This window comes from Anolis carolinensis, chromosome 4 (assembly GCF_035594765.1).
Source record: "Anolis carolinensis isolate JA03-04 chromosome 4, rAnoCar3.1.pri, whole genome shotgun sequence".
NCBI classification, from domain to species: Eukaryota; Metazoa; Chordata; class Lepidosauria; order Squamata; family Dactyloidae; genus Anolis; species Anolis carolinensis.
In genome coordinates, this window is record NC_085844.1 from 222,649,953 (window position 1) to 223,226,668 (window position 576,716).

The 576,716-nt window shown below is 40.7% G+C and overlaps 1 protein-coding gene and 2 long non-coding RNA genes across 3 annotated transcripts; 2 read left to right on the forward strand and 1 right to left on the reverse strand.

Annotated features, from left to right (window-relative positions):
* Positions 1-69,002: 69,002 nt before the first annotated feature.
* Positions 69,003-69,837, reverse strand: LOC100553710 (ATP synthase F(0) complex subunit C1, mitochondrial-like). Its single transcript, XM_062979800.1, has one exon. It carries the CDS (start codon positions 69,480-69,482, stop codon positions 69,069-69,071), a length of 414 nt encoding a protein of 137 aa, XP_062835870.1. The 5' UTR covers positions 69,483-69,837; the 3' UTR covers positions 69,003-69,068.
* A 38,541-nt stretch (positions 69,838-108,378) lies between these two features.
* On the forward strand, positions 108,379-420,605 carry LOC134298475 (uncharacterized). Its single transcript, XR_010005576.1, has 2 exons — positions 108,379-108,730; positions 420,293-420,605. It is a non-coding gene; the product is annotated as an uncharacterized LOC134298475 (long non-coding RNA).
* On the forward strand, positions 383,966-410,306 carry LOC103278766 (uncharacterized). Its single transcript, XR_506312.3, has 4 exons — positions 383,966-384,370; positions 398,101-398,332; positions 400,401-400,510; positions 409,923-410,306. It is a non-coding gene; the product is annotated as an uncharacterized LOC103278766 (long non-coding RNA).
* Positions 420,606-576,716: the final 156,111 nt, after the last annotated feature.

The following is a 576,716-nucleotide window of genomic DNA, read 5'->3' on the forward strand; positions in this document are numbered from 1 at the left end:
GGACAATTAGAGTTAATTGGAATTGCAGACCAACTACACTGTACAGCCTTAATTAGACTGGGTATGTCTTCCATGAATACAAACTCTACACCAACTCATTAAACAAAATGGGATGTGCTAATATTCCTTTATATTGTGTTTTCACATGGAGATGTCAGGTTTCAGATCCAAAGAATAGGACAGTTATTTCATCTGCACCAAGAACTCCAGAGAAATGCTAAAAGCTCTCTGTCAGGGCAAAGTTCATTGCTACTCCAGCAGCCAGCGAAGTAGCCCAGGGCCAGTCAACATTCTGTGCCTTCTGCAGTGGTTTGGGGACATCTTTCAAAGCCAGGCACGTTCCAGTATTGAGAAATGCAAGGGCACTTGACCTACAGTTGCATTGGGGGCATAGGAGACCCCAACTATAGTTTTAAACTCTTTCTTTCTCCCTCCCTCCTTATCTCTCTGTCATTTAAAGGAAACTCATTCTCATTAGACACATTCTCATCATATAGAATAATTTTGCCAGTATTTGTGTATTCTTTAACTCGGGGGGGGGGGGGAGTCAAGTTGAAATTCAGCAATCATGAGTAACCACTGTGTCTATTTCTAATCCTGTGTACAGGCACTTGGTCTGAAAAGGATCACATGTCACAGTGTGATCTCATGACACAGTTAATTTGATTACAATGCAGATGTATCAGTATCACAGTTTTTGAACCTCTAACATTCTCATGGTATTTTTGACAATCCTCCAAACAAAGTTATAGTCACTTCTCTTTGGTTAACACCTGCTAACAGAAATTTTGCAAATGCATAAACTTGTGAATGCAAGCATCTGTTTCTCATTTTTTTTAAAAAAAAAAGCAGATTATATATTTTAAAACATACATTTTCAAGCTCTTAACTGTTCTCTTTTCACCCCATCCATCTTAACAATTTTTTGAAATATATTGTGTTTATTCAGTTGTTGACAAGTGCCAGTACTTAAGGTTTTTATCTCAAATACTTACATAGACACTGTTTACAAAAACGTAAGTCTGTGAATGGAACACCTTATGCTTCTTTTCCTCCACATTTATTCATATGCCAACTAGAAATTGGCACCATAATCTAGCTTTTGTAGCTCGGAAATGTGAGAAGACATCATCCAGGAACATATATTCAGCTTTTGCACATACTTTCCTAGAACTAGGAGAGATGGGAAGGCTTAACTCAAGACCTTACATTTAACTGGTGATCAGCTCCATTAAAGCAGAAAACATTGTCAAGAATTTCAAGAACATAACCTTTAGATAGGGGCCATACCTCAGTGACTTCAAAATGGCATCATTTGAAAAAAAAGAAAAAAGAAGAGAGAACTTTGCAAGCAGGCCCTGTGCCTGACAGCCACTTTTAGGTAAGTTTTAGGGCCTAGGTTTGAGGTTTGGGGGACCCAATCCACACAGGGGCCCACATTGGGTAAGATCCAGATGTTACCTAAGATCTGGGTCTTACCAGGTGTCTAATTAATTCGGAACAAAGAAGGGAAACTCTTCTTTGTTCTGAATTCATTTGCTTTTACCTGAGGCATTGTTTGAATGCCTAAGGTAAAAGTGCAACAGGTCATACATTTTTGAGCCTGTCTGGAAGGGCCCTAAATTAATAAAATACCAGATGAAGTGTCATGCTCAGAGAAAGCTCAAATGGAAGGGAGATTATGATGAATGGGCACCCATTCAATGTGAAATCTTGAGAGTACAACCACAAATCAAATCAGAAAGAAAAGTGAGAATTTGAATGCGATTCGGGGGTGCTTTGAATTCGATTTCCTGCTTCTTGGCAAGGGGTTGGACTGGATGGCCCATGAGGTCTCTTCCAACTCTACTATTCTATAATTCTATGAATTGTCTAAGGAAGTAGGGATGGATGCATATTTTTGGTAAGCTTAGATATAAGAATATATAAGAAATAGAAGAACAGTCAAATCACTAGAGTACAAGCAGCCAGCCATTGTTATGAAAAAGTTGTGTTTCTTTGCATGGCAAGAAGTTGGATGGCATGATACTTGTGACTCATATAAACACAGACTCATATAAACTCAGGCTTGCAAGAGAGACTCAGAATACAGAGGGATTTCCCAAATATGTTCAAAACAAGAGGAACAAAGAAATGGTCAATTCACTGTATGGAGATAAATGGAGAACAGAAGAGGAAGGAGTGACACAGAGGAAGAAGAACTGCTCAACACCTGCTTTACTTCTGTGTTCTCCTCAAAGGAAAACAGCAATTAACCTGGCAGTATTATAATAAATGATATAGATCAGGGGCTACAGCCTAGATATGTGTTGTAGTGGTATGGAACACCTAATTAAATGTTGAATTCTAGTGTCCAAGGCTGAACTGCATCATGATGCTAAAAAACACTTGCAGATGAAAGCTGAGAGCCTCCGTTATAATCTTTGAGAATTGTTGAATACAAATCCTGGGAGAGTGGAAGGGATGTTGACTCCATCTTTAAAGGGGAGTGAAAGGAATGAAAAAGTCCAAGATTTGTTCTGTTGCCAGAGGATAACAAGTGACATATCAAGGAAAGATTGCTAGCTCTGACCATAGATATATAAGGTGGATGAATCTGGATGAAAATCTTTATTTCTTTTGGCATGCAAGATTTAAAGATAGCAAACTGTTTAAAATGGGAGATTGATTGACATGAATGAAACTATTATCTATTACTTACCAGGTTAAAGTTTAAATACACTGGTAAAATAGACCAGTCACCAGCAGAGATCGACATTACCAAGATCTTAATGACAGGCATTATAATATTTGAGATGGAATTGGGAAAAAATTTTTTGTGAAGAATTAATATAGCAGCGATATGCTAAAGCATTCTATCATTGAACATTTATGGGAAACGTCAGCTTGCTATCACTTTTCTATTATAAAATGAGATTATCTTCCCAACCAATCTCTTACCTTCCTTCTAGGTGAAACAACTCTTTTAAAATGTGCTTCATTTGACTTCCTTGCTCCAAGTGAAATTTAATAAGCAAATCTAAGAGTTTAGTTAGTATCACTCTCATAGTTTTTTTCTGTAAGCTGACAAGTCATATTTCAGGATTTCATAGAAGGCTTTTACCTCTTTCCAAGGTTAAGTTCACTGGAGCTTTATTTATTTATGTTTTAAAAATACAGGTGCCATGGCATGCTTGGTTTTCAGACAGGGTTACAGCATGAGTTGAATAACTGACATCTATATCACACACTAGAAACACAGGTCCCAGACGTAGCAAACACAGGCTTCAGTCCCAGATTATGTGTGCTAATATTCTACTCAAGGATTTCAATAAGCCACTGAATCCAATAGATCTACTTATTATTATTTTATTATGACACAGCAAACAAGATAGATATGCTGGATTTCATATCACAAAATCACAAGTCGAACACTTCCCAAGTGTCTAGGACTGTGTGATGTATTTTCGGATGATGCGCGCAGATCCCAGTAGGGTGGCCTTTTGCAGCTGGCAGATTGTAATTTTGTCAATGTCTATTGTTTCCAAATGCCGGCTGAGATCTTTTGGCACAGCACCCAATGTGCCCATCATCACCGGGACCACCTGCACTGGTTTCTGCCAGAGTCTTTGAAGTTCAATCTTGAGGTCCTGATAGTGGCTGAGTTTTTCCTGTTGTTGTTGTTGTTGTTGTTGTTGTTGTTGTTGTTGTTGTTGTTATTATTATTATTATTATTATTATTGCTTTTATTTCACTGTAAGTTTGCTATGTACTTAAACAGTTGAAGGCACAATGAACAGTCTGAGCATGCAATCATATAATTGCCTCAGTCATGGATGTTGGGTTTCGGGTATATGTGTGTGTGTGAGTGAACAAAGGTTTACTGTGATTTCTATTCTGACTTTTAAAAGTTTTAAAAAAGTTTGGTAAAATATATATTTTACAAGAGATTTTAACACTAGGCAAATAATTGTTGAAAAAATGCATTTATTTCTTGCTCTAAGATTTACAGTAAACTTTGTCATCTCAACATGGTATGGCTGCATTGCAGATAATTGAAAATCACTTTTCTGAAACCAACAGGGGCAGTTGCTCCTGTTTCTTGTGATGTTTGACCATGGTAGCACATGCCTTAGTTACATCCTGATTGAATCATTTTAATGCACTTTACATGGGACTTTTGAAGAAGATTCTGAAATTGCAACTAGTCCAAAAAACTATAGGCCAGATTGCTAAAGATGCTGGTTACAGGCAAACTTTGCAACTTCAATAGTTTCAGTGGCTGCTGGTTTGTTTTCAGTCACAATTCAAAGTGCTAGTTTTGACCTATAAAGCTGTCTACAGCTCAGGCCCAGGCTATCAGAAGCATGGTGTCACTAGGATTTGTGTCACCCGATGAGGTAACTCATGGTGTCACCAGACCATACCACAATACTGCAGTTTAAATAGTAAAATCTTCAAGTATTAATGTCCCTGCTCTCCTGCTTCCTGAAATTGTGTATGTATTTGTGCATGCACATGTACACACATACAGTTCCTTGTTCATGCAGTAGAGAGCATCTATTGAAAGCTATTCTTCCCATAACTCAGTAGTCAAACTGTAGAATACATGGTCTGAAAGCAGAAAGTTATGCTCAATCCCTGGCATCTCCAGAATGATGAGGTCTGCTGTTAGGGTAGGAACTGATTTGTAAGAAGACACATTGTTGCTGTGCACCTACCTTCATATTATTTTCAGTTTATGGTAACTCTAATGTGACCCTATCATAGGGTTTTCTAGGAATGCAAGTATGTCACCTTAGTATGTTCCAATAGTTAGTAACTGTATTCATACATGATTGTCTAACGACCTCTTTTCACGGGGCTAAAATCGGCGGCATGTGCCAGTTTAGCACAGGTAACCCATGGAGCCCACCAGCTGCCATCAAACTATGCTGGTGCAACTCTGTGGATGAAGGAGGGTGGAGCTGGTGCATGCTGCCACCACGGCAACACAGGAGGCTTCCCATGTTGCCATTGGAATCCATGAGGAAGAGGCTGTGCGCTCCACGTGTGCTCCACACTTCCCCCATGTGATAACTCTCAGCTGGAGCTGGGTGATGCAGGGCATGGGGCGCCGGGTTCCCCATGCCCCCAGATGATGCGGTATGTTCTCGGCAGCCATGTGACAAGGTAGATGATCTGCTTCTCTATTTCAGAGAGGAAAAAAATTGAGTGTGGGGAAATGAAAGTCCAGGATTTTTATTTTTGCTAAAAATAAGAGCAGTTTAATATTAGTGGAACATGTTTTAAAAATGATTTGCTGACATCAATTGTACTATAATATATTGTATTTTTTGTGTTATCAAGGCCAGGAAGGTGATTATTACACTTCTCCCAGATAAGTGTCATGTAATGTGACTGTCAGATCAAATGGAGCTGTTTAGCAGGCGAGGAGAACCAACTTAAACAAGCCTTTAAGGATCAGACCAGAATGAATGCAGATGACAATTTTATTATTCCTCAGCCAAACTGCTGCGTATTGTATCTTCCCTGTAAAAAATGACACCCTGGCACTAAGCCACTGACTTCAGAAGAACTTGGCAGAGATGGAGCTGCACGCAAGAGTGCCTGAGCTTGGGACTGGTTTGCCTGCCAGAATCTCAGAAGGGAGAGAATGCCTTCATCTGTGCTGGGCAAAGAACAACATAGACAACCTGCTTGCTTTCACCTTGTACAGAAAACCCTTAAACTAATAAAAAGTGTACCGGGCTCTCTATGCCTGCATTATTCAGTACTTCATTCTTTAACATGAGTTTGGAAAAAATAAAAATTCTTTGGACTATACCTCCTAGCAACCCCCAGTTTGCATGTAAGTCTGAAAAAGTAAATTTCCATGCTTTGCCTTGTCTGTCTAGTGCAGCCCAACAGTTCATGGCTTGGAGATGGACATTCACTGGCTTGGCTCCAAGTCCTACAGATTAATTGGTTTAGGAATCTGTTCCCTTGGCATAGGTGAGTACTTTAAGGTGGCCTAAGTGGCAGCACACTGACAGAAGTGGTTTGTGGCTTACGCTGTTATTGTGCCTACTGCATCAGTAATGGACTATTTCCCTAAGTGAGCTCCAGCTTCCTTCTGAACTAAGGACATTATCTTTTGTTTTTTGCTGTGATGCGGAGTGACATATACAGTAAGGCCTGTCATGGTTAATCAAGTCAGCCCTCCTTCAATTTTAATAAGCCAGTAATCAAGTCATTTGTTTCAGCCAGGATGTCACATTCAACACTGGTCTGTTCAGTGCTCAAAACCTGGAGTTCAGATGTGTATTATTGAATGGGAAGTAGTGCCCTCATCATATAGGAAGCAGATGCTTGCCAAAAGTTCAATTTTTCCTCATGTTAGGAGGACCAATCTATTCATGTTTACAGAACTGGTTCTAAATTGCTGAGAATGCACACAGCACTCTTTGGGTATGGATAATATAATATGTGGATGCCCATCTTGGCATTCTTCCTCTCACATGCTTTATATCTGTTATCCATTGAGTCAACCTAATTAAACATTTGCTTGGAAACCATCACTGCACACTGTTGGCTCAATCATTATAAACCCAGATAGGCACTTTAAATCCAACAGTAATGAAATGAAATATAAAACCAATAGTCTTCATTTCATCCTTTTGGGGATTCATAAGAAACAGGGGTGAGAGCTCTCTGCTGTGCCAGACAGCTGGCTTTAGGGAAATAAATGGGCCATTTACCCTGGTTCCAAAAAAACAAAACAAAAAACAAAAAAACCTTGTAATTCCCATACTCAAAAGTGAAGGATTGGGAAGTAGGAGAAAGAAAAAGACTCCCAGTAAATGATAGCGATGATTATAATGGAACCATCAAACTTTAACATCTTACAACAATAATACTTTTTAAAGCCTTAAGGAAACTAGCAGGTGATTAAAATTATGACTTTGGCAAATCTGAGATTATGGAAAATAGTAGTTCCCTGTGGTTCTTCCTATGTTGCTTATTATATAGGAACAAGGGCATTCTGAAATGGTATAGTAGAATCAGAGTGGTTTTGTTCACCCAATTTTGTGATAGAAAGTTGAACGTCTGATAATGCAAAAAAAAAAAAAAAGGAAAAAAAAACAAAAGAAAAGGGGGGGGGAGTATTGTTCATTTAAAAATTAATTGGAGACATCCTTCCAAAGTCAGAAACTTAGTTGCACATTTTGTAACAAATTCCTACTTTTCTGATTCACAAACACAGCAAGGTCCAAGTACAGAGAGCACAATAATCCCAAATAAACAGTTCGAGGGGAGGTCACAGGGGCTTACATGTCTTTACACTAATGCTCAGAGCATGGGAAATAAGCAAGACGAACTCCAACTCCTAGCACAGCACCACACATACGATGTCATAGGCATCACTGAAACCTGGTGGGATGACTCCCATCACTGGAATTTAACCATTGAGGGCTATAACCTCTTTCACAGAAATAGAACAAAGGGGAGAGGAGGGGGAGTAGCTTTATATGTCAAAAACAGTTACGTTGCAGAAGAAATGCGAGACTGTAATCCGGGAAACCAGCTTGAAAGCATCTGGATAAGAATCAAGGGAACCGGGACTCAAAAAGATCTTGTCGTGGGTGTCTACTACAGACCTCCGAGTCAGGATGAAGGACTTGATGAAGCCTTCTGTCAACAGCTGACCAAACAGGCACAAAGAAGAGATATAGTAGTCATGGGCGATTTCAATTATCCCGATATCTGCTGGAAAGCAAACTCAGCCAAGAGTAGAAAGTCCAACAAATTCCTCACTTGCCTTGCAGATAATTTTATGGTCCAGAAGGTAGAAGAGGCAACAAGGCGATCAGCAACTCTTGATCTAATCTTAACAAATGTGGAAGACCTGATCAATACAGTTGAAGTGGTTGGATCCTTAGGGGCAAGTGACCATGTGCTCCTGCAGTTTGCAATACAAAGGAATGCTGAAACTAAGACAAGTCAAACACGCATTCTGGACTTTAAGAGAGCTGACTTCCAAAAAATGAAGGAATTACTGAGCGGCATTCCATGGACGCCGATATTAAAAAACAAAGGAGTTAAGGATGGATGGGAGTTTTTCAAAAGTGAAATACTCAAGGCGCAAATGCAAACAGTGCCAACAAAGAAGAAAAATAAGACAAGTGCAAAGAAGCCAGAATGGATGTCCAAAGAACTTCTAACTGAGCTAAAGCTCAAAAGTGAAATGCACAAGAAGTGGAAAAGGGGAGAAATCACCAAAGAAGAATTCAAACGTATAGCCAACACCTGTAGGGAAAAGGTTCGCAAGGCTAAAGCGCAAAATGAGCTCAGGCTTGCCAGGGACATAAAAAACAACAAAAAAGGCTTTTTTGCTTACGTTGGTAGAAAAAGGAAGAAAAAGGAGGCGATAGGGCCATTGCAAGGAGAAGATGGGGTGATGGCGACAGGGGACAGGGAAAAGGCAGAACTACTTAATGCCTTCTTTGCCTCGGTCTTCTCAGAAAAAGAAAGCCATCTTCAACCTCAGCAACACGGAATGGACGAAGGATTGGGGGAAATCCAACCCCAAATAGGGAAACAAGTTGTCCAGGAACACTTGGCCTCTCTAAACGAATTCAAGTCCCCAGGGCCAGATCAGCTACACCCAAGAGTACTGAAGGAACTAGCGGAAGTTATTTCAGAACCACTGGCAATTATCTTCGAGAGTTCTTGGAGAACGGGAGAAGTCCCAGCAGATTGGAGGAGGGCGAATGTGGTCCCTATCTTCAAGAAGGGAAAAAAAGAACGACCCAAACAATTACCGTCCGGTCAGCCTCACATCAATACCAGGCAAAATTCTGGAAAAGATCATTAAGGAAGTGGTCTGCGAACACTTAGAAACAAATGCGGTCATTGCTAATAGTCAACACGGATTTACCAAAAACAAGTCATGCCAGACTAATCTGATCTCTTTTTTCGATAGAGTTACGAGTTGGGTCGATACAGGGAATGCTGTGGATGTAGCGTACCTGGATTTCAGTAAGGCCTTCAACAAAGTCCCCCACGACCTTCTGGCAAACAAACTAGTAAAATGTGGGCTAGACAAAACTACGGTTAGGTGGATCTGTAATTGGCTAAGCGAACGAACCCAAAGGGTGCTCACCAATGCGTCGTCTTCATCATGGAAAGAAGTGACAAGTGGAGTGCCGCAGGGCTCCATCCTGGGCCCGGTTCTGTTCAACATCTTTATTAACGACTTAGACGAAGGGTTAGAAGGCACGATCATCAAGTTTGCAGACGACAAAAAACTGGGAGGGATAGCTAACACTCCAGAAGACAGGAGCAGAATTCAAAACGATCTTGACAGACTAGAGAGATGGGCCAAAACTAACAAAATGAAGTTCAACAGGAACAAATGCAAGATACTTCACTTCGGCAGAAAAAATGGAAATCAAAGATACAGAATGGGGGACGCCTGGCTTGACAGCAGTGTGTGCGAAAAAGACCTTGGAGTCCTCGTGGACAACAAGTTAAACATGAGCCAACAATGTGATGCGGCTGCTAAAAAAGCCAATGGGATTCTGGCCTGCATCAATAGGGGAATAGCGTCTAGATCCAGGGAAGTTATGCTCCCCCTCTATTCTGCCTTGGTCAGACCACACCTGGAATACTGTGTCCAATTTTGGGCACCACAGTTGAAGGGAGATGTTGACAAGCTGGAAAGCGTCCAGAGGAGGGCGACTAAAATGATTAAGGGTCTGGAGAACAAGCCCTATGAGGAGCGGCTTAAAGAGCTGGGCATGTTTAGCCTGCAGAAGAGAAGGCTGAGAGGAGACATGATAGCCATGTACAAATACGTGAAGGGAAGTCAAAGGGAGGAGGGAGCAAGCTTGTTTTCTGCTGCCCTGCAGACTAGGACACGGAACAATGGCTTCAAACTACAGGAAAGGAGATTCCACCTGAACATCAGGAAGAACTTCCTCACTGTGAGAGCTGTTCGACAGTGGAACTCTCTCCCCGGGGCCGTGGTGGAGGCTCCTTCCTTGGAGGCTTTTAAGCAGAGGCTGGATGGCCATCTGTCGGGGGTGCTTTGAATGTGATTTCCTGCTTCTTAGCAGGGGGTTGGACTAGATGGCCCATGTGGTCTCTTCCAACTCTACTATTCTATGATTCTATGATTCTATGATTCTATGATTCAGAATTAATAAGAATATTATTCGGGTTCTTCCTTCTCCTCCTACCTTCTGAACATAACTGCACACTAAAATGTTGACCTCTGTTACAAAACACAATGTCTACTTAGGAGTAAAGCTTATTTGTCCCCTCTACCAATAAAAAATCTGATCCTCCCATATGACATTTTCTTTCAGTCTCCAAATGTCTAGCATTACAGATGATGACAGTTGGTAGTTGTAAATGCCTAGAGCTCTTACACTATCTGTGTAACTTGGTAACTTTATTGCTCTCCTTTTTTGAATGCCTAAACTGCGCTGACATCCCATTCAGTAATTACAAAATTGTAAACAGGACTTAAAATATCATAAATTTTGATATTGACATTTACAGGTGTTAATGACTGAACATGCCTCCCCACCCACCAACCTTATCAGTCAGAGAGTGCTTGACCAAAAAGGTTTCTTTGGCATCACATATAAAGGAGTAGGGAAATTGTCTGCAAAGTTTTTCCAATCACAGTGTCCATTGAGAGAATGTCTCTCCCCATGAACCTGTTAGATAGTTAAGATCTGAGAGGGAGGCCCTCCTCTCGATCCCACCCCCATCACAAGCATGATTGGTGGGGATGAGAGACAGGGACAAGAGACAGGGCCTTCTCTGTGGTGGCCCCTCGGTTGTGGAACTCCCTCCCCAGTGATATCATACTGGCCCCTCCCTCCTAGTGTTCAGGAAAAAAAATGAAGACATGGCTTTGCAATCAGACGTATGGGTACTGCAATACAGAACCAGCACAATGTAGCACGCAAATGACGACCATAAGACTGGGTTTGATGTTTTAATAGTTTTAAGATATTTATATGTTTTAACTACTGTTTATTGCATTGATGTATTGTGTTTTATATTGTTAAATATGCTGCATTGAATATTGCCATTTGTACACTGCTCTGAATCCCCTGCAAGGATGAGAAGAGCAGGATAGAAATAAAGTAAATAAAATAAAATAAATAAATTGAGAGAAGCAAATATAATAGAAAACTCTAAGGGTCTCTCTAGTTCAGTGGTTCTCAACCTGGGGTCCCCAGATGTTTTTGGCCTTCAACTACCAGAAATCCTAACAACTGGTAAACTGGCTGGGATTTCTGGGACTTGTAGGCCAAAAACATCTGGGTACCCAAGGTTGAGAACCACTGCTCTAGTTGCTCATTTTCAATGAACTCTGTGACTTTGATATTACTGTAGATTGATATACAGCATCCAAATCTGCAGTACATTGGAAACCCTTCTGTTAAGACACTATTTGGTTGTACAGTTAGGGGTTGGGGGTGAGGGCATTGTCAGATACCCCCACCCCCCAGTGGGAGTCCTATGTAGACATAGATTCTGCATTCACAGATTCAACTATCCAAAAATCCAACCTTGATTTTGTCATTTTATGTAGGGGAAACATTACTACATTGTTTTAAATAATGGGATGAGCATCCATGAATTTGGATATCCATGGGGGATACTAGAAGTAAAACCCACTAGATACCAAGGGCTCACTATATAGCTAGCTACAACAACAAAGCTCTGTTGGCATAGTTACATCTAGATTAAAATAATTCCAATGACTGCCAATTAGTTCCTGAGCAAGATATAAAATATTGGTAACACTCCATGGTTGCACTCCATGATCTGGGTTTGGATTTATAGGATCATCGTTTCCTGTATAATCCATCCCATGCACTTCAATCTTATGGGGGACATTTCCTTCAAGTCAGTCAGGACTGGGCTGTTAACCAGAGGACTTTTTTTCTTCACCCACCCTCAGACTCTGGATTGACTAGCTGGAAGAGATTTGAGGATGAATGCTGTGTCTGAGTTTAAACAGCATTAAAGACCAATCTCTTCCATCAGGCCTATCCAGATGGTTTTTAAATCATGAGTTTCAATATAATGAATTGTATGCATTTAAATTGATTATGTATTTTAATTTGTGTACCTAAGTTTAACCATGTTGTGTGTTTATTTGTTGCTGTATTTTAATATATGGCTCCTTGCCTATAGAGAGAGGAAGATAAGAAATATCATCTTCATCATCATCATCATCATCATCATCATCATCATCATCTGGCAATGCAGGATCTTGGTCTGTATTTTTAAATGCTCCACTGACATTTGACATTACTACAATGCTATACATTTGGAGACTAAAGAAAAATTTCATTTGGGGAGCCAAACTGTTACTGGGTATGCCTTCACACACACACACCCTCCGCACCTTATAATTACACATCTGTAAACCACTTCATTGTTGTCTTAGCACCCACAACTAATTATGAAAACACAAAGTATACATGAAAATTGTGATATTTTTGTGACATTGAAGTCACCCCTCATAGTTATTAAAATGTAAAAAGGTATAATTACACAATTGCTGCATTAAGCTACATTGTGTTTTAGCATTACATACATGTATTAGCATTACATTATCTGAAAAGGAATTATTTACAAGTAACTGGTTCTTTATAACATATTACTTATGGATTCTATAAAAGATCATTTCCTAAACACAGTGGTCTAGGAAGGCTTGGGAATAAAATAAGAAGTCTTGTAGTGTGTAGAATCTGACATTAATGTGACATCAAGGTTAAGGAAATCTTCCATTATTTTGTGCCCATATGAAAGAACAAGGAGATTTAATAATTTTTTCCTGTTTCATGCACAGTATTTTAATACTGATCTTGCTTTCAGAATCATTGGGTAAACTCATTTGTGCAAAAAGTGCATGCCTTCTTCCTGCACAAAAAAAGAGATATTGTGCAGAAAATATATTTTACAAAACAAATGAACAATGTTTGACAGAAGAAATTTTTTTGCACAGAATTGCATTTCTTACACAAAATACACATTTCCAGACTGAAAACATTTTTTTCTGTACAAGGCTGTCATGTGTAAGTTTGTGCATATTATTTTTCCCAATGAAATTCCAATGGATAATGCATTTCCTTTCCTCATTGAGAAAAAAACATGTTATAATAATAATAATAATAATAATATTTTTCTGTACAAGGCTGTCATGTGTAAGTTTGTGCATATTATTTTTCCCAATGAAATTCCAATGGATAATGCATTTCCTTTCCTCATTGAGAAAAAAACATGTTATAATAATAATAATAATAATAATAATAATAATAATAATAATAATAATTTTATTCTTATATCCCACCCCATCTCCCCGGAGGGACTCGGGGCGGCTTACATGGGGCCATGCCCAGACACGACAGCACAAATCAGATAAAACATTAAACCGAGCAGTAAAACTTCAACATGATTAAAAACAGTCATAAAAGTCAATATACACAATAATATTAAAATCCCAATTTGGGTCAAAAGATCCAGGCCAAGGTGCAAAGCAATATCAATGTTATTTTATATGTTTACATTTATTCGTATTTGTTATTAATGAAATACATTGATAAAATACAAATACTAATTGATATTCGCACCCCTATTAATGGATGATACATGTGTTTGATTGTATGGATTCAGGGAAGAAAAATCAGAAGATGTAATTCCTGTGGTTGCCATAATTAATAATAATAATAATAATAATAATAATAATAATAATAATAATAACAACAACAACAACAACAACAACAACAACAACAACTTCTTTATTCTTATATTTCACCCCATTTCCCCAAAGGGACTCGGGGTGGCTTACATGGGGACCAAGAGTAATACAGCAATAAAATATATCAACATAAAATACATTTTAATTACAATAAGTTAATATATAAAAACATGTAAAATTTCATAAAAACATAAGCTCAACAACAACCACTAACCAGTAGCTGAGTGCAATGGACATGTTCAGAATTGGAAGCAGGGCAATAGTGATACATGTGCAATATATTGCAAGGCCACTGGTAAGATGGACCATTAATAAGGTGCAGAGGCTGGGTATAAGGTGGAGGACTGAGAAGGACTCAGTCAAGTTGTGACCAAATTAGTCAAAGGCACATTGAAATAACCAAGGTTTCAGGTCTTTCTGGAAAGTGGTCGTGGGGGCTAATTTAATTTCTGTTGAGAGGGAGTTCCAGAGCCAGGGGGCCACCACCGAGAAGGCCGTCCCTTAAGCTTCTAGACCAGGAATAGGTTAATGTGTAGTAAAGGCCAGTATAGCTGGCCATGGAATGATTTTTTAAGATCAACAAGACTTGAAGATTCACACTTCTACATATGTCTGTGCTCAAGGCCCACTCGTCCATTAATTACAAAAAGTAACTTATTGTAATTTTGTACTAATCAGAAATAAGTCCAATTTTATTCAATGAAACTTCTAGATGAGTGGGCATAGGTTTGTAGTTGTAATGATTTATGGCATCTGGAGATGGATTCGTTTATATATTATTATTGGCTGAACTGTTCTTGTTAACAGTGAGATATAAATTTGACAAAACCACAGCAATCTGTTAAGCTGGTCTGTTTAATTGTTTAAAAAGCTGTTCCTCGTTAAATTTAAAAAGTGCCTTAAAATCCTTTTCATTAACACATAGCATTAACTGGATAAATGCCTTAAGTATAATTTAATTTAGATTCAACAGTACCATTTCCCTGGGTTAATTATATGTGTGTTATTAAGAAATTATTTATTGAATCACATGATATCTATCATAGATATCTATCATGTTACTATTTAACTTCATATAAAGTATGTTCTAATTAAAATTAGTTTTAATTACCATCATTATGCATATTAATGCATCTCAGTGGTATATTCATAGAGCAAGAGATTTATGAACGAACATTTGTTAGAGTTGTATTTTAAAAGCCATATTATATCAGAACAGATATATATGATCATATCTGTTACACATGTTTACTGGACATTTGAAGGATGAAACACATTGTCTTCAATTATGGTAGCAAGCACACACTTCCAAGCAATGATCCATTTAAAACAATTTGTATGATATTTAGTGGATTTTCCATGGAGCACAGAACAAGCAGGAACGTTCACATTTTTATCAATGTCATAGAATGATGTATCCCATGCTGCATTGCCCCAAGAGAATAAAACAAATTACATTGTGTTGAATAAAATCTCAATACAAGTAAAAAGTATAACCTCTCTTGTGTGTATACACTGGCATCCATGTAACATAAAGCTCACATGCTAAATCTGCTCTACAGTTTGTTCATAAAGGTTGTGAAGATCTCAGCCAGAGATGAAGAACTCATAGTCCTTCAAATGCAGAATTACAGTTACAAACTGGAGTGATAGAGAGTGAGCTCCAACAGCATGTGGAGTCCCATACATTTTCCACTCATGCTATTTTAGATATATAGATGGCTATTATAGATCAAGATCAGAATACAATACAATATGAAATCTTAGACTTAATCTTGCACCTTTTTCTATCTAGCCATGAATCTATAGCCAAAGTCAGCTTGTGAATCGATTGTCATGGGGGTGACAAATCATGGTAATCTTTGAAGCAATTCTTCCAACAGCTGCTCTGGGGTATACAGAGCAGTTGGATACTAGGGGTGTGCAATTTAACTAAACCCTATGTTGTTTTTGGTATCTGAATTTCTGTGGCCCCCAATCCATTTTTGGGAGCCTCCCAAATTAGAATGGGCAAAATTCAATTTTTCGATCTGGCAGCTGAAAGACCAATTTTTGTGCCACAAAGATCTGGCTCATTGGCGTGTTTTAATAATTTTTATTAAAGATTTCTCAATTACATAGGCTAAAAGGAAAGGGGGGGATATTCTGGGCGAGGATCGGGGAAGGAAGGGGGAATCGGCGAGGTAAGGGTGGGGAAGGGTGTGAGGAAGTTGGGAAAGTAAAGGAAGGGGAGGGGGGTAAAGGGTGGGGTAATAGAGGGAGGGTATGTTAAGAGTCTTCCAATTACTTCCATATCAGTAAGTTTAGTAAGGTTGTAATAGTCATTCTTTTTGTTTTTACTTTGATAAGTAATTTCTAAATTTTTCCCAATTTGTTTCCTTGATACATTTTCCTCTGGATTCTTTCAGTAAAAATGTTAATTTATCCATTTCTTGTATTTCTGCTAGTTTCTGTAGCCAAAGTTCTTTCGTTGGGGTTTCTGCCAATTTCCATTTTTTAGCAAATGCTATTCTTGCTGCTGTTGAACTGTACATGAATAAAATATCATCATTTTTTCCAAATTGTGTGTCTGAATCTGTTATTCCTAGTAGGTAGTATTCTGGTTTGATTGGGAATTTCCTATTTAATATGGTTTGTGTCTCTTCATGTATTATCTTCCAATATTTTTTTGCCTTTTCACAGGACCACCAGATATGATAAAAAGAGCCTTCATGGATCTTGCATTTCCAGCAAGCATTGTTGTAGGATTTGTACATCTGTCCGAGTTTTTTAGGGGTCATATACCAGCGGTGAAAGACCTTTAGCCAATTCTCTTTCAGTTCAGCTGCATATGTATATCTCAGCTTTTTGTTCCATATTAGTTCCCAATCATCTAGCATGATTGGATGTCCTATGTTTCTGGCCCAGTTCACCATGCAGTTTTTAATTGTTACTGTCTCTGTTGACCATTCTAGTAATGTATCGTATATCCTGGAGATTGTCTTCTTTTTTAATTGCATAATTTTATCCCAAATCGTGTTGGAGTCATTGAAACCGATTTGAGAGTCCTTAATATATTGCTCTTTAATAATAGCATATTGAAACCAGGACATACTTTTGAATTTCTCCTTCAGGGTATCCTGTGGTTTTAGCTCGTAGGTTCCATTTTTTTTCATCAGTAAGTCTTTATAACACGGCCAGGTTACCCATTGTGAAATGTGTCTTTGAGTGGATTCTAATGGGGAAATCCATAAAGGGGTTTTATTGTGAAAATGTTTCTTATATTTCTCCCATACTTTTATTAGTGCTGCTCTCACGAAGTGATTGCCGAAAGTCTTTTCGACCTTTCTTTTATCATATCCCACATACGCGTGCCATCCACGGCGCAAATCGAATCCTTCTAATGTCAGTATGTTGTTATCTTCCAAAGTTGTCCATTCCTTCACCCATTGTAAAGCGCAGGCCTCATAATAGAGTTTTAAATTTGGTAGGCCGAAACCTCCTCTTTTTGTTAGATCAGTCATAACAGTATATCTGATTCTTGGTCTTTTGCCTTTCCACACAAATTTAGAAATGTCTTTGTTCCATTCCGCGAATGGTTTTTGGGTCCTTATGATGGGTAGATTCTGGAATAAATATAATAGTTTTGGGAGCACGTTCATTTTGATGACCGCCACTCGACCTAGCAAGGAGATGTTTAAATTTTGCCAATTCTGTAAGTCTTTTTTAATTTCCTTCCATTTATCTTGATAATTGTTTTTTAGTAGCTGTGCATTTTGATTCTTCTAATTTGCTCTGTTTTTCTTTTGTTATGTTTTTTGTCAATATTTTAGTTTTTTCCTTATTTATGAAAAAACCTGCTAGCTGGCCAAAACTTTCAATTTTATTGATCCATTTTGATAACTGCGAGCGTGGTTCCTCAATGAAACATATAATGTCGTCGGCGAAAGCACGGATTTTGTATTCTTGGTTTCTTATTTTGGTGCCTTTTAAATGGTCATCTTTCCGAATGCTCCTGATCAAGATTTCTAAAGCAAAAATAAAGATCAGAGGGGAAAGGGGACATCCCTGTCTTGTTCCTTTTTCAATTGGAATTAGTTTTGAATGATGGCTGTTAATTAATAGTTTTGCTTCCTGTTTGGTATAGATCGCCTCAATAGCATTTGCAAAATAATAACCCATGTCCAATTCTTTTACGAGTAATTTAAAAAAAAACAATTTAAATTGTCAAATGCTTTTTCAGCATCAATAGCTATTAGGGCAATTTCCTTTTGGTGAAATGTTTCGTAATATTCAATGATGTCAAGTACACATCTGACATTATCCTTCATGTGCCTGCTTGGTAAGAAACCTTTTTGTTCATTTCCTATCCAATTATTCAGAAATGTTTTAAACCTATTTGCTAGAATTGTGGTAAAAATTTTGTAATCCGTGTTTAATAGTGAGATCGGCCTGAAATTTCTTACCTCCGAATTGTTTGTGTTGTTCTTTGGTATTACTATTATCTCCGCTTGTTTCCAAGATTCTGGGATTATTTTTTCTTTTATTACTGAGTTCATTATTTGTTTTAGGTAAGGCGTGATCTCTTCGGCCAGAATTTTATAGAAAATTGTTGTAAATCCATCTGGGCCAGGAGCCGAGTTGGATCTCATCAGTTTTAAAGCTTTTTTAATTTCTTCGTCTGTTATATCTTTGTTTAGTAATTCCCTTTGGCTTTCTGTTATTTTTTGCAGTCCTTGATTGCTCAGATATTGTGAGATTTCATTTGGGTCTATATTATTTTTTTGATAGAGTACCTTAAAGAAGTCTTGAAATTGTAATACTATATCTTCATCTCTTGTCAAGATCTTTCCTTCTTTTTTGATTTTGATTATCTGTTGTTTTTGCGATTTTTTTTTAATTTTCCGAGCTAGCCAAGCACCTGGCTTATTTGCATTTTCAAAGCTATACTGCTTGATGAATTTGAGTTGCTTTGCTGTTTGCTCCATTTCCAAGTTTCTTTTGTTATTTTTCAGTCCCATTAGAAGTTTAGCTAGTCCTTCTTCATGAGGTCTCTCTTTTAACTTCTTTTCTATTAGAGTTATTTCCTTGCTAAATTCATTCATTATTAAATTATTAAAACACACGAAAACACAAGATCTGGCTCATTGGCAGCAATGGGGGAACTTCCCAGGCTCCCCTTTCCATCATTTTAGGACATCAGTCTTAGGAATCCACTTTTTCTGGGATTGCTTCTCTCCATACCTTTCAACTAGATCAGGGTTAAGGCATCAGACTTAAGAAACCACCATTTCTGGGCTTCTTTCCCCTTATATCCTTCAATAAGACCTGGGTTTAAGGCATCAGGCACCTTTTCTAGCATTGTCTCTCCTCAGATCCTTCAATAACACCTGGGTTTAAGGCATCAGACTTAAGAAACCACCTTTTCTGGCATCGTTTCTCCTCAACACCCTTTCACTGAAGCTGAGTTAAGGCACTCTTTTTAAACACTTATTTCAGTGTGAGCCACACCACCAGAAGGGGCATTACCCATTCTTTAAAAAGATATAAATTACCTCTGAGTCCTCATTTTATGGCAGCTTTAGAAATGGCAAGATACCTCTACCCAACACTTTAAGCTTTCTTCACCATCTGTGGCAGTTTCTTAAGTGTGTAGAAAGTAAATGCTTATTTATTGCTATTTGATTTTAAAAAAGTGAGGCAAGAGATACAGAAGAGCTGAGATCGACACTGAGAATTCAGATCATCAGCGTACTGGAGCATGATCTGTCTCTCTCAGAGGCCTGCTCACAAGCAGAAAAATTGAGGCCCAGCTTATCTAAAAGACACGTCATGGCTTTCTTCTGGTAGGGCTCACAGGGAAACCACATGCAACAGACACATGGTCTGGAAAGAATGATGGTAGTGCTCATGCGATTATGGCCAAAATAGCCAAACCAGCCACAGTCCATTTTGAAAAATGGATCTGTGCACAGTTGTATTGTATAGCCCTAGGTATACAGCTGCTGAATAGAATCCAGACTGGGAATGGAGTTCATTGCTAACATCTAGATGGGTCTCATATAGCCAAAGGTGGGCTGCTGCCCCTATGACAACAGATCCACCGGCCACCCCTGCCTTGTAACTATAACCTTTTTGTTAAAAAATATTTTTAAGTTACAAAAATAAGCCTCCATGTGTCCATGTATTATCACAGAACTTCATTTCATCCCAAATCAATGGGATTTTGAACTTATTATTTGATATTTCCCATCCTTTTATTTCATACATACATACCAACACACATTTTATCTGAATTGCATCATCTGATGGGTCATGTCAAGGAAAAAGGGTTAAATACACATGAGATGAATGTGCCTGCAGTGGAGGAAAAGAAAGATCAGCTAGGCACACCTTTCTTGTGTCCCAGCTGGTAAGTACCACTCACTTGTGATTGCTCTGGTCTCTGATGAGTAAGAAAAATGATTGGGTACATTTCCATCAATAGAGCCAGCACAGTATAGTGGTTTGATTATTAGAATATATTCTGGAGACTGGAGTTTGAATTCCTGCTTGGCCATGGAATCCACTGAATAACCTTAGGCAAGGCATACTCTCTGAACCACAGAAAAAGCCAATTGCAAACCTCTTCTGAACAAATCTTGCCAATTAAACCTTGTTATAGGTTTATCTTAGGTTCTCAGTAAGTTGGAGACAACTTGAAGGCAGAGAACAACATCAAGGAACATTTTCATTATTCCTGGGCTTTAGTGGCAGGAAAGAGCTGCCCTTACTCTGGCCTCTGCAGGAAACAAAAAGCATCCAACATCTGATGAACTTCCTGTCCTTTCCCACTGCCAACACCTTTTCCATGTGCTCTTTAGATTTTAGGCATGAAGGTAGCTAACTGTCAAACTGACCTTTTGCAAGCCAGTTTGAGAGCCTTTTTGGCTGAAGGACAACATACTACAATAAATACACAAAGCATGGAAAGTGTGTCTTCAGCAGAGAGAACAAGACATGTTCTTTGATCTTTAGTGAAGCCTTTTATAAGAGACAAAATAAATAACCATCTTTTAGAGGGCAATAGTAACATATTTAAAAGTAAAGGTAAAGGTTTTCCCTGACGTTAAGTCCAGTCATGTCTGACTCTGGGGGTTGGTGCTCATCTCCATTTCTAAGCCGAAGAGCTGGCATTGTCCGTAGACACCTCCAAGGTCATGTTGTTGTAGCTATATGAAATATTCTTTATATACCAGCTATAATTACTCTTTCAATATAACTACAATCTTAATGACATGTGCCCATTTTCAAAATAGAATTATTTTCTTAAACAGACATGTTATTTCCATTATGTTATGATTGCTTAAATTTGGTTATTATTGTATATATAAAAGTATCTGACAACTTTTAAACTATTTCTCAAGCAACTTTTGAAGTATGGAGATGGATAGGTATCTTCTTCAGTATATCAACCTTATTTTGCCAAGTAGGGAAATCTGCCCTCCAGGAACTCAATTTAATTAAAGGTTTCCATCAAACTCAGGAAAGACAAAAGCTATCTTACAGTCATCTGATTTTTATAATCTACTTTCTTACATACATATATAATATTGAAACAAAGCACTAGTCAGATCAAAGTTACAGTAATGTTTCCATAAACAAGTGCAATTTAGTTTTCTTTCTCCCGCCGCCCTTCATGTTGGCCTGTTAAGCTCAGATATTGTTTTCTTGCCAAATCACCAGCTGGATTCAGAAATGCATATGTCTGCGTGAAGAAAATCAGAAACAGAACACAATGCTGAGAGAAGATATAATGAACTCATCCTACTTATGTCTGTGCCAATGTATCTGTCTTCCTCCCCTTTCTAGCCTTATGTCTGAGATTCCCACCTCTGTGATTTATCACAGACTCTCACCAAAATAATCATGATAATAGTGAATGGCAGATCTGTGACCATTTGTGGACATTTATGATGCCCAGGCTGCTGGTCAGCATCTATGGGAGTGGTGTGGTAAGAGGCTGGGAATGGGAGGTAATGACTCAATGTCCAGTTCCTGGATCCAGCAAATTCTCTTCCTACAGTTGTCACTTTGTTCATGTCTCTTCAGTTTGCAAATTTATTTATTTATTTACCTTATTTCTACCCTGCCTTTCTCTACCCCGAAGGGGATTCAAGGCAGCTTACATAAGGCAACCATTAAATGCCTTAAAATACATACAAACAAAGACTTAAAATCAATGATATTTAAAATTAATACATATTAAACATTTAAAACATATTCAATATTAAAATCACATCATCTGGAAATCATAGTCCAAGGCTGTTCCATCATCAATTATCCATAATTTCAAGTCTATTATTGCACTGTACTAATCACTGAAAGCCTGATCCCAGAGCCAAGTTTTGACTTTCCTTCTGAAGGCTAGAAGGGAGGGGGCTGATCTAACGTCGCTGGGGAGGGAGTTCCACAGCCAAGGGGCTACCATTGAGAAGGCTTTGTCTCTCTTCCCCACCAGCTGTGCTTGTGAAGCAGGCGGGACTGAGAGCAGGGTAGGACTATTGGTATATATAACCTGGTTTTATAGTCCACTTTGACCTAAAATGAGTCTCCATAGTCTCCGGAAGACAGTTTTCTCAGCTTTGCCATCTGAATTGTTCTAATCAGAGTTCTCTAAACAAACTAAGGTCTTCTGAGTGTTCTTTTACAATGTGATGGTGCATTTTCTATGATTTCAGATATCAAGAGAGAGACAGAGACATGGAGTTGGTAAATCCCTTGTTGTAGTGGCATATAGATCTTGATATCACTTTATATCATGCCTAGACATTGTTGGTATATAATATAATACAATTATATGCAGCACTCATTTGGTAGTTTTGTCATGCCATTTAAACTTCTTTTTGTGATTTTCAAATAAATTTAGTTTGTTCAACTATTTACATAATTCTGTGCTATAGGATTATGACTAATTAGATCAACATATGGCTGTCAATATCAAGGCACCTTTCCTTCCCACAGTAGGTCCTATCTCTGAATCATTGTTATTTTGAAAACAAATTAGTATTTACACATTGAAGACACATTATGTTGATTCATTGTGCTTTGACCACATATAGGTTTGAGTTTAAAATTACTCTCCTTTATGTATATTTTTTGTAATTTCCATCACAGGAAATGTGGAATATTTATACAATAAGACCCCCATATCTATGTGGGCTAAGTTCTTGCCAGGACCAGTCACGTGAAACCGAAGACTTGACCTAACACCATTAAATAACATGATGTCTAGTCCCAGCATACTGTAGAGTTACATTGGAGGACCTGGAGATTTGCTAGGTCCTCAAATGCAACTCTAATAGTCTGGGGAAGTATGCCAAAGAATAAGCTTGGGGGACTTAGCAAATTCCTAGAGATGCCATTTCCTTCTCCCACCCCCAGGCATAGGTAAGTTAAACGGCAGATATAGATTCTGTAATTATAGTGGTCTTATTGTTAGTGGAGTTGTGCTGTTGGCATGAGCTGAATAGATGAAAGAGATAGGATTTGTGAATTTTCATGCTGCCCAGTGATTTGATCTGATAAACAGAAAGTGTATTCCTTTTCTTTCCACATGAAGTACATGATATTTTGAAACACAATAGCAAGAAGATGAATTCTAACAAATTGCAACTGGATTAATTCTGGAATTTTTGAGCTAGTGAATTTTAATACACTGAAATAATATAATAATGTGTGCCCTTGTGTGATGCTTTCCTGCACCAAGTCTCTTTTTATTCTATGTGTCTAAATTATATACAGAAAGGACAGATAGAAAATACAAAGTAGGAAGCAAACACAAAGCTTTCACTAATCTACAGCAAAGTTCCTTCAAAACTTTATACTTCTGTGGAAAACCCTCCATCCCTAAAAGGAAACTGCTCCAGAGGTTCCCAGCTCCCAAATTAGAGCTCTCAATGAACAAAGTCCAGTTTCCCTGTTCTCCTTCCTCTTCTTCCCATCCTGGTATTTAATGTCTTTTGCAACATTTCAAGAATTCTGTACAGTTGATCTTTCCTTTACTGTCTGGATTGCTGAATGGTCCACAGTGATTCCCTTCCAGTTTGGGCTTATGTGATTTCACCAGGTCTGGATCAGCCTGATTCAATACAGGATTTATGAGACAGTTATTTTAAAAGCATACAGTTTTACAGCCCTAATTTATACCTTCAAGAGAAATGGGGGTTCAGATGATAGGGATGTGTACCAAATTCATTTAGAAAGAATTTGAGGTTTAAATAATTTCAATAGATTCTAAAGAATTTAAATAGATTTTAGATTATTTATGTGACATAAAGTGACCTATGGTTAGGAGTAACTATCTGAGTCCTCCACCAGATAGAAATCTTTTGAAAAATGCTGACTCCAATTTGATAGATATTTTGAAGTGGCAAATTGAAAGGAAAGAACACATTGTATAAGTAATGAATTAATTATAGCAGGTTTTTCCAGGTGTGTGTTAGCATTTGTTATGCACTTATAAGTTCATTATATCACATTTCAGCTTTTAAAATAATTAATTTTCTCATAAAATGCAGATGTATAAAAACATTCTACAAAAACATTGATCTTTCTCCTAAGATACTCATTTATTAACACATTTTATCCTAAAATGCATAGTTTTGCTGCACCATGAGAGTAGCCCAGCTACAGGGATGTAAACTACAAGGGGGTGAATGTAAGCATTGAATCCCATAAAAATCCTGCCCCTTCATGATATTTTCCTTCGGTCTCCAAATTTCTAGAATTGTAATAGCTTCAGTCCAGCATTTTAGAAATGGGGATTGGGCATCAAGGGGAAAAGGGCAAACTTACCAAGGGAGTGCAAACCAAAAAAAAAAATACAGGGTATCCCAAAAGTCTCAATTTATAGGGAAAATTAAGAAACTCATATTTTATATTTTTGATATTCTTTGGAAGAGGTTACCAACATGTAAAATATTTTGTAAATGAAGGTATGTTTACATACCTCTGTATGGCAACTTTTCCCTCTGTATGGCAACTTTTGGGTCACTATATATATATATATATGTGTGTGTGTGTGTGTGTGTGTGTAAAATGTCCTCAATGCAACGAAATTTTAATGGGAGGGTGGAATTCCTATTAGAGTAGTGTTATCTGCCCCCTCCATATGTACAAACAACTCTTGCCTGGGATGAATGAAATAGCAGTTTGAGTATTGTTTCCTATCACTGTTATAAATAATTACAACAGCCACATTTGTTATTCATTGTAATCAGGGGAAGTGAACCTTTTATTTTTTTGGAATAACTTTTTTTGTTGGCAACTGAAAAGCCTTCCAACCAGCAGGGGGAGCACAAGGGTAAGGTGAAACAGTCATCCCAATGATTTGATAACCTTTTCAGCACTTCATTGCCAAATTATATATATTAAAAAACTCATGTTAACTAGTACATTATAAAGTCCTGTTTCCTCCTCTGGCCACCCTTGCATTGGGTGAACCAGTTGCTATTGTCTCTCTTCCACCATACCTCCTGAGAGTAGATACCATTAAGATTGGTAATATCTATGTTATTTGGCAGTGAACGGACTCCTGATGTGATTCAGCATAACAGGAGTATTGTGACAAATTCTTTTTCCAGTTTCCCAACATTCTCCTTTTTCCCATAAAAGAGGCTTCAAGTTTTTTACCTCAATTGCAAAGCAATTTAGAATATCTTAAGAATTTGTTTTCAAGGTGGTTACAGTTGGACCTCCATATCCACAAGTACTGCTTTCATGGATTGAGTTAACCACAGCTCAAAAATAACAACAAATCTGGAAAGCAAATTTTGATTTTTTAGAAACTAAAATAAAGGACCCTGTTTTACTACACCATGCTTGGACTTCAGCATCCATGGATTTTGGTATCCAGGAGTGGTCCTGGAACCAATTTCCAGAAGATGCTGGTGTCTCACTGTATATCCCTTTTTGATGGCCACAGGTGGGATGACATATCTGTCCAGCACGCTGAAAAATTCTAGCATATTCACATATCCCAGTCTGAAAGCTGCATGGGGGGAGCAGTCCCAAGATTCATCCCAGGGCATTGATGGGAATCTGGGGAGTGTAGAAGTCTGCACACCACCAGAAAATTGAGAACACTCACTTTCTACTGTTCTTGAAAACAATTCATAATACAAGACTAATTCTATATAAAATCTGCATGTCTGGGCACAGGAAACAATACTTTGAGCACAGAAAACATACACCTGGTACTTTCCACATTTGGTGAAATAGGCTTGATCAATTTAGAGTGCTACAGTACATCCCTGGACCTCAATATTTCAATATGGATGTAGGAAGCTGGATAGGTGAACAAAGGTATGATATTTTGAAAGAAAGTTTGGAGTTAGAGGGCAACCAGAAGGACAATAAGAACAACAAAATCATGGAGCTAATGTCCAATTAGGCAATACCTCCCTGGTTGGACTCTCATTGCTGTCATGCCTACACACTTGAAGGGAACTTTTTATAGGGTTCTCCTTCACTGTTCCAATAGTTATATAATCTGGCTTCCTTATCATGCTGCTTAAAAGAAAGATTGACCCTGCAGTTCCAACCTTTGGGCTCCTATCAACACTTGCCCTTTTACCCTTACATCTCTCCTGGATCGGATACTCAGGCTTTAAAGTGCCACTACACTGGACAAATCACTGTGTCAATGAGTGGTTTTGGTGTGGTAAAGTGCCCCTAGTTTTCCTTGCTAATTACTAAATTAAGACATCCAGGTGGAGTTAATACGTAGAAAATAAAAACAGTGAATGGTAACACCTTACTTGGGGCAAGTTGTTTCTTCTGCTACAGCAACCAGTTGGAGAGTTCTAGTGAGCTTCTAGACATTGCAGGGCACCTTTGCTGAGAAGGAGGAGGCAATCTCCCTCCTCCTTCTGGTCACATTGATGCCTTTGCTGAGGTGGGTAAAGGTGCCTGGTGATGATCAGGCGCTCCCCAAAGCCCTCTGGCTGGCTGCTGCAATGATAGCAACAAACACTAGGACAGATAAGGATGGCAGTCTAGTGGTGCCAAACTGGTTTCAGCCTGACTGGACCATCAGGACTCCACCTTGACCAGTGTTGTGGGTCAGGGATGGACTTTTGGGACACCTTTGTGGCATTTGGGAAAGGTGCAGGTAAGCACAATGTGGCATTTTTGCTAATCAATGAACTAAAGCATATTTTGTTTGACTGAGGCAAAATGGGGAAACTGTCACTTTTGAGAATTTGATCTTACCACAGTTATAACAGCACAGTATAAGGATCTGGGAAGAGTCAACAAACACCAGTATGGTTGATTTAAAAGTCCCTGCAAAATTCAGTTTTATTCTGATTAGGCATCTAATTGCCCACAGATGCTCTAAGAATTGCTTCTGAAGAAATACCTGCTGAACAGATCCTGCCACTCTGGTTTTTCACAGGATATCATTAGACGTTAGCTAGCATAGCCCTTGCAGCTATGATTACAGCATAAAGCAAATGTCAAATTTTCCATAACCGTCTTGTTGTAATGCATGAGTACAATTCTATTTTTTTTGTTCTATTCATTTCTGTGAGATTTGAACAAGCACTGCAGTTAACAGATGTGTTTTTTCTGGGAAGTTATTTTCCCACTTCACATTTGTGATATTAGAGGTCTACCTGCTTGCTTGTATCTATTAAACATATCAGAAAAGAGAGGGGCTGTGTCTACATTGGCCAGATAAAATGAACTCACCCTGAAATCATTGTGATTGGGCTACCTGGTGTACAGCTAGTTTCACAGCAGAAGCACAGCTTTCAGCCATTAATTGGCAGAAGGGGAACTTCAATTACTAGATGCTCCATAATGACCCAGTTTATTTGAAGTGGGGAGCTGGATCTAGGTTGGGCTGGATGTGGGGAAATTCAGTGTCTACACTTCATACATATCTACTGCTGTTTCCTGGCCAAAAGCAACTCCAAACAGCTCCCCAACAGAGCCTTACTGGCAACATTATTTCTGGAGGCTGGGTGCCCTGATGTGACATCAGCAGAAACAACGTCACCAGTGGAGCTTTTTGGAGCTGCATTAGACACACTGGGACACCCAAGAAAAAAAGCATGAACTGTAGGTGAATAAGGAAAAAAATCAGGAAGTGAAGAACTCTTGTCTTTCCTCCAATGGTTGACTTACCTTCTATTTAGATCAAATGCTGATTCATACCTTGAATATGTAAACATCTCAAAGGTCTGAATGAGTCAATGAGTTGTTTATTCCAGGTGGCTGATAGTTCATATACATAACTCCTTGTTTTATTAGGAACAGTGGAACAACAACGCCTCTGAGGTAGGGATGCGTGAGAATATTGCTCCATTTTTGATAAGATTTCATTAACATTCACAAATTTTGATATAAAGGCATTGAGATTAAAACAAACCATCTTAATTGGGGAGAAAACAAAACTAACGTTTTCACCTCTCCAGGTGCCAAGAATTAAATAATTAAAAACTGGAGTTGAAATCCATGTGAAGGCTGCTGTTGTGTCCTGCTGATGGTTTTCCCACAAGTAACTGACTGCTCAGTATGTGAGGAACATATTAATAGAGTAGACAGAGCTTTGGCATCATCTGGTGCGTTATGTTCTTATATTTTATTAGGTTCCTATATCTCCTTATAAGTAATATTAAAAAATCATAGCGTCTGGCTACATCTCTGAAATAACATGATATTTTAATCTTTAATCTTCAGACACAGTTACAGAATAATTATTCACTCTAAATTACTGAATATGCTAATGTACTCAGAGTAATTTCATTCTTGTTGTACACCCTTGGGGTCTTTTCACACTACACGGTTGTAGCACTATGAGTTCACTTTAACTGCTATGGCTGCATCTTATGGAATCTTGTAGTTTAGTGAAGCACTACAGGAGTATTCTAAATGCCTTGCCAGTTAAAGTGGAATCACAGTAGTACAACAGTATAGTATGAAAGGGTCTATGGAGGAAGAGTGGAAACAGTGAAACAATACTAGCAATAATCTGGGCACAGACAAATACAACTGTCTATACTAGATCATACTGTGCCCCTCATACATTATTACTGTGTAATATTTTTGTGTTTTTTGCATTGACTTGTAAATCAGTTTTAGGGGCTCTACTTTGACATTTGAATTCTTTCTCTGAAGATGTTTTTATCCTTTACTTTTACAGGCAATCTGGCTTATGTTAGCCATCATCTGCTTTCATTGTAGTAAATGGTGCAAACCGTTAAAAGTTTTCAATGCAGGCAGAACCCTACATTGACCTCAGATGTTATTCTGTTGTCAGTTAAGATGGTATTGAACCATTTCAATGCACACAGAGACTGCTCCTTTTTAGCTACATGAGCATCAGGAACAAAAGGAAATAATGGATAGGTAATAACATTTTAACTCCATTGGCAACATAGCCAATTAAATGATCTATGCCTGTATTGATATCTTTCAATACCAGCTTAACTTACATCAGAGCAACATCTCAGACAGGATGTAGGCCTTTGACTGTTAACATTTTCACCTTTTATTTTTCCTGAATATTCTTACCTGATGAAGAAGCCATGAAGCTTCCAAATATTGCATGGTATTACTGAGCAGTGACCATTCTGGTTGGGGCAACTGGAAGCTCAGGTTTAGCAACTTCTGGAGGACCCCAGATTCCACAGTCTTTATTGAAAGCTCTTGAGAAGGAACAACGGGAAAGATAAAACCACCAGTTGATGTGTGCAAGATGTACCTTTAAATAGTTCTATCATTAACTGATGTACGAGCATGTAGAGGGTTCTGCTCATATCCTCTGATTTCTAGAAAATGTTTTTCCAGTTCTTTCATAGTTCTGCTATCTGAAGGGGATGGTTTATTCTCTATGTCACAGGTGCTGCTCCCCACTGTAACATCCCGGAGAGACTAATGCAGCCTCAGCCCAGTTGAACCATCTGGACACCAATATGGTGCTGCTTTGGGTGTGGCCTGGTGCATCTGGTCACAATCATAATGCTCCAGACTGACTTCGGATTAAGTGGCCAGTATAGATGTGCCCTTTGCTGGCTGGAGTGATGGTAGATGTAGTCTTTGATAACGAGTGAATACCAGTTTAGGGAATGCTTTTGCATGACGTCCCTACTCTTTGTTTGCACTCCTCCATGATGGAGACTGTATTTCTATTTATTTGTACTAGGAACCTGGCTTTGGAGTCCTTTTCTTTGCTCTGCAGTCATATGATCCTATGATAAATTGGAGCTATAATCGGGCTGTGGCGCAGCTGGCTAGTAACCAGCTGCAATAAATCACTACTGACCGAGAGGTCATGAGTTCGAAGCCCGGGTCGGGTTAAGCCCCTGACCATTAAATAGCCCGGCTTGCTGTTGACCTATGCAGCCTCGAAAGACAGTTGCATCTTGTCAAATAGGGAAATTTAGGTACGCTTTATGCGGGAGGCTAATTTAACTAATTTACAACATCATAAAACTGCCAGCAAAACACGAGAAAAGGAATGAGGAAGTACAGCCACTAGTGGACAGTGAAGCAACAGCTCCCCCTGTGGCCAGAATCGTGAAGCTGGAAAAAAATGTTAAATGCCTCTGTGTCTGTCTATATACGTTGTTTGTCTGTTGGCATTGAATGTTTGCCATATATGTGTTCAATGTAATCTGCCCTGAGTCCCCTTCGGGGTGAGAAGGGTGGAATATAAATACTGTAAATAAATAAATAAATAAATATGCAACTCTTTTTGAATTTACTTTTCCTTGGTGATAACATTGTTGCTAGCCTAGATTACATCATTTAACATGCCAATTAAATGCAAATATGTAAAATTCAAGATGAAAGATGACCCTTCCCATCTAATTCTTCCTTTATATTCAAGCAATATAAGTGACAGTCATAGTTTTCAGAGAATCACCTCCTATGAACTAATGAGAAGGAACACTGAGCTATACATTTCTGGGAAAAACATGTTGCTCTTTCTAGTAGTGCAGAGGAACAGCAAGTGAACCACACTGTCCTGCTTCATATCCCAACAGGAAAAACACACCAGATTCTGTTCCCAGAAACTCGCCTTTTGACATCAACCCCAACAATAAAGGGAGAAAAAGAATGAGAAGGTCCTAGGTTCAGCTTCCTGTGCTGGCAGCAGGAAGTGATGGATTTTGACTCAACTAACCAAGTCAAATGTTGGAAAAGAAATTTGGAGTAATAACTGGCCTTATTTGTGTAGTTCTCAGAACTACAGTTCAGCTCATATGATTTAATATTGACTGGATTCACCAAGGCCCTTTCCTCTCTTTCTCTCAGCTTGAAATTTCCAGCAGAACCCCCACCCCCCACCCTTTCCACCTCCCACAAACAGATTTTTCTTAGTTTCAACCCTTCTCAGCTGCTCTGCTTTTTAATTTCCCTTTTCTGTCGGCATATTTGAAGCCATATTGAAGACACGTCTTGTCTTTTTTTCTGTGATCTGTCTTGAGCTGGTGCCAGCTGTTGTTTCTGCCAGCGGATAAAATGACTGAGTCACCTCCTTGCTTTGAGTTTGCTATGAGCTTGAGCTTTCTGATGGGGTGGCAAAGCCACAGCCATCATGAACAAATCAAGAGACCACAATAGAAGAAAAACACTAATGTGGGGACCTAACCACAAAGTGAATGCAAGAATCCAATGAGGTGACAGCCAGTTGAGTGCATAAGAAAGGGGCCTCAAAACATTACTCAACCCCAGCCCTTGATTCACCACATGAGAGGCTAATGCTCCACATGGCATAAGACTGGGGTGGTAATGGTGAAGGTAATGGAAGGAGAGGTAGCAATGGCTGAAGCAAGCAAGCATATCTTTGCAGAAGGAGTTGATCAAAGCCAAATTCTGTCAGTAAGCTAGCTGATAATTAGGGAGGGATAAATCCATCTCTTTCCAGTCTATATATTTAACAGGTGTTCCCTCATTAGGGGTGGTTGAGAAATCTGTTTGCCTTGCATTTTAATATAAAACATCTAAATGCATGCTTCCCAAATGAATATGTCGACCAGAACCCATTTAGTTTTCCGCTTTTGCAATGCTTTGGATTTTGTGATACCATTCTCTAGTCAAAAATATGAGCATTCAAATTCATACAACAGAAATAGTTGCACAGAAAAGAAAATGGATTACAAAAATAAATGCTGCAATGTACAAAAACTTTTGTGAAGAAAGACATTTTACTCCATCTCCCACCTGTACCCTCTGCAGAGAAATATGAAATTAATATATACACAAAAATAACACAAAACCAGCAGAAAGCAAAACAATCAGATTAATCTTGATGAGATTGGGTCTTTTAAACTGAAAACTGGCATAACATTTTTAAAAACACAAAATTTCATGAAACTGCAATGTTCCAATTTGCACATTAATTTAGGAAGTGCCAATTATTTCAGGAAATACAAAGCATCAACATATAGATAGATAATATATGATTTAATTGTGCAAAGCCACAAAAGAGAAGCTATTAGATTAAGGGGGGGGGGGGGGAACAGGTCAGTCTGTCTTGTCATATTTATCCTGTATCCAAAGTTGAGTTGAGTTCACTCACAAGTCAACAGCAAACTGAATATAGTCAACAGTGACAAAAGGCTGAGATAGCTGAACACACCTTGGCATGTTTCAGCAGCACAAAGGGCTTTTTGCATGTATATGACTTGTCCTAAATGGCTGTCACACCAAAGCTTTCCTCCTGTAATCTGAGGCTGATCTGAATAATTTGAAATGGAATTCTCATTTATTTTGTAAGTTGTGAAAAGCGAGATATAAGGCAGGTAAAAATGAGTATTGGTTGTACCTCAAGGGCCAAAAGCCAGAGGAAATTTATTTCCTAGCAAGATGCTTATATTTAAATTGCTTACCAATGAAATGCTTATGGGACTATCCCAAGGAAGGTGGTTTGAAGCCACAAGGTAGACTCATGCCAGCTTTAGCTTCTCTTCTTGGTCCCACTTACTCTACCTTTAAGTTCCCTTCTTATGAGATAATGCCTCTGTTTCAATCTAAACATGGAGGGGAATGTGTAGTCCAATTAACTTATTTTTCTTCCAACAATGGAATGTTTTCACAGATGCCTGTCTCAGCAATCAAGTTTGCCAATTAAGTCTGTGTTTAACAAATAATAATGACTAATCACAAAATAAAATATGCTTAACACAAGATACAAGCTGAAGGAAAGCATGTACTACATTAAATAGGTGTTTATTACCACTGCTTTCCTAAATATATGTTAAGTGCAGCGTCAAGTTTGACCCAGTGCATCTGTGTGAGAGATAGTCAATGGGGACGAGGCTGGGGGATAGAGCAAGAAGTAGCAGTTGGGTGCATGTTCTGTCTGGGTGCATGTGTCCATTGACATATGTCAGTTCTGGGGACAAAAATGTTTCCCTACTTGGGATATCAGATTATGTTATCTGAATAGCATTGCATCACTGTACAGCACATGCTTCTTCACTCAACAGAACCAGCATGTCACACTAGGAGGGAATTCTGCTCAATTTGACTAGCATGTGCTTTTTCTATGCCAAGTAAAGGCAGGCAAAAGAGTCCTTCTATGAAAGACCCATGCCTCCAGATAAGAGATTTTTCATTTGTTTGCCTCTTATATGGAGAAGGAGAGATCAGCTCCCATTTGCATTGTCCCCATTTTGAGTAATTAATGTATGTGGGTTCTTTCAACCTCCTCCCCCACTCTTCTAAGGTAAAAAATGACCTTGTCAAAACTTAGATTACAAAATCTTAGTTACTAAGCAATGGAGAGGGCCCCACTGGGATGGCATCCCAGCTCCTGAAATGGTATGTATAGTAAAAACTAATAAAAATGGTGTCAGAGGCTTGCAGGCTTCCAGGTCCCCTGCTGTGTGACCCTCTGATCCCAATTTATTAGCTGAACCCAGGGAAGCAGACAAACCACTCTGGCTCCAGACTGTAGACTCCAAGTAAGAAATAATACAAGGTCCAAAGCAGTGGCTCCAGAGGACAGGGGGAATTTGGATGAGGGAAGGAGGGGGGAGAAGGAGAGAGGGCTGGCTAGAAAGCTTTCATAAGAAAAGCTAAAAGGCAGATAAAGGCTGTGACAAGATGCATTTGTGTAGGAAAATAAAGCTTTGGGGTAGCTCTGGGATTCAGTTAACATGGAACAAAGTAGACAAGCCTTCACCCAGTCACGCTGACTGTATCACTAGATATTCTCCCTTCATAGAGAAATCCTTTTTTGCTTCTGAAATACATGATCTTCATGTGTTAGTGGTGAGAATATTGAGTTCCTCTGATGATAAATATATCTTATTTTACTTTTGACAGTCCTCCATCTGAAGGGCTAAAAGAGGATGCTCCATTTTCTCTTTCAGTGGAATCCTCTAACTAGGTGCCAATTTGGCTCTCAGGGGCTTCCCACAACTTCCACGTGACTTTTTTGCTTAGTGGCCTACTAGTTTTGACTGGTTTTCTTTCTACTACATCTGCAGTGCCTATTCTGAGGCTTAATTACTCACAGTAAAAACTGATCCCATTCATAATGGTGAGCATGCTTTGGACCTTTTTTCCTTGCTGGGTGGGGCTGAGGTGAACTGGTGGCATTACAATAGAACACTACTTGGTGTGGGTCAAAAATGCTTGTGCTTCACAATCTCTGCAAATGGGGGGCATTGAGATGGCCTGTCGCTATCTTGGTGGTTCTAGGGGACTTCCCTGTTGCCTCACCAAAAACAAATTTTTTTTGGCAAGCTCCTGCATTGGAGGCACAGCTATAACTTCATAGCTACATCCCATCAAATCTATGAAACCCACCTTAAAAGCTAGGCTGTGTCTACACGGATCTGGTTGCTTGGGTGTAAAGTTGGCCTGGAGAAGGGTGGAATCAACAAGCATGGGCTGAATCCAGGGTTCGGCATACAGACAAGGCTGGACTGCCACCTATGTCATCACCACTTCTTTCCACCAGTCACAGAGCTCTGTCTGAACAACTAGCTGTTATCTGTTATGTCTGCTGATAACACAATGAGGTGCCCATAAAATCAGCAAGAAGGATTCTCATTTTGACATCTGAAGATGCAGATTTCTATACAAAAATACCATGCTTGAACTTTGTACAGAATACTCCTTGAACTACAAAAGCCTTCAAAACTGCACAGTTGTCAAAAATTTTCTAAGGGTGGGAAAAATGTTCTACTTGTTGCTTATTTTTTAGAAGAAAATTAACAAAAAATAACACCACTATTCTGATGTGGTTGGAAACTCTAATAGCTTTAGTCAGCATAAGTAATAATGAGTGATTATAACAGCTACAGGTCAACAATCTCTGGAAGGCAACAAGAGACACGTCCTTGTTATTTGACTGTACAACAGTCATCAAATGTTTAGATTAAGGGGAAGAGATTATACCTACATGCTACACCTCCATGTTCCATATGTTCAAGATTTCATTTTCATGGTGGCCAATGTGTAGGAATCTTAATAAATGCAGTTTTACTCTGTTTTCCATTTTTTTGCAGGGTACAATTTGTGTAAATGAATCCTACATTCTGAGTGGAGGCCTTTCTACAAATTGTAAAATCACTGAAGATCTTCACAAGTTATAGTACAAAATTTTCCCTACTGGCAATAGATACCATCTTTATAGGAAAGCATAGAATTGGGGATTTCATTTTGTGAGACTGGCCTATTTTGTATGAGAAAATAGTGGGTGTGATATTTCTAAGAGTACAAAAAACATGTACATTTGATAGCATACATACATGATAAAGGTCATTGTGTTATTATGTAGGATGTGGGAAACAGAAAACCTATGTTGGTATCGCTTGAGAAAGAGGTTGTAGTTAACAGAGACTCATTGGGCCAAAGAACAAAACATTTCTCTCCCAACTCACAAGTCTTCATTTAAGCTTTAAAGGTATAGAGATTACACACCACTTAAAGTGTTATTTTGAGTCCTCTTGATTTTGAAGAACTGATAATAGTTAAAAATCCATTGCACAAGGGATTAACATTTTACAAAACAGCAGCTGTTGATTATCATATTGGTGATATCTTTGTTTGGGCCAGCACTGGTTTGTTTGAGGCTTACCGACACTTTATCTTGATGTTGCACCATACACTAAAGCTTCTTATTTCTTCCTCACTGTTTTTTTTTAATTCTGCTTCAGAAAAGGTCTACTCTGTTTTATTTAAGACAATCTAAGGATATTTTCATACATTTATTTTAATGGAAAACCAAGCTGTATTGCATATTCACATATTAGGTTCTGCTGATACTCCTGTATAAAAACATATGCTCATAGAAATGTTCATTTTACCAAATCTGATTATTTGTGCATCTTTCCCAGTGTTATTTAGTCTAACCTGTAGCAGCTTTCCAGAATTTCCAATAGAGTTTCCCCATCACCTGGCTTTTTCTTAATCCTTTTCAATAACTGTCTTGACAAATTGGACCAAATGTCCATCTAGTTCAGTATTCAATTCTCAACAGAAACTCAAACAAAAGCTGTGAGCACAATACTTTCCCTATTTTTTGGTCTAGCACCTGTTCTTCAAATTTGTTCTCCATTTGGCATCCTCTAAATGTGTTTGAATATAACACCTGTCATCCCAATTATTGGTAGTAAGGAAGGGGACAAGAAAAGCAACAGGAAAACAGCCCATTAAGCCTATAGATTTTTGAAATAAATGAAGAAGTAACTGTTTCCCAGAGTTGGAATATCTGCATTTCAGTTCTCTTAGGCTCAGACCTTTAATGTCCTAGATAAGAAAACATTTGCACATTTTTGTAACTACTTTTCAAAAGTGAACTGAAATTAAATTCTCATCAATCCTCACACTAAGGAGTCCTAGTATAAGATATTGTGTTAGGCCATCTTCTAGTTAAAATCTTTTCCAGATTAATTAGAATTGCAAAACATGTGCCCAAAGGAGAGCATGTTTGGTTGTTTATGAGGTGAGTAGGACACAGCGGATCAGAAGAAATAATCTTTTGTATCTAGTCTTCATTGGAGTGCTCCATGGGAATGCACCAATTATTCTGGCCACACATAACCATCTTTCAACCTATGTGCAAGCTAAATAGTACCTTTGCTTTATATTAATATGGGTTATCTAACCTCATTTCACTGATTTTAGATTGCATATAATAAAGATGGGATTGTCTATAAAGGCAACATAATGAAGCCAAATTGAATATTCATGGCAAGGCTCATGTCTGCCAAACATTGCAGATTGCTTAATCCATATTCTTTTCATATCTTTGAGCCAAGTTCTATCACATCATCTCAACTACTCTGTCTAACACTAACTGGTGATCTAGTGATAAGGGGACTTGAAGGAATAAACTGAATCTCCAAACATTGAAACCTCTCCCTTTACAAATCTCACATGTGGCCTAGTATTCAAAATATCAAATGCAAATATTTATAGGGCACTCTCATTTGGTATCCTTTGAACTCTTTTAAATAGTTTTGTGGCAAATAACTAATACTGAAGAAAAAACAAAGAACTTGATCTGATTAGAAAGCAAAACAATTCCCAAAAGAGTACTAAAATTCCATAATGCCCTAACTACGCTAAAGTCATCGGATCTATCTGATTTTGTAAGTTAAGCATGATCAAACCTGGTTAGTGCTTGGATGGGAGACTGCTAGTGAATACCGAGTGCTATAGGCATCTTAAACTTTTCACTAGAGACTTCTTTTGGTCCAAGATATTTTTACATGACCACGGGTATATAGGTATAAAAATCAAACATTTACTGATAACAAATCAGCATTTGCAAGGCTTGCTAAACAGGCTGATTTTCCTTTTGTAATGAAGTACAGATGAAGCATCTTCTGCAGAGTTCACTGTAAACACTGTACAATACATTAGTGCAAGAAACCCTTTGCAGTTGCCAAATATTTGGGACACCAACAGTGAGATAAGGCAGTGATAACAAAACATTTAGACACCAAGTACCCAGGAGGGTGAGTGAGCAAGTGGGGTAAGATGACAATCAGGTGGGCGGGTGAGCAAGTCAGTGAGTGGGGACAGAATCGTGAGCTGGTGGGCAAGTGAGGAGGTAGGTGAGCAGGAAGCAGGATGGCAAGTTGATGGGTAAGTGGGAGACGGGCAATGGCACACGTACCAGGAGAGAGGGGCGCACCAGGAGAGAGGGCACGCCATGCCCCTTCTAATATGTGTGTCATAGGTTTGCCACCACTGAGCTAAGGGAATCTCATTTGGGGCCAGGACCCACAGTTTAAGAAGTGCTGCCAGCTATATTTCAGAGGAAGGAACTGACAAAACCAGCTCTGATGATTCTTTGCCTGAGAAAACCCAATGAAATTTGTGGAGTAATCATAAATTGAAGGCACATGCACACACAAAAGATTCAACGGACCCAGTATGATTAAAGTGATACTCATTTTCACAAAATTTAGAATTATTAGATAACTTGAATCAGAGTTTGCTCTTATTTGCAAGATTTGATGAGATTCTTGTAGGCATTTCATTCTCAGTCAGCCAAATGGCCCAAGTGAACAATTTGTCAATTGAACAAACTATACATTCCTAAGGAGCCCCGGTGGCACAGTGTGTTAAAGCACTGAGCTGCTGAACTTGCAGACTGAAAGGTCGCAGGTTCGAATCCGGGGAGCGGAGTGAGTGCCCACTGTTAGCTCCAGCTTCTGCCAACCTAGCAGTTCGAAAGCAAATGTGAGTAGATTAATAGGTACTGCTCCAGCAGGAAGGTAACAGCTCTCCATGCAGTCATGCCAGCCACATGACCTTGGAGGTGTCTATGGACAATACCGGCTCTTTGGCTTAGAAATGGAGATGAGAACCAACCCCCAGAGTTGGACATGACTGCACTTAATGTCAGGGGAAACCTTTCCCTTTAACTTTTTATACATTCTTAGTGTTATTACCTGGATTAAACAATGCTTAACCCAAATGATTTTTGTCTTTGTGACTTTTCTGCATCTTCATCCGTACATACACAGTGTCCTGTTTCCATTATAATTTTCATTTTTAAAAGAAAAGATCTGCACAAATATGTATTTTTAAATCTACTTTTAAAAATATATATGTATATTTTACAATTTGTCTTCATCATTGTCGAAGCACAGCTTTGGAAATGCAACATTGGGTGCCTAACAAAGTTCCGGTCTACATGGTAGTACAAGGGTCCATTCATATCACAAAAATATAATGCTATTGTCCCACTTGAACTAATATGTTTGCATCCTATGGATTCCTGGTGTTTGTAGTTTGATGAGGTCCTAAAGCTTCCTGGCTAAGAATTCTAGACATCCTTCCATAAAGAGCAATTCCTAGGATTCCACAGGATGTTAACAGGGCAATTAGGGTGGAATGGTGCACTGTAATTTTGTAGTTTGGATGGCCCCAAGAGATTAGCATTAGTTCAGGTTATGTTAGAATTTGTGGACTGGAATTTTTAAGTGTCTTTATGTACCATGATATCATGTGTTGTTAAGCCTCCATTCTACATGAAAAAAATTGAAGGAAGAAGTTCTCAAATTATTTAAATGTAAGCAAATAATTCACCATGTATTTTTTGTAAATGTTTTACGAAATAGTCTAAGCTTCTTTCTTTTGCTGCTAGATCCTGTAGGTGATTGGTGCGGCACTGATTGTTGTTCACTTTCTGTCATCCCAACTGATTACGCCACTTGAGAGTTCCACAACTGCTCCACCCATTTCCCAATAGCCTAGTTAGTAATGCTTTCTGTTGCATTTAATGGAAGAAAGTGTATATAGATCTGTAGTCCCATTCTCTTACTATGAGGCCACTGCTGTTGGTTCAAGGAAGATATTTCTTATGATCCATGCTTAATGCTGAGTTGTGATTAGTAGCATTGGTATTAACACCCTTTGTGCATATCCTATATAAGCCTCAAGCCCATATGGGTATCATTTTTCTCATGATAAGATGAAATTTTTGCAACAGTCTAGATTATATTTATCTTGAATTCAGGGGCTTTGATTCTGAAGCAGGACTGAAGAGAAATGTTTCCGTTAGTTAACAACACAGGACATTCCTAGCCTAAAGTTATGGGAAAGCGAGAACAAGAGGTTCTGGATGGTCTTTATGTCCATATACAGGCACAGAGCCTTAAATACAATCTGGCTGTTTTGCCAAGCAGTCATGTATGTGGTATTGTATGTGTGTATTTAAAACCACTTCTACATTATACGAATAACTTTCACTCAGCTGTTCATACTAGAGCAGCTACAAGCATCATTGGAAGTAAAAGAGCAGAGGTGGTGATAGTTTGAAATGAATCAAATGAATCTCATTCCCTGGCCACAGGAGCTACAGTCTAAATAGTGAAGAGAGAGGATATGGACTTAGGTTTAGTAAAGCTTAGCAAAGTAAGCGAAAACCAGCAGCAAATCTCTCCCATTGCTTGACCTGAGGCAAAATAACTCTAGTTATTGCCTTCTGTGTAGCTCAGATATTGAAAGGAGAATGTGTTCTGAGATGGAAATAGTTGTAATTCTAAATTTTCCTAAATCTTTGTTTAGGAATAAAAACTAAAAACATTACTTTAGTAGTGGTAAATTTATTATTGGCAAATGGCACTGTGTGTGGTCTAAAGCACCAAAGCATCTTTCTCTCACAGTAAGTGGTGGAATTGAGTCCCTAAATAAATATTTTTTTTCCCATACACAACTCTCAAGATACCTGTAGCTGGCAACAGTTCCCCTGGGTGAAGCCAATGAAAGATGGATTCCCAAATATCAGATAGTATAGAAGCAAACAAAAGAAATTTAAATGTGTAGAGCTTGTAATATATTTAAGTAGTACACCAGCAGGTTGCTTACATGAAAGTTTGCTCCTTGTTCTTGCCAGTTGCATATCTTTTCCCACCTTATCCTGCCAAGGTGAAATAAAGCTACCCATTAAAACCTAGTAAATATATATTAACCCTTGTCATGTCATAGGTAGGTGGTAGCCATGTTTAAATATTTGAAAGGATGCCATATTGAAGGGGAAGAAAGAGACCAAAACCATAAAGCAATGGATTCAAATTACAGAGAATGAGATTCCACTTAAACATTAGAAAAAACCCTTGTGACAGGAACATCTGCTAGACAGTAGAATGTGGTGGTGTTTCCTTTGGATTTTTTTAATTTTTTTTTAAACAGAGGCTGGATAGCCATCTGACAATAGGGCTTTGATCATGTAGTGATGTAAAGCAGGGGGTTGGGATGGATGACACTTGTGATCTTTTCCAACTGTATAATTATTTGATTCTATCATCTCACCAGACAGCTATTAACATTTAAACATAATCCTACAGGGATTCTGAAGTCCCTCTTCCTAATGGCAAAGTTTGTGCTCCTTATAGGAGGTCCTCTGGAAAGCAGTGGTAGCCTGGGCTTCATGCAGCTCACCAGACCCAACTGCTTCCATCTTCTGAAGAAGGTAACATAACCAATGTTCTAGGGTAGTGGTTCTCAACCTGGGATCCTCAGGTGTTTTTGGCCTTCAGCTCGCAGAAATCCTGACAGCTGGTAAACTGGCTGGGAATTCTGGGAGTTGCATGCCCAAAACATCTGGAGACCCCAGGTTGAGAACCACTGTTCTAGGGCATCTAACCCTCAATGCCATATCCTGGGAATTCCTCAGAGGAAGACATTTGGGGCCTGGCTAGCTCTAAGTATCATGTATTTGCAGTTTCGTTTATCCAGTATTGGTATATTAAGAAAGTAATATCTCTGGACCCTGCTAATCTCTTCTCTGGCCTATAAAGCTCTCTGGAGCAGTCACATGGGTTCAACTGATAGGAGCATATGATTCACCACTTCATACTACTCTGGCATGCTTCTGAATCCACCGCAACCCTGCTAAAGCAACAGATCATAAATAATCAAGATGCAAAAAAAGCAACAAAAAAAACCCCTTAAAGGATGGAAATGCTGAGTATGAAAGCAATAAGATATTGAAATAATTAAAAGGCTGAGATAATGTTAAAAGATCCCAAAGAAGGCAGGTAATATAAGTGGTTAAGAATGATTCAAACAATAAAGTGTTAGATAATAAAGTTCAAAATAGTAAAACACACCTAAAGTTAGGATATGTTATCTGCACAAGGCATTATGTGTCTCATGCCAACATTGCTATCACTGTGCCGGATAAACTCACTAATAATCTAAGACAATGTGGGCAACTGCAGTAGGTCTACAGGTCAGGTTTTTTAATCTTATCATCCTTGATTGGTCTCACTAACAAGCAAAACTGCCACACCCCTCTGAAAGTGAAATCCACTTCTGGCTCTGAAAGAATTTTTTTTAATGTTGAATGGAGGGCGCAGATGAAATCTTATTAAAAGGTAAATTTTCACTCCTAAAGACTTCCCTGGGAGAACGGGATGCCTCCGCAGCACCTGGAAAGGGGTCCCTGTCTGATCCATCCTGGGGCCAATCCAGCATATAGATCTGTCCATGGTTCTATGACTGTATGAAATGGTCTAGTAGGCAAATGACTACATTAGGCCATATTAACTCTTTCTCTGGCCTTAATTCATAGTTAGCTACCACAAATACACAATAGCCCTAGAACAAAAGCTGTTTCTGTTTTTTAACCTTAGCACTAGAAAATCTCTTGCCAGGCTGGCAGACTACTTTCACTGCTTGCCTCTCCTCCCACTTTATTGTAAACTTGAGCAGAAAGCCAATGTCTCCCACTCCCACCCTGTCTCCCCTCAGTTGGTTATTTGATTTATAGCCCATTTTGGGAATTGACATGTTTTCAAAAAAGCTTGCAACACTTCTCCACACACACACACAATCTCCCCAGCATGATACACATAGCCATATACCATGTCTAGGGCATAGCCAGAGACAGGCGGCAAAATTTCTCGCTTTGAATTTTCAGATTCAATTGCTATTTTCAAAAGGAGACTGCATAACTTGTGTCTCCTGATGACAACTACCTGCTTCTTGTGTAAGAAACATTCTTGAACAATTTCCACATAAGTCAATTGTCTGTGTGAAGAAAGTTCTTACTCAACTTGAAAGCCTGGAAAGAGAGAAATAATTATTGGGGTGGGGGGGGGGGAGAATTCAGAACAAATGGTGGTTACAAAATGACCTCAAGGGCAAAGTCTAATGATCAGACTATCAAAAGTTTGGATCTGTAAATAATGGTGCCATGTTCATTCCCTCAAGGCTCCATTATTGGCTTGTCAAAAAGCCTTTTTTGGCAGACTGGCAAGAGACAGAGAAAGAGAGAGAGAGAGAGAGAGAGAGAGAGAGAGAGAGAGAGAGAGAGAGAGAGAGAGAGAGAGAGAGAGAGAGAGAGACACTCAGCTTATCTGAATGTGAACCTATTATACGTTCCGCTCCCACACTTAGTTATAGCTATTGGAAGCCAAATGGGGGGAAACTTTCAAACTCAGCATACCTGTACAGAATATTCATTGTTATTTCAAGAAGCAATGTTTTTACAATCTGAATATTGGTGGGATGAAAAGAAGAAAGAACTAGCAACAAACAGAAACATTGTGATCTTAAGTGGAGGCTGTCTATCCCTATTCAATGGGACAGGGTTCAACAGAAGGATCAGGAAAAGGAGGCTGGCATCCTATATTTGAGTTACAGATTTATAACCATGAATTACAAATTTGTAATTGCTCCATATTCAGCCGTGCTACATATTCATAATTGTGATACTATTGCCATGACAGCAAATGCTTTTCCCCACCTTCTGTGGAACCAATGGATCTGGGATACACTGTTGCATCTGTTGCAGCACATTATTTGGCTGAACGTGGATTTTCCTGCTACTTTTATAAATATACTGTATATATATACACACATATACATATATACATATAATTAGCAAAGCATATCTGCTTTGAACTCGATTATCTGCGGGCCCTTTCACACAGTCACATAACCCAGAATATCAAGGCAGAAAATCCCACAATATCTGCTTCGAACTGGGTTATTGGAGTCCATACTGCCATATATTCCAGTTCAAAGCAGATAATGTGGGATTTTATTCAGCTGTGTGGTGGGGGTGGGGTGGGTGGGTCTTCACTATCATATAATCCGGTTCAAGGTATTATATGGCTATGGAATGCAGGGAGCTGTAGTTTCCCAAGGCCTTTAGCCTTCTCTGCCAAAGAAAGGGTGTTGGTGCCTCACCAAACAGGTGTGTGTGCCTCAAGTAGACAAACATACAGGAAGGAGAGAGGCCCTGCTTCCCAAAAAAGGCTCAATTTTCAGCCCGCCCACCCGCCTGCCTCCCTGCTTCCTGTTGGCTCTCACCTCTCGTCAGGGAACATGAACCTCAGACTAGGAGGCTCCTCAGCACGTCACCCATCTTCCCTCCTCTGGTTGTCACTGGCGGGAAGGCGAAGGTGGCAGAGAAGGAGGAGGAGGAGAGCAACACCTCCTCGGCTGCCCTCTCATTCTTTCTCAGGTGCCAAAACAATTGCTTGTTTGGAAGAGGCCTTGGCCAGGAAAGGGTCTATCTCTTTGGCCCCCACTTTGTCTGTCTTCTTTTCCTGAAACACTACTGGTCACTGGAGAAGGAGCAGGAGGGGAAGGGGCACACACCCCCATGGCCCCTGCCTCGCACCAACAGGAGAGCCCCTCGCGCACACACACACATGTGCTGGCTCACGCCGCGGCCTCCCTCCTTCCCTCAGTCTAGATAGCCTCGATCCACTTGCTGCAGCTGCTGACTGTTGGCACTTTGGTGCTTCCTCCCCCTCTCCTGTCCTCTTCCCCACGTGCGTGGGCACCAGGGCACCCACAGCAGCCTGGTAAGCTGGGAAGGGGGGGGAGGGCCTGCTTGTGTACTCACAACCGGAGGAGGGATGGTCTGTGCCAGCAGGCCTCCCTTCCCCCCTCCTTCCCAGCTGAGGGCTTACCAGGCTGCTTTGGTGCCCACACGTGCACATGTGGGGAAGAGGAGAGGAGAGAGGGAGGAAGCGCCAAAATGGCCGATGGTCCTGCGCATGTGCGCAGGGCTTCCCCACTCGCCTGCACGGACGGGTGGCTGGAGTGCCTTCTCCGTGTCCATGCGGGCAAGTGGGGAAGCCCCGCCCACGAGCACAGAACCATTGGCCATTTTTTTCATAAAAATGGGGGAAAAGCATGGGTGATCATCAGTGATGGACCTTCCTTCAGCCTGGCAGCATGGCGGCACCGTGGCCACCTGGGGGGTGCCTCAACTGCGCCCCTCATTGTGTTGCGCCACAGGCAACCACCTAATTTGCCTCGCGGGTGGACCGCCTCTGACTAATAGGATGCAGACAGTAGTGTTCTAAAGTTGAATTTGGATGACCAATGTTAAATAGTGACCTTTGTGATGAAGCACCTCATACATTTTCTTAATGAAGTGAATGGTCATGTAAGCATGTGCATTCATAGGTCACAAAGAGAATTAGAATTTGGAGTCAGCACATACTAGGAAATGATGCTGACGAGGATAGCTTTAATCCATTTTTTTCCAGGAGGTTACTGAGAGCCCTTCTACACAGCCATATAAACCAGAATATCAAGGCAGATAATCCACAATATCTGCTTTGAACTGGATTATCTGAGTCCAGACTGTCATATAATCCAGTTCAATTTGGATTTTATACAGCTGTGTGAAAGAGGCCTTAGAATTAATTCTCCTAGGTGAGGATGGGATTGAAACCAGAAAATGTCTTTCTCTGACTGGTGTCTTTTATAAAGACACTAGCTGTGCCCGGCCACGTGTTGCTGTGGCGAAGTTTGGTGGTATGGGAAATAAAGTATTGAGGAATTGGTGGTAGTTAAGGTCAAGGGTAAAGGTTTTCCCCAGACATTAAGTCCAGTTGTGTCTTACTCTGGAGGTTGGTGCTCATCTCCATTTCTAAGCCGAAGAGCCGGCGTTGTCCGTAGACTCCTCCAAGGTCATGTGGGATGACTACATGGAGCGGCGTTACCTTCCCGCCGGAGCAGTACCTATTGATGCACTCACATTTGCATGTTTTCGAACTTCTGGGTTGGCAGAAGCTGGAGCTAACAGTGGGGGTTCTCTCCGCTCCCCCAATTCAAACCTGTGGCCTTTCAGTCCAGAAGTTCAGCGCTTTAACACGCTGCGCCATCAGGGGATATTATTTCCTAAAGGTTGTGAATATACAATATTTCAGATTGGTTTTTTTTGTTTGTTGGAGGCAAGTATGAATGCTGCAATTAGGAAAAATGATTAGGATGTAATGGCCTTGCAGCTTTAAAGCCTGGCTGTTTCATCCCTGAGTGAATTTTTTGTTGGGAGGTGTTAGCTGGCCCTGATTGTTTCCTGTCTGGAATTCCCTTGTTTTCAGAGTGGTGTTGTTTGCGATATTTTATGTGCTTCTACTGTCTGTGGCCCTGAGAAAACAGAGGATTTTCCAGACTTTGATGATGGGAATACTTTGTTGGGAGGTGTTAGCTGGCCCTGATTGTTTCCTGTCTGGAATACCCTTGTTTTCAGAGTGATGTTGTTTGCGATATTTTATGTGCTTCTACTGTCTGTGGCCCTGAGAAAACAGGATTTGCCAGACTTTGATGATGGGAATACTTTGTTGGGAGGTGTTAGCTGGCCCTGATTGTTTCCTGTGTGGAATTCCCCTGTTTATTTACAGTCCTGGTTTTAGAGATTATATTGTTCTGGATTATTCTATCCCAGTAATTATTTCATATTAAAGAAGAATCTCACTTATCCAACATTCGCTTATACAATGTTCTGGATTATCCAACGCAGTCTGCCTTTTCATAATCAATGTTTTTGTAGTCAGTGTTTAAAATTCATTGTGATATTTTAGTGGTAAATTTGTAAATACAGTACAGTAGAGTCTCACTTATCCAACATTAACGGGCCGGCAGAACGTTGGATAAGCGAATATGTTGGATAATGAGGAATTAAGGATAACCCTATTAAACATCAAATTAAGTTATGATTTTACAAATTAAACACCAAAACATCATGTTAGACAACAAATTTGTCAGAAAAAGTAGTTCAGTACACAGTAATGCTATATAGTAATTACTGTATTTATGAATTTAGCACCAAAATATCACGATATATTGAAAGCATTGACTACAAAAATGCGTTGGATAATCCAGAACGTTGGATAAGCGAGTGTTGGATAAGTGAGACTCTACTGTAAATACTACATAGCATTACTGCGCATGGAACTACTTTTTCTGTCAAATTTGTTGTATAATATGATGTTTTGGTGCTTAATTTGTATAACGATTACCTAATTTGATGTTTAATTGGCTTTTCCTGAATCCCTTCTTATTATCCAACATATTCACTTATCCTGCCGGCCTGTTTGCGTTGGATAAGTGAGACTCTACTGTATATTTCTAATCTTATATTATCTGCTCAGAACTGGATTATATGAGGCTCCTTCTTCACAGCTGTATAAAATGCCCACTGAAGTGGATTATATGGCAGTGTGGAGTCAAGATAATCAGTTCAAAGCAGATAATATAAGATTATAAATGGGTTATATAGCTGTGTGGAAGGGCCTTGAGTCTACACTGCCATATAATCCAGTGCAAATTAGATAATCTGTGGAAGAAGTCTAAGTGAGGCCTAAATCTGCCTGTCCCCTAACTGAAACCTGGCTGTCCCTTGGTTGCTAGGCAACCAAGTGGGCAGAGATTAGCCCTCTAAACTGGCAGCAATTGGATAAAAAAATTTATTGCTCTCCCTCAAATTAGGACTTTATTTTTCTTTTCTTTTTGTTGTATCAACCTTGAGGCGTGGATGATGGGTTGTGTTGTCAAATTTTGAGGTCAAAATTTGGGGCCTGTACTTTTGTTGTTTTGTGAATTGCCGTGATGCCATCACTCTTTTATATATATAGATTACTCTCCCAGGTTCTAGTACGGGTGTCCATACACAGTCTGCAAATTAATTAAAATGGCCAACATACATTATGCAATGATATCACATTAGCATTATGCAGCAGGCACTCCTCTTTCCCTATCGTGTGGCTGCCTCCTTCAGAATTTTAAGAAATGTAGTTTAGGGAAGCTGAGGACCTCTCTAGCTGAGATTTCCAAAGGTCTTACACTAAACTACATTTCCCAGAATTTTGCAGGAGGCAGCCACATAAAAGGGAAACAGGTGTGCCCACTTTATAATGCTAATGTGATAATCCTCCTTGTGCCTCAAATGCTAGACCTGCTTCTGAGTATATTTGACCTGCTGATTTTTTAAAAATTGTATCTGATAGTGGAAAGTAATGAGGTGAGTGTCTGTAGAAAGTGCCACTATGACTTTTCCGTTTGCCTGCCTCTTTTTTGTGTGTGTGTCAGGAGCGACTTGAGAAACTGCAAGTCGCTTCTAGTGTGAGAGAATTGGCCATCTGCAAGGATGTTGCCCAGGGGACGCCCAGATGTTTGATGATTTTACCATCCTTGTGGGAGGCGTCTCTCATGTCCCCGCATGGACCTGAAGCTGATAGAGGGAGCTCATCCGCGCTCAACACGGGTTGGATTTGAACTGGCAACCTTCAGATCAGCAACCCAACCTTCAAGTCATTTTCTTATATCACTGAAATGCTTTTTCTGTTCATACATGCAAAAAGAAATGACAAGGAGACATTGAACCATATTTTCTTCAAATTGTACAGGGGAACTGATAGTATTATACTTCCAAATCCTACTGGATTTTTAGTATTTATTCACAAAGTAAAGTCTCCAAACTCTGATCAGTACTAGCATGTCCCCACAGCTACTGGGGAACTGAGTTGGCAGCCTACTGATATTTCTATTTTAAGAGTTTGCTGTTTTCTTTTGCACTAGTGTCTGATAGCAGCTTCTGCCTGGGCAAACACACCACTTTATTGTGTAACAGAAAGTCAGTTGCATTTGGCAGATATCTCCTCTTGATCCAAGCTTGTCCCCAATGTGTCGGAGGGACAGGGCCTTGAAACACAGTGGCATATGTGCCCTGCCATGTACATTCACACTACAGACAGATGCTGCTAAATGCTGCTCATCACTCATTCATCAAGTGAGCATGCTGTACATGTCCATGGTTTTTACTTATTCAAACTGCTACTGTGAACTGGGATTCAAAGCTGCACCTAGGCAAAGTTTTAGCGGGAGAAACAAGCACGGTAACCACTTAACTTAGCAGATTTTGGGGAAAGAGGGTAGGAGCTTAACTGTGTCAGCATTTTCATTAACTCTTTGATACCAGATATAATTTAATTTCTGTGTCATGTACATATGCCAAGGCAGAGAAGTTTACTTTTTTTCACTTTCTCCTTTTATGTTCCTTTGCCAATGGTACTGCGACTTTTATGGGTAAATGCTTTGATCTGGAGGAAGAAAAATCTTAGTTCATTTTTGCAGTGATAGATTATTTTAGCTTTATTTGTTTGTCTGTTTTAACACACCAGGGCTCCCAAGGCAATACATAAGAAATAAAAATGTGGTGGTGAGAGGAACCATAAAAACAGTCAATACAACTTTTAAAAAATTGTTTTTAAAAATTAGGTTCATGTGTTTTCATCAGTAAACAAAAAAGAGACTTGGCAGCAAGGAATGAAGGCCAGATTGGTCTGGTAGAAGGAATTATGGTAGACGAATATGAACTAGAAGATGGTAGATTCAAGCTAAATTTGAGCCTCCTAGCTTTCCTATTCTAATGAGGTTTACATTACTATAAAAACATTGTACAAGTTGTTCCTTATCTAGAATTCAAATATTCAAAATACTCCAAAATTGTTCACATGGATAGTTCCATGTACACAAACTTCATTCATTAATTTTAAAATTGCCTTCAAGCTATGTGTATAAGGTAGGTGTATATGAAACATAACTGCCCTCAGTGGTACAGTGGGTTAAACTGCTGAGCTGCTGAACTTGCTGACCAAAAGGTCAGTGGTTCAAATCTGGGGAGCAGGGGGTGAGCTCCCGCTGTTAGCTCCAGCTTCTACCAACCTAGCAGTTTGAAAACATGCTAATTTGAGTAGATCATTAGGTATTGCTCCAGTGGGAAAATAATGGCACTCCATGCAGTCATACCAGCCACATGACCTTGGAGGTGTCTACGGACAACGCCAGCTCTTCGGATTAGAAAAGGAGATGAGCACCAACTAGATTAATGTCAGGGGAAAACCTTTACCTTTACCAATATGAAACATAAATGCATTTTGTGCTCCTAGATATCTCTTTATATACCTATATGCAAATACATGTACTTCAAAATCCAAAAAACCCACAGCCCACATCTAGTTCCTGAAATTTTGAATAAGGGATATTCAACCTGTACCATCTCTGCTGGTGCTTACCTTAGAACTAATGATGCACACATCTACAGAATTTGCATTTGGTTTTGCTCTTTTTTTCCCTACCTCCATATTTTAGCCATACCTAGTTCCATTTCTATATATATATATATATATTTTAGAGTTCAGATCCATGCACATTTTATATTTGACATATATATTCCTTGAAAAGATTTCCAAGGAGCCCATCATACGGAAGGGTCCTTGAAACATGCTAGAACACTGCACAGAGAACACAGGAGACTTCCCATGTTCTCACTGAAAAGAACAGATGGGAGGCCAGGCAGCAATGTATTCCCCCATGTGATGGGGAATGCGGCACAGTGGGAGATCTAGGGCATGGGACAAGAGTTTCCCCTGTTGCCCCACAGATTCAGCACATTGCATGATAAATCCCCCTGCTGTCAACCGGCTTCAGGACCTCAACCTGATGATATTTGATGCTCTCAGCATTGACTGGTTGAGTGAAACACAGTCATTTTTTGAAGAATACTTTTCAATCGAGCATTTTTGAAGGTGAACACATTGGTCTATCAAGATGAGAATTCTGAAGCAGAAATTATGTCTGATCTTCAGACCGTATAGGAAATTTGAACCAAGAGAATTCCAGTGAAACTGGATTCTTCACACATGCTGTGTTAACTAGAGAATCATTTATTTATTTATTTACAACATTTATACCCCGCCCTTCTCACCCGAGGGGACTTAGGGCGGCTTACAAAAATTGGCAAAATTTAATGCCCAAAATGCAATCATAAAAACAAAACAATATAAACAGATCCATTAATAACATTGTTAAAACACATTATAAAAACCTTAAAATGTATATATAATTAATTCCATGTGCACTTTTCATTACATTCAAGTAAGAATGTGTTTATTTTGGAGTGATAAACTAGGAACTCTAGAGAGTAAAATCAAACCATGAATGGGCACAGGATCAATCCTAAGCCCCATTGCTTTCTTCAGAGCCACTTTTTTCAGATGATATTTGGGGGCATTATTTTGTAAATGTTCTGATCTTTCCTTGGGTGGCAAATTGAGAAGGTCGTACTGGGGGGTGCCTATTTGACACTATGAGCTTTGGCCTAAGGAGGTCCCTAAGGCTCATTTTCCTTCCTTGAACTATCTAACATCTACATGAAAACACTGAGAGAAGCCATCTGGAGTTTTGTTTGTTTGATTCTGATGACTCCCAGTTCTATCTGTCTCTGTGTTATACTAGTGTCTGCTATCAATATTTGACAGGATGGGGACAAATTAATTGAAAATTAATTCAGACAAGAAAGGGGTTCTCTTGATAGTCATAAGGCAGATTAGTAAACAGGGTTCCTCCCTGTGTTAGATGGGTTACACTCCCCATGAAATTTCAGGTTTGCAACTTAGATATGCTCCTGGACTCAGAATGCAATACCCAGGTATCAGCATACCCAGGATACCCAGGTATCAGCAGTGGTAAAAAGTACGTTTGCAGAATTAATATTGGTGTGCCCATTCCTTGAGACATCAGATCTAGTTATGGTGATAAATATCTTGATTGATTGCAGCCAGGCTTTTAACTAGGAGAGCCTAGAGATCATATCACCCTATTGTTAGAACAGCTCCACTGGTTGCCAATCTGTTTCTAGGCCCTACATGACCTGGTTGCAGACTATTTTTTTTTTAAAAAAAATCTATTTATTAGGGCTGTGCAAAAAAACGTAAGAGAGTTGAAAGTCATAAGAGATTTGCTAAATCTGTGCTTACGACTAGATTAACAAAGACTAAATAGTGCCACCCCTCCCCCCCCCGATGCAAACTAATGAAAGTATCCAGTATGCAATTGTCGTAAGAACTCTATAACTGTAGTAAGTCCTTGTGAGTCAGCTTGTTCTTTCGATGCAAGCAAACTATAGAGCAGTGAAGGCAAATTTGTTAGATCACAGGGCTGAGAAAAATGGAGGAGTTTCTCTTCAGACAGACTTAAGATTCTTTTAGGTTCATTTTCTTTGTGTGTGCATATGTGTATGTGAGGGGGTAGGGAAGGATCTGTCTAGGATTCATTTTGGGGTTTTTCATTTTTTATTGTGTTATTCTTTTATATTGTTGTTGTTGTTTTGTTGTTGCTGTTATTTTTATTTGCAAAATCTTAAAAATTTCCTAAAAATTGGTGGATTTATTTATTTATTTATAGTATTTATATTCCACCCTTCTCACCTTTAAGGGGACTCAGGGCAGATCACAATGTACATATATGGCAAACATTCAATGCCATTAGACAAACAACACATGGACAGACAGACACATTTAACTTCCCAGCTTCTGGCTTTGTGAGGGGATGCTCGATTCCGGCCACAGGAGGAGCTGCTGCTTCATCATCCACTGTGACGACGAGTCCTTTTTTGACGGAGTACTTCCTCATCTGGTGTTATAAATCAGTTAAATTAGCCTCCCTGCATAAGCGGTCCCTAATTTTTCCTACTTGACAGATGCAACTGTCTTTCAAGTTGCTTATGTCAACAACAAGCAGGGCTATTTTTTATTTTTTTAATCGTCGGGTGCTCACTTTGACATGGCTCGTGCCTCGAACTCATGACCTCTTGGTCATAGTGATTATTGCAGCTGGCTGCTAACCAGCCTGCGCCACAGCCCGGCCCTTTCTGACAGATGGAAGGAATGATGTCCTACTCCTCTTCTGTAATTGAGGAGAAATTCCAGGGGGTATCTCTTTTTTTAATGGGTAAAACTTTTTAAAAACCCTAAAATCAGTGGATGTATGACGTTTTCTGAGGAAGGGTGCCCTTGTTATGTTGTGTCATTGTAGAGAAATTCAAGGAGGTAGCTTATGTATTTTTTTTTAAAAAAAATGTTGTTTGTAAAAACTTCAAAAATCTGTGGATGAGCAAAACATTCTAGAACGTGGGAGGGTGGTCTTAGAATGGTAAATGCGTGCTACAGTTGTAGCAAGTTTCATTATGATAGTGCTAAAACTGAGGGAGTGTTCCCTTTGGCAAGAATGAGCGAATAACTAAACTAAAAACTAAAAAAAAAAAAACCTCCGTAATGAATCCAACACGGACCCCTTATGATTTTTTTTAAGAAAACTATAGAATCAAAACAGGGGATGTGCAAATTTTGTTTAGACAAACAATGCAGGTTTTTTAGCCATGCATACCGCTACTATTAATGTTTTCTTTTGAATTTTTGAAATATACTTTGTATTTTTAAATTGTGTTTTAATTAGAAATCTGATTTAAGACTGTTTTAACTTTTGCATGTAATGCTTTTTAGTTTTTATTATGTTTCTAAAAGGTTGCATCCCACCTTGGATTCCATGTTGGAAGAAAGGCAGGATATAAATAAATATTTCCTTTTATATAAACTTGGTCTCTTCATGGTTGCTGGAGCAATGTCTTGATACTTTCCCATCTGATTAGATCTGAATTTTACTGGCCATGATGAGTTACCACAACAATCTATTACAGGCTCCACTAACTAGCCTCCTTCATTAAATTAAATTAAATGGAAGAAGGAAAAGAACGTTTCAAAGGTGTTCATCTAATTTCATATTATTTGAAGGTTTCTTTTTTTTAAAAAATTGCTTATTCTCCCTTAGCAAACCTCTCATACCTTAAAAATGAAACCTCTTCAATTTTCTTGTGTTTGGGTGTTTAATTTACTATGCAAATAAGACAAGGTGAAGGTCGAGTGCAATGACACTCATGTTTACTAAAATAACCTGTTTACTTAAGTAGAAATTCTACAGCTTCTTTCTTAAAAAACAGCAACCTGAGAACTAAAAGTGCATAAAGTATAAGAACCATGAGTACTATACAAATCTTAAAAAAACAAAAAACAAAAACAAAAAACAACCAGTATTTCTGGCCAGATAAAGAATTAGACCAATAGTTCATGATTTCAAGATCCATGCTTGGAAATGTGGTTTCCAAGATTGTGCTGCCACTGGTTTCTGGTCCCATAAATTCCTGTTGGTACCTCTACTTTCTCTGAATCGTATTGTGCAGTTGGTTTTTAAATCAATGTAATGATGATGTACTGTTTAGACATATGATCAGAAAGTCAAAAATTGGGAAATTATTGAGTGAGGCATTTCTCGCCACCTGCTATGCTCTTTCAGCTGCCTAAATCTTACAATGATTTGCCACATCACCATTTTTACCATGCATCATTGCTATGTTTTCAAATGCTGTCATTAGCACTGAATTTGAAATGAAGTGATTTGTAGGTAGCAGTGGCTCCTGATAGCTGGTGGCTTCCATATGAGTAGCAAGTGTGAACATTAAACAAGTTACCCATGGTGCTAAATACTGTACGTAAAATAGGTTCAGTGTATTGGGATAGTTCTTTTAAAGTTTAGACTAAATCCCACAGTAGATTCACTACCAACTGACTCACTAAATACTGGAGAAAACCCCATGAACAGATTAGATTTCCTTTCTTTTTCTTGACCTTGGCCATCCAACTGAGGCTACAGCTAAAAGCTAGGAGTAGGACACTATGAGACCTCATATACTGCAAGGTGTAGGAAAGATTTGCAGGGATGTCAACAAATAGTGTACTGAGAAATCCTACCTCCCAGAATATGAATTATAAAATTATGTATAATAAAACCATGGCCATGCAATGCCCAACGGTATGCCTGCCTTGGCTCACCTTTCATTAAATCTGCATTGGAATGCAAGACCAGCTGCACTCAGAAGGATATCAATTAAATCTCCCTTCATGAAGTAGATTGCCCCAGGGAGTGAGCCCAAGTGGAGATCACTGGGAGATTTCTTGTAACCATAATAGTGCTACTTGGACCATTCATATAATCCCAACCAGCTCATACACTTCCAGAGGGCACCTCAGACTCATTCACAAATTCTGGACATCCATTCATAAACTTTATTAAATATTTTTATATATTTTCTTGTGATTTTGCAACTCCTGCAGATCACATTCCAAGGTTTTGCAACCCTGAACAAGATGCATCCCCTCTCTACATGTTTGTATCCCAAATTGCTCCTGGCCTCACCTGGATGTATACCTACTAACATAACCCTTTTAACAATGGGTCAGGAGTGAGAGGAAGAGTCGTCTGACATGCATGTCCAAAGCGATCTCTGCTTCCATTGTCCAAGATCCATACAGACTGTGTAACCTCCATTTCACTGAGAAATTTCTGACTGTCACTGAAAATATTTTCCAGTTTCCATTGATAAAACCAGGATTCACTGATAGGTATCAGCACACATCTCCCAAGTAAATATTACCCACTGAACTGTTCAATCCAGTTGTTTTTTCCCACCATGGGGAAACACCAGCCAGCAATGACATCAGAGGAAATACCCAGCCAATGAGAGCCTGGATCTTAGCTGTGTCAGTTTTCAGCTAATCAGAGACTGGTGTGGGGATTCCAAATGGCTGTCAAAATGAATAAATATTCTCTGTATGTTCCAATAGGGTATAACAGATCTTTGAGAGTGCAGACTCTATTCTGACATCCTTTTGTATCTAAAAAAAAATAAAACTCTGTTCTTTTGCTTTCAACCCAGTTTATGTCCTGACTTGACTAGTGGTGTAGTGTAGCGTAATAGGCTCCAGACCCACAGTCTTACTGGATATTGAAATTACTCGACAATAGGAAGATATTGTTTTAGGCATCTCTCTTCTCAGTTTAAGTGCTCCACCAGTATAACCTGCTTTTCTGCTGCATTTAATTCCAAGACCAGAAACAAAGGGGAATACTATCAGCTTTTTATATCTACATGAAATCCAGGAATGTATCCCCCATTGATAGAGAAATTGTACTGTATTTGAGTCTTAAATGGAAATGTTGATGGCCTGAATATTATGACAGGAGATAATATTAGGATGATATTGAAACTAAAAGGCTTACCTGTCTATCAAATGAGATCTGTATTTTTCAATTGACATGAATCAGCCCAGCAGGAATGATAATTAAACTCATGTTCATTATATTTCGATATATATTTAACCTTTCTCTCTGTTGTGTATCTTTTGGCAAGGCATTCTAGACTACTCTTTCATGGAAAATCATTACATGAAAGGTGAACATGAATTTACTTCTATGCAGATTACATTGAGATGGAAAGTCAGTATTTTGTTAATGAGGCTTCTATTTCCAGTTTACATTTCTCTTTAAAATTCCACATTTGAATAAATAAAGAAGCACACAAGTATTGCTATAAAACTGTGGAAATTTTACTGAGACAAAACAAATATGAAAATGCATATTGTGCTTTTTACAGATCCATTTTTCTGGAGCTGGCAAAGATACTTTGAGACAGGCCAAACATCTTTAAATTCTGTGCTTCTTGCTAAGAGCTTATACATTAGTTGGTATCTTTCATGATAGGGATCACAGCTGTCTGTGCATATTATGTAAACAGTAGCCACTTTGCAACTGTTTATAAATCTAAATATTTTATAAGAAAATATTGAACATTTAACTCATCTTATGTTTCTGAGACAACAACATAAACTCCACTTTCATTGGACATACAGGGAGATGAGACCAATATTGTGGCTGATTTTTATAAGATAAGAGGCATTGCTTGTCTTGGTTAGAATTAGGAAGAGATATCATTTAGAGCCAAATAGGAATTGTTACACCAAGTGAAGAATCAGCTAATTTTATAACTGTTGGCTTTGCAAAAGGCACCCATATGATTTGTGAGCACATCAGCTCATATTGCTGTGGCTGTATACTTTCCAGCCAAATCACATGGATCACAATGTCAAACTTCTCACTGGTTTGAAAGCATAAGCATAACACACAATAGTAATGTAGAACTTTCACTCCATACCTTTTAAACCAGAGCACTTTGTAGGGTTTTAAACTAATTTAGGGCCAAATTTAATGACTTGCTGGACCTGCAAAACAAACAAAGATATCAGATGATTAAGAAGCTTTCAGTTAACTGTTTAAATTTTAATGGATTTATTAACCAATACTGCTAAGCTCCATTTACATATAGCATAGAGTTGTGCATGTAGATAGTTTTGATATGGTCCCTCAGACTATTGAGAGGCTGGACTATAGTTTGAAAAAATAAATTCATATGCACACTGCACATATCTTATTTGTAGAACAAAAACATGAAAGAACAATACAATATTTAAAAGGAAGAACAATTGTAACCAGCATAAACTTACCAGTATTTCAATGGGAAGTGTTTGTGCTTTTGGCTGATGGGATAGTCCAGTTAATTAGGATTGTTGTTGTTGTGTTTCTTCAAGTCATTTCAGACTCAGGGTGACCTTAAGTCTAAGGTTTGGAGGGGGGCTGGGTAAATGATCTTGGAGGACCACATCTGGCCCATGAGCCTTAGTATGGGGACCCCTGGCCTAGATTGAGGTTGGCTTGTAATGTTGCTGTTGTCAACTGCCTTTCAGTCAACAATCTGGTTACAACTATTTCATGACATTGTGAAATAGGGAGTGTAATCAAAGATGATAGTCCTATACTGTACCAGTTTTCATTTTCAAGTAATGAAAGTCCCAGGAATGAAACTGGCATAGCATCAACTCTAACCCTGATACATCACTCCCCATTGTTGTCGATTTTACATTGTCTATTGTTGCTCTGAAGGTGCTATTTTGGCATTCTGCAAGAGCAGCAGGTTAAGTTCTAAATTATCTGGGACAGAACAGGGCAAGTTTCATTAAAAATAGTCAAAAATATGGATGAAACTTTCTTGAGTGGTGATGGACAATATGGACTTGGTTGTGTACTTCCCACTGATTCCAGTGACCATCTCCTTTCTCCCTTTTTCAAAACCTGAGCTTTAGCTATCCAGTACTTTAGATGCCAGGAAACCATCCTTGAAAATTTTCATTCAACTCTAGGGGCCATCTTTGCAGACAGCTGGGAAAATTTCAAGATAAAACTTAGCTCAGACTGGGTCTTGATTTTTCATGAGTGTTGGTTAATGGGTTGTAGAGGCCCTTTTGAGGCAGGAAAGACAACAGAACTATTTTCTGCTGAGAAGGGGCATTTTTCCCCCCAAGTATGATTAACTTGAGTTTGCATACACCCTTATTTATATGTGGGAGGATATTTTTTTCCGGGGTATTAAGAAGTATGAGAAGCTTAGCATTTTGTCAAGATAATGTGTATGTGGCCCTTGGGTAGCAGGGTGCAGGATGTATTATTCTCATATTCCTTTCTCTCTCAACTATATTCATCATATGGCTTTATACTGCTTCCCACTTCCTAGAAATTAAATCCCTCCCTCTGCTACTTTCATTTCCCTTTATAATGAGAACAGCATATAATTACCTCCTCCCCCCAATCTCTTGCACAGTGATATTGTTTGGCTGATCACAGGATTATGGTCTTTTGCATTAATTGCATGTTAGTTGTAATTCACTTTTTTCAGAAAATAATTCTAGATTTATTCACTACAATTCACTGGACCAGAAGAACTCAGTATTTTCAAATCCCAGGAAAACATGGAGATAATTGAGAGCTTTTTTATTTTCTTGTACTACTGGTTATGCTACAATATGTTTCAGACATCAGTTTTCCCCGAAGTGAGGGTTTCTTAGATGTGACAGCAAGCTCATTGCTTTAACCATTTAAAGGATGGCAGCTGTACTTGAAGAGCAGTACAATATATCCATTTTCAATGAAATAATTAATTGCAATATCTACAGTGCTCATCCCATGGTATTAGAATAGCTACCTTCTCTAAAACAGTCCCTTAAAACACACAGAAATAATTCATTTATCTAAAGAAGTAAAACAGCCCTTAATGTAGTTAGATATTAGCTGAAAGATCAAAATTTGTCTAGACTTTGTAACTGCAGTCACCAAATTTACCTTTTAAAATGTAATATTCAAGGGTTGCAGGAAGGAAAATACTGAAATTTCTAGGAAAAAATGGACAAAATCCACTGTTTCTGAGACAGGAATTGCACTTTTCCCTAGCAGCTACTAGGTAGAAGGGGAGATTGAGCATTTTTTTTTCTTGTAAAGATCCTATAAAGAGAAGGAAATTTCATAACTGTGAAGCAAACACCAGGGAGTGGTGTATGGATGGCACAAACATGGTAGTTTCCCTAAAATATTTTGATAGTTTCAAAAGGGTACTAGGGAATGTGAAAAAACAGAGTCTTTCACAATTAGAAGAAACATACAGAGGAGACACATTTAATCCAACCAATCAATATGCCAACTGATCAAAAATACTTTAATGATGAGATTGAAGTAGATGTGTGTGGTGGGGGGGGGGGAGAGGGAAGCTAGCAGAACATTCTTATAGTGAATTTATTTCAGGATGTTCTGAATAATGACATAGCAGAAAATGCTGTCCATTTACATGAGCAGGAAAAATGCTGTCCTTTTTCTGACACAAATGTTATCTACAAATTGAATGCTATAATCAAAGAAAGACCAGTATCACTGCAGAAGACCTAACTTTGAGATGGAAAAGCTTTTTTTAAAAGAGATAGGTTCTTATTTTGTGTGTGTGTGTGTGTGTGTGTGTGTGTGTGTGTGTGTGTGTGTAGGCATGGATACTAGTACTCATATGAATGAACATATACTTTTTAATAATATAAATTAAGGTTAGCATGAGAAAAAAATGTACAGTTTGAATTTTAATTCACACACCTCAAATTTATACAAGAACTGGAAAAACTGAAATCTGCACTTTCTTAAAATTTCCAGTCAAGTTCAACATTGAAAAAGGCACACACTTTTTTTTCCCCCAAGGGGTGCTTCCAGCCCAGGCTGCCCCATGAGCCCCCAAGTGTGCCTCTGTGGGGCCTGGGCAGAAAGAGGCACTTTCTGGAGCTGGCCAGGAGCCTTGGAGGGAAGAAACCCACCAATGACCTCACCTGCGCTGCCATCGGGAAGCAGCTCCAGGAAGAGGATGAAGAACCCAGGGCCCGAGGAGGGAAGGGGAAGAAGCAGGGACAGCGAGGGAAGAGGGTCCGCAAGTAGCAATGGGGAGGCAAGTCCGCAGGAAGAGGAGGAAAGGGCAGGAGAAAGAAGTGAAAGCTGGCACATGCACTTTTGCTCCCAAAATAACAACACAGTGGCCTTAGGTTTTCAGATCAGAATAAAGACAGTGTCTTTTTTTTTTGGGGGGGGGGGGGGGGAGAGGCACACACAGTATATATTTGGGAAGAAAAGTATACATTTCATCCCAAATATTTCCAAATATGAAAAATACACACTAAACTACCTTGCCCCCCCCCCCCTCAAAAAAACCAACATGTTCTTATATTATGTTTTGCTCCAAAACAGGGGTTAGGGCTTTTTAATGAACTGTAGCTAGGGCTTATTTTCTGCAGTAGGGCTTATATTTCAATCACCCTCAAAATCCTGAAAAATCATGCTAGGGCCTATTTTTGGAGAAACCGGATATTATGTTTGTTGTTGGTGCAATTGCTGCTGTTATTTCTATTCTGACTTTTTAGCAGATAAGAACCCAAAGTGGCTTACAATGACTAAAAACAACTTGTAGACAATCAAATATTGTGACAAAGCCATATCTTTTGAAATTCTTTAGTGTGCTCTGTTATCTATTGTGATGACTCATGGGCCTTGTAGTCCTGCTCATGACATTGTAATGCCTGATGAAGAAGAAAACTTGGGTTTTTTACCTTCCCAGTCAGAACTGGAATCTTCTCAGCCAGATCTTTCCCAGGCAGATCTGGGAACCTTGCACCTGCAAGAAAGTTGTGTCCCAGAAGTATGTCAAACAAACCCTGAGCCTACATCTCCCGTGTTCTCTCGCCATGAGTTTTGTAAACAACAGAGGGGTTTGGAAGCAGCTTCGCGCAGGAGTGCGAGAATAGCAGCTAAGAATGTACCCAATTAAGTCTGTTTTTCGTGAGAATCTTTAAGGAGTCAAACATCTGGTCTCAGAGTTTAGTTTTCGTTTCTGGTTCCCAGAGAACTGCTTCGGCGGGAAAGTTAGACTCTATATAGGTGTTTTAACCGCGTAGTAACTTCGCGGAGTCAATTTGTCAGCCTCCGGAGCGAGTTGTGTCTGGACAGCGCGCTCCGATTCAAGCCTCGTTCCTGCTCAAGCCTTGCCTTGTTTCCAGCCTTCGCTCCTGTTTCCCAGCCTTTGTTTACCTACGGATCTTGCCTTGTTTCCCAGGACTAAACCTTGCCTTGTTTCACGGATTTTACCAAGTTATTCCACGGACCTTGTTCTTGTTCCTCGTTACCTTGTTCCACGTTTCAAGCCTTGTTTCAAGTATCAAGTTATTTCCTAGCCTTGCTCAAGTTCATGGACTAAAGGACCTTGTCATCTCCCCTCACTTTGCCTGGCAAAGTGAGTGTTTCGGTTATTGGATTACAACTTTGGACCTTAATATTTCATATTGGACATTGTTTCTTTGGACTAATTTTGACCTTTCCTGAAAGGTCTGCTTCTGGACTAACTTTTACATTTGCTTTTACTAACTTTATATATTTCCTTAATAAAGATATTAGATAGAATCTGGCCTCTGCGTATGGTTATTGGTGCTCTGTAGCCTGGGTCGTGACAGTTTGACTCCGCCACCCTAAGCACCAATTAACCTCGGCCAGAATGTCTACCGGAGCCGTACCTGGGCCGAGCGGCCAGCCGATTACCTACACCATCGACAAGGATGAGGTGGACCGAATCCGTGATAAGCTCAATGCACAGGATGGGGAAATAAAGGGTTTGAAGGAACGTGGAATCCGTCTTCCGGCCATGGCGTTGCCAACCAAGTTTACTGGAGAAGCTTCTAAGGTTCATGTTTTCCGTCGCCAATGCCAAGCTTATCTAGAGGCCCGTGATGCCGAGTTTCCCCAGGAAGACATCAAGGTGGCGTGGATTTACAGTCTCCTAGACGGGCCAGCGGCTAACTGGGCGACGGCTCTGTTCGACCAAGCCTCCCCACATCTAAGGTCAGCGCAACATTTCTTGGACCACCTTAAGGCGACCTGGGGAATCGAGGACAATTTGGAGGCCGCCGGGCACAAACTCCGCCGCCTCTTCCAAGGAGACAGACCCATGTCTCAGTACATAGCCGAGTTCCGAGTGCTGGCCCACAACACCGGCTGGAACGATGTTGCCCTCAGAGGACAATTTCGGGAGGGTCTCAACATTGAAATGCTGGAAGAAATCTCCAAGGTGGATCCTCCCCAAACGCTGGAAGCACTCATCGACCAATGTTTACGGGCTGAAGTCATGATTGCCAACAGGAAACAGTGGGTACGAGGCCAGAGCGGTAGAGCTGGGGCAAAACCCCCCGCTCCCGCCAGCGTTCAGCCGCGTCCAGTGTGGAGACCCCCACCACCATCCCCATACCCCAGAGGGAGCGAGGAGGTGCCGATGCAGTTGGGCAATGTGCGTCCCAGATTAGATGCCGCCGAGAAGGCCCGCCGCCAACGCCTAAATCTCTGCTGGTATTGCGGGAATGGGGGCCACTTCGCCAGAGAGTGCCCAGCCAAAGGGAAGCCCGCCGCCCGTCTTGCGGCGGCGTCCTCCACGGAGACGAAGGCGTCTGAGGCGGCTGGCACACAGCCGGCGGGGGAAGCCAACGACCGGGCGTAGAGAGGCTCGCCAACCCGGTCAAGAAACCCGTTCAAGAGCCGCCAACCGGGGTCCTGTTCCTTCTAGTGGTCACCTTATGGTCAGCAAAAAAGGGACCCGTCATGATCCACGCCATGATAGACTCAGGAGCTACCAACAATTTCATTGATAGAGAGTATGCCGACTCTCTGGGATTACAATATCATGACTTCAAGAATGCCCGTGTGGTGCAAGCCATCGATGGCCGCCCTCTCAAGACGGGCCCCGTAAGCCAGTGGTCGGAACCCACCAGGATGTGGATAAGGGAACATATGGAAGAGATTTCCTTCTTTGTTACTGAGGTTCCCCATTTCCCTGTGATTTTGGGGATTCCATGGCTGACACTTCACGACCCAAGCATCTCCTGGTCCAACAGAGAACTGCAGTTTGCTTCAAAGTACTGCCAAAACCATTGCCTCGTAGCCAAGGTCTGCCATGCCACAGACACCGAGCCCATTATCACCTTGCCAAAGAAGTACTCCGAGTATTGGGATGTATTCAATGAAAAAGAAGCCGAAAAATTACCCCCACATAGACCTTATGACTGTGCCATTGACTTGGTGGAGGGGGCCCCGATCCCGCGAGGGCATCTCTACTCCCTGACTGAACCAGAGCAAGAAGCTCTCAGGGAATTCATAGAGACAAACCTTCGCAAGGGATTCATCAGACCCTCTCAATCCCCAGCCGCCTCCCCAGTGATGTTTGTGAAGAAGAAGTCAGGGGAATTACGCTTGGTGGTGGACTACAGAGCATTAAATAATATCACCAAGCGGAACAGCTATCCCCTGCCCTTAATCTCGGATCTACTAGACCGACTTCGAGGAGCCAAGGTTTACACCAAGCTGGATCTTCGGGGAGCTTACAACTTAGTTCGCATCAGAGAAGGGGACGAGTGGAAGACCGCCTTCCAGACTAAATTCGGATTATTCGAGTCCCGAGTTATGAATTATGGATTATGCGGAGCTCCCGCAACGTTCCAGCATTTTGTCAATGACATTTTCCAGGACTATCTAGATAGGTTCTTGATAATCTACCTGGACGATTTTTTGGTGTTTTCTAGATCACAATCAGAACATGAGAACCACGTCAAAATGGTGTTACAACGATTGCGGGATCATGGACTTTATGCCAAGCTGGAAAAATGCGCTTTTGATCTACAAGAGGTAGATTTCCTTGGATACCGTATCTCGCCTCTAGGGCTCTCCATGGATCCAGCCAAGGTTTCAGCAGTATTGGAATGGCGGGCGCCAACTAACAAGAAGGAGGTGCAGCGATTCTTGGGGTTCGCGAACTATTACCGCAAGTTCATTCCAGATTTTGCCCGCTGGTCTGACCCAATCACTAGCTGCATCCGTGGAAAACAGCCCTTCCGCTGGACTGATCAAGCAGAGAAAGGGTTCCAGCAACTAAAGAAATTATTCACATCCCAGCCAATCCTTCAGCATCCAGATCCTGAAACCCTTTTTGTGGTGCAAGCGGACGCCTCTGATGTGGCAATTGGGGCTGTGCTCCTACAACCGGTGGGAGATCATCTTCATCCTTGTGCCTATTATTCTCGTCAACTAACCGCACCAGAGAGGAACTATACCATTTGGGAAAAAGAACTATTAGCCATAAAGGCAGCTTTTGAAACTTGGAGACATTGGCTAGAAGGGGCCAAATTTCCCATTGAAGTCCACACTGATCATCGGAATCTAGAACATCTAAGAACTGCCCGCAAGCTAAATCAAAGGCAGCAACGTTGGGCTTTATTCTTTGAACGTTTCAACTTCCAGATTCATTATGTGACCCCAGCCCAAACCAAGCAAGCAGACGCCCTGTCACGTAAACCGGAATACGCTGCAGGACGCAAGGAGACCTTTGAATCCCAACTACTACAACCCGAGAACTTTGCCACGCTCACAGTGGGAAACACCAAATCCACTCCCATTGATTCAACTCCCTCTACTCCAGGGCCCATCTGTGCTCAAGAAATCAGGGCTAGTCAGCAAGCAGATGCCTGGGCGCAGGACCAACTTCGTCAAGGTCTGCATTTTCCCTTTTCGCTTAAAGATGGACAGCTTTGCTATAGAAATCATGTTTATATCCCACCCGGACCGGGCAGGGAAAAAGCACTTCGTCTGTGTCATGACTGCAAACCAGCAGGGCATTTCGGACTATTTAAAACCATGCATTTGATCCTAAGAGATTTCTGGTGGCCCAAGATCCGCAAGGATGTGGAAAAATATGTTAACACCTGCCCAGTATGCCAGCGCTCCAAGATAAGAAGGGAGAAGCCCTCAGGGCTTCTACACCCCCTTCCTAACCCATCTCGCCCATGGGAAATAATTTCTGCGGATTTTATCACTGACTTACCACCTTCCTGTGGATTCACCACGATCCTAGTGGTGGTGGACCTTTTCACCAAGTTAGCCCATTTCATTCCCTGTGAAGGTCTTCCCACGGCCCAAGAGACTGCAGATTTATTCCTCCAACATGTTTTCAGACTTCATGGATTGCCCAAGAGTTTGGTCACAGACCGTGGATCTCAATTCACCTCTCGTTTCTGGAAGGCACTACAAAAACTATTGGGCATAGACTCTCGTTTATCTTCAGCTCACCATCCTCAAACGGATGGGCAAACTGAGCGCACCAATGCCACTTTGGAACAGTACCTTCGCTGTTATGTAAACTACCAACAGGACAATTGGGCTTCTCTGTTACCACTGTCGGAATTTGCCTACAACAATGGAGTCCAGGCTTCTACAAAAGAAACGCCGTTCTTTGCAAACTACGGCTTCCATCCACGTTTCTTTCCCCCTGTCATTGAAACTTCAGAAGTCCCCGCAGCAGAAGAATGGCTGCAGGAACTCACAGCGGTGCAACAACTTTTGCTCCAGCAACTGGAACAAGCCAAGGAGGACTATAAACGTCACGCGGACAAACATCGCCAGCCGGGCCCCGAAATCAAGGTAGGAGATCGGGTTTTTCTGTCCACTCGCTTTTTGCCCTCCCATCGCCCTTGCCGGAAGTTAGATGCCCGTTTCATTGGCCCCTATCCAGTGGTGGCGCAATTAAACCCCGTGACTTTCAAACTCCAACTTCCGCGTTCAATGCGCATTCACCCAGTGTTTCACCGCTCCCTGCTCCTTCCGGCGGATGGTGTGCGGCCAGATGTAGACCGGCCGGCCCCCGTCCCTATTTTGGTAGATGGGGAGGACGAGTTCGAGGTTCAGGACATTTTGGATTCTCGCTTTCACCGCCGCCGCCTGCAATATCTCATTGACTGGGTGGGTTTTGGCCCGGAGGAACGCTCTTGGGAAGACGCCTCCACAGTCCATGCTCCTGATCTAACCCGTCGCTTTCATCAGACCTATCCCGCCAAGCCACGACCTCGCGCCTCGGGGAGAGAGTCCCAGTTTGGGAGGAGCCTTGAGGAGGGGGATAGTGTGATGACTCATGGGCCTTGTAGTCCTGCTCATGACATTGTAATGCCTGATGAAGAAGAAAACTTGGGTTTTTTACCTTCCCAGTCAGAACTGGAATCTTCTCAGCCAGATCTTTCCCAGGCAGATCTGGGAACCTTGCACCTGCAAGAAAGTTGTGTCCCAGAAGTATGTCAAACAAACCCTGAGCCTACATCTCCCGTGTTCTCTCGCCATGAGTTTTGTAAACAACAGAGGGGTTTGGAAGCAGCTTCGCGCAGGAGTGCAAGAATAGCAGCTAAGAATGTACCCAATTAAGTCTGTTTTTCGTGAGAATCTTTAAGGAGTCAAACATCTGGTCTCAGAGTTTAGTTTTCGTTTCTGGTTCCCAGAGAACTGCTTCGGCGGGAAAGTTAGACTCTATATAGGTGTTTTAACCGCGTAGTAACTTCGCGGAGTCAATTCGTCAGCCTCCGGAGCGAGTTGTGTCTGGACAGCGCGCTCCGATTCAAGCCTCGTTCCTGCTCAAGCCTTGCCTTGTTTCCAGCCTTCGCTCCTGTTTCCCAGCCTTTGTTTACCTACGGATCTTGCCTTGTTTCCCAGGACTAAACCTTGCCTTGTTTCACGGATTTTACCAAGTTATTCCACGGACCTTGTTCTTGTTCCTCGTTACCTTGTTCCACGTTTCAAGCCTTGTTTCAAGTATCAAGTTATTTCCTAGCCTTGCTCAAGTTCATGGACTAAAGGACCTTGTCATCTCCCCTCACTTTGCCTGGCAAAGTGAGTGTTTCGGTTATTGGATTACAACTTTGGACCTTAATATTTCATATTGGACATTGTTTCTTTGGACTAATTTTGACCTTTCCTGAAAGGTCTGCTTCTGGACTAACTTTTACATTTGCTTTTACTAACTTTATATATTTCCTTAATAAAGATATTAGATAGAATCTGGCCTCTGCGTATGGTTATTGGTGCTCTGTAGCCTGGGTCGTGACATCTATCTAATGTATGATTGTTTACAATATGATCCTTAGTATCAATACACTGCAACATATTATCATTGCATATCTTGGAGAGATTAAACAAACTTTTTCTTTACATGGACAACATTTACAATCTATAATGAGTGTTTTGAATATTCGCCTTGATGCAATTTGTCTGAAGCACCTTTTCATGAGCTGCAAATGTGAATCGTTCTCTTGCTTTTTTGAGCATCCTAGTCTATAACCATTTCCAGATGTTCCCTTTCTAGAGATGTAAAGGTCTGGACCCCCCCCCCCCCCGCCCCAGAAAATTAGGTAAAAAAAACAGTTCCTCCACTCTTTTTCCTTTTTTTTTTTTTTTTTTTGCCCAAAGCCATTTATTTTCTGGAAAAATTGAAGTGTGTAGAATATGTTCTTTTCCAATAATAAATAATATATCTATGACATGGTATTCAAACTATATAACATGAAGGTCTTAATGAAACATTTCTGAAACTTTTTGTTTTAACACACTTTTACGCCCAATTTTTCTGGGGGGAAAATAGTTTTGGAAAAAATGAAAAAAAAAAACCCAACAATTTCCTCCCAATTTGTCCATTTTTTCCAGGCCTTTCTATCTCTACCCCCTTCACAGTGTTTTCTTCTATGCTTTTAATGTAGTAGCTTGTTTTGCAATGTTTCAATATGGGTTTCAAAATTTTCTTTCTAGGAACACATTTTGTGTTTTAAAAACTCAATGTTTTCTTTCTTTCTATTAGCCCTTTTTGTTACCTTTACTGAAGTAATCACTCAAGGATTATTTCTCTTCTTCATTGACTTGTTTCACTTCTTCTACTTGGTTCTTTAAAATTATTTAAAATGCTAATTTTCTCAGAAAGCTGAGATGAAGGCACATCTGTTTCTCTTTGTCCTTGGGTTTGAAGAATAAGGAGTGTTTGGTACTATGTCATGTATTCTTTTTCTCAATTTAAAAATGGAAAAACTACCTACTTTTGCTACTCGCAATGTATTGAAATATGATAGATATGCAAAGAGGTTCCTAGAGCCCAAAGATCTGTTTACATAGTTTTTAGACCAATTTCCAACCATGATGGTTGAAACATTTCTGGCCAGATAGAAATCTCAATTGTGCTAGTTTCATAATGCTCAATAAGTATCTTGCTTCATTAATCTTTGTACCATTGGGATCCATAAAAGATCACAAAATGCACTGAGGCTGACCTTTTTCATGGTTTCTGCCAGAGGAACTAGGGACATTGAAGCAGGAAAAATGTAGTGAAACAAACATTTCAGATAATTTTGATCTTGTGGAAATAAGCATCTGTGTTTCATGTCTGAATTACAACAGAACCACAACACTACAAATAACATAGGAATTTTGCATGAATATATTACTATAACATGGAAAAGCTTGTAGCTGTGAATGTTCTCTGCCTGCCATAGCTACTAGAACCAGATGTCCAAAAACTATTACTAGCTCTCTACACTGAGTTTTCCTATAAATTCACAAATTCACTTAACAAGTAGTTCAACATTTCCAACTTTCTACTTCTATCCTTGCTTACATGAAGGTCCCAGCGGAATTTTTGAAGATATTAATTTCACTTTCTCCTTCAAACTGTAACCAAAAAACAAGTAATTCACAACCTTAAAATCTGAAGGAAATTTTGAATGGAAAGAATCTTGTGACCTTCTCAGCTGACTTTGTCATGGCTTGATGAAGACATCCTGAGGTGTGAGACTGATAATTTGGATCAGAACAGAATAGCAGAAACAGAATGATGCTATGGAAGGAATTATGTCAAAATAACTACATTTATACGTTACAAAAAGGATAGAGGTTTCCACAATATATGACAAGGATATGTTAATGACTGACTCACTGATACAATCATCCAACTCAGAACAGGAAGAAAAATGTGGGTGCATGGATGGAAATAAGGTGGCTACTGAGATTTTGAAAACACATCTTTTAAAAAAACTTTAATCTTATTTATTTATAGAAAGTTTTGAACACCCTGGCAAAGGGAGGGAAGTTCAAACCAGTAAAGACACTGATAGACAGCAGCTGCAACATAGTTCCAAGGATTTCACATGGTGAAAAAGATGAGAAAAGCCACCATCAAACAGAAGAGCCCCATGGTCTCTGAGAGGGCAAAGCCCAGGATAGCATAAAAAAACAACTGCTGATTGAGGGATGGGTTCTTGGCATAACTGATGATTAAACTGCCAAATACTGTCCCAGTTCCTGCTCCTGAGTCAGCTACTCCCACAGTAGCAGTACCAGCACCAGCACCAATGAATTTAGCAGCAGCATCAATGTCACAGGAGATCACACTGGTTTGGAATTCCCGTTGAACCAGCTGGTGATTGGAAATGCCAAAGGGCTGCACAGTTTGAGTTTCTGGCCTGCTCAATATAGAAAGGGAAGTTGGGCTTGTTAGAGCTTGAGAACAGCAGTGCAACAGGGCTGGTGAAGCCATCAGAGCCAGTGGAGCCTGCATGTTGATTGTCCTTGCCAAGGCTCCACAGCGTCCTCCGCTCCTATTGGTCCCCGCGATGCAAGGCAACGCAAGGATTTAATTTCAAGATAGGCTATTCTTCTCTGAAAGTGAGGACAAAAGAGGGCACATTTGAATATGCTTCTTTGTGTTTGTGGAGGTAAATCTAAAAATAACTGTTATTTCAGCAGAAATATACAGTACAATTAATTTTATCATGACCCAGTTACCTTCGTGTTTATTGTCCAGGCACAAACTATTAATGGCAACTCTTTCAAAGCCCCAGCTATAACACTTGTATATAGTTTTTTTAAAAAATGAAACTGTACTTATACTTGACAATATTTTAAACAGAGGGTGACCTTTGTGAAGTAAGACAAAATCAGGCCTAGCATGACCTGGACCGATTCTATGGGCCGTCATAGACATTGAACTTGCTGAAAGCACTTGAGCAGCAGTTTGACTAACAGGTTTTCTTACTTTTGATACTAAAGGGAATTCTAGAGTCAAATATTAACTTTCCTGTTTTGAAGTCAAATCTACTGCTAGCAAATAATGATAGTGAGTGAGAGAGAACTGTATTATATATACATTTTAAAAATCAGATTGAAAGCATGTTTTCCAGATATGCTGGTTTTGGGCATTATGTAAACATTCTTCAGCTTGCACTTATTCGCAAACCCATGTTGATAGTGCAGTGTGTACAAGTACATATCTACAAGATATGTTTAGCCTGCAGAAGAGAAGGCTGAGAGAAGACATGATAGCCATGTATAAATATGTGAGGGAAGTCATAGGGAGGAGGGAGCAAGCTTGTTTTCTGCTGCCCTGCAGACTAGGACACGGAACAATGGCTTCAAACTACAGGAAAGGAGATTCCACCTGAACATCAGGAAGAACTTCCTCACTGTGAGAGCGGTTTGGCAGTGGAACTCTCTCCCCCGGACTGTGGTGGAGGCTCCTTCTTTGGAGGCTTTTAAGCAGAGTTATGATTCTATGATTCCATAAGAGCTACTTGGAATTTCTTGAAGCAACTGAAAGCAAGTGATTTGTAGCCCCAAGTGTTGCCTACAACTTTTACCTCTTGTTTACACATGAGTATGTCCACACATTTATAGATCTTGGAGGAAATAACAAAAACAACAACAACAACAACAACAACAACAACAACAACAACAACAGTTTTATTTCTTGCCCGTCTCGCTTCATGGCTTGAGGTGGGTTACAGCATTACCAAAATTTAAACAAATGCATTATCATTTTAAAATACGTATATTAAAACTTATTTCCACAAAATAAAAATTAGGCATACAGTGTTTAAATTCATCATTAAAACTGTTTGGGTAGCCCTGCCAGAAGAGATAGGTCTACAGTTGTGGAGCAGCCAAAGAAAAAGTCCTCTGGGTGACAGTTTCCAGTTGGGTTTTGGCTAGTTGGAGTAAGTGCCCCCTAGAGGACCTAAGTGTGAGGGGCAGATTGTATGGGAGAAAAATTTGTACCTAGTTTCTGAACTTGGTACAAAAGTAGCCCAAATGTAGAGCGTGTTGCAGAAGTCCAACCTTGAGGTAGTGCATGCACTGGTAACCTCAAGGTTGGACTTCTTCCTTTTTTGATGAGAAGCTATCCCCAAGCGCCACAACCTGGAACCTGCCTGAGAGGTATGATAGGAACCATTGCAGCACATTGCCTCCAATACCCAGCCCCCCACCCCCAAGGCATTCCAGAAGGATACCATGGTCGATGGCATCGAAAGCTGCTGAGAGGTTTAGAAGCACCAACATGGACACACTCCCCCTGTCGGTGTTGAGAAGGAAATCATCCACTAAAGGCGACCATAGCAGGTTCAACTCCGTAACTGCTCTGAAGCCAGTTTGAAATGGGTCAAGGAAGTGGATTGAAATTGGCAGTACAAACAGGTTTAAGATGTAGACCTCTTAGAAATAGGCCCTATTTAGTTCTTTTTATGGCAATAACAAAAGCGACCATCACATATAATGGATAGCAAATATCCCTCTTTTCTATCAGGAAGGAATCCAGTATCCAACAAGTCAGGTTTCTAGTAATACAACAGCCAGTACTAGCCATATCAGAAATTCAGATAGTTATCTTATTTGTATAGCATCCTGGATATAAAATGAAACCAGCTAACAAATGTAGAATGTAAAATGTCAAAGCCATTTCCCTAAACTTGAACCTACAAGTTTTAGTGAGAGATGGCTCATATCCAAGCTCATTGTTTCAGAAACATAACTCCCCTCCCTCAGTTATTTCACCCTATAAACATACACTTGAACTTATATAGCTGTTTAAGCTTAAATGGTATCAGAGATGTATTGGAGAGAGAGAGAGAAAAGATACTTAAATCAGTAATCCCAGTCTGTAATACAATCTTATTCTGCTGCACAGCATGCATAGAAATTTTCTTCAATGGAGACTTTTTATTCTATAGTACAGCAGCCGTACTGCAAAGGAAATGTAACAGCATATACTTCTGACATTAGTTGTAATTGCCCAAAAGTGCTTGTACTTTTAGTGAACTGCAATCACAACGTTCTGTTAAGTATTAATTTAAAGAAAACCAAATCTAGCAAGAGTTGCTTTACATTTTGCGACAAGCCAAACCATTCCCCCACCAACTACTACAGACTTCTTTTTTGCAATGCCTCTGAACAAAGAGCACACTTCTTGAGACACCTCATGGGTTCATGATCAGCTCACCACAGTCTATTTATTTTGAAAATTCCTCTTCAGGTGTTCCCCAATCCCCAGAAGAACTGTTAAAAAGAAGAAGAAGAAAAGAAGGTCTCCTTCATCTTCCTTTGACAAAACAGATCTATACTAGGAATGAAATGGAATGAAAGAGACTCTTGATTTATTTTGTTCCATAGAATGGCATTTATGTTTTTGTGACCACAATGTCTAGTCATCCCTGGGGATTGGCACACTACTTTTAAAAAGTGATTGGTCACTCATTACTTTTAGAAAGTATCTCGCTAGCATGGTTATTGTATTTTAAAAGATTAACTAGTGTAGTCATTGTTGCTAATAACTTTCATTAAAAAAAACCTTAAAAATTAAGGTTCTCAAATATCTCAACAACATTTTAGGAATAATTAAATTATTATTTGGTGTCATTTAAATCCCACCTTTCTCCTAGTATGGGCCCTATCATACTGAGAGTCATTTTAATTATTTTTGAATTTTTATAAAGTTACCAGTAGTCATATAACCTTTTAAAAGTCAAAGTGTTTATTTCTCATAAGGTATGAAGTAAAAATGCTTTAGTAGTCAATACTGATACATGTAAAACATTACTTACAAGCTCTAGTTCTCCTCTATTGTTTAGTTTGTCATAGGTAAAGGTTATGGTAAAGGTTTTCCCTTCACATTAAGTCTAGTTGTGTCAGACTATGGGGGTTGGTGCTCATTTCCATTTCTGAGTTGAAGAGCTGGCATTGTCCATAGACACCTCCAAGGTCATGTGGCTGGCATGACTGCATGGAGCGCCGTTACCTTCCCGCCAGAGTGATACCTATTGATCTACTCATATTTGCATGTTTTCGAACTGCTAGGTTGGTAGCTGGGGCTAACAACAGGAGCTCACCCTGCTCCTCAGATTCGAAACACCGACCGTTCAATCAGCAAGTTCAGTAGCTCAGCAATTTAACCTGTTGTGCCACCATAAATATTAACTAATCTTGAACACAGTTATAGGACTGGAAGCTGAGAACTAGAGATGACTTTACAAGGGAAACAATGCAAAACGTTTGCCTCAATTCAGAATACCATAAAGGTATGTTTTTTCCTAGTAATTGAAGAGAATACCACACTGGGGAGATACTTATGACAGTTTATGCACTGTCCCAATGTAACATTACAACATGTAACATGTTGTAGTAACTTGGCACTCATTTTATTTTATACCAGCTTGGGTACCCAACATTGCCCAGGTTATTTGAAAAAGTCTTTTTTCATTTTGCAAAATGCATAAGGTTCTGGGTGAAATACAACTCACTTCACCACCTGAAACAATAAAGTTTGTCATGTTTGGCAGGTTTGTTCTAGATACATCATTGGTGGTGTTCAGTGTGCTCTCTGGCTGCAGGATGAACTACAGCTCCCACCATGGTGGGTCAGTCACCCTCAATTCCCTCCAGTAGGTCAGTTGGTCATGGAGGTTCTGTGTGCCAAGTTTGGTCCAGATCCATCAACAGTGATGGTCACTGTGTCTCTGGATGTCAGTGAACTGCAACTCCGAGAAATAAAGGTCAATTCCCCCCAAACTCCTCCAGTATATTCAGTTGGTCATGGTGGTTCTGTATGCCAAATTTGATCCAGGTCCATCATCAGTGGCATTAAGATTTCTCTGGTTGTAGGTGGACTACAATTCCCAGAAATCGAGGTCTATCCCTCACAAGCCCTTCCAGTATTCAAATCAGGTATACATGCCATGTTTGGTCCAGATCCATTATTTATTGGGTTCACAGTGCTCTCTGGATGTGAGGTACAACTCCTATAAATCAAGATCACTTACCCCCAAACCTCTCAAGTATTTTTCATTGGTCATGGGGGTTGTGTGTGCCAAATTTGTTCCAGGTCCATTGATGGTGGAGGTCACAGTGCTCTGTCTTGATGCAGAGTGAACTACAACTTCCATCATGTTGAGTCAGTCCCCCAAACCCTTCCAGTATGTTCAATTGCTGATGAATTTTACTCTGTTTGCTGTGCACCATAGAAAAGAGTAGGAAATGGTTATGAGAGAGGCAGTGGGCAGGATCATGCAAATTCCACACCAATGGAGAGACTACGAAACACTGAGATGTTTGTGGTGGAAGAAACACATAAAATCTAGGATGAAATTTTCCCTGTCTGAAAGCCTTCACTTGGGTGGTGGGCAGTATTGTGTTTGTGGAAGACATTGGCAGGGCTCTTGTACATGTTCACAGCACTTGCTATAACCTGCAATGTCATTGGAGGGGGGCCATTGGTGTCTCCTGCATAGTGGGACCTCTAGTTATTTGTGGAAGTGTCTGTGGAAGTGGACACCTCGGCCACATACACACATACATATTTTCACTTTTATTATGTGTATAGATTTGTGTTTTTATTTTGCATCATGAAGTCATTTATGGAGCTGCATTGAAGAAAAGGTGCTGCTGTTTATTGTACAATACCCCAATATTCCCTAAACTCATGATTGATATTGCAACAGTTCATGCTGGAAATATGCTTTCTTCTCATGGCAGTATGGACACCTACAGTGTCCAACAGATTCTTTCCATTCTGGGCAGATTATGAAAGCAATTCAAACATTAGCCTTGAGTTCTGAAAACTATGACACTGGTTAACCTACATTATGTCATATAACCATTCCTGTGTAAGTACAGTATTCATTTTTTCCCCTATAAAATTAAATCAGCTCTTTCCCTTCTCCAGGAGCTGACATCATTATGATGTTACATCCTTTGCTGACAGTGCAAGGCCTGGAAAAACATTCAGATTTCGCGTTATGGTGAATTCCGTCTGCAATGCTTCTTGATCTCTGCTAGGTTCTAAGTTGAACTGGAGGCAGCAGAGAATTTGCTTGGTTTTGCAGTTGCATTTCTAAGGAGCTTTTAGTACAGTATTGTGTTGCTGAATTTTCATTCTGGGACCTTCAGTCTTCTTTTCATTTTATCTGCAACAATCCTCCTCAATAGACCATCAAGCTGCACCAGTTTATCAGCCATGTGTCATAGTTTTCCAGTTGGTTAGTAAGTCCCTACTTTTTTTTCATCCCATGTTGACAGCTGGCTTTACTTTTTCCCTTCCAGTCTATCTTTGTCTCTGTAATGAAAATTAATAGCCACATTTAACTAAGGTCAAATATAGATGTTACACTGAATTAGGGTTGAGGGGATCTTCAGAAAAAAATGGTTCCTCCCAAGACACTGCTTCCTATTCTCCTCTGGTCAATGGCTTACTTGGCAACAGTGGCATGCAGCTGGGAAGTCATCATTTTTAATTTCTCATGCTGCCCTGGAGCAATTCTGTGAACAATCTTATTCAATTATTATGCTTAGTTGATAAAATTGTTAAGTACAGATAATTGAGGAGACTGGAAACTATAGCTAGGAAAATATAGGAGCTAGAATTTCCTCTAGTATTGTATTTTAGAGACAACATATTCTAGTTTTATACTAACTGTACTGGCTTCTAATTTGCTTCCAAGATCATTTCAAGGTCAATTCAAATTCTAAATATCTTAAAGAACTGATAACTGAAAGACCACTTTTTCCTATGCAAGCCTGCCTACAATTTGAGATCCTCAATAGAGAACATGTTGCATTTCTTAGTGCTGCAAGAGGCTGGTATCTAAGGATGCATCTTCACTGACACTTCAGTCTGAAGGGGGGGGGGGGGGGCAAATCAGTTCCATGGCAGTTGCATAATTCATGGAGCTGGTTTGACTCAATGTGGCAGTTAAATTGGTGTCAAACTACATTAATTTTACAGTGCAAATGCATCTTAAAGTGACCTAACTGTTAAGTAAAAAAGAGAGTTTTAATCAGGTCCTTGAAATAATAATTTAAATCACAACAGCCATATATTCGGCATGTGTTTCATAAATCTGGGAAAGAAAATATTTCAGAATTTCTTGAGGACATTTAAAGGTTTTATTAGCCACAGTTTGTATCCTTTTGCTTAAAATACCAAATGTCTCAGTTACCATGGAGTGGAATGTACTGGGCTCAGAGGTACAATTAAAAAGTTCAAATAGGACCTAACATGGTTATGTTTATATACTCCAAAGCATGACTGTAAAGTATAATGTACTGGAATTTCTCAGGTCCCTTGCCTAATGGTATATCAACTTTTCTGGAAATTTGATTATTGGTTCTTTGGTAGTTTAGAATGTTGAGGTCTTGAGAATTCAGCCTTGAAAGACCTAAGAATAAAATATTTATCTTTCCCCCTAACATTTTGCAAGTTGGTGATTATGAACAGCTGATTTCTTTGATTTAAAAAGGTCCAATGAATAGCAATATAAAGCATTTTTACAAGAAGCATATATTTTTGTTGACATGGTTTATTTTTAGGAATGTAATAGACATCTGAAAAAAGGGGGGATAAAAAACACCAAGACAGGAAAATACAAAAAAAAACCTAGTTGATAATAGCGGAAAAAATCTCTAGATATTTTTTACAAAGTAAGAGATAAGCTCCTTCCTTGGAGAAGGAAATTGATTTAAACTGCGTAGTTGTAGTGGTCTGATACCATTTTGACCCTCAAGGTTCAATTTTACAGAAACCTAGAATTTACCTTTTGGTGAGGTACTGTTAAAAAGCTCTGCTCCATTTCCTTAGCCTACAGTAGTCGAGTTCTTTAGCTGAGAATTCTAGGTACTACATCCAGAAGAAAATCTCATAACTCCATAGTCATAGAAGTTAAAATTGTATGAAATTGCTATAATAGTGTGGTAGAGAGACATCCCCTGTCTCTGCAGAAAGATTCAGACCACTCACCCATCTAATTCCAGGCTTCTGATGTTTCATGTGAGTCAAAGGGGCAGTAATTGAATACACAGCTAAGATTTGCATTACATAATCCTGATGTTGAATCTAAATCAGTATCTTCAAGTGTATTTTACTAAGGGTTTTATCACATGAAGGATGTGAACTGCCATTAAAGCAGGTGCATCCCATTGCCAGTCTGCCACCACCCTGTAATAAACCCATCTCGTGCTCTTGACAGGAATACCTATCAATGGCACAAGTCACACCATGTTTCTGTCACTTACTTGGTGCGATGAAGCTGTTCCACTTCTGCCCAAGCATTTCAACAGTGAAGTGACATCGGGGGCAGGATTGTCCTCTTTTCCCACTCTCTGCACTCCTAATTGCTATTCCTGAGGCTGTAATTCTTGTTTTATTTTTATTTTATTTTTTCAATATCCTTAGTTGTAATTGCAAAATTGCTTTTTAAAATACTATGTAAAAAATATAGAACAGCGAAACTGCAGGAGTGTAGAATTACAATGGAAAGATGAAGTATGGCTCTGGGACCATAGATTGGCAAATCAGAGCAGTTGTGCAAATACAAAAATTCTGATATGCTGCTATCATTGGTTGCATGCCTGCTATCAATGGTCACATGACTGCCATGGGATAGTTACTGGATGCAACAAAGTCCTAACTTCTAAAAATGAGTCAAGATAAGAAAAAAAAAGAAAAACTATAAGCATACATGAACAGTAAAACCTCCTATATACTATAGGAACTCCTACTTTAAATCCTCCAAATATCTCCTTAATCGTGTATTTCTGTTTGGAATGGAGAAAAAGAAAAAAAAACAAGTAGCTTTCATGATTTAAGGTCGTGTGTGTGTGTGTGTGTGTGTGTGTATGTCCGTCCTGTTTTTTAGCTCTAAATACAGCAGCAGCTATCTGTACGAAGACAACATATTCTCAGACCCCCAGAGGTCCCCTGGACTGTCTGAGAGGATACTTACGCTCCTCTTAACCTCTTATAACTAATGGACGTGGAGGCGGGGGAGCACCCTGCACCCGGCAAGGGCCCAAGTAGGGGGAAGGCATCTGGTCATGCCTGGTGGACTATGCTATGCCTATTCAATGTAAGATATTGATTTGTTTGGTTTGTTTGCAAACTGAATGTATATACAAGTAAATATTCTAAAGACACAAGATCCAGTCTGATCTTGATCCTGAGCAGGGACAACTCTGCTTAAAACTTGAATGGGAAATAGTCAACAGATGCCAGGTACTATATTTCAGAGGACGGAACTGGAAGAATCGCCTCTGAGTATTCCTTGCTTTAAAAGATCCTACGGAATTGATGAGGTTACTATAAATTGACAGTTGAATAGAAGGCGCGCCCACAAACAAACCTTGTATAGATTAAAATAGCTATTCCTAATACTGTTTAAAAATAGCCTTTTTGACTACAACTACATCAGGGTATTTAAAGTGCATTTAAGGGGTGATGGCAATATCTTACATTGCAAAGTTAAAATGTTTATAGATTTGTACTAATATATGAAATCATCTTAAATGTATGCTGTTCTTTTCTTTTGGTACACATTTCACAATAACACTTGGAAACCACATTAGTTAGATGTTACAAAAGCAAGTGGTGGCTACCTGTCATGTCCATTGTTGATGGAAACCCAAAACCGTATGTGAGGCAGCCATTTGCTAAGACAGGTGATTCTTCTTCAGCTCTTGTTTGTTACCTATAACAGTAAGACCCCAACTGGGCCACTGAGATTCAAGCTGATGACAGGAGTGTAGGAGAGAGGATGATAAAGTGTCTGCTGAAGTTTTACATGGCTGCGGGTCACTGCCTCAAAATGTGAGAACAAAACAGGTCCAAGTACTAATGACTTTCAGGTGTGCATGCCAAAGCCTGTCAGGGCAGTCAAGGAATTAGTGCTTGGCACGTAGCATAGCCCTGTTGACTGCCAAGTTCAACCAAAATGGGGACCAAGTAAATAAACAAAAGAATAGTTAGTGTTTACCTCACACCACATTACTTATCACTCTTTTGTATGGGTGTTTGTGAGCAAATGCATGGGCAAACACCATGTTGGACTATAAGTCAGGGAAATGAAAGAAACATGTCGAATGCAAACACATGTAATAGTACTAGAAATCATCTGTTACATTTTAAATGGAAAGACAGGCTTTGTCCTGTTATAAGGCTATTAAATTGTCTTCTCAACCTGAAGGATGAGTGTTGCTTTTCATGAGATCATATTTTATCTCTTGAACTAGCTTCTAAGTGACAAAAATGTGTCCAATACCCTCCCCCTCCCCCATCTGACTTTACCAGCTCTCCAAACTCATCAAAGTCAGCTGGGCAAAATCAAGACTAAAGTACCACTTTGGACTTGATTACATTTTTCTAAACGCTTCAGAAACCTGCCTTTGCTTTACTCCTTTTTTCCCTCTCACTCTACTAGGCCACCCTCAATAAAGATTATTAATATCATCAGTTACTGAAGAATTTATTAGCAGGGGCCAAACGGATGCCATTTCACATTTTAGCTAGAGCACTGAAATAATCCTAGAGAGATTGCCCAGCCATAAAAAGGTACTTAAGCTGTCATAGTCGCAGTCTCAAACATGCACCACTTGATGGTCTCAAAAGTGCTGTTTAATTGGGTTTTATGAGTTCTAATTAATTATCCCATGTAAAAAAAATCACCCATCCCATTACAGCTTTCTGCAGATTACCCTGAATAACAATGTAGCTTGGAAGTCATAGGATATCTGCTTTTCCTTGCTAGGTGCTTTGGGGTTTTGGCCTTCCAAATAAACAGGTGTTTATACCTTTCCTCTTTGACTCATATAAGGTAGTATTAATACTTAACCTAATAAATCTTAGTTGTCTGACTGTTTACGTTATAATTGATTAGTTAACTTAATTATAATACACACATGTATATTTTTCATTTTATTTATAGAATACTTTCATAAACATGATATTAATCAAATACTTGGTGAATGCCTTCTCACATTGCACACTGTAGAAAACCTTGATAACTGCCAAGCCTGCATCCTACAAAATGCTGTGAGGTGGGGCACTGAATACCTCATGAAACAGATCCCAGATTTATCTCCATAGGAGTTAAAATGATATCAAAATGTTACCACTGAATAGCGTGAACAAGATCTTGGTGTCACATTGTTCCCACATTTCCACAAACAAATGTTTTCATATAGCAAGCACTTTCTGTTTCTTTCCAGCAAATGAATTTTCTCATGCTAATTATACCATCAAATTACATTATTATACCAAAAGTCCTACTGATATAATATCCTGTTTCCAGCCATCATCAAATTGTGCCCTTTTCATCAGCTATGTGCGCTTTTCACCAGCAACTCACATTGATTTGGTGTAACATGCCAGGAATGAAGTGTTAGATACCAAAGCACACTAAGGGGCAAAGTATTCCTTTAGGGAACATTTCTGTACTGCAGCCGCTGGAAGAACAAAAACCAAAGGCTAGCAGCACCATAAGGACTAACAGTTTTTATTTATTTATTTCTGGACTGCATCAGACAAACGTGGACCACAAGTATGCCAAATAAAGCATGGTAGTCTTTAAGATATTACTGGATAACTTGTTATTGTTTAAGATACCTTTGGAGATTCTATTGCTTTAGGAAAGAGATTCTAGTAGCTTGAGCAAGAAAAGTTGTACCCCAGCGCCAGTTCTTTTTTCCTTTTTTTAACCATGTGTGAATATTTTCCTGTTAAAGAGAAAACGTCAAGTATGAAATTTCAATCTGTATGATGTTTTTCATGTCAATATACAAAAAAAGCTTCTCCTTCCCCGTCCAAAAAAAAAAGAAAAAAGGTGGCAGGTGGGGAGAGATTTGCACCTCAGCAAGAGCCTGAGTAGTTAAACTACTACACCAGTTTTGAAGACAGACTTTTTTGGCTGTGCCAAAAGGCTGCTTCTCACTAAGCCAAATGAGTAAGTGAATACAATGGCTCAATAGGAGTTTGTACATTGATCTGCATAACTCTTGTCCAGTACCCTAGCCAATATGCTAAACTATATTGACTGTAAACATTCCTAAAAAAACCTGCAATTTAAAATGTAGTTAGTAAGAATGTTTGTGCAACTGGAAGCAAAGAATTGTTGGGACGACATCTCCTATCATTCCCAACCAAACTACTGGATGGAGATTCTGGAGGATGTAGTCCAAACAAATTAATTTTCCAAGTTTTCCTGTGGGGATAAAGCAGACTTGACCCAGTCAGTACTTTATATATGATTCTTTATTTACTGGATATAAATGTTCTTAATATTTCTTTCCTAAATCTATTCATTGGAAATGTGTGCTACAGCTTATGTCTGGAAAATAAATTAGTCTGAACAGAAATCAAGATTTTAAAACTGCAGAAATCACTGAACTTAAAGTTCAATTAGTCATTCTTAAATGATTGCCTTGACCAAAAATAAATTGCCAGTGATATTTTTTCTGCTTTGCAAATCAGTTTCCCAGTGAAAGTGTGACCAGTGAGTCTATCTAGGTCATGAAAGCTCATTGTTTCAGACTGAAATATAATAAAATTGCCAAGAACAGTGACTAACAAGGAACTAAAGTACACTGCCCACCATACTGAAAAACAATTACATCGCTACTCAGGATTATGTTATTGCCAGATCATCTTTTCATCCAACTGGTTTATTAAAAGAAAAGTTCTTCCATAGTTGTGTTTTAGTAGTTTATGAAACCTATAGAGCTTCTTGAGATAGTAAAGTCAATGCAAGTTATGAATCTTTGCATATTAAGATATATATATCTGTTGGGGGTGTGCAATTTTTTGTTAGTTGTCATATGTCATATCAAATTTGTTAAATTCATACTTACAAGATAATATCCAATGTGTGGGCATGGCCCATGCCAAAAACTTAAGGATCAAAGCTTACCCAATACTTTTTCGTTTTAATTTTGTCTCCCAAAGTTAGTTTCATTTTTTAGTACAAGCAAGCAAAGCAAAGCCAAATAGGCTGCCTTTCTTCTTTAAATTAATGGCCACTCACTATTAGGAGAGGGAAGCAGCTGGGAGAAAGCAGAGTTAGTTGGGAAAGAGACTGAGAAAGCACAGAGTTCTGGGAAATGTAGTTTGGGAAGGCAAAGAGCCCTATGTCAGAGAATTCAAAAGTCCCTGCCCAGAATTCTACTTCCCAGAATTCTACTCAGCATCAGAAAGCCCCAATCAGGATGGGAGAGATTTGTCCCTCTGTAGCAGCAGCCAGCTAGAATTCCAATAAATTATTAAATCTGCAAAGAGGAGGACTGATATTTTTAGTAAGTAAATCTCTGTGCTGAACTCAGAAGAAATCCCTAAATGGAAGTTCTATTGATTAATTCAATAAGATAGCTGTGGCTTAAAAAAAGCTGTTTTTGTGAAAACTTTAAAAATGTCACTAAAATCAGTAGATGCATCAGTATTTCTGAAAGTTGGGAGGGATGATCCCCCTGTTGTCTTGTGTCATAGCACAGAAAATTCAAGAAGATAGCTATTGTAGTTTTTTTTAATAAAAATTTGTTTATAAAAATTTCAAACTTTCTCCAAAACTCCATGGATAAATGAAATGTTCTGAAACTTGATGGGCTAACAGAGGGAAATGTGTTCTACCATTGTAGCAAGATTCATCTCAATAGCTGTGAAAATGAGGGAGAAAGGAGACCCTAAAGTTTCCCCACTTGAGAAATTACTATAACAAAAAAGTAATGCAATTTTGTTACTTTCATTATAGTAATGAAAATGTCACTAACAACTCTTTAGAAAAACATTAAAAATGAAACACCGGTGCCCCCTAATTTGTAATGACCTTTTAAACATTTTTTTAAATCTATCGCAGAGCCCTATTAGATATATATGGGAACACCAAATTCTTTGAGTGCTTAGCTCTAATAAAGGTCTTAATCTGGCCCTGGATACAATGGTTGTTGTTCCATTGGTAACACTGTCTCTCTATTTCCCCTGAATGGTTTTTGAATATACCAGTATTTTGTCTGATGAAGAATCCAGTAGTGCTTCATAAACTTGAATGTTGAATTTTGTACAGTTTTGTTGGCCAGTCATGGCACTGCTCATTTGTTGGGTTTAAATTTTGTTTTAATATATTATATTATAATATAATATTATTATTATAATAATATAATATAGTGTATAATGTATAATGTATAATATATAATACAGTGTTGCTGTGACGAAGTATGGTGGTTTGGGAAATAAAGTATTGAGGAATTGGTGGTAGTTAAGGTAAAGGTTTTCTCCTAACATTAAGTCCAGTTGTGTCCGACTGCACACTGAAGTGGATTATATGGCAGTGTGGAGTCAAGATAATCCAGTTCAAAGCAGATAATATAAGATTATAAATGGGTTATATAGCTGTGTGGAAGGGTCTTGAGTCTACACTGCCATATAATCCAGTTCAAATCAGATAATCTGTATTTTATAGGCAGTGGGGAAGAGGCCTAAGTGAGGCCTAACTCTGCCTGTCCCCTGGGCTGCGTGGGTTGCTAGGAGACCAAGTGGGGGGAGCTTAGAATTCTAACTGGCAGCAATTGGATAAAAACAATTATTCATCTCCCTCTAATTAGGACTTTATTTTTCTTTTCTTCTAGTTGTATGAATGTAGAGGCATGGATGAGGGGTTGTGCTGCCATGTTTAGTGTTTCTCGGATGTGTAGTTTTGTTGTTTTGTCCTAGGCTGAAATTTCATTACCCTTTTATATATATAGATTACATACAAAGAGCTCCAAAAGTGCTAGCCACCATTGCAGTTACACATTTTAAACAATAATACTTTGCATTCTCATTTCCAAAATGCAATTAAAATAGCTAATTTTGCATTTACCTAAAACAATTTCAACATCACAGTGATACAAGGCCATGCTCTGTGGTGCAAATAACATACCTCATTGTTGCTTCAACACCCCCTAGGGAACTCCAGACTGCTCCTTGAAGCACAGCTTGACCTAGCATTTGAACTGTGTGATAGTCCTCCTCCATTCAGCATAATGTCATCCCCAGAATTAAAAAAAGAAATTCATTTCATAAAATGTTATCCATCCCTAAATGTCAGCTCTTATGTAATTTTGTTGGGGAATATTTAAAAGTGTTTGTGTAACCACTTAATTATAACCAGTTTCTTACAAAAAAAATTCACTTTGAATCATAGAGTTGGAAGGGGCATCATGGGCTGTCAAGTTCAACTCTCTACTCAATGCAGAAGCTCCATATAAAGCTTCATCAGCAGGTAGCTGTCCCTCCTCTTTTTTAAAGATATCCAGACAATGAGACACTACTACCTCTTTAGGCTATTAGTCCCATTGCCAGAACTCTGTTGCTCTCAATGTGTTTTTTCTAATATTCAATCAAAATCTTGTAATTTCATTAGACCTGCCCTGCCCTCTGGGACAGCCTTTAAGGCAATGGTTTTCAACGTAGGTACCCAGATGTTTTTGGCCTTCAACTCCCAGAAATCATAACTGCTGGTAAACTGGCTGGGATTTCTGGGAGTTGTAGGCCAAAACACCTGGGGATGCACAGGTTGAGAAACACTGCTTTAAGTTATATAAAGAAGACAACTTTGTTGCCACTCAGGCTGGACTTACACTGCTATATATTCCAAGTTCAGAATGTAATTAACTGCTTTGAACTGGATCATACACTGCCATATAATCCAGTTCAATGCAGTTAATTTGCATTCAGAAACTGGATTACATGGCAGTGTAGATGGGCCTCAATCTTCTCTTCTTCAACTATTACTTCCTGCAGCTCATGTTAAATTCAGCAGCAATCCCAGTTCCATGTATTTCCAACCCTATACCTGTGCATTTGGTTTTTGTGGCTTGAAAGTAAAATTTTACATTTTTCTCTATTGAATTTTATTGTATTAATTTCTGCTCAATTTTCTTGCTTATCTACATATTTTGAATTCTGACGTTATCTTCCAGTTTTGTGTCATCTGCAAACTAGATAAGGATTCCCCTTACTCTAAGTCATTGAGAAAAAATATTGAAGAGTAAAAGCCCTAGGAAACAACTCCAGATCATTTTCTTTGAGACCTTCCCATTTGAAATGCAGCCATTGATGATGCCTCTTTGAGCACGGTCTTTCAATGAATTATGGATGCAACTGAAAGTGATCCCAGCTATTCCACATTTAGTTAATTCATGAATCAAATATTTTGATGGACCTTATCAAATCTTTTTAATAACTGAAAATCCATGCTAAATGAAATCCACAGCATTTCTACCATCTACTAAACTATTGACCTAATCGGGGGAAAACATGTAAGATTAGTTACAAAAAGTTCGTTCTTCACAAATCTATGTTGGCGCCTACTGATTACTGCATTGTCAGCAAGTATCTTGATGACAAATCTGTTCTAATACATTTTTCCTGGTATTGAGGTCTGGCTGACTAATCTGTAGTTTCCTGGATCTTACCTTTTACCTTTAAAAGAAGAGAAGGACAATGCTTGCCCTTCTTCAGTCCTCTGACACCTCATCTTTTCTATCAAAAATTATGGCATGAGGTTCAAAGAGTACATCAGTAAGTTCCTTTATTATTTTTGGATGCAGTTTGGCCATAAAGATCTGAATTATTTTAAGTTAACTAAGTGATTACTGACTAACTACTCATCAATCTTGATTTGCAATCCATATGTCTTGCCAAGGTCACTTAGCTTTTGGATAAATTGTAGGAACTTTCTAGAATTATAAATTCTCAATTAAACAGTTAAGATTTCTCAAGGATTTGAGGGACAGATGCAACATTTCTTAAGCATTCATAAAAAGTATATTAACCAAATTTCTATGTTACTAACCTTTTTTGGTAATCGATTGCTTGATTGATCAGTGAGCTAAAACAGCACTGTTTAACCCAACAATGAGCTCTTTAATAGTTTGACTATCATCTTTGTTAATATAACATCATAATTAATTGAAATTAATTCTCTTCTGAATACAGGGATTGAACTTGAGAGCATCCTTGTATAAAATGTGTTATGTCTTTGTTGTCACTCCAGTCTTTTCAAAGTGAAAAATCAGAAAATAGTCACTGTTTTTACTGTTGTCATAATAAATTGGAATGTATCATGATTGGGTTCCTATGATCATGAGCAATTATGTTTAAGGAAGAATAAAATTATCAGTTTTGTTTTTATATCTCATTTTTCCCCAGTAAAATTTATGGATTTCTTACAAATTTTGAGAAATGCTTATCATAAACAAACTATATGAAGTTCTCGGACATCTGAGGTGACTAATTCAATAGATAAAATAATTGTATTTAATGACGGAATCATATTGTACCTGCTTGTCATTTAGATATTAAAGATGACGGGCCTCTCAGAAAAAAGGTAGAAATCCTGACTCAATAATAGAAATGAGCATTCAGAGACATATATGAAATAACTGAATTTCTCTGTCTCAATGGCAAATCTGTCAGCTGTACTTAGAAAGAAAAAAAACTAAACATTCTTAGGTGTCTGTGAGTCTTTAGGGCTGTATAGCCATGTTCCAGAAGAACTAAACTGTTAGTTGGGTTAACCACTTGCCAACATCTTTCTAAATATATTACCCACCACTGGATGAAGAGGGGAAAAAACAGCATGCCCTTGAATCACATATCTGGGGCTATGTGATGGATCATTACATGGCCCCAATAAAATCAAAGATCAGTCATATATGATAAACCAGAATAGCTACTTTAGCAGTTGCTTAAAGTAGCTTTCACGGCCCTCTCATCTAGTCATCTATCCTAATCAACTCTGCCAATGTGTGAGCCTCACCTTTTCCCATCTATCTAGCTTCCCATCTATCTAGCTTGGGATAGCTTGGGGGGGGGTTCTATCTTCCCTCAATTTTAACTTTTAAATCTCAATTTTTTTCAATTACATTTTAAAATTTGTGACTTTTGGAAAGAAAATGAGCATCAGCCATACAGATACTTGCATGCATCTTAGCCTAATCCAATATATCTTCTCTTAAATTCCGTCAAAGTGCAAGCTCTGTAGACACTTTCATTTTAAATATCAATTATGATTTAACTTGAGGCTTGTTTGCATTTTATTTATAGAATACTTTCATAAACATGATATTAAGCAGTAATTTCTGGATCAGTCTGGAATAGGAATATGATTCCTCCCTCTTTTTCTCTGGCCACATGGGCACCTTTGCTGATGTCAACACAGGATACTTGCAATAGCCAGAAGCCCAATTCGTCCCCTTTTCCTTGTGCTTATGAGGAAATGAAAAAGGGGATGACAGCGCTAGCTCATGTGGACAACAGATCAGTTCACATTAGAGCCAGTCATACTGTCCACGCTTTGCCCAAAAAGGGCTGCTTTGAATCTCTCTCTCTCTCTCTCTCTCTCTCTCTCTCTCTCTCTCTCTCTCTCTCTCTCTCTCTCTCTCTCTCTCTCTCTCTCTCTTTCTTTCTTTCTTTCTTTTTTTCTTTCTTTCTTTCTTTCATAAAGGCAGAGATAAAGGTTGAAATCCAAGAGAACTGAGAGAATTTAACTATTTTCTTTTTTGTTCTTTTCCCAATGTAAAGGACCTCATGGCTCTCTTTGAACCAGCTGTTTTCTCACCCAAGGGAAAATATGCATTTCTCAGATATTTTGTCTTGCAGGTTTAGCACAATGGGGGGGTAATGATGAACCAGAGAGAAAGGATTATTCCTTACCTCAGCATAGGTGATTCTCAGCCTTTTATATGTTATGCTCCACCAATGGTTCTATTAAAGAACTTGGGCTCTTTTCAGCATGACAAATACAAACATTTTACCCCAAGAAAGATGCTCACATCTTTATAGATATATTTCTCATTGGGTTTAAAATTTAAGCACATAAAATCCAGTAATATTGTTGATAGTGAATAAAATAAATAATAATAATAGTAATTGAAAATTATAGAAATATTGTTGACTATAAATTTCACAGCTACAGTAACTGTGCAATTGAATTGCAATAGAATGGAGTCATGGTAGTTAAAGTGAAATCAAAGTGTTATAATTCCAAAATGTGGATGCACCCTATGTCTGTGTCTCACTTGCAGCACATTTACTATGGGTTGAGAATCACTTCAGCCTCATATTTTTATTTTTGCCAATAGCTTGTACTTTTAAAAAAATATTACTCTTAACACCCTCATCACATGGAGGTCGAGAAGCATCTGCTCTGCACTGCCAGCACGCTGCCAGAATGGAGTGCCCTGAAGCCCATCATATGATGCAGAATTGCTTCTGACAGGGCTCTGTTGGGCTGCATGCCAGCAGCGCAGAGAAATGGAGCCCATAGAAGAAGCTGGGGAGGAAATGGGAGGAAGCCGGGGACAGCAGAGAAACACCGTGGGAAGAGCTCCCACAATGGTATGAGAATGAAGCATTATCTGGATCCGGTGCAGTCTGGCTTCAGGCCAGGACATGGTACCGAGACAGCCTTGGTCGCCTTAGTCGATGATCTACGCCAGGAACTGGACAGGGGGAGTGTGTCCCTGCTGGTTCTGCTGGACCTCTCAGCGGCCTTCGATACCGTCGATCACGGTATCCTTCTGGGGCGCCTTGCTGGGATGGGTCTCGGGGGTACTGTTCTGCAGTGGCTCCGGTCCTTCCTGGAGCGTCGTTCCCAGATGGTGTCATTGGGGGACACCTGCTCGGCCCCACAACCATTGACTTGTGGGGTCCCGCAGGGGTCAATACTGTCCCCCATGTTGTTTAACATATACATGAAGCCGCTGGGAGAGATCATCCGGAGTTTCGGGGTCCGGTGTCATCTGTACGCAGATGATGTCCAGCTCTGTCACTCCTTCCCACCTGTCACTAAGGAGGCTGTTCAGGTCCTGAACCGGTGTCTGGCCGCTGTGTCGGACTGGATGAGGGTGAACAAATTGAAACTTAATCCAGACAAGACAGAGGTCCTCCTGGTCAGTCGCAGGGCTGAACAGGGAATAGGGTTACAGCCTGTGTTGGATGGGGTTGCACTCCCCTTGAAGACACAGGTTTGCAGTCTGGGGGTTCTCCTGGACTCATCGCTGAGCCTGGAGCCCCAGGTCTCAGCGGTGGCCAGGGGAGCCTTTGCACAACTCCGCCTTGTGCGCCAGCTGTGCCCATTCCTTGGGAGGTCTGACTTGGCCACGGTGGTCCACGCTCTGGTTACAGCCTGTTTGGACTACTGCAATGCGCTCTATGTGGGGCTGCCTTTGAAGACGGCTCGGAAGCTCCAACTAGTACAACGGGTGGCAGCCAGACTAATAACAGGAGCGGCTTACAGGGAGCGTACTACTCCCATGCTGAGCCAGCTCCACTGCCGATATGCTACCGAGCCCAATTCAAAGTGCTGGTTTTGACCTACAAAGCCCTAAATGGTTCTGGGCCATCTTACCTGTCCGAACGTATTTCCCCCTATGAGCCTTCTAGAACTCTTAGATCATTGGGGGAGGCCCTGCTCTTGGTCCCACCAGCCTCGCAGGTAAGGCTGGTGGGAACGAGGGACAGGGCCTTCTCGGTGGTGGCTCCTCAGCTGTGGAACACCCTCCCCAGCAACATACGGCAGATACCAACTCTCCTAGGCTTCAGGAAAGCCTTAAAGACATGGCTGTGCACACAAGCTTTTAATGAATAAGAACATGGACTTTACATGACCTGTATGAAGACTTGAGGATTCTGGATGAATGGATTTTAATCTTGGACATTCTTAAAATTTTACATAATGTGATTTTATTTTGTAATGGTACCTGTTTTATATGAACTTTTGTTTTGTAGATTGTTTTATATGAATTGTTGTTTTTACATTGTTTTTAGGCATTGAATTTTTGCCTATTTACTGTAAGCCGCTTTGAGTCTCCTCGGAGAGAAAGGCGGGGTAAAAGTGATGTAAATAAATAATAAATAAATAAATACACTGGCCCACAATATCCCCTGCTGTCCCCCAGCTTCTCAACCTCCATTTGATGACATCCTAATTGACAACATGGCTGACGATTGCACAAGATCACCTGAGCTTTGTCAGCTGCAAGAAAACAGGGTTTATGTTAGAATTTCTTCTTCATTATGACCAATCATTCCACATTTTCTGAAAAGAAGAAGGCTCCTTATTTCAAAAGGAAAGGAGTTGTAGGGAAAAGTGTAAAAATTGCAGAGATGTCCATCATTTTAGTGAATTATCTTGCATGAATAATATGACAAGTTTGTTGCATCTCTACTTTATTATACTCTCTTCTTCAGTACCCCCAAAATAAAAAAGAGCTTGAAATACAAATTCTATGTGCTTTCAGTCAACAAATCATTTATTGAATGGAAGGGATTGTCATTTGCTATCTTTTCTCTATACAAAGAAGGAAAAGTAAATTCATGATAAAGCAAGCATAAACACAAGGGCAGATGAAATCATGTCTATAGTATCCACAAAGGAAGTTACAAAGCCGTGAAAGGGAACATATGTATGTATTTCTTCTAAAAAGCTGAAGGTAGCATACATGATACTCGTTTTTATTTCCACAACAACTTTAGAGGGTACATTAGGCCACAGACTTCTGTTTAGCAGTTGGCCCAAGATGATTCAATGAACTGCATAGAGAAATAGAATACTGAGCTGAGACCTTCCCACTTCTTATTCAACACTTTAAATACTGCCTCTTAGTAGGTCAGGATCTATAGAGAGCACAGGATCATCTCTATAGTATATGGAGGTGGCAAGGTAGGACTTTCTGAAGGGATGATCTAAGAACACTTGCTAATACTGATTTTCTGCAGTGGGGGTATTTAAAGGGCAAACTTGAATCCACCCTACACCCCAATTCTAATAGTAAGTAATAATAAATGTTCTGTTTTAAAGCCATGTCTGTGAACCATCTCATAACTGTTGGGGATACATTCCAAATAATAGCAGACCCTATATTTTGACTATACATGGACTCATATATATTACAGAATTAGACTGAAGGACCTAGAGCAGCCCAGGAATGTTTCATGGGAGGATTATTTTTGGACCTTTCAAAAGTAAAACTGTGGGTATAGAATCCATTGAGAAAGAGGTCATACTGCTGGACTGGAACTCCCATGATACATTGTTCTGAGAAAAACCTAAAACAACCCTCCATTTATGTGACTCTTTTCCTCTCTTACAGGGACAAATGATCCTTAGAGAGTCTTCAACTATCACAGTTAATGGATTCCTCACCCCACAGTGCTGGATAAAACATAAAAGAGGCTCAAAAGCCTTATAAAGAACTTCATCCTATTGTCTCAAGTAATGTTTGATTAATGATGGCAATCCCAAACAACACATTACTTCTATGTTGGTTCTGACCTATATTTACACCAAAGTTGCACCATTCTTTTCTCTGCTCCTACCAAAATAAAATGCTGAAAGAGCATGATGTCAGGAAATCCTTTCAAACAATGCAAATAACCCGTAAGTAAAGCTCAGCAGGATATATTCATATGCGTACAGCCCAAACTGGCTGGTTTGCTTCCAGTTGGAGCCCTCTTCATTATGAAGCCCCTGGAGAATGTTAATCTTTACAATATAAACATTTATAAACATCTCCTAAATCATTACACTTCAGCTGGCCCATAAACACTCCCAAATGCTTCCCTTAGGCACTGCATGACTTTGGGAAATGAAGTATACATGGATTTGGCAACTTTGAAAAGGTGGGGAAAGAGTGCATGGGGTTAAAAAAAGATTGCTATCAAACTCCCATGAGTTAGTGGGGGCAAGGAGAATTCTCTAGGAAAGAGATGCAAAGTTATATAGCAAAACATGTAAACTATACAACTGGATGCTTATCAGATTGAAACCTTTTTTTCATTCTCAGCTTGCAGATTTGTCATTTCTTCCAGAAAGAAAATTATAGTGGCTGCTTCATTTTCTAGTGATAGCCTCCAAAGCTTTGAGCTTCAAAACACCCGTGGAAAAAAAAGATGAAGATCTCATTAGTGATGGATAGTAGAGGTGTGCATGATGCCAAAATCAGCTTTATTTGTATTTACAAAATTCAGGCAACCCCCATTTTGATTGTAAAGTGTTTTGAAAAATTCCTTAGGGGTTATATCTAATACGAAGTTCCGAAAATCTTAATTTTTTTTTGTTTCATTATTCGCCCATTAGAGCCAATTGGGACACTTCTGGGGCTCCTCTCCCCCTCATTTTTAGGGCTATCAGGTTGAAATTTGCTACACTTGTAGCACACATTTCTCATTGTGAGTCCTCTTTCCCCCAGTTTCAGAACGTTTCACTTATCCGTGGATTTTTGGGAAATGTTTGACATTTTTATGAACAACATTTTTGTTTTAAAAAAAACTACAAGAGCTATTCACTTGAATTTATCTACAATGATACATTACCAGGGTATTAATTCCCCCCAAATTTCAGGGGGAAAATGTACTTTTACTAATGGGGGGGGGGGATTTTTAAAGTTTTGTTCTCTCTCCTACCTCCACAAAACACAGGCATTGTGGAGGGAAGGAGGGCTTTTTGCAGATTCTGAGCTTAGATTTTTGCATAGTTTTTCTCCTGTATGGCATACCTATAAAGCTGATATGGAAGGCTGAAGAGGCTAGAGGATGGCTGGTTCAAGGCAGCACTGCGTATAGGGTCAAGGAGAAAGACAGAAGTGGTGAGGCCTACCCTGGCTGCACCATAAGAGGAAAACTAAAGAATGGAAATAATTAAGCTCCTAGCTAGTTGCTCATCACTACTGAGTTGCTTGCTCACTACTCTGGATATCCAGCTCTCTCCCAGCTCACTCATAATTGCAACCAAGGCAACGTGGCTCCTGGATGTAAAGGAAACACCAAGAGTGCCTCCTCCCTTCCGCTCTTCCTCAGCCATGATAGCAGATGACATACCAAGTTTGCCTGTGCTGCCCAGGAGAGTTTATTTGTGCTGGACAAGAAGCTGATTCACCGTGACTTACAAAAGTAACTAACTTCTTATGAAATCTCCATAGATGACTGTTTTAATTTGTTTGAGAGGGCCTCACTGCGCCGGCTTCATAGCACGGGTTGTAAGTATGGATTTTTCAAATTGCTTACGACTTTAGACTTGCATCTGGATTTTTGCACATCTCTAACGGATAGATACAATCTAGAAGGACCAGGTCCCAAGACTGAAAGATCTGAACAAGGCTGTTGATGACTTGAAAGTTTCTCACTGAGGGAGAGAATAGCCAAATGGAAACTTCATATGTTGGGGCACAATCTGTCCTCACATTATTTCCCAAAAGTAATTTCCTTACCTGGGCACCAAGAAATGCAGCAGGACTTCTATCACTTCTCTCTGTTGAGACAGGAGAATCTCCTTCCCTGGCACTTCTGTCTATTGAGATTGAAGAATGTTTCCTTTATCGGTGGACAGAAACACAGCCAGACTTCATTTCTTGGCATTATTTCCCGTTTACTGATAAAGGATACAGAAGTGACTGTAGCTCAGCTGAATTTTTGTCTGCCAATAAAGGAGTCCATGTCCTTTCCCAGAGGACAGAAGCAACCAAAGACTGACTGCATCTTCGTTCATTAAGAAAGGAAACAGGCTCCTTTATCTGGGGAGGGAAATGCTGGGCTATGATTGCTTCTCTCCACAGAGGAAAGAGAGCTGTAGAAATCTTCTCAGCCGGGCTTCCCACCAGGTTGGCATCGGGCGGCGGGGGGAGATGGGAGGTGCTTTTGGGAAATCAGTATGGGCTGCCTGATACACTACTGCCCTCATGTTTATTCATGGAAGAAGACTTCAGGTATAACAGATACCACATAACATGGGGCACATCTACATTGACCACTTAGTCTGGTGTGTCTGCAGATCACCTACATGATGGTTAAATGCCATCCCATAGCTGATTATGTTTAATACCAACTTTGTCAAACTCTGTTTTAATAATGCCAGGGAAGGCATACAAATAAAATGTTAGTACCCCAGGCAAAAATATCTACTAATAATTTTGTAAATTATGCTTGAAAATTTTGAGGCAGCAAAGTTCAAGGAGTGAATTTTTCCCCTCTCCCTGAAAAATATAAAGCCAATGTTCATTTCTGTTATTTTCGGCTTGTGGGCCTCTTGGAGCTGTCATTGCCAAATTAACTGCCAGAGTGAGAATTTGCAAATGGAAGTATTCCAAGCTCCTTCATGTAATCTAATGTCCTTGGGGAGCAACCGTCTGCTCAGTATCAAACTTTTTTGCTTCCCTGCTGCTTTGTCACATGGAAAACTAATACATGAAGATGGAATCATATTCATTTTTGCTGTACAGTTGTACTTGGGGGTAGAGTGGGGTGGGGAAATAAAACAGAAATGGCTGGTTTATTCTTCAGTAGAAAAATACATTTCATTATGACAGGTGGGTTCTATGGAGGAAGGTGTGCCACCAGGGTAACCAGTCTGCTGTGTTGCATTACAATGAACAGAGATACATTCATAATTTTTATCAGAGGGTGAAACTGAGAGATTAGAAAATGTTTAGTTTGGACTCTCCTATTCACATAGCCTATGTGCTGAAAGATTCTAGCAGGTATAGTCTAAAAGTAATGCTCCTAGTTCTGGAATAAGGCTACCCCATACCAGAAGGGATAATAGATCGTGATATGGCCCAAGCTTGCAGTGTTGTAAAAAGTGTGAATTCTGAAAATCTTCATCTTATTTGTAGGTTATTTGTAGATTAAGAGAAAAGGCAAGTTTTTGAGAGGGGGAGATTCAAAGTAATTAATAAAAAAGATAATTTATTGGAAATTTGGTTTATGAGAATCTTCTGCTAATAAGAACTATTCTTTTGTATTCTCTTATACTGCACCCCAGTTGTGGAATGCTTTCCATTTGTTGGCCAAAATTGTTATCTCTTTGACCTCAGCCACTGTTAAATTAAAAGTTGGTCCTTCACCATAACTTTGGGGGGCTAGGAATCATGGTCTGACTAGGCTGCAGAAATCTGATAAAATGTACACTGTTTATGCTGTTCAAAATTTCTGTCTAGTATCATATAAAATGTAATTGTTTGAATGAATGGACAGATGAATGAATGAATGAATGAATGAATAATTCTAGAGAACAGAATTAAAAATGTGTTACTTGCTTTAAGAAGAAGAAAAAATGGCTCAATCAATATCTATGCTCTTTTAATAGGCCTTGTTTACAAATTACAGGTACCGGTAATCAAATATCAAAATGTATTTTTCAGGGATTCATACCTAGAGCACAGTTACATCTGGTAAGTATTTCTAGGATTCTGTAGTGTGAATGGTGTGAGAGATTCAAACATTTCAATTAGTTCAGTTAGCCAAAAAATCTGAGCCAGTAGATGTCTCCAAACTAATTTTCATATGTATGTTTTTCATTCCACAGGATTGATATAGATACATGCTATTGCACAGATCCACTTGTATCAGGCAGCTGAGACTATGAAAAGATATGGTGAACACTCCAAGGATGAAAATGTGTTAGTGTCAGTCTGCTGTCCCTTCAGGGCAGGCATCTGGTATACTCAGTAAGGACAGACTGACTTTCTGTAGGAACAGTTTCAGGCTACAGGTATAGAGCTAAACAGCTGGATTCTGCATATGTTTCTCTCTCCCCCACTTTCTTTCTTGTGTGCACACATACATGTGGAGGAGAATTTTTTTAATGACATTGAGTTGTGTTCAAAGTGACTATTTGTATTCATCATTTCTAACAGTCAGTTCAAAGTAGTGAGGTTGGGCTGGAATTCAGGGTCAATGTTTAGGTTCTTCAAACTCAAAGTAACCCCAAAAGACAACTGAGGTCCCTTCTACACTGTCATATAATCCAGATTATCAAATCTGATAGTCCACATTATCTGCCTTGAACTGGATTATCTAAATCCACACTACCATATTATCCAGTTCAAAACTGATAATCTGGATTGTATATGGCAATGTAGAAGGTACCTCTAAGAGAACAAACAATGGGGACAGTTGCACACTCTCCAAGTACCTGTGCTTAGAAAAGCATGTGCAGCATGCCAAAATCCATCTGGGCTGATGTTAATTGCAGCAGTATCCTATCATTCTCTCCCTCCCCACCTGCAACAGTGTATACAGTGTTCCCTCACTACTTCACAGTTCACTTTTCGTGGATTCGGTGTTTCATGGTTTTTCAATAAACTCGAAGAGACTATTATAAATCATAAAAAATTACAATTTACAGCCTAAGGAAGGGAGGAAGGAAGAGCCAAAGGGAGCCCAAGTGGCAACGGGGGCCCAAGCAGCAACGGGAGGAGCCCAAGTGGCAATGGGAGGAGAAGGAAGCAATTTATCAACACACAATTGGTTGATAAAGACCTAAAATAGTGTATGACTACTAAAATAATGTATAAATATTAAAGTGTCCCTACTTTGTGGATTTTCACTTATTGCGGGTGGTCCTGGAACCTAACCCCCACAATAAGTGAGGGAACACTGTGGTTGTAAGGCAGTGGACCAGGCATGTATATGTTTATAGTTATCAACATTGTTATTTATACTGTAAGTATGCATTGTATATATACAGTACATTTTCCATTTATTTATTTATTTTGAATGGTTATAATTGTGGTTAGAGCCAGGTCAGCAGAAACGAACTGTACAATAGTCTCATATTATGGTTCTATAATTTATGTAAATTAGAACTGCAAAAATGCACATGCTTTAAGCATTTTTTTTTAAAAAAAAGAAATGGAGTTTTCAGCTTGTTTAGACTTACTTTAGTACATCACAAATGCAGAATCAGTTTTAAAACATGGAATGATGGAAGTTGTGTGCTTCTAAACTCAAATAATGTAACATGGACATGAACCCCCTCCCCCACCTCAAAATCTGGACCCCCTCCCCCCCTTAATGCCACATGTATTGGTAATGTACCATACTGACATTGTATTTATGACCACATCTTTCTTCTGCCTACATTTAAATCATGACCATTTTTTCTCCTTCTTGACCATCTACTTGTCTTCATGTCACTGCTGCCACTCCTCACCAACTAGGGAGAGCTTAGCCATTGACTGTCTTGAGGTCATAATGAGGTATCTGCTTGATCGACAGGGTTGGGTGGAGTGACTCTCTCCTTGTTGAGCACATGGCTGGGTGCCCCACTCTGACTGCAACAAATATGACTGCAATGACCAGGCCCTCTCAGAGAATTCCTTGGCTGGTGAGACAAAAGAAATATGAGGATGACCCATCTCTTTTTCTGTGCTGATGCAATGAAGAGTGCAGGTGGGTAATAGATTGGGCAAGACAAATCTGTCCTGCAGTCAACATGGCTACAAACCTTGAGGGTCTCTGGTAAATTCTAGAGTATCCCCCATCTTTACTTACTGTAGAGCTGTGTTTCTCAACTTGTGGGCCCCTGGGTATTTTGGCCTACAACTCCCAGAAATCCCAGCCAGTTTAGTTTACCAGCTGTTAGGATTTCTGAGAGTTGAAGGCCAAAACATCTGGGGACCCATAGGTTGAGAACCACTGCTGTAGAGCAAAGTTGGGTTAAGAGTTTAAAAAAATCTGGATTCTTGCCAGAGGTTGTTGGGTGTATCATAAAGACTGTCAACACCGGCCTTGGGGTGAGTGCACACTATTTTACTCATGTAGATTCAGCCTGAGATTAAAGGGAGAGGAAGGTTTTTCAGCAAACATTTCTTTCAACTTGTATAGTAAATGTTTTCCCTTCCTGTGAACACAATAATCTTTTTATTTTATTTTATGTCAAATTAGAGGTTGTTTCTGTTACTGCTAAAAGGATACTACTACCATATAGTCCAATTTCCAGCTCACAGCTAGTTATGTTTATAATACCTACTCTGAAAGACAAGCATTGGAAAAGATCTACTTTCTTGTCTTTCTGCTGTATACAATTGTTATCTAAAGCCTTCAAATACACACAAACATGCCTTCTTAATATATACAAACACAAATACAAAACTCTTTGTAATCAAGACAGAAACTATAACTCAAAATCACATATATTTCATCCACTATCCCAACATTGATTTTATAAGTACAAGTCAAACCATAAAAGTCACTTCTAAATGGAATCATAAATGGTTTATCCCTCAAAGTTTTAACTGAAAGTTTCTGTTGTAAACAAACAGGTTTCTATGTGATGGGCAGATAATAGAGTCCTATAGGTCTCCCAGGCAAAACTATTAGTCTCCCTGGTCCCCTGCTGTCTTTAATGGCAACAGCCAGAGGGGATTGGTTTTAACTGCAGAGCAAGCTGCATTTTATCTGCCTTGCATGGAGAGGCATAAATTGGCATTCCATATCATAATACCAAAAAAAATCCCCAGCAATTATTAAAAGATTCTTATCTCTTGCTCCCTGCATGGATAATGAGATCCTTCTCTGTTGGACTGAGACAGCCTGTCTCTCTACTCACTTAATGAAATGGACCCGAGTTTGCAAATTAGCATAGTCCTGACTCCAAGCATAACCTCTTGTTGTCTAGTTGTACATCAAGGCTCCAGGCTTACGTATTTCCTTATTAACAAACACCCCTTAATAATAACAGGGACCCTTTCAATTTCATTTCCTGGTTCCTTTAAACAAATTCACTTATAAATTAAGGCCATTCTCCCACCCCCATGCTGCTTTGTCCTATTCGTTTAATCTTGGAGAGCAATATTTTAAAATCAAATACTTTGTCTTTCTGTAACATCTTACTGATAATATTATTTAAAAATGTTATTTCTTGGGCTTATTCAATAGATCGATTTGTTTTTGGGATGGGTGTACACTACATAGTTATAATGTGTTGATACCACTTTAACTGTCATAGGGCCATCATGTGAAATCATGTAGTTTTGTTAGGGATTTATATTCTCTACTAGTTATTCTGCATTTTGGAGGATTCTGGGTTTGTTACTAAACTATACATTCCCGGATTCCATGGAATGAAACCATCATGGTTAGAGTAGTATCAAACTGCTATAATTGGGCAGTGTGGATACACCCTTGATGTTGGAGCTGCTAGTATCTTTTATAATATTCAGATGTATCTTTGCTTATTCGCTCTAACATTGGCATCACAACTAGAAAGACATCTAAACCCACTGATCCCACAAAAGTCTAATAGATGCTCTAATGATAATTCCTTCTGATCTGCAGAAAGGGGACTTGCATGCAAGTAGTAAACAGTTCGCTAATGAATTTCAGATCCACGTGTTAGCATCTCATTGTACTTGAAGAGATAACTGCTTCCTACATGTGCAGATTTAGGTCCTGGGGTCCTAACCTGAGCCCCTTCTTCTAGTGCTTCATCAAACTTTCCAAATGCTGTATGACTAATGTCTTGGGTAGCTATGGCTTCAGTTTCATATGGGGAGAGTCCTCTATTTGACAGAATCTAACTGAATCATAGTTTTGTTAGCAATCTGTCTAAATACCTAGAAAGTGTAGCCAGCAGAAGCATGTTCAAAGCAATTCTCATTTGCAACAAACTTAAAATTTTATTTCTTTTCAAACTGAAACTGTTGTTTGCTTAGTAAAGAAATAAGGTTTCTGAGCTCAATTTCTGTGTATAATAAAGTTTTGTGATTTTGAAGTAGGCTGTTCTCTGGGTTGAATATTAGGCACATACAAATTTCACAAAATCTGCTTTGTATGTATTCTAGTAGCTCGGGGACTTTTGTCATATCTAGAGCAATCTTTTTTATTTTTCCCTCGATTCAATGAAATTAACAAAAATATGCAAAAGTAATCTTTTCTGAAATCTTATTTGCATTTATATGTACAGAAATATACTTTGATGTCACCCCTTTTCGTGTATTTTACTTTTCTTTTGTTGTCATTCATCTATCATCATCATCATTATCATCATCATCATCATTGCTACTATCTATGGAGTAGGAATAACCTGATACCAGTGGACTCGGTAGTGGATTTCACTTTCATGATATCTTCTTTTGGTGGCTATGAATGAATGAGAAACATTTATTTAAAGAAACATTTTCAATTGCCACTAACAAAGGGCCATCCATTTTAGTAATGCATGATGGAGTGCACAAAGCTAAACTCTCTCCTTTTAAGTGAGTCAACTGCCATTTGAAAATGCTGCATGCACTTTACTTTTTTCTTTATTTTTGGGCCTCATCACACTTGAGCATTTATCCATTTTAAATCCAGTTTCTGCCTCCTGCAAAATTCTTCACTTCACTTCACTTCTGATGCTGTTCAGTCGTTTAGTCGTCTCCAACTCTTCGTGACCTCATGGACCAGTCCACGCCAGAGCTCCCTGTCGGCAGTCACCGCCCCCAGTTCCTTCAAGGTCAACCCAGTCACTTCAAGGATCCCATCCATCCATCTTGCCCTTAGTCGGCCTCTCTTCCTTTTTCCTTCCATTTTCCCCAGCATCGTGATCTTTTCCAAGCTTTCCTGTCTCCTCATGATGTGGCCAAAATACTTCAGCTTTGCCTCTAATATACTTCTTTCCAGTGAGCAGCCGGGCATTATTTCCTGGAGGATGGACTGGTTGGATCTTCTTGCGGTCCAAGGCACTCTCAGGATTTTCCTCCAGCACCAGCACTTCACTTTATTTCTTAATTAGTCACTCTCCACCAGAGTGCTCCGAGCGACTTACAATTTAAAATATCATTCCACAACATAAAAACATTCAACAGTGACTATTTGGCAAATTAGATCTGATTTACTTAAATGAACAACCAAACAGCCAAGTCTTGAGCGCTTTTACAAAAGGTCGCAACTCTGACATTGCTCTAACATAGGGAGGCAATGAGTTCCACAGAATTGGAGCATAGGTTGAAAAGGCTCTACACCTTTTGGCTTCCAGTGTACCTCCCGAGGGCCCAGTATGTATAGGAGATTTTCCTGGGAGGATCGAGGTGACCACTGATGAAAAAAGGAAGGAGGCAGTCCCTAAGATATAATGGTTCTTGGCCATTTCGAGCTTTAAATGTCAGGATCAGTATCTTGTAAGAGATTCGATGTTCTATTGTTAGCCAATGCAGTTGTTTCAAAATCGGTGTAATATGAGATCTTATAGATGATCCCGCTAGCAGCCTGGCCACCGCATTTTGGACCATTCAGATCTTCTAGGTTTTTGTCTTCGGAAGGCCGACATATAAGGCGTTACAATAATCCAACCTAGTGGCGACTGTTGCATGGATTACCATTGCCAATGCTTCTGTCGAAAGGTAGGATGCCAATTTCCTTGCCTGGCGAAGATGAAAAAAGACCTGCTTACTTATGGCAGTGATCTGGGCCTCCGTGGTCAGTGATGAGTCCAACACAATCCCAAGGCTTTTAACAGTAGCAGACAGAACCAGAACTTCCCCATTGAGATCAGGCAGTGACTGGGTTAACTCTGGTGGCTGGCCGGGCCAGAGTATCTCAGTTTTTGCGGGATTCACTTTTAGTCTACTCGCTTGCAGCCAACTCATCACTGCTTCCAAACACAGCTTAAAGTTCTTAGGAATCGCGGTTGTCCCAGGTTCGGGACGCAAGAGTAGCTGGGTATCATCTGCATACTGGTAGCTCTCTATGCCAAAGTTCCACACTAGTCCAGCAAGTGGTCGGACGTAGATGTTAAATAACAGGGGCGAAAGGATAGCACCCTGGAGAACTCCACAGCAAAGGCAGGAGCTGTCAGGGCTTTGGCCTAACCAAAGTTAAGTTTGTAGTTTGGTGAGGCCCAGGACCTGTCTGGCTGAGCTTTTTAAGGCCCCTCCCCAAAGTGGATTTAAAGTTAATTTAAACTGGATCCAAACTCTAGTGTAATGAAGCCTCTGTACAAGAAATAGGAAGAGACTCTGCATAGCAGCAAATACTCCAGATTTTTCCCTTCCAAGTGTTCAGTTTGATCACATAAAGCTATCTGTAAATATATGCCTGCTGTAAGGTCAAACAAATGTTATTCATTCCCCACTTGAAAAAAAAAAAGTTATCAATGGGTAGACCCTATTGAAAAGATTAATTGAGCAACCAGACCTTTGTATAGTTTCCTCCTGGTAGCTGAACATCCCAAAATGTTATAGGTAATTAGTCTGCACAGGCATCATCACAGTTGAGCATTTTTCCACTTTAATCCTCTTTAAATGATGTGACTGCCTTCTACAGAATTCTGGAGATTGTAGTTTAGGGAGAGTCCTTTAAACTGCTCATCCATTTACACTACAAAACTATAGCACTGTTATGCCACTTTAACAGTTATGGTTCATATCCTATGGAATCCTAAAACTGGCAGTTTAAGGTGGACTATTTAGAATTCTCATCCAAAAACTCCATCTCATCAAACTACAAATCCCAGGATGCGGCCATGGCAGTTAAAGTGTAATCACAGTAGTGTGAATGAGGCCCTGTGTTTCACTGTGAGACCTATCCCATTGTTTCTAGTGTAAAGTGGTGGGGGAGGACTTTTTACCCGTGCAGAAAAATCATGTGCATTTATGTGCAGAATAATCCTCCCAGAACACTTTGTGATATACGAGTACAGGGAGAATAATACACAGAAACATCTCTCTCTCTCTCTCTCTCTCTCTCTCTCTCTCTCTCTCTCTCTCTCTCTCTCTCTCTCTCTCGCAAGGGAAAAAAAGACCTACAGATATTGTTTATCCTTTTATGCAAGGATGAAATAGTTGTTGATACTGCCCCAAGCCTGTTGTGATTCTATTATTGCTAAGAAGGTGACCTATGTAAAAACATGCTTTAATGTATGTTTAATGTGATCAGTGTAATGCAATTGACCATAGAGCTGTCTCTCCCTTTGTCCAGATACTAATGATTGTTATTTAACAACACAAGGTTATTATCTGAACAGATTCTTTACAACTTCAAGAAAACTGTAGACCCTTCATCCCTCGGTGAAATGTTGTATGGATTGTGAGAAATGCTCCATGAAAGTTCAGTGCAGCCTTACGACCTCATCAGAGAGGCCTGGTGAAATGTCCCACTTCACTTGATGGACAAAGGGGACAGCAGGGCCCCACACACCACTCCCTCATGGTGATACTTCTCACATCACATGTGGGAAGCATTGCCCTCAAGGAGAGGACCCATGGTGGTTCCGTTCTGGGCAGGGCCTCCATCAGAAGTCACACAATGTCATGTGATGGCTAGCATGGGGCTCTGCCCCCAAGACAGGGTGGAAGCATCCTAAGACACCAAAATTGCCCCATCTGCCCCTAGTAGCATGGCAATGGATTACTTTTTAATTGATTGAGTGCTGTATTTTTAAAAGCAGAAAGTAAATTCATTTTTTTAAATAAAGAAATGAACTTTGTCATTGGCCTCTGTGGAAATCTACTGAGACATTTCATTGTTACTATTTAAGCACAAAGTAAACAAATAAAAAACCCAAAATGTTCCCTATAAGCTTTTTAACTGGGGTTCAGTTTCAATGCTAGTGGCTTCTGTAGTTATCAATATATGTGGTTTGTTGTCATGACTTAATTCTATTGGGGAAAAAATAGCTACAAAGACAAATCTTATGCACAACACAGATGGAAAGGGGTTACTTCCAAATCATAAAGTTGGTTTGTGTAAAAAAGAAAACAGAACTAATGTTTTATACATCTTGACTTGGATACATCTTTGTTTTTCTCTGCTGTTAGATATATTAGTTATAGAGTATTCTCTTTTAACAATGATTCATTCTTATTTTCAATTCTGTTCATGTCACAGATAACAGCTACTTAAACAAATTCATATTTTATAAAGATTGGCATCTTATTTACATAACATGCACATGCACACAAACCAGAAAGAATGCATGAAAGATGGACATCAATGAAATCAAAATATATTGGACTATTCAAATTGAGCACTCCTTATCCAGAATTCTGAAATCGATAAGGACTCCAGGAGATATTTAATATTTGAACTGATAGAATCATATAAAGATAAAATAATAGAATTTTGGGCCATCCAAACCAATTCTTTCCTATGCAGGAGTCAAACTCAAATTCCAGATATTTGACCATTTTAGTCACTCTCCTCTGGACATGCTCCAGCTTCTCAATATCCTTATTGAATTGTGGTGCCCAGAACTAGACACATTATTGCAGATGTGTCTGAATAAGGCAGAATAAAGTGGTACCATTACTTCCCTCAAGTGAGACTCTATGCTTCTATTGAATCAAATTTTGTGCATGTGTATGTGTGTGTTTTGGTTGTTACATCACACTGTTGACTCATAGTCAGCTTATAGTCTACTAAAATATCTAAATCCTGTATTAGACCAGGTTCAGAAGTCTAGGGCCCCATCTACACTACCTTTATAATGCAGACTGAACTGCACTGAACTGGATTATATGAGTCAACATTGCCATATAATCTATCCCGTTTTTATTACGATTTTACCATTTATGTGTTTTAAATGCAATTTTTATCCTGTATTTTTGTTTTAATTGATATATTGTATTACTGTTTTATTTTTTTATAGTGTGATTTGTATTATGTTGCCTATGTTTTGTTCCATGTTGTTTGGGCCTCTGCCCCATGTAAGTTGCCCCAAGTCCCCTCGGGGAGATGGTGGCGGGGTATAAATAAATTATTATTATTATTATTATTATTATTATTATTATTATTATTATTATATAATTTAGTTCAATTCACATTATAATGGCAGTGTAGAAGGGGTCTAGTATTTCAATTCCTGCTCAGCCATGAAAGCCCATTTGTATGACCTGTGCCAATCTGAGAAGAAGGCAATGGCAAATCTCATCTAAATAAATCCTGCCAAGAAAACCCTAGGATATAGTTACTGTCAGGAACCGATTTCTGCTGTTTGAGAAACCACCATAAATCTTCTCCATGACAATTCAAGGCCAGTAGGAGGTGCAATGGGAGGCAATGCTGGCACCTGGAATTGCTCGTGGGAAAACTGTGATAAGAGACTTGGGGGTGGGACTGGAATGGACATGAGGGGGACTGGGTAGTGAGTAGAAAACCAGGGACTTTTGCACCTAAACAGCATTAGGAACTTATGGGTTGCTGTAGTAATCTAGGCAAGAAATCCAATTCCAAAGAGTGATTTGTGAGAGAACTGCATTACTGGTAAGGTTCTGTAGTGGCTGACAATCACCATGAGTCAGAATTGAAAGTATCCCCCCTTACAAAAAATGCAAGAAAAGGGTTAGGCCTTTGGGTAAGATGAGGTCATATGCTTCAGAACTAGGACTGGTCACAGATCTGATTTTGAAAGACATTTTAAAAATATTTTTCTATATCTATGTGAATATACGATCATTATATTTTTCTTCCATCTACATTCAGTGCAATAAACATTATTTACAATACAGAGAACAGTTCTACAATGCAATGCTTTAGAATATACTTTTAAATAATTTATGACTTTATCAAGTATTAATTTAGTAAGGGAGCCTCATAGATAGGACCTTGACATTACTTTAAGATTTATTTGTTTTACAACACAGTCATATTTCACTAAACTGGTATACAGGGAAGTTTCAGGCCATCTGACAGTTTTATATCTTTTGTGTAAGTTAATCTGCACGTTTAGAGTGGATGAATTACAGAAGTTACCGAGAGAGCTGAAATAATAAAGTATATTGAGTCCAAGGAACAGCGTCATAACACACATTTTAGTTTAAGTTATCATGTGAAGAGAATGAGCCAGACATTATATTTGTTTATAAGTTTTTTTAAAAAAACCCATTTGTGCATTTTGGCAAGTGAGAAATCTCAACTACAGATGTTACTTTTGGTTTTTTTAAACCACTTCCTTCACTCATAGGAGGTCTACATTTCTAAGTACTGTAGCATGTAAGCCAAAAGCTCACAGTTTTCAGACCACACAACTATTCTGTAGGGTAAATTCATGTTTTGGAGATTGTGAATAATTGTTAAAGCTGAGAATTTTGATACCTTGGCTAAACATTAAACCCTTCATTCAAATATCTAGAGCTTGGGGGAGTTGTTTTTTAAGTTTCCAAAATCCCTAACTAATCATGAAAATTGGGGATTCTATGAGTTACAGTATTAAAACATAACTTTTCCAAATTCTGTAAATAGTTCAGTCATATAATTAAAAAAAGAAATCGAGTGTCATAGTGGAGGACTCGGTTTGTATCAGAAGGTCAAAGAATCAATCCCTGATATCTACATGTAGGGAAGGAATAATTCCTTCCTGAAAATCTGAAAGTTCACTGTTATAATTTCCAATCTACCCCTCAGGAAAAAACTACAACAACACAAGTCTTATTGTAGCTCTGTTTGATTCCTTTGAGATTGCTTCCATAATCTCATGTTGACAAAGGCCAGGCCCATCTCCAAGTCTTCAGATCTCATCACTTTAGTCAATTGTATGGAAATTTTCTATATCAGTCAAAATCCATTTTGTGGAAATACTTTTATTAGATTAAGAAAAAAGTGTCAAAATATTCTGGAATATGAATATAAATTCTTGATCTCTTCCTTCCACTGTGACAGAAAATGAATATTCCTCTAAAGTTTTTCTCCATATTCAAACATCATAAATTGAAACCCATTTTCTGCACAGAAAATTTGGGAGAATATCCCCACAATCCATGCTATAAAAGCCAAAGAAAATTGTGCAACATGTTTTCAGTTGTCAGGAAATATGATGTGTGTAACTTAAGAAGGCAACAAATCATTAAAAATCTCTTTCCATGCCTACTCTATAGGTTTCAAAACAGTTTCTTGATCAGGGAAAGATGCTTTAAAATGCATACAGGGAAGGTGATACATAATATGTATTAGAGGTGTGCAATTTTTTCTTAGTCATCGTAAGCCATATCAAATTTGTTAAATTCATACTTACAATGCAATATCTGATGTGCGCGCATGACCCACACCAAAAACATAAGAATCAAAATTTACCCAAACCTTTTTGTTTGAATTTTGTAAACCTCAGAAGCCTTCCAAAGTCAGTTTCATGTTCAGCACAAGGAAGCAAAGCAAAGCCAAAAAGACTGCCTTTCCTCTTTAAATTAATGTCCTCTTGCCATTAGGAGAGGAAAGCAAGAGGGAGAAAGCACAGTTTGCTGGGAAAGTGACTGAGAAAGCACAGAATTATGGAAAATGTAGCCGTATGGCAGAGAATTCTGCCATAGGGCCCCATGGCAGAGAATTCAAAAAGCTCTGCCCTAAACTATATTTACCATAATGCTGCTCAGCATCAGAAAGCCCCAATCAGGACAGGGGAAAGATTTGTCCCTCCATAGCAGCAGCCAGACAGAGTTCCAATAAATTGTAGACTCTGCAAAGAGAAGGACTGGCTGATACTTCTAGTAAGTCAATCTCTGTGCTGTAAATCTCTGTAAATCTCTGAAAAAATCCCTAAATAGAATTTCTATTGGTTAATATGAAAAACATTAAATAGCTGTTGTGGCTTAAAAAACATTTTTTGTAAAAATGTAAAAAAAAAATCCCTAAAATCAGTAGATGTATGAGTATATCTGAAAGTTGGTGGGAATGATCCCCTGTGGTTTTGTGTCATTATATAGAAAATTCATGATTTCTCTTGTTGTTTATAAAAATTTTGAAAATTCCCCAAAAATCTGTGAATAAGTGAAATGTTCTGCAATTCGATGGGCTAACAGTGGTAAATGTGTTCTACCATTGTAGCAAGTTCCACCCCAATGGCCGTACAAATGAGGGAGAAAGGAGTCCCTGAATGTTTTTCACTTGCACAATTACTATAACGAAAAAGTAACGAAATATTCACTAACAAATCTTTAGAAACACTTTAGAAACAAAATGCCAGCACCCCCTACTTTTGTAATGACTTGAAACATTTTTTATTGATCGCACAGCCCTAATATGTATGTTCCCTGCAGACATTATGAGATGAAGGTTGGTAAAGTACAGTATCAAACTAGACTTCCAGTGGCTCTGGACTTGCCAGGAACAAGAAAGCCAATAAAAGTTGGTTCTCTGCTTGAGAAAACAACACACATAGACAAAGCACACACATAGACAGAATTATAGAAAGCCTGTGTGAGTTCAATTGGATACAAGAACTTGATGAGAAGAACATTAGGCAACAAAGTAGCCCATTATTGAGAGAGGATGCCTATGTCTTCTCCATAGACATCACTGGAAGCAACCTGGGACAGTGCTTGGAAAATTCACTTCTTTGGAAGACAGTCTGTTTTGTCCACTTTTCTAAGTTCTGGTGCTAGAATGGTAAAGATAAAACACATAGGCAGACATCGACTGGAGAACAGAACAAAAAACAAGTTCAAAATGCCCAAAGGTATGCATTTATAATTAACATACTGTGCATGTTTTGGCCCAGTATGCTCTCTTGTGCCTTCCTCAGGAGAATACAGTGTTTGCTGAGATCTCTAAATAGGGCTATAAACAGATTACTGTTAGGTAATTTAAATATAAATATGTGAAATGTATGCCTGTGCCGTCCGCCGGACAATAAAAAACTATAAAACTGAAACGTGCTGTCCTTTATCCGGGCGAACTGCAAATCCCTATAAGCTGTCCTATAGATATTGAACGACTGAGTCTGGATAACTTCAAAAAAGGATGTTTATTCATACAAGGTTGTAAACCTGGCACAGATCTTAAAGTTGCAGAAAATGAAACAAATTTCCATAGGTTTTAGTTGCAGAATTATCCCTGGTTCCAGAAGGCAAAAGTGATTATAAAACCACTATACCCTAATCACGCTGCCTATATTAGAAGGAGAAACTCTTTCCTTCCCTATCTTTACAGCAAAGATTAGTTCTAGAAGCGATGGAATAACTTTGCTCCTCTAACTAGATTTCCTATTCCAGGTCAATATAATTCAATACTTATCTAATTTGGATAGGCTTAGATTGGCCTGGTTTTGAGGATGATTTGTCCCAGTTAGCCTTGCACAGCTCCAGCACGTTGGAAGACTATAGCCAGAATGAAGCTCCAAAATGGAGACTAGACCCTGGTAAAAAGGGCGGTCCTAAGATGTTGCATTCTTTGACCAATCACTGCAAAGAAAACTGCAGCCAGCTCTTGCAGATTCCAAACCATTTTTCCTAGGCTTTTGCAGCCAGAGGCTCAAACAAAATGTAAAGGAGGGAAAACAAACAAACGACCAATAGGTAAGGCAAACCATCGTCCTGGGGGACGGAACACTCCCCGCTAAATTCCCAGGATGTGGGAATTTACCAATCAAAAACATACAAACACCTTTGTATACACAACAATACAAACACTAGAACTTTAAACATCTCCAATAAGCAACACGAGGTCACTAATTGGTCTGTCCAAAATGGACACTTTGTCTCTGTTGCAAGTCTTTAATTGAACTTTCCTGACCTTACCGTCCGGGCAAGGAAAGGTCTTTAATACAATGCCCATGGGCCACGCATGGCGGGGCAGGTCTTTGTCCTTTAACAACACAACGTTGTTAACCTCAATGTTGTCCTGTGGGCTTTGCCAGATTCTTCTAGCTTGAAGCTGGCTTAAGTACTCAGCTTTCCACCTTTTCCAAAAGTGGTTGGCCAAGGACTGCACCTGTTTCCACAGGGCACGGTGAGTTCCGTCCGGAACTGGCAACATGACGTCCTTCCATCCTGGCACCTTTTGTGTCAAAATAAGTGCAGGAGTCAGTGGTTGTAAGTTCTCAGGGTCACTGGTAAGGGGAACCAGCGGCCGGTTGTTGATAATTGCGGTAACTTCCGCCATAAGTGTCACCAAAACATCATGCGTCAATGACCTATGACTCAAAAACATGGCATTAAGGATTTTGCGACTAATACCAATCATCCTCTCCCAAACACCACCCATGTGGGAGGCGTGAGGAACATTGAAAGTCCACATAATTTGTTCAGTATTCGTAAAGTTCTGAACCTTTGGGTCTCTCCCAAACCTAGACACACAATTGAGTTCTTTGGTCGCACCTACAAAATTGGTGCCACAGTCCGACCGAATTGACTTAATTGGCCCTCTGAGGGCTATGAACCTTTTTAATGCGTTTAAAAATGATGAAGTGTCCATCCCTTCTATGACTTCTATATGGACAGCTCGTATTACTAAACAAGTAAACAAAACTGCCCACCTCTTGTTATTTACAACACCACCCCTGGTTTTCCTAGTGACAACCTCCCAAGGACCAAACACATCGATTCCCACATGGGAAAAGGGTGGGTCTGTCAAAGTCCTATCCTGAGGTAGTTCTGCCATCAACTGACTTTGACAGTTTCGCCTAAGGCGCCTGCATTTAACACATTTGAAAATACAACTGTTGACCAACCTTTTGGCATTAACTACCCACAGACCTTCATTTCTAAGGGCTGCCTCAGTTAGAGTTCTACCCTGATGATGGATCCTTTCATGGTGATGCCGAACGAGCAGCAATGCAGTGTGACTATTAGGGGGTATGATGATGGGGTTTTTTATGCACGCCTTGAGTTTAGCTTTGGCTAACCTTCCTCCAACTCTCAAAATACCCTCCTTGTCTAGAAATGGGTTTAACTCATTTAGAAGACTTTGATTAGGGATGTTGAGCCCTTGCTCTAGCCTAGCTATTTCCTGCTTGAAAGCAGATCTCTGCACTGACTTGAATATGACGCTCTTAGCCTTTATCATATCCTGGACCTGTAAAGGCTCACTATCTTTGCAAGCTAAACGATGTATAAGCCTAGCTACTGCTCTAAGAAGACTGTGCCACTCCGAAAAACATTCAAAACGGTGTGGTTCCAGGCAAGATCTTTGGCCCATCTTGATTTCTGTGGTTGATTTGCAGGCTTTCACCTCTGCACTTCGTGAGACTTGAGCATTCATAATGTCCGAAAACCTTTGCTCATCTTTCGAGAGCGCTGTGGCTTCGTCTCTCTCAGAGACTTTGAAGATGGAGGAATACTCTGGAGTTATTGCTTGGCAGTAGACTGAGATGTGACTTAGGCAACTGCGCACAAGTGTAGGACGTCCACCTTTAAGCACCTGTGCTTGATTGGAGTCCAACGACGATGGTGGGTGCATCTTGTTTATGCACACTGGGCCTGTAACTGTCCAGCCTAGTGGTAGCAGCTGAGCAATGGGCGCCCCTGGAGGTCCCTTAACTTGGTCGTTCACATAGAACAAGTTCGGACAGTCCGCACCAAGCAGAAGGGCAATGTCCACATCTGGACGGAAAGCAGGTATGGCATTCTTTAATCGTCGCAAATGTGGATGAGCCTCCACAACTTCTCTAGTTACAATTTGTTTTTTGTTCCGAGGGATGGAGGAACACTCAATCAGGTCTGGCAACTTGAACTGCCTCTTCTGGTCGCAAGAGGAGACAACAAAGCCAGATGCTATGCGACCCTGCAACTTCTTTTTTCCTGCACACGTAGTCATAGTGTAGTCAACCATCTTGGTTTTAAGGTCAAACATGCGGAAGAACTCTGGAGTAGCCAGGGAGGCGTCGCTCTGTGAATCCAGGGCCACATAGAGTCTCTTTCTAAGCCAAGGGCTCTTGGCTGGATATACATCCGCTAGGCAGATAGGATGACAAACTCTGTACTGGTGCGAGTCAGAACACAGCTCTGTACAGGCGACTGCTGAAACCTCCACCTGCATCTCTGGTACAACTGGCTTGTCGGTGTCTTCGACTGCTGACTTTTCTTTTGGTGAAACGTTCCCTTTGGGGTGGGAGATGACACTGGAGTTGTGCATTGCGGTGCAATGCTTGAGGCTGTTGCATTTCTCACACTTGACGTTTTCTTTGCAGTTGGACGCAAAGTGTGGAGTTGCTCCACAGCATCTAAAGCAGATTCCCTGCTTTTGAACTAGCTGTTGCCTCTCTTTGTATGACTTTCTACTAAACTCCCTGCAGTTGGCCAAGCTGTGAGGCTTTTGGTGGATAGGGCAAAGCAACTCTTTTACCTCCGACCTGGGTTCATCAGTCTTGTGTTGAGTTTCGACTGCCTTTACGCTGACAGGTCTATTGGCCTCTCTAGGTGGTTTCTTGTCCACTTCAGATGCCTTCCCTGGATGGGTCCCTTGGTATAAGGTGGGGAGGCCCGTCTGCGGATCATTCCTTTCTCTGGCTGCCCTGGTGATGAACTGGACCAAATGAGAAAATGGAGGGTATGCCTGGGAGTGGGCCTCCTTGTAGTTGAAGACCTCCTGTCCCCAGCGTTCTTGCAAAGTGAAGGGCAGCTTGGTCAAGATCTGCCTCTGGGACAGGTGCTGATCGAGGCACTTCAAACCGGGCAGTTCTGGATTCTCCTTGGCCGACTCTAATTCCATAAGGAGATCGCTAAGGTCCCACAAGAGTTTGAAGTCTTTGAGTTTTAAAGCTGGGAACCTTTGGAGCTTGTCCATAAGAGATGCTTCAATCTCTGTGCTGGCCCCATACCTCTGCTGCAACCTGGCCCAGGCCTTTTCCAGGGCTTTGTCGGGATCGGCTACGTGGGCTGCGTAGATCTTCTTAACTTGTGAGGATGAGGCTGGGCCCAACCATGCAGCCAGAAGAGTCAGTTCTTCCTCAGGCAATAACTTTAAGTCTCTGATTGCTCTCTGGAAGGTGGCCTTCCAGAGAAGAAATTCCTCAGGCTTGTCCGAAAACTTTTCGACACCCTTGTCCTTAAGATCTCTTCTGGGGCTTCTGATGATGGAGACAAGCTGGGACTCTGGCGTCGAAGGGAACAATTGAGGAGTTTGCTGTTGTGGAGTGGACTCCCACCGTGCACCTTGCGTCAACCTTTGGCCTCTTGGAGGGATGACATCGACCACTGACGAATCGGTGGCTCCCTGTGCAGCTGTCTGTAAGGGCCAACTAGCACTTGGCCTTGAGGCCCTGATTGACTGACCTAGGGATTTAGCAGGAGGCACAGGTAGCTCGGGCAAGGGTGAGCTCCCCGCTATGACGCTCTGCTCTGCAGGAAACTCAAAAGTGACTTTGGGGCCCTGCTCTGGGTAAGGAGAGAAGTCTTCCTGTTCCTCATCCGAAAACTGGCTGTTTAAGCTATTAAGATGCACAAGCACCTTGGAAGAAGGGTCCTGCTTCGGCAACTGACTTACATTTTCTTCTGTGAGTGGCTCAATTAGGGCCTTGGCCAAAGTCTCAGCCCTTACCTTTTTGGCAGTAGCATCCATCCTTATTCTAAGCATTTCTATTTCACCTTGCCTTTGGGCCTGTTCCATTTGCATTTCGCTTTGTCTACGGGCCTGTTCTATTTGCATTTCGCTTTGTCTACGGGCCTGTTCTATTTGCAGTCGTTGCTCTTCTTCTTTAAAGGGAAGGGTGAGATCAGCTGCCTTAGCATCAGCCTCCGCCCCCGCTACCTTGCTCTTTAGCTTCAGACGTGCAGCCTCCTTAATGTGCAAGGCAGCTAGGGAAGAGATGGCACTCCCAGCAGCAGAAGACTTGCTAGAGTGGCTATGTTTAGATGATGCACATTCCCTTAGCTTAGATACCTGGCTAGAGCGGTTGGACTTAAGACTAAGTGCCACAGCAGGTGATTTTAAAAGATTGGTCTCATGGCTGCATAAGGAAGACTGATTTCCTTTTGGCTCAGACCTTAGATTAACAGGTGGAGAACTAAATTCCAAGGCATCTAGAATTGCCCTCACCTTATTTTCTTTCTCATTAGTGTCAGCTAAGACACTCACTATTTCTAACTCTGAATCCTTGGCGTTAATGCGCTCGAGGACCTGGACTATCTTAGACACCAAACCCCTCCAAATACCGAAGGTCTCTTCAAGGTCGGTCTGTAATATGGATGGCACCCTTGTAATACCCAAGCTCTCAATTCTGTCCATCAATGTTACAATTCGCTCCCATGCCGAACCTAACCTCACATGGAGGAGCTCCTTTTCACCTATTAGATGGGCTAGCATCTTGGCTGAAGGGTGCTTTATCCTTTGGGGCCTTTCATTCCTACTTTCAGCCTCAGAAGGAGGTATACCATCTGTATCATCTTGAAATTGCATAGACATTATGTATTCTTAATAGCAAGTAAATTTACAACAAAAGCAAATACAACATACCAGCAAGTAAATTTACAATAAAAGCAAATGCAATATATAATACAATGCACAACACTTAACCATAGCAATATATATCACTAAGTAACTATACTTTACAAAGATTGTGACCTTTGGCGCCAGATTTTAGTGGGCAAGCTGCAAAATGCCAACTGACAGCGACTTGCCACTTGATACCTCCCTTGCCCGAGTGACGTAAACTGCCAAAATGGCGACTTCGCCAAATTTTCAAGCACCTCGTGCTCTGCGGCTCGAAGCCTGCCGCCGAAGGAGCACCGAGGCTGGCTTTGGAAAGGAGGAGAGAAAAGACGCCTCCTCCCCGCTGTGAAGGGAGGTCACCACCGCAGGACGATGAAGCAGGTCACCACCGCAGGACGATGAGGCAGGTCACCACCGCAGGACGATGAGGCAGGTCACCACCGCAGGACGATGAGGCAGGTCACCACCGCCAGGCGATGAGGCAGGTCACCACCGCAGGACGATGAGGCAGGTCGAAGCCGGCCGAGTGCTCCGGCCGAACTCGCAGCAGCGTTGCCAGGCCTGTCCAGGTTCTAGCCTGGTTCTGGTGGGCTTCACGCCTCAGAGCCAGCCAAAGAACTGTCGCTGGTGCTCCGCGGCTCGAGGTCTACCGCCGAGGGAGCCCTGGACGTTGCTGGGAACTGCACAGCCTGTGCAAACCCAGAAAGCCACTGGGCCACGTGCGCACACGCGAGCCAAATAGCAAGGAAATAGAGCCCCACTATTTGACTCCTTCAGGTCTGAGAGCGGGCTCCACTGCCTCAGACGCTGGTAGAGTCTTTAGGTATGCAGACTGAGCTCAGGCGGAAAAGCCGCGGCCTAAACTAAACTTCCTAAACTATAAAAAACTATAAGCCGTGCAAGCTAGCTCAAGCGGAAAAACCGCTGATCTACCTCAAAACTGTGCCGTCCGCCGGACAATAAAAAACTATAAAACTGAAACGTGCTGTCCTTTATCCGGGCGAACTGCAAATCCCTATAAGCTGTCCTATAGATATTGAACGACTGAGTCTGGATAACTTCAAAAAAGGATGTTTATTCATACAAGGTTGTAAACCTGGCACAGATCTTAAAGTTGCAGAAAATGAAACAAATTTCCATAGGTTTTAGTTGCAGAATTATCCCTGGTTCCAGAAGGCAAAAGTGATTATAAAACCACTATACCCTAATCACGCTGCCTATATTAGAAGGAGAAACTCTTTCCTTCCCTATCTTTACAGCAAAGATTAGTTCTAGAAGCGATGGAATAACTTTGCTCCTCTAACTAGATTTCCTATTCCAGATCAATATAATTCAATACTTATCTAATTTGGATAGGCTTAGATTGGCCTGGTTTTGAGGATGATTTGTCCCAGTTAGCCTTGCACAGCTCCAGCACGTTGGAAGACTATAGCCAGAATGAAGCTCCAAAATGGAGACTAGACCCTGGTAAAAAGGGCGGTCCTAAGATGTTGCATTCTTTGACCAATCACTGCAAAGAAAACTGCAGCCAGCTCTTGCAGATTCCAAACCATTTTTCCTAGGCTTTTGCAGCCAGAGGCTCAAACAAAATGTAAAGGAGGGAAAACAAACAAACGACCAATAGGTAAGGCAAACCATCGTCCTGGGGGACGGAACAATGCCTAGTGACATTTTGAGACTTTTTGTTCACTTCCAGGTGTAAATCACTGTTAGATTTTATAGCTTTGCAGAAGCCACATAATTCTGCAATCTTTTGAAACTGACCACAGGGTGAAGGTGCTCCTTGTTCATTACCCTATTGAAACATAATTATAAATTGTTTCTACTGCAGAAATATCTAAAAACATAACCTTTCATGCATTCATCCTCTTCTCATTCCTTTCTATTTATGTTGTAGTACTTTTGTCAATTGCAGGTATTTTTATTGCTAGTTTAGGCATGCTAACAGCATGGCAAGCCTCATTGCTATCACTTTGCAGATTGCCTTAGTAAGACTTCTAAAGAATGACTGATCGTAATCCAAAAAATTAATCACCTATCAACCCAAGCAATTAACATTTACAAATCTATTTGCATATATTTGATAATTTACATCACTGCTGAAAGGAGTCTCCTCTTTGCAATAGTATTGATTATGGGAAGACCGCCAGAAACTTCTATCATCGAGACATTAAATTGAGCAACTAAAATGTAATATATGAAGGACATTCCTATACTCAGAATCCCTCTAGTAATGTTTCAAGTGCATTCTTATTGCCCACAGATACTCCTTAGTCTTCCTTTCACTAGCTGGGTAGGTTTTGACATATAAAGCAAAAGTTTTTGGAATCAGTGCCTCTAATGTTGTCCTAATAGAATAAGAAGTCACTATTAATTTGTCTCATGGTCTTCTAAGCAGATACACAAGCTTAACAGAAGTGGGGATGAGTTATATCTCCCTTTCATCTACAAGATACTGCACAGCTACTATCCAACATCACCTCAGTGTAGTGTAAATATCCACATGTGGACCTATTCTAGGCTGAATGATATACCTTCCCTAACTCTTACTGAGAAACCCCTAAGTTGCCAGGCTTGGCCATTCTGTCTTTTGTGACAAGCAGGCAGCATCACCAAAGTGTATGTCTACATCCCATAGCTAGAATTATGTCAGCTTTCAGACTGCCAGGGTTTTCTGGGTGGTTTTTAGTTCTACAGATGGTGATAACAAAGCCCTTAGTGCCCCCCAAAAGGACATCCACACATATAATGGAAAAATCACTCATGGAATTGGGAGGGGGGACTGGAAATTCATTTGTTCCTGCAAGGTGCTTTTGGGGAGGGGGAGGTTGGCCACTGCAACTCACAACCCACCGCTACTGCAATCCACAACCTATCCAACCCCCACAAGCAACGTGCTTCACTTCTTTGACGTACACACAAAGACTGAGATCATGTGCCCTTTAGCAGCATTCCAAGTCAGATGGTAGACATTTGGAAACTTCTCTTAGAGGCAAAGGAATCGGCAAAGTCAGAGAAGAGCTATCTGCCTGAGTCATGAAAATGAGGCATTCCTTATCTTTCCCCTCCTATGAGCAGCTCAGACCACAGTGGATTCATCATCTCTGTGTCTCTTTTTTCCACCCATCACTGCTGTCATTGAATGTTTTGTGTTTTATTTGCAGTTGTCTTCAGATGGCACCCAACTCCCCCCTTTCCCTTCCTGCCACTCACCACAATTACTGCATCCCTTTGCTCTCCTTCAGTTTCCTTTCCCTCATGAGAATCCTAGTCCAGTTTTGTCTTTGCAGGAAGTATGGACTGGCCAAAAATCTTTCATAGTACAGAATTTTGCATGTCATTATTTGTATCTGGGGATATTAAATCATCCCAAGTTTTACAAAGGATCTTTAAAACAATTGACAAGTAATTACACTATCAAGAAAGAAAGAAAAAACATACACAACATAGACAGATCTTGGGGTCCCCTCCATACCACTAGTCTACAATACTTTGGACTCTCTCTGCCCCCTATTGATAGTCCTGTGAATTCAATGTTCAAGTTACTTCAGACTGCTTTTGCCCTGCCTTGACTTTATGACAGAATCACTGCTGTGTTCCTGGGATACAGGATGTTTAGAATTGGCATAATATAGTTTCTCACACACTTCATCCCTTCTATACCAGTAGAAAAGCAGTTTTGTTGGCAATGTCCCCATTGGTTGTCAACAAATGAGAGTTTTGCTGGTAAAGGGGGATTTCTGCCAGAAGAGAAGACTTTAGCCTAATCCTAAACCTCTATGGTCAGCACATCTTTGAGTTTGAAGTAGACTGTAGAACATGATATTTTGCAACAGCATATATCACTTTTTACATTTGTATTTCTTCTCTGTACTTACCTTGCCAATCCTGAAAGCATAGTATACTTAACTATATTCATTTTCAAAGGTTTTTCAGAATACCTAATTCAAATGTATTTACTTATATCCTTTGACCTGTCAGTGATGGTTAAGTGTCAAATTCTTTGGCTGAAAAGTTCAAAGGTTAATTGAAATCAGAGTAGCTTAACCTAGCCAATTGTCCAATTAATTATGCCCAACTCACTTCCACCTCTTCCATTACTCGGTAAACATCACTAACTGACCAATCATGACTAAATGAGAGACAAAGCTGCCAGTTGCCTGCTACCACTTATCTTGATGGCTTGCACTTGCTTAACAGTTAGATTGCTAAAACCAATAAAAGTGCAGGTGTTTGAGGAGAAGTTTTCTACATGTATGATGGCTTTATAAATAACAAAGCCATATATCACCTTCTGCATCTCAACTTCCCTCAGCTATAATGTTAGAAAATTTCCTTGAAAACTAGTAATGTTCTGAGATTTGTTGTCATTTTCATTGTATCACTCACGACATATCAATGGAGAAAGTTACATGCAGTCCAAGTAAAACTCCAAAAAAAAAATGATTTCTCATACTTCTTATTGTAACTGCATTTTTAAACAAAAAAGTGGACTTAAGTTGAGAACATTAATGTTCCAGAGAACCTTTATAGTGTATCATAATATAAAGTATGAATTTGGGTATGGAAAGGATATTTGCAGATTTATTCTTTGGATAAAAAGCTCTTTTTGTTTATGCAAAACACACCCCTGTTTTCTGTTCACAAACAAATAATTTTCTCATGCAGAAAATACTGTTTTCTGTATAGAGAACAAGGGAGAATTCTTTTTTATCACTATGCTTAACAATCTACCACCTTGTCACATGTGCCACTGGAATTGGCTAGTATCACCACGGATTGTGGTGATTGTGGCAGTGCCTGCCCAAGGCATGTGGGAACCCGTTGCTTTGTGCCCTGAAGTATCCCGGCTTCCCCTTTTCCTCATCACATGAGGGGAAGCCTGTTTAAGCTGGCTCAACCCATATTTCCCAATGGAAAGACAGGGTGCCTCCCATTGCCCACCTCTGCCAATTTTTTCAATGGCAGTAGCGTCTCCCCCCCCCTTAATTTAGCCACAGAGATGTCCTGAAAGTACTTTTCCAAAGTGTGATGAGAGCCGGCGGACTCCATGGCAAAAAACAAAACAAAAAAACAAAAAACAAAAACCGTGACCACCACCAAATTTTGGATTGTGTGAAGAGGTTCCTAGTGCTAACTCACACATTTCCCAATAGCAACACATTTTCTTCTGACTGGTTTATCATGTTGAAAAACACACTCAAAAGACCAGATCATCAAATGATTTATATAATTGGTGAGAACTAGGATCTGAATCTCCCATATTCTAATCTCAAACTGTGTTTATAGCATAATGTGGGCTCAATGGGTTCAATTATAAATGATTGTTTTAAGTGTTCAAATTAAAAATAAATCATCCTCCTCCCTTGAAAAGAAGCTTATGATATATTATAGCATAGCTTCTGACACTTCACAGATGAAGCTTGGAACACGTCAGGCCAAATAATATTGGAGTGCGTCAAGATGGCAGAAGTCATTAATGTGAAAGAACAGATAAGTTTGGATAGGTTCCATCAGTTTGCTTTTGCCTAAGTGCATTGGGAAGGTCAAAACTCACTGTACTATGCTCTCTTCTATTCTGATTATTTATTTGAGTGCAAACTATTTTTGTATTTTGAACTGTTCCAATCAATGAAGTAATCTGATGGCAAAGGTGAAAAGGGATGAAAGGAGAAAGAAAGAGAAACTTTACATTTTCGCGGCTAATGCACAAAAAACTACATTTTGTCAGCAGCTGAAAAAATGGGAAAATGGGATTATTTGGGACTGTATCTGCCAGACCAGGACATTTGGAGGGTACATTATAGTAGTGCATATATATGTATGTAAACTTAAACATATATATGTAAACTTTGGAAAAATTAACATCCCAAAATGGAAATAGTAGTTGCCTTTTTGGTGGATTAGAATTCAGAATACATAAATTCCTTTTCAAACACAAGGTCTAATTTTGTTTAGTGGAAATCAGTGATGCAAATTAATTTCTTTCACTAGCCCTAATTTAATTTATATCACAGACAAGATGACACCTCCTTCCAAAAAAACATGGGTTCTCCTAAAGCAAGAAGAAGTGAGGGGAAATCCCTTGCATTTGGAGCCATTTGTATGGAGGGCTAAATCAAAGGACCATGTATTAGTGACAAGTCAAGATACAGCTTAAGAAGCATAGCCTTTGTTGTTGAATGAACTGCAACTAGTGGACATATTGTTCCTGGAGCTCTCATTACTAGAGTACTTGGCATTGGATGAAGCAACCCTACACAGATTTCCCAAAATCCTTTAAACATGAGTCCATGTGTTATGAATAGTAAACTAGTAAAAACATTGTCATTAGGAGTGCCAGTTGATGGCATGTTTGCAGTGCACTTTATATGTTCCAGATGACATAGTTTTCTTGGAATCACCTATAGTGTTGGTCAGTCAATCACATCCACATGTAGATGCTATTGTTATAAATAATGAAATGGTCCTTCATGTGAGCTGTACATATGCCCAAAGCACAAATAGGATTTGGTTTATTTGTAGCATATTTTTGAATACAATTAACAAAAATATAAGCATGTATGCACACATATTCTCACACAAAGGAAATTGTTATTTCCTTCTCATGACCAGAAAAAATTATCTGCAGTCATCCATTGGGATACATAGCTATGGGATGAGTCTTTCATCCAACTCACTCTCAAAACCCAAGCTTGATGAAACTTCAGTTTCCCTATTCTTTTTCTTTTTGCCTTAAAATGGGATGGTAAAATAGGAGTGGAGCATAGGATGTATCAACCCTGCAGCTTCAGATCACATGCTATAAGCATTAATACAGTAAACCTCTTTTAATTTAACTTTAAACATGTTGCTGTAAGGATTATCAGGCTTGAGATAACAAAATACATGGGACAAAACATATCTCTTTTTATCTTGCACAGCATTCTCAAGGAAATTCTCCATTATTCATAACATTATTTACCCTACAAAAGAAGGTGCATTTACACGTAAAACATATTACTTTGATTTGTCCACAGGTTGACTGGGAACAGTTATCTTTGTGAAGAACAGTTTCTAGAATCTTTCAGCCAATATACATATGTAAATTCCTTCCAAACAGCTCAAATCCCAAGAGGAAGTGTTCTTTTTAACCTAGTTCCTTCTTGGTTTCTGTCCCCATAACCTCCTGCAACCAAAGGTTGACCCTGGATGTTATCAAGCCCCCCATTTTCCCATCCAAAACTCACCTGATGGGCCTGCCAGCAGCGCAGGCCCCCCAGAGACCTCCCCTGATGCATGATAATGATGTGTCAAGAGATGGGGGAAGACCTTCCTCTCACCCCCCTCCCCTGCCCCACCTTCTGATGCATCACTTTCATGCATCAGGAGATGTCGCTGGAGAGGCCTGCACTTCAGGTGAGTTTTGGATGGGAAAATGGGGGGCTGGGGAGGGGGTTAATGGTCTCCTTCTGTGGGGATCAACCCACAGGACTCCAGAAATCCAGGGAGTCAATCTCCACAGGGCCCCCACCTACAATGGTCCTGTCTTTAACATAAGGTCTGGACCTTTACAGGTGTCCAATTAATGCGGGGGTAACTGAGAAATCTCAGAAATTTGGATGCCTCAGGTAAACCTGTTAGCTATCATGGGCTTTAGGGTCTGTGTAGAAGGGCCTTGATTATCATGATTGGAAGATTCTGGGAGCTGTAGTCCAAAAAGGCAATTGTTCCAAGCTGTACTCTAAGGAACAATGAAAGCTCAAAAACATACACAGATTACTTTTTAAGAATTAATGATATTATATTAGAATTAATTAAATTATATTAAATTATAGAATGATACATTTGTGGATAATGGTGATCTAGCCCTAATAAGCGTTTCTCTTTCTCATTCCTTCCTCATAACAATTTCTTCTAAAAATGAAACAATCCAGCACATGTGTAACTCCTTTCCTTATTCTTTTCCCCACTTGTGTTATCACATTGTTTAGTCTTCTAAGATGATTAAAATATTTGTTTCCAGAATGAATGGATTTGCACAGTGGCTTTGTGGATCTCAAGAACACGAAGACCATAAGAACCTTAGCAGCTGGTGGCTTTTGTGTCAGTGAGCTTGTGAATATGCTTGAACACCATAATTGAAAAGAGCTATATAAATCAAGATATGTTATCCAAAATATTTGGAAATAGAAGTGTTTTGGATTTCAAATTTTTTAATTTTTTTTGGAATACCTGTATTTGTATATATGTAAATAATGTGATATCTGAAGATGGGACGCAAGTCTAAACATTAAATTCATTCATGTTTTTATACACCTTATACACATATGCATTAAATAAAATTTGTTTATTGACTTATCAGAAAGCAAAGGTGTCACTGTTTCAATCACCTAAGTGGACATTTTTGGATTTTGGAGCATTTTGGATTTTGGATATGGGATGTTCAAACTGTACAACTGAAATCTATCCTCAAAATAGGTTCGGCACCCTGAAGAAGCTCTTTTAAAGTTCATAACAAAGCTGGAGTAGACTGACTATCTCACCACTGTAGAACTACCACAAATTGGGAAAATGTACATTGCTATGTTTAGTGGATCATGTATTTTTCCTCTCTGATCAATAATGTAACATTTTGAGTTATTTTTTAATTATTTTTTAGAATCAAGGTGTTTGTTTGTAGTTAAGTCTACAGAGATTAGCTCAGGAAACATGATTTGCTGCAGATTCCAGATGGAAAAATAAATAAAGATTATATACATGCACTTGTTCCGTGTTTCATTAAACCTTGCCAAATTCTCACTGCCAAGCTCTGCGTCCTTAGATTGGTCACACATGTTCCTGAATGCTTCGCATATAGTACTAACAGCTGCATTTTAGGGGAGGGGAGGAATAAGCCAAATCATTCAATAACACCCTTCCTTTGCCAAAATATGCTCCCTTGAAAAGGCAAACAATGGCCCACACATACAAATGTGGACTCAATTAATCCAAAGTTTCAGTTTACAGTTATGCTTCCCCATCTTGTATATTGATGTTAAACATTCAGTTCCTCACGCAATCACTTGGTAATAGCATATCTGTCAGTCCATTATTATCCCCGGCATCCTCTGCCTGATTGTCTTTTCCCCACACCTGTGAAATGCAGAGCAAAAGTTAGAGTTCGAAGGTGAGTTTGCCAGTAGTAGGATGAACTGAAACTAGAACTGTATCATGCTAGGTACTAGGCTTGCTCAAATAATTCGTTTTCCCCGTTAACCGTTATTAATTCGTTATTTTCGTTTGTTTTGAAGCAATTTTGAAGCATTGGTTGTCCACACGTCTGGATATCGCGGTTTCGAATCGCGAGAGGCCGTTTTTCGTTATGTCGTCGTTTTTTTCGTTAGGAAAAAACAGCTTTTGCAAATCTCCCAAACTCCCACCATTCAGGCCCTTTCCTTTTGCCCCTCAGCAAAAGGGGCATCACGGGCTCAGCCAATGGGAGGGGGCGAGGGGGATGGAGGCCGAGGAGGAGGAGGAAGACGGAGGGGGGAAATGGCCGCCGCCGCCGCCGCCTCGCCTCAGCTCAGGCCTGGTGTCTCTCTGTGAGGCGGGAAGGCGGCGGATGGAGCCGGGAATGGAGAGACCGAGAGAGACAGAGAGGGGCCCGGCGGTGAGGTTTTGACGTCTGTGCGAAGCTAGGCAAGTGGGGTTTATATATCTGTGGAAGGTCCAGGGTGGGAGAAAGAACTCTTGTCTGTGGGAGGCAAGTGTGAATGTTGCAATTGGTCACCTTGATTAGCATTGAATAGCCTTGCAGCTTCAAAGCCTGGCTGCTTCCTACCTGGGGGAATCCTTTGTTGGGAGGTATTAGCTGGCCCTGATTGTTTCCTGTCTGGAATTCCCATTTTCTGGGTGTTGTTCTTTTACTGTCCTGATTTTAGCTTTTCTGTAGCTAAAAATGCATATAAAATTGATTCTATAGGGAGGATAAATGATTGGATTTCAACTCCTACAGCTTAGCTTTCTCTGCCACTAATGGTACCATATCAAACTAAACCTCCCAAGATTCTGTAGCAGTGAGCCATCTTGGATATTGTAAGGGATTTTTTATTATTATTATTATTATTATTATTATTATTATTATTATTATTAGACCTTGCTCCCAGGAAGGTGCCTTCGCTGTGGCTCCCTTCCACATATTCTCCACATTGTGTGTATGTGTATGTATATTATATATATATACATGAGCCCCGATGGCGAAGTGTGTTAAAGCACTGAGCTGCTGAACTTGCAGACCGAAAGGTCCCAGGTTCAAATCCCGGGAGCAGAGTGAGTGCCCGCTGTTAGCTCCAGCTTCTGCCAACCTAGCAGCTTGAAAACATGCCAATGTGAGTAGATCAATAGGTACCGCTCTGGCGGGAAGGTAATGGCACTCCATGTAGTCATGCCGGCCACATGACCTTGGAGGTGTCTATGGACAACACTGGCTCTTGGGCTTAGAAATGGAGATGAGCACCAACCCCCAGAGTCAGACATGACTGAACTTAACGTCAAGGGATACCTTTACCTTTACCTATACACACACACACACACACACACACACACACACACATTATGCAGGGACTATATACACAGTATATATCACACACACACCAATTTAACAAAGTTTCAGCCACAAAAACAAAGTTTCTGAAGTAGAACAATGACTTTCACAGTAAAGACAACCCAATTTAACAGGAAATAAGACTTTCAAACCAGGAACAGATTTCAGCAATTATTAAAAAATTGTTTATTATAAAAGCTATGAAAATTCGCCAAAAATCAGAGGATAAGGGAAATGTTCCAAATTTTGGTGAGCTATCAGTGTTAAATGTGTTCTACCACTGCACCAAGTTGGAAGAAGATCACTCAAAAAATGAGGGTGGGAGAGTCCTGTAAAGTCCTCTCCCTCTGTGCTGTTTTTGGGAATTGCGCATGCGCGTCCGCCATTAACGAATTAATTTAGAAAATAACGAATTTTCATTAATTTCGAATTTTTTGGGGGGCCAAATTCAGAAATACCATCAGAAATGAAAAGCTGCCCCCCTCTAGTTTTGAAACGAGTTTAGAATCAAATTTTTCGTGGATCGATCAAGCCTACTAGGTACATAAGTAATGATGATGCACATGTGCAAATAATGGACTAAGCAAAACTGAATAGGCAGAAGAGGGCATAAAACATGAAACCTCCACAAATGTGTAAATGATGTGGAGTATTTGTCAAGAGAATGAACTGGATATTCCTGTAAAATACCTGTGGTCACTTCACCTATCACACAAGTTTCTTAAACTGGCAAACATTCATGAGAAAACCATTGCAACCTCCTAGTGTGTTGCTCAAAAGTTCCTTGCTGTTCCTCTCTTCTGGAAAGGCAGAGTTATTTCCAAGTCAAGTTGTGTGGCATGCAAGTCAAAATAGCCTTGTGCCCTCAGGTGCACTGGTGGATTAATTTCCATACCATTGCTGAAGGAAGAGTCAACTGCCAGTCCTTTTGTGTGCACAGATGGCATCTTCATCCTTCTTCAATACACTACCTGCCAGTGTTGCAAAACTCTTCAGTTGATGCAGCTACCTAATTTTTCAGATGAATTTGGGAGGACAAATTGGACTGTAACTGCATTGTTGTAGCTATGACTTCCATGCAGGTTTTCAGCCAAACTGTCCTTGTCACATCATCATAGAATATACTCCTGTTAAATTTCAATTTCTATTAAAATTAATTATAAAAAATTAAATTGCATTTTTTTTGCTTTCACACTTTATACAATGTCAATAACAGCTCACAGCCATCAGTGGCCACAAATTTTGGCTGCCTAATCATTTACTTCATGGAGGAGAAGGATAAATGACTGCATTGCTATAGTAAATGAAGCAGTGTTTTAGTTTTTACATACATACAGTGGGCCCTCCATATCCTCTGGGATTTAATTCCAGGACCCCATATGTACACCAAAATCCAGGGATTCTGAATTTCCATTAAATAAAATGGCAAATAATTCAAACAGGAGCTTGAGAGCGCTTGATGATCTGTGAAATGTTGAGAGACTATGGACCAATTTACACAGGGTTAAAATCAGCAGCATGCACCAGTTTAGCCCAGGTCACCAATGGAGCTCACCGGCTTCCATCACATGATGCATAGGTGAAGGAGGGCAGAGCTGGTAGATGCTGCTGCCACAGCAACATGGGAGGTTTCCTGCGTTGCCATTGAAATCTATGGGGAGAAGCCATGTGCTCCAAGTGACCTCCATGCTTCCCCCCATGTGATCACCCTCAGCTGGAGCCAGGCAATGCAGGGAGTGGGGTGCTCCCTGTGCTTACCCATACCCTGACAAAGCAGAGCAACTCCTGTGGCTGTGTGACAAGATCATATAGCAGTGCATGTCTGCTATATGTGTGTAGCATTACACTACAAATTAGTATAGTGGTCAGCATGCAGCAAAATTAAGGATTGCTTTTTGGATTTGTAGTAGGAGAAAGGATTAATCCCTATTTTATAGTGCTTTTCTATTTACCCATCCCTTTTATACACAATTCACCATGTTAGAGAAAATGTACCATTACATTTATGGTTATCCTAGTCAAACAATGGCAACTGTGTGTGTGTGTTTTTTTGGTTGTTTTTTTTGGGGGGGGGGGATATCATGGGCAGAAATCTTTAACTGCATCATCCCTAAACATCACTATTTTGCCCCAAATTCCTAACCACAGAAGCCTTAAAAAGAAATTCAAAGAGATAAGAGTCCAGTCCCAAACTTACAGTGTCTCCTTTAGTATGAGTCTTATCACCACCTGGGAATGGGTTGAGATTTCCAACACATAACTTAGACCTTTGTGTCTGGTTTCACACAGTAAGATACCAAACTGAAGCAAAGTGCTGAGAAAAGGCATATGTTCCCTTGTCAGTCAGAGTGTACAACACATTTCATTTGATTTTTTTTATAGTCCTGTCATAAAAAAAGGAAGGGGTTAAAATGGTGTTTTGATATAGTGGAAAAGCATTGGACTTTTTAAGTAGTGCTACCGGATGTTAGTTTTATACTGTACACAGCTGGTAAGAGGTTTCCAGGGCCTGTGGGTGGTGAGTGAGGAGGTGTTTCAAGTCCACACACTATTTCCCATAAGAAATGAAGGGATACAGTCTCACCTCAGACCTTGTTTTTCCACATATGTTGAGACGAGAACATATTTATATAACCCTTTGAAAGGGGATCGCTTAGTAGCAAGCACACTCTTTAAATAGCTACTGGTCTGTTCTATAGCCTTGCAGTAGCCAATCTCTTCCATTCCAGCTAACACCCACTTACATTTTTTGCAAGACCTCTTGTGCCTCTCCCTTCTTACTTTCCTGTCTTCCAAACAGCACAAAGCAAATTGAAACACTCTCCCACTGACTTTAGTGGACTTTGGATCTGCTATCTGGAGTTCAAATATCACAAGAAAAAGTAATAAACTGATAATCAGATGAACACAAGTCATGCAATTGGCATCCAGAATCACCAACTCAGAGGTCAATGGGGAATTTTCTAATTCTTCAGTATAAACAAAATTATGATTGCTTAAATTTTATAAGTCTTCCACATCAACAGATTTTCCCAGGTGTTAGCAGTGGACTAGAGAGGAAAGTAGTATGTCTATGATTTTTCCAGGGCAGCTGAGAGGATTCCCTGTGTATGCAGAGTGTGCAGGAAGGTTTGGCAAGTGAGAGAGGTTTCAAATAGACAATTGACAACAGGATAATGCAAATTTCTCTGAAGATCATAATGAAAGGAGGGTTTCCCAATTGTTATGGAGTTTGATCCCAGTTTACCTGTCACAACTTTCTATAGGAAGCGGGGATTTGTCATTTGATGGGAGTATGCTAGAGAAATGGGAGCATACTCCCATGAACTATAGCTAGCACTAGAGTTCAAAAGTAGAAAATTCTGTGTATGCCACTCAACTACAAATTGGAGAATCCTAAAAAAATCCTGAGCATTGGCATAGAAATGCCATAAGAATACTATAACTATGTAGTGTGGATACACCACATAATAATGATGGGAAATTTGGGAGAAATCAAAGGTCCTTGATACATTAGGTATGGGTTCCCATATTTGTTATGTAAACCACATTCAGTATATTGCCATGGGAACTGAGATGGCTAAGAAATGTGGTTAATAGTTGGAAGAGATGACGCATGGGGCAGTGGGAGAGGGGTGGAGAACAATAGATTGTTGTTTTAAAAAGTGACAGAATGGAAAATGCACAAGGAGCTGTTTTTTGGATCCCCTAAGCTTAAAGCCTAATGGTATGGTGCTTATCTCATTGGGTTTTGTTTTTTTTTTTTTTGGGGGGGGGGGGAGGGCAGGACCTCTGATTCTCTTCTACCAATGCTTAACCTGTATATTTGTTTGTACATAAATGCAGTTTTTATAGATTTATGTTAAGCTTCTGGTGACCATCTCCTTTGGCCAAAAGGACTCAAGCCTGAGTTCATTATTGGCAGGTCTCACAATAGTGGCCTTCATGTGACAAAACAGAGATGCAGTGACTGTGTACATTTCAAGAAAGTTGTAGTTTTAGCAATATTCTAGTGCATTTTTTTAAAAAAAAATGTTGAAAAAAGTTAAACATTTACCACAAAGTTTCTATTTGTATTAGAAATAAAAGTTGTGTCCCCCCGCAAATGCTGTAGGACTTCAACCCCTACAAACCCTAGGTAGCATAAACAATGTTAAGGAATACTGGTGCTTGCAGTCCAACAACATCTTGAAAGACCATATTGTTCTTATTTATGCTCAAAACAATGACTGACATCCCCTTCCCCAACTGTTAGTTCCATGCTACCCAAATGATATCCAAAAAGACATTTTACTCTTCCTTGTTTTCCCCCAACCTGCTATGCATTTGAGAGACACTCAGGCTGCAAACCTATAGATCAGAGCTTTCCAAACATTTCATGTTGACTACACATTTTTTTAGACATGTATAATTTCAAAACACAGTTTCATTAGCAAACCAGAGGCTAAACCAATGCCTTATAAGAGATACTGACATATACATAAACTGAAATAACAAAATGCATGGGAACACAACATATCTCATGAAAACTTTTCATTTATATTTTTAAAAATATATGATTTTTTTTCGAGATTGTTGTCATTGCTTATTATATTTGTGCAACACACCTACACACTGCAGCCAACACACAAATGCTCCAGAACACACAGTTTGGAAAGCTCTACTATAGACACTTGCATGGTAAGTTCCTGGAGTGCCTTTGGGCTTACTCCAAAGCATCACATTGTATAGTTAAGTATATAAATGGCACCATTGGTTTGGTGTGCATTTGTTTCAGAAGAGAACAATTCAAGAATAAAACTGTATATACTTCTTATTACAATAACACTTAAGAAAAGAGAGAGGGGGTTGAGCCATGAACAAAAATCCAAATCTGACAAAAGAAACTGGGCAGATGACTAATCCCTGAAACAGAAAAGAAAAACAAATTCAACTGTTGCTGGAGTGGAAAATGGGAGTGGTGAGTTCATTTTTATGGTACTCCTATTCTCTTCCCCCACTCCCTACTTCGCTTTCCCATCCATTGACTGATACTTTTGGACACATTTCCTTTTTAATATGTAGCTGGATAATGCAACAAGGAACCCCACTTGAGTTTCCAGAACTGTTATGCCAATGATGATGGTAACTGCATGGAAACTGTGGAAACCAGAAGGTAAAACCAAACACCAGCAATGATCATCAGCAGTTCTTTCTGGAAAAAGGAGCCAATGCTTGCTTAGATCTGTTTTCCAAGTGCTGGGGTTAAATTAGGTCTTTTTCCTGTGTTATTGGAAGTTCTGCAGCTCAGTCCACAAGTGGTACAAATTCCAAAACATTGCATAATTCAGGGAACAATTGCAGTGTTTACATGCAAAGGAGAAGCAGACATGGAGCTTGACTTTTAATGCAGGGGATATTTGGCATATTTCTTTTATAGCAAAAGGAATTTGGATTTAGTAGAAATGAGATAATGACCAAAAACCTCATGAGGATACATAGAACGGCTTCAATTAACTCATTATTATTATGCCTGAGTGTCTGACAAAGGTCTTTCTAGGCATGCCAACGTAGAGGTTTACTAAAGCTGCCAGATATTGTTCCTGTGAGACATTATGTAAGAAAACCACAGTCTCTGCCATGGAACGATGACTCCCACCCCGAAGTACACTGTTTGCTTTCAATTTTCCAAGTTGTATATGTCAATTTGACTCAAGTCCTGGATGATGATTTTCAGAACTAGAGATTTGAATACTTTCTTATTTCTTTATTGTATTAAAAAATAATCATTTTTCCAAGTTTTCTCCTTAACTGATAGAATTACAAAGCATTTAAATGAATTGTTGCCCCAGGGACTCCCCCCTTCCTTCCTTTTACAAATAAGTGGGTTTTATTTATTAAGAGTTTGCAAAAAAAATCCAGTTGAGCATAAAACATGTTTATGCAGAAAATAGCATGTTTTCTGAAATACATCATTTTATATAAAAATTATATTCAAAAACTCATATATTTTTTCCACATTTTACATAGTCTCAAGTGGTTGGTAATTTTATTTGTTAACATTTTATTTTAATAATTTATCCTTTATTTATTATGCCCTTACCATTTATGTTTCAAATGCAATTTTTATCCTTGTATTTTTGTTTTAATTGACTGGTTTTAACTGTTATAATACTCTTGTATCATATTGTATTACTGTTTTATCTTTTTATATTGTGATTTGTATTGTGTTGTTGTATTGTATTATGTTGGGGAGATGGTGGTGGGGTTTAAATAAAGTATTATTATTATTATTATTATTATTATTATTATTATTAAAGTGTGTCTTGATGTATCAAGGCATGGTTTCATTTCACAGATGGCCATTTTTGTAGAGTTTCTGGGAGGGCATCGAGTAGACAGTGGAAAAAGCACAGGTTTTTCAGGCTGGTGTGGGAACTAGCTATACATAGCAGTGTGGAACCAACCTGGACCAACAGTCAGGAATTTTGGAAGCTGAAGTCTGAAATTTCTTGAAGAGCAAGGTTTGGGAACCACTTCTCTCTAGTATCTGTGTTCACCAAAAGTAAACTTGTGAGACTGAGAAACAAGTAACTTGTCTAATGGTACATTGTGCCTTTCACTTTTCAAAATTATTTTTCACCACAGTTCTTTCTTCTTTCACCAAATCTGATGTTCCCAGTTTCCCATACCTTTAGTCATCCTATTTTTTTCTTTGCAATAACTACTGTCCTTGTAGTCCCATGATGCTCAAGAAAGCATGTGTGTAAAAGAGTGGGGGAAGAAGCGAAGAAAGACAAACTGATCGACTATCTAATTGGCCCATCATCTTCCCCTTCTCTCTGTGGGAGTGAAGACATGCTAATAAACAGCAATGAAATAAGCAACAAAGGAGAACTACTGTCCCCTTATTCAGGCACACATATGCCCATACACACATGCATATATTCATGCACTACATATATGTTTTAATTCTACACATTAAGTATACATATCTTCAAGGCAGCTGAGACATGGAGGGTAAAAGAAATAAATGAGAGAAGAATATTTTATTTTCCCAAACTGACAGAGATACAGACAAACACACACACACCAGAGCATACACATATCTGTGAACCACAAGGGAATAGCCCAAATAAAACTTACAAAAGAAAACAGGATCAGGCAAGGTGGGAAACCATTACTCAAAATAGCTGATCTAAATCCACCCACAAAGATTACACCCACAAGCCATGACCTCTTCTGCTGGCAAAAAGCAAGGTCTTAAAAAATCCTGTGAAATAGAGCTGTGCAATACATTCTTCTTCTCCACTGCAAAGTCTTGTAGGAAAGGGCAATGAAGAAAAAGAGATGCTTATGGGTTTCGAAGGGCATGTAAAAGGTGCACTTTGGGTTGCCAATCCCTGCTGCTGTTGCTGATTTGCAACAAAGCAGAGTGAAGTGACTTTCTTTAACTGGAACCATGAAAATAAAGGGGATAGATTTAAGAAATTGCTTTTGAATGCTGCAATGAGACCAGGGGAATTTCTGTCATGAGGCAGTGAGATGCCACTGTTACCTGATGCTGGAAAGTTGTGTTTGACTTCTTCACATGGAATATAGAGGGTTCATTTTGTGATTTGTCCTAGGCTTTTAGTCACAAATTGAATTGATGACCCATCTTTCTCTAAATGTGATAATAGAAGTGAGGATTTTTATTTTCAATAAAAACACAAAGCAAGTTTAGATATTAAAATACAGTTAAAGGAACAACACAGTTTTGAAAATATCAATAAAAGGAAAAGAAACTACAGCACCAATTCAGCTGAATAAATCCTAATTGGTTTTTTAAAAAGGGGAATTCAAGTAAAAAAACTCCAAGGGAACTCAGGACACGCCATAAGAAAGATCTCACTTGGAATCCCACACAAATAGTGATTCACACTTTGAATGAGTTGCATATTAAAAATAAAATCTGTTTTCTGAAATTCAAAATGGATTTCTGGAGATTTCTGACTTCAACCCCATTGGCAAACCCAATTGATAAAAACATTGAACAGGGGGATTGTTAGATCTAAGTCAAGTTATTATTTTCAACTGAATCAAGGGAACATACCTAAGAGTCTATGTTCCAGCAACTTATTATTCAATAGGCCTATGCTATTTGGCACTAACTCACACTTAACAGCTGATCTGTCCCCTTTGTCTCAAGTTGATGGGGCAGCTGAGTGAATCCAAAGCCAAGCACCCCACATCGCCCACATCGCAAGTAGCAAAGAAGGGGAAAAGGAAGCAGAGAGGAGGATGTGGTTGGAAGGAAACAGGCATCTCAGAGTTTCAACTCCCCCTTTCAAATCCATCTGGAAAAGGATGCAGAAATCATTACAAGAAAGAACCCCCTCCCTGGTCCCTGAGCATCTTCAAATGGAGAAAGAGAGGAGCCAAAGGAGGAGGAGAGGAGGAAAGTGATTGGCAGGGAATGGGTGTGTGTGTGGAGGGGGGGGAGTTCTGGGAGGATAGATTTCTCTCCCCAATCCCAGATTTAAGTTTGTTCCAGACAGAGAGGAAGCAGGGGTTTCCAAATTGCATCTTGCCAGGTTTCTGCAGGTATCAGGCAGGATCGATGCAGATGAAAAGAAAAAGATGCAACACAAATACAGATCGCAAATGGTAAATGTTTACTGAGGAAGAAGGAGGTGGTGAGAGCAACCAGGCACCTGGCCCAGCCCCACTCTCACCACAAGGAGCTTAAAAAATCATAATTACTTTAAGATTTTTTTCTCCCTCCTCTTAGTGGCCAAGGGATGGGAGGAATGGAAGGAAAGGGAAAAAAGGACCACCCAAACATTTACCATTCGGTCAACTTCATGTCAATACCAGGCAAGATTCTGGAAAAGATAATTAAGGATCTACAAACACTTAGAAATGAATGTGGTCATTGCTAATAATCAACATGGATTTATAAAAAAAAAAACAAGTCATGCCAGAATAATCTGATCTCTTTTGTTGATAGAGTTATAAGCTGGGTAGATACAGGAAATGACATGGATGTAGCACATCTGGATTTCAGTAAGGCCTTCTTCAAGGTCCCTCATGACCTTCTGGCAAACAAACTAGTCAAATATGGACTAGGCAAAACTACAGTTAGATGGATTTGTAATTGGTTAAGTGAACAAGCCCAAAGGGTGCTCACCAATGCTTCCTTTTCATCCTAGAAAAAAGTGATAAGTGGATTGCCGCAAAGTTCTGTCCTGGGCCCAGTTCTGTTCAAAGTCTTTATTAATGACTTAAATAAAGGGTTAGAAGGCATGATCATCAAAATGTCAGTTGACACCAAATTGGGAGGGATAGCCAGGAGCAGAATTCAAAATGATCTTAACAGATTAGAGAGACGGGCCAAAACTAACAAAATGAAGTTCAACAGAGACAAATGCAAGATACTCCACTTAGGAAGAAAAATGAAATGCAAAAATACAGAATGGGGGATGCCTGGCTCAATAGCAGTATGTGTAAAAAGATCTTGGAGTCCTTATGGACAACAAGTTGAACATGTGCCAACAATGAGATGTGGCAGCTAAAAAAGCCTGTATAAATAGTATAGTGTCTAGATCAGTAGTTCTCAACCTGTGACAGGTCCCCAGACGTTTTGGTCTTCAACTCCCAGAAATTCTAACAGCTGGTAAACTGGCTGGGATTTCTGGGAGTTGTAGGCCAAAACACCCGGGAACCCACAGGTTGAGAACCACTGGTCTAAATCCAGAGCAGTCATGCTACCTCTCTATTCTGCCTTGGTCAGAATATTTATTTATTTATTTATTTATTTATGTATTTATTTATTTATTTATTTATTTATTTATTTATTTATTTATTTATTTATTTGCATACTGTGTTCAATTCTGGGCATTGCAGTTGAAGGGATATATTGATAAGCTGAAATGTGTCCTGAAAAGGGTGAAGAAAATGATCAAGGATCTGGAAAAAAAAACCTTATGAGGAGTGGCTATTTATTTATCGTGTCAGAAGCAAACTGAACATACAAGTTGTAATGTATTTGAAAAAAGAAAGTTAAAAAAACTTGGCATTATACTATATGTCCTTTGGCCAATAGCTGGCCACTTGAAGTGCCTCTGGTGTTGCTATAAAAAGGACCTCCATAGTGCATGTGGCAGGGCTGACTGCACTGTAATAAGTGGTCTGTGTTTTGTTCTACTCTACACTCACATGTCATTGACTCCACTTTATAGCATCATTTCTTAATGTTGGCTCTGCATCTTGTGGTGTCAGAGCACAGTCTGTTCAGTGCCTTCCAAGTCGCACAGTTTTCTGTGTGCCCAGGAAGGAGTCTCTCATTTGGTATCAACCATGGGTTGAGGTCCCGGGTTTTAGCCTACAACTTTTGGACTCTCGCTTGCTGAGGTATTGCTGTGAGTATCTCTGTAGATTTTAGAAAACTATTTCTTGAGTTAAAACATTGGTTTGCTCACTGATATCCGAACAGGAGATGGCCCAGAGATGTCCTTGCCTTATTATTATTGGCTGCTATTTCCTGGCGGATGTCAGGTGGTACAATGCTGGCTAAACAGTATAATTACTCCAGTGGTGTGGGGCATAGACATTCTGTGATAATGCAGCATGTCTCATTAAGAGCCACTTCCACTGTTTTAATGTGATGAGATGTATTCCACAATGGGCATGCATATTCAGCAGCATAGTAGAAAAACACAAGGAAAGATGCCTTCACTATGTATGGTTGTGATCCCCAGGTTGTGCCAGTCAGCTTTTGTATATTATTTCTAGCATCCACTTTTTGCTTGATAATCAAACAGTGCTTTTTGTAAGTCAGAGCATGGTCCAGGGTAACTTTCAAGTATTTTGGTGTGATTCAATGTTCCAGTGAGATTCCTTGCCAGGTCATCCTTAGAGCTCAATATGCTTCTCTGCTCTTAAGGTGAAAAGCACATACCTGTTAGATTAGGAATCTCTGTAATAGGTAGTAAGAGCACCTAAAGCTTCTGAGAGCTTCTGTAGAGTCATTTCAAAGCTCTCTGCTTGGACAGTGATGGCACTATCGGCAGCATAGGATGGAACTCTCTGTCCCTTCTGGCAGTGGCTGATCATTTGTGTAAATGTTAAACTTTGATGGAGCAAGCACACTCCCCTGGGGCAGGCCGTACTTCTGTTTTCACCATCTGCTTCTCTGGCCCTGGAACTCAACAAAGAAGCTCAACAAAGGAACTCAACAAAGGAGCGGCTTAAAGAACTGGGCATGTTTAGCCTGCAGACGAGAAGGCTGAGACGAGACATGATAGCTGTAACAGATCTTGCCTACCTTACAAGGTTGGTAAGAGGCCCACCTTGCAGGACTAGTGTGTGGCTATTTTGTAAGCAGGGCTGATGGTGAAGCCATTTTACAGCCATTACTTGCAGAAGCTCAGCAGAGCAAGGGGGAGGAGCAGTCAAGCAGCCATTACAATAGGTGCAGTCTGATTGGCTGAATGCAAATGAAAAGTTGCTTAGAAACTGGCCAAAGTGACAGTTTGACCCAGAGAGTCAGGGAATTCTTTTTCAGTTGTAGTTTGGAATTCAGGCAGTTAGGCATTAGCGTTTGGGATTCAGTCTGTTAGGAGTTAAAGTTTGGAAGTCAGTCAGTTGGGAACTGTCTTTTAAAAAGGAAGCCTTTTTGAGGAAATATAGTTAAAGTCTTCAGGAAAGGAAGGGCTGAGAATTTTATCTGTGAACTCTATAGTCTAGAGAGTTGCTATTTAAATCCCAGGAAAAGTGGATTTAAAAGTAAATTGTCCTGTTTGTGTTTCCTTGGTGAAGGAACATATTTACATAGAAACCAAGTTATATGAACATCCTTAGAAGAGAAAAGCATAAGCCTTTAATGAAACTGTTAAGCATCTTTACTGTTCAAACTACAAATAAACAACCATTTCTTGTTTCTCCTCACATAAAGTGTCACATGTCTCTCTCTCTCAATATCCTAACCGAGAAGAGGCTCCTGAATAAAGCATTGGTGGCAGCATTTGACAAAGGTAGTGGGTTCGAATTCTCTACATATTTGGTGGCAGCAGAAATAAAAACATTGGCAATTCTGGCAAATTTGAAAAATCCTCTCCATTTTATATTGTTGAAATCCCCCCATCCTCCATAATAGCCATGTATACATATGTGAGGGGAAGTCATTGGGAGGAGGGAGCAAGCTTGTTTTCTGCTCCCTGGAGACTAGGATACGAAACAATGGCCTCAAACTACAGGAAAGGGGATTCCACCTGAACATTTGGAAGCACTTTCTAACTGAGAGCTGTAGTAGAGGCTCCTTTTTTGGAGGCTTTTAAACAGAGGCTGGATGATCATCTATTGGGGTGCTTTGAATGCGATTTTCCTACTTCTTGGCAGGGGGTTGGACTGGATGGCCCATGAGGTCTCTTCCAATTCTATGATTCTAAGGATGGGGAAAACTGGGAATGGGAGGGAAAAAATCTGAGAAAGCCAAGCAGGGATGCTGCACTTATCTGGAGGAACAGTAAGGCAATCCCCTCACACTATATCAGCTGTGGCGATGGTTTCCCGCCACATGGGGGAAAGCATTGATGCAGGGCTTACCTCCATGCTGGCTCCTGGAGCCAGCAGAACATGTGAAGCCTCCAGTATTGTGGAGGAAGCTTCATAAGACACTTCCTCTACAGTTCAGCCACGGAGACCCAAAGGAAGTCACCTTGTGTCATGTGTCTTGTGTCATCTCTACTACTCTTTCCCACCAAAATCCAAGGAAGCCCCTGGGATACTGGACCAGTGTCTGGCCGCTGTATTGGCCTGGATGAGGGCGAACAAGCTGAGACTTAATCCTGACAAGACAGAGGTCCTCCAGGTCAGTCGTACGGCTGATCGGGGTATTGGGTGGCAACCTGTGCTTGACGGGGTTGCACTCCCCCTGAAGGCGTAGGTCCGCAGCTTGGGGGTCCTCCTGGATTCGGGGCTGACTCTGGAGGCCCAGGTGTTGGCTGTGAGGGCAATTGCACAATTAAAACTTGTGCACCAGCTGGGACCATACCTCGAGAAGTCAGATCTGTCCATGGTGGTCCATGTCTTAGTTACCTCTAGACTGGATTATTGCAATGCGCTCTACATGGGGCTGCCTTTGAAGACGGCCCAGAAATTACAATTAGTACAACGCTCGGCAGCCAGGTTTCTAACTGGAGCAAATTACAGGGTGCGTTCAACGCCTCTGTTTAAGGAGCTCCATTGGCTGCCGTTTATTTTCCGAGCCCAATTCAAGGTGCAGATTCTTACCTACAAAGCCCTAAACGGTTTGGGACCCACCTACCTTAGCGACCGCATTTCCCCCTATGAACCCGCACAATCTCTTTGCTCGTCGAGGGAGGCCCTCCTGTTGCTTCCACCACCCTCGCAGTAGCGGTTGGTGGGGACGAGGGAGAGGGCCTTCTCTGTCGTGGCCCCCCGGCTTTGGAACTCGCTCCCCAGGGATATCAGGCAGGCCCCTACCCTCCTCTCCTTCAGGAAGAGCCTGAAAACCTGGCTCTTCCAAAAGGCCTTTGATGATTGATCCTTGTAGGTTTTGATTTGTCTGCCTACTTAACAATAGGCCCACTGGTATGACTTCTCAGTATTATACTTAGCACTTTTTGACTATGTCAGCTGTGCAACTACCTCTCCCTGACTTTGACATATTTTGCACTTTGGCCCAGATTCGTGAATTCATCTCTTGTTTTAACATTTCATTTTGTATGTTGACCTTTTATGACTGTTTTTACCGATGTTGATGTTTTATTGTTGAGAAATTTGTTTTATTGTTTTGCTTCTGCTTTTATATTGTTGTGTCTGGGCAAGGCCCCATGTAAGCCGCCCCGAGTCCCTTTGGGGAGATGGGGCGGGGTATAAGAATAAAGTTGTTGTTATTATTATTATTATTATTATTATTATTATTATTATTATTATTATTATTATTATCTGTATGAGGCTCTGTGCCTGAACTGCAATGGGGAACCTCCCATTCCACCCAACACATGATGGAGGGTGACTTCTAGAGGGGCTCCCTGCTTGAACTGTGGAGGAAGTGTCTCTGTTATAGGATGCTTCTTACACAGCTCAAGCAGGGAGCCTCATCAGATGTCACCGAGTGTCATGAGATGGGTGTCATGGGGCTCTGTCAGAATTGGACTGGAAATGCCCTAGGCTACTTCCAGTGGTAAGCATGATAAGTTGGTAATACTATTGGGCTTTGACTTTTTAAAAGTCCTCCTGAGTTCAATGTGGCTTTTTTACACAGGTTTCCAACAAATTTGTGAAAAGACATTTATTTATTAATCTCCCTTTGGTCTTCCTTAGTTTTGAAGTATTAGCAAATTATCTGATTATGATCAAATATTTTATTATAGTAGACCAGGTTCCCCATTTCAGAAATCTAGAAGCCTGTTAAAAATAGTATTATATGTCTTCTTACTTTACTTATGTCTATAGTGTTAACTGCCCACTAGATAAAGGATCTGCTCTAAAAACACACTCCCTGCATTCCAGACAAAGTGGCATCATGTCCAATGAGATTTTTAAAAACAGCTTTTTATTCATTACCTACATTGATGCTGGGGTTTTCTTTTGCAAGTCTAGCTATATATGTATGTATGTATGTGTATGTTTAATGTGTATATATGTATGCATTAGAATTGTTTGAATAATGTATATAGCAAATTTCACAATATTTCTCCAAATAAATTATTCTGTTTATATATATTTAAATTATTCACCCAGATCTCATGGGCATATGTTGCTTTTAGTGTTTATAGGAAACTAGTAAACATGAATAAATATAGCTCACTACATAATAATAAGGCCAATATTTGCCTTTTTCTTATTTTAAATGTCAACCCCCCTAAAAAAAACTGTAATGCATCACTTTCTTTTTTCTTATTTTCATAAATGCTGAAACATTAACTCCAGGTCTTCCAGTTTCCTCCCATTTATGCCCTTTGCCTAAGCTGCTCAACTGTATGTTTTACAGCTTATCTTTGGTTATACGAGGGTACAATTGTTCAAACATGAGGAAAGTGCTCAGCCAAAATGGTATGGTCCCATTTTTGGACTATGTTTTACCTATTAACGTGGGAGTAAATCTCATTGGACCTTTTAACAGATGTGCATGATTGTATTGTTGAGGAATGGAAAAGATTACTTGAAAATATTCAGAAAGTGGTCAAAAATGTGTTTCTACATGTAACAAAGAAATCTGAGGAGGAAAATTTTGGATGAGAATTTTTAGTCTGGAAGTGCTTTTGTGCAACATATGCTCATGACTTGTGGAGGTTAAGGCAAAAAAAGAGCACTTTCTACACATAAAATAACGTTTTGTTACAGAAAAAACTTCAGGATATTTGCAAATGGGGTGAAGTCTGCTTTCTCTCTGGAGAAGTCTCCAGCTTGATCTACACTTTATAACTGCATTATATGGTGGTATAGATACAGGTCCGGTTCTTCATTGAAGCCCCTGAAGCCGCCGCTTCGGGAGCAGCCCTTTCTGGGTGCACTCAAAGTGGCGGCGGCAGCGGCAGCGGCGGGTGGCAGGTGGCGGCAGCAGCGGCGGCAACCATTGGGTTGCTCGCCACGGAACAAGGAAGTATTTTGTAATCTTGTGAGATTTCGCGAGATCTTGTGAAATCTCGCAAGGTCTCGCTGAAATCTTGTGAGATCCCACGAGAATACAAAATACTTGCTTGTTCTGCGGTGAGTGAATGGTTGCCGCCGCCACCTGCAGCCGGTGGCAGTAAGTTTGGGGTGGGGGGCGCACGGCCCTAGGTTGGCTTACATCCTGAAAAAACCTAGGGCCGCTCCTGTATAGATTCAGCCCTTCTCTCCCCTGTCACAAGCAGATTTCTTTCTTTTTAGATGGTCTTACAGACTGTGTCCCATGTAAGAACAACAGAACACAACATACAGTCCTAGCCACATAGCGTTGCCCTGTGTGCTTAATAATGTCCTTCCACTTGGTCTACATTCCTCTTCACAATGATACATTCATAGTGTAATGCATGTCTTCTCTCATGTCAGTATTGCTGGGGTTCATTGATTTTATTCCAAGTAAGCGGGAATAATAATGGTAACTCAATGTGTTTTTGATATATGTTGTGCTCCGCCCTGAGTCTTCTTTGGGGTGGGAAGGGCAGAATATAAATGTTTTAAATAATAAATAAATAAATAATATAGTTTATTAGCCTGCTTCTCCCTTGCGCTGCAGATTTGCTCCCCTAGAATTGAAATAATGAGGCCAGAAAACCATGTAGGAATAACTATGGGCAACTTTATTAACTGTTACCTATTTCAACCCTCTTAATGAATTGCAAAAACTCTATATGAGGGATGAACTTGATGTGGGATAAGCTGAGGCAGTTGGCCTACCCAGACACCCTCTTCCTCAACTAACTTGGGCAAGACACCTGAATCCCCCGAAGACAACTCTGCTTAACTCAAGCTGTTCGCAAGGCAACTTCCTAGGAAAGCTGCCTTGAGTATTTCAACCCCAAGCCACAAAGCTTTAGTAATGTTAGGATTCCCTCACAGTTCCAAGGCCATTTCCATTCGCCCCCACCTTGATTGCCCGAACACGCAGTTAGGAGTTCCAGTTCTTGGCCTTTACCAAAATGGGTGCCTTAGGTGCACACCAAGATGTGAATTCCATCACAATTTCCCGCCACAGATTAAGTGTCCACTTTGCCCCTATCCACCACCAAGACTGCCAAAACAGCTCTAATGCCCCCTTGCAGATTACAACGGTCGATCGCAACTGCCAAGTGCCGATTATATCACAATATAACTTTGCTGCCACCAAACTAATTGTATTGGTCTACGACCACACCATTTACTCTTCTCTGTCCCAGTGGCCCACCGACCACCAGAGCCAGTTCACAGAGCCACTCAATAATGAAAGGAAACTTCATCTTAAATAGTGATGGCCAAACATCCCGAATAGCCAACATATTAGCCAAGGCTTGCAAAATTAACACTTTGCTTTTAAGAAGGCCCAAATCATTCTCACTTATATGTTTTTTGTGAGCCGCCCTGAGTTCCCTTCAGGGTGCGAAGGACAAGATATAAGTGCAGTAAATAAATAAATAAAATAAATATGTATAACCAACTCATCCAGAGGGGGAACTCCTCCCCCATTTAAACTATCCCAACAGAGACCCCAACCCACTGCCACTCAATATTAGGCATATTGTCCAATCCAAGGAGAATAGAGTCAAAGGCCATCTCCAGACTTTTCATAGCCTCTTCCTTTCCAAATAGCTTAGTAAGACTTGAAATTTCTACATGCACTCCAGTTAAGCTTCAAAAACTCTCTTGCTGTCTCTGTTGAAATAAGAAATATATGTTAAATATTTTAAATAAGATTTTTTTACATTGTTGTGAAACAGATTTCAAGATGGAATGGTTGTAGAAAACAAGACATCAGCCAATAAAAACCTACCCTGTAGTTCATAGAATTTATTGCTTTAATATTTCATCTGCTCTCTTGAGAGAGGGAATTAAGTTTTGCCTGTTTAACTTCAACTCAAATAAAAGCACATAAACAGTTTGAATCCTTTCTGTGTAACATTTTCTTTAATTTTTGTGGCCCCTCAAGTCAGTAAGGTATTTGAAATTGCCTTATTTAATGTGAACCCCACATTTACACTTTATAGCCTACTCCATGCAGTATCTGTTACATAAACACTTTCAAAACTTCATTTGAGTTGAACATCTAGCTGTACTCTAACGTAGTGAAGATTTAGCAATGGAAGACAATAATTGATTTATCCTATTGTGAGAACAAGTTCTGGATCAGTATTTTCCAAATTCTTAAAAAAAAACCTGCCACTAGGTGCCTCTTTATCATTTATATATAATGCAGAAAGATCTCTAAATGTAATTTAAACATTTTCAAAAAAAAATTCTAACCCCTTTCTACACCTTTAGAAGAGTCTCAATTTGAAATAAAAGCACTGAAAAGAGAAAAATAAATGAACTTTTTAAAAATAGCATCTTTCCACCTGTTGGTTGTTCAAGCCACATCAAAGCAAAGTTCCACAGACATATATATGGCAACATTACTATCCCCACACATGTTTATATGTAAAAATTATAAGATCGTGCACATGCATGTACATGCTTACTTGCACACATACAAAAATAAATCCTGGCATATTAAGTAATATTGATAAATGAATTTATTTTGTTGCTACGTTAATCATTTGGTGCCTCGGGTAAAAGTCTGACAGAACCCAAATAAATTAATTGGCAACAGAAAATTTCTTTTCCATTCCCTCTCTTTTACAGTGCCAGAAATTGCTCCTTTGTGCCCTTATTTTCAGTAATCATAGCATTATGCCAGTAAGGTAATGCTCAAGATTCTGCAAGGCAGACTCCAGCAATACATGGAGTGAGAGTTGCCAGGTGTCCAAGCTGGATTTAGAAAAGGCAGAGGAATGAGAAACCAAATTGCCAATATCCGCTGGATAATGGAGGAAGCCAAGGAGTTTCAGAAAAATATCTATTTCTGCTTTATTGACTATTCTAAAGCCTTCGACTGTGTGGATCATAATAAACTATGGCACGTTCTTGGTGGTATGGGGATACCAAGTCATCTCATCTGTCTCCTGAGAAATCTGTATAAAGACCAAGTAGCCACAGTAAGAACAGACCACGGAACAACAGACTGGTTCAAGATTGGGAGAGGAGTGCGGCAGGGCTGCATACTTTCACCCTACCTATTCAACTTGTACGCAGAACACATCATGCAACGTACGGGGCTTGACGAATCCAAGGCTAGAGTTAAAATTGCTGGAAGTAACATTAACAACCTTAGGTATGCAGATGATACCACTCTGATGGCTGAATGTGAGGAGGAGCTGAGGAGCCTTATCACCATGGTGAAAGAAGAAAGTGCAAAAGCCGGGCTGCAGTTAAACATCATGAAAACCAAGATTATGGCAACCAGGTTGATTGATAACTGGCAAATAGAGGGAGAAAACATGGAGGCAGTGACAGACCATATATTTCTAGGCGTGAAGATCACTGCAGATGCAGACTGCAGCCAGGAAATCAGAAGATATCTACTTCTTGGGAGGAGAGCAATGGCCAACCAACCTCAATAAAATAGTGAAGAGCAGAGACATCACACTGGCAATGAAGGTCCGCATAGTTAAAGCGATGGTATTCCCCATAGTAACCTATGGATGTGAGAGCTGGACCATAAGGAAGGCTGAGCGAAGAAAGATAGACGCTTTTGGTGCTGGAGGAAAATCCTGAGAATGCCTTGGACCGCAAGAAGATCCAACCAGTCAATCCTCCAGGTAATAATGCCTGGCTGCTCACTGGAGGGAAGGATATTAGAGGCAAAGATTAAGTATTTTGGCCACATCATGAGAAGACAGGAAAGCTTGGAAAAGATCATGATGCTGGGGAAAATGGAAGGGAAAAGGAAGAGAGGCCAACCAAGGGCAAGATGGATGGACGGTATCCTTGAAGTGACTGGGTTGACCCTGAAGGAGTTGGGGGTGGTGACAGCCGACAGGGAGCTCTGGCGTGGACTGGTCCATGAGGTCACGAAGAGTCGGAAACTACTATGTGATTGAAGAAGAAGAAGCATTATGCAATTGAATGTAAACTTTTGGATCTGATGGTTTTCTCTCACTTCAGATAACACTGTTTAGAAAGTAGTAGCACTAGTTATTATGTTTATTTATACCCCACATGTTCTCTCCACAAAGAAAATCCAAAGCAGCTTACATTAAAAGCATTTTAATACAATTTAAAATCTACAAACATTAAAACAGAATTGAATATCAATAGAATTTAAAAAATCAGTTAAAATCCAGAAAAACAGATTAAAAACATATTCAGAACTAAAACCACAACACCCCCTGACTTGATCTTTAAAACCTTCTTCTTTAAAAGCCTGCCTGAATAAAAAGGTTTTAGCCTGCTGACAGAAGGACAGCAGGGAGGGGGGCACTCTGGCTTCCCTAAGCAGGGAGTTGAGTTGCGGGGCAGCCACCCAGAAGGCCTGCTCTCCCATTCCCGCCAACTGAGCTTGAAATGGAAGTGGGACCAGGAGGAGGGCCTCTCCTGAAGTTCTCGGGGCCTGGGCAGGTTCATACAAGGGGACCTGATTTGGGTCTCCTTCACTGAAAGTGGCCAGTGAGATGTGCCCTAAGATGGTCCTTCTCTTGAGTTAACACTCAAAGGAAAATGTACTCAATGAGTTGTGCACCAGAGACTCAGGAGATAGTCCAAGTTCTTGACACTGAATCAGAGTGTGGTGGCTAATGCTAGGGTTCTCACAAACATTTGGCAGCCTCTGAATTCATCCAAAGAGAATTTAGGTTTTTTTTTAAATTTTCACACGTCTAATAGGGACCCATCTTATAGTCAATAAGACGGGCAATGGAGCTCTATAATTTCACTGCTGATTGAACTGGTTATATTTTATACTGGGCTTCCACCAAGCTATCATGAAATCTACCCCATTTCTCATGTTTTAATAGAATTTGAGAATCTGTTTGGGGTTTAAATTTTATTATGTCTGCTGGATCAACTTTTAGTTAGTGGTTTCACTACTGTTTGATAATTTATGAATGACATGCGCATCGAGCAAGCCTATCCCATTAAGGCAAATGTCATAGCACACTTACAGTTTTAAAATGAAACTCTGTCTAAATGAATAAATAAAGCATGGAAGAGAGAAAAGTAGCATTTTAAAAATATAAAGCCTCTTGCTTATTTTCTTCGTTTATCTCTCCCCGCCACACACACACATGTATATATCCTTAAACAATAACTAAAGATAGAACATTACTGTTCACTGGGAAAATTAAGACTATAAAAATCATACACACAGTGGCAGATTTATTATTTGCCCTGAAATGATATTTTCAGCACTCAGAAGAGGACAATTAAAGTAATATGGCACCTACATCTTGAGGTGATGTCCATATTCAGGTCTACAGTCTATATTTAATCCTACTTTTTATCACTCTTTGTGTTATATTGAGTCTTCGCTGGATAATTAAAAGTTTCTTGACTATTTTGTGACAATTGGTTTGTTCTATGGTATTGCCTAACTGGAATTTTTTTTAGCTTTTCTACTGAGTGTTCCTTGCTGTACTTATTTGGAAGTATGTGATTTGAGGAAGTCATTGCGACAACCCTAACTTCACAAATAATAAAGATCTATTTTAATCAGCTGGGAAATGTCAACTATCTAGGGACAAAGTCATATTTTTCAATCTCTCTCTCTCTACTTGTCCACTTAGTACAAGGTGTTTTTCCTCCACCCAAACCCATGAAAAGGGAAGTGAGTTTTCAGGAAATGTTTATTGTATGAAAAGACTTGTGGCAATAAGGATGCACAATAGCAGGAAATTAAAGAGAACTAAATTCATATTTTTATTTTTTAACATCACAGGCAGGATCTATAACATTCATAATGGGTTGGCCAGAATAAAATGTTCTTTCTGCACTTTCACCAGGGCAGCACCTGTAGCTTCAGCATGTCCAGCTGATGCATGACATTAAGACCTTTTGAAGTTCTGGGAACCCTGAGATCCAAAAAGACAGAAATCTTTGCCTTGTGTGGGGTTTTTTTTCCCCCCTCCATATTTGTGTCAAAGGGTAGCACTTAAAAAAAATCAAGCCTACTAAAATCATGCAGACACATTTCTTTGCAAACTTCCAGTCCCCTATAAAGACATTAAAATGCATAGTGGATGAATCAGGCCAAAGGCCCATTGAATCTAGCATCCTTTAGTTTGACATGACCACATAGATGCCTTGTGTCTGCCAGCAACTGGTACTGAGAGACACATTGCCTCTGAGGTTGGACATAATATATGATACATATGACCAGCAGCTAACATCATTTGCTCATTAAAGGAGATAGGTGTCACCACATCTGACAAGGGATTCACTGAATCACACAATGCATGATTAAGTACACAAACCTTCCCTTAGCACACATTCCTCAAGTTAGGATATAATGTTTTTAATGAAACAATTTTAAAGGAAGTTCACGGATACCAAACCTGATCTCCTGATGAATCATAGAATCATAGAGTTGGAAGAGACCTCATGGGCCATCCAGTCCAACCCCCTGCCAAGAAGCAGGAAAATCTCATTCAAGGTATCCCTGACAGATGGCCATACAGCCCCTGTTTAAGGTAAATGTGTTTTAATTTGCCCCATAAAAAACAAGCAATCAATGTGACATTGTGTCAATCAGCTCCAGGATTGTGTCAAGCAATTGGGCAGGTTTTAACTCTGCACAGTCAGGGGCATCCACCAATCTGGCTCATTTCCCTCTGTTTCAGTATTGGAGAGATAAGGGCTTCCGAAATTTTTGTGGGAGTTAATAGGAGAGAAAGAAAGTTTGGAAAGGTTGCTTTTTTGAATAGCAACTTGGAATCCTAAAACCAGCATGGTCACTGGGATTCCAGGAATTCTACTCCTACTCCTCCCCCCCCCCCTTCCAGGCTCTAACAAGATTTCTCTATCTAAAGTCAGATTTAGTCCTCTTTACCCTCCGAGAGGGAATATCTCACTACAAAAAAAGTATTTTTAGGGGCAATATGATTACAAGTGTACATAGAAAATTTTGTTTTACTATATATATTAAAACATACTTCAATGCATTTTTATATGGAAGAGTTGGCTGAGGGGGAGATATCCAGATTAATGCAATAACAGGGCAGATCATACTTAAAGCTGAACACATGCAAAAGTGATATGGCCTATAAATAGTCTTAGTCATGTATCTCTGTTCCCAGCCTTTACATAAGTTATCCTATGTAAGGATATAATATTTGTCTGGCTGTTTCCCATCAAGATCCATCTAGTCCAGCATTCTGAACATGTCTAGCACGTCCCTGTATGTAGCTTCACCCGTATTTCACCCCATGCCCCTGCACACTGGCTCCAATGCCACAGGCAAAATAAATGACTCAAAGAAGCAAAGACCAAGGTATCCACAGAAACCTCTAAATAGGCTTTAATGTTTCCCTACTGTAAGATTCCAGGAATTAATTTATGTCTGGGTTTTTTTTTCAAACCAAGGAGACTTTGTTAAAGAAGATGGATGCTCCCTGTTGAAAGAACATTAGACACAATGAGATCAGTAGATAGCTTAGTAAACTTGGAGATACTTCATGCTTTTGAGTAATCATATGGCAATGCTCATAATTAGTCTATTTTAGTCATTCATCTTGTTTTTTTAAACAGAGCTGAAAATGTCATTAATTGGCTGCAAGCCAGTGCCACTCTACCAGCTTAACTTAGGAATTCTGTACTGCCTTTGATGACAGATCTGCTTGTAAAGCCGCTCAGTCTTTCTGTGTTGCTATTACACTAGTTGTGATTAAGAGTTCCAGTTCTCATTTAGCAAACTGAGAATTTTGCCACTAAGTTCAACTTCATCAAAGAATGGGACAGTTTTGAACACAGCCTTTGGTTCACATTCATAGTGGGATGTGGGAAGAAAGAAATCTGTCTGAGATGTCCTGAGGGACCCACAAAACTTACAGTCATTATGTTCATTTCCCGCCATTACCATTCCCTGCTAGCCAGCCCACGTTAAATATAAACTTTCTTAAAATGAACACAAAATTTATGCCACTTAACCTAGCTCAGTTTCTCAGATAACAGAGGCCAGTAGCTGAGCCATTTAGTCCACCCACCCCCTCCTGTCTTCCTGGAGTATATTTGGCTTTTGGAGACAAAGAGATTCTGGTACATCTTTAAAGAATTTGTTACAAAAATACATTCAACAAAAAAGTGCACCAATTCAGATTCGTTGTGGCTAATACAGTCCACACGGACATGGTTGATCATGATTATTTATATTTTAAAAACAACACAGAATGGCTTATAATTGTTGTCTTGTAGAGTCTTGAAATTATGCAGAGCAAGCCAAAGTGCAGCAAATGGTACTTCCCACTTCCAAAATCAAGGTTTATCATATCTAGATCAGACAATTTATTTATGGGCAAAGAGCAGAAGATCTCATGTGTCTTTTCTTCTTGATGGCAGTGAAAAACTATAACAGTAACCAAAGTAGACTAAATAACGAACAACTTGCTTTTCGAGACAGTAAACCTGCTGCCAGTCACCTGTCTCCCTACACCAGTGGCAGGGCTGTCAACTACATATTCATATAGGTATGTAAATCTTCATATTTTTTTTGTACAAGGATGAAAACTTACACAGGTTTTCTATGAGAGTCTCCACACATTTGTGAAGATTTTCAGGACTTTCATTGTGAAAACTGCCACTCCAGAAAATGTGCCCAAAACACTCCTTTTGTAGGAGTCACAAAGTTAATATCAAAATTACTGCTATTACTCTAAAAGAATATGCTGCTCTTTTGTTGTTTCATAAGGGTGATATAGTTTACAGTGGTTCATCAGTTTTAATAGTGTATCTCAATATGTTAAGACATCTTTCCTCATTCAGGGTGTGACAATCTGAAACTGTTCTTTACATTTCCATATTCCATATACCCATCTATATAAAGGTCATGGCATCATAGAATCAATACTTTATTTATTTTATTTTATTTACTATACTTTTACCCTGCCCTTCTCACCCTGGAAGGGGTCTCAGGGCAGCTTAACAACATGGCAATAATTCAATGCCGCTTAAAACAATTACAAAAAAATACAGAAAAGTCATTTAAAATACACATTAAATTACAATAAAACACAATTAAAACCATCAATTATGTTGTTCTGCTGCCATCTATGTAGGACTCATTCTCGCCAAATCAGAGAACAGATGGTAGGGAGGAGGGAGCAAGCTTGTTTTCTGCTGCCCTGGAGACTAGCACACAGAAAATGGCTTCAAACTACAGGAAAGGAGATTCCACCTGAACATTAGGAAGAACTTCCTCACTGTGAGAGCGGTTCGACAGTAGAACTCTCTGCCCCGGACTGTGATGGAGGCTCATTCTTTGGAGGCTTTTAAAGCAGAGGCTGGATGGCTATCTGGCAGGGATGCTTTGAGTGTGATTTTCCTGCTTCTTGGCAGGTGGTTGGACTGGATGGCCTGTGAGGTCTCTTCCAACTCTAGTTTCCCAGTGAATTCTGCCTTCTCCTTACTTCTTCCCTTTTCTAATGGCAAGAGACCATTAATTTAAAAAGGTAAGGCAGCCTTTTTGACTTTGCCTTGATTCCTTGTGCTGAAAATGAAATTGACTTGGGGAGGCTTCCAAGATTTAGAAAATTCAAATGAAAAAGTAATTGGTAATTGATTCTTAAGTTTTTGGCAAAAGCCATGACTTTGTGCCGGATATCGCATCATAAGTATGAGTTTAGCGAAATTGATATGATGATTTGTTGTGATGGCTTGCTCCTGGGCTGCAAGGATCAGGCCTTCTGTCTCCTTCTTCAGTGTCCCATTCGTGAGCCAGAGCCAGGTCTTCTCCTTGTCAGCTTTTCCTTCAATTTTGTCAAGGAACTTATTATTATTATTATTAGTCATCATAAGTTCCTTGACAAAATTGAAGGAAAAGCTGATAAGGAGAAGACCTGGCTATGGCTCACAAATGGGACACTGAAGAAGGAGACAAAAGGCCTGATCCTTGCAGCCCAGGAGCAAGCCACCACAACAAATGCAATTAAGGCCAAGATCGAAAAATCAGATGATGACACAAAATGCAGACTGTGCAAGGAAACCGAAGAAATCATTGATCATATTCTCAGCTGCTGTAAGAAAATCGCACAGACAGACTACAAACAGAGGCACAACTATGTGGCCCAAATGATTCATTGGAACTTATACCTCAAGTACCACCTTCCAGCAGTAAAGAACTGGTGGGATCACAAACCTGCAAAAGTATTGGAAAATGAGCACGCAAAGATACTGTGGGACTTCCGAATCCAGACTGACAAAGTTCTGGAACACAACACACCGGACCTCACAGTTGTGGAAAAGAAAAAGGTTTGGATCATTGATGTCGCCATCCCAGGTGACAGTCGCATTGACGAAAAACAACAGGAAAAACTCAGCCGCTATCAGGACCTCAAGATTGAACTTCAAAGACTCTGGCAGAAACCAGTGCAGTTGGTCCCGGTCGTGACTGGCACATTGGGTGCCGTGTCAAAAGATCTCAGCCGGCATTTGGAAACAATAGACATTGACAAAATTACGATCTGCCAACTGCAAAAGGCCACCCTACTGGGATCTGCGCGCATCATCCGAAAATACATCACACAGTCCTAGACACTTGGGAAGTATTCGACTTGTGATTTTGTGATACGAAATCCAGCATATCTATCTTGTTTGCTGTGTCATACAATAATAATAATAATAATAATAATAATAATAATAATAATAATAATAATAATAATTTATTTATATACCGCTCTATCTCCCCGAAGGGACTCAGGGCGGTTTCCAAAGAGTACAAATACAAATACAAAATAACATACAATAAAATATAACAAAAATACATCATAGATAAAACACAGCAATTTCAGTTAAAAAACGATTGCAGTGACAGCCTTCTAACGAAAAAAATGCACGCCCCTAATATCTACACCTGTACACAATGGCTTTGTTTGTATAATAAGTGAAAGGATTCGTATGTATGTATGCCTGCAAAGACTTCCTCCATCCTGTTTAGGACCAATTAGTGCCCATAAAGCAAGGAGGAGTTCTGTCATCTAAACTGATAAATGAGCAGAGCCCTTTACAAAGTAGCAAAATGCACAAATGATGCAGATAGTTGTGTGATGTGCATATCAGTGATGGCAATACATTTAGTTCATGTAGTCCCACAACCCCTTGCATTGTTTTCTAATCTGATTTATTTCAAATCCAATTTCTTTATTCCTCTAATCATTTGATTTCAGGATTCTCTTCTCTTTAGCATACTGGAAAAATACACTTAATAAAGGTGTATGCTAGTTTTAAATAACTGTATGTTCTTTCAGGACTATATCTTCTTCTAAACCATTATGACCTTTATGATGAGAAAGTCTGAAATCATGTTCAACTGTTCAGAACCTTAATACTTCCCCCTTCCTTCAGACTTGTTATCTTGATAAATATATTATCTTTACAAGTACATCAATCATTCACATTTCCTGGAATCAGTCATGAATGATGTAACTTTGGGAAATAAACAGCTGATCCACCACAGTTTTCTGGAAGCACGCTTATAGTCAGAAACTCTAAATAAGGCCCTTGTATCTGGCAGTATCTGCCAGAGCTGTGGTCTGTGTTAAGGGATGAGTCACCAGTCTAACTTACTAAAACATGTTTTACTTCTACTTTCACCACATTTAGAAAGGTGAAATATTCTGTAGAGGACAACAGGTCACATAAATATACAACCTTGTCACAAGGCCACCAGTGGTGCTCTGCTTCATAGATTGGTGTGGAAAACCTGGCACCCCACACCTCACATCGCCCAGCTCCAGGTGAGGCCAATCAGATGGGGGGAAGTATGAGTGCATGTGAAGTGTGCTACTTCACCCCATGCATTGTAATGCAAAAATGAGAGCCCTCCCATTTTGTCCTGGCAGCGGTATGCACCAGCTCAGCTCTCATTCACCCATAGAGCCACACTGGCATCATCTGATGGGAGCTGGCTGGTTCTGTGGGTGATTGGAGCTAAATCAACACATGCTGCCAAATTTAGCCCCATATGAAAAGATCCCTAGAAATCTGGAGTTCACTTCACTTCACTTCACCAGAATTCTTTCCAAGGGTCAAGGTCAAGCTATCCCACCAATTCAAGACGTAGTTGGGTCACCAAAATCAAAGTTCCTTCCAAGAGTTCACCAACTAAAATTCAGGCTGTAACAGTACCACAAATGTTCCTCCCAGAAAACTACCAACTCCAGCCTCTAGCTATTAATGTCACTTTCCCAAATGCTCTCACCTGTTGTCCCTCCACTGAGCCAACCAATTAGAACTCCTCATTTGGATGGCATCAGTTCTAAATTGCAGCCTAGCTGGAATGCTTACCTCCTGGTCTGCTTCTTGGAGCTCTTGATCCTGCCCTAACTCTGTGTCCCTACTACCCTGAGGCTCCTGATACTGCTTTGCAGGAGAAGATTCCTCAGTGTCAGGCTGCTGCTCTCTGCTTGCCCCTGACTCAGATGCTGGGTAAAACAGTCCTTCATCTTTATCCTCATCATTAGCCCTGATAGCAGCACTGTGTCAATGTCCACATGGCCGAGCTGGGATGATACCTCATTGTCCAGCTTGCTGTGAATGACACTACTGTTGGTCCTTGCTGGCCACAGAGTTTTGTGTTAATGCCTGTTACAACAGCGATTGCCCCCTCCATCTTGCTGGTTGTGCAGGTGGCCAGACATTCATATGGAGTGCCATGACAGCATGGAAGTGGCAGCAACATTGAGATGAGCCATCTCTTTTCCCCTCTATTGATCAGTGCAGAAAAAGGGTGATGGTATGGTGTCTATCTGGATAAGGAATATTGACAAAGTGCTTCTGTCAGATAGAGGAGTGAGGGAGTGAAGGTACCATCACCAGGGGCTTTGAGGAAAGGGGCAGACTTTGTTTTCTTTGCTGCCTCTGGCTCAGCCCCTGGAACTCACTCCTTGAAGAACTGAGACCCTGACCCTGTGATTTGGTGACTGAGAAGTAAGGCCCAGCAAGAACACCTGCCTGCCTCCAGATGCCGGGATATAAAAGGACGATGCCTGTGGGGGCCTCAGCCATAGAGGATCATCAAGGGAGTGAAGGTACCATTGCCAGGGGCTTTGAGGAAAGAGGCAGACTTTGTTTTCTTAGCTGCCTCTGGCTCAGCTCCTGGAACTCACTCCTTTCAGAACTGAGGCCTTGAACCTGTGAACTCGGTGACTCTGTGAATCCAAGGCCCAGCAAGAACACCTGACTGCCTCCAGAGGCTGGGGCATAAAATGACCACACCTGTGGGGGCTTCAGCAATAGAGGGTTCTGCCATCTTGCCACTCAGTTACATCACCATTCCTGATGCTGGTTCACTTCTTCCATCATTCAGAACAAATCCTTCCCTCTTTTAGCAGAATCCTTGTGATTAGCTATGATTTGGTTACATGTTTTAATTGGTTTAAATTTGTTTTAATTGTTATTTACATGTTATTGAGTTTTGTGTTTATTGTATAACACTGGCATTGAATTTTTACCAAAACTTGTAAGCTGCTCTGAGTCCCCTGTGGGGTGAGAAGAGCTGGGTAGAAAAGCTGGCTGAGTAAATAAATAAGAGACCAGGCCGAATCAGTCCCAATCCAACTGTCCGAACTGCCATGGAACTCCATGATACTCTGAAGTTTTCAGCAAACTCCAGAGTGCCCCCTTCAACTGTGACTAAAGCAAGACAAAGGCAAGAAAAAACAGGATACTCATGGGAAATTATGTGTTTTGTGTGGTGGATTTGAGATGAATTTGAATTTTCTTGTTAGTGTAAACTCACTGGGGATGTAAAGGGATGGAGTAAAGTATTCCACCCCTCCACTTCATTTTCTCATTTGTCTTCTTCCTCTTTATCTTAGATATATAAGATTCCCAAGTTTTGGTTATGAGCACTTCCCACAGGACTCTTTTTTTTAATGGAGGAGACAGAGAGGAGTAAAAAAAAAGTTGAACTTCTTCAAACATCTGGATTGCAAAAAATATTTTGGATTTGTAATAGTAAAGCATAGAGAGCGCTTGCTGTGAACTTATTCACTAAAGCAGCAATAACCACACTAGATGCTGATAGTAAGGCAAAGAAAACCCTCGCTTATGTTTCTTTTAGGTAATCTATCAAATATAGAACAGAACCAAAAAACTTTAGACCTGTTTACAAAAAAAAAAGAGAAAAAAAGAAGTAAAGCTGGTTTCTATGCATATGCTCAGATAGACATGATGGGGCTGTGGTGTTTTGCCTGTTTCTCTGTACAGGAATTGGAGATAATAACAAAAAAAGGACCTAGGAAAGCAGAGCAGTCTACAAAAACTGGAATCATGTACTGTTCTGTGTGTTGAACTATGGCATGGGGTGGTCGAGGGGAAAAGGAAAGAATGTAGTAGCAGACTTATTTGTTTTTATTTTAGCACAGGCTATTGTATATATTAGGCCACTATAGAGTGACATCAAGGCTTCAGGATAAGTATATTTATAGAATTGCAAGAATGGTATGGGATGCATTAATATCCTGAAAGTCATTTGAAAATTTAGGGCAACAGTACTGATTTGCAAGGATGTTGTTTAGTCCTCTTACACTTTGGTGGAGAAAATAAGTATAAGGGAACATCTAAATGAATTTCCTTTCTTTGAAAAACAGAAACAATATTGCTGGTAGCAGAGGGTTGGGTAGAGGACTATCAGTACCAAAGCTAGGCCTACCTTATCTTGCTCTCAGACATTCAAGGAGGGATGCTTACCTCAGTCCCTTTCACATTAAACATAGTGCTATGACTCCATTGTAATTCTTATGATCCCATCCTATAGCATCAGAGGATTCAAGGCTTATGAAGGTGAATTTAGAATTCTCACCTGGAAAGCTCTAGTGCTTCACCAAACCCCAGGAGTCCATAAAATACATCCCAGGCACTTAAAATGGAATAAGAGTACTGTAATTGCATAGTTTGAAAGAGCTGCTCATTTTGCACATCCTCTGTCTCCTGGCAATAATTCCATCTCCCAACTGCTCTTGACTTTAACGGTTTGAGATCCACCTCCTCAGATTCAGTTAATCACTGTGTGAGGAGCTCATAAAGAAAGATGAGGAAGTACAATGCTGGGGTGGGGGCAGAATGGAAAGAAAGAGATACAAGAAGATCATTAATATGTCTTAATATTCTGTCCTGACATCTCACAAATTATCTGTGACTTCATAGCCAATGTAAACAGGTTTGTTTTCAACTCCCTTAATTGCTTGCTAATTGACAGCAGATGCAGTCTTTAACTTTCTTCCTCAAATAAAAACCAGGTTCTTATTCTAGGCTTAGCATATTGCAGATGGAAAGCTGGAGCAGATCCCCAGTTAAAGGACAAGAAAAGCAAGATTGTTTTTCACCAATCAGATGACTGAAACCTGATTTAAGAAGAACCGAAAGCAGGGAACCACTCCACAACACTCTTTAGTAACTCATGCAAGGGCATATTTGCAGATTGCCTGAATATTACATAACTGTGCAAGTTTCCTTTTTTTCTTTTGAGGTTTCTAATTGCAATAAAAGTCTTTTTTAAAAAAAATGCACTGCCATCAAAATTCATTACCTAATTCCTCCCTGTGGACAGTTCAATGGCCTGCTGCTTTCCTTCCATCATTCTCTGCAATCTATGCTGGCCATAGATTGAAGTTGTTTGTATGTGTATCTGATTTTCATTTGCTAGGATGTACAAACCTGTCAGATTTATTTACAAATCAAGAACTCCCCTCTTCCCCAGGGATCCTTCAATGTCACATTGCAAAATCAAAATGTGAAAAGTTTCAGATTCCAAATGACAAATGTGAATGATGTGAAATTCTGCCAATTTTGAAATTTTTATAAAATGTCATACTAGCTCTACAGGCAGCAAATAACATCAGAACAGTTTTGTTGCTATGAGCCTGTCTGTGCTTGAATATCTTTTCCTGAAGCCTTTCTCCACAGGTCATTACTATGGACATGTATTATGCTGAAAGAATGGAGGACTGTTTCAGTGGTGGCATCCTAGTTGTGAAATGTTTTCTCAAAATAAGTGAAACAGGTATCGGTACCAAGTAAAAACAAGCTTCAAATGTTGGTATACATCTTGGTCTGTCCCCTGTATACTTTTTGAATTTGTATTTTTTGGATATTTATTGTTAATATAAATACTGTAAATAAATGAATAAATAAACTTCAGCAATTTTTAAAATAACTGCAAACTGTATTCAAATGGAAATATTTTCCTGCTACAAGTTCTGTTTTTTTTAATGCTTTCGATACAGTTGTGTTTGAGGATGCATCTTTTCTTTATTTTGGCTTATAGACTGTTTATGTTCCTATTTGATAAGAATTTGCTTTAACCTTTGTCTGGTTTTTAACCCACTTGTACTGCTGCACTTCATCAGTCTGAATAGTACAAATATTGTGTGATCCCACTGATAATAGCAGCATGAACACTCAAAAGAAAATTGAAGTTCTATCATAATCAGTCAAGAAACAAAATGACTTCAGAATCCAGACGGGTTATTCTGAACTAACTAGCCTAGCAGTATTTGTAAACCAAAAGACAGAGCACTAAACGTTCATTGCAACAGCCTTCACTTTCCCCCCAATATGCTTATCACTTCCTCCTTCCAAAAGCCCATCTGTCACCTTCAATTTGTGCATGGAAGTCATTCTGTTCTTTCTCCCAAGGTCAGCTCTAGGCCCCATCCAGACCTCAATTTCAACTCTTCTTGACACTATAACTCCTTGGAAAACAGCCATGGGCTATGACTACAGAGTTCTGACCTAACACTAGAGATCCTTGGAGTTTAATAGAAGGGCAGAGAGGGTTACAGATCAAGAACACAAGGTATAACAGATGATTGCAATAGCCCATTAAATCAGAACAATAAGACCTCCACATTTACAGTCACCAAGTCTAATATTTCCAGTACTTATGTCCCTATAGCATTTTTATAGGGCTCATCATAAAAATATTAATGACCAACCTTTTAGTATTTTTTTTTAAAAAAGAGAAAGTTGAAATTGTTTGGAGGGGGTTTTTTTTAATGAAGGTGCCTTTATTTAAGTCACTTAAACTGCTTTCCCCCCTGATTTTTCTGTATAGGTTTAGATGGTTCACATGTATGCTAATATAATTTGGTTATTTGGCAAAATCAAAGTACATGATTATTTTATTTTTTACTCTAGAGGATGTACTGAGCTTCCACTATAGATTAGGGTAAAGGGGACTTTATATTATATTCTTATACTGGAATGCACCCACTGCACCAGAAATGTGTAATAGAGAATAATGATCCTTTGTTTTAAAATGATCAATCACACCTGAAATGTATTTAACAAACAATGGATTTGAAGCAGAAATTGATAAACATTTTGCAATATTAAATTACTGGCACACTGGCCTCAGTCTGGATCTAGCTCTTATAAGAGGGGAGGATAAACAGCCCCTATTTCATAATAAAGTCCTGATCTGGATTGGAGATCCCGTGCTTACTCTGGCTAGGTGTCACTGTACACCACAAATCATATGTTTTGTTTCTCAGATGAATTTGTCAACTGATTGTTTACTTAAAGAAATCTGTTGAGATGATGTGTAATATGAAATTTCAGTCATTGGTATCACTGGTCAGTCATGAATGGAAATCTTCATTTGATACTATTGCTGTCTAGTAAAGAGAAGAAATTATGTATCATACAATTACTAGTTTAGGGTTGTCAGACTGAAAACTCGAGAGTATTGTTTGCCATGGGTAACAAACTGCAGCTGCTGAAATTTCCTTTGCTATGCAAAAGTACATGAATCCTCTCAGTTTTTCAGTCTGGCAACTCTATGTGCTGCAGATTTCTTCATTCAACTATGATAGTTCTCATACACCTAATTGTTTCACCTATTGCAGGAGAAGGATGAGCAGAGGAAGAAACAGATGTGAACAAACCTATCAAATGCAGTAACTTAAGAAAATCAAACAAAATTATTATTATTATTATTATTATTATTATTATTATTATTATTATTATTATATTTATACCTCTCTTTATCACCCCCAAAGGGAATTCAAAGCAGCTTGACATAAAAGTGTTGGTATCCAATTTAAAATGTACAAATATGCAAACATTAAAATAGAATTAAACACAAACAGTATTAAAAATTCAGTTAAAATCCATCAATGTGATGACTCATGGGCCATGTAGTCCCGTTCCTAGTACTGTTGTGACAGATGAAGAGGAAAACTTGGGTTTCCCACCATTTCTGCCAGATTTGGAGCCCTTGCAGCTGCAAGATGTTTGCCCGCAAGAAGTCAGCCAAACAAGCCTTGAGCAGAAATCTTCCCCATTTTCTCGCCGCCTTTATTATAATCAAGATAGAAGCGCTCGGGAGGCGACTCGCAGGAGCGCCAGGATTGCTGCCAGACAATTAGATGATTAAGTCTGTTTCCCTTGGGAAAGTTTAAGGAGTCCTGCATCTGGACACAGAATAGGTTTCGTTTCTTGTTCCCCAGAGAAAATGTTCTTTGGCGGGAAAACAAGATCCTATATAGGTGTTTGGCCACAAGGATTCCTTGCGGAGTCAATTCGTCAACTTCGGGAGTAGATTGTGTGTGGACTACGCTACTTCAGTTTCCAGGACCTTGTTCTCATTCCCGCCCTGCCTTGTTCCCTGGACCTCGCCACGGATTTTTGCCACGGACCCTGTTCTTGTTCCTCGCTTCTTGTTACCTTGAATCAAGCCTTGTTTGCCAAGAATCTAGTTTACTCTTCAGCCTTGCATCAAGCTCCATGGACTAAAGGACCTTGTCATTTCCCCTCACTTTGCTTGGCAAAGTGTGTGTTTCGGTTATTGGATTACAACTTTGGACTTTAATATCCCATATTGGACATTGTTTCCCTGGCCTATATTTGACCTTTCCTGAAAGGTCTACTTCTGAACTATATTCTACACTTATTTTTATTGACTTTATATATTTCCTTAATAAAGATATTAGATAGATTCTGGTCTCTGCGCATGGTTATTGGTGCTCCGCAGTCTGGGTCCTGACAATCAAACACATTTAAAGTTTAAACCATAGCAACCCCTGACTAGATCTTAAATACCTTTATCTTTAAATTCAAAAAGAGAGAAAGATTACAAGCTTAATGTTGTAAATAGAGAGGGCTTTTTTGTGTCAGGAGTGACTTGAGAAACTACAAGTCGCTTCTTGTGTGAGAGAATTGGCCATCTGCAAGGACGTTGCCCAGGGGACACCCGGATGTTCTGATGTTTTTACCATCCTTGAAATAGAGAGTTAGGGGAAAAGGTCAAGAAGCAACACCAGGTTACTTGTCAGAGATGGAGAGTCTGTGAAAGATGGGAAGACGCCTTGATGTTTCCAGGATGGGCAAAAACGAGCTACTGCGCTTGCTGCTAGAGTTGCTCAGATAGGCCTCCTAGTCAGAGAGGGAATCTGGAGGGCGAGTCAAACATATTGGGGTTTTCAGACATGGGTCTAAGGCAGTGGTTCACAACCTGGGGGCCCCCAGATGTTTTTGGCCTACAACTCCAGAAATCCCAGCCAGTTTACCAGCTGTTTGGATTTCTGGAAGTTGAAGACCAAAAACATCTGGGGACCCCAGGTTGAGAATCACTGATCTAAGGAGAAAAGCAGTGGGCAAGCCCCCACCCAATACTCGCACCCCCATGCTGGGAGCAAAGAGTTTGATCAGCTCTTGGATGGAGAAAGTGAAAATATTGCTGGTACAGTCAGGCAGAGTGGGAGAGCCCAGAAAATCATCGGCATTCAGGAGGGGCAGAGGGGTGGTGAACATGGGGCTGTCCAGCAGCCCATTGGCAGCAATAGTACTTGGGAAGCCAAGCAAAGCTGAAGTTATGTTGTCTTTCATTGATAATGACCTCTCGAACCCCCACCACAGCCCAGTGCCCCTCTGCATTGTGGATGACGTGGCAGCAAGTCCCGTAAGGGCAGAAGCTGATGGTGTGGAAAGTGTGACAGTGCTCAGTCTTGTACTTGGGGTGATGGATCAAGCTTCACAGCTCATGGAAGCCATGGCTCTTGAAGGCAGTGTGAATCATTTGAGTTAGATAGAGAAAGGTAGAGGAATTAGAGGCCAAAACTAAACTTAAATAGTGGCAGAAGAGTTAATGAGATGAGAAAGAAAGGAATGATAAAGAAAATACTGGTGGCAATAATAGCTGTTCAGAATAAGAGTAAAAATCAGCTGTGCTGTGTTAGCTATTAGACAGAATTCTTATTTGGACTTCTGTGCCAAATCACTACTTTTTCTGGAAACCATATTCAATAAAAGGATATATATTAATATTTCAACTACTTCAATTTTGGCCTAGACAGATTTTGAGATGGCTGAAGAAAATTCTTCACCACTAGATAAAAAGAAAGGCAAGCTGAAAAATCTCAAGAGGGGGATTCATTGGCTTCCAGAATTAATGGAACTGGTGTGATGAATTTGTGTTATCACATAACCCTATATAAAACCACTTCAGAACAGGATATAAAATGTGATAGCACACCTGAATTAACTTGAATGTTTAACGCTTTATAGCAAAATTAGATTTGAATTTAAGGGACCTGCAGCCTACAAAAATATCTGAGGAAATCTGAGAAAGGCCATAAGAGTTTAAGCAAGAGTAACATTTTAAGTATTATTTTTTTTAAAAAATCAAAATGATATACCTCTGCATTATCTTTTTTTCCTTTTTGGAAAGAGCAATATAGTCCTTCCACTGTTATTCAGTTTCTCTGCCAATCCGGCTGGGGAGAAGCTGCAACCTGAAATTAAATGTAAGCTTGTTAAATGTAAACATGTATACTTTTATAGCACTCTTGGAAGACACTGTTCAGTGAACCTAGAACTTTTATTTCCCACTTCGCTTTTCTGTCAAATTATAATGGAATAACCTCCTGTTATTCTTTTTTCAAGACATGGAGAGAAATAGTCCATCTATATTGCTTTTGATTTAAAAACACCCACGTGTACTGAAAGAAGTATTTTATTAGAGCCATAAGCTTTTTGTTGGAGAGAATTTAAAATCTGGAGTTTATTTTCCTTTCGCGCCTCTGCAAACACACACACACACACACACACACAAGTAAAAGGAATTAGGATTTAGTATTTTTTTTCATTGTGCTTCTTTTACTTATTAAATACATATGTACCCAGGATCAGTTACTTAGGTGAAAAGAGATTTTTGAAAAAGGAAAAAAAGGTGCAACAAGATCACTGACCTGTCTCTTTGCCCCCAGGACTGTTTTGAACAGCTGTGAGAAAAAGAAAAAAAGATGCAATTTAACAACCCCAATCCAGATGTTAATATCATACACACACCCTGAATGGCTTTAGCATAGTTTATTTCATTTTGTGAAACCATTTTTCACCAAGCTGTTTTCTCAGCTGGGAAACTTCTGGTGTAGTGTTTTCAAAAAAATATTGCATTTGGCATTACAAGAAAACAGAGCCTTTAAGACATTAAAAGGACAATATCCTTGTTTGACTTGGCCCAGAAAAGCAGAGCTATAGGAATTTTACATTTTTGTACCACCCAACGAATAGGTAACAGAATTTTTTCCACTCTTAAATCCCAGTTTACATGGGAATTGAGAGTTGCTTTAACTTGATTTTTTCTCCTTCCTTCCCTTTAAAGGTACTCCTTAGTGCTTCTGTTAGTATTACAGAACTGTTTTAGTGCTATCTATGAGCAAACATTTAAGACATTGGAATAGAACTAAACTGAATCCCCATGTTGTACTGTTGGTTGATTATAGAAGGTTGATTTGTACTGTGCCAGATTTCCATACAATCTAAAAATCATCTATTGACTGTCAAGAGTTATTCAACACTGCAGGCAGAAAAGTCTTTCTCTAGGGATGTGATTCTTCACTAAATTTCTTCTCAAAAATAGCCATGAGTATTTTCAGCAATATTCCCACTGTGAATAAAATAATTTTAAACCCCACAGTTTTTGAAGATTATTTGCAATTCATGACTTGTTATATGCAAAATTTGCACAATGTAATCCCCCCAACGGTTTTCTGTGTAGGAAACATTTTCAGCAGGAGAAATAATATTTAAATGCAGAACTATTAATTCTTATACAGAAAATGATATTGTATGAAAAACAAACTGTAATTGGGATGATATGGTTTTTTAAAAAATTAAAAATGCTGTTTGGGGTATGATTTTTTGTTTCCTGGCCAATTTTGGGGCCCCAGTCTCCCTGACTTTTGCATATTGATGGACTTTTATTTAATGGTTATTTTTATATTTGTACATAATTGCTGCTGTAAACTTCCTTGGGTCTTCAGAGAAAGGCGGTATAGAAATGTCCCAAATGAAGAAAAATAATTCCCAAATTAGAAACTGCTGTTTTCTAAGCCAATCAACTGTGTGCCAATTTTACACAGAACAATTCCTTAATTTATTTCTACACAGAAAAATGTGGGGTTTTGTGTCTGTGCAGGGATTAATATTTATGTAATGAAATATTTTCCACAAACAAAATACTGTTTCCTGCACACAAAAACCCATGCAAATTTTGTGCAGAATAAGTCTTGTCAGTCCAGGACTCTTGTCATAGTTTCTTGCCTCTTGAAAAAGATGTATTTCAACATTTTTTCAAATGTCTTTGAATTTTCTTTCCATTTCTATCTTTCCCACTTATATGAACATTGAGAAATGGCAGTGAGAAAAGAAAGGTAGACCTCAGAACTTCTGATACTTTTACTGGATCAAGGATGTATTTACACCATAGAATTATTGCAGTTTGACACCGTTGTTGTTTTACAGTATAATGCAGCTTCAAGATTACTTGAAACTGAGGCAGCCACAAAATGCATGCCACCAATGCACATGCATTACAGGGGATACAGCACATTAAAAAGTCTCAGGGAAGTCCAAGTTAAGACATAAAATGTGCTACAGCAGATCTAAGTATATCCCAGATCCAGGGTGAAATAGTCTTTGCAAAATGCGGACTACATTGTCAACACCCATCTCTCCTGAGACACATTAAAGAATTCCAAATGGAAGCTGACAAAAATGCATGCCTGGGTGGCAGAAGGCTAATTACCCCCATAACTGTCACTTAAAAAAAAACCCTATGCTTCTGGTGTACTGATGCACATCTCTTTCGGGAAATGGATAAAAAAGTGCACAACTATTTGAGACCAAATTCTGTGGTTAATGCAATCACATTCTTGGCCTTACTCCAGTTCCAGACTAGTCAATCTAATCACCCATACACAGAAACTGGTTCCTACCATAGCAGTTCCAACTGCAGCATACTTTTGGTGTAGAAGGGTCCCCGACCAGATTGTGAGGCAATGATGCCAGTGCTGTAATCTATGCAGTTCAATTTTTAATTCCTCTGTCCTTTTTTTCTAGCAATTTTTGTAGTTTTCTACTTACACTTTCTTCATCATTGTATGGCTGAAACTAGTAGCCCTTATGGACTGCCTATGGTTACTGTAAATTGATAGGCATTGATAAAATATCTGCTACAGCATTTTACAGATTTTGATGTTTTTGATTTGTCTTTCTCCATGGAGCTATGTGTCTAATTACATGGAGGAATCTGAAAAAAAAAATGATTCAGACAAGGTGTGGGTGCTTGAATGCATCAATGGGATCTATTTGTTTTAAAGGATCCTTGTGGAATAACCTGCAGGAAGAGATCTGACAGCTAAACATGCTGCCTGGATTTTAAAAAGAATAAAAGATCTATCTCTTCTGGCAGGCCTACCCAATCAATTTGAAACTATAAATTTTAAATTGATATTTTATTGGTTTGAATGATTTTAATGTGCATTTCAATCTTATTTTTATGTGTTTAAGTCTAATGTGTTTTTAATGATTATATGTTTTTATCTATTCCTTTTTTAAAAAAATTATGTTGTAACCTGCCTTAAATATTGGGGCAAGCAAATAAAGAAATAATAATAATAATAATAATAATAATAATAATAATAATAATTTAAAAAACAGCCCACAGCACTAATGTCATATGTCACATGCTTTAGTGAACATTTGAAAAGGGCAAGCTATACAAAATTAGATGTTTGTATATTGGTGCTCCATATGATCAGGCCCTGTAAAATTAAAAATCTGAATCACATGGCATGCTGATCTCATTTAAATAAGCTTTTGCCGAATTTCAGGCAGGATATAGCAATTGCCTTATGTGGCAGATGCTGGAAGTGGGGCAGCAGTAGCATTTCACTGTTCCTCCTGAACCTCCACCCCCCCCCCTTCCCAACAACTGTCCAACTGTCTTGATTTGGCATAGATAGTCCCACTTGACCCTTTGTTATACCACTTTTCAACTACTTTTAAAATGTCCTAGCTTCTTCTTCCTCCTTTCACTTCCCCCTTTCACTTCCTCCCATTGTTACCAGCTTACTTCATATGTTCATTAAGAAACTTGAAAGTAACTGAAAATAATTATTCATGTCTAATTAATTCCTAATAACTAATGATAACTAAGGCTCCTTCTACACTGCCATATAAAATCCAGATTATCTGCTTAGAACTGGATTATATGGCAGTGTAGAGGGGTCTAAGAAGCATTATGAGTGCTAATCAGGGAGAACTTCCATTCTTTAGTGGTGTAATTCTAGCTGATTGGGTAAATGTATAGCTATAGAGTATGTGTGGCCTCACTATTTGTGTTTCATGGCACAATCCAGTAGTTTTTGATATTCTGAAGAATGTGTAATAGTGTGAAAGTGAAAGAGATATTAAGGAATCATACCTTTTCCAGTAATTATCTATAATGTGGCTTGGAACTGTAACATCTTACAAGTAACTTTCCAAGCACTGTGTATAAATAAAAAGTGAAACACAATCATTCAAGTATGATTCTTGACTTTGGTAATTTTCATTGTTTTCAATTTTTCTTAGATTCTGCAGTCAATGGACTCTCAGTAAAATACAGGTAAAATCAGGGGCCACGTCTCCATGTTTAATGAAAAATGTGTTTCCTAAATGCATTTGTGCTTGGTGCACTTTACTATTGTTTCATATTAGAATGACAATGTGGCCTTTTGACTGCTGTAGACTTCCTGTGCGAATTATTCTAGAGTTGATGCACTTATAGTTAGTATTTTGAGTTTAGTTGAAAGAAAATAGGAAATGATGGTGAGTATAATAGATAACTACATTGGGCATGCAAAATTCGTTCTGTTCTTGTTAACTGGATGACACCACAGAAAACACAAAGAGATGTCAACAATCTCTGACCAACAGCAAGCAAATTTGTTGTTAACTGCTGTCAAGTCAGCTATGACTTTTGGTGACACATGAATGAGAACCCTCAAAGTCCTAGAGAGAATTGCTTTGGTTACTCCCACTCAATTCAATAGGGCTTATTTCTAAACAGATGTACATAGAATAGTACTGCTGGTTTCATATTAGAACATTTTATCTATCACGTTCCAGCCTCCTTTCTGTGGAAGGAATACTTTAATGGTGGTATTAAGTTTTCATCCTCCAATCCCTATGCAGTCCTAGCAAGTAAGACCTCCTTTGGTTGGCAATGTTTTCTGTCAGCAATCTGTCTCCTGTAACTATTTCCGTGGGAAGGCCTTCAACCATGAGTTTGGCAGAGAAGAGAACTTTCCTTTCAAATGTTTTCTCTCCCTCCCTTCCCCGTGTAAGGTACATCCCTTTGGAGGCTCAAGATATTTAAGATTTATTTTTGGTGCAGGATGCCAATTTTGTTTTATGTGGACTTGAAATCCATACCTTCACTTTTTAATAAATAAAGAAATAAATGGCGTGGGTGCAGAATATACCAGCCATTATGTGCCTCTCAGTGAGTATATTTTGAATACAAATCTTAATCTTTATTCTCAGTAGGAACACAATTTCATAAGAAGTCTCTCCTTTCCTCCCACTCTCACTCCACATTAATAGAATAACATGGGTGGGAAAGTTTTCATAAGGATCAGAAAGTAAGTTAAGAAATAGTTAGAGTTGGGTGTTTCCTTTGGCACCAAAACAATTACAAAGCAGTCAGTATTTGGTTATCTACAACGTTTTGGTTAGTTAATAATATCACCCATTGAAATCTAAAGCATGAAAGTCTTGATTCAGCATGTACAATATATGCACATATGATATACAGGTTTAACTTTGTCCACTTGTAATACTCTGCAGGTATTTACACAAGTTATATAGATGACTGACCACGAGTAAATAAGGCCAGCCTAAGTTCTTATACGGCCAGAGATACAGCAGTAAATGGCACCACCTGAACTGTACCCCATGTTCATTGCACCGAAACCCAGACAAGATACTCTGGGAAGTGAAACAGTAAATGTGATGGGCACCTCTTCCTCTTCTGGTGGTATGAACACAGTAACAGTAAAAGGGGAGTCAACAACTAAATATCTGATGTCATTTCATAACTCCCTAATTCTGCTGCTTGAGACAGCCACTTTACCTTGCCTAAAATAAGGAATTATTATTTTATTATGACACAGCAAACAAGATAGATATGCTGGATTTCATATCACAAAATTATTATTATTATTATTATTATTATTGTTGTTGTTGTTGTTGTTGTTGTTCTTGTTATTATTATTTCATTCACCTCTCCCCATAGATCAAGATGGGGAACAATAAACAAAATTATGTTTTTTTCACATGAGACTTCAGATGGGTTGTATAATCAAGCAACTCCATTAGCTTGTTAAGACAAAGAAGCCCAAACATTGTAACTTTCCCCCCCAAGAGAGTTGCTTCAATCTCTTGTATGGCCATTTCTCCAACAGTGAAGTCTAGGGGTTTTTCTCCGTTCTCTTTCTTTGATTGATCCCATATAGAATTAACTTTTTTTTAAAAAAAATTAACATGTAGCATTATAATTGGATTCACTGTGATTTTTTATCCTTTTGGGAAAAAAGTGAAAACTTGGTTGTGGGACCAGGCTTTTGAACAATAGCAGCAGTATTAATCACAACTATAATGATTCAAGATATAAAGACAGACCCAGATCAGACTCGGAACACACCTTGAATGTATATTTATATGTATTTTTATATGACTGTTTTAATGTAATTAATTTAAATTGAATTGAAATGTATTTCGAATTGTTTTATATATGTGTTTATACTGTAAGCCGCCCTGAGTCCTCTTTGTGGGTGAGAAGGGCAAGGTAGAAATGCTGTAATAAATTTTAAAAAAATAAAAAAGAGGAAGGGTAGAATAATGATTCCTTCCCATGCAACATCAAGACCTACAGATGGTGACTAATAGAACACCAAACACAACATATCCATAGATATGTACCACTTGTACTACCTATCAGTTCTGTCGTTTAGGAGTTGTTTTGATAGAATCCATACCTATTTTTTCCCTTTTCACAAATGTGCATATGTTTGTAGGTTTTGAATTGTTTGCTTCAATCTATGTTTCTTTGTAAATGCATGCTTTGAACAGTTTCTTTTTGTAGTTTAAAATGTCATTTAAGGCAGTAGTTCTCAACCTGTGGGTCCCCAGGTGTTTTGGCCCACAACTCTCAGAAATCCCAGCCAATTTATCAGCTGTTAGGATTTCTGGGAATTGAAGGCCAAAACATCTGGAGACCCACAGGCTGAGAACTACTGATTTAAGGGATGTTCTGCTTACACTTTAGATGTATGTATTTTTCTATGTACACATTCCGAGACTATGTGTCCCTCCCCTCGAAAACAGTCATGACCATGCTAATAGATGGATTCCTGAGTGTGAAGTGTGAGCTTGGCAAAGTTGAGTGTAGGGAGAGAAACCCTCACCTGGAACATATGTAAACACACACCTATGTGGCATAGGATCACACCACTCATCCTATCTGTATGTTTCTTCCATTTATAGTTCAAAGACCAGTGTGTAACTAGTCCTCAGAGACAAAGCTTCCCTATGCAGTAATGTGATAATCTGGCTTTATCCTATTTAGAGAGACCATGACATGTTGGAGACCTTAGGGTAGAGTCTTTGTCTCTGCAATTGTAAAAGGAAGCATGTTGGCATAAGGTTAGAAGAGTGAATTGAAACCACAGCAAAGCTTGTGGGTATTTTATTAAAAGACTATTAAAATGTTGAGATAAATAGTAGCAATTCAAAACTGAAAAGCAAAACGGTCTGATATAAATAATTTGACAGGATTCCTTCTTTCCGCCCCCACCCCAATCCTTCTGGGCATGAGTCCATTTTTTCCTTATTAACTTACTAGAATAATAGCTTTGGAGAGGGAAAGAGATTCTGTGGGATTTATTTATGTGTTTGCTTGTTAGGATTTCAGTCTGCTATTAAATAAGGCTTAGGCTTGTAAAAAAAGAGATCTTGCAAAGAACTTGCCATGGTGTTGCTTGTTTCCTTTCTTGAATGAAGAATGCACTTTTGTAATTTTTGCTTTGCTTTTTCTTTGGTTTGATTTGCACATGGCTGTTCTTTCATTGGCTATAGCTAATCTTTGGAACCTATCACTCGTGTGCTAACTTGCAAACAGGCTAGATACAAAGCAACATAGAGAGCAATATGCCTTTTGGTGTTCTGCTTGAAGCACTGGAGAAATCCAAACCAGACGTCAGTTAGGGTAAACAGACAGATAGGCCTGGATATGTAGTCCTCTCTTGAGTTCCCATGCATGTTCAAACATGCATTTTTCTATGCACATTGGATGCAGAGATTGATATTCTTAGATCAAAGAAGATGAAGTCTATTTTTGCCTTGGGGCAGCCAATGGTGGTTGAAGGACAACTCTCATGTATATAAAGGGATGCCCTATATTAGTAAATGGCAGTGTGTTGACCACACACGCTTCAGCATATCCACATTTACATTATGATTTGTTGGTTGCTCCAGGGCCTGCAGGTCTGGAGGAGGCATTGTATTACATAAAATAACTGGATAAGAACAATTAGCTTCTCACACCATGTTTTAATTTCGCAACAGAATGAAACTATTGTGGCTTTCAATAGGCCCTTTCAGGGAGAAAATTTCACAACTAGGAGTCTGATTCTGCTTAGTTCCTATATCAAACAGGATCAGGGACCTATTTGCCTTGTAGAATTATAATACTATCAGTCCATTTAAGCTGCCATTGTTCCATCCAATGCAATCCTGGAAGTTGCAGTTTAGAGAAAGGCATTTAGAATTCTCAGAATACTCCAGTGTCCTCCCTATTACAAACTGCATGAATCCACAGAATGGAACTATGATAGATAGTGGCACTATAATAGCACTATAGTATAGTGTGAATGGGCCTCAGGGTGTCAAATAAAGAAGGCTCCTTCCCATATTCCAGAACAATGGATTGTCCCAAATGGTGAGACATCAAACATTATTGCATCAAACATAATTGAGTATGACTCCTTGATATTTTGATAAATGTCCATTTAGATAACTATACTTTTTTAAGCAGGGCTGCCCTGAGAATTGCTTTGAAACTTTCATGAGTTCAAAATAAGGTGTCTTCTAGTCTGTTTCTGCACATAATTCAACATGCTGGTTTTCATTTTCAAAATCATAAACATCTTGGACCAAAGTTACATGATGAATAATGTCCTTCCTTGGGTACTCTTGCCAAGTGGACATAGCCATCTAGCAGAGGGCATTTTCAGTGGGAGCGTTCTGGTTGTGAAATGCCCTTCCTAGAGAAGCTGTGTTCTTTTCTGAGCCAGATTTGGAGTTAAAACTGTATTTCACATTTTAAAAAGATAGTTATGGGTTTTAAAAGGTTGTATGACCATTGGTACTGCTGGTAAAATTTCTGCTGCTATTTGATTAGATCTAGATTTATTTGTGCTCAAAATAGATGCCAGTAGAAGATCACAACCAGTAGGCTGATATGATTTCAGTCCATCTCTTCTAAGCATGACTAAGGGCAGATCTACATGGGGCAGGTTTATCTGGAGCATTTATGCTGCCCAAAATCTAGCATGTTCCTGCTGAATCCCAGGTCATGTGTTCAGATGATTCTCCCATCTCCTTGTGGATCTATCCTAATGTTTATGTGTTGCCAGCACCACTCCTTACTAGCTGAAGTGCTCCTTGTAAGTGCCTGACCATTGTCTGTCAAATCTATTGAGGGCATAACAGGGTGTGCTCATATGCTCAGAAAGGAAGGAATAGTGATCCTCTCCTTCTTGTTGAAAACACAGACACCCCATTCTGATGTCAGCAGATGTGACTATTACAATGTTGGCTAGCTCTGAAGTTAGCAAGGAGTGATGGCAGCAAGGTACAAATGTCCCATTTTCCTTCTGCTGATCAGTGCAGGGAAACTGTAAAAGCAACAGTGTGCATGTGGACAATGGATCAGGATACAATGGACCCAATCCAGCTGTCCAGATAGCCACAAAGCCCAGAGATACTCCAGAGTTTCCTGCAAATTCCTAAGTATTTCCAAACTTTTTTCTTAGTACAGAGAAAGGGCTAAAACTCTGGATAGTTACCAAAGGCCACTGTGCATCAAAAAAATTTCCAACACAGGACTCAGGTTGAGTACAGGGTTTTTTTTTACTAGTGTCAACAAGCCTTTTGTGTGGTTCTTGCCTTTTTATTTTATTCTCTGTTCTCCATTTTTTTATTTTGAATAATTTAATTTATTTTCACATTTCCATGGTAGTCTCCACAAAGGGCTTCGCTTAAGCAAGCAAAGAGTGAAGGAAGGAATTTATTTTCTTGTATACTCAATAACATGTCCATAAAAACATAAGGAGGGTTGTAGGAGATTAAAGACCTTTTTAATCCAATATTTTACTCCTGTTTCCATAAAAGTAGTATTGAGAGGCACGCAATCCCTGATAATGGAGGTAAATACTGAAATTATCTAATACTCTTGTAAAGCTGTCCAAGCAAAGCTGTCACTATATCTTTTGGAAATGAATTCCAGAATTTAACTAAATACAATATAAAGAAGGACCCATGTGAATCTTTTTTAAAAATGTTACAGAATTGAAAATGCAAACAAATCCATTCACCAAATATTTATAAAATATTTTTACTAGAATTGTGGTATATGGAATGAAAACAAATATTTGTTCATTAAAATGCATATGTGTGTATATAGTTACCACTCTAAGCAGTGCAACCACAGATATGCCTACTCAGAAATAAGTCACATTTAATCAAGGAAATTTATTCCTAGGCAAATGTATGAAAGTTGCAATTTTCTTCTTTTAAGAAAAGACCTCCCTCTTGCACACACTCACATTACCACAACCAAGTTTTGTTAAATACAATGAGGACTGTGCTTTAACAGAGCCAGAGTACATGAACAATAAGCCTGGTAATTTCAGGATTTGTTCGACTAGAATTTATATCACCCTCAATAAACATGTTGGCTAGTGACAATGGCAGTTGTAGTCCAATATATCTGGGAGCATCAAGTTAGGAAAGTCTACTCAGTTACCTTTGATTCTTAATTGTACATGACCACCCAGGTATAGTCTGTTGCTTTAAGAAGACCACTGTGTTTCTTCTTGTCTCTTAACCATCAAGGCCTTCAGGTGTTTCTGATTTTGAGGTATGTGCACTGAGGGTTGTGAACCAAGAGGGCATGTGTTGCCGATTATAGTGAGCAGGATTGCTTGGGATTGCTGATGAACTGAAGAAAACCTGTGCTGCTGGCTCCGATGTAAAAACAATCACTCTGAAATTTCACTGCTTCCATAGAAATGTGTTTTTTTAAAAAAAAAAAAATGGGGTGAAAGCCTAAGTTAATTGTGCTTTTACACACTGTTATACTTGTCACTTTGCCAGGTTCTACATTTCATCCAAGGGTGAAATGAAAACTCCAAATTCATGTGGTTATGAAACAATTTCAGAACAAGCACTCAGTGAAGAATTATAAAGTGGGAAAGACAGACTCCTGTGTCTCATTTGGTTAAGAAGGGTGAAAATTCATCAAGCCTTCAGCCTGCCAATAGGGCCTTTCACTATGTGTTTAAAAAGTATAGGCAAATATGTATACATACATACATACAAAGACTGGATATACAAAAAATCACTGCTACTGAATTTGTAATTTAGGGATGAAATTAATGTGATCACTGTGCATCCTGTAATGGAAGGATAGTAACACACCAAGGCCACCCATAAATTGTATGGCTAATGTGTTGTCGAAGGCTTTCATGGCCGGGATCACAGGGTTGTTGTATGTCTTTAGGGCTGTGTGGCTATGTTCCAGAAGCATTCTCTCCTGATGTTTCGCCCACATCTATGGCAGGCATCCTCAGAGGTTGTGAGGTAATTGTATGGCTGTTTGGGCAATAAATTTGAGTGTCTATCAACACTAAAACTATGACACCAATTCCCTCCCACCCCATGCCTAAGGGGAGGGCTGTAAAAAGAAAAGTTTGAGAATTGAGAGAAATTGTCCAAAAGTGATACAAGACATATACTTCCCTTCCCTCCTTAGTACTACAATTATTTATGTTACATTAATAACTAAATTTGAAACTCTAAAGTGGGGGTAAACTGTTAGTGGGGTACATTGCAAGCAATTTTCTGGTAACAGGTAACTCTTGATGGTTTCATTTCCACTAAAGGTCAAATGCAGTTTCATTTATCTCAGAAAACCATATCGTAATAGATAAGGAAATGCACTGATATTTGAAGCATGCATATTGAAAATATATATATGAAAAAAGAGAAGTAACTGTATATGTCTCAATTAAAATTAAAGATGGAAACATCAAAGTTCAGGGGCAGCAGAGAATATGAATTACATGTAAAGGAGATACTTGTGTTTATACACTAGTATTTCACCAAACACGGAATTACAGTTACTTGTTTAAGAGTTTGATACTTTTTCTTTGTAAGGATTGTTGTGACTGCGCCTTCGGGGATTATGGTTGATGGTGATGGAATTCGAAGAGGAAGAAAAAACCCTCGTGATGAGGGTTCACTGGAGGAGTTGCGCAGGAAGCGACTTAGAGAGCTATATGGGGGATCTTCTGAGGAAGATTCGGATGGGGAGATGGATGCTGAGGAACAGGTGGTGGCTGGGGAAGCGGGCACTGAATGGGCACAGCCACCGGAGATGTCTGGGGATTTGGGGCTTATGGATACTTCTGAACCTGGGGTTTCTGCAGGAGCTGATCCCAATTGGGATGCTTGGAGAAGGGAGGATGGTTCTTTAAGTGTTCATGGGGCTAAGTGTGGGCAGGATGATTGGGACTCCGACGAATTGCTAGGTACTCCAGATCCACGAGCTCTAGCTGTGTGGAGTTCAAACTCTGAGTAGATTTGGGACACCTGGTGTTTGGGTGTGAGTGTTTGGTCACCCAGGAGGAAGGGGAATAAAACGGGAATGTTTGGCCACTGCAGTTTGCGTGTGGCAAGGTGTTGCTGAGGCGCCATTGGGATCTCTGTGTTTCCATGAAGACTGAACTTGGACTATGATTTGAATCTGCTGATATCATCTAGCTTGGCTCTCGCTGTGTCTTATCGTGGACCTGTTTTGGATGACTGCACCCTCTTCAGACTTTGGATTGAATTTGACCTGGCTTCTCTCTACGCCCTCTGACTGACGGCTACTCCCGGCTTCTGACTATTGGTTTGTCTTTCGGAATTTCTGCTGCCTCCTGACCTGACCTTGGATTCTTCTGACGACGGCTATTCATCATCCCTTTGAGGCTCTCGGCTTATCTGCACCGTGGAAGCAGCTTTACTGCTTTTCTAGTTTGTTTATTTTCCAGCAATTAACTCTATTTGTTTTCCAAAGCTGAATTGAAGCGTTATTTAGTTTTTTATTGAATGCCAGCATGGGAAATTAGCGTGGCTCGTTTTTGAGTTATTATTGTCCAATCTACTCTCGAAACACTGAAAAGTGAAGTGTTTCAAGGATATTTCCTGTGTTTATGTTATTTTTTGGCTTATCTTCGGAATAAACTTTGTTTTGTATGTTAACTGGCGTCTGACTCTTGACAAGGATGTTTCAAAAGCATAGGTTAAGCATAGATTTGTAAAGGTACATACAACAGTAACTTTGCAACCTTTCAATTTATGGATTGGCTAAAATGGCTGTCAATTTAATTTAAATCTTTTCTTTACAAACATCAGTAATGATTTGTGGATCTGTGCAAATTGAGTGACTGTTCATGTTTCACTTCTGAAACTGGAGTGAAGAACAAGAATGCAGCGAGGGAAATTATATGAATTTACTAGTTCTCATCATTTCTGCAAAACACTATTTCACAACACACAGCGTGTAACATTGAAGGCTAAATCTGTACTACTTCAACATTTCTGGCCTGAGGCAATAATTCTTATTCAAACAGTCAAAGAACTGTGGTATTACCAACTAGTAAGCCAATGTTTCCCAAACATTGGTCTTCTAGATGTTTTCAGTTTCCCAGAATTCCTGACTCTTGCCATGCTGACTGGGGCTGTGAGAGATCCTATAGCTCTGGCATCCCCCCCAACTGCTGCTGCTCAATGGCTGTTTGGCAAGTTTGATCTGGTTCCCCAGTAAAAGCCTGTCTGACTTGGGAGCAATGGGAGATTTTTACCAGTGCCATCAACAAATTCTCTTACCTCACAAGAACACACAGTGTCACCACCACAGAAAGTTAGTGCCGTGGTGATGATGGGAGACTTGCCACTTTGGGGCAGGGGGAGGGGATTTTGACAATACAGACAGTGGCTTCAGTTTCAAAGTGAAGAGGAGATGAACAGTTATTATGTATGCCATTGCATCTTCCCTCTCCTCTCCATTGATGTCTTTGTGTCTTGGATTTTAGCCAAGTTACTGGAAGAAAATTAGAAGTAAAAAATGCATAAGTATTGTGATGAATTTTAAGCTGTTACAGAGACTATTTTCCACTCTTCTGTTGATATAATCAGATTTCAGTTTAAGAATAAGTGGTGATATAGTGTGAGAGAAAGCTCTGTGCACTTGCTATAATCTGAGGTCTTTCATACATGTTTGACCCTTTGGACAGTTTCTTTAAGTATTTTTGATGGATCGTTACAGCTTTCATTTAGGAAATACTTTTTTAAACCTAAGATGAGAATTCTACACTGACAAACACTGTACAAACCTGCCTTTTTTCCAAGTAAGAATTGGGGAGGGGGGGGGGGAAATAGGGATCACTTTTTAGATTACATCTATCAAAATCAAAGTGGTAGGAATCTAGCATTACCGTACAAAAGGATACATGTTTCAAGATTTATCTAAGCAGTCTTACCATATGTGGTGATTGAATTATTGCTACATTGGCAAAGTTATTTGAGAACCTAATTGATAGTCCAGAAAACACAAAGGTCTGAATTCTATTGGCTAGTTCCAGTTAAAGTAGACATATTGGATCAAACTTTGACTAGTAAATCAACACATAGATAAATATTCTTAAAATACAGAAATATTATGCAAAGATATGATAGTATTAGCACTTGGTATCCAGTGATATCAGATGTCTCAGTTCACTCTTTTATACTTGATAGTAATTGACATAATGTCTGGCAGTATTCTATAAATAATAAACAATGGTATTTATCATGTTATTGTATTTGACAATTGGAATGCTGTACACAGCTAAATCTGACAGTTAACTTAGTGTATAAGGGTATAGCAACTGACATGGAATGAAATATAATAATACTGTATTAATAAACCTTATTTATGTATGTCAAGAATAGAAACAGTAGCTATGTTGATCTTTTCAATATTTTAAAAATAATAACGGCTGTGTCTACACTTAGCACTGTGTTGGCATTCAGAAATTCCAGTTGGGCTGACTCACAAGTCATAGAGCTCTGTGCAAGCACCTGGGAATCACCTGTAGGGTGCATTCAGCAAGGAGGGCATACAGCAACTCTCTCCTTCTTGCTGGTTATATCAGTGCCCAATTCTCACATCAGCAGGTGCAATCATGCCAACCAGGCACTCACAGCAAGCTCTGTGACTGTCATGGAGTGGCAGAGAGGACATTGGGACAAACCATCCCCTTTCCCTACACTGGTCAGCACAGAGAAAGGGTGATGGAGGTGGTGTCATTTACCATTATATCATGAATATGGAGGATATTCCAAAGTTTCCTGAAAACTCTAAGGTATTCCCCAACTTTTTCTAAAGCAGGGCAAAGTCAGGTTAAGGGCATATTCATCAGAAGTTCCACTACTTCATGATGACAGACAACACTGGATTTGAGGTGAGTCTTTTTTGTTAGTGCAGACGAGGCCACTAATTAAATATATTAGGCAATGGGTAAATAATACTTATACATACAGGAGAGAGCTTTGTGCAAAACTGATATATTTGTATTTTCTGGAAATAGGATGAGATGGTTTCCAGAAACTACGTTTTGCCCAATAGTTAATGTTCTGTCACACGCTGGGCCTGTAACTATTGTCTTTGAATAGGACGTATACTTTATGCCCAGCGGGCAGCCAGGGCACCTCAAAGAGAGGTTCTTGAGGATTTTCCTGAAAGGGATGGTCTTTTGAGTCTTTAATGAAATAACAAAGTCTTTATTGTTGAACAAATAATAAATCTTCAAGGAGTCAAATAACACTTCAAGGTTTCCTTAATAAACTGTTGGCTTTTCAATCTTGTCCCCAGGGGACGGGCAATTGGTTTTGGATAACTGTACTTTCTCTGTAAGAAGAAAACCCCCTTATAACCTCTCCCAGGCTATCTATCATATGGGCCTAGCTGATGTGGGACCTACTACCGATTCCAAATGCGTCTGGGCATCGAGTAGACCTACCAACCAAAGCTTGCAGATGTTTCAGCTGGGGTTCCGTGGATTTGTGATGCTGTTCTCTCTCTGAGGTTTCTTTGGAAACTTTAGGGCTATTTCCCTCAAGAGCTGTGAGGCTGAGAGGCTGTGAGCTATCAGCCAGAGCTTTTGGGACTTTTCCCCTGGAATTTCTATTCCTGTTTTCTTGGATGTTCTATATCCCCGGATGTTCTTGAGATATGAAGCTTTTCTATGGGATGAGCTGGTCTACATCCTATAGCTTAGCTTCCTTAAGTGAGACTGACTTAAAAATGGCTCCTTCCCTCCCAGAGCCCTGAACAAGGGGCGGAACCAAACTTAATGATGATGGACAGGTGGCCTGCCCTATGGCTGCAAACATTAGCAGAAACAAAATAAAGTTGGAGCTTCTGGTACAGCCGTACCAGCACAGTTAAATATTTGCATTCCTACTTGCAACATATGTTGAGCTAGTGATGATGTGCAACAGTCCCATGATGCTCCTGGTGACCATGAAATTACAAGCAATCCTCTTCAGGCTAACTCCATGTTGATGTCATGCACCTTTGTCCTTAAGCTCAGCAGCACCATGTTTAGACTATTTTGAACAGTGTAGACATGAAGACCACTGGGTGATGGGATGGGTTGTACAGCAGCATCCCTGTTGTGTATTTTTTTTTTGGTTCAGCACTAAGCACAGGCCCTCAAAACTGGTTTCAAAGTGGACAGATCTCCTCATGAAGAAGATAAAATCTTTACAGATGATGGTAACGCTGCCACTCTTTCATTAATCTAGTTAATTGCTGCATTAAGCAGCTACATGAACAAAGTTAAGTGAAGTCTACTTCACTCAGATCATCTCCCCAAATGTGTGACTGACCCCCCACATCTACCATTATATCATGAATAACAAATGTTTCATGATGAACCAACATAAAATTTAGGAGTAAAATACCATTAAACAGTCTGTTAGGTTACCCTATAACCTGAGATGTGATGAAAGATGAAAATGATTTTGGAAAACTATCTCACAACTATCATGTCCACTCTTTGTGCAATCCTATCCTCTGTCCACAAAATATTATCCTGGCCTATGTCTCCATTTAATGTGTGTGTAGTGTATGACTTCAGAATTGATTTTAAATAACTTAAACATATTAATACCTCAGTAGATTAATTTAGGTATAGAATTTAATGGAATTAAGGACCAAAACATGGGTGAAAGGGAAGACTTCAACAAGGAAGAGACAGTTCTATCTCTATTTCAAATTACAATGAAGTATGAATTTGCTGTGTCTTAATGAACAGCTCCGGAACCTTTTTATTTCAAAATCAATTCACGAGATTCAAAGAAAAATAATGGCTTTCTAGTTACATTTGTACTTTCACAATTTAATCTATAGTTCAGAGGGAAGAGGTCACACGTCTCTCTTGTATGACCTCTGCCTTCCAAACTATAGACTAAATTTTAGTCTGTTATCATCTGGATCCAAAACTCATGGCAGAAAGACCTAAGAGATCTTTTCTTGGCTATGTTCTTTCACTTCAATGCTTGTCTATCCTTGTTGCTCTTTTATATTCTAGATAGTTGACAAAGTGAGGAAGTGCTTCTTAGGCTAAATAAACATTGCAATACAACATAAGTTCATTCTAATGTTTCTTTGTGCACATGGTTCTCTGTTTTGAAGTGAAGAAACTGGACATGCGCTTGCAAATGCAGCCAGAACACAAGCAAAACATGTTCAGATGCAGAGAGGGATGGGAATGTGAATTTACTGCTGTTTCCTCCCTGTTTAGACAGGAATAAGGTGGCAATAATGTTGCTTTGTTGACGCACTTGAATCAGGATCATGACATTTTATGTACTGAAATGTGTCATGCCTCGTAACACCCTCATTCCAGAGGCTACATAAACATTTTCTGGCAAACCTCTTTAGTGTTCTTGTAAAACAGTTTGCAACTAGCAAAGGTTGTTGGTAAGAGAAGATACCTCCCCAAATGATTGGCATGTGGAAAATTGGTAGTTAGTTTGTTTATTGTACTTTCTTTCTCCAAACAGGGTGCTAGGTAGCTCACAAGATGAATTAAGGGAAATGCATGCATTAAAACCAATTAATAAAAACATTTTAAAAAACAAATGGACTACCATTGTAAAATAGCAATATTTTAAAATAGTACAAAATCATTTAAGACTTTGACAAGATTAATACAAAGCAGCACATATTAGAGATCTTTTTGCATAAGTACTTAGTCAGCAGGGCTCATATAGGAAAATATAGTTTAATATATATCTTGCTTTATCCCAAGATGAGACCCAAGGCAGTTTATGCAATTAAAAAACAATATGACCCCAGTATCATGAGATGCATTCCTAGACCCCCATAGATACCTGGAATTGTGGTTATTATTTTTTCAATATACTTGGGTTGGAAGCATACCATAGAATCATATTAAAGGGCCTAGAGAGGCCCACAAACTCTTCCAGAGGGAAATAACTTTTGGAGCTTGTTGTCCGAATACTCATTCACTATCTCCCAAAGCAGCTACTTTATTCTCAGGTCAGGAATGGAAAATGGAATGCCAGTGGACACAGTAAAGGAAATTTAAAGATGGGCTTAAAGCTAGCCTTAAAATGTAGAATAAACACAAAGAACTGGGAAGCCCTATTCCTAGAGCATTCAAAATGGGGGTCATCTGTTATCAGCATTGCTGTGGATTGTAAGGAGGAATGAATGGAGGATGAAAGAGAGAAAAGTGCCAAGAGGAAGGCTTGCTGGGACCACCTTCCATCTGGTAATGCATGTCCTCACTCTGAAAGAGCACGTGGATCCAGAATACGACTCTAAAGTCATCTGTGGACTCACAGCCAAGATTCTATCTATGGAAGATAATCATACTTAGCCACGTGTGATAGATAATGATGATGATGATGACAATGACATTTTGAAGAATGGCTATGTGTCGTGAAACAGTGAATATTGAATCCACAGATAGGAGAGTCATACTGTACAATACAGCCAAAAGACCAAAATAATAAAACTTTATATATAAAGTTAAGTTGCCCTACTTTTAAAAAATGTGATGCATAAGATCAGTTTCATCTCTCATCTGCCATATCTTTATTTGGGATCACTTGTTGCCAGTAAACTTGGACAATTTATTTGGAGTTAAACGAACGATGGTATATATAAATAAATGTCAACACACAGTTTTACTTTCATAATGGTCCTATGCCTCTAACCCCAGTGAATGTGGAGAGCTGAATATATTATGCAGGTTCTACTGCTATGCAGTTATATCCCTATGCTACATGAACTAGAAACCAGCTAAAATTGGTAGCTAAACTTCTGATGTGGCAATGTTTTGAGAGAAAGGTAGAAGAGATAAGTGGGAGAAAGGGAAGCTCAGACTTACAGAGACTAGTGTGCCAATCTGTGATAAGGCAGGAATTAGTTTTCATCTCCTATTGTTTATATTTCTAAAGTTTATTCCTGGAAATAGCCAGAATGAAAAGGGAGGGTATAAGGAGGGTAGTGTTTCTTTCTTAACATGAACAGGCTTGTGGTTATGTTGTTAGACCAAAACAACAGCCTAAAGCATATCACTCCAGTTAGAATCTTTTCTTGTCTGTCACTGTCTGATCCTCTAGCTCCCTAAGAGAATATCCACTGCAAGAGGCATTGCTTCATACGTGAGTTTTAAATATTCTCATAGTTACTACCTTTGTGCTTCTACCTCATGCACACACAGTGGTACACACAGACATACACTTGTTCAAGAACTCTGGTGCCAACATTCTCAAACACAAACATTGCACCAGATGTAATTGTTTCTTTTAATCATTGCTTTAGATCAAGTAGTTAAAATGATCCTGAAGTAATTATTTCTCTTTAAACAGAAACGAAGTGACACACATAAAAAAAATCAAGTGTATAGATTATTCTGACACAACACCCAGACTTTAAAAAAAATCTTTACAGGACATTTCATTCAAAAATATAATGGAGAAATTTAGCTTGCAGTATAATAAATGTTTCATGCTGAACAAGATTTGATTTGAACAAAGTCCTAAGGAAGTGCTGTAGTTCTGTGCTATCACCCAAACTTTGTTACAGAAGAATATGTTGGGAAATGTGAGAGATAGTAATGGATTGCTATTGCAGAGCAATCAGATTAGCAAGGCAGCAGCTGAACAATAGCTCCTAACACCCATCCACTTGCACACAGTGTCTTGCAGAGAAAATAAATAATCTTAGCCTTCTTAGTAAAGGTATAGAAAATTGATTTAATCACAAACTGCAAAATTATAAATAATCAAATACTGGGTCTTACAGAGGAGAGAGACCTAGAAGAGATTATGGTTACAGTTTTGAGTGGTGGAGCAAGGAAGAGGTTGTGGGGAAAATAGCAAAAAAGAAATTGACAAATTTCTATGTTATGCCTAAACTTCTAGAGTATAACATGTAAACTAGCAATTGGTAAGCTTTAAGCAGGCATGCAAAGCTTGCAAGCTCAAAAAATATCTTAAAATAGGGCTAGGAAAGACTTATTTCTGGACTTCCTGATGACCATTTTCACGGCGGTGCTTTTGCCCTGAAAATTCTCTCTTCCATCTGAGAAGAGGTTAAGGAATTTATTACCTGGGTAATTACAGCAGGATAAGTGTCTGGATGGAGCTTATCTCATGACATTGTGGCTCTTCTGTAGTCATGTTGGGCTTGAAATTTTGATTGACATTGTCTCTTTTCATTGATGGGAAAACCCCATAAATTAACCCAATATTGATCATCTTCCATCATTCTTCCTTGTGTGATAATGTCCTACCACTGCAATATGGTGAAGTGAAGGAGGGTATCTTGAGAATTTTGAAATTGTGCAATGCAACACATTTACAGCAAAATGGAGGGTAAGGGAAAGTAGAAAAGAACAGAGTGGACATACACTGAGTAGAGCAAAAATGGATAGAAAGAGTCTGTGTGAAAGTGTCATAGACAGAACGCCACCAAATAGAGTACAACACAGTTTATTAAAGTTACAGAACTGAGAAATGCCCGTAGGAAGCAAAGGACTAGGCAAACACTTGTCTTCAGTGTGAAAGTAACAGAAACAGCTCCGTTTGAATTAAAACGGTTCAAAAGGATAAACCGGATTAAACAGGAGTTTAATCCGGATTAAAGCAAAAGTGCTTACTTCAGCCTGACAATTTAAACAAACAAAAGTTGGAAAACAGAGGTCAAAATGAACACAAAAAACTGGCAGCAGATTCCTCTCTGCTACTCAAAAGCTACAGATGAGTAACTCAGGCTGTTTACTCCTCCGTGCAACAAGCGAAATCCGGGTCCAGGCACATCAATCAGGGTAACGACGGTCAGCGTGGGTCCCAATCCGGTCCAAGGTCGAAAGCCAAGTGCAGACGTCCACAAGTTCCACCGATAGCCACAGAAGGGATAGTCCAGGGTCGTAGTCAGTCAGTCAGTCCAGCGTCAATCCAGAGTAGGTAATTAATGTCTGTCAAAAAGACGACGGAGGTCCAAGCTATCAAGATTAAACACAAGTTGCACAGAAAAACCCCACACAGTTCCTCCCGCCGTCTATGCCTAGTGTCCTTGGTAACTTGCGTATCCAGCAACGAATCACACCCGTCTTCAGGAAGTTCCCCAACAAGAGCCCAAGCGTTCGTCCAGATTACCTTGCCCAACGCAATTAGCCATTGATCCTAAACCACATTTTATCCCAGTTCATAACTCCTCATCTCTGTCAGCTGCTATCCTAATTCCAGGTGCCTCATCATCATCCTCCTCATCAGAGCTAAAACACCTTTGACTACGCCCCACAGCATCCCCAGCTGTGGATCCCGCTCCATCCCTCCAGCCCGTCCATGGATCTGATCCTGCAACCCGCCAATTGCCTCCCATGCTATCATTGCCGGTGACACCCAAATCCTCCCTCACACAAGTCTACTCCATGTCATCCTCCTCTGAGCTAACCATCTCTTCCTCCATTCCCTCGGTAAAACCCTCAAATGAGTCTTCATCTGTTGGTTCTGCAAATAAGTCCCAGAGCCGTTTCCTTTCACGCTCCTCAAAAGAGTCTGACTCTCGAGGAGTCTTACGGCCACGTCTCCTAGTACCGGAGCCAGAAGGTTCAACCATAACACTATCCCCTCTCACAAAGGCCTCCTCCTCCAAAGGTGAGGACACAGCAGTGATCTCCTCGGCTACAGCATTACGATGCCCAGAAGTATCCAACTTCAATAAAGAGCGATGAAAGACGGGGTGGATCTTAAAAGAAGGTGGCAAGTGCAATCTAAACGCCACAGAAGAAATCTTCTTAACAATAGGGAAAGGTCCCAAATACCGTGGTGCAAACTTTCCCCCAGTATGTTTAATATATTTAGAGGATAACCAAACCAGATCCCCTTCATTTAACTCCTCCCCTGCTTGTCTATGGCGGTCTGCTTGAGTCTTCTGCGCTGCCTTAGCTTCTAATAACAACCGACGAGCAACATCATGTAAGGCAGCCATTTCAGAGGAGCGGTACACCGGATCAGGGGAAACCACATTGGTCGACGGCGCCACCCCTCCCCGCGGATGGAAGCCATAAGTTAACTCATATGGTGTGTGTTGACTAGACATATGCACAGCGTTATTATAAGCAAACTCAGCCACCGATAACCATTTTACCCAAGCACTCGGTTGTTCTAGACAAAAACAACGCAAATACTGCTCCAACAACCCATTAACTCTCTCAGACTGTCCATCCGTTTGTGGATGAAAAGCAGAGGAGACATTCAACTTGGTTCCCAAACACTCATGGAAATGCCTCCAAAAACGAGACACAAATTGAGGAGCTCTGTCAGAGATAATAACCTCAGGAGCCCCATGCAAACGGAAAATATGCTTGGTAAAAAGTAAAGCCAATGTAGGAGCTGCTGGAATCGTTGAACAAGGTATAAAATGAGCCATTTTAGAAAATAGATCCACCACCACCCAAATACATGTATAACCCCCTGACCTAGGCAAGTCAGAAATGAAATCCATAGAAATAATCTGCCATGGTCTCTCAGGAACAGGCAATGAAGATAATAATCCCCTAGGGCGCCCAACAGGCGTCTTGCTCTGCTGACATACTGCACAGCTATCACAATAACGGAGAATGTCCTGTCGCATTTTAGGCCACCAATAATTTCTGGTAATAAGTTGCACAGTCTTAAACCTACCAAAATGCCCAGCCATCGGTTCATCATGATGTGCCCTATTGACTTCCAACCTGAGTGCACCCGCCGGTACATAAACTTGTCCATTACGTACCAATACCCCCTCCTGGTCCTGTAAATGAGGCAGCCCGGTACGAGTCCCAACCGAAAGCAATATGAGTTGCTCTTGAGTCCAGTTGTCGTTCTTTTGAGCCTCTAGAATTTGAGTGTGTAAACCAGCCTCGTTTTCTACCACGCATAAAGAAGCAGTAGGCAATATTGTCTGACGCACTGTTTGCTCGCAAGTTTTAAACTCAGGTTTATGAGATAATGCATCCGCCCGTAGATTTACCTTCCCTTCCACAAACTGAACCTTAAAGTTGAACCTAGAGAAAAACAAGGCCCATCGAATCTGGCGTTGATTCAATTTCTTGGCAGTTTGTAAATGTTCTAAGTTCTCGTGGTCAGATCTGACCACAATTTGATGACGTGCGCCCTCTAACCAGTGCCGCCACACCTCAAAAGCCACCTTTATAGCCAACAATTCCTTTTCCCAGATGGTGTAATTTTGTTCAAAAGGTGTTAGTTGTCTGGAGTAGAATCCACAGGGACCCAAGATCCCTGATGAATCCCTTTGAGATAATACAGCCCCCAACGCATAACTAGAAGCGTCTGCTTCTACTATGAATGGTTTATCAATGTCTGGATGTATTAGTATATTATCAGCTTGGAAACTAGATTTCAACTGTATAAACGCATCGTGAGCCTCCCGTCCCCACACAAACGGTTGCTTCTTACGTAAGAGTTGTGTTAAAGGTACAGTAAGTTTAGCAAAGTTTGGAATAAACTCCCGATAGTAATTAGCAAACCCCAAGAATCGCTGTACATCTTTTTTAGACTTGAGTTCTTGCCAAGAGTTGACTGTGTCAACTTTGTGCGGGTCCATTTTTAGTTCCTTTCCCGAAACTACATGTCCCAGAAACTCAACCTCAGACACGTGAAATACACATTTGGAGGCCTTAGCAAAAAGCCCATTATCCCGTAAACGTTGTAACACCTGCCTTACATGCTGCTGATGTTCCTTTTGATCCCTAGAGAAAATTAATATATCGTCCAAATAAACCACTACAAATTGATCAATTAAATCTCTAAATACATCATTTATGAATCTTTGGAAGACAGCAGGCACATTGCATAATCCGAAAGGCATCACACGGAACTCGTGACATCCGAAGCACGTGTTAAATGCCGTCTTCCATTCGTCACCTTCCCGTATTCTAATCAAGTTATACGCCCCCCGTAGATCAAGTTTAGTAAAGATCTTAGCCCCTTGTACTCTCGATAGTAATTCCGAAATCAAAGGTAGCGGATATCTATCACGAATGGTGTGCTTGTTAAGAACCCGATAGTCGCATACTAGTCTAAGCTCCCCTGTCTTTTTAGCCACAAAGAACACAGGTGCAGCAGTTGGAGAGCAAGATGGGCGAATAAACCCTTTGGCTAGGTTCTCGTCAAGAAATTCTCTCAAGGCTTGTCTTTCTGGTACCGTTAGAGCGTACAACCTTCCTGCTGGTAACTTAGCGCCTTCTACCAATCTAATCGCACAATCGTATGGTCTATGAGGCGGCAACTTATCCGCTTCAATCTTACAAAACACATCTTGAAATTCCCTATATTCAGTAGGTACTCCATGTCAATCTGAGAAGAATTTAACGCAAAACATCCCTGCCTCTTAAAAGCTATAGTACGCTTCACCCAATCCACTTGAGGATTTACTAAAGTTAACCAATCCATTCCCAGGATTACATTGTATCTTGGTAACCGTGTAATGTCCCATACAAATTCTCCAGTTACTCCTTGTACCTCCCACGTTATTTCTGAGGTTTCACGATTAACCACCCCAGACTCCAGTAGTTTCCCGTCCGCTCCTTCCACCCATATATCGCACGCTTTACGTACTGTAGGAAGCCTATGTTTCCTTGCAAACCCAACATCCACATACGAGACCGTAGCCCCTGAGTCCAGCAGTGCCAGAGTAGAAGCAAGTTCTTTTCCCCCAACAGATAAAGAAATGGGTACAAAAACATGTTTCTTCCCCTCAAGTGACTGCTTTATAAGCCCTAATGCGTTGGACTCACGTCGCACTAGGGCTGACCTTTTCCCGAAAGCTGAGAAGGCTTAACGTTACAATTCCTAGCAAAATGCCCAGCAGTCCCACAATATAAACATAATCCCAATTGCCTTCTATGGTCTTTTTCCGCCGTTGACAATTTTCTAAACACCCCAAGTTCCATAGGCTCCTCCCCCTTTGCCACAGGTGCCCTAGGCGCAGATACAGATGGTGCATACATAGCCCTAGACTGTTTACGAGATTCAAACCGGGCGTCCAAACGCAAAACCTTAGCCACCAAAGCGTCCCAGTTTTCTGCCGGCTCTAATCGCGCCAGTTCATCTTGGAGATAATCATTCAAACCAGCAGTAAACAAAAGCATAAACGCGTTCTCTCCCCAATCTAATTGATGACGAAAAGAGTTAAACTTATTTAAATAGTCCAAAACAGACCCTTTTCCCTGTTTTAACCGATAAAGAGCCCAGCTAGCATTTTCCATACGGAAGGGATCCCCAAAAGTGTCTGATAATAATTTCTTGAAATCATCTAAATTGTCCTTGACTGGATCATTTCCCAGAATCAAATTAGTTGCCCATTGTCCTGCAGGACCGGTCAATAGACTCAAAATAAATGCCACCTAGCTGGTGTCCGTAGGAAAAGCTTGTGGGCTAATCTGAGAAAAATAAAGTTCAACTTGAGCCAAAAACGTAGGCAATTTGTTCCGGGACCCATCAAAACGTTCAGGAGTCATTACATGTCCCTTAGCTGGCTGTGCTGCTTGTGCAGCATAAAATGCAGCCTGCAGCTGGTCAAAACGGGCCTTAAGTTCCTCCATCGTCTTCTTGACGTGGATACCCCACTAGAAAAACTTTCTTTTATGGCGTTGGGCAATCTGTCATAGACAGAACGCCACCAAATAGAGTACAACACAGTTTATTAAAGTTACAGAACTGAGAAATGCCCGTAGGAAGCAAAGGACTAGGCAAACACTTGTCTTCAGTGTGAAAGTAACAGAAACAGCTCCGTTTGAATTAAAATGGTTCAAAAGGATAAACCGGATTAAACAGGAGTTTAATCCGGATTAAAGCAAAAGTGCTTACTTCAGCCTGACAATTTAAACAAACAAAAGTTGGAAAACAGAGGTCAAAATGAACACAAAAAACTGGCAGCAGATTCCTCTCTGCTACTCAAAAGCTACAGATGAGTAACTCAGGCTGTTTACTCCTCCGTGCAACAAGCGAAATCCGGGTCCAGGCACATCAATCAGGGTAACGACGGTCAGCGTGGGTCCCAATCCAGTCCAAGGTCGAAAGCCAAGTGCAGACGTCCACAAGTTCCACCGATAGCCACAGAAGGGATAGTCCAGGGTCGTAGTCAGTCAGTCAGTCAGTCCAGCGTCAATCCAGAGTAGGTAATTAATGTCCGTCAAAAAGACGACGGAGGTCCAAGCTATCAAGATTAAACACAAGTTGCACAGAAAAACCCCACACAGTTCCTCCCGCCGTCTATGCCCAGTGTCCTTGGTAACTTACGTATCCAGCAACGAATCACACCCGTCTTCAGGAAGTTCCCCAACAAGAGCCCAAGCGTTCGTCCAGATTACCTTGCCCAACGCAATTAGCCATTGATCCTAAACCACATTTTATCCCAGTTCATAACTCCTCATCGCTGTCAGCTGCTATCCTAATTCCAGGTACCTCATCATCATCCTCCTCATCAGAGCTAAAACACCTTTGACTACGCCCCACAGCATCCCCAGCTGTGGATCCCGCTCCATCCCTCCAGTCCGTCCATGGGTCTGATCCTGCAACCCGCCAATTGCCTCCCATGCTATCATTGCCGGTGACACCCAAATCCTCCCTCACACGAGTCCACTCCATGTCATCCTCCTATGAGCTAACCATCTCTTCCTCCATTCCCTCGGTAAAACCCTCAAATGAGTCTTCATCTGTTGGTTCTGCAAATAAGTCCCGGAGCCGTTTCCTTTCACGCTCCTCAAAAGAGTCTGACTCTCGAGGAGTCTTACGGCCACGTCTCCTAGTACCGGAGCCAGAAGGCTCAACCATAACAGAAAGACTGTGGGAATTCATATCAAAGTAGTATTCACAATTGCAGAGAGGTGTGAAAGTGATTGTTCCAATAATAGTATGTCTCTGTTTGCTTAAAGAATTTGATTGCCACTAGACAACAAGCTGCTGTGATGAAGTACTTAGCCAGAGACTATACAAGAATGGATAGACCAAAACTCTGATGGCTTCCATCTCAGTCCAGATTTTTAAAAAATTCTAAACCTACATTGTATTTTCTTAGCTCTGGCTGGGGATCATCATAATACTAGTAAAAAACAAAGCAAACATTTACCCATAGGTTCCCTAATACATACATGTTGTATGAAATTTTGAAGCTAAGGCTTTCATTTCAGAAGTTGGGAAAATGTGAAGTCTGAAATTTAAATGTGTTTCACTTCATATGTTGGTTCGGAAGTGCAAATTTCAGTTTATTCACTGAAATTGTAATGATCATCTTTCTCTATCCCTTTGTAAGTGCTTGCCTTTCTATGAAAAGGCTTCTCTGTTGCTTCATATTTTGAGAACATAGATGCACTTGAGTTCCATTTTAGCTCTGCAATTCAAAGCTGAAGTCTAATCTCCTGAGGGACCCCTACTATGCTTCATGATCAATGGGAAAACAATCAACTTGTTAAAGCAAATATAAAGGCTAAAGTGCAGGGTCTGTGGTCACAGCAAGACTTGTTCCTCCAAAATAATCACCTGCCAGTTCTTCTAAACTTTCTGAACTCTGCTTGTTTGGTTAGTGGGTGATGTTTGATTGATTTCTTTGTGTTTGGAGTTTGTAGGTTAGTATGTTGTTGACACCCAGGGGCTGCATCTGTGCACATCACTGTAGGAGCTGGTCAGTCTCCAGTCAAGTGTGTTTTGCCTTTCAGAGGTTTTGCCCTAAACAGGGAGAGAAATGCTGTTTATTTGTTTAAGTGAGATATTCATGCACCCCTGGAGCTCCGGGTCATTGTAAATATAACATAACTCCTATTTCCTCTTAAAGAAAGAGAGGATTGGGGGGGGGGGGGGTGACTGTGAGCTGTCTTTGATGTGCTGCCAATTTTAAAAGAAGACTCAATTCACTGGAAAAGAGCTCCAGTGGTGACAGGGAATTAGGGCCTATTGCTTCTCCATTAAAGTCAATGGGAGATTTACCTTTCACTTAAAAAGAAAGACGCAGCCCAGCAGTTGGGTCAATATGGAGTTTATACCCTTGGTAGGTTAAAATGGAAAAATTCTCTGTTGAAATAGTCAGACTATTACACAATATAAAAGTGAAGGGGAATTGATAGAGAAGAAACTATCACAACAGGCATGTTATCAGTGCAGATGGATCAAGTACAGGGACAAAGTGAAAGAAGCAGGTTTTTCTTAGATTGGTGTTTGTGTGTCTAGGTTGTAACCTTATGGGAGGATTACGCTGAATGACATGTTATGCTTTCACTAGAAGACAAGGAGAATTCTTCTGAGTGATAGCTAGTAGCACCCCAGCAAATGAGGTAGTGGCCCCACTCTGAATTTGGGTATTTATTTTGGGAAGAAAATTTATACTGTGGAAACTCTAAAAAAGTTCAAAACAAACAACCCCAATTCAACCCCAATTAGATTCACTGCCAATTTTTATTGAAACCACCAGCTGCCAGTAGCTTTTGAAAATTTGTAATCTGATTTTTAATTTGTCAGTTTAATAGAATTCTTCTTGAGAAAGGTTGGCCTTTGGTGAGAAAGGGCTGGGCTGTGGCGCAGCTGGCTAGTAACCAGCTGCTATAAATCACTACTGACCGAGAGGTCATGAGTTCGAAGCCCGGGTCGGGTTAAGCCTCCGACCATAAAAAAAAAAATAGCCCCGGCTTGCTGTTGACCTAGCAGTCCCGAAAGACAGTTGCATCTGTCAAGTAGGGAAAATTTAGGGACGCTTTATGCGGGAGGCTAATTTAACTAATCTACAACACCATAAAACTGCTCACGAGGAAAAGAAGAGGAAGAACAGCCACCAATGGATGGTGAAGCAACAGCTCCCCCTGTGGTCGGAAATCGTGAAGCTGGAAAGATGTTAAAAATGCCTCTGTGTCTGTCTAAAACTGAATGTTGTTTGTCTATTGGCATTGAATGTTTGCCATATATGTGTTCATTGTAATCCGCCCTGAGTCCCCTTCAGGGTGAGAAGGGCGGAATATAAATACTGTAAATAAATAAATAAATAAATAATCAGTCCCAGATGATATTAGAATTCTATCCTATATTTTATTAGGTCCTTATCATCTATGCACTTTAATTCATCATTTTATTCTTGCATTGCTGCTGTTGTGACTGCGCCTTCGGGGATTATGGTTGATGGGGATGGAATTCGAAGAGGAAGAAAAAACCCTCGTGATGAGGGTTCACTGGAGGAGTTGCACAGGAAGCGACTTAGAGAGCTATATGGGGGATCTTCTGAGGAAGATTCAGATGGGGAGATGGATGCTGAGGAACAGGTGGTGGCTGGGGAAGCGGGCACTGAATGGGCACAGCCACCGGAGATGTCTGGGGATTTGGGGTCTATGGATACTTCTGAACCTGGGGTTTCTGCAGGAGCTGATCCCAATTGGGATGCTTGGAGAAGGGAGGATGGTTCTTTAAGTGTTCATGGGGCTAAGTGTGGGCAGGATGATTGGGACTCCGACGAATTGCTAGGTACTCCAGATCCACGAGCTCTAGCTGTGTGGAGCTCAGACTCTGAGTAGATTTGGGACACCTGGTGTTTGGGTGTGAGTGTTTGGTCACCCAGGAGGAAGGGGAATAAAATGGGAATGTTTGGCCACTGCACTTTGCGTGTGGCAAGGTGTTGCTGAGGCGCCATTGGGATCTCTGTGTTTCCATGAAGACTGGACTTGGACTATGATTTGAACCTGCTGTTATCACCTAGCTTGGCTCTCGCTGTGTCTTATCGTGGACCTGTTTTGGATGACTGCACCCTCTTCAGACCTTGGATCGGAATTTGACCTTGCTACTGCCTTCGCCCTGTGATTGATGACTACTATCGGCTTTTGACTCCTGGCTTGCTCTTTGGACACCGCTGTTATCTCCTGACCTGACCTTGGAATCCTGGACGACGTCTTTTCACCATCTTTTTGGAGCCTTCGGCTTTATCCACATTGTGGAAGCAGTCTACTGCATTCTTTGTTTGTTTGTTTGTTTCCTGACCAATTTGGTGTTTCCTTTTGGGAACTGTTCCTTTGAAAACTACAGAGCCAGCTGGCAGGGTTTGGACTCAGAAAGTGCAGTTTGCACTAAGTTTGTTTAGCTTTGTTTTTACCTGCTTGTGTTGCTGAATTATATTTTTGTTTGAACTGTTCTTGAAGCACTGATAGTGAAGTGTTTCAAGGTTTTTTCTGTGTTAACATTACCTTTTGGCTTATCTGCTGAATAAACTCTATTTTTGTTCGCTAATTGGCATCTGACTCGTGACAGCTGCTTCAGTTTCTCCACCTATGTAGATAATAGAACTGTGCCCAGTGGTTGACTGATATTATTAACTGTTATAATATTCTTGTTTTACATTGTATTGCTGTTTTTATCTTTTTATACTGTGAATTATGTTTATGTTGTTTTTTATTTTGTTCAATTATGTTGTTCGGGCTTTTGCCCCATGTAAGCCGCCCCGAGTCCACGCAGGGAGATGATGGCGGGGTATAAATAAAGTTTTATTTATTATTATTATTCTATTCATCTTTCCTTCTATGACATCTTGGAGTTGATTCCCCTATTTTTTGGGTGAACATAGAGAATTCCAAAGATTGAGCATCGGGATAGGAAAGAAAGGGCATGGAAATCTTGAGCAAAGTAGAAAAAGTTGTGTCTACACCCCATTATCATGGTAGGATAAAATGGGTTGACAAAATTGTTAGCCATGCTGGACAATATTTATGAAAAGATGCATCCTGCCTTATATCTATGTACTCATTGTCCAGAATTTGTTGAGATTTCCCAGAATATATTGGAAGTAGTAAGAAGCAGCTTTCTGGATTATAGTTTGCTTTGAATTGTTTTATTTTGTTTGTACTCTAAAGGACTTTCTCTGGAAAAGAGAAAATATACTTGTGCAATTACCATAGGACTTCTGTTTTGAGATGTGAACATGCCAAGAAACCCGTTTAATGGAGAACCTAGATTCATATCTCTACTGTAGGGACTTTTCATGACATTTTCTTGTGATCTGCCTTACAACTGACCAGGAGAACCTCTGTCTTGTCAGGATTCAATTTCAATTTGTTAACCCTCATCCAGTCCATTACTGATGACAGGCACCAGTTTAGGGTCAAAACAGCATCCTTGGCTTCCGGTGGAAAGGAGTAATAGAGTTGAGAGTCATCTGCATAAATATGACACCGAACTCCTAAACTCCAGATGATCTCACTCAGCAGTTTCATGTAGATATTAAACAACATGAGGGAAAAGATAGAACCCCGTGGGACCCCCCAGCTGGAGCCACTGTAAAACAGTGCTTCCTAATCCCATCTCATGGTTCATGGTATCAAACGCTACTGAGAGGTCCTGGATAACCAACAGGGACACACTCTTCATGTCTAGCAATTTTTGTAGATAATCTACCAAGACGACCAATGCCATCTCTGCTACATGACCAGACCTGAAACCAGTTTGAAATGGATCCAGATAATTGGTTTCATCCAAGAAACTTTGGAACTGAGAGGCCACTGCCTTCTCTAGAACCTTGCCCAGAAAGGAGAGGTTTGAAGCTGGCCAGTAGTTTACCAGTTGAGTAGAATCCAGTGCCAGTTTCTTTGATAAGGGTCTTACTACTGCCTCCTTGAAGTTAGCTGGTATTAAATATTGTGCCAAGGAGGCATTCATGGGCACTTCCACCCACTTTGTCAGTCCCCCTCTGGCTTGCGTAATTAGCCGGGAAGGGCAAGGATCCAAAGAGCAAGTGGACTCCCTCATCTCTCCCAAGATCTTGTCCAGGCTGTATAAATTGAAAAAAAAATCCATAAAGCGGGACAGTCGGATGCCTCAGGAGCATCCATGGAGACTGCATCAATACTGCTGTCTAAGTCAGAGAGGTTCTGAGTGGGTTGTTGTATGTTTTCCGGGCTGTATGGCCATGTTCCAGAAGTATTCTCTCCTGACATTTTGCCCACATCTATGGCAGACATCCTCAGAGGTTGTGAGGTATGGAGAAACTAAGCAAGGAAGGTTTATATATATCTGCAGAAAGTCCAGGGTGAGAGAAAGGAACTCTTGTCAGTTAGAGGCCAGTGTGAATGTTGTAGTAATCACCTTTGACTCATGTTTGGGCGCTGTGTTTGGTGGTCCCTATGTAGACTTGTCCACAGCTGCATGGTATATGGTAGACGCCTGCAGAGGTGAGAGGATCCTTCTTGTCCTTCGCTGACCGTACCATTTGTTGGATTTTCTTTGCGGGTCTGTAGATAGTTTGTAGGTTGTGTTTCTTCATCAGTTTGCCTATGTGGTCAGTGGTTCCTTTGATGTATGGTAAGAACACCTTTCCTCTGGGTGGATCTTTGTCTTTACTCTCATGATTTGTTTTTGGCCTCACAGCTCTTCTGATGTCCATGGTGGAGTATCCATTGGCCTGTAGAGCCCAGTTTAGATGGTTTAGTTCACCTTGGAGGAGGTGAGTTTCACAAATTCTTTGTGCACGGTCTGTGAGGGCTTTGATTGCACTTCTTTTTTTACTTGGGTGATGGTTGGAGTTTTTATGAAGGTATCTATCTGTGTGTGTAGGTTTTCTGTAAATTGTGTGGCCCAATTGTTGATTGGGTTTGTGGATGACCAGAACATCTAGAAATGGCAGTTTTTCTTCCTTTTCTTTTCCCACGGTGAATTGGATGTTTGGGTGGATGCTCCCTCCCACCCGGGCTTTACAGACTCCCAAAAATCCACAAAGACTACATCCCACTCAGACCCATTGTGAGTGCCATTGGATCTCCGACTTACAACCTGGCAAAATTTCTGGCTACACAGCTACAAACCCATATTGGGCTCACCACACACTATATCAAGGACTGAACACACTTCATAGAAAAGATCAGCAACCTCAAGCTAAGCACCAAGGACATCCTGATCAGCTTCGAAATGCTCAACCACTCCAACAGCTATCATGTCAAACTACACAGAGAAGCCACTGAAATCCACAAGCATGTGGACAACTTCAACAGAAAGGAGGAAACCATGAAAATGAACAAAATCTGGCTCCAGTATTTAAAAACTCAAAAATCAGAACAGTAAATAAGAAGCAACACTCTGAAAATAGAGGAGTTCCAGACAAGAATCAACCAGGGGCAGCTAACGACTGAACAAAGGATGCCCCCAGGCAGGAAAAAGCCAGGAGATGAAGCTATTCAATGTTAATTAAGATGATTACTACAACATTCACACTGGCCTCCAACTGATAAGAGTTTCTTTCTTTCACCCTGGATTTTCCACAGATATATATAAACCTTCCTTGTTTAGTTTCTCCATACCTCACAACCTCTTAGGATACCTGCCATAGATGTGAGAGAATACTTCTGGAACATGGCCATACAGCCCAGAAAACATACAACAGCCCTGTGATCCCGGCCATGAAAGCCTTTGACAACACAGGTTCTGAGTGACTTTGTCTGGGAAGAAACTAACAAATTCATTACAATGAGCTGTCGATTGGTCAGAGATCCATGTCTGAACTGGGTTTAATAGTCCTCTGACCACTCGAAACAGCTCTCTTGGGCAGTTCTTTGCAGAAGCAATGTTGGAGGCAATAAACTATTTCTGTACCACCTTCATTGCTGTGGAATAGTATCTTAAATATGCTTTAGCTGTGTCTTGTCAGATTCACTTTGAGTACTCTGCCAATGCTGCTCTAGTGTATGTTTCATTTACTTCATTGCTACCAGCTTTCTGGAATACCAGGGGACTGATTTGGCTCTGCTCTATGAAAGGAGACGTTCAGAAGCAATTGTATCAACTGAATAATAGAATCATAGTAGGCTTGATCGATCCACGAAAAATTTGATTCTAAACTCGTTTCAAAACTAGAGGGGGGCAGCTTTTCGTTTCTGATGGTATTTCCGAATTTGCCCCCCAAAAAAATTCGAAATTAACGAAAATTCGTTATTTTCTAAATTAATTCGTTAATGGCGGACGCGCATGCGCAATTCCCAAAAACAGCACAGAGGGAGAGGACTTTACAGGACTCTCCCACCCTCATTTTTTGAGTGATCTTCTTCAAACTTAGTACAGTGGTAGAACACATTTAACACTGATAGCTCACCAAAATTTGGAATGTTTCCCTTATCCTCTGATTTTTGGCGAATTTTCATAGCTTTTATAATAAACCATTTTTTAATAATTGCAGAAATCTGTTCCTGGTTTGAAAGTCTTATTTCCTGTTAAATTGGGTTGTCTTTACTGTGAAAGTCATTGTTCTACTTCAGAAACTTTGTTTTTGTGGCTGAAACTTTGTTAAATTGGTGTGTGTGTGATATATACTGTGTATATATAATATATATATAGTCCCTGCATAATGTGTGTGTGTGTGTGTGTGTGTGTGTGTGTGTGTGTGTGTGTATAGGTGAAGGTAAAGGTATCCCTTGACGTTAAGTTCAGTCATGTCTGTCTCTGGGGGTTGGTGCTCATCTCCATTTCTAAGCCCAAGAGCCAGTGTTGTCCATAGACACCTCCAAGGTCATGTGGCCGGCATGACTACATGGAGTGCCATTACCTTCCCGCCACAGCGGTACCTATTGATCTACTCACATTGGCATGTTTTCAAGCTGCTAGTTTGGCAGAAGCTGGAGCTAACAGCGGGCACTCACTCTGCTCCCGGGATTTGAACCTGGGACCTTTTGGTCTGCAAGTTCAGCAGCTCAGTGCTTTAACACACTTCGCCATCGGGGCTCATGTATATATAATATACATACACATACACACAATGTGGAGAATATGTGGAAAGGTAGATAGATAAGTTGGGAGCCACAGCGAAGGCACCTTCCTGGGAGCAAGGTCTAATAATAATAATAATAATAATAATAATAATAATAATAATAATAATAATAATAATAAATCCCTTACAATATCCAAGATGGCTCACTGCTACAGAATCTTGGGAGGTTTAGTTTGATATGGTACCATTATTGGCAGAGAAAGCTAAGCTGTAGGAGTTGAAATCCAATCATTTATCCTCCCTATAGAATCAATTTTATATGCATTTTTAGCTACAGAAAAGCTAAAATCAGGACAGTAAAAGAACAAAACCCAGAAAATGGGAATTCCAGACAGGAAACAATTAGGAGTTTCTTTCTTTCACCCTGGATTTTCCACAGATATATATAAACCTTCCTTGTTTAGTTTCTCCATACCTCACAACCTCTTAGGATACCTGCCATAGATGTGAGAGAATACTTCTGGAACATGGCCATACAGCCCAGAAAACATACAACAGCCCTGTGATCCCGGCCATGAAAGCCTTTGACAACACAGGTTCTGAGTGACTTTGTCTGGGAAGAAACTAACAAATTCATTACAATGAGCTGTCGATTGGTCAGAGATCCATGTCTGAACTGGGTTTAATAGTCCTCTGACCACTCGAAACAGCTCTCTTGGGCAGTTCTTTGCAGAAGCAATGTTGGAGGCAATAAACTATTTCTGTACCACCTTCATTGCTGTGGAATAGTATCTTAAATATGCTTTAGCTGTGTCTTGTCAGATTCACTTTGAGTACTCTGCCAATGCTGCTCTAGTGTATGTTTCATTTACTTCATTGCTACCAGCTTTCTGGAATACCAGGGGACTGATTTGGCTCTGCTCTATGAAAGGAGACGTTCAGAAGCAATTGTATCAACTGAATAATAGAATCATAGTAGGCTTGATCGATCCACGAAAAATTTGATTCTAAACTCGTTTCAAAACTAGAGGGGGGCAGCTTTTCGTTTCTGATGGTATTTCCGAATTTGCCCCCCAAAAAAATTCGAAATTAACGAAAATTCGTTATTTTCTAAATTAATTCGTTAATGGCGGACGCGCATGCGCAATTCCCAAAAACAGCACAGAGGGAGAGGACTTTACAGGACTCTCCCACCCTCATTTTTTGAGTGATCTTCTTCAAACTTAGTACAGTGGTAGAACACATTTAACACTGATAGCTCACCAAAATTTGGAATGTTTCCCTTATCCTCTGATTTTTGGCGAATTTTCATAGCTTTTATAATAAACCATTTTTTAATAATTGCAGAAATCTGTTCCTGGTTTGAAAGTCTTATTTCCTGTTAAATTGGGTTGTCTTTACTGTGAAAGTCATTGTTCTACTTCAGAAACTTTGTTTTTGTGGCTGAAACTTTGTTAAATTGGTGTGTGTGTGATATATACTGTGTATATATAATATATATATAGTCCCTGCATAATGTGTGTGTGTGTGTGTGTGTGTGTGTGTGTGTGTGTATAGGTGAAGGTAAAGGTATCCCTTGACGTTAAGTTCAGTCATGTCTGTCTCTGGGGGTTGGTGCTCATCTCCATTTCTAAGCCCAAGAGCCAGTGTTGTCCATAGACACCTCCAAGGTCATGTGGCCGGCATGACTACATGGAGTGCCATTACCTTCCCGCCACAGCGGTACCTATTGATCTACTCACATTGGCATGTTTTCAAGCTGCTAGTTTGGCAGAAGCTGGAGCTAACAGCGGGCACTCACTCTGCTCCCGGGATTTGAACCTGGGACCTTTTGGTCTGCAAGTTCAGCAGCTCAGTGCTTTAACACACTTCGCCATCGGGGCTCATGTATATATAATATACATACACATACACACAATGTGGAGAATATGTGGAAAGGTAGATAGATAAGTTGGGAGCCACAGCGAAGGCACCTTCCTGGGAGCAAGGTCTAATAATAATAATAATAATAATAATAATAATAATAATAATAATAATAATAAATCCCTTACAATATCCAAGATGGCTCACTGCTACAGAATCTTGGGAGGTTTAGTTTGATATGGTACCATTATTGGCAGAGAAAGCTAAGCTGTAGGAGTTGAAATCCAATCATTTATCCTCCCTATAGAATCAATTTTATATGCATTTTTAGCTACAGAAAAGCTAAAATCAGGACAGTAAAAGAACAAAACCCAGAAAATGGGAATTCCAGACAGGAAACAATTAGGGCCAGCTAATACCTCCCAACAAAGGATTCCCCCAGGTAGGAAGCAGCCAGGCTTTGAAGCTGCAAGGCTATTCAATGCTAATCAAGGTGACCAATTGCAACATTCACACTTGCCTCCCACAGACAAGAGTTCTTTCTCCCACCCTGGACCTTCCACAGATATATAAACCCCACTTGCCTAGCTTCGCACAGACGTCAAAACCTCACCGCCGGGCCCCTCTCTGTCTCTCTCGGTCTCTCCATTCCCGGCTCCATCCGCCGCCTTCCCGCCTCACAGAGAGACACCAGGCCTGAGCTGAGGCGAGGCGGCGGCGGCGGCGGCCATTTCCCCCCTCCGTCTTCCTCCTCCTCCTCGGCCTCCTTCCCCCTCGCCCCCTCCCATTGGCTGAGCCCGTGACTCCCCTTTTGCTGAGGGGCAAAAGGAAAGGGCCTGAATGGTGGGAGTTTGGGTGATTTGCAAAGGCTTTTTTTTCCTAACGAAAAAAACGACGACATAACGAAAAACGGCCTCTCGCGATTCGAAACCGCAATATCCAGACGTGTGGACAACCAATGCTTCAAAATTGCTTCAAAACAAACGAAAATAACGAATTAATAACGGTTAACGGGGAAAACGAATTATTTGAGCAAGCCTAAATCATAGAATCATAGAGTTGGAAGAGACCTCATGGGCCATCCAGTCCAACCCCCTGCGAAGAAGCAGGAAATCGCATTTTCTGCCTAAGTGGAGTATCTTGCATTTGACCCTGTTGAACTTCATTTTGTTAATTTCAACCCATCTCTCTAGTCTGTTAAGATAGTTTTGAATGCTGCTCCTGTCTTCTGAAGTATTAACTATCCCTCCCAGTTTTGTGTCATCTGCAAACTTGATGGCCATGGCTTTTAACCCTTTGTCTAAGCCGTTAATAAAGATGTTGAACAGAACTGGGCCCAGGACGGAACCCTGTGGCACTCTACTTGTCACTTCTTTCCAGAATGAAGAAGACGAATTGGTGAGCACCCTTTGGGTTTGTTCACTTAGCCAATTACAGAGCCACCTAACTGTAGTTTTGTTTAGTCCACATTTTACTAGTTTGTTTGCCAGAAGGTCATGGGGGACCTTGTCAAAGGCCTTACTGAAATCCAGGTATGCTACATCCATGGCGTTCCCTGTATCTACCTAGCTTGTAACTCTATCAAGAAAGAGATCAGATTAATCTGGCATGACATGTTTTTGATAAATCTGTGTTGACTATTAGCAATGACCACATTTGTTTCTAAGTGTTTGCAGACCACTTCCTTGACTATCTTTTCCAGAATCTTGCCTGGTATCAATGTGAGGCTGACCGGATGGTAATTGTTTGGGTCGTTCTTTTTTCCCTTCTTGAAGATAGGGACCACGTTTGTCCTCCTCCAATCTGCTAGGACTTCTCCCATTCTCCAAGAACCCTCAAAGATGATTGCCAGTGGTTCTGAAATAAATTCTACTAGTTCCTTCAATACTCTTGGATGTAGTTGATCTGGCTCTGGGGACTTAAATTCGCTTAGAGCGGCCAGGTATTGCTGAACAACTTTCCCCTAATCCTTTGTCCACTCCGTGTTGCTTTCTTTTTGTGAGAAGACCGAGGCAAAGAAGGCATTAAGTAGTTCTGCCTTTTCCCTATCCCCTGTCACCATCACCCCATCTTCTCCTCGCAGAGGCCCTATCGCCTCCTTGTTCTTCCTTTTTCTGCCGATGTAAGCAAAAAAGCCTTTTTTGTTGTTTTTAATGTCCCTGGCAAGCCTGAGCTCATTTTGCGCTTTAGCCTTGTGAACATTTTCCCTACAGGAGTTGGCTATTCATTTGAATTCTTCTTTGGTGATTTCTCCCCTTTTCCACTTCTTGTGCATGTCTGTTTTGAGTCTTAGCCTGGTTAGAAGTTCTTTGGACATCCATTCTGGCTTCTTCGCACTTGCCTTATTTATTTATTTTTGTTGGCACTGTTTGCATTTGCTCCTTAAGTATTTCACTTTTAAAAAACTCCCATCCATTCTTAACTCCCTTGTCTTTTAATATTGGTATCCATGGAATGCCGCTCAGTATTTCCTTCATTTTTTGGAAGTCAGCTCTTTTAAAGTCCAAAATGCGTGTTTGACTTGTTTTAGTTTCAGCCTTCCTTTGTATGGCAAACTGCAGGAGCACATGGTCGCTTGCCCCTAAGGATCCAACCACCTTGACTGCATTGATCAGGTCCTCCACATTTGTTAGGATGAGATTGAGAGTAGCCGGTCCCTTTGTTGCCTCTTCTACCTCCTGGACCATAAAATTGTCTGCAAGGCAAGCGAGGAATTTGTTGGACTTTGTACTCTTGGCCGAGTTTGACCTGGCAATCTCCCTATTCCAGAGGCCCTCCAGAGCTTTGACAGAATCACCTAACAAAGTGGCAGAAAACTCCCCAAGAGCCATCAGGAATCAATCTGAATCCATAAGCCTCCTGGGGTGGACCTTCCTAATCATTTCCCTACCTCTGCAGAGGTTCAGAGCCCCAGTGAGTCTAAATCTGATCAGATAGTGATCGGTCCATGTCAAAGGAATTGTTGACAATTCCTGCCCTGGAACATCATAATGGGCACCCCCAGACTAGAAGGAACCCTTCTCCAGCCCCACGTAGCGCATCATCTTCCTTCAGTTATCAGCCTGCCCTCGGCAGACAACTCAGTTGTCATAATAAGGCAGATTAAGTCATACAGATTATTTGGGTTTCTCCCTGAACACCAATGCAATGCAAGTCACAATGTCTTTTCCAAGGGCATCTAAGAAACAGAATAAAATAAACAACCTTCCAGGAAATCATTTAAAATTAATACTTTTAAAAATGACAAACTCCTCTTTTTTAAAGACTATGTCAAAATATCATTTGAAAAGGCAATTTTGAATTCAGTTCAAAGCATTAGTTTATTTTGACATTTTTGAATGATGGCACTCATCAGTTATTATTTCATAGTGCATGTGAGTTCTTTTTACATTTTGTTTTTTCAGCCTAGGTGGAGAGGGAACAGAATTCATTGTCCTAGCATTTGGTTTATATCCAGGGAAAGGAAACTGCAACCCACAAGCTGCAATCTTTATCACATAAAGCCACAATTCCATAGCTGTTGTTTGATCACTGATACTGGATATATGCCAGCATGAATGCCCTTATTGTCAGGAATAGATTTGCCCAGAATACTTTCCACTCTACCCCAGACAGAAATTATCCTAATGACTTCACTAGTTACATTGATTGTAACTTTTGACTAACATTAATGAGTCTTCCACTCTGGGAGAAGGATTCTCCTTCCTTGTTGTTCAAAGTTTAAATAAATCAAGGCATCTTAAAGGCAAAAAATATGCAAAAAAAATTCTAATCACAGAAAAATATAACAATAGCAACAGTAAATTCTATGTGAGTGAATGAAGGTCTTACTATACTAAAGCAGTGCTTGGAACACAACCTGATTTAAGTTTTATCCCTGATTGTGACAATAATTAGTATATGTGTTTTCTGCATGAAAGGCCACTGCATCCAGAGGCATACATAGGTTTATGCACATGTGCAAAGGGAATGTTGGGAATGGATTGCTATCAAAACATTATAATGGCAAAAAATAGAAATACTGCAGAACCGTTGTCACAGTTCTGGATCTGATAACAGAAAGCAGATCTCTGACAACCTATGCTATCTGAGCTGTCTCTGTGTTTCCTTTGTGTATGGCTTACTGCCCAGAAACTCTGGATTCACTTTCGTCCCTCAGTACAACCCCCTAAACTGATTCTACAGACTTCCTGTCAATCATATCTTTTTTTTTTTCACTGCCAGGGCTTAAACTTTTTCCATTCACAACTTCTTTCTGCCCAAGATTTTCTTGTCACGACCCCAGGTATATAGGTATATAAATCAGTTATATAAAAATGAAGCATTTACATTTGTAAGGCTTGCTAAACAGGGTGATTTTCCTTTTAATGAAGTACAGTTGAAGCAATTTCTGCAGAGGCCGCTGCAAACACTGCGCTTTCTTGCTAACAGATTTTTGTAAACATCTAGGTGGCATTCAGCAACCTTTTACTATTGCCAATTTTTGTGATCCCAACATTGAGCTAAGGGGACCCCATTTATTTAAGAAGCAGTGGTATATACAATCATTGGCTTCAGAATCAACGCTTGCCATTCCCAACACTCACTACAAGTCTCATGTCCTCTTTCTTTATTTGTATCTCTCCCCCTGCTCCCTTTTCTTTCCTGTTATCTTTAGTTGCTGTGAAGGTACTGAATAGAGAACATCTTGATGGGACTGCAGCCACTGGTAAAAGTTGCCAGCAACACTTCTTTCTTTTTGTTTTTAAATAATCCTATGACCTAGAAAAGCATATCTTTATAGAATGAGATGTCAGCTTTTTCAGATCCTACAAAGCAACTTTTCAACTTTTCCCCATCAGAGAAGCAATGAAATACAAGCCACTACAGTGAGTTCATGCCTCCGACAAGATTTGTGTTTTTGGGAATGTAGAGGCTGTGGGTTTTTTCACCTCTCATACTCCAAATGCAGAGGAAACCACCTTTGATGTATTTCAGGTTCTGTTATTTGTTTTTTCTACCCTTTTGGACTACTAAAAGTGTTCATTATATTATCTTGTGTGCCTTTTTCTCTTTTTCCTCTGGCTTGTGCTTTTTTGCAGTAAAAGTACATAAAACAAACTAAGCTAAACTTATTCACTATTATTTCTCCTTTTCTTCCTTCCTATTACAAATACCTAAAAAGTAATAGGTGTTTTGAGTCTACATATACATACACACATAATTTTGTACAGTTATTTGAAAGCATGACTCTTAAAATCTGTACAAAATTTATATTTAATCTGTACAAAGCTTCACTGAAGATATTAATTTGACTTGAAACACATGTTTTCTCAGATATGTGCAACTGCATCACTGTCTAACTATTAAATGTAGGCACAGAGGTGATGTTAATTCAGCTCTCAATGGTCAAAACAAAAGCATACTATTAATTTACTTTGGTTTAGTTTAACATGCCAGGAATCTTAGACTGACCTACTTGGCAACTTATTTTCAGGTATTTTCAGCACAGAAGTGTGTTCAGCTTCAATTGACATGTAAATATGTAGACCAATATCTATATATAGTAGTGGGTTTAATTAATTCAAATCATTCTCCAAATGGGCCTGTTATTTTAACTTAGCTCACTTGCCTTTTGTAAAAGCAATTTAATGGCCAAAATGAAAATACATGTGACTCTTTAATGCTGCGACCAATACTACTTGCAGTCTTTGTTTGTTATGAATGTAAACATTTTATTTGAGAGTAGAGAAGTCATAGCCCTATCCTCTTAGGAACTTTGCCTGACCTTTCTGGGATTTGTGACCACAAACAGTTAGCGTAATCATGTTCTTATTCTGGTTATGTTGGATTATCCCAAAGGAACTGACAGGTCCACAAAAATCTCCCAGGATTTCTAAATATACAAAAGTGGATTCAAAGATATGACTCAGCTGCTGAATGAGAGCTGCTACTAGGAAAATATACTTAGCTGTTGTCCCCACATTTTTTTTCTTCATTACCATAGTCAATAACAACATATACATGTAGTTTTTAATAACTTATGAATGTACTGTATGAAAGCCTTTTCCAGGCAACAGGATGTTAAATAATCCTTAATCTTTTTTTTCTGGAGCAAAGAAAGATAAAAGAGGTTCTATACAAGCCAGAGGTTGGAAGATTTACCTGTTTAACTGGATTATCTCTGGGAGTGAAAGTAAAAAAATATATTTTCCAAGCCACCAACTCCAACAGCAATGGACCAGCCAGGACTTTCTCTGTCTAAATTCCTAGATTTTTATCTTATCTCAAAATTCCCTTCTCATTCTGCTTGCTGGACTCTACAAAAACTAGTGTATATCAATGGTCATTAAAAGTCATTTTATTCTCCAGTCAGGGCCCCTGGTTAAACTCAGTTGGTCTGTTTCTCAATTTTCAAGGGTAGCTACTAGGCCTGTTTAATCAATGGAAAAATATTTCAATACTCACTACAAAATTGGGGTGGGAGGTTGGTTCTAAAGTGTTTCTAAAACATTGTTAGAGGTCCATATTGTAACTATAATGATATAATGGTTTTTTTTCCTTACTTTTTTGTTAAATATTTGCACAGGGAGGGAGCTTCTGGAGCTCTTTTCTCCCTCATTCTTAGAGCTATCAGGAATAAGCTTCACTGATTTTTGGGAATTTTAAAAATGTTTTTATGTACATTAAAAAAACGACAAGAGCTATTATCTTCCATTTTTGTTTTCAATGATACAACATAACCAGACACAGATATGACAAATGAGTTCCAAATGAAGTTTTACACAGCCCTAGTACCTACCATTCAATCTGAATGTTAAACATTTTCTACTCCTGAATTTGAATTCATTCAAAGGTCTAGATTTTTTTTTAACAGACATGAATATTCATATTTTTCTGTACATACAAATTTTTCAAATAATTTTCCCAACTACAATGTATTTGTGAATTTTCATTAACATATACATTTTGGAGGCACAGTTCCATAATGTAAACACACATTTATATGCTTTAAAGGGTTAGAGAGTTCAGCTGCAACATGGTTAGAAGTTTGATTTTGAAAGAAAATAGAGATTCAGTTCCCATATTCAAAAGTGTGAAATTTCTGCACAAGATTCTTCCCTATCCCCAGTCTAAGAGACTCCTATAATGTTGTACTATCGCTGCTTAGCTTTATAGGGTACAATTTCCTGGTCATTCTGGAATATAACAGAATGTGGCTAAATGGAGGAAAGAAGCTGGAAAGTGTTGTTAGTATAAGCATATTCTTATCATGTAGTGTTACTAAAAGCATTAGTGGAGTTATGAACTGAGTGATAAAGACATTGTTCATGAGTGTTTAAGGCCATCTGGCAAACACATGTTCTTATGCTCATCTTTCTACCTCTCCAAATATTCTATTGCTAGGCCTTATCACATTCTTTCAATCCCTACTCCCCATTCCTACTTACAAAGGTTAAAATTGGCTCAGTAATGCCATGCCTCAACCTCATTATTGTGGTAGAGATTTCTCATGAAAAATCATTGATTATGCCAAATATTTTTTTGAACATTTCTTTTAAATCCTGTTTAGATTATGACTCATTGGAAGAGGACAGTGTTTGAATGAAAAGGCCCTCCTTTTTTTTTTTAGCTAGATGGTTACATTGCAGAAGGTGGAAAAGGCCTCTCTAAGAGAGATCCTACCCATTAAAGGAATGTAATGTTGCACTATGTGCACCAATGTTTCAACTATGGTTTCTTAGCAAGATTTGTTCACAGTGCAGTTCTCATTGCCTCCCTTTAAGTCCTCATTGGACGATGGTTTGTAAAGCAGGGGACACTGGGGGATAACAGGGGAAATCATCGGGCAGTGTAGGGAACCATCTGGCTGTGTTCGCTACTGTTGGGGTCTGTGCCATCCCTTCCCATGATGTTTCCCAACTGTCCCCACTTCCTCTTCAGCTCCTCTGCTCAATTTCTCTCTGCTGCTGGCATGCTGCCAGCACAGAGCCCCATGGACTTCTGCCAAAAGTAGCCCTGCGTCATGTGATGGGCTCTGGGGGACTCCGTGCTGGCAGCACAGAGAGGCAGGTAGAAGACGCTTCTCTGCCGTCTAATGAGGTCAAAAGACAGAAAGAGTGCCTCTTTTTCTCACTCAAATCTTCTCATAAGGATGAGAAGCCAATGAAATTGCCCTGTAGAACTGTTTTAACTGTTCACCGATTTTCAAGACAAGAACTAAATTATTTTTCTCTTTCCACTTCTATATTTGTTGAGTGTTTCTCATGATCATTTATCATATATACACTAAAGTATATTACTATTTAACTTAGTTTGAAGCTTGAGTCCTTTTCTGTGGCTTCCCCAAGTCTTGCAGGATTTCACAAGTAAATCATTGCACAGCCCTTGAGATAATAACAACAACCACAAAACCATGTCAGCTGGAGGCAATGATTGACCCTTGCAGCAACACAGAGGGCAGATCTGGTAGGATTTTCAAAGTGCTGAATTAATTAGACCTTGATGGCTGAACTGTAGAGGACAAAATAATCTATTAGGAACTCTAAAGTACCTACTAAAATCACTATGACCCCCTCATCTGGATTAAAAACACATTCATGGAGACTAAATGCAATTTTGCAATGAAGGTCATGTTCAATGCTATAAGTATCAGGTGACATCAACTTTTTTAATTGTTGATGGAAACTTCACCGAGTGCCAAAATACATTTTTGGCCTGCAAACAAGATGAAGCCCATCAATTCCACCAACAGAAACTATCTAGACGAGCAGATGAACCTTACTTTAACAAGGGTGACTGAAGAGTATCCTGCACTTCATCAAATGTATTGGGTTAACTGAGATAAGGAACAGCAGGCATCTGAAAAGATAACTATTGAAAAAGAGAAGAGAATGGAGAGAAAGCTGCTGCCATATCGCCTTCAAAACTATGCAGCACCTGCTGTCTGCCTCTCACTCCATATTCAGGCTGTCACAACCCATCCATGTATGATTGCTATGTTCATGTTAGCATGGTTCATTCCCCCCATACACATATTTACATTTCAAATCCTTTTACTGAAGATTCAACATATCAGTAGGACAAAATGTAGTGTGTTTCCAAGAAAAAGCTTTTATTTTGTGCAGATGCTACATCGAGTCACAAAGAAGATGACTCCAGAACAGTCATCTTCTTTATGGCTTGAGGCACAATCCTTAAAAAATCATACCTCCCAAGCTTTAAAATGGAACCTCCTGCAGGTGGGCAAGGTGTTTTCTGTAGCAGCAACAAATAGTAGACCTGATCTGGAAGTCAGCTTCCCAAACTTCATCTTTCCATGCTCTGTTTTGCAGCTCCTCTAGCACTGTGAGCAATGTCTACTAGGACTTCTGCCTCATCTTTCCACTTTTGTACTTTAGCCTGCTTATCCACTTCTTTTCCAATTTAGCTCTCAAGTTGAGGTCAGTCTAGGCTCAGCTCACAAGAAGAAGCAACAAGGCCAGTAGGATGATGACAGATTCACAAGACCATGCTACCTACCCCCAGTTCCCTCTTCTCCAAGATGACTAAGCCAGTGGCAACAGCAGAAAGTGGTTGATGTCCTAATATATTAATATCAATCAATCAATTTATTAATGCTCCGCCCAATGGTCATATGCATTTACAGAAACAACATCAAACAAACGTCTATACAAAACACTGTAAAATTCAACACTTAAAAGTAGGATGCAAGCAGGATAAAACAGAACATGCAAACTATACATTGTGTGGTGCAGCAGCACAAGTGCAACATGTGCTGGGGACTGCACAATTACCGGTAAAATGCCAATGTATAAAATCAGTCATTTAAAAAACATATGTAAAAATATCAACCAAGCATCTGTAGAAACCCTGTAAACTTCCACAGTTAAAACCACGGTGCCTGGAGTATAAAACAGAGCTTGCAAAATATAACCAGTAAAAAGCCAATATAAAATATCAGTCATGTTAAAAACTAGATAAAAGCATCTCCGGCGCAGTCGACTGCAATGTCCGCAATCAGTCTTGCTCTGATTTTGTTTGCTGCCAAGGTAAAGAGAGAGACCTTATATGTGATTGTGGAGTTGGTGTCAGATAAAAGGTAGAAGATCTTTTCTGCAACCGTATTCAATCGTAGGTACCATAGAATGGGCCCTAAGAATTTATTTCTTGGTGCAGAGTATAGAGTGCAGGCAAACAAATAGTGGGGCAGGTCCTCAATTTCTGAGGCCCCGCATATGCATATCCGGCTAGGCAAAGGAGTGCCCGAGTATCTACCATCCAGCACTCCTGAGGGCATGCTTTGGAATCGTAGAGCTGTAAAAGCTTGCCTGAGGTTAGGGAATATGAGGTTGGTTAGATACATAGCCCTTTCATGGTCGAGTTTGTATAATTTGTACCATGTTGAGAATTTGGAGCTGTTAATAGTCTGCCTGTCCATTTGAATACCTTGGTTATAAATGTATTCATGCAACTTCTCTCTTGAACTCAGGGTTGAAGGCTCATGAGACAGGGTAGGGTATATGTTCAGCAATTTCTGATGTTTTAAGCTCCAAAGTTTGCATTCAGAAAGATGTTCAAAGCATAGCTTTGGGAAAACCCTAGCTGGGGAATCCTCTACGATTCTCCAATAGTTGTATAGGGAGAAGTGAATGCGAGATCTTATGGAGGGTAAACCAACCTCTGCTCTGACCAAGGCTGCTGGAGTGCCAGGTGGGAGTCTCAGCAGTTTCTTAAGGAATGTATTCTGGATGGCCTCCAATTTTGGTATCTGTGAATCGTCCCATCCCCAGACTGGGGCGCCGTACAGAATCTGGGCAATAACTTTGCTCTGGAATATTTTCAGAGCTGGGGCAACCAGATGGCCACCTGCTGTGTTATAAAATCTGAGGATTCCTCCAATAGATTTTAGTGCCACTTCTCTGCTATGTTCTATATGGGGCTTCCATGATAGAGTGTCTGAAAAATATACACCCAGATACTTAAATTCCCTGCATTGTTCAATCTGATGGCCACCAATGGACCATCTGAACTGTGAGTGTCTTTTTCCGAACACCATCACCTTTGTTTTATTATAATTGATGTTCAGCTTTTCTTTGGAGCAGTATATGCCCAGTTTAGTAAGTAGCCTTCTTAGACCTATTTGGGCGAATGAGACTAACACCATATCATCTGCATATAAAAGAGCAGAAATCTTCTTTGAACCGACTGAGGGTGGGAAGAATTCTGGACCTGAAAGTGCTGTTATTATATCATTCAAGTATAAATTAAAGAGTGTGGGTGCCAGCAGACAGCCTTGTTTTACTCCTTTACTGGTGTGAATTGCATCAGTTAGTGAGCCAGAGGTGCCAACTCTTATTCTAGCTGGTTATTAATAGGTAGAACAGTGTAAAGATAAAGATCCCAATCGTAATAATCTCACCAAAAACTGAACTTTTCTCACTGCATTATTAGAAAGTGGTAAGCAAGCACAGATGAGACTAGGTTCTTAAAACATAGACAGGAACCATCAGAACCCCATATAACATTCCATTGTTATGTAGTAATGATTGAAAATGCTCTGGTCCACACGCCTGCTGATCTCACCCATCAAAAAGAAAGAACGCAGAGCAGGGCCTGATCAGATGACTTCAACGGGCGGGGAATCACTAGGGATGTAAAAATGTTTGAGTCTCAATTTCACTATGTTTCCCTGAATTCCTCCTGCATTTTCTTCTTCTTTCGTATTGGATTATGAGATTCCCCCTGCCCCCCCCAGACATTCATTCACATTGTAATGCATTTTTCCTAATGCACACTTTCCTCTACACATTTTACCTAACACATACATTTTCTTCATTGAGTAAAGTATATATGTACATTTTAATTGTGCACATACATAACCATTCACAATTTAAATATATGCTCTTATTTATGCATACTTCATTTCTATGAAATGCCCGCTAAATGCCTGAAATACACAAATTCTTAAAATGAGATGTGTTCCTTTTTACAATTAATCTTTTGACATACAGTTTTAACACTGTCAAATCCAGCATAAACCTTTTTCTTCCCAGGGCAATTCAACTTTAGTGAAGTGATCATCTTAAAGTGGTGATTGAAGAAACAACTCATTATTTTTGCAGGTTTTTGTGAATCCTAACAAGTACTCAATGTTTGTCACTGTGTTTTATTTTGTTGTAAGCTGCCCTGAGTCCCTTCGGGGAGCTAGGGTTGGCTATAAATAAAGTTTTAATTTATTATTATTATTATTATTATTATTATTATTATTATTATTATTATTATTATTATTTTATTATTAGCCCATTGGTTCAGTGGAATTTACATACAATAGGTTCATTTCAGTTAAGACTAGCAAGTGAGTATATATACTCATGGATATATGTCAGTCTGGCTGCAGCTAACAATTAATCTCACAAATCTGACAATTATGTGTCAGACATAAGAAATGAAAACAAGGCAGAAAGCACGCTGAACTGAGTAAAACCATCAGCTTCTGGCATTCTGCACTTAAAATAATGGAAGGCAATGCAAAGCCACTATGTACAGGAAATGGATCTAGAATTCATCAGGGCATTTTGCCCTGTTTTGTCACTTTGCTTCGCAGCAAAGATGGGGCCTGCCATGCGCCATCACATGATGCACAGAAGGCACCACCCACTTTCCTCCCAAAATTGGGAGAAGCACCATTTCCTCTCTATTTCCCTGTGTGATGGAGTAAAGGTCAGTGGGGCAATGTGCATTGCCACCCTTTCTGTCATCTGATGGGAGGAGGGAAAGGGTGCCAACATGCCCTCTGCTGTCCCCTCAGTGTGATGAAGGGAGGAGGGAGGTCACGCGAGGTGGCACGAGCTGCGCAACACACCTTTCCCTTTGCTGGCACAATGGCATGGCCCATGTGAAGAGGTGCTAAGTCTGTATATCTCCAATGAACATGCAAAGAAAGATTAAAGATGCAGCAGTGTGCACAACACAGAGAAAGTTGTCTGTCTGTCTTTCTACACATGTTTCTTCTTGCAGTGAGTCTTGGAATATTTTAGTTTCAGTGACTTTCAAAAATGTTGCAAGCTACCTTCCTGCTGTGGATAGACCGATATATTTGCCATTTGGAAAGTAAGTAGTAGTACCACACTAGAAGCCAGATGCTAGGTTTGATTTATAAATCTTAGAGTGCATGAGTCCTGCCAACCTGAGACACTTCCTTTATAAAAAATATTGTGATCTGCCCATATCCCATCTACTCCTGAAGGCAAAATGGCAATTCTACTTAGACAGTCATGTTTGATGGCTTCTTTGCAATTATGAAGCATTCATCCCCTAGAGATCCCTGATATCTGAAGTTTCTTCAATGAGCTTTGTTAGGCATATAACAAATGGTGACAGCTAAAGTTAGTGCAATGTATATAACATTGCTCTGACATTATAATTTTTTTTTTGAAATTTAGCTATATATTCATTATTTATCATCTTTAAAAAAAAAAGATCTAACCTACCTCAAGCCCTCATTAATACATTTGCCTGAATTGTTTCTCTAAGATGACCACAATGGAAAACTCAGTCAGTCTATATTGACAGATGTCATTTTTCCCACTTTCTGAGAGCAATTTCCCATGTTACCACTACTGCTACATTCTCAAGGAATGAAAACATATTTTCATGAGAAAAAAAAGTTCTATGCCCAAACACTTGCTGTAGATGTTCAAATCAGGCAATTTTTCTTAGAATGTGGTCTGTGAACCCAGAGTTGTCTGCCCACCACTTCCTTCCTAGTGGTTCCTTGAATACTTCCTTTGAGAACAAGGTACAAGATGAGAAATTTTTGATGGGAATTATTTCTCCCTCTGTACATTGAAAACTTCCTAAAAATGTAGATAAAAACCATCACACACTGCTTGTTGTGATATGATGCAAAACACAGCAAGAGCACTAATTTGTTGAAGGACAGAGGTCACAGCTATAGTCAAAGTCTTCAATATATTTAGGGGCTCTTCTTTTTCTTCTTTTTAAGTTATTTTCCCAATGGACAGGTTAGTTGGCTTTGACATTTAGGGGCCCATCTACACAGTAGAATTGATGAAGTTTGAAACCACTTTAACTACAATGACTCAATGATATGGAATCATAGGAAAGTAGTTTACACAGTCTCTGCCAAATAGTACTGTTGCCTCACCAACTACACCTCTTATGAAACCATAACATTGATCTATGACAGTTAAAATGATATCAAACTGCCTTAATTCTACAGCAGTTTCACCTTTGGATGGTGTGGTACATATAAAGTTTTACTAAATTTCTTCCTATTGCAAGAAAATATTCAAAAATCACAGTTTTCAAAAGCCATTTGCAACTCAGATCTTATTCTATACAAAATTTGTGCATTGTAGTTTCAAACAGGAAACAGAAATATTATTTTTGTGCTGAAAAGGGGTTGAAAATCTTCACAGGTATGTGGTGAAAATCTCTGTTGCCTTTGTCATATGTAGGCACAATTCTTTCAATAGGTTTCAGAGACAGGTTTCATGTCTTATGGAGAGTTTGTATGAGTTATTTTACAATTGGGATTTCATGCTTATACTGTGTATTCTAGACTCTACCTGCAATTCTGTAATGTCTTTCATAGATGTGTGGTACAGTACAACCATTGGTCCCATTTAGGTGTGCTGTTATTCAGTTTACATCAACACACATGAAGAGAATGCTGACTTTCTTCCTACATCATCTTTTTACACAAGTTGAGCATAAAAATTTGAAGCAACGTGATGCAATTTTATGTTTTGTTGAACTGTACAGTGTGGTGCTGAGAACACTTGAAGAAATACAAGAGAGTCCTCTATATAATAGTGAGACTTCTTCACAAGCTAGATACCTTCTTTTAATTGTTCTGAATGATGAATTTGTAGTAACCATGCACATCCTATGAAAGTTTCTGTCATCATCCCTTAAGCATTGCAAAATATTACAAAGAGAAGATATGGACATTTTTGGTAGTCTGCAACATGTCAACAGTCACTTAGATAAAATGAGTGATATGTGCACGGAATCTGTGAAAGAATTTAGGAGATCTTTGACACAACAATATCAGTGGTGGAGTCTTGCTGTGTCGCATATGTTCAAGGCAGAACTTGTAAAAGCAACAACCAGGAAACTTCACCAACACCAATAGAATATTATAGGCTAAATGCATACATCCAATTTCCAGACTTTTTCTGTAGTCAGCTTCAAGAAAGGTTTACAAGGCACAGGGAAGTAGTTCAGGAATGCAAGTGTTCCTCCCTACTGATTGTGGCCATTTCAAATCCAACTTGAACAAGTGCACAGAACTTTACAATGAATTTCTTCAAGATACTGACACACTGATGGAAGAAGAGTTTGACTTGTTGTATAGAAAATGGAAAAAGATTACACCTGCAGAAAAACCATCAAAAGCATGTCTCGCTTGTGATAGATAGTTTTTTTCAGAATGTGAAGAAACTTCTTGAGAGTTCTGCAACATTACTAGACTGGACTTGCACTCTTGAGTTTCCACTGAAGTTTATCGATGGAGCCTGATTTCTGTCAAAGTGTATTGACACAATTTTCACGTTTTTCCAAGAGGCATTGTGGTATTTTTCTGTAACCACTAAATTAGCAATAGAGGATATCATCACACTGGAGCTTGGATCCACTTTAAATCCACTTTAGAGAGGGGGCTTTAAACAGCTGAGCCAGACAGGGCCTCATCAGACTACAAACCCCAGAATTCTGCAGGAGGCAAAAACTGGATTTAAAGTGGATTCATGTTCTAGTGTGATGAGGCAGTAAGAGTTATTTCAGTTTTTTTCAGACTTGAATCTCTGTAGCTAAAATAGAAATTTGATTTAATTAAGTCTATATAAAATATAGAATGAATCATATAATTTAAATTGTTTTGTTTTATGGGCCTACTATTTATGATTTAGTAAAAATGTTTCAAACCCCCCTTCCTCACATTTTTTTCTGGTTACAGTCCTGGAGATACCTATATACTGTACTGGGATCAATGTGTTTTTCAGACTGTGGCAGAAGCATATTTTGTCACATTAACTGATTTATGCATGAGTGACTGCATAAGAACCTTAATATAATCAGCACATTCAAGAGTCACAGTTATGGAGTACATGGATTTAGATTCAAACACAGCATTTCATACAACATCCATAAAGGGAGTTGTTACACTGAAATTTGGAGTAATTTATTCCTTGGAAACAATTATCCTTTTCAATGAAGTTTTGTTTAGACATTTTAATACTGCATTATCAATATTTGTTGGACTCATCAGGAGCCAGGCCAAACTACTTCAGAAGCTAACCTAGCCCTTAGCAAGCCAGCTTTCCATCTCTTCCTTTGGGTCACCAAATCAGGGAACAAAAAGTTCATTTTCTGCTTTCCAAAGCAATAACTGACTCTTCTCCTACTCCTTATTGTTGCTATTACTAAAAGGCAAGGCAATAGACTAGATCACTTTTTTTCTTTTCCTTTTCTTGCAAAGTGGGATAGATGACAATTTGTTGGTCGGGAATGTAACCAAATGCTGGTCTCCTGGGTGAATCAAGCTGCACTTTAGCAAGAAACTTTCATTATTTACCGATGAGTCAAAATGATTTTGCTATTGACAGGGGTTTCATTAAGTCAGCCACTCTGTCAGTTGAAACCCCTGACCAAAACAGAAAGAAAGAGAAGTGAAAGAAATAGGGAGGAAAAATTCCATTTCTTCTTAAATTGGGTAGAAGCATCTTCCAGAAAATTAAAGCAAAAGCTGAGAGGAGCAAGGGGGAGAGGGGGACGAGATGATGAAAGAAATAAAAAGAGCCAAAGTCTGTTTCTCTCTTTTGTTTTCAATCTTGCTTCCAACACGCTCCTGGTAAAATCATTACAAAGGCCGTTTATTTTTTAAATTGAAAGATTGGGGAGAGTCATAATGAGATATTATGTGTAAAAGTTGCACATAAATTTCCTCCTGTCATATTTTGGGTTCAGTTAACGTGTTCCCTTGGCAGGCTAGAGGGAAACTGATCGCTTTAGTATAGATTGTTTGTGCACTGGTAATATTGCCCAAGGTTTGAGCAACTGGGTGGCTGACTTGGCTACATGCTGATTTAGAAATTAGCTGGGCTTTTATTGGCTACACAAAATTGTTCTCAAGATATAGAGCTAGAGGGAGTGAGAGGGAGGAATGATTGGGGAAAGGCTCCACTTTCTTTATAAAGGTACCATTTATACTGACTCTATGAGTTTCATTATTTTTCTTATCCATTTTCTTTGGTAGTAGAGAGATGATGGTCAGAAACACAAAGAATGAATAAAAGTGTACTTTGGTAATGCCATCAGGAGAAGATCTTATTTAAACAGGCCTTCAGAATTTAACTTGTTGAAGTTAATATGTAATTTGTTTTAATTTTTTTAAATTAATGGGCAAAATGGATTGTGTGTTTTATATAAAAATATGCCAGGATATTCTTCCTGAATTTTAGTTAGAAACTCTTTGTTCAAACAGATCCTGTCCTCTAGAATAGCAGAAACCAAGCTTGCTCCTTATTGTAACAGATATTTGAAGATGACTAGCATATTGTCTTTCAGTTCTCTATGTAGTAAATACACCCAACTCCCTCAAAGATTCTTCACAGCATTTAATTTCCAGATACTTTATCATCTTTATTATCCTCTTCAAAATATGTTTTAGCTTATTAGTGCCTTTTGGGGCCAAGAAATTGATACAGTATTCTCTGTGAAAGCCAAACACAATGATGCCCTTATTTCCCTTAATCTGGGCACTATTGTTTCATTAATGCAATTTACAATAGCATTGCCTTCTGTTGCCACTTCAACACACTGCAGTTGCTCCTTTTTGTACCTTTCCTGATTATTACTAACACATAATATGCCTTTCACTCCCAAATACACCAAACTGAACTTATTAGTATGCTTTCAATGATGACCCCCCAGAACACTTTCTTGGAGAGACAAAGCCAATTTAGACTCCTTGTTCCCCATGTGCCCCACTTTCTACTCACTTAATTCAGTGGTGGAAGAGATTGAGTGCAGCAGACATTATTTAGCAGAAATCTCCTCAACCCTAATCTGAATCTGGGGGAAAATATACATTGAATGGAAAGCACTCAGGAGACTAAACAAGTAACTCTCCATGTTGGAGAAGGTCACATGCAGGTAAGCTATTAACTTTCTTTTTGGATTCAGGCCAGGATTAAATCCCCAGATCAAAACACCCTCCAACTTGGGAAAGATTCGTCTCTAGATATAACCTTTGCTTCCGACCCATATTTATCCCTTGAGTTAAAGCACACCACTGGGTCTGAGGTTTCAAGTGTAGTTTTTCAGTTAATGTGTTTGGAAAAAAACTAAACCCTTTTCTCCACAAACTCCTAAACGTTTGGGCTTTACTAATCACAAATCACTTCAGTTTTCTCAGTCATCAGTGTCATTGCCTGTGAGAACACAGAAATAAAGGTTGATTACCCCACTTCCTGAACATTTTGGGCCACTTTAAATCTGAAAATAACCAACTTACAACAGTTCAAATATTTTCCTTGCAAAGTTATCTTGTTCTCATTGTCAAATGCCTTCATCTATTTCAATATTTCACCAAAGCATATGTCTGCTAAGCTGTATTATATGTGTATGTTCTTCTTTTTCCTTCATTTCACAGAGGACTTTATTGCACAAAGCCACTATTCCAAGGTAGTTGTGTGATCAGATATCAGATATATACATGGATGACCAGTTTCAATATTACACCTCTCTTCATTTGTGCAGTTGCACCAATTCACCAATCTGTGGTCTCTGGATCACTGAATGCTTCCGCGTACCCCCTTAAACTCCTCTTCTCACACTTATACTGCTCTGTAACTTTTATTTTTTTTAATCAAGTTGTAGCAATGAATGGTTGGCTCCATCATCTATGTGACAGCCCTCAAACATGGCACTTTTCAACCATCCATAATGTATTTCTATATTACCTGGTTATTAAGGCTGTGCAAAACTTCATTTTTAATTAGTAAGTCATATGTAATTCATAAGTTTTATGTATACGAACATATACCAAGAAACATGCGGGGATGGCACCCACACAAAAACTTAAGAATCGAAACTCACCCAATGCTTTTTTGTTCAAATACTGTAATGCTTAAAGTCTATCAAAGTCAGTTCTATTTTCAGCACAAGTGAGGCAAAGCCAAAAAAGCTGCTATTCCTCTTTAAATTAATGGCATCTCACCATGAGGTGAGGAAAGCAGCAAGGTAGGACAAAGCTGAGTGAGCTGGGAAAAGACTGAGAGAGCACAGAATTCTGGGAAATGTAGTTTGGGAAGGCGAGGATCCCTATGCCAGCGAATTCATATTGGAAATAACTGCACTCAGTCTCTGAGCACATATCCTTTTGAAAAGAAATGGCAAGCATAACTTTATTGAAAAGAAAAAAAATGATGTCATATCCATTTGGCAAATGTGAATCTCCATGAACATGTGGAGACCATCTTTTGAAAACCACTAGTCAAGAAAAGCATGATATTCACAGGCATTCATATAATGGCACACAGGTAACTCAGCTGTTAAACTGAAGAACCATGTCTTTAAACTGTTCTGAAATTTGATGAGCTAACAGTGGTAAATATGTTCTGTAACCATAGTAAGTTTCGTGCCAATAGCTCTAACAATGAGGGAGAAAGGCACCCCTAAAGTTTCCCTATTTGCACAGTTAATTACTTAACAAAAAGTAATGAAAAAGTAGTTGAATCATTATAGTTGCGATACAGATCCTGTCCAATTTCGGAAACAGTTTAGAAACAATTTTTCCCCACCTCCTAGTTTCATTATGAGTATTGAAACTATTTTCATTGATCGCACAGGCCTAATGGTTATGATTACATTGGCCACTCTGACTGGGGATGATGGTAACTGTAGTGGAACAGATCTGGAAGGGGTAAACCTGTGGGTCTCCAGGTATTTTGGCCTATAACTCTGAGAAATCCCCCCCCCCCAGTTCACCAGCTGTTAGGATTTCTGGGAGTTGAAAGCCAAACATCTGGGGACCTATAGGTTGAGAACCACTGGTGTAAAGTGAGAGGATAGTTTAGAGAAAATACTGACATCTTCTCCCGCCCCTTGCCTCATCCCAGTACTCCATGATAGATTTTCTCTCAGGGAACAAAGAAACTCTCCCTGCTGTAACTGAGTATCCCAAAGTAAATGACAAACTCAAAGAAAAAGCTGGTTTCCTTTCCCAATTATTTGTAACAGAAAGCAGCACTAGATGGGGTGTGAAAAATACATGTGTTCCCAATCACGCTCCATACAATGCAAATGTTTTCTTTTTGGGACAATCATAAGAAACCTCTCAATGATTTGGCCTTTTCTAAATATCTGTGTAATGGAATAATAATAAATAGTATCACCCTAATGTTAACACTGCAGCATGGTACCATGCTTTAAAAACTGTTTAGAGATCAAGAGGACCTCTCAAATAACAACAATGCATTCACTCAGTCCGTCACCCTGGACCATAGGAAGAATCAACTTAAGCCATTCAGAGCCGTAGGAAATACACATCTAACCAATTGTGTCATACAGATTGGGTGGTATGTTTTCCCTAGTTTATTGTGGAATGTTTTCAAATTTATAAGGATTTTAGGATCTGGAAGACTTCAATACAGCATACAATATGCATGAAATATACAGATCCTCTAACATTTGATGAAGGAAAACAAGCACACATTTTATGTTATCTGTAGTTGGAGTAATATGTAGGCCACTTTCACTAGGTCTCCTAAGAATTCTTGAAATATAAAGACTTGGAAAGTTCAGAACAAAGATACAGTAGATAACTTACTGAGAGCTGCATGGTGTAGTTTTGAACTAGAACTCTAGAAGACCAGGATTCAAGGTTCTGCTTAGACGTGAAAACCCAATGGGTAATCTAGGGTAAGTCACAGTCTCTTGACCTTTGAGAAAGACAATGGGAAACCTTCTATGAATACATTTTTTCTAGGAAACTCAATGATAAAGACAATCTGTAGACACACACAGCAGGGTAATTTACCAGTTGCTATTTCTAGAAAGGTAGCTATGTTAATTCATAATTATTAATTGACATAGGTAATAGTTTTCCCATTTCTTTCCCATTTTTAAAATTTCCACATCCATATAATTCAACTGAAAGTTACACTTAATGCACATGTTAAGCAGATTCATCCATGAAAACCCTTTGCCATATTAAATGTGTTAGTCTTTAAGATTCCACAAGATTCTTTCTTGCTTTCTCATTGATTGATTGCTATTTATATTAACATGGCAGGGGAAAAGAGGAATATTGGAGAAGTGAGCTATCGCTTCGATAATAAGGATATTACAACAGGAAAATTTGACAAACTATACTAATGAATAAATTAACATATATTAAATGTATGTGTGACTAGATAGTGACATCATAAATGATATTTTAAATGATATTAATAATTGCTTATCTGCAAAGCTCACATATCAGCAAAGCCCACACAAAGCTTCTGTACATATACACATAAACACAGACATGCAAACAAAATTGTTAATCTTGCTATTAAAAAGTGCTGAAAGATATAAAAGTAATTTCCTTTCCCATCTTTAAATAAAAGCTCAAATAGCATATTATCATAACCTGGTTATTTTCTATCCTGAAATACTTAAAACTTCAAAACATAAATATTTATCAAAAATCACATTTTCTCATTGAAATATTATGCATACACAAGCTTTCCTGGCCATAAACATTCCAGTCCCTATCTATCTATATCTATTTATTATCATCTATCATTTTCAGTCCATAATGACAAAAATCCTGCAGTATCTTATACCAAGATCATTGCATGGGCATGGGTGACCAATCACCACCCGCTCTCCTCGCATAAATAGATCAATACACAATATTGGTATAACCAAAGGCCACGTTGCATTATTGGTTACAATGCAAACAGAGTGACAGCCATGCATGCTTATGCATGGGTTCTGGACCATGAATTGGACAGCCAGCTGCTGACCAATTCATCCAAACAATGGTAAGAGTTGCAGGCAGTTTTCTGACCAATTTCGACCGGGACACTGGTACTGCCGCACCCCTAATAAGCCACCTGGATGCTCGCCCCTTCCAATAAGGTGGGAAGTACCCAAACTGAATTCAGGGCCTATGCCATATGTCACAAAGGGGGGGGGGGCAGAACCCCGCACCAACCCTGATAGTTGTAGCCCAATAAATCCCAACTAAGGAAAAATGAACGTGAACTTCACCTTTCAGGGACTATTTGCCAATAGTCTGCCACCCTGCTGCTTATACTTTGCTGCGGGGTAGATTAGGTGTCTTTGTCCACTGTGCCAGACTTGTAAGTTCTGGCACTCTACTCCCAGACTGGCACCTCAATTCTTGCTCTGCTGAGATGGATAGCTAGCCGTCCGCCATGTGCATGAGCTCTGTGAAAGTAAATAAAGAGAATACCCAGCAGTGTCCAATTTTTGTAGCAAGAGGCTGGCTGAACGTATGAGGTGTATGTGGAGGATTACCACAGCCCCATTTGCTTTTTATTTATCCAGACCCCTCCTTAGGTGGCAGTAGAGGGTGCCCCAATCCTACATGGCAGGCTAAGCTCCATAAGGGGCCGATGGTAAATGGCCATGCACTTATATCTAGATAGGGGGCTCCCATCTTAGTGAACAAAAGGCAGGATAGGGGGAAAGCCTTGCACATTGAAGAAGCAAGCCAAGACCTGGACCGGACAGGATTGCCCCTGTTGTGGCCCATGAATTGTAAGTGTAGTCCTCCTCGCTGGCCTTATCTGTTCTGGGTTTCTGAAAATGGAGATTCAGCTGTTATACCATGGCACTACATCCCTTAGTTGCAAGGCCCTCCCTGAACTGTTTTCGAATCAGCTACCACCTGCCCCAACTAGAGTACCCACCCCAAAAGGCTGTCCTGAATGCCTTCTAGTGAGATGTACAAAACCCCTTGAGCTTTGAGTCTAGCCATTGGAGCATATAGTATAGGAAGGGCCACTACTTGTCTCTTATCAAGCCAGTGCAGAAAGGCCTACCAGGGGATGCTACCTAATAAGCAAAATTAAGGTGGCCTAAAGAAGCCTGGAGTTCTTTAATGTAACTTTCAACTCATCCACAGTTTCACCACACCAAACTTTGAGGGAATTTGACTTGTCAGAGGAAATGCAAGACTATCTACACCCCTGCACCATATTCCCAAATAGACCATAGAAGTGGATAAATCCTCCATTATTCCTGTGCTAGGGGGAATGCCAAATACTGTGTCCATGGCCATGAAGGAGTTTGCAGGTGAGCAATTCTCATGGCTGTGGAGCTGAACAAACAACTCAGCATATGTATGCTTGCCCACGATGGCCTGCCTCATGTACGGAGGAGGAATTGTTTAAAGCTACAGACAATGCGGTTGCTGTTGCCCACTTTTGGTCCAAAACTATTTAGTTGCTTGTGATTTCTTTTTTCTTTTTTATTTTTTTTATTTCCATTATTTGAAATGTATTTGTTGTACAATGCTTTTGACATGAAATAAAAAAAATAATAATGGCTGTGCTTACTAACAAAGAGGAAGTTTTCCAGATAGTGGGTGATAAACCTAGAACCAGAAAGGCGCTGGAGGACTTGAAAACCAAAGCTAATGACACAACCTATTGGCATGGTTTTCCCAAGGTACTAATGTTCCTTAAACTGGGCGCAGGGAAGGTTGAAATCAGATGGGTACACCAGAAGCGCCCCCCCCAAATTACGCCCCCCAACTTACTGGCGGCGGCAGTGGTGGTGGCGGCGCGCTCTCCAGCTGTGGAACTCCAGAAAGTCTTTGCTATTCTTGCAATATTTCATGAGATCTCGCAGAAATCTCGTGAAATCTCGTGAGAATAGCAAGGACTTCCTTGTTCCGCGGCAAGTGACCCAATGGTCACAGTCGCCACCGCCGCAGCGAGAGCAAGGGCTGCGCCCGAAGCGGCGACTTCAAGGGCTTCCATTACGAACCGGCCCTGCCTTCCACCCTGGACCTTTCACAGATATATAAACTCCACTTGCCTAGTTTCCAACAGACCTCACAACCTCTGAGGATGCCTGCCATAGATGTGGGTGAAACGTCAGGAGAGAATGCTTCTGGAACATGGCCATACTCCATGAAAACTCACAGCAACCCACTGATAGTAGGATATGCAGTCACTTGGCTGAAAATGACTAGAAAATAATGGGGAAGAAAAGGAATAAGTGCTCATACATTTAGTTTACATAAAAATATAGTAAGACATGTCAAATGTGAGACCACTTATTTACACGTTCTCCACTTTTGTTTTGAATGCTCAGTACTGCATGACTGATGCTCTGTTATTGGAGGTTGCTTCAGAGCAACGGAAAGTCTGCTAATTTAATGGTGTTTGCAATGGCAAACACAGATGTTAGAAGCAGGCTAAGAGCAGGTGCGTTTTTCATTTGAAATGTATGGTGTGTCTCCATATATTTGCTTCTAAAAGATGGAGCCTTTGTCCAACCCCTCTGTAATTTGGCAGATCCAGTGATGTGTGGTAGCATTCAGAAAATTGGAATAGAACAGCATATGGATGAAAAGCACAAGTTCCTGGCAAGGGAATACTACCTCAATATTCCAATAAACTCAATTACAGATTTGTGGGATGATGTCCCTTTTTAATTTAGTGGGGTTTAAATGTTATAGGTTTACTGCTATGGGAGATCAGGGTAAATTTCATACAATTGGACTGAAAAATATAAAGGTCCTGGGCCCAGTTTTGTTCAACATCTTTATTAATGACTTAGATGAAGGGTTAGAAGGTACAATCATCAAGTTTGCAGATGACACCAAATTGGGAGGGATAGCTAACACTCCAGAAGACAGGAGCAGAATTCAAAATGATCTTGACAGACTAGAGAGATGGGCTGAAACTAACAAAATGAAGTTCAACAGGGACAAATGCAAGATACTTCACTTCGGCAGAAAAAATGGAATGCAAAGATAGAGAATGGGGGACACCTGGCTTGATTGCAGTATGTGTGAAAAAGACCTTGGAATCATCATGGACAACAAGTTAAACATGAGCCTGCAATGTGATGCGGCTGCTAAAAAAGCCAATGGGATTCTGGCCAGCATAAATAGGGGTATAGCATCTAGATCGAGGGAAGTCATGCTACCGTTCTATTCTGCCTTGGTCTGATCACACCTGGAGTACTGTGTCCAATTCTGGGCACCTCAATTGAAGGGAGATGTTGATAAGCTGGAAAGCGTCCAGAGGAGGGCGACTACAATGATCAAACGTCTGGAGAACAAGCCCTATGAGGAGCGGCTTGTTTAGCCTGCAGAAGAGAATGCTGAGGGGAGACATGATAGCCATGTACAAATACGTGAGGGGAAGTCATAGGGAGGAGGGAGCAAGCTTGTTTTGTGCTGCCCTGCAGACTAGGACGTGGAACAACAGCTTCAAACTACAGAAAAGGAGATTCCACCTGAACATCAGGAAGAACATCAGCAATGCCTTGACAGGATTGGCAACGTCCTTTGGAAACTATAAATTGCCTTTGAACCTTTTGATCAATGGTGCCACTGGCTGACCTTGTGATTGCAAAAATGAAACTCTGGCTGAGGACTTTGGATTAGAAATGCAGCAAACTATTATTTGCAACTCCCCCCCCCTTTCAGGATTGCAAAGAAGGGCTGATGTGGTGATTGCTAAATTCCAAAAAAGAAAATAGAAAGGCAAAATGTCTCCCTCAGGAGTAGATGGAAAGCACCCCAAGCTCAGCACTAGCAGGGACGCAGACGTCCTTTGGAAAAAAAAAGTTCCCTAAAGCCAGCCACAGCAAGGACTCTGCCCCAAGCCCCCAGCCAATTTCCCCCCAAAAAAACACAGTATCGAACCAGCAACAACAGAAACACTCTACCTCCAGTCACTTAGTGTCAGGACCCTGGCTGCAGAGCACCAATAACCATGCGCAGAGACCAGAATCTATCTAATATCTTTATTAAGAAAATATATAAAGTCAATAAAAACAAGTGTAGAATATAGTTCAGAAGTAGACCTTTCAGGAAAGGTCAAATATAGTCCAGGAAAATAATGTCCAATATGTGATATTAAAGTCCAAAGTTATAATCCAATAACCGAAACACACACTTTGCCAAGCAAAGTGTGGGGAGAAGACAAGGTCCTTAGTCCATAGAAACTTGGCAAATAGGCTGGAAGCAAACTTGATACTTGGCTAGAGCAAGACTCGAAACAAGGCAACAAGAGCAAAAACAAGGTCCGTGGTAAACGCGGGACAAGGCAAGGCTGGAAACTTGATCCGGGAAACAGGGAACTGGAGTACGAAGTCTACACATGATCTCACTCCTCCAGCTAACGAATTGACTCCGCAAGGATTTCTTTGCGGGCAAACACCTATATAGGATCTTGTTTTCCCGCCAAGGAACACTTTCCCTGGGGAACAAGAAACGAAACCCATACTGTGTCCAGATGCATGACTCCTTAAAGTTTCCCAAGGGAAACAGACTTAATCAGCTAATTGTCTGGCAGCTATCCTGGCGCTCCTGTGAGTCGCCTCCCGAGCGCTTCTATCTTGATTATAATAATCCCGGCGAGAAAATGGGGGAGATTTCTGCTCAAGGCTTGTTTGGCTGACTTCTTGTGGCCAAACATCTTGCAGGTGCAAGGGCTCCAATGCTGGCTGAAACGGTGGAAAACCCAAGTTTTCCACTTCATCTGCCACAATAGTACTAGGAACGGGACTACATGGGTCATGAGTCATCACACTATCCCCCTCCTCAAGCCCCCTCTCCAAAATGGGCCCTCTTCCCGAGGTGCGGGGCCGCGGCTTGGTAGGGTAGGCCTGATAAAAGCGGCGGACTAAGTCGGGGGCATGGACTGTGGAAGCGTCCTCCCAAGAGCGTTCTTCGGGGCCAAAACCCACCCAGTCAATGAGATACTGAAGGCGGCGGCGGTGGAAGCGAGAATCCAAAATGTCCTGAACCTCGAATTCCTCCTCCCCATCCACCAAAACAGGAGTGGGGGCCGGCCGGTCTGCATCGGGGCGGACACCATCCGCCGGAAGGAGCAGGGAGCGATGAAACACTGAATGGATGCGCATAGAGCGCGGAAGTTGGAGTTTGAAAGTCACGGGGTTAAGTTGCGCCACCACTGGGTAGGGACCAATGAAACGGGCATCTAACTTCCGGCAGGGACGGTGGGAGGGCAGAAAGCGAGTGGACAGCAGAACCCGATCTCCTACCTTGATTTCGGGGCCCGGCTGGCGATGACTGTCAGCGTGGCGTTTATAGTCCTCCTTGGCCTGGTCCAGTTGCTGGAGCAATAGTTGTTGCACCGCTGTGAGTTCCTGCAGCCAGTCCTCCGCTGCAGGGACTTCTGAGGTTTCAATGACAGGAGGGAAGAAACGTGGATGGAAGCCGTAGTTTGCAAAGAACGGGGTTTCCTTGGTTGAAGCCTGGACACCATTGTTGTAAGCAAACTCCGATAGCGGTAACAGGGAAGCCCAATTGTCCTGCTGGTAGTTTACATAACAGCGAAGGTATTGTTCCAAAGTGGCATTGGTGCGTTCAGTTTGCCCATCTGTTTGGGGGTGGTGAGCTGAAGATAAACGAGAGTCTATGCCCAATAGTTTTTGTAGTGCCTTCCAGAAACGAGAGGTGAATTGAGATCCACGGTCCGTGACTAAACTCTTGGGCAATCCATGTAGTCTGAAAACATGCTGAAAGAATAAATCTGCAGTCTCTTTGGCCGTGGGGAGGCCATCGCAAGGAATGAAATAGGCCAGTTTGGTAAAAAGGTCCACCACCACTAGAATCGTGGTGAATCCAAGGGAAGGTGGTAGGTCAGTGATAAAATCCGCGGAAATGGTCTCCCATGGGCGAGAAGGAGTGGGGAGAGGATGTAATAGGCCTGAGGGCTTCTCTCTCCGTGTCTTGGAGCGCTGGCATACAGGACTGGTATTGACATATTTTTCCACATCCTTGCGGATCTTGGGCCACCAGAAATCTCGTAGAATCAGGTGCATGGTTTTAAAGAGTCCAAAATGCCCTGCGGGCTTGCTGTCATGACACAGACGAAGTGCCTTTTCTCTGCCGGGGCCTGGAGGGATGTAAACATGGTTCTGGTAACACAATAGCCCATCCTTAAGTGAGAAAGGGAAACGTAGTCTTGGCGAATCTGTTCTTGAGCCCAGGCATCTGCCTGCTGGCTGGCTCTAATTTCTTGAGCGCAAAGGGGTTCTGGGTTGGAAGGAGTTGGTTCAATTGGAGTGGATTTGGTGTTTCCCACTGTGAGCGTGGCAAAATTTTCGGGTTGCAGCAGTCTAGATTCTGAGGTCTCTCTGCGTCCTGCAGCATACTCTGGTTTCCGTGATAGAGCATCTGCTTGCTTGGTCTGAGCCGGGGTCACATAATGGATCTGGAAGTCAAAACGTTCAAAGAACAAAGCCTAGCGCTGCTGCCTTTGATTTAACTTTCGTGCGGTCCTTAGGTGCTCTAAATTTCGATGATCAGTATGAACCTCAATGGGAAATTTGGCCCCTTCCAACCAATGTCTCCAATTTTCAAAGGCTGCCTTTATGGCCAAGAGTTCTTTTTCCTAAATAGTGTAATTCCTCTCTGGGGCTGTTAGTTGGCGGGAGTAATAGGCACAAGGATGAAGATGCTCTCCCACTGGTTGCATGAGTATAGCCCCAATTGCCACATCAGAGGCGTCAGCCTGCACAACAAAAGGGGTTTTAGGATCAGGGTGCTGTAGAATTGGCTGGGTCGTGAATAACTTCTTTAATTGTTGGAACCCTTTCTCTACTTGCTCCGTCCAGCGGAAAGGCTGTTTTCCACGGATGCAGCTGGTGATTGGGTCACACCAGCGGGCAAAGTCTGGGATGAATTTGCGGTAGTAGTTCGCGAACCCCAAGAAACGTTGCACTTCCTTCTTGTTGGTTGGCACCCGCCATTCCAATACTGCTGAAACCTTTGCCGGGTCCATGGAGAGCCCTTGTGGCGAGACGCGGTACCCCAGGAAATCTACTTCTTGCAGATCAAAGGCGCATTTTTCTAACTTGGCATATAGTCCATGATCCCGCAATCGTTGTAGCACCATTCTGACGTGTTTCTCGTGCTCCGATTGTGATCTAGAAAACACCAAAAAATCGTCCAAGTATATGATCAAGAACCGATCTAGATAATCCTGAAAGATATCGTTGACAAAATGCTGGAATGTTGCGGGAGCTCCGGATAATCCGTAATTCATGACCAGGGACTCAAATAATCCGAATTTGGTCTGGAAAGCGGTTTTCCACTCGTCCCCCTCCCTGATGCGAACTAGATTGTAAGCCCCCCGGAGATCCAGCTTGGTGTAAACCTTGGCCCCTCGAAGCCGGTCTAAAAGGTCCGAGATCAAAGGCAGGGGGTAGCGGTTCCGCTTCGTGATATTATTCAATGCTCTATAGTCCACAACCAAGCGTAGGTCCCCTGACTTCTTTTTCACAAACATCACCGGGGAAGCAGCTGGGGATTGAGAGGGTCTGATGAATCCCTTGCGAAGATTTGACTCTATGAACTCCCTGAGAGCTTCTTGCTCTGGTTCAGTCAGGGAGTAGAGGTGTCCTCGTGGGATCGGGGCCCCCTCCACCAAGTCAATGGCACAGTCGTAGGGTCTATGTGGGGGTAGTTTCTCGGCTTCCTTTTCATTGAAAACGTCCCAGAAGTCTGAATATTTCTTGGGCAAGGTGATGATGGGCTCGGCGTTTGTGGCATGGCAGACCTTGGCTACTAGACAATGGTTTTGGCAATACTTTGAAGCAAACTGTAGTTCTCTGTTGGTCCAGGAGATGCTTGGGTCGTGGAGTGTCAGCCATGGAATTCCCAAAATCACAGGGAAGTGGGGCACCTCGGTAACGAAGAAGGAAATCTCTTCCATGTGTTCCCTTATCCACATTCTGGTGGGTTCAGTCCATTGGATTACTGGGCCCGTCTTTAGGGGACGACCATCTATGGCCTGCACCACGTGGGCATTCTTGAAATCATGATATTGTAATCCCAGAGAGTCGGCATACTCTCTATCGATGAAATTGTTTGTTGCTCCTGAGTCTATCATGGCATGGATCATGACGGGTCCCTTTTTCGCTGACCACAACGTGACCACTAGGAGAAATAGGACCCCCGTCTGCGGCTCTTGAGTGGGGTTTTTGACCGGGTTGGCGAGCCTCTCTACGCCCGGTCGTTGACTTCCCCCACCGGCTTGGCCCCAGCCGCCTCGGCCGTCTCCGTCTCCACGGAGGACGCCGCTGCCAGGCGGGCGGCGGGCTTTCTTTTGGCTGGGCATTCTCTGGCGAGGTGGCCCCCATTACCGCAGTACCAACACAAATTCAAACGTTGGCGGCGGGCCTTTTCGGCAACATCCAATCTGGGGCGCACATTGCCCAACTGCATCGGTTCTTCCTCGCTTCCCATGGGGTTTGGGGCTGGCGGTGGGGATTTCCATACTGGTCGCGGCTGAATGCTGGTAGAAGCGGGGGGTCTCACCCCGGCTCTTCCACTCTGACCTCGGAGCCACTGTTTTTTGTTGGCAAACAGGACTTCGGCTCGTAGACAATGATTAATGAGTCTCTCAAGAGTCTCTGGAGGATCCACCTTAGAAATTTCTTCCTGCATCTCGAAGTTAAGGCCCTCACGAAACTGCCCTCTAAGGGCGATATCGTTCCAACCGGTGTTCTGAGACAGCACCCGGAACTCGGCTATGTACCGGGACAATGGCCTGTCCCCTTGAAGGAGTCGCCGGAGTTTATGGCCGGCCTCCTCCTCGTTGTCCTTGATTCCCCAGGTGCTCCTAAGGTGGTTCAAGAACCCTTGCGCAGAGCTTAGGTGCGTGGAACCCGCATCATACAGCGCCGTCGCCCAATTGGCCGCAGGCCCATCTAGGAGACTGTAAATCCACGCCACTTGGACATCTTCATGGGGAAATTCAGCTTGGCGGGCTTCTATGTACGCCTGGCACTGGCGACGGAAAACATGAACCTTGGAGGCTTCTCCAGAAAATTTGGTTGGAAGCACTAGGGCAGGGAGGCGCGCTCCACGTTCCTTCAAGCCCAGAATTTCACACTCCTGTGTTCGGAGAGTATGTCGGATCCTGTCGAATTCTTCCTTGGAAATGGTGTAGCTGAGTGGCTGGGCTTCCGCCCCGGTTCCTGTAGACATTCTGGTCTTAGGTTAATTGGTGCTTAGGGTGGCGGAGTCAAACTGTCAGGACCCTGGCTGCAGAGCACCAATAACCATGCGCAGAGACCAGAATCTATCTAATATCTTTATTAAGAAAATATATAAAGTCAATAAAAACAAGTGTAGAATATAGTTCAGAAGTAGACCTTTCAGGAAAGGTCAAATATAGTCCAGGAAAATAATGTCCAATATGTGATATTAAAGTCCAAAGTTATAATCCAATAACCGAAACACACACTTTGCCAAGCAAAGTGTGGGGAGAAGACAAGGTCCTTAGTCCATAGAAACTTGGCAAATAGGCTGGAAGCAAACTTGATACTTGGCTAGAGCAAGACTCGAAACAAGGCAACAAGAGCAAAAACAAGGTCCGTGGTAAACGCGGGACAAGGCAAGGCTGGAAACTTGATCCGGGAAACAGGGAACTGGAGTACGAAGTCTACACACGATCTCACTCCTCCAGCTAACGAATTGACTCCGCAAGGATTTCTTTGCGGGCAAACACCTATATAGGATCTTGTTTTCCCGCCAAGGAACACTTTCCCTGGGGAACAAGAAACGAAACCCATACTGTGTCCAGATGCATGACTCCTTAAAGTTTCCCAAGGGAAACAGACTTAATCAGCTAATTGTCTGGCAGCTATCCTGGCGCTCCTGTGAGTCGCCTCCCGAGCGCTTCTATCTTGATTATAATAATCCCGGCGAGAAAATGGGGGAGATTTCTGCTCAAGGCTTGTTTGGCTGACTTCTTGTGGCCAAACATCTTGCAGGTGCAAGGGCTCCAATGCTGGCTGAAACGGTGGAAAACCCAAGTTTTCCTCTTCATCTGCCACAATAGTACTAGGAACGGGACTACATGGCCCATGAGTCATCACACTTAGCCCTCTCTCCCCCAAGCAAGCAAGCAGCTCCCACCGCGCGTGAAACACCCTCTCTCCTCGGTATCCCAACCCAGAATGGCTTGGCTCAGTTGGGGAGGGGAGAGATCCTCCAAGTGGATGTGGAGGACGCTAGCCCCCACCTTTTTCAGCCATTGTGGAAGTCTCTGATTGGCCAGGGAGCGGTAGCCAAGTTAGGCTGCGCTAGGCTCCCATTCATGTTAGGTTGCAGAAACAAAAAAAAATTAATTTTTTTTTAAAAAAAATATTTAAAAAAAAATTTGGCAGGAAAAAAATTAACGAAAATTTTAAGAAACAATTAGAGAATGGGCCAACGATGGTTCGAATTACATTGCCAGTTGCGCCCAGGGAAAACGTTTCATAGAATCATAGAATCATAGAATAGTAGAGTTGGAAGAGACCTCAAGGGCCATCTAGTCCAACCCCCCGCTAAGAAGCAGGAAATCGCATTCAAAGCACCCCCGACAGATGGCCATCCAGCCTCTGCTTAAAAGCTTCCAAAGAAGGAGCCTCCACCACATTCCGGGGGAGAGAGTTCCACTGCCGAACAGCCCTCACAGTGAGGAAGTTCTTCCTGTTTCAATACTCGTTTCAAGAAATGAGAACAATCCGAAATAATTACGAAACGAGAAACATAACGAATATTTGGACAACCCTACTAGCTACCTATCTGATCAGCTCTCTCTTTGCAACTTAAAACTTGGCCTGGCCAACCCCAAAGTCATTCCTCTTCCCACACTGCACCACTTCACTATCCAGAGTGCAAATTAAGGAAATCCATTTCTTCTAAATGTTGTACCTAGGTGGCCATTGGTAGCCAAAAGATTCCCAGTTTTCTGCCATTTAATTCCAACAAGGGCAGGTTGGAGTAAGACATTACTGCAGCTAATTTTAAAATTTTCTGTAGGAATGTTGTCCATGGAAGGCAAAATTCCTCACCACCTTCTTCTTACATTGCCAATTAGGTAAACATTACAATTATCAATATTTTTATCCATCTCTGAAGCAACTAGCATAAGCTTGCTTTGTACATCATGGTGGATAAGTGGGCCAATCATGAGTAGCAAAAGAAGGTGAATTTGATATGACAGAAGCTTATATAATCTCTCATCTCTGCCCCTGATGTCAACACCATGAAGTGTGCAAATAAAATCAACCACATCACGATTTACCGACAGAGTGGCCAACACTTTCGCATATATAATATTGGTAGCAATTTTTTTTACCTTATGTTAATCATGGATATCTATATGAGAAGACAAATATTTATTTATTTATTTATGTATTTATTTATTTATTTATTTATTCCAATATTTCTACCCTGCCCTTCTCCCCGAGGGGAGTGTTCCTTCTTCTACTTTCCAATGGGCAATTAAATAGGTCAGACACCAGGAAAAGCCGTAGATTTTCACAATATGCCAGGATTTCTGAGCAAAGCCATTTGTCTTCAAGAAGCAGATCTTAACTTCCTGGGGTATTTTAAAGCTCCTTTCCTATGCCCAAGTTGGAAACAATTTTTGGCACAGAGGAAATCCCAGCAACTCTTGATTTTCTTGAGAACTGTCTTAATTAATCAGCATCTTCCATCAGAGTATAGGTGTGCTTTCTAAGGGATTATTTCTACCTGGCATTCTCTGGATTAATTGTTAGTGTGCACCCTGTGTCTTCTAAGATGGTAAGGTAACAATTTGTATAGTTTTATTGAAAACTAAGCCTGCTTAACTGAATTTTCAGAGCAGATTTACTTTCTCACTGATATAGGGATTCACCAGATGTTACTGGATGAAAATGAGTGCAAAACTTTGCATTGCCCTCCTCAGGAATTTGGCCATAGGAATATGAGAGAGCTCATGAGCAGATTAAATGTGTTCTGGAAAGGAGCAACATCTAAACAGCTTAATTTTAACAACTGGGCAATGGGGCAATGTTAGCCATATAATTATATATGGAATATGTCTTGAAATTATTACTCAACTTACATTGGTCATGCAAGAATGAAAGGGAGAATGGTTGGGCCTTTTGCTATAAATGAGCCTGGGAGTTGGGTGTTGTGTTATGGAACATCTGCTATTTGGGGGCACAGACACTCCATGTCCTAAGCCATATCCTGCCCAATACTGCTGAAATAAACCAAGTGTAAGCGGTTTTGATGGTTTAGCCAAAACCACATCTTACAGAGAGAACTGTCTTGAACATGAAGGCTCCGTTCTCAGGAGCTGAAACCTCCTCCCCTACCTAGGTTGTTACTGATAATGTTTATAGAGGCTGGAAGCCCAGAAAGCTTGCATTTAAAATCTTCAAAGCCTCTCTTTCACAAAATCAACCATCAAAGGAGAGTTGAATATATCACCCAAAAAGATCTGTCCACTAACTATAGCAGCACGCTTAGCAGCATTTCAACCATTTTTAAATACACTGAAACACACCTATGTCTTTGAGCTCAGGTGATGGAATTTAAAAATGTAAATTTATCACAGTAGTTTACATCTATTTTCTTTTCTTTCTTTTTATTACATTGGCATTCATTGATTTGTTTCTACCCAGACTTCTATACTACTTTTGCAAAATAATTGAAACGATCAAATAATAATAATACAAAAATTATAACTTCTAAAAAACCTAAAATCAAAATGTGGTCTTGTTTGCATTTGTTATGTGTATTTTAATAGTGTTGTGTTTTATTGCTCTGTTTTAACCCTGTTGTGTCCCACCTTGAGCTGAAAGGAGAGGTTGGTAATCAATTTATTATTGTTGTTGTTAAATTAGGAAGGTGGATTCAAGCTCTGTTCGGTGTGGCCAGGTTGTATGTGTACACTTTAAACCCAGATGTGTTTACTACAACACATGTATAGATATCTCCTGCTTAGTGCTAACTAGAATAGGTAAGAAGCTCATGTAGGACATTATCACATGAGGCTCCTATAATGGGTTCTGTCATCGAGAACCATCTTGCTTGAGACTGGAGTACACTTGCCTAATACCTCTTCTTATCACATTTTAAGTGAACACCTGTGACAGCCATTTCTAATGTATTTTAATTGTTTTTAGGGCATATGTCTTAATGTTAACTCATGCTATTAGTGTTATTCTGTTTTACTGGATTATTTTTATTTTGTTTTCATTTTGATGTTTAATGCCTTTGTTATAAGTTTATTGTTATTATTGTGTATTATTCTGTATTTTTGATGTACTATTTAGGATATTGAATGTTTGCCCTCTTTTGTGTGTAAACTGCCCTAAGTCCTCTCGAGGAAAGAAGGTGGTCTAGAAATACAGTCTTCGTCTTCTTCCTCCTCCTCCTCCTCCTCCTCCTCCTCCTCCTCCTCCTCCTCTTCTTCTTCTTCTTCTTCTTCTTCTTCTTCTCTTTCTTATATTATTATTATTATTATTATTATTATTATTATTATTATTATTATTATTATTATCAAGCCTTATTTAAAGTGCTATGAAAAAACTGAAACAGCTGCAGAGAGGTAACTGTTCCCAGTCTGTGTGTTCCCTGTCTGAAAAATGGTCTTGCCTTGCAAAAAAAAAAAAAAAGGAAACGTTTAATTAAGAGAAGAAATTCATAGTAGCCGCTTGGTGCAACCACAGAGCTGTACAATAACTTGATTTTAATTTTTAAAGGGTTAAAATTAATTGAATTAGCATTCAATTAATTAAATGTTTCCTTTTTTGCAAGGCAAGAGCATTTTGTAGAAATTCTAGCTCATGCATGATCAATTCCAGCTCATACAATTACCTTGCTGACTTATTGGGTAATATAGTGAACAGAGTACCAGAGTAAGACTGGAAAGATCTTGTTTCTCATTCAAGCTTGCAAGCTCACTAGGTGGGCCTGTCACACATTCTCAGCCTAATATATTGTAAATTGTGAGCATAAAGCTATAAAACGACAGAATATCATTTTATAAATTCAAAGCTTTTTAGAAAAACAGTGGGACTGACCTCAACAATGCCATGTTCATATTGTCTTCAGATATTAATGTATGAACAGATGCAGGCAATGGGTAGAAATTATCCACCATTCATTTTATGTCCAACAAATATAAACTGAAACCCAGTAGTTAAGATTTCATACTTCTCAATGAAGATGAAATCCTGAAACAAGTGTCCAATGTCCATCAACAACTGACTGAAAACAAACTGCATTAAATCACAATTATTTGCATGTGACTTTCTAATATGGATTCATGACAAGGCTGGTTTTACGCTAATATTATGCACACAGTGAGCATAGTCAAAGATCAATAAGTGCATTCCAGCACTTAACCGGTCTCCAAATATGGCACATGAAGTAAGATTTTCTCATTGTGTCTTACAAAAACCAACAATCTTCTTAGCCTTGCAGTATATGTGCAATAAAGAGCTCTTTGTTATTCATTCTGTGTTTATTCACTCAGTAAATAGCCCCTTATTGCCTTTTTTTAATACTACAAAGCAAATGAGATTATTACTTAAATTGTTCCATAGCCACCAGCTTCTATCCACTAGCTTGTTCTGTTTGCAGCTTTTCTATTGTAGTTTGAAGTATGGGGGAGTCTTCTTGAAAATTAGCTATTCCAATAAATCACACTAACAATGAAAGGAACATTTCTGCAGGGTGACAGATTTGTGGCTTTTTATGTTTGTAATGATGATTATCTGTTTTCTTGCTTATTTCTTTCTTTTTGCTTTTCTTCTCCCAAACTCTAAGAACTGCTGGAACATCAAAGGTATTAGGGGAATATGGCCTGGGAGGATGCCCCAATGACAGAAAAGGCACAGAGGGATGGAGCCTAGTGCTGTTCTCCCCAGTTGATCGTAAATGTCTGCCAGGTTCATAGAAATAAACTGGACCTTAACAACATGCTTTTAAATGTGTTTTTTTCACTGTCAAGTTAAAGTTTTAAATCATAAGTATGAATCAACTATACTGTATTTACTAGGCTTGAGCGATCCACGAAAAAATTGATTCTAAACTCGTTTCAAAAGTAGAGGGGGGTAGCGTTTCGTTTCTGATGTCATTTCCGAATTTTGCCCCCCCAAAAATTCGAAATTAATGAAAATTCGTTAGTTTCAAAAGTAATTCGTTAATGGCGGACGCGCATGCGCAGTGGCCCAAAACAGCCCAAGGGGGGGCCTTTTATGGGGCTCTCCTGAACTCATTTTTTCAGCTATACTGATCAAATGTGGTAAAGTGGGAGAACACAATCCACCCTGCTTGCTCGCTAAATTGCAGAGCGTATGCCCTTTCCTAAGATTTATTGCGCAATTTCATAGTTCATATAAAAAACTTTATTTAACAATTGCAAAAATCTGTTCCTGCTTTTGAATTATTATTTCCTGTTCAATAGGGGTTTCTTCACTGTGAAAGTCCTTCTTCTACTTGTGTAACATTGTTTCAGTGCCCGTAAATCTGTCAAAATGTTAGGACATTGGTGGCCATTGGCCAAGAGACACATTGTGCTGCCACAATGCGCAATGACTTTCCCCAGGCATCCAGATTGGAGGCCATTATACCACAGTGGTCAAGCCCCTCCCCCTCCCAATAAATGTAAGATTTGTGCGACGTTGGTTTGATTTATCGCCTGATGGCAAAATGGGGGCTTGGATCCCACTCCCCTGGGGAGCCGGCCACCGTGGGCCGGCTCCCACCCCCGCCCCTTTCCCCAAAGCAGCAGGGCGGGGGCTTAACTGCGGAGATAGACATGGGGGTTTGGATCACTGCTGCCTGCCAGCCCTATTGAGCAGCAGCCCCGAGAAGAAAGGAAAGAGGGGGAACCAAATACACGCTCCCTTTTTCCCAAACCAAGTGGTATTGCGGAGGATAATGGGACTTGCAACCTTTTGCCAGACTTTGCTAGCGTTGATAGGGAAAGAGAATCACTGCTGCCTGCCAGCCCTATTGAGCAGCAGCCCCGAGAAGAAAGGAAAGAGGGGGAACCAAATACACGCTCCCTTTTTCCCAAACCAAGTGGTATTGCGGAGGATAATGGGACTTGTTGCAACCTTTTGCCAGACTTTGCTAGCATTGATAGGAGAAAGAGATTTGCAGCGCACTGAAAGGAAAGAGGGAAAAACAATACACCCTCCCTTTTCCCCAAGTTGTTTTTCGGTGGATTATGGGGAGTTTTGCCAGACTTTGCAAAATGAAAATTGGAATATTCGATTTCTTCTATTTGCAACTCACTTTAATGCCTATGCAAAGAAAAGTTTCCTAATCAAACGAAAGCCCACCCCGCCCGCACCAGCAGGCAATATGGCGCAGCAGAAAAATTGCAGGGCTGGTGGGCAAATGGCAAACGCCAAGCTTGTGGGGAAAAAAGCCCACAGGCCCTTTGGAAAAACACCCTGCACAAACACCCAACAGTATCCCACCTCACCCACCCACCCTTTTCTCCCGGTCTTCTAATCTTTAGCTCAGCCAAGGAAGCTGTGACGCAGCAATCTTGCCTGCCTGCCTAGAATCTCACTTCCACCCTCTCCAGATTCGCGGTGCAAATGAGCCACGAGGCTCCCTGTGCTTGCTCTTTTGACGTACAGGCCCCTCCCCTGAGTTAAAAGTACTCTCTGATTGGCCACAAGGTGGAAACAACACGCTAGGTTGCCCAAGTGCACTGAAACAAGTTTGGGTGATTTGCAAAAGCTTGTTTTCCTAACGAAAAAAAACGATGACATTAGAAAAAGGGCCTATCGCGGTTCGAAACCGCGGGATCCACACGAGTGGACAATCTAGGTCGAATATTGCTTCACAAGTTACAAAACTAACGAATTAGTAACGACAAACAGGGAAATCGAATTATTTGAGCAAGCCTAGTATTTACGTAAAGGATTTGGTGGACAGTGAAATACCTACACATCTCTGGAATTTCCCAATTTTTCTTATATGAAAAGCATACATTTCCTTTTTTTTTTTTTTTTTTTTACAAATGGGACAGTCAAGAGTAATTTCACAGCATGAGACTTTAAGATATATTAATAAAAGTTAGAATCCAAGAGGGACTTTTCCCCTGCTTAACTTAGTAGTAGAGAAATGGCATTTTATTTCCCTTTTCTAACTCTCCAGTGTTCACAAAGAGTTTCAGTGATAATTATTGATTTTTTTATATATTTATAGAAAGCCAGAACCTAGTGCAATTCAATATGCAGGAAGTGCCAGTTTTCTATGAATACCTGAAAATGGCTTGGGTGATGTCCATTTCTGTAATTGCTTTCACATTCCCTTGGACATGAATTATTTTTTTCTAAGTCTGCATGGAGATGGTAACCATTTGCATCAGGGTCTATATTTTAAATTGGAAGTGAAAACCATGAAAAATCTCTGTGATTCTTCTGTACTCCTTGATAGGAGGCCTTCACATCTTTCAACTCTCTATGATGCTGCTGCTGCTGATGATGATGATGATGATGCTTGCGAAGCATTTTATTTGTTACCTTCTTCTCCTAACAACTTGAGGCAGGGTACATCAAAGTCAAAACATATGAACATAGAATACATATAATAAAATATACAGATAAATATACAACATTATGAAAATACATACACTAAACACAGGGTACAAAAATCAACAAGTAGCAGCAACAGAATGCAAATTCAAAACTCATGATTCAAAGGTTTGTGTTTTCCAGGCTGTATGGCCATGTTCCTGAAGCATTCTCTCCTGATGTTTCACCCACATCTATGGCAGGCATCCTCAGAGGTTGTGAGATATAATTCAAAGCTGACTGGGTAGATCTGCTGGAAGAGATGGGTTTTCAGTTGGATCTTAAATTCTGACAGCTTGTTTAGATGTTGGATTTCTTCTGGTAGGTGATTCCATAGTTGTGTGGTGGCCAGTGAAAAGGTCCTTTGGGTGATAGTTGCCATTCGGGTTCTGGTTGGTTGGAGAACACATCTCCACAATGTCCTAAGAGGTGGATTGTGCAGGAGAAGGCAATCTTATAGGTAACCTGGATTCAAACCATGCAGGGATTTAAAGGTCAAGACCAAAACTTTGTACTTTGCCCAGAAACTAATTAGCAACCAGTGGAATTACTTTGATATGGGTGTAATATGCTCACTTCAAGATGTTCCTGTAACCAATCTCGCTGCCATGTTTTGAGCTAAATTGAGTTTTGAGTTATGATGATGATCTGAATGTGCTGGCACCAAATGGGTAATATCAGTTGCAAGGGAATCCTTCCCACATAATTGTCATTGGTTCAAGAACAAGGACAGTGATCTATAGAAAAGGCCTGGAAATATTACAGGAACTATATTCAAAGATAGAATATACTTATTCCAGAAAGGAGCCAAATAGAAAGTAATTATGGCTAAAAGGTCCCCATGATACTATTTTGATGGGTAAATGATATCACTTTATCCCTTGGAACCCAGACAGTGAAGAGACTCTTGTATCTGGCATCTAAACACCAAAACATGTTGAGATACCATCCATGTGTGTGTCATTGCATTCAAGAGCCACATGAAACTATCAGTATTCTTAACACCCTGTTCTTCATGAATTGCCCATAGAAAGAACAGATACATTTCCCCCCTTAATAATCATAGTCTTGCTGCAATTAAGTATGGAGAAGGTGCTTTTAAGTATGTATATTTTGCCAGGTTTTGTATGATATCCATTTTTTATTCTTTCAGTACATTTTGATCTTTGAATTTTTTTTAGTTTTTTCACTTTAATCAAAACCAACAATAGTTCAGCAACTCTTGTAAATAACTCAGATGTTTCCTCTTTCAAGCATTGAACCCCCCCCCCCCCCATACAACAGATTCATGCCATTTTCAAAAACACAAGCAATGCCTGGGCCAATGATTCCCAATGTTCTCACTATTAAATAGCAGCTTCAGGTCCTTCTCTTTTTTTATTCTCCTTTTAAAACCTGGCAGTGCCTGTCAATAAGACATAAGTGCCAAGCTAAGAAGAACTGCTGTCATCAGACAGAAAGGCCTACCAAGTCCACTTTCCTAACAACCCATTTTAATAACAAGAGCAATAACGGGATTTATTATGCATGCGCTCTCTGCAATCATTTCTGAAGAGAAAATTAGTTTGAAGCCTTGGGCGACAGTTGAACTCTCCAAGGCGCTTAAAATAAAATAGGGAGTTGGGAGGGAAATATATACATAAATGCGTAAAAGGAGGAAAAATAACAATAACTACCAAGCAAAAGTGCAGTGCGAATATTTATTGGGGCAAGTGGGATGGTAAACTTTTATCTGTTACTTGCATTGCGTCCCCTCCTTCTCATGGGGAAGGGAGAGGGGGAGGTTGTGTCACATTGAGCACTGGTTGGTTTCCTCATACTAAGCTGCTTAGTGCCCATTGACGCAGCAGACACCAAGGCTAGGTTCATCACACTGCATAAATTATATAGCAAGAAAGCTCTGTGCCGACATGTAGATTTACTGCCCAGGCCAAATTGCAATAAATTCTAGGTGCCTCTACATGAGGGTGTAAATCTGTGGTGTGTTGATAGGGAGGAAAGAGCAAAGGCAAGTCTTCGTGCTATAAGGAAGGAGCAATGGATTAACCCTTACCCAGGGTTGGCCCCTAGTATGAACCAATATATGGCATTGCAAGACCCCTGTCATGCATGATTCAAACCAAAGAACCAGATGTTTAGAAAATCATTGCAGCTATAATTTGTAGTGATTTTTTGAAAAACCAGGACTTTCTTTTCACATAATGCTAAACTTTGCTGTGAAAGATAGTAAAGGTAAAGGTTTCCCCTGACGTTAAGTCCAGTCATGTCCGAATCTGGAGGTTGGTGCTCATCTCCATTTCTAAGCCAAAGAGCCGGCATTATCCATAGACACCTCCAAGGTCATGTGGCCAGCATGACTGCATGGAGCGCCGTTACCTTCCCGCCAGAGCGGTACCTATTGATCTACTCACATTTGCATGTTTTCGAACTGCTAGGTTGGCAGAAGCTGGAGCTAACAGCGGGCGCTCATTCCGCTCCCCGGATTCGAACCTGCAACCTTTCAGTCTGCATGTTCAGCAGCTCAGCACTTTAACACACTGCGCCACCGGAGGAATCTCTAAAATATCACTACCACACTTCTTTGCATGTCTACTCCGAATCACTCCAAAATGTGTACTTTTTGTGTTGTCAAAGGCTTTCATGGCCAGAATCACTGGCTTGCTGTGAGTTTTCTGGGCTGTATGGCCATGTTCCAGAAGTATTTTCTCCAGATGTTTCACCCACCTCTATAGCAGGCATCCTCAGAGGTTGTGAGGTACATTGGAAACCAGGCAAGGGAGGTTTATATATCTGTGGAGGGTCCAGGGTGGGAGAAAGAACCCTTGTCTGTTGGAGGCAAGTGTGAATGTTGCAACTAATTACCTTGATTAACATTAATTAGCATTTATCATGTATATTTCATCCAGAAAAAAGCCTGGTGTATTAGGTGGGATATATTCCAAGGTAGAAATAAGGAGAACTGTCCATTTCACTTTTGGATTGTTTTAAAAAACTCAAGTTCTTTTTATCCCAAAGATTTGGTGGGAGGGGGAATAATAACATTTAATATGTTTTTTCTTTCCAAAATAAACCAAGCAAAATTCTCTCTCATTTGTACAATCATATTGTACTTGCTTGCAGTATGAGAAACATCCAGAATAAAATAGATGGCAGGCATTAAACAGCATTGTAAAGTATTAACAAGATTTTTTTTGCGTCAGGAGCAACTTGAAAAAACTGCAAGTTGCTTCTGGTGTGAGAGAATTGGCCGTCTACAAGGACATTGCCCAGGGGATGCCCAGGTGTTTTATGTTTAATCGTCCTTGGTGGGAGGCTTCTCTCATGTTCCTGCATGAAGGTGGAGCTGACAGAGGGAGCTCATCTATGCTCTCCCTGGGCAGGATTCGAACCATTGACCTTCAAGTCAGCAACCCAGCCTTCAAGTCAGTGGTCCTGCCAGCACAAGGGTTTAACCCAATGAGCCACCGGGGACTCTATTAATAAGATGAATTAACCATTAGCAATTTGGAAGAGATACAAGGAGGGGACCAGCAACTGGACCACTCTAATAACTACCATGTCAAACTACACAGAGAAGCCATTGAAATCCACAAGCATGTGGACAATGTCAAGAAAAAGGAGAAAACCATGATAATGAATAAAATCTGGCTACCACTATTTAAAAAACTCTAAAATCAGGACAATAAATAAGGAACACCACTCAGAAAACAGAGGAATTCCAGACATGAATCAATCAGGGGCAGCTAATACCTCCCAACAAAGGATTCCCCTGGGCAGTAAGCAGCCAGACCTTGAAGCGGAAAGGCTATTTAGTGCTAATCAAGGTGGCCAATTGACACAGATCTACAGGAGAACTGGTTAAAACTATTACATAGATGGTATTTGACCCCAAAAAAGTTGGGGTTGATGTACAAAAATGTAAATAACAAATGCTGGAGGTATAAGGAACAGACAGGATCTTATTTCCATATGTGGTGGAGCTGTAAAAAAAAAAAATTGGGAAATATTGGAAAATGGTCCAAGAGGAACGTATCAAAATCTTTAAAATTAACTTTGAGTTGAAACCAGAGCTTCTCCTGCTAGGACTATATGACCCCATTCATCAGATTGACATGAATACTGACAAACCTTTTACCTTTTGTATCACGGCAGCAAGAATGGTACTAGCAAGACTATGGAAATCTGAGACTATACCCACAAAAGATCTTTGGATAGACAAAATCATAGAAATAAAGGAAATTGATAAATTAACTTTCCTGATTAAGAGAATGAACAGCAGAGCAATAAAAGAAACAGATTGGACTATCTTTGAGGACTATTTAAAGAAAAATACAAATGTTGAAACAACAACAAGAAGAAAAAAAATGAAGATGAAGAAAACGGAACTCAATCCCCCCATACCCCCCACCTCTCCTTTTTGGTTTTTTGGGGGGTTTTTTGGTTTTATTCTCCCCCCTTACCCCCCCCATGTCGCCCCCTCCCCATATACCTCGATGGAGGAAGACTGGGACCGTCCATACTTCATCACCCCCCCCCCCCAAACCACCCTACCCTCCTCATGCCCCCCACTCCTCCCTTTTCCCCATGTCCCTTATTGCCCAATGTGTGTTTTATGTGTTTGTATCACTCAATAAAAAAATATCTACATGAAGGTGGCCAATTGAAACGTTCACACCTGCCTCAAACAGACAAGAGTTCTTTCTCCCACTCTGGACATTCCACAGAACATAACACGGATGTGCTTGGCCACAGAGTTATGTTAACAGAGCTTGTGGGAATTTTTCTATGGCTTTCTCCTTGTGGAAGCTCACCTAGTCAAATCTTTGTTCTCACTTGGTCATTAAAATATATGTATTGGATATGAAACAGAATGAAAGAAAAGTGGCCACCTCTATTTTGAGTGACTATGCTATTGTTGCTCTCTTTGTGATCAAGACAACTCGGAAGAATTTTCAGCTCCTGAGTGGAATATACACATCTCAAAAAAAAAAATAACTTAATATTATGAAATTGCATATGTTCACATTTTCATGTATCTGGTATTTGAGTACAGTAGAGTCTCACTTATTCAAGCTTCACTTATCCAAGGTTCTATATTATCCAAGGCAGTCTGCCTTTCAGTAGTCATTGTTTTTGTAGTAAATGTTGCAATGTTTTGGTGCTAAATTCATAAATACAGTAATTACTACATAACATTACTGTGTATTGAACTGCTTTTTTCTGTCACTTTCTTGTAAAATATGATGTTTTGGTGCTTAATTTGTAAAATCATAATGTAATTTTATGTTTAATAGGCTTTTTTCTTAATCCCTCCTTATTATCCAAGATTTTCGCTTATCCAATGTTCTGCCGGCCTGTTTATCTTGGATAAGTGAGACTCTACTGTAATCTGATTTTTAACTTCCCAGTGTTGCAGAACTTTTATAATGTATTCTGAATTATAGTTTTACCACTGAACATTGTTTAGGTCTATACTTGACAGGTGCCATATAAGTGCATGAGAAGTGGCATATAAATCCTGTAAAATATTCTCTAGAGCAGTGATTCTCAACCTGTGGGTCCCCAGATGTTTTGGCCTATAACTCCCAGAAATCCCAGACAGTTTACCAGCTGTTGAGTTTCTGGGAGTTGAAGGCCAAAACATCTGGGGACCCACAAGTTGAGAACCACTACTCTAGAGTTTTGAAAGAAGTAGTTGTAAAAAGGAGAAAGAGACCGTGTAGAAGGAAACAAAGGGAATGTGGCATTACCTTTAAGACTAGCTGTTTTTTTATTTTAGCCTGAGCTTTCATGGATGATATTAACCCATTTCTAGTGGGATACAATAGGGAACAAGGAATGCGTAATTGATTTGTAATCCCTTTCCTGTGATAACATAGGTTTGAATGGTATGTTTCTCTAGGCAACATGTTCTGAAACACTGAAAAGATAGCTATAATCCAATAAGAAAACCAGAATCTAAAACTTCTTATTAATATGAGTCAGTTTTTTTGTTTTTATGAGTATAGCCCCCATAAGTTCAGATATTGGAACTTCCACAAAATGATACACTCACAGTCAAATAAAACTATGTGTGACTATAATTTCAAATGGAATATTAAACTTAAGACACAACATTACATTAAGGAGTCATGAGAAACACTAGGTTTGAGGCTATTTTTTCCCAAGATCGTTGACTAACCTAATAAATTTCATTACAAAAAGTAAGAATGAGCTGGAACTTTGTGGCTATTTGACAACATTTCCATCTCCAATGTCAAACTGCTTGTTTCTTCTAAAGAGTTAGATTTAATAAGAAGGTTCTTGTATATTATTTAAATATCAATGATTACTTAAAGCATTTTTATTTATAGCTAGCCATTATATACTGCTTAGAGACATGAACCAATCAAGAAAGAATGCTGGTTGATGAACATTCTTTCCTAAACACAGCATTAAATAAAAAAGAGGTACTTTGCCACCATAGCATGAGCCTATTTTTAGGAACCATTCCTTTCTTTGATTGATACTTCTGCCTTTCTGATGACTTAGAGGGATACATAGATCTTACTAGCCAAAAGAAAATAATTTAATGTTTTCCATTTGCACTGGAGAATCATAACCTTTCTTTTTTTAAAAAAATGCTTGATTGATGTCAATCTCATACATTGCTATTTCAGTAACACAAAAGGCAGCATTTTGGTGCATAGGCACTGAATCTAGAATCTGGGGAAAGAGCGGGGCTTCTCCCTTAACTCCAGGCCTTGCCATCCTCTTCAGGGCCCTTTGGGGAAACCAAACCCAGCCCTTTTGGGGGAGAAGCAGCACCTGCGACGGAGACCTGAAGCCACTTATGAGACTAACATAACTCTTCCAGAAAGTCATATATCAGTGTTTTGAATCTTAAATATTTTTTGTGTGGGCACCACCCATGTTTCTTAATATCATGTCATATGTAGAAATCTTATGAAATGCATCCTATATACGAGATACAAATGACTTTTGCACCCTAGTTACTACCGTGTTTCCCCGAAAATAAGACCTCCCCAAAGAATAAGACTTAGCAGGGGTTTGGGGGGATTGCCAAATATAAGGCCTCCCTGAAAGTAAGACCTAGCAACTAAGGCTGCAGCAGAGTTCCATTGGGAAGCATGGCTGCAGGGCAGAACCAGCACTCATACACACACCGGAGGGAGGGAGGGAAAGTGCTTGCTTTCTGTGCCTCCCTCCCTGCCTGCCTTTCCTTGCCTGTCCCCCAGCCGAGGCTTGATGAACCTTCCGTGGCTGCTGCCGTTTCTTCCTTCCTTCCGTCTCCCTCATGGCCATGCTGCCTTGCTTCCAGAGGCTTCTGATTGGCTCCTGGAGCCAGGGCAAGGGCGGGTGGGAGGGAAGGAAGGAAGAGGGCTTTCCACTCGTCCCCAAGGCTCCTTAAAGGTACAGGATGCATTGGGATTCTCCTCTCATCTTCCTATCCTATGCCATGAAACTGATTATTTTATACTATTATTCTATTGCCATATTATTATCATCATATTCTGTTACTATTATTATATCCCATTATTATATTATCCTATTAATATATTTTAAATCATTATATTATATTTTTCTATTATTATTATATCATTATATTATTATTCTATTATTATTCTATTATATTTTCATATTATTATATTATTATTCTGTTATTATTAAATTCCATTTTATATTACCCTATTAATATATTTTATATCATTATATTCTATACTATTATTCTATTATATTATCATATTATTATTTTATTATTATTAGCATATTCTGTTATTATTATTATATTCCATTTTATATTATCTTATTAATATATTTTATATCATTCTATTCCATTCTATTATTCTATTATCCTATTATTATTATATTATTATGCTATTCTGTTATTATATCCCATTATTATATTATCCTATTAATACCATATTATTATCATTTTCTGTTATTATTATATCCTATATTATATTATCTCATTAATATATTGTATGTCATTATATTATTATTATATTATCATATTATTATTATAGTATATTATATTATTCATCATTCATGACTACATTGAAACTAGAATAGAGAGAAATCAGCGTGGAAACCTTGTGAAACCTAAATTGCAAGAGGTACCATAGATTGTTGTACATGTAAATAATGGTAGTAACAAGAAATTCTTGATAGGATTCATAGTTTGTCTGGTTATGCTGGTTTGTGATGACAACTACTTTACAGTATATAATAAATGTTCATTTTGTTGTTCAACAATAAATGTGAGCTCTTCTTCATGGAAAAATAAGACATCCCCTGAAAATAAGACCTAGTGCATCTTTGGGAGCAAAAATTAATATAAGACCCTGTCTTATTTTCGGGGAAACAGGTTAGTAGTTATCAACCAGTTATCAACTGTGGAACTCCCTCCCCAGTGAAATCCGGCAGGCTCCATCCCTTTTGGGGTTCAGGAAGAAGCTGAAGACCTGGCTATGCGCGCAAGCATTTAATGAATGAACTCAGTTAGCATTGACATGGATCGGATTAAGGCACAAGGTCTAATGGATGATTGGTATATATATTTGGTGTTGCATTGTTTTAAATTTTTATATATTGTATTTTACTATGTTATTTAATTATTTTAACTGTTTTATTCTTATTTATTGTATTATGATGTACTGGTAGTGATCCTACCAGTTGTGTAAGCCGCCCTGAGTCCCCTCGGGGAGAAGGGCGGGGTAGAAATATTGGAAATAAATAAATAAATAAATAAACCATAATCTAGCTGGGCCAATGATGTCAGTAATGAAAGTTTGATTTATTTCCTATAGCTATTGGGGTCAATCCTCCTGAATCAGATTAAGTGTATATGTACTGTCTATCATTTTCATAGAATCATAGAATCATAGAATAGTAGAGTTGGAAGAGACCTCATGGGCCATCCAGTCCAACCCCCTGCTAAGAAGCAGGAAATCGCATTCAAAGCACCCCCGACAGATGGCCATCCAGCCTCTGATTAAAAGCCTCCAAAGAAGGAGCCTCCACCACAGTCCGGGGCAGAGAGTTCCACTGCCGAACAGCCCTCACAGTGAGGAAGTTCTTCCTGATGTTCAGGTGGAATCTCCTTTCCTGTAGTTTGAAGCCATTGTTCCGTGTCCTAGTCTGCAGGGCAGCAGAAAACAAGCTTGCTCCCTCCTCCCTATGACTTCCCCTCACGTATTTGTACATGGCTATCATGTCTCCCCTCAGCATTCTCTTCTGCAGGCTAAACAAGCCGCTCCTCATAGGGCTTGTTCTCCAGACGTTTGATCATTGTAGTCGCCCTCCTCTGGACGCTTTCCAGCTTATCAACATCTCCCTTCAATTGAGGTGCCCAGAATTGGACACAGTACTCCAGGTGTGATCAGACCAAGGCAGAATAGAACGGTAGCATGACTTCCCTCGATCTAGATGCTATACCCCTATTTATGCTGGCCAGAATCCCATTGGCTTTTTTAGCAGCCACATCACATTGCTGGCTCATGTTTAACTTGTTGTCCATGATGATTCCAAGGTCTTTTTCACACATACTGCAATCAAGCCAGGTGTCCCCCATTCTCTATCTTTGCATTCCATTTTTTCTGCCGAAGTGAAGTATCTTGCATTTGTCCCTGTTGAACTTCATTTTGTTAGTTTCGGCCCATCTCTCTAGTCTGTCAAGATCGTTTTGAATTCTGCTCCTGTCTTCTGGAGTGTTAGCTATCCCTCCCAGTTTTGTGTCATCTGCAAACTTGATGATCGTGCCTTCTAACCCTTCATCTAAGTTGTTAATAAAGATGTTGAACAAAACCGGGCCCAGGACGGAGCCCTGCGGCACTCCACTTGTCACTTCTTTCCATGATGAAGACGATGCATTGGTGAGCACCCTTAGAGCGCACCCCCCAAAAAGGGTGGGGAAAATTACCACCTGAGGGAGCCACTTCACTCTGCTTGGTGGGAGTACCAGCTGGTTTTTAGATTCTTTTTTCATTATTTGCTTGGTGAATGAATTGCAACCTTTTTGTCCTCGTGATGCATGCTGTAGTAGTCTTTAATTTAATCTACTGCAGTGCACTTTATATGTAGCTGCACTGGGAACTGTATAGTAACTAAAACTGGAGCAAAATGCTGCTTGAGACATCTTCCAGTATCTTTCACATATTCATAGACTGCAAGTGGAATTGGATTATATTTTCCCACACAATCTGGCTCATAGCAGGAAAGGCAGTAAACAAACTTGTTCTCACAAACAGCTTCTGTCCCAGTCTATTTCTCATCCAAAGGGGAAATGGTGCATGTGTTTGTTACACATCCTAGAGGTTCCATTTTCCTCTTTAGGGTGAAATTGATTAGACCATAGTATTGCCGCTGAGGAGAGAGAACAGTTTACTTCATGAATCCACTCACATCAGTTGATTTATTCACAAACAGTATAGTTGGAATTCTGGGGGGGGGGGGGGGGGGGGTTGGGACAAGTCACTATCAGGAATGCTTTTTGTTATTATGAGCAAAATGGCAGTTAACCTATATGTCTGATAATTCTAGCAGATTATGGGGGAGATGGAGGGTGTAATGTCTCCAAAAAGCATGCACTAAAAGCATTTAATAGTATTAAACATTCCTATAGGGGCTTCATACCTTTGTTTTTTCATAGTGTGTTTCCTTGGCTGGGTGGATTATTGTGTATCACCTTTCTAACCTTTGGTATTAATTTCCATTGACTGTGAAAATAAATTGCCAAATAAGCAGAGTTCTGTGTTATTATTATTTAAAGAAGGAAAGAAAGTGTGTGCGGGCAAGAGATTTTTCAGTCCATAAAAGTACACTTCTTTTCAGTGTTTCTAGAGAAGAGAATTTGTCAGACTGCTGCTAATTGTCAGAAGGAATTACAGGCTTTGGAACCAGGCAGTTACAAATCATGTCACTAAAGCATTAAGTTGTTTTAATATGGAAAGAGGTGCTTTGTGATTTGGGAAACCTACTGCATATGAAAATGTGCCAATATGTGTTTGTGATACAGAGATTATCTACAAAGAGAGTTAGACAGGGGGAGTGTGTCCCTGTTGGTTCTTCTGGACCTTTCAGTGGCGTTTGATACCATCAACCATGGTATCCTTCTAGGTCATCTTGCTGAGATGGGATTAGGAGGCATTGATTTACATTAGCTTCACTCTTTTCTAGAGGACTGAACTCAGAAGATAGTACTCAGTGACTCCTGTTCAATTCCTTGTCCATTGGTCTGCGGCATCCCTCAAGGAATTATTCTGTCACCCATGCTGTTTAGTATTTACATGAAACTGCTGGGAGAGATACTCCAGAGTTTTGGAGTCGGTGCCATATTTATGTAGGCGACATCCAACTCTATTACTCCTTTCCACCAAAAGCCAAGGATGCTGTTCTGGTCCTGAATTGATATCTGTCAACAGTAATTGACTGGATGAGGGTGAACAGATTGAAATTAAATCTTGACAAGACAGAGTTGCTTCTGGTCAGTCAGAAGGCAGATCAAGGTATAGGGATACAACCTGTGCTGAATGGGATTACACTCCCCCTGAAAACACAGATACGCAGCTTGGGGGTGATCCTGGACTCATCACTGACCCTGGAGCCTCAGGTGTTGGCAATTGCCAGGATTGTGCCTTTGCACAATTAAAACCTGTGTGCCCGCTGCTTCTGTATCTTGAGATGCCAGATATGGCCACGGTAATACATGCCTAAGTTACATCTTAACTGGAATACTGCAACACGCTCTCCATGGGGCTGCCTTTAAAGAGCACTTGGAAGCTTCAACTGGTTCAGAGATCAGCAGCCAGGTTACTAGCGGGAGCACCATAAAGGGAGCGGACCACTCCCATGCTACGGCACTGACTCCCGTTTTGCTACCGGCCAAAATGTAAAGTGCTGGTCATTACCTTTAAAGTGCTAAACGATTTGGGTACAGACTACCTGGCCAACCACCTCTCCTCATATGAACCTGCCCAGACACTGCACTCATTAAGGGAGGCCCTCCTCTCAGTCTCACCCCCATCTCAAACCTGATTGGTGGGGACAACAGAGGGAGCCTTCTCTGCAATTGCCACTGTCTCTAGAACTCCCTCCCAAAGGCAACCAGAATGTCCCCATGGCTGTCCTCCTTTAGCAAACAAATAAAAACCTTCCTTTGCATCCAGGCATATGAAGATGTGAATGTTTAAAGATCCAGCCTTATATAAAAAAGGAAGGGAATATTGACATGGCTATTAATCCTGGGTTTAATGATATTGTGTAATTAGCTATATTGCTCTCTATGTGATTGTTTGTATGGTTGAATATTTTATATTGCTTACTTTATTAATTTATTACTGTATTTTATGGCATTTAGTGTTTGCCTTTTATGTTGTGAGCCGCCCTGAGTTCCCACGGGGAGATAGGGTGAGATATAAATAAAGTTTTATTTACTTACTTACTCTACCCAAACAGTGCCCATGTCATTGTGTCCAGGTGAGATCCCTCAGATTCGTGAAGAAATGAGATGAGCATGAAAGACTGTAAAGAAAAATTAGGTGGGGGTAAAAAGTTCTTTTATGATATAACTTTGGATACAACTAAAGGAAAAAAGCAGCTGGTAGCCACCACCCTTATATTATTTAAGTCTTCTTTCATTTCCATGTTACACTTAATTAACCCCAGGCAGCTCAATGTGAAGACATTTTTGGCCCTGTTTCATGTCAAGTGTATCACTGTCAGTACAATCACTTGACATGGTAGCAATCAGACTGTGGCTAAGCATCAAACCTTGCTATAGATTTCTGCAACGTGGTTGCCTACACCATTTTGCATGCTGATTGCTACATGTTAATTGGGTAAGTACTCACTAAATACATACAGCATGAACATGTGCCCTAAATGTCTCCTCTGATGTGCTCCCATGCAAGTTGTTTTGAACTGTACAAAAGTACTATTTTATCGGTAGCTTGAAAACAGGCACATTACTGATGCTCAGCAAAGTATTTCAAGCTTCCTTGCAAGCCTTAGTAATTGCTCACCAGACACTGCAGGACAAGCTGCCTGATAAAATTCAGAGTCTGTAATGAGGCAGACAGGCATGATAACACAGCAATAAATCACAGCCTTTACAGTATATTCCCTGTACAGACGGCAAAGGGGGTTTCAGTCAGAAGTCAAGACCAAACCTGTAAGTAAGTTCAAAGTTACACTCTCATTCACATCTGAACCTCTTGTCTTGTTTCTCCCTCCGGTGATGAAATATGTGCTATGCATGGTGGTGTCTTTACAATAATCAAGGTGGTTACCGATTAAGAGAACAAAGCCCTTTGAAACACTTTGCTGCGAAGCTTGCATAGAGGATTACACAAAAGGATTGGGAGGGTTTAGACAATTTGAACTATGCCCCCCATCTACTCTGCCATATAAAATCCAGATTATCTGCTTTGAACTGGATTATATGGCAGTGTAGACTCATATCTTCTTTTTCTTCAATCACATAGTCATTTCCGACTCTTTGTGACCTCATGGACCAGTCCACGCCAGATCTCCCTGTCGGCTGTCGCCACCCCCAGTTCTTTCAAGTTTGTGCCAGTCACTTCAAGGATACCCTCCATCCATCTTGCCCTTGGTTGGCCTCTCTTCCTTCTTCCTTCCATTTTTCCCAGCATCATGATCTTTTCCAAGCTTTCCTGTCTTCTCATGATGTGGCCAAAATACTTCATCTTTGCCTCTAATATCCAGTGAGCAGTTGGGCATTATTTCCTGGAGGATGGACTGGTTGGATCTCCTTGCGGTCCAAGGCACTCTCAGGATTTTCCTCCAGCACCAAAGTTCAAAAGCATCTATCTTCCTTCGTTCAGCCTTCCTTATGGTCCAGCTCTCGCATCTGAATTATATGGCAGTGTAGAAGGAGCCTCATGCTAAATGGATATTTCAACTGCTGTGTTCTTAAAGTTATGGCCAAGGAACCTTTGGACCTGAGTTTATTTTCATGTGGCCCTAATTTCATTTGACCCTCAGATCTAGCAAGGGGGTACAAGAGGGGAAATGGTGGCAAGGAGAAAGGGGGGGAGAACTACATATTCCTCTATATAGTGTATTACAAACCACTTTTGTCTCTGCACCTTTTATCCTATCTCTTCTTACTGATGGTCTGACTCACTTCCATTACTTGACAGATAACTCATGAGAGAAGACTGTCATAAAGGATCAAGAAAATTCATCTGTATTCACTCTAGCAAAAGAGAAGTTCCTAAATCTCAAAAAGATTTGAAGACAAGCATGAATGACTTTGTGGTATAAAACACAGATGTGGAACAGATGATTCTCCACATTTTTGTTGAGAAAAAAACATCCTCACTTATGCTGGTTAGGGATTGTGGGAGTTATAGCTCAAGAACACATGAAGAGTTCCCTCCTAGTAAAAAGCCCATGTTTCCTTATATCTTTCCTCACATTTGCAGGTCTTTGAGGAAGAGCTTTCTCTCATTTCCACTACTACCCTGTTTCCCCGAAAATAAGACAGGGTCTTATATTAATTTTTGCTCCCAAAGATGCACTAGGTCTTATTTTCAAGGGATGTCTTATTTTTCCATGAAGAAGAGCTCACATTTATTGTTGAACAACAAAATGAACATTTATTATATACTGTAAAGTAGTTGTCATCACAAACCAGCATAACCAGACAAACTATGGATCCTATCAAGAATTTCTTGTTACTACCATTATTTACATGTACAACAATCTATGGTACCTCTTGCAATTTAGGTTTCACAAGGTTTCCACGCTGATTTCTCTCTATTCTAGTTTCAATGTAGTCATGAATGATGAATAATATAATATACTATAATAATAATAATAATAATAATAATAATAATAATATGATAATATAATAATAATATAATGATATACAATATATTAATGAGATAATATAATATAGGATATAATAATAACAGAAAATGATAATAATATGGTATTAATAGGATAATATAATAATGGGATATAATAAAAGAATAGCATAATAATAGGATAATAATAGGATAATATAATAGAATAATAGAATGGAATAGAATGATATAAAATATATTAATAGGATAATATAAAATGGAATATAATAATAATAACAGAATATGCTAATAATAATAAAATAATAATATGATAATATAATAGAATAATAGTATAGAATATAATGATATAAAATATATTAATAGGGTAATATAAAATGGAATTTAATAATAACAGAATAATAATATAATATATGAAAATATAATAGAATAATAATAGAATAATAATATAATGATATAATAATAATAATAATAGAAAAATATAATATAATGATTTAAAATATATTAATAGGATAATATAATAATGGGATATAATAATAGTAACAGAATATGATGATAATAATATGGCAATAGAATAATAGTATAAAATAATCAGTTTCATGGCATAGGATAGGAAGATGAGAGGAGAATCCCAATGCGTCCTGTACCTTTAAGGAGCGAAGCCTTCGGGAAGAGTTGAAAGCCCTCTTCCTTCCTTCCCTCCCACCCTCCCTTGCCCTGGCTCCAGGAGCCAATCAGAAGCCTCTGGGAAGCAAGGCAGCATGGCCATGAGGGAGACGGAAGGAAGGAAGAAACTGCAGCAGCCACGGAAGGTTCATCAAGCCTCGGCTGGGGGACAGGCAAGGAAAGGCAGGCAGGGAGGGAGGCACAGAAAACAAGCACTTTCCCTCCCTCCCTCCGGTGTATGAATGAGTGCTGCTTCTGCCCTGCAGCCATGCTTCCCAATGGAACTCTGCTGCAGCTTGGGTTGCTAGGTCTTACTTTCAGGGGAGGCCTTATATTTGGCAATCCCCCCAAACCCCTGCTAGGTCTTATTCTTTGGGTAGGTCTTATTTTCGGGGAAACACGGTAGTTGTGTTTGGTGAGATCTTTCTCACCAGCTGCTCCCATACAGTGGAACTTCCTTGTACAAGAGGTATGCAGTTGCAGCAGATTTTTAACACATTGAAACTATATGTGTTTGTCGTCATATGTGTCTGTAGTCATATAGCTGCACATGTGAGAACTAGAAGAGGGGAGAGGATGCTACGCTCGTCCCCCAATGAGCCCCTTTAGACTTTCCTATATTGAAGGGATGGGTGACTGAGATTGGGGAGACAGAACTGCTGGGAGGGGAGGGGAGTTTACAGTTCTGAGACTTCTGCAAGAGAGATGAGTGAGTAACTTGGAGGTCTCTGATTCATAGGGGCACCAAAAGACAAAATCAACTTGATTGCAGAACAACAATAATAATGTTTGCCATTTTTGTGGTATTGGTATGTTGATAAGTATACAAAAAGTATAATATCTTACATTTTTATCTGATTTGGCCCAAGCTCTCTTGATAATGGTCATGGTGAATATCATGGGGATTGTGTTGTCGAACGCTTTCATGGCCGGGATCACAGGGTTGCTGTATGTTTTCCGGGCTGTATGGCCATGTTCTAGAAGTATTATCTCCTGACGTTTCGCCTACATCTATGGCAGGCATCCTCAGAGGTTGTGAGGTATGGAAAAACTAAGCTTAGTTTTTCCATACCTCACAACCTCTGAGGATGCCTGCCATAAATGTAGGCGAAACGTCAGGAGAGAATACTTCTAGAACATGGCCATACAGCCTGGAAAACATACAACAATCCTATCATGGGGATTGTAGTCCATTTCTTTTAGTAGCAGCTGCTACATTGGGAAAGAGTAGCTGAGATTTACCCATCCAAGTAAGAATCTAATCAGTCTTTTCCATCTCCATTCCTAAATATAAAAGTTTATACATTTTGATTTCATGATCTTACTTTAGTCTTCAGTTCTTTTTCAAATTCTCCATGCATTTGTTTTCATGTTCAGTGTCCATTTTGTAGCTGTCATTGCAATATGTATGATTTAGGAGAGTCAGCTCTCTCATTAAGTTAAAATACATGGATTCTTATGTATATATAGTATACATAATAAATCACAGCTTTATTTCTGCTGTTAGATCCATTCTTGTTTGTACATACACAGACATACAAATGTACTAGGAGCTATAGTGTAAGATAGGCCTCTTATTCAGCTAAAGGATCTGATCATGAATAATTAATTGTTCATCCTCTTATTCCAGACATTGTCATGAGAGCTTTCTCATACACTGATAAAGTTTTTATAATTATTTCTAGATTTTTAAAATGTAGTTTTATTTTTTTTGTCCCTTGTAAATTGTGTAGGTGTATATGTACCTTCAAAACACATATCAACTTATGGAAACCCCATAAATTTCATAGCGTTTTCTAAGGCAAGGAATACTTGGAGACATTTTTGCCAGGTTTTTTTTCTCTGGTCTCTAATCAAGTACTAACCAGGGCTGGTCTTGCTTACCTTACAAGATCAGATGGGATCTGGTGTCTTTAGGGTATTTACTATTTTGATCTATATAGCAAGGTGTAGTGCAATGAAGATCTCAGTTCTAATTTTGTGTATCTTCAGATATGGCTGAAAAAAGAATTCCATATGATACTCATCTAGTCAATGTACAGAATAGATGAACAACTTTGGTGTGGCTCAGAGCCACATTTTGCTTCCAGATTCTTCCAAAGACTGCACCAGATGGGAACATGATAATCTGTTTTAGTATTAAGTGTTGGATTGGGTTTCTTTCTTCTTTTTTGGAGGGGGCTTTGGGACCTATCCTCCTGACATTTGTGAGCCCCAAATCAGAAAATGTTGTTTTATATGCAAATCAACTATGTGTAAATTTTACACAGAACAAATCCCCAATTACAACTTCATGCAGAATATGCTGTCTCCTTTGCAGAAAATTCTATTTTCTTTGAAAAACCACCAAGTGCTAATTTTGCTGAGAAGTTTTGAACTGTGGATATTCTTGTTAGTCCAGGATTTGGCTTGTCAGGGTAGTTCAAAACATGAAAAACACGTTTTTCTCCATTTTCGACGGATTTTTGCATATTATTTCCATCCCCAATGGTAGGTTTAGAGTATAGATTATCTAGATTATCTAGATCTATTTCAGTTTGCTAACTAGCATGGTTATGGGACAGAGACAGCTTTGGTCATCCTAGCGGATGACCTCTGCAGAGAACTAGACAGGGGAAGTGTGTCCCTATTGGTTCTTCTGGACCTTTCTGTGGCTTTCAATATCATTGACCTTGGTATCCTTTTGAGATGCCTTTCTGGAATGGGGCATAGAGGTACTGTTTTTCAGTGGTTCCATTCCTTCCTAGAGGGACCTTCTCAAAAGGTGTTGCTGGAGGCTTCTGTTTGACTTCTTGGCACTGGCCAGTGGGTTCCCTCGGTGCTCTGTGCTGTTCCCCATGCTTTTCAACATATACATGAAATCTCTGGGAGAGGTCATCCTGAGATTTGGAGTGCAATGCCATCTATACGCAGATGACACCCAACTCTACCACTCTTTTCCACCTAATTTCATGGAAGTGGTTCCTATGCCTGGCAGCTGTAATGGACTGGATGAGGGCAAACAAATTGAAGCTTAATCCAGATAAGATAGAGGTACTCCTGGTCAATTGAAAGACAGATCTGGGAATAGAGAGTAAGCCTGTGTTAGATGGGGTTACATTCTCCCTGAAAACACACTTTCACAGTTTGGGAGTACTTCTGGATTTGGCTCTGAACCTGGAGGCCCAGGAATCAGCAGTGACTAGGAATGCTTAAAGCTAGTGTGCCAACTGCGCCCATTCCTGAAGAAGTCAGACCTGGCCACGGTGGTACATGCCTTGGTTACATCACACTTGGACTAGTGTAATGCGCTCTACATGGAGCTGGATTTGAAAAGAGCTCAAAACTTCAGTTGGTCCAAAGAGCAGCAGGGAGACTGCTAACTGGGGCTGGTTCCAGGGAGGATACAACTCCTCTGTTGTGACAGCTTCACTGGCTGCCAAGATGTTTCCAAGCACAATTCAAAGTGCTGGCTTTGACCTACAAAGCCCTATATGGATCCAGTCTAGGTTATTTGAAGGACTGCATCTCTTTCTATGAACCTGGGAAACATCTATGATTTTATGTCTACAGGCATTTGGGGAAGGGGAAGGGGCAGGCTTTGGGGAGATTGGGTGGGATTGGAGAGAATATGAGTTTTAAAGGGCATTTTAGAGGATTTACTGTATTTTAATTCTGTTTTTAACCATACTGATATTTGTTTTTTTAACTTTAAAACTTGTTTATTGTGGAGTGTTAGTCGCCCTGTATCACAACAGGGAGAAAGGCGTTGTATAAATAAATATAAAAATAATAATAATGAAGACATGAGGGAGAGAGAAGCCCCTGAAGTTTCCCAATGATAGTAATTATTTCATTAATGTGCATGCGCAATTACTATTAATGAAATAGCAATGAAATTTCCTTAGTCTCATTATAGTAGCAAAATTTTCACTAAGTATACTTTAGAAACACTTTAGAAACAAAGCGCCATCACACCCTAGTTCTGTAAGTACTTTTGAACCATTTTTAATCAATCGCACATGCCTACTAGCTACTATTGTAAAATATATAGCATGGATGTAAAGACCAGTGATTGTTTGTGAACCACACTTCTTTTATATACCCTATATATTTATTTATAAGTTTAAAAAAACAATGCAAAAACCTGAGTTGACATATCCACGGGTTAATATAGCTAATTGTAATTTATAAAAAATTGAATCATTTCCTTCTCTGAGTAGAGTGGGGGAGGGGGGAAGAGAAAATCATCCTGAGAAAACCTAAAAGAAGTGTCAAACCCCTGTACTATCTTATCCATGGTGTCACTTCTGACCTTTTTCAATACCTTGGTGGGAAAATGGTGGAGACAGCCAAAGGTGACCTGAAGTAGTATGGGTGCTTTCTCCCTCCACAGAATGACCTTTGACAGTCATAAGGTTATATCAAAATCTATAATTTTGTCCCCCAACCTGAACTTACATGTGAGGTTGATTCATACATGAATATATATGGTAAGCCTTGAATCCCTGCTCATGCATTATTTTGACATCAGGGCATGATGTGCTTCCAGATATTGTATTTGTCTTCTTCTGGGGGCATCTATTAATGTCTATTCTCTGTGAAGGTCTTGCAGGAGGCCAATTAAGCATGTGCGGTGAATATATAGTCATCCCACTACAGATGGTCTCCTCCCTCCACCACCACTTTTGAGTTCCCAGTATAAATTACTAAGGAATTTACGCTACACCTGTAATTTAGGAAAGTTTTGTATTGGTGCACGGAACAAAAGTGAAATCATTTGACAGGTTTTTCCATAAGCAGGAACACTCCAAAGATACATTATCACCACTTCTCCTCTTGATGACACATAACTCTTATCCCTCTGTGGAGGAATGGTGCTCCTGGGTGATGGATTTAGATCATTCATCAAGAGAACAAGACAGTATATTGTAGCACTGTCCAAAGATGGTACCATCAAGAGACAAGCAGATCAAAGAAGAAATTCAATAATATTCACCAAATGAAGGCTATTTTGTGCCAAGAAGTTGCTCTGCAGCAGAAGTTTGGCAACTAGCAAGAATATCATTTGTCTTTACACTGATGTGACTCTTTGCAATACTGGGAGTGTTTTAAAGATTTCCTTTGAACAGTAAAAGGAAAGCTCCCATTTCCTAGCAGACGTATGGGTTGCATGAAAAGATTTCTTTTGTTCTTTTGCTCTCTCTCTCTCTTTTTAAAAAGTTGATATGTATAAAAGAAGAAATAGAAATATAACAGTTTCTTAATCCGCTTATTCAGATGGATTCAGCAAAAAATTGGCATGTTATTTCTACTACAAACAAGGATGGGACGCTTTGGACTATTTTAACTCCCAGAAGTCTCAATTAGAATCATCAGTTGCTAAACATTGTGGACTTGTACTTTGTTGGGAATTGTATTAAAATGTCCTTTGAAATAGTTTTAGGGTCTCTATTTTGGCTTTTGCAGTAGTCAGGTGATCCAGTACTATGCTACAGATGTAGCATGAATACTGACTTTACCCACAGCAGAAAAACTATCATCCTTGTCATGAAAAGCAAAGCAATACTGCTTTGCTATGTATGTCAAAAAACAATTTATATGGCCAAGATTTCCTGGCCAACAATATGTGAGTTTTTAAGCAAATAATGGCCTACTGATGGGTTGTTAGGAGAGGGAACAAGAAAGTTTGGCAATTAAGAAGATTATCTTTGGGAAACAATATTCAAAATCCCACAACTAGTATAGCCAGTTGGAAAATATTTTTATGGTCTCTCTCTGTCTCTCTCAAACATTTATCTATTGTCTCTCAACCCACCAAGGTCCCTAAGTGATGCATGCCCACCAACTATTCTTCTTTATTAGGGATAGTTACAGTTAATTATTTGTTATCTCACCTTTTCACTGCTTTTAAAACATCTTAGTTTCTCTCTCTTCCTCCCACTTTCCTCTTTTGTCTTCAGGTTACTTCAGTTTCTACAAACTGAATTTAAAATGAAAAAGTAGTTTCCACTCAACTAAATATATTGTAGTGTTTCAAATTTATGCTCAAGAGCACTGATGCAGAAATTCAGGGTGTATATCAATATTTTCTTACTGAAAATTTTAGGTGTGTGACCAAAGTACAAATTCCAGAATCACATAGGACAGTATCATGGCAGTTAGATTAGTATCAAGCTGTCTAGTGCAGATGTACTATATCTTTCAAGTCTAAACGGATCACTATCATACTAGATTAGCATTATTATCAGCTGCTAATCTCATAGAGATAAAAAGAAACAAATCTCCTGGGATTGAGAATCCCATTACCGGGGTGCCACTAACCCCACAAAGGATCCATCATGTTGACGGTGGTAGGATGCACAGTATTTTTTCTGTATTACATGAAATGAAAGATCTCAATTCAGGAAAGGTTTATGTAAATAAAGTGCAAGGAGTTTTTATGTTCTTCCTTCTTCTGTATCTGCACTTCAGTTTCCAAGCTTCTGGCAGTGAGTAGGGAAGCCAGATGAAGAGCTCTCACATTCTCTCAACATGTTAAGGTTTACACCTGAGGATATGGAATACACCTGAGGATGTATCTGGTGGGGCCAGCATGTATGAACCTCTGCTTCTCATGGACATTTATAGACTATGTTCTTATATAAAGCACATTCAAATAAGGATCTTAAAAAAACCCCAAAAAACATGGCTAGTGGAATACTATAAGAAAAGATAAGATGAAATGCAATGTCCGATACCTGAATACTTTTCTATGCAAACAAAGCTAAAGAGAGAGAAATCATTCAATTATTATAAAATCATTCAAGAAAGAAAATCACCAATGACTTAAACTCTTAGCATTGCTGCTGGGTCTCCTGATATACTGAGATAGCCTGATGGAAAATGAAACTGCTCTCATTGATTTTCTTCTGTCTGAATGACAATGGTTGCCAGTTGTCTTATTACTGTAATTGCTGGCTAAATGAAGTATAATTGTATTAAGAGATAACTCTGAAATATGGGTCTCCCAGTGCAGAAAGTAAAATTGGAAAAAGGGAAGGCTTGTATGAAGGAATGACTTTTTTCTGATGTCACAAAGTTTAATCTGATAGCAGTTTTAGGTTATTTCCCCTATAGTATTTCAGTATATCTATCCTCAAAGTATACTTGGTAACCCTGCAACCCCTGAAATATTTCATAGAAAACAGATTTTGCAGAAATGCACAGAGAAGAACATCTAGATTTTTTTTTAAAGAAAGCTTATAGGGCCTGCTTTTCAGTTCATATTGCTACAAAGTGACATGCAACAAATAATAAAATATGTTTTCTATGCAAACTACCCAAATGCCAATTTTGTTCAGAATCTAATGAGAATTTGAAGTTGTCTATGTAGAAATATATATTTTATCGTAGAAAAGCATATCTTCTATTCAAAACAACCCTGGTTCAATTTTGTACAGAATAAGTCACACACTACAAAGAGTCTCAATCTAGGATTCTTCTTGACAACATTCTAACAATATTTCTGAATATTCTTTGAATCCCTTTTATTTGAACCACCTAGGTGAGGAAATCCCACAATGTATTTGGCTCTAAAAATACAATATCAACACATAAAATAATTAAACATTTAAAATCTTTTCATGATAGCAAACCTTCCTGCTTAAGGTAGCCATCTCACTTTTCCTAATGGTTGTCTTGGTGGATGTTTCTGTTTAGCATAGTATGGGGGAAGGAAAAAGGCAGAAATAGTGTGAGATACCCAAGGCAAGCAGGCAAAGTGGAGAGATGGAAAATGAAGGAGCAATTTATCCCCCCCCCCATTCCCTTTTCCTTTTTTTTTTTTTTGGTTGTTTTCTCTTCTCTCTCTTTTTCTTTCTTCTCCCTATGTTTTTATATTACACCTGATCACTGTACTGTTTCGTTAAAACTATAAATAAAATATATATAAAAAAAGAAAAGGAGCAATTTAGAACTTTTCTTTCTTATTAAGCCCACCAGAAGAGGAAGGCGAGGGTCCAAATGATAAATCTGAAGGTGGAAGATTATCAAGACATTTCTTGGTCTTGTCAAAGGTTGACCAGACAAGGATAATTTAATTACCACATTCAAAGACTGGCATCAGAAGGTTGAGCTCATAGAGGTATCATTTTGGGTTCAGATATCATTTTGGGTTCAGACAAATATGCCAATTTGTAAATACAAACCACCAAAATAAAATACAGGAGTCCCCCCCCCCCTCCACGAACTCAAACAAAAAAAACAGGCTCCCCACAAAATTCCAGAAAGGTTCATTAGTTTCATTAGTATATCCTGACAGTTTTTTCCAAGTTGAAGCAAGCAATCTGTTCGTGAGGGTTATGGGGCGGAGAGCAGGATACGTGCTGCATCACATGCTCTTCCTCAGCCTGTCACAGGACTGGTTTTCCTCTCCATTCTCCTCCCTTTTCAAACTACAAGTCCCAGAAATCCCTGCCACAGGCTGCTGAAAAATTCCCAGAAAATCAGTAGATTTTTGAAACTTGGGAAGCTTACAGTTGTAAATGTGTTCTGCAAGTGTCCCAAGTTTCATCCTGGTAGCCATAGAACTGATGGAGAAACGAGCCTCTAAATTTCCCCCATTATCGCCAATGGAAAAAAAACTAAAGAAACGGTAACAAAACTTCTGAAATTCAGATTCAAAATGAAACCCCTCCTCTGAATATATTTTAAAAACTTTTGAAATTAAACAGGGGGCATTCAAATTTCAAAATGAAATTTAAAACAGATTTCTGCCTTTTTGCACACCCCAGTGAGCTCATGTTAAGACCAGTCTCTTAAAAGAACACTGAGTCTGTCTCTTAGTTTCTGTACTATAATACAGTAGAGGGGTTCACAACTCCCAAAAACTGTACCATTTTCAGTTCCAGTTTTGACTGTACCCCCCCCCCTTCTGTTTTCCAGAAAATCCCTGAAGTTGCGAAGGGGGTGCTGTTTTCGTTCCAGTATGATTTGGTCCATTGGTGCCTATCAAGATGAAACTTGCATCACAGGTAGGCCACATGGGGCTTTCCTCCTCCAGCGAAGCTGGGAGAGGAGAGCAATTGGCCTCCTCCCCTGAACAGAGACCTATGGCTCCTATTGGGAGCCACGTGAGGGGGCGTGGCTGATCTAGCAATCAGACAGCCCCCTCACACTCATTTGACCTTCAGGCCACCACGCCCGCCCATCAGCAGTATAGCTCAAGGTGGTCACTGCAAGGGGCTGGGTAGGATTTTTTTTCCCTTCTATGTTCTTGGGGTTTTTTTGCCTACCTTATACTGTCATTAGGGGGAAATTGGGATGGTGAGGCAATTAAATAGGTTTCAGCGGAAAATGGATAGGGGAATTTCCAATCTAGGGTATACCTAGGGCACCATCCCCTTTGGGGCGAAGGACATCAGAAAAAACACTCATCTGGTATTCATCTTTAACAGGTGAGGTGAAGTTAAAGGCCCTTGGAATGCCCGGAGTTTGGCCTCACCAACGTTGAGGGAGGCTTCTCTGACACCCTTTCCTTAAAGGTTGCTCAGGTGCAGGCTAACCGGGAACCAGGTTTTTTCGCCCTTATCAGCACAAGGGTAGACCAGATAAGGACACTACCTTGGATGGGGTTTTCCTACCATATTCTCTATTAGAATAATGTTATATTCAGTTTCAAAGTTAAATAGGTAACAGGGTTGTTGTATGTCTTTCGGGCTGTTAAATAGGTAACAGTTAATAAAGTTGCCCATATTTAAACCCATTTTACTTGTATTGTCTCATTATTTTGGGGGTTGGCAAGCAGTTATGACTGCATGCTTGCCAAGTTTCAGAACATTGCACTAATCCACTGATTTTTGGGAAATGTTTAATGTTTTTACCATAACATTTTTTCAAAGGAAGATTGAGAATGCAAGATGTTTTTTAGTTGCAGCTCCTTACAAATGTGAGGATATGCCATTTATAGTAATAATGGTTTCTAATTTTGGTAAAGATTCCTGTAATAAAACATTAAAATTAATTTACTACTCACTGTGGAAATGAAACTTAACCTCTCTGTTACCCCCCAAGGCAAATTCTACTTTCTTCCTTGGCTTCATTTTCAGGGAAGATAAAATACTGACAGAAAACTCAGCAGGACCTTTAGAAGCATCTCCACTTTTTTGTATTTAACTGAATCATCTGTAAGCTTTTTGGTAGGTCAAGAATGCAATTACAATGCTTGTCTATCATTAACAAAAACGTGAGTAGTAATACCTGATAAAGTCATCATTATCTTGGAGTAATTGACCACATCAGATAATTAAGATACCTGAGGCAAAGCTTCACCCGCTCAGAGGAAGTTCAGAGATATTAACAGCAGAGTCAATTTAGTCAAGGTTGTCTTAATGTTTCCATTACTAGTCTCTGTTTTTTAAGGCTCTCTGGCTGCTCATGGAATCATGACTGAACGTATTGTAGTAAACATTCTTTTCATGACTCATTTTACATATGACAGGGTTTTTGTGTAGAATGTATAAGTGCAAGATGAATCAGCATTCTGCTTTATTGTTGTTGCCAAAACCCCAGGACTCCAAGAGAGCCCCAAAACCTGTGGCCAAGGAAGGTGCCTGGAAGGGTCTTGCTGGCCAAATCTAAAGATGAGATTTCCCCCAGATGCACATCCTGGCTAATAGGGGTGTAAGACTTGGCAAAAAGTGTCATTTTCAGTCCCCATTTTTGGGTCCCTCCTCCTGGTTCCATTTTCTGGGAAAATCCTGAAATCGGGGGGCGTGGGATGCAGTTTTCAGTCCAGTAATATTCAGTCCATTGGTACCAATGGGGAAACTTTATTGGCTCATTCCTCCATCATTTCTAGGTCTATCAGGATGAAACTTCTCTCACTTATAGGCCACATTTATGACTGCAAGCCTGCCAAGTTTCAGAACATTTTACTAAACCACTGATTTTTGGGAAATATTTAAAAATTTTAACATAACATTATATTAAAAAACTATGAGGTGGTTCTGGGAATTGAAGTTCCAACCAGCACGTGCCACAAGAGAGGAAGAGAATGGTCACAGTCTACCAGGTTTCTGATTGGCTGAGAAAGTAATCTGAAAAACAAAGAGAAAAACTTCAACTCCCATCATGCCCCAGAAGGCTGCCTGATCGTCCAATTTCCCCAAACCTAGAATTGCCAAACGGAATCATGCACACCCCTACTGACTAACACTCAGAAGCAACATTTGGTCCAGTTTCCAGTTACATGCGCATGCATGCACACACACACCACACCAGGGGAAACATGCTCTTGGGAGAAATTCTGTTATTCAATGTTGTTGCATTCTGTTATTCAATGTTGTTTAGGATCCCATAATTGAAGATAAAAATGTATTGTCAGGGATACTATTGGTGGAACTTCCATGGGCCCTGGAACAGGGAGATGAGTGTGGGTTCAAGCTATTTTAAAGCTAGTTAGCGAGGTCTAGGCCCCTTTGAAATGGTTGAGTATGAACAATCAGGACCACAAAGACTTCTATGTAGTTTGATCTCCTGAGGAACTATCAGTCAGAAGGGACTTAGTTTATACCATATTTTTTGCTTTGCTTCTAAAATAGACAAGATAGGTTATGCTCAGGGTAGTATGGTGGCCAACTGAATTTTTCAAGTAGTTATTGTCATAACTCACATCCTGGGGTCTGATGAGTCTAAGTAAGGATCTCATTACATTGAGGTCCAAAGGTCGGGCGATAGCAGGGGGATTTGCCAGGCAGCATGGCAAATCCAGTGGGCAGTGGGGGGAGCCAGTGCCCCATGCCCCACATTGCCCATATTGCTGCCTTACCCATCCCATGGGGCAAAGTTTGCCGCCCAGCTTCTCCCCCCCCCCCCCTCACTTGCCTTGTTCTTGCTAATGAGAACACAGGAAGCCTCCCATGTTTTCTGGACATCATCCTAGGATGCTGCTAGGATCCTGGAAGCTTCGAGACCCATCAGAAGTAGCCCTACATCGTCTAATGGGCTCCAGCAGGCTCAATCCTCCCATCATCCTAGAAGCATCCTTGGACGCTGAGATTTTGCAATGTGATGAGGTCCATAGAGGAGTCAGGTTTCCAGAAATTTATGTCTCCTGATGACAGTGATTTATATAATTTTGAGGGGCTGGGGATACAGGTGGTTGGGTGAGCTACTTTCCCGAAGGAATAGACCCACTGTCATCCTCTGAAAATTGTCAAAGAAATGAGGAGGAACTACGCTAATCCCAGTGGCTTTTAAACAGGAAACACAGACTCATTAAACTCATGGCATCTTGAGCCAGCTGCCTATAAATTTGGAGTCTTTGTTGCTTGCAACTGTTTTATTTTGGTTACTGGCAATACTCTTTGGTGTTAGTGTTTGAATTTGGACTAGCAATGATTGATGACTCTGTTTTACTCCTTGCTGGATTACTGACTTGTTGTAACAACTTCTGGATTGCCTGTCAAACCTCCTCTTGTTTCTCCCTTCATCTTGCTAGACAACTTGATACTGACCTGGATTAACAGCTTTTGCATTCCAACCATTTGAACCCCTGAGTCTTGTTGACTGGACACAGGATAGTTGTTATAATATGAATAGCTATGGCTGAATCAGTCAAAATTTTGGCATGACACATGGGGTATCTTAAAAGACAGCTTCCCACAATGAAGTAGAGTAACCCAATCTGGAAATTAATAGAGCATTAATAATCTTAGGCAGTTTGTTTTTCTTCAGCCGGTAAAGCCACCAAAACATTCTAAGCCATTGAAACACCCTGAAACTCACATAACATTGAGCATTCCCCAGCCATGTATTTGCTGTTTCACAGGAAGTTTAATTTTTTTCAGAAGAGGCTGGAAATCAGTTTTCTGAACCCAAGAATCACTTACCCAAGTTGCCTCCACTTTGTTAGGGTTTGGTTTCAAGTCACTGTCCTTTGTTAGTACATTACTAGGTTCAAGCACCTGTTTAATACCTTCTAGGTTTTCCATGATAAAGAGAAAGAGACCTGTTATTTATGTGCTGACAATAGCTCACTCAAAACCCTTGGATGACCTCACCTTGTTGTTTTGTATAAATCAGGTGTGAGGAAAATCCAGCATATGGACCACATGCAATCCATTGGGAATTCCCCAACAAATCCACAAGCTGCTTCTGATGTTATTGTCACTGATTGCTGGTAAGATATGTAAAAGTATTTGAACTTCGTATACTCTGAAAGTTGTGCTGTACATGCAAGAAATCATTTTACTCTGAGTCCTGCTTCTAAATAGAGAAGTATAATGGAGTCATGCTTTATATGCTTGGTGGAGGAATGTTCAGATAACTAGTGCAGCCCTTGTTACACTTCTCAAACTGGAAGCCTCAACTGAATTCCCACATGATATAGATGTTCAAGACCATGAATCATAAGATGGGAAGGTATATGAGATGGAAACAAATGTCATGAAATCAATCAAATTTCCCACAACCCAAACATTTTCTGGAATCAGTCCTGAAGGTAGGAACAGATCCACCATCTCATCTTCCATTGCACAAGGCTGCGTCAGCAAGTTGTCATGGACAACAGAATCAAAAACTTCTTGTGCTATTATTGTCTGCAAATTAAAAGTAGCTTTGATATTTAATTGTTTTCAAATTGACCATTACCAGTAGAAAGACTATACATTAAAACTAATTTAAAATAGTAAAGGACTTCCCTTGACATTAAGTCTAGTCGAGTCCAACTCTGGGGTGTGGTGCTCATCTCCATTGCTAAGCTGAAGAGCCAGCATTGTCCGTAAATGCCTCCTAGGTCATATAGCTGGCATGACTGCATGGAGCACCATTACCTTCCAACCAGAACAATACCTATTGATCTACTCACATTTGCATGCTTTCGAACAACGCTACCATGACCCCCTAAAAAACTAATTTATATAATGAAATTTAATTGCTTTCATTTGAATCTTATTGTATGGTGGAAATGAGGCAACAACTTCCTTTACACCATTTAATTTTGTTGAGGAGATTAGAACAGACATTGCAGCACATACGTATTGTTCATCTACAATGAAGGAAAATGGCTTAAGGATTCAGGAGTAACACCCAGGAATAATTGCTTCTCTCCCTCCCCCCCCCCCCCCCCCCCCCCGCAACTCCCTTCATGGCAGATTTAGTCTGTCTAATGTTAGGGCTGGTCTGGTAAAATAGCATGTTAATGCCTTCTATAAATGAGGTCAGTTTCATGTATGAATGAAACAAGGGGATCATCCACATCAGCAAAATAACTCAGGTACAAATAATAGCATTTGTTTCTGAATTCATCTCGTTAATTACATATCTACTCCAAATAAATTGGATTTCAATTGTATTGATAGTCACACATTTCCTATGCCCAAATTTATATAATTACAAAAGGGCTGCTCTTTTTTCTTATTCTCAGCATGCAGAAACCTTTTAATCAAAAGTCTGTATTGTTAATCTATCAATCTGACTATTCACCTTGCACTCTCATTGGATACCTCTACCCTTCAGTCTACTTTGCACCCCAGTGGGTGATCATGAGTAAAAGAAGGGACTTAAGGAGTAAAGGAGAGAACTGACACACACACAATGCATTTAATAGAGTGTCAATGCACAAACACTAGCAAGCAGATAACCTCAGATTTTGGGATATCTGTTGTAGGAAAATATGGTGGGAAGGTCTTGTGTACACATTTTGAAAGTTTATATATGCAGATCTCTAATGGAATGAGCAACTGCCTCATCACAACAGAACACAGATCCACTTTAAATCCAGTTTCTGCTTCCTGTAGAATTCTGGGATTTGTAGTTTGGTGAGGCCCAGGACCTGTCTGTCTGAGTTGTTTAAAGGCCCCTCCCTAAAGTGGATTTAAAGTGGATCCAAATGCAAGTGTGATGAGGGCCCAAGCAAGTGAATGACTGAGCCAGTGAATACTCTGTTTTTTTCCCATCTGCTCCACTTCCCATCTGAGTGAGTGGATGACCGGGGGGGGGGGGGCAGGGGGGCGGTGGGATTGGATAGATGAAGGAAGAGGGAGGATATATGTCTTCAGCCACTCATTTAGGCGAGAAAGTGGTTAGACTGGGAGGGAAGAGGGAGGGCAGAAATGCTTGTTGGCTCAATCAAACACTCATACATATATTCATTGAAGTAAAAATAATATTCAACAACTTTCCACCATGATCTTTGACCATTCATACTTGCACATGTCAGTTCTGAAAGGGACACCTCCACTGCAGAAGTTCTGTCAGCTGTTGGTAACATGCACTTAACAGAAAAAAATCAAACAAACTGGTGATACACACCAACCAATGCAACCCCCCCCCCCCAATTATCCCATGTTGCCACTCAAATTCTACCCCGATTCTGATACATTTGTAAAATATCCTCTTTTTTCCCTAAAACAGTGGAGGTAAAAAGTGTGTTTTTCTAAATTTTATTAGTATAAAACAAGTGCTTTCACTTGAAACTAGTTGTACATCATGTCCTACAGCACTATAGTATGATTTTTCTACCTCTGTAGACAGCCACTAGTTGACCTTTAAATCCAGAATGGTGTAATTCTGAAAATTTAAACAAACTCAATCAACACTTTCCCATTATTTTCCTGTCTACTTTCAGCAAGCTGAGCAAAGACTTTTGATGACTGGGTTTCCCTTTTGAAGAGGGAAGGGGCTGGTTCCAAACGGAATTATGCCTTTTCTTCTTTACTAACTTTATTCGTTCTTACTTGTACTTTTCTAGTCTGTAGATTTGCTTTCCAAAGGTTACAGCCTCCCCTTTCCCATTAATTTTTACAATACATTGTTTCTGTAAAACATATAGGGAGAGAAAATGATTCTGTGGCTGCTGAGAAAAAGATCAGAGACACCAACTCTGTTTAAAAATTCCATAATCAATATGGAAAAAAATTAAAACCCCAGGAAACCCCTAGCTTCACTAAGAAGTCCTCAGTTCAAAGATAGCTGTTCAGGGATGAATCCCCAGGATCCATCTGTCAATAGGAACCAAGTTTGATTGGGTAAAGAAATAGGTTTTTCTCTCTGCACTCCCTCATCGTCATTGAGAAACAGACAACTTTATAAATGCAGGACAAGGTGAAACTATGAACAAGTCTGCAGAGGATGGGAAGGAAGGAGAATGAAGGAGATTTGTAAGTGCTGGACTGACCAAACAGTAATCTCTAAATCCTTAAAGATTTAGATGTAATTGAAGAGAAGTTCTACAATCTCTCTCATATGCAAGACAAATGATTTTGCTTTGGGACCAAACAACCCATTGTTCTCTGAACTGTAGCGCACTTTTCCCACAGTGCGTAGTTGAAGCTTTCATAAATGGTGATGGCCATCAGTATGGAATGCTGTAAAATGAGAATAGAGAAATTTATAGATAATGAGAATACCAGTGCTAGTCAAGGTGGCACTGTCTACACATTACTTGCTAAATGTTACTACCCAGTCAAAAGCAGTATGCTTTTGAATACAGTTAATACATCTTTATTTGTACCCCGCCACCATCTCTCCAGAGGGACTCGGGGTGGCTCACAGAAGCACTATAGTACCGTAAATAAACCACAATACTCAGCACACAAGCAAACAAGTATAAATAAATGACATAAGTATAAAACCAACAATATATGTAAAATCCCAGTAAAAATAGTAAGAATTATAAAATTTCCTAAAATGCAGTAGAATCTGCCAATAAACTGGCTATCTGCATTAACAAAGTGCGGAGTGGCACAATCAGTGGGTCATCAGGCTGGCCAGATTATATAGGCTCAAAGGCCTGTCTGAAGAGCCATGTTTTTAAACTTGCTTGAAAGGCTTGAAGGGTGGGGGCTAGTCTAATTTCTTTATGTAGGGGAGCCGGGGAGCCACTACTGAAAAGGTCCTTTCTCTTGTCCCTGTTTCATAGAAGGAGATGTGGTCTCGAAGATAGGTTGGACCTGAAGCGTATAGGGCTTTATCGATAATCACCTGCACTTTGAATTGGGCCTGGAAGCTTGTCGGAAGGCAGTGGAGCTGCTTTAGGAGGGGTGTGGTAAGAATATGTATAGGAGCACAGTGTTAGATTCATATATTTCCAGTAAGCTTCCAATGGGTTACAGTAAACCAACCAAATTATGGACTAGGAAAAACTTTTCTTCTCTTGTAATGTTCTTAAGAAGTAATATCTCACAATACCTCTATTGGCATTCTGTAATTCATACTTGAAATATAGTACTTCTGTGTATCAAGTACTAACTGCATATGTCATATACACATGCACCTCAAACTTCTAAGCATATACTTAAAGAATGCACTCCTCTGTTGGCATTACTCAGAGGAGAGATTCATGACAAAAAAACCAAAAACACAAAACCCCTACCCATCTTTCCTCTCCTCCCTGATTCCACTGTCAGAGCCCAAATCCCAATCAGTGCCTGTCCTATCCAAATTTTCTGTAGTAGATTCTAATTTTAAGAAACATAAGATAAGAAATTCATTACTAAGAATTTGGAATAAATATAAAAAAGTCTTCTGCAGAAAAACACCTGAATGGGTTAAACCACAAAAGGTGTTTCCACAATTAAGAATGACTGGGAGAAAACATTTGACCTATAAACACTTATTAGAAAAAGGAACAGTAAAGAAACTAAAAACATTACAAGAGTTACAAAAGGAAGATTCAACAATGAATTGGTTCCACTACAGTCAACTACAACAGAGATGGCAATTAGACAAAAAAGGGGGATACAAGACTCAGAGAATCAGTGGAATTAATTATTACATACAAAAAACAAACACATTGGAAAATGTATCAATTCCTTTTGAAAGATTATACAATTAATTGAGGAACAAGTAAAGGAGCGCATGATTCAATGGGCTAAAAATATAGGACAAGCAATAAACATAGAAGAATGGGAACAATTCTGGTAGAAACAACTACAGTTTACAAGACATATACTGTAAAAGAGAACTTCTACAAAATGATATATTGATGGTACATAACTTCAGAAAAACTTGCAAAGATATATAAATGTTCAGACTTATGTTGGAAATGTAAATATAAGAAAGGAACTTTTATCACATGTGGTGGACCTGACCAAAGACCAAAGATGTCTGGATAAAAATTCATAATGAAATTGAAACTATATTTTTTTTAAAAAACAAAATAACATTGAAACCATAAACTTTTCTATTAAGATTATTAGATAAGCAAATAGCAAAACACCAAGAAAGAATCCTTCCCTACATGACAACAGCAGCAAGAATTGAATATGAAAAATTGTGGCAACAACAAGCTACACTAATGACAGAAGACTTAGAAATGGCAGAGATTGACAAATAAACTTTAGCCCTACATCAAATTAATTTGCAGAATCTACAAGAAGAATGGAAACTTTTTTATAGACATTGTGAAAAAACAAAAGAAGATGACCCTGACAGGATTTAATAAATAAAAATAAAATAAACAATACATGATTATCTTCTGTATTTTATATGTTAAATCTTAAGAGATGGATATTAACTGATAGGTCAATTGTTAAGAAACTATAACAGAAAAATGAACAAAATCTATGATACAGAAATTATCACACACAAGTACACACACAAATATATATATATAGAGAGAGAGGGAGGGAGGGAGAGGGAGGGAGGAAGGGAGAGAGAGAGAGGGGGGGGAGGGAGAAGAAGGCTAGTTGATGGACCAAGCTAACGAGTATTTATACAGGTATTACTAACACATTAACAAACAAAATTGTATCTAAGAAATATAAACAAATTGTTATTATTAAAAGTAAGGGGAAATAGAAATTGTAATGAATAAGTAAAGTGACAAAATAACTAGAAGAAATACTAATGGTATAGACCCAGAGGAGATAATAAGAAAAAGTTGGGACACTATAAGAAGAAAGAAGATCATCAAGAAAGACAAATGGAATAAAAAAGAAACCAAACAATTCTTTGTTTTTCTTAAGTAAAAGACATTGTGAATGGAATAGCTTTTAAAAATAGAAATATGTATAACAATACCCTCCCCTTCCTCATTCTTGAATGTACATTAGATTTATGGATAGACCTAACTTACTAACAAAGTAAAGCTTAATAATCTACTTATTATTCGTTTCTTGGCCTTTTCCCTCACTTTTATGGCATAAATGTGTGAAAATGAAATTAAAAATGTATGACTAACAAAAAATCCATTAATCTGATCAAAGTTAATTTTTTACAAATCCTTTTGAGTCATGTATTTTTCTTGATTTTGCTTTTTCCTTTCTAAAGCTTTTCAGAATGTGGAAAACATTTGCTTAATATTTTCTGAATTTTGATGGAAGTGAGAAAGCATGTTACAGGTTCTAATAGTAAGTGCCACTGAAACTTCATTAATATCACTGATTACCACCATTCTCCAAAAAAAAATAATACATTTCTATTTTTCTTTATTTCCATTGCTAACATGGGAATCTGTGACAACTTCACAAGACCAATGTATGTCATTTTTGAAGGTAAACCTATTCATAGGTATGGTCATAACTGAATACCTTTTGAATGCCTTTTGAAAATCTGGTAGCTAATGAATATAAATATGCTGATGTGCATTGTTTTGTGTTTAATTTCTCAGCATTAATAAAATATTTTTAAATTAACTATACTGGCATAAAGTATAGCCCTTTTAAAACATTTATTTATTTATTCCACTGTTATGGGAATATAATATTATCTACTCTGACATTCAGATTTATATGTGCAGATTTCAAATGTGTACATGAGTAGCTAGTGAGTGTAAGTATTTGCCTAGCAGCAAATTTCATATACAGAAAGCAATAAACCTGATGGAGCCAAGAATATTCCTGAAGTAAGTTCTTAAACTATGTTATCCAGTCTTTCATGTTTGCTGCCAATTATATCAAATAATCTTGGAAAATTGCCCAAAGAATTGGCTTTCCCTAGGGAAAGTTTTTCTCATTCTATGGAAAACAAAGACTGTAGAAATATTCAAATGGAGAGACTGCACAGGATGGAAGGTTTATGGTGCACTGGTAGTCTTTCTTTTTCTCTTGCCAGTAGGACCAATGCTTATAGACATTGTAAGCCCCTAACTGTTTAGCAACAAGTCATATTTGATGCTCAGAACAAATTTGTGGTAATCTAGCTTAGTCTATCAAATCAATTGTTGTGCTTATCACCAATGTTTATCAACAATAGGAGTCTGTCTTTGGAGCTTTTATCCACAACTGTACAAAGTGGTTTTTGAGCTTTTGCCATAAGGTGCTAATCCATCTGTAATAATATCATCCTGATAAGACAGCATGCTTTTCAGCCTGTTGAGTGTGCTTGAGTTGATAAAATGCATGTGCCGAGTTTGCCATAAGATGCTAAGTAATCAGAACACGTAACTGACCTGAACAGAGACAGATGGCTAGGGCTCCCATTAGTTCCACCTTTTTCCAGTCTGCAGACTACATTTGAAAGGTTACATGAGTTAATGGCTTACTGACAGGAGCAGCAGATATCAGTGTAGCCATGTTCTTTTCTTGCTGTGAATTGCAGAACTGGGCTGTTAGCATTGATTGCCAGGCCGATTCCCAGTACCTGGCTGACATCAATACCTATAACATACTATCAGTCATATTATAGGCCTTTGCCAGCCTAGGTCCTAGCAAGCATTAAACTTGAATGGTAGTAGCTCTCTTCGTCTCTCTCTCATTTCCCTTCTCTGTCTCACATACAAGGAGGGAAGGAGAGAGGAAAAAAAAGAAAGAATTTAGAAAAGTTACTTTATCACACTTCAAGAATTGTGGCTGGGGATTCCAGGAGATGTAGTTTAAAAGTAACCTTTCCAGGTTCTATGCCTATTTATTAGGCTTGCTCAAAGAATTCGATTTCCCCGTTTGTCGTTACTAATTCGTTAGTTTTGTAACTTGTGAAGCAATATTCAACCTAGATTGTCCAGTCGTGTGGATCCCGCGGTTTCGAACCGCGATAGGCCCTTTTTCTAATGTTGTCGTTTTTTTTCGTTAGGAAAACAAGCTTTTGCAAATCACCCAAACTTGTTTCAGTACACTGGGGCAACCTAGCGTGTTGTTTCCACCTTGTGGCCAATCAGAGAGTACGTTTAACTCAGGGGAGGGGCTTGTACGTCCTGAATGAAAAGAGCCAGCAGGGAGCCTCGTGGCTCATTTGCACCGGGGATCTGGAGTGGAGAGGGTGGGAGTGAGATTCCAGGCAGGCAGGCAGGCAAGATTTTATTGCTGCATCACAGCTTCCTTGGCTGAGCTAAAGATTAGAAGACCGGGAGAAAAGGGTGGGTGGGTGAGGTGGGAAACTGTTGGGTGTTTGTGCAGGGTGTTTTTCCAAAGGGCCTGTGGGCTTTTTTCCCCACCAGCTTGGCGTTTGCCATTTCCCAGCACTGCAGCCCTGCAACTTTTCTGCTGCGCCATATTGCCTGGTGCGGGGTGGGCTTTTTTCTTTCGGACAAAGAGGAGTTCAGCAGCTTTTTGGGCATTTGATTAGGAAACTTTTCTTTGCATAGGCATTAAAGTGAGTTGCAAATAGAAGACATCAAATTTAGCAATTTTCATTTTGCAAAGTCTGGCAAAACTCCCCATAATCCACCGAAAAACAACTTGGGGAAAAGGCAGGGTGTATTGTTTTTCCCTCTTTCCTTTCTCTGAGCTGCTCAATTTGGGCTTGCAGCAAATCTCTTTCTCCTATCAACCCTAGCAAAGTCTGGCAAAAGGTTGCAAGTCTCATCATCCTCCGCAATACAACTTGGTTTGGGCAAAAGGGAGGGTGTATTTATTTTTCCCTCTTTCTTTTCTCTGAGCTGCTCAATTTGGACTTGCAGCAAATCTCTTTCTCCTATCAACACTAGCAAAGTCTGGCCAAAGGTTGCAAGTCCCATCATCCTCCGCAATACAACTTGGTTTGGGCAAAAGGGAGGGTGTATTTCTTTTTCCCTCTTTCTTTTCTCTGAGCTGCTCAATTTGGGCTTGCAGCAAATCTCTTTCCCCTATCAACCCTAGCAAAGTCTGGCCAAAGGTTGCAAGTCCCATCATCCTCCGCAATACAACTTGGTTTGGGCAAAAGGGAGGGTGTATTGTTTTTCCCTCTTTCTTTTCTCTGAGCTCATCAATTTGGGCTCACAGCAAATCTCTTTCTCCTATCAACCCTAGCAAAGTCTGGCCAAAGGTTGCAAGTCCCATCATCCTCCGCAATACAACTTGGTTTGGGCAAAAGGGAGGGTGTATTTCTTTTTCCCTCTTTCTTTTCTCTGAGCTGCTCAATTTGGGCTTGCAGCAAATCTCTTTCCCCTATCAACCCTAGCAAAGTCTGGCCAAAGGTTGCAAGTCCCATCATCCTCCGCAATACAACTTGGTTTGGGCAAAAGGGAGGGTGTATTTTTTTCCCTCTTTCTTTTCTCTGAGCTGCTCAATTTGGGCTTGCAGCAAATCTCTTTCTCCTATCAACCCTAGCAAAGTCTGGCCAAAGGTTGCAAGTCCCATCATCCTCCGCAATACAACTTGGTTTGGGCAAAAGGGAGGGTGTATTTCTTTTTCCCTCTTTCTTTTCTCTGAGCTGCTCAATTTGGGCTCGCAGCAAATCTCTTTCTCCTATCAACCCAAGCAAAGTCTGGCCAAAGGTTGCAAGTCCCATCATCCTCCGCAATAACACTTGGTTTGGGCAAAAGGGAGGGTGTATTTATTTTTCCCTCTTTCTTTTCTCTGAGCTGCTCAATTTGGGCTCGCAGCAAATCTCTTTCCCCTCTCAACCCTAGCAAAGTCTGGCCAAAGGTTGCAAGTCCCATCATCCTCCGCAATACAACTTGGTTTGGGCAAAAGGGAGGGTGTATTTCTTTTTCCCTCTTTCTTTTCTCTGAGCTGCTCAATTTGGGCTCGCAGCAAATCTCTTTCTCCTATCAACCCTAGTGTCAGGACCCAGGCTGCAGAACACCAATAACCATGCGCAGAGGCCAGACTCTATCTAATATCTTTATTAAAGAAATATATAAAAACAATAAAAACAAGTGAAGAATATAGTTCAGAAGCAGACCTTTCAGATGAGGTCAAATATAGTCCAGAAATGTATTGTCCAATATAAGATATTAGAGTTCAAAGTTTTAATCCACTTGACCGAAACACACACTTTGCCAAGCAATAGTGTGGGGAAATAACAGAGTCTTTATAGTCCAATGAAGCTTGACAACAAGGCTGGAATTAAACTTGATTCTTGACTTGATCCAAGACTTGAAACGAGGCAAACATGAAGCATGAAACAAAGTCCGTGGCAAAACGTGAAACAAGGCAAGGCTTGAAACTTGATCCGGGAAGCAAGGAACTGGGATTACGAAGTCCACACACGATCTCTCTCCTCAAGCTGATCAATTGACTCCGCAAAGTTCCCCTTGCGACAAACACCTATATTGGGTCTCGTTTTCCCGCCAACAGAACACTTTCCCTAGAGAACGAGAAGCGAAACCCAACTCTGTCCAGATGCATGACTCCTTAGAATTTCCCAAGGGAAGCAGACCTAATCAGCTAGTTGTTTGGCAGCGATTCTCAGGCTCCGGCGATTAGCCTCTCTGACTCCTCTATCTCTAGTATAATTGTCCCTCCGGGAAAACGGGGGGGAGTTCTGCCCAAGGCCTGTTTGGCTGAATTCTTGAGGGCAAACATCCTCCAGGTGGAGAGGCTCCGGCTCTGGCTGAACCGGCGAAAATCCCATGTTTTCCTCTTCGTCTGCCACAATAGTACTAGGAAAAGGACTACAAGGCCCATGAGTCATCACACCTAGCAAAGTCTGACCAAAGGTTGCAAGTCCCATCATCCTCCGCAATACAACTTGGTTTGGGCAAAAGGGAGGGTGTATTTCTTTTTCCCTCTTTCTTTTCTCTGAGCTGCTCAATTTGGGCTCGCAGCATATCTCTTTCCCCTATCAACCCTAGCAAAGGCTGGAAAATACAGGTATACCCTTTTTTAAGTATAACAATAAGAACAACAGTAATAGAAGGGTTTGCGGCAGTTTTACACAGAACACATTGCCAAACAAGAAACAACACATCTTTCCCCCCAGTAACGCAATACCTTCCTCCCTTCTGAAAGCTGAAAACACTCCCGTTATCATGAAGCGTTCAGCTGAACGCGGGTCTGGTGGAGCAAGTCCTGCTAGTGGTCAAGCTACAGCCCGGACACTGTGGGGGGCCAAAAAAGTTAGGGTGGATTCCATCCGTCTGGAACGCGCAATGATGGGAGTGGGTGGACTTGATGATGAAGCTGGCTGTTCGACTGTGGAAAGTTCCCAGCCCTCCACCCGGAGCCAGTTGTCGGTTGGAGCTGAGACAAGTGTACGAACAATGGAACATGGAGGTGTTGCCGTCCTGGAAGTACAGGTGGTGGATAGTGAGGATCTTGTAAACCCCACCCCTCCACCCGCTACTGACAGTGAGGAGGAGGAAGAGGAGGTAGTACCATCAAATCATAGACTTTCTCATGCCGCTGTTATGGTGCCCACAACTCCTACCTCCCTGGGCGTCGGCACAGTGGCTATGGGGAGGCCAAGGTCCTATATTTGGGACCATTTTAATGTCCACACTCAGCGTGCCACTTTGGCAGTTTGTAGACACTGTGGGGCAAATATCAGCAGAGGCAGAGACCCGAGACATCTTGCGACCTCGGGGTTGAGCTCTCACATGAAGCGGCACCATCCCTCGATATCGGTAGGAGGGGGAGCTGCAAGCCCTTGCAGTGGCAGCATTAGCACACAAAGTTCTCCTGGTGTAGAAGGTGGAAGGCAGACACAGTCCACCTTGGAGGATTGGGGCCTGCCATTAGCCAGGAAGAGAACGGGGGAAACATTACCCACACCCCACCAGATAACCCAAAGTGTGGGAGAGATGATGGCCCTTGATCACTATCCCTTCCGCATGGTTGAACAAGATGGCTTTGTTCGCCTTATGAAACGCCTGTGCCCCCGCTACAAAATCCCCTCCCGTCACACCTTTTCCCGAAAAGTTATTCCCGGATTGTACGAGGGCTGCAAGGAACGCATTATCCAGATGTTGCAGAGCGCCATGGGAGGACACATCCATTTTACCTAACTGGGGATTTTTTCTTTCTGCTTTTTGCTGCCTCTTGGCCAACGTGGTCGAGTTTCCTGCGATGCATCTCGCTTCTCTCCCAGCTGTCCTTCTGTACATATTTGGGCAATTTTTCCCAGATCCTTCCTTTTGAGCGGGGTCCTCTTGTTTTCTCTCTCTCTCTCTCCGGGATGCATGCCGGCCAACTGTGGCTGGCGCAGGGTGAGGTCTTTGCTGCTGGTTCGTATCTCCCCGCGGATTTTTTTTTTCTTTTTGCTGCCTCTTGGCCAATTGTGTCAAGTTTCCCGCAATGCATCTCACTTCTCTCCCAGCTGTCCTTCCGTACATATTTGGGCAATTTTTCCCAGATCCTTCCTTTTGAGCGGGGTCCTCTTGTTTTCTCTCTCTCTCTCTCCGGGATGCATGCCGGCCGGCTATGGCCGGCACAGGGTGGGGTCTTTGCTGCTGAGATAGACATAGAGGTTCGGATCCCCACGGGGATTTTTTCTTTTTGCTTTTTGCTGCCTCTTGGCCAACGTGGTCAAGTTTCCCGCAATGCATCTCGCTTCTCTCCCAGCTGTCCTTCCGTACATATTTGGGCAATTTTTCCCAGATCCTTCCTTTTGAGCGGGGTCCTCTTGTTTTCTCTCTCTCTCTCTCCGGGATGCGTGTCGGCCAACTGTGGCCGGCGCAGGGTGGGGTCTTTGCTGCTGGTTCGTATCTCCCCGGGGATTTTTTCTTTCTGCTTTTTGCTGCCTCCTGGCCAATTGTGTCGAGTTTCCCGCGATGCATCTCGCTTCTCTCCCAGCTGTCCTTCTGTCCAAGGCTGCAAAACAGCTGCAGTCCTACCTTCCCCTCCCCCTGCCAGTGCTTTTAATGGATCCAAACCCCCCATGTCTATCTCTGCAGCTAAGCCCCCGCCCTGCTGCTTTGGGGAAAGGGGCGTGGGTGGGAGCCTCCCCACGGTGGCTGGCTCCCCAGGGGAGTGGGATCCAAGCCCCCATGTCTATCTCCGCAGTTAAGCCCCTGCCCTGCTGCTTTGGGGAAAGGGGCAGGGGTGGGAGCCGCCCCACGGTGGCTGGCTCCCCAGGGGAGTGGGATCCAAGCCCCCATTTTGCCATCAGGCGATAAATCAAACCAACGTCGCACAAATCTTACATTTCTTGGGAGTGGGAGGGGCTTGACCACTGTGGTATAATGGCCTCCAATCTGGATGCCTGGGGAAAGTCATTGCGCATTGTGGCAGCACAATGTGTCTCTTGGCCACCAATGTCCTAACATTTTGACAGATTTACGGGCACTGAAACAATGTTACACAAGTAGAAGAAGGACTTTCACAGTGAAGGAACCCCTATTGAACAGGAAATAACAATCCAAAAGCAGGAACAGATTTTTGCAATTGTTAAATAAAGTTTTTTAATATGAACTATGAAATTGCGCAATAAATCTTAGGAAAGGGCAAACGCTCTGCAATTTGGCGAGCAAGCAGGGTGGATTGTGTTCTCCCACTGTACCAAATTTGATCAGTATAGCTGAAAAAATGAGTGCAGGAGAGCCCCATAAAAGGGCCCCCCCTTGGGCTGTTTTGGGCCACTGCGCATGCGCGTCCGCCATTAACGAATTACTTTTGAAACTAACGAATTTTCGTTAATTTCGAATTTTTTTGTGGGCAAAATTCAGAAATGACATCAGAAACGAAACGCTACCCCCCCCTACTTTTGAAACGAGTTTAGAATCAATTTTTTCGTGGATCGCTCAAGCCTACTATTTATCTATGTTAATATACACTTGGGCTCCTTCGGTTATGTTCCCACAGTGACAATATGTTTTTTCTGCAAACTTGTTTACTCATTGTTACAGAAACTTGAATATCCATACATTTTAGTATAAATAGGAGGTCCTGGAACTAAACCTTGATATAGTTCAAAATAAAGAATTTCTCACCTTTCAGAAGAGCTTTTAGAAAGACAAGGTCTACTTTAATGAAACATTTGTACCCAATAAGAATATGGCAATGCTACCAGTACAGTAGTATTCTTAGTTGCAGGCCATTTCCTGTTGTCATCACCCACTCTGACCTCTGAGTGGTAAGGCTGACATGGGGCCTATCTGCACTGACCATTTAATGTAGTTCAAAGCTAGCTTCAAACTGTGGTGGCCAGACAACAAACTCCCACAAAAACATGTGAATGAAAGCCCTTAATGCACACAGTGCTCTAGGGTTTGTGTAATTACCACCTGGGCCTCAAATTCGTTCCAGGATTTCATATGTAATCATCTCCACAGCAAATCCACTTTGTTCAATAATAGTTTGAAACTGCATTAATTAATCAGTGTAGATGAGGCCATAGTGTTTCAGAAATTCTGCACCAAATCTTCTGTTCACAAATCATATGCAGCTTTAGCATATTTCAATCTACCTTGCAGCACTTCTGTTGTAGGAGACACATTTGACATGAGCCCAGGTGGCAGCAGACCCTGTACCGCTCCTGTTTGAATTCCACTCCTTGCCGTGTTTAAATGGACAGAGTGGCCAGACTATTTTCTCTCTCTCTTTTTTTTTAAAAAAATCTTTATTTAAATTTTAATACACATAAAATCCTTTGGGAGGATTTTAGGAAAATCCAAGAAATTAGGAAAAATAAATAAAACAGCGAATACAAAATGTTGGAAATGTGGAGAGGAGGAAGGGTCCTTCTACCACATGTGGTGGAACTGCAACAGGGCAAAAGAATATTGGAACAAAATTCACGAAAACTCCCAACAAATACTAGGCGTCAAATTGCAGAAACTCCCAGAAGTTTATCTTCTGAATATTTCTAAATTACCCCCAAGATCAAAGGAAGAGAAGGTCTTGACATTTTTAACAACAGCGGCCAGGATTGTGTACGCAAGATACTGGAAGCAAGATAAGATACCCACGGTGGAAGAATGGATGGTGAAAATACTAGAAATAAAAAATATGGATAGGCTGACATTTCTATTAGCCAAACAGCAAGGAAGACCGAGAAAAGAAACTGATTGGAGGCAATTAGAAAATTACATAGACTCTAAAAAAATCAACTAAAAGAAAAAGAAAGAAGTTTAAGAGACTTAGGGAAACCTAAGTTATCCTCTCTCCTGTTAAAAACTTAGAAGATAGAGAAAACAGATACTAATTAATGAGAAAAGAATGTGGAATGATACAAAGAACTAGGACAGAATAAAAAAGAAACTGAAAATGACCAACGGGATCATCCTGGAAGTACCAACCCCTTACCTCCATCCTGAAACCCTGCCTTACCTATCCATATTACCCTATCTTCCCCCCCTCCCTTAATCGCCAGACTATTTTCTCCTTGTCTCTCTCCCTTTCTCATATCCAAGCACTGCTGTCCTATCACTGACCATCTGTAATCTTACGCTGGGATTATACCCTTCTTCTTTATCATCCAATTCCTACCTTGATCTATTCTAAAGAAAAAACAACAACTTCTTTTTCACCAACTCTTTTTCTATTCCTATCTTTCCTTATTTTCTGCCAGTTTTCTGCTGACCCCCAATTCTCCAAATTTGATTCTACTGTAGGTGGGAACCATGCAGACATTTAGATGTTGTTGGACTACAATTTTCAGCATTTCTAAGCAGAATAGCCAATGATCAGGAATACTGAGAGGTGCTCTGATTGTTTTTGAATGTATACCTTTCAGTCACTAAAGGTCACAATTCAAAAAAATCTTGAGAACTTTATCACACCAGGCTAATAAAGTGTGAAATAAGGATGAAAACACCTTTGAATTCAGTTTACCACACAACTTCATGTCTCTTATAGTCACATTGCACTTGAATCATTATTGGAAAACCTGTCAATTAATATTTTCTGTCACTCTTCTTTGTGTGATAATGTCTGCACCATTGCAGTCCCAACATTGCAAAGAGAAGGAAGGTCTCATGAAAATGCTGAAACTGTGTAACTGTCCTGTTTTGTCTGTCAAGAACAGCCTTAAGACACTGTGGTAAGTAAATGAAAACTGCTTTACTTCAGCAAAACATAAAGTACAGTACACTCAGTGAAATAATGCAAAAGAAAGCCAGGAAGTCTTACTTCAGACAAAGAAACAGGCATAGATCCAGATGCAGACTTGAAGCAGGCATACAGAGAGTGAAGGCATTAGAGTCAGTTTGTTACCAGCAAGAGCTGGCTGCACCTGTTTCGGCTGATCACTTGACCCAGCAGCACCCACACCTTGGCCACACCATAGTATTATTTGGAGAGGTGGAATACTCTTAGGCTTCCTGTGTGAGAGAAGGAGCACACACATACAGAAGCCAGAAGAAAAATATAAGAGCATCAAAAAAGGAATAGCAAACAACTTACAGGGGTTTTAAAATATTATATTTAAATTTTATAAAGAATTGTTTTTGGGGAGGAAGACTGCAATTGATGCAGGAGTACACAAGCCTGATGCAGGAGTACACAAGCACACATGCACACACAAACCAGGTGAACTGGGGCAGGAGTACACGAGCCAGATGGAAGGGCAGGGGAGGGAAATAAAAGAGAGAGTCAGTCACAGTCATGAACAACAAGAAGAAAGGGCTTCTTTGTAATTTTTTAAACTTTTTTTGGAGGGGTGAAAGACTGAGTACAGAGAGAAGCAAGAAGATAAGGCTGGGGTTGTTACGATACAGACTCCTCTTAAAGAGCCACACACAATAAGTAAAGTTAGCAAATGTTTATTAAATGATAAATAGAACTCAGAAACACTTAACTTCAGTGTTTCCACAACAGCTATCTCATTGAATGTCTCTCATATTAACCAACAGAACTTCCATTTAGGGATTTCTTCCCAGCCCAGCACAGAGATTTACTTACTAGTAGTATCAGTCAGTCCTTCTCTTTGCAGATTCAACAGTTTATTGGGACTCTGGCTGGCTCCTACTATGGAGGGAAAATAGCTCTCCCCTATCCTGATTCGGGCTTTCTGATGCTGAGCAGAATTTTGGAAAATGTCGTTTAGGGCAGGGCCTTTTGAATTCTCTGGCATAGGGCTCCTCACCTTCCCAAACCACATTTCTCAGAATTCTGTGCTTTCTTTCTCAGTAAACTCTGCTTTCTCCCTGCTGTTTCCCTCTCCTAATGGCAAGAGAAAAGGCAGCCTTTTTGGCTTTGCGTACTTGCACTGAAATGAAACTGTCTTTGGGAGACTTCGGAGTTTTTGGCATGGGCCATGCCCATGCGTTGGATATTATGTCATAACTATAAATTTAACTAATTTGATACGACTTACGACAACTAACAAAAAATTTCACACTTCTAGTAAGTACGTAGCAGGTAGAAACAACTACTGCAATAGCAGTTTGGGGGTCCTCCTGGACTCAGCGTTGATACTTGAGGCGCAGGTGTCGGCGGTGGCCGGGAGGGCCTTTGTACAACTCAAACTTGTGCGCCAACTGTGACCATGCCTCGTGAAGTCTGACTTGACCATGGTGGTCCATGCCTTAGTTACCTCTAGACTGGACTACTGTAATGCGCTCTACGTGGGGTTTCCCTTGAAGATGGCCCAGAAATTACAATTGGTCCAGCGCTCGGCAGCCAGATTAATAACGGGGGCGAGTTACAGGGAAAGATCCACTCCCTTGTTCAAGGAGCTCCACTGGCTGCCATTTATTTTCTGGTCCCAATTCAAGGTGCAGACTATCACCTATAAAGCCCTAAACAGTTTGGGACCCACCTTCATGACCGTATCTCCTATCATAAACCTGCCCGATCCCTTCGATCGTCAGGGGAGGCTCTCCTGCCGATATCTCAGGCACGCCTTGTGGGAACAAGGGAGAGGGCCTTCTCTGCTGTGGCCCCCCGATTGTGGAACTCACTGCCCGTTGAGATTAGGCAAGCCCCCACATTAGTAGCCTTTAAGAAAGACCTGAAAACATGGCTCTTCTGTTGTGCTTTTGGAGAGTAATTACTACATACATCTTCTCTGTTGCTCCCCTCCAATATCTATCCTCTAGATTGCACCACTATTTTATGACCCTGTTCTTTGTGGTTTTATTCTTATTTCTTTCTCACCCCGAGTTTTAACTTAGTGTTCATGTGGCCCGCCCTTGTTTTTATTGTTCTTCTGATTTTGCGTTGTAATGTATATTATCATTGATTGTTTTGTTCAATGTGTTATGATTTGTTGTTCTTTTTATATTCTGTTATATTGTATTGCTCTGGGCATGGCCCCATGTAAGCCGCCCCGAGTCCCCGTTGGGGAGATGGTGGCGGGGTATAAATAAAGTTTTTATTATTATTATTGTTGTTGTTGTTGTTGTTGTTGTTAGCTATAATATTATAATATTAAATATTTGTATCTATTATATTTTTCTATTATTTTTTACGGGGGATTCAAATATAAAAATAGCAATACATGAATATAAAAAAAACCCTTATGCTCAAGAAACTGGACATAACAAAGCAAAGTGGGAAACATATATCTATTTAGAAAAAGGTAGTAACCAGGTAGTCATAAAGCAGTACTTCCGTTGTCTTTGTTGCTTGGCTCCCATAGTAAGGGTTCACATAGGATGTATGTTGAACTAATTTAAGATTCACTTAAATAGTTTTTGTAACCTTTCAAGGGTCTAACAAATACATGCTGCTTCAAGTAATTCTACAGCGTCACTGAGGAAACCAGAACTATTTTTATTTTTGGTTGAGTAAACCTTTAACATTTAACAGTCAGGTGTTTATTTCACTCCCCAAGCTGTCTCCAGTTCAAGTAACACATTAAAATGATCTTCATCTGGCGGGCGTTTGGGGTGGGGGTAAAAATGGTGTTAACTTCTCAACTCTTGAAATGGATTGCTCCAAGGAAATACACTCTTGCATCCAGGGCTACAACTTCCTCTTCCTCCTCCACCCCTTCTCATTAACAAGCCATCAGGAAATAGCTTAGAGGCAGGGAATTTTCAGTGAAAATATTATTTCTTCATCTACCCCTTTCAACTCCCTCATACAGGTTGCATGGCTAAATGGTACTCAGGAATGTGTATCCTTCAAAGTATTTGGCTGAATGTATTTTCTCATGTTGCTTTCACATTTGAAGCATAGCATGGCCCCAGATCTCTTGCCTCCCAAATGTCCCAGGGGATATCTGACCTTTACTTAAAGATGTCTTTTGCAATTCAGAGCCACTTAAGCTGGAAACACTGGCTCCGTAACTGGAGAAGGCCATTCCCCCGTCAGATTTTTCTCCTTTCAAGAGCTCTTGGGAAACTCACCTTGGGTGCGGTCCATAAAGTGCAAAAGGGCATTTGGTTAGCAAAAGCAAAGAAGGGAGAGAGGAAGTGCCCCCAAATCAGCTGCTGTTGCATAAAGCTTCAGTATTCAAACCAGATGCTTGCATGCCTTCCTGCCCACGCTGCTGCCTTTAACCCACATGTACCTATTCACATCCTAGCAGGATGTTTTAGTTTTACTACCAGGAACCATTTGAAACAAAAGACAATGAAAGCGAAAGTGGACCACTGACCACCATTTCCACCCAACACCTGTGCCTTCTTCCAGATGTGATTTTCTCCATTTGTTATCTTTGGGGAGGAGGGGGGGAATTACTAAGCGTTGGTTTCAAACAAGGAAGATAGATCAGAGTTCTGGATGTTAGGCTAAAATATTCTTAGTGAAGGCAATAATTCCAGGGCAGACAATCGAATATACAGGAAACAGCATATAGATGTAACTGTTCACCCTAGAAAATAGGTAGGTACAGTTAAGCTCATGAGCCATATGCAACACAAGCACACACAGCAAACACACATGGGCAGATGGGCAAAAGGGAGGGTGAGTGGGGGTTGGCATGGGTGGGTGGGGGGGTGAGCAAGCAGGATGGCAAGTAGGTTGCCAGGAAAGAGGGCCCCTTCTGGCATACATGCCATACAACTGAATGACTGCATACCCTCTGCCTCTGAACTGAAAAGATCAACTAATGCATGTTTTCCTCATTTAACTCAAGTAGGTTTTTTTAGAGAGAGAGAGAGAGAGAGAGAGAGAGAGAGGAAAAGGAGAGAGATTAACAAAGATAGGAAAGTATAAATTTAGCTGGCTGTATTTTTGTCTCCAAGATATAGTCTTATCAAACTACACAAGACAGGGATTGGATAAGAAATATAATGGGAAGAAAGAGTGGGGAGAGGAATGAGAGGAGAGAGAGAAGCCAAGATATGGGTATATGAAGAACTTTTCACTTAATTATGCAAGTGTTCAACTATGAAAAAATATACAAATTAAATCATGACAAAAGCTTTAACAACATTGGATTCAAATTTGGAGAAAATAAATTCCACTTAAACATTAGGGAAAAAATCTACCATCAATAGTTGTTCAACGGTGAAATATATCACAGAATATGGTGGAATCTCCTTCTATAGAGCAAAGGCTCAATGACCATCTGTTGGGAGTGCTTTACTTGTGTCTTATTACATGACAGGGGTTGGACTGGATGATCCTTGTGGTCTCTTTCAACTCTATGCTTCTAACACCTACTTCAGAATAAAGATAGGTGTATCTATTCTTGGCTACAAATCTAAAGCTTTCAGGCTGACCAATCCTCACAAATTGTGTGAAATGGAGAAAGGAGACAAGGGAAGAAAGTGAGGAGTGTTGCACAAAAAAATTCCACTAAATGATTTAACTGCTTGGCACTGTGTGAATAAACACATTAAAGGATTGCAAAGGGGTTAGTTGCAACTATCCCCAAAAATGTAGATTACTGTACAGCATTATATATTATACAATAATGAACGACAGAAAGAGAATAAAATTAATAGACAGGGAGAACTGAAATGAGTATCAATAAATTCCCAATCCCCTTAATGGCACACAGGCAAAAAAGTGGTGATGGTAGAGATAAGGGGTAAGGTCATCACTACTTAGGGAATAAAACAAGATAAGTCAAATCACGGGGAGGGGGGGGATGAATAATATAATGATTGAACTGATTACTATATATACTTGAAGATAAGCTGGGGTTTTCAGCCCTTTTTTGAGCTGAAAAAGCCTCCCTCATCTTATAATGGGGTCAAAGTCAGGCTGGGCAGTGGAGTCTGGAGGCCATTGCTTGCAATATATGGATATATTTCTCTCTCCTCTTATCCTCCCCTATCAGTGTGTTTTATTTTCCAAAGAATATGATATATAGTAGTGTTGTGCTTTTGTAAAGAATTGCTGTTCGTTTTGTGTAGTTTCATTTGTGCCCTCTCATTTTCGTATTTGGTTCCCGCTAATGAAAATGGGCATGAAAATGGGCATACAACATGAATCTTTGTCTGGCTAACGAAAAACATGAAAATTTTTGTACCATTGGCAGCAATGGGAAGTCTTCTGAGGCTCATCCCTCCCCCTCGGTTTTTGGGTTAGAGGGGTGAAAATCGGCACATATGGAGAGCATTTCGATCCCTCTTAGCCCACCAACTTGTAACATGTTTGAATCTTTTGTTATTAAGATCTTTTGTACTATTGTTATTAATAATAACATTATTATTAACACCGATTGGCACACAGCAGATATAATGCGGAGGTATTCCTCTCCCAGGCTCAGCTTAGATTCCCAGAGTAGCTAGTAGGCTTGATCGATCCACGAAAAATTTGATTCTAAACTCGTTTCAAAACTAGAAGGGGGCAGCGTTTCGTTTCTGAAGGTATTTCCGAATTTTGCCCCCCAAAAAATTCGAAATTAACGAAAATTCGTTATCTTCAAAATTAATTCGTTAATGGCGGACGCGCATGCGCAATTCCCAAAAACAGCACAGAGGGAGAGGACTTTACAGGACTCTCCCACCCTCATTTTTTGAGTGATCTTCTTCAAACTTGGTACAGTGGTAGAACACATTTAACACTGATAGCTCACCAAAATTTGGAACGTTTCCCTTATCCTCTGATTTTTGGCGAATTTTCATAGCTTTTATAATAAACCATTTTTTAATAATTGCAGAAATCTGTTCCTGGTTTGAAAGTCTTATTTCCTGTTAAATTGGGTTGTCTTTACTGTGAAAGTCATTGTTCTACTTCAGAAACCTTGTTTTTGTGGCTGAAACTTTGTTAAATTGGTGTGTGTGTGATATATACTGTGTATATATATATATATAGTCCCTGCATATGTGTGTGTGTGTTTGTGTGTGTGTGTATATAGGTAAAGGTAAAGGTATCCCTTGACGGTAAGTTCAGTCATGTCTGACTCTGGGGGTTGGTGCTCATCTCCATTTCTAAGCCCAAGAGCCAGTGTTGTCCATAGACACCTCCAAGGTCATGTGGCCGGCATGACTACATGGAGTGCCATTACCTTCCCGCCAGAGCGGTACCTATTGATCTACTCACATTGGCATGTTTTCAAGCTGCTAGGTTGGCAGAAGCTGGAGCTAACAGCGGGCACTCACTCTGCTCCCGGGATTTGAACCTGGGACCTTTCGGTCTGCAAGTTCAGCAGCTCAGTGCTTTAACACACTGAGCCATCGGGGCTCATGTATATATAATATACATACACATACGCACAATGTGGAGAATATGTGGAAAGGTAGATAGATAGATAAGTTGGGAGCCACAGCGAAGGCACCTTCATGGGAGCAAGGTCTAATAATAATAATAATAATAATAATAATAATAATAATAATAATAATAATAATAATAATAAAATCCCTTACAATATCCAAGATGGCTCACTGCTACAGAATCTTGGGAGGTTTAGTTTGGTATGGTACCATTATTGGCAGAGAAAGCCAAGCTGTAGGAGTTGAAATCCAATCATTTATCCTCCCTTTAGAATCAATTTTATATGCATTTTTAGCTACAGAAAAGCTAAAATCAGGACAGTAAAAGAACAACACCCAGAAAATGGGAATTCCAGACAGGAAACAATCAGGGCCAGCTAATACCTCCCAACAAAGGCTTCCCCCAGGTAGGAAGCAGCCAGGCTTTGAAGCTGCAAGGCTATTCAATGCTAATCAAGGTGACCAATTGCAACATTCACACTTGCCTCCCACAGACAAGAGTTCTTTCTCCCACCCTGGACCTTCCACAGATATATAAACCCCACTTGCCTAGCTTCGCACAGATTTCAAAACCTCTGAGTATGTCTGCCACAGATGTGGGTGAAACGTCAGGAGAGAATGCTTCTGGCACATGACCATACATACCACAACAGTGTGATCCTGGCCATGAAAGCTTTCGACAACACAACCACGTTCATGTAGCGTGGTATGGAGACCTGTATTGGGGGGAGGGAGGGTGCGAATCTGGGCCCCTGGGAGTCGTAGTCCTCCCTCCCTCCCTCCCTGGGAGCAGCCGAGGATGGGCCTGGCCCACACCCCCTCACATCCCGGGCCTCTTCCTCCTCACCGCTGGGCCCCGCGCCAGCCTCCATCTCTGCGTGTCTCTGTCTCTCTCGGTCTCTCCATTCCTGGCTCCATCCACCGCCTTCCCGCCTCACAGAGAGACACCAGGTCTGAGCTGAGGCGAGGCGGCGGCGGCGGCCATTTCCCCCCTCCGTCTTCCTCCTCCTCCTCGGCCTCCTTCCCCCTCGCCCCCTCCCATTGGCTGAGCCCGTGACGCCCCTTTTGCTGAGGGGCAAAAGGAAAGGGCCTGAATGGTGGGAGTTTGGGTGATTTGCAAAAGCTTTTTTTTCCTAACGAAAAAAACGACGAAATAAGAAAAAACGGCCTCTCGCGATTCGAAACCGCGATATCCAGACGTGTGGACAATCAAGGCCGTATATTGCTTCAAAACAAATGAAAATAACGAATTAATAACGGGTAACGGGGAAATCGAATTATTTGAGCAAGCCTAGTAGCTAGCTATCATTTTTATATATATACCCATTGGCACACAGCAGATGTAATGCAGAGGCTTTCCTCTTCCAGGCTCAGCTTAGATTCTCAGAATAATATTAACACCCATTTCCATACACCAGATGTAATGCGGAGACTTTCCTCTCCTAGGTTCAGCTTAGATTCCCAGAGTAGCTAGCTAATATCATTCCATAGGTATATATAGCTGCCCTGAGTCCCCTGAAGGCGGGTAGAAATATCAGATATATATATATATATATATATATATATATATATATATATATATATATATATAAACACACATTGGTACACATCAGCTGTAATGGGAAAGCAGCCCTCTGTCAGTACCTGCTTATTGTTATGGGGCAGAAACAAAAAGAAAACGAAAGCAAGCACGATGACTGTGTGGTGGCTTTCATTTCCCTGTCACCTTTCGTTTCCGTTAAAAATGTCATCATTCCTTTTGTGTAGGTGAACGTTCGAAATGAAACAATAGCATGAAGGAAACGAAGGAAAACAATTTGCATATATCTCTAATATATCACCATTTCCCCCTGCAAGCCTTTGCAATCCCTGTGTACCTATACATCTGTCTATATACATTAATTTTATATATAATTTTTCCCCTCATATGTTTACAGATCTTTGCAAACCCTCTCTCTCTATATATAGATATCTAGAGATTTCCATGTACCTGTATATCTGGATAATATACATTCTTTTTATATATGAATTTTCCCCTCACATGTTTGCAAGTCTCTGCAAATCCTATATAGATATAATTATCATTATATAGAGAGATGTCTAGATAGATATATGTGAATATAGATGTATTGGGCTTGCAAATATTACAGGGGGAATGCATACACAAATATATATATAGAGAGAGATAGATAAATATGAATATAGATATATAGGGCTTGCAAATATTGCAGGGGAAATGCACAAACACACTTACTTACTTAGGCGATCACTTGTAGATTGAGGATGATGTTTTTCCAATTGTGGGGTCTTGGGGATGGATCCATAGGTGGCTGAAGATACCTATTCTTGATCCGCATATTTTCCTGCAGTGAAGCCATCAGTTTCCAGGTGTAAGGCGGTCCCGGTCAGGGTTGGCTTGACATGCCTTCCTCTTGGCACGTTTCTCCCTTAAGCCCTCCATTCGTGCATCTTCAAACTCCACAGCACTGCTGGTCACAGCAGACCTCCAATTAGAGCACTCAAGAGCCAGGGCTTCCCAGTTCTCAGTCTCTATGCCCATCTTTAAATCTCTTGTCCTGCCCATCAACATTCCATTTTCCATTCTTGTGTTGCAGGAGGGAAATGCACATATATATAGAGAGAGGATTTGCAAATGTTTAGGGGGAAATGCATATGTGAACTTAGTATATATAATTATAGATCTATATGTAGCTCTACGTTGTTTATATAGGCATTGAATGTTTGCCAGTTACCATGTTGGAAGTCGGCCTGAGTCCCCATGGGGACAAATGAAGTTTTTATTTTTATTTATTATTATTATTTTATTATGACACAGCAAACAAGATAGATATGCTGGATTTCATTTCACAAAATCACAAGTCGAAAACTTCCCAAGTGTCTAGGACTGTGTGATGTATTTTCGGATGATGTGCGCTGATTCCAGTTGGCAGATCGTAATTTTGTCAACGTCTCTTGTTTCCAAATGCCGGCTGAGATCTTTTGGCACGGCAACCAGTGTGCCGATCACCTGCACTGGTTTCTGCCAGAGTCTTTGAAGTTCAATCTTGAGGTCCTGATAGCGGCTGAGTTTTTCCTGTTGTTTTTCGTCAATGCGACTGTCACCTGGGATGGCAACATCAATGATCAAATCCTTTTTCTTTTCCACAACTGTGATGACTGGTGTGTTGTGTTCCAGAACTTTGTCATTATTAGAAACACAACAAGATGAGTCCATAGCAGACACTCTGCTGGCTGTTGAATTGGATCACACGTCAAACACTTCCTAAGTGTCTAGGACTGTGTGATGTATCAGTGAATAATGCATGCAGATCCCAGTAAGGTGGCCTTCTGTCAGCACCAATTGTGTTTAAGTGCAGGCCAAGGCCTTTAGGCACTGCACCCAGTGTGCTGATCACCACTGGGACCACCTTGGCTGGCTTGTGCCAGAGTCTTTGCAATTCAATCTTTAAATTCTCATATCGTGTCAGCTTTTCCAGTCGTTTCTCCTCAATCCTGCTGTCACCTGGGATTGCGACATCGACAATCCATACTTTGTATTATTGTTGTTGTTGTTTGTTGTTGTTGTTGTTGTTGTTGTTGTAAAGTTATTGTTGATACAATATTGTTTTTGCTGAGCCTACTTTTCCATTTACAGAGCTAGTTTACTGTTTTTCTTTGAAATATGGTAAATATTCAAAAACATTTAATCTACTGATGCCTCAAATAATGTAATTTAATGTAAATAATGTAATAAGTCAATACCTTTCCAATTTTTTGTGCTGAAATTAAGTGTCTCGGCTTATATTTGGGTTGGCTTATACTCGAATATATACTGTAGTTGTTCCAAGTTTTGGGGGAAGATTTATCTCCTTCCTGAGTAATCTTGATCATTTGGATTACCTTATTCAGAGTAATACAGGTGATGTACCTTTGGGTCAAATCTAATCAAAGTAATGTTTATATTCCTAACAAATGTGCAGAAACAATTAGCAACTTAATTACCCCTCTCTCCAAAAAAGGCATTATTCATTAAATTGGTTTTGTTTTTCATTGTAAATTGTGATTATATGTTGGAAGAATTTGACATCCAAAGTATTTCTATAAGCTTGGAGAAAATTATGTGGTATTCATATTTGTGTACATGTGTTTGTATATTAATGCCAGCAGAAGTGTGGTGTGTACCACTGAAAGAGCTGTGTAATCATTTTAAAAGTATTTTCATTGGAATCTACTTGATAGTATTTTATATAATTAATGTTTATAGTATTTTTAGAAAAAAATGAATGCTTTTCATTCACAAAAGGATGATTACATCCCACATATAAACATATTTTATATACTTCCGTATAAGTCTAGAAACTTTAGCTAAAAATTGACCCTCAAAACCTGAGCTGACCTGGCCACAGGTCGTTGTAAATATTGCACCTTATCTGAATAGAATGGTGAAAGGCAAAAGCGTAGTCCTTCCCAGGAGAATCCAAAAGAAGCATTTCTCCTCTCTCTACCATGATACCAATTCTGTCCTTTCAGAATACCCGAGCAGAAAAATGGCAACCATGCGGAATGGCTGCCCCACTGAGATGGCACTGGTGCTTTAACTTTTCTAAAGAATGACCCTTGACTTATTCATAAATCAACCTATCCATAATTTGGGTCCAAAACCTGTCCTCAATTTTGACATTTGGTCAGCTTATACATGAATATACACAATATAAAGACCTGAAAGTGGAAAATGAAGTTTCCTTTCACATGTAGCCTAGTCAATTTTACAATAAGCTCTAGTCAATTTTCTTGATTATTTCCTTGGATTTAAATGGTATATTATTGATATAGGGTTAAGAGAACCTTGTATAATTAATAATTGCAAAAACAAAAGAAATTACTTTGTTTCAATGTATTGTTCTCCTCTTTCATTATTTTTATACATGTATAAGATTATTTTTATACGTGTATAAAAACCATGTTGAATCAGGTATTTTTCCATTATAGGAAACTTCCCAACTTGGTGAGCTAAAAAAGTGTTGACTACAAATCCCCTAATGCCTGGTCAGCAGGGAGAAACACCCAGTTTGGAAAGAGTGCATGATACGGATAAGAGTGAAATCTGTTGCTTCACAAAACTAATCTTCACACAGCCATAGCAGAGGAAAAGAACATTTGGTTCAGTGAACAGATAGCATCTGAAATGCAATATCAACAACTATCTCTCTCACACACATACCTCCGCTGTAGCTCTACAGCTGTTCACAGTACATACTGGCTGCCAAAGCTGACTAACCCATTAATCTCCCTGCAGAAAGTTAGCCAATAAATTGAAAATAATTAGTTGGATAGGCTACACAGCAAGAAATCAGACAGTTAAAGCATGAAGTGAGCATGCTGAAACAAGATGTATTGAGTCATGCAACAAAAGGAAGGAGAGTAGGGAATAAGGTATGAGAAAGATCATTGACTGGAATATTGATTTTATGTGGCAGATTATTAGATGCATATATATGTAAATTGGTTGAAATTATTTGTTTGAAGTCACTTTCCTGATAGACAGGAAACCCGATGGAAATTTCAGAAATACACCAATCGCTGTATAACAGTGGTTCCCAACCCGCGGACCACGGACTAGCAGTGGCCCACAAGAATGAAAACCCTGTCCGTGAACCTTCCTCTTTATTTTATTTATTTTATTTCTGCTCCTTTCACGCATGCTAGGACCCACGCCTGTAGTGAGGGGGGGGGGGGGGTTAGGGGTTCAAACCCTAAAAATTTTCAGGTTAAAAAAAAAACCTGGTTTACTCATGAATTTTAACTAGTTAACCAAATCTACATGCTAAGTCTATGAGACACAAAACATTAAGAGTCCCTCCAGGCACTATCTCAAGCAGATATTGACAGGTCTGTAGCCAGGGGAGGGGGTGCTAGGGGTTCAACCCCCCCCCCTCATTTTCAAAACCCCTCCCTAAATTTTTTTCTGGCTACGGCCCTGCTAGGACCCATAGTTTCATGGCACCTGGATATTGGTTGGTTGGTTGGTTGGTTGAGGGTTGGGGGGGGGGGGAGAGAGAGAGGTTTTGCTGTGCAGGCAAGAAAGAAGCAAGCGGAAGATGGAACAGGCCTGGCTTCACAGAGTGGAGCAGAAAAAATGCTGCTCTCCTGACCCAAAGGCCAGTGTCCTGAGGCAGAGGCTCTGACAGCCAGCCTCGGAATCAGGTAGGTGCTACTAAGCCTCAGCGAGGGGAGGGCAGGCTGGGCTTCTCCAAAATGGCTAGTCCCCACTGGGGCAGCATGAGGCCTGTCTCAAAGGGAGGTACCACAGAGGTGGTTATGTAAGCTCCCGCTGCTCCTGCTGCTGAGGAGAGCCCCATATGGCTGCGCCAGGACTGCCTGCCTTTTTCTCCACCTCTACCTTCCATTTTGCCCTTTCTTTCTGCCTTGAGAAAAGGTGGGGTCTCCAAGGGAAGAGGGCATCGGGTTCAGAGCACAGGAAGGAAGCCAGCCAGGCAGGCAGCATTGGCCCCTACTCATGCAAGCAGGTTCGCTGTGCAGATGATTCCATAGGAACTCCTGGAACCAAAGAGTGGTTACACAAAGCATTAGTGCAGACTCGAGGCTGTCTTTCACACACTTTGGTGGGAGTTCGTTGCATTTCTGGCTGCTATTGTGGTTTAGAACCAGCTTCAAACATTCCATGGTCAGTGTAAACAGGGCCAATATAGTCCTGGTGACTGGGAAGATCTAAACCAATCTAGCATATTCTACCAAGGTAGAAACTGGGACCCCTTTCACACAGCTAAATAAAATCTCACATTATCTGCTTTGAACTGGAATATAAGGCAGTGTGGACTCAGATAACTCAGTTCAAAGTAGATATTGTGGGATTTTCTGCCTTGATATTCTGCATTATTTGGCTGTGTGGAAGGGCCCTCGGTTATTTGAGTCCACACTGCCATGTATTCCAGCTTAAAGCAGAAAATCCACAATATCTGCTTTGAAATGAGGGCCATACCATGCAGCCATGTAACCCAGAATATCAAAGCAGAACATCCCATAATATCCAATTTGAATATATGGCACTATGGACTCAGGGGCCTTCCAGACAGGCCCTATATCTCAGGGTCTGATCCCAGGTTTTCTGTTTATCCCAGATTATTTGGCAGGGCGAACTCTCATAATCCAGTTTAAAGCAGAAAACCTGGGATCAAATCCTGGAAAATAGGGTCTGTTTGGAAGGACCCTCAGTTAACCCAGTTCAAAGCAGATATTGTGGGATTTTCTGCCTTGATATTCTAGGTTATATGGCTGTGTAGAAGGGTCATAGGTTATCTGAGTCCACACTGCCATGTATTCCAGCTCAAAGCAGATAATCCACAATATCTGCTTTGAAATGAGGGCCCTGTCACACAGCCATATAACCCAGAATAAAAAGCACAAAATCACACAATATCTGCTTTGAACGGGAATATATGGCAGTGTGGACTCAGCTAACCCAGTTCAAAACAGATATTGTGGGATTTTCTGCCTTAATATTCTGGGTTATATGGCTGTGTGGAAGGGTCTTCTGTCTCTCTTGCAGGAGGCATTCATCTCTGGGACTGATTCCTCATTCTCCTCCTTCTTTGAGGGGGGTGATTCTCTCAAGTACTGCTTTTTTAAATGGTGGGGCCCTGCCCTTTAAGCACAGCATTGGGGTCATGAAAAAATGTGGCTAAGGTTTCCAAGCTCCCACCTTGGTATTTATACAAATCTGTTTCCCAACAACATGGCAGTAATTACAGTGGACTCTGAAGAAAATTGTTTCAGACAAATCAGCCTGTTTCACAAGCCTCACAAATGCTGACTATTAAGTTTAACAAATATACTAAAAGTTGTGATTAAAGTTTTATTTTAGATTAACACTGGTTATTTTTCTTGAACCTTGTGGTCCATGCTAACAACAACAAAAATCAAAGTGGTCCCTGGTCAAAGTGGTCCCAGGTCAAAAAAAGGTTGGGAACCACTGATTATCACTGAAGCTAAAGGAATTAAAGAGAATTTACTAATGCCTGCGTAAAGCGAATGATGTTTTTTATGACATTTATAATATGAAAGCACATTTCAGATTGGAGATAATCACAAAAAGAATTAAAATGAATGGTGTGACCCACTGATTCGTGGGATGCCACTCTTACTTACTTAGGCAATCCCTTATAGGCCGAGGATGATGGTCCTCCATTTCTGGTGGCTTGGGGGTGTGTCCGTAGTGGTTGAAGCGACCTATTCTTGATCCGCATGTTCTCCCGCAGTGAGGACATCAGTTTCCAGGTGGAATGTGGTCAGGATTGGCTTGAAATGCCTTCCTCTTGGCACGTTTCTCCCTTAAACCCTCCATTCGTGCCTCTTCGAACTCCACAGCACTGCTGGTCACAGCTGACCTCTAATTAGAGTGCTCAAGGGCCAGGGCTTCCCAGTTCTTAGTCTCTATGCCACAGTTTTTAAGGTTGGCTTTAAGTCCATCTTTAAATCTCTTTTCCTGCCCACCAAAATTCCAAAAGTTCTTGAGTCGGGAGTAGAGTAACTGCTTTGGGAGACGGTGATCAGGCATTCGGACAACATGTCCGGTCCAGCGGAGTTGATGGCGTAGGAGCATCTCTTCAATGCTGGTGGTCTTTGCTTCTTACAGCATGCTGGCATTTGTCTGCCTGTCTTCCCAAGAGATTTGCAGGATTTTTCTGAGGCAATGCTGATGGAAACGCATTGGAGTTAAGTGTGATGTCTGTAGACCGTCCACGGTTTGCAAGCGTATAGCAGGGTTGGGAGGACAATAGCTTTATAAACAAGCACCTTGGTATCTTTACAGATATCCTGATCATCAAACACTCTCTGCTTCATTTGGAAAAATGCTGCACTCGCAGAGCTCAGGTGGTGTTGTTTTTCAGTGTCAATGTTGACTTTTGTGGAGAGGTGGCTGCCAAGGTAGCGGAAATGCTTGACATTTTCTAATGTTACACCATTAAGCTGTATTCCTGACCATAGGATGTATCAAGTCACTTTATCATTAAAAAATAATATAGCATTGGTAAATCAATAGTATACTAGCTCCTTTTAGGACTGGATAGTTCCATTTTGTCACCCCATTAGGAGATAGATGATAGACATTTGCTTGAAAAATCTTGACATTTTTGTGGGTGAGGGCATTTTGGACATGTATTAAATGCTTCTCATGGCACATCTTTCCATTCTTTTTATCCAGGAGGACCCCCAAGCTGCGGACCTGTGCCGTAAGGGGGAGTGTGACCCTGTCAAGCACAGATAGTCACCCTATACCCCAATTGGTCGAACTACTGACCTGGAGGTCCTCTATCTTGTCAGGATTAAGCTTCAGCTTGTTGGCCCTCATCCAACCCATTACAGCAGCCAGACACTGGTCTAGGATCCGAGGGGCTTCCTTGAGGTAGGTGGAAAAGAATAGTAGAGTTGAGTGTCATCTGTGTATAGATGGCACCGAACTCCAAAACCCTGGATGACCTCTCCCAGCAGTTTCATGTAGATGTTAAAAAGCATGGGGGAACGAATAGAACCTTGCAGGACCCCACAGGTCAAAAGCTAGGGGTCCAAGCAGGTATTCCCCAGCTTCACTATCTGGGTAGAGCCCTCTAGGAAGGAGTGGAGCCAATTGGAGTGCCCCCAATCCCCAATCCCGAGAGCCGCCCCAGAAGGATACCATGGTTGATGGTATCAAAAGCCACTGAGATGTCCAGGAGAACCAACAGGGACACACTCCCCCTGTCAAGCTCTCTGCGGAGGTCATCCACCAAGGCGACCAAAGCAGTCTCAGTGCCATGACCAGGCCTGAAACCAGACTGGAATGGGTCAAGATAATCGGTGTCTTCCAAGAATCCCTGGAGTTGAGAGGCCACCACTCGCTCCAGAACCTTGCCTAGGAATAGGAGGTTTGAAATTGGTCGATAGTTTGATACAATTGAGGAATCAAGGGATAACTTTTTCAAAATTGGTCTAATAGTTGTCTGTTTCAGGCTAGATGGAAATTGCCCTTGTTCCAATGAGGCATTGATAATCCTCAAAAACCAATCAACCAACACCCCCCCCCCCCCCGGCAAGCTTTATAAGCTAGGTAGGACAAGGGTCTAGAGTGCATGTAGTTGGTCTCATCGCTCCAAGGATCTTGTCCATATCATCAGGCTGGAAAAGCTGAAACAAATCCATCAAAGTTGATTCAACAGATGCTCTAGTTACCTCAACTGGAGCTGTATCAAAATTGGCGTCCAAGTTGGAGCGTAATCAAGCGACTTTATCTGCAAAATGATGCGCGAATTCGCTGCATTGAGCAATCGAGTTGTCAAGGGGCTCCTCCCCCTCATGAGGATGAAGGAGCTCCTGGACAACCCGGAACAACTTTGCTGGCAGATGCAATGCGGGCAGTTGAGAAAGTTTTTCTGGCTGCCTGCAACGCCACGGGGTAGGCCTTAATGGAGGCTCTAGCCCGTATTCGGTCGGTGATGCTCCAAGTCTTCCGCCACCTGCACTCTAGTCCCCGCTTCGCCCACTTCATCAAGGTCAGCTCCTCGGTGAACCAAGGAGCTGACCTGGCTCTGTGGAGCGAGAGGGGACATTTGGGGGCTATCGTGTCAAGAGCCCTGGCCATCTCGGTGTTATACAGGTCAACCAGGATCTTGACAGGATCATCAACCAACATGACAGAAAGTTCCCCAAGAGACATCAGGAATTCATCCAAATCCATAAGTCTCTTGGGCGGACCATCTTAATTGGTCCACCACCCCTGCGGAAGTTTTGGGTGATGGTAAGTCTAACACTGACCAGAGGATGGTTGGTCCAAAATAATGGAAAAGTGAAAGAAAGAAAATAGAAATACATTTCCTATTTTGCAAAGACTATTATAAATCTGACAGTACAGACATCCGTTCTGTGGCTCAGTATTGGTGTTTCTTTGTGTCCTTCCCAGATATTGAAACTTATAATTTACACTGATCAAAATCTATTCAAGGCAAGTTCTGGCGTTTCCTTTTGAATTTGTATAAGAGATCTTATTAACTGACTCATAGATTCTTTCATAATCAATCAATTAGTTATGCGGTTATTTGGCATGTGACTGGGAACTGTTTTACCAACTTTAAGGACAAAAGCAGGAGGCATTTGATGAATGTTCTTAGTAGCCTTAACTGACCTATGAAAAAACTAAGATGACCTATGGCAAAATAATAATATCATACTCAACAGTTAACTAATCTTGACTCACTGCTGAATAACAGAAATAGATTTCTTCCACATTTAGTCTTGTTAACTGCTTTTCTAGTAAAAACAAAGGCAAAATGACTTAATAAGAAAAACAAAAGACCGTATAAAGGCAACAATAAAGCAATACAGCAATTAAAAATGCTAGCAATAAGACAACAAGAACATCCAGATATTATCACATTGACCCTAGTTGAAGAACACTGTAATGATTAAAACTGGCCAACATAATGAAAAAATTATCACTGATTAACTCTTCACCAGAAGAAAGTTTTGTCAAGCCATAACTCCATCACTGAAAATACCTTATCTTTGGTTTTTTATATGATTTCACATGTAAATAGTGGGTCTAATGGATTTTCCAGTAGTTGTGAACACTTCAGAAATGACTCACCAGCGCCCCTAATTTTGCAATGACTATTGAAATTTTTTAATCAATCGCACAGCCCTACTGAATATCAATAGGTTTGCAGATTTTGGTAAATTCTACCAGAAGGGTTTTGAAATGAATTTTCGCTAATACATCCTAAAAGGTCACTATTGTATTTTTGTTTTTTTCTGTTTCTGTCTTAACTTGTATATTGATTTCAAGGAATTGTTTTAATATAGCTTCTTCTTCTTTATTTGTTTTAATTTAAAAGGCTGGAGATGTCATTTCAGATTTTAGCTGAGAGATGAGAAATATGGAATTCAGCAGAGACAACATCTCAATTGATAAATGAGGTAAAGGTTACATCATAGAAAACAAAACATGTCAAAAGAACATTTGTCTCATATATCCTGAAAGTAATGGTAACTGTACAGGCCAGTAAATGATATGTTTTGATGTTAGGCAAGCCATAGAATAAGGCATCAGATTTTAAAGGGTTACTGAATAGAAAGCTCAAACATAACTACATGTCAGTTTCTGTTCTTTATTTTATTCTAATGTCCAGAAAATCTTAATGATGCTCTGATAGAAGTTTTTGCAGCAAGTATAAAAGTGTAACTAGCAGAAAACCAGAACTGTCTTTCCGATTAAGGTATTTTTGTATCACACCTGAACAGGATATATAAATGTATGTTATAAGGATGGAGCCCTACCCATGTCTAAATGTGGCCATATTACAGCCTGCAGTAAAAGTAGAGGAAAGGTAAGATAAACACAAAATCACATCTTTTCAGAAGATTATATATCTTTTATAACAAACCCATGATCTAGGCATCGGTATAGATCTATCTGATTGTTTTTAACATACCTAAGGAAGTGAAATGTTCATTTTGCCATATTCGTTGGATATAATAATAAGAAGAAGAAGGAGGAGGAGGAGGAGGAGGAGGAGGAGGAGGAGGAGGAGGAGAATTTAAAGATCGAACTACAAAGACTCTGGCACAAGCCAGTCAAGGTGGTCCCAGTGGTGATCGGCACACTGGGTGCAGTGCCTAAAGGCATTGGCCTGCACTTAAACACAATCGGCGCTGACAAAATTACCATCTGCCAGCTGCAGAAGGCCACCTTACTGGGATCTGCTCGCATTATTTGCCGATACATCACACAGTCCTAGAGACTTCGGAAGTGTCCGATGTTTGATCCAATTCAACAGCCAGCAGAGTGTCTGCTGTGGACTCATCTTGTTGTGTTTCAAATCATCATCATCATCATCATCATCATCATCATCATTTTATTTGTATTCCACCATCATCATAGGCTTTCCTCTACTTCTATCACAGTATCGCCCTGGCATTGGCTGGGGGCATATTGGTTTGTGCATGGTTATTAGGAATGTAAATCCTCAAGTACTTCATCTGTGCACATGAGGATGAAAAAATGGGGAAGTTTTTTTCCCTGCTGAGGGAGAAAAGCAACATTTCCCCACACTATTGTCCTCATATAAAAATGTCCCAAAGTGTTGTATAGGAATTGTTCTGCAGGAGCAATGCAGGGTTTTTGGACCAAAAGAAACCTGTTTCTAGCACAAGAAATTGATTTGTTTGAGAAAAAAATCTTATGCACAGAAAAAAGATTATTGTATGCAAAAAAAAATCCCCATAAAATTTTGTTTTTCTCACAGAATTCCTGATTACATTTTGTGATGATTGAATTCTAGGAAAATAGTTGAACAAAACCTCACTGATCTGATAGTTGAGTGTCAAGCAACTTGTTTTTCAACCTGGTAATGTATCATGAATATTTTTTAAATCCTTTGACTTTCTTGAGACTTTATTTAATTCTGTTGAATGTGTTTCATTGAAATTGATGAATCTACTAAACATCTGGCTTAATCTAGGATGTAGAATTAATGAGTAGAGCAAAGCTGTAGGACCTTTGGAAGAATAAACATATGTGGGCAGAAACAAGGAAAGGGGCACAGAACCTTCCTGTTATGTCCCTTCAGTGGCAAGCTCATAAAAAATACCTACTGTTGGAAATGAACATACTACATATCTGCAGCCTTGACAGAGGAGCCATGTCTGGGTGACAAAACAGATAACACTCCAGCACCCTCCCTGGAACGTTGCAAGCCCAAACAACTCTGAAAGCTCCAGTAAGTCAGGCTTCTTTTCTCAAGTGATCCACTGTGTTGTTTCCTTGCTGCAGAAGCCTCTGGGCCCATCCACATTTGGCATGTATAGTCTTGCGCCAAAGAAGAGAAAGAGACAAGACTCCCAGACTGACAAGCAGAATTTCAGAATTTGCTTTGGGTGCTAAATCAGGGTTTCACCTGAAGGGAGGTTAAAGAGAGACAGAGAAAGTGAACAAAATCATGCTTGTCAGGTTCAGTAGTCTGTACAGTGTCATGCACATGGAAAGCAACTCTAAGCTCTGGTTGATATTTTCCCAGCTGCAATTAGCATCATGTTTCACACTAGGCATGCTGGTTCTTGTTGACCAGCAGTTATAGTAGAGGAAGGGGATTTTTTAAAAAGAAGGAAACCTGCAAATATAGCTGCTAATTTTTTTAAATTTAAACAAACTATCAATGTCTCTAGACTTTTTAATGTTCTGTCACAATATCTGCATTGCTACTGAAATATGGAAGCAGCTGAAAATTGAACACCAAAAACGGCATGGGTTTTTGCTAAATTGCACACCTCTAGTGGATACATACCATTTTTAACTTTTGTTTTGGGGTATTGTTCTTGCTATTTGTAACTCCTTTTTCTATATATTTTATGTTTGTATTTCTGTTTTCTTGAATAAACATTAATATTTAAAAATCAGGCCATTGTTCCATCTAACTCAGAAAGGACAGAAAATACTTTTGGGAGCACATCTCCCATAGAATGTAGCCACTGGCAAGACCAGGTGAGGGTATGGAACTGTCCAAACATCTAGTCCATCAAAGTTCCCCATCCTTGTTTTAGCTCAATATTTTATATTAACATATTGTAGTTTCAAGCAAGAGATTTCCTATTCTACCAAGAGACTGAAGCTGGAATGTGCAATTAATTTACTGGAAAAAGTCTTGACTTACTTGCAGAAGGCCAGCAGGGATCAGGCCATACTGGTCTTTTTTGCAAGCAAGTTCCACAGTTTGGAAGCATCCACCAAAAAGGCCCTCTCCTGTGTTCCCACCAAATATGCTTGAGTGGGCTATGAGACAAAGAGAAGACTTCCCCAGTTGATCATCTTTCAGATTCATAGAAAGAGATACAGTCCATCAGATAATCTGGACAGGAGCCATATAAGGCTTTGTAGGTCAAACCAGAACTTTGAATTGTGCCTGGAAACATCTTGGCAGCCAGTGGAGCTGTTGCAACAGTGGAGTTTTGTGCTCCTTGTAGCGAGCCCCAGTTAGCAATCTGGTTGCTGCTCTTTGGACCAACTGAACTTTCTCAGCACTTTTCAGAGGCAGCCGCACATAGAGCACATTACAGTAGTCCATCCAGGATGTAACCAAGGCATGTACCACCGTGGCCAGATCTGACTTCTCCAGGAATGGGTGCAGGTGGTGCATTGGCTTTAACTGTGCAAAAGCACTCCTGATCACTGCTGATGCCTGGGCTTCCAGTTTCAGAACTGAATCCAAGAGTACGTCCAAACTTTGAATCTGCATTTTTAGGGGGAGTGTAACCCCATTCTATGACTAATAAAGCTTGGGAAAGGATGATTATGAAGGAAAAGGAGGCAACAGTGATTATAATAAATTCACAATGGCCTGATAATCTCTAGAAAAACAGTTCATTGTACATTATTAACACTCAATTTCTTCCCTCAATCACAATTCAATCTGAATACAAGATGATAGGAGTAACAAAAGGAACCACTCGGTATTAATGACCATGGCCACACAGCCCGAAAGACATACAACAACCCTGACCTTAACATTATTTATTTAATAGTATCACATTTTGCCTCAGACTTCTCCTGTGTGCCCATGGGAATTACAGATGTTTAAAGAACATTGCTCATTTAAAGAGATGTAAGGAAGAGATAAATATGCTTCCCCATCTGTAACTCAAATCCTCCTGGCAGGGACAACATTCACAGGAAAAGCCTGAATAAATATCAAAACTGGCCACATGGCTTTGAAGATCAACTAACCAATTTTAAAATTTCATTTTCTCACACTATATACAAGAAGAGTGGGAAGGTGTATGTTTATTTTTGTTCTTTTATTTTGGATATTTCTAACTAATTATTTTACCCATGAAAAGCAATCAGTTCCTAACACTATTATTATTAGTAAGTGTAATGCCTCTGATATGTCAATTGTTTTGTCTATATTGCTATGAAATAGCAGTAAAGCATTTCATGAGAGCAATATCAATAGATGATAAAATCAAGAACAACTGATTATCACAAAACTCAAACTCCCTTGCAAGAATGCTATTTCTTTAAGGTTCAAATGATATGTTGTGTCAATGTCTGCTTCCTTTTACTCTTTATGTATGCTGGGCAATGCACAAATAAATAATATAAATAAATGAAAGTGTAATGAAATTCCTCTGGATTTTGGTCATCCTTTTACAGGAAGCCCCCATTTATTCAATAAGTTAGGAATCACAGCACTGCTGAAAAGTAGAATCGGTTACAAGTGTTTAACTAGTAAATGCATTTTGGCTGCTGAAAACCAAAAAATAACACACCTAAGAGTCCTAAGCCTGATAGGCAAGAAGAACCGATGAAAGAGTAAGTTCCTCATCAAATTAATGGAACTTATTTGTAGTTAGCAATTGCTGAATGGACAGACCATCAGAAAGAGAGGGAAGCTTGAATAATGGAGCTACTTGAAGGCCTGAATATAATTTGGGGAACGTGTGCAGCAGTGTGCAGAGGTCCATTTTGTTCTATTCCTAGAGTCAGGAAGTGCCAGGAATGGCATAGTACAGGAGGGAGAACTGGTTACTAATGAGTCAAGCTAGTACAGCCACCTCATCACCTTGGGGAAATTGCCTCTTTGCAGCACTTTGGGGACAGGGCCTACCAAGCTACATCGCATGACACTCAGCAGGCCCTGCCCCATTGACCCTCCAAATGCTGAGGAAGTGTTGCAAGATGCTTTCTTGGCCACGATGAAAAGGAAAATGTTTTTTTAGGTAGCTCTGACAGAGCTACCTGCATTTTTCTCTTCTTTTCCACATATGATGGGTGAAAGGGCAATGTGACAATGTGCATTGCCACCATTTCCCCTTTCTGATGGAGCCAGGGTGCCAATGCACCTTGTTCCATTCCTCCAACGTGATGAGGGAAGGAGGGAGGGCATGCAGAGTGCCACAAGGAGCCCTCCATGATTGCCGGGGAAACAGAGCATGCCCGAGGTAAGTGTGAAGAGGTTCCTGGTCACAAATAAGTAATCAAGAGTTTCCCTGCAAATGAAGTTAGATTCCGAAGAAATTTCAGCCATTCCAGAATCCATCACCAGAAACAGTCACAATAACACCAGCCAAAAGACATGTAAACTTATGCCAGTCTAGCGGTGGAAACAAATCCACAAGATCAAAAGAGCACATCGACAGAATGAACAATTGTCAACTGTTCTGAGATAGATAACTACCTGGCCTTGTGTCTCTAGGTATTTAATTGCTCATTGTTTGCTATTTATGTTTTTGCAAGGAGTGTTCTACCTGCAAACACAGCTTTTTCTCCTATAGATGTGTTGCAAATAATGATGTTGAATTTTTAGTCTCCAGACATTCTGACTAAAATGAGTGCCCACCTTGCTGCGCTGATTTGGAATTGTCATGAAAAGCTATAGACCTTCTCATATCTGACTTCTTTGTGTTGAATTATGTTTTAAAAGTTTGGTCTATAACCTGAGTGGATTCATTGCTCCATTGACAAGGGAACAACCAATTTCCAAATTTTAAAAAATGGAATGTATAATCCTTCTTTTGTCGGCCACTTTCTTTTACAGATCTGTGGAATGTCCTTCAAGGTATCTGATATGATATTTAGGGGTGCAGTGGTGCAATAGGTTAAATCCTTTTTCTGCTGAACTGCTGATATGAAGGTTTGCAGTTCGAATCCGCAAGGCGGGGTGAACTACTATCTGTCAACCCTAGCTCCTGCCAACCTAGCAGTTCGAAAACATGCAAACGTGAGTAGATAAATAGGTACTGCGCTTTGGCGGGAAAAAGCAAACAGACACTCCAAGCAATCTTGCCAGCACATGATCTCTTGATGGATCTTGCTGCATGTACTTTTTAAAGTTTCTGTTTGTCACTGTCTGAGGTCAAGACAATTGGAACAGTCTTCTGCTCAGGTCAATTTGACATGTGTTCATTCATATGACTTTCCTAGTTCTGCATTAATATTTTACTACACACACCACACACACACACACACACTTAAAAAGTATCCCAACTCCTGATCTTTCTTCTGAAATTCTTGCACACTCTCTCTTTTTTTAAAAAAAAGTTATGAATTACTGGTTAGCTTCTGTGATGCCTCATGGGCCTTGTAGTCCTGTTCCTAGTGCCATCGAGGCAGATGAAGACGAAAACATGGGGTTTTCGCCAGTTCAACAAGAGCCGGAGTCTTTTCACCTGCCGGATGTTGATGTTTGTACCCAAGAATTCAGTAAAACAGACCTTGGACATTCCTCGCCTCCGTTCCCTAGGAGAGAATCCTATTGTGCTGACAGAGGAGTCAGGGAACTGAATCGCAGGAGTTTACGGATTGCAGCCAAACAACAGGCTGATTAGACCTGCTTCCCTTGGGAAATTCTAAGGAGTCTTGCATCTGGACAAAGTTGGGTTTCGCTTCCCGTTCTCTAGGGAAAGAGGTTGTTGGCGGGAAAACGAGACCCAATTTAGGTGCCTGAAGCGGGAGAATCTTTGCGGAGTCAACAGAGCTGCTTCAGGAGTGAGATCGTGTGTGGACTTCGTAACCCCAGTTCCTTGCTTCCCAGATCAAGAATTCAAGTACTGCCTTGCCTTGCTGTTAACCACGGACCTTGTTCCAAGATTCACTGTTTGCCTTGTTTCTAGTCACGGACCTTGTTAAAGAACCAAGACTATTTCCAGCCTTGTTGTCAAGCTTCCTTGGACTTCTAAGACTCTGGCATGTCCCCACACTATTGCTTGGCAATAGTGTGTGTTTCGGTATTGCATTTAAACTTTGAACTCTAATATCATTTATTGGACAATACATTTTTGGACTATATTTGACCTCATTTGAAAGGTCTGCCTCTGAACTATATTCTTCACTTGTTTTTATTACTTTTATATATTTCCTTAATAAAGATATTAGATAGAGATTGGCCTCCGTGTATGGTTCTTGGTGCCCTGCTGCCTGGGGTCGTGACAGCTTCTTACTTTCAGGTTCTGATCCCTGTGTGTTTTCACAGCCAATACCTGTTGCACCAAATTTAGTGAAGTGTAAAACCACATCTTCATATTAGTCTCAGAAGTGAAGTTAGTTGTTCTTCAGCAAAGCAAAATGCTTAATATGAGACTAGTAGCATTGATGAAACTTGCTTTTGATTTTTACTGCCTCTTTGAATTATGGCTATGAGCCATTTTGTTGCTGCATTTACATTCTCAGACTAGGAGTAAGAAGATCCAAGTTCAAATCTTAATTATTTCATGAAGCTACCATTGAAACATAAGAAGACAAAGAAGTACTTGACATATCCACGTTTTCTGGCTTGAGATTTCAGGACAAAATTCACGATATAAATATTATAAATAAATGGTTTCTAATTGTTCTTCTACCAACTGCGGCTGTATTTTTACTATTTGTTGTACATTTAATAGTTTGATCTCTTGTGAGTCACTCTGTTTGCTGTTGCATAGCAGAAAGACAGTATCAAAACATTCTTTAAAAAACAATTGGTGCAAAACATGCCTCCTACAACATATTAGTCCTTGCAAGATAGGGCATATCTGTGCAAGGGATTTATTATTATTTCAACAGTCACTCCCTCTTCTTAAAGAACCTTACCCTAGAGACTGCAGTTCTGAGAAGGACACTAACATTCTCATTATAAAGAACTGTTGCCACTCACAATAAATATCAGTTCCCAGGATTCTTGGGAGAGAGCCATGATCAGGTAAAACAGCTAAGGATGCATAAATCAGTATATATCCAGCCTGTGTCAGTTTGGCATGTGTTCAAGTTTAAATCTGCTCTATTCATTTTTCATATCATTCTGCAATTTAAAAACATATGTGCACACACACAAACACACCAAACTTTTCTGAATGTTCCTGCAACTTTCCTGAATATTGTATGCAGTTTTCCCAATTTTTCATATGCATTCTTCCCATTGTATACATTTTTTGTGAAAATCTCTTAATATCTGAGCTTTTGTACAGAAACATGCAAGATTTTATGCTCAATATATTGCAGATTTCAGAGAACCATGCAATCAGAACTAGAAGTTAAATCAAGAATAAAGACTTATACCAATTCACTGTGAAAGGCAAAAATGAAATTCTAGAAATGAAATTCTCCCCAAGCTCTAATAGTATTCATAGCAAATGCGCTTTACATTGGTCTACCTCTGTACCAATTTTCAAAATTGCAATTAGTTCAAAACACAGCAGCCATATTGGTCACAGGAACATCTAGGAGTGAGCACATTACACCTATACTAAAGTCACTCCATCAGTTGCCAATTAGTTTATGGGCAACGTACATAGTGTTGGTTTTTGATCTACATGGTTTGGATCCAGGTTACCTACAGGATCGCCTTCTTCCATACAATCTTCCCTGGACACCTAGTTCCTCTTGAGAGTGTCTACTCCAGCCTGCCAGAACATGACTGATAACCATCACCCAGAGGACATTTTCCTCTGCTACCCCAAGATTTTGGAATGACCTGCCAGTTTTAACTGAAATTTCAATGCTGTTTGTGTTTAATTCTGTTTTAATGTTTGTATATTTGTATATTTTAAATTGGATACCAATGCTTTTATGTCAAGCCACTTTGAGTCCCTTTGGGGAAATAAAGTGGGGTATAAATAAATATAATAAATAAATAAATAAATAAATGAGATTTGACAGCTAGATCAGAATTTAAGACACAATTGAAGACCCATATCTTCTGGTAGTCCTACTCGGTCAGTTTTAAGTTGTGAGTTTTAATCTGCATTTTATCAGTGGATTTTAACAAGTATTTTAATTTTGTGTATCTTGTTGTGTATCTTGAGTATTTTAACTCTTGTTTCAATAATGCTGGATCCCGTCACAAGCCACAGGGAGAGGTGGGTGATAAATTATTATTATTATTATTATTATTATTATTATTATTATTATTATTATTATTATTATTATTCTCCTCTTCCTCCTCTTCCTCCTCCTCATCATCATCATCAACAACAACATCTTAACAGTGCAGGTCCATTTTAAACTGGTTTTCACAAGTCTCCAGGATTTCCTCCCAGGATATGCACTTATTGTTTGAAATAACCTTATCAGGTTCATAGTCCAAATTCTCTCCTATCATAAAGCAATTCTAAATGACCATCCAAATTCATTTCACCAGAAAGCAGCTAATTTTATTACTTTAAACATGTTTTCATCTCTTTTAGCAGAGTTTTATAAATGGTTTTGCACACACTGCTGTATTGTTCGGGAATGTTAGCTTTTTAACCTATCTGAAAACCTCAGTGCTGCTTTAATTAAAAACAAAACTGAACAGTGAAATCTTGTACCAACATGTCTCTGTCAGCACCCTGCTAACCATTTGAATTGAACTGTGCATATCCTTCCCTTAGTTAGAAAGAATCTGGTGCCAAAAAACCTTGCTTAAGGTCCTTTTAAAGGTACAGGCAGATTATTTCTAATTTGTAACTCAAATTAGTGGCACCCAGTAGTAATAACATTCACTGTCAAAACCAGAGATTAATGAATAGTGAATTCCACAAGGAGAAAAGCTTTCATCTAGAGGAGGAATAAAACCAATGGTATTTCCTTCACACATTATATTTATGCGTATTTTCTGACTTTAATGCCACAACAGAACGGTATAGGATTTATATTGGCATAATTCAAATGGCAACTAGCGTAGTTAGATATTTACTCAAGGAGCTTTGCCACCATTATTAAGCAAAATAATTTAGATACATTGTAAATCAGAGCTGGGTAACTGGTGGCCATCCCTATTTTAAATATGTGCCTTCAAGGTGGCTGTCAATTTATGGCAACCCTAAGGAATTTATAGGTTATTTAATGCAAAAAAAAGCAAACAAACAAAACCACTGAGGTGGTTTGCACTTGTCTTCTGATTATAGTCTCCAGCACAGGCATGATGCGCCCCCCTGGGTGCTTACCTCAGACCCTCCTAATATTTCTTGTCCTTCTGGCCCGCTGCATCCTTATGCCAAAAAGATGGGGGAGGAAGGCACGTAGCAGCTGAAAGCTCTCTGGAGCACGCTCAGCCACCATGTTTCTCAACCTCCTCCTGGCATAAGGACGGTGTGAGTGGCCCCATCTTTAAGCCAGGAGGACGACTTGAAGAAGGCACATGGTGGCTGAGAGCCCTCCAGAGCAGTCTCAACCACCGCCTGTCTTGACCTCCTCCCAGAATAATGCCAAGAGGACATCTTGAAGATTAGGTGAAGAGAATGGGGAGGGGGATTGGGGAGGGGAGGATTGGGGCAGTCACTGTGTGCCTCACTGTCCTCCTGGATAAAGATAGGTTGAACAGACCCATCCTTATGCTGGGAAGACAACCTGAGGATGACCCAGGCCCTGCCCTACCCCCTCCTGGCCCTGCCCTCTCCCAGACCCTCTCCTCCCAGGCCCATACCCACCCAGCATGGGCCTGGCCACCATCCCTCTCCCTCCTTCGCCCTCCTGCCCGGGCCCACAATATGGCCTCATGACAGAAAAGTTTGCTCATGCCTGCTCTAGCACCTGGTACACTCTGGAGGTCTCCCTTCTAAGCAGTAATGCTATGGAATCCTTGGATTTACAGTTTGGTGAGACATTAACACTTATTGGCAGAGAATCATAGAATCATAGAATAGTAGAGTTGGAAGAGACCTCATGGGCCATCAAGTCCAACCCCCTGCCAAGTAGCAGGAAAGCACCCCCGACAGATGGCCATCCAGCCTCTGCTTAAAAGCCTCAAAAGAAGGAGCCTCCACCACAGTCCGGGGGAGAGAGTTCCACTGCCAAACAGCTCTCACAGTGAGGAAGTTCTTCCTGATGTTCAGGTGGAATCTCCTTTCCTGTAGTTTGAAGCCATTGTTCCGCGTCCTAGTCTCATGCTTGAAAACATGCTTGTTCCCTCCTCCCTATGACTTCCCTTCACGTATTTGTACATGGCTACCATGTCTCCTCTCAGCCTTCTCTTCTGCAGGCTAAACATGCCCAGTTCTTTAAGTCACTCCTCATAGGGCTTGTTCTCCAGACCCTTGATCATTTTAGTTGCCCTCCTCTGGACGCTTTCCAGCTTGTCAACATCTCCCTTCAATTGTGGTGGCCAGAACTGGACACAGTATTCCAGGTGTGGTCTGACTAAAGGTCTTATAAAACTACAATGTTCATAATTCCATAGCATTGAGCTATGGGTGTAAAAGAGATATCAAAATGCATTAATTCTATAATGAAGATACACCATAAGTAAATAAGATAGGGCATAAAATAAGATGTAGCTAAATCTACTTTTTACTTTGTAGTTGTAGTTTTGGATGATCTTTAGCCCTCTCTGCCAAGTAGTGTTGATGCCTTACCCAACTACAACTCCAAGGATTCCACAATATTGAGCCATGTCAGTTAGTAAAGTGGTGCCAAACTGTGCTAATTCAACAATATAGATACACCCTCTGTTTGACTCCACTTTGCTTCTGAGATCAGACAGGATGCAATGCTTTAAGGGCATTTAGACAGTGTACTAGACCTTGATTTTAATGAATATCAGTCATCTTGGTGGGAATAGTAGCTGAATGAATATCTGAAGGAGGTAATGGCTGGATGAGGAAAAACAAATTGAAAATGAATCCAGACAAAACAGAGGTGCTTGCCATCAAGAGTCCTAATCTGGGGATGGAGGTATTTCAACCAGCCCTTGATGGTATTACACTCCCCCGAAAGACTTTGTTGGCAGCTTGGGAGTGCTAAGCCCAGGAAGATGTGACAGACAGTCAGGAGTGCTTACTATCAGCTTCGACTGATACACTGGCTACATCCCTTCCTAGATTTGTAAGAACTGAAAATGTAGTGCATGTGCTGCTAACCTCAAGATTGGACCTCTGCAATGCACTCTACATTGGGCTACCTTTGTACCAAGTTTGGAAACTCTGATTAGTTCAAAATATAGCAGTCAGACTGGTTACAGCAGTGGTTCTCAACTTGTGGGTCATCAGGTGTTTTGGCCTACCACTTTCAGAAATCCCAGCCAGTTTACTAACTGTTAGGATTTCTGGGAGTTGAAGGCCCAAACATCAGTGGTTGAGAACCACTGGGTTACAGGAACATCCAGAAGTGAGCATATTACACCAATCCTAGTCACTACACTGGCTGCTAATTAGTTTCCAGGCAAAGAACAAGGTGTTGGTTTTAACCTTTAAAGTCCTACATGGTTTGGGTCCTGGTTATCTAAAGGATCTGCTCCATACATTTAGACTCTCTGGGGGTGTGATGTCTCATGGGCCTTGTAGTCCCGTTCCTAGTACTATTGTGGCAGACGAAGAGGAAAACATGGGATTTCCACCGGTTCAGCCAGAATCGGAGCCCCTGCACCTGGAGGATGTTTGCCCTCAAGAAGTCAGCCAAACAAGCCTTGGGCAGAATTCTCCCCCGTTTTCCCGAAAAGACAATTATAATAGAGATAGAGGAGCTAGGGAGGCTAATCGCCGGAGTCTCAGAATCGCAGCCAAACAATTAGCTGATTAGGTCTGCTTCCCTTGGGAAATTCTAAGGAGTCATGCATCTGGACGGAGTTGGGTTTCACTTCTCGTTCTCCAGGGAAAGGCTTCTTCTGGCGGGAAACGAGGCCCTATTTAGGTGTTTTGCTGCAAAGGAAACCTTGCGGAGTCAACTCGTCAGCTTGAGGAGTGAGATCGTGTGTGGATTTAGTAATCCCAGTTCCTTGTTTCCCGGATCAAGTTCCAAGCCTGCCTTGTTTCACGTTTGGCCGCGCACCTCGCCACGGACCTTGTTCTTGCTTCTTGTTTGCCTCGTATCAAGTCTTGTTTAGCCAAGAATCTAGTTTGTTTTCCAGCCTTGTTGTCAAGCTTCAATGGACAAAAAGACCTTGTCATCTCCCCACACAATTGCTTGGCAAAGTGTGTGTTTCGGTTAATGGATTATAACTTTGGACTCTAATATCACATATTGGACATTATTTTCCTCGACTATATTTGACCTTTCCTGAAAGGTCTACTTCTGAACTATATTCTTCACTTGTTTTTATTGACTTTATATATTCCTTTAATAAAGATATTAGATAGAATCTGGCCTCTGCGCATGGTTATTGGTGTTCTGTAGCCTGGGTCTTGACAGTTTGACTCCGCCAACCCTAAGCACCAATTAACCTAGGCCAGGATGTCTACAGGAACTGGGGCGAAAGCCCAACCACTCAGCTACACCATTTCCAAGGAAGAATTCGACAGAATCCGAGATACACTCCGTACGCAGGAGGGGGAAATACGGGCTTGAAAGAACACGTGTCCGGCTCCCTGCCCTAGCGCTTCCAACCAAGTTTTCTGGAGAAGCCTCCAAGGTTCATGTTTTCCGTTGCCATTGCCAGGCGTACATAGAAGCCCGCCAAGCCGAGTTTCCCCAAGAAGAAGTCAAGGTGGCGTGGATTTACAGCCTCCTAGAAGGGCCAGCGGCCAATTGGGCAACGGCGCAATTTGATGCGGGTTCCATGCACCTAAGTTCCGCGCACAACTTCCTGAATCACCTTAGAGCGACATTGGGGATCGAGGACAACGAGGAGGCGGCCGGCCATAAACTCCGGCGTCTCTTCCAAGGGGACAGACCGTTGTCCCAGTACATAGCCGAGTTCCAGGTGCTGGCTCAGAACACCGGCTGGAACGATATAGCCCTCAGAGGACAGTTTCGTGAGGGTCTCAACATCGAGATGCAGGAAGAAATCTCTAAGGTGGATCCTCCAGATTCTCTTGAGAGACTTATCAATCATTGTTTACGAGCCGAAGTCCTGCTTGCCAACAAAAAACAGTGGCTCCGAGGCCAGAGTGGAAGAGCCGGAGTGAAACCTCCCGCTTCCGCCAGTATTCAGCCACGTCCAGTGTGGAGACCCCCACCACCAGCCCCAAACCCCAGGGGAAGCGAGGAGGAGCCGATGCAGTTGGGCAATGTGCGCCCCAGACTAGATGTTGCCGAAAAGGCCCGCCGCCAACGTTTAAACCTCTGTTGGTACTGCGGGAATGGGGGGCACTTCGCCAAAGGATGCCCAGCCAAGGGAAAGCCCACCACCCGCCTGGCGGCGGCGTCCTCCGCGGAGCCGGAAGCGGCCACGGTGACTGGAATCAAGCCGGCGGGGGAAGCCAGCGACCGGGCGTAGAGAGGCTCGACAACCCGGTCAAAAACCCCGCTCAAGAGCCACAAACCGGGGTCCTATTTCTCCTGGTGATTACGCTGTGGTCGGTGAAAAAGGGACCCGTAATGATCCATGCCATGATAGACTCAGGGGCAACAAACAATTTCATCGATAGAGAGTATGCCGACTCTCTGGGATTACAATATCACGATTTCAAGAATGCCCGAGTGGTGCAGGCCATAGATGGTCGTCCCCTAAAGACGGGTCCAGTAAGCCAATGGACTGAACCCACCAGGATGTGGATAAGGGAACACATGGAAGAAATTTCCTTCTTCGTTACCGAGGTTCCCCACTTCCCTGTGATTTTGGGGATTCCATGGCTGACGCTCCACGACCCAAACATCTCCTGGTCCAACAGAGAACTACAGTTTGCCTCAAGATATTGCCAAAACCATTGTCTAGTAGCCAAGGTCTGCCATGCCACAGACGCTGAGCCCATCATCACCTTGCCCAAGAAATATTCGGACTTTTGGGATGTTTTCAATGAAAAGGAAGCCGAGAAACTACCCCCACATAGACCCTACGACTGTGCCATTGACTTGGTGGAGGGGGCCCCGATTCCGCGAGGACACCTCTACTCCCTGACTGAACCAGAGCAAGAAGCTCTCAGGGAGTTTATAGAGTCAAACCTTCGCAAGGGATTCATCAGACCCTCTCAATCCCCAGCTGCTTCCCCAGTGATGTTTGTGAAAAAGAAGTCAGGGGATCTACGCTTGGTTGTGGACTATAGAGCATTGAACAATATCACGAAGCGGAATCGCTACCCCCTGCCTTTGATCTCAGACCTATTAGACCGGCTTCGAGGGGCCAAGGTTTACACCAAGCTGGATCTCCGGGGGGCTTACAATCTAGTTCGCATCAGAGAAGGGGACGAATGGAAAACAGCCTTCCAGACCAAATTCGGATTATTTGAGTCCCTAGTCATGAATTACGGTTTATCCGGAGCTCCCGCAACATTCCAGCATTTTGTCAATGATATCTTCCAGGATTATCTAGATCGGTTCTTGATCATATACTTGGACGATTTTTTTGGTGTTTTCTAGATCACAATCGGAGCACGAACAACACGTCAGGATGGTGCTACAACGATTGCGGGATCATGGACTATATGCCAAGTTAGAAAAATGCGCCTTTGATCTGCAAGAAGTAGACTTCCTGGGGTACCGCGTCTCGCCACTAGGGGTCTCCATGGACCCGGCAAAGGTTTCAGCAGTATTGGAATGGCGGGCGCCAACCAACAAGAAGGAAGTGCAGCGCTTCTTGGGGTTTGCAAACTACTACCGCAAATTCATCCCAGACTTCGCCCGCTGGTCTGACCCAATCACCAGCTGCATCCGTGGGAAACAGCCTTTCCACTGGACGGAGCAAGCAGAGAAAGGGTTCCAGCAGCTAAAGAAGTTATTCACGACCCAGCCAATTCTACAGCACCCTGATCCTAAAACCCCTTTTGTTGTACAGGCTGACGCCTCTGATGTGGCAATTGGGGCTGTACTCATGCAACCAGTGGGAGAGCATCTTCATCCTTGTGCCTATTACTCCCGTCAACTAACAGCCCCAGAGAGAAATTACACTATTTGGGAGAAAGAACTTTTGTCCATAAAGGCAGCTTTTGAAAATTGGAGACATTGGTTGGAAGGGGCCAAATTTCCCATTGAGGTTCATACTAATCATCGTAATTTGGAGCATCTAAGAACTGCACGAAAGCTAAATCAAAGGCAGCAGCGCTGGGCTTTGTTCTTTGAACGTTTTGATTTCCAGATCCATTATGTCACCCCGGCTCAGACCAAGCAAGCAGATGCTCTATCACGGAAACCGGAGTATGCTGCAGGGCGCAGAGAGACCTCAGAATCTCGATTGCTGCAACCCGAAAACTTTGCCACGCTCACAGTGGGAAACACCAAATCCACTCCAACTGAACCAACTCCCTCTAACCCAGAATCCCTCTGCTCTCAAGAAATTAGAGCCAGTCAACAGACAGATGCCTGGGCTCAAGAACAGATTCGCCAAGGACTACATTTCACATTTTCACTTCCTGCTATGCTACAGGAACCATGTTTACATCCCTCCAGGCCCCGACAGAGAAAAGGCACTTCGTCTGTGTCATGACAGCAAGCCAGCAGGGCATTTTGGACTATTTACAACCATGCACTTGATCCTGCGAGACTTCTGGTGGCCCAAGATCCGCAAGGATGTGGAAAAATATGTCAATACCTGCCCTGTATGTCAGCGCTCCAAGACACGAAGGGAGAAGCCCTCAGGACTACTTCATCCCCTTCCCACTCCTTCTCGCCCATGGGAGATAATTTCCGCGGATTTTATCACTGACTTGCCACCCTCCCTTGGATTCACCACGATTCTAGTAGTGGTGGACCTTTTTACCAAATTGGCCCATTTCGTTCCCTGTGAAGGCCTTCCCACGGCCAAAGAGACTGCAGATTTATTCCTTCAACATATCTTCCGCCTACATGGGTTGCCCAAGAGTTTAGTCACTGACCGTGGATCTCAATTCACCTCTCGGTTCTGGAAGGCACTGCAACAACTATTGGGCATAGACTCTCGTTTATCTTCAGCTCACCATCCCCAAACGGATGGGCAAACGGAGTGCACCAATGCCAATTTGGAACAATACCTTCGCTGTTATGTAAACTATCAACAGGACAATTGGGCGTCCCTATTACCTCTGTCAGAGTTTGCCTACAACAACGGTGTCCAGGCTTCAACTAAAGAAACCCCGTTCTTTGCAAACTACGGTTTCCATCCACGTTTCTTTCCTTCTGTCATTGAAACCTCAGAAGTCCCTGCAGCGGAGGACTGGCTGCAAGAACTCACAGCGGTGCAACAACTCTTGCATCAGCAACTGGATCAAGCCAAGGAGGACTATAAACGCCACGCTGACGGTCATCGCCAGCCGGGCCCCGAGATCAAGGTAGGAGATTGGGTTCTATTGTCCAATCGCTTTTTGCTCTCCCACCGTCCCTGCCGGAAGCTAGATGCCCGTTTCATTGGTCCCTACCCAGTGGTGGCGCAACTTAACCCCGTGACTTTCAAACTCCAACTTCCGCGCTCCATGCGCATTCATCCGGTGTTTCATCGCTCCCTGCTCCTTCCGGCGGATGGTGTACGCCCTGATGCGAACCGGCCGGCCCCCACCCCTGTTTTGGTGGACGGGGAGGAGGAATTCGAGGTTCAGGACATTTTGGATTCTCGTTTTCATCGCCGCCGCCTTCAGTATCTCATTGACTGGGTGGGTTTTGGCCCCGAAGAACGCTCTTGGGAAGATGCTTCCACAGTCCATGCCCCCGACTTAGTCCGCCGCTTCCATCAGGCCTACCCTGCCAAGCTGCGGCCCCGTGGCCTGAGGAGAGGGCCCATGTTGGAGAGGGGCCTTCAGGGCGGGGATAGTGTGATGTCTCATGGGCCTTGTAGTCCCGTTCCTAGTACTATTGTGGCAGACGAAGAGGAAAACATGGGATTTCCACCGGTTCAGCCAGAATCGGAGCCCCTGCACCTGGAGGATGTTTGCCCTCAAGAAGTCAGCCAAACAAGCCTTGGGCAGAATTCTCCCCCGTTTTCCCGAAAAGACAATTATAATAGAGATAGAGGAGCTAGGGAGGCTAATCGCCGGAGTCTCAGAATCGCAGCCAAACAATTAGCTGATTAGGTCTGCTTCCCTTGGGAAATTCTAAGGAGTCATGCATCTGGACGGAGTTGGGTTTCACTTCTCGTTCTCCAGGGAAAGGTTTCTTCTGGCGGGAAACGAGACCCTATTAAGGTGTTTTGCCGCAAAGGAAACCTTGCGGAGTCAACTTGTCAGCTTGAGGAGTGAGATCGTGTGTGGATTTAGTAATCCCAGTTCCTTGTTTCCCGGATCAAGTTCCAAGCCTGCCTTGTTTCACGTTTGGCCGCGCACCTCGCCACGGACCTTGTTCTTGCTTCTTGTTTGCCTCGTATCAAGTCTTGTTTAGCCAAGAATCTAGTTTGTTTTCCAGCCTTGTTGTCAAGCTTCATTGGACAAAAAGACCTTGTCATCTCCCCACACAATTGCTTGGCAAAGTGTGTGTTTCGGTTAATGGATTATAACTTTGGACTCTAATATCACATATTGGACATTATTTTCCTCGACTATATTTGACCTTTCCTGAAAGGTCTACTTCTGAACTATATTCTTTACTTGTTTATTGACTTTATATATTCCTTTAATAAAGATATTAGATAGAATCTGGCCTCTGCGCATGGTTATTGGTGTTCTGTAGCCTGGGTCTTGACAGGGGGGCAGTTACTCCAACTAGCTAAAATCTGACTGGCAACCACCACCCAGAGGTCCTTTTCATTGACCGCTCTACGACTGTGGAATGACCTGCTGGTAGAACTCCAACAGCTGGATCAGCTGTCAGAATTTAAGATACAAGTGAAGACCTATCTCTTCTGGTAGGCCTACCCAGACAGTTTTAATGCTGAATTTTAAACTTCACTGTATGCCTGGTTTTATTTTGTGTATTTTGATATGTATTTTATAGAGGTATGTTTTAATATGTGTATTTTACGAAGTGTTTTAACGTTATTATGTTTATGTTTTAGTCATGCTGTAACCCACCTCGAGCTGTGAGGAGAGGTGGGCAAGAAATAAAACTGTTGTTGTTGTTGTTGTTGTTGTTATTATTATTATTATTATTATTATTATTATTATTATTATTATTATTATATTTTAAAATTGGTAGGGACAGAATGAAATAAGCAATCAGACCACCTGGTTGAAATGGCTGCAGCAGAACAACACCCAAGGCCTTATCTGTTTGAAACTAATTTGATAATCACTTGGCTAAGTTCTTAGTATGCAGGTCATTGTTTGTGTAAGCAGCAAGTTCATTTCTTAAAAAACAGATTTTAAAAAGCATTCATCCCCTTGCTAAGCATGCTCAAATGGTTTCAGTCTACTTAATGATAACAAGCTGTAGCCTGAAGTTCACATTCAGGAGGTAACAGAAAAATGATATCATTCCAGACTCTACACTACAAATCCCAGTGACCATGCTTGCTTTGGGATTATGGGAGTTAGATTCCAAAAAAGGTCTGACTTTCAAGTGACTGCCTCATGATTTCAGGAACTATTGCATTTTTCCTTTCTTAATAAACACTCAGATGTCTGTGCATATGTTTTGTATGCAGTTAATTAGGATTGCTAGGTGATGACTGTAGGCATTTTAATCCCAAAAAGTGACTTTTCCAAATTCTGCAATCAGTTTATCACTGGGTGGAAAAATAAATTGATGAACAAATAATATGAACAAAGATGAATGCACTTTGCATAAGGCAGCTTCCTGTAATCCAGGAAAAACTTCTTTGGTCACAATTGATGACATCTCTAGTTAAGTATTAGGGTCCTAAGCAAGTTTACAGCCAGAGGTTAGGTAGCATACAGCCAGTTGTTGCAGTTAGGTATACTGACAGCTTATATTTGGTCTTCACTTTTAAGATTGTAACACAGCTTTTAGAAGTCACATTCCTTTAATTGCTATTTTTCACTCAAAAAATGCAAACAGTTGTATGTATTTTAGGTCAAAATTTGAGCAAGATGCATATATTTTATGAGGAAGATGTGTACAATTCAAATATAAGTTTAAAATAATGGAATAGATTTGTGTTTAAATACATCTGAAACTGATATGCACAAGAAAGATTGCTGCTTATGTTGTCAGTTGAAGTGTGGGTTTTTATACAAAATGGTGAGGGAATAGTACCTTTTTAAAAAATCTATTTAGAACTAACGCTTACATAGGCACAAATCCTATGATTATTCTCTACCACAGTAGAATGCTGGAACATTGTTGTTGTTGTTGTTGTTGTTGTTGTTGTTTTTCAACATTTAGCTCCAAGACTAGGGGAAATGTGGCAAATGTGTATGGGCTTCATCGCTTTACTCACATCTTACCCTCATAAATTCTGTCGAATACTTAAACAGAGGGTATATATGCATATGACAGTTTCCTTGTGATTCATTAAATCCTAACAAGAGCTGTTTCTCATAATTCAATCTGAGTTCAAAAAACATTGTATTATTCACAATTTCAATTAAAATATACATGAAGTTTCCAAAAATTGCTAATTTCCCCAATCTGTAAGGAGCATACACACAAGTGTGATGTTAAAATTGTATCAATGTTCATTCGAAATGGCTTCCTAATATCCTCTTTTAGACACAAAGCAGGAAAGACTCTCTTTCTGCACACAATTTTAACACCAAACATCAAATCAAGCTGTTAAATGTGCCTGGAGTTCCTCTATGCCATTAGTTTATTAAAGTATTTAGTTTAAAGAAAATTAAACACCTCCCTCTCTTTCTCTCTCTCTATTCACAAAAGCCTCATTGTTCAGCTTTTGGTGTTCCTCCTGAAAGATGGAACCACCACCCAAACCACAGAACGTTAACCCAAAGATGCACTCAGTTACATAATAAACTTGATTATCAGTGTATTATTGTAGGGCAGGGTTCCCTATTGCTGAGAAACATTAAAAAGCAGAGGGAAACTTAACCCCAGCAAGCCTAAATTCATGTTCAGCTGGTTCCAACATAGAAATATTATGCAGTAAGCACTTAAAATAGCAGGTTTTGTGTTCGCAACTCTTTCCAAACATGATACTAATTCATAGAAGGAGGGTGGAATGGGATGATATGAGTGCTGACCATTTACACAAAATATTCAGAGATTTGATCAGATTGCCTTCTTCTGAAGTGGGGGATTGGCAAATTGGTTCGTGGGGATAATAAACGACACACTGGATCAGGGACGTTTTCCATCTACCTTAAAGCAGGCATTGGTTAAACCGATTCTAAAAAAGGCGTCCCTCGACCCGTCAGTTCTTAACAACTACGGGCCAATTTCAAACCTTCCCTTTTTGGGCAAGGTTCTGGAGCGGGTGGTCGCTTCGCAGCTCCAGGGGTGTGATGACTCATGGGCCTTGTAGTCCTGTTCCTAGTACTATTGTGGCAGACGAAGAGGAAAACATGGGATTTCCGCCGTTTCAGCCAGAATCGGAGCCTCTCCACCTGGAGGATGTTTGTCCTCAAGAATGTAGCCAAACAGGCCTTGGGCAGAATTCCCCCCCGTTTTCCCGGAGGGACAATTATAATAGAGATAGAGGAGCCAGAGAGGCTAATCGCCGGAGCCTGAGAATCGCTGCCAAACAACTAGCTGATTAGGTCTGCTTCCCTTGGGAAATTCTAAGGAGTCATGCATCTGGACAGAGTTGGGTTTCGCTTCTCGTTCTCTAGGGAAAGTGTTCTGTTGGCGGGAAAACGAGACCCAATATAGGTGCTGGTCGCAAGGGGAACTTTGCGGAGTCAATTGTTCAGCTTGAGGAGAGAGATCGTGTGTGGACTTCGTAACCCCAGTTCCTTGTTTCCCGGATCAAGTTTCCAGCCTTGCCTTGTTTCACGGACTTCCTTGGACTCTGTTCATGTTTCATGTTTGCCTCGTTTCAAGTCTTTGATCTAGCCAAGAATCAAGTTTATTTTCCAGCCTTGTTGTCAAGCTACATTGGACCTTAAAGACTCTGTCATTCGCCACACTATTGCTTGGCAAAGTGTGTGTTTCGGTCAAGTGGATTATAACTTTGGACTCTAATATCTTATATTGGACAATACATTTCTGGACTATATTTGACCTCATCTGAAAGGTCTGCTTCTGAACTTTATTCTTCACTTGTTTTTATTGACTTCATATATTTCTATAATAAAGATATTAGATAGATTCTGGCCTCTGTGTAAGGTTATTGGTGCTCTGCAGCCTGGGTCCTGACAAGGGGTTCCTGACAGAGACCGACTATCTGGATCCATCACAGTCTGGTTTCAGATCCAGTCATGGTACGGAGACAGCTTTGGTCACCTTGGTGGATGACCTCCGCAGAGAACTTGACAAGGGACCCTGTTGATTCTCTTGGACGTCTCAGCAGCCTTCGATACCATCGACCATGCTGTCAGCTGTCAGGCCATCCAGCTGTCAGGGGTGCTTTGAATGCGATTTCCTGCTTCTTAGTGGGGGGTTGGACTAGATGGCCCATGAGGTCTCTTCCAACTCTACTATTCTATGATTCTATGATTTGTTTGTTTTTGCTTGCTTGTGTATAAACAAGCCAAGGTTTCAGCTTCTATTAGCATCTGGAGCAACACCTGGTATGTTTGGAGAGCTACTGAGGCCCCACCAGCATTTGTGCATGGCCCTCCTACTCACAGATTTTCTTTAGCTCTTATTTACTGAGTGGAAGCAAGCAGAAAGACAGGATAGCATCATTTTTATCTTCCCACAGTGTCCTGGAATGACAAAATGATTGTGTCATTATGTAATAACAGTGGGAAGTGATCACAGCTCTGAAAAGATCACATTCCTCAGCCTAGAAGCAAAAATTGTTATAGGAAAAAGGGCCCATACATAGCAATGAAGTTACATGGGAAAAATAACCAAAATGACCTAGACCTTCACAACACCATCTGGTATAAACTGCCCACTGCATTAGTCTACATCAGTGATAGATTTGGCACAAGGCAGAAATTTGCCACTTTGTGATCTAGATGCAGCTCTTGCTCTTTGCTTAGTTACTCCAGGGCAGGCAGATGTTCCTCAGGTGTGAATGTTTCCACACCAATTCAGCCACCTGCCTACCTACTCTCACACACAACACTCTGGTTGAGCAGTTATGCAGCTCTGATACCTAGCAAGTGGGAGAGGATTATATTTTCTTATACAGCTGAGCCACCAAGGTGGAAAAACCACACCTGCAAATACATCTCCCTGCCCTGGAGCTGTTAATAAAAGCAGGAGCTGCCTTGCTTTGGGAGGAAACACCTCTCACGGTAAATCCAATGAAAACATATACCTCACAAATGGCAAATGATCCTCTTCTGTTTTGAGATACAGCCAAAATTAGGCTGGGAAAAAATGAAATCCCCCATCTCTTACTTGCATTTTTTGGCAAACATCATGAATATATTTCCCAGCTCATTCAAAACTTCCCACCCTACATCCCAAATTGTGGGTGTGTTATTTGGTTTGAAGATTTAAGTCAATGGTGGTGATTTATTTAATTTGATTAACCAACTGAATTTTCATGATTTTGTTAGGTATGCAATTGCTAAAGTCTGGAGTAAAATGAGTAAAGAGTAAAATGAGGCCACACAGCCATATAACCCAGAATATCAAGGCAGAAAATCCCAAAATATCTGGTTTGACTAGGTTATTTGAGACCACACTGCCATATATTCCAGTTCAAAGCAGATAATGTAGGATTTTATTCAGCTGTGTGAAAGGTGCCTGAGAACAGGACGTAGTAGCCATTAAAAAAAAATGTGAAATTCTGATATTAAGCACTTAAGAATTAAAGGTCATTCATGAATTCCCTTTAGTAAAACCCAAACACCTCTGAATCCAAAGCTCAGATTGGGTGGTATCTTTTCAGGCCAACTGAAAATGCAAAATAAATGGTACTTTTCAAAGGTAAAGATGGTTTAAAAATCTACCACAGAAGAGAAGTGTCATTCAAGTCATGGATCAACATCTTGTTTGAGATATTTGAGAGAGGGGTTCTATGCAGAAAGTAAGTTTAGGACATACCCCCTGCCCCCCCCCCCCCAAAAAAAAAAAAGGCTGTAACACAACCAAGGGAAAAAGGAGTTAAGAAAGGCAATGCAATGTCTTTTCTCTGTTTGCAGTCACAAAATCCCTCCTTTGGTCTGATCTCACCTGGAATACTATGTCTAGTCCTGGGACATAGAGAAGGCAGACAAGATGGTCAAAGGTCTGAAAACCAAGCCACATGAGGAAGAAGCTTGATGAAAAGATTGAGAGGTGGTTTAATAGCGATCTCTTTAAATACATAATTGGATCTCATGTAGAAGATAGAATGACCTTGTTTCTGCTGCTCTGGAACCAGGAGATTAAAATAACAAGAAAAGGCAGCTCTTTCTTATCCTCATCATGGTTCCAGGAATATGTTCATTTTCAGAAATTTACAGTAAGATAGCAGGATAGAGTGTATTCCAGGAGTTTGTGTTAGTACAAAAATATATATGAATGCAGAATTCAGCAACTCTGTTCCAACTTTTCCAACTCCAGATTATGCCAGCTATTACAAATGTTTCCTGTATCCCATTCTTTTACTACAAATCTGCTTTGCCCTAGGACTTCAGATTTCATTAGAGCTTGGAAACATCACCTTTTGGGACAACTCTTAAAATCTCCACCCTTTATTGGCTAGGGATTCTGGTAGTAAATTTAAACCCTTTTATGGGTCTGGATTCCATATAGGGAAACACACAAGAAGTCTGGGGAAGTGATACCAACCCATATTAAATGATCAGGAAGACCCCTGTTTATATCGAATGGAATTACCAATCTCAGAAGTTAATTTGTCATCAACAAGCATCCCCTTAAGTGAAGCTTTGAGAAATGGTTAGTTGATTGGTCCACTCTTACCTCTGGGGTTTCTTGTATCTTTCAGTCTCAGCTGAAGCTCTAACTTCTATAACCATGCAATTAAGTGAGAATATCCAATTTCTTTCTTATTTATATATTTATTTCCTAAAGAGAGCAATTTTCTAAATCTCCATGGTTGCCAGGTAAACTCAAAAATGTGATGCCTAAAGGCTTTGAAAATGGCATGTCAGTAGCATTCAACCATGTATTGTTATTTCCCCACGTAAGACAAACTACAGTTCTCCTAATTTTCAGGCCAGGTATTATGCTAGTTTGGATGGACTAACAAGAGTGAACGTTTTTGCTTATGCACATGAGAAAATATATTTTAAAAATCTGCATGGATATGACATGGAAGAATATATTTACTGTTATTGGATATTTGGTGGTAATAAGCTTATGCTTGAAAAGTCTCTGCCTATAGGCCCCTCTTTAGAAGCAAAATTGATTATGTGGCCTGGTCCTTGGAAAAGCTGAAATCTTAAGCTGCAAACTGCTAAGTTTGCCTGAGTAAGAAAATCCTATTTTCAGTGACCAGTCTAGGAGAGAAACTTCCCCAAGACAAAGTTTACCTTAAACTCACAGGCTTGTCTATTAAAGGCTTTTATGTGTTTTTTCGCATCCTTGGGGGGATGCGTGCTTCACAGCCAGGAGGGACTAGTCACAATTTGTTATTAACACTGAAACTCCTCACTACTTGCTGAGGATTAACACCAAGACTGGAATCCCTTCAAGAATTGCCAAGGAAGCAAAATCCTGTAAAGTTACCAAACCCACCTTTTCATGAAAGTGGAAGGCATTCAGAAGATGATTACGGTTAATAACTGACTCAAGCATATTTAATACATTAGCTGCTTAGAAGAGTTTGGATCACCTTTTTCCAAATCTGTTTTCTTGGTTAACTGAATTAAGAGAGTCGATCCTAAACTCGCATGCCTGTTAGCCTTTTGTATCCTACAGTCCTTTAGAAAATCAGAAATAATATGGAAGGATGGTTTTTTAAAACACACACACACAAATAATAATGATAATAATAATAATAATAATAATAATAATAATAATAATAATAATAATAATAATAATGATGATGAAGACTCAACTAGAAGTCTATTCGCTTGTCCCTCTATTCACTTGTCCAAGGTAAGGCAAAACATGAATTCACACTGTCTCCAGTAAGGTAGCAATGGCGATCTAGATTGTGTCATCCTAACTCTGGACTGGTTGCTTTCTTTATAAAACCACACCTCTGTCTTATATCGAGTTAATCATGGATCAGTAAATCTGATTGTCAGCAATGGCTGTGGGGAAATATTTATTTCAGGGGATATTGGGACAGTTCTCACACCAAATATTCAACATTTACCAGCCTGTATGTAATGATTATATGTAAATATACAATATGACTAAAGGCCAAAATATGTGGATTGAAAAATGTCAACCACAATACATGAACTGGCAACAAGAAAGCTAATAAAATTATAAAGTCCAAATCAAGTGAAGAAGTGACTTCACTGTGTCCAGTTTTGGTCAGGCTTAAGGAGTTGGACTGGATGGCTCCTGTGTCTCTTCCAAGTCTATGATTCACCCAGTGTATCATCTTCAATTCTGGGCACTTCTGTTTAAGAAGGGAACAAACCAGCTAAAAATCCTTTGAGCTGATATTATAATTAATTTTAAGTATCAGAAGGACTATGAGATGGAAGGGAATAAGTTTGTTTTCTGTTGTCCAGAGCAGATGTTTTCAAACTGTGCTCTTCCAGATGTTTTGGACTTCAGCTCCCACAATTCTTAACAGCAATAAACTGGCTGGGATTTCTGGGAGCTGAAGTCCAAAAAACCAGGAAGAACACAATTTGAGAAACAGTGCTCCAGAGCATAGGACCTGAACGAATGAATGATAATTACAAGAAAATAGATTTTGACTAAACATTAAGAAATGCTTGATGACAAAAGGTGTTTAATATAGAAATGGGCTGCCTCAAAAATAGTGGTCTCTCCTTAATTAGGTATTTTCAAATAGATGATAGTTATCTATCAGTCATGGTTTAACTGTGAATTCACAGAGCATCAGATTAGATTGTTTTTATTTCTAGAATTCTAAGACCCTTCCTCAATCATGATATTGAATTTAGTCTGGGGCTGAGAATTGTGAGACCAGGAACCAGATTTGTTTTGTAGATGTGACTGAAAATAATATTTTTTTCAAAAATAGAAATTTATTGATTTATTTATAATTTTCTATTTAATCATATTTATAGAATTATTTGATCAATGAAATAAATTATGAAATGACCATTTTAAAATATTTGTATTAAATAGTTTGATGCATCTAACATATATATATATAAAATCATAAAGTTGGAAGAAACCTCATGGGCCATCCAGTCCAACCCCCTGCCAAGAAGCAGGAAAACTTCTGCTTAAAGGTCCTCAAAGAAGGAGCCTCCACCACACTCTGGGGCAGAGAGTTCCACTTCTGAACAGTTCTCACAGTTAGGAAGTTCTTCCTAATGTTCACGTGAAATTTCCTTTCCTGTAGTTTAAAGCCATTGTTCTGCGTCCTAGTCTCCAGGGCAGGAGAAAACAAGCTTACTCCCTCCTTCCTCCCTATGACTTCCCCTCACATATTTATACATGGCTATCATGTCTCCTCTCAGCCTTTTCTGCAGGCTAAACATGCCCAGCTCTTTAAGCTGATCCTCATAGAACTCTTGATCATTTTAGTTGCCCTTCTCTGGACACTTTCCAGCTTGTCAACATTTCCCTTCAATTGTGGTGCCCAGAATTGGACACAGTATTCCAGGTGTGGTCTGACCAAGGCAGAATAGAGAGGCAGCATGACTTCCCTGGATCTAGACACTATACTCCTTTTTGTGCAGGCCAAATCCCATTGGCTATTTTAGCCACCACATCACATTGTTAGCTCATGTTTAACTGGTTGTTGTTGTATCCCAGCCACAGGCTGGCCAGATTCTAGATGAAGATGGAGGGGATTCTGGGGATTCTGGATTTGGGATTCAAGATCAGCAGTCTGAGGCAGAAGCTAGCTCAGACATGCAGTTGCAGGATGAGCTGCTGTTCCCAGGAGAAACAGATAACGGTCAAGCTGACATAAGAAATATTGAGGGAGAGACTTCAGCCTTGGAAAATAATGAGGATGACGGTTTAGCTTCTGACCAGCAGGTGCAAGATAACAAGTATTTATCTAGAGAGGACCGTTTGTCTTGGATGGGTTCCCAGGTCCGTAGAAGTGAGCGTTTGGTGCGCAAACGTGAATCTAGCTGTGGGAAGAGGAATGCATTCCTAAGTTGTTATTAAAGCATGCTTTCACAGACTATTCTTTGTCAGTGCAATTTCATCGCTTCATCTGTGTGGAAGTTCTATCAAGCCAGCGTTCTTAGATTCTTGGGCCTTGTTCTTTGGACTATTTGCCTTGTGGTTTATCTTGGATTCTTGGACCTTGTGCTTTGGACTCTATGGACTAATTCTTTGCCTCATGGAATATTGTTCCTGCTATGCTTTTTGAACCCATGGACCTAGCCTTTTGGATTTAATAGACATTTATGTACTTTGTGAATCTCTTGGACCTATTGACTCTTTCACTACAACTTTGAACTACCTTTTGATTGCTTGCTTGATTTATATTCTGCTTTGCTTAATAAAAACTTCAAAAGACTATCTGTGTGTCTGACTGGTTATCTATAGCAAGGTGAACTTAGCCTGAGGTGAGACAGTTGTCCACAAGGACTCCGAGATCTTTTTCACACATACTGTTGTCGACCCAGGTGTCCCCCATTCTGTATCTTTGGATTTCATTTTTTCTGCCTAAGTGGAGTATCTTGCATTTGTCCCTGTTGAACCTCATTTTGTTAGTTTCGGCCCATCTCTCTAATCTGTTAAGGTTGTTTGGAATTCTGCTCCTGTCTTCTGAAGTATTAGCTATCCCTCCCAATTTGGTGTCATCTGCAAATGTGATCCTGCCTTCTAGCCCTTCATCTAAGTCATTAATAAAAATGTTGAACAGAACCGGGCCCAGGACAGAACCCTGTGGCACTCCACTTGTCCCTTCTTTCCAGGAAGAAGAAGAAGCATTGGTGAGCACCCTTTGGGTTTGCTCACTTAGCCAATTACAGATCCACCTAACTGTAGTTTTGTGTAGCTCACATTTGACCAGTTTGTTTACCAGAAGGTCATGGGGGACCTTGTCGAAGGCCTTACTGAAATCCAGGTACACTACATTCACGGTGCACCTTTCATTGACCCAGATTGTAACTCTACCGAAAAAAAAGATCAGATTAGTCTGACATGACTAGTTTTTGATAAATCCATGTTGGCTATTAGCAATGACCGCATTCCATTATAAGTGTTTGCAGACCACTTCCTTGACTATCTTTTACAGAATCTTTCCTGGTATTGATGTGAGGCTGATATTGATACTGATATTGATTTCCTGTTATTGGAGTAATTGTTTGGGTTGTCCTTTTTTCCCCTTCTTGAAGATAGGGACCACATTTGCCCTCCTCCAATCTGCTGGGATATCCTTTTATATCAGTTATAATTTATAATACTCAGCATAGAAGTTCTGAATTGCAATAATTTCTTTTTCTGTTACCGTAATCCTGAATCACACTTATTAGATTAGTGCAGAGAGCAGCTAGAGAAACACTTGGCTGCCACTGTTGAACTATATGGCTCTAACTTTTTGGAGGGCACATAGTCTAGGGCCGTAGTGTAGGAGATGGCCTTCTTGAAAATGGGAGGAAGTAGACTGATGACTGTTTCTCCTCAAGCATTGCATTATCTAAATGTGTGAGTTCCTTTCTATAAAATTATGTTAAGATAAATGTTTTTATCTACTTCAGCTTCAGGATACTGTATGTTTTATCTGGGAGGATTGGAAATGAAATTTCAGTCACTTAATATGATTTGTGCTAAATCAGCTTCAAGAACACATTGGGGAAAAATGTTCAGAAGCACCTCAGCAACTGCTTCTTTTTTCTCAACATGCCAGAAATGGCCAGGAGGTAGGAAACCCAGGAGGCAAAGAAAGAAAAATAGTCCTGAACAAAAAGAGGGATCAGATCTCCATCTTTCTTTATAGAGGTCTTTCATGGCTAGCTGGCAGGCATGCAAAGCTGCTGGGTAAATAGTAATGTTGTCTTCGATCTTAAAATTGTTTTAAAATTATTTTACTGCTGAGTAAAGTGGAGCAATTTTGTAAGCAAGGTCCTGGGAACCCAATCTCTTACTTCCATGATCTACCAAAATATTTCCTTTACTTAACACAATATCCTCTCATCCATTGTAGTCATAATTTACCATTAAAATTTGATGGCTTCATTATATTCTTGTGCCTCTGAATTTTGGTGGTCCATTTTTTCCAACTGATTTTATATCTGGGGTCACTGTGGGCCAATTATTCCCCACTCTGATCTTTCCCAATAACTATTTGTAATAGTGTTATTTCAGCTCATTGATCAGAAAAATATGAACTAATTTTTGCAATATTTTATAATAATTTATTATCTCCTTGCTCTTTGTTTTCCCAAATACAATCAAATATCTGGGTATTTGGGAACAAAAGTCATATTTTCTTCTTTAACAAATTGTATGACATGTGATACCTACTTCCCACCATTATAACCAGTCAGTCTATAAACAGGGGGTGGGCAGCTAGTTGTTCTTCTTTTACACCTTCAGATGGCTTGAGTTTACACGTAAACATTGATTATTGCTTGTTTCTTCATATGATTTCACATAACTTTGAACAGCAATTATCAATAGCATATGACTAGTTTGTAATTTTGATAGCAGAGATTCAGATCAACTGGAGACTAGAATTAAAAAAACACAGTAGTGCAATAAGAGGAGGAGGAATCTATTTTTGATCACAAGCCTCAAAATGGCTTCAGAGCGATCCAATAAATAAAGTCCTGAGTATTTCTAGTCGTTAAGACTCCTAGGAGATCACTGTTTTCTCAGTCCATATGCTATGAGCCAAGAAACTGAATATGCAAGTATGATTTTGCTAATCATAATGGAAGCGTTGTGATTCATTTGCAAAAAAAAAAAAAAAACCACTGGAAACTTTAAGTATGGCTATGAATATGGCTTTGCATGAGAACTGAAATAATTCAGTCTGATTGCTGATGCTAGTTTACAATAGGCTTGGGCCTGGATCAATTTGACCAAAAGTGATTTGTAATATTCAGTGGTCTGTTTTGTGTAATCTCCAAAAAACAGAACGGGGAGGAGGGAACCAAAAAGCTGGGCAAAATAGATCAAGAGAGCCGGATTTATTGGCTACTGCAGAGGATATAGTTAAGTTTGCATTATACCTGTGGCAGGGGTCTGCCACAGGCTCCTGGAGAAGATCCTGCATCATCTTTTCTCCCACCCCAGCAGTGGAAAAGTTCCCTAGGATCCTCCTGCAGACAGGGCTCTGCCAGAATCTTGCTTTCCTAGCAGCACTTGCATGGAGTGGGCATTGAAAAGTCTCTGAGTTCCTCTCAGAGCATGATGGGAGTTGAAGTCTTTTTCTCTGTTTCTCAGCCAATAAAAGGCCTGGTTGTGTCCATGCACTGGCTGGCTGAGAATGGACACAACCGGTGACCACAGTTCCCAGAACACTCTCTTGTTATTTGTATTATTTTTAAAAATGTTATGGTAAATATTTAAATAATTCTTTAAAAAATCAGTAGATTGGTGAATTGTCCTGAAACTTGGCAGGCATACAGTTGTAAATGGGGTCTAAAACCGATAGGCCTTAAAACAAGAGGGGATTGAGCCTTTAAAATTTCCCATTGTAGCCAATGGGCCAAATCTTTGCCGAATGAAAACAGCAACACCCCTCCAGATTCGAGTAACTTTCTGGTAAACAGAATGAGGGCTTAGCTGAAAATGGACCCTGAAACAGTATGCCTTTTGGCCAAATTGCACAAGCCTAGTTTTCAAGACTCAAACATGGCGCCCAAAGGTTTTTGGTGCAAGATAATAATGGCAGGAACAATTCCTGGGGAAAGGATTGAAGAGCTTGTATTTAGGTGCATTAATATATTGGCAATCAATTGCAAATTCAGTTATCACTACTTTCATTTAGACTTATTAGGTTTCTATTGATCAAATAGAACTCCTCTATTTTGGGCTAACAAATAGATATAACACCACACTATGCTAAAATCACTGTGTCAAAGTGATGTACTACAGGATTCTAGGAGTAGTAGTCCAAAAGGTAACATTGTTAGAATCTGGCAATATGTAAAAAATACACCCACCCAGAACTAAAGATATGAATTATTTGATATTATTATTGATACATGCAATTGTCTAGGGTAGAAGTCACCTTGAGACCTGAGTACCAGATCCAGATCTTTGGAAGAAAGGCAAGATAAGAACAAGAGCCCAAGGATAGATATTCTGTCACACAGCAACCTCTTTTGCCAATACAAAGTAATCATGCTTGTGATACAGCTTTGATGTGTTTTCAATAATTGTGAATGTCTACAACCTGGCTTTTGCTGAAAGAGTTTACAGTAAATTTGCTGTCAATAATGTTGGGAGAAAGGGTTAGAAGTTACATAGTTGTGTGAGGCTTATTTTTATCCTCTTAAAAATTAGTAAAGGTAAAGGTTTCCCCTGACGTTAAGTCTAGTCATGTCTGACTCTGGGGGTTGGTGCTCATCTCCATTTCTAAGCCGAAGAGCAGGCTTTGTCTGTAGACACCTCCAATGTCATGTGGCCAGCATGACTGCATGGAGTGCCATTACCTTCCCGCCGAAGCGGCACCTATTGATCTACTCACATTGGCATGTTTTCGAACTGCTAGGTTGGCAGAAGCTGGAGCTAACAGCGGGCGCTCACTCTGCTCCCGGGATTTGAACCTGCAACCTTTCAGTCTGCAAGTTCAGCAGCTCAGTGCTTTAACATATTTCACCACCGGGGTTCCTTCTTAAAAATTAGTGGAATGAATATTCCATCCATTCAATTCTACTTTTGCAATGGAATATATTTGTCACTTCTGAATATGCTGCAATTGTAATACATGTGAAATGGTGTCTTGCATTAGTTACATCACAAAGCTAAAATTCAGAACACAGGTTAACTTTACATTGACATGACATTTAATTATGATGAATGACAGGGAATCATCTCTGTTTCTCAACCTCAGAAGTAGAACTTGCAAAGAGTAACAAGTAAAAATTGCTGCATTAAAAGGTTTGAGCATATACAAGAAGTTGTACCTAATGTTTGTGCTTCTGTTTGCCATCTGGGATTATCTACATGGGAAAATTGCATCTGTTTAATCCATATGCACCAGGAATATTATAAATTAATAGCTAGTTGATAGGAGCACAACTTTTCCCATCTCAAGATTTTTTTATACCCACCAAGGTTTCCTTTCCTTTCCAACAAGCTGTCCCCTGACATGTACTCATATCAATTCTGAATACAGCTAGCATGCTGAGATGTCTTATGCTTCAGCAAAGAAAAACTCCACCTCACTTTTTCATAAGATCAAAGTCTATGTAGGAACCAGACTGAGATAAAAAGAACAGTTTACACCTCTGCAGCCAATTGCAATAAGTTGCCTGCAGATTTCAGTAGGCATCTTAGTTTTGGTTTACAATGAGGCCATGGTTTTCAGATTCTTTTGGCAGCTGCAGTTGTGAAAATAAATATATTTTCCTCCATGTGTCAACTTTGATGAGGTAGGGTTGGTTGTATTCTATGCTGAAAATCTAAGCAAGAAGGAAAAATCTCATTAAGGAATGTACATCCAGGACTATATTTTTTACACAATAATTGTGTATAAAATAAATGTACACTTCATTAAGATGGCATTTGGAATCAATTATGCATCATGTCATAAACTTGACTATGGCCAATGAAACAATAAAGTAACTAGGCCATGTACAAATGAATGGGCTTATATCTGTTCCAAGTCTGTTTCATAGGTTTTCATTCATCCTAACCTTTTATCTATTTTGTACTTGTTAAAATATGTAGTTTAGCATATTTTAACCAGTAATATACTTTTCTATGCATTTTGGTACATTTTTAAAAACAGAAAATTATATCATGCAATTCAGAAATATGTGGAAATCAAAGGATAACTGCATTCTTATCCATGTTTTGTATACATATGAAATATAAATGGGAATTAATATAAAATTCAGACTGAATGAAAAACTTGAGCATTCTTTGGTGAGGAAAGATGTTCACTGTACAGCTAAAAAAGGAGTCAAAATCAAGAAGGGAGGATAGCAACAAGCTGAGGACACAGACAATCAAATCATAGGTACCTCTGCTTCATGGGTAAGATTTTGTAATAATATATCCAATGTACTAACCATGCCCTGCATGTTATCACACCAAGATTTGAAACAGTGATGTATAACATAATTGTGTCATTGCAATCACAGGTGTGGATAATATTTGGGAAGCCCTTTTTCAGAAAGTTGTTGTTATTGTGTGCCTTCAAGTTGTTTCCTGAAGCAAACCTATCACATATTTGTCTGGGATTGAAGGTTTGGGACTCACCCAAGGTCACCCAGTGGGTTTCCATAGCCAATCAATAAATTAAACCCTGGTCTCTATCCAGATAGAATCGTAGAGTTGGAAGAGATCACAAGGGCTATCTAATCCAACCCCCTATGCTCAAATCACTACCCCACATAGGTGAAGATATTTTGGAAATGTTAGATACTGGTCTGTAGTTATTCAGGTCCTGGGGATCCAGGGAGGACATTTTCAGCAATGGTCTAACTCAGGTCTGTACAACATGTGGCCTCTGAGGCGCCACCATCACCTGCTCCACATGGCCAAGAGATCATATTTTCAAGACCATAGAAGATAACCATAGAAAAGAAGAAATGATGCCCTTCTATTCTGCTTTGGTCAGACCTCATCTGGAATACAATCTCCAATTCTGGGCACTACAACTCAAGAAAGAAATTGTCAAGCTGGAATGTGTCTAGATGAGTGTGACTAAAATGATGAAAGGTCTGGAAATCATGTCCTATGAGGAATAGCTTAAAGAGCTCGGCGTGCTTAGCCTGCAGAAGATTTGGAGGAGACATGCTAACCATGTATAAATATTTGAAATGATGTTATAAGGAAGAGGGAGCAGGCTTGTTTTATGCTGCCCTGAAGAAAAGGAATCGTAGCAATGGGTTCAAATTATAGATATGGAGGTTCCAACTGAACATTAGGAAGAATTTCCTGATTGTAAGAGCTGTTAAACAGTGGAACTTTCTGCCTCAGAGTGTGGTGGAAGCTCCTTCTTTGGAGGGTTTAAACAGAGGCTCAATGGCCATCTGTCAGGGATAATTTGGTCATGCTTTTCCTGCATGACAGGGGGTTGGACTGGATGGTCCATGTGGTCTCTTCCAACTCTAGGATTCTATGATACTTATAGCCATCACGTTTCCATGATCTGCATATTGATTAAAAGTAGTAGGGCTGGTGTACAGGGAGAGTATTAAACAAAATGGCATCATCCCTTCAAAAAAGGTAGGCATCAGTAAAAAGAGAAGCATAGTCAAATGAAATGTTGGACATTTGTTGGAAAGGGATGAAAAATGGGGTGAGGCAAGGGTGCATTCCTCAACTGAAGATCTTGGAGGTCAGTTTAGTACATATAAGAGAAAGCTGTCTGTTAGTTCGCTTGCTTTTAGACTCTTCCAGCTTTTTTGATTGCATAATTCTTCATTCCATGTCTCCAAAAGTGCTTATAGGCTGGTTGCCCAGTTTGTGTGACATGTCCCTGTGCAGTCGGAGCATCAATAAGGCTCGTTTGTGACAGTTCTGCTCATCAGCATTTGGTGAGCAAGTGGCATGTAGAAGTAGAGCTACTTCACTAGCAGAATTTCACCATCGATCTAGGGAAGCACTTGAAAGAATGGGAGTAACAGGGCAATAAAGCTTGCAATATATCTTCCAGCTTGGCTTTTGGCCTGTATAGATCACAGCTACATTAAGAACATTAGAGTTTGCCTGGATCTGATGGGAATAGGCTTGGTTGAGAGAAACGGTTGAACTGTGAATAAGAAAAGAAAGAAAATACATACAGACATATTCAGAAATATTGCACCCTGAAAGGCTTCAATCCAATCCAATGTGTTTCAGATGTCTGCCAAACCTGAGCTACTTTTATTAAATATTCTGGAAAAAATTAAACTAAGGTATATTTGGATAATAGCAAGGAATACACTTAGAGTTGGTATACATATGATGTGCATCATATGGAGACCATCTGAATCTTAATCCCTGCCACTAGGAATGATTTATAGTAGCCTCCATGCAATGATCAAAATATATGCATATAATAGTAGAAACACTAGTCAGTGTAACCTCATTAAATGGTGGGATATTTTCAATCAGTTAGTGTTACTGTTTTGAACAGAATAAATGTACAGAAATAATGATCTACATCTGATTTCTAGGGTCAACTACAATCAACCCATTAAGTCAGAAAGGTTTGCATAAGTGTTGACTTACTATAGAGAATATGATTCAATGGGTCTACTCAAACTGGAACTAGCTATTGAATTTAGGCCAATTTGCTTGTGTTTCTTTTTCCTGGGGCTGTGCATTTGATTCAACCCAAACCTAAATCCATGTGCACTCATTAATTAACTTGGTCAAGAATAAAATACAACAAATGTATTTGAATCAGATCTGAATTGAATTATCAGAACAATAAAATAAAGTCAAAGACAGAACTGGGCAGACAATGCGCACTGGACATGACTTTTTGATAGTTCTAGCTTTTAATGAGGGGTAAAATGTCAGTCTGGACAGGAGGTGTGAATAAATATTTTTCAAATTCTGCAACCCCCCCCCCCCCCACACACACACACCAAAAGAAAAAAAAACCCTAAAAGCAGTTGGGTGTACTGGCATTGCTGATGAGGTCCCAAGCAATGGAACTCTATCCCACAGAATGCCAGGTTAGCCCCATCTCTGCTACTTTTTCAACAGCAGGTTAAGATGTTTTTATTGAGTCATGTTCTGTTTTTTTTATTTTGCATGCTTTCAGTTATGTTCTAAATGTATCTTAAACCTGTTTCTATGTTTTTTTAAAACAACAGTTTTTTTTTAACTTTTTAAACTTTTGTATAGTACATTTAAACTAAACTGTTGTAAGTTGCCTTAGGGCCCTTGTCAGGAAACATGTGAGATATCCATGGGGGTTTCTTATGAAAGCTGGTTTTGCCAGTTCCGTACTCAAAAATAGAGTCTACAGCACCTGCTATTCCTTGGTGGTATCTCATCAAAGTGCTAAGCAGCGCTGACCCTGCTTAGCTTCCAAGGTCAGATAAGGATTACATCCTCTCCCTCCCCCCCCCCCTTTTACACATCCTTTTAGCACCCCCTTTTTACTCTTGGTGTGATCTTTATTTTAATCTGCTGAAATGATTTAATAGATATGAAATATATTTGCTAACTAGAAACAAAAGTAAATTGAAACGAAAAGTAGGTGGAAGCCGGTATCGGCTCCAAGCCTGCTTTTCAGATTGATTGGCTGCAGGTCCTGCAAGGCCCGGGTGTGTAGGCCCTAAGCCTGCAGTCATAGGCCCAAAGCTCCTGGCCTATGGGTGCAGGCTTTGGGCCTATGCACCTGGGCCTTGCAGGGCCTGCAGCCGAGTGCTGAGTAAGGAGCGCTCCTAGCCCATGCCAAACAAAAAACAAAATGAAACACTAAAATACTGTAACTATGGCAGGCACTCTTAGAGGGCTGCTATGTCCTGCACATATTTTTAAATGGCCATTTTTGTTTCCTAGTTCAAGTCAAACATAACTCTGTACCAAACCAGTACAGTTCTATTTCACTCCTTTGAAAACATATTGCTCTCAATGGAACCTGAAAGATGCCTGGAGATTTGACTACTTCTAGCTTACCAGCGTCAACCACTAAAGACAGAATTGCTGCCAGACCTGCTCGCCACTGCCAGGCTTAATGAAGTGCAGATGTGCAAGGAGACAAAGAAGCCAAAATGGACACCACATAGGACAATTACACTGAGAGCAAACCAGTCTGTTTTCTTGGTGGCCTTGTTCTGTTGGTTGTTATTTATTCCTTTAGGCCGTTTGTACCCAGCTCTGTGTTAAATAAGGAAACTGACTGTCGAGAAACAGTTCTGTGCTTAGTGAGGCTGTTGTTGAGAAGTTCTTTACAAATGAAGAAAGTCTGCTGGCATCTAATGAAAGAGAAAGGCCTACTTCACTTGCCATGCAGGTTCCTTCAGCACACTGTTTCGAGGAGCCTGTTAGCACGTGTTCAGCCAGGAGCACTGAGCTCCTGAAGTGTTTTATTTTTTATTATTATTATCATTAACTTCAAATCACAGGCAAAGGCTTCAAGTCAAACCTGGGAAGCCTTAATCCTTCTAAATGGAGTGAAACCTCCCCTGCAGATAAAAAGACACGTCAGGCTCCTTGCGAGGGGAGTGGGTGACATGCCTCCTCCCCTCCCTCCCTTTTCCCTTAGGGAAATGTGGCCCTGCAGGAGAAGCGAGGGAAGAGGGAAGATCAAAGAAAACGACAGGATTGCTGCCTCCTTCCAACCCTAGAGAGAAAGCTAAACCCATCATTACTAAAGTGAAGTGCTGTGAGAGATGAACTGTGAGTGGGAAGGACAAGGGCAGCATGAAACTTTTGGCTCTCCTGCTGAGAGCAAAGGTGGAGTTGTGGAGATTCCCAAGAGAGTTGCTGTTGGCAGGGGCCATTGGTTCTTCCTCCTCCTGGGGCAAAGCTAAAAAGAAGGTGAATTGCTGGAACGGGTTTGGTTTCATAATCAACTGGGAATTATTATTATGTTAGCTTTTGCCTCTCACAGTCATAGCCAAATTGTGGAGTGGATTTTGCCTGGCAGTTGTCACTTTTCTCTAAACTGTAGGTCACGCTCATATATGCAGTAATATGAGATGTTCCTATGGTTCCAGTTTGCAGTTTGGGGTGGGGTGGGGGAGGATAGAGTCAGATTTTGTTCAATACTTATTCTTTGTTTTACTTATATGCCAACTTTTCTCCAGTCTGGTACTCAAGGCAACAACACAAGCCAAAGTTGTTTGGCATTAAGTAAATGGTTTGGCCTTCTGTATATGCCCAGACACGTTTTTCTATGTTCATATTTCATTACTATTATGAGGATTATATATTTCTTTAAGTAAAATATAAAACCAATGAACATGGATAAATAGGAGAGGTGAGACTACTGGGCTAAAAACAACAGTATCTGCAAGAAGTATTTTGTATGTGGGGCTGCCCATGAAAATGGGCCAGAAACTTCAGCTGGTGCAAAGGTCGGCAGCCAGGCTCCTAACGGGTACTAGCCATAGGGAGCACACAATGCCCCTATTGAAACAGCTGCACTGGCTGACGATAAGCTGCCGGGCCTAATTCAAGGTGCAGATATTAATCTATAAAACCTATATGGCTTGGGCCCTGCCTATATCCGTGATCGCATCTCTGCCTATAAACTGGTGCAGGCCTTAAGATCTGCCGGGGAGGCCCTTCTCCTGCTCCCACCACCGTCCCAAGCGCAGCTGGTGGGGATAAGAGAGCAGGCCTTCTCGATGGTGGCCCCCTGGCTCTGGAACGCCCTTCCCAAAGAGATCAGGCATTGCCCTCTTTCCACAAGGAACTGAAAACCTGGTGGTTCCGACAGGTCTTTGAACAAGATTAGTTGGCTGTTCAACATGTTGGCCTTGCTCTACACACTATCCACCCCCTGGTCCTATGATACACTAAGTACAAGTCTTTTACCTATCTCTTACAATTGATTATGTCTACCTCACAGACCTGATTATTGTATTATGCTGATTGGTACTGTAACTCTGTTCATTTTAATTGAATTGTTTTTACTGCTGTTTTATGATATTGTTTTTATTATGCTTGTTTGATCATGTCATTTGTATGTTGTTTTGAGAACTAACTGTTTGCACATGCTGTCTGCACTGTCCTGAGTCCTCTCAAGGAGATGGAGTGGTATATAAATAAAGGATGATGATGATGATTATTATTATTATTACTATTATTTTCACATCAGTGATTGTTAGAATTCTGTCATTATCTGGCAAACAATTTGTAGTCTGACTTGAAAACAGTTGATTTGAAAACTGAGTTTCATTTATCTATCTACACTACCCTATATCCCAGGATCTGATCCCAGATTATTTATTTTAAACCGGATTATATGAGTCTCCACTGCCAGACATTCTGGGATAAGAAGATAATCTGGGATCAGATTCTGGGATATAGGGGCAATGTCTGAGGGGGCCTAAGATCCATTTCAGAAGGCTTGTTTAAGCAGTAGTGACAGGTACCAAATGGTTAGCAAGTTAACAACCATTTATCGATAATAGATAATCATCATGATCCATTCCATTCACGAAAAGATATTTGTTTGCATCGTAGGACAATACAGCATGTTTTATCAGAGTGTGCCCAATTCATCTCTACTGCTGCCGCTTTAACATAATAGAAGTATATTTGTTTAAGCAGTCATCTCAGTGAGTTGATGAAGAGCTAATAATAGTGCTTCTAATTGCCGTTTGCTTTGATGTTACTTACCTTGCCATGACTCATGACAGAAGTTATGGGAAAACAAACTGGAATGGTTCCTTTAAATAGTTAACAGGTTAGCATGTTGGAACAGTGGGGACCACCCAATGAAACCTCCATGGTAAAAGGTGCTCTTCTGATGTTTCAATAAGGGTGGTGCTAGAACATGGACTGAACCAGTCTTCAGCGACAGTCTAGGGCACATTCCTATACTTCAGTGGTTCTCATCTTGCGGGTGCCCAGGTATTTTGGCCTACCACTCTCAGAAATTCCAGCCAGTTTACCAGCTGTTAGGATTTCTGGAAGTTGGAGGCCAAAACATCTGGGGACCCACAGGTTGGGACCCACTGCTATCTTTTAACTGAGGGTGAGCTGAAGGGATTTTTGGGCTAGGATAGTCTTCTTGGTAAGTTGTGCAAAGGACCAAGGGTCACTTGCCTATAGCATGACTCTATAGAACCCCAGCTTTATCCAAATCTGGTCCATTTTGAATCCCTATAAAATTCCTGTACATTGAGCTGGGTAATTATTAGGAGCTAGTGAATTACACTGAATCCACTCAGTGAAACTTGTCTTGCCCTTCACTCACTGTACAGCAGTATGACCCATAGGTTGTATGCAACCTGTGTGTTATACTGCTGTACAGTGAGTGAAGGGCAAGACAAGTTTCATCTCTTTACATTGCCACAGGAACCTTTAACTTATAAACACCAAAACTAGATATATTTCTAAGGGATTGCAGCCATTTCTACCAACAGTTGCTAATAAATGATGGTGCCACTGCTGGAAAGAAAGACTAGAACAAAGTATCACTGATCCTCCTGGCTTGAGGTCCATTGCACTGACAGTAATAGATGAATCTATTTGCTTCATTTTCCATAATGATTACATTTATTTAGGTTTGCTTAGCCATGTTTCCATATCAGTGAGCTTAAAAAGATCAACAGGATAATAGGAATGGTATTTTTCTAAATGATCTTCCACAAAATATGACATTTTGTAGGCAACTGTTTCTAATGTGAATCATTTTTGAATCAGATAGTTACATTACAACACACTTGTCTTGGCACCTTCTCTTCTCCCATTTCCCAAATATAATCACCACTTAGGACAAACCTTCACCACTGATACTTCCCACCTTGTCCTGCATCACACAGTTCACATTTCAGTTTTCCTGTCACGTACTGAGAAATTCTTGCATGGACAACCTTTACGCTTTCCCCAGTCCAGATAATATTTGCTTTCCAATTGGCTGGATTTACTTCATGTTTTCAGAGTATGTGTGTTTATGATGAACAGCCCTAAAACAAACTGACTCATCCTCAGCTGCTAAGTTCTGACATGAACTCTTGATAAGTAAACCCAGGCAATGAACAGAGATGGGGAGGGGTGGGGAGGAGCAACATGGGCTCCAAAGATTCCCACCAATAAGAGAAATCATCATTTTCCATCAAGCAGTTTACCATGAAACCCAGCTGGTGCCAATCTGGCCATTTCTCCCAGCAAAGCTAACAAAGCACTTATTTGTTATCCAGGGAACTACCTCTAATAGACTTCCAGTGAAATAATATTTGCTTTTGAAGCCCACTTTGAATCCCACTCATTTTTTAAAAAGATTGCCTCCGGCTGTCTCTGCTGGTCTAATCTAATAGTTTCTAGTTTGTACAAGCAATGTGCTTTCAGCCAACTATATAAATAACTTAAAGAGAAGAAGACACTTTTACAGAGCACAGAGCAGGGTGCTATAGAACATGACAGATTAGCAAATGATATCTCTGCGCAGCTCATCTGGGAACCTCTGTCAGTTGAATATGAGCAATTACAATATTGTATTTGGGCTGAAAGGGTTGTCTGTCTTTGTACAAAAAGACTAACAAGAAAAATAATTCCTGTCTGCTTTGTCCTGTGTATGAAACTGATTTAACAACATTTCTCTCCCTCCCTCCCCCTCTTAAAAGAAAGCAACAGAAAAGGAGAATGGAGGAAAGAGTGAGAAAGAGCCAGTTTTTTCCTCTCTTTTCACTTTTGGCTTGATTAAATAAAAGCAAGAAAGAATAATATTGGGGAAAAGGGACTCCCTGATGCTTGTGAGGGAAAGTTATATCATTATATCAAAGGATTCTTTAATGCCACCCCATTTCAGTGCCAGCAGTGCTGTATTTGTCTTAAATTAATACTGACTCTGCTCCCTGGGAAATCTTGACTCATCCTTGCTCACCTGCTAAGGTCACTCCATGCTTTACATGTTCAAAGGGTTACACAAGATGAACCCAGTTATTTACATTATTAACAAACCTTTGAATCAGCTGTGGAGGGGAATTCAGGTGCCTAAATTCCAGCATACATTCAAAGTTGCTTAGACAGTCAATTCATGCCAAAATGGAGCTAGTCAAATTGCAAAAAGGATCATGACATGGATTGTGATTGAGATGGACGACATCACTGTAAATTAACTTTCCTTTCAGGGTGCCATGTTTATCCATCTATTGATAATAGTTTTCCTGGTGCTTTCCAAAGTATCCCAGTGATTTCATTAATTAGTTTATAACACTGGATTCTGATTTGCCAATGGACTGTGATGTAAATTGTCATGTTTGCTAGAAAATAACACCAGGAAGTTCCATGATAGACATATTCTGTAATTTTTCATATCATGGGGAGATTTGGAATCGCTTAGGAGATAAGACTTTTTTCCTCAATCCTGGGAGTTTGCACATGCCCTTTGTGTAAACTGTGTAAAGGTTCTATTGTTTTATTTGCAGAAATAGAGGGAACAAGAAGGACAAAGACTGCATCCTTTGCATTCTGAAGAACCTAAATATTATCCCTGGAATTTCTGTAAAATACACCCATGGAAGATAATGTGGAAATCATCAGAGTAGATGTCATACACCATCAGAGTACAGGACAGTGGACTCCTGATTGAATGGTTGGTTCTGGTTTATGTTTTTCTGTGGTTCTGTTCATCTGCTAAAGATACTGATCCCATGCATGCTAAAGGGATGTTTCGTAATTTTGCTTTGTTTTGTAAAAAAAATACAAATGTAACATTAAGAGGCAAATACAATTATACAGCCCAACAAAAAATGTCTTACTGTATTTGTTTTTAGGCCTATTCCTGGGGTTATTTGGGGTGCTGATTCAGAAAAAAAAATTGCATTGAATAGACAGTTCTAATTTCTTAGACATGGTTATCATGATTTTCTATGAATGAGCAGCTGGCAACTGGTATATGCCATATGTTATGCATCTCAAAAACTAGAGCTGATATGGAAAATCTGGTGCTATTTTTGGAATCAGCAGGTCAAATATATTCAGAAACAGGGCTAACATCTGAGGCACCAAAATGTGTTTTGGCCTACAACTCCTAGAAATCCCAGCTATTTTACCAGCTGTTAGGATTTCTGGGAGTTGAAGGACAAAACATCTAGGGATCCACAAGTTGAGAACCGCTGCCCTAGAGTAACAATAAGTTATTGTCACGACTCAGGCTACAGAGCACCAATAACCATACGCAGAGGCCAGATTCTATCTAATATCTTTATTAAGGAAATATATAAAGTTAATAAAAGCAAATGTAAAAGTTAGTCCAGAAGCAGACCTTTCAGGAAAGGTCAAAATTAGTCCAAAGAAACAATGTCCAATATGAAATATTAAGGTCCAAAGTTGTAATCCAATAACCGAAACACTCACTTTGCCAGGCAAAGTGAGGGGAGATGACAAGGTCCTTTAGTCCATGAACTTGAGCAAGGCTAGGAATTAACTTGATACTTGGAAACAAGGCTTGAATCGTGGCACAAGGTAACAAGGAACAAGAACAAGATCCGTGGAATTACTTGGTAAAATCCGTGAAACAAGGCAAGGTTTAGTCCTGAAAGGCGAGGCAAGGTCCGTAGGTAAACAAGGCTGGGAAACAGGAGCGAAGGCTTGAAAACAAGAACAAGGCTTGAACAGGAACGAGGCTTGGATCGGAGCGCGCTGTCCAGACACAACTCGCTCCGGAGGCTGACGAATTGACTCCGCAAAGTTACTCCGCGGGTAAAACACCTATATAGAGTCTAACTTTCCCGCCGAGAGCAGTTCTCTGGGAACCAGAAACGAAAGCTAATCTCTGAGACCAGATGTTTGACTCCTTAAAGATTCTCATGGAAAGCAGGCTTAATTGGCTAAATTCTTAGCAATTATTCTAGCACTCCTGCGCGAGGCCGCTTCCAAACCTCTCTGTTGTTTACAAAACTCATGGCGAGAAAACACAGGAGATGTAGCCTCAGTGTTTGTTTGACATACTTCTGGAACATAACCCTCTTGCAGGTGCAAGGTTCCCAGATCTGGCTGGGAAGAATCTGTCTGGGAAGAATCCAGTTCTGACTGGGATGGTAAAAAAACCCAAGTTTTCTTCTTCATCAGGCATCACAATGTCATGAGCAGGACTACAAGGCCCATGGGTCATCACAGTTATGAAAATTGGAGCAAATTAAAATGACTGCTAGATCCAGCCTCTTAGGAGAACATTATTGGTAGGCCAGGCAGAGGGTTTTAGACTGAGGACCTCATCACATGGAGGTCCTTAAGTCAGGGGACAGCAGGAGCATCTGTAGGGTGAATCCATTGGGCAGCAGGGTGAATTGATCCCTATTGCCCCCTTACCAACTCACTCAGAAACTCATCTGCCCCCAGCTTACTCTATGAGAATATGGGCTTACTTTATGAGAATATGGGCAGTCACCCATGTTCTCAGGGCTGCCACTTAGCATGCTGCAAAGACGCAGCATGCATGTAGCTGGCATGGAGTCCCACCCAAAGTAGCTCTGTGCCATGTGATAGACTCTGGTGAGCTCTTTCCTGGCTGCGTCTTGACAGCATCCTAGGACAGGGCTTAAAGTCCATGTGATGAGTAGCTGCAATGATGAAAGAAGGTAATGCAAGCCCTGTTAACATGTAAGAATTTGGGCCCTGACTTTAGTGCTAATCCAGGAATATAGAATGTCAAATACACCACAGTTTTACATGGGTGTATATGTGTATGTAGACCCTGTTATATTATTGTATGCATTCACTCATGTCACATGCAAATAAATGGTGATATGCAAAGGTATGTCATCTATTTTTGCATCAAACAAAGAATAAAACTGTTGAAAGCATCCTTTCCCCCTTCTGAAACAAATCTATTCCTGACATCCTCTATTATGCTCATGGTTGGTTCTTTCACCCCTGCAAATAATAGTGCACAAAACTTGCTTTTATTGTTGCGAGACCCAGAGTCTGGCTGAAAACTTGGACAGAAGCTTGTAGCAAGTTTGTCTTAGGTTAAAAAGAGTAAGTAAGATGTTATTGTTCCACCAAAGGAGCTGTTCACCTTAAGAGGTTTCAAAGCTGCCTGTGTGTCTTAGGGCCCTTCCACACAGCCCTATATCCCAGAATATCAAGGTGGAAAATCCCACAATATCTGTTTTGAACTGGGTTATCTGAGTCCATACTCAGATAATGTGGGGTTTTCTGCTGTGATATTCTGGGATATAGGGCTGTATGGAAGGGCCCTTCCACATGGAAGGGCCGCCCTCCTGCTCTCCATGCTTTTTGGGCGATGGGCCTGTGCATGAGCGCAGGCCTTCCAATCAACCACGTGGTTGATTGGAAGGCCTGCACACACACACACAGGACCATCGATGGGCGGGCGGCGGGTGAGGAGTCCCCGGACAGCGAGGGAGAGCAGGAGGGCGGCTGCGCGGACGGGTGGCTGGGCCTTCCTTAACAGCGCCCCTGTATGGTCTGTGCCACAGGCGACCGCCTAATTCACCTCATTGTTGGATTGCCTCTGGCTGCACTGGAGCTTTGTGCAAACTGGAGGCTTTATTCGCCAATCTCACTGAATGAAATCAACCCTGTCCTTCCAAACCTGCAGGCAAAAAGAATGGTCATTAACCTTTTCTGTGCTATTCTTTGTACATGGATTGTGTTGACCTTGAAATGACACAGCTGTTTTACATAGGCGGTTGTTTAAGATTGCTTCAAGAATGAAAGTGCTCATGTGAGTTCAGTGGCCTTCTGGAATTGGAGGAAAATTTTACGTTTTTGAGTTACAACTCCCAAAATCCCACACTTAGCATGGAGAATTCAATCAGTCAGTTGTGTATCCCAAGAAATCATACCTGAGGAACTGTTTCTTTGCATACTTCATTATGAATAGCTCAAACCCACTGTTTTCAGAGCATGCACATTTAGAATGTGGTTATCTGTTAGATTTCACATTACTCTTAATTTGGTGACCTGAATATCATTTGACCTTGAAGGAACTGGGGATGGCGACGGCTGACAGGAAGCTCTGGCTTGGACTGGTCCATGAGGTCATGAAGAATCGGAGACGACTGCGTGAATGAAGAAGAATATCATTTAGAAGATATACCAATGTATATTAAAATGCATTGCTCTAGGATCAACTATGTTCAGAAATATGTGCTTTGAAAGATTTTCTTGGGATAAAATACATTCACAAATATATATATATATATTTAAATATGTATTTAAATAATACTTTTGAATGAATTTTAAAATCACAAATTAATGAAGTAGGAATGTAAAACTTATTCACAAATTTTCTTGCTCTAAATGAGAAAGATGTCTTGAGCTGTCAGCACAACCCCTTCAGGAAAATGGCAAACTGCCATGCTATTTGGGGGAAGGAAGGGAGTTGAAAAATAATGTGTAAAAAGAGTAAGCTTTTGCACTAAGCAACAGTTTTGTGTAGAACACAGGACACCCTGTGCAAACACATGATGTGTATTCCACACAACAATACATTTTGATAAAAAGGCAAACTTTTCAACAAAAAAAACCTCACAATAATGCACATTTTTTCAAATAAATAAATACATCTCAGAGAGCAAATAACAAACCAACATAATTTCATAGTTGAGAAAACTTTTTAAATATTTTTGGACTCAAGTATGAAAATGAAATAAGCAAAGATTTCTCCCTACAAAACTGCTTCATTTCCCCCCTCATTTTCCTATGCTGTTGTGAATCTGCAGAACACATAAATCATGTATTGAGAAATAAAAGTGTTTAAGCAGCCTTATTCCATAACAAAAATTCAAACCATACAGTGATTTCCATGATAGCAATGATGCATTTCTCTCTTGGACTTCAATGGGATAATTCAGCAAAGAAGTTGCTCCACAGACCACTTTATATAAATGATAGCTCTGATTCACAAACCATGAATCTGTTTATAAACATGAAACTGAGGCCCCTTCCATGCAGCTGAATAAAATCACACATTTTATGCTTTTAACTAGAATATATGGCAGTGGATCTCAGATAACCCAGTTCAAACCAGATATTTTGGGGTTTTTTGCCTTGATATTCTGGGTATATGACTGTGTGGAAGGGCCCCGAGATGAATGGAAACAGATTACTTACACTGTAAGTTCAAGCACAGACGATACCATGGCGTTCATGTGCTGCTTAAGTAAAGCAGTCCCCCTTGCTTCCATTACAAGTGAGCTCAACCAAATATATTTTTTAAATATGTGACTTGGTATTTTATAATACTGCCTTCTGCTCTTGATTACAAATAGCTAAAAGTAAAGAAACAATTTTCAGTAATTTTCTTCTTGAAAAAAGCAATGAGTGATTTTTGCAATTTTTATCCCATTTCAAAAAACTGTGTTTTCAAACCTATTCACAAATCACAATTTCTTTTGCACAAAATTCACACATAGATGTTTTGTACATAAAATATCTCTTTTTTTCTGTGCAAGAAACAGTATTTTTACAGTTGTTGCACAAGCTGCACCACTGAATTTTAAATCTAAATTCAATTGGGGGGAGGCTTAACAAAATTGCTTGCCATGTAATAGTATCATAATAGATCCCTCAATATGACTGCATTTCAGGCCCCTTCCACACAGCTATATAAAATACACATTGAACTGGATTATATGGCAGTGTAGACTCAAATAATCCAGTTCAAAGCAGATATTGTGGATTGTCTGCCTTGATGTTCTGGATTATATGGCTGTGTGAAAGGGCCCTCATTTGATTTTTGCCCAAGTTGCAGTGCCCAATTTTAAGTGAAAATATCAAATTCCAAACTGGGACATTAAAGTAGTAAAAAAAAGGGTTGCAATAGCTCATTTACTTTTGTAGTAAACTATTCATTATCACAGAGAATTTTTGGTTGTTCCCCAAGTTGCACTGACTAGTTTCCTTTCAAAATTTCCTAGAAGCCAAAAGCAGGATGTGGCGGCTATTATAAGTCACCAGAATTTGTTGTTGTTGAAAGGACTGAAAAATAAATAAAAAAGGAGCGGACTATGGCAGTACTGCCAAAATTCCTGACTTTAATTTAAAGCAAGTAAATGGGAAGGAATCTTTTCTGAGGTTAAAAAATGAAGATAGCAAAATGGGTAGTTCCAGATATCTCTTTGGGAGGATTACATAAAGAATTTAACATGGAAACAGGAAAGGATTCTTACAGGTATAGCTGCTAAGATTCTTGAGGCATCTTCATTTAAACAGTCCTTTTCAAAGTTGATGTTCTGTTCCCTTTGAGCAGGTTGTTGTTCAGCATGACTCCAATAACTTAGTTATGTAGAGACAAGAAAATGCTGTAATCAGACCAGTAAAAGCCCTTGGCTTTTTGCCAGTGACATCAGAAAGAACAGAGCCATGAAAAGATATCACTGGGAACTTTCACAATGATTGGGCAAGATAGATCAAGTTGAACTGTGTACCTACCTGATATCACAGGTGCAGAGATACTGTTCCCATAGGTATCCCTCAAAGTGGTTTATCTGATTCATTTTACTGGGTGGCCCTGAGGAAGTGCATTGTGATAATTAGAGTGTTAAACTTCCTCTGGATTTGATTGCAGTGCTATTAATTGACATAGATGCAGCAAATGACTGAAAACAATTGTATGAGAACAGCTTGCCCAGCTTTTTGATTTTTAGATGGCAATCAGCATATGTTGAGTAAAATGGGAAATATGCTATTTTTGTGGTAAAACAACAAGGCATTTTCCTAAAATGCAAGCTTTCAACTTAGAAAGAAATAACTGGTGGAGTGTCCCGGGAGTCATATTTCAATTACTGTTGAAAATTTTCTATAATGCACTGGAAGACAATTAAAAAATATATTGATGGAATGTGTAAGTGAATCGAAGTCATGGAACATTATTCATATAAAATATTTGTTTGATTTGTTGGAAGAAATATACTCTGTTTGAATCCTATAGCGGCTTATAACACAAAATAATAGTTTGCAATTGATCTTCATAAATGATGCAGACCAAATAAGCTAAGATATATCATTACTGAATTGTCTAATTAGGATCAGGCAACAGGCTGCAATGAAACTCCAAATATGGAGTATGATTTCTTGTTTATTTATCCTGCCCAGCAGCAGACCCCTTCTCTATAAAGTGAAGCTGCTTTTCATCTCATTTCTTTGAGACTCTGGTGGCCTAGGGGATAAAAGCCTTGTGACTCGAAGGTTGGGTTGCTGACCTGAAGGCTGCCAGGTTCGAATCCCACCCGGGGAGAGCGCGGATGAGCTCCCTCTATCAGCTCCAGCTCCATGCGGGGACATGAGAGAAGCCTCCCACAAGGATGGTAAAACATCAAAACATCCAGGTGTCCTTGCAGATGGCCAATTCTCTCACTCTAGAAGCAACTCCGGTTGCTCCTGACACACACAAAAAATCTCATTTCTGAGGTTCCTCCCCACATATCCACTTCCACCCTAATCCACTGTTGAAGAATCATATCTAAAGAGTGACTTGGAGGTAAATACTAACACTCTTTCCCTGTGACATCACTGTATATCCTGGAATTGGTACACCAGAAACCTCACCTTGGCCTAAAGCAGGGTGACACCTATCTAGGTAAGCCTGCGAAAGAGGGGCCTGTTTCAGGCATTCTGCTTACAAAACTCACAACTGGCTGAGAGAACTGATAATGAGCAGTATGTGTAGCTAGAAGTTAAGGGTGTAACCTACCCAGGAAATTCAAGTTATTTTGCAGTCATATAGCCTTGTTGATAGCTATCCCCATTCTCCCTTCTGAAGATGTTTTCAATAGAACATCAAAAGCAGAGGCTCTGACAAGCACTCTACCAATTGAGCTGAGGTGAACAGTGTTTGTTAAAGGGGCAGAGAGGGAAGCTGGTGTAAGAAGCAAAAAAGAATGCTTTTCTTGTTTAACAGCTATGTAGACTTGTTATTTTACCCTTTTCTGAAGGCTCAGGGTAGGTTAGAACATATTAAAAACTCATCATTAAACACAGCATTGCTTTAAGCATAAGATTTATAAGAGTATAAAAATTACTGTGATAATAATCTTCACATGAGATTATTGAGAAGAAGGAAATTTATTTTATATAGAAAATGTGTGGGATAAATGAGGGTTTTTGAAAAGGGGTGGTGGTGGCACTAGGGCCAGACCAATATTTTACTTCATTTGTCCAAGCAACAAATGTCACCCTGCCCTCACCTTTAAATTGAGGTTCAAAATATTTTGCCATATAAGACATAAAATCAAACAAACAGTTCTCCCCATTCCTAACAGTAAAACAGCAAATCAACTAACTAAAAATTGCTATGTTTGCTGTCCAAATGTGCTGCTTGTAGCAGTTGCCTTACACTTCCTCCTGGCTCTATTGGCTCTTTAGAGTATAAATAAATGGAAAAATCTACTGGCTGGCCCCAGGGGAGGGGTGGAAGGGAAAGGTCTTATGTAGTTCCTAAAATATAAAGAATGGTATGCATATCCGTCTAAGAAAGGCTGTAGATCCACATCAACGATTTACATGAAAAAGAAAGAACTTTATTGAATACCTCTGGGTCAAGCAGGGCTGTAGCTGGGAGGGGGGGTAAGGGTTCTAATCCCCCCAAAAGGGTTCCCCCCCCCCCGGATATAGGGCTGTGTGGAAGGGTCCCTAGATGAATTCTTGACTGAATTCTTTTTATTTCAGGATAGACTGCAGCAAAAAAAAACCCTTGTTTTCCCAGTCATGGTTTGCTAGTTTCAATCACAAATGCCTTTCATGAAATCTATTGTAGCAACCAGTCACCATACTGAGTGATGGATATCTGTTGTGCTGCAGGAAGATGACATTCCCAGTTGCCTCCCACAAGTGAATGAAACTAGAACAAAGAATTGCAACATGGGTACCAGTTCTGATATTTGCTCTATATTATAGGACCACCAGGAAGACCGATCTCCATCATTTTGTGCAGCTGTTGACTATTAAGGTAGGTTTGGTGGATTGGGCCAGGAGACATCACAGCAACCCTCCATATTTATGGATTCTGCATCCACGGATTCAAATAACAACTGCTCAAAAATATTAGATTAAAAAAACCCAGCACATATTTGAATAATTTACCATTTTATATAAGGAAGGTCACTTTAGTACACCATTGTATATAGTGGAACCTAAGCATCCACAGATTTTGTTATCCATAGTGGTCCTGGAACCATAGCCTAGTAGATACCAAAGACCCATTGCATTATTAAATAGGTGATGTAGGATCTCAACCAGTAACAGCTACAACTACTATTATGGACAAATAATTGAACAGAGAAGAAGATAATATACACCTTCTCCCAAATGAGAATCAATGCAGCTTAAATCAACTGATAATAAAAAGCTAAACCATAATTAAATGGGTTTATCATATTTAAATGCTATTATTTTTAAAATAGCAAAATCATTTTAAAAACATAAAGATTTAATTCAACATATATAGCTCATTAAAAGACTAGTCACAACAAATTAATCACTATATGCCTATTGAATAAAACAAGTTTTTGGTGGTCATTGAAAGGGAAAGAAGAGATCGGAACAGCCTAGCCTTCAGTGGAAGGGAATTCCACATCTTGGGAGCAGCAACTGAGGCAGTTCTTTTCGGTGTCCTAACCAGATGACTATGTGCAGTAAGCATGCAGGTTTGAAGATAATTCTTTGCTAATGACATTAAGTGGAACATGCTAAGAAGCTTCCCTTTGTGAAGGCTGCCTTATCAGATTCCCTAATTATAGGAGGTTTCAACTTCACATAGCTGAATGCAATTAGACTCCTTCATCAGACTCACATCACATTTGAAACATGGAGAACCAGAGAAAGGAGCCACAACTGGTGCTTGCAGAGACTTTGTGTCCTGAAGGATAGATAGACTAAATATAAAACTTCTAGATAAAATATCCAATGCCCCAAGGACAGTATCCATGTATGCTGTATGCTGATTTACAAATCATCTGAGCATTGAAAGTAATGAAATATTGCCTATACCTGGAGATATTATAGACAAGCACTAGCATTAGACAAAGCAAAACATAAGGCTTGCATTATTTTTGACAGGTTGACATATCATGGTGATGAAGGGATGGAGTAGATTTAGATTCCTACATGTTGAGATCTAAGAAATAAAACTGTAGGTCCATTGAAAAGTAAAGACTAGCATTTTTTTCCTTCTCCAAAGAAAATGTAGAGAAAAGGATGCAGTCTCTAAAGCAGCCCACCCTGGAATGCTCAAAGACTGGTGATAAATATCTTGGAGAAGATAGGAACATAGATTACTCATTTCTTCTTCTAATACCTCAAGAGTTTCTGTGCTGTGACTTTTTCTACCTTTCCTAGTTGAAAAAGGAAGGTGAAATGAAGGATGGATATTGGCATGAGGCCATCCCAATCCTGCTGTGTGTGTTGAACTGCAAAGCTGTTATCTTTCCTGTTTCCCCAGAAGAGGATAGGTTGCATTTGTTGGAATGGCAGATCAATCCCAGAGGGGATTCAACTACAACTGCCATCATACCCACATGTGGGAATGATGGGGGTTTTAGGTCAACATATTTTAGAAGTATCAGGTTGGAAAAGACAGTGACATGATGTCTCAGCTAGACAGTAAATTTAGAATCCAAGTGACAGCATCTGTTACAGAGGTAAAGAGAGACTTTCTTTATCACAACATGCAGATGGTGTGAACAGAGAGAAAAGTGTAATTTAAAATCTTTACAGTAATATCATAGAATCGCAGAATAATAGAGTTGCCAGAGACCACATAGGCCATCTAGAAAATCACCATCAAAGTATCCCTGTCAGATGTATATAAAGAATATTTCATGATGATCCTCACTATGTAAATATAGCTATTTGATGTCACTTTAACTGCCATGCCTCAACCTATGCAATCCTGGGACTTATAGTTTTATAAGTTATTTGCAAGTTCTGGCTAGAGAGCTTTAAGGCTGGCTATAGTGCTAGGGGTTATAAGTTTCTCCCCAAATTACATATCATGGAATACTGTAGATCAGGCATCCTCAAACCGCGACCCTCCAGCTGTTTGGACCTCCAATTCTCAGAACTCCTGACCATTAAACAAGCAGGCTAGGGATTCTGGGAGTTGGATGCCCAAATAATTAGAGGGCTGCAGTTTGAAGATGCCAATTATAGACTTTGGGCTTGATGTTGTAATGCTGTAGTATATTTGTTTGAAGGCTTTTGTAAGTTAGGAGGAAAGTAACACTACCAAAGCCATTCTTTACACCCAGAGCATATGAAGCTATTTACACTATTTAGTCAGAAAGCTTGCCTGTAGTGTCTGTGTAGACACCAAAGAAAGAAAGAAATCTTTGGCACTGCATGGCAAGCAAGGATATAAAATTTCCTGTAACCACAACACCCAGTATTTAGCTCTGCTGCTTTACCTCATATGAACCTCCTTTGAAGTTACATATAGCTTGTGGATTTCAAACAGCTCTGCTTCCAGAGACTAATTTTATGCTCACTAACACCATAAACTAATGTGAATAAAGCAAAACAGAAAATTAAAGTCCACCTCTATGCACATCTGCTCAGAAGTAAGCCCCCTTCCACATGGCTCTATAAAATCCACATTGAACTGGATTATATGGCATGTGGACTCAACTAATCCAGTTCAAAGCAGATATCATGGATTATCTGCCTTGATATTCTGGGTTAGATGGCTGTGTGGAAGGGCCTTAAGCTTACTGAGTTCAATGATGCTTCTTCCCAGGTAAGTATGCATTGTTTGTGCAAAGGAAACAATTCAATTTCAGTGATGACTGTTTGTAACATGTTAGTTCTATTGTTACGCATTTTGGTTATAGCAACTGACCTCCCAAATGACTGGCACATCAGTACAAGTAGTAATGGAAATAAACATCAAAATAATTCTACATGTGATCAGGGTTGTTCTGTAAATTTTATGATATGAAATAGCCACAGTTACCCATGAGATTTCTCACTATTAAAAATGACAGTATTGTACTGTGTTTGAATACAGAAAAGAGGAAAATCAGGACATTCTTAAATCATAGATCAAGACTCAAATGGGAAAAGCAGTTAAAAACAAAATGACATCCAAACTTAATTGTCAAGACAAACATGAATATGTATGTATACACCAACGTGTACAGAGGTCTTAATGACCAATACAAGGTAACTGGTTTTACTGGAGCCAGTGACAATGTTTAGCACTGGCTGGTGGTTTCTAAGAGATATAGTTCCCAAAATTAACTTTTTTCAAGATTTGAACTTCTGCATCACAAAGTTTATCTCCACATGAAGGTTTATGATTTTTCTTTTGGATCTAGTATGAACAAATAAAGAGCAGGAACAAACTCAGCCTATGTGATGTTTAAGTTTTGAAAACAGGGTTGCATCCTGAGAATTGGCTAACCTGAGCTTTGAATTTCATCAGATATCAACAAGCTAGAGCAGTCATTGCTATGTCTGCTTTGTCAGCCAACCAAGGAGGGAGGGTAGGACAGATGGAAAACGAAAGCACTGTCACACCCTATAAAAAAGTAAGGCAGCAAAAAAGAAGTCTGAGAAAGAATGAAATCAGAGAGAGAGCAAAGCAACTGATGCGGGAGTACTGTGTTGGGAACGGCAGTATCCCTCATCCTATTTGGAAACCACCACACTCAAAACTTCCTCAACCCTAGAAGTGCCTAATATAAATAAAATCCATGGCTCATTCTAGAATCCATTAGAGATGGTTGTTGCTTTGTTTACCATTGACCTAACATTCACTGTTATATAAAACTAGGAATTATCAATAACCTCACATATAAAACCAGATTTTTTCAGGCTCATTAAAGGCAAGTAGATTGCCTTTATTCTTGTTCTGTCTCATTTAGTCTATTCCTTTTTGTTAATGCATGTAGGAATTCATTACTTTATATTAGTCTAAGGGCCTGGAGGTTAACTGAGTTTTTCTTTTCAAAATTCTTCTTCTTCTTTACAAATGCATGATTGTAGTTTCTTTTGCAGATATGGGGATGTAGAGGACAATTTTAAAGCCAACGTTAGTTTATACCATTCAGATGATATTCCAATATTAAATAAGTACTCTCAGAAGACCCAAGTATAACATGAACCAGTTAACTTTCACAAGCTTCACAGCATGTTTGATTCACATGTTATATAGTGTTAAACATTACATCACTTTTGTAATGGAACATATAATCAGAAACCCAGATGCAGACTCTCACTGGGATTTAGCAGGACCTTTATTTTTCTTTAAAGAAGTCAGAGATTTGAATGCTGTTAGGTCATTGCATAATATAGTCTGTTCCACAGAAAAATCAACTATTTGTAAAATGGAAAACTTCTTTTTCAAAATTGAGGGTTTTTTTTAGCAATGTTTGTTCAAATATCTGACAAAATATGTTTTTAAATGCTCTAGGGCCAAACTCTTAATTTGGGGAAAATTAATGGATGGTGGTGCAAATCAACCATTTTTTTTCTGCCAGCAATAAAGCAAATGCACCCAGATTTTCTAAATGAAAGTGCAATACTATCCTTTCAGTTTGGTTAGAAACAAAGGGTGCTTTGAATGTGATTTCCTGCTTCTTGGCAGGGGGTTGGACTGGATGGCCTATGAGGTCTCTTCCAACTCTACTATTCTATGATTCTGTTATTCTATTCCAAGAGGGACTCTACACTGTAGAAGTAACCAAGTTTGACACTACTTTAACTGCCACAGTCCCACTGCTATGAAATCGTGGGATTTTTATTTTGGTGATGCACTAACACAATTTGGCAGAGAAGGCTAAATAAAGAGCTTGTAAAACTTTCATGATTCCATAGCATTGCAAGACGGCAGCTAAAGAGATATCATAACTGCATTATTTCTACATAAAGATGCACTCTAGGTGAGGAAGATAGGGCAGAAAGGTTAAATATACCTTCAATAGTCATTTGGGTGTGTAAATCATTAGTTTTCTTCTACTACATCAGCCCTAATGGGGAACAGCTCCCCATCCCTATATCTAATGAATTATTTGTGTCTGAAATTTGAATTATTAAAAAAATCTTCATTGTTTTTTTGTGGAATTTGATCAGTTGTTTGATAAAATGAAATGATCCTCTCTTTTTTGTTTTAGAAAGTATGTAATTCTTGGAAATTCAACTGGAAACGTTTTGAATCCTCTCAAAAAGTCAAAATATACATAAAGTTTTCTCAGCCTTCACCATCTGTTTTAGACTCACCTGAAACAGGGCTATGGCATGAAAAGTGAAATCTGAGAGATGGGGAGAGGTAGAGAGAAGCACATTTTTCAGACGCAAAATAATAATTCTGGACCAGGATCTTCAAACGTTTCCTGTTCCACCCCACACCTCTGCTGTTTTGGAGGCCTTCCATGTGGAAGCTGATCTGTAGAAGGAAGGAATGAGCAGAGGCAAAGTGAACAAAACAGACGTCTTGTAAAGTTGCCACAGTGAGAGGAAACAGTAGCAACAGCTTATGTAAAAATATAGGGAGGGTTGTAATGGGAGAAGGAAAATAAGTTTTAAAAAGTAATTAAAAACAATAACACTGTGACATGGTACCGCAAACTGAACTGGGCTGTTTTGTTTGTTCCTGTGGAAAAATGATGAAATCCAGACTGCAAGCGTGTGTTCTGATCCTTGTAAGGCTGGCATTTTAAACCGAACTGGCTTTGCACAGCAACACATTGTTGCAGAATTCGAATAACCCTTAACCATGGTGGAAAAATGTGAAGTGCCAACAGCTATTTTCCACGATTTTATTCTATTTTATTTGAAAAAATATATATGAACAAAATGCAGAACATTGATTTGCAGCCCTGGCAGGAATAAGAAAAAATAGTAGCAAGAGTCTGTGGCCCAATAATTTATGTTTCAAATATCACAGGGTACTTTGCCTATGTAATTTGAAGAGAGAATGATAATAATTAAATGCACACACATTCACCAGTCATTTTGTCTGAGGGAAAATGCTGAATGGAGTAAGAATAGGGATTTCTTTGGGTTCTTAATGTTTCCAGTGGAGTTTTCCAAAATGAAACACACCATCATATCATCCCCATCTAAAACCAACCCAAGGCAAATTCCAGCATAAACAGAAATGAAATGGATCTCCCGCAAACGTTAGGCAAGCATACCAAACTGAAATATGGTGACTACTTAATAACAGACAGCTATATCAAATAATATTTGTGAATCTCAGTACATAAACAGTCTAGTCTAGTCAGCTCTACCATTCCTGGCACCAGGTTTTGGAGGGCTTCCTTTGGCAGCTTCCCTTGGGCTATCCTAGCACTTGAGAAAGTTTATCTCTCATTTTTTGGGACCATATCTCCCAGAATTCCCCAGCCAACATGACTGTGGGTTAGGCTTTGAGCTTCCCTTGATGGCCCTCATTGTGTGCTCCACTTCTACGACTTGTAGGACTGCTATAGTCACCTTGTCATGGCATATTGACAAGGCAGTAATGGGCTGAAAGCTGAGAAAGTGATATAAGGGACCAGCTACCAATGAATCAACAAGTAAACCTTCAAGGAAATGCAACATGGTCAAGTTGACAATAGCAGTAATGCACTAGTAGCCATAGAGAGAGGCAGGGAGCAAAATGTCTACTTTAGTAGTCATTGTCAGGATTCAAGAAGCTCAGCAAATATTCTCCATTATGACCAATGGTGATGCTGGTCCCAACAATATTACCCCTGGAAGACAAGGAACCCCTGGTTCATGTGAATATTTACATCCTCATTTTTGCACTTCATAGACATTTCAAGAAGGAAAGGGAAGAAAATAAGGGTCTGCTTGCATAATGCATGCCATTATATTTCATTTCTGGCAGAGGAAAGTCACCACAAAGTGGCTTTCGCTTGTTATTTTCCTATGGTTAAGTTTTACTGTGGTACTGCCTTACCACCCAGTGAGATTGTCATATTCTATGAAGTAGCTTTTGTTTTAAAGTGGTTCAGAACATAGTGAAATAGAAATCTAATAACACAAGGAAACTTTGCCCAAGAGCTTAGCTGTAAAAGAATGACAAGAATATTATCAAATTGTGACTTAGGGGAAGGGGTGGGTCAAACTTGACAATGTGACATCTTAATTCAAACCTCAAATTTATTTCTGAGAAGGTAAAATCATCACAAGGTGACTTTATAGCTTCATTTTTAACAAATGAGAAATGTGTTTGTTTGAAAGTTGTAACTGTTGTGACGTGCAAAATCTAAACATTATCACGTTAGAGAAAGCCCAGATATGCATCTTTGGCTATTTTGGCTTTTGAGTCATCTCCTGAAGGCTCATGTGGATATATGCTTACTGGTCGTGGGTCTGAGTTCAGGACTAGTAACATAGAAAGATGGAAAATTAAGGATTGACTGGTAGAAGAAACATCCCATTGCAGGAGTAAAGAAAAAAAATAGAGACTTTGGGACACAAAGTGTTTTGTCACTTTATGGCCCTGGTGGCTCCCCATTATAAGATTCCCTCCCATACTATCTTCTCCAGGACGGTGGTGTCATCCCTGTATCAGGGCTGCAAGGTATGAATGGAGCAGTTGCTGGATGGTGCCGGCTGGATGTCCATTCACTTCACCATTGACATTTGGTTCAGCAGAAGTGGAGGCCACACATACCTCTCCCTCACTGGGCATTGGTGAGAGAGAGATGGCACCATGGAGACTGGGCGTTGCTGGCCCTGCTCCACATAGGAGTGATGGACAAGGCCCCCACTTGTGCCGAGATATGCCAGGCCATAGACCACCTGCTGGCTGTCTGGGAGGCAGCAGCTCACCCACAGTTTCATGGTAACAGATAAAGGGGAAAATGTAGTACAGGCAGTAGGGGTGCTGGCTCCCGAGGCATGTGCTGTCTAGAGCACATGTTTTACCTCACCATCCATGAGGGGCTAGGGCTGGCTAGTAGGCTTGCTCAAAGAATTCGATTTCCCCGTTTGTCGTTACTAATTCGTTAGTTTTGTAACTTGTGAAGCAATATTCGACCTAGATTGTCCAGTCGTGTGGATCCCGCGGTTTCGAACCGCGATAGGCCTTTTTTCTAATGTCGTCGTTTTTTTTCGTTAGGAAAACAAGCTTTTGCAAATCACCCAAACTTGTTTCAGTGCACTGGGGCAACCTAGCGTGTTTTTTCCACCTTGTGACCAATCAGAGAGCACGTTTAACTCAGGGGAGGGGCTTGTATGTCGTGAATGAAAAGAGCCAGCAGGGAGCCTCGTGGCTCATTTGCACCGGGGATCTGGAGTGGAGAGGGTGGGAGTGAGATTCCAGGCAGGCAGGCAGGCAAGATTTTATTGCTGCGTCACAGCTTCCTTGGCTGAGCTAAAGATTAGAAGACCGGGAGAAAAGGGTGGGTGGGTGAGGAGGAAAACGGGTGGGTGTTTGTGCAGGGTGTTTTTCCAAAGGGCCTGTGGGCTTTTTCCCCACCAGCTTGGCGTTTGCCATTTGCCCAGCAGCCCTGCAACTTTTCTGCTGCGCCATATTGCCTGGTGCGGGGTGGGCTTTTTTCTTTCGGACAAAGAGGAGTTCAGCAGCTTTTTGGGTGTTTGATTAGGAAACTTTTCTTTGCATAGGCATCAAAGTGAGTTGCAAATAGAAGAAATCAAATTTACCAATTTTCATTTTGCAAAGTCTGGCAAAACTCCCCATAATCCACCGAAAAACAACTTGGGGAAAAGGCAGGGTGTATTGTTTTTCCCTCTTTCCTTTCTCTGAGCTGCTCAATTTGGGCTTGCAGCAAATCTCTTTCTTCTATCAACCCTAGCAAAGTCTGGCAAAAGGTTGCAAGTCCCATCATCCTCCGCAATACAACTTGGTTTGGGCAAAAGGGAGGGTGTATTTCTTTTTCCCTCTTTCTTTTCTCTGAGCTGCTCAATTTGGGCTTGCAGCAAATCTCTTTCCCCTATCAACCCTAGCAAAGTCTGGCCAAAGGTTGCAAGTCCCATCATCCTCCGCAATACAACTTGGTTTGGGCAAAAGGGAGGGTGTATTTGTTTTTCCCTCTTTCTTTTCTCTGAGCTGCTCAATTTGGGCTTGCAGCATATCTCTTTCTCCTATCAACCCTAGCAAAGTCTGGCAAAATGTAGCAAGTCCCATCATCCTCCGCAATACCACTTGGTTTGGGCAAAAGAGAGGGTGTATTTGTTTTTCCCTCTTTCCTTTCTCTGAGCTGCTCATAGGGCTGGCAGCAGTGACTCTCTTTCTCCTATCAACGCTAGCAAAGTCTGGCAAAATGTAGCAAGTCCCATAATCCTCCGCAATACAACTTGGTTTGGGGAAAAGGGAGGGTGTATTTGTTTTTCCCTCTTTCTTTTCTCTGAGCTGCTCATAGGGCTGGCAGCAGTGACTCTCTTTCTCCTATCAACCCTAGCAAAGTCTGGCAAAAGGTAGCAAGTCCCATAATCCTCCGCAATACAACTTGGTTTGTGGAAAAGGGAGGGTGTATTTCACAGTGAAGGAACCCCTATTGAACAGGAAATAACTATTCAAAAGCAGGAACAGATTTTTGCAATTGTTAAATAAAGTTTTTTAATATAAACTATGAAATTGCGCAATAAATCTTAGGAAAGGGCAAACGCTCTGCAATTTGGCGAGCAAGCAGGGTGGACTGTGTTCTCCCACTGTACCAAATTTGATCAGTATAGCTGAAAAAATGAGTGCAGGAGAGCCCCATAAAAGCCCCCCCTTGGGCTGTTTTGGGCACTGAGCATGCGCGTCCGCCATTAACGAATTACTTTTGAAACTAACGAATTTTCATTAATTTCGATTTTTTTTGAGGGCAAAATTCGGAAATGACATCAGAAACGAAACGCTACCCCCCTTACTTTTGAAACGAGTTTAGAATCAATTTTTTCGTGGATCGCTCAAGCCTACTGGCTAGTATGACCTCTATAGGGACCCTCCCATGTGGCATCTGGAGCATGACTAAACTGTTTGAATGGTGCCATAAGATCTCCACAGCATCAAGGCTGGAAGACTTCTTTGGGAGAGGCAGGCCATAGAGGGGGCCCCGCAACAAAAGCTGTTGCAGAACCTCCGGACCTGATGGAACTCCACCTTTCTGATGCTCCAATTGCTGGTGGAGCAGCAGAAGGTAATCCATGGCCTTGCCCTGGAATTGAAGGGTCTCAGCTCAGTGCAGACGTCCCTGTCAAAGCATGACTAAGCAGAGTATATAGTCCAGCAATAGTCCTTTTAGGAAAGGTCAAATATAGTCCAGTAATATGAAGTTAGATGTCCAGTAATAGAGTTCAAAGTTTAAAATCCAATAACCGAAACACACTCAAACTTCCAAGCAGTTTGAGTGGGGAAATGAGCAAGGTCTTTCAAGAGTCCAGGGTTCAATGTCCGAGGCTAGGATAACAAGGCAAGGCAAAGTTGGTCATGGTGGAACTGATTCGCAGTCCAGACTTGGCAGGGAGACGAGACGCAATGCCCAGTCTACTCAAGAGTAGTGCGCCACAGAAACTAGAGACGATGTTGGTTCCCAACTGACACGTTGACACCGCGATGGCCAAACTGCGCACAGCACTTTTAAGGGACTTCAAATCTCCCCTCAAACCAGGTGCCTGAACACTTTTTCCCAAGGGAAACGGACTGAAGACAACAACTTGCCAGATGCAAACCTCCCTGGAAACTCTCAAGGGAATCGATTTAATTAGCATTTGCTCTCTCCGCTAATCTCGCGCTTTTCCTCCTATTCTGCTTCTCAGAGCGGGATGTTTCCCAAAACAATCTTCTATCAAACGGAGCACTCTCCAGGGAACTAGGCTCCATTTCAAGGGCTTTCGTAATTAACTGTGGCTAAAACTGTCAACAGGGGACATATGGAAGGGAGCAGAATCTTGCTGAGTTGGCACAAAACCCATATCTTCTTCAGTCTGATCCATAATGGCTGCGGGGTCATGACCCGAGGGTTCCTGAGACATCACACTGAAAGCCACAGAGGTCCTTAGTGCTGTGACAGCCCTTCTCAGTCATGTGATCCCTCGGTGTTGGGACTGAAGGATCACTTGGAAGAGCTAGGAAGGCCAGTACGCTTGCCAGTCTGGTTGGGATGCTGACATGCCAGGTGTGAGTGGTGGTGATGCACTTGACTTGCACCGTCATCAGATGCCTGGAGCTGCTCTTCATCAGTCAGATGCACATGTTAACTGGCATGAAGGGCATCGTCTTCTCTGGGAATGCAGCCACATGCTGGAAGTCTGAGCTGGTATCAGTGGTTAAGGCAGTGAACCTGTGCAGGGTTAGAGAGAGAAAATTTGAGGGGTAACTCTTGTAGTGTTATTAAAATAATTTTAATTGAATTTTGTAACTCAGGGACTGCCTGTATAAAAGAATTTTGTGTTTATCTTCAGGATATTTCATTTTGTACATGCAAATATAGATATTTAAAAATCAAATCAAACTAAAATTCCAATATCCAAAATATTTCTGCCCCCAACCGATTCAGATAAAGGATAATCAACCTGGTTCTCACTAACTGGCAAGTTCCAGGATTTGAGTCAGGGAAACTAAAGTGACATCAATCTACTACTTTATAATTACAACATTCTCTAAAAGCAGAAAAATACAGAAATCCCTACATTGAAATTATTAGGCATTTAGACAATTAAAGTAGCAAGTAAAAATTCAACTAAGAACATAAAACCCTTTACTGAACTCTTCCAAAACAGGAAAATGTTAACTATTCATTCAAGGACTGATAAATAGGAACAAAATTAGCCTTCACAGGCCCTATTCCATTTAACAGTTGCTAGACATCTTTACTAGAAACACCTCGGTCTTGTCTGTATTAAGCTTCAATGTGTTTGTCCACATCAGATCCATTACTGACTCTTTTATTGACTCCATTACTATGTCATTACACACCTACCTCCTCATTAAGCACGATGAGAGAATGATAGAGAGTTCAGTGTCACCTACATATTGATGACATTGAACTCTAAATCTCACAGCAATCTCTCCTAAAGGTTTCATATAGATCAGGGATGGGGCTGAATGTGGAATCTTAAAGATGGGGCTGAATGTGGAATCTTTTATAGCCTTCACCACTTCAAGACTCCTCAGACCATGCTTTTGTACTCCCCCAAGAATGTGAGTCATCTCTCTTGAAAGTTACCAAAAGTGATAATTGAATGTTACATTCATACCCCTTTGGTTGTTTGGTTCTGAATGAAGAAAAACCAAAACCAAAAGTGGAGCAACATGATGTACATTCAACTGTAGAGGTCAGAGTGGGTAACCAAGCCATGTGAGTAATAACAAGGGGGTTGCTCGAATGGCTTTTTTGGCTCTACACAGATGACCCCGCAGACATAACTGAGGTGGTCAGGCTGTCACAGGTAACTTCTAGAACAGCAATGCAGTGGTATCAGCAACACAAAGACAAGGGAATAGGTCAGCAGGGCCAATGTGGGGATGGCCCATCTGGACTCTGATGATTCATCTCAATGCATGTGGCTATCACCCTGGTTGATGGAGGCAGTCTGAAGCATAAGGCTCCACATTGGTCCCAGATTAAGAACCCAGTGTAGATGTGGCCTGAGTTTGATTCATGGGGTGAGGTATAACAACATTCTTAACTATTTTTCATGCTCCCCATTATCTAGAAAGCAAAGAGGCTTTGATTAATTGTACAGCCTGTGGGGTATAGGTAGCCTTTAAGATCCCCTAGAACTCATTACAGAACCTGCCTCCAAAATAACGTTAATGGTTGAAAAATGCCCATGAGGACCCAATTAGACTATTCCAAATTATGGCAGATGCTCTAACTCATAATAACCTTATCTTTTCTTTAAATAGTATTTAAAGGTCTGCCATGATTCTGTCTGATAGTATATTATGCCATTCTGGAGATCCTAAAGAGCCAAAAATATGGCCCTTGGTGCTCCAGAGTGTGCTCATTCCAGCACAAAACTTCGATCTCCACCAGTGGTTCTCTTCCTTGGTGTCAAGGATTGCATTTTAAAGCTGCAATCTTGTACAGATTTGAAGGGAATCCCCACTAGACATAGTGGACTGTGTTTGACATGTTACAGTCACAGAATGAAAGACACTGGTAGTCAATTGGGAAACCAGTAGATGGTTTGAACAACTGATAGAATGAGAGAAGGGGAGAGAAAAATACTTCAGACCTCCTTTGAGGGAACATATTTTTCAGGGCAATATTTTATATGATATTTGAATACAGAATTTCTCCCACGTGCTTGATAGCTATAAATAACACTCCTGTAGAATGAAATAATAAACAGATATTGGCATTGTTGACATTAATATTGACTAAGCCGAACAGAGCTCCATATTTTCTCTGAGATTTTTGTAAATCAAGACATTCACGAGAAAAGACAGCATCATACACATTCATATATTCCTATTATATTCAAGAGAAAGTCTTGGGATTTTCCCCTCCCATTTTGGCTGTGTATAGCGTTCCATTAGGAAACTAAAAGGCATTTCTGCCAAGTACTATATTGGTGCATGGAATTTGAGGATTTGTCAGAAGCTGTGAGGGCTCTCCTGGGACATTGTGGCCTTTCCTGCACAGTTAGTTGAAGACACAACTTATCTGGACATGGCTTCAGCAAAACCATGGGGGTCTTCATGCCTTCATGCACTGGGGGGGCAGGGGGAGGGAGACAAAGGGAATGATGGAACATGGACAAGTAAAATCCAGTGGAGAGAAAGAGACAGCTGGTTGATTCTGGCAGAAGTTGAATATGCTAGCCTATCATAGAATTGATTTACCATTACATTCCTTTCCTTTTCACAATTGTTGGGGCTACTTGCCAACTCTGTCATCTACTTAGTTAAGGGAGCTGAAAACAAACATTTTGCTAATGTTAAAGACCCAAGCCAGTAAATGGGGCTTTTTTGGGAGTTCTGCATACAGTAGACTGATAGAGACTTTCCTTCTTCTGTAGCTCTAGGAGAAACTAAAAGACCAAGTCTCGTGAATCAATATCCAACTTTATTTAGGGAAACAAGCCCATACATTCTAGCCATGTTATCTTCCTCTTCAATACTTTTCCTGTTGGCAATTCTTCACACCCTTGAGGGGGGAAAAACCCTCTATACTGCTTATTATCTGCATAGTTGCCTCTGTCATTCACATCCTCATCTTGGGATGCCACAAAAGTGACTAGGTGCTATCAGGAAGATAAGAATGGTGCCGTGGAGAAAGATGAATTATGATTTCATGAAGAGGTTCCTTTTTCCCCCATATATTCAAGCATTATCTTCAATAATCTTTATTTCAGCCCAGAGCAATAAGCTATACACAGATGACTAGTATAAGGATCCTCTGTATTTAGTCTCTTATGCCTTGTAGCCTGAAGACAGAAGTAAATATTCCCTAAATGTGCAACATTTTGTTAGCCTTAAGCAGTGTTTCTCAAACTTTGCTCCTCCAGGTGTTTTGGACTTCAGCTCCCAGAAATCCCAGCTAGCTTACCTGCTATTAGAAATTATGGGAGTTGAAGTCCAAAACATCTGGGATAGCACAGTTTGGGAAACTGTGACCTAAAGAATATTTAGGCCACAGCATATTTGACAGCTTTACATATTCCACCCAAAATCTGTGGCATGGGATTAGCCAATCCTTTGAGAAGGATCAGGAGAAATTTCAGAGATTTGGTCTGATGCGTCACTTATCCAAAATGGATAGCTTAGAATTAATGCACTTTGACACCATTTTAATTGCCATGGTTAAATACTATGGAATCATTGGAGTTGAAATTTTATAAAGCCTTTAGCTATCTCTACCTAAGAGTGCTGGTGCTTCACCTGACTACAACTCCCATCCCATGGCATTAAGCCACAGAGGTCAAAGGGCTGTGAATACTACAGTGTAGATGCAGCCTCAGTTTGAATGGAAGTGGCAGATCCTATTGAAGGGACTGAGGAAAGAGATATAAAGGAAAAACTACTAAGTCAGGAAAGAAGCTTATACAAAGAGGGGGTCTGACAGGGAGACAGAAACTCTCTAGTCAAAGCACCAGGGGAAAGACAGATGAAAGGGGAGAAAGTTCAAAGGACTTGATGACCTGCAAGCCAGGAAAAGGCAAAACTGTTGTTGTCAATTGCTACTGTAAATTGCTGATAAGGCGGCACCAGGAGAAAACAAACCAAAAAAAGAAGTGTGAATAAAATAGTTTGTGTGCCCATGCTTAAAACCTTTGACTATAAAACCCTCTTTTAAAAGGGACACAGCAGTGAGTTTTGATATTTGTGATGCCCTAAAGTAGGGACCCGAATATTTTCGGTGTTTCCCTTAGAGATCTCCTGTTAAAATCCCAGTCAGCTGTTAGTCTTTACACACCATAGAGTTCAAATGTGCCCCCATTGATTTCTGTGGTCAATAACCTGGTGAGCAGATTGGACAGTGCCACATCTGGAGGAGCCGGAGTTGCATGACCCTTGGTAAGTGCATGAGAATGCCTACTAGGAAACCAAGGCCAGGAGGACCCCAGGAAGGGAAGGCAGAAGAATCCCATGTGTTTAGGAATGGCTTGAGTGTGCATGTCTAAGACAACCAAGAGGTGATCAGTGTGATTGTGAGCGAAGCAAAGTGAGGTCTTTATTATCATGACCTGAGGTGTTATTATAGTGAAGATTAATATATCCCACACATCTCTCACAACCAAATGGTAGGAGCATTTTTGTAAGGGGAGATGTCCCTCAGCCTAGCACTCTATCTAAGGATATCCAACCAGGTAAAGTTAAGGCTGGCAGGTGGTTCTTCCACAGATCCTTGAGGTGAACAGGCAGAGCGCAGCTAGTGTTGGTTAGCAGTATGATCCAAATGTTTCATATTGAGCACTCAAAATCTCCAGGTATCATATCTGGTGATAACAGTGTGGAAATTGGAGAATCAATTTTTTCTCACTCCTGGCTGAGAGACAGATTGAAATGTGGGGAAGAGGTTATCTTCATAAATTTTGCCTTAAGATTTACAGTAACTATATAGAGGGAGTACATTGTTAACATGCTGAGCTTTTTGCATATCCTTGTAAATAAATACAGCTAGCAAGTTTATTCCATATCTTCCTTCCAGTATTGGTGTGGGGCGGGTAGGGAGACTCAATTGCTATATGCATGTATGTATATATTGTCAACACATTTTCATGAAACATTTGAACTGTCTCTGTCAATGGGAATCAGTTTACTAGAATCAATGAGATGAGTGGTGTCTGACTATTACTGATTGTTGGAAAATATTATAAAAATGTATAGTCTGCTGGGCATTTGAAAAAGTCTAAGTTAAGTCAGGATAGGGATCTGGGAGGGCATGAAATATTACAATCTTGTTTTCCCCCAAATTTATTATGTTTATGAATTTCAAAATACTTCGTGGGGCTCTTTTCTTCACTGAAATGGCAACTGTATAAATGAGAGGCTGAAATTACACATTCAAAATATTATTTACCTCCTGTTGTGCAAATAATCAGTTTTGGAGAGCTGTCTGCAGCTTGCAGTCAGGTGTTCACCTTGGTGAAGGTCATCATCAAGTTGCTGTAGAACATGCTAAAACATAATTTGTACAACAAGAAGCAAATCTAACATGAAATAACTTCATTTTAAAAGTTTTTATAGGAGGCATCCTATACAGGTGCTAACTATTCATTGACAACCTGGGAACAGTTTTCAATAAGATTGTATGCTTATTTGAACCAGAATAATTATTTCTAGTTGTGACTTTATATGTAGAAATTAGAATATGCAAATTTTAGGCAATCTGACACATTCTTTGAGGTGATGTCTTTTCCTTTATAGTATAAGTAGGCACCTAAATTATATATAGTTGTTGATACAAAATGCTTTATTTTGCTGTCATTTTAAAATTATTTTTCTTACTCTAAGAATTGTAATGCTTTACAATAGAAAAGAAACGAATGCCAAATCCTGGAATATTTAGTCCTCAAAGAAATTAGTCCCTTTACTTTAACACCTAGCACCTTTCCCCTCTCTATCTCTCTCTGTCTTTTAAAGTTTAGAGGCCTTAAAAACTATAGATCAAGAAATCTAAGAACATCTCTTACAACCTGCTCTGTCTTTGAATGGTTCCATGTGGCCCTAAGGTCTGTTTGGAGACAATTTTAATGTATCAGCTAAGCTCTTATTCTATGACATTCCCTCCCAGCTGATGATGAGCACGTGGCAATGTCGCTTTGATTCCAACATTTTTATTCATTTACACCTTCCCTGATGAAGTTACCAGCCATAATTTTACTGTTATAGTTGCACTAATGATTTTAAATAATGTTGTTTCTATTCTTGATCACTTGTTCTCTTCATTTTCTTGCTATTTATTTTATTTTAATTGCATAAATTAGTATTTTTTCCTGAAATTATGAAACTATATCCATGCCACAAATAAAATCCACCCAACCTCATCTTTCTTACCTGTGGAAATTAAAAGGAATGCTGCTATTTTTTAATTTTTTAAAATATAATCCATTGTTTTGAACCCAGTTCTGATTTACAAACTGCATTTTAAAAAAGCCTCTTGCTTTGCTGTTTGTGTTTACTAGGCAATACACTGCGAACACCTCTTTGAGGAAGTATCTCCCCTCCCTCCCTCTAGCAGAAAGAGAGGCATGCAGGCTGAGTTAGCTACAAAAAGCAGGTGTTGTAGTGTTCATCCCTGTGGAGACTATTTCAATACCCAGATGTCATTAGCACTGTGAAACAGTACATTGTCGTACACTAACTGCGTCACACAGCAATGTTTCCGATGGCACTGCTGAACATCCTGCCATTGATCATTGCAGAATTCTGTCAGGTAAGGTTGCTTTGAAGGAGGGAGGTGCTCATCATTAATGGTGGAAGAATACAAGGAGCAAGGAATATGTCATTTGGGTAGCTATGATATCTGGTGTACCTTGGTCATTAAAAATATTCAGACATTAAAGAGCATCTTTATTTGTTTTCTGGCAAGAACTGAAAACATTACCAATTTATTTTTTATTGACTGCTTTTTGATGGGATGGCACATTTATTAACTACTAGCAGGCAGTGCCCGGGTTATTTGAAAAAGGCATTATTTGTATTTGAATGTTAGATATTCTCAGTTTAGAGTGGGTGAACTACAATTCCCAGAATTGTGGTTCAATGCTCCCCAAATCCTGCCAGCATTCATAGTTGGCCATTTTGGGTCTGTGTAGCAAGCATGGTCCAGATATGTCATTTGCTGGTCATCGCCTGGTTGCAGTGCTCTCTGGATGGGGGTGAACTACTACAACTCCCAGATTCACAGGGCAATTGTCCCGAAACATCTGTCAGTATCCACAACAGGCAATGTTCAGTCTGTGTGCCCAGTTTGGTCCAGATCCATCATTGGCTGGGTTCAGTGGTCTTTGGATGCAGGTGAACTACAACTCCCAAAAGCAAGGCCCATTCCCACAAAACCCTGCAGTAGGTTCAGTTGGTCATGAGGCTTCTCTGTGCAAATTTTGGTCCCGGTCCATTGTCGGTGGGGGTCACTGTTTCTCTAGATGCAGGTGAACTATAACTCCATTTCCCCCAAACTTGTCTAATATGTTGTATTGGTTATGGGGACTCTTTGTGCCAAGTTTGATCCTGGTCCATCATCGGTGGGGTTCGACTGCAGGTGAACTATAAATCACAGTACCTAATACTTCCAAATGTACAGGCCAATTCCTCTCCAAATGCACCAGTATTCAAATCTGAGCATATCGGGTATGCATGGCAAGTTTGGTCCAGACCCACCATTGTTTGGGTTCATAGCGTTCTGGGTGTAGGTGAACTACAACTCCTATAAATTCCCCAGTAGGAGTCACAATGCTCTGATGCAGGGTAAACTACAACTTCAACCCCCCAAACAACTCCAGTAAGTTTAGTTGTTGCTCAGTTCAGGTCTGTTTGTTATGCAGACAGATTTGAAAGGGAAGGGCAGGAGGCGGGGTCATGCAAATTCCCCAGCAATGGAGACCCCTGGGATGCCTGCCTGTGGTGGAAAAAGCAAAATCTAGGATGAAATGGTTTCCAGACGAAAGCATTCCTTGGGTGGTGGGGAGGACATTTGCAGGGGTTGGGCTACATGTTCATGGTGCTCGCTGTAACTGCAATGTCAGTGGACTGGAGTGACTTGCTGGCTTCTCAGCACTGGGAACTATAGCCTGTTTGTGGAGGCTGTTTGTGTGAGCGGACACCTGTGCCACATACACACATATGGGTTTTCACTTTTATTCTGGATATAGAATAGAATAGAATAGAATATAGAATAGATGTTTAGTCCCTCTTGCAATTCCCATCATGTTAAAATTACTAGGATTTTAAAATGCATATGTATTTTATAAAACACTTTGAGCAGTGCATTGTAAGCTGCTTTGAGGAATTTTCAGTAAATGACTTTTTGGCTTTAAAAATGTTTTAAGTTAAATATTTGAGTAACTCCTTTAAAGGGCAAACACATCCTGTATTTTATATTTTTGATTATAAGTTTAATATTTCAGGGGAAACAATGGACTGGATCCTTACTCCTTTTTGTCCTTTCCTCTGGCATAATTTTCATTCATCCATCAATATAAATCAACAACAAACTTTCATTCAGTTAAAAAACAGCCAGAGGTTCTAAAAATATTGGGTGAAATCCCATGTCCACAACATTTTACCATTTATAAGCAACACAGAGAATCTTGGGAGGTCATTTTCACTCCACCATAGAACCTTTGCAATTTTCTTCTCTTACATGGTTAAAAATGAAATTACAAAGAATAATTATGTAGAAGAAAGCCATCTTGATTTAACTATATGCATGATTACATTAGAATTGTTTTTGCCATTGTGTGAGTTTTTCAATAGTGATTTTTGAAGATTTATTCCAGCTTTAATTTTTAAGTAAGTCAAACTTCCTGATCAAAGACATAGATCATAATCAATTTTTTAAGTTTTCATCCTTCTTTGAATTTTACTGTACAGTTCTGAGCTTTCCAAATTAACAAAATATGTATTTTTGTTGGAAAATACTGTTAATTTTACTATTTTTATTTTAAAATCATGTGTTCTTGTGGAAATGGATGTGAATGGACTTGCAGATGAACATATGCAAAATTAATACTGAGTGGAATTAGACTGATCAACCCATTTCTGGATGGCACATCCAATCAGCTTTGCCCATATGGTGATGGCACTGATGGGAAATAGCATGATCACATTTATCTTAACGTGGAAGAGGAAAGATGTTCCATTTGCTGAAGAAATATGCTGAAGCTTACTTTTCATGTGGCTAGTAGTCTTATCCTTGTTGGCTTCATTCCCTTACTATCTTCTAATGCTGTAAAGGAAGAGTGTTTGTTAGGATAATTGAAAACATTTGGGAATAGTACCCATTATGTACAAACTCCCTGGCTAGTCTAACAGCAGGCATACCTAGTTGTCATCACTATCAATTCTTGACTTCGCATTGCAGAAATTGGTTCCCAGTAAACCTACATTTAGAAAAGTTCCATTATGTATGTGTGTTGCATAATGGATAAATGTGGTTGCTCTGTCTGATCAGGTCCAATAGCTAGTGTCCTTAGGTATGGATGAAAACCACCTTTGTGATCATAGTGTCTCCCCTGACAAACAAGTATTGGATGGGAGACCATCTGGGAATACCGGGTGTTGTAGGTTTAAAGCCTACAGTTATACCACACTGAACATGCCCGATCTTGTCAGATCTCAGAAGCTAAGCAGAGTCAGGCCTGGTTAGTACCTGGAGTCCCCTTAGGCAAAGCTCTACTGTCTTCTTTACTCAGTGGAGAATGCTTGAATGAAGCTAGGATGTGAACAGAATACTAAGAGCTGTAAATTCCATCCAGTGGACAAAAGTTTTCCAAGGCCTGTTTGGCTTGGCCTGCCTCTGCCATTCCTTTCTTTCTTACTTTGGAAGTGTGAAGCTGTTTGGTCGCTGGTGTTTGTTCTGTGGTTGAAGCTAACTGTTCCATCTGTGTAAACTCTTGCTTGCCAACTTGGGAGTTTAACAACACTTTCTCTTCAACTGGTTCATAAGAAAACTAAAGCCTTGCTTAAGTGGCACTTTGAAGCTTTGCAAATATATAGATAACTGGGGCAGAGGTAGGGATCAAATCTGATCCATTCTGACTTTGCTGTTGAATAGTTTTAGTAAATGAATACTCAGTAGATGAAATTGAATCCTATTTAATCCACTTTATCATTGCATAATATGAGTACAGGTAGCCCCCAAGTTACAAACATCCAATTTAAAAACAACTTATGTTTAAGAATGGGGGTAAGATAACAGAAAGTGAGAGAAATCTGCCCCTCGGAAGGGAAATTAACTCCTGTCTCAACTGAAGCTTTAGCACCAAATCTTGTTCCAACAACTAGTCACATTTTTCATAATCCACTTATCACAGGGACAGAAAATGAGAAGAAATCTTCTGAACAGGGACACAGGCAGCAAAACAAATACCCTTCTCTATGCTATCCAAAGCATATCACACACACACACACACACACACACACACACACACACACAAATTCAACTTAATAACAAACTTACAAAACCTGTCTTGTTCATAAATTAGGGACTGCCTGTAGTCTCTTTCACACTATATGGTTTATAGCACTTTGATACTAATTTAACTGGCATAGACTCATCCTATGGAATCCTGTAAGGTAGTTTTGTAAGGTATGTAAAGTTTGCAGTTAGACAGCCCTAGTGCCTCTCCAAACCACTGTTTCTTAAATCATGGGATCTGGCCTCAATGTGGGTCCTCTTGGCTCTGTGTTAGGGTCATAAAAAAATTGAGAAAGTAAAAAATTTCTGACCACAACCTAGACATTTACACAAATTTGTTAGCAATAACATGCAGTGTTTACGGTGGACTCTGCAGAAAATGTTTAAGCTGTACTCCAAAAAGAAAAGGAAAGGAAAATCAGCCTGTTCAGCAAGACTTGCAAATTCTATATTTTCAGTAAATGTTTGTTTTTTATACCTATTTTATATATCTGGGGTCATGTAAAAATATCTTGTGTGGAAAGGGGTCACAAGTGGAAAAGCTTTAATAAGCCCTGCTTTAAACTACAAATTCCAGCCATAGCAATTAAAGTGATATCAAAGTGCTGTAATTGTGTAACAAGAACAAAATGTCAGTATTATATCTCAGGATGTAACACAAACAAACCCCACTGTTTCCTACTTACAGGATATTAAAGACCTTACTGGAAATCTTGGAGCCCCCAGTGGCACAATGGGTTAAACCCTTGTGCCGGCAGGACTGCCGACCGATAGGTCGGCAGTTAAAATCCGGGGAGAGTGGGTGAGCTCCGTCTGTCAGCTCCAGTTCCCCATGTGGGGACATGAGAGAAGCCTCCCACAAGGATGGTAAAACATCAAACATTCGGGTGTCTCCTGGGCAACATCCTTGCAGACGGCCAATTCTCTCACACCAGAAGCGACTTGCAGTTTCTCAAATCATTTCTAACATGAAAAAAAAAAAACCTGGAGATCTTGGTTCTCAGCCCATTAAACACTCATGGAATAATTGTTTTCTTTCATCCTCAGTTTTTCCTGTGGAAAATGGAACGAGCAATGACTTGGCTAACTGGATTGAGTGCCATATGAGGAAAATATATAAGTTGAATTTTTTTTTTGGGGGGGGGGGGGGGGTCATGCTATAGCAACAAATAATGATAGCACCATTCAAAAGACATACTGAAAGGTATACTTTTTCATGGCAGAACACAAGAGAAAGCTCTTTTCAATCAGAGGATGGGTGGCCCTTAAGCAAAGGAAGCCTTGCAATGCTTCATTTATCAATAGCCCAGAAAACACAGAGATTTAATTTGGGGCAATTTAAAAGCTCTCTAAAGGAAAAGTAAACAAAACCAAACCCCAAATAAACCTACCAAAAGCGATTTGTTATGGTTTTACTTCACAAGAAAAGAGTCCCATCTAGGTTCCAGTGACATCAGACAGTGGATAGAATAGTCCTTGGCAATGACTTCTTTTAGTCAATGCTTAGGTTGCTTTTAGCTACCACTGCAAACTCAATTAGAAACTCATTTCAGCATTAATGAAACAACAAATGGTTAGGAGTTAATGCACTTAGCAGGCCATTAGTCCAATACTCAAAATACAACTGTAGAACTGAATCAACTGGTGAAAGGGCAGAAATCAAAAGCTACAGGTAAGCAAAAAGGGTCATATTTGTATCAAAGAGAAATTTAAAATGGACACACTGGCCTTTGGAATCTGTTGAAGTATGTAAGCAGTAGAACATGGTATTACTACCACAATCTGCATGGTAAGTAGCTTCCAAGAGTAACACGTTGGAACTGAACATTTTCCATATGAATAGTGTGACACTCTAAAGATTAACACATGGTCTAAAACTATTTAGCAGCTTGTGATCCCTTTATTTTATCAGTTTTAAACTTATTTATTATGCAATACTTTTGACACAAAATAAAAAATGGATCAATTACTTATTGTTATTCCCTTTATGAAATAACTTAAGGTTGTCACTGTCTGAGGGTCCTGGGGTTATTTTTGTTCTCCTTGACCTCATAAGATGCCCCCTTGATCACCACACTACTACAACCAAATTGAAAACAATTTAGAAATAATTTAAATGGATGCTCACATTGACATTCAAACCGCATTGGCATCACCTCAAATTTCTGCCATGTGTGGAACAATAGAGAGGGGGCTAAGAGTTTGTAGTGTATCTAGTTTAGGAAGAGATTGCACTGGGCATAGGTCCCGGTGGTCACATTTTGGAAATACAAGTTCATAGCAGAAAATAAATATCCAGATCCTTCTGGTAACAATGGCTCAGTCGACTGTTAGAATTTTAAAATCAACCAAAGAAATCAGAATTCAACTGCTATCTCAGTGCACAACTAATGAAAATACCATGTCTACAGAAAGACTTCCTGCACACCTCCACAGAAGCAAGTACAGGCAGTCCCCAAGTTATGAACAAGATCGGTTCTACAGGTTTGTTCTTAAGTTGAATTTGTTTGTAAGACGGAAAAGTTATATTTTTAAGTGTAACTCTAGCTATATATATCTTTTAGCTTTGGATAGCATAGGGAAAGGTTAGCACCCCAATGGTGTTTATTTTGCTGTCTGTCCCCCTATTCACTTTCTGTCCCTGTGAAATCTGGTTTTTGAAGAATTGGGCTTCTTGTGGAAACAAGGATTAGTGATAAAGCTTCAGTTAAAACTCCTTTTCCCCAGGATAATAACTCTTTCAGGAGTGGATTTCCCTTCCAAGAGGTAGACTTCCTGTTGTCTCACTCTCATTCTTAACTATGAGTTATTTGTAAATCGGATGTTTGTAACTTGGGGCTGCCTGTAGTTCTATTCACTACTTGCTTCTCACTCTCGGGGGAAATACTTCCATTGTAGATTACATGAATTGCAGCCATGTTTGGCAACTTACTCCATGACACTACACTTTCCTTTTGAACTCTGTGCTTTGTCAATGTAAGTAGTACATTACTGAGTACTGCAGAGGAAATGCCTTTCCACTGGTGGTGGTAATAATTACTATTATTATCATTTTATTTTTATTCTCTCTGTGGTTCAAAGCTGATATAACATTAAAACAAGAGATAAAACATTATCGAAAACATATAACAAGATACACAGACTTAAAATACCAGCTAAAATCTACTGACAAAATGCAGATTAAAATTTACAATTTAAAAATGACCAGGTAGACATGCTGGAAGAGATTAGTCTTAAATTATGTATTTAAGTCTGACAGCTGATCTAAGTTATTGAAACTCTTCTGGCAGGTCATTCCACAGTCTTGGGGTGGCTGGTGAAAAGGTCCTCTGAGTGATGGTTGCCCGTTGTGTTCTTGCAGGCTGGAGTAGACAACCCCCAAAGAACCTAACTGTGCAGGGTTGTTTGTATGGGAGAAGATGGTCCTGTAGGTAACCTGGATCCAAACCATGTAGCACTTTAAAGGCCAAAGCAAACAATTCGTATGTTGCCCAAAAACGAATTGGCAACCAGTTAAGTTATTTTAGGATAGGTGTAATATGCTCCTCCTGGATGTTCCTGTGACCAATTTGGCTGCTGCATTTTGAACTAATAGCAGTTTCCAAACTTAGTACAGAGGTAGCCCAACATAAAGCTCATTGTAAAAGTCCAAGCTTGAGGTTACCAATGTGTACACTACCATCTTCAAGTCCTCGGATTCTAGGAAGGGGCACAGTAGTCGTATCAGCCAAAGGTGGTAGTAAGCACTCCTGACCATCACATCAACTTGAGTTAATATTTGGAGAGACGGATATAAGAGCACTCCCAAGCTGCGACCACAATCTTTCAGGGGAAGTGCAACCCCATCCAAGACTGCTTGACATGCCTCCATCCCTAGGTTAGGACTCTTGAAGGCAAGCACCTCTGTTTTGTCTGGATTCAGTTTCAATTTGTCTTTCCTTATCCGCCCATTACCTCCTTCAGACATTCATTCATAGGAGACACACTATCCTTAGCTAGAGCTGTTTTGGAAGGCATGGAGAAATATATTTGGGCATCATCAGCACAGTGATAGCACCCTGCCCCATACCTCCAGAAAATCTCTCCCAGCAGTTTCATGTAAATGTTAAAAAGCATTGGGAATAGAATAGCACCTTGTGGGATGCCATATAACAGCATCTTTTTCAAGGAACAGCTATCCCCAGAACCACCATGTGGAACCTGCCTGAAAGATATGACTGGAACCATTGCAGCACAGTGCCTCCGATTCCAAACCTTCCATGCGTTCCAGAAGGATACCATTGCTGATAGTATCAAAAGTCATTGAGAGATTTAAAAGCACCAATAGGGACATACACCCCTTGTCAGTTAAGACTGAGATCATCCAGTAAGGCGACCATAGCATTCTCAACTCCATATCCTGCTCTGATATGGTAGCATCCAAATGTAAGATGCCCTCTCCAGAGAAGCTTACCTGACATCTACATTATGATCATTTCATTATTATGAGAAATGGCTATTTAATTATGATGTAAGACATTTAAGATCGCTCTGAGATCTTTAAATGATTTGTATTATTTTAATCTCTGCTGTGTTACTATGTTGCTGACACTACTTTCAGTTGCTTGGCTTTATAGCGTGTTTGCTTTTATTTTGTCTGATTTTTTAAGACTTTTGTTGATTGGTTTTTATGGTTTTTAACTTTTACTGTCAACTGCCCGGAGGACATAGTTAATGGGCAGTATACAAATGATGTAAATAAAATAAAATTAAATAAGGTCAACTCCAAATGCAAATCCCAGAAGGATGAAATAATTGAAGAGCTGGCAAAAACAGGATGGTAGATTTCCTGATGTACTTGGCCAAAAGAGCTTCAGGCACTCAAACCCACATGATGGCTAAAACTACATGGGAAGATGTTCAAATAATACAGATGAGGACAGGGAATAGGGCCTTAATGGGATTTACAAATTAAAGCATGAGACTTGCAAATCCTGCAACGATCTGCATTTTAAGCAGTAGTTGTGAACCTACATCTGTATTTGTGGCCCTTGACACCTCTGGTTTCCCTGAAATACTCTTTTCTCTGGCCCCAAAAAGACGATGAACCATAAAATGACAATCCAGTTGCCTAGGTCTATTTTTAGAGATGTCTAACTTACATTCTGATTACCGAAATTAAAAATAATAATTCAATACTGGCTGGCATCCTGTTAGTACATAAATCCAATTCATGCATATGTCTTTCTTTTTGGTTGTTAGAGAGGTCAAAACTCTAGTCCTTCCTCAAGCAACAACCGAAAGTCCTTGAAAATCTTCATTTCTCTTATGCTTCCCTTCCATAGCCATACTATATGGATGTAATTAATTGTAGAAGGAAGACATGAGTAATTTTAGCTATTTTCTTCCCTATTCAAGGAAATCACCTTCTGATGCCTATTCATAACCAGAGACTAATTCTGTGCACAATTTTGTACAGAAACCAGAATTTTCTATGCAGGAAACAGCATTTTCTGCACAGGAGATTATTTTTATATGCATAAATTATTTCCTGCATGGCAAAAGTGCTTCCCGCCTAGGAAACACTATTTTATGTCTAAAACAACCACATGTTGATTTTGCACAAAAATAGTCTCAATCTTGCCAGGACAAGATTCCTCTCACAACAGTTTCTCACCAATCAAAAACATTTTTGACATTTTAAATTCTTTTTTAAATTCTTTCCGTCTCTACCATGTAGTGGCTGCTGGACAACATGAAAGTATATGACTATGTAACAATAGCCAGATGCAAAATAATGACATAGTGTTCCAGGATTTCCAAAGGACCTTTAGGGTATGCTCTCATTGCTGTATGACTGGGTATATTCAAATAACTAGATACTTCCCAGTCATCTCTTATTCTCCACTGGCCATAATTATGTAAGGATAGGTGGGATTGTAGCAAGAATGTGAGGATCTCAGCCATAAATCTGATTATACAACTTTGGCAGAGTTGTCTCCCCACCCCTTTCTACAATAAACTGTGTATTTGGTGGCTCAATATAAAGAGGTGGTCAGATTCTGTCCGAGCAGCTTTTATTTGGTATGGTTATTCTGACTCTGTGCTAGAGATTCACTCCGTGTATTTCAAGTTGACCTAATGGTAATGTCAATACATGCCTTATCTATGTATACAAAAATGTATTTGTCTTCTGTCTTGCTCTCAACTCCATCTGTTGCTTTAAAGGCATCAATGATGTTGCATGCTAGGAGGTTACTTGCATTTTGCCTGCAAACTTACTTTCAGATTCAATTAGAGATCCTCTCAGCTGCCTAAAGAAAACTCTGCAGGGATTTCAGTCTGAATTCTGTTGATGAGACAGCAAAATGAACATGACTGCATATATTCAAATGGAGAATTTCACATTTCAATCTCATGTATTAATCCTACCTAAGTGTTGCCAGCCTATTGTATGGAAGAAAATATGAAACAACTTGCTTTCCTTCTAGTTCTTTTCTATTCCTGCAGCACAAAATCATAGCAAGCATACAATTGGAGAGGTGGCTGAAGATTGGTATGCTTCTCCAGCATACTTTTCCTTCAATATAATAAAATATATTTCAGTAAAATTCATTGCAAGCATAACATAGGCCAGTTTGGTTTAGGAGTTTCTGTATTGAACTAGGACACAATTTAATACTGAAATCATTACACCAAACTGGCCTGTGCTATGTGGACTTCTAGCAATTAATTCCAAATTACTCTTCAACCATGGAAACCCACTGTGAAGTTGTACTCACTTAGCCTCAGAAAAAGACAGTGGTGAAGCCTCTCTGAAGAAGCCTTGTAAAGAAAATCCTATGATTAAGGTCATTATACACTGGAAAAGAACTTGAGGGTGAACTATCACAGCTAAAAAAAAAAGAACCTAGCACTGCTTTACCTAACTGGAGAGAGAGATAGTGTGCTTCCATACAACCCTGAATATTAAGGCAGATAATCCAAAATATCTGCTTTGAACTGGATTATCTGAGTCCACACTGCCATATAATGTAGTTCAATGTGGATTTTATACAGCTGTGTGGAAAGGGCTGTAATCTCTCATTTAGGTCTTCTTTCCTGGACGGTGCTCTTGGAGATTATTAATGTTAGGGGATTCTTACTCTACGCCATGGCTATTAACCTGCAGAGTTCCTCAAGGTTCTATCTTGTTATTTAATATCTACATAATCATAGTATCATAGAATCATAGAATAGTAGAGTTGGAAGAGACTTCATGGGCCATCCAGTCCAACCCCCTGCCAAGAAGCAGGAAATCGCATTCATAGCACCCCCGACAGATGGCCATCCAGCCTCTGTTTAAAAGCCTCCAAAGAAGGAGCCTCCACCACAGTCCAGGGGAGAGAGTTCCACTGCCGAACAGCTCTCACAGTGAGGAAGTTCTTCCTAATGTTCAGGTGGAATCTCCTTTCCTGTAGTTTAAAGCCATTGTTCCACATCCTAGTCTGCAGGGCAGCAGCAAACAAGCTTGCTCCCTCCTCCCTATGACTTCCCCTCACATATTTGTACATGGCTATCATGTCTCCTCACAGCCTTCTCTTCTGCAGGCTAAAACCACGGAAAGATGTTACCGGATTGTTGGGGTCAGGCGTCACCAATATGTTAATGATGCCCAAATATTTCAAATTCCAAAAAAGCTGTTCCTGTGCTAAACCTGACTACAGCCTAGCAGCTTTAAGTGATTATTTTGATCCATAAAGCCCTAAACAGTTGAAAATATCTATCTATCTATCTATCTATCTATCTATCTATCTATCTATCTATCTATCTATCTATCTATCTATCTAAATGTAATGTCTGTTTGTAGGACTGAGTAAACAACAAAACCACTGAACCAAATCACACCAAATTTGGCCACACAACATAGTAATCCAATCTATGTCTTTCAAACAAAAAACCTAGAAAAATAAAATCCAAACTAGAGGATGAGGAAGAGCCATTTTCAACCCTGGCTGCCGGTCAGAAGGGTAGGTCATTCTCCCTTTAGGTCCTGCCCACTTCATCTCCTAGCAACCCCTTTGGCCATAATGGCACCGGGGGACAGCCAGGGTTCACTTAGGCCTCTTCCACACTGTCTATAAAATACAGAATGTCTGATTTGAATTGGATTATATGGCAGTGTAGACTCAAGGCCCTTCCACAGACCTATATAACCCAGAATGCCAAGGCACATAATCCACAGTATCTGCTTTGAACTGGATTATCTTGAGTCCACATTGTCATATAATCCAGTTCAGTGTGGATTTTATACAGTTGTGTAGAAGGGGCCTCATATAATCCAGATCAAAGCAGCTGATATAAGATTATAAATATAATATATAATAATTACTGTGGTATAATGATACAGAACAATATAATCTCTAAAATCAGGACAGTAAATAAAGAGAAACACTCTGAAAACAGGGAAATTCCAGACAGGAAACAACCAGGGCCAGCTAACATTTCTCAACAAAGGATTCCCCCAGACAGGAAACAGCCAGGCTTTGAAGCTGTAAAGCCATTAAATGCTAATCAAGGTGGCTAATTGCAGCATTCATACCTGCTGCACCAAGACTATTAATTGCTATTCAATCTGACCAACCAAGGATTCCACAAGGTAGAAAGCAACCAAGCTTGCAAGCAGCAAGGCTATTCAGTGCTGTTCATCCTGGCCAACCAAGATTTCCCCTAGGTAGAAAATCCCCAGGCTTTGAAGCTACGAGGCTACTCCATCTCATTCAACCTGTCTTTGCAAGCATGCCCTATGTAGAAAGCAGCCAGGCTTTTAACCTGCAAGACTATTCAGTTCAATTCAAGCTGGCCAAACAATGATTCCCCTACAAAGGAAGTTGCCAGGCTTCAAAGCAGCTCTTTGATTGAGGATGCTACTCCAGCTTGCCAAACAAGGATTCCCCTAGTTATACCACAGCCAGGCATTGAAGCTGCAAGGCTATTCGGTGCACTTCAACCAGACCAACACAGGATTAACCTTGGTAGAAGGTGGCCAGGCTTTGAAGCAGCAATACTACTCTGTACTATTGAAGCTGACCAACCAAAGATTCCCCTAGGTAGCAAGCAGCCAGGCTTTGGAGCAGCGAGGCTATTCATTGCAATTCTAGCAGCCCCCCCAAAAATTATCCTAGAATGCAAGGACCCAGCCTTCCAAGCAGCAAGTATTCCACTGTATTCCTGCTCACCAAAACAAGGATTCCCATAAGAAGAAAGCAGCCAGGCTTTGAGGCTGCAAGGCTATTTACTGCTATTCCACCTGGTCAACAAAGCATTCCCATAAGCCAAAGCAATGCATGGCCGGGTGCAGCTAGTACCTTTATAAGTCAATTAAAGCTTGATCTACCAGTGAGGCCCTTCTCTCTGTCCTACCACCTTCTTAAGCCTCATCTAAACTGCCATATAATTCAGTTTTTGAATCCAGATTATCTACTTTGAATTGGATGATATGGCAGTGTAGACTCATATAATCCAGTTTAAAGCATAAAAAAACTGAAATATATGGCAGTTTAGATGAGGCTTAAGAAGGTGGTAGGACAGAAAGAAGGGCCTCCCCAGAAGATCAAGCTCTACACCCCTATTAAAGCAGCTCCACTGGCTGCCGATAAACTGCCGGGCCCAATTCAAGGTGCAGGTGTTGACCTATAAAGCCCTATACAGCTCGGGCCCTACCTATCTCCGTGATCACATCTCCCCCTATGAACTGGTGCAGGCCCTGAGATCGTCCGGGGAGGCCCTCCTATCACTCCCACCTTCATCCCAAGCGCAACAGGTGGGGACGAGGGAGTGGGCCTTCTCGGTAGTGGCCCCCCAGCTCTGGAATATCCTACCAAAAGAGATTAAGCAAGCCCCTACTCCATCCTACTTTTGCAAGGAGTTGAAAACCTGGTGGTTTTGGCAGGTCTTTGAATAATTGTCTCTGGTGTACCGCTGGACCCTGGCCCATAAACATGCTGTACAAGGATCATCTATCTCTAATAATGGTCCATGTCAATCCATCTGATTATTTATTCTTGTTCCTTCTGGTTGTTGTGATTGTTTCTTATGGTCTTCACTGTTTTATGAGTTGTAGAGGTCTTTAATTTTGTTTAATAATGGGTGTATTGTGCTGCTTGTAATGTATGTTGCTGTTTTTATGCTTGTAAACCACCCTGAGTCCCTTTGGGGACAGAGGGTGGTATATAAACAAAGTTTTACTTACTTACTTACTAACTGTAGATCCAGTCTCAGGTTTATTTGGTGGGAACAAGGGTGAGGGCCTTTTGCAGTGGCTAGCCCCTGGCTTTCATATACAGATATGCTTTTAATGCTGTGCAGTAGTGTGAGGTTTGTATATAAACTTTTAGAATAAAATAAAATAACTTTATTGTCATTGTACAATGAAATTACATTTTAATGATTTTAATATTGTAAATGATTAATTTATAGATTATTTTTAAATCTAATATTTATAATATTAATGCATTGCATTGTTTCTCATTTTTATTGTTTTAAATGCTGTTAGCCTCCCATTATTGGGAGAAAAGTGGAATATAAATGAATAAAATATGAAATACAAGATGAAAGTGATGCCTGTTACATTTGTTTCTATTCAGAAAGTGGGAGTTAAGGGCAGCATACCTGTGCTTATCAAATTGTAAGAGGGTAGCCATCCTGTAAGGCAGTGGTTCTCAAGCTGTGGGTCTCCAGGTGTTTTGGCCTACAACTCCCAGAAATCCCAGCCAGTTTACCAGCTGTTAGGATTTCTGGGAGTTGATGGCCAAAATATCTGGAGTCCCAATGGTTGAGAACCACTGCTATAAGGTATGTCAGAGCACAGAATTGCCTGCTGTTCTGAGCTCTTTTCAGTTAACAGTATGTATCTGCTAGACTAGAAGTGGCATGGGAGATTGGGATAAATAAAGTGGCAAAGAAGTGTTTGTGTATATGTGTACTCAAGTTGCCTATGGACTTACCACGACCACATGAATTTCATAGGGTCTTCTTGGGCAATAGATACTCAGAGGTGGTATATGGTGAGAAATATAGCCTACAGCACCTACTATAATAACTTCATTCTTGTAACCCACCTCCATCACATGGAAGGGACTCGGTGCAGCTTACATGGGGACCAGACCCAAAGAACTGTGTACAAACTATAAAATAACAATGCATGACAGCAATATAATTAAAAGCAATTAAAACCACAAAGTAAAAGCATCATAAAATGCATCAATAAGCATCAAAAAGTTGGATATATAAAATTATAAGGGGAAAGGGCAGGGCTTGTGCAAAATGCAGGACAATAGGACCAGGAATGGAAATAAAGTGTTAGAAGCCAGGACAGTAAACAGGACTGTAAACAGGATTGGCAGGACAGACTGCCAATGTATTCATTGGCATTATCTACTCCAAATACTAATAATCAGGGCTCAACCTGCTTTTCTTTAAGATCAGATGGTCCAATGTCTTCAGGATGAAGAGTCGGCTATAAATATCCTTCCAGCGGGGCTTAAATAAAAGTGGGTGCAGAAAGCTGTGAAGCAAGAGGCAAAACATGCCTTTCCCCAGTTCCTGTATCGCCTGGAATCTGCAAAAGTGTTTCATGAATGTTCCCAGCACAAGCTTGTCCTTGGTAAATCATTTTGTTTATCCTGCAGTGCATACTGCCCTGAATTCTTCAACAGATCTTTAACTCCTTTCTGGAGAGACTGCTGCAAAATGCGATTGCTGATCCCATCTCCATGTCACCACTGCTAATTAAACACCTTCAGTTCAGCTGGCTCTCCTTTATTTTGCCTAGTTCAAAAATAATATTATGTTTAACTCCAAAGGGTTAAAGAGGAAGAGAACTCTGCCAAATTCAGGTTGTTAGGAGGCAGAGAAAGGAAGAAACTCTGAGGAGAATCCATTATGATTAAAATTCCATTCCACAATACAGCACAGCCATGGTCTGTGGTTCCAGGCTCAATTAGGCCACTGAGTTGGGAGTCTTTTCTAAAATTCACCTAATGGATGACTTAATTAGGCAATATAGCTATGTCACATGGTTCTAGCTTGGCATTACCTTAAAATTTGAGCCATTGTTTAAGTATTAGATAAAGAAACAAACATACCCAAATCCCTGTATGCTGTTGTAAAGATGTCATGATCATTGTGTTTTATTCATGATTGCTATGTTTAGGTTGACTGTTTAAGGTTATATATTTCAGCTATTCTTATACAGAAGTTGGGAGCCTCTAAGGCATGGCCAGGAAAAGGGGCGTGGCTTCACCTTGCTGGTGGAAGCCTTAGAATTCAAATTTAGCAGTTGGAATTGGGCAGTTGGAGTTTGTCGGTTGACTAGAGCAGTTGGTTCTGTTCAGTGGAAAAGGAGTGAGATCGAGAGAAGAGATTGTGGGAGGAAGTTGAGCAGCTAGAGAGTTTTAGCGGAGAAGGGCTAAAATTAAAGTTGCTGAGCTCTTAGTAGGGATAACTAAAGAGCTGAGGCTACATCCCTAAGTCAAGGAAGACTAGGGTTGACCAGTTAAACTCCCCAGTCCGAGTTTGATCGGGTATAGATCAACTAAGTTCAAGAGGGACAGTATTCCTAACTGAAAGAAACAAGTCATATAAAGCTGATACTATACTAAGCTCAGTGAAACTATTGAGAAATCTTGCAACACTTACTGTACAGAAGTAACATCGCTCACCTCAAGATATAACATTCTTGCAACTATTAAGCTTTGTGCCATAAATAAATAAGTTACTGTTTCTTCAAATGTTGCTTATTATTTGAACTAAGCATCTTTCAAAGGTGGTGGCAGCGACAACATTGGAAAGTGGGATACATAGGGGTAGAAGTTGAATCCTTCGCAGCTGTGTTCAAGACAAAACAGCCTGTTGCAATGTTTGACTATCTAGGCACTGAGTTAACGTGTTTTCCTTTGAGCAATTTGACCCCCTCTCCCCTTCCACCCTGCCTCATCTAAGCACAAAAATAAATGGTCTACTAGCACAATCCCGATTAGGGGGCCAAGAGGTTAATCTTCAGGTCTCTATCTGATAAAGTCTGTATCCAGACACTGCCCTCCACTGCCTATTGATAATATTGGAGATTGCTGGTTATTTAGTGTCGGCGTTGGATTGAGGTGTACAGTCTACAGTGCTGGCTCAAATGATGCGATCAATCTAAGTCAGCTTTGCTCTTTTCTTATTCCATTTTGCTCTGTCCTCCCCTCCACCTCTCCCTTCCCTTCCCTTGCCTGTTCCATTGATTAAAGATGCACTATCCCAAGCCATTTACTGACAGCACAGAATACTGTCTGAGGCAAGGCAAGTCTGTCATGTTAGGCAGTCTGGAGGAGAAGAAAAGAGAGAGAACTCTCACTTACACAAACCACTAAGCCATTTAGTCTTAATTCACACAGGGGGAAAAAGAAACCACGCATGAAAAGAGGCTTCATATGATTGCAGAGCTTTTCAAGTGTTAACAGACTTGTCGTCTTTGGATCCCCTGGCAGAAAATTGTTACAGGGCTGCATATCAATGCATTGGGAAAGACATTTCAGTTTTATCCATAAATCATATATGGCTTTCTTTCAAAGTCATGGATATGCTAAGTGTTGCATGAGACCTAGGTTAGAGTTTTTGACAACTCCAGTTCAATTCTATTCCTAAGCTGAAAAATGTTCTAGCTTCCCCTGATTAATTAATTTCTTAGCTATACTACTACTTTGGGGTTATTTTAACTTGGCAGATGATATTGAAGCAATATTTTTCCATACTATATTCAGGTTGGAAATCAGATATGCCAAAGTCCAGAAAATCAATAACCTCAAGTGCAGCTTTTAAGAATCATTTGAGAAAGACAACTAGAGTTGGAACAAGAATTACTAATATGAACCATTAGTTGAAGACCTATAGAAACCTAGAAGATTCTAGCTATAGAGCAAATAATTGATAATTATTTCCTACCAGTATGAGGTGGGTCAGCTTGTGACATGTCACCCCAATGACTGTATAAGTTCATTTGAATTATCTGGTTGATTAAATAGCTTTCTTTTCCTCTTTACAGCTCTGTATGCATTTGTCCTGAATGATAAAATAAGAATGGAAGGAGCTCTAATGTTTTTTTAAAGCACACCAAGCTACCTCAAACTGCAAGGGGTCCCTCCCCATAAAAAAAATGAGTGGAATATAATATTAAATAGCTGATAATACAACTGACTCAAAATCCCTAAACCAAAAGTTCAGAAAGTGAAAGTAGGAGATTTCCTCTGACTTCTGGATCACAACACTGATTGAAAATTTAGATGTATGGCTCTCTGTGGGTGCAAGGGGAACAAAGAAAATTACTCAATTTCTGTTTCAGTAACTCACCACAGATGGGAAAAGACAACCATTCTAGATAGACCATAATCAAGTTTGCATAAAAACTGATTCCTGATAGAACCTTCAACAAGTCTAAAATACTTTGTTGATTATATATGTTTAGTGCTTCAGGCATATTCAACTCTCTACTACATATCAGAATGTATCAATATTATCTATGGAAGTTCTGAAAAATGATACATATTTTCTGTTGACTGGATAGTTTTTCTGTTCTCTGCTTTAAATGAAGAAAAATATTGGTGAACTTCTTGTGAGCTGTATTTGGGTATTTGAGTTCTTTCCAGGTTCAAGGTAGCTGAGGAATGTATGAATGCTCTCTCCTGCTTTCTACAAAAATCTCAAGCAGATTTCAACTTCCCCAACTTCCAGTGCTTTAATAAAATTTCTAGGGGAAATGTCATGAGTTCACCTTCCAATGAAGTTTTTCCAGATCAGAAGGTATAGAGAGCCAAGGAGACTGTAGTGTGATGGGAAAATGTATAAAAGAAAGTAAATAAGTAAGAAAGAGGCAAAGAGGATGTTTCTGGAGCAACTTTGCAAATAAGTCAACAAAGATACAAATCAAAAATGTTACATGTTATTAAGAAAAATATGTAAGCCTCTTTCATGAAGTCAGATTTTTGTTCATCAAAATCAGTATCAAAACATTTCATAGAATTTACCTGTTGCACCCCAAGGCAGCATGAGCATTCGAAAACCAGACAAGAGCCAATATAACACACTATATCTTTATTAAAGCAATTATATATCCAAAGGAAATTAGGTATAGAATCAGAGTAAGGAATAGTTCTTTTTAGAAAGTCAATGATGATTCCAAATGGGTAAAGGGAAAGGTCCAATATTATAATCCACAATGAGAACTCGATAGCTCTCCGAAGAAATCAAAGTGTCCATGAGTTGAAACAGGGAAACAAGGATGGTAGGAAACAGAGTTCAATCCACTGGAAATACTTCGTAGCAATCAAGGCAGCAAGGTTGTCAAAGCTGAGACAAACTTGAAACAGGAACAAGGAATGAAGGAACTAGCGGAAGTTATTTTGAAGGAACTAGCGGAAGTTATTTCAGAACCACTGGCAATCATCTTCGAGAGTTCTTGGAGAACAGGAGAAGTCCCAGCAGATTGGAGGAGGGCGAATGTGGTCCCTATCTTCAAGAAGGGAAAAAAGAACGACCCAAACAATTACCGTCCGGTCAGCCTCACATCAATACCAGGCAAGATTCTGGAAAAGATCATTAAGGAAGTGGTCTGCAAACACTTAGAAACAAATGCGGTCATTGCTAATAGTCAACACGGATTTACCAAAAACAAGTCATGCCAGACTAATCTGATCTCTTTTTTCGATAGAGTTACGAGTTGGGTCGATACAGGGAATGCCGTGGATGTAGCATATCTAGATTTCAGTAAGGCCTTCGACAAAGTCCCCCACGACCTTCTGGCAAACAAACTAGTAAAATGTGGGCTAGACAAAACTACGGTTAGGTGGATCTGTAATTGGCTAAGCGAACGAACCCAAAGGGTGCTCACCAATGCGTCGTCTTCATCATGGAAAGAAGTGACAAGTGGAGTGCCGCAGGGCTCCGTCCTGGGCCCGGTTCTGTTCAACATCTTTATTAACGACTTAGACGAAGGGTTAGAAGGCACGATCATCAAGTTTGCAGATGACACCAAACTCGGAGGGATAGCTAACACTCCAGAAGACAGGAGCAGAATTCAAAACGATCTTGACAGACTAGAGAGATGGGCCGAAACTAACAAAATGAAGTTCAACAGGGACAAATGCAAGATACTTCACTTCGGCAGAAAAAATGGAAATCAAAGATACAGAATGGGGGACGCCTGGCTTGACAGCAGTGTGTGCGAAAAAGATCTTGGAGTCCTCGTGGACAACAAGTTAAACATGAGCCTACAATGTGATGCGGCAGCTAAAAAAGCCAATGGGATTTTGGCCTGCATCAATAGGGGAATAACGTCTAGATCCAGGGAAGTCATGCTCCCCCTCTATTCTGCCTTGGTCAGACCACACCTGGAATACTGTGTCCAGTTTTGGGCACCGCAGATGAAGGGAGATGCTGACAAGCTGGAAAGCGTCCAGAGGAGGGCAACTAAAATGATTAAGGGTCTGGAGAACAAGCCCTATGAGGAGAGGCTTAAAGAGCTGGGCATGTTTAGCCTGCAGAAGAGAAGGCTGAGAGGAGACATGATAGCCATGTACAAATATGTGAGGGGAAGTCATAGGCAGGAGGGAGCAAGCTTATTTTCTGCTGCCCTGCAGACTAGGACACGGAACAATGGCTTCAAACTACAGGAAAGGAGATTCCACCTGAACATCAGGAAGAACTTCCTCACTGTGAGGGCTGTTCGGCAGTGGAACTCTCTCCCCCGGGCCGTGGTGGAGGCTCCTTCTTTGGAGGCTTTTAAGCAGAGGCTGGATGGCCATCTGTCGGGGGTGCTTTGAATGCGATTTCCTGCTTCTTAGCGGGGGGTTGGACTAGATGGCCCTTGAGGTCTCTTCCAACTCTACTATTCTATGATTCTATGATTCTATGAATAACAACTGTAGTAAAGTCAAGTTCTACTCAAGAGTCGCGGCACAGCATGGCCCAACTGGAACTGGAATACTTGGCTTGGAAACAGGAGCTGGAGATGGAGAAACCTCTCTCCAAGAAAGCAACATTGACACCGTAAGAAAATCTACTGAGCAAAAACACCTTTAACAGATTCTGGACTGTTCAGAATTTAGGGAGTAAAAACTCCCAAAACTTTCCCATGAGAACACTAACCATTATCCCATCTATTTGCCAGTCTCTGGCTCCAGTGAACCCCTTGTTTTGCACTTCTGTCCCTGGTTACAAAATCTCTACGATTAAAAACCCCATTCCTAGGCGTCTCAGCAACATCTGGCTCTATCTGCGAGGGAGGAATGGAAGAATCTTCCCAATTAATGAGTCTCCAGAGCCAATATTTCGGGCACCTGCAGCTGCAAAGACCCCTCTGTGGAGGGTGAAATGTCAGTATAATTCTCAGCATTATCTGTGTCAAAGTGCAAGTCCTGCAACACTGCAGGCCTTGGTGCCCTGGCTGGCTGGGATCTAACATTACCCATGTTGATTAAGCACACCTGAAACCATGCTTTTCCTGAATATACCCCTAGAGCAGGGGATGGAAACTTTAGCAGAAGTGCTTTCACTACAAAATTATAGAACTTGGATAGCACCTTAACAGCCAAAGCAAGATCTTGTAGCATCCTGGAATATGCAGTTTAGGAAAGAATACTTATCATTCTTAGCCAGAAAGTACTAGTGCATCACAAACCTGTAAGATCCAGGATTCCATAGGATGTTACCATGGCAGTTAGAACAGCACTATAACAGTGTAGTGCAGAGGGCCCCAGGTCTGAAGGTCAATTTTATGTTCCTGGAACCTCCTCTAGGATTTACAGGTTACTTTAAAAATGCCAAAACCATAATGAAAGCAGAATTGGCCAGGCGACCACTCATGAGTTTGAAAAACAGTTGTTCTTTAAAATAAATGTTTAATATGATGGGTTTCTGAGATTTAAGAACGGAATCATGACTCTAGGGTAGTGGTTCTCAACCTGTGGGTCCCCAGATGTTTTGGCATTCAACTCCCAGAAATCCTAACAGCTGGTAAACTGGCTGGGTTTCTGGGAGTTGTAGGCCAAAACACCTGGGGATCAACAGGTTAAGAACCACTGTTCCAGGTGCTTCCAGGAAAGGAGATTCATCCCTTCTTTTGGTCAGACAAAGGCCAGTCATGGTAGCCTAGCAGGTTGTAAGTTACAAAAGTGCTCTGGGAGCTATATCTGACCTCAAAATCCTCTCGTTTCCATTCTATCCAAATCTGAAAGTTCAGTTTTCTAAAGTTTCATTAATTACAACACAGTTATGAAATAGAGACAGTCTCATTGGTTTAGGTGTAATCCCCTCACAGATATTGCTCATTCTCTAATACACTGATAATTGAAGATAACGTCCATTGTAAAAAAAAAAAAAAGAAAGAAAGAAAAAGAAAAAAAGTGGAACTTTCCCGAAGAAGGATTCAATAACATAATTGTGTTACAAGCAGGGAGTTAATTGTATCTGCCTGTACTCTGTTGGACATCTTGCTAAAAATAATAGATGCCAGGAGTGACATTAGACAGTCAATGTGGAGGAAGACTCATTTCAGGATTAGTGGGAGCTGTATGGTATTATTTAGGACAAGGGATTGCTTGTTCAAATCTGTGTGGGACATTTCTGACTCCATAGCTCTCACATACATACACACATATATGTTTCCTTGTGTATGTCTTTCGTGGTAGGTATTTGCTACAGAAGCTCCCATCCAGGACCATTCTTATGTGAATTAGACTGAGAGTTTTGCAGAACATCTGGCTATGGCATCCTCATATCCCAATATGAAACAATCAGAATTGCACTGAGGCCCCTTCCACACAGCTGAACAAAATCCCTGCTTTGAACTAGAATATATGGCAGCGCGGACTCAGATAACCCAGTTCAAAGCAGATATTGTGGGATTTTCTGCTTGATATTCTGGGTTATATGGCTGCAGGCCCTTCCAGAAAAGCCCTATATCCCAGGATCTGATCTCAGGTTTTCTGTTTATCCCAGATTATCTGGCAGTGCAGATTCATATAATCCAGTATAAAGTAGAAACCCTGGGATCAGATCCTGGGATATAGGGCCTGTGTGGAAGGGCCTTTAGCCTTTTGGAGAATCCCAGCAGCTCTCAGTACTGATGTAATCATTTCACATCTAGCTACTAGGACTTAGGACCTTATCCCATGTGTGTGTGTGTGTGTGTCTTTATGGGAGGGAGGTTAGTGTCATGTAATCATGGTGTTTAGTCTGTAGCATTGCAAATCACTATGTTTTATTATTCATTACTTATCACATGTCAGAATTTAAGGAGTTTGCCATTACTAACTGTTATCATTCTTATCGCATGAGCGAGTGGATTCTCTGCCCTCTCCTCTTTTTTATTAAAAAAATTGGGTCTTACTTCGACATTGTGAGAAATCAAACTCTTGCGGTGTCCAGATTTGAATTAAAAAAGGATAGGAAAAGCAGAAAACTTTGCTATTAAGGGCAAAGAAAAAAGCAATCTACTAAAGTAGCGACATTTCTTAGTTTTATTTTTAAAATTACTGAAAATATTTGAGTGGCTGTATTATGGGAGAGTATTGGGGACTCACTGCTGGTTAGGAGACTGTGGAATATCCTGGTTCCTCATAGAATCATAGAATAATAGAGTTGGAAGAGACCTCATGGGCCATCCAGTCCAACCCCCTGCAAGAAGCAGGAAAATCTCATTCAAAGCACCCCCGACAAGTGGCCATCCAGCCTCTGCTTAAAAGCCTCCAAAGAAGGAGCCTCCACCACAGCCCAAGGGAGAGAGTTCCACTGCCGAACAGCTCTCACAGTGAGGAAGTTCTTCCTGATGTTCAAGTGGAATTTCCTTTCCTGTAGTTTAAAGCCATTGTTCTGCGTCCTAGTCTGCAGGGCAGCAGCAAACAAGCTTGCGTCCTCCTCCCTATGACTTCCCCTCACATATTTGTACATGGCTATCATGTCTCCTCTCAGCCTTCTCTTCTGCAGGCTAAACATGCCTAGCTCTTTAAGCTGCTCCTCATAGGGCTTGTTCTCCAGACCCTTAATCATTTTAGTTGCCCTCCTCTGGATGCCTTCTAGCTTGCCAACATCTCCCTTCAACTGCGGTGCCCAGAATTGGACATAGTATTCCAAGCAGAATAGACGGGTAGCATGACTTTCCTGGTTCCAGACGCTATACTCCTATTGATGCAGGCTGCTGCATCACATTGTCGGCTCATGTTTAACTTGTTGTCCATGAGGATTCCAAGATCTTCCTCAGTCCAGAAGATGATTTCAGACTATCTTCTCCCCTTCCCTTTTTTATGACAGTTACTGATGTTTAACTGATGGATCATGACTGACCTCAATTGTAAATTGTACCCTCAATGAATTAGAACTGTTTTAAAATTGGGGGGGGGGGGGGAATAACGTCCATGTCCATATGTTTCTCCAGTCTTCCCACTGTAACCAATGCCTACAAGTAAGGCTCCTGGAAACAAGAAAATCCAGTAACAGCTTGGAGACAAAAAGTGAAGAAGCTGTTTCTAGCATAAGTTTCATGGTTTCGGTCATCTTCACCTGGTGCACTTCCTCTGAGGGAATAGATTGAGTACATGAAAGCATGTGCTGAATATTTCTTCTTCCCTGTTAGCCTCATGGGGTTTATTGTATTTATTTTGTTTGTCTTTTTCCTATCTGTAAGCTTCATCTTCATACTGACAATTATTAACCATCTCAGAAGAAGTCTTGAATGTCCCTAAAGTCTCTTTTTAAGTCAATAAAATGAATTTGTCCAATGTGGGGATGGGTTCCTCAAAGCACTCTTACATAGAGAGACATGGTATTTATGCTGCTAAGGAAAACATTCATTTTTAGTCTGGGTTCTTGCATCTGTTTGTCATGAGAAAGGATACATTCAAATGAAAAGCTTACCACATGGAATTAGGGTTGTAAAATCATCTCAGTATATTTTACTGCAGGACCAACTGGATGCTAGACGATTATACATTTGAAAATGAAGAACACATCTCCCAACATCTTTATTCCCTCCATCCCAATAACTAACGAGGAGTCCATTGCTTTTGGTTTGTTTTTGCTATAATCACTGGGGAAATGTTGCGGTCTTCTTTGTTTACACAGCTAAAACATTACAAAGTGCTATTTGAAGTAGACATTTAGCCTATGGACCCAAGCTGGAAACTATCAGCACCGAAGCCACACTTAATACTGACTTGGTGATCCATACTATAAACTCACTTCTTGACATAAAAATAAAAATTGTGCTGCTCTTGCTTCGATGTGTGTATATTCTCCACATGCATCATCCAAGACTTGGATTTCCTAGTGTGCTTACAATCTGGAAGGCAAAATATTAAGGCTTATTTAAAAACAATGAGTCCTATCAATGTATTGTTTATTTTGCTTAGGATATTATTATTATTATTATTATTATTATTATTATTATTATTATTATTATTATTATGGTTCCTGCTTAACATGATATCTCCCATCTGAAAAATCCATTAGTGCTGGAAAGATGGGTAGTTTCATTTCACTGGAAAGGAGATGTGTTTGCTTTCTTTGGACAGAAATAGACTAAAAGAAAAAATTGACAATGAAACTCCCAAACCCCAAGCATATGGTTCATTCCACTAAACTTCCTATAAGATTTATAGCTCTGAATGAGGATAGTGTGACAAAACTTTTTCACAACATCTGTATGGTGTTATTTCCAATGCACTTAATGCACCAGTGACTTTAGGACATCTGGACAGACATGTCTGTGTGGGCTACATTGTGCCGTCGCGCCTGGGGCTGTACTCTTAGTGAAAGAGGCATGGACGTGACATCTTTCCCCAGGGGATTGCTTCTTGCCCTCCTTTAGGGAAACTGGAACTCCCAAGGACCAAAACACTGTAGATAACTCAAAAACTGGGTTTATTGTTCACAAAGGGGGTAAAAGAAAACATACATTACAGTCTTTGATTGTTTAAGTCCATGAAGCTTGTCCAGATCCCTCTTTCTCTGGCTGTGAATGCCGGAGCAAACTCAGCCTCAGTCCAATGACCTATATCTGAAGACAAGAGTCTTCCTCTGTTGCCAAAGGACTGATGTGAAGGCGCTTGAGACTTCTCAACATTGTTCAGGTTGGCCCTGAACATGAAGTGTGAGTCCCAAGGGTAAGAACCTCAGAATTGGTGCTGAGAGGTAACTTTTGAAGGGCTTTCAGAGCCAAGCCTCTCTTTCACGTCCATCCGATAGAGAGCTTGCTGGTGGAATGAAAGGGAGGAAACACAGTCCTACTCCAGGAAGAGGTGGAGCCAAACAGTTTTGCTGAGTGAGCAATATAACAGGTACAAACAACATTGATTGACAGATATAAATAACCAATCCAACTACATTTACAGGGTAAGGGCAAAATCAGACAGGATACAACAATTCAAATCTTGAAACTTATAGTTTGACATATAGATGGCGCCACTCGCGCCGTCACATACATGGTCAATCACACATTTTATGTCCCGAGGAAATGAATGCATGGTCACTAGAGATGTGAGAAATGGCTGAAATCCAATTAGTGTTTTGTTTTGTTTTGGAGATGTGGATGGCTCCATTTTGTTTTGTAAAGATTCGGAGGGGTTCCATTCCGATTAGTAATCCAAATCTCAGAAACTTAGTAATTGTTTTGTTAAGATTTGTTCCATTAGGGGCAATGGAGAAAATTTAGAGGCTTGTTTCTCTGTCATTTTTATGGCTACCAGGATGAAACTTGGCACACTTTCAGGCAACATTGACAACTTTAAGCCTGCCAAATGTCAGAACATTTCTGTCATCCACTGATTTTTAGGAAATTTTTGCATATATTTTGCGTTCCATGCAGTCATGCCGGCCACATGACCTTGGAGGTGTCTATGGACAATGTTGGCTCTTCGGCTTAGAAATGGAGATGAGCACCAACCTCCAGAGTCGGTCACGACTGGACTTAACGTCAGGGGAAAACCTTTACCTTTTTACCTTTTATACACACACACACACACACACACACACTACAAACTACAACAGATATCTCCTTGAATGTCTGCACAATGAGACAACATAAACAAGACATCAATCCTGCAAAGTTTCAGAAAGATTCATACATCTACTGTTTTTTAGAAATTTTTAAAAAGTTATTTCATTTACAAAATTATTTTTAAAAACTACAAGAGGAATCCATCCACTCGTGTCAGGAAGTGGGGGGCAATGCCAGCAGCACTTACCTAGGCCCCACCAGGGACACTTGTGCCCTCAGGACCATAGAGCACCCTGCAGTTCAGGGTTAGAGTGAACAGACCCGCCTGCAAATGAGCACTATCTTAAACAAAGAGCCCCCCTTTCCTTGAATCACACAGCCAGACATGTTGTAATGCTAGAGCAGCAGTGGATGCCAATAACCAACCCTCAGAGCAGGCAGCATGCAGTGGCCCTTGTCAATCATATCAGCCCCCACCCCATCCCACCCCAGAAAATTATGGATGACGGAGTATGTTACATTAGAAAACAAGCCCAGAAATAACAAATCTTTACGAATCTCTCTGAAAGATTCGCAGGCTTGTGTTTTAATTTGTAATGCTTTGGAGGGGTCCCTTTTCAATTCATAAATCATATGAATCTCCAAAGTACAAAATGGAACTCTGAAACTTTTCACAACCCTAATGGTCACATGTTGTATATGGCTTTATCTACACTGCAGAATTAATTCAGTTTTACACCACATTCACTGCCATGGCTCAGTGATATGGCATCCTGGGACTTTTACTTTGGTGAGCCACTAGCATTCTTTGGAAGAAAAGACTAAATGCCTTGCAAAACTGCAACTCCCATGATTCCATAGAAGTGAATCATGGCAGTCAACTTGGTGTCAAACTGCATTACTCCTACAGTGCAGTAGCGTTCTTAAATTTCAGGAGGAGTTAATTGACATATACGTTTCATGTTAAGATGTTTATGTGTGCAGGTACATGCACATAATAAGGGTAAAGAGGGCAAACAGAAAATGTGATTGAAAAGGCATTATCTTAGGACCTCTGCCATCATCTACTATATGGACTGGACAGATTAGCTGAGACCTTGGGGCAGGGAACAACATATTGGCATTTGTCAGAATTTGTGTTCTGTTGATGGAGAAGCTGACCAACAAACATATCAGAAGAATAATGAAGGAAGAAAGTAGAAAAGGGGAAATGTTTGAGTTCCAACATATACTTCAGAGGTTTTCTCTAAATATATTTTTCTTTGCATTGCTGGCCAGGAATGACCAAGTATACACTGTCCCATAACACATGGAGTTGGTTTGATTTAGTTCACTTAACATACCATCCACAGAAAGTAGGAATCACAGGCAGTTGTGTATAAACCACTTCAGGTGAAGAAGGAGGTGGCAGTGACTGATGCCAGGAACTCACTTTACTGAGGTGAAAACTGTTTGTAAAACTCAATGTGGCGTGACACATAAGGCCTTTCAGTTATAAAGCACTAGCTAGCAGCTCTGTCTTGACATTGAGGCTCTACTTTCTTTATACCCACAGGAAAGAAAAGGAAGAGGAAAAGAAGAAGCAGCAGCAACAGCTTTGAACCTGAAAGTGCTTTCAGACAGAGTCAAAATGGGGGTTTTAAAGATGGAGAAAAAGATACCAGGACCTGACAACAAGTCCAGACACAGACCTGTCAGTCCCAGGAAATGCTCCACCTTCTTTTGAAGTGGATCAAGATGGATGGTGGATGGGGGACATCCTGCGGAAATTTTTGCAGTCCACACAGGTGGGTGGGAAGGAAGTTATGTGTTTTCCATGATTGCAGGGATATACAGTCATGCAAAGATGCACATTTTGAGGCGGAATTGGGTTTTTAAACACATGCTTTTCAGCTGTTAAACTGATTCTGCCAGCACTTTCCCCAAACATTGTTTAGCCACCCACCCCCTTTTATCCGGGTTACTTCTGGTTTTTGCTGCATGTGTAGAAGGGCCTAGAGTTGGAGCCCAGTCATCATCCTTATGCTGCATCCCTTCAGCTGCAAAATAATCTATTAAGGGATATTATACAACATGAGTCCATTAGCAATATTGAAATCCTTTAGAAACCTTCCTCCCCTCCTGCTTTTGTATTGGATAGATAAGCTGCATCAATAGAAGCATTGCATCTAGATCAAAGGAATAGTGTCACTCTTTTCAGCTTTGGTCAGACCCCACGTCGAATACTGTGTCCAGTTCTGGGCACAACAATTCAAAAAGGATATTGACAAGTCCAGAGAAAGGTGACCAAATCAGTAAAGGCCTGGAAGCCAGGACCTATGATGAATTGCTTTGGAGCTGGATATGTTTAGCTTGGAGAAGAGAAAGTTCATAGGGGAAGATGGAACGGGGTTTTTCCCAGTTGCTCTAACACCTCTTCACATGGGGTATTTTAGTCCTGTTTTGCCACTTTTAATTACAGCTTGGATGGGGCCTGCCATGCGCCTACTCACAACACATGGCAGATTCTGCCCACATTTCTCCCAAAGTGGAGGGGAAGTGCTGAAAGGCACTTCCTTCACCACCATGGGGAGGAAAATGTGTTTTGGGTAGCTCCAATGGAGCTACCTGCACATTCCCCCCTTTTTCCTATATGATGGGTGAAAGGGCAGTGGGGCAATGTGCATTGCCATGCGTAACTGCTCTTTCTCCCATCTGATGGGGACAGGGTGCCAATGCGCCCTGTCTTGTCCCTACCATATGATGGAGAAGAAGGGAGGGTCTGTGGTTCACCACAAGCCTCCTCGCACACCTTCCCTTTCGCCAGCAACTGCTAGCGAAATGGCATGGCCCAAAAGGGCCCTGTGAAGAAGTTGCTAGAGACTAGAACATGGAGCAATGAATGTTTTAAATTTGAAACATCTCATCTTTTGTTCAAAGTTCTTTAGAATAAAAACCAGACAATAGACATTGCATTGAAGTGAAATATAGGAGTTAAAAAGTTGACCACTCAAAATGGTGCTGGACTGTTGCCTTGGGTTATATACATTTCAGGCACTGGGAAGGGAGCTACCCTTTGAACCAGATACACCCCCTTTAAAAGTTTAGGGTTTTAGGGAAAATTGTACCTATGGCTGGTATCCCCCTGATACACGGCTGACCACCAACAGGCAGTTAGCAAACAACATGGCAGGAGGCCATGGGTGACTTGTCTGTCATGGGGGAAAGAAGTTTCAGGACAGACTGTTAACCTGATCCATATTCCATATTAGGAAAATCTCCACTTCAGGAAAAACTTCATGTAAATAGTTCATATGCGACCTGAATTAAACCTGTCACCTGTACCTCAACTCTTTGTTTCTGAGTAGATGTGCAAATACATTGAAAGGAAATTTTATGAGTAATCCTTATGCTTTGCTAGCTGTCAGGAATTCTTCATCCAAAGGCCAGCAATAACCATGTGTGACCATCTTTGGCTTAGCTACCTATACAGGATATGACTGGTAACATAAACCTCCACAGAATCGAGGCACTAGGCCAAGTCAATTTAAGTACCAGACACAAGCAGCCAAGATGGAAGACTAAACTGTGTGCTAAGAATACCACCTGAAAATGAGATAATTTAAAGGAGACTACTTTCAGACTAGGATAGGTGGATTTCTACAAACAATTCCTTTCTTATCCCACTATTCCTTCCCTGCTCTGAATTTTATTCCTCTTCAATTCTGAACACCACTTTCCAAAATGAATTCCTGAACTGGTATGTGCAGAGTTTTTCAGGTTCTGAATCATTCAATCTAGTGAGATGTAATAAAATATTGAGAAATGTCTCAACCTCAATACATTGAGGCTTCTCAACTCTGTTATACCTCTCAGGGAGTGAAGCTGCACCACCTTGAAAGTTTCCATCACTATCATTGAATGGGAAGGAGAAGGCCTCAAAACACTTCTCCAGAATCTGTTCAGACTGTAGGACAAGATGCCACGTAAGTCTTAACAAACTATGGCCAAGATCTTGCATTGTTTTAATCTACTGGAAATATCTGCTAGCAGAATTACATTACACAACCTCAGTGATGAATACCTATGTAGCACAATGTATCTGGATCAATGGTCAAGTCACATGGCTGGCAACTTATTGCACAATAGTAATGTGCACTAAAATAAACAAAGGTAACATGCATTCATACCCTACTTTGTCTACTGTAACAGACTACCACATATACAGCAACTTCACATGTACAACCTCTCGTTCATCTCCTTAAACTGGATATGTGCAGCACAACCCAACACCTATTCATCATTAATCACTGAATGTCTTTATAATTTGAGCTGGATGTAGTTTATTTCACAAATGCCATGCTAAAGTAAACTTTTCATACTAAACTACAAATAAAAAGGCAGATTCAATTATGGTTTCCTGTCTGGTGGGTTAAAGACAATGAATTATTGTGGGATTTCTACACATTTTCATAATATTCAAAGACGTAACTGTGTTGTCCTGGTTCACCTAAAAAAACATATAAAGGAATTCTGCAGCACCTTTGAGACCTTCCTGGATATTTTGTCTCATATGTCCAAAATGCAGTCATTTAACAAAACAGTTTAAAAAAACAAAAGAAAATTGGAAGAAAACAACTGAATTAAGAAATATCTGAAGTCTGCAGACTTCGGTCCATTGTACGGGTTGGGACAGAGGCAATAATTTCTTGATACACTACATGTATTGTTTAACCTAGTGCAGATAATTCCCAAGACTATTTTCTGCTTTTATAGTACAACACAGACTACTGGACTTTACTCCTTGGGAAAACATAGGAATTGTTCCTTAGACCATATTGCTGAGGCAGCAGGATTATACTGCCAAAATGCATGAACTGTCATGTGAAATAATTCTGATTTTGAGATAGGAAAGATCAGGATGTCACAAATAGAACTAATGGAGAATCGCCATGCACAAGATGTAAGGGCAACTTTAGATTTCAGAGGCCATAATCCGGTAAGTCCCAGTTTTAACAAACCAGAACAGCTATACTTCCATGCCACTTTATTTGATGATATGGATTTTCCCAATACATTGTGATGATTTGGGCAGTGATCTATAGGAGTCATTACAAAGAGAAAAAGATAGGCAGGAAATACCAGTAAGTTGCAGATCTGAAACCATTCTACCAATGCATTCCATCTGATGAGGTTATCCTAGCAAAAAAATTGTCTACAGACAATTTTTTGTATACAAAATTTGTTTATATGGTGTTCATCCCAGTTTGTATTTGCTACAGTAGTTGGCTTAATGATATTAATTGCTTCATATGAATTGGAACCGAGACCATGTGTGAGGTTTGAAAGGGACCAAAATTCCCATGATGAGCGGCTGCCAAATATGTTAAGGCAAAGAATTCTCTTTAAAAAGAGAACTTGTAAGGATCATTTTGTTACTCTAGAACTGAGTATAAGAAAAGAAGCAGCAGTATCTAGTGGTATATGAAGGGAAATGATCTGAAATGTTATAAAGATGGAGAGATTTATCTTTGTGTCCTAAATAGAAAAATCGGCATCTCCCTCCTTGATAAAAGCTGCTGTGTTTTTTTTTAGTTTGTAAAAAATGGGCATTCTGAAGTGAGTTTTTATGCATTCTTATGAAATGCGATATATTACAAAATGCAACTGCTGCCTTTTGGCATGAATGGGTTAAAAAAGTAGTATTGAATGAGTTGTGTGTTTGTGATCAGTCAGGGGTAAATTATACCATATTTTAATTAAAGGCCCAGAATCAAAGTTGTGCTTTTTTTGTGAGCCGCCCTGAGTCCCCTTTGGGCTGAGAAGGGTAAGATATAAATGCAGTAAATAAATAAACAATAAACAAGGTTATGCATTTTGACACTATTTCAACTTCCATGGCTCAATGGAATCATGGGATTTGTAGTTTTAAAAGGTCTTAGCCTTCTCTGGTGCCTCACCAATCTACAAATCCCAAATTAAAGTGGTGTCAAACTGCATCGCTTGCTTCTACAGTGTAGATTCAGGGTCTATCCACACAGCCATATAACCCAGAATAGCAAGGCAGAAAATCCCACAATATCTGCTTTGAACTGGATTATCTGAGCCCACACTGCCATATATTCCAGTTCAAAGCAGAAAATGAGGAATTTTATTCAGCTGTGTTGAAGGGACTTCATTCCCAGTATCAGCAAGCTATAGATCTCCGAAAGCTGGCAAGGATAACATGAAAATGAGAGCAAGAATCATGCACACATGGGAAAGGACCAATATTGTATAGCCACTATAATTTCTGGAGTGATCCAATATCCAATCCTGGCTCTTTCAACACTGTTCTTTCAGCCTCTGTAGCTCCTGACTGAATAGCTTAATGAAGACTTAAACACTCTGTCTCAGCAGCAGTGATGTAAAACGTCTTATTGCCTGTTCCATCTCACTGACTTTTATTGTGATACTTAAACCAAAATGGTGAACTATTACACTTCATAGCCTGCAAATAAAAGGGGAATGTTAAAAAGCAGAGGCTGTAACCTGCAATCTAGCCAAAATGGCCCCTAACGTCTCAGGCTCATAATGTTGAAACAATTTTACACAGTTCACAAGGGTCCAGAAAGGAACACTGACACACTCAGAATGTGATTCCCTTTAACTGCAAAAACGAAGTGCCTTTTATTCTTCTCGTCTTAGAAACAACTGACACATAAACCTAATGAGTGGAAGGCACTTTCAGTTTAAAGAAACAAATGATGACTGGAATTCACATGGGGAGTTACAACTTTTTAGGTGGACTTGTGCTTGTTGGAAACAGAATTGAACAGTTTTGTAACATATGTGTTCAGACTGAAGCAGAACAAGATCAATGCATCATGTGACTGATGCACAATGGGACTGATTCACAATGGGTAAGGAGTGCCAATGCATATTGGTAGAACCAGATGTAAATAGGAACACTTTCATCAAAGTCCTGTTATGCATATTTTTGGTTCAATAACAGGATTCCTTAGCACCTCTGCTATGTAGCTAAGTAAGTATATGTAAAATTACAGAGTATTTACCATGATATAAAAATTTGGCCAGTATTTTCTATGAATTTTGAGAAAACCCTACCAGCATCCTTACACACTGACTCGGCTCATATATCTCAAAACCCCTAACACAAATACCTTCCAATGCCCTTTAATCTCAGTAGGACATACAAAAGCAGGCAGAAAGAAGAAAGGGGCTGTCTTGAGTTGGCCAATTTTGATCTCTTCCTTTATAATGGGATTTATATAAATGCTTGATGTAGTCTGACAAATACTAGCATACTTTGTGTATGTATTTTAATGTATGTCTGCCTTGACAAGAAAAAATGAGTAGAAGCAGCAAGGATCCAAAACTAAGTCTAAAAATAATACATATAATCAAACACTGAATTTGCAATGTTGGACTTGCTTGTTATGGGCTCTGGTTTTCCAGATGTAATTAAAGCAGCATCCACAGCAGCCAAAATCCCCAAATGTAGCATAGGAAATCCACCTACATTTGTGGAAGTGGCTCAGATCCCTTTTTGAGTCTAGATGCCAGCCAGAATGAGCACATCTGCACCAGTACTCCAATCTTTGACCTGCCCTTCCTTTAGACCGAGTGAGTGAGGCAACAACCTCAAACTGGAGATTCTGGAAGCCAACAGTTTATCCAGAGTTTGCTGATTATTCCCTTTTACTATGCAATACAGAAGCAATGAGACAAAAAGGTCTGTTTTCTGCCAAATGTTCTATATACTCTAGAGGAATACATAGTCTGAGTCACCATTATTTAGTTAAGTTTCAACTTCATGTTCATGGTGCTTCTGTATATTAAGAACTTCATCACATTAATGAGGTCATCCGGATCGATTTGCCAGCCTCTGTAGTAAATTGGGGGGCAGTGGGGCAATCCCAGCGCCCTGCGTCCCACTTTGCTAGCAGCTGATGCTTCCACATCACATGTGAGGAAGCTTTGCAGTGCAGCTTCCCCTGGTGGTAGCTCCATTGTTCCAAATGTATCACAGGGAGGCTCCCATGTTGGCAACACAGCATCCTAGGATGCTTCTGTCCCCGTTGAGCCACAGAGCTTTGTCGGTAGTGAGGCCACATCATGTGGGGCAGAAGCATCCTAGGATGCTGAAATTTCCATGTGTGATGAAGCTGAAAGAGCAGGCAGGTAGTACCACCTCATTTTCAGTTCCAGATATCTACAGTGCCTCATTGTGGTTTCACATGTGGGCAAATGAAAACAATAGCACATCAATTCTCATCTCATTTCATGCGGTTTGGGGGGAGGGTGTGTTTTGAAGCAGAGGGCTTTCTGAAATAGTGTTCTACAGTTTTGCAAGCTTTTAAAGCATTTACAAGTGTTTTTGAAAATGTCTGTGGATATTTGGGAAGTCATTTTGGGTCTCCAGGTCCTTCCTAGAACCCGTTAAAAGTTTATATAGATCTTACTAGTTGCACATTTCATAACCCTACTGTGCATAGGATCTGAAGGAGGAGTACTATCTTATCTGGTACTTCAAGCAGTGAAGTGTCTAGAAATGTCTGGCCCTGCAAAAGCATCCAAACTGTGCACCCTTTTACATATTCTAAATCTGATTGTGTTCAATGTGGAATTACTCTCAGCAAAGAGTATGCAGAATTACAGTCCAAAACCAAAACCAGAAAGATAAATTTTAAAAAGTCTTGCTTGATGAAATAACAAACCTAAAATGGCATCAATACTAGCTTTCTAGGAAGTCAAATTAAGAACAATACATATTTGTAGAGCATCTCCAAGTTTCTACTGTAAGCTATATTTGCTCACCACTATGTGATCTGCCTTGCAGTACAACCGTGGCTCAGAGCCAAAGGAATTCAGCTTCTACTCTTGAAATCCACTCTCTCTATCTTTCATAGTAATGAGCACTTTAATCTATCACAAGAATGCAGAGCATCTTGGCACAGCTTTTTTTTCCTCCCCTGGTCTCTATTTTTCTCTCTCTCTCCCTCTCTCTTTCTCTTTTAGGTTAATTTATCTGATTACATGCAATGTTCCAGAGCCAAGTTGGGTACCAGCCGAGTTTCCACTTGGAGACTTGGAGGAAAGATTACCATTAAAACGTGACTTCCATCCACTCCACTGAAATTACTATTGATTGCCAAAGAAAAATATTTGTGCTGTGAAGCTGGGAGCTATGATGTTGAACCATATTAACATAATGTTAGCATAGCTATGGGTGTTTAGTGGCATGCAATCAGATTTGAAATGAACGTTGATTATAGATTGAGATTAATGTTCACATATTCATGGGAACACAATGAAAAAAGAGCAATTTCCTTTCTACTACAGATCAATGGTTTCCCCATTCAATTATACAGCTATAATAATTGCATTGTACGGAAATATTTCTTAATGGCCTATTTCATTCTCTCTCTGAGTGTGTGGTGTGTGTATATGTCTATTTTTAATCTTTTATTAGCAATACCTGATGGGAGGCTGTAGACAAAATAAAATGCTTTCAATCAAAGCCACAACAGTTCTTGTTTAAACCAAATCAATATAGCTTCCCTTTTTCTCCATAAGTATGCTCAAAGTCTCTAAGCTTTGTTTTGTCTTGCATCCCTCGTCTTCATTTCTTGGGAAATATTCACATAACCATCCTGTCACATGAGAACTGTTGGAAAATGCCCCATCATAAGCACATGCTTCCAAAGGCAAAATTTGGTACCCAAAATGTTTTGACATGTGAAGTATTCTGTACTTCATGGGGTTGTCCAATAGCCCTATAAAAACTACCAATTCTGTTTATTATCTCCTTTTTTAAATTCAAACTAAAATAGTAGCATCAAAGCAGACATGTGCAATTAGAGAAAATACAACAACATAGTTACATTATAAGCAAGTAATCATATTTCAATGTATTGTCGAAGGTTTTCATGGCCGGAATTACTGGGTTGCTGTGAGTTTTACGGCCATGCTCCAGAAGCATTCTCTCCTGACATTTTGCCCATATCTATGGCAGGCATCCTCAGAGGTTGTGAGGTCTGTTGGAAACTAGGCAATTGGGGTTTATATATCTATGGAATTTTCAGGGTAGGAGAAATAACTCTTGTCTGTTTGAGGCAAGTGTGAATGTTGCAATTGACCACCTTTATTAGCATTAAATGGCCTTTCAGTTTTAAAACCTGATTGATTCTTGCCTGGGGGAATATTTTCTTGGGAGGTCTTAGCTGGCCCTGATTGTTTCATGCCTGGAATTCCCCTGTTTTCTGAGTGTGGTACTTTATTTACAGTCCTGATTTTAGAGGGTTTTTTTAAATACTGGAAGCCGGATTTTGTTCATTTTTATGGTTTCCTCCTTCCTGTTGAAATTGTCCACATACTTGTGGATTTCAATGGCTTATCTGTGTAGTCTGACATGATAGTTGTTAGAGTGGTCCAGCATTTCTGTGTTCTCAAATACTGTAATATGTTGTGTCCAGGTTGGTTCATCAAGTGCTCTAATGTGGTTGACTTCTCTGGTTGAGTTAGTCTGCAGTGCCTTTCATGTTCTTTGGTTTGTGTTTGGGCAATGCTGTGTTTGGTGGTCCCTATATAGACTTGTCCACAGCTGCATGGTATATGGTAGACTCCTGCAGAGGTGAGAGGATTCCTCTTGTCCTTTGGTGAACATAGCATTTGTTGGATTTTCTTAGTGGATCCAACTGCATTACAATATCATTTACTTGAACATTTTAACACAGTCTCAATATTTACTCACTCTTTTAATATGAGCAATGCCGAATGAGTATCCCTTACACAAAATGCTTAGGATCAAAGGTATTTTGTATTAAGATTTTTTTGGTATGTTTGCATATACAGGCAGTTCTTGAGTTATGATCATGCAACTTACATATGACTCCTACCACCTCATCACGCTGGGGTAAATTGCCCCTTTGCAGCAGTTTGGGGATGGGGCCTACCGAACGCCATCACATGACCCTTGGCAGGCCCCAACCCATTAGCCCTAGCCTTCCAAGTGCCAAAGAAACGTAGGAAGATACTTCCTATGCAGAGATAAGTGTAACTGTTTTGCAGGTAACTACGAAGAGGTAATAGCTTTGTGGGTGCTCACATTTTGGGGCTCTTTTTGGGTGCCTTGTCCCGTTCCCTCCTTGTGATAGGGGAAGGAGGGAGGGCACACAATCAGTAGATGACCGAAACATTCTGAAACTTGGGGGGTCTGCAGGAGTAAATGTGTAAATATGTCCAGGTGTGGTCATTTTCATCCCATAGCCCTACAAATGATAGAAAGGGGAGCTTCTGAAGTTCCCCCGAAAACTGGACACCAAAGATGGCATAGTGATTACCCAAACTGCACACTCCTAGTCCTTAGTAAACACACCCCTGCAATCACTGTTCAAAGGAAATATTCCTGAGCATAAAATATGGTTCTTTCTAGCTAAGTAAGCACAACCTCTGCAACAACCAATATGGTGTTGCCTGAAGTTATTTTTTTAGCACCAGGAGATCAGACTGAGCATGCACACACACACACACACTTTTTGATGAACAGTCACCCTGGAACTCTTCCCTTTGAACTGAGGTCTGAAGAAAAATGTCCATCTACTGCTCGTGACTTCTGGTATATTGTCTTCATCTGATTGTGAAAGATCTTGTGACCACAGAGTTTTTTTTTAAATAACTGCTTAGCAGTGCATTGTTTTTATGAAATGGATGGGCAAGTATCCTAAATGTTGTTAGACTACAGATCCCATCATTTCTAGCCACCACAACTATTGGTGAGGGATCATTTCAGCCCAGCAATAACTGGAAGGCCGTTATTGTCCATTGCCATTCTGTATCAAGAGTGGCAACCCACAATCAATCAATAATAATAATTCCTGGAAATCTGACACATGATGGTTCTCTCTTTACATTGGGTAAAAATACCCTCCTTCTCTGGAAACAACAAAAAAACAAGAACTTCAGAGTCACCATTTCCCTTTTGAAGCTGCATCATCGATTTGTTCATGGATAATGAACAAATAACCCACAAAACCAACATTTTGCATTTTCACTTCTGCCTGGGTAGATATTTTGTGCCAACTGTGTTTCAGTTAACTCATTGTGTACTTCTCAAATCTTTTCAACCAAGTTCCCTGCCAAAATCTACCTCTATCCCAGTTATGTTTTGGATGAAGTGCATGGAGGTCATTACACAACGCCTGTTCCATGGTGTCAACTGGCATGAAAATAAATTTTGTATCAGGACTGTTCTCCCCTTCTTATAATTACTGCTGTATTGCTCAGATTCAATCTCATTCTAACTCTAGAATCATAGAATAGTAGAGTTGGAAGAGACCTCATGGGCCATCCAGTCCAACCCCCTGCCAAGAAGCAGGAAATCGCATTCAAAGCACCCCTGACAGATGGCCATCCAGCCTCTGCTTAAAAGCCTCTCTCTTTCTCTGTTCATGACTGAATTCAGGTATTGAACTATGCAAAAGAAAGCAGTATTGTAGCATCTGCTCCTGGTCAGTTGGTTGGCATATAAGGGAATAAGGATCCAGCCTGAATAGGGTTACATTGTCCCTGAAGATACAGGTCCACAGTTTGGGGGTATTCCTAGATTCAGGATTGAATCTGGAGGCCCAGGAATATGCTGTGGCTGAAACTTGTGTGCCAACTGAATCCATTCCTTGAGAGGCCCAATGGGGATGCCTTCAAAGTGTGTTCGGAAACTGGTCCAAAGAGCTGCAGCCAGGTTGCTAACTGGGGCTGGCTACAGGGAGTGGACAACCCCACTTTTGCAGTAGCTCTACTGGCATTTCTGGGCACAATTCAAAGTGCTGGTTATAAGCTGTATATCTGTGGATTTAAAATTGTATTGAAATACTTTTAATGTAAATTGCTTTGAGTCTCCATTGTGGAGAGAAAAAGTGGGGTATAAATAAACATAATCATAACCATCTTTTTCTGCTATGCAGGAAGATTTTTTTTTTTAAAAAAACCTTCTTTAATGAGAGATTTGTTTATTTATTTCCCAGCCTTATGCCAATATGGGACACAAAGCAGTTCATAATAGATAACATATGTCTGCTTGGGGCATAAACTGACTATATCACTTTCTGATTGAGCATTGAGGCTCACAAGAAAAAAAAAACAAGGAACAATTTATGCAGGTGGTAAGAGACTAAGAAAAGGAAGTAGATTATTTGGGATTGCCACAAACTCCAGGGGAAATCTCCTTGTTCCACTAGTTTGGAAGTGTTAGTTCTCAGTTAAGCAATGCAATCTGTCCAGGAAGGCGAGCAAGATCAGCCAATCCACTAGGATGAGGAAAAGGTTGGGCAAATTCTTCAGTATCCTAGGCACTGATTTGGAGGGCATTAACTGAGAAGTTTGTTTCTCCAACTGTAGAGTTCACCAAAGGATGGTAAGAAATTCTGCATGCTTCCTCTTCTGAGAAGTGAATCACTGTTCTGGAACTGCACGTCTACAACCTTCCTGCTCCAAAGCTTGAAAGCTTAGACCTCAGTCAAAAATGTATGAATGTACTGTTACTTATTTGAAGGACAATCTCGGGTACTTTCTTTTATCTTACTTCTGTTTAGCTGCTTTGTATTTGTGACAAGAGTATCATTCAGTCCCTGCAACCTTTATACAAAAATAATCTGGACAAATTATAATTATTTTAGTATTGTTCAGGGCAAATTGAATAGAACCCCAGCCTCATTTATATACTCAAAAACTGATGATAATGGTTATTACTCCATATAATTAAATAAATAATGTTTTACCAAATTAGTTTGTTTCACTCCTGTAGATTTTGAAGGGTGATCATTTCCCTTGGTTTGTTTGGGATTTTTGTGCATGTGCAACAAACATTTTTTTTAATCCTGCTAAAATCAGAAGCAATTAGTTTCAAGGAACAGTTGAGGTTTATTGTTACTTAATAGGTACTTTTTATGTAGTTTTGCAGAGTGGCCTTTAATTTGACCCCACACTTAACCTTGGAATTGGGGAAGGATATGGCATGACCCTCAACTCCTAATAGTCTAAAAGTGCAAACATGCAGGGTGGCAGGTAAAAATAGATGGGTCAGAGGTCAAACCCAATGTCCTATTGCAAATATAGGGGAAATTACCTTTTCAGTAGCTTATGTTACGACCTTTACTCCTATTAGTCTAAGAGGAGTTTCAATTTAACAATTCATATATTCATATATTCAGAAACCCAACATTACATATAAAAGGAGGGAACCTATAACTTGAATCATGCAAGATGCTTTAACCAATTTAGATTAGGCAGTCTAAGGGAAGAACATAAACATTACTTTTTCTCAAAAGTAACAAACATAGATGGGCTATAGAAGATGCAATCTTAATCCATTCTCCACTTATTTCTACATCTGATACACAAAACTATTTTTTAAGTTGAATTATACTTGCATAAATGAATCTTGAACCCCAATTATCATACCTTAAAAACTGGGGTGCAAATGTGGGGTGCAAATGTGCATCACATGGTGTCTTTGATAAGAGGTTACAAGGGTCCCAGTTTAATTCATCAGTGCTAGTTTTGAAACATAACAAATTTGTACACAGATCATGGTACTAAGGTCTGAGAAGCATTAATATTTTCTGTCTTTTCCATTGTATGATACCAGAAGATCCTATAACTTTAGTATTTGGGGTAACAAGATGGTAAAAACAAACAGCAGCTTTGCTTTCATCATGGTTGTTGGCTTCTAGTTATACTATGAAATGTATACTGGCAACTTCTCAGGACCCATAAAACTTTCTACAAAAGTATTACAAATGGGTACTTTTCTCAAATGTACTTTTGTCTTCATTTAGTAAAATCACATATAATTCTAGAGAGTGAGAACTCTTCAGATAAAGTTCCCATTGCTATTCAAAAATCTTCTAATTCTCCCAAAATTCCTTCAAAGTTCAGTGCTGTACTACATCTGTCCTCCAGTTGCCTGGAAATTAACTTTATTTCAACAAAGATATTTCCATTCTCCTAACAAAAGGACCTCATCACATAGCCAGCCGCCAGCACTGCCAGCACTCTTCTTAGGTGAAGCATGGAGGCAGTCATCTCGCCTAACTTTGTCTCGGGTCGCTTTGCCGGCTGGCGATCTCATGGAGGGAAGCAAGGTGCATGTAGTACGTGCGGCTTCCCGCCATGGAGCTAGTAACATGGCAAGCCTCTCTTTAAACAGCACTATTGGTATTTGGGAGTAAAAAATGGAGTGGGAGAGTAAAGGATGATTGGAAGAGGACCAGGTGGCACAGTAAGGTCCATATGGGTCCGGATAATGTGGGGAGGAGAGACATAGACCACCTATAAACTGTATTTTAACCAACCCTGAACCAAGTACTAAAAGAATACAGTCATGGCCAAACACCATTTATCTAGGACCAATACAAGCCTTTAATATCATCTTGCATATCTGCTGTGATCCCTTGTGCATTCTGAAAAATCTGAGAGGTAATTGGATGAACAATTAGTGCTGCCTAACAATATTAATATTAAAGATAGGAAAAGAAGAATCAATAGTAAAGGGAGTGTGAAATCCAAACCCCTGCAACACTTATGTCTGTATATGCCAGTGGTTCTCAACTGGGGGTCGCTAGATGTTTTTGGCCTACCACTCCCAGAAATCCCAACCAGTTTACCAGCTGTTAGGATTTCTGGGAGTTGAAGGCAAAAACATCTGGGGACCCCAGGTTAAGAATCACTGGTGTATGCCTTCATGTTTCCTGTTGATTTAAATCAACTCCATGAACTTCATAGGGTTTTCTTAAGCAAGGAATACTCAGAGTCAGCTATCTACCAGCTATGAAGAAGGTTGGGGTAGTAGCTAAAAAAAGTCACCTTCAGAATTGTCATTACCAGAGTAAGGTAGGAGGTGAAATAACCCCCACCCAAAGCCTCAAAGGCGAAGTCTGAGGCGGGGGGGGGGGGGGGGAATTTGGACTGACTCATGAATGAGACAATTTGGGTCAATGGGAAGAGGCTGCTTTGAAGCCTCTTTCTCCTGACATGTGACAAGGGGCAGCAGAACTCTATATAAGCATGGCTGTTCCTTGTGTTTGCCTCTTTCTTTCAACGTGACTCACCCTCTGGTCAGTGTGACTGGTTGCATCAGGGCCAAGTAGGAATTTTTCCCCCTCAAATATTTTACTCTGTGGGGTTTTTGCCTATCCCATACCGCCTCTGTTGGATTGTGGTAATTGGCATTTGGTGGTGGCATCTTAAGAATCTTAAAGTAGATTTGGTAAGCACCATGGCAACCCCTTTGAGGTTGAAGGGGGCCTCTGTAATAGCTTCTCTGGGTTCTGGGGCTTGAGTTGCTGGGAAGGGGACTCCCTTGGGGCTAGAAGGGGGGTTTCTCACTCACTCTTGAAAAATTACGTGGTTTGAGAGGGAGCACCTCCAAGATGGCCTTCCATTAAATGGCTGGGGTGAGTAACTATGATAATTTGGATAACCCTCAAGGTTTGGTGCTGGCCTAAGGGTGGTCTATGGAGGTAGTCCCAGTGTTGACACCTAGTTTTGACTATACCCATTGGGTGATTTTAACCCCTTCTTTTTTGCAGGTTGCTGCAGTTAAATAAATAAATAGGTCAACAACTGGCCCTTTATATCATACTTTGTCTATCTGAGCTCTTTATTTCATGCTGGGGGAACAAATTCAGATGTGCAGTATATATAAAACTGACATGTGTTATAATGTTGATATTTAAGGAATGTAAATCCTTGATTATGTCCTCCTCAAATGTGAAGACAAAGAATGAGATATGATAGAGATAGGACCCAAGTCTAAACATTAAATAAATTTTATTTTCATGTGCACCTTATGCACACAGCCTGAAGGTAATTTTATGCATAACAAAGGTGTCACTATCTCAGACACCTCTGCAGATTTTGGATTTTGGACTATTTTGCAATTCGGGCTTCCAGCTACTCAACCTTTATATATTTGTATATTTGTTATATTTAGAAATACATGTTTAAAGTGAAAATTCATTTGAGTATACATATTTAAATGGCCATTTTATGTTGACTTCAAAAATGGTTGATTCATATGAAGGTGAGAGAGAACAAACTGCTATGCTGTCACATACAAATGCAACCTGAAATAGACTGAATCTTCCATTCCTAAACCAACCTTGTGTTAATAATCTCCTCAACCACCCTTTCTCCCTTCTAAACCATATTTAATTCCTCATGATCGCAGGCCAGAGGCTGAATGAAAATGGCAGCGATCCCCCATCTGCATGCACAGCTTTCCCTGGAGTTAATAAGAAAAGTGTGCAAGGGATCAAGGGCAGAAAGTGGCTTTGTGTCTTAAGTGCTTCAGGCAATGGAGGCTTCCTCCAGTTCACAAGACCCATTATAAAAGGAACTGAAGGAAAGTACTCACATAAAGCTAAGTTGCATTCTGTCCATGCTCTTCCCTTCAGCTCATACATTATGCTAACAGTATTAATAAGGATTAATGTAGGCATGAAAGAATTATAACACTGGCCAATATGTCATCCCTTCAGGAAAACCATGTCTTACATTTGTCACCTTTAAAAAAAAACCTTCTCTGCAAAGTCAAAATTGCTCTCAGAAGATATCTCAAGTTTAAGAGGGAAGGAGGTGGAGAACTTGAAATGGGTGAAAGAGAGGAGGGGCATTTCTTACCCTCGCTCCAGGAACTCATGCTGGGAAAGCTTATACAGATGAGCAATCTTATTTTTAAAAACCTGATCCTCTTAAAAATAAAATGAAGCTGGGTACATTTTCATCAAGTTTGAGCCTTGTTTTTTTTTTTTTTTTAAGGAACAAGTGGAAAAAATGGGGATAACACTCTACTGGTGCCTTCTGAAGCAATCGTTTGCTTTAAATAAAGGCCATTATTGCATATTAAATAGTTCTTTCTAACATTATGTGACGCCCCTGATGTATACAGATATAACAATTTCTTGTGATTCATCTTGCATCAGCCCACTCAAAACACAAATGCACACACTATCTTTATTTCACGATTTGAGTTTGAATAGATGTTCTAGATCCAGAATGGGTGACTGTGGCAGGCCTAAGGCCCTATTTTTGGGACTATCCTGGAGCTGCATGAACTGCCAAAACATTGAAACAAATACAGAAGTTCTTTGTTAGTTTTTTTTAAAAAAAAATCTCAAATACTGCAAGGGGTTGTGCATCACATTTAAGAGTTAAGATGCCACTCTTAGTAGATTCCAAGAAGACATTCACTCAGAAGAGAGGGAGCAGAAATGGATCACTCCAGAAAATCTGGAGAAGTTGAGGGCTGCATAGATCAGCTTTTGAGGGGCCACATGTCAATTCCTTTCCCAGATCCTGCCACAAAACTCCAATGCAGCCTGCCCATCAATAATAATGAGGATTCTATTTACTTCTCTCACTTGGCACTTGGAGAGCTGATTTAATCCCAAACAAATTCCATACATAAAGCTATTCCCAGCATGAGGACCTTCCCAACACATATACAGAGTGTTCCCCAAATGTCTATATACTCTTTAACATCTAATAATACCTATGATAATAATCTGTACACTAAGTAAATACACTTATATTGAAGAATTAATGTTATAACAATAATTTGGTCAGAGTTACACATTCTTTTTAAATTACAATTTTATGTAAAGTCTTCAAATTGTCATCACCGAGCAGCAATGTACAGATCATATTATCAAAGCACAGAATTGCAAATCTCATTTAAAGTTCTTCTGTTAATTCACTTTTCTATTATTGGAAATTTTAAACCTCTTAAGAATGTTTACAATTTTGGGGAAAATGCATTTTTTCCCCAAAATCCTAATATGTTGAGGATGTATATTTGGAGGTGGAGGGCACATAGAAGCAACATATTCCCTCTTCTAAACATCAATTCAAAGCCTGGCAACACTACTTTCCAGTTTCCACATATATGTAGAAGAGGTGGCAACTTATTTTGGTGCCTAATTCAGCACTAAAATAGTTGTCTACATAGGGACTCACAACCACGCTTTTAGGAAATAATAACTGAACGGCTTGTACATGGATGAACAAATCTTTTCAGTTTCTCACACATTCATTTTTTTAATAAAAAATAATCATTTTTAAAAAATTTAAATTGATAAAATGTGGTAATTTTTGCAAAATCTCATCAACAATGGATTGAAGAATAATGTGTATCCCACAGCATTTCAGATATAGCATTATCCAAGAACTTGGACTGCTATTTCTCAAGTTCAAATCCCAGTACCCCAGCTAACACAAACATTGACCTGTTTAAATAAATGAATTCTGGGAGTTGCAGGGGGATGTGTGTGAGAGAGAGTTGGTTTCTCCACTTTCCAGCACATGATGCAGAAGATCTATGATTGAATTCTCCAATATTTTGGAACTACTTCTGTTTTTTTAAAAGGTAAATGGTTAGACATATTAAAGAAATATTAGTCAATAAAATTTGCATTTCCCAAGCAACCCCCTAAACAGCAGCAGATGGATAAAAACTGAGAACTTGATTTCACAGCTTTGTCAAGCAAGGAGCAAGGGATCCAGTCTCACTGTTATTTGTTTGTTTAGATATTATTAAAATGTTTTAACATTGCCTTTCCATTCACAGGTCCTAACATGCTAGCTAGGGGATTCTGGGAAGTATAATTCCTAAAAGGTAATGTCTGCAAGTTCTGAGCTATATTTGTCCATTCTAGCTCTGCATGAATAAGTACAATGGAGAATGACTCAATTCAGATAAGTTTGTCAAACTTTCAGTCACCTTGCTCTTGCACTTGGGTCTTAGGTTCTGGTTTTAAGTAGCCAATTGACAGGTTGTCTGTCACAAGGAAGGGGGCAATTTCCCCACTTTGCTTTCATTTCTAATCTATATCTACAGAATGTTACATATATTATTCCTTTCTGGTTCCCAAGGGGGAGCCTTTTCATGCATTCGTTGTTAAAGAGAACAAGACAGTCTATGAAATGTGGGCTGCTTCTTTCTCCTTCCCTCCCTCTCTCTTGAAATCAGAAATATGCAGACCCACTTCTATGGATTCTAATTTTGATTTGGTGATGTTAAGAAAGATCATCTGCTGTGGAACAAGGTCAATGCAATGGCAGCAGCCCAGCCTGTAGAGAGCTCCCATATGCCCAGCTATTAATCATCCTATTTCTCGAAACGTACCAACCAAACTAGCTCTGGAAATATCATTAACAAGTAGCAAAGTGTTAAATTGCCGGGAATGTCCAGAATAATAGTGGAAAGGGAAAGGAAGAAGAAAAATAGGAAAGAAGAAAGTTTTAAATTTTTCAAACTCTAACCAGATGGAATTAGGGCAATTGTTCTCTTGCAAATGCTGTGGAGATTAATGAGGTCTGTGGGCACAGACAGGAGAAAATAGAAATATAAAGGATTGCAGTTTCCAAAAATACAGCTGCCACAATACCAGAGGGATAGATCACTTTGAGTGTTTAATCTTATACCCCTATCTTGCACAGTAGCTCTTTCACATTATTAGCATTTCAGAATGCTACTTTAGAAACCTTACAAACTCCCTGTACAAAGCCCATTTCTCTGCTAATGGGGGTGAGAGGTTCACTTTGGTGTATGTTTAGGTTTCTCCTTATTCATCATAGCGCTGGCACTATAATTCAGTTGAAATTCAGGTTTTGTTTGCACTAAAAATACCAGGTCGACAGCATCCCAGGCCTTGAGATTTTAGAGCCAAAAGCTGAGGCATAGGTTTGTAATTCAAATAATAATGTAATTCAAATAATAAAAAACAAGTGTAACAAAATGCAAAAATTATGTCTATGGTTGGAAATTAAGTGCCCCAAGCTGTGTTCTGAACAACAGCAATAAAAACAAAGAACAACCCTCTTTTCTGAATTATTTTTACACATTGTCAAGCACTGCTTTTAAGAACAAACTTGGTGGCAACAGCAATGGGCATTTGTGTCTAACTAAAGAAAGGTTTCCAAGCTCTACTTTAAATTTTAACAGATCTGTCCAACTACACAAAAATATCCTGTAGCAGTGAGATGGAGCATACAATAGAATATAAATGATATTTTCAAGGTAGTGCTTTCACCCCAAGATTCCACTTCATTTCCCTAATAAAGTCAGGTCTTGACATCACAAAATCCTAGTCTATACATCCTGACTTTAGAGACTGATCTCCAGTGCTCCAGCTCCAGCTCCAGAAATATTCCTGTCTGTGTTGGCACGAGACATTTCAAGCTGCTTCATTCACATCCAGGGCTGTAGCGGGGTGGGGGGTTAAGGATTCTAACCCCCTCCCCCCCCAAAAAAAACCTGGTTTACTCATGAATTTTAACTGGTTAACTAATTTATAAGTAAACCAGGGTATTTTTTTAATCAAGCACATCTCAGGGTTTTTTTGTACTTTTAACCCCACCCCCCTACCCGGCTATGGCCCTGTTCACATCCCTTTGCTTATTATCTTGGTTCCTTCAGCAATTGTTTAATTTCCTTTCAGATACTTGCTAAGGATGGTATTTCATCCCTATAATGGGAGGAGTATGTTTGTCCTTCACTTTTTTGCCATAGAGTCCCCAAAAAACCTACTACAGGGCACATCCTCACCAAAAATGTCTTTTTCAACATTTTTGTTTTTGAAATGGGAAGTGACTGGAAGCTTTTGCCAACTTTAGATGCTCCAAAGGAAGGCTCTGTTGCTTTGGAGGTAAACTGCTGCTTTAGAAAGCTTTCATTTTTACTATTTCCCCAATGTTGAAGGGTGGATTTCAAGTATGTCTAGGTTTTGAGGTCCAGAAAAACTAGGGTCAATACCTTTCCTGCCACTGTTCAGGTTGAAAGTCTGTTAGAAGAGACACTCCCTATATTTGAAAACATCACTGATTTGAAGGGCTGTCCAAAGGTGGCAACAGCAATGGGAGAAAGTCATGGGTGAATTTTTACCATATTTCTGGAAATGTCTGGCTTGGGTGGGGTCCTCAAAACCAAGTTACTATTGGTGGGGTGTCTTAGAATAGGTAGTTCAGAGCCAACTGTGTTTTCCTCTAGTTATATTGTAGCTTATCTTCTTGTCACCACTAGCCTGTCTTCTTTTCTTCCGCCTTCTCTTCCTCAATGACCCTCAGAATGATAACAATGGTGGATTAATAGGATCTCAGCCCAAATGTGCATCTACACATATAAATTAGCATATACAAAATTCATGCAAATCTCTGTCCTACTTTGTACTTTTGTGAATATAGCATGAAAGTGATTATACTATTCACTTAAACCACTGAAAATCCTGAGTACATGAGTGGACCAGGTCATGTAAATCTACTTCCAGCTAAAGGTGGAGAAAATGTGCTAGAACTTTCACAATGCAAGATGACTATCTAGTCAAGTAAAATGATCACATACCTATGATGCAACACAAGTGACTCAAAACCCCCTGATCTTTTTCAGATTGTGCCAGCCTCTGGCTCAGCAACTCAATGCATAAACCAGATAAAAACTGATGTATTTGAGGGTTACAGCAGGATAAATGTCAGGGTTATATTAGGACTGTGTAATTTAGTCCATAGAGTGCTTTTGAAAAGTCCCATTGTCCCAATGTTGTTAATTAGCTGAGCAGCTCTATACATGTCCAGCATGGTGTAGAAATTTACATGTTGGCCTGGAAATCTGGGAAAGCAGAGTTCAAATTCCTGCCCAACCATGGAAACCTATGGCTGACCTTGAACCAGTCACGTCTATTTGATCAAGAGAAAGACAATGGTCCCTGCCCCTGAACAAATTTTGTTAAGAAAATTGTGTGATAGGCTCACCTTAAGGTTTCCATAAGTCAGTAATAACTTGAAGATGCACAACAACAACTTCTCCTCAAAAGTTTGAGCACTAAGCTGTTCACTCAAGCTAGCTTGCAACAGGAGCTTAACAATGAATGGAATTGTATCTCTCTTGGTAAGACGGTTCCAACACCCAGTACCTGATAAAAGGCTCTGAAACAAAATATTTGACAGAATTTAGTACGAGAACAAGAGCTTTGTAATCACTCGATCCATGGCACAGAAAATCTTTTAGAATTCCCAGCCAAAGAACTTTTGGGCTTAACTATGGCTGGATCTACAATGTAGTTTGAAATTGCATTATGGGGCAGTGTAATCCAGCTTTAGCTACAATCTCCAGAATTCCACAGAGAGTTGCCATGACCATTAAAGACAAATCATCATAGGCTATCACTCGTGGCTGAGTATGATTGTCTTCCAATCGTAGAGTCTTGGCAGTAGTTCCGTAAGTGACTGTAGAGACCAGTTCTAGATCTGCATGGTCTTTCACAGTGGGAAAGCTGATGGAAGTCCATCCTGACAAGGGTTTGCTTGACATGCCTTCCTCTTGGTACAATGGCACTATAACACATGTGATAGGGCCCTTAGAAACACAAGTAGATAAACATTATACTTAGTGTTGTTTCCTTTTCATGTTTATGATAAATGGTCTCTGTTCCGTCCCCCAGGACGATGGTTTGCCTTACCTATTGTCGTTTGTTTGCTTTCCCTCCTTTACATTTTGTTTGAGCCTCTGGCTGCAAAAGCCTAGGAAAAGTGGCTTGGAATCTGCAAGAGCTGGCTGCAGTTTTCTTTGCAGTGATTGGTCAAAGAGTGCAACATCTTAGGACCGCCCTTTTTACCAGGGTCTAGTCTCCATTTTAGAGTTTCATTCTGGCTATAGTCTTCCAACGTGCTGGAGCTGTGCAAAGCTAACTGGGACAAATCATCCTCAAAACCAGGCCAATCTAAGCCTATCCAAATTAGATAAGTATTGAATTATATTGATCTGGAATAGGAAATCTAGTTAGAGGAGCAGAGTTATTCCATCGCTTCTAGAACTAATCTTTGCTGTAAAGATAGGGAAGGAAAGAGTTTCTCCTTCTAATATAGGCAGCGTGATTAGGGTATAGTGGTTTTATAATCACCTTTGCCTTCTGGAACCAGGGATAATTCTGTAACTAAAACCTATAGAAATTTGTTTCATTTTCTGCAACTTTAAGATCTGTGCCAGGTTTACAACCTTGTATGAATAAACATCCTTTTTTGAAGTTCTCCAGACTCAGTCGTTCAATATTTTAGGACAGCTTATAGGGATTTGCAGTTCGCCCGGATAAAGGACGGCACGTTTCAGTTTTATAGTTTTTTTAATTGTCTGGCGGACGGCACAGTTTTGAGGTAGATCAGCGGTTTTTCCGCTTGAGCTAGCTTGCACGGCTTATAGTTTTTTATAGTTTAGGAAGTTTAGTATAGGCCGCGGCTTTTCCGCCTGAGCTCAGTCTGCATACCTAAAGACTCTACCAGCGTCTGAGGCAGTGGAGCCCGCTCTCAGACCTGAAGGAGTCAAATAGTGGGGCTCTATTTCCTTGCTATTTGGCTCGCGTGTGCGCACGTGGCCCAGTGGCTTTCTGGGTTTGCACAGGCTGTGCAGTTCCCAGCAACGTCCAGGGCTCCCTCGGCGGTAGACCTCGAGCCGCGGAGCACCAGCGACAGTTCTTTGGCTGGCTCTGAGGCGTGAAGCCCACCAGAACCAGGCTAGAACTTGGACAGGCCTGGCAACGCTGCTGCGAGTTCGGCCGGAGCACTCGGCCGGCTTCGACCTGCCTCATGGTCCGGCGGTGGTGACCTGCCTCATCGTCCTGCGGTGGTGACCTGCCTCATCGCCTGGCGGTGGTGACCTGCCTCATCGTCCTGCGGTGGTGACCTGCCTCATCGTCCTGCGGTGGTGACCTGCCTCATCGTCCTGCGGTGGTGACCTGCCTCATCGTCCTGCGGTGGTGACCTGCCTCATCGTCCTGCGGTGGTGACCTGCCTCATCGTCCTGCGGTGGTGACCTGCCTCATCGTCCTGCGGTGGTGACCTGCCTCATCGTCCTGCGGTGGTGACCCGTTTCATCGACCTGCGGTGGTGACCTCCCTTCACAGCGGGGAGGAGGCGTCTTTTCTCTCCTCCTTTCCAAAGCCAGCCTCGGTGCTCCTTCGGCGGCAGGCCTCGAGCCGCAGAGCACGAGGTGCTTGAAATTTTGGCGAAGTCGCCATTTTGGCAGTTTACGTCACTCGGGCAAGGGAGGTAACAAGTGGCAAGTTGCTGTCAGTTGGCATTTTGCAACTTGCCCACCAAAATCTGGCGCCAAAGGTCACAATCTTTGTAAAGTATAGTTACTTAGTGATATATATATTGCTATGGTTAAGTGTTGTGCATTGTATTATATATTGCATTTGCTTTTATTGTAAATTTACTTGCTGGTATGTTGTATTTGCCTTTGTTGTAAATTTACTTGCTATTAAGAATACATAATGTCTATGCAATTTCAAGATGATACAGATGGTATACCTCCTTCTGAGGCTGAAAGTAGGAATGAAAGGCCCCAAAGGATAAAGCACCCTTCAGCCAAGATGCTAGCCCATCTAATAGATGAAAAGGAGCTCCTCCATGTGAGGTTAGGTTCGGCATGGGAGCGAATTGTAACATTAATGGACAGAATAGAGAGCTTGGGTATCACAAGGGTGCCAGCCATATTACAGACAGACCTCGAAGAAGCCTTCGGTCTTTGGAGGGGTTTAGTGTCTAAGATAGTCCAGGTCCTCGAGCGCATTAACGCCAAGGATTCAGAGTTAGAAATAGGGAGTGTTTTAGCTGACACTAATGAGAAAGAAAATAGGGTGAGGGCAATCCTAGCTTCCTTATGCAGCCATGAGACCAATCTTTTGAAATCACCTGCTGTGGCACTTAGTCTTAAGTCCAAGCGCTCTAGCCAGGTATCTAAACTAAGGGAGCGTGCATCGTCTAAACACAGCCACTCTAGCAAGTCTTCTGCCGCTGGGAGTGCCATCTCTTCCCTAGCTGCCTTGCACATTAAGGAGGCTGCACGTCTGGAGCTAAAAAGCAAGGTAGCGGGGGCGGAGGCTGATGCTAAGGCAGCTGATCTCACCCTTCCCTTTAAAGAAGAAGAGCAACGACTGCAAATAGAACAGGCCCGTAGACAAAGCGAAATGCAAATAGAACAGGCCCGTAGACAAAGCGAAATGCAAATAGAACAGGCTCGTATAGAGATGCTTAGAATAAAGATGGATGCCGCAGCCAAAAGGGTTAGGGCTGAGACTTTGGCCAAGGCCCTAATTGAGCCACTCACAGAAGAAAATGTAAGCCAGTTACCGATACAGGACCCTTCTTCCAAGGTGCTTGTGCATCTTAATAGCTTAAACAGCCAGTTTTCGGATGAGGAACAGGAAGACTTCTCTCCTTACCCAGAGCAGGGCCCCAAAGTCACGTTTGAGTTTCCTGCAGAGCAGAGCGTCATAGCGGGGAGCTCACCCTTGCTCGAGCTACCTGTGCCTCCTGCTAAAACCCTAGGTCAGTCAATCAGGGCCCCAAGGCCGAGTGCTAGTTGGCCCCTACAGACAGCTGCACAGGGAACCATCGATTCGTCAGTGGTCGATGTCATCCCTCCAAGAGGCCAAAGGTTGACGCAAGGTGCACGGTGGGAGTCCACTCCACAACAGCAAACTCCTCACTTGTTCCCTTCGACGCCAGAGTCCCAGCTTGTCTCCATCATCAGAAGCCCCAGAAGAGATCTTAAGGACAAGGGTGTCGAAAAGTTTTCGGACAAGCCTGAGGAATTTCTTCTCTGGAAGGCCACCTTCCAGAGAGCAATCAGAGACTTAAAGTTATTGCCTGAGGAAGAACTGACTCTTCTGGCTGCATGGTTGGGCCCAGCCTCATCCTCACAAGTTAAGAAGATCTACGCAGCCCACGTAGCCGATCCCGACAAAGCCTTGGAAAAGGCCTGGGCCAGGTTGCAGCAGAGGTATGGGGCCAGCACAGAGATTGAAGCATCTCTTATGGACAAGCTCCAAAGGTTCCCAGCTTTAAAACTCAAAGACTTCAAACTCTTGTGGGACCTCAGCGATCTCCTTACGGAATTAGAGTCGGCCAAGGAGAATCCAGAACTGCCCGGTTTGAAGTGCCTCGATCAGCACCTGTCCCAGAGGCAGATCTTGACCAAGCTGCCCTTCACTTTGCAAGAACGCTGGGGACAGGAGGTCTTCAACTACAAGGAGGCCCACTCCCAGGCATACCCTCCATTTTCTCATTTGGTCCAGTTCATCACCAGGGCGGCCAGAGAAAGGAATGATCCGCAGACGGGCCTCCCCACCTTATACCAAGGGACCCAGCCAGAGAAGGCACCTAAAGTAGAGAAAAAATCACCTAGAGAGGCCAATAGACCTGTCAGCGTAAAGGCAGTTGAAACTCAGCACAGGGCCAACAAACCCAGGTCAGAGGTAAAAGAGTTGCTTTGCCCTATTCACCAAAAGCCCCACAGCTTGGCCAACTGCAGGGAGTTTAGTAGGAAGACATACAAAGAAAGACAACAGCTAGTTCAAAAGCAGGGAATCTGCTTTAGATGCTGTGGAGCAACTCCACACTTTGCATCCAACTGCAAAGAAAACGTCAAGTGTCAGCTCACCACAGCCGCTCCTGAATGAACACACGAGACTCTCTGTGTTATCACCAGAAACTTTTACTGTAGGAAACATGAACATCAAAAAAGCCAAGAATGGGAGGCTCCGGCCAACCATCCTTTATATACCCTCCCCCTCATTTGAAAAGTCTCTTCCCGCTCAGCAAAACCCCGCGCAAATTCCCCGCCAAGTCCAGCAGCCGTTTCTTCTCCGAGTCCTGAGCCGCAGGTGTCTTATCAATGTCAGTGACCCTGAAACTCAGAGCCACATCCAGGCTCTAGTAGCAGGGTTCTGACATGGCGTCCTCCTCCCCTTCGTCCTGGAAGGAAAAGATTAAACACAACTATTGTTCTCCGCTGTCCAGAGTTCCTTTATACTTTTTTAACAGGCTGCAATGGAATACCGGGTGTACCTTTCCTAGGTCCTTGGGTAGCCTCAGCTCATAGGTCACTTCGTTTATTCTTTTTGCTACCCTGAACGGCCCTATATAGCGTGGAGCCAATTTTTTAGATGGGAACCCCAATTTCAGGTTTTTTGTGCTGAGCCAAACCAGATCCCCTTCGCCCAATTTGTCCCCCTCTCGGCGCCTACGATCGGCAAAGAGCTTGTACTTCTTTTGTGTTTCCCGCAATGCCTCCACCACGGTCTGCCACCCTTGCTTAATTTTGGCCGGCCATTCCTTGTCGGTCTGGCCCTCTCCTTCCTTCCACTCGGGTAGCCTGGGGAAAGGTGCCACCTCCTGTCCGTATACTATTTCGAATGGGGCACGACCTGTGGCCGAATGTACGGCCCCGTTAAAAGCCATCTCAGCAAACGGTAGAAGGTCCGCCCAATCATCCTGTCTATAATTGGTGTACATCCTCAAGAATTGGCACAGTGTTTGTTGGGTGCGTTCGACTCCCCCGTTGGTTGCGGGATGAAAAGCCGAGCTCAGGTTCCTTTCTGCTCCTAACAGCTGTAAGAATTTTCCCCAAAATTTTGCAGTAAATTGGACTCCCCGGTCGCTAATTATTTTGTCGGGACACCCATGTAGGCGATATACATGCTTCACATACAAATCAGCAAGTTTTTCAGCTGAGGGGAGTTTCGGCAGGGCCACAAAGTGTGCCTGTTTTGAGAATAGGTCCAATATTGTCCAAATGTATCTGTGGCCTCTGCTGGGGGGTAGTTCGCCTACAAAATCCATGGCCACGCATTCCCATGGCCTCATGGGCTCCACCACCTTCTGCAATAGCCCCTGGGGCTTCCCAGGTGGTGTTTTGCCCTCTGCACATAATTCACACTGCGTGACGTACCCCCTGGCGTCTTTCCTCATTCCGGGCCACCAGCATTGTTTGGCCAACAGTTTAATAGTCCTGGTGGGGCCTAGATGACCCGCACCCTTGTTATCGTGGCACTTCCTTAACATTTCTCGTCTTAAACATTCAGGAATATACAATTTCTTATTTACAAACACCAAATCCCCACACAATTCTCCCTTTTCCTTGTTAGTTTGTAACCATTTGTCCATTCCATACGCTCGCTTCAACTCTTCCTCCCATATTTCTCCTCCCCCCGTGGAAATGGCAGTACGTTTGTTTTCTTTGGCCGCTTGTGCTCGAGTTAGTACTGCCAGGCCCCACTGCTTATCTAGGAACAGGCTCCCTTCAGATTCCTGAATTCCTCCCCCGTGCTGAGGCATCCGAGAGAGAGCGTCAGCGAGTATGTTATGTTTCCCCTGGAAGAATCTGAGTCTGAAATCAAAACGGCTGAAATATTGGGCCCATCTAATTTGCTTCGCTGATAGTTTACGAGGGGATCTTAGATACTGTAAATTTCTATGATCAGTCCACACCTCAAACGGTGTTCCACTTCCTTCCAGAAAGTGTCTCCAGCACTCTAGTGCTTTTAGAATCGCTAAGGCTTCTCTCTCCCAAATCGGCCAGTTTTTTTCTGTATCGCTAAACTTTTTTGACAGATAGCCACATGGCTTCAGGTTCCCCCCCTCGTCTTTCTGCAGCAGAACTGCCCCATATGCCCGGTCTGACGCATCGCAATGTAGTACAAAGGCCTTAGACATATCAGGGTGCTGTAGGACAGGTTCCTCAGTAAAACGCTTTTTAAGGGCTTCGAAAGCTTCCTGGCATTCTATTGTCCATGTCAGTTTGGCCCCTGGGGCCTTCACTTTGGCTGTTTCTCCCCTGCCTTTAGTTTTTAACAAATCCGTTAATGGCAAAGTGAGGCGCGCAAAGTCCTTGATAAATGTTCTATAGAAGTTTGCGAACCCTAGGAAGGATTGCAGCTGCTTCCGTGTTTTGGGGGCTTCCCACCCCCTCACGTCTTCCACCTTCGCAGGGTCCATCGCCACTCCCTGGGAGGAAATCCTATACCCCAGAAAGTCTATCTGGTCTTTATTGAACTCGCACTTGGCAAGCTTCGCATACAGTTTCGCTTCCCTCAACTTTTGTAGGACTTCCCTGACTAGTTCTACGTGTTGTTCCTTAGTTCGAGACATTATCAATATGTCATCTAAAAAAATAAAGACTCCCTTGTACAACAATGGATGCAATACTTCGTTGATTAATTGCATGAACGCGGCCCCTCCCCCGCACAAACCGAAGGGGAGCACACGATAATTGAATAATCCGAATGCGCAGGAGAAGGCCGTCTTCCACCTGTCCTCTGGTTTGATCTGCAATTTATGGTAGGCCTCAATTAAGTCCAATTTAGTGAATATCTGTCCTTCCGATAACTGGGCGATCAAGTCCTTCACTAAGGGTAGGGGGTATTTATTTACAGTACTGATTGCATTTAGGCCCCTGTAGTCAATGCAGAGCCTCAGCGTTTGGTCCTTTTTCCGCCTGAACAACACAGGCGCCCCTAGAGGGGAATTTGAAGGCTCTATGAAACCCCTCGCTAGGTTTTTATCAATGTATTTTCTCAGTTCCTCCTTTTCCCTAGCTGACATCGGGTATATTTTTGCCTTGGGAAGCTCTGCTCCTGGGACTAGCTCTATTTTCACTTCAACTCTCCGCTTCGGTGGGAAATTGTCTGCTTCCTTCTCATCAAACACGTCCACAAAATCCCGATACTCTGGGGGTAATTTATCTGCCAGTTCTGCTATTCTGATAGAGTCTTCCTCCCCCCTTTTCCCTGGCTCCCTCTCAACTTCCTGGCTCCCTTCTTCCAAATTCATCCTGAAGATCATGCTCTTATCCTCCCAGTTGATTTGCGGGTTGGCCTGCCCCAGCCACGGCATGCCTAGTATAACATTATAGCTGGCTATTTGTGATATCACAAATGACACCTTTCCTTCCCAACTCCCTATCTTACACTTTACATCTTCGGCACTGTACTTAGCTAACGACCCCGATGCTGTGGATGCCGTCCAACTGCGAAAAAGCTATTGGGGATTCTAGGTTCGTTCTTTCGCATCCCAATCCCTCGGCTAATTCAGGGGAGATGATGTTCCTGGAACATCCACAATCCACAAATGCTTTGCAGGTTGCTTGTTTGCTGCCATTTTCAAGCTGAATGGGGACCACTATCATAGCTTTGTCCTGACTTACCAACCCCCCCGAGTGGTGCCTCATCGGTGGTTCTTCCTCGGCGCGTTTTCCTGCCACGGCTCTGGGTTTGGGCTGGCCTCCGCCTTCCCCTTTTCTCTGCCAGCACTCGGCAGCCCTGTGGCACAACCGGCCGCACACGAAGCAGCCACTCCTGCTGGCGCTCACGTTCCCTGTCGGCTCCGTTCTCCTCCCGGCTGGGGTTGATCCCTCCTTCCGGCTCCCCTCTTTCATCTGCGGCCGCTGCTGTAGCCCTCCTCGGTGCCTCCTCGCCTGGGCCAGCGATGTCTCGACGCGCCCCGCCAGCTGAATCCATCCGCGCAGTGTGTCAGGCTCATCACGATGCACCGCCCAGGAGAGGATCTCCCGCCTGAGACCCTCTTTGAAGAGTTCTATCTTTGTTACTGCAGACCATTCCGGCACCTTTTCGGCGAGGCATTGGAACTCCTCCGCATACTCAGATACCGACCTCTGCCCCTGGGAGACGGTCTTCAACTTCTCCCTCGCCCGGATCTGCTCCAGTGGATCTCGGAAACGGGTCTCCAGGGCCCCCATAAAGCGTCGGAGTGACCCCAGACATGGGTCGCGCCGCGCGTGCAGCTGAACGTACCAGCTGGCCGCTCCCCTCTTCAACACTGCACCAATGGCCCGTATCCGGCTGGATTCCGTTCTAAAAGTGTGAGCATTGTCCTCCATATAGCCCCTCACCGTGGTCAGGAAAAAATCCAGTTCAGAGGACTCTCCCCCAAACTCGATCCTTAGTTCCTCTCGTCTCGGTAGGGGTCCCTGTGGTGGCAATCCCCAATTCTCCGCCCGTCGCAAGCCCCCTTGCGGACCAGTGGGCCCCGCTGCTGCTTCTCTTGGCCCTGTGCCACGCCCGGCATTCGCCAGGGGCAACAGGGTCTCAGCTGGGAGCGTAGCTGGGATTCTCGGAGGTTTTTCCCCTTCGTCGTCACTCTCCTCCACCCGCGTCAGGCTTGTTTGGGTCTTGGGCCGGGCGCCGGGCTCCTTTCGCATTTCCCTTCCCTTCGGTGCTGGGAGGTCTGCAAAGCCCTGGCTGCTTCCCACGCTCACGTCCCACATTGAGCCAGCCCGAAGTTCCCTTCCTCTCTCTGGCTCCGCCAAAAACGCCAGGCGCTCCATCGCCCTCGACATCACTGCCAGGGTGGTCTCCATCGCCGACATCCTCTCCTCCAGAAACACCATCCTTTGTGGGCCTGGGGAAGGTGAACCTTCCTCTCCTCCGGTGCTGTCTCCCCGCACCACTCCACGCCTCTGGGTTACCCCATTTGGCTGGGCATAAGCGGTGGATGACGCCAGGGCCGCCAGCTGGTGGAACTCAGCGTCCGGCTCGGGAGTGGCCCTTTCCGACCTTCCTCCTCCTGCGCCCAAGAGCTCTTCATCCTCCACTTGCATGTTACACCTCACCGCTACAGCGGGATGGTGTCCGTATTCTTGGCTTAGTGTCAGCTCACCACAGCCGCTCCTGAATGAACACACGAGACTCTCTGTGTTATCACCAGAAACTTTTACTGTAGGAAACATGAACATCAAAAAAGCCAAGAATGGGAGGCTCCGGCCAACCATCCTTTATATACCCTCCCCCTCATTTGAAAAGTCTCTTCCCGCTCAGCAAAACCCCGCGCAAATTCCCCGCCAAGTCCAGCAGCCGTTTCTTCTCCGAGTCCTGAGCCGCAGGTGTCTTATCAATGTCAGTGACCCTGAAACTCAGAGCCACATCCAGGCTCTAGTAGCAGGGTTCTGACAGTCAAGTGTGAGAAATGTAACAGCCTCAAGCATTGCACCGCGATGCACAACTCTGACGCTGTCTCCCGCGCCAAAGGGGACACGTTTTCCAAAGAAGGGTCATCTACTGAAGCCACCAACATGCAGGCCGCGTCACGGATGCAGGAGGATGCTCCATCGGTCGCCTGCACTGAACTATGCTCTGACGTGCACCAGTACAGAGTTTGTCATCCTATCTGCCTAGCGGATGTATATCCAGCCAAGAGCCCTTGGCTTAGAAAGAGACTCTATGTGGCCCTGGATTCACAGAGCGACGCCTCCCTGGCTACTCCAGAGTTCTTCCGCATGTTTGACCTTAAAACCAAGATGGTCGATTACAACCATGACTACATGTGCAGGAAAAAAGAAGTTGCAGGGTCGCATAGCATCTGGCTTTGTTGTCTCCTCTTGCGACCAGAAGAGACAGTTCAGGTTGCCAGACCTGATTGAGTGTTCCTCCATCCCTCGGAACAAAAAACAAATTGTAACTAGAGAAGTTGTGGAGGCTCATCCACATTTGCGACGGTTAAAGAATGCTATACCAGCCTTTCGGCCAGATGTGGACATTGCCCTTTTGCTTGGCTCAGACTGCCCGAGCTTGTTCTGTGTGAACGACCAAGTTAAAGGACCTCCAGGTGCACCTATCGCACAACAATTGCCATTAGGCTGGACAGTCATAGGCCCAGTGTGCATAAACAAGATGCACCCACCATCGTCGTTGGACTCCAATCAAGCACAGGTGCTTAAAGGTGGACGTCCTACACTTGTGCGCAGTTGCCTAAGTCATATCTCAGTCTACTGCCAAGCAATAACTCCAGAGTATTCCTCCATCTTCAAAGTCTCTGAGAGAGACGAAGCCACAGCGCTCTCGAAAGATGAGCAAAGGTTTTCGGACATTATGAATGCTCAAGTCTCACGAAGTACAGAGGTGAAAGCCTGCAAATCAACCACAGAAATCAAGATGGGCCAAAGATCTTGCCTGGAACCACACCGTTTTGAACGTTTTTCGGAGTGGCACAGTCTTCTTAGAGCAGTTGCTAGGCTTATACATCGCTTAGTCTGCAAAGATAGTCAGCCTTTGCAAGTTCAGGACATGTTGAAGGCTAAGGGAGTAATATTCAGGTCAGTTCAGAGGCATGAGTTTAGTCTAGAAATAGCCAGGTTAGAACAAGGGCTTGACACCCCCAGCCGGAGTTTCTTGCGTGAGTTAAACCCATTTCTAGACAAGGAGGGCATTTTAAGAGTTGGAGGGAGATTAGCTAAGGCTAAACTCAAAGTGTGTACAAAGAACCCCATCATTGTACCCCCCAATAGCCATATTGCTTTGTTGTTGGTTCGTCACTACCATGAGAAAATCCATCATCAGGGTAGAACTCTAACTGAGGCAGCCCTTAGAAATGAAGGTCTGTGGGTGGTAAATGCTAAAAGTTTGGTCAGCAGTGTTATTTTTAAGTGTGTCAAATGTCGGCGACTCAGACGAAACTGTCAAAGTCAGTTAATGGCAGAACTACCTCAGGATAGGACTTTGACAGACCCACCCTTTTCCCATGTGGGAATCGATGTGTTTGGTCCTTGGGAAATTGTTACCAGAAAAACCAGGGGTGGTGTTGTAAATAATAAAAGATGGGCGGTTTTGCTTACTTGTTTGTCAAAACGAACTGTCTATATTGAGGATGTAGAGGGAATGGACACTTCATCATTCATAAATGCCTTGAAAAAGTTCATAGCCCTCAGAGGGCCAATTAAGTTAATTTGGTCGGACTGTGGCACCAATTTTGCATGTGCAGACCTTAGCCAACCACTTCTGGAAGAGGTGGAAGGCCGAATACTTAAGCCAGCTTCCAACCAGAAGACTCTGGCAAACCCCAGAGGACAATTTCAAGGTGGGAAACCTTGTGTTGCTAAAGGACAAAGACTTGCCCCGCCATGCATGGCCCATGGGCATTGTATTAAAGACCTTTCCTTGCCCGGACGGTAAGGTCAGGAAAGTTCAATTAAAGACTTGCAACAGAGGCAAAGTGTCCATTTTGGACAGACCAATTAGTGACCTCGTGTTGCTTATTGGAGATGTTTAAAGTTCTAGTGTTTGTATTGTTGTGTATACAAAGGTGTTTGTATGTTTTTGATTGGTAAATTCCCACATCCTGGGAATTTAGCGGGGAGTGTTCCGTCCCCCAGGACGATGGTTTGCCTTACCTATTGTCGTTTGTTTGCTTTCCCTCCTTTACATTTTGTTTGAGCCTCTGGCTGCAAAAGCCTAGGAAAAGTGGCTTGGAATCTGCAAGAGCTGGCTGCAGTTTTCTTTGCAGTGATTGGTCAAAGAGTGCAACATCTTAGGACCGCCCTTTTTACCAGGGTCTAGTCTCCATTTTAGAGTTTCATTCTGGCTATAGTCTTCCAACGTGCTGGAGCTGTGCAAAGCTAACTGGGACAAATCATCCTCAAAACCAGGCCAATCTAAGCCTATCCAAATTAGATAAGTATTGAATTATATTGATCTGGAATAGGAAATCTAGTTAGAGGAGCAGAGTTATTCCATCGCTTCTAGAACTAATCTTTGCTGTAAAGATAGGGAAGGAAAGAGTTTCTCCTTCTAATATAGGCAGCGTGATTAGGGTATAGTGGTTTTATAATCACCTTTGCCTTCTGGAACCAGGGATAATTCTGTAACTAAAACCTATAGAAATTTGTTTCATTTTCTGCAACTTTAAGATCTGTGCCAGGTTTACAACCTTGTATGAATAAACATCCTTTTTTGAAGTTCTCCAGACTCAGTCGTTCAATATTTTAGGACAGCTTATAGGGATTTGCAGTTCGCCCGGATAAAGGACGGCACGTTTCAGTTTTATAGTTTTTTTAATTGTCTGGCGGACGGCACAGTCTCACTCTGCAGTTGTTTATGTTCTAGATATATCTTTTTATCTTTCTTTTGTTGAGATCACTATTTAATATCCAGTAGAAACTCTACATAAGAATGTCCCAACATAAGTATGCTTTAACTTACCAATCAAAGTCCTAGTGAAAAAAAAAGATTTATGGGATAGCATACATGCATGTGCTCTGCCTTGTCCTTCTTACAATAGATCCCTGCACTCTGTGACCTGTCTCCATGGGTCTTCTGTCTGAACTTGTGTGTGGCTGACATTAGTAATAATAATGTGGCACAGCAGTGCAAGATATCAATCTTCCAGAGGTAATTAAATTACCCAGATTTACGCAGTCAGTCGCCACATACTTTGGATTCTCAAACATGCTGCCAAGACCTTGGGGAGGATTCAAGCTGCCATGGAAGAAGAAATTGAAGGTGGATGCCCCACATTGAAGAAAGCATACAGTAGATATATTTGACCTCTGAGTTAAAGGAATGCCAAACTCTGCTTAACAGATCAGATGAGAACTGGATGACAAGATACTCCGGTTCAGTGAAGTGAGAGGGAATATGTGTTTTTCTTGTATGTTGTCAGGGGATCCTTGGATGTTGCCCTTCCCCAAGTCCAGATTTTCCAAAACTGTCCTTCCTAACATCTCCTGTGATTTTAAGAGGAGGGAATCTGAACTATCTAGTCTTGTGTTCAAGGATCAGCAACCTATTAAGAATTATATATTTTAATGTATTGCTCTTCTACAGATCAGGTAATGCATGCAGTTTATCTGAGCTGCTTCTTCTATCCCACTGATATACACATGTTGATGTATGAGGCTGTAAAAATAATCTGTTCCCTAAACCCAGAAAGCACACTGTCAATTTCTGCCAGCATATTGATTTTGGATGGAATAGAGAAAGCTCCTTGTCTGCACTTCTGTCAAGTATATAGAGGGCACTGGGAAGATCCCAGTGTGAATCCATTCTCCTGGCTATAATTCCAGCATGAGACTACACATGGACACATTCCAGTAGATTTTGTATGCCTGAGAAAGAAGGAGCAGCTTCCATTCCCAATAGCATTAAAACAAATAGGCTAAGAACTGTTTCAATGAGCTAAAAATGTGGTAGTAAAAACTCTCCTTAAATGCAGAGAGATTTCTATGGTGATAAACTGGAGAATAAAGTGCAGATCAGATATGGTGCATGTGAAGTTATGGGTTGCATAAACTATTCCCAATCATTTGAGATAGAAATCACAAGTTTCTTGTGCACTACAGACATGCGTCTGAGTTACGCCCATCTAGACCATGGACCTGCCAATTCCTAATATAGATTTTACAGGGTGTATAACATGCCTATTACAGCTATTTGCATTTGGATTCCACCCTTCCTCCAGGGAAATCAGAGAAACACCATTAGTCTCATGATATCCCTGTGAAGCAGACAATGATGTGAATTTAGAATATGATGTGACTTGTCCAAGTCAGCATGTTGAACAGAAATGGATTAATCAATTTCCAGTGTTCCGGGCCCTACACTCCAGTCACTATAAGCACATAATGTTTTCAGAGCTAGCCCTCCCATTAAGTAAATAAATGCAACTATCTTCAGCAACAAATACTAGTAGGCAGCATGCGAATCTAAAGCTGTTCCACATGAGCACTATGGCCTTACACTCTATTACAGAATGGAGCAATATGTGCCATAGCCTCTCTTGCATCCTTTAACAGGCCTATGGCTTCAGGTTCAGTGAATATCTCTATTCACTGCTAGTGCTATTGTAAGGTCCCATTTCCAGTCCATTGAGATTCTGCACATAAAATGGAGTAGGGTGCCTTTTAAAAACTTTGCCTCAAACTGCCAAATTCCTTGGACAGTATACTGCAGAATTATAAAATTAACCTCAAACTCTGATAAATATCTCACAATATCATCATTATCATTATCATCATCATCATCATCGGCAATCTCTCTTGGCCGAGTATGATTGCCTTCCAGAAGTAGAGCCTCAGCAATGGGTCCGCAGGTGATTGTAGAGACCTATTCTGGATCTGCATGGCTTTTCACAGTGGGCACATACATTTCTAGATAGAAGGTAGTCTCTACAAGTTTGCTTGTCACACCTTCCTCTTGGCACATTTCTCCCTTTCACCCTCCATTTGTGCCTCTTCAAAATCAACAGCACTGTTGGTAACAGCTGACCTCCAGTTACAATGCTCAAGAGCCAGGGCTTCCCAGTTCTCACTGTTTATTCCACATTTGTTTTAGGTTTCCTTTAAGCTCATCTTTAAATCTCTTTTGCTGTCCACCAACATAACGTTTTCCGTTCTTGAGCTAAGAGTAAAGTAACTGCTGTGGGAGATGGTGATCGGGCATTTGAACAAAATGGCTGGTCCAGCAAAGTTGATGGCAGAGGATCATCGCTTCAATACTAGCAGCCCTTGTTTCTTCCAAGAGATTTTTCTACCTGACATTTGTCCACTTATCTTCCATCTGTGATGGCAGTACATAGTGGGGGACGTGAGAGAGGGTTCCCTCACTTATGCCTGCCCCTTGGAGAGCTAATTGGTATCAGAATTGTGTTTTTTTCTAGCACCAACCAAAACATAAGTTTGAATTGAGCAGTTCTGCCTTTTCCCTGTCCCCTGTTGCCATCACCCCATCTTCTTCTTGCAGAGGCCCTATCGCCTCCTTTTTCTTCCTTTTTCTACCAACGTAAGCAAAAAAGCCTTTTTTGTTGTTTTTTATGTCCCTGGCAAGCCTGAGCTCAAAGCGCAAAATGAGCTCAGGCTTGCCAGGGACATAAAAAACAACAAAAAAGGCTTTTTTGCTTACGTTGGTAGAAAAAGGAAGAAAAAGGAGGCGATAGGGCCTCTGCAAGGAGAAGATGGGGTGATGGCAACAGGGAACAGGGAAAAGGCAGAACTGCTCAATGCCTTCTTTGCCTCGGTCTTCTCACAAAAAGAAAGCCATCTTCAATCTCAGCAACATGGAATGGACGAAAGATTGGAGGAAATCCAACCCCAAATAGGGAAACAAGTTGTCCAGAAACACCTGGCCTCTCTAAACGAATTCAAGTCCCCAGGGCCAGATCAGCTACATCCAAGAGTATTGAAGGAATTAGCGGAAGTTATTTCAGAACCACTAGCAATTATCTTCGAGAGTTCTTGGAGAACGGGAGAAGTCCCAGCAGATTGGAGGAGGGCGAATGTGGTCCCTATCTTCAAGAAGGGAAAAAACCGTCCGGTCAGCCTCACATCGATACCAGGCAAGATTCTGGAAAAGATCATCAAGGAAGTGGTCTGTGAACACTTAGAAACAAATGCGGTCATTGCTAATAGTCAACACGGATTTACAAAAAACAAGTCATGCCAGACTAATCTGATCTCTTTTTTCGATAGAGTTACGAGTTGGGTCGATACAGGGAATGCTGTGGATGTAGCCTACCTGGATTTCAGTAAGGCCTTCGACAAAGTCCCCCACGACCTTCTGGCAAATAAACTAGTAAAATGTGGGCTAGACAAAACTACGGTTAGGTGGATCTGTAATTGGCTAAGCGAATGAACCCAAAGGGTGCTCACCAATGCGTCATCTTCATCTTTGAATGCGATTTCCTGCTTCTTGGCAGGGGGTTGGACTGGATGGCCCATGAGGTCTCTTCCAACTCTACTATTCTATGATTCTATGATTCTATGATTCATGGAAAGAAGTGACAAGTGGAGTGCCGCAGGGCTCCGTCCTGGGCCCAGTTCTGTTCAACATCTTTATTAACGACTTAGACGAAGGGTTAGAAGGCACGATCATCAAGTTTGCAGACGACACAAAACTGGGAGGGATAGCCAACACTCCAGAAGACAGGAGCAGAATTCAAAACGGTCTTGACAGACTAGAGAGATGGGCCGAAACTAACAAAATGAAGTTCAACAGGGACAAATGCAAGATACTTCATTTCGGCAGAAAAAATGGAAATCAAAGATACAGAATGGGGGACACCTGGCTTGACAGCAGTGTGTGCGAAAAAGACCTTGGAGTCCTCATGGACAACAAGTTAAACATGAGCCTACAATGTGATGCAGCAGCTAAAAAAGCCAACGGGATTCTGGCCTGCATAAATAGGGGTATAGCGTCTAGATCCAGGGAAGTCATGCTCCCCCTCTATTCTGCCTTGGTCAGACCACACCTGGAATACTGTGTCCAATTTTGGGCACCACAGTTGAAGGGAGATGTTGACAAGCTGGAAAGCGTCCAGAGGAGGGCGACTAAAATGATTAAGGGTCTGGAGAACAAGCCCTATGAGGAGCGGCTTAAAGAGCTTGGCATGCTTATCCTGCAGAAGAGAAGGCTGAGAGGAGACATGATAGCCATGTACAAATACGTGAAGGGAAGTCATAGGGAGGAGGGAGCAAGCTTGTTTTCTGCTGCCCTGCAGACTAGGACACAGAACAATGGCTTCAAACTACAGGAAAGGAGATTCCACCTGAACATCAGGAAGAACTTCCTCACAGTGAGGGCTGTTCGACAGTGGAACTCTCTCCCCCGGGCTGTGGTGGAGGCTCCTTCCTTGGAGGCTTTTAAGCAGAGGCTGGATGGCCATCTGTCAGGGGTGCTTTGAATGAGATTTCCTGCTTCTTGGCAGGGGGTTGGACTGGATGGCCCATGAGGTCTCTTCCAACTCTACTATTCTATGATTCTATGATTCTATGAATTAAAATCCTTGAGTACTAATTTGTTTCAAATTGTACATGTACATTGTTTGAAATTGTTATAGCTTTTAAAATTGTTTTAACTGTTGTTAAAGGAAAGCCAGCATTTTGTAGTGGTTTTTGTATGGAACTACAACTGGAAAACATCATTTTAATTTCTGCTCAGCAATAGTAACCCACTGGGTGATCTTGGTCAAGTCACACTCTCTCTCAGCCTTAGAACAAGGTGCAGGCAACCCCTTCCTGAATAAATCTGACCAAGAAAGACCCATGATCGGTCCATAATTTGGTCACTATTAGTTAGAAACAGCCTGAAGACACACAACAACCAAGATAGTTGAAATTGTTTGAGATTTAATCTGGAAAGGGTTTACATTGTTTTGTTTTTTTGCCACACTGAGATCTTTTGTTAAATATAGGATGCAAATACATAAATAAATACATACTTATTGCCACACAATAAAATGACGACTGAGGTTAGATGGCTTTAGAGTGATCAAATGTGGTGGTACACACATTTATTTAAGAGTAATCCATATTTTTTCATGATCTACACAATTAATGAAGGTGGCATCAGGATTATCAAATGTGGTGGTACACCTATTTCTTTAATAGCAATCCATAGTTTTCATGATCTGTACAATAAAATACTGTAATCTATAAAGCAGGGGTCCCCAAACTTTTTAAGCAGAGGGCCGGTCCACAATCTTTCAGACTGTGGAGGGGCCGAATTATCATTTGAAAAAAAATACAAACAAATTCCTATGCATACTGCACATGTCTTATTTGTAGTGCAACAACAACAACAACAACAACAAAAGAACAATACAATATTTAAAAATGAAAACAATTTTAACCAACATAAACCTATTAGGATTTCAATGGAAAGTGTGGGTCTGCTACTGGTCAATGAGATAGTCAAGTTAATTAGGATTGTTGTTGTGTGCCTTCAAGTCATATCAGACTTTGGCCGAGCTTAAGTCTAAAATTAATTATTTATTTACTGCATTTATTTACTACATTTATATCCCACCCTTCTCACCCCGAAGGGGACTCAGAGCAGCTGTATGTACATACAATACATTATATCACTAGCATAGCACAATATTAGCATTATATATTACTACTAGCTGTGCCCAGCCACGCGTTGCTGTGGCATTTTCTGGTGGTGTTGGTGAGAAATTGTTGAGGTACTGGTGGTATTGAATGTCTGTTGTATGGTAGTCTTTATGTTTAGTATGCACGCTGAAGTGGATTATATGGCAGTGTGGAGTTAAGATAATCCAGTTCAAAGCAGATAATATAAGATTCTAAATGGGTTATATAGCTGTGTGGAAGGGCCTTGAGTCTGCACTGCCATATAATCCAGTTAAAATCAGATAATCTGTGGAAGAGGCCTAAGTGAGGCCTAACTGTGCCTGTCCCCTGGGCTGAGTAGGTTGCTAGGAGACCAAGTGGGCGGAGCATAGCCTTCTAACTGGCAGCAATTGGATAAAAACTATTATTCCTCTCCCTGTAATTAGGACTTTATTTTTCTTTTCTTTTTGTTCTATCAACCTAGAGCCGTGAATGATGGGTTGTGTTGTCAAATTTTGAGGTTGGGAGGCCTGTAGTTTTGTTGTTTTGTCCGCTGCCCTGACGCCATCACTCTTTTATATATATAGATATTGAACTATACCACTATACTGTAATATTATATGTAATATATTAATAATCAATACTATTATATGGTATTATTAGTACTATATTGTATAACATTATCAATATTATATGTATATACAATATATTATATTATTAAAACTGATATAAAAATATTATATTATAAAACTGAGGGCGGGGGCCAGGTAAATGACCTTGGAGGGCCGCATCCGGCCCCCGGGCCTTAGTTTGGGGACCCCTGCTATAAAGTATAGACTGATTTTCTTCTGAAATTCTTTGGTGTGCTCTGTTATCCTACATATGTTTGCAATATGATCCCTCATGCAACTTCTGAACCCAGATCAGACATGTAGCATTTCTAACCGCATACATGGTAAACGTCTTTCTTGTAGAATTTTGAACATCACTTTCCCCTGTGTGGGAAATTAATGGTTTTAATGAATTAATTGTTTTGTGCTTATTGAAATCCTTGGTGTCTCATTTCTTGAAGATTGAAATGTATGTTTAGCATTGCCAATCTGTTCACCATTCTTTTGGTTTCCATTTTTGTTGTTGTTGTTGTTTATTCGTTCAGTTGCTTTCGACTCTTTGTGACCTCATGAACCAGCCTATGCCAGAGCTCCCTGTTGGCTGTCACCACCCCCAGCTCTTTCAAGGTCCATCTTTGTTAACTGGTTTTAATTAGAGTTTGATTGGATTCTGCATCTGTTGTTTGAAGCAGCTGTATTTTTATGCCCTTTGTTCTTGGTTACGTATTTTCCCCAATTGCTCTGAGTGCAGTGTCCATGTCACTTTTTAAAATTGTAGATTCATCTCCAAATGGTTCTTTCTTCAAAGAAACTGCAATCCTTTCATTGCTTTTATGTTGTTCTTCAGTGCATAGTTTCTTTTTATTTCTTCTTGATCATGCAGTGTGTCCCTCTGCTGGTCATAGAGCACCCCCACTCTTGGTTTGATTTCTTTCATTTTTTGATTTTGTGGAAAAGGTCCTTTTTGTTGTGATCTTGTCACTATAGTACCTCTCTTTGTCCCTGCTCACAAGTCATTGAATAGTTGCATCCAGAGTTCTGAATACAATTATGCAAGTGTGAAATGTAGTTTAAAAACATCACGTTGACACTGCCCTACAGAATTAATTATGCAGACAGTTTTTCCTGTGAGAATCTTCATTTTTTTTCCTTCTCACTGGCAGAATTCAATGGATGAAAGACACATGGACCTGCAGTGAATGATTTTGCTGGTCTGAACTCAATAACTCTGTCTTGTCCTTTTTGTTTTTAAAATATTTTGATATTTTGCATTTGGGATAGCTTCTGTATTTGCCATAGAGGTTCATTCAGGAAAAATTTGAGAGAGCATGTTAAAGTAGAACTAGAAAGATTCAATTAAGCAATAGAACCTATGTAAGTGTTGACTTTACAAACTACCATGAATTCATTTGGTCTACCATGCTTAGGACTCATAATAGGATTTCTGCAAAATATGGCTACTGTGATAACCTTTTCCTTCAAGTATTCAATTATTGGATTAGTTCTCATGAACAGAGCAAACAACAATGAAACCAAAATGTGAGTTGCCTTAGTTCAATTGTTGGCAGAATTAAGAACACTTACATGTCATGCTGCCTTGGAATTTCTGGTAGTTATCATCCAGAAAAGGTAATTTCAGTCTCCCCCTTACACATCATAGCTGAATATCATCCTATTCAGCAGAATTCCCATATCCTCTGGCAGTGTCAAAACTAAAGCTGGAGTCAGAGCTGCAGCATGTGGTAAAGAACATGAACATGTTGCTGAAGGTATGCAGGGGAAAGGGTGTTCGTTTTCACCTATCCATTCAGTTTTATCTAAACTTAGGTAAAACCCAATAAATCTGAAATGCATCCTTAAAAGATAAACTATCCTTCCAGCAATATGGGAATATGAGTCAGACAATCGATTTCACTTTACTTGTTAAAAGAAGCTCAGAAGTTGATAATTTTATTAGTAGAACAAACAAACAAACAAAAACTCCAACTGTGTTTCTGAGCATCTTGAAACATGTCTCCAGCTTCTTCTCAAGGTTACACTGGCTGTTGATTCTCAGTTTCTGGGTCTTACAAAAAAAAAAAGCACTTTATATTCATTGGTGAATAAGTGTATATATTTAGGAAGTTCTTCTCAAAAGTGAACAGAACAAGATTCTCAATCACCTTAGCAGGCCAGATGTAAAACTAGAAACCTTTACCAGGATATTATTTGAGAACACAGAAATGCTTGACCACTCCAACAACTATCATGTCAGACTACATAGAGAAGCCATTGAAATTCACAAACATGTGGACAACTTCAACAGAAAGGAGAAGACCATGAAAATGAACAAAATCTGGCTACCAGTATTAAAAACCTCAAAAATCAGAACAGTAAATAAAAAGCAACACTCTGAAAGCAGAGGATTTCCAGACATGAATCAACCAAGGGCAGTTAACGACTCTAAACAAAGGATGCCCCAGTGGCAGGAAGAAGACAGCTGATAAGCTTTTCAATGCTAATTTAGGTGATTAACTACAACATGCACACTGACCTCTCTCACCCTAGACTTTCCACAGATATATATTTACCTCTTTGCTTAGTTTTCTCCATACCTCACAACCTCTGAGGATACCTGCCATAGATGTGGGTGAAACGTCAGGAGAGAATACTTCTGGAACATGGCCATACAGCCCGAAAAACATACAACAACCCTGTGATCCCGGCCATGAAAGCCTTCGACAACACATTTACCAGGATAGCAAGGATCATAATGTTGTGCCTGCTTCCAATACATCTGTAAAAATTAGGATTCTTTTTCTTCTAATGTAAAAAAAAAAAAGGGGGGGGGAGTAGTGTGATTCCAAACCGGACTTTGAAGAAATAAGCACTTCAAGCTCTCTGCCTAAAAGGTAAATCTGTCAGTTTTATTTTGCCCAACATTCTTTTCCCTTCCCCTATTGAAACTAAAAAAAAAATTGTCATTAATTTCTAGGAATGAGAATTCTGTGTTGTTGTCAGGTCAGACATTAATACTCTGTCTCTGTTTCCAAAAAAACAAAAGGAAAATAAACTCTACAAGAATCTAACTCAGTGACTTCAGCAGCCAGTTCACAGCTTTGATGTTCAATATGTTTTGACGTTCAATATGTTCTCACATGTTGTTATCTCCCATGTTTTAAAGTCTATAGAGCTTTTCCTGCAGATGACAGTTGCTGTCATATGTCAAGTACCTTCTAGTAGGTGATGGCCATATGTCAAATGTGGTTCACTTTGATTCATTTTTCCCCGGGGTAGAAAAATATGCTATCGTATATTGTTTTGTTTGGAGAAAACTTTTAAAATTACGGATGCTGCTGCAGCTGCTGACCCAGGATGAGAAATAGCTGACAGTCTGTAGGTAAGACTTCATTCTCCCAGAACTTTGCTCAGTTCCCTTTGATGTGATTGCACCATCTCCTTCATTTAACATTGGCAATCCCTTCCCTAGTAGGGGAATCCTTGTTTGGCCAGCTTAACCTACACTAAATAGTCTTGCAGCTTAAAAAGACTGTCCAGTTTCTACATAGGGCATCCTTGCTAGGCCAGGTTGTATGGGATGGAGTAGCCTCATGGCTTCAGAGCTTGGGGGTTTTCTATCTAGGGGGAAATCTTGGTTGAATAGCACTGAATAGCCTTGCTGCTTGCAAGCCTGGCCGCTTTCTACCTTGCGGAATCCTTGGTTGGCCAGTTTGAATAGCAATTAATAGTCTTAGTGTGGGATGTATGAATGCTGCAATTAGCCTCCTTGATTAGCATTTAATGGCCTTGCAGCTTCAAAGCCTGTTTGCTTCCTGCCTGGGAGAATCCTTTGTTGAGAAGTGTTAGCTGGCCCTGATTGTTTCCTTTGTGGGATTCCCAATTTCCCTGCTTTCAGAGTGTTGCTCTTTATTTACTGTCCTGGTTTTAGAGTTTATATTGTTCTGTATTATTACACCACAGTAATTATTTCATATTTCAGTAGAGTCTCACTTATCCAACATTCGCTTATCCAATGTTCTGGATTATCCAACGCAGTCGGCCTTTTAGTAGTCAGTGTTTTTGTAGTCAATGTTTTCAATACATTGTGATGTTTTGGTGCTAAATTCGTAAATACAGTAATTACTACATAGCATCACCGTGCATTGAACTACTTTTTCTGTCAGATTTGTTGTATAACATGATGTTTTGGTGCTTAATTTGTATAATCATAACATAATTTGACGTTTAATAGACTTTTCCTTAATCCCTTCTTATTATCCAACATATTTGCTTATCCAATGTTCTGCCGGGGTGTTTATGTTGGATAAGTGAGACTCTACTGTATATTTATAATCTTATATTATCTGCTTAGAACTGGATTATATGAGACTCCTTCTACACAGATGTATAAAATGCACACTGAAGTGGATTATATGGCAGTGTGGACTCAAGATAATGCAGTTCAAAGCAGATAATATAAGATTATAAATGGGTAATAATCCCATTACCCATTGGGAAGGGCCTTGAGTCTACACTGCCATATAATCCAGTTCAAATCAGATAATCTGTATTTTATAGGCAGTGTGGATTAGGCTTGATTGAAGAGGCCCTGGGCTCCATTAAATGGCTGAGTGGGTTGCGAGGAGACAAAGTGGGCAGAGCTTAGCCTTCTAACTGGCAGCAATGGGGAAAAAAACAGTTATTCCTCTCCCTGTAATTAGGACTTTATTTTTCTTGGTTTTTTTTATGTCTAAACACAGCTGTTGAAGCTTTCTGAGCCAGAGTTCACGCAGAGGTGAGGAGAGGAAGCAGGAAAGCAGCTTGCTCCTTGGTTTAGGTAAGGTCTGTCTAATAATTCCTCAAAAACCTGAGAGTGTGCACTCTTTTCTTAGATTGCCTACTCTTTTCTTAGATAGCCTTAAAAGCCTTAAAAACCTGTGTTTGTTGGACTCTTTTACCTTTAAAAACCTGAGTCTGGGCTGATTCTTGAGTGTGGGCTAGCTGTAATTAAGGCTTGCTGTTCTGCCATTGTTTGGAAGGTGAGGCAAGGCTATTGTTATTGAAAGTGTTGGCTTCCTGTTGAAGCTTTCTGAGCCATTGTCGCTCGCGCCTGACGGCGCTCGCGAACCCACCACTACAGTAAAACACATTCTTACAGTATATACCATGAACAAAACAACTTTAAAAATACACACACAGGAAGGTGGATAGCATTCTGCCCACAAAACACACAATCCTCCTCGGTCACTTCACTCACCAAGAGATGGACCAACAGCAAATACTTGCCACCACATGCACCAGCTGTGGCATGTTCTGCTTTTTCACACAAAAACTAGTCAACTACATCTGCTCCAAATGCAAACAGATGACTCTGATGGAGCAGAGGATCCAACAGCTCGAGCACCGTATTAAGACCCTTAAGGACATTCAGGCACTCAAGCTCTTCTTGGACACTGCACAACACGCTGCTGTAGATCTGCAGCCTGCATCACACCAACACCACCATGACCATGATCAGGATCCTTATGGGGAGATCAACTCACAGGTAGACAACCCTCAGGCTTGGAAGGAGGTCACCCATATAAGGAGACACAGGACCAGGCAGCCTCCGCAGAACTCTGCTCAGCTGCATTTACACAACAGATTTGAAATTCTAACACCATTAACATACAATCAGGAAACACATCTTGTGGAGGACCACAGTTTCTTAGATACCACTCAGTGGGCCACCCTTGATCAATGCGCAGGGGATAGCCCGGACGGGGACAGTGCATCACCACATTCACACTTATGTAATCATGCAAATGCTCCATCCCCAATCGTAGACCAGGAGCAACAGGAACATCCTTGGGAGAGTAATGGGCTCTCGGATGTATCTCAATGGATTGTCATTGATGAATGCACTGGGGATGTTGAGGAGGAGGACAACACTTTACACCTGCATGATTCACTTCAACAGGAACACTCTTCAGGGGACATACACACTGTCTTGCACAAAAGGGACCCTGTCAATCCTCAAAGGAAACAGGTCTTGGTAGTAGGTGACTCCCTCCTTAGAGGAACGGAAGCCATCATTTCCAGACCGGATGGGATGGCTCGAGAAACATGCTGCCTCCCGGGGGCAAAAATACACCATATCACTCAGAGGCTCAGCAGGCTCCTAAAGCCCCATCACCCTCCCCACCTTATGTTGATTCATGTAGGTACCAATGACACCGCTAGACATACTTTTCAAAAGATCACAAATGATTTTCGAGCTCTGGGAACAAAGCTAAAACTGTATAATGTACATGTGATCTTTTCATCCCTCCTCCCCGTTGTAGGACACGGCTCTACAAGGGCCGGAAAAATAGTCCAGGTCAATAACTGGCTCAGAAAATGGTGCCAAGAGGAGCATTTTGGCTTCCTTGACCATGGTCTACTCTTCCAGGAGGATGGCCTATTGGCAAGTGATGGGGTGCATCTCACACAAGCAGGAAAACATCTTTTTGCACACAGACTCACAAACCTCATCAGGCGCACTTTAAACTAGATCTACTGGGGGAGGGGAACAACAGCCTGGCGAACACTATATTACCCACGACCACAGGGAACCGCCAAAAGGCTAAACGGAGGGCTGCACAAACACAGCAAGGACCAAGTACGGAGAGCACAATAATCCCAAATAAAAAGCTCAAGGGGAGGTCACAGGGGCTTACATGTCTTTACACCAACGCTCAGAGCATGGGAAATAAGCAAGAGGAACTCCAACTCTTAGCACAGCACCACACATACGATGTCATAGGCATCACTGAAACCTGGTGGGATGACTCCCATCACTGGAATGTAGCCATTGAGGGCTATAACCTCTTTCACAGAAATAGAACAAAAGGGAGAGGAGGGGGAGTAGCTTTATATGTCAAAAACAGTTACGTTGCAGAAGAAATGCAAGACTGTAATCCGGGAAACCAGCTAGAAAGCATCTGGATAAGAATCAAGGGAACCGGGACTCAAAAAGATCTTGTCGTGGGTGTCTACTACAGACCTCCGAGTCAGGATGAAGGACTTGATGAAGCCTTCTGTCAACAGCTGACCAAACAGGCACAAAGAAGAGATATAGTAGTCATGGGCGATTTCAATTATTCCGATATCTGCTGGAAAACAAACTCAGCCAAGAGTACAAAGTCCAACAAATTCCTCACTTGCCTTGCAGACAATTTTATGGTCCAGAAGGTAGAAGAGGCAACAAGAGGATCAGCAACTCTTGATCTAATCTTAACAAATGTGGAAGACCTGACCAATACAGTTGAAGTGGTTGGATCCTTAGGGGCAAGTGACCATGTGCTCCTGGAGTTTGCAATACAAAGGAATGCTGAAACTAAGACAAGTCAAACACGCATTCTCGACTTTAAGAGAGCTGACTTCCAAAAAATGAAGGAATTACTGAGCGGCATTCCATGGACACCAATATTAAAAAACAAGGGAGTTAAGGATGGATGGGAGTTTTTCAAAAGTGAAATACTCAAGGCGCAAATGCAAACAGTGCCAACAAAGAAGAAAAATAAGACAAGTGCAAAGAAGCCAGAATGGATGTCCAAAGAACTTCTAACTGAGCTAAAGCTCAAAAGTGACATGCACAAGAAGTGGAAAAGGGGAGAAATCACCAAAGAAGAATTCAAACGTATAGCCAACACCTGTAGGGAAAAGGTTCGCAAGGCTAAAGCACAAAATGAGCTCAGGCTTGCCAGGGACATAAAAAACAACAAAAAAGGCTTTTTTGCTTACGTTGGTAGAAAAAGGAAGAAAAAGGAGGCGATAGGGCCTCTGCAAGGAGAAGATGGGGTGATGGCGACAGGGGACAGGGAAAAGGCAGAACTGCTCAATGCCTTCTTTGCCTCGGTCTTCTCACAAAAAGAAAGCCATCTTCTACCTCAGCAACATGGAATGCACGAAGGATTGGGGGAAATCCAACCCCAAATAGGGAAACAAGTTGTCCAGGAACACCTGGCCTCTCTAAACGAATTCAAGTCCCCAGGGCCGGATCAGCTACATCCAAGAGTATTGAAGGAATTAGCGGAAGTTATTTCAGAACCGCTGGCAATTGTCTTCGAGAGTTCTTGGAGAACGGGAGAAGTCCCAGCAGATTGGAGGAGGGCGAATGTGGTCCCTATCTTCAAGAAGGGAAAAAAGAACGACCCAAACAATTACCGTCCGGTCAGCCTCACATCGATACCAGGCAAGATTCTGGAAAAGATCATCAAGGAAGTGGTCTGCGAACACTTAGAAACAAATGCGGTCATTGCTAATAGTCAACACGGATTTACCAAAAACAAGTCATGCCAGACTAATCTGATCTCTTTTTTCGATAGAGTTACGAGTTGGGTCGATACAGGGAATGCTGTGGATGTAGCCTACCTGGATTTCAGTAAGGCCTTCGACAAAGTCCCCCACGACCTTCTGGCAAATAAACTAGTAAAATGTGGGCTAGACAAAACTACAGTTAGGTGGATCTGCAATTGGCTAAGCGAACGAACCCAAAGGGTGCTCACTAATGCGTCATCTTCATCATGGAAAGAAGTGACAAGTGGAGTGCCGCAGGGCTCCGTCCTGGGCCCGGTTCTGTTCAACATCTTTATTAACGACTTAGACGAAGGGTTAGAAGGCACGATCATCAAGTTTGCAGATGACACAAAACTGGGAGGGATAGCTAACACTCCAGAAGACAGGAGCAGAATTCAAAACGATCTTGACAGACTAGAGAGATGGGCCGAAACTAACAAAATGAAGTTCAACAGGGACAAATGCAAGATACTTCATTTCGGCAGAAAAAATGGAAATCAAAGATACAGAATGGGGGACACCTGGCTTGACAGCAGTGTGTGCGAAAAAGACCTTGGAGTCCTCGTGGACAACAAGTTAAACATGAGCCAACAATGTGATGCAGCAGCTAAAAAAGCCAACGGGATTCTGGCCTGCATCAATAGGGGTATAGCGTCTAGATCCAGGGAAGTTATGCTCCCCCTCTATTCTGCCTTGGTCAGACCACACCTGGAATACTGTGTCCAATTTTGGGCACCACAGTTGAAGGGAGATGTTGACAAGCTGGAAAGCGTCCAGAGGAGGGCGACTAAAATGATTAAGGGTCTGGAGAACAAGCCCTATGAGGAGCGGCTTAAAGAGCTGGGCATGTTTAGCCTGCAGAAGAGAAGGCTGAGAGGAGACATGATAGCTATGTACAAATACGTGAAGGGATGTCATAGGGAGGAGGGAGCAAGCTTGTTTTCTGCTGCCCTGCAGACTAGGACACGGAACAATGGCTTCAAACTACAGGAAAGGAGATTCCACCTGAACATCAGGAAGAACTTCCTCACTGTGAGGGCTGTTCGACAGTGGAACTCTCTCCCCCGGGCTGTGGTGGAGGCTCCTTCCTTGGAGGCTTTTAAGCAGAGGCTGGATGGCCATCTGTCGGGGGTGCTTTGAATGCGATTTCCTGCTTCTTGGCAGGGGGTTGGACTGGATGGCCCATGAGGTCTCTTCCAACTCTACTATTCTATGATTCTATGAGCTGGGATTACCATGTCTTTTGTGGCCAAGTTTTGTGGGTTTTGGGTGTTTAGTTTTTCTGTTTACCTTAAAGCAGAAATGGTCAGAACATTTTTATACAGATAAATTTTGTACATATTTTCTCTAATGGGTACAGCTATTGAAAATTAAAATCCTCTTTTCCATAGATGTTCCCAATTCTCCAAATCAATATTTTTCCCCAGATGTTTGGCCAACAAAATCATAGACTTTTTCTTCAGTTATCCACTAAGTTGTACTCTAAGATATATTTATATAGTCTGGCAATTAATCCCTTATTCCCATTCTCAGAAATGTCCTCCAACACCAATTTTCTTTTGCAGAACCCTACGCTAGTGTCTTTCATAAACTGATCATGTAATTGACAATAACAAAACCAGTCATTTATCCCTCTCTCTTATCTCCCTTTTAATTTCAGTTAGCTCTTTTTCTTTGATAAAGTACTCCCTTTAAGTTCATATTTCTTCATTAAATTCTGATCTTAGTACTGGTTTTAGATGCAGCCATAAAGGCCTCTAGACGGCTGAGAAGATAGCATCTTCAGTTTGGTCATGGGATTGCAAAATGTGACATCTTTTAAGCTGTGGAATAGCACTGAGTGGATTACTACCCATGACTGCCAATGGTGAAATTTGTTAATTAGAACTATTACCTACTATTACAGGATAACTGAGAAGTAGGAAAATCCTTATACCTACAGTGAAGAAAGCAGAAGAAGCCTTCGCATATACCTTCGTTGCTGCTTGTTTAATTGCTCTTGGCACAGAAGCAAATTGCCGCTGCCAACAAGGATGGGATGCCAATCAACAATGTCACGCTTTAATGATGCTGATTAAGGCAGGCCTGCCTCCGCCATTGCTTCCCATTGCTTATTGGGGAAAATAGGGATTTTCCCTTCCTCTGTGCTTGTGAGTTCCAATAACAAAGAACTTCGCTGGCTAAAACTCCCATATCTCCTTCTCTAATATTCTTAATTTTCAAACTTTCCCATTTGTAAAATGAAAGTTACAGGATGAGTAGAAATGGAAAATGGATGTTCATGTGTACTGCAGCTTCTTGAATATTTGAACTGAAACATGCCATGCTTTCTTGCAAGCCTCCTTTTATGATGTATAATATAATGACAGGTTTAGGATCTTTTATCTGGGAATTCCAAAATCCAAAATACAGGGTGTTTGAAAAAGAACTCCCTAGTTTTAACTTAAAACACATTAAAACTAGGGAGTTCTTTTTCAAACACCCTGCACTCTGAAATCCAAATGGGCCATATAAATGGCTGAGATAATGACACCTTTGCTTTCTGATGGGTTACTGTATACAAACTTTGTTTCATTCATAAAATTATTTAAAATATTTTATAAAGGTACTTTCAAACTATGTGTATAAGATCTATATGAAACATAAATGAATTTCATTTTTAAACTTGGGTGTCATTTTCAAAATATGCATACTTTATCTCATTAGGTGTGCATATGCTAATCCAGATATTCCAAAATAATCCCAAATTCAAAATGATATTGGAAAAGGGATACTCAATATATAATATATTTATATGTATCAGTATTTTGGTATATTATTATAATATAATAGACAGAAAAGGGAATGGGAGAAATGGGGATAACTTCTAAGTAGTGCAAGAGAGAGAAAAAACTTGCTCCTGGTATAAATGATCTCGTTGTAGATCCTGCCTCCCCATTTGCTCAGCACAACTTATCAGATAAATAGCTGAGGAAAGATAAAAAGAAAATGACTTAAATTAGTAGGACTCCAACCTGAATGCCTGCTTCCTTATCAAAGAAATGCTGGCTGAGGCCTTGGAGGGTGTATTTTACTGGGGGCTGCAGTATGCGTGCGGTTGGAGCACAAAACTTGCCTCATCAGGTAATTGAGTTCCATCCTGCCGCTGGGGTATGTCAAGATACACAGAGAAAATGATGCTTTTTGTGTCCATAAAACAAGAGTTCAAGGGGGCCTTTTAACACAGGGATCATAGCCAGAAAAAGTGAAAAAAATGTTTTCAATGTCAAAATATGCAGGAGGAGGAAGAGGGGAAAATTTCCCCCTCTCTTAGCCTCAAATAATGATGCTTAGCTTTAAGCAGGAGGTGAATGTTGCAAAAGACCAGACAAAGGGTAATAATTAACGGTGAGACATGACATAGGTGAAGTGGCTCTTTCTGCTTCAGAGAAAAACAAGACACAAAGAGGTGGGGTGAATCTCCATTTTTTGCATGCTGGTTTCAAGCTGACATTTAAAACAATGTAAAAGACATTCTTGTATCTCAGACCACACAGTTATAAAACTAGACTTTTCCATATCTGATATAGAATCAAGCTGAATTGTACCTCCAGAATGACACTGAACAATGATATGGGATAACAAAAGACACAATTCTGTTCTAAGTTAAATATATCTAAATAAGGAACATCAGGTGAAATATCAGCAACATTTATTGCAGTGAGACAGGGCCGGCCGGAGATATTTTTTGATGTAAAGCGGGGGTGCTGAAAAGCGCCTCCGCCACCGGCGCCCTGGCCCCGCCCAGCGTGCCCTGGCCCCGCCTCCCACGCTGCGTGGGAGGCGGGGCCAGGGCGAATAGTGAGGGGGCGGGGCCAGAGTTGGCCCCGCCCCCCGTGCCCTGGCCCCGCCTCCCACGCAGCGTGGGAGGCGGGGCCAGGGCACGCTGGGCGGGGGGGCGGGGCCAGAGTTGGCCCCGCCTCCCACGCTACCCCCGCTCGCCCGTCTGGCCTTTTGTAGCAGGCCAGACTCAGCGGAGGTTTCTCCAGGCCGCGATTGCGGCCTGGAGGAACCTCCGCTGAGTCTGGCCTGCTACAAAAGGCCAGACGGGCGAGCGGGGGTAACGTGGGAGGCGGGGCCAGCTCTGACGCCGCTCCCCCCCCCCCCGCCCAGCGTGCCTTGGCCCTGCCTCCCACGCAACGTGGGAGGCGGGGCCAGGGCACGCTGGGCGGGGGGGCGGCGTCAGAGCTGGCCCCGCCTCCCACGTTACCCCCGCTCGCCCGTCTGGCCTTTTGTAGCAGGCCAGACTCAGCGGAGGTTTCTCCAGGCCGCGATTGCGGCCTGGAGGAACCTCCGCTGAGTCTGGCCTGCTACAAAAGGCCAGACGGGCGAGCGGGGGTAACGTGGGAGGCGGGGCCAGCTCTGACGCCGCTCCCCCCCCCCCCGCCCAGCGTGCCTTGGCCCTGCCTCCCATGCAACGTGGGAGGCGGGGCCAGGGCACGCTGGGCGGGGGGGGCGGCGTCAGAGCTGGCCCCGCCTCCCACGTTACCCCCGCTCGCCCGTCTGGCCTTGTGTAGCAGGCCAGACTCAGCGGAGGTTTCTCCAGGCCGCGATTGCGGCCTGGAGGAACCTCCGCTGAGTCTGGCCTGCTACAAAAGGCCAGACGGGCGAGCGGGGGTAACGTGGGAGGCGGGGCCAGCTCTGACGCCGCTCCCCCCCCCCCCGCCCAGCGTGCCTTGGCCCTGCCTCCCACGCAACGTGGGAGGCGGGGCCAGGGCACGCTGGGCGGGGGGGGCGGCGTCAGAGCTGGCCCCGCCTCCCACGTTACCCCCGCTCGCCCGTCTGGCCTTGTGTAGCAGGCCAGACTCAGCGGAGGTTTCTCCAGGCCGCGATTGCGGCCTGGAGGAACCTCCGCTGAGTCTGGCCTGCTACAAAAGGCCAGACGGGCGAGCGGGGGTAACGTGGGAGGCGGGGCCAGCTCTGACGCCGCTCCCCCCCCCCCCCGCCCAGCGTGCCTTGGCCCTGCCTCCCACGCAACGTGGGAGGCGGGGCCAGGGCACGCTGGGCGGGGGGGCGGCGTCAGAGCTGGCCCCGCCTCCCACGTTACCCCCGCTCGCCCGTCTGGCCTTGTGTAGCAGGCCAGACTCAGCGGAGGTTTCTCCAGGCCGCGATTGCGGCCTGGAGGAACCTCCGCTGAGTCTGGCCTGCTACAAAAGGCCAGACGGGCGAGCGGGGGTAACGTGGGAGGCGGGGCCAGCTCTGACGCCGCTCCCCCCCCCCGCCCAGCGTGCCTTGGCCCTACCTACCAAATGTAGAGGTGAACATGGACTGTGTATCACCTCAGTGAATGCTGACCAATACCAAAGAGCAGGAATGTACATAGAATATTCAATTCACAGATGGTATAAAGCCTGTGCCATCAATATAGCAAAGTGGAAACTTTGAATCAGGGTAAGAACTGCCAAAGGTAGTAAATCTCACTGCAGGGCCGGCCCCACTCATGCGGCAGCTGACGCCGCCGCCTCGGGCGCAGGCCCGGGGGGGCGCCGTCAGGCTGGGCGGGAGGCGGGGCACCGCCCTGACGGTGCCCCGCCTCCCGCCCAGTGCGCCCTGGCCCGTCTGGCCTGCTAGAAAAGGCCAGACGGGCGAGCGGGAGTAGCGTGGGAGGCGGGGCCAGCTCTGACGCCGCTCCCCCCCCCGCCCAGCGTGCCTTGGCCCCGCCTCCCACGCTGCGTGGGAGGCAGGGCCAAGGCACGCTGGGCGCTGGGGGGGAGCGGCGTCAGAGCTGGCCCCGCCTCCCACGCTACTCCCGCTCGCCCGTCTGGCCTTTTCTAGCAGGCCAGACGGGCCAGGGCGCACTGGGCGGGAGGCGGGGCACCGTCAGGGCGGTGCCCCGCCTCCCGCCCAGCCTGACGGCGCCCCCCCGGGCCTGCGCCCGAGGCGGCGGCGTCAGCTGCCGCATGAGTGGGGCCGGCCCTGCAGTGAGATTTACTACCTTTGGCAGTTCTTACCCTGATTCAAAGTTTCCACTTTGCTATATTGATGGCACAGGCTTTATACCATCTGTGAATTGAATATTCTATGTACATTCCTGCTCTTTGGTATTGGTCAGCATTCACTGAGGTGATACACAGTCCATGTTCACCTCTACATTTGGTAGGTAGGTTACTGATACCTCAATACCTGGGTACTGTATTTCAAAGGTGAAGGTGCTTAGCAGGATACTAGGATCAGGCCTGTAGCGAGGGGGCGGTTTTAGGGGTTCAACCCCCCCCCCCCCAAATTTTTCAGGTTATAAAAAAAACCTGGTTTACTCATGAATTTTAACTGGTTAACCAAATCCCCATGCTAAGTCTATGAGACGCAAAACATTAAGAGTCCCTCCAGGCACTATTTCAAGCAGATATTGACAGGTTTGTGGCGGGGAGAGGTGTGTGCTAGGGGTTCAAACCCCCCCGAAATTTTCAAAACCCCTCCCGAAATTTTTTTCTGGCTACGGCCCTGACTAGGATAGTAGCTCCCAACTCCTGGGATGTTATGGTTGAGCCTTCAGGCTCCGGTAATAGAAGAAGGGGTCATAAGACTCCTTGAGAGTCAGACTCTTTCGAGGAGCGTGAAAGAAAACGGCTCCGGGATTTGTTTACAGACCCGACAGATGAGGACTCATTTGAGGGTTTTTCTGAGGGTTTGGAGGAAGAGATGGCCAGCTCGGAGGAGGATGACATGGAATGGACTCGTGTGAGGGAGGATTTGGGTGTTGGGGAAACAGGCAATGAAAGCATGGGAGGTGATTGGTGGGTTGCAGGATCAGACCCATGGACTGGCTGGAGGGATGGAGCGGGATCCACAGCTGGGGATGCTGTGGGGCGTAGTCAAAGGTGCTTAAGCTCTGATGAGGATGATGATGTTGGGGCACCTGGAATTGGGATGGCAGCTGACAGCGATGATGAGCTTGAACTGGGATAAATTGGGGTTTGGGACCAATGTCTAATTGCGTTGGGCAAGGTAATCTGGATGGACGCTTGGGCTTTTGTTGGGGAACTTCCTGAAGACGGGTGTGATTCGTTACTGGATACGTAAGTTTACCAAGGACACTGGGCATCGACGGCGGGAGGAACTGTGCGGGGTTTTTCTCTGTGCAACTTGTGTTTAATCTCGATAGCTTGGACCTCCGTCGTCTTTTTGACGGGCAATATCTACTCGCACTGGATTGACGCTGGACTGACTGACTTCGATTCCGGATTATCCCTTCTGCTGGCTATCGGTGAGACCTTTGGATTTCTAGACGACTACGCTTGGCTATTGACCTCTGGACCGGATTGGGACCCTGCTGACTGCCGTTACCCTGACTGCTGAGCCTGGACCTGGATATCGTTGGCCGCTGAACCTTAAACTGAATCCTGACCACGACCACGCTTTTCGTTTGCTGCAGGAAGGAATAAACAAGCCTGGTTTATTCTCCTGCTGTTTCTGAGTAGCAGAGAGGAATCTGCTACCAGTCTGTTGTTTACATTCTGACTCCTGTTGATCCTCTTTTGTTTGCATTGTTTGCCAGGCTGAAGTAAGCACTTTTGATTTAATCCGGATTATACTTCTGTTTAACCTGGTTTATCCCTTTGAATCGTTTAAGCTCAAACTGAGTTGTTTTTTGTTACTTATCACACTGAAGTCAAGTGTTTGCCCTGTTCTTTGTCTCCTACGAGCGTTTTTAGTTCTGTAACCTCAATAAACTGAGTTTAGTTTTACTCGCTGGCGTTCTGTCTTTGACATGGGATGTGAAGAACACACATGTATCCTGTGTTTTAATCTCTGTTCTGTGTATTTTAATATGTATTTTATAGAAATATGTTTTAATATGTATCTTTTATAGAAATACATTTAATATGTTCATTATAGAATTTCTACAATGTTTATGTGTTTTAACTATGCTGTAACCTGCCTTGAGGCACAAGGAGACACGAGTAAGAAATAAAATTATTATTATTATTATTATTATTATTATTATTATTATTATTGGATTGTTGTGAGTTTTCCGGGATGTATGGCCATGTTGCAGAAGCATTCTCTCCTGACATTTCACCCACATCTATGGCAGGCATCCTCAGAGGTTGTGAGGTCTGTTGGAAACTAGGCAAGTGTGGTTTATATATCCGTAGAAAGTCCAGGTTGGAAAAAAGAACTCTTGCCTGTTTGAAACAAGTGTGAATGCTGCAAATGGCCAGCTTGATTAGCATTTAATGGTCTTGCAGATTCAAAGCCCTGCTGATTTTTGCCTCAGGGAATCCTTTGTTGGGAGGCGTTAGTTGGCTTTGATTTTTTTTGTCTGCAATTCCTGTTTTCTGAATGTTGTCCTTTATTTACTCTCCTGATTTTAGAGTTTTTTTAATAATGGTAGCCAGATTTTGTTCGTTTTTATGGTTTTCTTCTTTTTGTTGAAATTGTCCACATGCTTGTGGATTTCAATGGCTTTTCTATGTAGTCTGACATGGAGTAGCCATGAGAAGCCCTCTCAGCCCAGTCATAGCAAATTTCGATATGGAACACTTTGAAAAACAAGCTCTGGAAACAGCAATAAAAAGCCCACTATATGGTTCAGATATGTAGATGACACCTTCACTATTTGGAGCCATGGAGAAGATGAACTGTTTCTGGACCACCTCAACAGCATCCACCCAAACATCCAATTCACCATGAAAATGAAGGAAAACTGCCATTTCTTGATGTCCTAGTTATCCGCAAACCCAATCAACAATTGGGTCACATAGTTTACACACATGGATAGATACCTACATAAAAACTCCAACCATCACCCAAGTCAAAAAAGAAGCACAAAGCCCTGACAGACCATGCACAAAGAAATCCACCTCCTCCAAGGTGAACTAAACCACCTAAACTGGGCTCTCCAGGCCAATGGATACTCCACCACAGACATCAGAAGAGCTGCAAGGCCAAGAACAAGTCATGAGAGTAAAGACAAAGATCCGCCCAGAGTAAAACTGTTCTTATGATACATCAAAGCAACTACTAACTGCATAGGGAAGCTGATGAAGCTGGTGAAATAAAGGGAAATGATTACATGCTTGATCATACTGAGGTATAAATATTCAATAGTATTCTTATACGTAAGGAGAAGTCAAAGGTGGGGATTCATGGGTGGGAATGGGGATGTGGCGGGACTGGGGAAAAATACTTTTATTTTTATTGTGGAATATCAAGATTGTATATTTCTGTGTGTGTGTGTTCCACAATAAAATAATAATAATAACAATAATAATACAGTAGAGTCTCAATTATCCAAGCTAAATGGGCCAGTAGAAGCTTGGATAAGCGAATATCTTGGATAATAAGGAGGGATTAAGGAAAAACCTATTAAACATCAAATTAGGTTATGATTTTACAAATTAAGCACCAAAATTTCATGTTATACAACAAATTTGACAGAAAAAGTAGTTCAATACACAGTAGTGTTATGTAGTAATTACTGTATTTACGAATTTAGCACCAAAATAGCACGATATATTGAAAACATTGACTACAAAAATGGCTTGGATTATCCAGAGACTTGGATAAGCGAGGCTTGGATAAGTGAGACTCTACTGTAATAATAAATAAAATAAAATAAAATAAAGAAACACAACCTACAAACGATCTACAGACCTGCAAAGAAAATCCAACAAATTCTACATTCAGCAAAGGACAAGAGGGATCCTCTCACCTCTGCAGGAGTCTACCGTATACCAGCTGTGGACAAGTCTACATAGGGACCACCTGTGGAACTGCTACATTCATGAGCAGTTTGTGGGCTTTGAGTCAAATTTCAGGTTAAAAAATATTGAAAATTGCCCCCCAAATTCAAAAAGTGAAGAGAAGGGTCCAAGAGCTGTACTTAGGGGATTCCAAGAACCACATTGCTTTTGTGAAAGGTGCATACAATTACTTGGAAAGTTTTAGAAATTGATAAAATGTTGGAATTCCATGAAATCCAAATTAGCACTCCTTTTTTTCCACTCTTAAGCAATGAATATCCAGCTTCTGTTTAAAGGCATCTAAATAAGGAGAGTCCACCAACCCCTGATGAAGTCTGGCCCACTGTTGAACATCTCTTAGAGTAAAGTTTAGATGGAATTTATTTTCTTGGAATTTGAATCCGTTGGTTCATGTTCAAGTCTCTGGAGAAGCAGAAAATAAACTCACTGCATCTTCTACATGACATCTCTTCAGATATTTAAAGATAGCTATCATGTCACCTTTCATTCTGCTTTTCTCCAAGGCAAATCCAGCAGGGTTAATTGCTATGCCTTTAGCCATTCATTCTAGAGCTAAACCAATTATCAGTCTGTGCTTCTCATACAATGCTTTTTCAACAAAGAACAGAATTGAACCCCATGCAATGACTTCAAGCTCCTACATACCAGTAGTTGAGTATCTGCTCACCCAAGATCATGTAAAGGATAGATCCTGGCTTCAAGAATGACATGAATGTATGATGGTACTGCCAACAGTATGATCAAAATCAATCATTGATTGTACCCAGACTAGGTTTTTTCAGGATGTAAGCCAACCTAGGGCCGTGCGCCCCCCAAACTGCGCCCCCACCCCAAACTTACCAGCAGCGGCGGGCGGCAGCGGCAGCGACCATTGGGTCGCTTGTCGCAGAACAAGCAAGTATTTTGTATTCTCGCAAGATCTCGCGAGATTTCAGCAAGACTTCGCAGAAATCTCACGATATTTTGCGAAATCTCTTGAAATCTCACAAGATTACAAAATACTTCCTTGTTCCACAGTGAGCAACCCAAAGGTTGCTGCCGCTGCCACCGCCGTTTTGAGTGCACCCAGGAAGGGCTGCGCTCAAAGCGGCGGCTTCAGGGGCTTCAATAAAGAACCGGGCCTGATTGTACCTGATGCTTTAAAGATTTCTGTCTTCATATATTCCCACGGTTCTGGATATTTGCATTTACTATCTCATGTTAGCTCATGATTATAGTCAAAGTTTTCCTATTTTGTGGCATTTTATATTTAAGGTCATCTGACGACCTGCATGGTGTAATTTATATTCCTTCCAGATGATCAGTGAATTATATGTACCCCTCCTCCAAAATATTCTTGTAATCACCCCAGCTGTAAACTACTTCCTAACATGTCAGATCTCAGATGCCAAGTGCTTACTTTCTTTTAATGCCAGTGGAGACTTTTACTATCAAGGCCAGACTTTTGAGCCCTTAAGTCTTTTTTAGCAACACATGCTGTCATAAATAGCTATCTACAAGTCCAATTCCATTATGTCTGCTGCATTCCCCTGTCAGATCTCATTGTCACATCCTCTCCGTGATGTTAATCATATTTGTGAAGGATGACCTCCTCTTTTGTAAAGCGGAAGCTTCTGACTGTTACTAGATAGATACGCTACCTGACCACCAGCTCTTTTCCTGGCTCCCAAAAATATTTCTCTATTTACAATCAAAAGGGCTTTACAGTAACTGAGGCGGGAACTAAAATAGTGTATATATGTCCCACCCTCTGCATGCTGGTGGGAAATGTCTAGAACAGTGGTTCTCAACCTGTGGGTCCCCAGGTGTTTTGGCCTTCAAATCCCAGAAATCCTAACAGCTGGTAAACTGGTTGGGATTTCTGGGAGTTGGAGGTCAAAACACCTGGGGACCCACAGGTTGAGAACCACTGGTCTAAAAAGATGCTGTAATCACAGCAGTGGTGACACTAGCAGAAGTTCAGCAAAAATATTATTAAAAAAAACATGTATTGGGTATGCTTATAAAACCACATGATTTGAAGTGTCATTGATAATAATGAGAGCTCTGATCAGAGTGCATGCACATTAAAGGTTCAAAAATGTAAATTAGCGTATTTTTTAGCCTTGTAGGTATATTGATATAATATAAAATATAATGTAAGAAAATGTAACTGTACATGAAATATAATGTACATGTAAACTGGACATACAAAAATCTAACTAACTACAGGGATGTGTATCTTGTTTCCCTAGGCAAAAGAACAACTTAGGCCTGATTCAGATGTGTTAAGATGAGTGGCAAACCTTTATGTATTTAAGTGACCAATGATCTAGCACAGCACATTCATGTAAATTCAAGTGTGAATTCCTTTGTGAAGGTTTAGAAATCCTCTAATAATGCATGAATATGACTTAGTAAATACAGTATTATTATTATTATTAAACTTTATTTGTACCCCGCTAGCATCTCCCGAAGGACTCGATGCGGCTTACAAAGGCCAAGGCCTCAACACACAATATAACAATACAAAACAAAAGGCAAATTAAAACAATTAAAACAGTATAAACAACAAGCAGTAAACAATATGCTAAAACACAATAAAACTGGGCCAGGCCAGAGTAATGGGTACAAGATTAAAAGTGCTGATGTGACAGGTGATATATAAGGCTTATAGGGCAAGTGCAGGGTGCGATATGCAATCTAAGTTCTAATAAAGTGCTTATAGGACTTGGTATTGGAGATTTCCTATTAATCTGGGAAGGCACATTGGAACAGCCAGGTCTTCAAGTTCTTTCTGAAGACTGCCAATGTAGGGGCCTGTCTGAGATCCTTGGGGAGGGTGTTCCAGAGTCGGGGGGCCACCACAGAGAAGGCCCTGTCTCGTGTCCCCACCAACTGCGCTTGCGACGCAGGCGGGATCACGAGCAGGGCCTCTCCAGATGACCGAAGTGAACACGTGGGTTCGTAGACGGAGATGCGGTCACGGAGGTAGGATGGTCCCAAACCGTTCAGGGCTTTGTAGGTAAGCACCTGCACCTTGAATTGGGCTCGGAAAATAAATGGTTGCCAGTGGAGCTCCTTGAACAGGAGGGTTGACCTCTCTCTGTAAGGGGCCCCAGTTAACATCCTGGCTGCCGCTCGTTGGACTAGTTGGAACTTCCGAGCCGTTTTCAAGGGCAGCCCCACGTAGAGCGCATTACAGTAGTCCAGTCTGGAGGTGACCAAGGCATGGACCACCCCGGCCAGATCAGCCTTCGCGAGGTACGGTCGCAGTTGGCGCACGAGTCTCAATTGTGCAAAGGCCCTCCCAGACACCGCCGACGCCTGAGCCTCAAGCGTAAGCTATGAATCCAAGAGGACTCCCAGACTGCGGACCTGTGGCTTCAGGGGGAGTGTAACGCCGTCCAGCACAGGTTGCCACCCTATACCCCGGTCAGGATTACGATCGACCAGGAGGACCTCTGTCTTGTCGGGATTGATCTTCAGCTTGTTCCTCCTCATCTAGATAGACACAGCGGCCAGGCACTCGTCCAGCACCCGGGAGGCCTCCTTGGAATTAGGTGGAAAGGAGTAATAGAGTTGTGCGTCATCTGCATAGAGGTGACACCCAACTCCAAAACTCTGGATGACCTCTCCCAGCGGTTTCATGTAGATGTTAAAGAGCATGGGAGACAGAGTAGAGCCTTGCGGGACCCCACAGCTCAAAGGCCAGGGGTCCGAGCAGGCATCTCCCAGCTTCACCATCTGGGATCGACCCTCCAGGAAGGATCGGAGCCACGACAAAACCGTGCCCCCGAGACCCATCCCAGAGAGTCGTCCCAGAAGGATACCATGATCGATGGTATTGAAAGCCGCCGAGATGTCCAAGAGAACCAACAGGGTCACACTCCCCCTATCCAGCTCTCTACGGAGGTCATCCACCAAGGCGACCAAGGCTGTCTCGGTGCCGTGACCAGGCCTGAAACCAGACTGTGACTGATCTAGGTAGTTGATGTCATCTAGAAAGCCCTGGAGCTGGGAGGCAACCACCCGCTCCAGCACCTTACCCAAGAAAGGGAGGTTGGAGATTGGTCTGAAATTGTTCAGCACCGTGGAGTCAAGGGAAACCTTTTTAAGGAGTGGACGAACCACAGCTTGTTTCAGGTAAGATGGAAAAAACCCCTGCTCCAATGATGCATTAATGATCAACACAAACCAATCAACCAGCCCCCTCCCTGGCCGATTTAATTAGCCAAGACGGGCAAGGGTCCAGAGCCGACGTGGTTGCCCTCACCGCCCCAAGGACCTCCACCACGGTCTCAGGAAGAACAAGCCTAAATGAATCCCACAAAATTGGACAAGCAGACGCCTCAATCACCTCCCCTGGCACTGTGGTGAAATTGGAGTCGAGCTCAAGGCGTATCTGAGCGACTTTGTCCGCAAAATGGTGTGCGAAATCGCGACACCGAGTTGCTGGGTCGTCAAAAGTCTCCTCCACCACAGGTGGCTGAAGGAGTTCCCCAACGACCCGAAACAACTCCAATGATCTATTTGCTGCAGACGCTATACGGGTAGTCATGTAGGACTCCTTGGCTGCCCGTATAGCCACGGTATACGCCCTAAGAGAGGCTGTAGCCCGTGCTCGGTCGGACACGTCCCGAGAACTCCTCCAAGTGCGCTCTAGCCCCCTCCTCGTATGCTTCATCACAGCCTGCCCCCCGGTGAACCAGGGAGACGGCTTGTCATGACGCAATGTGATGGGGCATTCGGGAGCGATCGTATCTATCGCCCTGGTCACTTCCCTGTTATAGAGATCGACCAAGACGTCGACAGGATCGCCAGGCTCCATGGCAGGAAGAACCCCAAGATTCCTCAGGAATCCCTCCGGATCCATCAGTCTCCTGGGGCGGACGATCTTAATTTGTCCTCCACCCCTGCGGAGGTTTAGGGTCGCCGAAAGTCTAAAACTGACCAGATAATGATCAGACCATGACACAGGAAGGGTGTTTTGTTCTTCCACTCTGATCATTCCACCGTCCGCCACAAAAACTAGGTCGAGTGTGTGTCCAGCCTGATGGGTAGGACCAGTTATAATTTGTGATAGCCCCATGGTCGTCATGGCGACCATGAAATCCTGAGCTGCACCAGTCAAAGGGGTCTCAGCATGAATGTTAAAGTCTCCCAGCACCACCAGGTGCTGGGAGACCAAGGCCGAATTGGAGACCACCTCTGCTAGCTCAGTCAGGGAAACTACTGGGTCACGGGGTGGGCGGTACACCAGCAGAAACCCCACGCTATCACGGTTCCCCACCCTCAAGTGGACACACTCAAACCCAGATGCTTGCGGAACAGGGCATCTGGCCACGGCGATGGATTGCCAATAGACAACTGCGACCCCTCCTCCGCGTCCCCCCAGCCTGGCCTGCTGATACACTCCGAAGCCTGGTGGGCACAGCTGAGTGAGATTTACTCCCCCCAGCTCGTCCAGCCAGGTCTCGGTAATGCAAGCCATATCCGCCCCCCCATCCAGGGTCAAGCGGTCTTGCCATTGATGGATCTGGCGTTGATCAGCAAGACCTTAAGGCTAAGGGGACTGCCATGGGGCCTACCACTTCCTACCTTTTCAAGGGTCGCAAGCACTCTGTTGCGCTTCTCCCTAGGGTGTTGGTGACCTGCAAGTCTCCTCCCCCACACGACCTAAATGGTGCCCCCCTCCTCCGGTCCCCCCTCCCCCCTACATGGTTGGGATCTGTGGCTAGTCAACTTTCAGAAGAAGTAAGGCTGGAGTATAGTCTCCCTTGGGCTTCAGGTAGGGATGCTTCCGATGTTAAACTGGAGGGAGAGCCATTGAGGGAACTAAGTGGACTAAACAGGGGAAGTGTTCTTGGGCGGGAAAGTGTGGCTGATTGTGTAGGGACAACTGGGACAGATGGAGTTTCAAATTGGTACAGACCAGGAGGGGGGGCCCTAACCGGGGAGCTATCTGTGGATTTATTACAGGGACCTGATGGAAAAAGGCAAGCAGGTACCACTGTGTCCATAAGGGGGCGAATATGAGGGTCCACAACTACCCTTCTGATGGTGATGCCCCATTTCTTTAGGCAAGATCGCATTGCCAATAGCTCACCAAGCCATAAGTTGTCTTCCGGTGTAATTAAAAGACGCGTGGAGCGGTCAAGTGACTGGTAGTCCTTCCGCAGCCAAGTTATGGCTTTCAATCTTATTTCCCATGGTCTTTTCGATAGGATTTGGGCCAGAGAGTCACAAACCGCCCTCCTAGAGGTCCATCTGCCTCTATTGATCCTTAGGTCAGCAATGTCCACCGCAAAATTGTCTGTCATTAGGAGATGTTGATCCTGAGTAGAAACTGCAGTTGGCTGAGCAATAGGATCTGATGTTAAATTAGCAGTTGTCCTTTGAGTGTCCATAGATGTCGTCCGCCAATCCAAGATGTTTTCATTTCCATACATACCCAACAACCCTCCCCTTCCCTCAGTCATCTCATCATCCATCCCTCCCTCCAACCCGAGATCCAATGAGCCTTTCTCTCCATTTGAGCACAAGTCCTTGGGCAAATCTGCACATAAGGGGTTGTCTGCCCTTGGGAGATCAGATTGCACTGAAGTTCTGGTCATATGGACAAGACCACTGAAGATATGATCCATTTTGTTGTTCAGAATCTTAAGTTGAAGCAACAAAAGATTAAACGATTCTCCCAGGAGGTTGTATAAGTGCGATAGGTCATTCTTCACACGTGACTCTGTTTCAGCCATTCCTATGTCTATCACAAATACCACTTAAACTACCAGCACTACTCCACACTTACCAATCAGTCACTCCTCCAGACTTTTCACAACATCCCACACCCCACACTCTCATCATTCTTCACAATTTCCCTCACCAATCAAAACTAACCTTCACACTCTCTCATCGACAAACACAAACACTCCTGGGCTCACTTCATACAGATCACCTCTCTGAGCTGAGTCCTATGCTATCTATCTCCTTTGCATTATACTAACCTATCTATTTCCTGTTATAAATCCTGTCACACTCAACAACCAACACATACAGTAACATACAACATACAGCCAACTATATCTACCCAATAGCTAATCAGAAAAGGGAAAGAAAAAGACAAATAAAATAAAACTAAAATAAAATAAAAGAAAGAGGCAAGATGGTGACAAGGGATCCTGGTGTGGGCCAAAAGGCTTCCACCCCTTCCTGACAGGCAGGCCCGACGTGGCGAAAACCGGCTGTGTCTTCACCCCCTGCCCAATTGGGGGCAGCGATGTGTAGATTTCGGCCTGGAGCTCTTCAACCCCTTCCCAACGGGCAAAGGGGCCCACTGGAGTGGCGATCCACTGGCTCTCCCTCCCAATGGGCCGATGACGATCCCAGGCCAGCCAGCTCACTCCTCCCGGGCCGGTGAGGGGACAATGGCGGCCTAGAGGCACAGACCGCCCCACAAGGCCGCAACCATCTCGCTCTCCCAATTCACCCCCTCCCAAGATGGTGTGGGAGGGAGCAGCAGCAACTCGGCCAGATAGTTCTTCGTCCCCCTTCCCCAGGTGGTAAAAAGGGGGGGGGGCGATGGAATAGCCCCTTTTCTCACCCACTCGCAAGGGAGAAAGGCCAGCTGGAGGCGAAACCTGGCACGATGGGTCACGGCTGGGTCGCCTTTCGTTCTCTCCCGCGTTGGTCAGGGAGAGAGAGACAGTGGCAGCAGCAGCTCTTCGGCCCCCTCCCAGATGATAAAAGAGGGCCCAATGGGTTAGTCCAAGCCGGAACTAGCTCCCCCCAGATTGGCGAGGGGGAGCGAGCAGCCCGGCGGCACGGCTCGGCAAACAGGCCGCAGCTTGGCTCGTCCACTGTGCTAGTAAAGTTTTACAGCACGGCTTCTGGTCTTTTTCAATTTGTCAGGTGCCCTGACAGATCAGGAAGATTTTCTTGTCCGATTTGCAGCAGGATGAAGGCTGCAAGCCAAGGATTCCAGCAGATTGTGATTTATCCCCGCTGATGTTAACGAGGTCGCTGTTGCCTTGTCGCCATCTTGTTATACAACAAGCCTTTTCACATGTATTTATTTTTTCGTGTCAAAAGCATTGTACAACTAATACATTTCAAATAATGGAAATTAAAAAAAGAAGAAATCACAAGCAACTAAATAGTTTTGGACCAAAAGCGGGCAACAGCAACCGCATTGTCTGTAGCTTTAAACAACTCCTCCTCCGTGCATGAGGCAGGGCATTGTGGGCAAGCATACATATGCGGAGTTGTTTGTTCAGCTCCACAGTCACACAAGGTGGAGGATTCCTCCAGGTAGTGCCACCTTGCCAAGTTGTCTTTTGATCTGCCCACTCCGCTTCTGAGTCTGTTCAGGGACTTCCAAGTTGCCCATTCTTGGTTTGCCCCTGGAGGACGACCCTCTTGGGGGGTCATCCAGTTAGAATTGCCAGGTTTAGCTGCCCAGAGGGTCACCCTTGCTGTTGCTGGAGGAACATCAAGAGGAGTGGTGGTTCTCATGAAGCCCTTCCTTGATTTGAGTCTGGTGGGAGGAGGGTGATAGCCATGCAGTGAGTGGCTTTCACAATGTTCGACCTTTTTTCTCTCACCGTTAGCAGCAACTTCCCGTCGCACGTCAGGAGGGGCAATGCCAGCTAACTTGTAGAGTTTATCAACAGGTGTAGGTTTAAGGCATCCTGTGATGATTCTGCATGTTTCATTCAGTGCTATGTCCACCTGCTTTGCATGGGCAGACTTGTGCCAGACAGGACAGGCATACTCTGCAGTTGAGAAAGACAAGGCCAGGGCTGATGTTCTTATTCCTTGTGGGTCTGCACCCCATGCGCTGCCAGTCAGTTTCCGCAGGATGTTATTGTGTGCAGCTACTTTGTGCTTGGTGTTCATGCAGTGTTTCCTATATGTTAGTGTTCGGTCTAAGGTGACACCAAGGTATTTAGGATGGAAACAGTGTTCGAGTTCTTGGCCTTCCCAAGTAACTTTCAGTTTCCTGTTGGCTTCGCGGTTACGTAAGTGGAAAGCACACACTTGTGTCTTGGCAGGGTTAGGCTTCAGGTGGTTCTCTTTGTAGTAGCTGGAGAGATCTTTCAAGGCATTGGTGAGTTGCTTTTCAACTGTTTCAAAATCTTTTGCTTGTGTTGTAAGGCCAAGGTCATCAGCATATATAAAGCTCTTTGTGAGTGGTGGTTGTGGCTGATCGTTCATGAAGATATTAAATAAGGTTGGTGCAAGAACGCTGCCTTGGGGTAAACCATTCTTTTGCCTCCTCCATCTGTTTTTCTGGCCCTGAAACTCCACATAGAAGCTGTGGTTTTCTAAGAGGGTCTGGACAGTTTTTGTAAAGTCAAAGTCCCGGGTGATATGGTAGACTTTTTGCAGCATGTGTCATAGGTTGCCGTAAGGTCCACAAAGACTGTTCCCGTGATGCAGCCTTTCTCATAGCCTTCCTCGATATGTTCAGTCAGATGAAGAATTTGACCTGTACAGTTTTTCCCTGGTCTGAAACCTGCTTGTTGTGCAATAAGCTTGGGTTCGATAACAGGTCCTAGTCGATTTAATAGCATCCTCTCATAGACTTTATATAGATGACATAAGAGGGAGATTGGTCGATAGTTCCTGGCATTGGAGGCATCTTTACCAGGTTTTAAAATGGCAATTATCTTAGTTTTCCTCCATGCTCTGGGAATCTGTTTGTGTGCCAGGCATTGATTGTAGAATTTCAAAAGCCAGTTTTCAGCTTTGGGGCCCAAGTGTTTGATTTGCTCCATCATCAGGTCATCTAGGCCAGGTGCTTTACCAGTCTTACATCGCTTGATGGCTTCTCTGAGTTCTTTTAGGTTTAGAGGAGAAGACAACTGGTGGGTTTCAAGTTCTGGCACCCTGTTGATTTTCATCTTTATTCTGCTGCAGTTGGTTTTCCCATTCTGAATTAGCTGGTGAGCTATCTGATCTGGTGTCACGTTCGCGTGTCCAGGGTTGACCAGAGGGTCACTATCCAGGCATCTCAGCAATTGCCAGGCTTTTCGGCTACTCTTGGACATGTCCAGGTTCTCAAGCAGCTCTATCCAATGGTCTTTCTTAACATTAGCTAAGGCTGTAGATAGTTTTTGGCCTGCTGCTATAGTCCCATCACTGTATGGGTGCTCTTGAAATAATCTGAGATATTCTTGTAGTTGATTTAGTGATTCTTCATTTAGGCCTGGTAGGTAGCTTGTGCGACAGCCTCTAGGGATTGAGAGCCTTGAGGATCTTTTCACAGCTTCTACGAACAGGTCATAATTTTCTATAGAAGGTTCTATATCAGAAATAGCAGCTTCCAAGGTCTCTGTAAACTTTGTCCAGTTAGCTTTATTGAAGTTATATCTTCTGCGGAATGGGACACTTTTCAGTCTTACAGCTGCATATGCTACGCAGCATATTGGTCTGTGTTGTGTGTTAGGTATTGGGTTTAATACCCTTTTGGTGCATTGGTGGCTTATGCTTTCCTTTACAAAAATCAGATCAGGGTTATAACCAGCTTCCATCGGCCGCTATTAAATGGTGGTGGTAATTGACTGTCATGAAGGAGGCTCATTCTACTATTGTCGGCCCACGTTAGAACTGCTTCGCCATTTCTATCATCTTCGTCATAGCCCCAGACACAGCTGTATATCATGTATATTTTCACATGTATATCAGATATTTTCCATTTCTGTCCTTATAAACCACATTATTCTTCAATGTTTCAAATACATTTTTATTTATGATGAATATGTAACTAGGATATATTTTTTTCTGAAATGTGGTCAAAGTTGCTACCTAAAGTACATGTATGGAAAGCTCTAAGATTGTAATGTTCTGCCTTATCATCTATAATTAGAATTGCATAAGTCATAATAATAGTCTAGTCTTCCGTTTTACCTGTTAGCTATGCTGTGTTGCAGTGTCTGAACTCAAAGTCATCCATAGCTGTTTTTTTTTTTAAAAAAAAAATCATGTCTTCCACCTCCTGCTTCTGGGAATTAGATGCAGATTATCTGAAATGATTCTGCAGGATGTCTCCAGAATGCTGGATAGTCCAGTGGGAATTTCAGTTCATAGGAAAGCTATATGAGTAGATTTCTGTATAACATGACTTCTAGAACAAACAAATAAGGCTGGCAAAATCCACAACTCTGAAAGGTAAATTTCTACACTTCATCTATTAAAGGCTCATTGTGATCAAACCTGCAATTTTCCAATCAAGAACTTCAAACAGAGTAATAATTTAGCTTCCATTAAAATAAAACAAAATAATCTCATAATTTTCTGGTTATAAAATCCTCATCCCTTTGAAGGATCATTATTTCAGAAGAACAGAATATAGGACTGGACCATGTGTGAGAGTATTTCCAAGGTAAGGAACCTAGCACATCATTAAAACCAGGTGCATTCTGCATGAAGACTTGCATCTCTATTATGTATAGTCTCATTGTGGAGAAACTACTTTTCAAAGAACACAGAAAGAATTTGCTGGATCTAGTCCATATTTCTGGCAAGGAATTTCTTGTCGTGGGAATTGAAATAATCTACCATTTATAGAAGGGATGGGAAAAGAAACTATTTGTCTCTGAGCCATCTGTACTATGAATGCCTGGTTCTGAAGTGGTGCTTTGAAGCCAAAGCACTTACAAAATTGCCACAGTGACTAGAATAGTCTGAATGAGTTGCACTCTAAAAGGGCACTCAAATAATGAATTTAGATGGACAGGTTAACAGTGAGAGTGGTCCCTGGTGGCACAGTGGTTAAAACCTTGTGCCGACAGGACTGATGACTTGAAGGTTGGGTTGCTGACCTGAAGGTTGCCAGTTCGAATCCAACCCGGGGAAAGCGTGGATGTGCTCCCTCTATCAGCTACATGCAGGGACATGAGAGAAAACTCCCACAAGGATGGTAAAGGCGTCAAAACATCTGGGCGTCCCCTAGGCAACATTCTTACAGATGGCCAATTCTCTCACACCAGAAGGGACTTGCAGTTTCTCAAGTCACTCCTGACATGAAAAAACACAATGGAACCAATATTGTTTAGAGAGGTGGTGGGGTATAATCATCATCATCATCATCATCATCATCATCATCATCATCATCAGTACAAGAAAGCCACACTACAAACTAGAACTGACAGCTGGTACAACAAAGCATTGCATGGACAGTTCCTTGACAAAATTGAAGGAAATGTTGATAAGGAGAAGATCTGGCTATGGCTCACAAATTAGATACTGAAGAAGGAGACAGAAGGCCTCATTCTTGCAGCCCAGGAGCAAGCTATCAGAACATATGCAATTAAGGCCAAGATCGAAAAATCAGCCAGTGACCCAAAATGCAGACTGTGCAAGGAAGCTGACAAAACTATTGATCATATCCTCAGCTGCTGTAAGAAAATCACATAGATTACAAACAGAGGCACAACTATGTGGCCCAAATGATTCATTGGAATTTATGTCACAAGTATCACCTCCCAGCAGTAAAGAACTGGTGGAATCACAAGCCTGCAAAGGTGGAAAATAAACACGCAAAAATACTGTGGGACTTTTGAATCCAGACTGACAAAGTTTTGGAACACAACATACCAGACTTCACGGTTGTGGAAAAGAAAAAAGTTTGGATTATTGATATCGCCATACCAGGTGACACTTGAATTGATGAAAAACAACAGGCCATTATCAGGACCTCAAGATCAAACTGCAAAGGCTCTGGCATAAACCAGTACAGGTGGTCCCGGTGGTGATAGGCACACTAGGTGCTGTGCCAAAAGATCTCAGCCAGCATTTGGAAACAATAAACATTGACAAAATTACGATCTGTCAACTGCAAAAGGCCACCTTACTGGGATCTGCACACATCATCCGAAAATACATCACACATTCCTAAACACTTGGGAAGTGTTCAACTTGTGATTTTGTGATACAAAATCCAGCATATATATCTAGTTTGCTGTGTCATACTATGTCTTTGTGTCAATAATAATAATAATAATAATAATAATAATAATAATAATAATAATAATAATAATGCACATCATCCAAAAATACATCACACAGTCCTAAACACTTGGGAAATGTTCCAGTTGTGATTTTGTGATACTAAATCCAGCATATATATCTCATTTGCAGTGTCATACTGTGTCTTTGTGTCAATAATAATATTTTACCCACCCTATCTCCCTGGAGGGACTCAGGGCAGCTTCTAGTCATAAGACATAAAAACTGGCAAACAACCAATGGGTATCTTCTGGATGTCTTCAAAAGGAGGCTAGAGAACTATCTGCTGGGGATAATCTGAGCAGGGGAATGAACCTGATGGCTTATAGGCCCTCTTCCATCTTTGATTCTATGACAATTAACAAATTTGGAACAACCCGCAATTTTACCAAAGCTTCTTGTAGGATTAGGGTAAGACCCAATGTTTGTAGTAACTACAGTATTGAATTTGGCTCAGGAAATCTAGATTGTATTCTCTACTAGGACATGAAAATAATTGCATGATTGGGCTGGTGAATTTCTCAACCTTTTCTAACTCACAGTTTTGTTGTAAGGATAAAAGGTAATGTGGAGAAAAGGCATGTATATTTTCCGACCTCAGTGAGGGAAAGGCAAAATATAAGTGCAACTAAGAAATACTTAATTTTAAATTGTGAAATCTCTGATGATTTTTTAAGGAATCCTCTGACATTCAGCCTTCAAATGATCATTCTGTGATTAGTTGCATACACGTAGCTAGTGTTAGAAGCACGGTGGAGCTTTTGCTTCTGCCTCTATACAGCTTCAGCTGATCGTTATTGCTAAGCAGACTGCTGGAAAGTGGCAGAGACTATTCTGTGCATTAGCATCGAAGCAGGCAGTGTAAAAAATCAGATGTGATTCTGCCTGTGGAAGATAAATGAGGCAGAGTCCCCAATGCCCAAGATTTGGTCATCTCTTTATGAGTTCTGAAGTACCTATTAGCAGCTTTGATGAGTGCTGGGGGAGATGAAGTCTACCTTGAACAATGTTAGAGAGCTGAATCAAATCACTTGAAATCTCCCAGAGGGAGAAACAGCCTGAGTTGGTTATATACACTGTATCCTTTCCCTCTATTGCCTACAAGGTTTATATGAATGCTCAGCTGGGGGAAAAAATTGTAAGCACTTTTCCAGCAAAATCTCTCAAGAATGTACACTCATATATCCAATAGCTGCTTCCCCTGCAGTTTTATGTACATCCGTAGTCAGTTTTTTCTCTACAGCTTTCATCTCCACCTCACTCCTTTACCTTGATTTTATACGGATGTGACACCTGCAAGAATAAGGCACTAGGATAAGATTTTTCTCACATTTATTTAAGTAGCATCAGCAATTGCACAATAAAAATGGTGTTTAGGCCCTTCCTTCCTTCCTTCCTTCCTTCCTTCTTTCTTTCTTTCTTTCTTTCTTTCTTTCTTTCTTTCTTTCTTTCTTTCTTTCTTTCTTTCTTTTTTTCTTTCTTTTTGGATTGCATTGTGCACAGGGTGAATGAATGACTAACTCGTTTACCATAAGCCACAAAACCATACATTTCCATGCCACTACAAACATTCTTAAATGTGAGATCAATTGATGCCATGCAAAACATTGGTTTGTGCTGTAATGAATGATTTCGATGGCCCATTATGCTATGTGTTGTCTAGTAAGGATGGAAATAATATTAATTTTCTCTTTGTTTCTCTCTTTAAAAGGGTTTTTCCAGTGGTTAGAGAAAACTACTGGGAGGAATACACACAGCCACTTGAATACAACAAAATTATTTGTCTCTTTGGAAATCTGTTTTCTGCACTGGAAAAAAATGAGCATTTCTGCACAGAAAGCAGTTCTATACAACAAACATGTTATTTATGCAGAAAAATCACAGAAAACATGTATGCAGAATACATGTGACTTTTCTGCAGGTAGTGCACAGAAATTATGTTTTCTACACAGAAATTATAATTTCTACACAGAAAATGTGTTTCTGGATAAGAAAAGGGTGCTTTTTCTTATAGACAAGCGTCCCCTAAAGCACAAATAATAATCAAGAACTAAATTAGAAATATCTGTGTTCTTATTCAGCAGGGAGAACACTGAAGACTTGTTCTTGATACCTAGGATGAGGAGCATGAGATGTTTATCTTTAGTCTTCAATCAGAACTTTAACCATGTGGCTCTAGAGATTCAATTTCCCACCTCTGTTCTACACCCCTAATTTACCCAGACTTAGAGAATATCCGCTGTTTAGCATAGTTTCCCTATATGTTCTTGAATCAGAAGTAGAGAGAAGATAAAGTTTGATTTACTGATAAGTTGCTGGGTGATTTTTGACAGACTAATAAGGATTCATTAATCCTAGCTCCTTCATCATTGCAACGGTTGTATAAGTCACTGCTTGCCATGAAATATACTGCTTACATGAAGAACACATCACACCCTTCTTATGTCTTGAAAAGGTATTCCTTAATTCAGAAGAATTTAACTATAACTGCGGGTCTATAGTACATTTTTACTAAGTTAGTACATTTTTTCAAAGTAAAATGTGAGTTTAATAAACTCAGCTGCAAGAGTCTGAATGGTATTCTCTCGTCTTCTGGGGAAGTTTCCCATGACTCTCCTTTTCTGCATAACACAAAAAACAACATGTTAATATACAGTATGGCATATTACATAGTAAATTAAGATAGAGAAGTAACAGATAATGAATTAAGAACACACAGAGAAGCTTCAAAAGCAATTCAGGGACCCCAGGGGCTTGATCTATAAAATTCAAAATTCAAATTCAAAACTAAATTTCAGGTACCCATAACAATTTGTCAAAATGTTAAACTCTATATGTTTCCAAAACTTTCTATGTTTGAGTGTGCAGTAAACAACCACATATTTGAAAATGTATACAAATGTACATATTTAACATGCATTCACCAATGGAAAATGTGAATAAAATTGTGTACTTTGCAATCATACATACCAGAATGAATCCATTGGAGAAGATACATGACTTTCAGTGTAGAAACTTAAAGAAAGGTCAATACAGCACTAGAAAAGGTCAAGAATGTTTATGAGATTCAGAGAAATAAAAACAAGACACCTCTTTAACAGGTATGGGTCAGTACTACTAAATCCTGGGGGTTGAAGTTTTACAAGGTCTTTAGCCCTCTCTGCCAAAGAGTGCTGGTGCTTCACCAAGCTACAAAGGAGTCCCCAATGGCACAGTGGGTTAAGCCCTTGTGCTGGCAGGATTACTGTCTGACAGGTTGGTGGTTTGATTCTGGGGAGAGTGGGTGAGCTCCCTCTGTCAGCTCCAACTCCCCATGCAGGGACATGAGAGAAGCCTCCCACAAAGATGATAAAACATCAAACATCCGGAAATCCCTTAAGCAATATCCTTTCAGATAGCCAATTCTCTCATACCAGAAGCAACGTGCAGTTTCTCAAGTCACTCCTGACACACACACAAAAAAACCCCCAGAAATCCATGAATCCATAACATTAACACATGGTAGTTAAAGTGATTTCAAGCTGCATTAATTCTACAGTGTAGATGCACCCTGATTCGCATGCTTATTCTCTAACAAGCATAATCAGAACTACAGCCTTAACATGATTTTTGCAATCCATGACAATGAAAATTTTATTAATGCAGTGAGACAGATACTGGAAGATATCCAATTTTGAACTGATGGTTCGTTTTAGCTGTTCCAATCTAGTGTACCACTGAGCTTATTGGATCCTGTAATCTATACTAATTTTATTGGCAGATTCAAGCTTTAGATGTTTTTTGCTTCAATCTGAGTAATCCTCATCTGATCTGAATCAAGTTCCCCATATAACCTCCATGTACTATTGCTTTATTCTCCAAGATGCAACTCTACCATGCAGAATGTACACAGAAATAGATTTGCAACGTAGGTCATGGGATGACATTGTAAACTGTAACGAACAATGTCTCCATATTTTTACCACTTTCCATAGAATATTATCTGTAAAAAGATTTGGGAAACAATAACAACTTCCTTATTGTCATTTTTGACCATTGTGATACCTTTTTGTTATAGTCAATGTGAAACATATTAAGGCACACACATATACAAAATATCTTATGCCATGTTTTGACCGACTGTGATGAAGAAATGCAGAAGTGGTATATTCTCTTTGTCAAAAGGCTAGCCCCAGTTGGGAAAAATAAAAAAGTATCTATCTATCTATCTATCTATCTATCTATCTATCTATCTATCTATCTATCTATCTATCTATCTATCTATCCATCCATCCGTTTCATATCCATCCTTTATCATAAGTTTGAAACAATCTGAAAGCACATAGGAAAAATTCCCTTTTAGTCATATTAAGAATAACACTCACAGCCTAAACACTTGAGATAGATGAAATAATGATTAATCAGATAATATTCCATTGTCATATGAATCCAGGTGTAAATGGAGAGCAGCTTAAATGTGATGAAATATGGACTCAACCCTTTACCTTGAAGCAGCTCAATAAATAATTGTCTTTTTTCTCATTTGTTTCCTATATCTCAATGTAGTTTTCCTGTTTTTAGTATGGAGTGAGGGCAATAGTCCTGGAACAGTTAGCACATTGTCTTGGGACCTTGCTTAATCCACTGGAGTCCCTGCAGGACACCAGAGCTGTGTTAAGTGGGCTTCAAAGGCAAGAGGCTGAATGAGGTATGACAGGAAACCAGCTTCTTCTAACTGGTTCACTTCAGGCTAGCTTTAAATAAATTGCAGCTCTGAGCTTCTTGGACATTGACAAGAAAGCGGTGATATTTGCAGCATTGCTACAGAAAATTGTAGTCTTTTGTGGCAAGAGCAGGAGAACACAGATAATATATTTTAAAGCAGGAGGGCTGTGCCTAAAACTGGATCAAGAAAAAAAAAATCTTACAGTCTCTGGGACTGCTGGAAGGTTGAAATTTGTATGCGACCTCTGATGTAAAAGGAGCAGCAGATTAGCTAACATCCACATCAGGGTTGCAGTAACTAGAAAAACAGTACAGACTAGTAACCAGATTCATAAGCATTTTTTTCTGATAAGATTATTTTTTACAAATTTTTACTTCATTTAAAAAGATATAGCATTTGCACATTCCAAAATGTAGATTTGAATTTAAAATGCTGTCATCAGTTTTTACCAAGATAATTTGGTTAAAAGGTATAGCATATGATAGCAGAAAGGTGACACACAATTATCTTAAAGCATTATTTGAGTATATTTCCTCTTTCTCTGTGTATGTGAACAGTGCATTATTTGTATAATTTGCATATTCTGGAAAGGTATCCTTGTTAGTGTGATGCACAAAACCAGATAGGAATGGATCATTTCATCTCTGGTCATTTTTTAATATTAAAATTTCCCAACATGTGTAAAATCTAAATTTGGCAGACAGCACAACCAAGTTTTGAATACTACCCAAAAACAACAGTAACCTGTCATATCTTAAAGACTAAGCAGTTTCATTAAACATACGCTTTTATAAATGCTGTCTACTTTTTCTGGCTGATACACACACACTTAGTAAAATGTCATTTTGATGGTAGTCATAACTATGTTTATGTTTAGTATTTTACTCCTTTTTCACCCAACCATTTGCAATCCTTCTCATCAAAACATATGTACATACATATATCTGTCATTGGAGATTGATGATTGAAAGAAAAAAATGGCAAGAAGAAAAATTAATTGCAACTCAAGGAAATGCCACTGGCCTTAAAACATCTGGGAAATGGCACTTCTGGTATGTAAACGGAAGCCCATCACACCCTTTTCTGTTATCTCCATACCTTTTAGAATTACTGTGATTTGACTCATCACATGGCAGATGGGTTTGCCTAATTTGACCCATACTCCCCAAAGTCATTCCCCATCATCCTTGTGCTCTTGCCTTCCATGGGATCCATGGAGCCCTTGAAGTCAGGAATTCAAGACAGATGGTTTGGAAATGGCTGTCTCATTCTTCCATCACATCACCATTTTTGCTGTTTGCAAATATGATAAATTAGAAAAATTGATCATTATGCTAATGTAATATCTGAATAAGATTCAACTCTGAGTGTGAAGTAAAATGTCATGGATCTAATGAAATGTACAATGTCAATACATGTTTACTGCTATTAAAATTACCTTCTAATCTTTGAAGTGAATCAAAAATCTTTATCATCTGAAAAGAGATAGGAGTTATTTTGAAGGTCCCTCAGTACATGTTGTAGTAATCTGACTATGATTCTGGAGACCTGAATTTGAATCCTTGCTTAGATAAGGAAAACCACTGGCATGCTCCCTTCATGAAAGGGGTGGTAAAGGCCTCCTTGTAACAAGGCAAAGTTCCAACTTGCCTAAAGGAGGCATTTGTGAGACCTATATTTTAAAAAGCCATCTTTGAACCCCTCTGTAATGGATAATTATCATCCAGTGTCCAACCTCCCCTTTCTGAGTAAGGTCTTGGAGTGTGTGGTGGCCTTTAAACTTCTGGGATTTCTGAATGTGACAAATTAGCTAGATTCATTTCAATCTGGTTTCAGGCCTGGCTATGGAACAGAAATAGTTTTGGTTGCCTGGGTGGATTACCTCAGCAGAGAGCTTGACAGTGTGTGTGTCTCTGTTGGTTTTCCTAGATCTCTCAGTGGCTTTCGATATCATTGATCATGATATCCTTATGGGTCATCTCACTGGGATGGGACTGGGAGGCACTGTTTTACAGTGACTATGGTCCTTCCTGGAGGGCCATACCCAGAAGCGTCATCCAGAGTTTTGGAGTTCGGTGTCACCTTATGAAGATTATACCCAACTCTATTACTCCTTTCCACCTATAGCCAAATAAGTTATCCTGACCCTAAACCAGTGCCTGTCATCAGTAATGGACTGGATGAGGGCAAACAAAATGAAACTTTATCTAGACAAGACAGAGGTACTCCTGGTCAGTTGGAAGACAGACCAGGGAGTAGGGCTTAAGTGTTTGTAAAATGTTCATTATTTTGTATTCTGTTTACACTGTATGTTATATCAATGTAAATAAATGTAAATTAATGTATGTAAATAAAAATTATAAATAAATGAAGCGAGAATGAAAACACATATGTTTTTTCTACCACTTTCTTATTGCATTCTGCTCCAATCATCCACAAAAATGGAAGGAACAAAGAAGAGGCATTCCCTTTCTGATGTTGATGGGGATCAAAGCACTTCCATCTTCACTTCACCATTCACTGCTGCTCTGGCCCTTAAAATGATGTTGTGGCTAGGTGGGAGTGGGAATGGCAATTTGTATTGAGAATGACCCTCCTCCCAAATTTAAAATCTCTCCCACTAGGCTGAAAAAGGTTTACTGTCTTTCTGGAGTATACAGAAACATTGCTTCAGCCAAAACCACTCTTCAGTTTAGCTGACCCTTTATAAATGTAATGAAACGCACTGTAAAAACCCACAGGGTTAAAATTAGAACCTAGCACACAAAGGCCTTCGTGCAGAGGAAAGAGATAATGCAAATAAACAGCTACCATGGGAAAAAAGACAAACCACACAAGGAGGGTTCCCAACTCATCTGTCACTGCAGATGCGGCTGTATGCCGGACATCCGTTGTTCTTCCCAGCACTCCATGAAGTCTCCTATATGTAAGTCTTTGTTAGCAAGATTGTGACTCAGAGAGACCATAAGTGACATAAAGCCACAGCAGACACCATCCCCCAAACCAGTACTGTTTAGACAAAACACAGTGGGGAGTGGTTTGGCTTACCATATGTTGGCACTCAAGCAAAATGTTCTTCCTGCCTGGCTAGACGTGTTGTGTGAAAAGTTCAAGAGCTGTCAGAGATGGGCAGAGATTTTTTTTTCCTGTAGATGCTAGGGACCAGTATTATGTAGTAAATGGATGGGCACTGACTCTGGTTTCAGTGATGTGGGCCACTAAATGATAATTGGAAATCTGGAGTAAGTAATATTAACTCATTCCTGAATCTGGGTGGGACCTTGCTAAGGAAAACAATAAGTGGAACCGAGAAAATTAATATCTGATATCAAGGAAGGTTTCCTCTAGTGTCAAACCATGTTCTCATTTCTTGTGATTGATGGGTATGTTTTAAAGATATAATTTATGAACCAGCTGCCTCTCCCCCACATCCACCATCCCAATATATACTGAGAACTGGTTCAGACTTTACCATATGGTAGATGGTGTAACTAATTAGTACAACACTTAAAGTTTTTGTAATATGGAAGACCATCAATTCATAAAAAAAACCCTCCTAAGGAATTGTCAAGATGTGTAAAAGTACCTTGATGTACGTTGGTTCCATTCTGCATTAATTCTGATACACATTGGTTCAATTGTGTATTTTGCCCCCTTGTACACTGGTGCTAATATCAGTCCCAAAATGCAGTGATATTTTGTCTAGTGACATCATGGAAGCCTCTTGCAAAATAACTCAATACTATGTCCTGCAAACCTAAGTCCACTTAGGAAGACATACATCCTAAACTGAATTTCAGCTTGTATTTCCAAATTAATTAACTGAAATTTTAGGTTACTACAATACTAGAGATACAATACTTGGAGCCCCGGTGGCGAAGTGTGTTAAAGCACTGAGCTGCTGAACTTGCAGACCGAAAGGTCGCAGGTTCAAACCCCGGGAGCAGCGTGAGCGCCCGCTGTTAGCTCCAGCTTCTGCCAACCTAGCAGTTCGAAAACATGCCAATGTGAGTAGATCAATAGGTACCACTCCGGGAAGGTAATGGCGCTCCATGCAGTCATGCCAGCCACATGACCTTGGAAGTGTCTACAAACAACGCCAGCTCTTCGGCTTAGAAATGGAGATGAACACCAACCCCCAGAGTCAGACATGACTGGACTTAACGTCAGGGGAAACCTTTACATTTACAATACTAGAAGTTTGAAGGATGAAGGACAAGATGTTTGGGAGTCAGAATTTTAAGTGTGCCTTCATCTCTCCTCCACCCCCAGCAATCCTACACCTCTGGTAATGCTGGTCCCCACTTGGGGAGAGCCATATGTAGGACCCAGCTTGTATATGTCATTCATTAATGCCCTCAGATATAGAGAAGTGTAGTCATTTTACTAGCTATGCACACACTGTACGGTTCAGCCTACCTTACACCCAAGCCTGACCAGACTAGCCTGATCCTAAAACTGCTGATTTAGCTTACTAGCCTCCTTTAGAAAGGTTTGACAAGATATGTGTTTTTGACATGAACATTCACAAGCATTTTGGTGCACCCTTTTCCATTTAGTATATAAAAGGTAAATATATGTATGTATTTCTTCTCTGACCAAAACTTATTTGTGTGCATTATTCAAAAGTTTGCATTTACCTGTATGTAACTCAAACCTCAAGCTAATTCTCATGTGTGTGTGTGTGTGTGTGTGTGTGTGCGCGCACACACACACACACGCACACACACACACACACACACACACACACACACACACACACACACACATGCATATGTGCATACTTTCAAGTTGCCTGTCAATTTATGGAATATTGCCATCCAGAAAGTTTAGCCGGGCTCATTGCTCCTTGCAATTGTAGCATGTGAGGAGCCATAGAGCACCTCTAGAATGTCTTCTTTCCTCAGAACCCTTCACAGAAGAGATTCCATGCCTCAGACAGAACATAAGTATCAGAAATTCAAGTTGCAATCATCTTCATTAAGAATCTTGATCAACATAAACTGCAGGAGAGAGGAAAGTATAAATGTTTCAATTTTCCTTTCCTTTCCGGGTGTCTGTGGTGTGAGTTTTCTTCAGTTTCCCCCACAAAAGTCAACATATACTAGTCCCATAGTCAACAGAAATCATGGAGTTACTGAATAAATTATCTTAATTGGAGTCAACATTATTCATTAGTATGTTTTGTTGACAATAAATGTTGAAAACAGTGGTTTGATTCTTGGTCTAGACTCTCGGAGACCAGGGCTCAAATAACCTCTTTATGGTAACCCCCCCCCCCCACCTTGTATCTCACAAACAAAGTAATTGACATTCATAAGTAGAAGATGAGCAACATCCATCCCAACCCCATATCCTGAAAAGATCTAGCAGAGAAATAAAACAAGCTAAGTTTTCTTTATTTTTAAAAAATGAAGCACTGAAAGATTCATAACACAGCCTATAAAGAATTGTAGAGCAGAGAGATTATTCTCTGGAACTTGTCCGCCACTGACCCTGCATTAATGTGTAGCTAGCCACTCAAAGCTAGAGCGAATGATGTCTTGTTAGATCCTATAAGGTAAAATAAGAAATTGGTAATGAGGGACACAGCAATCCTAAACAGATGTGGGGGATTTCCTACATAGGGACCAGATATAATTGAACTGATTTCAATAACTTGGACTGGCTTTCTCTAGTTTTCTGCATCTCCTGGTTTCTTAAGATCTTTAATTCCCCCTTTTAAAAATATCTTTGTTAGATGCTCTCTAAAAGAACAGGCCTGAAAATGACCTCTTTCCTTCTTTGTTTATCCATTTTATATCTATCTTTATTAAGGAGGGAGAAAGACAAATTTCCAATGTGAAATTTCAATTGTTTAGTTACTAATCTAATCAGTGACAACTTATGTTCTCAGATTTATGACTTAACAAAAATTAGATCTATCCGTTCACCAAAGCCTGTTCTTGGGAGGATAATTACACCAATACAATCTGGGCTTATTATCTTATCTTTTTCTTCTTCTTTATAACACAACAACATTTCCTACATGTGTTCAGTGAAGCTGAAAATGATATTTTGATAATGGACACACAGCAAATGTTCAGAAGGGCTGAATGACAATGAAAGACTTTATCAAGGGAATGATGCTGGCAAAGTCTCCTCTTTCCCATTAATAGGAATCACTAAGTAAGGAGAGTTGGAAGTGGGAGGGTTAGGTGGTTGCTGATTGATTCTTAGATTATCTCTTCTTAATATAACATCAAGTTTAAGACATTCCAATAGCCACATAATAGCTGTTTCTGCAGAATATTGTATCATCTGTCTTTGCAGTCACTGGATTCGCAGCCCATTCCCTTTTGAACTTCATTGGAATTAAAAACCCACGACAGCCGGCATGGTGACAGTGATGAAGTGACGTTGGCGAAGTGTTGGACTACAGCCAATGAGACCTGGGTTCATATTCACACTTGGACATAAAGCTCACAGTGTGAAATTGGGGCATTCAATTTTTCTCAACCTGCACCATAGGATTATGAAGATGAAAATTACAATGGGGAACATTCATGTCCCCTTTAGCTCCTTGGAGGAGAAGCAGAAAATAAATGCAATAATCACACAAAGAAAAAATATAGAAGAATTTCCTTTGCAGTGGCAAGCTCTGCTTCTGTCCTACATGGGTTAATGAGAATGACTGCAGAACCTGGAGAACTATTTTACTAACTACAGCTCCCTGAAATGTCCATACTGGGAGGAAGACACTAGGAATTTTAGTTTGAGTTCTGGGAGACATCTACAATGCATGCAGAATGAGTGCTGGTGAATCCTATCCATGTAAAAGGAAAACCTGTGATGTTGCTGAAAATGGATTCCTGGATGAGAGGAGCTTTGATTTGAGGACTTCCTGACTCAACATCTTGGCAGTCACATCCTCCCAGAGAGATATGTTAGTGTGGACAACAGAAAAAATCCCATGTCCATGCAATTTTAGGTCATTATATCTGTTTAGGACTTCCAGAAATATAAAGCTGGAATACATGAACGATTTTGAGGGCCATTTACTACTACTTGAACACACAAGTACTGATTAGAAAAGAAGAGCAGATCGCCAATAAACAGGCTATTGGTTTTCCCCCTATATGCTATGCAAATTTACCCCATACTGATACAGATGTAACAATGGTGAGCAGGCTTTGGAAACAGTTCTTTTACTGGCTTTTAATGACACCAGATGTCAATGTGGCAAGAAGAAAGAAGGAGTATGCTCACACTATGAATTAGACCCTATGGAGTACAAGCTTTAATGCTCAGAACTGTGCCAAAATCTCATTCCTCTACATGGTACCACCTGTATTATTATCTTTCAGTTAAAACGGAAGGGTGCCATGGATTTTTTTTCAAATGTCATAATTCCTTTACCATCTGTTTAATGTGAGACTAACACTGTATAGACTTATGTTTATTTCTCCCCTGAGTATAAAATCATTAGGCAAATGCAACAAAACTACTTTTGGATTTTGTTCATTGATGGTCGTTTTTCCTCAACAATTCTTTGAAAATAAATACAAGTGTTCATTCTTGGGGGGGGGAGGGACTCTGGAACTCTGGTTCCTATTTTCAGTAATAAATAATTGCTGAAATTATTTATTACCTAATTAAATATCCTGCTTGGGGGATATTTTAATGATGTGTCCGGTTGTGTCAGTGGGTGCTTGTGTATTGTCAGCAGGGAAATGGTGTGGTACACCTAGAAATGGTAAAGAAATCTTCACAGTTATGCTTAAGATACATTCTGGAGATCTCATGAAAAAAATATTTGTCATTTTCCCTATATAATACAGTACTCTCTAGTTGACATATCCATTTTGCCCCAAATCCATGCTTTTCTTCAAACTTATTATTTCCAAATATTGCTATAGGTGTTTTCTGTGTTAAATGATTACTGAAAGCTATTCTTCAATGACTTTCAGAACGTCTCTCAGTTTATCTTATCAAGAGTTTCTTTTGCTTCAAAGTTGAGTTGAGGTACCTTTAATTCCCTTTCAGCTCAACCCAACATGATGCAATGGTGGCATACCTCAGCTGAGAAAATGTAAGCCCTTCAGCCCTGAATGACTGGCCAATGGTACAACAAACCATTGACTTATCCATTCATGGCATTTATTGCAGTTCACTTTCCTATTCATTATGAAACAAATGACATTGCTACATGAATTTCCAAGCATTGAACACACACACTATTTAGGATGCATTTAGTTGTGTGTTGCTATGAAGTCTATTATTGGCTTTCTTTCTGAAGTGGAATTTGACACCAGTATCACCCTCCCTAGTACCAGCTATTTTACAGTAAATGCATGAGAATCAAATAACATCAGCAACCACATTCTGGTTGGTTGCTTTTTTTTAGGAAACCACTTCTTCATTTCCCCACCTCACTTATATTTTCTCAACCAAGTTTGCAAATAGCAACTGAATAAACAGAAAGGACCATGATAATAAATATAACCTCGGTTGTGTCTAGGACTTAGAGGAATGTAATTGCATTATGGTAATGGAAAATAAAGAGTGTGGGCAGCAGTACCAGTAACTTAAGAGGCTGACTTGCTTATTGCTTAACTGGGACACATGTCTTCAACTGTCATCTCATAGTGTCATGGGCAGGTTCATTATATATTAGCCGGGCTAATATTCTAAGAGAGAACAAAAAGTAGAGAAATAGATTATGTGAATATATAATAATATCTATAGTTGAACATTAAGAGCCAATGGTTGAACATTTAGGCTGATCATGCCCTCCTTATTGGCTTTTCGATCTCAAATTAAACCCTTTATGTGGAACCAGTTCTTCCCAGATGAATGATAATAGGCACTGTGAGATAGCTGCTGGTAATAGTTCTGAATGCTGATTGGTCCTGGCAACTGCGGCATGGCCTTACAAAAATGGAGTGTCTTAGGAGTTCGCATAACTTATATTTAGAAATAACCTCAGTGTCCAGAGGTTAGGGAAATTATAATGGTATTTGATGTAAATTATTAATTTGTTGTAGATTGAGTGTTCAAATTGGATTATTTTTTTAATTGGCGTATGATGTTTCAGTTCATTATGTATTGATGTATATGTATTTGTGTTTTTAAACTTTGTACGCCGCTTTGAATCCCACCCATGGGAAAAAGGTGGGATAGAAATGAATTAATAATAATAATAATAATAATAATAATAATAATAATAATAATAATTTAGAAGTTCTAACCTCTTGTCTGTGCCATGGTTGCACAGCCCTCTAGATATTAAGAGACTTGCTGCTACCCATCCCGCCTCTGCTTTGTGCAATCCAATAATGTCTAATCAGATGTAAGGTCTATCGCCTTTAGTCTTTTTGGTTTTTGCAGAGAGGTTCATGAAATTTGATGACATTGTAGCCTACATAGGTATGATCAAGCCTTCTAAAATGACAGACATTGAGATCCAGGGATTTTCATGCTAGTCACCGTTAAATCTACTTTTGTGTCTTTAAAGTTGTGTGACATCAAATGGCAGACAGACAGACAGACAGGCAAGAAAAAAAATAAACAAGGCAGACAAATCAACATCAGAATAACCTTTAAAAAACCTAGGATCCAAATTAAAATGGGGAAGAAGAGAGAGAGGGAAGTGCTAAGAAAACTACTGCTAAAATAACTGCATGTCACTTTACCAAGCATCTTTGTTTTTGCTAATGGGTCATTGTTGTTTCCCAAGCACAATAGACTAAATTTCTTTGTTTTAGCTTCTAATGGAAGTTATTATGTATTCACTTTATTTTTGTCCTGGCTTTTGCCCAATATAGGGATTCAAGGTGGCTTTATTTGCTCTCAGGCATGATTTGCTCTCAAAGTCATTTATTTGGTTTTTTTTGGGCAGGTCATGGTATGCTAGAATCTGCTTCTCGATCACCACATTTCAAATGAAGCAATTCTCTTCTTTGTCAGCTTTCTTCACTGTCCAGCTTTCAGAACCACACATTGAAATTGGAAATATTTTGGTACAAACAATTCTTTAATGACATAGTTGTAGTTATACATAATTAAAATAAAAATTACAAATACTTGCAATCTAAATTCACAAGTTACACATAGCTAACATTATAAATACTTAAAATAATAAATTACAAATATGCTCTACAATAAAAGCAGTAGAAACAGCAGCTGTCAAAGACAAATTAAACACTTGCTTATTCCCCAAAAGCTTGTATAAATAAATAGCACTTTTACAATGCTGTTTGCAACATTGTGGAGACATGCTGTCTGGCTTTCTTTTATTGAGGTAAGATGCCCAGACCACCAAATTGGTCCAAATTGGTCCAAGCCCTTCTGATCTGATTCAGACCTAATTTTGACCAATCTGAACAAATTGAGACACAATTTGGATCAGACCTGAAAATGAGGTTTTTTATTTGCCCCAGGGGGCTACAGGATGACCTAAGACCATGCATGAATACAATTTATTTAAAAATCATTTAAATAAATAGGGAATCCAGTCCCTGAGATGAAAAGACAATATATCAGAAAATATAAGAAAATCTATTATTTCAGAGAAAATAAAAAATGCTCTTCATGTGTTCCTTTAAGTAACTTCTGACTTACCATGACATTGAAGTGACTCTATCAAGGTGTTTTCTTGGCAAGATTTGTTCAGAGAGGACTTGTCTTTGCCTTCCTCTGAGTCTGTAAAAGTGTGACTTGACTAAGGACACTCAGTAGGTTTCCATGTCCAAGCAGAAATTCAAACCCCAGTCTCCAGAGTCATAGCCCCATGCTCAAACTGCTACTGTACATCATGGTACCACTTTCTCAATATAAGACTTTACTTAAAGTTGCCTTATAAATACAAAGTTTAGAACATGTACATCTATATATATAAATGAGTGATGGCATCACGGTGACCAACAAAACAACAAAACTACAGGCCCCCAACCTTGAAATTTGACAAAACAACCCATCATCCACGCCTCTAGGTTGATACAACAAAAAGAAAAGAAAAATAAAGTCCTAATTAGAAAGAAAGGAATAATTGTTTTTATCCAATTGCTGTCAGTTAGAGGGCTAATCTCTGCCCACTTGGTCTCCTAGCAACCAACTCAGCCCAGGGGACAGGCAGACGTAGGCATCACTTAGGCTTCTTCCACAGATTATCTAATTTGCACTGGATTATATGGCAGTGTAGACTCAAGGCCCTTCCACACAGCTATACAACAGAGACACACACACTGTCAAGCTCTCTGCTGAGGTAATCCACCCAGGCAACCAAAACTATTTCTGTTCCATAGCCAGGTCTGAAACCTTTCTTGGGAGGTGTTAGCTGGCCCTGATTGTTTCCTTTGTGGAATGTCCAATTTCCCTGCTTTCAGAGTGTTGCTCTTTATTTACTGTCCTGGTTTTAGAGATTATATTGTTCTGCATTATTCTATCCCAGTAATTATTTCATATTATAGTAGAATCTCACCTATCCAACATTCGCTTATACAATGTTCTGGATTATCCAACACAGACTGCCTTTTCGTAATCAATGTTTTCGTAGTCAGTGTTTTAAATTCATTGTGATATTTTAGTGGTAAATTTGTAAATACAGTACAGTAGACTCTCACTTATCCAACATAAACGGGCTGGCAGAATGTTGGATAAGCTAATATGTTGGATAATAAGGAGGCATTAAGGAAAAGCCTATTAAACATCAAATTAGGTTATGATTTTACAAGTGAAGCACCAAAACATCATGTTAGACAACAAATTTGGCAAAAAAGTAGTTCAATACGCAGTAATGCTATGTAGTAATTACTGTAATTATGAATTTAGCACCAAAATATCACGATATATTGAAAACATTGACTACAAAAATGCGTTGGATAATCCAGAACGTTGGATAAGCGAGTGTTGGATAAGTGACTCTATTGTAATTACTACATAGCATTACTGCGCATGGAACTACTTTTTCTGTCAAATTTGTTGTATAATATGATGTTTTGGTGCTTAATTTGTATAACGATTACCTAATTTGATGCTTAATCAGCTTTTCCTAAATCCCTTCTTATTATCCAGCATATTCACTTATCCTGCCGGCCGGTTTATGTTGGATAAGTCAGACTCTATTGTATATTGATAATCTTATATTATCTTCATAGAACTGGATTATATGAGGCCCCTTCTTCACAGCTGTATAACATGCACACTGAAGTGGATTATATGGTAGTGTGGAGTCAAGATAATCCAGTGCAAAGCAGATAATATAAGATTATAAATGGGTTATATAGCTGTGTGGAAGGGCCTTGAGTCTACACTGCCATATAATCCAGTGCAAATTAGATAATCTGTGGAAGAAGCCTAAGTGAGGCCTAAGTCTGCCTGTCCCCTGGGCTGAGTTGGTTGCTAGGCAACCAAGTGGGCAGAGATTAGCCCTCTAACTGACAGCAATTGAATAAAAACAATTATTCCTTTCCCTCTAATTAGGACTTTATTTTTCTTTTCTTTTTGTTGTATCAACCTAGAGGCGTGGATGATGGATTGTGTTGTCAAATTTCAAGGTTGGGGGGCCTGTAGTTTTGTTGTTTTGTTGGTCGCCGTGATGCCATCGCTCATTTAGATAGATAGATAGATAGATAGATAGATAGATAGATAGATAGATAGATAGATAGATAGATGTAGCTTTCTGGGCTACATGTAGGTCTTTGGCTATTCTCTTGATTTTTTACTGGGATCTTTCTATTTTGCCTATCAAAAAGCAACCTTGTTCTGCCTTACAAAACTTCTTTCATGGGTGCTTTGATTCTATGTTCTTGCATGGCAGGGGCTGGACTGGATGGCCCTTGTGGTCTCTCCCAACTCTATGATTCTATGATTATATTGGAGGCCCTGTTTCTATATATAAAGAAATAGGAACACATACAAATGTGATGCAACTACCGTCCTTTTGCAACAACTTCTTGAATATGTGTTTCCTTTCTCTTTTTTTTGTCCTAATGTATAGATGGCAAGCAGGGCAGCAACATGATTGGTCCTGATTGCTATGTTTGTGGTTATGCTAATGTGAATAGATGGATAACTGACAGAGCCAAACAAGAGACTTAAAAGATGACAACTTGGTACCCTAGCTAGATGAAAATCATATTAAACTATTCACTAATGTTGTTTACTCTTTAGTAATCATTTGAAAGATGGATTAAGGATTTATGTGTGGAAGGTGACATATATATGTTGGGTGACAAGACTGTAATTGATAGCAACAAATTGCTGCCAGTTAATCATGAAAATAGAATCCAAGATGAGTTTAGGGGTGGGGGGCATCATGTAATTTTATTGAGGAAGGGAACCAGTTTTCCCTTGACATAAAGGGATGAATAAAATGGAGAACCCTGTATCATCCAGATGGTTATGATTCAAACCAGAATGTTGTGTTAATAGATCTCTTCCCAGAGCTTGGGAAAAGTTATATTTTAGAAGTACATGCCAGTAGTAGAATTCTAAGAGTTATAATCCAAAAAGTAACTTTTTCAAGATCTGATGTTTTCTGTATGCAGCAACAGGAAAGGTTAATGTTACATTTTTATGTAAAAGGATGCTATTTTTATGCGTGTTGAGCTGTAATAAATTTCATATCTTGGATTTGGGTCCAAATGTAAAACCTACACTGACAAATATATGTGTTTTATTTTCCCAAAAAACAAATCTTTTCTATTTTCTATTCTGTGTGATTTACTTCTTTTGCTCTGAGAAAATTTTTGTGTGTGAGAGAAAGCGAGAGAGATTGAGAGAAGAATTTATAAGTGTAACTGAGAAATAATTGCACTTAACAACATTGACATGGGCAAGCACAATTCGTTCAAAGGCAGTTTTAAGCATCGTGTATGTGAAGAAGATCTTTTGTTTTAGGGTTATGCACGATGAAAAGTTCCTTGTTGTTGCAATGTCAACTTTTCCAAACAGTGGTCATTCTCCCAGCCCTGAATTATGATGGCTTTTGAGCTTTGGGGCCATTCGATTAATCTGATTGGCTGAGCACATTTAGCTCTCTGCAAAAACAGATGAAGGAATGCAAAAATCTGTCAGGCTATTTGATGTCCAATCTCCTCAGAGCTTCTTTCCCATCCTTTCCAAACAAGGGGACCGAGAGTGAGTGTGCGGAGAGAAGGGGGGAAAGAGAAGGAAGCAAAAAGTCAACCCCAGAAATTCAGAGTAGCAGAGAGCAACTCTCCTCAGCCTTGCCCTTTCAGCCTTTCTAACTGAAGGGGGTGTCAACAGTGATAAGCAAGCGAGAAAGCGATGGCTCGCACTGAGAGAGTTCAGACTGGGACAGTTTGATCTCTCCCAGAGCTCTCTCAGCTCTTGAAGATCACCGCTTTTGACACATTTCTCCAGCTGCTGAATGAGAGGATTTACTTGGGTGAAATTTAGGCCCGAGGGGGATGTGAAAATCATATTCATAATTTGAAGTGACATGTGATTCGGGATTAAAAAGCTGCCTGGCAGAGAAAAGAGCTGAGGTTATCCTTTTGAGCTGTGCTAATGCAGAAAACTGCCTTTTTAATCCTGTTTTTAAAAAGGCCTAGAAGGTTTCCAGCTGGGGCAGTTGGAATCTAAAGAAGAGGTGGAGATGAGGAATCCCTTTTAATGTTTGTGGTGGGGAGGAAATCTACAGTAGTTTTCTTTTCCCCCTCCCTTTCTCCTCCTCTACTTTCCCCCTTTTTCTTCTCTTTTTGCAACAGCAAGCCACATAGTATTAATTGAATATTCTGGATCTGGCCCATCAATTCTTACATGTGGCACTTTGACTCACTTTCAATCAAGGAAATATTGGCACCACCTAGGCAGGTTGCTGAGATGCTAAAAGGAAAGAAATGCTAAGAAGAAAGTGCTGTGGAATATAATATATTTCACCATGGTGCTTTTGCTGATTAAAAACTACGTCCATCAACACGTATTATTTAACTTCATTTAATTTTGTGAGAATATGGTTTGAGGTATATTTGCTCTGAATTTGTTTTGTTTTACCTGTTTACTTCTTTGCAATTAAATCTTTATGTGTGTGTGTTTACATTTATGTGTTCCCTTTTTGAAGACAATGAAATATTTTAATTCTTTTTTCCTTAATAAATAATGATATAGATAAATTGAGGGTATGTTCCCGCAATAAACATGGCTTATTTGAGGGCACAGACACAAGACAAGGTTGTATGATATATATAGATCAATAAATGGAAAACAACCATACTTGGATTTGCTGACTGGCATTAGGATACTGCATTAAATATGTTTCAAAGGGATAGAATTAATAAGGTGCCTCTAGATAAGATGCCTCTAGATAAAGAGATGTAATAGCACCATGTGCTGAGAAAGAGAAGGAAGGAAGGAAGGAAGGAAGGAAGGAAGGAAGGAAGGAAGGAAGGAAGGAAGGAAGGAAGGAAGGAAGGAAGGAAGGAAATCATAACCAGAATCTCTGGTAATAAATTAGATGAGGAAAAATAAGCGCCAGGAAGAGCACTTCTTATGTTTAGATTAATGTCAGAAAATAAACATCATTTTAATTAAAGGCAATATTTTAAAGGTTTTTTTTAAAAGAACTATAATGCAAAGTTTGTTTTATCCTAAGTGCAATGCAGGAAGAGTACCTTCCCTACAAATGTACTCTCAAATTTCAATCTATAATAAGCAGGACAAGTCTTTTCCTCATTGATAGGCAGCATGGTGTAATGCTTTGAGTATTGGACTTCAGCTCTGGAAACTAGGGTCCAAAACCCCACTTAGTTTCTCAAATAAAAGCAAAGACAAATCCCCTCTGAACAAATCTTTCTAAGTAAAACAAATGAAGGCATACAACAAGAGACTTCTATATCCTATGCAATCTATTTGGGGTATAGAAATAACCTACAAACTGCTATACAAGCCCACAGCTTTTTTCATTTTTTTTCTATCAACCCTGAACTTTGTCCTCAGTCTTCTAACATCTCACCAATGATAACTGCAGCTATCAAGGCTGGGGAGCTAAAGGTGGTACCTTAGTAAAACACATGATGTGCCTAACATGCCAAGTATGCTTAAGGTTGCATTTAGGGACAATTCTTCAGTACACTCTTTTGGGGTGGGGGAGAACGGAAGTGACTCTAAAATACTGGCCTTCATCATGAAACTGGAATCTATTGAGGTTGTTAAAGTGTGGCTGGAGGATATCAGGTTGTTTTAAGCTGAAAATTTGAAAATGGAAAGTGTATCAGAAAATTTCTATTATTACCTCAACCTCCCCTTCCAAATAAAGTAAAATGAAAGATCTTTTAAAAATATATATTGTTTCTTAGAACATACCAATGACTCCACTTGAAAACCACCTTACTTCAATCATATCCAATAGGGCTTGTTTCTAGACATTACAATGGTGGTCAAGTTAGCCCAGTTACAAAAGAAAATCCTAATGATGAATTTGCACAAGACTGGAACCTACTTGTATTCTATTTGACACTAAGAGAATTGGAAGTGATGACAGGAGATTTTGAATAATAATTGATTTTTATTCAGTTTAAGAAAGAGCTGAGATTATAAGAATATGTTTTGCTTAAATTAGAAAGTGTAGAAATTAAGAATGAACTTTATATAAGAATGCAGGCCGCGAAGGGAATAATCAAAGAATAAAATTATACGCTATTTGACTGACAAATGGGAAGTAACCTTTTAAAGGTGGGAGATATATGTAAGTATGTATGTATAAACAAACATACATGCACACACACACAGACATATATATATATATATATATATATATATATATATATATATATATATACACTTGAGTATATGTGATAGTTTTTGTAACATAGGTGGGAGGTTAGGTTTGCTTACTTATATCTTGCTGTGCTTTGTCATATTGTTAGATATTTTCTATATTTTCAGTTATGTATGTGTGTATGTATTTAACGTATTTAATTAAAGAGAGAGAGGATCACCTGAGTACCTCGTATATGGTATTTCTTTCCTTTTCAAATGAATATATGCTTCAACCATGATCCAACGGTGTGTTTCAGTACCTGATCCCAGTAGGGTTCAGTGGAAGAATACCATTGGATCATGGCCATACAGAACTATATTATATGCCTGTGATGTTATAAAAGTCTTTTTTAAACATCAAATGCATTACTCCAGTCAATGGAAGGTGAGAATAGGTTGTAGATAATACACACTAAAACTGCCAGTCTAACAACTTTCTTAAATGCTAAAAAATCACTTTCTGTACCTTAACACCTTGCAAAATTAAAATTAACAGGATGTGTTGATGTTTCATATCAAAATAATATTTTCTGATTCATTCAACTTTGAAGTATCTCTTCCTGTGTTTAGATGTTTAAAAACAGAACAAAAAGACGTTGTGAAACCATGCCAAAGCAACGAACAAATGGTGCATTTTAAAACAAAAGAAAATGCCATCGTCTGTTGAAGGCTTGTGTCAAAATAACAGTTTTATTTCCAGTTGAAATGTTTCATCTCAATATGCTATTTTTTAAAAAATAATTTAGCAGTTCTCAGTTTAAACTGAAGCATATACTCATACAGGAGGCAATGTTTTTATTTCAGAACTATCTGACAACATTTCATAATTTTTGTCTAAAACATTCATCAAATTCTAGTGAATTGCTACAGGAAGAAAAATAAAGAAATAAAGCAAGAAAAAGAAATATACCAAAAAATTAAGAAACAAACTGATTCAACACACCAACCTTGCTTTTAAATTACCCAAATAAAGCTGTGAACTTTGGATTTTTTCCATGGACATCATGGCTATCGAGAGTTGCCAGGCCTGGAACATCACAGAACTGGAAATTTCATGACAAAAACCTGAGATCTACAGATGCTCCCCTATGGTGTCATAGGAAGCAGACTCTGGTGATCTTAGCGTTAACTGCAGTTTCATAAAAGAAGCCATCATTTAAAAAAAAAACATGGAGTCAAACAAATAAAGGAAATGTACACAGATGTAGTTTTCACTGTAGCTCTGGCATCATCCTTTTAACACGAGGAATGGAGAAAATGGTCTGAGCCCTTAAATTGAAAACCCTATGGTTATATTGGTAGAGACTGACTATTCCGTATCCAAAATGCATGGTACCAGTTTGCTACTGTTGTTGTTATATCTGTATTTTATATACTGTTACATAAAGAGATATCTTAGAGACGTGAACCAAGTCTAAGCATGGCATTCATGTATCTTTGGGGGTATTTCAGATTTCGGAATTCTGGATAAGGGGTGCTCTGCCTACCTATATATTTTTCTGAACCCAGAAAGAGGATCTCCCCAGCATCTGAAGTGTGGAAGGGGTGGTGTTTACATTTCTTCAAATTAACATTCAGGTGTTGCTATTGCTAAGTCAAAGTTGGGGTAGCTGCAAGGCAACTTTTGCATTGAAGAGTTTCATGTCTGGAACATTATATTAAGCATAAATAACTTCATTAAATCGTCTTAATCAAAGTCTTGTCACAAATGGCAATCTGAAAAGTTCAAATCATGTAAACTGGATCCTGAAATGCATATTTGGGCCACTGTATTCACTTTCAGATTTTTTCTATGCTATAGTTAGAGAAAGTACACCTGAAATTCTATAGGTTTTGGTTATGTGTACATAACTTTATGTTGGGAAAAATGGTTCCTTTACTTTTAGATCAACTACAGATCAAATACCTTTCCAATTAAAAAAATCTAATGCAATCCATATATTTGCTTGTTGATATATTTGAAATTTCAGTTCATTGTGAAGATGGTTCTTTTTTGTGTCTTCTCAAACAATATCATGGGAAGGGCAGTAGAAATAACTAGATATCTATATACAATAATATATTGTATATTTCCCATGTAATTTCATATCAACTGACTTTATATACGTAAGAGGAAAAATATTCTGGTACATTTATAGAACATCAATGGGCCTCAGAAGTTTGCAAGCTCAAAAATAATTCAATGGGTGTGTCTTGTAACTATAACTTATATGGAATATATGTTGTACCATCTCAAATCTAATCTAAATCTACAAGTCTAATTCAGCATTCTGCCTTTGTTTCAGAGAGATTCTTCACCAGTGCCCCCTGTCACCACTGTTGTTACCTTCTTGACACGTTTGGTCTGGCTCTTCAGGAAAAGCCTGTTAGATATGGGAGACCATATCAGCAGTAGTGCTACTACTACCCTCTTATCTCATGAGACCATGCAGTCCTATCACTATGGAAAGATAGTCTCATGCTGGAATCATTTCCTTAGAAAAGGGTTCTCAAACGTTTTCAGCTGCAGAGCCCTTTGTGAAGCAAACGTTTCCCGTGGAGCCCCAAGAAATATTTATATTATATTATATTATATTATATTATATTATATTATACGTATATATGTCAGGCATGGACAAACTTTTTGACCAACATAAACTTAACAGTATTTTAGTGGAAGACCCCAGCGGCCATTCAGACCAACCCCGTTCTTCCATGCAGGAAAAGCACAATCAAAGCATCCCAACAGATGGCCACCCAACCTTTGTATTATTATTTTATTATGACACAGCAAACGAGATAGACATGCTGGATTTCGTATCACAAAATCACAAGGCGAACACTTCCCAAGTGTCTAGGACTGTGTGATGTATTTTCGGATGATGCGTGCAGATCCCAGTAGGGTGGCCTTTTGCAGTTGGTAGATCATAATTTTGTCAATGTTTATTGTTTCCAAATGCCGGCTGAGATCTTTTGGCATGGCACCCAATGTGCCGATCACCACTGGGACCACCTGCACTGTTTTCTGCCAGAGTCTTTGAAGTTCAATCTTGAGGTCCTGATAGCGGCTGAGTTTTTCCTGTTTTTTGTCAATGCGACTGTCACCTGGGATGGCAACATCAATGATCCAAACCTTTTTCTTTTCCACAACTGTGATGTCTGGTGTGTTGTGTTCCAGAACTTTGTCAGTCTGGATTCGGAAGTCCCACAGTATCTTTGTGTACTCATTCTCCAATACCTTTGCAGGTTTGTGATCCCAGCAGTTCTTTACTGCTGGGAGGTGGTACTTGAGGCATAAGTTCCAATGAATCATTTGGGCCACATAGTTGTGCCTCTGTTTGTAGTCTGTCTGTGCAATTTTCTTACAGCAACTGAGGATATGATCAATGGTTTCGTCGGTTTCCTTGCACAGTCTGCATTTTGGGTCATCAGCTGATTTTTTGATCTTGGCCTTAATTGCATTTGTTCTGATGGCTTGCTCCTGGGCTGCAAGGATCAGGCCTTCTGTCTCCTTCTTCAGGGTCCCATTCGTGAGCCACAGCCAGGTCTTCTCCTTATCAGCTTTTCCTTCAATTTCGTCAAGGAACTTTCCATGCAATGTTTTGTTGTGCCAGCTGTCAGCTCTAGTTTGTAGTGCAGTTTTCTTGTACTGGTTTTTTGTCTGCTGTGCTTTGAGGAGTTTCTGTTTTTTTACTTCAATCAAAGCAGGTTCTTCACTTTGCTTTACATATTCTGCCAGGGCATGTTCTTCTTCTTTGACTGCTTGTTTTACTTGTAAGAGTCCTCTGCCCCCTGTTCTTCTATTAGAAATCCCAGGACCATCTAGTCCAATCCCCATCTGCCATGCAAGAAAAGTACAGTCAAAGCACACCCTAGTGGTGGGAGGAAAATAGGGTTTTGGAGGAAGAAAGCAAGGAAGAAAAGCTTTTGATGGCAAGGGAGGCAAGGGAAAAAGGATTTTTGGGGTGAGGGAAGTGAGGAGCAGGAAAGAGGAGGAAAAGCTTGGAGGGGGAGGGGGAGGGGAGGGGGAGGAGAAGGAAAGTGCATACCCCTCAGTATGCTCCACGGAGCACACTTTGAGAACTGCTGCCTTAGAGGTCCAAGTATTGCCAATGCTGATATCATTCTATTGCCAAGGAAAAATCATGGGCTTTGGAGTCAATTCTGCACACGTGCCTGGTTTAAAATGATGTTAATTTTTGTTGATTTTTAAACATTGGTTAAATAAGTAACTTGTTAAAATGCAATATATAAAAAAAGAATTGAAATAATTTATTTTGTTTAATTTATACAATCAACCAGTTGAGCTCTATGTTCAACTCTGACAGAATTATTTTGTGGCTGATTTGCTCGTCTGACAGCAGTAGACTGCCAAAATCAGATAATGCATTGTGTCAAAAACCACAGAACCAGAATGGCTAACCTCCACATGTTTCAAAATCATAAACCAAAACCCTCAAAATCATGACATTGGTTCCATGTCAACAGATATCAAGCTAGACTCTGTGCTTTGCTTTCTAAAATTTATTGAAAATTCTGCCACCATACTTTTTAGACTTTCTTTTCAAAATGTATTGGACAAGTACACACAAATAAATATTCTTTGGAGCTTTGTCTTCATCATGGAGAAGGCAACGGACTCTATAATGAGATGTCTGGGAAAATATTATCTATCTGAATCCTTTCCAGTCTGGCTTCTATCTTGCTTTTGGGATGGAAATGACATTTGCTGCCTTGGTGTGTGTTGTCCACTGAAAAATGGCATAGTTACCCTGTTTCCCCTAAAATAAGACATCCCCAGAAAATAAGACCTAGTAGAGGTTTTGCTGAATTGCTAAATATAAGGCCTCCCCCAAAAGTAAGACCTAGCAAAGGTTTTGTTTGGAAGGATGCCCGCCGAACAGAACACCAGAGCATGCAGGATCGGTAAATGTACCTACCATAGAGTGTTGTACATGGAAATAATGGTAGTAACAAGAAATTATTGATAGGATTCACAGTTTGTCTGGTTATGCTGGTTTGTGATGACAACTACTGTATAGTATATAATAAATGTTCATTTTTTGTTCAACAATAAATGTGAATTCTTCTTCATGGAAAAGTAAGACATCCCCTGAAAAAAAGACCTAGAGCATCTTTGGGATCAAAAGTTAATATAAGACACTGTCTTATTTTTGGGGAAACACGGTATGTTGGTTTTTTTCTTTCAGTGGTTGATTATGGTATTCTTCTGGGTATCCTTTCTAGGTCAGGTAGAATGGAAGAGCATTGTGTTATGGTATCACAAGGAGCCATGGTGGAGAAATGGGTTAAACCCTTGTGCTGGCTGAAAAACTGACCTGAACGTTGGGTTGCTGATCTGAAGGTTGCCAGTTTGAATCCGTCAGACAGGGTGAGCTCCCGCCTGTCAGCTTTAGCTAACACATCTGGTATTCTTTGGGTAATGTCTCTGTAGATGGCCAATTCTCTCACACCAGAAGCAACTTGCAATATATTCTCAAGTTGCTTCTAACACAATTAAAAAATGTAGCACAAATCATTTTTTGGATAAAAAGATTCAGAAGGTAATATTGCAGACATTCTATTCTAGATCATGATCATGACTTTGTAAGCATCAATGTTGCCTTTCATCCAATACATTTTCTAATATATAAATGAAACCACTAGAAGAAGTACTCCAGACTGTACCGAAATATTGTTAATGGTCTATAGATAAAAACTCTTCCTTATTTTCCCATGTACTAATCCCAATGGCACTATTTAAATCATGAAAGTTGTTAGTTCATTTGAACATGGATGTGGGAAAACAAACTCAGCCTTAATGAGATGAGGTGGAGGTACTGTCTATATTCTCCAAGTTTATTATGTTTATGAAAATAACATAATTGCCCATATAACCAGCAAGAAGAAGGAGAGATCAATCCTTTCCTTCTTATTAGTCACAGAGTGTCTCATTCTGATATTAGCAAAGGAAACTGCAGCAGCAAAGCACTCAGACAGACCTCGATGGTTGGTTAGGAGCAGCAGCAGCAACAACATCATGGAGGAGGTAACAGCCCAGTGAGGCTGTTGCAGTCCTAGACCATTTGGACAATAGCCCCAGATTGAGTATGTACGTGCTGAATCCAGTGTTGCTCCAGAGTGATTTATACCTGGCTAACCTGCCCAGTGTAGGTGAGCCCACAGTAATTTCTCCTGGCTTGATCTTCTAAGCTTCTTGCAAGTAAACAAGGTTGTGACAACCAGAAGCAAGACTCCATTGTAATTCACCATCACAGCCTTGTTTACTAGTGGAAGAAGGGTAGAAACTAGAGGTGTGCAAATAAATCAGACCTCGTTGTAACTCAGATCTATTTTGTATGTTTCATACTTAAGAGTCTGCCCTCCCTAACACCAGCCATGGAATCTGCAAAGATGACTGTGACTGATTTCTCTCTCTAATAAGTAAGCCAATCTCTGTGCTGGGCTGGAAAAAATAATGACCTACATGGATAGGTCTTGGGGCTCCCCTCCAACTCAATAGGGGAAGCATATTAATTGTATGTCAGGAGAGTTTGGATGGTGCCTTTCTGCCCAGAAGGAGGAGGTCAATCTAGATGTCCCCTGATGATGTCTGATAGATTTCTGTTCCTGTGTTATAAATGGCAGTTCCTAATTGGTTCTGTCATAAAAACATGGCAAAAGTTTATTACACTGCAAAAACTTTGTCTTTGTATAGGACATCGTCCTATAGTACATTTTGCTTTGTTGAGTCTCCACCAATTTAACAAAGTTTCTGTCACAAATTTCTGGAGAGTAAAGACTACACAATGAAACAGGAAATAACACTTTCAAACCAGGAACAGTTTTTCTTTATTATTAAAATGTTTTTTATAAATTTTTTGAAAATTCCACAAAAATCCATGGATAAGTGAAACCTTCCAAAAATTGCTGGACTAATAGGTATAAATATATTTTATCATTGTAGCATGTTTCATCCCAATAGCTTTTAAAATGAGGGAGATAAGAACCCCTGAAGTTTCACCATTGGTAATTATTGCATTAATGCGCTTGCACAATTGCCATTAACGAAATAACAAAATTTCGTTAGTCTCGTTATAGTTATAAAATTTTCACCACTGAAGCTTTAGAAACACTTTAGAAATGAAGCACCAGCACCCCCTAGTTTTATAAGTACTTTAGAACCATTTTTAATGGATTGCACATGCCTAGTAGAAATATCTTCCTCCTTGTGGCCCCATCACCATGAAAACCAACCTCCACCATTTGCTATAGCAGCTGGCTATTAAGTTAGATTTTTGAATTTGAATTATTAGTAAATTCAAAGCTATTACAAATCTTTAACTAAGTTATAAAATCAAAAGTGCAATAAAAGATGCCAGTCAATGTTAATTTGTAGCCATGACACCTCGAACTCCCCACTCCCTTTTCTCCTAATGTAAATTTGAGGTGACTGAGCAAGCTCTGAGTTTCTACACAAAAAGAGCTGTATTCTGTTCAGAACAGCTTTCTGAACATTTAGTTATATTTAATTGATAAAGAAATGTAATGTCACTTATCTTTTCCTTTACTCTTTCAATGCACTACTATGCCACAATTTGCTGCTATCTAAGGGTTCAAAGTAGCAGGAGGAAACATCTTCCCTCTGCTTCCACCTGGTTAATGGGAAACTCTCCAGAAGGAGGGGTTAGAGGCTGTGACCACTTTTCCTGTGTGAAATTAATTGAGCTCCTAAGGTCAGAAGGTTACAGGCAGACTCATTATGACAAATGATTTCTGTTTGACTAAGACCTCTGGGGTCATTTCAGATTTTCCCCCCTCTAAATTTTGTAATTATGTCTGCCTGAAGCCTTAAGCAAACAAAAACATGTTGAACAGAGGCTAGTTCGAGATTATGGATGGAGGTTAGATGGGTGAAGCAAAATAGTCTAGCCTGGTAAAACAGGTTTTAGTTTGAGGGTACATTAAACAAGATTTAGGAGGAGGAGGAGATGATCATGGTGAGAATTACAGACCCACAGAAGAATACACAACTTGGCAGAGAACAAATAATCACTCAATATGAGGTGCTTTCCTTCACTGAAAGACACACACACACACACACACACACACACACACACACACGTAACACAATTTCTGACAAGTACTTCTATCTTCCATGCCAAATCAAATATTCACATTGTCCTACAAACAATGAGGATTCTTTTGTGGGCAGAACTAGTTATCAGAAGAAAATAAATGCATGCTTTAACAAAGTGATATGAATGAAAAGCAAGATATTATCCCAAAGCATCTCAAAAACGTAGGGATTTATCAGGAGACAGGTCTTCTGGTTCAAGATCCTACCCTATGAGATGCCTGGTGTGGCCTTTACAAGTTTATTCTATGAATAAAGCTTTTTTGCCTTTATGATCCCAAGTGACTCTTAATTGGTTGTGTCACAGTTGAATAAAAATCATAGAATCATAGAGCTCAGAAACCATCAAGGCCATCCAGTCCAACCCCTTGCTATGCAGGAACACAAAATCAAAGCACCCCCATATATGACTTACTCCACAAAAGATCTTCAGTCTGAAATTTGGTGAGAATCCTTTACAAGAATTCTATTAAAAATTCAAAATCTTTGTGATCCCTAGGGAAATTTGAATAATTATGAAACCAGTTAAGACTGCAGGTTTTGATCATGGATTCTGGTGACATTAGAGTTGCTGTCTTTCACCAGAATCCTTTAACAACTACATGGCAAGCAGGTCTACATGCTCCTTTCTATGCTGAGAAAGGAGCATGGCAGTACAGATACCTAAGAATTTTGTTACATTTATTATTTTTATACTGAAATACATCTGTTAATTAATCAATATTATAGAAAGCATTACAGTTATTTTTAAAATAAAAAAAGTTGGAGAAGGACAAAGAAACAGAGCCATCTGTCCCATTTTAGACTTTCCAGGGGAGAACTGATGTACACCAATTGTGCCATAAAAAAAATTCCCAAAGAAATATCATAGGAACAACCAGGAGTAAACCCAGGGTGATTCTAGGTTATAACAACTGTGTAGATGATCCCTTAAGTTTCTTCATTAAAAAAAAAAGCTCACATGAACTAGGTTTGCATTAAAAAATGAAAGCGGTTTCACAGCATCTAATAATGACAGACTGAACTAACAAGTTCTTCAGACATGGAGGAAACAAAGACAACTGCAAACAAGTTCAGACTGAACAGATAGAAAGAATATTCAATTTTTTATCCGAAAATGGTGAAAAATAGTGTCACCCTGCTGAGAATTCTGGACAATTGTGACAATTGTGCACTTTGGGGCTTATCCTATACAAAATTCACATGTGTGTGTAGAAATTGTGAATTTCTTAAAATAAGTCCGAAATTGCTAATAGTATTCCAAGACTGTTCAGTTTTCAATAATATTTTAACTGTGACAAAAAATGAAAAATTGCTCATTGTTTCCTTAGCAATAGAAGTTATAAAAACAGTAATACCCCTTCTTGTAGATTATTGGTGTAGCAAGAAAACTGGTGTGGCTAAGACCAGCAGATGTATGCTTAAGTTTTTAAAGAGTCATACAACTAACAACAGCCAAGTATTCTATACTTTTAACCGATAAATTCTCTCTTGTATTGAACAAAATAAGGTAATAAATGATTGTACTTAAGCACTGATTCTGCCACTGTGCTGGCCAGAAACCTGGGCATTCGCAGAGCAGCAGAAACAGGCTTGCTCTTCTTCTAACAGCTGTTATTTTTAATCTGTTTTAGTTTTATAACATGTTGTAGCCTGCTCTAAGTTTTCAGGCTGGAGCAAGCTGACAACTCTAAGCAAAGTAGTGCAGGTTCATGGCTGATCTACAGAAATAGTGAGAAAGAGGCACTCAACGTTTATTTTCCTGTCTGTTACATCTATCTGTACTTGCATAAATTCTCTGTGTGGATGAGTGTCCATACTTCATGTATTACATGCATTTTAAAGAAGGCATAGAAAATCTCTGGAGCTTCCCTCCCCATGTCGAAATAACAAGCAGTTTAAGTGGTGACTGGTTCACATTATGAGGCGTAAGTAAATATCACAGGGAGGAAGAAGAGTGATAAGCATCTTCAGTATTGCCACTTCTGTTCCTGGTCAAAGCTCCTGCACCTTAGACAGATGTACCAAAACTCTTCTTTTCTTATAAAAAAAACCTTAGTTCCAGATCATTGGACTCTACATCTATAATAGCTGGACATTTTTCATTTTTGCCTGTCATGCTACTATGAAAGACACAGGAGCCAACACTAGCAAACCATGTACACCTCAATGGTCTACAGAAAAAGAAACGATTTGCAATTGGAAATCTACTTATTTCCAGGCTCACAGTGCATTGTGTGAAAACATATGTTTGACAATAAGTAAAAAATTCAAAAATGTGGACTTCCGGGTGAGCGCAATGGCGACAGACACGACTCATCGGAGCTCCCGATGAGCCTCTTGTAGCCGCGTCTAGATTGAGCCCAGTGCTCGCCCCCTCACCGTGGATCGATACGGGAGGGGAGGCAAAGTCCAGAAGTCACCCGATGGCCCCAAAAACTGTCCGTCCCTCAAGGACGGAGGGTTGAGTGGGTCCGGGAGCTCGGACATAGCAAGACCCGGCACGAGAAAGCGTGGACCCATCCACTGCACAAGCTGTTTGCCGTGCTCATCACAAAGAAAGAAGATATCAAGCTCCGGAGCTGGGGGCCCGGACCTGGGAAATGTGAGTTTCCAAAGGATCTATTTTGGCTCTTCATCTCCCAATCTCTGAGAATGACAATTGGTAATTTAAAGAATTAGAAGAAGCAAGGAGATTTATTCACCTGCTTCTTAAGCCACACAGGAATAGTACACAAAATATTTATAATTGTAATTGGCAACCGGGGGTGCTTTTTATAGCCCATCATACAACTTATCACAGAAATTTAATTGGATAGCTTAAACACGGAGCCCATATAGTCTTGCGGAGAAGATAGGATAATGAAAGGAATGGGGTTTTGAAAAAAAAAGGGGGAGTAGAAGGAGTAGGGGGTTAATGAGAAGGTGGAGTATACATTTAAACATTTAAACATAACCTCCCTTTATAGTGAAGCAAAGGAGCCTAGAACCGGTGAAGGTTTGAAGGCTTGAAAGTACACTTGCCATTAGGAGTGAACGCGTGGTGAGCAGAAGAATACAGTTGTCCTTGAAAGTTGGTTTGTTGTGTCTAGGACGAGCTCCTGATAAGAAGGCAAAAACCCGCGAGAACTGGGGAGTTGTCCGCAGTTTGAAGGGGTATAGCCATAAAAACCCGGAAGGAAGCCGGGGGGAGCGTAAAGAGCGACACACACCAACGAGCTCACGAGCTCATGAGCCCACGAGGCTAGAGAAAGAGCGCCACCTAGCGTCAAACAGCGCAATAAGAATATATCCCAGGTTTTGGCAGCAACTTACAGAAGAGTGGGAGGAAGACGGGAGTAACCCCCTGGCTACAAGAAACCTGCCAAGGAAAGAAACTTAAGAACAAAGACCGGAAAAGAAGTAAGAAATTAAGAAATAGAAGTTCCCAAATCCATTGTTGAGTGAACAGTAAGAAAGGACAGATTAGGAATAGCTCCTCGGGGTTAAAGATCCCTTTAAGATTGCTCAAAGACTGCTTTTATCTATCTATTTACTTATACTTGGGTTTTCTCCCCGGGGGATCCAAAGTAATCTTGCACAAGACTGCAAAGGGACAAAGCAAAATATCTAGGCCAGCTACCCTAAAATAAACCTTGAGAGAAATTAAATATACTAAAGATAAGTGGAACAAATTGGAATTGTTCCACCAACCAAATTAGCTGTATTAAGTATATCAATTGTATAGGTAATTTAGGGAATACACTCAAAACATAGATATTTTTTGTCTTTTGGGGTTTTTTTGTATTTCTTTTGTTGGTTTTGTTTTTCTTTCCTTCCCCTTTCCCTTTGTGGTATAAAGACATAATAAGCCAGAAATAGGGGTATAGTGGGGGAATATAATAAAGTCTATTATATAAATAGTGACAGTCTATGAACTAACTGTATCTCTGTCTGCGGATAACCTATAAAAAAGGTGTTTTATCTGGAAATTAAGCAATCAACATAATGGCAACACCAAAAGGAAGAATGGATAAGGACTGGAGAGACCCAAAAGCCACACCAAGGAGAAACTCTATCCCTGCGATGGAAGAAATAAGCCTGCGGGATCTTCTTAAAGAGATCCAGAATATTTCCGGGAAGCAAGATACGATCCAAAAAGAGGTACAAGCTATCGCTATAAAACAGGATATTCAACACAAACAATTGCAGGAGGAAATAACTGAATTTAAAAGAGAATTAAGAGAAGAGGTGGGATTCCTGAAAGGAGAAATCCAAAAAAATTCTAATGACATCCAAGAGTTGAGAACGGAGAATGCAAAGGCGGAGAAAATAAATAGCAAACTACAAAGGAAGGTGGAATCTATAGAAGCGGAAAATACAAAGTTAGAGAAAATGCAAGAAAGGTTGGAAGCAAACGAATCAGAATATCAATTAAGATTTCGTAATATCCAGGAAGAACCGAAAGAAAATATTAAACAGATTATCATACAGCTGACTGCAAAAATCATGAAATGCTCCGAGAAAGAGGCAGATACACAAATTGATAAAGTATTTCGAATTCATACTAACTTTGCAAAAAAGAATAAAGTATCCAGAGATGTGATAGTACATTTTGTTAAAAGAAGCTACAGAAATGACATCCTACAAAACAACAGAACAAAAACTCTAACTTATAAAGACAAGAAAGTAGTAATCCTTAAGGAGTTTCCACAAGCAATTCTGAACAGACGCCGGAAATACTTTTTCTTGACGGATGAGCTAAAAAGACTGCAAATAAGGTTTCGATGGGAGAAGTATGAAGGCATTATGCTGACATACATGGAGGAGAAGACCTGGATTACAACAGAAGAAAAGGCAGACGAGTTTTACAGAAGATTAAAGAGAGACCTAGCTCAGAAACAAACATTGCCATCGACAGAGAAGGAGAAAAATCCTAAGAGTTCAAAAAAAAGAAGATATGATTCGCCTAAAGAAGGATTAGATCTTGCGATCCGGTCTCTTAAGGTAGATGACCAGGAGGAACCAGCGGACAATGAGGAGGAAGAAGAGGAAGAAACCCTAAATGAGTGATTTTAAACAATTAATAAAAATCTTTTCAAACAATATTAATGGACTGAATGTCCCTAATAAAAGAAAGAGAGTGTACAACTACTTGAGAAATAATAAATTTAACATCATTGCTTTGCAAGAAGTACATATAGCCCAAAGTCATGCCAAATATCTAATAAATAAAAGGTTAGGTAAAGAATACTTCTCCCTTGATAAAAAAAAGAAAAAGGGGGTAGTCTTATATATCGATGACAAACTCGACTCTAAATTTGAATTTAAAGACCAGGAAGGAAGAATAATTGCGATAAAGATCAATATAGGAGGAGAAATAATTCTAATTTGTAACATCTATGTTCCGAATGGACCTAAAAGGAAATTTGTGAAATTTCTTAGACAATGTATTGACCAGAGCAATTTTGACCATATGATCTTAATGGGGGATTTTAATGGTATATTAGATAAAAATTTAGATAAATCAAATTTAAAAAAAAAGAAGGCAAGCAACTTACTCCCACAAAATTTTTTATCATTAAAAAAGGAATATGACCTACAGGATGTGTGGCGAACGAGAAATCCAAAACAAAAAGACTTCACTCATTATTCAAATAGGTATAAATCCTGGTCAAGGATCGACATGATCTGGGCATCTACAATATTGACCACAAAAACTAGTGAACTAAAGATCATGTCCAGGGATTTGTCAGATCATAGCCCATTAATTATGGAAATTAATTATAGAAAAACCATTCAAAAATGGAGATTAAACGATAATTTGATCAAAAAAGAACAGGATATTGGTAAACTTAAAGAAATGACTAAGGATTACTTTAAACTCAATGACTTACCAGAAACCACACCAGGAATTATTTGGGACGCATATAAAGCAGTCACCAGAGGCTTCTTTATTAAACAAAAAGCAATAATAAATAAAATTAAAAATCAAAAATTAAAAGAACTACAAATAGAAATAGATGAAAAAGAAAAAGAATTAAAAGCTAACCCAGAAAACAAGAAAATAATAAAACAACTAGAGATACTAAAAAACCAAAAGAGAAATTGGGAATTAGAAAAAATAGCCAACCAGCTAAAATGGACTAAACAGTATAGATATGAAAATGCCAATAAGCCAGGGAAATGGTTGTCAAGATTAATAAGGAAAAAAAGGGACGCACAACAAATAGCAAAAATTAGAACACAAGAGAGGGAAATGTATACAGATAATGAGATAAAAGAGGAATTTAAGAAATTCTACAAAAATCTCTATGAAAAAGATCAAATTAGTCAAGTGGAAATAGTGGAATATCTGTGTCAGCAAAAACTACAGAAGATCACAGATGAACAAAGACTGAACTTAAATAAGGAGATAGAAATTGAAGAAATAAAAAAGGCAATAAAAGACCTAGATGCAAACAAAGCTCCAGGTCCTGATGGATTCATATCAGGTTTTTATAAAATTGAACAGGAAGAGGTATTACAGTTCTTAAAAAAAATAATGAATCTGGCTTTAACAGAGAGGATTATACCGGAATCCTGGAAAGAAGCAGAAATTATAATGATACATAAGGAGGGCAAAGACCCAAGTGATGTGAGAAATTATCGCCCAATTTCATTATTAAATACAGACTATAAAATTTTCACAAAGATTTTAGCTAACAGATTAACGGAATTCTTACAAATGTGGATTGGCGAAGACCAAGCTGGGTTCTTACCAAATCGAGGCACAAAAGAGAATGTTAGAATTATAGTGGACGCAATCGAATATTATGATCAGAATTGCCAAATAGAGGTGGGATTTCTCTCGCTGGACGCGGAGAAAGCCTTTGATAAACTTAATTGGGACTTCGTAAAATTATTGTTAAAAGAATTAGACTTTGGTACCCAATTTATAAATGGAATTCAAGCAATCTACGACCAACAAAAAGCAAAATTAAGGATTAATGGCCAAATAACAGAGGAATTTGAAATAAAAAAGGGCACGAGACAAGGTTGCCCCTTATCCCCACTGATTTTCATTTTTGCTTTAGAAATCTTACTAAGGTCAATTAGGAAGGACAAAAACTTGAAAGGCATTAAATTGGACAAGCAGGAGATTAAAATCAGAGCCTTTGCGGACGACATAATATGTATTGTAGAAAATCCCAAAAGTAAAATTAAAGATTGGTTATATAAAATCGAAGAATTTGGAAAACTAGCCGGAGTTCGAATTAATAAAGACAAAACGGTGATCCTAACAAAGAATATCTCACTAGAAGACCAAGTAACCCTAAAAAAGATCTCAGGGTTAGAAATAGTAAAAAAAATTAAATATCTAGGCATTTGGGTGGGAAAAAAAAACAACCAATTGTTGGAGCTAAATTACGGGGCCAAGTGGAAGGAAATAAAGAAAGATTTAGAAAATTGGGAAAGCCTAAATATGTCCTTATTGGGGAGAATAGCGACTGTTAAAATGAGCATCCTTCCCAAATTACTTTATTTATTTCGGAATATACCCATTATTAGGAATATGAAGATAATTAAAGGCTGGAACAAAGACATAAGTAAATTTATATGGAATAATAAAAAACCCAGAATTAAATTGGCAACAATGATCACTCCAAAATTAAAAGGTGGATTCGGCCTCCCAGATTTTAAATTATACCACGATGCATGTGCATTAGACTGGATTCGGGACTGGATAAAATTGGAGAAAGTCAAAATACTAACCCTAGAAGGGTTTGACCTGAGGAGAGGTTGGCATGGCTATTTGTGGTGTGACAAATTCAAAATTGAAAAAAACTTCGGAAACCATTTCATTAGATCATCCCTAATTAAAGTATGGTTAAAATATAAAAGATATTTTTATGAAAAAACCCCACTCTGGTTTTCACCATTAGAAGCGCATCAGAGAAGGCTTTTAGGTTGGAACAAATGGCCCACATATAGGGAGATTCTAAAGAAACCCTACACAATGGAAGGGACCTCTCAAATCAAGGAATTAAAGGAAATTCAAAAAGAATACAAGAATGTATCTTGGTTCCAGTATTTACAGATTAAAGAAAGCTATAAGAAGGATAAAGAAGTGGGTTTTAGTATAAATAATGGTTTTTGGGACAATCTACTTCAAAAAAATAGGAAAATTATAACAATATTATATAATAAATTACTGGATTGGACAACAGAACAAGAAGTGGTTAAAGAGTCCATGCTAAAATGGTCAAGGGATGTAGGCAGACCGATTTTAATGTGTGAATGGGAAGAAATTTGGGGGAAAAAAATTAAATACTGTCTAGCAACTGACCTTAAGGAAAATTGGTTAAAAACAATCCATAGGTGGTACTTAACGCCGAAAAAAATGGGCCTAATGTTTAAAAATGCAGACAACAAGTGTTGGAGATGTAGGGAACAGGTAGGTTCATACCACCATATGTGGTGGAGTTGCAAGAACATTAGAAAGTTTTGGAAAGTAATTAATATTGAATGTGGGAAAATCTTAAAAAATAAATTGGAATGCAAACCGGACATTTATCTATTAGGTTTATACCCCAAACAGGATAATGAAGGGAAAGGAAAAAAGGAGAACAGAGAGAACATGGAAAAAATCTTTACTTTCCTAATTACCGCAGCAAGATTAGTAATAGCAAGACAGTGGAAAGGAATAACCATCCCAACTAAAGAAATGTGGCTAGAAAAAGTAGTAGAGATAAAGAATATGGACAAATTGACTTTTATGATCAAAAAGAACACCGGACGCGCCATGAAAGAAACGGACTGGTCGAGCTTTGAAATGTATTTGCAAGAAGAACTAAGAAGATGAATTAAACAAATGGAAATAATAGGAAGATGGAAGAGTGGAAGTCTACACCCCCCCCCCATCCCCTCCCCAGTTAGGTACTTTTTCCTCTCTCTTCCCCCTTTCCCCATTCCCCCCCCCCTGTGTTCCCCAGATCCTCCCTTTGTATTTACTACTTTATAGTTGTAGATACAGCTAGAACCCCCCCCCTCCCCCTGATATCTAGAGAAAGTAGATACCTCCCCCACCTTATCCAAATTTTACCATACCCATCTATCCCACCACACTTACCTCGTTCTTTCCCTTAGATTCGAATTGTAACAAAACTCAATAAAAATTATATTAAAAAAAAATTCAAAAATGTATGTAAAACAGTCAGCATGTTTCCAAAACACTAATTCTTAAACTGTGGATCCTGACCCCAACATTGAACCAATTAACTCAATGTGTGGTCCCCGGCAAGAGTAAATGTATTCTGAATGTCACCTAGTGGCTGTTTTAGACATTTACACAAATATGTTATGCAGTGTTTACAGTGAAATCTGCAAAAGATGCTTTAGCTGTACTCTATAAAAAGAAAAATCAGCCTGTTTATCAAGCCTTGCAAATGCTTATTTATCAATAGATGTTTAATTTTTATACCTTTTTGATATACCTATATGCCTGGTATCCTATAAAAAATTTCAAGATGATTGTGGAAAAATTTAAGAAGCCCTGATCTTGGGAACTCAGTCCCATTAGTGTATTCATTTGAAAAATGCACACAGAAATAATTATGAATTTTCCCACTTTAAAATAAATCTTCATCATCATCAGCAACCTCTTGTGGCCAAGCTCACAACTCATGTGTAATGAGGGTAGAATCCACGGACAAATCTTAAAGATTTGCTCATCCTTAGCCTTAAAACTCCACTCTTTTTTCCTCATTTGATACTAGGAGCAAATCAGTGTATTTTCATGGCCAAGAAAATAATTCAGGGGCCTACATTCCCATCAAATATCATTTAAAAAACTAGTAGCATAGAAATATTTGTAAAATATGAATATTTTGCTCCCCAAATTGTGCAGAAAACCATCAGATATATATACACATGTAATTCTCACATATGAACTTTCCTGGGTTTAAAGATCTTTTCCATCTTATCACCTTCAAAGGAATGATTGATGTAGCTATGAAATAGAGCCTTCTCATTGACTGCCCCAAAACTCTATCTTTCTGGGAAAGATGGCCTCCTCTGTGCAGTCTTTCCATTGGCTGATAACAACATTTTTATTCCAGCAATTTTTGAGAATTGAAGGTTTGTAAAGAAAGAGCTTTTATATCAGTGGTTCTTTGTTGTGACTCAGCTGGAACCTCAGAGTGACTCTAATGGGGATTATGGGATTCAGGTTCAAAATGATTCCGATAAGGATTATGGGATTCAGGTTCAGAGTGTCCCTGTTGTAGAAGATGAGGAACAGAGAGGTTTCCCACAGCAGGGAATGATGTTGATACTGAAACTAGCCAGGTGCAAATTGACTCAGAAAAGGAGGACAGTTCTCAGTCTGATAGCATGCAGACAGATGCTAACGAGGTGGCTGGTCTTGATGAAATGGAATCTTTAGATCAAGCTGACCGTTTGGAATTCAGGGTTCAAAAGAGTGTGAGAATAGCAAGCAAGAAGGAGGTCAGAGGCCAAAGAAATGCTTTCATGCTCTGCAAAGGGTATTAAAACAGTGTGTTGGGAGACAAACCTTTGTCAAAACAACTTTTCATTCAACCAAGAAGCAAGTTCTCGTTCTACTGGATTTCTTGCAGCCTTAGTGTGTTCATGTTCATGGGACTTTGTCATGTTCTAATGGGACTTTGTTTATTCCTGGTGATTTCTTGGACTATGCTCTAAGGCTTTGTTTTGTAACGATCTTTTGCAACTTGACTTCTGCTTTTAAAGAACTATTTATCTTCTATTTTCTAATAAACTACAAAAGACTTCAACCTGTGTGCAGTCTGGTGTTTAGCAAGGTGAAGTTAATCTGAGGTATGACATTCTTAACCTGTGGGTCCCCAGATGTTTTGGCTTTCAACTCCCAGAAATCCTAACAGCTGGGATTTCTGGGAGTTGTAGACCAAAACACCTGTGGACCCACAAATTGAGAACCACTGTTTTAAGATGGATGCTCTATTGTTTTTATTGCTTTAACTGTATTGTTCTTTTAAACTGCTTTTAAACTGCTTTCACTCAGGTTTAACTATATATTTCAAATTGCTTTTAAACGTAGTTGTTCATTTACTTCCCTTTTAATGTTGAACTTTTGCATGTTTTATTTGTATTGTATCTTAATTTGAATTCCAGTTTGGGTAAAAGGTGGATTATAAAAATGATTATAATGATGATGATGATGATGACGATGACAGCATAAGTCCGAAATCTATCTGCTTATACATGATGTATACCAGTGTGCAAAAAAATGTGTCCATTTTCTTCCACCCTCCTCCTCTCTTTCTCTCTCCCAATACATGTGTCTCTTGTTATCATTTTTCTCTGGTGAAATAAGTTGTCACATTGTGTATTCAAAATCTGACAGCATCCTGACCCACCTATTCCTTGTAACCTGCTAAACTTTTTTATTCTTGAACAGCATGGAAGATTAAAATAATATACATCATGTGTTTATATATAAAACATGATTTCTGATAACTTCTGACATTAATCTCCACTCACAAAGATCAAGAGATAAGTCACTCAGATTGTGCCTGTGCTTGCTCATGAATGCAAATGACATCATGGTGATGTTGGGTAATGAAATACCATCAAACCGTATTTCCCTAGCCATGTAGGCCATTCATTCCCCTGGCTCAAATTGTACTCTAAGTGTACTCATGTTTTTTAAAAGCACTACCCTAGCTAAAGTTATAATAAAAGGATACAGTGAATTAAATGATACTTTTAAACATTTAAAACAGTATAATTTGGTATCTGTCAGATCTTGGAAATGCAGTTTTGTGGCACATGTAATTAAAGGGATCTAGACCCACATGAAAAACAAGTGTGCTGTGAATTCAGCTTATGCAAGTCTAAATCAAAAGTGGTGTTATGTAAAGTGGTGATCACAACTGTATACTTTCCCTTAAAGCCATTCAGTGTCATGGGACTACTCTTGTAAGCCCATGTACACCTGTTTGGGAACGAGTCCCAGTTGAAATCAGTGGAACATTTCTGAGTATATAAGTCTTGAGTCAAACTTTGTGTAGATTTTAGAAATGTACATTTAGTATCTGTAGTATAAGACAAGGCTTTTGCCATTCAATTTATCTGCTTCATGTACATAAGTTTTACAGAAGGTCTACGCCAGGCATGGGCAAACTTAAGCCCTCTGGGTGTTTTGGACTTCAACTTCCACAATTCCTAACAGCCTACCAGAGCTGTTAGGAATTGTGGGAATTAAAATCAAAAACACCCAGAAGGCTGAAGGTTGCTCATGCCTGGTCTACATGATACTGCCTTCCACTTAACTTTCGTTCATGCTGATTTTATGTTTTGCTTTCTATGGAAACTGTTTAGGGAGAAAAATACAGAATCATGCATTGTCTTTGATGCATCTCACACTATGCAGCTCAGCCTTCATACTATGGCTAAAAGGCATATTAAAATAATAGCTCCCATAGAATAAAAAAAAAAGACTTCATGGCCAAGTGGCGATTTGAACCCTGGCCTTAGTGCCCTAGTCCAACACTCAAACAATTGCACTAATCTGGCTTAAAGTATCTTTAGAAGTGTTAGCTCAGTTCTCTAACAGTGAGTTCTCAGCACTCTCAGAAACCTCAAAAAAGACAGGTAATAATCAGGAATCCACACAGTTATTGAACTACAAATCTAATAATCCTTGACCACCAGTTATTCTATCTGGGTCTGATGAGAAATGTAGTTCAAAATGTCGAGAGGGTGTCAGAGTGCATAACCATTAACTGTTAAATAAGCTTATTTGTTTTTGTTTGCAGTATTATTGTTACATTCATTTATTTGTTTTTTATTTGCATTGTGATATTTATTTTCTAATCCCCATTTTGAAAATGGGATCATGGCAGCACATTTTTTGCATTAACAAGATCTAGGGCCAGTGTGTCATAATTTTAGCATTAGATTATGACTCTGGAGACCAGAGTTCAAATCCCTGCTCAGCTATGGAAACTCCCTCTGAACAAACCTTGCCAAGAAAACACCACAATAGGTTCTCCAAGAAATGACTTGAAAGCACATAATAACAACAGAACCCAGGGCAATCCTATATGCAACTACTGAGAGGTAAAGCTCACTAGGGCTTAGTAAGTGTGTTTTGCTTCATGTTTGATATAATAGGTTATGTTTCTTAATTTAATTTTCATTGTTAAGTTACAATTAATTTATATATATTGAGTTGTCAACTTTCGTAATTATGTGATTATTGCTTGTTATGTTCAGGCATTGAATGTATGCCCCTTATGATTGGAATCTGCCCTGAGTCCCTTTGGGGATATAGGACAGAATACAAATTAAGTAGTAGTAGTAGTAGTAGTAGTAGTAGTAGTAGTTGTTGTTGTTGTTAGAATTAGAATTAGTCTTAACTTTTGTTGTTGTTTAAATGACGCATATTGAAAGACAAGAGGGACATGGGCCATTTCCCAACTTTCACAGCTCAGAAAAAAAAATTGAGCCTGTAAAGTTAATTTTAATAATTGAGCCTGTAAAGCCAATGCCTGCTCTATATTAGAAGGGTTTTGAAAGCATAGCGAAAATAGGTTTCCCACATTTTGCCAAGTGTCTGAGACAGAAAGCAATTACAATTTAGCATACTGAAGATATTGCTCAATGCAGGATTATACTTACAATGAGAGGCACAATGAAACACCTGAGAGACATGTCTTGAGTTGAATCCCGCAGGTCTGTTCACCAGGTACAAAGCAAGGTCACCATTTATTTGGCGTATATGAGAAACTAAAATTGCAAGATAGTAGACAAGCACATAAGCATCATTATGACTCCTATCATCCGCCCCAGCCGACTTCACTTCACAAACACTTAAGCAATGATTTTATACCTTTCCTTAAGACAAACATTCTTGTTCTCTTCTAAGCAGGTAAACCCGGCAGAATCCTTGCTTACATTTTGGAGAACAGAAGGTTAAATAGTGTAGCTCCTATGAACCCTAAATCCGTTATCTCAGTAGCCATGTACATTGATGCAGTTCTAGCAGTTTTGAACGAATCTTTATAAAGTGGTGTCCTAACAAATGCACAATGATGTGGCATGAGATTTTTGTACAGTATTCTTCAGTGTGGGTGCTACACCACAAGTTTTGTAAGGTTCTGTACTATCTGGGAATAATACAAATAATATGAGGCAAAGACAAATTTTCATATAGGTGGAGCATGAATGCATCCACTCTGAGGTGTTGGAATCTTAGCTTCAAAATAGGTACAACAGCTTTGATAGATCCTTTAAAGTTTGGACTAAAAATCATGGGGACCACCAGTTACCACTGTTAGAAGATGTGCCAAATTCTACTATTCTATTCTACTCAATATTACTCATGTGTAAATCTAAACATTTTAGTTAAAAAGATCTATCCAGAAAAAAATGAATCAGTATAACTACTGCAACTTAACTATTATTAAAGAAGGAACTATCACCTTCTGCAAGCAGAGTGGCAAAAGATGAGCTCAATTCATTGTGAAAGAATCTAAAAGAATAACCAACCCCCTCTACACTCTCTGCCATGGTGCTGCTTCTGGCTTTTTTCAGTGTCCGGGTGAGAAAATGGCAGTGGTGGTGACTCTTTGGCACTTCTTCTAAAAGGATCACCAAGAGTTTAGAGGGAGTTGGTGGGTTTTGTTAGATTAATACTGTACCTTAACCAAAAAAAGAGGACCATCCATTTTTAAATGCCTGGGTGAGGGAATGGTGGTGGCGGACAGGGCTTGCTGGCCCTTTGAGGCAGCATTTATGCTTTCCCCTTTCTGTGGAATGACCCTCAACTTATCTGGTCATGTCAAAGCCATAATTTTGGCCCCAAAGCCTGCCTGAACTTATATATGTTACAGATGTATATATGTTAGTTGACAATCAACTGTAGACACTCGGTGTCCTTAAGACTTACTCTGCAATAAGAAAAACACAAATCGAGCATATTGCAGTTGGTGGTTCTTGCAGTCTGAGCCAAAAATATCCTTTCTGCTTCCCATGCCTGAAATATATTGCCATGATATAGTCATAAATAATCTGTCAGGAGGGATGCATTTATTCTGAATGGGTGGAATTTATAATGCCGTATTGTCATTTTCCCTTTATTTCCCATTGACATTTATCCATTTTTCCCTATGTATAACCCCGATAGTGCTGATGTGGCCTAACAATCCAAATGCAAGAGACAGATTAAATGTGCAATATGTACATTTCCAATTCTTAAATGCAATTCAGGCAGCCTTGACATTCAGCACAGCAACTCACTCTAATGATATAGGTACTTACTATATTGCATGGAAGCTGTTCCACAGCCCCCACCTTGCACTTATGTGCAGTCCAAAGCCACACTCCTGCTCCTACTTTTTTTACCCTATAAGTATTTATTGAAGCAAGTACTGCCTCAGGCTCCTGTCGTCTCTTCCTTCTCATTCCTCCACCCTCCCATTTTATAAACCTAGCTGGAAATCATTGCCAGCATTTGTCAATGACCCTTGTATAGCTAGCAATGAAGCACTCCTTCCCCTGACAAACAGAGAGCAATGGTTCTACCTTGCTGTGTGACCCTCAGTTAGGTCACTTTTGACACTCGAGGCAAAAGATTGATTGCAGATAGCAGGTGACACCCTTTTCCTCATCTGCCTTTGGGACACGGTCAAATATTCTGTGCTCCAGGCAAGTCATGAAGTGCAGGAAGCTGAACAGCATCTTTTGTAAGTGTAGCCACACTGCCCAGGGTAACATTGCCATTAAATTGATCCTATTCTACATATTTAAAGATATTAATTCAAAGTAGAAAACGGCAAGATGTCTGCATCATAGATCTAATCTAAATCCTACCCGCTGATTGTAAAAGGAGTAAGAGAATTATATTGTATGATTTTATTCATACCCTACATTAGCCCCAAAGAAGGTTAAGGAGGCAGAGAATAAGCAGCAGATATAAATGTCTCTATACTTTTAGCTGTAGGATATGCATGAAAAAGAATGGTAACATAAATACTTTCAACATCAATATTTAATGTTAAGAACTTTAAGAAGAAGAATGGTGGGATCACTGTTTCTAAAAGATATAAATTAAATACTAATCAAAACACTTAGATCAACAAAGATAATTAAAGGTAATTAAATAAATTAATTTCAAGCACCACTCCAAGTCAATTGCCTCATAGATACTATTGAGAGTCAGTAAAGGGAAACAAAACACTATGAAGGCTGAACTACAGGAAAGGAGATTCCACCTGAACATTAGGAAGAACTTCCTCACTGTGAGAGCTGTTTGGCACTGGAACTCCCTGCCCCGGAGTGTGGTGGAGGCTTTTAAGCAGAGGTTGGATGGGAGTGCTTTGAATGTTATTTTTCTGCTTCTTGGCAGGCGGTTGGACTGGATGGCCTGTGAAATTTCTTCCAATTCTATGATTCTATGAAAGAGACACAAAATTCCTACTCAGCCCACAAAAAGTGACCAGTCAAAATCTTCAAAAAGCTCCAGGTAGGCCAAACAACTAGAGAGAAGAGGAAAGATGATCTGGGCTGGGTTTTGTACCCACTTATTCTGTCCCCTGTCTTCCCATGTCATGCTGTTCAGTGTTGTAATGCTTCCTGACTCCCCCGCCTTCTGTAATAACAAATGGCAGCAGAGTCTCCTATAAGCAATGTAGAGATACATTGCTGGACAGTGTTTGCATGTACTGTACGCATTTGTTGCCTTTATACATAACCATTACCCTCAGATCATAGTAGCCCAGGACCTTCTTCTTTTAACTGATAAATCTTTGATTATATATTCAGTCAGTGGTCCATTGAGGATAGTCTATAACTCATTGGTACACTGTAGAGGAAACTTGCAGAAGACCATTGTATATCAAAGAGATCCGTGTAGTGTGCCACAATTGTATCTGTTTCTATGCCTCCTAAAAGTCCTTAAGGTTAAGTCTCCTTTAAGGACTAGCCTTTTGTGTGTGGGGGGAGGGGGGGTTTAAGGTCAAAACTAGCAACCTGAGATACCGTTCTGAAAGTATAATGTATAAAACCATGGAAACCTGCTGCCCATTCATGCAGGAGGATATCTAAATACTATTCAGTATATAGTAGAGTTGGCTGTTGCCCACTCAGTTTGGCTTATCTTCTGGGTGATACAAGAAGACTACCTGAGAAAAACAGGTGATGTTTAGCAACTGGTATGACCTTGCACTTCAGGACAAAATTCAGTCTTGGAGCAGACTGAGACTAGGAAGGTGCTGCGTGATGGCCAAGGTTGGGGTATTCCTTGTTGTTGTTCCTGGAATTACTGGCACCCGATTATGGAAGTAAGCTTGCTAAGTTTGTATTTCTGTTCTTCAATAATTTTGCCATAGCTTTACAATGAAATATTTTCAATTTCATAGCATTTGTAAGCTTACTGCCTCTGATTTTTTTTTTAAAAACTTGACTTTCAGCAAAATATACTCACATCCTTTTGGATCTTGTCCTCTATGGATCTGAAAATATACTGTCTGAAATCATGGAAATCTGTTACCCTTTCATGAAAGCAATTCTGACCATGATGGACCAATTGTTGGATTCGGTTTAAAGCACCATACAGCTATTCCAGTTTCAGTCTGAGTTCTGAAAAGACTAGAAACAATAAAGAAACCCCCTTAATGACCTGCAGAATGCCCTTTTCCTATTACTAAATCTTTATGTAGCAGAATTTCAGGTGGTAGTTTGCAGATGACAATCATCTTAATAACAAAACAAACAAACAAATGCCTTGAGGCCTCTATTGCTGTCTATGGTATCACTAGCCCTGCCCAGTTAGCAATCTCCTTGCCTGGAAATGAGTTTCCTATCCTTTTCAAAACAAACATCCAGAAAACTTAGAACTGAAATGAGCACTATAAGTTGTCAGTATATAAATATGCAGAGGGTGTACATAGATAATCCATTTGTCACACATTTATTTTATTTATTGATTAAATTTATATCCTATCTTTCTCTTAAAATAGGACTCAAGGCAGCTTTCAGCAATATAAATAAAAACAAAAAGCATCTTCATGGATTTCCAATTCTCTCCCCCCCCCCCCCCAATTATCATCATTTACATGAATGGAATTTCCTTCTCAACAGCCAGTCATTTGCTGAAATCTGCCAGAGAAGGTATTTGCCTGATGTTCAAAAGACTAGATCAGCCTCCAAACTCAGAACAGCTTCCAAGGATTTCCAAGCTTCTATTTGTCTCTAAGTAATCTGAATGTGCATAGAGAGATAAATGCCAGTAGGTAAAGATATTTGTACAATAAGAGTTGATGGTTTCTCTCACGTATAGCTATATGGCTCCTTTCAAGAGGATCAGACTGCAATAGTAACTTATTTAGCTTTTCTTGATACTACTCTCAGAGGTAGATTACATAGGATATGTTGAATGGGAAATCCATTCTTCATGCAAAGACGTGAGAAAGCAGATCAGGAAATGAACATAAATAACACCTATATGTTGGCAACTTGCCACATGCCAATTTGACTGCAGTTTTTTATCTGCAAAACATGTCACTGTGTGTGTTTCAATCTATCATCTTTGTATAAGGAACTCTATGTCCCAGAATTTGGCCTTTTTTTTAAAAAAAAGTAATCAATGAAATAATAGACATGATAAGAGCAATCAGAAGACACAGAGAGAAAAATAATGACTGTAAATTGGAACAAAGAGTAAAGCTGACTAAACTGAGGTTATTGCCTTTGGATGTTGCATGAGATAATCATTACTCATTACAAAACAAAATAATGCTTGGTAGAGATGAAGGCAAAAGGAAAAGAAGTAGACCACATTACAGGTAGGCTCACTCCATCAAGGAAACCACTGCCATGAGTCTACGAGGCTGGTAATGACAGGGTTGTGACCATAAGTAAAAGAAAACTTGATGGCACACAACAAAACAGAAAAGTTTCATGCAAAATATGATAGGACTTTCCCCTGTACATTATAATTAAAAGTACTCTGTGCTTTACAGTGGAAAAGATGTACATTTAGAGTAAATATTACTTTCCTTTAGAAGAACCCACCAGTGGGATGATGGAACATTTTCCATTTTTTTTTCAGAAGTAAATTTCAGGAGGTTGTAAAAACCTTAGGCTGATGTAGCAGAATGTTGTTGCTTTTTAAATTTAAAATGTTTCCCTTGTAAATATAATGAGAATCCTATTTATTATTGAGTTGTGTTACAATTTTGTGTGTGTGATTTGAAGATTTTTAAAAAAGATAAAGATAAAGGAAAGTTGAGGTGAGGTATTTGTTACACGTTGTCATCAGGTCACCTTAAGTTAATGGTGACCCTAGGCATGAGAGACATTCCAAAAACCAATTAATAGCCCTGCTTAGGTCTTATAGAGTTGGGGCTTGGGGTTTCCTTGACTGTGTCCCTCCATCATAATATACTTTCCCTTTGGAAAACCTTATTATAGGTGAAAAATACAACCCTCCAAAAATAGAAACTGAGAAAAATGTCTAACATTCCACTCCAAATGCCAACTGCTGAAGCACACTCCCTTTGCTCAAATGTATTTTTCTTCCCTTCAAAGCAAGGGTGATGTACGTGTCATGTGGTATGGGGAATAGCATTCCATACCACTGGCTTTGTTGTTTGGAGCTGCTGAAAGTTGTAGTCTAGCCAGCCACTTATTATTTCTGTTTTGAAACCTTACTGCATCATAATCAGAAGTTACACTGGAAAGCAGGATGGACATCGGCGTGCTTTCGTTATTTCATTATTTCTTGGGATTTTTAAATACGTGTTTATAGCCAATTGTTCCTTGAGTTGCCACCTCTGCTTGATGTAGGATGTTACTTACACTCATGATGAAGTGGATCAATTGATGCTGTTTTCCATTGAGGCAAACATGAGGAACTTGTCATGAAGCCATCCAAGCCCATTCCTGCATTAGTATATACAATTGGCCCTTCACATTTGTGAGTTTGACTTTAGTGGATTTGATTATTTGTAGATTTGATTAAAATACGTTCTTTAAGAATCTCTAGGCCATCCATAGAATCATATTAGACCTTACAAACTCTGGGTTGCTTCTTGATTCACTCTATCCACTTGGAAAGTGGTCTTCATCTTTTTTTTCCCACTTTCAGTTTATCAACCATTATTGCTTTTTCTAGTGAGTCAAATTATCTCACAGTATGCCCAAACTAATCAAAATTTAATCATTTGGTTTCTATAGAATGTCCAGACTTCATTTTGTTTAGGGATCCATTTATCTATCTTTGGGTAGCACATAGTATCTCTCCTCCAACAGCGCATTTCAAAGAACTTTCCTTCTTAACAACATTTTTTACTATCTGGCTTTTGCAACTATATATAGAAGCTATATACACAATGACATGGAGGATGCTGATTTTGATATTTAATGGTTTATGCTTCCATTGAGGATTGTATCTAGATCTTTCATAACTGACCTTCTGGGTCCTATGACTTCATCACATGAGGTGATTTTAGCTTCCTAGGACACCGTCAGGACGATCATTCCTCGGAGCCTCATGCCACCCATCACACAACCTACAGTGACTTCCAGTGGAACTCCTTGGCAGCATGGTAAGATGCTTCCCTTGGAACAGAAGAGGCAACCACGGGGCCAGTGCAGGGAGAAGTGAAATGGCGACACTCTCCCACGTGGAATGGGGAATTGTCAATTGTGGGCAAGGTGGGCACAGGGCACTGGGATTGCCCTGCTGCCCTGCCAATTCACCACGGAGGGTGGCGAATCACCCTGCAGGACTTCATCCATGTGATGAAATCCCTAGTTTTCAGATTTCCAAGCTACAAGTTCCCACTGTAATTAATGTTGAGCTAAGTTATAGAAAGTCTTTCATGATTTCAGTGCCTTCAACATTTACCTTAAAGTAATATAAATCATTTGTGGTAATTATTTTTGTTTTTTAATATTCAAGTGCTTTTGCACTTTCTTCCTTGATTTTCCTCAATGTTGTTGTGTGTCTGCAAGTTGTTTCCAACTTATGGTGATCCAAAGGTTAACCTATCATGGGATTTTCTTAGCCAGAATTTTTTTCATTGTCTTCTCCTGATGCTGATAGAGTGAGATTTGCCCAAGATCTCCTAGGTCTTCCCTGGTCTTTCACAGTCCTAGTCCAACATTCAACCATACAATCTCTTGACTTTCCTCAATAGGTATTTAATAATCCTCAGCAGTAATATACTGGTAATATAGTGCACATTTGCAATCTTAAATTCTTGATGCAAATATACTAGTAGATGTCAAATTTCTCCATATTACTTCTGGAAAGCAAATTTGGACATGTATCCCATTGAAGAGCAACCATCATAATTTATTTAGTAACAGAAACAAATACCGCCTCCATCCAATACCTCTCTCTGATAGTCTGTACACTTTTGCACAAATGGGTTGTCAAATTTTTTAAGGGAGAGGTCACAGATGGTACAGTTTTTGCAGAACACCCATTCTTGTTTCAGCTGAGCACTAGTTCAGCTAACTGACATCAGCTTAAAGTGGAATTTATGGGATGTTCAGCTTACTGTCGATGCCTGAGATCACTCTGTTATTTTATTTCATTTTATTTTTATCTTGAACGGGTGCATGAAGGGCACATAAAGGTTTATTGAGTAAAAGCCCTCAATGCTTGCAAACTTTTTACTGTTCTTCCAGGACCTATAAATATTTTTTCCCTCAATCCCTCTCATTGAGGCAATAAAAATTAGTGTAGAGGTTAGCTGTGGGACACTTGACATGAATCTGGCTTTCATCTCGGTTTAAGGTTGTAAGAAGAAATAAGAACAAGCCAAGCCCACAGTGTCACTGACAATGTCAACGCACATCCCTTCCAACAGTTTCCAACATGTCTGATAATGTTTAGAAATAAAAGCCTAAGTATTACATGACTGTGTCATGTGGAAATAGCCTTTTCCTTCTCTATACCAAGTACCAAGTATTCAAAGTAACATAGTATATAAGAAATAACTACAGTATGAAATAAATTCAGTATCCCCAGGGGGCATATTACAAGATACCCCCCCTCCCACGCACACACACACTGAATACCTGAAGCTGTTGATAATAACAAACCTGATATTTTGGATATACTTGGGCTGGAAGCATAACACAGGTCAGACTTAAAGACCCACAAACATTTCTGGAGTGGAAGAGATTTTGTTTGTAGGTTGTAGTGTATGTAAGCAAATTTGTGGAACAGATATTGGAACATTACACTATGTAACATGATTTTAGTTCCACTGCCATATAAAATCCAGATTATCTGCTTTGAACTGGATTATATAGCAGTGTAGACTCCTATAATCCAGTTCAAAGCAGATAATGTGTATTATTTGCATTGGCAATCTGGATTTTATGGCAGTGTAGAAGGGGCCTGTGTCACCACCAAAAGTGATATGATACAATTTAGAATATGAGTGTGGTTTGCTGTGTTCATGGTGCACTCCAACATTGTTAACTGAACCTTCTACTTTAATAGTTCTTCTTTAGCTCAGAATTATGAGGGGACTTCTCTTTTCTTGCTAATATGGCTGTGTAAAGGCAGCATTCCCTCTTCAATATCTCTCTCAGTTATTCTCTGTGTTTCCTTCTTCCCCTTTTCCCTCTCCCGATCTGCCTGTTCTTCTCACCCAGCGTTACTTGCTTCCTTCCTCCCTGGTGTTTGGGACATCACTATATCAACAGCCTTGATGCCAGATATTTTTGCAAGCTAAACTACTTTTATTGAATGTGTTGCTATTGTAATTCCCGCTACTTCTCAAAGACATTTGAGGATGTGGTGAGTTGTAATCTGGATAGAAAGCCTTGACAAAAATCAGTCAGCATGCCAAAATTGCTGGAAACATTAACTCATGTTGACTCCAGTATGTAAACAATGATTACATAAATTGGCAGCCCCTAACAGATTGTTCTAAAAACTTATGTTTTTTACCCCCAGCTATGGGTTTGCTAGTAATCAGAAAAAAGTGCCACCATCAAGAAAAAACAACAGTGATACTGTTCAGGATTGAACTCTCTAAAAAAGCTTTTAAGTAGTGTGGAGTGAATAACTACAAATCTGTGCATTCACAGAATTAGTTTTTATGTGAGGCCACAATGCCAATCCCTTCTTCTCATATTCATTTTCCGCTATAACGTCTAAAAAGGTGGGCAAAGCATAGGTAGCAAAGTGTGACTCCAGGATTTCAGATTTCATCAGCCGTTGCCAGCATAGTCAATGATATTGGGAAATGGAGTCATATGCAGCCCAGCTTCATCTGGAGACGTAAACACTGCCTATTCCTGCTGCAGCAATCTATACAATTTAATGACAGCACAACTACAGTTATGGATTCATAACACATAGTTTCAGATTGTAATGGCCCCTCGTCAGGCCAGGAGATACTACCTAGTTATGCATAATGGCTAAAGAGTGCCTCTACATTATATAATTAATGCGTTTCGACACCACTTTAACTGCCATGGTTCAATGCTGTGAATCACAGGAGATTTAGTTTTACAGGGACTTTTATCTTCTGTACCAAAGAGAGTTAGGGCCTCACCAAACTACAAATCCCAGGGTTTCATATCATTGAGCCAGGGCAGGTAAAATGGTGTCAGGTTTCATTAATTCAACTGTGAAGATGCACCCTAAGTAGCTGATGTAACATACTGATGATTATCTTTAAGGTCTTGCAATGCATGACTCACACTTTTGTATTTTTCTGTAACAGATTATCATGGATAGCCCTCTGGAAATTTTATTTCTTTTTTGGGTGCTTTGAATACAATTTTCCTGCCTCGTGGCAAGGGGCTGGACTGGATGGCCCACAAGGTCACTTCCAATGCTATGATTCTATGAAACACCGAGAAACAGAACTGAGCTCCAAAGAACACATCTTATCTCACTCTCCTGCAAATGTCATACCACATAGAAGAGATGCTGAGAGGAGTATATAAAAGACCAGCTTTGCAGAAAGACACATGATTTGGCTTTCTTCTTATGATTGGCTGACAAGAAAAAAAAACAGCATGAGCTGCCCTTGTCAATCACATCAGCCCCCTCCCCTTCCCATTCCTACCCTGACCCCTCCAACCTCAGACAGTTATGGATGATGGGGCAACAAAGTATGTTACACTGAAAAAAGATATCCAATACAAAAAATCTTTTACAAATCTCTCTGAAAGAATCAGAGGTTTGTGTTTTGATTTGTAAATTCTTTGGAGAGGTCCTTTCCAATTAGTTATTCGGAGATTCATATTTATGAATCCTCCAAATATCCGAATTACAACATGGAGCTCTGAAGCTTTGCAAATGCCTAGTGCTCGCTATTGTACATATAGCTCAAATTCCAGCCTTGCTCCATTTTGGAACATTTTATTTCTGCACTTTTTACATCTTTATCCATGTGATTTAGTGTACAAGTATCACTATCGTCTCCTGTTCTGACCTTTTCAGCCTTTGACTTGTGCACAACAATATATGTTAAACATGTCCTCAGCTATATAGATATTGGAAACAGACTTTTTGAAAATACTTTATTTTAAGCAAAAAGAGGTGGAAAAGTGGCAAGAACATTCTTTCACATTTCCCCTCCCTGAACACTTGCATTATCTCTGCAGGGCAGATATTTCTGAAGGGAAGCTGTTATAAACATCTACAGCCTGTAACATCTCAGGAAAGTCCTATCAGGGCAGGCTTTATGGTTATCTTTTAAAAACCCACAAAGAATTTCAACTCAGCACCTCTTCATAAAATGAAATTATTACTGCCATTCTGCCCACTCTAGTTCAAAGCCGACATACCAAGGCCCCCCATATTAACGCTTCATTATTGTAATTGTTCACTCAACAGAGCCACTAATTTATCAGACAAGACATCACAGGATCTCACTCTGAGAGACTTGAAAACAATACGTTTGTAATCAGGCTAATGTTTTTAGGGCAGATTGGAAGGAAGGGAAGTTTGACATAGAGCAGTAGTGAGAAAAAAATGATAATGTGAGAAGGGGAGGAAAAAGGTGGGGGAGAGTAAAAAGCTTTGGAACCAAAAAGCAAGGGATATACCCTTCCTATACGCACCACCACCACTCTGCCCATACGTATTATCAGAATTCAGAAGAAATCACATTGAATTTGAAAGCGAGAGAGAGGAGGGAGGGGGGGAGAGAATGTTAGCCTTCGATCAGCTTTAGGACTTACGCCCTAGAAGTCTGGGGGAAAAGACACTTAGGGCCAGCGGTCCATTGGGTTAGCTATGTCACTTCAGGAAAGACTCAAAGCAATACAAATCAGGCCACTTCAGTTCTCAGATCTAACATTCATCCTCAGGCAAGTTTCAAACTCCCTGTTGCCCTGATCCTGTCACACTGGCTTCTGCTGCTGGCAGTTTAGTTGACAATTGCTATAAGTCCTTAAAAGACAGCAGCCATTATTTGACATCAGCACATTTATGGCCTCCATAACACACATGTGGCCAACTTGCACCTGATTTTTAAGCATGCGACCTAAGGCCTGTTTGGATCCATCATCTTGCTTGAATTCAAAGCTATCATTTTATTTATGTTATGGTACAAAATATACAATCACCCTTCTTGTCAACAATTTTGCAAGAATTTTGCAAGAATCCCTCTTCCCTCCCAACTAACACTCAGGGCTCATTTACATGAGCAATATAGCCCATACTCATAATGGGTTTGTTCCTGGTCATACAACATTCCTGCACTGTAGGTATTGCAGGGGAACCTGGGTTAATCTAGTTTAGTCCAACTTTGGGAAAGGTCAGGGCATGTTCCAGAATTTGAATGGCCACCATGTCTAAAAACCCCAGAGTATTCCTGTATGTTGCAGCCATCTGAGCAGCTAGATTGGATATTTTTTTGTCCGTTAATCATTACTACTCAAAAATAGCTTTTACATATGTTTTACTCAACAACATTGATTTCAAACCAGATGAAACATTCATATTAATAACAAAATCATACTGCCGTTCTTACAATTCCAAAACATAGTGAAATCAAACCCCACTGTTGGAAAAATTATGCTAGTTGATGTTAAACCTGTGGGTTGGCTTTCAATGAACTGTATAATTCTCACTGTGTGACGCATCATTCTTGGCTTCATGGGTTTGAATAGGGATGGAAAAGAAATTTTCAAGAATAAATGTATCCATCTCATGAACTGTGAAATTAACAAATGAGTACATGGTCTCTTGATGTCCTGTCATTGACAGAAAGACACAAGCATCCAAATCCACACTTTAAAATACATATAAATGAAAATACTCAACAAAAATATGTATCTTTGAAAAAAATGTGCACAATCATTGGTGAAAATGTGTTAAAATATGTATATAAAGAAAAACGTATACAAAGTTTGTGTCAAAATCTGTAGCAATTTCCATGTGGAAAGGAAAAAGGAATATTTGCAATCCAGTAAAAATTGAGATGATGATACAGAAGAAATGTAACAAAATAGTGACCTAGGTTGTGTCTATGCAGCCAAATTAAAGTGGACTCATTTCTCAGTTGTTGTAGCAACTCTACATGAAGCATAGTTGGATGCGCAGCACACTCACTGCAGTCAACAATTACTCCACAATAGTAAAACCTTGGGATTTACTCCAGGGCTTCCTGGAAGCTCCAAAGTGATCCTGCACTGTGAGAGGTGTAGAAAGATTGATCAGTTTGGATCTGGCCCAATCCAACCTAATCCACACCACCAACAAGCCCACTGCTGTCTCACTACCAGTAAGCAGCTCTCTACCAAAGGCTTGCTAGCAAGGTTATATTTCTAGTGAGGTTATGCCAGTCACCAAGTCACGCAAACAAAAATGTGACATTCACCTTTTACCTTTGGGAGGGACCTGCTTGCTGGTGGCAGCCCAATGTGCCTTCAGGTGAGCTGGTCATGTGAATGATCAAAAGACTCATGGGGCTGCATTGGAGGCACTCCAGAGCCCTTTAAACCAGAATTGCCCAGTACATTTAGACATGGCCCAAGATTCCTGTGTTTGAAATCCCTTACTTTCAAAGATGGCATTAATTGAGATAACTGTTTTAAGGGAAGAAAAGGCTGCAATTTTCATGAGAGATTTACCATAAGCCAATTACTGTCATGGAACCCAGTTACAGGGCTGAATTACCAAGCCCTGAACTGGGAGTCATAACATAAACAATCCTAGAAGCACCTGGCAGAAGAAGATAGAATATGCCTGGGAACTTGGGGTTGAAAATATAAACAATTATAATTGGTCTAGTGTGTGAAAACGGTAGTAATGTGATATTGGGGGTGGGGATTGATGATGATATTTACGTGTGGTGTTACGTAGCATGAGAGGTGATAAAAATGATTGTATGTAAACATTAGGTCATTCTTGACTTTTCCAAAGTCATGTGTTCTTCAATAAAGATTGGATTTGAGAGCAGCTATCTCTGATCTGCGTTCAGACTGATCCTTTGAAGTGAGCAGGACAATTAAGTCAAGAATCCCGTTCTCACCCTCCTGCGAATTCGCAGTGAAGTGATAATGAGTGGAGAAGGAGATCAAAGCCCTGACGGAGCAGAGAGGCCTTTGCTAGGGGCTCGGCCGTTGGCGGAAGAAACATTGCAAGCCATAGCTTCCTCTACGGGGTACCCCAAGCCGGACGGCGTGACCCAGAGGATTCCCAGAGGAGGAAGAGGCGTTCCGGCGGCGGCAGAAACCAGTTGGGGATCTGGAGGAAGCATGCCGGAGACCGTGGCCCTGCGGTTATCCATCCTGGAAACGAATTTATCCAGGCTGTCGGAAACCGTGGGGAGGTTGGTGCCACTGTTGGAAGAAAATCTCCAGAAGGAACCCACCCGATATGGCACCGAGACAGAGCCACGTAAGGAAGGAGTTTGGAGCCAAAGAGGCCAGCGAGCCTCAACGCAGAGCCCCATGGCGGCGAGAAGCGAGGGGGATGAAGAATACTGGCAGGAACTGGAGTTCCGGGACAGAATGGCGCGCGAGGTGGAGCACCAGCACGCGCGGGGAACTCTGAGACCACCGACTCCAATAGAACTTCCTATCCAGCTTCCAACCCCCCGAATGAGCGTCGGGGTGGAAAGACCACTGGGGCGAGGAATTGGGTCCAGTGGATTAGCAGATGAAGGCGGAGAGGAGCCGGAGATTCAGGAAGGGGAGGAGAATGTGCCGTACGGCGAGGAAAGGCGAGATGCGGGGGCTACAGCGAGGCCCGAATTCGGGTGGGTGGAAGGACCGACAGCAGCGGCAGAATTTCGGGAGCCGCGCAGGACGACCGCCGGAGTGGGGCGCGGCGTGTTAAAAGGAGCCGTCCAAGGAAACCCGATGCAACCCTTCCCCATGCCCCCCAAACAGCAGCAGCGGGCCGTAGAATGGATGCAAAGGAGGGAAGATCTCAAACTGGAATACGGAGGGGAATCATCTGAACTGAACTTTTTCCTCATTAGCATCAGAGGATATATAGAAGACAATGCACACACATTCCCCTCCGAAGCAAGCATGGTTCGGGCCATCGGCAACACACTAAAGAGAGGAGCGGCCAGCTGGTATGTACAACTACATGCCAGAAGCGACCCGTGCCTGAGGTCAGTGCCCCGCTTCCTCGCCGCGCTGGAAAACCGGTTCTGAGACCGGCTAGAGCAATTGAGGGCTCGAGACCAGCTTAAAGGAATAAAGCAGAGGGACAAAACAGTGCCCGAGTACGCAGAGGAATTCCTCCATCTCGCAGAAAAGGTACCAGAGTGGTCTGAAGTGACCAAAGTGGAAATATTCAAGGAGGGACTACGCCCCGAGGTTTTTAGTTGGGCGGCACATAGAGACGACCCAGAAACACTAAGGGGCTGGATACAACTAGCGGGGCGCGTTGAATCCACCCTAGCCCAAGTGAAGCGTTTCAGGGGCGGCGGCGGCCAGCAAAGACCGACGGCGAGAGGTCGAGGAGAAACGAGGAAGCAGGAAAGGCCCGGAGCAAGGCCGGGGATTCCCTTCAAAGGAGATGACAACAAACCCAAACCGGGATGCTTTGTATGTGGGAAGACGGGCCATCGAGCAGCGGAATGTTGGGCCCGGAAGGGGGAGCCGCCAAAACCCTCAAAGCCCAAGCCAGCAGTCGGGAGGCGAGCGGAGGAGGAGATGCGAGACCCAGAATCTCCGGAGAGGCTGGTGAGTCGAGACAAACGCATGCTAGTAGTGCCAATCTGCCTATCGGGGCTAGAGAACCGGGCCACCTGCAGGGCATTCGTGGATTGCGGTTGTTCTAGGAACATTATAACTCCGGAACTAGCAGAAGCACTGAAATGCCAGCAGACATTTCTTGACTCCCCAATTGCATTTTCGCAGCTAGATGGATCAGTTGCTGCTGGGGAAGTATCTACAAGGGAAATGCAAGGGGTCCCATGTAAAATAGGCAAATGGGAAGGAAGAATATCCTTTGTGATAGCCCCTATTGCCTCATACCACGTAATACTAGGGATACCGTGGCTTGAACAGGCAAACCCTGAAGTAGATTGGAGAGGGAAGAGCCTGGCATTTAAAGAACAACAAACGCGATGGGAGATAAGCAGATTAGCAGGAGAGGAGGACGAGGGAGATGAAGCAGGCGAAATAGACCCACAGCTATTGCCGCCGGAATACAGAGACTTTGTGGATGTTTTCAATCAGAAAGAGGCGAGTAAATTACCCCCCAAGAGGAATGTAGAAGTAGAAATTGAAATAACCCCAGGAGCAACCTTACCGAAACCAAAAGTATATCCCATGTCTGTTCAGGAGAAGGAGGAATTGAGGAAATATATTGATAAGAACCTGGCCCGAGGCTTTATTAAGCCATCCAATTCTCCTCTAGGAGCCCCAGTGTTATTTAGAAGGAAGAAAGAAAACTCCCTAAGACTGTGTATCGACTATAGAAATTTAAATGCAATTACTAAGGACAATAAATACCCTATGCCATTAGTAAAGGATTTAATTACCGTATTGAAGAAGGGGAGTATATTTACTAAACTGGATTTAATTGAAGCGTATCATAAATTAAGAATTAAACCTGAGGATACTTGGAAAACTGCATTTTCCTGCGCATTCGGCCATTTTGAATATAAAATTTTGCCATTTGGATTAAAAAACGGCGGCAGTTGCTTTATGCAGCTCATAAATGAAATACTGCACCCATTATTATATCGAGGGGTATTCATATTTCTTGATGATATCTTGATCGTAACTGAAGATAAAGAAAAGCACGTGGAATTGGTCTGGGAAGTTTTACAGAGACTAAGGGAAGCAAAGCTGTATGCAAAATTATCCAAGTGTGAATTTAATAAAACTCAAATTGACTTTCTGGGATATCGGATATCTCCAGAAGGATTAGCTATGGACCCGTCTAAAGTATCAGACCTAAAAGAATGGGGAGTACCTCAAACAAGGAGGCAATTGCAATCATTTCTGGGGTTTGCAAATTTTTATAGATCCTTTATAAAAGGCTTCGCACAAATAACCGCACCCCTCACTGAACTGTTAAAAACAAAAGGAAAAGGGGAGACAGCCAAAGTGAAAGCTCCTGGCGCCAAACTGAGTTGGACGCCGGAATGCCAAAAGGCATTTGAAACCCTAAAAGGATGCTTCACAGAAGAACCCATCCTAAAACACCCCGATATCAAAAGCCCTTTCATAATCCATTGCGATGCTTCAGACTGTGCATACGGGGCAGTACTATTGCAAAAGGATCAAAATGGGAACTTAAAACCTTGTGGATATTTGTCCCGGAAGTTCAGTGAAACTGAAAAATGTTGGCCCATATGGGAAAAAGAGGCATTAGCCATATTAAAAGCCTTAGAATGCTGGCGACACTTCCTCGAAGGGAGCGGAATCCCATTTGAAATTTGGTCTGACCATAAGAATCTCCAGTATTTAAAATCTCCTCGAAAATTGTCCCCCAAACAAATTAGATGGGCGCAGTACTTCAGCAGGTTCGATTTCCAATTAAAGTTTTTCCAGGGGAAGCAAAATGTCTTGGCAGATGCTCTTTCACGCATGCCTCAACACGAAGGCCTGGCCGCAGCAAAAGAGGGGACAATATTCTCTGATAAACAATGGGGTTTAGCGGTCAGGACAAGAGCGCAAACACAAAAAGAGAACACTGCTATTATTGAACTCGACGGGGAAAATAATTGGGGAAAAGAACTGAAACAGTCTTATGAGGGAGATCAGTGGATCGCATCCAATTCGGAAAAGGGGGAGCAGAAGAGGGGATTTTGGTTCGTGAACAAGAAACTGTATATCCCAGCAATATTAAGGATTAAGATTTTGGAGCGTTTTCACAATAACCAGAGCGCTGGTCATACGGGAATCACAAAAACAACAAAGGCAATAGCAAAACATTGTTGGTGGCCAGGAATGAGGAAGGACATAAAGAATCATGTTGTTCAATGTGATGATTGTGCCAGAAATAAATCGAGAGGAGGGAAGCCAATGGGATTGTTACAAACAGTAGTGGAACCTACCAGACCTTGGGAATGTGTAGCTATGGACTTTGTAGGGGAACTGCCGGTCAGCAAAGGACATCGTTATATTTGGACAGTATTAGATTTATTTTCTAAACAGGCCCACTTTATACCACTGACGAAGTTACCATCGGCAGAGAAACTAGCTGAATTATACATAAATCATATTTACAAACTTCATGGATGTCCCAGTAGAGTGGTCAGTGACAGAGGAGTTCAATTCACAGCAAGATTTTGGGAAAAAAATTTGGAAATGCTGGGAGCAGAAAGGAGTCTAAGTTCTGCTTTTCACCCCATGACAAACGGAGCAGTGGAACGTACTCAGCAGACACTTGGGCAGTTCCTTCGAATGTATTCTAACATGAGACAAAATGACTGGTCTAAGTGGTTGGCTTTTGCAGAACTAGCTTTTAATTCGACTATACATTCAGCAACAAATAAAACTCCCTTTGAAATAGTTTACGGGTATGAAATACAACCTCTGCCCCAGTTGCCAAAATGGACAGAGAATGAGGAAACAGGGGCAGGGAAATGGAAAACTCAAATGCTAGAATGCTGGGGTCAAGTGACTGCATCCTTAAAGGAAGCACACAAAAAGTATAAAACATTCGCAGACAGAAAAAGGGTGGAAGGCGATAAATTGGAGAAAGGAGATCTAGTATGGTTAAGTACCCAAAACATCAAATTGGGGCTACCTTCGAAAAAATTGGGCCCTAAATATATTGGACCATTCAGAATACAGGGTGTTATCAACGAGGTGACTTTCCAGTTGGCATTGCCAAAAAGTTTAGGGAAAATACACCCTGTATTCCATCGTAGCTTACTGAAAAAGTATAGGGGTACTTTGGACAAAATGGACACATAGAATTATTGTTTGGTTTGTTTCAGATTTGTGATGAAAGAAGAACCGAAGTGGAGGACGAAGAAAAGGAGGGCACCATGTCATGGAACCCAGTTACAGGGCTGAATTACCAAGCCCTGAACTGGGAGTCATAACATAAACAATCCTAGAAGCACCTGGCAGAAGAAGATAGAATATGCCTGGGAACTTGGGGTTGAAAATATAAACAATTATAATTGGTCTAGTGTGTGAAAACGGTAGTAATGTGATATTGGGGGTGGGGATTGATGATGATATTTACGTGTGGTGTTACGTAGCATCAGAGGTGATAAAAATGATTGTATGTAAACATTAGGTCATTCTTGACTTTTCCAAAGTCATGTGTTCTTCAATAAAGATTGGATTTGAGAGCAGCTATCTCTGATCTGCGTTCAGACTGATCCTTTGAAGTGAGCAGGACAATTACCATAGAAACTTTTTCCTTTGGTTGTCTGTAGGGCATCTGAATTCTGATGTATTCTCTTATTCTCCTCTACCCTCCTCTCCCTTTCTTTCACATCTGCAAAACGCATCATTTCATGTTAATTGGGGGCTGGTGACCACACACACACGGACACACAAAACCTGAAAATACTGTTTAGGGCTCAGAAGGGAGGGCCCATATCTACTATGAAAATGTAATATTGGAATACAGTCTTCCAAACACAGTCTGCCTTTGCTCTTCTTTCCCCAAAGCACAGCTGAATAACTCTGCTTAAATCCAAAACTACTCCAGGGAACATATGTAGCAAAACAAAATCCACAGCTTTCCATAAAGGACTGCCAAATACAACTTTGGCTTGACAAGCAGTGAGTTCTCAGATCATTTGTTTCTTGAAAAACTCAAAATAGTGATCCTGCTTTATCTCTTTAAAAGATCAGGAAAGAGTCCTTTCTGTATGCATTTTCAATCCATGGTTGTTAACTTAGTAGGGATGCTTTTTATCAATATAACTGAAATACTTTGCAGGTGTTGGGAGGAAAGAGGTTGTGTATAATCCTTTCCAACAGAAGAATGTCCACTTAAATCATGGCCAGAAACCAAAATCACCTTCACGTTCAAAAGACACCTGTATATACATGTCTCAGTCTAGAGAGCAATATGAATTGTTGCTTCAAGACTATTATTTGTGGAAAAATAAAATATTGTACCCAGCAGAATAAAGTCTAATTCATGAAGAGGGTAATATTTTTTACACAGGAATGCAAATAAACTCCCCTGCCTATCCAAGATGATTGCTGTGTAAAAAAAACCCAGCCTCTTCCTGGCCTAGTCTTTGGCTCCATAATTAGAAATATGAAAGGTCCAGCACAGGAGGAAATCCCTTGCATTGAATGCCTGGACTTGTATGTATGATTAAATATACTACCATCTGGAGCAAGGGAGAAAATGGAAAAAGGGTAATTTTCATCAGTCCCATAAAAAAAGTCCACTCCATTAGGATACTCCCTCCATCAAGTTTCATTTCTTCTTCTTTCGCGCAGTCATTTCTGGCTCTTTGTGACCTCATGGACCAGTCCACGCCAGAGCTCCCTGTCAGCCGTCGCCACCCTCAGTTCCCTCAAGGTCAAAAACAGCTTCTTGCAAGTAAGTTTCATTTAGTAATAACCATTCCATGACATGGGAGAATGAAAGGAAGTTTGGATGCTTCATCAGTTATGGTAGGAGAGGAAGAAATTTTGATTCATGCTCTCTGAAAATTGCTTCTGTTCCAGTTGTTCCTCAGAAGAACTTTGAAATTAAGACCTAATAACCTACACCCCTTTCTAATCCTTTTTCCTTTCATATCATGTCTTTTAGATAGTAAACCTGAGGCCTAAGACTATTCAGTCTTCACAAATGCCTTGGCTGAAGAATGGAACAGCAATTAAATAATTGTCAAAGAGGTTGGTGTGGCCATCTTCTGAAAGTGCAAGACATTCTGCTGAGTGTGAAAAGGGGATACCATATCTCATTGCATAATAGACGCCATCATGTAGTAGTTGTACCCCCTTTTTGGGGATGGCAAAAGTGGTATTTTTAAAGTTTGAAAAAGATATCTTGTTCTCCTCCAGATTTTTATAAAATCTTTGGGGTTTAACCTGATTACTTTTTATACAGGGCTTTTACTGATTTAGTCTTTTCTGCTGTTTTAACCTGGTGATTTATTTAATATGTATTTGTCCTTTGAAAATTATTTGTTTATTTGAATTTGTGCTGCCCTGAGAGTACATTATAGAGGACAAAAACAAACAAACAATTGATCTATTTATCTGTCATCTATCCACCAACTACTAGACATGTGCATAATTTTTGGAAATTTTGTAATTTGGAAATTTTGTACAACAGAAGTGATATCTGAAATGCTTGTGTGGCTCATACCAAACACTTCAGTATCAAAACTTACCCAATACGTTTTTGTTTGTAAAACTTGGCTCTCTCCCAAAGTCAGCTTGTTCTTCGTGGCAAGCAAAGCAAAATGAAAAAAGCTTCCATTCCTCTGTAAATTAATGGACTCTCACCATTAGGAGCAGAAAAGGAGGTAGCAGGGTTTACTGTGAAAAGCACAGAATTCTAGGAAATATAGGTTGGGAAGGGAGGAGCCCTATGTCAGAGAATTCAAAAGGCCCTGCCTAAACTACATTTCCCAGAATGTATCAGTATCAGAAAACTTCAATCAGGATAGGGAAAAGAGAGATTTGTCCCTCCATAACAGCAGCCAGCCAGAATTCCAATAAATTGTTGAATCTGCAAAGAGGAGGACTGACTGATACTTCTAGTAAGTAAATCTCTGTGCTGGGCTAGAAAGAAATCCCTAAATGGATGACCCTTGGGGGCCCATTCCAACTTAATAAGGGAAGCATATTAATGTTTAGAGGCTGGATGGCCATTGGTTAGAAGAGTTTGGATAATGCCCTTCTGCCTGGAAGAAGGGGGTTGGACTAGATGACCTTTGGGGGTCCCCTCCAACTTAATAGGGGAAGCATATTAATTAGTTTAGAGGCTGGATCTGTACGTGGTTCTTTGTTGGTGTATTTACTATGATTTTTGTTCTTGGGTTATAAATGTCAGTTCCTAATTGGTTCTGTCATAGAAATGTGCAGAAAGTTTAATAAACTGCATACTGTTTTGGAGTAAAACAACTACTTTAAATTTAAGGACTACACCATTAAGCAGGAAATAACACTTTTAAACTAGGAACACGTTTTCTTTATTATTAAAAATGTAGTTTATAAAAACTTTGAAAATTTCGCAAAAATTCGTGGATAAGTGAAATGTTCTAAAATCTGGTGGACTAATAGTGGTAAATGTATTCTACCATTTTAGCAAGTTTCACTACAATAACTTTAAAAATGAGGGAGAAAAGAGCCCCTGAAGTTCCCCCAATTTTAGTAATTTAATTATGGACAATGACTGTAACAAAATAGTAACGAAATTTCATTTCTCCCATTATAGTAATGAGATTTTCACTAAGTATACTTAGAAGGACTTTAAAAATGAAGCACCAGCGCCCACCCCCATTTTTTAATAACTTTTGAAACTGTTAGGAGTTTTTTAATGGGAGTATGGCTGTCTAATGTAACATTTCATATTTCTTTAATTATTTTTTTCTGAAATATTTTGCCAGCTACTGTCCTTTGCCATCCACATCCAGAAGGAGCAGATCTCCCAGATTTAATGAAATCAATTTCTAATGCTTTATTAATATCTTTTTAAAGAAAAAAGCCACATGAACTGATCAGATGACAGTCAAAAAAGTGGAAAGGAAAAAGGTGATTCCAGGAGAATAAAATGAATCAGATAACCTAGCTGGAATTGCTAAAGCAGGAGAAAAGGGGGGAAAGGATAAAAAGATTTCAGATGAATAACTAAACACTAGTCCAGACCATGTGACAACCTCCTAGTGATCCAATGGATCCTGTATGTGCTAAGGTTGCAACTATATATTTGTTCCAGCAGATAATCTGGAAACCGTTCAGCTTTCCAGAAATTAACTTCAGCCCTCTCTTCAGCTTCCTTGCTTAGTGATACACTCCTGTTTTCTTGATTTGGAATTGTTGGGCAGATCAAACCAATGTGGGCTGTGAAGGCAGAATAAGTGGTGCATGCACTTTCATTCCTTATGCAATGATAGGCTTAAGGCCACAAGATAGAAGACAGATGTGGCATTTCCAATTATTATTTATTATTTTGCCATTCCTTCCACCACAACTACCATCCTTCCTGTACTATCCCTTCCCATTGGAATCAATGGGAGGAAAATAAAGTGCCATATATACTTGAGTATAGGCTGAACCAAATATAAGCTGAGGCACCTAATTTTACCACAAATAACTGGGAAAAATTATTGACTCGAGTATAAGCTGAGGGTGGAAAATGTAACAGTTACTGGTAAATTTGAAAAATAAAAATAGATACCAATAAAATTACATTAATTGAGACATCAATGGGTTACATGTTTTTGAATGTTTGCCATATTTCAAAGAAAAAATGTAAATTCTCTCTGTAAGTGGAAAAGGAGGGTCAACAAAAACAATAGGATAGCAACAACAACAGCAATAATTTATTTGTATCCTTCCCTATCTCCCCATGCGGACTCAGGGCGGCTTCCAATATAGTAACAGGAAAACATTCAATAATTATCATGAAAAGCAATTAAAAAACCAACCGAGGTAAAGTGTCATATCAATTCCCTTGCACCTTCTCTAAGGCTTCTCCTATTGATGCAGTGTAGAATGGCATTGGCCTTTTCAGCTGCAGCATCACACTGTTGGCTCGTGGTCGGCTCGTGGTCAACGATGACTCCTTTCATAGAATCTTAGAGTTGGAAGGGACCTCTAAAGGCCAACCCCCTTCATTCTGCCTTCATGCAAGGAAAGCACAAAGAAAGCACCCCTAATAGATGGCCATTCAGCCACAACAACAACAACAACAACAATTGCAGCAGGCTGGTGAGCAGACTGCTGCAATAAATCACTCTGACCATGAAGTCATGAGTTCGAGGCCAGCCTTTGGCGGGGTGAGCACCCATCAATTAAAAAAAATAAAAAATAGCCCCTGCTCGTTGCTGACCTAGCAACCCGAAAGATAGTTGCATCTATCAAGTAGGAAATAAGGTATCACTTATAAAGTGGGGAGGCAAATTTAACTAATTTATGACGTGAAATGAGGAAGTACCGTCACAGTGGATGATGAAGCAGATGCTCCCCCCTGTGGCCAGAATCCAACATCCTCTCAGGAGAAGGTTAAATTGCCACTGCGTTTTTGTCTGTCTCGATTCTATGTGTATATGGGCATTGAATGTTTGCCCTATATGTATATAACGTGATCCGCCCTGAGTCCCCTTCGAGGTGAGAAGGGTGGAATATAAATACTGTAAATAAATAAATAAATAAACAACAACAGAGTTGGAAGAGACCGCATGGGTCATCTAGTTCAACCCCCTTCTGCTTTTATGCAGCAAAAGCACAATCAAAGCACCCCTGATAGATCCAGCCTCAATAGTGATGATGATGATAATAATAGAGTTGGAAATGACCCCTTTGGCCACCCTCTTCTGCCTTCATGCAGCCTTCAAGCAGCAAAAGCACAATCAAAGCATCCCTGACAGATGGCTATCCAGCCTCGATGATGATGATGATGATGATGATGATGATGATGATGATGATGATGGGAGAGACCCTTTGTGCCATCTAGTCCAACCCCCTTCCCCCTTCCCCTTCCAGTGAGAGAAGGAGAAAGGGAGGCATGCGAGTGGCAAGACGAGCAGTGAGGGAGGCACGTGCTTCTGTTTCTCTTCCACTTGCTGTACATGCACCCTCTGCTCTCTGCACCGCAACCCAGCTGGGTTGCTGTGCAGAGAGCAGAGAGGCTGCACACGTGGTGAAAGAAGGAGAAACAGAGCGCATGAGTGGCAAGACAAGCAGGGAGGGAGGCACACGTCTCTATTTCTCCTCCACTCACACAACCAGCTGGGTTGCTGTGCGGAGAGTAGAGGGCACGTGTGCGGTGAGTGGAGGAGAAACAGGTGTATGCCTCCCTTCTTGCTCACCTTGCTATGCATACGCCTCCCATTCTCTATTTCATGCCATGTGTGCAGTAACTTTTCCAAACAGAGGCCTCTGCTCACTGCAAGGGGCCTCTGCTTGCTGCGAGGGGCTTTGCAGCAGACGCAGCAGAGAAGGAGGCTGCAGAGGTGAAGACAAGGCCAAGGACTCCGCCACCTCACTGGGACAGAAGATTTGGTAACAGCTGTGGTGGCAGCAGAGCCCGGCCCTGCTCCACTCAAACATAAGCAGAGGGGGCTTTTGCAGTCCCCCCAAAAAGGGCTGAAAATCTTGGCTTATATTCAAGTATATACAGTATGCCATCTCCTGGGCTGTTTTGCATTCCAGGGGAATGTCAGGGGAATGGGGGATGTTCTCCAAGTCTATTCTTAAAATGAGAATGCGAGGATTTAAATACCCATTTCTGCTCCAGACTGGCCCCACATTAACTGGTCAGAATAGACATGGCCAAAGACATATCCCCCAGTTAAACAAGCATAGATACCCAACACATTTTTTCCCATTCTATCTTCCCTCACACACTTTTTCTCTCACTTCCTCCCCTCTCCCCTTTCCTCCATCTCCCACTGTATGATGTATATGGGTGTACATCTCTGTGAATGAGTGAATGCCTGTCTTTGGCTGCGTGCTCAAGTCTTGGCATGCATGTTTGTGTGACCCAGCTAGGTCTGAGTAGTTTTATTCCATAATTATGAAGCATTTCCCCATTCTAGGACTGCATCTATACTTATCCAAATAATAGGGTATTGGACCTGAGAGCTGCCACAATACAGCATGGGAAGATCACTGGAAGACGTTTAGTGTCCAGATGGAAAAACCAGCTTTCTGGCAGTGTTATTTCTGATAATCAAATAGCTATGTACCCTGTTGTGGCCTCATCAAAAACAATGTTGCTAGCAACCATTACAAGAGAGCTGTTTCTTACCGGTAATGCAGTTGTGGGTCTCTTGATTAGACTGAGCTGGATTCAGCCAGATTCAGATATTCACATCTCAAAAACACTGGGATGACTCCAAAGCTTCCTGGAAACTCCAGAGTAAAATCTGTTTCCTCTTGTTCCAATTTAATGGCTGGAAGTAGCACTTCTGTTGTGAATCCAGCTGTAGTCACAACAATAGATGAAAGGCGAATCTGCTTTATTTTGCCCATGTAGACTTGGCCCATATTGTACCAACTGTTTTACCGAGCTTCTATAGCATAAAATATCCAATTACTATAGCTACTGTGTTGACAGACAGAACTTGGGCTATCCCTATTATAGACTATGGATATCTTCTGAATTTGTTCCCTGTATTTTCACTTTGTATGATGTTTCCTCATCAAATGTCAGAATAGCTAGCAATGTCTTACACAATGTCTTATGTACAACAGTTTACACACAGAGAAAGGATATGGATGTTTGATAAGGAATGTATGTTATGCATATGTCACAGGTCCTGTTTGTCCTAATTTTTGCTGAGGTTCACCCTTTATCCTTGCATAATGTTTTGTGAGAAGCACGAGAAAAGTAGAATTTGGTTCAATAAGTTCTGAGGGTTACCTTAATAGGGTCATTATGGGGTACTATGTAAATGACCGGCAAGTGGTTTAATCATCTGAGATGGGATTGGGATTGAGGGGGAAGGTGATAAATCTAGTTCTCCATTCTAGGTTTCAGACATCAGATTGCTATTCAAAAGGAAGTTCTGTATAAGTAATTACAATTTATTATTTAAGTGGAAGTTGTATCTCTTTATCTGACTATTGTCCAGGCAATTTAGAATACATCGCAGAAACTCAATTCAAGCAAATAATAGAATCACTAAGTTTAAAGGGATCATAATGGCCATCCAGTCCACCCTCTTGCCCTCTACCCATCTGTATACACCCAACCCAACATCCCTTGGTCCTCTGACTGATGCATAGAGCAGGAATAGCCCCAAGGCAATTGGAAGTTGGCGTACCCATACATCTCCAAGGCAATTGATAATTGGAGCACTGAATTCCTTCTAAAAGGAAGTGGGAGAAGTAGACTTCCTGTAGTTGCTCATTGTGGCCAATGGTTGGGCCAAGCAGGTCTCCCTTTGCTGTGCTGTTCTTTGTGGAAAGCATTGGGTACAATTTCTCAGCAGTCCTAGTTCCTCTAGCTTAATCAAGCTCTGTGCATTTTGTTCTCCAGTTCTAGTTATTAAAATTCTGTTGTTGGCTGTCCTACTGATGATATGCATTGGTATCTTTGAAGTATTTGAAATCACACATTGCCACTCTTCTTTGATGGCTTACTGCAAATGATCTTGAATGAGTTTAGTAGATTGGGTGTCTGTCTTTTCCACAAACATGCAGTGGTTGTACACAGAAACATGAACATTTACCTTGATTCAAAGTGCATGAAAACAGCATGTGCTCTTCTTTACTAGTTCAAACATGTCACTACACTTTCTTAGCCCTGTGGGATTAACCTCTGTCTGTCTCCTGTCTAGTTTAAACATCATCTCCTATTGCTAGGCAACAAGAAACAAGCTTTGATTTTGGCCTGATGGGCATTCTTAGTGATGATGTAGGGAGACAGACAGTTTTTTTATGAGCTCACTTGACCCTTCAGGGTAGGAAGTGGAAACACTTGTTTTGTAGTAAATTGAGCAAAACAAGACAGAGACTTTAAGAGGAAGTGACAGTAAGGCAGGGTATGGTGATAACAGGACTGCCTTATTCTTTGTATCAGAAATATTTGCCACATCAGTACACTTGAGCCATGGTTTACCTTATCTGCAACATGTCAACATGGTTCATACAATGAAGTTATTTAATTCTAGATGTTGTAACTGATAGAACTTCATCTTCCCGGGCTTTAAAAACACTTCACTAAATAGATACTGAAGTTAAACAGGTTCCAACTTAAAGGAAATTTAAACAAAAAGAGATGGTTTTGACAATGACTTTGAATAGAAAATTATTAAACATATGAAGTCTCCAAGATGGATCTAAGCCCTTTCTGGCTCCCTAAGTGGGTGAGGGATATGGTAAATGCCGCACTGCAGTAGGGAAATTTCTATCCCACCATAAAGATGCAGTGGTGAGGTCTTTGCTGAACACAAAAACACTAGATAGCTACTAGCCAGCCTCCAAAATTCCTTATTTGGGCATGGATCTGGAGCATGTCGTGGTCTCCCAGCTCCAGGTCTCCTAGATAAAATGGATTATCTAGATCCATTTCAATACAGGTTCAGTCTTGGTTATGAGCACATCTACACTGACCACTTAGGTCAGTGTGAAATTGGCAGAGAAGGAAATTATTTTGATGTGAAAGTCCTAAAATCAGATTGAGGTCTGGATGGAACGTACAGTAGAGTCTTGGTTATCCAAGATAATGGGGCGGGCCCAATCTCAGATAACCAACTCATCTGTTAATAGGGAGGCTGGAGCAAGGGCTTGTCCTTCCGAGAACCACGAGGTGTGCCACGGATCTCCCTCAGCCAGACCCTTGCTGGAGGAAAGAGTTTCCCCCAGCAAGAGCCTGGCCAAGGAAAACCCGCGGCACCTCCTAGTTTCTCGGAGGGACAAGCTCTTGCTCCAACTGGAGCAAGGGCTTATCCCTCCAAGAACCGCGAGGCACACTCCAGATCTCCCTCGGCCAGGCCCTTGCTGGAGAAAACTCTTTCCTCCAGCAAGGGCCTGGCCAAGGGAGGCCTGGGGAGACGTCCCTCAGCGAGCCCTCACCCCTTGGGAAGCACCCCGCGATCACTGCAGCAGTGATCGTGGGGCGCTTCCTCCTCCCTCTCCCTCTTCTCTTCTTGAGCTCCCTTCGCTTGAGAGAAGGAGGAGGAGAGGGAGGGGCGCCCCTGGCGGCTCCTCAAATAACACGGAGCCTCGGGTAATTGGGGCTCGGTTAACCGGGGCTCTATTGTATATGCATCTCAGAGGCTGACTTTGAAATGATTCCAGGCTCTGTAGTATCTGCAGTTTGACAGCTGCAGATAATGACATTTTCTCCCAACTCCCTCCACCTTATTGTGTATGTCACCAGTGTGCCCTGTCCCTTAATCGCTTCACCATGTGGTGTGGTTTCAAGCCCTTAAAGCACTGATGTACATTAAGGGTTATCTTGGTTTAAAGCCCTTAAAGCAGGGGTCCCCAAACTAAGGCCCAAGGGCCAGATGCGGCCCTCCAATGTCATTTACCTGGCCCCCGCTCTCAGTTTTAGACTTGGGCTTGCCCAAAGTCTGAAATGACTTGAAGGCACACAACAACAACAATTCCAATTGACTTTACTATCTCATTGGCCAGAAGCAGGCCCGCACTTCCCATTGAAATCCTGGTAGGTTTATGTTGGTTCAAATTGTTCTTATTTTAAAATATTGTATTGTTCTTTTATTGTTGCTTTTTTGCACTACAAATAAGACATGTGCAGTGTGCATAGGAATTTGTTCCTTTTTAAAAATAATTCAGCCCCTCAACAGTCTGAAGGATTGTGAACCAACCCGCTGCTTAAAAAGTTTGAGGACCCCTGCTTTAAAGCATGTTGTAGCACATGTTCATGGCATACATCATATAAAAACTGTGCTGTCATGCTGACTAAAAACTTCATTAAATGGTCAGTATAGATGTGGCCTGGGACAGCTTCGGTTGTTTCAGTTGTATGAGGTACAACAGAAAATGGAGAATATATCACTAGTGTTCTGCTGGCTTTCAGTACCTACTAGAGTTGTGCATGGATTTGTTTTTCAAAATGGGCTCCAGGTGTTTCGGCCAGCTGTAATGGCCCAGGCTCATCCACCATATTTTTTCTGGCCGCAACAAACTGCATGGCTAATAAAATGACTGCTTTTGGTTTCTTTCATCTACACATGGAGCGCGGAGAGGTATCCGCATGCGCACACAGGGTTTGTTGCGAGCAGGCTTCTGAGAGAGACAGATCAGTGATCTAAATTCTCAGTGCCACTCCCTGCTCTGCATGGCTTGGTTTGCTTTTTGACTCAAATAGCAATAAATAAGCAGTTTACTTTTGACACACTTAAGAAACTGCTACCGATGGTGCCCTTCAGAAGAGGCAAGCTTCAAATGTGGAGTAGAGGTATCTTACAATGTCTAAAGCCACCATAAAATGTGGAGGTAATTTAAATCTTTTTTTAGGAATGGCTAATGCTGCTTCGGGTGGTGTGGCTCCAATTGAAATAAGTGTTTAAAAAGCGTGCTTCCCTTAACTCAGTTTCATTGAAAGGGTGATGAAGGCAAAAAGTCCCAGAAAGGGTGGTTTCGTAAGTCTGATCTCCTAAAAATGACTGAAAGAGCACCCTCATAAGTTCCCCATTGCCACTAATGGCCAGATCTTCCCGGATCGTTTGGTTGCTCGATAAAAAAAAATGGATTTTTTTCCTGAATGAATTCAGGAGGCTCCTGAAAAATGGATATGGGGGTCCACCAAAATCCAGATACCAGATTGTATCTGTATCTCCCTAGTACCTATCAGCATCAAATTCTTCTAGGCTGCCTCTTAGCAATGGAATTTGGGGGCACTTCTTGGGCAGATCCCAGGATGTTGAATTCTCTCCCACACAGCATTTGGTTGGACCCCTCCTTGCTTTTTTTCCACTGTCAGACAAAGTCTTTTTTTATTTAGGCAGGCCTTTTTCTATTAATTCATTCAGATAAAGGAACCTTTAATGGGGTACACTGCATTTAAATATATGTTGTGTGTTTTAAAAGTTTTTAAAATTTGTTTAACTTTGTATTTTTGATACAATTGTCTGCTTAAAATTTTATTTTATTTTTTTTAAAAAAATCTGTCAATTGTTGGTTAATACATAAAAAGACTGCAATAGGGTTGTGCATTGGCCCGACCCAGGCGTTCCTATAAAAAGGAAATTATCCAGATAATGAACCATCTCTGGTATCAAGAAGGTACTGAAGGCTTTGCAAGCAGCACATGACACAGCACAATCCATGAGAAGAGCTATGTTCATATAGAAAGCACCCTCAAATGCAAATCCTAAGAGCTTGAAGTCATCCGGGTGTATCAGAAGAAGGCAAATGGCTGATTTAATAACACAGTTAGCCCATTTGGCCGCCGCACTGTGCCTTCTAACCCTACACACTATTGTGTTGAAGGATGTGCAGTTTACTGTACACTGTTTTTTTGATGATAGCATTGTTTACCAATTAGGTAAAGGTATAGCTACAAAGGGATCCAGTACCCTACCATCCTTAACCTCCTTAAAGATCTTGGCCCAAACCGAGTTCTCATTACCATTTATAGATTTCAAGTTGTTAGCTATGTAGGGAATCCCATAGAATTATTAAAAGGTTGAAAACTAGCAACTGGCCAAGGTCCCAACTGGTTGTGAACTGGAGGGTAACTCACAAGGGCTTGAGCTTCAGCAAGTGGTTGATGCTGAGTCACTGCCACTTGCACAGTGCCCCCAAAGCCAGGCAATTACCCCCTAAAATCATAGAATCATAGAGTTGGAAGAGATTTCCTGGGCCATCTAGTCCACCCCTGCCAAGAAGTGGAAATCGTATTCAAAACACCCCTCACAGATGGCCATCCAGCCTCTGCTTAAAAGCCTCCAGAGAAGGAGCCTCCACACACACCGCAGCAACGCGTTCCACTGCTAAACAGCTCTCACATTTAGGAAGTTTTTCCTAATGTTCAGATCAAATCTCCTTTCCTGTAGTTTAAAGCCATTGTTCTGCATCCTAGTCTCCAGGGCAGCAGAAAACAAGCTTTCTCCCTCCATTTGCTCCATTTGCAAGAGAAGCCTAATGCAGATCAAGCCAAAATATCGATCACCTTGTTGTAGTATAGCAAGAATCACAGGATTTTTCTGAATGTTCAGTGGATGAGGAGGATGATGGGTTTCAAAGTGAGGAGTGTGAGTGATTGGAGGGAATTAAAGGCAGTCAAGGCTGATGTTTTGGATTCTTCAGCTCGTTCCCAGCCAAAGGGAGAAAGTGAAAGTTCCAGTTCCCTTGAAAAAAGGCCTTGAGAAGACAGGGAGTTTTCAAGGGAGAATAGATTAGACCTGAGAATGCAGGGAGTGAAAAGATAGCAAACTAGATAATCTCAGAGGATTTGAAAAAAGACCCTGAAGTCTAGATGTGTTGGGCATGATGACATGGGTGTCTTGGAGGGCTTAAATTAAGTGGTTTGGTTTCAGGTCTTTCAGAGGAGACAACTTTGCTATAGGAGATTGAACTCTAGCTTCTTTTGAGAATTGCATTTGATATTTGTACTGACTCTGGTGGATTTGTCCCTTTTTCCTTTTTTATATTCTTTCTTTAATAAACATTCTTATATTGTATCACAGGACTCTGGTATAGTGCTGGTGAGGTCGAGCCAAAATAGGCTTCCTGCATTTAACCAAATTTGACCTGCAGCGGGGAGTTCCACAGATCCGGAGAAAAGCCCTGCTGTGCCCGCAAATGAATGAAATGTGCGCTCCAATGACAGCTTATGAGATGTTCTCTAGCCACCTCCCTCTCTAGCTCCTAAACTATGTAATTAACCCCTAATAAAAAAGGTAACATTTGATTCTAACCTCTCTGCTCACGGTGGTTATTATGTATCTTTTCATGACTCCTGCATGCGAAAACTCTCCCTTTCCTCTCTACAATCCTCTGAAAAGATTCCCCTTTCCTTCTCACCCTTTGCAAACCGCTGGCTAGCCACAGGAAGCCTTTCCTTTTGAATCGTGGATGAGGAAAACTCATTAATGGATTGGCATCCATTTTATGTCACATCATCCTGGACTAATTCTTATCATGACTGCTATCTTGCTGCTAACTTGGGGACTCCTCCGCCGTGGGGAAACTGCTTTATTCCAATAAAAAAATAAATTTAAAGGGGCAACAGCTGATTGTCAAAACCGAAGCCTCTCCTGCCACCGTGCACCTCTGGCTTCTGAAACTTGGCTCTCGAAGTTTGGACTACTTGCTTGACATGGAGAGGGTCACCTGGAAGCCCTCTCATGCCTCAGGCCAACTGCTGGCACCCTCAATGACCCCCCCCCCCGGCTGACCTCACTTCACGAACACTGAATGGAATCTCTCCTTTCTTTTTTGAACTTTATACTTTCCTATGAAGTTTATGAACTAAACCCTGGGCGGATGGGGGAGAGTGACATGATTTATGATCCCATGAATTTATCTTATATATATATATATATATATATATATATATATATATATATATCACATGTTCCTTTCCCCTTCATATTATGAGATATGTATGATAAAATATTAAGAGCGACCGAAGTTTGACCCGAGAGACCAACAAAAAGCTGCAACTCAGGCGGGGAGGGTTTTCCCGCCCCAGGCCATTGTCAAATACCTTTTGCATGAACAATAGACCTGGCTATTCCCTTTCAAAATTCGGAGCAAGGCCATTTAGAAGAGGAATTGACCGCTTGGATTTTATTTTACATTCCAACGTGGGATAATCCGGCCCTCGGAAAGCCAAAGATTATTCCAGCTGTCATTTATTTTATCAATGAACTGGATCCATTGAGAAACAAACCTGCTCATCTGATCAGCCTTTGACTCACCAGAATCTGACAAAACCTGCGAGACAAATATGTATATTTGCACCCTCAAAGTAATCAATAAGTCGCCTTGAGGGCTTATCTAGTCGGCACTTACTTTTGCATATTGACTCATTAATTCATTCATAATCCTCTCGGCCATTCATTGTTTGTGGCTCAGCCCGCCCCTCACCCCTGATTGGTAAAGGAGCTGAAGTGGAGGGAGCCCTCTGATTGGACTGGGCTTTGCGCCACTCTCCCAAGGACCAATCAGCATGAAGCAGGGCGGGGGAGGTGTGGCGGTAATTTCAAATTTTGCCGCCCTGTTTTCTGTACTATAAAGGTTACTGCTTTGCATTTCTTGTCATGTCTTCTCGGCGATCGATTGCGGTTGACATCCTTTTCAGCTGAGTCAAATAAATCAACTCGGTGCTCTTTCTCCAGTCTACAGGTGAGATTATTGGGGAACGGCGAAACTCTGATTCGTAGCTGCTCCCCGCTTGCCAGGATCAACGAACCTGCCGGGGGAAGCTTCAGGTCCCTCTCGCTTAGAAGGGAACCCCCAAATTCTAGCTCGATATCACTGGGTGTAAGGGTGTTCCAGTGCTAGGGTGCAACACACCCTAATATATTCATCTAGTAAATCAAGATGGCTACCACCATGCAAAAAGCACATGGCCAAACAAAATTGACACTGCTACATGCGAGCACATGGCAAAACAATGTGCACATAGCAAAATAAAATAGCTGCCACCACCAACAATCATCCCCGCCACACCTAACCCACAGATTGAGAAAAAACAGCTCCCTGGTTCAGTCTAAATGTAATTCTTCAACTGTCCAAAGTCCCAAAAAGGGGGCACCCAAACCAAGCTCTCATGCACAGTGAAAAAACATAAGGGCAAGATTGCCTACACTCTCTCCCATCTACTTTACTTACAGCCACAGTGATGAAGAAAGGTAGCCACCAGGGAGATGAGCCAAGTACAACACTTTGTTTGGACTGCGAGGAACAAATAGGCTGAACCCTGCCTTAAAAGGGCAGTCCTACCCACACAAAGTAGTCTTGGCTGGGACTATTTGACTGAGGTCTTTCACCGAGGGCCAGTAAATAGCCCTCCCCTCCAAGATTGCAGTGAAGGGGAAACCTAATTTTTGCAAGATGCTCAAACATTTTTTTTTCTGACTTCCAGATTCTCACTGTAACAAGAATAGGGAGTCTTAAATGTCTATTAACAACTGATTTTTAAACAACTTTAATGGATTCATCACACGGCAATACTGGCTGACCATTTGTCCATACTTTGTCAAAACACATTAGTAAAAATATTATAAAGGGAAACTGCTTTTTTAAACCCTTCTTGGGAACCCAATCACTGCCTTTCTAGGTGGTTTTGGATTATTTTGACTAGTTTGATAAAGTGTGGAAATCACCCAAAATGGCCTGAAAAATTATTATTTTAAGGTCTATGGATTTGGTGGGCAATTCCAAGAAATGTACATAGGGACCTCAGTGGCACACTTAGTCCATTTCATTTCTATAAAAAAATTAGTTGCTCTTAGAGCTTTACAAAGACTGAGATTTCAAATGGGTACTCACATTGTGTTAGTATATTTGTACAAAATATACTTATTTGAAATATCTAACTCCATATAAAATTCATATCTTTTTCTCTAAGGACACGTACACAGAGGAGACATGCCAATTGATCACAAAATAATTAAGTCAATGCTGATCAGTTCAATATGTTCTATATTGTACATTTTACAAAAATACACCCCTCCAACAAAAGTCTCAAGCATGCAGGAAATCTTTCAGGACCTTATCACACATGCATACACACACGTCACCATTTTGCCAGCAAGCAACACTTCCCCCGCCAGCACAGTGGAATCTCCACCAACTGGGCAGAAGTGTGCTCCATTGGAACTAGCACAACACAGGAGCCTTCCTGTGTTAAGAAGGAGGTGTCCTATGATGTTTCCATGCTGGTTGGGGATGGGGTCTCTGCTGGAAGTTGGAGGACGTCGTGTGATGGGCTGTGTGCCAATCCATCCCTCAACTGACTGGCAAGTGTACTAGGACACTTAAATTAGTAAGTGTAACAAGGTCCTCAGAGGCTATCACAGCAAGAAGAACCTTTGGCACTGCTTCATTTACCAGGCAAGGATAAATCAGAATGTTGATGTACATGTGTATGTATGTATGTATGTATGTATGTATTTATAAACCTTACATCAAGGCAGTTTTGGTGTTATTTTATTTACAAAGTGAGGTCAGAGTTTACATCTCAATTCTGTACACATTGTCCTTTGAGGCATGTCACTGGCATATATTTCAGCTGAAGTGAGAGGAAAGAGGACCCAACATACAGCTCCCATTTAAAGAGGACTGACATATTTCTGTTAAAACTGATATGACAATTCCACATTGACGTACTTACTGAGTTCTTCCAAATTTTTATCATGTCTTGACCCAGCTTACAATATATGAACTTTAAGTGGACACATGACATGGCGATGAAAAGAACAAAGGAGAACAAACTTCAAATTTGAGGGAAGATAGGCAGCTAGAGGTGGGGAGTAGACATAGTTGGATTGCAGAGTGAAAAAAAGTAAGAGCGCTTCCAGACATCACTAAATCATGGGTGTTAAACAGGGGCAAAAAATCCCAGGACTTCAAAGAGGTCCACATACAAACCTGTTAGTCCTGGGTTATGTGGATCTCTGCAAAAGTTCCGTTCTTTGTCCTGGTCAGAAAAACTGTGCCCTCCAGACATTTAATGAAGTAGAGCCTGGCTGCTTGGCCATCTGCCCAGACAGATTTGGATGTATACTTGTGGCATGGAACAAGAGGGTGCTGTTCCTGGGTTATACATGACTGTTTCTATTAGCCACCTGCATGACCTTGGCTCTCAATATTTACATTCCTCTCCAGCACATCCATGTCCCAACATCCAGTAGTAAGTTTTTGCCATTTATTAAACTGTACCCATGTTGTCAGCATACACTGAATGAGGAACCAACATGTATAACCCGGCAACATCATCCTGTTGTTCTCTGGCACAAGTACACCATGAAACCTGTCTGCACAGATGGCCATACAACAAGGTCTGACTAACTACAGTAATGGTGACATTCTGTTCCTGGTTTGAAAGTGTCTGTTCCTATTTCATTGTGTACTACATAATGTGAAAGTACTTGTTGCACCCCAGGAACTTCATTTTTCTGCCACAAACTTTATTATACAGGTGAAGGACAAAGTTCCTCATCCCAGGACAAAGGTTTTGCCTTCTGTGTCACCTCATTTTAGGAACTGATCAATCAGGAACAAACATCTAAAACCCGGGAACAAACTCAAATAAAAAATCCCATGATTTCCAATTGCAGGGACATAGAGACACTTGAAGATCCAGATATTCAGCTAAAAACTGCAATATTCCAGTACCTGTAAATCTTGCATTTTTTGCCTTTTGTAGCAATTGCTTTTGGGTTTACAGGGAATGGTGTCTGGCAACCCTCCTGATTGCTGCAGGAGCTCCTGGGATAAAGGTACTCTCTGGACAAGCCCTGAGAATAAATTAAGACCAGACTAGCAATATAGTTAATTGTTGCAATAAGACTTTGGAGATCCAGACTATTCTTTACTGAGCCAAAATCCTACAAGATAACTTTAGATGAGCCATTCTCCCTCTTTAGGAGAGGCAGGATATAAATTAGAGAGCCAACATTCATTCCTGCAACAACCACACATTTGGGCACAGTAGAAGGGATGTTAGGTCACTTCTTGGTGCCACTTACACTGATTTGCTGCTTCTCACCACCACCACCACCCCTCCCAGGTTTTGGAACAGTGGTGGTCCAATTCTGTGTGGTGGTAGGCCACCTGGACCAGTTTGAAGTAGAGAATCAACTCAAAATTAAGTGATTTTTTTTTATTTTTACTTTGTTCACTAAAGAGAGCTTCAAGGGGTGCCAAGCTGGGAGTTAAGGCCACATGAAACCTACAGACCACACTTTTTATATCTCTGTTGTAATATACAGCATTTACTCAAATCTAATGTGCCATCAAATCTAATATGCACTTCACTTTTCAAAACATTAAAGCCAAAAAAAGTATTTGCTGCATTACCAGACCTGAAATTGTACTTCAAAGCATATAGACTAGCTTGGATGAAAGATTGGCTAACCTTAAGAAATGAGAGACTGTTAAAATTAGAAGGTCATGATTTACTTTTTGGATGGCATGTCTATATGTGGTATCAAAAAGCAAAAGTTACATGCAGATTTTAAATACCATTTTATAAGACAAGTCATACTTAGGTTTTGGAACAACTACAAAATTAAACTCTGTCCAAAATCACTATTATCTTTTTCAACTGAAGAAGCTTTTTACACGTTAGATAAGAAGAGAACACTGAATTACACACAGAGATTTAATAATATATGAAGACAATAAATACAGATTTAAAACCAAAGAAGAACCGAAGGATGCAGGGCAGGACTTCACCTACAGTGATAAAGAATTAGGCAACTGAAAGAAATATTTACTGTAAAAATATGAGATTTGAAAGAGACCAATCGGAATTTGAAAAATAACTATGTACTAATGAAGAACATCTTATTGGAAAAAGCATTACTGAAGATGCAAATGGAAACAGAGCTGATAAAGACTGTATGATTAAATGGGCACAAAATGTCGGGCACAACATTAGATAAATGGGAAAAATGTGGACTATTGGTTTAAAGAAAATTCAGTGCTCCGAACTTAGAATTTTTTTTAAATAAAATGATGACCCCAGCAAAACTAGCTGAAATGTGTATGGGAAGAAACAACAAATGCTGGAAATGTAAATAACAGGAAGGAACTTTCTTCCACATGTGGTGGACTTGTAAAAAAGCAAGAGAGTTCTGGGGCAAAGCGCAAAAAACCTTGCAGAAAATCCAAAGATACAACTGTAGCCTGAATTATTTTTATTGGGAATGTCAAATAATCAAATAACATCATTAAACTATTAAGTATTGCACTACATGGTAACAGCAGCAAGAACAGTATATGCACAATTCTGGAAGAAGGCAGACCTCACAACAATAGAAGAATGGATAGTTAAAGTCTTTAAAATAGCAGAAATTGACAAATTGGCAATGATGAACAAAGAAAAAACATACAAAAGAACTTTATCAGGGACTGGGAACCATTTCTAAACTATGTTAAAAAAGGAAAGTAAGAACAGTTTTTATAGAAGACTTCATAATTTAACCTGTTAGAATCTGTGAAGGGAATTTATAAATAATAAATATCAGGCCAGAAGGAAGACTAGAAAAACAATGTAATGGGAAGGAAGAACGAAACTATATATGAATGTCTCCAACCCAAGGGACGAAAAGTCACTAACCTTAGAGGAGTGGGAGGAAGGGAGAATATAACCAAATATGAATATTGTATAGATATTAGGAAGTATTGCATTGATTCATGTATATACACATGACATGTACAGTAGAGTCTCACTTATCCAACATAAATGGGACGGCAGAATGTTGGATAAGCGAATATGTTGGATAATAAGGAGAGATTAAGGAGAAACCTATTAAACATCAAATTAGGTTATGATTTTACAAATTAAACACCAAAATGATATACAACAAATTTGACAGAAAAAGTAGTTCAATATGCAGTAATGCTACGTAGTAATTACTGTATTTACGAATTTAGCACCAAAATATCACGTTATATTGAAACCATTGACTACAAAAATGCGTTGGATAATCCAGAACGTTGGCTAAGCGAATGTTGGATAAGTGAGACTCTACTGTATATAGCTTTGTTTCATTTTTATGAATATATAAACTTAAAATAAAAAGAAACATATTAATATATAATAAAGAAAGCTCAAAAGAATAGCTCTGACTGAAACATGAATGTCAGGCTCACTTCAAAGGACCAGTCTGAACGCAGCTCAAAGATAGCTGCTCTCAAATCCAATCTTTATTGAAGAATACATGACTTTGGAAAAGTCGAGAATGACCTAATGTTTACATACATTCAATTTTATCACTTCTGATGCAACGTAATACCACACGCAAATATCATCATCAAATCCCACCCTCTGGATCACATTACTACCATTCCCACACTATATCAATTATAATTGTTTATACTTTCAACCCTGAGTTCCCAGGCCCATTTTATCTTCTCCCGCCAGGTGCTTGCAGGGTTATTTATGTTATGTTATGAAGCCAGATTCAGGGCTTGGAAATTCAGCCCTGGGATTTGGCTCCATGACATGGCGCCCTCGTTTTCTTCGTCCTCCTCTTCGGTTCTTCTTTCATCATAATCCTGAAACAAATCAAACAATAACTCTATGTGTCCATTTTGTCCAAAGTCCCCATGTATTTTTTCAGCAAGCTGCGATGGAATACTGGGTGTATTTTCCCTAAACTTTTTGGCAATGCCAACTGGAAAGTTACTTCATTGATAACACCCTGTATTCTGAATGGTCCAATATATTTGGGGCCCAATTTTCTCGAAGGTAGCCCCAATTTGATGTTTTGGGTACTTAACCACACTAGATCTCCTTTATCCAGTTTATCGCCTTACACCCTCTTTCTGTCTGCGAACGCTTTATACTTTTTGTGTGCTTCCTTTAAGGATGAAGTCACTTGACTCCAGCATTCTAGCATTTGCGTTTTCCATTTCCCTGCCTCTGTTTCCTCATTCTCTGTCCATCTTGGCAACTGGGGCAAAGGCTGTATTTCATACCCGTAAACCACTTCAAAGGGGGTTTTATTTGTTGCTGAATGTATAGTCGAATTAAAAGCTAGTTCTGCAAAAGCCAACCACCTAGACCAGTCATTTTGTCTCATGTTAGAGTACATTCGAAGGAACTGCCCAAGTGTCTGCTGAGTACGTTCTACCGCCCCGTTTGTCATGGGGTGAAAAGCAGAACTTAGACTCCTTTCTGCTCCTAGCATTTCCAAGAATTTTTCCCAAAATTTTGCTGTGAATTGTACTCCTCTGTCACTGACCACTCTACTGGGACATCCATGAAGTTTGTAAATGTGGTTTATGTACAATTCAGCTAGTTTCTCGGCTGATGGTAGTTTCGTCAGTGCTATAAAGTGGGCCTGTTTAGAAAACAGGTCTAATACTGTCCAAATATAACGATGTCCTTTGCTAACCGGTAGTTCCCCCACAAAGTCCATAGCTACACATTCCCAAGGTCTGGTAGGTTCTGCTACTGTTTGTAATAATCCCATTGGCTTCCCTCCTCTCGATTTATTTCTGGCACAATCATCACATTGAACAACATGATTCTTTATGTCCTTCCTCATCCCTGGCCACCAGCAATGTTTTGCTATTGCCTTTGTTGTTTTTGTAATTCCTGTATGACCAGCGCTCTGGTTATTGTGAAAACGATGCAAAATCTTAATCCTTAATGTTGCTGGGATATACAGTTTCTTGTTCACAAACCAAAATCCCCCCTTCTGCTCCCCCTTTTCTGCGTTGGATGCGATCCACTGATCTCCATCATAAGACTGTTTCAGTTCGTTTCCCCAATTATCTTCCCCGTCGAGTTCAACAATAGCAGTGTTCTCCTTTTGGGTTTGCGCTCTTGTCCTGACAGCTAAGCCCCATTGTTTATCAGAGAATATTGTTCCCTCTTTTGCTGTGGTTATGCCTCCGTGTTGAGGCATGCGTGAAAGAACATCTGCCAAGACATTCTGCTTCCCTTGAAAAAACTTTAATTGGAAATCGAACCTGCTGAAGTATTGCGCCCATCTAATTTGTTTGGGGGACAATTTTCGAGGAGACTTTAAATACTGGAGGTTCTTATGGTCAGACCAAATTTCAAATGGGATTCCGCTTCCTTCGAGGAAGTGTCGCCAGCATTCTAAGGCTTTTAATATGGCTAATGCCTCTTTTTCCCATATTGGCCAACATTTTTCAGTTTCGCTGAACTTCCGGGACAAATATCCGCAGGGTTTTAAGTTCCCATTTTGATCTTTTTGCAATAGTACTGCCCCGTACGCACAGTCTGAGGCATCGCAATGGATTATGAAAGGGCTCCTGATATCGGGGTGTTTTAGGATGGGTCCTTCTGTGAAGCATTCTTTTAGGGTTTCAAATGCCTTTTGGCATTCTGGCGTCCAACCCAGTTTGGCGCCAGGAGCTTTTACTTTTGCTGTCTCCCCTTTCCCTTTTGTTTTTAAAAGTTCAGTAAGGGGTGCGGTTATTTGCGCGAAGCCTTTTATGAAGGATCTATAAAAATTTGCAAACCCCAGAAATGATTGCAATTGCCTCCTTGTTTGAGGCACTCCCCATTCTTTCACATCTGATACTTTAGCTGGATCCATAGCTAACCCTTCTGGAGATATCCGATACCCCAGAAAGTCAATTTGAGTTTTATTGAATTCACATTTGGACAGTTTTGCGTACAGCTTTGCTTCTCTTAGTCTCTGCAAAACTTCCCGGACCAATTTTACGTGCTTTTCCTTATCTTCGCTCACAATCAAGATATCATCAAGAAATATGAATACCCCTCTGTACAACAATGGGTGTAGTATTTCATTTATAAGCTGCATAAAGCAACCGCCTCCATTTTTTAATCCGAAAGGTAAAATTTTATATTCAAAATGGCCGAATGCGCAGGAAAATGCAGTTTTCCAAGTATCCTCCGGTTTAATTCTTAATTTATGATATGCTTCAATTAAATCCAGTTTGGTAAATATGCTCCCTTTCTTCAATACGGTAATTAAATCCTTTACTAAGGGCATAGGGTATTTATTGTCCTTAGTAATTGCATTTAAATTTCGATAATCAATGCACAATCTTAGGGAGTTGTCTTTCTTTCTCCTAAATAACACTGGGGCCCCGAGAGGAGAATTGGATGGCTTAATGAAGCCTCGCGCCAGGTTTTTATCAATATATTTCCTCAATTCCTCCTTCTCCTGCACAGACATGGGATACACTTTTGGTTTTGGTAAGTTTGCTCCTGGGGTTATTTCAATTTCTACTTCTATATTCCTTTTGGGAGGTAATTTACTGGCCTCTTTCTGATTGAAAACATCCACAAAGTCTCTGTATTCAGGTGGCAATAGCTGTGGGTCTATCTCATCTGCTTCATCTCCCTCGTCCTCCTCTTCTGCAATTTTGCTTATCTCCCATTGCGTCTGCTGTTCTTTAAATGCTAGGCTCTTTCCTCTCCAATCTACTTCAGGATTTGCCTGTTCGAGCCATGGTATCCCTAATATTACGTGGTATGTGGCAATAGGGGCTATCACAAAGGATATTCTTCCTTCCCATTTGCCTATTTTACATGGGACCCCCCGTATTTCCTTTGTAGATACTTCCCCAGCAGCGACTGATCCATCTAGCTGCGAAAATGCAATTGGGGAGTCAAGCGCCATCTGCTGACATTTCAGCGCTCCTGCTAATTCCGGAGTTATAATGTTTCTAGAACAACCACAATCCACAAATGCCTTGCAGGTGGCCCGATTCTCTAGCCCCGAGAGGCAGATTGGCACTACTATCATGCGTTTGTCCCGACTCACCAGTTTTTCTGAAGATTCTGGGGCTTGCACCTCCTCTTCCGCACGCCTCCCGGTTGCTGGCTTGGGCTTTGGGGGTTTTGGCGGCTCCCCCTTCCGGGCCCAGCATTCTGCTGCTCGATGGCCCGTCTTCCCACATACAAAGCATCCCGGTTTAGGTTTGTTGTCGTCTCCTCTGGAGGGAATCCCCGGCCCCCCTCCGGGTCTTTCCTGCTTCCTCGTTTCTCCTCGACCTCTCGCCACCGGTCTTTGCTGGCCGCCGCTGCTCCTGAAGCGCTTTACTTGGGCCAGGGTGGATTCAACGCGCCCCGCTAGTTGAATCCATCCCTGGAGCGTTTCGGGGTCATCTCTGTGCGCTGCCCAGCTGAAAATCTCGGGGCGTAGTCCCTCTTTAAATAATTCCACTTTGGTCACTTCAGACCACTCTGGTACCCTTTCCGCGAGGTGGAGGAATTCCTCTGCGTACTCGGGCACCGTTTTGTCCCTCTGCTTTATTCCTTTCAGCTGGTCTCGAGCCCTCAATTGCTCTAGCCGGTCTCTGAACCGGTTTTCCAGTGCGGCGAGGAAGCGGGGCACTGACCTCAGGCATGGGTCGCGTCTGGCATGTAGTTGCACATACCAGCTGGCTGCTCCTCGCTTTAGTGTGTTGCCGATGGCTCGAACCCTGCTTGCTTCGGAGGGGAATGTGTGTGCATTGTCTTCCATGTATCCTCTGATGCTAATTAGAAAAAAGTTCAGTTCATCTGATTCCCCTCCGTATTCTAGTTTGAGATCTTCCCTTCTTGGCATCCATTCTGCGGCCCGTTGATGCTGTCTGGGAGGCATGGGGAAGGGTTGCATCGGGTTTCCTCGGGCGGCCCCTTGGAACACGCCGCGCCCCACTCCGGTGGTCATTCTGCGCGGCTCCCGAAATTCTGCCGCCGCTGTCGGCCCTTCCACCCATCCGCATACTGGCCTCGCTGTAGCCCCCGCATCTCGCCTTTCCTCGTCGTACGGCACATCCTCCTCCTCTTCCTGGATCTCCTGCTCCTCTCCGCCTTCGTCTGCAAATCCACTGGACCCGATCCCTGGCCCCAGTGGTCTTTCCACCCCGACGCCCATTCGGGGGGTTGGGAGCTCTGTTGGAGATGGCGGCCTCAGAGTTCCCAGAGCTCGCTGGCGCTCCACTTCGCGTGCCATTCTGTCTCGGAACTCCAGCTCCTGCCAGTATTCCTCATCTCCCTCGTCCCTTGCCGCCACGGGACTCTGCGTTGATGCTCGCTGGCCCCTCTGGCTCCAATCTCCTTCTTTACTTGGCTCTCTCTCGGCGCCATATCGGATGGGCTCCTTTTGGAGATTCTCTTCCAATAGTGGCACCAACCTCCCCACGGTTTCCGACAGCCTGGATAAATTAGTTTCCAGGATGGATAACCGCAGGGCCACGGTCTCCGGCATACTTCCTCCAGATCCCCAACTGGTTTCTGCAGCCGCAGAGACGCCTCTTCCTCCCCTGGGAATCCTCTGGGTCACGCCATTCGGCCTGGGGTACCCCGTAGAGGAAGCTATGGCTTGCAGCGTCTCTTCTCTCTTCGGCCGGGCCCCTTGCGAAGGCCTCCCTGCTCCATTTGGGCTTTGATCTCCTTCTTCACTCATTATCACTTCACTGCGAATTCCGCAGGAGGGTGAGAACGGGATTCTCGACTTAAATGTCAGGCTCACTTCAAAGGACCAGTCTGAACGCAGCTCAAAGATAGCTGCTCTCAAATCCAATCTTTATTGAAGAATACATGACTTTGGAAAAGTCGAGAATGACCTAATGTTTACATACATTCAATTTTATCACTTCTGATGCAACGTAATACCACACGCAAATATCATCATCAAATCCCACCCTCTGGATCACATTACTACCATTCCCACACTATATCAATTATAATTGTTTATACTTTCAACCCTGAGTTCCCAGGCTCATTTTATCTTCTCCCGCCAGGTGCTTGCAGGGTTATTTATGTTATGTTATGAAGCCAGATTCAGGGCTTGGAAATTCAGCCCTGGGATTTGGCTCCATGACACATGAAGGAAAAGAGAATGCTGTGATTTCTACAGCTGTACCTTTATGGTGCAAGTTAATCATTTCTTCTAGCAAGTAATAAATAAATCATCTGTCTTACACTTCACTTTTCCCTGGAGGAAGTAACCAGGTCACCCCGCTCAGAAGCACATACCTTCCAACTACCATGATTTGGCACTTTTTTCCAGCTACTTTTAAAATGTCCCTATTTCTGTCTCCTCCTTCCACTTTCCCCCTTTGTCCTCAGCTTTCTTCAGCTGGTACAGACTGAGAACAAAGTGCAAAAGTTATTTGTATTTGGTCAATGCAACAGTTGGGACAGGAGAGGAGGGGTTTAACAGAGTTGCCCTTGTGGAGGGAACTGCCCAAGAATAAAAAAGGCCAGAAGATCCCGAAGTAAAGGAGAGCTGGAGGAGTGTGGAAAAAAACAGGGGGGCAGGAAGGTTTAATGGAGAACTGGTGGGAATCTAGGAGGGTTGTGAAAAGAGGGTGGGACTGGGGAGAAACCCTTGATAAGGGAAGATGGCGAAAGCAGCTGGGAAGGATTTGTGAGAAAGGAGGAATTGTTGAAGAAGAGAAGCTTGGTAATGAAGGGCAGGACTGCAAGGAAATTCCTGGGACCTACTTGTTATTAGACCTTTCTGTGAGAAGGAAAAATATACACTGAGTGCGTAGCTAATTGTCTGTTTTATGTTGAGCTACAGATAATAATATCATTGTCACATTCTTTGCTTCCTGAAGATGCAGGCTTATTGTTTTCAGGTTCCCTTAATAGAGAAGAGGGCCACACTGCAAGAAGAGCAATGTCTTGTTCTTCCCTGTAGGCTCAGAACAAAGCAAACCACTGAAGTATGCTCGAAATTCTTTATTCTTCCTCATTAGTGATTTTTTTCATCTTCTAATATTACATGGACTCATGTGTCCCAATTTTCATCTGTGAAATTTTTGGAGTGTATAGAAACAATGCCAACCATTTTGTGAAGCAGTTTTCTTGTAGGAGGTAGTGACACTGACTGACTACCACTATGGAGCAACTGATGGATAGGAAAATTGCCACCCTGAAACCTGAGAGAGAGTAGAAGACATAGGCTACATATATCAGTTTGCGTTGAGCAAGGGTGACGGTGCTAGCTGGTGAGACATCCAATAATAACAGCAGTCTATCTCAGGAAAGCAAACATGCACTTGTAACTTGTACACTTGTAAAAGCCTACAAATATTATTTCCCCTTCATTGCCACTTCCCATTAGCCCAGCTCGACTGGCTGCTGATAACTTTACGATTCCAATTCAAAGTGCAGGTTATGACCTATAAAGCCCTAAACAGTTTGGGTCTTGCTTATCTTAGTGACCACACCTCCCCCTACGAATTGGCATGAGCTCTAAGATCTGCCAGGAAGGCCCTCCTCTCACTCCCACCACCATCTCAAGCATGGTTGGTGGAGATGATAGAGAGGGCTTCCTTGGTGGTGACCCCCCAGCTCTGGAATTCTCTTCCCAGGGAGATCAGATTAGCCCCCACCTTGTCCACATTCTGCAAAGACTTGGAAACATGGATGTTTCAATGTGCCTTTGAATAACAGATCAGTTCGCAGTCACCACCCCCAGTCCTAATTTGTCCTTTGTTCCAGCTTCCAGCACTTTATTCCCACTCTCAGTCCTACTGTCCTGCGTTTTGCATAAACCCTGCCCTTCCCTTGCAAATTTTAATAGTCCCACGTTAGGTTCTGCAATGTTTTCAGATGTATTTTAAGATGTTACTTCTTTGGTTTTAACTATATTGCTCTATCTGTGCTTTAATTTTTGTATTTTGTATTCTGTATTGTATTTTGTATTCAGTATTCCCTGGTTCTTGGGCTTGGTCCCCATGTAAGCTGCCCCGAGTCCCTTCAGGGAGATGGAGGCAGGTTATAAGAATAAAGTTGTTGTTGTTGTTGTTGTTGTTGTTGTTGTTGTTGTTATTATTATTATTATTATTATTATTATTATTATTATTATTATTATAACAAATGGATGATCAGTTCCACTTTTTAAAAAAAGAAATCAAATCCCTGGTTTTTATCTGTCCTGTTTATGAAAACAATTGCAAAATTTAGGGAGTTCTTGGCAATCTAAGCAAACTGAACAAGACTGTCAGTTAGTTAAAGCTCAAAATGAAAATTCCCTTCTGCTCCCCATAACCTGAGAATTCTTCCCTCACATTTGTCCTGTAAAGCCTGCTAGAGGGTTGTTTTCATAACCCAGTTAGTTTATTGTTGTACAAAATAATTTGTGTCCTTGAAGAAGGACCTAATGGCAGTTTAATTTCTATCATCCACATTGAAGCTTAATTATCTTAATTTCCTCTTCTGTTTCACCCTAGAGAAATCACAGCTATGTATTTGTAATTCTCTATCAAAGTGGCAGCTAGGTCCAGATCTAGTCCAAGAGAAAATTGTAGAAATGCATTGGTGATAAAGCTTGTAGCCATCAGTTGAGCTTGGATAACCAAAAGCAAAGAGCTAGCAACCAAATCCCCAGGTGTCTCTTCTGACAAGCAAATGGAAGAACTCAAAAGGGTAGGACAAAGCAATCCAACCATTTTCAGTCATCCCAAACACCAATTTCCATCTTTCAGAGACAGAAGACAAGGAAAAAATATTCTAATGCAAACTGGCACAGAGACCAATGCACGGCCGTTAACATTAATTATGTATTACACAAAGCAATATAGATAGAGAGAAATGGGGGCGAAGGGGGACCTTGCAACACTATTAATAATGAAAGGGGAAATTTGTAAACTCTCTACAAGGAATAATTTGCATAGCAATATAAACATGGCCCATAATACTGAAAAGCGGGAAATGGTGCGATGATTTTAAAAAAAAATAGAGCTACAGCTTTAAACATTTAAAGCAATGATTAAATTATAAGTACATGCTCTCTATTATAATTTGCAGGAAAATAATATTTATACTTTACTAGGTGAATGTGAGTTAGAAGATATACCACTAAAAGTGGTTTGTTCTCTCAACTGGAAAAGAGAAAGGTCAGATGCCCTCCAAAATAAATTGGGCTCTCTCAAAAAGCCATTTGTAAACATGGAAGTACTGAGTAGCAGAGGGGAACAAAGGTCCAAAATTAGGCTTGAGTAGGTTTGCAGCTCAGGATTATCCATGTCATAATATTTCCAATTTCTATGTGTGGTTGTAAAAGCTGAACTGTGAAGTTAGCTGAAAGGGAGATGATCAAATCATTTACAATGTGGTGCTGGTGGAGATTTCTACAGATAACATGGATGGCCAAAAAGATAAATATTGGTTTCAAGATCAAGTCAAGTCAGAACTCTCCCTAGAAGTCAAGATGAAGAAACTGAAATTATCATATTTTGGACATATCATGAGAAGGAATGGTTCATTTGAAAAGACATTAAAATGCGGTCAGGTGGAAAGCAGTGAGAAAAGAGGCAAGTGAGAGCAGGAAGTCATCGTTCTTAGTTTGCAAGAATTGAGCACAGCTCTTGATATTCACAAGCTAGAATAGGTTCAGAGAAGGGTGGCCAAAAGATCAATGGTTTGGAAACCAAGCCCTATGAGGAATGGCTTAGGGAGATGGGTATATTTAGGTTGGAGAAAAGAAGGCTTAAGGGGAACATGATAGTCATGTTTAAAGATTTGAAAGGATTTCACATTGAGGAAGGGGGCAAGGTTTTTTTTTCTGTTGGAGACTAGGACATGGAGCAATGGATTCAAATTGCAGGGAAAGAAATTCCACCTAAACATTATGAAAAACTTCCTGATGGTAAGAGGTGTTTGGCAGTGGAATATGCTGCCTCACAGGGTGGTGGAGATTTTAAAACAGAGACAGGATTGCCACCCGTGCTTTGATTGGGTTTTTTCTGCATGGTTCTGGGTTGATTGGATACCTTTTGTAGCCTCTTCCATATATATGATTTTGTAACAGAGTGACTCAGAGGCCTTTCATTCATAGGTCCAACATAAGTCAAAGTCAAATTGACAGTACAGCTGTTCCTCTACATTTCCAGTTTTCACTGCATCTGAAGGGATGGACAACTTTCATGGGACTGGTGTAGGGGGTCATTTTTTAAATTTGTTGACTGCTGAAAGTCTATGCACCCAAAAGAGAGTTGTGAAGTCTTAAAGATGTGAACTGATATTGGTGCATTTTTAACAAATAAATTAAATAGGCAAGAATTGCTATACAATGGGGCCTCGAGATCCAAGGCTCGGGATCTGCAGTTTTAACTGACCATTGACTGAAAATGAAAATGTTAAAGTAAGAAAATACCTTAGATCTAGTGAAACTAGGTGAAGAAGTGGTCCCAAGACAGCAATGGAGGCGACACCAGATTGCCATTCTTAGGCAGCAGCAGAATAGCCTCAAGTGTTCTGTCCAATAACAGACTTGTTGTGCACATGGAAGTTGATAATGTAATGACAGCACACGAAGTGGAAGTGGGTGTTCAGAAGGTGTTTGCCTTCCTGTGAGGCTGAGAGTGTATGACTTTTCCAAAGTCACCCAGTGAGTCTCCGTGGCTGAGCTCAAATTTGAAAACTGATATCCCAGTGTCAGGCCCATAGCCAGGATTTTGATTCGGGAGGAGCTGGGATTTTGGTTCGGGGGGGGGGGGGGCTGAGTCTGGGTGAGAGAAGATCTACCCTAGCAAACCTTTTGTATCGTTATCCCAATACTCCCATGAATATGGGATATATTGAGCATGGTGATCAGATCATGATATGAATAAACTTAACAGTTTAAATAATAAATGTAAGGCCTTCTTGCGGACCACCCTGAGAATTTTGGTGAGGGGGGGCTGAAGCCCCTCAAGCCCCTCCCCCCCCCCCCGGCTACATGCCTGCCCAGTGTCAAAGTCCAACACTTAAACCACTATGCCACACTGGTTCTCCAGCATGCATTAAAAACGTTCTGTTCCAATTGATAGGGAAATGAAAGGAGCCTTTGTCCAATAGACTCAAGAAAGCCTGAAACATTTGAAATGTTTGCACAGCCATGGTTTCCCTTGACTTCTTCAGTTGCAGTGTGTAATTTGAGAAGGTAATTTACCCTGCTAGTCAATTGCAGTCAGGGCATTTAGCGGTTTGGTATTGAACATTGTCAGCAAACCATTCTGCTGATATTTGGCAGCAGATAGGTCTTTTAATTTAGTTTTTCCTTGCTGGGTGTTGGGGTCACAACAGAGGGGGAGTTGGAGGCTGAAATAGCCCGACTTCAATTTAGCCCAACCCTGCTCTATTCTTATGATATTTAACACACAGGGAGATAAGCTCATCTTTTTGGAAATCTTAACTCTGTAAACATTCCTTCTTACACCCAATCGCCTATGGATTTAAACCTATTCTCCCAAGATGCATGTGGACATAATTTAATCCAATCTGGCTAATGTAATGCTGAGTATTTCACAGCTCCATGCATCATTTCCATTTTCTTCCTTTTTGAAAAAAGAAAGCAGTTATGCTTCTCTTGAAGCCAACTAATGATATTATTGAAGCCTACGTGCAGAAAACCACTGCTGTAAAAAGGTCTATTTTGGCACTAGCTAATGAATTGGTGACAAAGCAGAAAAGTATTAGAAAATGCACTTAGTATCTTCTACTCTTACTAAGATGCATTCCCAAATGTGTGCAAAGTGCTCATTTGTGTTGTGACATTTTGTGCCTCAACAGCCACATATGAGACATTGGTCACATGCCTTCCACACATCTTATATTAGTAGGAACAATAAATGGAAAATGACCACCAAAAAAATCAGTCTGGTGTCTCTTGCTTAAGAGAAACCACATTTTAATGAAGTAACATTGGTACTTCCCTTACTTGGTTTCATGCTAAAACATATAAACCCAGATTATGAAAGTAGTAGTGCCACACGCAGAGCATAAAAAATGAAATGAATTTAGTGTCTGTTTATATGAGTCTGCAAATCTACATTTTGAAAAAAGACTTATCCAACAGCTGTTGACAAGCAAAAGGTGCTGGGTATTTTATATTTGTTCTAGCAAGTCTTGTAGGAGTCCTTAGGCTTGGTTTTGATTCATAAGACCAAACACAACATGCCACCTGTTCTCCCACTAGAGTCAAAATCCTACATAAGTGTTGCAAGACACAAATCACTGCATACAAAGTTGTGTATTAATTGTGCTACATAACCCCTGTGTTAAATCGCAGTGTTTTGAAAGTGGACCAAAACACCAAAGGTGCAACTGAGTGCACACCCAAATATGCATATGCATTCATGTACAATGTGCAAGGAACATTCATGTAGAATGATCCCCACATGCACAACTCAATTTCCATAACCTTGAATTGAATGCAGCCATTCCCCCTCAGATGAAAATGTCCAACCCCGGAAGAATTTGTTTAAGACACCAATATGAGTCAAGCCTGGTGTCCAGAAGTATGTATTCAGAGATTGGAAAAATTATTTTATCAGACTACAAGTTTCACAATCATCCAGCCACCATGGACTCAACAAGTTTATGGGATTCTGGGAACTGTAGACCAAAGAGTATCATTGCACAAATACACATATTATCCCCCAACAGAAATCATTACATTTATCAGGAAAAATCTTTTGGAGATACTTGTTGTAGCCCAGCCTCCATCTGAGCTGTCAGGTGAGCCTGACGTTGGGCCTGTTCAGCCTGTGATTGACCCTGCATCTGCCTTGTCAGAGGACTCTGGGTTTGGGCCTGCGATGCAGCCAGAGTTTGTCCCAGTGGATTCTGGGACCAGAGACATAATGGTTGCAAGAAGGCAGCTTGAACCGCATTCCTCAAAGGAGTCAAGGTTGGATCTCCTGGTGCCAGATGGACATTCTAGTTCGGATTCTGGAAGTGATAAGGCAGATAGGGCTAATAAGCTTGACAGAAGGAAGGCGATAACTCAGCAGAGGAAAGAAAGGGAGTATGTCAGAAGAAGTAAACAATTGTTTTTGAAATGAAATAATGAGTAGACTTCTCATGGGAAAGGACCTTGAATTTCCTTTAAGAAGGGCTGCTTTCTCTGACAGAGTCAGAGGTGGTAACTTTGCTTATCCAAGAGAGGAAAATCTCTGCTTCGTGCTCCTGTGAATTTGTGCTCCTGTGAATTCTATATTATTTCCTACAGCTTGATTTGAGTTCCAGCCTCGTTCTTGTTTCTGGGGATTCCTGTGTATCCAGTTGAATGTTCCAGTAATTTTGCAGTTTGGACTTCTGCTCCAGTCAAGACCCTTGCCTTGTGTTGATCCTGTACCTTGGACTTGGAGTTTTGTTCCTGTGTTCCAGTTTTGCTTCCTGTGTTTCCAGTTTGACTCATGCCTTGGATTAATCCTTGATATCTTGTTTGGACTATTCTTGATGCCTTTCTTGGGACTTACTTTAATATCTGGTTTGGACTATGTTCTTTGAGTGACTTTTATAGACGCTTGCTTCATGTCAAGACCCAGGCTGCAGAGCACCAATAACCATACACAGAGGCCAGAATCTATCTAATATCTTTATTAAGGAAATATGTAAAGTCAATAAAAGTAAATGTAGAATATAGTTCAGAAGATGACCTTTCAGGAAAGGTCAAATATAGTCCAGGAAAACAATGTCCAATATGAAATAGTAAGGTCCAAAGTTGTAATCCAGTAACCGAAACACTCACTTTGCCAAGCAAAGTGAGGGGAGATGACAAGGTCCTTTAGTCCATGAAACTTAGGCAAGGCAAGGAAATAGCTTGATTCTTGGTACACAAAGTTTGGTTCAAGGCAACAAGGAACGTGGAGCAAGGACAGGATCCGTGGTAAAATCGTGGCGAGATCCAAAAACAAGGCAAGGTCCGTGAAGCAAGGCAAGGTCCTGGGAAGCAATCCAGGGCTGGAAACAGGAGCAAGAACTCGACCGCGGGAGTAGCGTAGTCCACACACAACCTACTCCCGTAGCTGACGAATTGACTCCGCAAGACTCCTTCGTGGGCAAAACACCTAAGTAGGGTCTCGGTTTCCCGCCAAGAGCAGATTCTCTGGGGAACCAGAAGCGAAAGCCATTCTCTGGGTCCAGATGCATGACTCCCTAAAGTTTCTCATGGGAAACGGTTTAATTAACCATTTGTTTGGCCGCGATTCTCAGGCTTCTGCGATTAGCCTGTTGAGCTCCTCTCTGTTGTTGACAATAATCACGGCGAGAAAAAGGGGGAGATTTTGGCTCAGGGCTTGTTTGGCAAACTTCTGGAAGGGAAATCTCCTGCAGGTGCAAGGGTTCCAGTTCTGGCTGAGAAAGTTCCAATTCTGACTGAAACAGAGGAAAACCTAAGTTTTCCTCCTCATCTGTCACAACAGTGTTAGGGACGGAACTACATGGCCCATGAGTCATCACACTTCAAGATTTTCAAGTACTTGTAGATTCTTCAATAAACAGCTTGCTTACTTATATTCTGGGGCTCCAGTGTGGTTTTGAGGTGCCTACGCAGCCTAGGGGTGCAAAAATACTCTTCCATAAATAGGCTTGAATAATATTACCAATTGCAATTCTTTTCATATTTGTAATGGAGATAACTTTTCAACACTTAAGTTAGGACCTTGCTTCTCTAACATTAATTAATCAATTAATATTTGCTTCCTTTAAAATTATTATATGTAAATAGCCAGTGGCTGCACAGTAGGTGTCAGAGACAGAACGCCAGCGAATAAAACAAAACTTAGTTTATTGAGGTTACAGAACTAAAAACGCCCGTAGGAGACAAAGAACAGGGCAAACACTTGACTTCAGTGTGATAAGTAACAAAAACAACTCAGTTTGAGCTTAAACGATTCAAAGGGATAAACCGGATTAAACAGAAGTATAATCCGGATTAAATCAAAAGTGCTTACTTCAGCCTGGCAAACAATGCAAACAAAAGAGGATCAACAGGAGTCAGAATGTAAACAACAGACTGGTAGCAGATTCCTCTCTGCTACTCAGAAACAGCAGGAGAATAAACCAGGCTTGTTTATTCCTTCCTGCAGCAAACGAAAAGCGTGGTCGTAGTCAGGATTCAGTTTAAGGTTCAGCGGCCAACGATATCCAGGTCCAGGCACAGCAGTCAGGGTAACGGCAGTCAGCAGGGTCCCAATCCAGTCCAGAGATCAATAGCCAAGCGTAGTCGTCTAGAAATCCAAAGGTCTCACCGATAGCCAGCAGAAGGGATAATCCGGAATCGAAGTCAGTCAGTCCAGCGTCAATCCAGTGCGAGTAGATATTGCCCGTCAAAAAGACGACGGAGGTCCAAGCTATCGAGATTAAACACAAGTTGCACAGAGAAAAACCCCGCACAGTTCCTCCCGCCGTCGATGCCCAGTGTCCTTGGTAAACTTACGTATCCAGTAACGAATCACACCCGTCTTCAGGAAGTTCCCCAACAAAAGCCCAAGCGTTCGTCCAGATTACCTTGCCCAACGCAATTAGACATTGGTCCCAAACCCCAATTTATCCCAGTTCAAGCTCATCATTGCTGTCAGCTGCCATCCCAATTCCAGGTGCCCCAACATCATCATCCTCATCAGAGCTTAAGCACCTTTGACTACGCTCCACAGCATCCCCAGCTGTGGATCCCGCTCCATCCCTCCAGCCAGTCCATGGGTCTGATCCTGCAACCCGCCAATCACCTCCCATGCTTTCATTGCCTGTTTCCCCAACACCCAAATCCTCCCTCACACGAGTCCATTCCATGTCGTCCTCCTCCGAGCTGGCCATCTCTTCCTCCAAACCCTCAGAAAAACCCTCAAATGAGTCCTCATCTGTCGGGTCTGTAAACAAATCCCGGAGCCGTTTTCTTTCACGCTCCTCGAAAGAGTCTGACTCTCGAGGAGTCTTATGACCCCTTCTTCTATTACCGGAGCCCGAAGGCTCAACCATAACACTAGGCTTGCTCAAATAATTCGATTTCCCCGTTACCCGTTATTAATTCGTTACTTTCGTTACTTTTGAAGCAATATACGACCTTGATTGTCCACACGTCTGGATATCGCGGTTTCGAACTGCGACAGGCTGTTTTTTCTTATGTCGTCGTTTTTTTCGTTTTGCAAATCACCCAAACTCCCACCATTCCTAACAGCCTCAGGCCCTTTCCTTTTGCCCCTCAGCAAAAGGGGCGTCACGGGCTCAGCCAATGGGAGGGGGCGAGGGGAAAGGAGGCCGAGGAGGAGGAGGAAGACGGAGGGGGAAAATGGCCACCGCCGCCTCAGCTCAGGCCTGGTGTCTCTCTGTGAGGTGGGAAGGCGGCGGATGGAGCCGGGAATGGAGAGACCGAGAGAGACAGAGGTCTGACACGCAGAGATGGAGACTGGCGCGGGGCCCGGCGGTGAGGAGGAAGAGGCCCGGGATGTGACGGGGTGTGGGCCAGGCCCGTCCTCGGCTGCTCCCGGGGAGGGAGGGAGGGAGGACTACAACTCCCAGTGGCCCAGATTCGCACCCTCCCTCCCCCCAATACAGGTCTCCATACGACGCTACATGAACTTGAATGGATACTGTGGTTGTGTTGTCGAAAGCTTTCATGGCCAGGATCACACTGTTGTGGTATGTATTCCGGGCTCTATGGCCATGTGCCAGAAGCATTCTCTCCTGACGTTTCACCCACATCTGTGGCAGACATACTCAGAGGTTTTGACGTCTGTGCGAAGCTAGGCAAGTGGGGTTTATATATCTGTGGAAGGTCCAGGGTGGGAGAAAGAACTCTTGTCTGTGGGAGGCAAGTGTGAATGTTGCAATTGGTCACCTTGATTAGCATTGAATAGCCTTGCAGCTTCAAAGCCTGGCTGCTTCCTACCTGGGGGAATCCTTTGTTGGGAGGTATTAGCTGGCCCTGATTGTTTCCTGTCTGGAATTCCCATTTTCTGGGTGTTGTTCTTTTACTGTCCTGATTTTAGCTTTTCTGTAGCTAAAAATGCATATAAAATTGATTCTATAGGGAGGATAAATGATTGGATTTCAACTCCTACAGCTTAGCTTTCTCTGCCAATAATGGTACCATACCAAACTAAAGCTCCCAAGATTCTGTAGCAGTGAGCCATCTTGGATATTGTAAGGGATTTTTATTATTATTATTATTATTATTATTATTATTATTATTATTATTATTATTATTATTATTATTATTATTAGACCTTGCTCCCAGGAAGGTGCCTTCGCTGTGGCTCCCAACTTATCTATCTACCTTTCCACATATTCTCCACATTGTGTGTATGTGTATGTATATTATATATACATGAGCCCTGATGGCGAAGTGTGTTAAAACACTGAGCTGCTGAACTTGCAGACCGAAAGGTCCCAGGTTCAAATCCCGGGAGCAGAGTGAGTGCCCGCTGTTAGCTCCAGCTTCTGCCAACCTAGCAGCTTGAAAACATGCCAATGTGAGTAGATCAATAGGTACCGCTCTGGCGGGAAGGTAATGGCACTCCATGTAGTCATGCCGGCCACATGACCTTGGAGGTGTCTATGGACAACACTGGCTCTTGGGCTTAGAAATGGAGATGAGCACCAACCCCCAGAGTCAGACATGACTGAACTTAATGTCAAGGGATACCTTTACCTTTACCTATACACACACACACACACACACACACACACACACACACACACACACACACACACATATATGCAGGGACTATATATATATATACAGTATATATCACACACACACCAATTTAACAAAGTTTCAGCCACAAAAACAAAGTTTCTGAAGTAGAACAATGACTTTCACAGTAAAGACAACCCAATTTAACAGGAAATAAGACTTTCAAACCAGGAACAGATTTCTGCAATTATTAAAAAATGGTTTATTATAAAAGCTATGAAAATTCGCCAAAAATCAGAGGATAAGGGAAACGTTCCAAATTTTGGTGAGCTATCAGTGTTAAATGTGTTCTACCACTGTACCAAGTTTGAAGAAGATCACTCAAAAAATGAGGGCGGGAGAGTCCTGTAAAATCTCCCCTCAAGCTGTTTTTTTTGGCCACTGCGCATGCGCGTCCGCCATTAACGAATTAATTTCAAAAATAACGAATTTTCGTTAATTTCGAATTTTTGGGGGGGCAAAATTCGGAAATGACATCAGAAACGAAGCGCTGCCCCCCTCTAGTTTTGAAACGAGTTTAGAATCAATTTTTTCATGGATCGCTCAAGCCTACTGCACAGCATTCTTTGTTGTTTCTCTTTCTTTTCCCTGAAAGAAAATGTAGAGTGGTTCATACTTTTCAATTTTGCACTTCTGCTTCCTGATATTTTCCCCTTAAGAATTTGAATAAGAAACTTCGATTTTGCCCCTTCACTTCATAGATGTGATAATAGGATGAATAGAGCTTGTAATATTGCCCTTTTTGGATTATAATTTTAACTACCCCCCTGGTATTCTACAGGCACTGTGGATTATAGTCCAGAAGGTAACTTTTCAGAGATTTGAGAAGAATCCTTCAAGTAAGTGGTGAATCAGTGAAATGTTCAATGGGAAAGATGGAGAATGTATTTCTCCCTGGCTTTGTTTTTCGATAAGCTCCAGCTCCCTAATCCTTTGTACGCCTCCTTCACATACCTCAGCTTCACATTGCAGCCTCCACCCACGAAGCCTCACTGCTGGTTGTGCTGTTTTTCCAGCAGCTGGAAAAGTTGCTGTTGGGCTGCTTCTGATTTCTTTTAGTAGGCTGATACTTGATTTTCAGTAAAGCCCTCTTGGGAGGAGATGTAGAACATGAACCAGAAGGGGAAGAGGATGAAAAAAGATGTGGTTGTAGTCCTGATCAGAAAAGCAATAATGAAAAGTGGAGCGAGCAAGGGAGCAGTGGGAGTTTTCTCATCAATCCTGGGGCCTGTTGGGCTGGCGGCCTCTGTGGTATGCTTAGGGATGGTGTATACTTTAACAGCCTCCATTTACTAATGCAGTAATGACCTGCTGGAGGAGGCTTTTGGCCGCTGTGCTAATTGCATTCCTTCACTGCACAATAACTTAGCACATTATTAAGATTCCATGGAACAGACTCAGGGGAATTTATCTTTCTTCACCAACTCTTTTCCCCACCTCCACCTCATCTTTTGCTCAAACCCTCCCCTCTTGTTCACTCCCTCCCCTGAGTCCAGCAGGGAGGCTCATAGGCAGATCAGTCATCCATCACTCCAGAGGCCAGAATGGTGACTTCTTCAATTGCACACACCAGGGGCATTGCTCTCCTACTGAACTAGAGGGTCTTGCAAATTTTCCCTGGAAAAACCCCAGACCAACAGATCAATGATCATTTGTTTTGTTATTGTCTTTCTTTCCATCTCTCCTACTCTCTGTGTTCATTTTCAAGGAGGAAAGTGTGTCATTTGTGCTTCACTAAACAGAATGCTGGGTTAAAGGATGTGGAGATGTCTGGGTTCAAAGCCAAACCACAGACAACAGTCTGGCTCATGCAACAGCTGGACTGGCTTCTCTAAGAATCAGTTTAAAACGGATAGTTGCTAAAAAGTAAGTGGGGCAGTCTACATCAGGGGATGCATTCAGTCAGTGATTCAGTAGAACCGTAACAGGTAGCTACTTAAAGCTACTGCAGCCTGAGTGCAGAGGAGAAGGATATTCAGATTATAAGGTATCATGGACTTTATAGTCCAACTCATCTGGAAAACACTGAGTTGGGGAGGGCTTTTAAATTGTAAGCCTTTGATGGTGTGAGATAAACCAGTTACTAGTTTGTAACTTTTTTTTCTTGTTATTTGTTATTTTATTTAGAACTTTGTAGTCTAACAAGCTGTCTCTGCAGTAACCATCTGCCTGAAACTCAACAAGCAGCACATTTTCCCATTCCAGTGATTAGGATATGCATGTGGTACTAGAGCCAATGCATAATCATCAAATGTTATTCATTAGATATTAAATAGCCTTATCCTCCAGAAATTTATCTAATTCAAGTTGGTTGCAATCCATGTCTGTTGCCACCACTGCTTCCTGTGGCTGTAAATTTAGCTGTGCACTGTGTGAAGATCTATTTCCTTTTATTTATCCCAAATTGCCCTTCTATCAGCTTTGGTTGGGTTCAAATGTTTTGAGATATAGAGGAAAACTTTCCCTCAGTCACCTTGTCTGTATCATGTGCAATTTCATTTATCACTCCTTATTTTTACACTGGAAACCACAAACAGTTTAACTTACTCCAATCTCTTGGTCATTTAGATTGCTAGTTTTTTCTCCTTCATCTTTACCGTCTTTATCAATCTTCTTTCAGAGCTAAAATCACTGAAATTGTATGTGATACTCTAATGCATTCATGCTCTAGATTAAAACATGAAGTAGGTTCATTTATTGACTGACATGGAAGCTATCAATTGCCAATGCACCCACCTTGTAGGTAGATCACTACCAACTAGAGATGGTCAATTTTGTCTGTTATGTTTTTGAATTTTGATGTGCAGTAAAAAGAGAAACCTATTCAGTCTAAGGACTGTACTCATTCATAGTCCAACTTCTGGGGATCTTATACCAGAAAGAGACAATATCAAACTGCATATACACCTGATCTAGCTGCAGCTGTACATGGACATTTGGGTAGGTGAAAATGTGAATATGGCTGGAACCACCTTGGAATGTGTTTGAGAAGAGACCTAATGTGTTGATGAAACAGGGAGTAGGCATCCTATTTTTTTTTTCAAACCAGTTGGCTATATCAAACTGGCAAAGTTGAGTCCTTTATCCCCACAGTTAGCCTAATGGTAAAGGAAGTGGTTTAACTTCCTCAGAAGCCAGTACTGAAGTTGACTTGCCTGGTGAGGAAAACTCAGGGCTATCTTTGTCAACCTGCCATTACCAGGTGGATCATGGTAAGATTTAGGATAGAGGGAGGGCTCTGCCAGGGGAATGGCAAGCTGTCATAATGTGGGCACTAGAAAGTAGTGGGCAGTGTTTAATAGGACACAGGTCAGGAACTGGTGCTGTTCACCAGATTTGTCATACATAGGCACAACATTTACATAGAATGAATCTATACTACAGAGCAGTTTAATATTACTTTAACACTTATGGTTCCATCCTATAAACGTTTGGAATTTGTAGTTTGTGCAGTAGTTTGATTTTCCTGCAGTTGAGCTTCAGGAGAATGCATAAGAGATCCCTAACAGAGAACTCTGCATACCTCACCAAACTAAAACTTCCAGGATTATGTAGGATAGAGAATGTCTAGAGGCCACACAGCCTGAAGGATTATGGGAGTCGTCATTCAAAGAAGTAATTTTATGGGAGTTGTCATTCAAAAAGATAATTTTTAAAAGAAGTATCCTTTTTGTCTCATCTAAGTGTGACATTGAGGGCAGTACCACTCACGTCTGCTGTCATCCTGAATAGTGGTCTTGCAACAAACGGTGCCATTGGTTACGGCATAAAGTAGTGCCAGTGGCCAGGACACTTCCATCCAAAATAGAAAGTTATTTTTGTTTACTCCCTTTGTGTCTTTCTTTTTAAACTGATGGACCCTAAGATAATATTCAATGCTTTAAATTGATTATGATAGGATTAACCGAGATGTTGGGATGTGGGAAGGGGATGGCTAGAAAGTCCATGGCTCTGGTTTGATAGACTTTGGGGAGTGGTGAGGTCAGGAGAAACTGTCTCTATAAAATATTTCAAGCATGATACCAATACCCTTAAGTGTTTTAGAAAAGCTTTTCAATAATAATGAGTTCTTCTGATGGGCAATTACTTCCTGTCTGTAGCCAACATTACATTGGCTGCACGTACAACAGATGTCACTCAGTGCCATTACTTTTCAAGCATAAAAGTTTAATGTGTTGCAAGTTTTTTTAAAAAACACACACACACACATGAAAAGGTATCTGCTTTGAAGACAGTCAGCTTTCTACTGCAGTCTGATCATACTCAGGTGTAGACTTGAAAATGGTTTTGGATTTCCCCCAAAGAAGCTCATTTATGTATTAGTCACAAACTGGTTCTAAGGTCATTTGACCTCAGTTTCTACACTTCTTTCTGTGATCTTCTTCCAAATTCAGCATCAAGCACAAAAATATTCAAAAAGAAAGAAATAGCAAAGTTGACAATATTTCTATTTTCATTAGCAAAGAACACTCACACGGTTTCTCAACTGCTTCATCAAAATGGGTTTATGGCACAGAATAAATCCTATTTTCAGGTAACAGCAGTCTCAGGAATATTTCTTTATGATGTGCTATTGCAAATAGCAGTAATAGAAAGTTACTTATACTCCACCCATTTACTGTCGTAAATGTCACCTTTTCCTCTCCAGACTGTTAACACATCCTACAGCTGTCAAAGTGAATGTTGAAACAAGGGTGAGAAAATATCTCAGCTAGGAAATATACAGGAAGCCAAATGGGATGATATCTTTTGTGCACGTACTCAAAAATCTTCCTGTAAAAATTGTTTGTGAACACCATTTATGGAGTTACAATATATAAAAATATTTTTACAGAGAGAAAGCATACTACCCCAACATACACTGAAATAACCTGCATGCAAAGGTGGCATGCAGCTCCAAATAGCCCATAGTATTTGGCACAATTTTTGTTAATTTACTTGAAAAAAAATCCCTTTAAAAATAGGAATAATGTTGCATAACCTATTTGGCAATGGCTATATGATGAGGAAAATCAAAGCTGTTTCCAAGCAAGATCAGTAAATGAAATACTGCCCATACACTGAATTATCTCTGTTTGCCCTTAAACACCCTAATTTGGCATTGGTCCTTGATCAGAGGTCATATGAAGGGAACAATAAGGTCATAACAAATTGCCCCACACTGCTACAGCAGGTTCATAGAAGGAGATACAGTCTCGAAGATAGGTTGGACCTGAACCGTATAGGGCTTTGTAGGTGGAACTGCTTTAATAGGGGCATGGTATGCTCTATATAAGCAGTCCCAGTTATGTTCAGTTGAGCATTTTTACATGTCTCTATGCAGGGAATTGAGGAATAAGTCACTTACCAATTAACTCAGAAATCGTGGGAAAAAACTACACTTTAAAAACAGCAAGATACGTCTGCCTCACATTTAAAGCTTTTGTCATGTGAAGGACACCGTCAGTGCCAGTCTCTTAAGAGAAATGCTTATTTACCAGTAATTGTGTGATGAAGTTATATGTTACCTGAGATACTGTTTTCTCCTATACAGAATACCTCCATTTTAAAACCTAAAATGCCTGTAGTCTTCTTATTGTATCATGGTCAAGTGAGTCACATTTGGCTGTGATATGGGAGAGGAAGTTTTCTGTGCCGATTTCCATCACACAGAGTGGTCTCCCCAGTGAGATTTGGTAGGCTCTACCAGTGATTCCCAAAGTGGGCGTTACCACCCCCTGGTGGGCACTGCAGCAATCCAGGGGAGCAGTGATGGCCACAGGTACATATATCTTTCTGTTTAATTGCTATTAAAATTTTTAAAAAATAATTTCCAGGGCACTGAATAATATTTTTTCTGGAAAGGGGCGGTAGGCCAAATAAGTTTGGGAATCTATGCTCTACCCTAAGGTGGGCCCTCAGTGATATGTGTTTCCCTCATTAATTAAAGATTTGCATTTTTCTCAGGCATTTCCCTGATTACTGTTAGCATTATTATCCTTGTTTCTAATAGATTGATTTAAAGGATTTGACTTTTTTAAAATGTTTTAATCATGGCTTTCATTGCATTTTGAGATTTATTTTGAAGATGAAATGCTGTCTAAACTTCTATAAATGAAGCATGAAAATAAGGTTTCTATATCAAAAATGAACCTGTCAAGAGTCAGACGCCAGTTAACAAACAAAACAGAGTTTATTCAGAAGATAAGCCAAAAGTAACATAAACACAGAGGGTATCCTTGAAACACTTCACTTATCAGTGTTTCAAGAGTAGTTCAGACAAAAATATAACTGGAAAACAAGCCAAGCTAATTTTCCACGCTGGCATTCAATAAAAACTAAAAGACGCTTCAATTCAGCTTTAGAGAACAAATTGAGTTGACTGCTAGAAAATATGCAAAATAAACAAAGACTTGAAACCTTCCAGAAGCTGCAAAGTATAACTGAAAGTGCAAAAGCCTCTTTTGGCTCCAAACCGTTTCTGAAACAGCCAGCCGGCTCTGCGGATTTAAAGGGACAGTTCCCAAAAGAAAAACAGCAAACTGGTTTGAAAACAAAACAAACTAGAAGTGCAGTAAATTGCTTCCACGGTGCAGATAAAGCCGAGAGCTTCAAAGGAATGATGAATAGCCGTTGTCAGGAGAATCCAAGGTCAGGTCAGGAGGCAGCAGCAAATTCCGAAAGGCAACCAGTAGTCAGAAGCCGGGAGTAGTCGTCAGTCAGAGGGCGAAGACAGAAGCCAGGTCAAATTCCAATCCAGAGTCCGAAGAGGGTGCAGTCATCCAAACCAGGTCCACGAAAAGGCACAAAGAGCCAAGCAACAATGGTATCAGCAGCTAGAAATAGTAATCAGAGTGCAGTCCAGGGAAACCCACACATTCCATCCCTCCGCTGCCGAGCAGTCCCAGATAACTTACATCCGAATCACAGTCCAAGTCCAGTCTTCACGAAAGCACAGAGATCCCAATGGCGCCTCAGCAACACCTTGCCACACGCAAAGTGCAGTGGCCAAACATTCCCATTTTATTCCCCTTCCTCTTGGGTGACCAAACACTCACACCCAAACACCAGGTGTCCCAAATCTACTCAGAGTCCGAACTCCACACAGCTAGGGCTCGTGGATCAGGAGTGCCTAACAGTTTGTCGGAGTCCCAATCATCCTGCCCACACTTAGCCCCATGAACACTTAAAGAACCATCCTCCCTTCTCCAAGCATCCCAAGTGGGATCTGCTCCTGCAGAAACCCCAGGTTCAGCAGTATCCATAGGCCCCAAATCCCCAGACATCTCCGGTGGCTGTGCCCATTCAGTGCCCACTTCCCCAGCCACCACCTGTTCCTCAGCATCCATTTCCCCAAACTCCCCATCTGAATCTTCCTCAGAAGATCCCCCATAAAGCTCTCTAAGTCGCTTCCTGCGCAACTCCTCC

Excerpts from the sequence above, each read along its gene's own strand:
- LOC100553710 (XM_062979800.1), bottom strand. The coding sequence starts at position 69,482 with ATGCAGGCTCCACTGGCTCTGATGGCTTCACCAGCCCTGTTGCACTGC.